We start from the raw sequence: 576716 nt of genomic DNA, 5'->3' as shown, positions 1-576716 counted from the left end.
AAATAGAACTGCCTTATGATCCAGCAATCCCACTGCTGGGCATACACACTGAGGAAACCAGAAGGGAAAGAGACACGTGTACCCCAATGTTCATCGCAGCACTGTTTATAATAGCCAGGACATGGAAGCAACCTAGATGTCCATCAGCAGATGAATGGATAAGAAAGCTGTGGTACATATAGACAATGGAGTATTACTCAGCCATTAAAAAGAATTCATTTGAATCAGTTCTAATGAGGTGGATGAAACTGGAGCCTATTATACAGAGTGAAGTAAGCCAGAAGGAAAAACATAAATACAGTATACTAACGCATATATATGGAATTTAGAAAGATGGTAACAATAACCCGGTGTACGAGACACTGATGTATAGAACAGTCTTATGGACTCTGTGGGAGAGGGAGAGGGTGGGAAGATTTGGGAGAATGACATTGAAACATGTAAAATATCATGTAAGAAACGAGTTGCCAGTCCAGGTTCGATACACAATACTGGATGCTTGGGGCTAGTGCACTGGGACGACCCAGAGGGATGGTATGAGGAGGGAGGAGGGAGGAGGGTTCAGGATGGGGAACACATATATACCTGTGGTGGATTCATTTTGATATTTGGCAAAACTAATACAATTATGTAAAGTTTAAAAATAAAATAAAATTAAAAATTAAAAAAACGAAAACTACTACTTGGAAAAAAAAAAAAAAAGTAAAATTCCTATGGGGAATTTAAATCTTAATATTGCCAAGTATGGGCTTCCCTTGTGGCTCAGCTGGTAAAGAATCCATCTGCAATGCGGGAGACCTTGGTTCAGTCTCTGGGTTGGGAAGATCCCCTGGAGCAGGGAAAGGCTACCCACTCCAGTATTCCGGCCTGAATTGCATGTAGAGTCCATAGGGTCTCAAAGAGTCAGACACGAGTGACTTTCATTTTTACTTTCATTGCCAAGTATAACCCAAACTTCTCAGACTTCTACAGCCTACAGCTAAAAGCAGGGTCCCACTCATCACCCCACGTGAATAACTGGGGCTGGTCTTAGAGCCCACTCCTCCCAATCTCTTCATGCTCTGTCCCCAGAGTATCTCCCACAAGAACACAGGGAAAAATCCACACACTGTAGATGCTTGCTACCTCAAGCTTTCTTGAGCAGCCACTTCAAACATGCCAACATCTACATGAAAAAAACCTTTCCTGCCTGCATGTCTTCTCCCTGGGCCCTTGAGGCCTAAAAAACCATCAGGATGCCAAATTGTACTGGCTTCCCTTGAACTTTCATAGTGCTCAAGGTGAAATGAAAGAACGCCATTCTCCTCAGCCCTGGACCTCTAGTGTGTACTGTTTGAAATCCAAATTTCATAAAGTCTTTGATGGAAAAAGTTCTTCTGTGCCTCTGTCTGTAGAAAGCACAAATATTAGTTTTGCGGATTCAAGCGGGAGAGGAATACAAAGTTCTCCATTTCCTGTAAGTACCCCAGGGACCTGCACTCAAAACTTACTCCCAACAGCACCACTTCCCCACTGAGTACACCAATTCATGCTGGAGGTTTACAGATCATCAGTTTTGCATTCACAGACAGACTTTCTTTCCCAGTTTAGGTTTAGCCAAAACATCTCTGCTACTTGAGAATGCATGTATCTTAGTATCTAAGGCTTAACTATTTTCAAAGTATGCCAGAAGCCATCCAGGGACCTGGTGACAGAACCTTCACAAGGTCTAGGACAGCAGTTGGGGAGCTCTGTCCTCTGAACAGCCTTGACAATGACTCAGGAAACCTGGCTCTCACATCCAATCACTGATCCTTTTGTATCTTGGGCAATGTGCCTAAAGAGTCGATCTTTTAAATGTTGGTGGACTAGGTATTTTCAGGTTGCTCCCAGTACTAACATTCTTTCATTCTGTTAGTCTAGAAGCTTTTTATAAGGCTCTGCCAATGGCACCACACTCCAGTACTCTTGCCTGGAAAATCCTACGGACAGAGGAGCCTGGTGGTCTGCACTCCATGGGGTCGCTAAGAGTTGGACACAACTGAGCGACTTCACTTTCACTTTTCACTTTCATGCATTGGAGAAGGAAATGGCAACCCACTCCAGTGTTCTTGCCTGGAGAATCCCAGGGATGGGGGAGCCTGGTGGGCTGCCGTCTATGGGGTCGCACAGAGTTGGACATGACTGAAGCGACTTAGCAGCAGCAGCAGCCCATTCTTTAACACTTTTCTGCAAGGGATCAAAATGCTTTCACCATAAAGAGTTAAAAACAGAATGGCACAAAGATAAAGCATCAATAAACAGAAAGCTTGCCAAGCATAAAGCTAGTGAAATGGCTGGTATCTAAGGGACAATCACTTCTTTAAACGTGAATAACAAGGTCCTGCCAGAAATTCAGCATCCACATTTTTGTGGTCTCCTTGCTCATAGATTATTATCTGTGGATGCTCCTTGGGTGGGTGGTCCCTTGTGCTTAATGGACACTGTTGATTCTGCAGTAGGGCTTGACTTAAAATAACCACAGGTTTGGTATTTTCTAGCACTTATTGCAGATTTCCTTTCCTAAACACCTCCCTGTTTTACTTAAGCTCCAAAAGGAAGCTTGGAGTCCTACTGGTAAATCTCCTCCCTTTTTACCAGGAAATTGTTGGTTAGCCATTTGGAGAGAATTAAAGCAAAATAGCAAATGGCTTTAAAGGCACCAGGGTACTTACCTTATGCTTTGTTCTCTTAGTTGCAAAGAGCAGACAAGTTCTGAACTTTCTCTTGGCCACAAGAGGGATTTTAGATACTGATCTGAGTGAACTAAGACCAGTTTCCAGTCTCCTAAATGTTAAAGCAGACCAAGCTTGGCTGCAAAACAAAATCACCATAAACTTTTTTTCATCTTACATATATTCTTAAGGTATCAGATAACTGAATTATGTATAAGAGGTGGTTGCCTCTGTCTAAAACAGGGGTTTGCAAACTGCAGCCCAAACTGGCCCAGATTGAGGCTACCATCCGTTTTTGTAAAGTTTTATTGGAATACGGCTATGCTCATTTGTCGGGAAATTGTCTACAGCTAATTTCACACTCAACCAGAATTGAATAGTTTTGATAGAGGCTATACGTCACGCAAATGACTGGGCTTCCCTGGTGACTCAGCAGTAAAGTTCTGCCCACAAGGCAGAACACACAGGTTTGATCCTTGGGTCAGGAAGATCCCCTGGAGAAGAAATGGCAACCCTCTCCAGTATTCCTGCCTGGGAAATCCCATGGACAGAGGAGCCTGGAGACCTGAACTGGAGGGCTACAGTTCATTGAGTCACAAAGAGTCAGACTCAACTTAACGACTAAACAACAACAACATTTTTCACACAAAGTCTAAAATACTTACTATAAGTTCCTTTATAGAAAAGGTTTGCAGACCCCTGTTTAAAACAATTTCATTTGTTGTTTAGTTTCGGGGTTACCGAAACCTCAAAGGCTACAGTTTTGAGAACTCTAACCTCACAACAGCAGTTAGTTATGTTTACTGTATTCAGAACAGTGTCACCCAGGTTGAATTTCCTGAAATACCTGCTAGACATACAGAATGTTATTAGATATAACAAAAGAAAAGGAGAGCTGTGGTCCCAAAAAAGGCAAATGTGAGAAGAAATCAAGTGAAACAGATTTCGTTTTAGTAGCTCTTTTAAGGTCATTTAATATGCTAATATATGTGGCAAGTCTAAAAAACTAGATTAGATGATACAGGATTTCTAAAGTCACTTGGCCTTAGCAAACCTTCTTTTCCATGGGGCATTACATAGAATTAATGTTCAAGAACATAGTGTGGGAAAAATAACTTGTTCAGAGCTGTTGACTCTGATAATACTGTATCAGATCATACACCACTTGTGTGTCTTCAAGAATGCTTAACTTTAAGAAGAATGAGTAGGCTGACAGAAGAAACATACATACCACAGATTATACAAATTACTCTGGGTTCCCATAAAATTTAACTCTTTCAGTAGCAGTGAGCTCCTCACTTAGGATGCAGTAGAAACAATATTCTGTTGATCACATCATTATGGTGACAGAGTAGGAAAGAACTCCCTGCAAAAAATTTTCACTCAATGCAGCAAAATTCTCAGGCCCTTGCTTCACCTCTAAAATCTTAGAAAAGCAAAAAGGCTATGGAACAAGTGTTCACATCTTAGTCCCCAGTGAATTCTGGCCAGCTTACTTCTGAGCAGCCAGCACTTAGCATATGGGAAGGTTCTGTGGGCGTCAAGAGGTCTCGGGAAGCCGTATATGTCCTTTGGGGGACATTGCAAGAAACAATGGAAAAGTTCCTGAATATCGGGAAATGTTTTCTCAAGATCAAGAGATGTATTGGTATGTGGGAGAGATTCCAAAGGAGCTCTGTTGCCTGAAACATTTCAGATTTGACTGCGAGCTACCAGTGCCAATTTTGCAGAATGGTAATTTCAGTACAGTGGCACACAATGTCCTAGGCCGCCTAAGCAATGCAGGACCAGGGAAACTGTGGCTTTGTTTTCAAAAGCAGGATCCTTTTTCCTTTTTTAAAAAAACCAACAAACAGACTTTAAAAATTTCTACTGCCCTTGTCACCTATAAGCCTAACTAAGGATGTTCTTGATCATAAGCCAGGTATTTGTTCATGGCAGTCAAGTGGGACTTAGAAATCAAAACAGTTACTCTGCAGTCCAAGGATTTGGCAGCTGTAGAGTGACCTCCACTTCAGAGAGTGCGAGAAACCTGCCTGCTGGTTTTCAGGAAGAGAGTTTTCATCTGGCTGATGGATCTGCAGTCTTCTCGGTCAAGAAAGAAAGCCAGCCTTATTCAGCACAGAGTGAGAAGCAGAGCAGCGACATGGCAAGGCAGACCACAGCTGATCTGGAATTGTTAGATTTCCCAGCACCATACTTGTCAACATCCAAAAACACGCGCAGGAAAAACAGGCCCCACTCAGAGATCCTTGGCCTAAGGTCTTCATCATGGTGCTTATTGTACAATAGTCTCCAGCAGGATGCTATAGGGAGTCTTCCCAACACCACAAGCCTTTCCAGAATCAATAAACTCTATAACTCAGGGCTTCAAAAATCAATAAAACGGGTTGTTTGGGAAAAACCAAAATGATGACATCAATAAGTGATTCTTAGCCAGATCCACAATTGATATTATAGTTCTGATGACCTCTAATTTTTGAGTTTGAAGTAGACCACACTATTGATAGCACACTTGTTCACTCCTTAATCCTAATGGTAACCTACAAAGTAAGGGTGATGAAACTTATTTTACGCAAGAGGAAACAGGCTCAGAGACTGGTAGTTCTGCCTTAGGACATGTGATATTCAAATAAATTTGTCTGCTCTGAGACCTAAAATCTGTCACCTGTGTTTCATGTACTGCATCTCACTTAGGTACGAGCTCCTCCCCACTGAGGACACCCTACTGTTCACAATCAAATACTTCAATAGAACAGTCATTTAGCAAATATTTACCAAAGGCCTTTTCTATGTCAGGCGATGTGCCTGGTGTTGGGGATACAGCATTGAACAGAGTGCCAAACATCCCTGGAGCCTTTGACAGTGGGGACAGACAGATGCTTAAAAATAAGTTATCATTACATTACATTATATTATATTAGGGAAATGGAACAACAGACTGGCTCCAAATTGGGAAAGGAGTACATCAAGACTGTATATTGTCACCTTGCTTACTTAACTTATATACAGAGTACATCATGTGAAATGCTGGGCTGGATGAAACACAAGCTGGAAACAAGATTGCCGTGAGAAATATCAATAACCTCAGAAATGCAGATGACACCACCCTTATGGCAGAAAGCAGAGAAGAACTAAAGAGTCTCTTGATAAAAGTGAAAGAGGAGAGTGAAAAAGCTGGCTTAAAACTCAACATTCAAAAAACTAAGATCATGGCATGTGGTCCCATCATTTCATGGCAAATAGATGGAGAAACAGTGGAAACAGAGAGAGACTTTAATTTTGGAGGCTCCAAAATCACTGCAGATGGTGACTGCAGCCATGAAATTAAAAGATGCTTACTCCTTGGAAGAAAAGTTATGACCAACCTAGACAGCATATTAAAAAGCAGAGACACTACTTTGCTGACAAAGGTCCATCTAGTCAAAGCTGTGGTTTTTCCAGTAATCATGTATGGATGTGAGAGTTGGACTATAAAGAAAGCTGAGTGCCGAAGAATTGATGCTTTTGAACTGTGGAGTTGGAGAAGACTCTTGAGAGTCCCTTGGACTGCAAGGAGCTCCAACAAGTCAATCCTGAAGGAAATCAGTCCTGAATATTCACTTGAAGGACTGCTGCTGAAGCTGAAACTCCAATACTTTGGCCACCTGATATGAAGAGCTGACTCATTGGAAAAGACCCTGATCCTGGGAAAGATTGAAGGCAGGAGGAGAAAGGGACGACAGAGGATGAGATGGTTGGATGGCATCACCAACTCAATGGACATGAGTTTCAGCAAGCTCTGGGAGTTGGTGAAGGACAGGGAAGCCTGGCGCGCTACAGTCCAGGGGGTCGCAAAGAGTCAGACACAACTGAGTGGCTGAACTGAACTAAATGTTACACTGCACTATATATTATATTATACTATATTATATCATATGTTAGAAGATACACAGCACTGTGGAGGAAATAAGCCAGGGATGAGGGACAGGGGATGTTAAAAGGATGTAGTATCAATAAAATAATCAACAAAGGCCTGGAGAAGCTATCATTTGGGCAAAGATCTATAGGTGACAAGGAAACCAGCACTGGGACTATCCAGGGGAAGTGGGAACGGCAAGAGCAAAAGCCCTGAGATAGTTCAGTTCAGTTCAGTAGCTCAGTCGTGTCCGACTGTTTGTGCCTCCATGGATTGAAGCACACCAGGCCTTCTTGTCCATCACCAACTCCTGGAGTTTACTCAAACTCATGCCCATTGAGTCGGTGATGCCATCCAACCATCTCATCCTCTGTCATCCCCTTCTCCTCTTGACCCCAATCTTTCCCAGCATCAGGGTCTTTTCAAACGCATCAGCTCGTCACATTAGGTGGCCAAAGTATTTGAGTTTCAGCTTCAAACATCAGTCCTTCCAATGAATATTCAGGACTGATTTCCTTTAGGATGGACTGGTTGGATCTCCTTGCAGTCCAAGGGACTCTCAAGAGTCTTCTCCAACACCACAGTTCAAAAGCATCAATACTTCAGTGCTCAGCTTTCTTTATAGTCCAACTCTCACATCCATACATGACTACTGGAAAAACCATAGCCTTGACTAGATGGACCTTTGTTGGCAAAGTAATGTCTCTGCTTTTCAATATGCTGTCTAGGTTGCTCATAACTTTTCTTACAAGGAGCAAGTATCTTTTAATTTCATGGCTGCAATCACCATCTGCAGTGATTTTGGAGCCCAAAAAAATAAAGTCTGACACTGTTTCCACTGTTTCCCCATCTACTTCCCATGAAGTGATGGGACTAGATGCCATGATCTTCATTTTCTGAATATTGAGTTTTAAGCCAGCTTTTTCACTTACCTCTTTCACTTTCATCAAGAGGCTCTTTAGTTCTTCTTCACTTTCTGCCGTAAGGGTGGTGTCATCTGCATATCTGAGGTGATTGATATTTCTCCTGGCAAACTTGATTCCAACTCATTCTTCATCCAGTCCAGCATTTCTCATGATTTACTGTGCATATAAGTTAAATAAGCAGGGTGACAATATGCAGCCTTGACATATTCCTTTCCCTATTTGGAATCAGTCTGCTGTTCCATGTTGCTAACTGTTGCTTCCTAACCTGCATACAGATTTCTCAAGAGGCAGGTCAGGTGGTCTGGTATTTCCATCTCTTTAAGAAGTTTTCACAGTTTATGGTGATCCACACATTCAAAGGCTTTGGCATAGTCAATAAAGCAAAATAGATGTTTTTCTGGAACTCTCTTGCTTTTTCAATAATCCAACGGATGTTGGCAATTTAATCTCTGAGATAGGAGCAGGTTAACATATTTGATACAGAACAAGGATGGCCAAGTGGCTGGAGATGAGAAAGAGTTGGGGCCAAAGTGATAAGCAAGGTAGTCTGTTTTCCTTTCAGCTGCCCTGGATCTGTTCTTGACTCCATTCTTTTTGGTTACTTCTCTCATCAACAAAGATAAGTAAATGTCCATTCTTCTAAGTTATCCTGTCTATCCACTAGCAATACAGTTAATATTTTACCCTTTCTCATGTAATTTTTCTTTTAATTTTGTTTTTCTGCCCCAGTCCCACTAGTCAGTGGACATCTTGAGCTGTGTATCTGGTGTTATGACAGCCCACATACAAAAAATTCCAAGAATTTTATCATTGATCTCTCTCTTTCTCATCTCTCCCTGGTAACTCTCAGGACTCAATCATCTGACTTCTTCCATCTGTGTAAGGCATTCGATATCCAAATTTTTTTTTTTTTCCTCTAATTTTATTTTATTTTTAAACTTTACATAATTGTATTAGTTTTGCCAAATATCAAAATGAATCCGCCACAGGTATACATGTGTTCCCCATCCCGAACCCTCCTCCCTCCTCCCTCCCCATACCATCCCTCTGGGCCGTCCCAGTGCACCAGCCCCAAGCATCCAGCATCATGCATCGAACCTGGACTGGCAACTCGTTTCCTACATGATATTTTACATGTTTCATTGCCATTCTCCCAAATCTTCCCACCCTCTCCCTCTGCAACAGAGTCCATAAGACTGTTCTATACATCAGTGTCTCTTTTGCTGTCTCGTACACCGGGTTATTGTTACCATCTTTCTAAATTCCATATATATGCGTTAGTATACTGTATTTATGTTTTTCCTTCTGGCTTACTTCACTCTGTATAATAGGCTCCAGTTTCATCCACCTCATTAGAACTGATTCAAATGAATTCTTTTTAATGGCTGAGTAATACTCCATTGTGTATATGTACCACAGCTTTCTTATCCATTCATCTGCTGATGGACATCTAGGTTGCTTCCATGTCTTGGCTATTATAAACAGTGCTGCGATGAACATTGGGGTACACGTGTCTCTTTCCCTTCTGGTTTCCTCAGTGTGTATGCCCAGCAGTGGGGTTGCTGGATCATAAGGCAGTTCTATTTCCAGTTTTTTAAGGAATCTCCACACTGTTCTCCATAGTGGCTGTACTAGTTTGCATTCCCACCAACAGTGTAAAAGGGTTCCCTTTTCTCCACACCCTCTCCAGCATTTATTATTTGTAGACTTTTGGATCGCAGCCATTCTGACTGGTGTGAAATGGTACCTCATAGTGGTTTTGATTTGCATTTCTCTGATAATGAGTGATGTTGAGCATCTTTTCATGTGTTTGTTAGCCATCTGTATGTCTTTTTTGGAGAAATGTCTATTTAGTTCTTTGGCCCATTTTTTGATTGGGTCGTTTATTTTTCTGGAGTTGAGCTGTAGGAGTTGCTTGTATATTTTTGAGATTAGTTGTTTGTCGGTTGCTTCATTTGCTATTATTTTCTCCCATTCTGAAGGCTGTCTTTTCACCTTGCTAATAGTTTCCTTTGATGTGCAGAAGCTTTTAAGGTTAATTAGGTCCCATTTGTTTATTTTTGCTTTTATTTCCAATATTCTGGGAGGTGGGTCATAGAGGATCCTGCTGTGATGTATGTCGGAGAGTGTTTTGCCTATGTTCTCCTCTAGGAGTTTTATAGTTTCTGGTCTTACGTTTAGATCTTTAATCCATTTTGAGTTTATTTTTGTGTATGGTGTTAGAAAGTGGTCCAGTTTCATTCTTTTACAAGTGGTTGACCAGATTTCCCAGCACCACTTGTTAAAGAGATTGTCTTTAATCCATTGTATATTCTTGCCTCCTTTGTCGAAGATAAGGTGTCCATATGTGCGTGGATTTATCTCTGGGCTTTCTATTTTATTCCATTGATCTATATTTCTGTCTTTGTGCCAGTACCATACTGTCTTGATAACTGTGGCTTTGTAGTAGAGCCTGAAGTCAGGTAGGTTGATTCCTCCAGTTCCATTCTTCTTTCTCAAGATCGCTTTGGCTATTCGAGGTTTTTTGTATTTCCATACAAATTGTGAAATTATTTGTTCTAGCTCTGTGAAGAATACTGTTGGTAGCTTGATAGGGATTGCGTTGAATCTATAAATTGCTTTGGGTAGTATACTCATTTTCACTATATTGATTCTTCCAATCCATGAACATGGTATATTTCTCCATCTATTAGTGTCCTCTTTGATTTCTTTCACCAGTGTTTTATAGTTTTCTATATATAGGTCTTTAGTTTCTTTAGGTAGATATATTCCTAAGTATTTTATTCTTTCCGTTGCAATGGTGAATGGAATTGTTTCCTTAATTTCTCTTTCTGTTTTCTCATTATTAGTGTATAGGAATGCAAGGGATTTCTGTGTGTTGATTTTATATCCTGCAACTTTACTGTAGTCATTGATTATTTCTAGTAATTTTCTGGTGGATTCTTTAGGGTTTTCTATGTAGAGGATCATGTCATCTGCAAATAGTGAGAGTTTTACTTCTTCTTTTCCAATTTGGATTCCTTTTATTTCTTTTTCTGCTCTGATTGCTGTGGCCAAAACTTCCAAAACTATGTTGAATAGTAATGGTGAAAGTGGGCACCCTTGTCTTGTTCCTGACTTTAGAGGAAATGCTTTCAATTTTTCACCATTGAGGATAATGTTTGCTGTGGGTTTGTCATATATAGCTTTTATTATGTTGAGGTATGTTCCTTCTATTCCTGCTTTCTGGAGACTTCTTATCATAAATGGATGTTGAATTTTGTCAAAGGCTTTCTCTGCATCTATTGAGATAATCATATGGTTTTTAGTTTTCAATTTGTTAATGTGGTGTATTACATTGATTGATTTGCGGATATTGAAGAATCCTTGCATCCCTGGGATAAAGCCCACTTGATCATGGTGTATGATCTTTTTAATGTGTTGTTGGATTCTGATTGCTAGAATTTTGTTAAGGATTTTTGCATCTATGTTCATCAGTGATATTGGCCTGTAGTTTTCTTTTTTTGTGGGATCTTTGTCAGGTTTTGGTATTAGGGTGATGGTGGCCTCATAGAATGAGTTTGGAAGTTTACCTTCCTCTGCAATTTTCTGGAAGAGTTTGAGCAGGATAGGTGTCAGCTCTTCTCTAAATTTTTGGTAGAATTCAGCTGTGAAGCCGTCTGGACTGGGGCTTTTGTTTGCTGGAAGATTTTTGATTACAGTTTCAATTTCCATGCTTGTGATGGGTCTGTTAAGATTTTCTATTTCTTCCTGGTCCAGTTTTGGAAAGTTGTACTTTTCTAAGAATTTGTCCATTTCTTCCATGTTGTCCATTTTATTGGCATATAATTGTTGATAGTAGTCTCTTATGATCCTTTGTATTTCTGTGTTGTCTGTTGTGATCTCTCCATTTTCGTTTCTAATTTTGTTGATTTGATTTTTCTCCCTTTGTTTCTTGATGAGTCTGGCTAATGGTTTGTCAATTTTATTTATCCTTTCAAAGAACCAGCTTTTGGTTTTGTTGATTTTTGCTATGGTCTCTTTTGTTTCTTTTGCATTTATTTCTGCTCTAATTTTTAAGATTTCTTTCCTTCTACTAACCCTGGGGTTCTTCATTTCTTCCTTTTCTAGTTGCTTTAGGTGTAGAGTTAGGTTATTTATTTGACTTTTTTCTTGTTTCTTGAGGTGTGCCTGTATTGCTATGAACTTTCCCCTTAGGACTGCTTTTACCGTGTCCCACAGGTTTTTGGTTGTTGTGTTTTCATTTTCATTCGTTTCTATGCAAATTTTGATTTCTTTTTTGATTTCTTCTGTGATTTGTTGGTTATTCAGCAGCGTGTTGTTCAGCCTCCATATGTTGGAATTTTTAATAGTTTTTCTCCTGTAATTGAGATCTAATCTTACTGCATTGTGGTCAGAAAAAATGCTTGGAATGATTTCTATTTTTTTGAATTTACCAAGGCTAGCTTTATGGCCCAGCATGTGATCTATCCTGGAGAAGGTTCCATGTGCGCTTGAGAAAAAGGTGAAATTCATTGTTTTGGGATGAAATGACCTATAGATATCAATTAGGTCTAACTGGTCTATTGTATCGTTTAAAGTTTGTGTTTCCTTGTTAATTTTCTGTTTAGTTGATCTATCCATAGGTGTAAGTGGGGTATTAAAGTCTCCCACTATTATTGTGTTATTGTTAATTTCTCCTTTCATACTTGTTAGCATTTGTCTTACGTACTGTGGTGCTCCCGTGTTGGGTGCATATATATTTATAATTGTTATATCTTCTTCTTGGATTGATCCTTTGATCATTATGTAGTGACCTTCTTTGTCTCTTTTCACAGCCTTTGTTTTAAAGTCTATTTTATCTGATATGAGTATTGCTACTCCTGCTTTCTTTTGGTCCCTATTTGCATGGAAAATCTTTTTCCAGCCCTTCACTTTCAGTCTGTATGTGTCCCCTGTTTTGAGGTGGGTCTCTTGTAGACAACATATGTAGGGGTCTTGTTTTTGTATCCATTCAGCCAGTCTTTGTCTTTTGGTTGGGGCACTCAACCCATTTACATTTAAGGTAATTACTGATAAGTATGTTCCCGTTGCCATTTACTTTATTGTTTTGGGTTCGAGTTTATACACCGTTTTTGTGTTTCCTGTCTAGAGAATATCCTTTAGTATTTGTTGGAGAGCTGGTTTGGTGGTGCAGAATTCTCTCAGCTTTTGCTTGTCTGAAAAGCTTTTGATTTCTCCTTCATACTTGAATGAGATCCTTGCTGGGTACAATAATCTGGGCTGTAGGTTATTTTCTTTCATCATTTTAAGTATGTCTTGCCATTCCCTCCTGGCTTGAAGAGTTTCTATTGAAAGATCAGCTGTTATCCTTATGGGAATTCCCTTGTGTGTTATTTGTTGTTTTTCCCTTGCTGCTTTTAATATTTGTTCTTTGTGTTTGATCTTTGTTAATTTGATTAATATGTGTCTTGGGGTGTTTCTCCTTGGGTTTATCCTGTTTGGTACTCTCTGGGTTTCTTGGACTTGGGTGATTATTTCCTTCCCCATTTTAGGGAAGTTTTCCACTATTATCTCCTCAAGTATTTTCTCATGGTCTTTCTTTTTGTCTTCTTCTTCTGGAACCCCTATGATTCGAATGTTGTAGCGTTTAATATTGTCCTGGAGGTCTCTGAGATTGTCCTCATTTCTTTTAATTCGTTTTTCTTTTATCCTCTCTGATTCATTTATTTCTACCATTCTATCTTCTAATTCACTAATCCTGTCTTCTGCCTCTGTTATTCTACTATTTGTTGCCTCCAGAGTGTTTTTAATTTCACTTATTGCATTATTCATTATATATTGACTCTTTTTTATTTCTTCTAGGTCCTTGTTAAACCTTTCTTGCATCTTCTCAATCCTTGTCTCCAGGCTATTTATCTGTGATTCCATTTTAGTTTCAAGATTTTGGATCAATTTCACTATCATTATTCGGAATTCTTTATCAGGTAGATTCCCTATCTCTTCCTCTTTTGTTTGGTTTGGTGGGCATTTATCCTGTTCCTTTATCTGCTGAGTATTCCTCTGTCTCTTCATCTTGTTTAAATTGCTGAGTTTGGGGTGTCCTTTCTGTATTCTGGCCGTTTGTGGAGTTCTCTTTATTGTGGCGTTTCCTCACTGTGTGTGGGTTTGTACAGGTGGCTTGTCAAGGTTTCCTGGTTAGGGAAGCTTGTGTCGGTGTTCTGGTGGGTGGAGCTGTATTTCTTCTCTCTGGAGTGCAATGAAATGTCCAGTAATGAGTTATGAGATGTCTATAGTTTTGGGGTGACTTTGGGCAGCCTGTATCTTGAAGCTCAGGGCTGTGTTCCTTTGTTGCTGGAGAATTTGCTTGGTATGTCTTGCCCTGGAACTTATTGGCCCTTGTGTGGTGCTTGGTTTCAGTGTCGGTATGGAGGCATTTGATGAGCTCCTGTCAATGAATGTTCCTTGGAGTCAGGAGTTCCCTGGAGTCAGGGTTTGGACTTAAGTCTCCTGCTTCCGATTATCGGTCTTATTTTTACAGTAGTTTCAAAACTTCTCCTTCTATACAACACCATTGATAAAACATCTACATTAAAGATGATAAGTTTCTCTACAGTGAGGGTCACTCAGAGAGGTTCACAGCGTTACATGGAGAAGAGAAGAGGGAGGAGGGAGTTAGAGGTGACCCAGATGAGATGAGGTGAATCAGTAGTGGAGAGAGTGGGCTAGCCAGTTGTCACTTCCTTATGTGCACTCCACAACTGGACCACTCAGAGATGTTCACGGGGTTATACAGAGAAGAGAAGAAGGAGGAAGGTAACAGAGGTGGCCAGAAGGATAAAAGGGGGGAATGAAAAGGAGGGAGACAGATCCAGCCAGTAATCAGTTCCGTAAGTGTTCTCCACCGTCTGGAACACACAGAAATTCACAGAGTTGGGTAGAGTAGAGAGGGGTTAGGGAGGAGACACAGGCGACCTGGTGGAGAAAAAGGAGGGTCCAAAGGGAGAGAGAGCAGTCAAGCCAGTAATCTCACTCCCTAGTGAAAAATGGGTCCTGAAGATTGGGTCCTTAAAGTTACAAAATTGGTAACAAATACATAAAAGCAAAAATTAAAAATCTAGAGTAGAGTTTGGAATTTCAAAAATATGACGTTAAAGAAAAGAAGAAGGAAAAGAAAGAGAGAAAGAACGAACATACAAAAACAAACAAGGTCGCGAAAATTATAAAGAAAGTACAGATACAAAATTGATAACTAATACCAGAAAGCGAAAATTAAAAATCTAGAGTAGAGTTTGGAATTTCAAAATTACAATGTTAAAGAAAAGAAGAAGGAAAAGAAAGAGAGAAAAAACGAACAAACAAAAACAAACAAGGTCGCGAAAATTATAAAGAAAGTACAGGTACAAAATTGATAACTAATACCAGAAAGCAAAAATTAAAAATCTAGAGTAGAGTTTGGAATTTCAAAAATACAATGTTAAAAAAAAAAAAAAAGAAAAGAAGAAAAATAAAGAGAGGAAACAAACAAACAAATACGAACAATGTCATAAAAATTATAAAGAAAATACAGGTACAAAATTGATATCAAATACCAAAAAGCATAAATTAAAAATCTAGAGTAAAGTTTGGAATTTCATATGTACAATGTTATATAAAAGAAGAAGAGAAAGAAACAGAGAAGAAGAAAAAAAAAAAAAGTCACAGAAATTATATAAAAAAAAACTATAGGTACAAAATTGATAACATATACCAAAAAGCGAAAATTAAAAATCTAGAGTAGAGTTTGGAATTTCAAAAATACAATGTTAAAGAAAAGAAGAAAAAAACAAAAACAACAACAAAAAAAAACCAAGGTCAAAAAATTATAAAATATATATATATGAAGTTTGCTGAAGAAGAAAAAAATAGGGTCTTTTTTTTTTTTTTCCTTTTTTTTTTTTTGCAAAGTAATAGGTTATAAAAGTGAAAATTAAAGGAACAATAGAGGACTTAAAATTTTTTTTTTAATTAAAAAAAAAAGAAAGAATGATCATAAAAATAATAAAAATATATCTAGGACTTTTTTGTTTTTTTTTTTGTGGGTGTTGTGGGTTCAGTTCATTTTTGGCTAGTTCCTTGGTCAGATTTATATTTCTCAAGATCTATAGGCCCCTTCCTATGTAGTCCATAGTAACCACAGGGTTTTGATCTATTGCCTATAGCTTCCAAGGCATTTCCCTCTGTTATATCTTCTTCTGTTTGTTAGTCTCTTCAGTATCTGGTTTCCGCCCTGACTCAAAGGGCATGGTGGAGGACACTTTTTTTTTTTTTTTTTTTAGGCTTACTTGTTCAGTCGCACTGTGGGGAGGGAGGGAGGGATGCTGCAAACAAATAACACTGGCGTGGGTTCGCAGTGGCTCAGCCACCCTGGGTCTGCCCCCGCTCACGGCGCGTGTAGCCTCCCTGTCCACACTGCTCGGACTCTAGGTTGTTCCGCCGGGAACAATCCGAGGCTGGCCCTGGGCTGCATGCACCTCCCAGGTCCAAGCCGCTCAGGTTCAGGCACTCGGGTAGTCCTCAGAGGCGCAGACTCAGTTGGGCCTGCGTTTTGTGCTCTTCCCAGGTCCGAGCGCCAATTTGCTCTTCCCAGGCGAGCGCCAATGCTGCGACTTATCGCCTCCCCGCCACTCGGTTATCTGGATGTAAAACCGGCGCACCTTCTCAGGCAGATGTTGACCGTCCAGACCCCCAAGAAGTTTTAGTTAGCAAAGAAGCCTGCTTACAATTTTATAGATAATGTCTCTCTGGGGCTGCGATTGCCCCCTTCCGGCTCTGGCTGCCTGTCACTGGAGGGGGAAGGTCTGCAGCCGGCTATCTCTGTTCAGTCCTTTGTTTCGTGCGCGGGCCTGGCGGTCTTAGGTTAGGGCTGGCTTTTCGCGTGGTAGGTATCCCACAGTCTGGTTTGCTAGCCCAAATTATTTCGCTCAGATAGCGCTCAGGGTATTCAGGCCAAATTCTTACTCTCAGCGATGCAGCCCACGCCGCGCCTCCCTGCCCAGCCCCGGTTTGCTAATGGCGGATGCAGGCGTCTGCGCTGCTTCTCTGCTGGGGGAGTTACTGTAGGGCTCGCAATCTGCGAGTTTTAAATTGTTTATTTATTTTTTCTCCCTGTTATGTTGCCCTCTGTGCTTCCAAAGCTCGGCACAGATTCGGCAGTGAGAAGGTTTCCTGATGTTTGGAAACTTCTCTCTTTTTAAGATTCCCTTCCCGGGACGGAACTCCGTCCCTCCCTCTTTTGTCTCTTTTTTTTTTGTTTTTAATATTTTTTCCTACCTCCTTTCGAAGAGTTGGGTTGCTTTTCTGGGTGCCTGATGTCCTCTGCCGGCATTCAGAAGTTGTTTTGTGGAATTTACTCGACGTTTAAATGCTCTTTTGATGAATTTGTGGGGGAGAAAGTGTTCTCCCCGTCCTACTCCTCCGCCATCTTGGCTCCTCCCCCCGATATCCAAATTTTGTAGCAAGTCCTTGCCTTTTTCAAGAAGAGATTAATTTTTCCTGGTTTTCCTTTGGTGACAACCCTTCTCCTCCATACATATCAGTGCTTTCTTTTCTCCTTTTTACCTTCAGAAAGCAGTGAGATGTAGGAAGAGGGGCTCTATAAAACAAGAAAACTAATCTCTTGACTAAAGCATGGGACTTCTCCAGAATTTAAGTACCCGATACTTCTGCTTAACCTTACCTACCTCAGAATCACACAGTTTCTTTTTTATTTAAACTTCTAAATTTCAGCTGATTACTACTTTCATAGTTATGATCTGACAGTCAAACACAAGCTTCTGAAATTAGCACATGAAAAAAATAATCATTTCTTTTGGTAGCAGAAGTTGTCCTTGGCCTGCCCATCCCCTCCAGAACATCCAGCTTACTTCTAACTGCCCATATCTGCATCTCTGTGCCTGAAGGCATACTCTCCTAGAAATGCAGAAGCATCACTCACAGGCAGGCACAGGGCAGGCAGGAGTTGCCAAGGAATTCACTACCTCAAAGGTAGCCCCTACCCAGGACTCTGAGCAGTTGGTGTATAAACACTTCAGCTCCATTCCCCCTCAGTAGAGATGAATTGAAGTATGGCTTTTGCTAGCATTTCCCTGCAGGATTAAACTCCATTCACTCACTCTGGTAGATGGGCTGGTTAATACCTCACCCTTTATTGGCCTCTTCTTTTCCAGACATCAATTCCTCACTCCCTTATGGCATTTCCCATACCTTCCAAATTATTTGTACTTGATTTTGTTTTTTTGGCTGATAAGTGAACATTTAAAAAAATGTTTATATTTTAAACTGGAGCATAGTTGACTAAAAATATTGTGTTAATTTCAGGTGTACAGAAAAATGATTCAGTTATAGAAGCAGTGTTATTTATTGTTTTTCAAATTCTTTTCCCATTTAAGCTCTTACAGAGTATTGAGCAGAGTTCCCTGTGCTATACAGTAGGTTCTTTTTGGTTACCTATTTTAATACAGCAGTGTGTACATGTCCATCTCAAATTCCCAGTCTTTCCCCACCTCACCCTTCCCCTCTGATAACCTGAAGTACATTCTTGAAGTCTGACTTGCACTTGAATTCTCATCTCAGGTTTTGCTCTGAAGAAATAAAAACTAAGCCATCTTCCTATTAATATTTAGATTATACAAAGTCATATATTTCTTGAATGAAGACACTTACCATTTGTTGGAGGAGGTAACTCCTTCTTTTCATTATCTAAGATATTCGTGCCCTAAATAAGTAACTGAAGTGAAAAAAAGCTGAAGTTAGTTGCTCAGTCCTGTCTGACTCTTTGCCCAAATAAGTAGCTGAAATTACAATAAAACAATGACACTTGAATCTAGGTATGCCACATCTACTTAGGACATGCTGGTCAGAATTTATGTATTTAGAACATGCGCTCTTAAGTAGACTTAAAAATACAGCTTTTTTTTTTTTTTTTAAAGCTGAATGATCACAGCAGAAAGACAAAGCTTTTGTGAGAGAGAATGATTTGGAATAGATGAACCTGGGTATCTTTCCTGGATCCACAACTTTTCAGATCAGTCATTCTGGGCGAATTACCAAATTTTCTGAGCAACTTGGAAAAAACTTCATTTTCTTATTCAACGATTAACTCAGAAAATATAAGTCAAGTACTTAACATAGGCCTTGTATACTAAGTGCTCAATAAACTTGGATTTCCTGAAAAGTCAGGCAGGTATCACCCAGGCAGGCAAAAATTTCCAAGTCATTTCCATACCACAACCACAACCACAGCTTTCCTGGTGTCACACAAGTAGCCAGTGATGCTTACTGTGGTTACTCTGGCACTGGATGTGCTGGAAGTAATTCACATTCCTTATGACAGTACAGTACTGAATATTCATTGGAAGGACTGATGCTGAACCTGAAGCTCCAACACTTGGGTACCTGATGTGAAGAGCTGACTCACTGGAAAAGACCCTGATGCTGGGAAAGACTGAAGGCAATAGAAGAGGGCAGCAGAGGATGAGATGGTTAGATAGCATCAGTGACTCAACGGACATGAATTTGAGCAAACTCCAGGAGATGGTGAAAGACAGGGAAGCCTGGCATGCTACAGTCCATGGGGTGGCAATGAGTCAAACACGACTTAGTGACTGAACAATAATGGCAGTACAGAAGTGCCTTAGCTAAGGCAAAACATTTTATTTTTCAAAACGTAATTTACAGCTATGTTACTCTGGTTACATCACTCATTCCCTACTTTGAATTCAACCAAGATCTTTGAAACAGGCCAACATTTGTAGGTATTTTGTCTTGGCCTGGAAGACATGGCCTCAATTGGAAATGGACTGAGATAAATTAGCAAGTAGTTTTTAATGCCTACATTCTACAGAAGTTGACTGGATCCTGTTATGTAGTCCTCCTTCATGGGGTCTTTAATCTTTCTACCCACAGTCTCATTTCTGAGTAATTTGTTCCCTTTTTAATTTATTTCTATAGACGATTCTAGTATTTGGAAGGAAAAAAATTCAAAAGGGATTGATACACTTAAAATCAACCAGGATTATGTGATGACTGAGGTCATTTAGTACAATGAAAATTTTGATCTGGCTTTAGTTTCGAGCTTGAAAATGCCAGATACCAAAACTATAAGTTGCTTAGAAACAGACTGGATGAGAAAACATGCTACTTATTTCTCAGATGCTTTCTGTGAGTATTAAACCTTAGACATTGAAATTATGTGGAGCCTTCATGTTGGAAATTACACTTAGAAAGTATCATGATAAGGGGCCTTGGCTGAGTTATTTATACACTTGTGTTTTTTGGAAGTAACCGTTATTGGTTCTGGCATTCTTTGGGGAGGGGACTGGGCTTAGCTTTCTTTTCCTGTGGCTATCATAAACATGAGGGGCATGCCCAGCGCACAAGGGTCTGCGTGCTGGTGTGCCACTGGCTGCATCTCCCACCCTAACAATGAATCACGTCCTTTATCCTTCAAGAGGGGCCAGGGTAACAAGACATGCTTGCTTCTTCTCACTTGTACTGTCTTGAAAACCCTCTTCTAAAATACATTTTATTCTTAGACATTTACAACTAAATACATTCAGCCCTCTGACCCTCAGCTAGAATTCTTCCTAAGGACCCTCAATGTTCCGTGAATATATTAGTTTGCTAGGGTTGTCATAACAAAATACCACAGATTGGGGGATTTAAATAATAGAAATTTATATTCTCACGGTTCTGGAGGTTGGAAAGCTAAGATCAAGGTGTCAGAAGGCTGGTTTCATTCTGAGCCCTCTTTCCTTGGCTTGTAGATGGCAGCCTTCTCACTATGTCCTTACATGGTCTTTATTATTTAATTAAAAAAAATTATGTGTGTGCATGTGCCCTGGTTTCTCTTTATATGTCCTAACCTCTTCCTATAAGGACACTAATCAGAGAGGATTAGGGCCAACCCTCATGGCCTCATTTTAACTTAATTAGCCCTTTGAAAAGGCCCTATTACTAAATGCAGTTCTGAGATACTGGGGTAAGGGCTTCATATGAATTTTAAGGGGACACAGTTCAGCCCATAATAAAAACATTTTTATATAATTTGCTCTATTAGTTGCTGCTGCAACTCAAAAGCTACATTTCTCTGAAAATTAGTGGCAAAAACAAAAAGAAGAAAAAATTAGTAGTTGTTACTTATATATTTATACTTATTCATTATTTTTAAAAAAATTAACATGGCTTTCACTTAGAAAGCCCTGCTTTTTATGAACGCTGCAGCACATATAGAGCAGGGTGTACTGCAATCAGTGTGCAGGTCCTACCTGGAGTCATTTGAATTCTCACATTTATCTCAACTACTTCCAGAACTCAGTAAGGGCTGCTGGTTGCAACTGGAAGGAATTTAGGTTGCTTGTTCTATTTTAGTGTTTACTTCTAATGGAAATGCTGAGGTTTTTTTTTAAGAGAAGCTCGTTATCTTTCTTGGAGACCAAACCTCTCATCTTTGGCTGGTTTCTCTTAGAACTGGCCTCAGTAGAAGAGTCAGCACAGGAAACTGAGATGAAATGTGTTGCACTCTTCTGAAAAAAGGAAATCGGTGAATCCTTGTACATTTATTTAAGCTTCGTTAAAAATACATGAACAAGTCAGATGACTGATTGACATGGTTGAAAATTTTCTTAATGGGTTACGTTCTATTATGTTTGGTAAAGAGATTTCCCAATTTCTCAAATCTATTTTCTTACAAAGTAAGAATTCCTTGTACAGCTATTGAAGTGAAGTCGCTCAGTCGTGTCCAACTCTTTGGGACCCTGTGGACTGTAGCCCACCAGGCTCCTCCATCCATGGGATTCTCCAGGCAAGAATACTGGAGTGGGTTGCCATTTCCTTCTCCAGGGGATCTTCCCAACCCAGGGATCGAATCCAGGTCTCCTGCATTGCAAGCAGACGCTTTAACCTCTGAGCCACCAGGGAAGCCCTGTACAGCTATTAGGTCAAGTTTATCTATGCCCATCTGTAGGTTGAGTCATTTATCCAACAACCTTAGGCTGCTTTCCAAACTCTAAAAATGATGGGTCTAATTCCCAGGTGGTGCAGTGGTGAAGAATCTGTCTGACAGTGCAGGAGACCCAGGAGATGCAGGTGAGAGCCTTGGGTTGAGAAGATTCCCTGGAGTGGGAAATAGCAGCCCACTCCAGTATTCTTGCTTGGAAAATTCCATGGATAGAGGAACCTGTCATACTCCTGCTACAGTCCGTTGGGTCTCAAAGAGTTGGACACAACTGAACGACTGAGCTCACACACACACAGCTGTTGGAAGGAGTTTCTGGAAAAAAGTAGGAGAGTCTCAGATGCTAGAAAGGTGCTATAAGTTTTAAGGATATTGTCCATATATCATTTTAACATAAATTTTATTAAAATTCATGATTTGAATTCTAAGCAAAATTGAACTTACTTTGTAAATGTAAAAGTGAATTATTTTGCTTGAAATAACCTCAATTTATAATTTTCAGATCACAGGAAGAGGACTTTCTAATTTTAGAAGTTAAGTCAATATAAATTTAAGCCAATGTTCACTTAAGCCAATGTAAAGCATTTAAATCTTTTTATAAAAAGATAATATATTATTGTTGAATGGAAACACTACAGAAAGGTATAAAGCAATAAATAACTAGTCTTTTTTTCTTGTTGCCTTCCTCACCACAATTCCAATTTAAATCCTCTCAATTTCCTGCTCCAGAGGAAATCACTGGTAATGATTTCTATTAGGCTCCAACAAATATGTCCTATGCATATATATTTGTTAGGCAAATGGAATCCTACTCTGTATAGAGTGCTATGACTTGCTTTATAAGCACACATAAATATATTTATACATGCTTGCAACTCTATACTGCACAAATCCCTGGATGTGTCAAATGATAGTCACATTTTAAATTTTCGGAACCAGCACTAAACTGTCCTCTATAAAGCATTACACACCTATTAGAATGGCTAAAATCCAAAAACTCCTGGCTGGTGAGAATGCAGAGCCACAGGAATTCTAATTCATTTCTGGAGGGAATGCAAAATGGTACAGCCACTTTGGAAAATAATTCAGCAGTTTCTTACAAAACAAAATATGGTCTTACCATGTGATATGATTACCTTCCTAGACATTTAACCAAAGTAATCTGAAAACTTACAAATTCATGGTCACACAAAAGCCTGCATGTGAATGTTTATAGCATCTTTGAGTTTTCATTGACCAAAACCAGAAGCAACCAAGACATCTTTTAATAGATGAATGGATAAACTGTGGTGCAAAAGATAAAAGTAAATGAGTTAACAAGACCAGAAAGGCATGGATAAATTTTCAATGCATATTTCTAAGTAAAAGAAGCCAATCTGAAATCATACATATAATCTGAAATGATTCCAATTATATGACATTCTGGAAAAGATAAAACTTTGAAAACATGTAAAAGTACAAAGAGTACAGAAGAATTACAAATCATTTATATCAAGGACTGCTAAGTCGCTTCAGTCATGTCTGACTCTGTGCGACCCCATAGACAGCAGCCCACCAGGCTCCTCCGTCCCTGGGATTCTCCAGGCAAGAACACTGGAGTGGGTTGCCATTTCCTTCTCCAGTGCATGAAAGTGAAAAGTGAAAGTGAAGTCGCTCAGTCGTGTCCGACTCTTAGCGACCCCATGGACTACAGGCTACCAGGCCCTCCATCCATGGGATTTTCCAGGCAAGAGTACTGGAGTGGGGTGCCAGGAACATAAAAACAACATTTTAAGTGTGAGCTATCCAAAGTGACTTTTTTCCAAAAAGGACAGTACGGGAATGGAGTGAAAAAGAGTGACTTTACAGTGAAGTAATGTTGACAGGTCAACATTGACAGTGACAAGCTATGTTTCTAGCATTTTACATACCCTTGATATGATGTGTTGAAATGGCACTTTACCTCTGTGGTCTTCCTCCTAACACCAGTGTAATCATGAGAGAAACATCAGACAAATTCCCTTTGAATAACGTTTTACAAAATATCTGACTAGTACTCTTCAAAATTCTTAAAGCCACCAGAAGCAGGGAAAGCCTGAGAAACTGTCACAGCCAAGAGAAGCCTAAAAGAGACATGGTGACTAAATGTAATATGATGCCCTGGGTGGGATGTTGAACAGAAAAATGACATGAGGTAAAAACTAAAGCCATCTGAAGTTTGGCCCATAAGTATTAATACTAGCTCATTACCTGCAACATATGTACCATGGTATCTTTACTTGTTACTAATAGGGGAAACTGGGTGTGGTGGGTATAGGAACTCTGAAGTATCATCACAAATTCTCTGTAAATCTAAATGTTAGCTGCTCAGTTGTGTTTGACTCTTTGCGATACCATGAACTATAGTCCAACAGGTTCCTCTCTGTCCATAGCCTCTGTCCAGGCTCCTGTGTAAATCTAAAACTGTTATAAAATAAAAAGCATATTTTAAATGTACATACGTTTATATTGCTGCCTAAATTATAAACATTTAGGAAAGTTTCTATTTCCCCAGATCTTTTACAACACTGACTGCCATGATCTTTGTTTTTATCTCTGCCAACCTTATAGGGTAAAAAATTTTATCTCATTGACTTACTTTCTAAGCCTTTAAATCCAAAATAAATTGAGCAACATGTAATTTTTTGGTCATTTTTAGTTATTTAAAAAAAGTTTTTGGATAAACTTCTTATTCATTTTCTTAGCCCTTTTCTCTATCTCGTTGATATATTTTTTTCTTTCTTCTTAGTTTGTGGATACTAAGTTGCATGTCAAGGAGATTATTCTATGTGTTATATATATTAAAAAAACAACTATTTTCCTTCATGTAATATTTGTCTTCTGACAATACCATGATGATTTATAAGGACTTGACTTACACCACTTTTCCTTCTCTCTCCTACCCTACCAACCCTCCCAATTGACTTTTACCACTATTAGTTCAAAATTCATTAGCTTTATGACTTAAAATAACTTACTAGTTCCTTTATTCTTTGCCTTATCAATATGGACAGTAGATTTTGACTTTGTAAGATAAAAATTACATTATCTACATTATTTCTTTCAGCTCACCTACTGTTTCTTTCTTTTTTTTTTTTTTTAGCTGCTCAGGCCGCCACCACCCCCCCGAACCTGTCACCTCACGCCCCGCGCCCCGTGGCCAGCCCCGCCCCCCGCTCTCACCTACTGTTTCAATTCCAAAATTATTTTATATGTATTTATCCATTTACCTCCTATAATCATGGCTAAATTTTAAATTTACAAATCTGTTTACATTTTTATGACTATATAAAATGTTGTTTTCTGAAGAGCTATGAATCACTACGATTTCACTGTCTTTCTTATATCTTGAGTTTCTAATTGCTGGACTTCCTATAGTGATTTTCCATTTTGCTTTCCTTTCTTTCATGTGTTTGCTTTTTCTTTTGCGTAAATTCACAAAAAGTGTATCTTTAAATTCAACCAAATTTCTGAGAGGAAGGAGTTGAGCAGCTGGACTAAAAGCATTTCCTCCCTTTCCAGTGGGATATGCCTACTCTAAGGAAAGAAAGCCAATGATCTGGCCTGAGGCCTTTCCACTGGACCTATATGCAAGTAGACTAGTGAGATTTGCTAGGAGGAAAATACCTAACCTATAGGATGTCCATTTGTAAGATATCTCTGGCCAAAGTATTACCTGTAGCAAATAAACACAGGATCTAAAAATTTTGAAAGATGGATCCTTGGAGAACTCCACATAAATGAATCAACTCTCTGGAGTATAGAATGAAGATATTTCATAACCTCAACATTCTTTGCTATGTGAATAAGCCCACAAAACTCATTTAGAGACTCCATCTATTATTCTGGGCCAGATGTATGTGCGTAATGCCACATGAAAGGACCCAGGAAACCTTGTGGGATATTTCATTCTTCTATTTCATTTAGAGTTTCATGATTACCCATATCCTTAAAAATTTTAGTAAAACTTGATACTAGCTAAAATCTCTGATTTGTGTGAGTTTGATTGAAAATCTAATCTCTGTGTTAGCTCAATATCCACCACTTAAATCTTCTAAATATTCTTGTCAATAAATCCCCTCCCCTTCATTCATCACTGCCTTGTCGTGGTAAAGGGGCTTGCATAACTCAATGGGGCCATGAGCCATGCCATGCAGAGCCACCCAAGATGGATGGGTCATGGTGGAGAGTTCTGAAAAAACAAAATTTGCTGGATAAGGGAATGGCAAACCACCCCAGTATACTTGCTGTGTGAAACCCATGAGCTGTATAAAAAGGAAAAAATATATGACACTGAAAGATGAGTCCCCCAGGTCAGAAGGTGTCCAATATGCTACTGGGGAAGAGCAGAGAACAACTACTAATAGTTTCAGAAGGAATGAAGTGGCTGGGCCAAGGCAGATACAACGCTCAGTTGTGAATGTGTCTGGTGATGAAAGCAAAATCCGACACTGCAAATCCAATGCTGCAAAATCCAAACAGTATTGTATAGGAACCTGGAATGTTAGGTCCATGAATCAAGGTAAACTGGACATGGTCAAGCAGGAGATGGCAAGAGTAAATATCAAAAAAAAAAAAAAAGAGTAAATATCGACATGTTAGGAATCAGTGAACTAAAATGGATGGGAATGGGTGAATTTAACTCAGATGATCATTATATCTACTACTGTAGGCAAGAACCCCATAGGAGAAATGGAGTAGCCCTCATAATCAACAAAAGAGTCCAAAATGCCATACTTGGGGTGCAACCTCAAAAATGACAATATGATCTTGATTCATTTCCAGGCAAACGATTCAACATCACAATAATTTAAGTATATGTCCCAACCACCAATTCCAAAGAAACTGATCAGTTCTATGAAGACCTGGAAGACCTCTTAGAAGTAACATCAAAAAAAAAAAAAAAAAAAAGATGATTCCAATCCTATTCACCATAGGGATTGGAATACAAAAGTAGGAAGTCAAGAGATGCCTGGAATAACAGGCAAGTTTGGCCTTGGAGTACAAAATGAAGCAGGGCAAAGGCTAACAGAATTCTGCCAAGAGAACACACTGGTTATAGCAAACACCCTTTTTCAACAACACAAGAGATGACTTTGCATATGGACATCACCAAATGGTCAATACTGAAATCACATTGATGACATTCTTTGTAGCCAAAGATGGAGAAGCTGTATACAGTCAGCAAAAACAAGACCTGGAACTGACTGTGGCTCAGATCATCAGCTTCTCATAGCAAAATTCAAGCTTAAACTTCAGAAATCAGGGTAAACCACTAGGCTAGCCAGGTACAACTCAAGTAAAATCCTCTATGAATATACAGTGGAGGTGATGAATAGATTCAAGGGATTAGATCTAGTAAACAGAGGGCTTGAAGAACTATGGATAGAGGTCCATGATATTGTACAGAAGGCAGTGAACAAAATCATTCCAAAGGAAAAAAAAAGCAAGAAGGCAAAGTGGTTGTCTGAGGAGGCTTTACAAATAGCTGAAGAAAGAAGAAAAGGTAAAAAAGCAAGGGAGAAAGGAAAAGGTACACCCAACTAAATGCAAAGTTCCAGAGAATACCAAGGAGACACAAGAAGGCTGTCTTCAATGAACAATTCAAAGAAATAAAGGAAAACAACAGAAGGGAAAAGACTAGAGGTCTCTTCAAGAAAATTGGAGATAACAAAGGAACATTTCATCCAAAGATGGACACAATAAAGGACAGAAATGGTAAAGACCTAATAGAAACAAAAGAGATCAAGAAGAGATGGAAAGAATACACAGAAGAACTGTACAAAAAAGATCTTAATGACCCAGATAACCACGATGGTGTGTCACTCACCCCGAGCCAGACATTCTGGGGTGTGAAGTCAAGTGGGCCTTGATCAAACCAGTCAATTTTAAAGGAAATCAACCCTGAATACTCACTGAAAGGATTGATGCTGAAGTTAAAGCTCCAATACTTTGGCCACCTGATGTGAACTACCAACTCATTGGAAAAGAGCCTGATTCTGGGAAGGACTGAAGGCAGAAGGAAAAGAGGGCAACAGAGGATGAGATGGTTGGATGGCATCACTGACACAATGGACATGAACTTGGGCAAACTCAAGGAGATGGTGGTAAACAGGGATTCTTGGCATGCTGCAGTCCATGGGGTCACAAATAGTTGGACACAACTTGGCAACTGAACAACAATGTAAATCCCCTCACCCATATGTTAATTTCCTTTCCAGATGTTTCTGTCCTACTATAAAACATAACAAACTTATTCCTTTCCTGCCATAAACAAGCAGGCTAATTAACCAAAAGATGAATCTCTGTAGCATTAATTTAGTAAGTAACCAGATTTTTCAAGTTTACCAATATCTAATTCATCTTATTTTCAAAAGCATTTCAAAATATTATTTTCATTGACTGTACTGAATAAATATAAGTTCACCTCTTGAATATTCAAGAATAATCTATATAATTTAAAATATATTTATTATGAAAAAGAATATACCAGAATTCAAGAGAGGATTAAAGCACTTAATGTTGATTAATTTTCAATAAGTCAAATATTACTTAATGCTATAATATTCATATATATCTTTTTTGCCTATCTTTTTATCTTTTGATACTGTTTATGGGGTTCCCAAGGCAAGAATACTGAAGTGGTTTTCCATTCCCTTCTCCAGTGGACCACATTCTGTCAGACCTCTCCACCATGACCCATCCGTCATGGGTGGCCCCTCACGGCATGGCTTAGTTTCATTGAGTTAGACAAGCTGTGGTCCGTGTGATCAGATTGGCTAGTTGTCTGTGATTATGGTTTCAGTCTGTTATTGGAAGGACTGATGTTGAAACTGAAACTCCAATACTTTGGCCACCTGATGCAAAGAACTGACTCATTTGAAAATATCCTGATGCTGGGAAAGATTGAGGGCAGGAGAAGGGGATGTCAGAGGATGAGATGGTTGAATGGCATCACTGACTCAATGGACATGAGTTTGGGTAAACTCCAGGAGTTGGTGATGGACAGGGAGGCCTGGGGTGCTGTGGTTCATAGGGTCGCAAAGAGTCGGATATGACTGAGCGACTGAACTGAATTCATGTATGTAATCATACAGAGAAAATATTAATATTTATTAAAATAAGTTATTAAGAAATTGGAGTATTTGGTCAGTTCAGTGAATTTTAAAGATTAATCCCTCAGTGAAGTAGTTTTTAAGAAATTGATACTTAGCAAAAAAGCCTCTAGGTATATTGATTGGCTACAATTCTGGACACTTGCTTTGCCCTGAGTTTAATAATAATATTGTGAAGTCTCATGGTGAAATGCCATTTCCTATTAATGAGCTTGTATTTGCACTTGGGAATTCTAGAAATAAATGCAACTAAACAGAGACTTGCAGACTTACAGAACAAACTTACAGCTGCCAAGGGGAAAGGTGGGGGGAAAGGATAGTTAGGGATGGACATGTACACATCACTATATTTTAAATGGATAACCAACAAGGACCTACTGTATAGCACAGGGAACTCTGATCAATGTTATGCATCAGCCTGGATGGGAGGGGAGTTTGGGGGAGAATGGATAATGTATATGTATGGCTGAGTCCCCTTGTTCATCTGAAACTATCACAACATTTTTAATCAGCTATACTCCAATACAAAGTAAAAAATTTAAAATCAGAAAAAAATAAAAATAATACAAAGTTGAACAACAAAAGAAAAAAAAAAAAAAAGAAAGAAAGAAAGAAACCCAACAGGGACTTGGTTTCATCCAAAACAAACAAAAAAGCAACTGCTAAAAGTTCCTACCACATAGTGATTTATAAAGTTTATCCAGAAGTTTGCAAATAATTATCATTTCCAATATTATAGAATTCAACTGTATAATTCATATTCCACAACTTAAAGCTTATATATTCAAAAAAATTTTAATTCTAAATTTGAACTATTCATGGGTGCATTACATTCAACAGCTCATTTAAACCTGTAACAATTCTACCATAAAGCAATAGCTGTGAATTATTCTTAGGTTAAAAATGAGAAAATTGATATTAGTAAATCTGGGTGATTTGCCCTAAGCTCTTATAGTCAGTGACTGCAGCAGTTGATATCAACCTGGGTCTGCTACATCTATGTCTAGTTTTCTGGAGAATTTCTCATGATTCATGTGCCCTTTCATTATTTATTCTAAATAACACTATTACACTAAGACATTTGCTGTAATTTATTTTAATCAAAAATTTTTAATTTTATTATTGTGGAAATACTATTCATATACAAATTCTGTAAAACTTATATGTATAAATAATAATAAACTCATGTCTTCACAACAGAACTTTAGAAAAATATTATATATACTCTTCTACTGCATTCCCTTCATTTCCCCTAATCAATACTCTGACTTTGCATTAAGAATTCTTATTTTTAAATTATATTTTACCATTTATTTAGTATGACTATTTTCCAAGTTTAAATGAAAATATTCACACTGTGAGTATTCTATGGTGGTGGTGGTTTAGTTGCTAAGTCTTGTCTGACTCTTTTGTGACCTCATGGACTATAGTCTGCCAGGCTCCTAGTCCATGAGATTTCCCAGCTAAGAATACTGGAATGGGTTGCCATTTCCTTCTCCAATTCTTCTACGATCTGCTTTTTATGTAAGTACCAGCTTTTGAGATTTACCCATGTTAATAATTGTGGCTTATTCCTTTTCAATACCAGTTTTCTTTGAAATATCTTATTTTGTGTTTATATCTTTTTACTGTAACTCAGTTGTTTCCACTTTGAAATTTTAAAATAATTATCTGTTTGTTTTTCTAATATGAACTGTGAAGATTCCTATCCATTTGGTGGGGAGCACATGGTTAAGGGTTTCTCTAAAATGTCTAGAGCGACATTTGAGGAATATGCTCAGAGTCTTATAAAGACCATAGAAAATAACAATAGCATTTATGAACATAACTAAATTAATCCTTACATTAGGTATATATGAATAGGAACTGGATGAGAAGAAGCATTGGTGTTTAAACAACTGTTTCATTTGACTTTTCTGTACTGCTGCTGCTGCTGCTGCTAAGTCACTTCAGTCGTGTTCGACTCTGTGCGACCCCATAGACAGCAGCCCACCAGGCTCCCCCGTCCCTGGGATTCTCCAGGCAAGAACACTGGAGTGGGTTGTCATTTCCTTCTCCGATGCATGAAAGTGAAAAGTCAAAGTGAAGTTGCTCAGTCATGTCCGACTCTTAGCGACCCCGTGGACTGCAGCCTACCAGGCTTCTCTGTCCATGGGATTTCTGTACCAATCAATAATGATTGATGATAACAAGAATGAATATGACATTTACAGAGAGATAGTGTATATATGTTAATGAAAGCGTGCAAGTCCTTTTTTATGAGTATTTATGCTTCTTCATCTTTTCTTCATGAAGAAGATTTTTCTGTGATTTCTTGCAATTTTTCTAATATCCTAAAATCATTGAAAAGAAAACCTACATTCCAAATTTTATTTTTAATAACAAAAATGTGAGCAAAAACTTTTCTACTAACAAATGTATATTTTTGGTTAATTTCTATAAAGTAGAATGATAGGAAATTGTTCTTTCAAGGCAAATTGTTCTTTAAAAATTAAAGCTTGTGGCTATTTCTGCAGTGCAAAAGTAATGACCAGTATTAATACATCCCACTTGAGAAAAAGAATAATTTTCAAATTTCATTTTATTTCTGATATAATCTCTGGTCCATCAGTTATATACTTACATGTTTCTTGGTTTAAATAATTTATATAATTGAAAGAAAAAGATATATATATATATATATATATATATATATTGTTTGCAGAATTGTCTTTCACCATGGTGAGTTTTGGTACTGTAATATTCTAGTACCAATAGTCCTTTTCAATCTATTAGTGTGTGATATAAATCTGAAGTACACATACAATTGTTCCAAACAAAATAATGCAGCAAACTCATGACAACTGGCACTTTGGATGTTATCAAAAACCCATACGTATGCTATGAGATGTTGAAGGGCAGGTAAATCCCATGAAGAAGCATAAATACTCATAACAAAGGACCTGCATACATGCATTAATATATACACACTAACTCTCTAGAAAAATTATATTACACATATTACTAAATATATATATGATCTGTAATACTAAATATATATATGATCTGTAATATATCTATAATATATATAATAATCTGTAATATGATTACTAAATATATATATGATATATTTACTAAATATTACTAAATATATATATGATCTATAATACTAAATATATATATGATCTGTAATATATCTGTAATATATATAATAATCTGTAATATGATTACTAAATATATATGTGATCTGTAATACTTCTTTGGTAGCTTCCCTGTTGTCTCAGAAGTTAAGAACCTGCCTGCAGTGTAGGAGATGCGGGTTTGATCCTTGGGTCAGGAAGATCCCCTGGAGAAGGAAATGGCAACCCACTCTAGGACTTTTGCCTGGGAAACCCATAAACAGAGGAGCCTGGTGGGCTACAGTCCTTGGTGTCACATGCAGAGTCAGACAGGACTTAGTGGCTAAACAACAACAATACTTATTTATAAATATATATTATTTATGCATTCTAATGTTTTTTAGGGTATAACTGACAAGAATAATCATCTTTGATATCTTAACAGTTTAGTGAAGACTCTAGTGGAACAACACTTTGTCTGCCTTTCTGTCCAGAGAAATGTAATTTATAATACATAAATAATTCATGTCATCTTATGGGCATCTTTCAGTAATTATTATATATAGGGAATTGTGTATGAGATCCAATTCTTAACTCCAGGGAACTTAAAACAAGATGGGGAAATGAGTCATATACACATAAAACACAGTAAAATATAACAAATAATAAACCTAACAGATCAAACATATCCCTCTGAAGTGATTTCTTTAAAAGACGGAAATACAGAAAGTAAACTTGGACTTGAATTGAAGTATTCTCACCATTGTAGATTTCCTACCCTTATAATAGGTATAATAGGTTCATATTTCAAATACAGCAGGTGGAAAGATAGAAAGATTTGCCAGAGTAAGCTCCCCAAACAGTATACAGATTACTTATTGCCACAGATAATTATAATTCTGTCCTTCCTCTATCAGGACTACTGCTGCTCAGAGGGTAAGATTTGGAAAACCTAGAGAAGAATATTTTTAGAAAGGTAGAAGACCTCAGGCTTCACACATAGAAGTAGGAAGGCCATTAAAATCTGCCAGAAGTCAATGCTGCTGCTAAGTCACTTCAGTCATGCCCAACTCTGTGTGACCCCATAGACGGCAGCCACCAGGCTCCCCCAGCCCTGGGATTCTCCAGGCAAGAACACTGGAGTGGGTTGCCATTTCCTTCTCTAATGCAGGAAAGTGAAAAGTCAAAGTTAAGTCACTCAGTCGTGTTCGACTCTTCGCGACCCCATGGACTGCAGCCTACCAGGCTCCTCCATCCATGGGATTTTCCAGACAAGAGTACTGGAGTGGGGTGCCATTGCCTTCTCTGGCCAGAAGTCAATATTTGTCTATAATTAAACTATACTACTGATTTTCTGGAGTAGACAAATAATCAGCTCACTATTCTTTGAACATGTCTAATCTAAAGGAAGAGGGGCGGTTTGGTAGAAAGATAACTGGATTCAGAGGCAAAAGGCAAACAGTTTGTTCCTTTAATTATAGGAACAACTGGCTCTATGACACGTGTATCTTAGTTGCTTTGTCAGTTAAATTGAAATTAAAATGACTATCCACTATTGTAGTTGTGGATGTTAAGGAAAGTTTTGTGAATATACATGCTTGATATAAAGCCTGAAACAAAATGTGTACCCAGTAATTATTCTAAAATATATACCGATCATGTGTGAAGACTCTTTTTTTGTGTGTGTGTAATAAAGTTTTATTAAAGTATAAAGGAGATAGAGAAAGCTTCAGACATAGGCATCAGAAGGGGGTAGAAAGAGTACCCGGTTGCTAGTGTTAGCAATGAAATTATATACTCTCTAATGAATCTAAAGAATGTCTGGAGGTTGTAAAGACCTTACCAGACCTACTCCCATAATTTACATTTTAAGATAACAGAATTAGCCAGAAGGTTTAATCCAGAGACTGTCCTTAGGCAGGATACATTATTGTTATATAATCCTAAGGAATGTGGAGAAAGAAAAAAAGTTTGTCCTTTTTTTCTCCTTGAGAATTCCAGACCCCTCTCTCCTTGGGGACCCCTAGACTCCTTATCAACCTGCCTAGGAAATGACTCTCTGATTCCCCCCTTTTCTTTTAGGAGAATTATGTTTCTTTTAGGAGAATTATATATTATGACTCTTTAATATATAAACAAGTATTTCCTTTGACATAGAAAGTCTGCTTCTGGGGACATTTTCTAAGAATAATCCTAAAAAGAGGGAAAAAGTGTATTTACAAATATGTTTATTGAAGCCATATTTCTATTAACAAAAATTAGAAACAACCACAAGACCCCAAAGAGAGAAATTATAAAATCAGTGCATTCAGTTGATATATTATACAACCTTTAAAAATGATCTTTTTTAAACTTATTTTTTTATTGAAGGATAATTGCTGTACAGAATTTTGTTGTTTTCTGTCAAACCTCAACATGAATCAGCCATAGGTATACATATATCCCCTCCCTTTTGAACCTCCCTCCCATCTTCCTTCCCATCCCACCCCTCTAGGTTGATACAGAGCTGATATTTACCAAAAAAAAAAAAATCTTTATAAGGTACTTATTATAATACTATAATATTAACTTATTATTATGCTATAGCATATTAAGAAAAATCAGTATTAAAAGTCAGATATATAGCATGACCATAAATACATCAACCCGATAAAGAGTATGAGTCAAAAGAACAAAAACAACACTGGTGTTTGGGGATGAATACTTCAAAGTGTGGTAGGAATTGGTTCTGCGTGGAGAGGTTACAGATAATTTTTATTTTACTTGTCTATACTTTCCAAATGCTCTATTCTAATTATTAATTACTTTAATAATGAAAGAAGAAATGTTGTCATTTTAGGTGTGTGTTTTATCTTCCCAACAAACTGACGTTTCTTGAGGGCAAGAGTTGTGTGATTTACTCCTTTGAATCATAAAGTACCATTATGCCTAAGTTAAGTGCTCACTAAAATTTTTTCAAGGGGCCAACGACTGATGGCTTTTTGCCCTCTTAATTTCAGTTCCTTCTAGGAAATGGCAACCCACTCCAGTGTTCTTGCCTGGAGAATCCCAGGGACAGAGGAGCCTGGTGGGCTGCTGTCTATGGGGTCACACAGAGTCAGACACGACTGAAGTGACTTAGCAGCAGGACATCACAAGAAGAAAAAAAAAAAATGTGACTCAATCTGTTTTGTTTCTAAATCACATTCAAAAGATTCCATACACATACCAAACTATGAAGTTATAAACAGGCTGTTATAAACTGTCTTGCAAGGGAAAAAAAAATTTTTTTTTAAAGAGTCAGTTTGCTTCAGTTGTGTGAATAATGCAGGATGTGTAAGATCTGGCATCGACTCATACTCTGATAGCACAGACCCCCAAGAGACAACCATTTCTTGTCTTTTTCTCACTTAAGAGAAGAAATATTATTTGCTTTTACTGAGTAACTAAAAGATGAGGTGAAAAAGAGTCAGTGGGGTATTTCCACTGAAAACTCCGTCCAGTGCTGTGGTTGATAGTAATAAATGGTCTCAGGGCCTCCTATACTGGGCCCCATCTGTTACAATGGCACACTGCCTAACTGCCAGATGGTGTACTAGCTTCACAGGGACAAAGGCGCCAGAAAGATGGCTTTAGAAGACACTGGTAACACCATACCCTTGGGTCTCCCACCTCGGTTACAGCTCACCCATGTTGGCCCTCCTGTCACCTCACACCACTCGCATAATTTCTAGAAATAAGTGGTTCCAAACACTTACTAAGTCACTTCCTTCAGCTGTCTACTGGTTTCTGATCTTAAAAAGGCTGAAACAGAATACTAAAGTGGGGTAAAGAGAAGTTGAGAGTATTCAAACACTTCAAGTTGCCAACATACATAACAAGTGCCTCAGGACCACTAAAATCATGTGATGTGTCAAGCTCCATTAAGTAAGGGTAGAATGTGTAGGGACCACTTGTGAAATTTAACCAGTCTCAAAAAGAAGAGAGAAGCACTGCTACACAGGAGGACCAGTTTCTTTTACACTCACCCAAAACGAAAAAAAAAAAAAAAAAAAAAAATGTAGCTCTAGTGACTCAAAAATCAAAACAAAACTTTTCTCAATGGAAGAAAAATTCATTTATTAGTAGTTTAAATATTCTTCAAAACTTGTTCTAAATAAACAAGAACGAGCATAGATTCTGTCAGAGGGTAATTTTTAAAAAACTAAAGATGTCTTTTATAAAACAGATATATCACTGAATGTTAACTTACTAATTATGTAACCAGCAAGATGACAAAGTTGGTTCAAAGAATAATCAAGAAACTAGTTATAAAGACATTATAAAATATGAACATTAATTGTCTAAGTAAGACACAAAGATTATTCAAGTCCAATGGGGACAATAAGACAACAACCTCTTTGATGTTTTATGGGAAATGTTTTATGTTTTATGGGTGATGTTTTATGGGAAAAAAATCTCCAAGTAACATGCAGCTTCAGAGTTACAGCCTCTCAGTTCAGTTCAGTCGCTCAGTCGTGTCAGACTCTTTGTGACCCCATGGACTGCAGCACACCAGGCCTCCCTGTGCATCACCAACTTCCGGAGTTTACCCAAACTCATGTCCACTGAGTTGGTGATACCATCCAACCATCTAATCCTTTGACATCCCCTTCTCCTCCTGCCTTCAATCTTTCCCAGCATCAGGGTCTTTTCAAATGAGTCAACTCTTTGTATCAGGTGGCCAAAGTATTGGAGTTTCAGCTTCAAACATCAGTCTTTCCAATGAACACTCAGGACTGATCTCCTTTAGGATGGACTGGTTGGATCTCCTTGCAGTGCAGGAGACTCTCAAGAGTCTTCTCCAACACCACAGTTCAAAAGCATCAATTCTTCGGTTCTCAGCTTTCTTTATAGTCCAACTCTCACATCCATACGTGACCACTGGAAAAACCATAGCCTTGACTAGACGGACCTTTGTTGGCAAGTAATGTCTTTGCTTTTTAATATGCTGTTTAGGTTGGTCATAACTTTCCTTCAGCCTCTAAGAAAAGCAAATAATCCAAGGGTGGGTGGACCTGTTGACAAAATGTCTTAGTATGTCACTGAAAAAATATACTGTACTTTTCTTTTTGACTTATTTCTAAAATTAAGATATTTTTCCATAATTCCACTGGATACATTAGAATAGAATCTTAGCGGAAGGGAAGCAATTGTGGAGAATTATGGGAATTTTGTTCAGCTATGGTAGAGATGGGTGGGTTCCCACTTCCCTGTGTGGCAGTCAGTTTTCTTATAAGCAAATAAATGTTTTTTGTGTGTGGCATTCTGCCCCATGACATCCATAATCACGAAGGAGAATGACTTGTATTTCATTCTGAATCCTTTTACCTTAGGATCTTCAGTGACTTACTCTTACGGCAAATATTTATGTCTTCATCACACATATTATATCAAGCTAATATAAGCATTTTACTATGTAATTTGTGTAGAAACAAAATATTTCATCATAAAATAGAATTTGGGACATTTAGCATACACTCCTCTTTTTCTGTCACCTGCTCCACTCTAAGATCGAATGGGTTTGGAAGGGATCTTAAGCACTGTGGCTATTACACGGGATTCAGGCCTATGTAAAATCTGCCCTTCATCTCTTGAACATGTATGTGTTTCTGTGTGTATGTACATATGTATATATATGATTGTGTGAACATACATATGTATACACACATACACAAATACATATAAAACATACACAAACATAATTGTATATTTATGTATATTAAATATACATACAAAATTATATGTTTACTGACTTAGAAATTCTAAGGTTCTGGCTTCTCATGTTTATACGAGTTAAATCATTTATTCATTCCATCAGGTGCTATTTTCTCAGGTAATATTCTTTTCACACAGGCATCAGGTTTGATGCTGGGCATGTAACTTTGAAAATAAATGAGGACAGTAAGCCTCCCCCTTAGAGCTTAAAGTCTTGTGGGAAAGACATTGAAAAACAAATTTATCATCTATCATCTATCTGCCTATCAATCCATAATCTATTGATCTATAATATGAAAATGACATGCAGGGTACCATGAGAAGACAAATCAGGGAAAATAAACTTCTCAAAACCAAACAGCCTTCCCTAAAGCAATCACAAGAAAGTTAAAAAGTGAGGAATAAGTAAAGTGTATACAGGATCTCATGGATTAAATTTGAAATATCACTGGAAATAATTAAATACAGTTTTTATATCAGAAAGCCAAAGGCTCTGTCTTCCATTGTACTCAAGAGGACAATGTTCCCTGTGTATCTTTGCTTTCTATAGTAAGTGATGGGCAACCCAACTTAAAATTGTTAAAGAAAAAGAGGAATTTATTGCTTCATGTAATGGCATCATGCTTTCAGATATTGCTTACTCTAGGGTTCAAATAATTTCTCCCTCAATTTTTAGGCATTGCGCATTCGCCATTGGCTCCATTTTCTATGCCCACATGGTTGCAAGACTGTAATCTGTAGCCCCCTGGGGTAATAATCTTGCAGGTTTGAATCCAGCAAACATGATCATTCACCATCAGAAGACCAGTTCAGGTCATTTACCGAATCATGAAATAGTATTGCAAAACACTAGAAAATAAAAAACATAATATTTATGCCCAACCACAACTATATACTATTAATCTTGCTTTTTATGAGTGCATATCCTTTGAATCCTTCTGCAATGACAATTCTGTAATATTTTCTACAGAGAATACAGAAAACTAATTCAATGGTTTCTCTAGCACAATTGATACATTTTTATTATTGATAGATTTAAAATGTATCTTGTTTATATGCTTTATTTTTAATATTATATTATTTTTTAGGGTTGTTGTCAAATATGCGGAAACTGTTGAAACTATGCCTATCTTACAACCAGCAATTGGCCCTTATTGTTAGTTTCCAAATTCCATCCTGGCAACTTTCTGAGCTACTTTTGCTACCTCTGTTTTAGCCTGGGTTTCTCCAAATACAGAGGCTGAGCCAAAGTCTTATATGTAGGTTGCTGATGGACAGGGAGGCCTGGTGTGCTGCGATTCATGGGGTCGCAAAGAGTAGGACACAACTGAGCGACTAATCTGATCTGATCTGAAGGTAGAAAGTGATCTAAGAGAGCAAGACTGAGAAAGGGGTAGGAAAAGGACAGTATGCCAACTGTATTGGACACCACTGCAAGGGGTCAATCACAGCATTGGGAAGCATTATAAGTCTCTGAATTATCTTTTGAGAGAAGAAAAGGGGAGCACATTCACACTTTCTATTCCACCTTCCACCAGTCAGGGTGACCTTTGGGCATTCCTAATTGCACATGCTTGCTCACCAGGTGAATCCCCACAGGGGTCCCACATCACTGTGCTAGAGAAGCTCTGGGGTGGAAAGTGAGAGGCAGCACTCTGTGTAGGTCGAAGAGAGTTTTTGTCAGGTTATGCCAGTGCAAAGCTGGTCAAAGCAGGTGCAGCAATGGCTGTTGGAGCAGCAATGGCTGAAGTCAAAGTCAGGTTGAGAGGATCTTCATAGAAATACACACATACCATTTTCTTTGGTGGGAAAAAAAATGCTTAGCCTAGAGTTCATAAAATCACCAATTTTGAAAATTAAAAGGCAGACAATGTATATAGATATTTATATTTAAATATATATCATATTCCAAGAACATTTTTCATCCATTGAAAAGCAACCATAATGAAATAAAATGTTTTTTCCCTAACTCTCTAGGATGCATTTTCTGTATTACTGCTCCTTGTCATGTATGAGGAAAACAAGGCCCTATCTTACTCCACATAATAGCATCTTAAACAAATCATTAAATTAAAAAAACACAAATAAAGCTTTTCAAAGGAAAAAAAATAAAATTCTGCATAGAATCCAGCTATTTCCAGACCTATATTTTTATAGGTCTTCTTATAGCAGTATTTCACTGGAAGTCCCAGTTGTCTAAACTGCAAATGTTCATAAAATACTCTAAATACTTCTCTTTTGTGTGTCTCTTCTGTCTTCTAAATTTAAGATAAAGAAAATTCAATCATCCCCACTGGGTTAAAGACTTTTCTTAGACCTAAATGGGCAATAAATTCCTAGTTGGAGAAGGTGATTTCCCGTCCTTGACTTATTTCTCAGCTGTTATAATCATTTGTAAAACAGATTAAGAAACACCTTTGACATTCTCCCGTAGCTTTGAGATTGCTATGTAGCTATCCTCCACACAGAAATCAAATGAATGAATTACTAGTATTTAACAACAAAAAAAGAAATCTTCACATGAGAAAAGCTGGAAAATAGCTGAAGAGAGCAGCAGGCTGTAATCAAGTTAGTAAATAATAATGCAAACCACAGTGCAGTGGAAGAGAAAAGGAGAACAAATAGGTTGGTCTGATGAGATTTCATAAAAATTTTGGCACTAAACAACTGGAAATGTTCTTGCCTATTCATATCAGCTAAAACATTTCTTACATGTATACCTGTGGCGGATTCATGTTGATGTATGGTAAAACCAATACAATATTGTAAAGTAATTAGCCTCCAATTAAAATAAATAAATTTATATTAAAAAAGCATGTAGAAAATAGAAACTTTCCATAGAGAGTTCAAATAGTTTTATTTGTTATACAATTTTTTGCTTCACCCTGAGTAAAAGCATTAGGACACCAGGGAACCAGGTAAATTTACCTAATTCACCTTTGTAAGTTTTTATGTACAAAGTAAGTAGGGAACTTAGAACTTCTTAAAAGTCACGGATTTTTTTCTCAGTCTCGCCAGGAATATAAGTTAAAATATTTGTTCTCTCAAAAACTATTTTAATTACACAATTAATTTTGTTAATTTGAAAAATTGGGAAAAACATATGAGAAAAAATACTATTTGCCTGTAACTTTAACACCCAGAGAGAATCACTCAGTGTTTAATAGTCTTCCAAACAGATTTAAGGTATATACATGAACATAACACACACACACACACACACATAACACACACACGTGTGCTGCATGTATGCTCAGTTGTTAAGTCGTGTTTGACTCTTTGTGACCCTGTGGACTATAGCTCACCCGGCTCTTCTGCCCATGGGATTTCCCAGGCAAGAATACTAGAGTGGGTTGCCATTTCCTTCTCCAGGGGATCTTCCTGATCCAGGGAGTGAACCCACATCTCCTGCTTGGCAGGTGGATTCTTTACCACTGAGCCACCCAGGAAGCCCAACACACACACACACACACACACACACACACACACACATATAAATCTCAAAACAGATCACATTATAGCTCCTGTTCTATACTCTGCAGATATGCTCCAAAAATCCTTTTGAATCAGTAAACAACCTATACATTTACTATGTGTATATACTGTGTATAAGTATACCATATAGATACACATACACATATGTCTATCTATGTGTACACTATTTTCAAATTTATAAGTTGAAAACTAGAAATCTACACTAACATTTCTGGATTTAAAAAACAGTGATCTTATCCTTAAAGTAAAAATGATTCATTCTCATTAAAAAATTCTTTCCAAGCAAAACTAAAAGGACCAAAGGAAAAAAATTAATTCCATGACCTGAAAACAGCCATTGTTAACTTTGGAAAATCCAACTAAATATTTTTTCAAGACTATATTAAGGCTGAGCACCAAAGAATTGTTGCTTTAGAACTGTGGTGCTGGAGAAGACTCTCTTGAGAGTCTCTTGGACTGCAAGGAGATCAAACCAGTCAATCCTAAAGGAAATCAACTCTGAATATTCATTGGAAGAACTGATGCTGAAGCTGAAGCTCCAATACTTTGGCCACCTGATGCAAAGAACTGACTCATTGGAAAAGACCCTGATGCTGAGAAAGACTGAAGGCAGGAGGAGGAGGGGACGACACAGGATGAGATGGTTGGATGGTATTAACTCAACGGGACGTAAGTTTGAGGAAACTCCAAGAGATAGTGAAGGACAGGGAAGCTTGGTATGCTGTAGTCCATGGGGTTGCAAAGAGTCAGACTTGGCAACTGAATGAGAACAAAACAGGACTCGCAGGAACTTTATGGGGAGCAGGGCAACTGGTAGGGGTGAGCAGATAGCGTGATCAGGGAAGTTTAACAGGAAGTGTTTTGTTTTTCTAAGTGATCAGCTGATTATCAGAATGATATGTTAACGGGGATGTTTTGCCCCATATGTTATACATGTTGACAAATTAGACTAGCTAGCTAGAAGAAATGGATAAATTTCTAGAAACATACAACTTTCAAAGACAGAATCAGGAAAAAATAGAAAATATAATCAGACAGATCACAAGTGGTGAGACTGTAATAATATTTATCTTCTATGTTTTCACTGCATTTTTATTTTCTTCTTTCTACCAGTTCATTTTACATAATTTTCTGCTATATATGTTCTTACCAGAACCATTTCACTGGGTCTTTAAGCTCTTTTCTAAAATACAATCACACACACACACACACACAGGAATACTATTAAGCAGTAAGAAAAAAAGGAAATCCTGCAATTTGCAACAAAATAGATGGACCACGAGGACATTATGGTAAGTGAAGTAAATCAAACAGAGAAAGACAAATACTATATGATCTCACTTACAAGCAGAATCTAAAAAACAGCAAAGCAATCTCATAAAAAGAGAAATCAGATTTGTGGTTACCGGATGTGTGGGGGGGGGTTGAAGCGGTAATAAAATAGAAGCTTCTAGTTATAAAATAAATAAGTACTGGGGATGTCGTGTACAATACGATGACATTAACATGACAGTTAACACTGCTTTATAGTATTTGAAAATTGCTAAGAGAGTAAATCCTAAGACTTTTCTTTACAAGGAAAAAAAGCATTTTTAAATCTATGTGAGATGATGGATGTTAACTAAACTTATCATGGTAATTATTTCACAATATATAGAAGTCAAGTCATTATGCCTTAAACTTATACAGTGCTGTATATCAATCACAACTTGATAAAACTGAATGAAAACAGGAACTAGCTTGGATAAAGTGATGAATGGAGAATATTAACAGAAGTATCAACTTTACCCACCTTTTAAATATAAAGACTTGCATGGAAATAGATAATCTTGTTCAGGTTAGTGTTTAATAAACACATATTTTAAGGCAAATGCTCTGCAGAGATCGTTACTTTACTCTCCAAAATATAATCTTTAATGCTTAAAAGCAAACCAAAAAAGCAATCACACTGCCTATAATTTGCTGAGAATAGTGAGAACCATTTCTTTGAACCCTTCTCTTTCTTTGGCAAGCTCCTCTATTCTCTTTGTAATGTGTCTGCACTTTTATTTAGTTCTTTCCCTTTTTGGTTGTCTGTTTTGTTTTGGGCACACGGTGCTGCATGCAGGATCGTAGCTCCCCAACCCGGGATCGAACCTGTACCCTCAGCAGTGGAAGTGCAGAATCCTAACCACTGGACTGCCAAATAATTCCCTATTCCTCCCTTATTTAAAACAATTTTGCTTCATTTCCTGTGGTTTTTTTAAGCTGGGAAGAATTGGAAAAAAACAAAATAAAAAAAGATTTATGAAGAAAGTTTCTCTGGCAGCTGCCTTTCCCTTGCTCTCATGCAGCTGAACTAGGTTCCTCTGCGATATCTCCTTATTCTTCAAGACATATTGGTGAGCCCAGATTTTCTCATTCCATGCTGTGCTTTTGATTATTGTGACTCTTTTTTCAGGAAACCGTGTAGTCCAACCCTAGACCTTAAAAGTATGTATAAGTTCTTAGCACTCTTACCAGTTTTGGTTTCTGTATTGTCACTGACGAGACAGGGTCAAAAAAATATGATTTAGGGTTTGGCCATTTTCTTGTTTCAGTGAAGACTGAATTTTTTTAATATAGTTTTTGTTTATTTTGTTCCTTTTCTAGTTGTTCTTAGGTGAAGGAGAAGTGCTGTGGAGGGAGTGCTGGTCATTCACCAATCAATCTCTTCTTCTTCCTGGGAGGACAGCTAGATGTCATTTCTTATACTCCCTTGTATTTAAGTGTGGTCATGTAACTGAGTTCTAGACAGTAAGATGTAAGAGAGAGTGAGGGTCACCAGATGCAGGATTGGACTAGAAAACCTCCCACACACCATTCTCCAGCCTCTTTCCTATTCTGCAGCAATGTGGAAGCTGTGTTTTGAGGACAGTGGAGCCAAAAGATGGAAGAAACTGAGTCTCTGCCTCACTTGTAGGGAGGCTGCCTCATGGATCAGGGCCATCCACTTTGTTTACATGATTCTAAAGTGCACTGCTGTTTTGTTAAACCACTGAGGCATGAGGATTTATGGAGCAGTTAGAATTACCTTAACAATGCAGGACTAGAGTAAAAGTGAGAAAGAAAAAACCCTCCAAGTTGTTCTTAAGAACAGAAGACTGCTTCTGTTTTTTTAAATAATGTATTTCATCTATGAGAAACAAGAAGATGCACCCAGGTATTGCAAACTCAAAAGCACACAGAGCTAAGGTAGATAATGTAATGGAGTAAGAAAAGGCAGAAGATGTGAAAACATCAATTATGACACACATAATAAAGATTTCTATGTTTTAATTAAACTTCTATAACCATGCAAGTTAATTCAACCATGGACTTTATTAGATTATATTTTAAATTAATTTTTTTACAGAAATTGAAAATGATTTCTAATTATTAAATGTTTCTTTCTTCATTGTCATTACATTGATTTTTAACTGGAAACCTTATTCATATTCTTCTGTACCAAGATACTCATTTAGATCTAACATTCAAAGTAGGATAGGCAGTAAATAATTCATTCTTGGAAATGTTAGCTGAGAATATTTATTTTTATTCTGCTTTATAACATAAAACAGCTGTTCACAAAGATATATACTTTGAACATGGAAAGAATCCATGAATGGTCCTTTTTTACATTTTGAATAATTACTCCCAAGGTATTTCAGAACCTGGTATTCTATCAGTTTCAGATTTACTTTTTAGTAACATTTTGCCATTCCGTTCAGCAATTTCTAGTTGTATTCTTTATTCATATTATCAGTGTTGATTAAGAAAGGAAATTAATCAATTTTACTTCATTTTCATAAGGTCTGCAACTATATAGGCTTTTTTGAAATTCATTTTTCATCTTCACAACGTCAGAAATTTAACTCAGCAAACTCATTTCATGCAACTGATTACAGCATAGGAAAATGGGCCAGATTTTTTTTCTTGCCAAATAAATTTTCCAAAGACAAGTGTAGTGGGCTCAATGATGGCTCCAAAGATATGGCATCCTGCTCCCTGGAAGATATGGCATCCTAGCCTGTTTTACCCTTTTTATAAAAGGTGTTAAGGATCTTGAGTGGGAAGATTATTTTGGATTAACTGTTCTGTGCTTAGTCGCACAGTTGTGTCTGACTCTTTGAGACCCCATGGACTGTAATCTGCCAGGCTCCTCTGTCGATGGGATTTCCCAGGCAGTATTATTAGAGTGGGTTGCCATTTTGTTCTCCAGAGGATCTTCCCAACCCAGGTATCGAACCTGGCATTGCAGGCAGATTCTTTACCCACTGAGCCATTGGGGAAGCCCTTGGATCAACTGGATAAACCCTAAATGCCATCACAAGTGTCCCCATAAGAGAGAGACAGAGGAAGATTAAACATACAGAAGTGGAGAGGGCAGTGTGACCAGGGAAGCAGAGACTGGAGTGAACTGAATACTGCTGGGAAACACCAGAAGCTAGAAGAGGTGAGGAACAAATTCTTGTCTGAAGCCTCCTGAGGGGACATGGCCCTCCTGACACCCTGATCTAAGCCAGCAGAACTGATTTGGGAATTCTGATCTCCAAAACTGTGAGACAGTAAATCTCCTTGTTTTATGAATCCTAGTTTGTGGTAATTTGTCATAGCACACCCAGGAAACTAATACAATACACTTTCATTAGAAATGAATGAGAAAATCAAATCATAAACATTTACAATTAATAGGAATTCCCTTGTATAGAAATAATCAAATTTTGTTGTGTTATATAAATCTAAAAATAAAATTTTGATCTATTCTTTTATTGAAGGACAGAGGCAAGAATTTTTTTGGAAGATATGAACAAATAAATTTTTGTCAGTGGCTTAAAAAAATGCCTTCACCGACTCCACTGACCCAACTTTGAGGTAGTACAGCAATATGCCTTACTGTGCATCCACTTTAAGGATGGATGAAGACACAGAGTTAATTCAGTATACAATGTTTATGGATCCTATTTTCAACTTTAAGCACAAAACTACACCAATAAATAATACAATTTTGAAATTGAAGTTTCTTGTTTTTACCAAGTGTGCAACTTTGAATATACGTTTTCTAAGAAGTCCGAGGTCAACTTCAGCCATCTCACAAATATTCTTTGTACATAAGCTTATTGATTTTGCTAAGACAACATTAAAGTTTTTCAGTATACAAAAAAGTCATTTTGTGAAATTCTACCTGTCATAGCCTAATGTCTAAAATTCTTGATCCTATCAAAATTTTCATGAAAGTTGTTGATCTAACTCAGTGGTGATAGAAGCAAGGTCCGATGCTGTAAAGAGCAATACTGCATAGGAACCTGGAATGTTAGCTCCATGAATCAAGGCAAATTGGAGGTGGTCAAACAGAAGATGGCAAGAGTGAATGTCGACATTCTAGGAATCAGCAAACTAAAATGGACTGGAATGGGTGAATTTAACTCAGATGACCATTATATCTACTACTGTGGGCAGGAATCCCTTAGAAGAAATGGAGTAGCCATCATGGTCAACAAAAGAGTCCAAAATACAGTACTTGGATGCAATCTCAAAAAATGACAGAATGAACTCTGTTCGTTTCCAAGGCAAGCCATTCAATATCAGGGTGATCCATGCCTATGCCCTGACCAGTAACACTGAAGAAGCTGAAGTTGAACAGTTCTATGAAGACCTACAAGACCTTTTAGAACTAACATCCAAAAAAGATACTCTTTTCACTATAGGGAACTGGAATGAAAAAGTCAGAATTCAAGAAACACATGGAGTAACAGGCAAATTTGGCCTTGGAATACGGAATGAAGCAGGGCAGAGGCTAATAGAGTTTTGCCAAGGGAACACATTGGTCATAGCAAACACCCTCTTCCAACAACACAAGAGAAGACACTACACATGGACATCACCAGATGGTCAACACCAAAATTAGATTGATTATTTTCTTTGTAGCCAAAGATGGAGAAGCTCTATATAGTCAGCAAAAACAAGACTGGGAGCTGACTGTGGCTCAGATCATGAACTCCTTATTGCCAAATTCAGACTTAAATTGAAGAAAGTAGGGAAAACCACTTAAATTGAAGAAAGTAGTAGAAAATTAGAGATATCAAGGGAACATTTCATGCAAAGATGGGCTCCATAAAGGACAGAAATGGTATGGACCTAACAGAAGCAGAAGATATTAAGAAGAGGTGGCAAGAATACACAGAAGAACTGTACAAAAAAGATCTTCACGACCCAGATAATCATGATGGTGTGATCACTGACCTAGAGCCAGATATCCTGGAATATGAAGTCAAGTGGGCCTTAGAAAGCATCACTACGAACAAAGCTAGTGGAGGTGATGGAATTCCAGTTGAGCTATTTCAAATTCTAAAAGAGGATGCTGTGAAAGTGCTGCACTTAAAATGCCAGCAAATTTGGAAAACTCAGCAGTGGCCACAGGACTGCAAAAGGTCAGTTTTCATTCCAATCCCAAAGAAAGGCAATGCCAAAGAATGCTTAAACTACCACACAATTGCACTCATCTCACACGCTAGTAAAGTAATGCTCAAAATTCTCCAAGCCAGGCTTCAGCAAGACGTGAAGCATGAAATTCCAGATGTTCAAGCTGGTTTTAGAAAAGGCAGAGGAATCAGAGATCAAATTGCCAACATCCGCTGAATCATCGAAAAAGCAAGAAAGTTCCAGAAAAACATCTGTTTCTGCTTTATTGACTATGCCAAAGCCTTTGACTTTGTGGATCACAAAACCTGTGGAAAATTCTGAAAGAGATCGAATACCAGAGCACCTGACCTGCCGCTTGAGAAACCTATATGCAGGTCAAGAAGCAACAGTTAGAACTGGACATGAAACAACAGACTGGTTCCAAATAGGAAAAGGAGTATGTCAAGGCTGTATATTGTCACCCTGCTTATTTAACTTATATGCAGAGTACATCATGAGAAACGCTGGGTTGGAAGAAGCACAAGCTGGACTCAAGATTGCTGGGAGAAATATCAATAACCTCAGATATGCAGATGACACCACCCTATGGCAGGAAGTGAAGAGGAACTCTTTTGAGCCTCTTGATGAAAGTGAAAGTGGAGAGTTAAAAAGTTGGCTTAAAGCTCAACATTCAAAAACAAAGATCATGGCATCTGGTCCCATCACTTCATGGGAAATAGACGGGGAAACAGTGTCAGACTTTATTTTCTTGGGCTCCAAAATCACTGCAGATAGTGATTGCAGCCATGAAATTAAAAGACACTTACTCCTTGGAAGGAAAGTTATGACCAACCTAGACAGTATATTAAAAAGCAGAGACATTACTTTGCCAACAAAGGCCTGTCTAGTCAAGGCTTGATTTTTCCAGTGGTCATGTATGGATGTGAGAGTTGGACTATGAAGAAAGCTGAGCGCTGAAGAATTGATGCTTTTGAACTGTGGTGTTGGAGAAGACTCTTGAGAGTCCCTTGGACTGTAAGCAGATCCAACCAGTACATTCTAAAGGAGATCAATCCTGCATGTTCATTGGAAGGACTGATGCTGAAGCTGAAACTCCAATACTTTGGCCACCTCATGAGAAGAGTTGACTTATTGGAAAAGACCCTGATGCTGGGAGGGATTGGGGGCAGGAGGAGAAGGGGACGACAGAAGATGAAGTAGCTGGATGGCATCACCGACTCGATGCACATGAGTTTGGGTGAACTCCAGGAGTTGGTAATGGACAGGGAGGCCTGGCATGCTGCAATTCATAGGGTCGCAAAGAGTCGGACACAAATGAGCGACTTAACTGAACTGAACTCAGTGGTATTTTTAATCTTTGTTTTCATCAGCTACAGTTGAAAAATACCCAAAATAGTTATTTTCTTTTTTCCCTATATTTTCTAAACGATAGCTTAAACATTCCAAGCTAATGTTTTAGTTATATTTGCAAATGTGAATGTTTATTCCTGTTGGAAAATATAATTCATACCATATTCAACGGACTTAAAAAAAATGCCATTGTGAAAAGCTTTTAATTTGGGGGTGATTTTATGATTCAAAACATTTCAGAGATAAATCTTCTGACATGTTGACATGTTAACACCATTTTTAAGTTAAAATATTTCTTTATTAAAGTTTTTACTTGCTTTTTTCTGGTTTCCTACCTAGTTCTCTTTATAGGTTATTTTCTAAAGATGATTTAAATTATACTCTTTCAGCACAGATAGGTTTTGTTTGCATATGATGCATGAAGAAACAGTCTTCATATACACAGGAAAAAAATATACACTATAATATTTTTCTATACAAGCAGTTCTCTCACTCTTTCATACCCTCACCTTTTGATGCAAATATGTATCTTATGAATAGGCATCAAGAATATTTTATTTCCTATTTAACATTAGCAAAAGAAAAAACAAACAAACATGAGTATGATGATAAAATACAACTGAAACAGTGTCAGGGAGGGGTGGGTTTTGCAGTGAACTGGACTAAAATGTTCCATATAAAGGGAGAGGTCACAGCCTGCTGTTGCAAGCAGGATCTGAGATATATTGTTGCCAGATCTCTCCTTTTGAAAGAAGCTGGAATTCAGGATTTCTAATAAATCTCCTAATTCTCCATGTTGGCAACTGAATTAAAATTTAAGACCTATGACTCAAGAGGGAAAAAAATGAAGAGAAAAGTGGGGAGAAGTATATAAAATAGGATGAGATAAAAATAAATTAGTTAAGAAAGAAATGCAAAGACATAAAAATGCAGTTCAAAAATCTGAATAACTATTTGGATGCAGTAAATAATAGTAATGTCATCCAGAAATACTAAGCAGTGAACAAAATAATTTTGAAAAATTTTCCTAGCATGCAGAATAAAATGTGAAGGACATGACTAGTAAAAAAAGATGATCAATACACAGAATAGAGATTAAAGATTTAAACTAACAGTTATGGTCTTTGAATTTGGAACAACAAAAAAGCTAATTGAAAATAAATTATAAACAAAGACAAAACCAAAGAAAATTTCCAATTTGACACATCACTTGGGTATCAAAATAGATTATTTCACAAAAAAATGTCATCAACTATCCATCTATTTCAAATTTACATACTTTGCCACTCCTCTCATCAGGAGGTGGATTCCATTTCTCCACCTCTGAATCTGAGATGTCCCTGTAACTTACTTTGACCAACAGAATGTGGTGTGACAATATGGCAGGTCTGAGGAGGCTTTGTGAGCTTCTATTCTCTTTCCGATACTCCATCATCACCATGTGAAAAATTCCAAGCTAACCTACTGAATAATGTGCATCAGAGGAAAATCATCCTATCTGAAGCCAACTCTCAGTGAACCTGCTAGATGATCTCCATTACATGAACAGTTCTAAAGAAAACAGCCAGGCCTATCTCCTAGCATTAGAAATACCCAGCTGATCCATAGATGTCGGAACAAAAGTTAAATGCTTATTGCTTTAAGTCTTTAAACAATGAAGTGGTTTGTTAACAGAGCAATAGCGCACTGATACAGGCTGTTCTAGGTGGACCAATCATATCCCAAGAACAGTGAATAGAAATACAATTAAAACTAGATGAAAGCATAAACCATGTAAAGAAAAATATTCTATAAACAACCAGAAGGTAAGAAGAGGATGAGCATGAAGAAGGAAGAGGAGAAGTAAGAAGTGGAGAGGAGAAAATATGCTACACTAGTCATAAAATTAGATGGCCTTTTATTTTTCTTTTGAAAAATTAAATGCCAAAACGAATTCAAGATAAAATGTGCAAAGCTAGGAAAACACATACTTAACCAAATCTGTGCATTCACATGACAGAAAAAGAGTTATATATATGAAGATATGGGAATACTTTCCATGGGGTGGGTGAAGTTACTGAAAGTGTATTTTTGAGGTGAAAAATTGCAAATAATGCCGCTAATAGTTTTTAAAGACTACTTTACTAATTTAAAGTATCCCTTCATGTCCCTCGAAAATAAGAAAATAAATAACATTATTTTTATTAAAGGATTACTTCTCTGCCAAGTACTATTTTGTATGTACTTTACATATAAAATCTAATGCTTAAAATATCCCTAAAAACTAAAATTAAATCCTAATTTAGTAAGAACATCAATAATGGAAAAATCATGGCATAAAACAATTAGCAATCAGTATTGGCAATATCTTAAAAGGGACTTATGATCAAACAATTGTTGTAATTTTGGGGCCCAAATGTAACATTAATGTTAAAAACTTCTGTTCAATAAAAAGATGTGGAATGTAGTACGTCATAATGTTCTGAACCCAAAAGTCTGTAGTATATATTTAAAATACTACATCTCATGTACTTCTCTTTAATCTGATAGAGAAATATTTATTTTAAAATTCATGATTAATTAAAAGCATAATACATATTTTTAAAATTACTGGAAACTAGCAAAGAAAAAATCCATATGGCAAAAGTCAGAAAACAAAATGACAATAAAACATAAACAAAACACAAGAAAACAGATGGCAAAAGTAAAGCTAAGCATATCACATGTTAGTAAACATAGATGGTTTATATTCCACCATAAAAGTGAAAGGTTTTCTAATTGCTTTAAAAATATTTAACCCATAGCTGGGAGATATCTTAAAAACTAAATGGAAATTTTGAATATAAAAGCACATGGGAAATTTATTAAGCAAATATTACTATAAATATAGTCACAATATTAAGTTCAAGGTGAAAGCTTTTATATGTATAATATAAAAGATAAAAAACCCATAAAGTCATAAACATTTATACAATAGACGTCAGAGGATCTAAATATATGAAGGAAAAATTAGAACTACAACAAAAATTGATATCAGAATAATTTTATAAGAGATTTAGTGCTTCTTATGCCTGGGAAAGCTATCATAAGGATTTACATTTTGCTAAAAGTAAAGCAGTTTGGGAGCAGGTATTTAGAAAAAGTCCAGAGAAATAACAAGAATTTTCTAAGGCTTGAAAACTAATTATTGGAGGAGTTTATGGGCGATGTTCTCTTATACATAAGTCGCTCAGTCGTGTCCAACTCTTAGCGACCCCATGGACTGCAGCCTATCAGGCTCCTCCATCCTTGGGATTTGCCAGGAAAGAGTACTGGAGTGGGGTGCCATTGCCTTCTCTGAGGTTTACAGAAGGCCTTGTTAAAAGGCAAAGAGAGATTCTAAATTCCTAGGAGTGATTTAATAAAGAAGGAAATGTAAACTGGGAAGGCTGTTGTTCCAACTCATCTAACTATAGTGGAGGTTCTAGAGCAGAAAGGGGAAAGCTGGTGAATCTCAACACCCTACTCAGCAGATAATTAAGAAACCAAAGAAACCAAGAAGAATACAAGAAGGCTGAAAGAGAGGTTACTAGTGGTATGAGCAGTGGCCTGTTGGTGGGGAACTGTGGTCAGGATCCCAGCACAGAATGGGCAAGGGAGAGCATTCTGGTTGCATCCATTTCTCTACCCATGCTAGGCCCACAGTACTGCCTCAAAATCCAAAGTCTTAGATTATTACCCATCTATCTGATTCTGGATAGGAAAGCAACAGCAGCAGCCAAGAGTGAAAAGTAGCAGGGGGACAGTGGCATAACTGAGCTGAAGTGGGGAGATTTAAGCAAGGAGTCCTAATTGTCTGGTGGGCTTCTGAATAATCCCACCTCTTGGTTATCAGAAGCAACAGCTTCTACAAGAGTAGGGCTGATGTATGAAAGAATTCTGGTGACAATCTTGGGTGGCAGGAGAGAACTGGAGAGTGGAGGTGGATAAAGGAATAAGCAGTGATCTTGAGGTGCTCACTTCCCACACACATTCAGAATATTTTTTTTTAAAGAGCATCAAGCAAGACTTGGACCTTTGCTCTTTTTTCCTCCTTCCTCAAAGAAATATTACCACTTGACATACTTGTGAAGCCAGGGAACAATGAGGAGAAAAAGCCACATTACAAATAGAAAGAATTACACAAGGAAATTAACTAATGGAATGAACAGAACAGATATTCAGAATGAGATATTGGAAACATGGTGTCAGAACTAACAGTTTTGGATAGGATTGTATTCGAGATATTAGAACAAAATGTATCATTACTGAAACAGAGACCTCAGTGGATGGGTTGAATAGAAGATTATATAACATTGGAAAATCAGTTATAAGCTGGGCACATAAGTTGAAGAACTTTCCCAGAATATATCAACAAGGAATAAAATAATGATATATATGTATACATAAATTATAAATTTAAAAAGCTAAAAAAATAATGAGCCAGAATTTCCTAGAATTAAAGAAAAATATATCAGACCTCTGGCTGAATAAATGCTAAAAAGTGTTCCAAAAGGATAAATAAGAAAAAATAGTTTAAATTACACTTTAAAACCTCAACTAAGCATATTACAGTGATATTAAAACATAAAACAAAGAGAACATGCTGAATATTCCTGAGAGAAAAAGAGAATCATCTAAAAATGAACAAGAATCTGACTAATGTTAGGCTTTTCAACAGCATTGCTATACCCATGAAGACAATGGAGCAGTATCTTTCTGACAAGCCCAATAGGAATTATCTAAATTATTCTTTCATTTTATTTTTTCAATATTCTATCCATCTCCACACTCCCTCCACTTGGAAACTCCAAACTCCTTCCTCTACTGCAATGGCCTACCTACTGATGCATTATGCCACAACCCACCAATGTTTGCCTTATATGGCAGTTTAAATGGCATTTTCAGTCTTCAAATCCGAGCTTGTGTGTGTGCGCTCATCATGTTCAACTCTTTATGGCCCTGTAGACTGTATCCCGTCAGGCTCCTCTGCCCGTGGAATTCTCCAGGTAAGTATATTGGAGAGGGTATCCATTCCTTTTTCCAGGGGATCTCCCCAATCCAGGGATTGAACCCAGGTCTCCTGTATTGCAGGCAGACTCTTTACCATCTGAGCCACAAGGGAACCCTCACCTAACCTTGTTAACTTTCTAATTAAAATGCATAATGTTGGGGAAAACATCTAAAATCCCAACATGTCTTAAGGCCCTGTCTGGCCTAATCAAGCATCTCTGAACTCTGCCTGGTAAGAGAATCCCTGGGGAGCTTTGTGCCACTGCATGGGCCCTGCCTAGGTGGTTCTCCTCCAAGGATCTGGGGCTGCCCCCAGCTCACCAAGTGACTCTGAAGGCAGACATTCAGAAGCTCTGATCTTGCCCTTATGGCCTCTCCAGCTCCACCCCTTCTTTGTGCCCTTTCAGTATTACTGCAGCATAGCTCTCCTTCTGTGCCTTGGGCATGCCGTGCTCCTTCTTGCTTTAGGCTTTATACAGGTTGTGCCTCCATCCTGGACCATCCTGGAACACTCCCATACCCTTTTACCAGGGTCACTCCTGCTCTGCCTTCAGATCTCAATCATCACTACCTCAGGGTATCCCTTTTCCATCTTTCTAAGTCTCTTCCCTATGTCAGAAAGACTGATAGCAAGAGATATATCTCCCCAATAGCACTTATGACATTGCTGTTGCTGTTGTTTAGTTGCTAAGATGTATCTGACTCTTGCAACCCTATGGACTGTGGCCTTCCAGGCTCCTCTGTCCATGGGATTTTCCAGGAAAGGATACTGGAGTCGGTTGCCATTTCCTTCTCCAGGAGATCTTCCTGACCCAGTGATCAAACCTGAGTCTCCTGCTTGGCAGGCAGATTCTTTGCTACAAAGCCATCTAGGAAGCCCAACTTTTGACACTGATTATAGCTTACTTATTTGTATGTGTCTTTCATAAAACTCTCTTTCTCTATATTGTGAGTTTCACAGGATTAAGGAATATGTCACTTTTAGTTAGTATTACATAGTTTTCAACTAATACAGCACTGGCTAACACTTGTTGAATGAACGAGTGAATGAATGAATGAACGAGTGAATGAATGAATGACACCTGCAAACCTAAAACTAGTAAACATCGTAAATTCACATTTGCCTTGGAGCAAGTCATATACAGATTTATTATAATATTTTGTTCATATATAATTGTAAAAGTGTGGTAAATCTAGTGGTAGATGAGCTAATGAATGACATGAGGCTACATTTTGAGTAGCACAAATATCATTTCAATGTTATTGAAAAACTATACAATTATTTTCACATATTTGTTTAAAAAATAAACTTTTTCCTCTTCCAAAGAAAAATCATGATTGCAAACCTAATAATCTGTGAAATTAAAGCTAGAAAGAGACCTATAAAAGAAAATATTTTCACCTTATTGAGACCCTTTCTTAGTTTTTTCCCTACTATGATTTTTCTAAAATTGCTTTGATACAAAATGTCACTTCATGATCATTTCTAAAAGAAAGCTTATTCATTTGGAAAAGGAGAATTAAGTGAACTATCTATTCATGAAGTGTTTTCAAGGGTGATAAGTAAAAAATAAAGGATACAGGCTATCAAAAATGAACCATTAACTTTTCAAGATCCAGAAGATACTACTGACTCTTCTGGGTATGAAGCAAATAATTCTCAGAAAATCCTCATCATACATGGAACTAATATTTTTCTTGCAAAAGAACATATGTGCTGTAAAGAGCTGAGCATTATTGGGCCAAAGGGCTCACAGTAATCTATATATGTATTTATCCATATATAAAATTGTGCTATGCTTGCTTTTTTATTTGATTTGTAATGAAAATGAATAATTTTGTGTACTCATTACTGTGCAGTTTCTTTTTATTCAACTTTTTATTGTAATTATTAATGCATACTCATGTAATTTTAACAAAAATGGGACAGTATAAAGTATGTGGGGTTTCATGTTTTATTTTTTTATCTGAGCAGTCTTCTCTTTTTTAACCTCTGTCCCTTTCCCTCTCCTCTTTTTCTTCTCTACCCTGGGCTGCCATGCATGGTTGTACAAATTGCTAACTGCAAACATCAGATCACATTGAGAGCTCTACGCTATTGCTCCATGATAATACTACCACAAGATTGACAACTTAAAATGATACAAATTTATTATTTCACAGTTCCCATGGGTCAGGAATCAAGGTGTGGCTTAGTTGGACCCTCTGCTTAGGGTCTCACAAGCCTATAACCAAGTGTCATCCAGGGCTGCAGCATCATCTAGAGACTTGACTGGGGAATCATCTGCTTCCCGGATTGCAAAGCCAGGCTTCACGTGAACCATGAACTTCCAGATGTTCAAGCTGGTTTTAGAAAAGGCAGAGGAACCGGAGATCAAATTGCCAACATTCACTGGATCATGGAAAAAGCAAGAGAGTTCCAGAAAAAACATCCATTTCTGCTTTATTGACTATGCCAAAGCCTTTGACTGTGTGGATCACAAGAAACTGTGGAAAATTCTGAAAGAGATGGGAATATCAGACCACCTAACTTCCCTCTTGAGAAACCTGTATGCAGGTCAGGAAGCAACAGTTAGACCTGGACATGGAACAACAGACTGGTTCCAAATAGGAAAAGGAGTTCGTCAAGGCTGTATATTGTCACCCTGCTTATTTAACTTATATGCAGAGTACATCATGAGAAATGCTGGACTGGAAGAAGCACAAGCTGGAATCAAGATTGCCAGGAGAAATATCAATAACTTCAGATATGCAGATGATACCACCATTATGGCAGAAAGTGAAGAGGAACTAAAAAGCCTCTTGATGAAAGTGAAAGTGGAGAGTGAAAAAGTTGGCTTAAAGCTCAACATTCAGAAAACTAAGATCATGGCATCTGGTCCCATCACTTCATGGCAAAGAGATGGGGAAACAATGGAAACAGTGTCAGACTTTATTTTTTGGGGCTTCAAAATCACTGCAGATTGTGATTGCAGCCACGAAATTAAAAGATGCTTACTCCTTGAAAGAAAAGTTATGACCAACCTAGATAGCATATTAAAAAGCAGAGACATTATCAACAAAGGTCTGTCTAGTCAAGGCTATGGTTTTTCCAGTGGTCATGTATGGATGTGAGAATTGGACTATAAAGAAAGCTGAGCACTGAAGAATTGATGCTTTTGAACTGTGGTGTTGGAGAAGACTCTTGAGAGTCCCTTGGACAGCAAGGAGATCCAACCAATCCATCCTAAGGAGACCAGTCCTGGATGTTCATTGGAAGGACTGATGTTTAAGTTGAAACTCCAATATTTTGGCCACCTGATGGGAAGATCGGACTCATCTGAAAAGACCCTAATGTTGGGAAAGATTGATGGCAGGAAGAGAAGGGGACAACAGAGGATGAGATGGTTAGATGGCATCACCGACTCAATGGACATGAGTTTGGGTGGACTCCGGAAGTTGGTGATGGACAGGGAGGCCTGGCGTGCTGCTGTTCATGGGGTCGCAAAGAGTCAGACATGACTGAGTAACTGAACTGAACTGAACTGAACTGGCAGCATTGAGTTCTTTAGGGCTGTAGGTATGACAGCTTCAGTTTTTTGTGGTTGTTGGCCAGTGGCCATCCTCAGCAACTCACATGCAGTACTTGTCATGTGGGTTTCCACTCTAGGGCTACTTGCTTCCTCACAGTCAAGAAGGGTAAAAGAGATTCTAGAAAGATGGGCACTACAATCTTAACATAATCACATACATTTAATCATCTTTACTGTGTTACATTATATTATAGAAGCAAATCTCAGATTCCTCCTACATATAACAAATCAAAGAAGGGCATGAATACTAGCAAGTGAGAATCAAATAGGGCACTTAAAATTCTGTCCACCACAATTTATATAAATGATGCCCCTGGAACTACACATGTATAATCTGTGTGGCCATATGCAGTTGTCCACTCCATCAGTATCGGCATCCCTTCACTGCCGCCGGGTAACTCATGGTAAGAACCCGGTGTGTATCTTTCTCTACTCTTTTCTTGCTTACATAATAATGCATACATATGTAAGAGACATTTTTATTAAGGCTTGTATTACAAATAGAGGTTATATTATGTGCCTTTTCTCTATTGCTTTTCTCACTTAGTAATATTTCATAGAAAACATTCCAAGTCAATTGATACAGGTCTACTATATTTTTTAATGACTGTAAATATTATACTAGATATAATAATTTATCTAATATTCCACTGCTGGAGAATACTCAGATGTTTTTTTTTCCTTCCCTCAAGTGAACATAAAATATATATTGCATATTTATTGCATGTACATATATATAACCTATATTCATATGTATCTACCTATAAGAATATATGTTCTTATAGATGATTTCTGTCATCCTGAGAGATGGAGTCTCAGGACTGGGTTGCTGAACTAAAGGGTACCTGTATTATAATTTAGTAGATTGGGCCAAGTTTCTTCCAAATTGGCTTTAACAGTCCACACTGTCATAAACAATGCATGAAAATACCATCTCTTAACATCCTCCATAACAATAGGCATCTTTCTTTGCGAACCCATGGAATATATAGCCCACCAGGTTCCTCTGTCCATGGAATTCCCTAGACGAGAATACTGGAATGTGTTGCCATTTCGTTTTCCAGGGGATCTTCCCAACCCAGAGACTGAAACATTTCCTGTGTCTCTTGCCTTGCAGGTGAATTCTTTACCATTTGAGCCACCAAAGAATCCCTTAGTTTTAAAAATTATTTTTAGTCTAATAGATGCAAAGTATCATTCATTATTAGTTGAATGACTTGGAAAATCTTGTAAATGTTCTTTCATTTATTAAAGATATGTGTATTAAATGTCTACTATATTCCTACACATTGCTCTGCAACAGGGAATACAGTACATCAGTATATATTTTTGTTCAAGTTTTGTTCCAATGAGGGTTATATACATTCCTAATTATAAGTTATCAATGCAGGGTATAGTACTACTGAACATTCAGCATCTTTTAGAAGTTCATATAGGAAAGATAATCATCCATATTTTGTGATGAAAATAAACTTTCTAACTTCCAACACTTGAAAGACTTTAGGTGGAGTTGGAGGTTGTCAGCTATTTGAATCTAGTAATGTTTAAAACTCTAAGAGAAATAAATTATGTTTCAGTGGTGGAAATGGGGTGGGGCAATATTCCCTTATGTAGAGGTCATATTCCAAGTAGTATAAGTAAAGTTATCAGGAACAGGTGCCAGAATTAAAAAGAAGAAAGAAAAAAAAGAAAGCTGTGAAGTTTTGTGCTACACCAGTCAGGGAAAACACAGAAATACCTCTTAAGGATCTTGAATATAAACTTTGTGGAATGTTTAAAATAACAGTGGGTATAAGAAGAAGAGTACACAGAATAAGCTGAATGAGACAAAGGGACTTTTATGCTCAGTCTTTCAGCAGTGTCCAACTCTCTGCAGCCCCCGTGGACTGTAGCCCACCAGACTCCTCTGTCCATGGAATTTTCCAGGCAAGAATATTGGAGTGGCTTGCCATTTCCTCCTCTAGGGGATCTTCCTGATCCAGGGATCAAACCTGCATCTCTTCCATCTCCTGCACTGGCAGGTGGATTCTTTACCACTAGCACCACCTGGGAAGCCAGATGAAGGGACTTAGTTCAGTTCAGTTCAGTTCAGTCGCTCAGTCGTGTCCGACTCTTTGCGACCCCATGAGTCGCAGCACACCAGGCCTCCCTGTCCATCACCAACTCCCGGAGTTCACTCAGACTCATGTCCATCGAGTCAGTGATGCCATCCAGCCATCTCATCCTCTGTCGTCCCCTTCTCCTCCTGCCCCCAGTCCCTCCCAGCATCAGAGTCTTTTCCAATGAGTCAACTCTTTGCATAAGGTGGCCAAAGTACTGGAGTTTCAGCTTTAGCATCATTCCTTCCAAAGAAATCCCAGGGCTGATCTCCTTCAGAATGGACTGGTTGGATCTCCTTGCAGTCCAAGGGACTCTCAAGGGTCTTCTCCAACACCACAGTTCAAAAGCATCAATTCTTCGGGGCTCAGCTTTCTTCACAGTCCAACTTTCATATCCATATATGACCACTGGAAAAACCATAGCCTTGAATAGACAGGCCTTTGTCGGCAAAGTAATGTCTCTGCTTTTCAATATGCTATCTGGTTGGTCATAACTTTTCTTCCAAGGAGTAAGCGTCTTTTAATTTCATGGCTGCAGTCACCATCTGCAGTGATTTTGAAGCCCCAAAAATAAAGTCTGACACTGCTTCCACTGTTTCCCCATCTATTTCCCATGAAGTGATGGGACCAGATGCCATGATCTTTGTTTTCTGAATGTTGAGTTTTAATCCAACTTTTTCACTCTCTACTTTCACTTTCATCAAGAGGCTTTTTAGTTCCTCTTCACTTTCTGCCATAAGGGTGGTGTCATCTGCATTATCTAGGCAACCAACAAATTGGAAAATAACATCACTATCAAGTGGAGAAGGGCATGCCCTTCTCCACTATTCTTGCCTGGACAGAGGAGCCTGGGGAGGCTTCAGTCCATGGGGTTGCAAAGATTCAGACACAACTGAGAGACTGAACATCACTATCAAGATTAGAAGTGAATCAGACTGAGTAACAGATTAGGGAAGAAGAGAGAGGGATGAATTGGGGAAATAACATTGATTTATACACACCACCAGAGAAGGCAATGGCAACCCACTCCAGTACTCTTGCCTGGAAAATCCTATGGACGGAGGGGCCTGGTAGGCTGCAGTCCATGGGGTTGCGAAGAGTCGGACACGAGTGAGCAACTTCACTTTCACTTTTCACTTTCATGCATTGGAGAAGGAAATGGCAACCCACTCCAGTGTTCTTGCCTGGAGAATCCCAGGGACAGGGGAGCCTGGTGGGCTGCCATCTATGGGGTTGCACAGATTCGGACACGACTGAAGTGACTTAGCAGCTGCAGCAGCAGCATACACACCACCGTGTGTAAAATAGATAGCTAGAGGGAAGCGGCAATATAGCACAGCGAGCTCAGCTCAGCTCTGAGATGACCTAGAGGGATTGGCTGGGGAATGGGGTGGGAGGGAGGCTCAAGATGGGAGAGATATATGTATACCTATAGCTGATTCATGATGTTGTATAGCAGAAACTAACATAACATAATAACATTTTAAAAATTCAAAAAAAATTAGAACACACACACAAAGAAGTGAACAAGGTAGTGTCAGTCTAAGATGGTAAAGAGCCTCTGTTCCAAATACAGGAGCACAAGAAGCAGGGCCTCACCAGACCCTGAGTCTGCCAGCCCCTGGACTGTGGACATCTCAGACTACAGAGTTGTGAGAAATAAATGTTTGCCTTTAAACCACACAGACTATGGTAGTTTGTTATAGCAGTCCAAACAGACAAAGATGCTAGGTCAGGAAAAACATAAGAATGACAACAATCACTTCTCTAGTACCTTCCATGGCCAACAGTGAAGGACCATCTCACTGAGAGAGGGGTCCTAGAGGAGCGTGCCCTTGAGCCTTGAAACTTCTTAGATCCTACCTTTTGCAACTTTACTTGCTGAAGGCATATTATCAGTTTAATTAGCTAATGTCACAAATAGTTACTTAATCCACTTTCTTAGAAACAAAAGAACTTTTTTTTTTTTAAAGTCCTGCTTTGTCTCCTAGAGGAGAGTAACGTAAATAAGCCATTTTAGAGAAGGCTGAAAAGTTGGGGATGCCCTGACTTGCCTTGGAACATTATAGTGAAACTTAGAGCAGCTTTCCTTTCTATGCTCCAGTATGGAATTGCCAAGTTAAATACTATATGACTATAAAATATTTCAAGCAATTAAACAAATAAGGCTGGTACCTCACATGAGACTTGGAACGTGAATCCTATGGTCTTGCAAGAAACGTCCAAACTACACTGAGGACACACAGCTCAAAAGCACATTGAGAAAGAAAGTAAACATTCATGAACAAAGCTAATTAATCATTTCCTGAAGCTCAGGTCCAAAAATCTATATTAACCAGGAGAATACAAAACAGGCATGTGGTATGTATTAGACTTCATTCCTCCTGGTTAAGATTGGTGCAGTCTCAAACTCGATTGAAACTTCAGCAGTTTTGTTTTCAGTTCTGAAAAGATACTGGATGAAGTAAATAGAGGCAATCATATTTCTATACCATGGCATTTTCATTTTTGTGTGCAATAGGTATAAATCCCTTGAATGTTTCTAAATGGGTAAAAAGAAAAAAATTACAAGACAATAATATAAACACATTTAAAGTACTTTTTGCTCTTTGTGAATTTGACAAATGTGACTGACCTGACTAGGTAAGGCAGGAAAACCCCACCCTTTTTGAGTTCTTATACATCTGTGTTTAGGAACTTTTTTTGAGTTCTTAAACCTATTCACCCATGACATTTGAAAAGATATCGCAGTGTTCTGATAGAGCCTGAAAAAATGAACTTTTATGGAACCGATCTTAATTTGCAGGTTAATCTGATTCTGGTGGGCTAGCTGTGTACCAATTCACTGAACATATATCAAGTGCCTACTTTGTGCCACATATGTTCAAGGCATTGAGGGTTATCATGAAGCACATGCATTCACCAAATTGTGAAAATGGAAATCTGAGACCATCAAGTGCTGTGAGAGCGTGGAATGGAGGAATTCACAAGCCTTGCTGGAGGAGATGTAAACTGGCAAAGTTTCGTGCAGTCCAGCCTCTTCATACATAGAGTCTGTATCTATGGATTTACCTACTCACTAAATTTATTTGCAGCCTCCAAATCAGCACTCACAGTGCTTTTGCAGTCGTGTGTAGATGTGCACAGGACTGGAAACTGTGAGTTGTCTGAGGCACATGTTCCCAGCTGACATTGAACAGGGTCTGCCTTCTCGTTTCAGCTCCTCTCACTGTCAACAAGTGTCCTTTTTGCAATCTATTTAACGCCATGTGTTTCACATGTTTGTGCCTTTTTTGGGTGATTTTTCTGTTTAACATGGCCCTTAAAGATAGTGCTGAAGTCCCGTCCACTGTTCCTAAGTGCAAACAGGCTGTGATGGGTCTTATGGGGAAAATATGTGTGTTAGATAAGCCTGCTGCTGGCCATGAGTTAAGTATGAATGGATCAACAGTATATATTAAATAAGGTGTCTTTAAACAGAAACATATAAAATAGGGCAATATATTTGTTGGTTGGTGAAAATATTGTGACCAGGCTCATATAGGAAGCTAACCCTGTTTCTCCTAGGAGCAGTGGTTCAGTATACCTCAATTCAGTGTTTGCAGTGACTTTACAGAACACAATTAACCAAATAAGCATCTGCTTATTTCCTTAGTCCTATACACAGTACCTTTTCATTGGCAATGGCTATATCTGCAAGAGAAGCAAAGCTGCCCATTCCCTTAATTATAACAAGATATCACTCTCTGAAGAGACTGTGTGCTACTTGCCAGTACTTTCCACAAAATCAGCCCCTCGTAGTTTGAAAATTCACAGACATTCTGACAATTAGCCTTAATTTTTGAAGGAGAGGGAGGCACCTTTAACTTGAGATCAGACAAGAAACGGGGAGTGAAAGGCCCATGGGGCTTCACAGACTATCAGGACTAACAAGCTCTGTGGCTTAATTCAGACCGGTGGAGAAATGCTCCCGTTTCTATTCCCTGGCTTCCTTTGCTTCTGCACCTCGCTGGAGCTCAAAGTCCAAGTCTCCATAGCACCATTCTCTGTAATATTCCATGACTCTGACTTTCCACATTCAAAATTAAGGAGGAGGGACTTGGAAGGACAGGCAGTGGGATACTTTAATTATCAGATGGAACCTGAGCATAAAAACAAAAAACCCATTGCCAAATTGAAAATAATAATAGCAGCTAATATATTGATTTTTCCTATGTGCCCAATACTATGCTTAACATCTTATATAGGCTACTTTATTTAATCTTCATACTAACTCTAAGAGACAGATACTAACAGTATCCATAATTTACAGATGAGGAAAATGAAGTTTAAGCGAATGTTCAAAGTCACATAACTAGCAGTATGTCAAGGCTGTATATTGTCACCCTGTTTATTTAACTTGTACGCAGAGTACATAATGGTCATGCAAAATGCTGAACTGGATGAAGCACAAGCTGGAATCAACATTCCTGGCAGAAATATCAACAACCTCAGATATGCAGATGATGCCACCCTTATGGCAGAGAGTGAAGAGGAACTAAAGAGCCTCTTGATGAAGGTAAAAGAGTAGAGTAAAAAAAAAACAGACTTAAAACTTAACATTCAAAGATAATGGCATTGGTCCCATCACTTTATAGCAAATAGATGAGAAACAGTGACTGACTTTATTTTCTTGAGCTCCAGAATCACTGCAGATGGTGACTATAGCCATGAGATTAAAAGACGCTTGCTCCTTGTAAGAAAAGCTATGACGAACCTAGACAGCGTATTTAAAATCAGAGGCATTATTTTGCTGACAAAGGTCCATAGAGTCAAAGCTATGGTTTTTCCAGTATCACGTTTGGATGTGAGAGTTGGACTATAAAGAAAGTTGAGCACCAAAGAATTGATACTTTTAAACTGTGGTGTTAGAGGAGACTCTTGAGAGTCCCTTGGACAGTAAGGAGATCCAACCAGTCAATCCTAAAGGAAATCAATTCTGAATATTCATTGGAAGGACTAATGCTGAAGCTGAAACTCCAGTACTTTGGCCACCTGATGCAAAGAGCCAATTCATTAGAAAGACCCTGATGCTGGGAAAGATTGAAGGCAGGAGAAGGAGGAGATGACAGAGGATGAGATGGTTGGGTGGCATCACCCACTCAGTGGACATGAGTTTGAGCAAGCTCCGGGAGATAGTGAAGGACAGGAAAGCCTGGTGTGCTGTAGTCCATGGGGTCACAGGGAGTCAGGCAGGTCGGAGCAACTGAACCACAACTAGGAAGTGGGAGTACTTGGATATGGATCAGGTAAGTCCAGTTTCAAAGTGTTCTCTTAAACCACTCCCATTTACTTTCTCTCACGGGATTATAAATTTCCTAGTCAAACCTAAGACTTGAAACTCCTTTAACAGAAATACACATCTGAGGCCCAAAGTAGCAGAGCTGAGCAAAAAAATAAAAATAAAAAAAACAGAACTCAGCTACTTTCCTGTCTCTTCTCATCACATGGGTGTGCACTTTTTTTCCCCTTTTTTGAGGGGTATCTAAGTTAATTTTTAAATTATAAAAAGAAACTGGAATTATTTTTCTCATTTTCAGAATCCCATCAAATGAGTGAACCATGTGTCTATCCCCCATCAAGGAGAGTAAATTGGAAACAATTTGACATGCAGGCAACATGGCAGGCATAGGTGGGGAAAGCTAGTGTCTTTCTAAAATTGCATTTGTTGATCATAAGCCCAAGATCAGAGAAAGAAGTAAGCCTCCCACTAATCACTTGTGGAGAAGGGGGATTGCACTTCTGTTTTCTTTGGCCATGACTCCTTGGAGCAGCTTGGCGTTCACACTGGTCACATTTCAGTGTGAACACTGGTTTATACTTTTTCCTCTTTGGGAGACTTTGGGACAGTCTCACCCATATGCCTAGCAGGAACCTCTACTGATCTGAACAGTTTGACCATACAGGTGGCCACATACCCATCCTCTTGCATGCCTGTCTCTGAGAGAGCAGGAATCCAGTCATGATCCAATGCTAAGTATACTTGAGAGTAAGTCTTCTTCTGTGGTCTTTCACAGAAGAATAGGCTAGGAAGATTTAAGTAATTTGAAGTACACTATCAACTTATATGTAATAAAATTACTCTTTTTTATTGCTCAGGACATTGTTCTATAACATATACTCCTGTCCACAAGCTCGTGATTTCTGATAATGTGTAGTACTAAACATATGCACACATATACATATCATATAGATTAATAGCGATAAATTTACTAAAATCTCTGTGTTTGTAGGAATAAATAATTTGTTAATGATTTCTTTGTTCAACTAGATGTTGGAAACAGATGGGACTCATTGGTCACCAGACATTTGCTTCTTCTAGGTGAGATCGTATCAAGATATTTATAAACCACTCTTTCCAAAGGACTCCGATAAGACCAGTTGTAGCATGTTTGATGTTTCGAGTAAGATAAGCAGAAAAGAGTTAATGAAACACAAATGGAAACTGTAGTTTCCAGATGGAAATAGGCTGAACAACTGTATTTTTATCTGAGTTGGGTTTAGGGGGTGCTGGAATCTTGCCACTACTGATCAGGAAGCCGGCACGCCAGCTAAACCAGAACGGCTCTACACCAGCGCCTCTAGGGTGTCTTCATGAAAATGACTGAGTGTCTGCTGATAGTCACTCATGCCAAGTGTTGAACTGAGAGCTGTGTGCATTTTACAATGGCTAGAAGGAGACACACTGGCACCTTAGACAGACGAACGTGCTGCTTCAACTTCAGACAGATCTTTTAAAAGTGTTTGTTCAATTATTTTATTCAGTCAAAGCATGAGGGAAGAACTAAGAAGGAAAACCCACTGGTGCTACCTTCTCTGTTATCCTGGTGATTTATTTTGGGCTCTAACTTTACATACCTCATTTCCCAAAACTAGTGAAGAACATTTTTAGAGTATTTATTACAGTGGGGACATGCTCTCTGGGGTGTCTCACCTACACACGTGAGCTCCAAGGGGCTTATTTACAGAAGTTTCTCTAGAGTTGACTGACCTTGCTAGAAACCATGCTCACATACAAGTTCCTGATCTCCTTCCCTTGTGAGATCTCTGACCAGCGTTCTGTCTTAACATGCAGTAGTGTAATTCCACCATCAGGACTGAAAACACTGTTCAGCGTGTTGGTGCTGACCTCCACTTGCTCCTCGGTGGGGAAGAGGACTAGATTATGTGACAGCATCCACACCCCATACTACCTTGTTTCCCTTGGTGCTTATTCTCTTCTGCGAGACCTATAGGTCTGCAGTTTTTCATTTGGTGATGGGTTGTTCTTCTCACATTTCAGGGCCCTGGAGATAATATTTACATAATCCTCAATCTTTGCATCTGCGAGTGCTCAAAACTCACTGTAAGTGCTCTCTTTTGGAAGGTTTCATTTCTTTCCATTGTGCTTATACAAAACATGGGCTTCCTTGAATTTTTGGTTGATCTTTGGGAAACTTTTGGTCATTTTACTTCATCTAGTAGACATTTCTCTTAATTTCTTTTTTTCCACTGGCTGCACTCTCTATCCTCTGTGTAGCTGATGGAAGGGGTCCTTGGAATCCCTTTGTTTTCTTTCCTGATGTTAAACTTAATCTGTGCCATTATGCATCATCAGTAAGCATCATTATGCTCTACTAGCTAATTAATAGCACACTGATGCTACTATGTAATTATATTCATTAACCACATACTATAAAAGGTTTCAGTTCAGTTCAGTTCAGTTCAGTCCCTCAGTCATGTCCGACTCTTTGCAACCCATGTATTGCAGCATGCCAGGCCTCCTTGTCCATCACCGACTCCCGGAGTTCACTCAAACTCACGTCCATCGAGTCGGGTGATGTCATCCAGCCATCTCATCCTCTGCCATCCCCTTCTCCTCCTGCCCCCAGTCCCTCCCAGCATCAGAGTCTTTTCCAATGAGTCAACTCTTCACATGAGGTGGCCAAAGTACTGGAGTTTCAGCTTTAGCATCATTCCTTCCAAAGAACACCCAGGACTGATCTCCTTTAGAATTACTCTTAGCCAACTTCCTGCGAACACAGTGACAAAAAGTTTCAGTTGAGAGGAAAGTCATGACTTTTTTTTCTTTCAGATTTTGAGTCTATAATTGCAACAGATATTCTTGAAACAGACAAAACATGGATGTTGAAAATTCTTCATACTAAGTATTCTTTGCTACATGTTCCAAACTTTTAGTAAATTCCATTGGCTATTAGAGAGCTACATTGGTATTTAATATTTATGAAAAGCATATAAAGGCAGATGACTGATTCCCTAAGCCATAAAGTATGACTCAATTTGAGGTCACTGCAGACTATCCTTTACAAAGTTTAGAGGAATTGGAATTGACTATACTTTAGCTGATAGCCCCCACACTGGGGAGTTCTCACGGGTTGCAGATCACAGCTGATTATTGAGAAGGGGCTTTTGGTCGCTTCAGCTCATTTCCGAGACTCTCTTCCTTTTACAGAAAACCTCAGCAAAGCACTAGGTCATGTAAACTAATAGTTCTGTAGACGCCAATGCCTTCAAACTGGGAGCGATGATGAAACAAGAAAGAATAAAGGGAAGCACAGAGACTCCTATTTACTGAGTTCCTATTCTCTGTGTTAGACTTGAAGTCTTTAATAATTATTATAGAAAACTTCTCTTCAATTAGTTTGAATTTCAAGAGTAATTAGTTTAAGCCAAAGAGATTCATGCAGTTTTAACCTATGAAGAAACTTTTCCCAACAAAACTATTATCCCAAACTTTGTGAATAACCATGGTTTTGCTATACCAAATTAATAGTTTTCTATGTAATTTATGTGCTAATTTCAATTTCACTGTCAATCCCATCTGTTATTGCTTCAATTCTGAATTAATGAGGCAAGTTAGAGCTGGAAAATGTCACATCATCTGAGGGCATTGTTCTTTTCTAAGGTCATATAAAATGAAAGAGTACTTTTGTCATAATTCAACAATCCATCCCATTTTATAGAGTTGCAACACGTTGGAGCTGGAAAGTTTATAATATCATCAAATCTAGATTTATAGGTAAAGAAACTGAGGTCCCAAGAGGCAAAGTGATTCACTCAAGTTTTTGTAGCCATTGTTCCTCATCCATTGCTTCTAGCTTTACAAGTCTAGACTTAACCTTTCATTCATCTGGATGCTATGTTCTGCTACTCTTCACAGGTAGATTTAGGGACTCCTTAACTTTCCATTGCTCCTGCTGGTTTAGGAACCCCTGAGACCATGTCTGTCTTACCTCCCTGTCTAGATTATGAATTCTTTCTAGGCCAGAGACCACAGCTTAACTGTCTTTGGATCTGCCCATGGTGTCTTATACACCACAGATATCTAATAGATTTTATTGTTTGAGGTAAAGGATCCAGAGGGATACAAACTAGAGAGTTTTATCAGGCCCTTTCAAAGAAAACAAATCGAGAGAAGCTGTGAACCATAGAGGAAACTTAAATCATTACTGCTTTGTGACTATGCAAAGAAAACCTTTGCTTTTGCTTTGTACGCACAGTAAAATTTCCCAGGAGTTGAAGAGAAAAAGCAGCAGTAAACTAAGCTTCTGCCTCACCCAATGATGGCCCCACAAAACAAGCTACCAGTCAGGGGGACACCGATCCATAAAAACTCCTGTCTGGTCATTTTTGTCTGGTGGTTTGGAAATATGCCCATCTTCCAGGGAGCTCATACATTTTGAAAATAAATGGCACTGCTCTCCCTCTGGGTTCACTCCAAGTTTTTCCCACTTCGTTTAACAAATCAGCACATGGCCTCACTCAGAGTAATCTCACTTTAAAAGATGAGGTTTCTAAAAGTTAGTGCAAAGAACAGAAGAGACATTTTACCTAGTTTGCAAAACCATAACCCTGATGTATACAATCTTCAAATGGAAAGATCCTATTGAGACAAAACCAGTTCACTCAGAGAAGACACTCCATGGTTATCCTCATCTCAAAGCTATTTTAACAAAAATTCTGACAGTAATGCACGAATGAGGAAAAGTCAAAAGAAAAACATCCTGTTGTTGCACAGCTAGTGGAAATGTGTGCAATCAGAGAATAAACAAATTGCTCTATATTTGGACTTTATCAGACACTGTTAATCATTTGTTAAAAATTGTCTGTGTCAGGAAAATCCAAAATATTCTCTTTGGCTATGCCTTCCTTCCTTTTTCTCACTCTATTGGTCTTCGCAAAAAATTTTGCTTCTCTATATCTATTAAGATAGCCCCGTGGCATGATCTAGAAACCTAAATGTGTTTCTCATAAATCATTATGAACTTTTGTCTTCCAAACAAGGAACTCCATTTGCCACAAATAAACAAACAATTCCCAGAAGATTAAAGGTCAGGGCAGAATTCAGAAAAGTTGCACAATGTTACTGCACATTTTAAGCACAGGAGGAAAGTTCTTTAAACTTATACATTTCACAGAACAAGTAGAATTTTAAATTTTTTGTTTCAAATTAAAGCTTTGTAACCACAGTTAATCTATGACATAGAACAAAAGTTTTAAAAAACAGAATTAAGAAATTTTCATCTAATGACATTTTGATTCCACAAATATGGGGGGAAAACCTTAAGAGTAAATATTTTAAGATGGAAACAATATACTTGGCTCAAATACATTTTTAAGTTTAACGCAAGAAAACTTTGCATTCCAAATCTGTTGTACCAACTGGCATAGAGTTTACTTAGAAAATAGTTTTGTGTTTGAGTAGCAGTTCTACTCTGGATTTTCCCAGAAGTGCTGTTCAGCATCTCCCTTATATTTCAAATAACTACAGATGTTGTTATTCACATTTAAATTGGCAAATGTTTTTTTTCCTAGAGGATTTCATGAAAATGCTTTGATTTTTTTTAACAGAAATTTGTGCATTAGGAAAGCATGGTGGGTTAAGAATAATTGGAATGAATCTAAGTCTTTAAATACCTGTACTTAAAAATTAATGTAAATTCTCATAAAGAAGTTGACCCAATGCTACAGATCATTTTTACATAAATGCTGGCAAAGATGAGTTGCATACAAAATTCACTTTTTTTCATGAAGCAAGAGGAAATTCTTTTTTGTGCTTAGCTAATAATCAATATCCTAGAACTGTGAACAAAATTTAAACTACATTTTTTTAAAAGCTGTGCTATTTTAAGGCTTCTCTTTATTAAATTCTTTCATGGCACAGTTAAGGCATCACCTTGAAAAATTAAATCATCAATAATACTGTCTGCACTGAATAAGTTTCCTGAAAATTACTGAATTTATTCCTTCAGTGTCAGCTTTTCCTTCTCTACAAACTATTCAGCTATAAATCTAGTGTATTGAGGGCTTCTGGGTTGTAAAGTGCTAAGAGTCTTTCCTTACATTTTCAAATAAATAAAATGATAATCACCTTGTCTAAGCACTTAAAACTTTTCATTATACAGTTTCTGAATCTATGTATAGAGCATCCTGCATCCCATTTGGAGATTCTATAAATAAGACACATAGGCCTCAGCAGGATTATTGAGGGTCCCTGAGCTCGGGACTCTCCCAGAATTAGGTCAAATGCCACTAGACTCTAGCAAGTCTGTGTAGTAATGGGTCTTCGGAGAACATTAAAATTCTAGCAGGAAGAAGGTTGTATTCATTTTAGTTTTACAGATTTTCCTTCCCCCACCCTGCTTTATTTGAATGAGTGGAGTTGCATAGGAACCCATCACAAACATGAAATTGGCTTTTGGTGGATTGTTCGCTACCTTAGGAAGTACAGAGAAAAAAAAATATGACCAAAGACAAGGATGATAATGCTATTAATGAACTCAATTTTGTATAACTGAGTAGCAGTTTCTTCATGGGGGTGTTCAGAGTTGACCTCAAAGGAAAAGTTGGCTGTCTTCCTTGTAGACTGGTGCACCCTGACTAAGGTGAGATATTCAAAAGACTTAACTGGTTGCTACTGTAGATGCTGCGGATTTTAAGCAAGGTAGTAATGTGAAGTTGTATCAACTAGTACTGGGTTGTTAGTTCCCTTTTGTGCTTTATTTATCAAAATGAAAATAGTTTCTTTTAATTATTATTAAAGTAATCCATGCTTCCTGAAAAGAATTCAATAAATAAGAAACAAAAAAATTACTTATAATCTCAATACCAAAAACAGGCAATAATAACACCACTATTCTGTGTGTGTGTACATGGGCACCCATGTTTAGAAAAAAACAGGACAGAACTGTGCGTACTGCTTTGTAATCTAATAGTTTTTCATTAAACTAGTAATATAGTATGATCTTTCTGTAATATATACATCAGATATTATAAATAATTTTTAATACATCAGTATAATTAATCATTTGTGTGTGTGCTTATTCGCTCAGTTACCTATGACTCTTTGCAACCCCATGGACTGTAGCCCACCAGGCCTCTCTGTCCATGGGATTCTCCAGGCAAGAATACTGGAGTAGGTTGCTATGCCCTCCTCCAGGAGATCTTCCCAACCCAGGGATCAAACCCAGGTCTCCCCATTACAGGCAGATTCTTTACCATCTGAGCCACCAGGGAAGCCAAAATTAATCATTTACATATTAATAATTTAATTACTATTATAATAATGCTTATATATCAGCATATTAATATGTTGAATTATGTATAATATATAATAAATAATGGTTTTAAAATTTGTATGAACATACCATAATTTATTCAATCTGCCAGTGATTCGTATTTGTTATTTCTAATTTTTAATTACACAAACCTGCAATGAACATTTTGGTGTGATTTACTTTGCATATTAGTCCTATTATTTCTCTAGAAGAAATTCCTAGGAGTTGAATTCTTGGGTCAAATGGTATGTACATTTTCAAGACTTCTGATAAATGTTGGCAAATTGCCTTTCAGAAAAGTTGCAATCATTTTTATTCCCATCAGCAGTTTGGAAGAATGCTTATTTTCTGTTTCCTCTTGTTATCTGGGAATATAGTTAGTTATCCTCATATTTTAAAAATAGTACCAGTTTAGTAAAGAAAATTCAAAGTTCATTTTTGCCTTAATTTGTTTTTCTTTGGTTATTATTTAGATTGAATATCATTTTATATCTTATTTCTTCTTTATTGATTATTCATGTCATTTACCTTTTGGGTAGTTCATTCTCTCATTACTTTGTCAGAGTGTTAACTGTCAATGATGTGAACTTTGTTGTCATGTAAGTCACAATGGTCTTTTTCCCAGTTTGCCCTTGTCTTTGACCTTGACTTCTTTTAAATAATATTTTGTAAGTTACTTCTAAATCATTTCTAAATCATGCGATCAATAAATGGGTGGAAATACACAAGATCTCAGAATTAGTATATAGCAGAACAGGTCCAATCTTGAATTCACGTCTTTTTTTTTTTTGCACTGTCAGTGCTCTGTATTCCGCAAGTTCTGATTGTCTTGAATTTGGCCTGTTTAATACATATTACCCACAAATACACTGCTTCCTAGGTGGTGCTAGTGGTAAAGAATCTGCCTTCCAATGCAGGAGACACAAGAGATGCAGGTTCAATTCCTGGGTTGGGAAGATCCCCTGAGAGGAGGAAAAGGGCAACCACTCCAGTATTCTTGCCTAAAAAATTTCATGGACAGAGGAGCCTGGCAGGCTACAGGCAGTCAGACACAACTGAGAGACTAAACACACACACCCACAAATACACAAACAGCATTTGAAAATCGACTGTCTTACTATCTAAGGACACTCTTCTTCTCCTGCATACTTCTTGGCAGTTCTGGATCATGATAAACAATATACTTACTCTGTACACTCCACAGGACCAAAACCACACCAGCTGAAGCTGGCTACTCTCATCATCACATAGTGGCAAGCATTCTCCTTTCTGTGCACAGCAGCGCTGAGTCCTGTAATGACATTCATGGGAAGGCACAGTTCCCAACTTCAGGGATCTCTTAATCCAGGTAACACATTTGTGATCCACCTATATGCACAGAAACAGAAAATAACTCCTGGAATTCAAGCAATTGCTCTTGTACTTATCCACTCAATAAATATTCCCATAAGACTTTTATTCTGTGATGATGTAAGTTAATATTTACTGTATGTCGGACATTCTTCCGAGTGCTTTGTGTTTGTTACTCATTGAATCCTCACAGAGACTCTACGCTATAGGTACTATTACCATCTTCCTTTAAATGGGGAAATTCTAAGGCACAGAAAGGTTAAGTAACTTGTCCAAGATTGTACCCTTTATAAGTGGACGAAACAAAAGGACTCACCTCAGGTTGTCTGGTCCCGGAACCTGGGCTGCCTCTTAGCCCCCTGTTCCTGCACAGCATAAAGTACTGGGCAGAGAATTAAATACACAGGCCCCATACCAACTGCAGAAAAATAATCCATTCAGCCTGGATTTTGGAAGTGAGAGATTCAGAAAATCTCTTCTAGAGAAGAGGTGCCAAAATAAATGAATGGAGAAATATGGGCTTTATAATCAAAATGCGACTTTTTAATGCTGAAAACTCAATATATGAAAATAAAATTTATAAATGTAACTTGTTTTTCTAAGTCCTCCAGCATCCTGGGGTTAAATGTCCTTTAATGCCCCAAAGCAAATAATTCAAGCCCTTATCTCACAGGCTGTGGGAAGACCAGGGCCTCCACGTGGTTAAAGGATTTCCGAGGAACTTGTATTCTGATTACCACTTGTTCCAAATTTCTTCTCCTGACTCATCTTCCTCAACTGCTGTCCTTGTTTCCCTCTGTTTCCCTGTCCTTCCTCTGACCTTTCCTGAAGGACCTCTACTCAAGCCTACTGTACATAGTCACTTTTTACTGAAGGCTGAGTATAGTATAAGTGAGGGGAAAGGAAGGAAACTTTAAATTATATTTTAGACATCATGATCCTAATATTCTATAGCTACCACAGTCTGGAGTTTCTCATAAGCCATTTGTCTCACTGAGTTCTAACTACTGCCAAACTACAAGTCTTCTATTCCCTACAGAGACACTTCTCCTATCTCTTACCACTTTCCTGGCACCCCACACCCAAGTGGCTTGCATTCAATATCCAAGTTCTTGCTACCGTAAGCTAAGAAGAAAGCTGGTTCTTTGTTCCCTGTTTCATACAATATTCTGCAAGCCTTGCTAGGCATGGTGGAGGGAGAAAGTGCTTATCGCAAAACCACTGGAATTTTTCTCCATCAGAAGAATTTATTCCTAACAATGTCATCTTTTAGAAGTAACTGCCATCTCTAAAAACAATGTTTTGTCTCTCACACAAATGCTATGAGAAGATCAGTTCAATTCAGTTGCTCAGTATGTGAGACTCTCTGTGATCCCATGGACTGTAGCACGCTAGGCTTCCCTGTTCTGCACCAACTCCCCGAGCCAACTCAAACTCATGTCCATCAAGTCAGTGATGCCATCCAACCATCTCATCTTCTGTCATCCCCTTCTCCTCCTGCCTTCAATCTGTCCCAGCATCAGGGTCTTTTCCAATGAGTCAGTTCTTCACATTAGGTGGCCAAAATATTGGAGGTTCAGCTTCAGCATCAGTCCTTCCAATAAATATTCAGGACTGATTTCCTTTAGGAGTGACTGGTTGGAGCTCAATGCAGTCCAAGTTACTCTCAAGAGTCTTCTCCAACACTACAGTTCAAAAGCATCAATTCTTTGGTGCTCAACATTCTTTATAGTCCAACTCTCACATCCATACATGACTACTGGAAAAACCATAGCTTTGACTAGATGGACTTTTGTTGGCAAACTAATGCCTCTGCTTTTGAATATGCTGTCTAGGCTAGTCATAGCTTTTCTTCAAGGAGCAAGCATTTTTTAATTACATGGCTGCAGTCACTGTCTGCAGTGATTTTGGAGCCCAAGAAAATAAAGCCTCTCACTGTTTCCATTGTTTCCCCATCTATTTGCCATGAAGTGATGGAACTGGATGCCATGATCTTAGTATACTGAATGGTGAGTTTTAAGCCAACTGTTTCACTCACCTCTTTCACTTTCATCAAGAGGCTCTTTAGTTCTTCTTTGCTTTCTGCCATAAGGGCAGTGTCATCTGTATAATTGAGGTACTGATATTTCTCCCAGCAATCTTAATTCCAGTTTGTGCTTCATCCAGCCTGGCATTTTGCACGATGTACTCTGCATATAAGTTAAATAAGCAGGGTGACAATATACAGTCTTGACATACTCCTTTCCCTATTTGGAACCAGTCTGTTGTTCCATGTCCAGTTCTAACTGTTGCTTCTTGACTTGTATACAGATTTCTCAGGAAGTAGGTCAGGTGGTCTAGTATTCCCATCTCTTGAATAATTTTCCACAGTTTGTTGTGATCCACACAGTCAAAGGCTTTGGCTTAGTCCATAAAGCAAAAGTAGGTGTTTTTCTGGAACTCTGTTGCTTTTTCAATGATCCAGCGGATTTTGGCAATTTGATCTCTGGTTCCTCTGACTTTTCTAAAACCAGCTTGAACATCTGGAAGTTCATGGTTTACATACTATTGAAGCCTGGCTTGGAGAATTTTGAGCATTACTTTGCTAGCGTGAGAGATGAGTGGAACTGTGCAGAGTTTGAGCATTCTTTGGCATTGCCTTTCTTTGGAATTGGAATGAAAACTGCCTTTTCCAGTCCGGTGGCCACTGCTGAGTTTTCCAAATTTGCTGGCATATTGAGAGCAGCACTTTCACAGCATCATCTTTTAGGATTGAAATAGCTCCACTGGAATTCCATCACCTCCACTAGGTTTGTTCACAGTGATGTTTCCTAAGGCCCACTTGACTTCACATTCCAGGATGTCTGGCTCTAGGTGAGTGATCACACCATCATGATTTTCTGGGCTGTGAAGATCTTTTTGTACAGCTCCTCTGTGTATTCTTGCCACTGCTTGTTAATATCTTCTGCTTCTGTTAGGTTCATACCATTTCTGTCCTTTATTGTGCCCATCTTTGCATGACATATTCCCTTGGTATCTCTCATTTTCTTGAAGAGATCTCTAGTCTTTCCTATTCTATTGTTTTCCTCTATTTCTTTGCATTGATCACTGAGAAAGTTTTTCTTATATCTCCTTGCTATTCTTTGGAACTCTGTGTTCAAATGGGTATATCTTTCCTTTTCTCCTTTGCCTTTATCTTCTCTTCTTTTCTCAGCTGTTTGTAAGGCCTCATCAGACAACCATTTGGTCTTTTTGCACTTCTTTTTGTTGGGGATGGTCTTGATCACTGCCTCCTTTACAATGTCACAAACCTCTGTCCACAATTCTTCCAGCACTCTGTCTTCAAGTGTAATCTCTTGAATCTATTTCTCACTTCCACTATATAATCACAAGGAATTTTATTTAGGTCATACCTGAACGGTCTAGTGGTTGTCCCTACTTTCTTCAATTTAAGTCTGAATTGGCAATAAGGAGTTCATGATCTGAGCCACAGTCAGCTCCAGGTTTTGTTTTTGCTGACTGTATAGAGCTCCTCCATCTTTGGCTGCAAAGAATAAAGTCAATCAGATTTCGGTATTGACCATCTGGTGATGTCCATGTGTAGAGTCCTTTTTGGAAGAGGGTGTTTGCTATGACTAGTGCATTCTCTTGGCAAAACTCTGTCAGCCTTTGACCTGCTTCATTTTGCACTCCAAGACCAAGTTTGCCTGTTACTTCAGGTATCTCTTGACTTTCTACTTTTGCATTCCAGTCCCCTTTAATGAAAAGGACATCTTTTTTTGTGTTAGTTCTAGAAGGTCTTGTAGGTCTTCATAGAATCATTCAACTTCAGCTTCTTTTGCGTTACTGGTTGGGGCATAGACTTGGATTACTGTGATATTGAATGGTTTGCCTTGGAAACGAACAGAGATCATTCTGTTGTTTTTGAGATTGCATCCAAGTACTGCATTTCAGATTCTTTTGTTGACTATGATAGCTGCTTTATTTCTTCTAAGGGATTCTTGCCCACAGTAGTAGATATAATGGTCATCTGAGTTAAATTCACCCATTCCAGTCCATTTTAGTTTACTGATTCCTAAAATGTCATTGTTCTCTCTTGCCATATCCTGTTTGACCACTTCCAATTTGCCTTGATTCATGGACATAACATTCCAGGTTCCTATGCAATATTGCTTTTTACAGCATTGGACTTTACTTCCATCACCCATCACATCCACAACTGGGTGTTGTATTCAAATTATAGAAATACCATTTCTCATCACAGGATTTATTTAATAAGTAATATTTCTACTGTCTGTAGCTGTTTATAAAGCATCTGAAGCATGAAGAAAAGATACACCTTGCACTGGGATGTCAATCTGGGAAGAAGATGGAAACTTCCTGGATGTAATTCAATGCAAAGAACATGATTCTGCAAGTCTTTCCTCTGTTGATGTCCATGATGACAGTCTGTAAATTGGTGGTTTGGAGCTCAGGCTATATTTTTATCAGATAAATAGTAGTTAGTGCTCAGATTATCCCAGAAAGACCTATTTAACCCCCACTGTGGCTAAAAGATAGTAGCAATTACACTGGCCTGAATGTGGGATGCTAGGAGTAGGAGACTCAGTGGTATAGGAAAGAGAGGAAAGAGGGAAAGTTAGTTCACTTACACTCATGACCCTAGACAGTTACAGTCACTGCTAGTTACTGACGCTTCATCTGTACTCTTCTTCCATCTCTTCCAACTCTCTCCTTAGGCAGGGGCTGCCCATGTCCTTCTCCAAGGCACCTGCCCAACCTTTTACCTTTCCCTCACCATAACAGTGATCATGAGTGATTCCTTTTTTCCATACTCAAAACCCCATTCTCTCAGTGGAGACAGCCTCAGTCCAGTGGCAAGAACAACTATCAGTTGATTTGCAGTAAAGAACAACTAATATTGTCATCCTTTCAATGAATATTTTCCTTTTAAAAATAATAAATACTTTCAAACATGTTTTGATCTGGTAAATTAAGTTAGTGCACCAGTACAAAAAATGTCAAGAGTGTAGAAGGAAATTCTTCCAGAAATGGGAGGAAAAAGAGTGTAGAACAGAGAAAATAAATGAGTCGTGAATGCCTGGGATTGTGTCCCTAAGGTGAAGTTGATATATATTAAAAGCATCCAGTTATCTGTCTGTTTGATTTACTTTGGTTCCCTTAGGGGCAGCAGCACCCCTTTGGACAATAGAGACAGTTGTTTCACAATGTGATTCTTGTTTAGATGTTTTAGAAGCATGTCCATTGCCTAAATTAAAGTATATCTTTTCCCTAGCAATGGCAAAAGCTAAAATATTTTAATAAGTTATTTCAATGTAACATTGAATAATGATTATTTCCCATCTACTTCCCTACACTTATGGTATACAGCATAACCTACACACAACATAAGCCTCATGAGGTAAAAAGAGCAGAGTACTGGACTGTAAATCAAGAATCCTTCATTTGCCCTAGATGTGCCCATGATGAAGAAGCTATAAGCAAAGATGATAACATTAGATGTCTCTTAAGGTTTCCTTTGGCCCCAAAGTCCCTTACTACTTGATCAGTCCATTCACAGCCCAAACATGGTCAAGGTGCACTGGCAGATCCCCCTTTTAAACTGACTTATTCTCCCAGCTGCAGGGAATGTTGCCAACAAAACCCCATCCTGGAAATGGCCCTCTGCCAAAGAAAACATGCCTCTCCCTGAGGCATCCTAATTCTAATGACTGGTCAGTGCAGAGGTATAAAGTCAGAGCTCATGTCCATGAAGGACAACCCTAAAGGTCTGCCTAGCTCCAAAGCTTGTAGTGGGACGAGTGAGGATTTCCTCACAATTGTACTTCTGCCAAATACTGCTGCCTTTACTTCCTCACAGAGGTTGTTGCTAAACAAGGAATCTAATGAGTGCAAGTCTCCCTCACAGAGTCTGTTTCCCCAGGAACTCAACTTGAGAAGGTTGGTGCCAGGAGTGGTTCAAGGAAACAAAACCTAAAACTAGACTTTAAAAGTGGACCCCACTGCTATACATGTGTGTGGGTGCTAAGTCGCTTCAATCATGTCCAACTCTGCGACCCTATGGACTGTAGCCCTCCAGGCTCCTCTGTCCAAGGTATTCCCCAGGCAAGAATACTAGAGTAGGTTGCCATGCCCTCCTCCAGGGGATCTTCCCCAGTCAGGGATTGAATCTGGTCTCTTATGCCTCCTGCATTGGCAGGTAGGTTTTTTTTTTTTTACCACTAGCACCACCTGGGAAGGCCTCACTGCACATGAGGAGTATTTAAAGTTATCCCATGGCAGTACAATTGTCACAGCTTTCACTGGTGGTCAACAGAGATGCAGAGACATCTTTGGAAGGGGGGTGCCGCCTGGGTGCAATACCACAGATGTTAAAAAGTTTAAAGAAAGCAGTGATTATGAGGACAATGAAACATTTAACACCCTACTGAATGCCATCTATGCACTGGAAAGAGACAAAGAAAGTCTGATCATGATTAATCACCAATTTAAGGCCAAGTGTGAAAATCAAAGAGCCTGTTGGCAACATACGATGATTCTGATCTCTAGGAGGGCAGAATAAGCTAAGCCTTTGGTCCAGAACTTAATTATAAGGGTACTGGAGCACTAGGGAAAGTTGAATTCTCATTTCCAGTCAGTGGTAGGTCAAGGTCAGGGCAATGGTTAGGCAAAGATGGGGCTCTGAGACTACAGTAGAACTATCTGAATCCATGCACTCAAGAAACTTGAAACCCTAAAGTCTCGTGAACCCTCTGGACCTATAAAAGGGACTTGCTTCTCCCTTTGCAAAGCTAGTCTTCCCCTCTGACTGAAGACAATACAAAGGCCTTGGCCTAGGAAGACTACGCATGCTGCCCCACACCCAAATTAGGATTCACCCTGCCTTCTCTCCTTGTCACCAGACCAATAACTTGGGTCGTGTCATGATATGAACCAACCTGGGGACCTGCTGGGCCTGCAAAGGGAGAAAACGGATGATATGTTGAAGGAACCACAGGATCTGGTCAATATGTGCCAGTAGCAGCTGGATCTGTATGGGGCTGGGAGTTTGTATGAGACTGGGCCTTGAAGGTGTTGGGTCAGTATGGAGGAGGGGTGCAGGACACAGAGATGGAGAAGGGAGGGTTTATCATTAAGGGGACACTCTCATGTACTACAGGTTTTAACATCCTAACAAAAACCCCAGAAAATCAGAATAACATGCTGCTGCTACAATAGCTCTTAGAAACTTGGAGAAAGTGATGGCCCACTCTAAGTAATGGAGGAGTGTCAGGACTACGGCTGTGGGTGGTAGAACAAATGGAGCAAACGGGCATATCAAGTATAAGACCTGAATACCAATCACCTGGTCATACTCCATCAGAGATTTGGGAGGACATATCATTTACCAAAGGGATAGGAAACGTGTTTGTAAGAAAAATACAAGCATCCAGATTATGAAGCCTCTTCCCTACAGATGTTAACAAGTTTAAGGAAAGCAGTGATTATGAGGACAATGAAATATTTAACACCCTACTGAATGTCGTCTATGCACTGGAAAGAGACAAAGAAAGTCTGATCATGATTAATCACCAATTTAAGGCCAAGTGTGAAAATCAAAGAGCCATCACATTTTTCTGTATGTTTCTTTGTGTGTCCTCAGCCTAAAGCTACCCCAGGAGTTAACCTTTGACTCAGGCTTCTACAGGTATGAGTGTGCTTCCCTCCTCCTTTCTTCTAAAACACAGCCTATAAGAATTTAAAAAATCACACTTACGACAATAAGCCCACAGTAACAAATTGATACTTGGTTTACTGGAGATGGAAGTTAGCTGGACTTTGTACATAATGGATCATTAAACAGAGATTCAGAGACAGAGTTTACAGCCACACAGGCTAAAATAGTTCCAGTGTGTATTTCAGTGAATCTCTCTACTGAATCTCATTAAACCTTTATCACTAACGTCCCATAACAGGTGTGCCTATAGAGTCTAAACTTTAATATTTGCCAAAGAGTAATTCTGAAAGGTTGAGTGTGGAGTAAATATTTCCTTTTGAGGTAGTGAGAGGCATGGTTCAAAGGGGAAGGAGATTGAAAGGAGGATTACGAGAGTTTGAGGACAGTAAGGTGAGGGGATAAAAGGGAATGACTTAAAAGACTCTTGCACTGAGCGTGGTTTCATGCAACCAAGAGAAAAAGGAGGTTAAATGGATTAAGGTGCAGTTCACAGGTTTGATCATACCCCACTGTGAAGCCAAGTATTTCTGACACATAATTACTCTTGAGTTCTCTTTTCTGAGAGCCACTGCTTGAGAAGGCATGCAAGTGGAAAAGCCATCAATGGGCTGCAACCAGATCACTGGGAACTTAAGTAACTACTGACTGTTTAACTGCTATTCAGCCCTGTCAATCCAACTGTTTTCAGGAGACAGCTATGCTGTCTGGCCCTATAAAATGCCCTCTTTTCTCCAGTCTGAAGTGCAAAGGTCAGTCAGCACTCTGAGTGTCACCATCCACTCCACTATTTCACCTCTTTCTCCTCTGTCCTCATTCTAAGTACACAAGAAGGAAAAGCTCTTGGATACCTGCCCCCTGGAGACCTTCCATACTACTGTGCAGTGTGCTCAGCCGCTTCAGTCACGTCCAACTCTTTGCGACCCCATGGACTGTAGCCAGCCAGGCTCCTCTGTTCATGGGATTCTCCAGGCAAAAATACTGGAATGGGTTGCTATACCCTCCTCCAGGGGCTCTTCCTGACCCAGGGGTCGAACCCACATCTCCTGTGTCTCCTGCGTGGCAGGAGGACTCTTTACCACTAAACCACCTAGGAAGCCCTCCATGCTATTCCTTAGTGATAAATGGGAAAGGGGGAAACATTTGGCTGGTAACTGTAAGCCACTGCCAAGCCTTGCCCAATGGGAGAGTTCATAAACCAAGTGTTTTCTAGATTAAGGCAGCCTCGGCAAACAGAATATGACTGATAAACCATAACCAAGCAGTTTCTCATGAAGAGCTTGCAGCTCTCTGTAGGATTCCATTTCATTAATCACTTGCTGAACATGAGTTGTTTCAGCCGTGAGACAGGTGCAAGGTATATTAAGAAAAAGGAAGCACAGAACCTGAATTTTCAGTCTGGAAAAGATCTGGAGAGACAGTGTATGTGAGGTTTAGAGATTCAAGATCTGGATGAAGTTGACCTGAGTTCAGTTTGCTGCTTCACCATTTACCTTCTTTAGCTGCTGCTGCTAAGTCACTTCAGTCGTGTCTGACTCTGTGCGACCCCATAGATGACAGCCCACCAGGCTCCGCGTCCCTGGGATTCTTTAGGCAAGAGTACTGGAGTGGGGTGCCATTGCCTTATCCGACCTTCTTTAGAACCTGGGTCAAATTCCTTAATTGTTTGGATCCTCAATTTCCCTATCTGTTAAATGGAGATAAAGCTCCCATATTTTTTAAAAGAATTAAATAGGGCAAAATAAAGAGCTAGCACTGTCTTTGGTATGTCAAAAGCACCTGACAAATGCCAGCTACTAATACAATAATTATTCAGGATGAGGGTATATAAGTGTTGACTGAGACAATGGCAAAGGCATTCTAATCAAATGAATGCACTAAAGTACCCAACACCAAAGCCATCTGGGTTAAAGTCACAGGATGTTGTTCTTATTCAGAATCAATTTCCCATATTCTGATGTTCTCTATTTATGTATTTTCACTTCTGTCACTGGTCAAGATTTCAGCAAATACAGAGAGGCAGAGAATAAGTAAAACATCCACAAGTTCTGCACCCACCCTGGATCCCAGCATGCCCTGTGTACCTGCAGGAGGGAGGTGTGAGTTTAGGAAATCATGGGGGAGTGACTGACAAGGAAGAGGTCCATTAGAATGCATGAGGCCTCACCCTGACCAAATTCTAAATCTTACTCTAAACTGTAAACTAGGTTTATATTAAAAGGAAAACAAATATGTTACCCTCTAAGGGATAAAAATATTTTTTCTTTAACAATTACCTTCTCTGTATACTCTTTGTTTTAACTTAAAGTAAAAACAACTTGTCAGTGTTTGGGTTTATACTGGTAGGAGGATTTCTCCCAACACTCTGAAAGTCTACTACATTTTAAGTAAGCCATTGCCTCTTTTGGTCTTCCCTGGTAAATAATCCACCTGCAATGCAGGACACATAGGTTCAATCACTGGTTCAGGAGATTCCCTGGAGAAAGAAATGGCAAGCCACTCCAGTATTCTTGCCTGGGAAATCCCATGGACAGAGAAGCCTGGTTGGGCTACAGTCCACAGAGTCACAAAGAGTCAGACATGACTTAGTGACCAAACAACAATGTTGCCTCTTTTACCTACATGCTATTGCACTGCTGTTTATAAGTCCAAATATTCCAAATTATCATATATGAAGAAATTATGAGTATATTTATTTCTCAAAAAATTTGAAGGCTAGCGGAAATAATGAAATAATGCCAAAAACACAGTTCTATGATGTCAGCAGTCAGTGAATATTTTATTAGTTGTTCACAGTGTACATGATGCTTATATTAGATATAACTTGACAAAGATGCATTGTAACAGAAAAATTTAGTTCAATCCAATCCAGATAACATACTCCACCAGGAACATATTACTATAAAGGGTAATTTAACCCTGGAAAATTCAGATGCATAGAAGTGGCTTTCTATTAAGGTTCAGGTCTAGATTTATAATTAAAATTATAACTGTCTTAATAGTAATAGGAATACTTTTTTTTTAAGGCTTCAAAGCATTTGCTGGAAAATGATTATTTGATTCAGCAGTTGCTACAGACAGTCAACTAAGATGTATGCCTTGAAAAAGAGCCCCATGTCCAGACCATAACCTTTAAGAGATGAGAGGAATAATCTGAACCTGTAACAGCACCGACTGCTGTGCTCAAAAGTATAAATATTCCTGTCTTTGACTGGCATTTAGCATTATAAAAGAAGAATGATGTCCTCTATTACAGCAAGGAAAGAATCATCAATTCAGTTTACACAGAGATTTTCTAGGTCCTTGCGTCAATCATTTCATAAAATTATTGATTAAAAGAAATAGAAAAGGAGTGAAATGGCATAAATAATAGAAAAACACTGAAAACCTGCACACACTCAGTGTTTTGAGCTTATAATGCAGATCTAAATTCAAATTTAACCTTCAAACACAAATGTCAGGGAATGTGTCATCACTTTACTGAACATCCAAGGTCAATCAATTACTTCCACCTACTTCGTATAAAATTAGACATGCATTATAGAAAACACAAAACTTAGGAATCAGAAACAGGTTTTCCTTTTTATTTGAATGTTAAATTTAACCTGTGTTTTTAAGAGGACATAGTATAAGTAAGCAGTTTGAAGAATTCTCAAAGTGAAAATACAAAATGAATCCATAAGAAATAAAATATTATCACCCACCCCACACACACACCCCAGAAGCCTCCTTTAAGGCCCTTCTGAGTCAGTTATTTTTCCTCCTTCTTCAACGGTAACAGTGGCTTATTTCTAACACCAGCAATTAATTTTGCCACTCTGCAAAATTTATATATGCTGAATTATACTATACATGTGATTGTGTGCCTGGTTTCTATTGTTCAACAATAAAGTATGAAAAGCGCCCATTTTATATATGTTTGCAGTTTATTTTCATTGCTGAAAAGTAACATTATACATTACTTATAAAAGTAATTTATAAACGCACAGAGATATTAATCATTCTACTATTAAAGGGCATTCAGATAGTTTGGAGATAATACAAATAACTTTGCAATGGATATTCTTGTACATGTTTCTGATACACTTAACACAAACATTCTATAGAGACATTCCAAAAGGAAAAATGCTGAATCATGGGCTATGAGCATATTTACTATTTAGTAAATGATGATAAATAGTCTTCCCAAGTAGGTGTAACAAATTACATTCCTATCAGCAATAAGTGAGAGTTCTAATTGCTCCACCTCTTCACCAACACTCAATAAGGTCAGTCTGTTTAATTTTTAGACATTCTTTGGGTATGTGATTACCAAACCACAGAAGTTTAAATACGTGTGTTCCTGATGACTAATGAAGTTGGGGGCTTTTAAATATACTTATTAACCATGCTATATGTTACATCCCCAGAACTTATTTTATAACTGGAACTTTGTACCCTTTGACCAACATCTTCCCATTTCCCCAGCTCTTCCCATGCCCTGACAACCATCATTCTATTCTTTGTTTCTATGAAATTCAGCTTTTTTACGATTCCACATATAAAAGACAGCATACAGTATTTGTCTTTCTCTGTCTGAATCTGTCAAAAGGATCATATGGTTTCTATCCTTCATTCTTTCAGTGTGGTATATCATGCTTATTGGGCTTTCCTGGTAGCTCAGACTGTAAAGAATCCACCTGCAGTGTGGGAGACCTGGGTTAGAACCCTGGGTTGGGAAGATCCCCTGGAGAAGGGCATGGCAACCAACTCCAATATTCTTGCCTGGAGAACCCCCAAGGACAGAGGAGCCTGGTGGGCCACAGTCCATGGGGTTGCAAAGAGTCAGATATGACTGAGCAACTAAGCACACACATCATGTTTACTGATTTATGTGTGTTGAGCCATCTTTGCATCTTAGGGATAAATCCCACTTGATTATGGTGTATGATTCTTTTAATATGCTGTTGAATTCAATTTGATAGTATTTTGCCAATAGTTTTTGCATCTATATTCACTAGGGATATTGGTCTGCAGTTTTCTTGTAGTGTCTTTATCTGACTTTGGTGTCAGAGTAATTCTGGCCTCATAAAATGAGTTTGGAAGTGTTCTTCTTTATTCAATTTCTTGGAAGATTTTGAGAAGAATTAACAGTCATTCTTCTTTAATATCTGGTATAGTCCACCAGTGAAATCATTTGGTCCTGGGCATTTCTTCTTTGGGAGATTTTTGATCTCCTTAATTGTTATTGGTTTGTCTAGATTTCCTATTTCTTCATAATTCAGCCTTGATAAGTGATATATTTCTAGTAATTTATTCATTTCGTCTAGGCTATCCAATTTGTTGGACTTTGACTATATCATCCCAATCCCTCCTGGCCTGCAAGGTTTCTTTAGAGAAATCAACTGATAGCCTTACAATTTTCCCTTATTTGTGATGAGGGAATTCTTTTGCTTCTTTCAGTATTCTCTTTGTTTTTGACTTTTAACACTTTGGTTATAGTGTGTCTTAGACTAATGTTCTTTGAGTTGATCTTGGTGGGGTCCTTTGAGCTTCCTGTATATGGATGTTGGTATCTCTCCCAAGATTTGGGAAAGTTTCAACTATTATTTTTTTAAATATATTTTATCGACTTCATTGCATCCCAAAGTTCACATAGGTTTTTTGGCTTTCTCTTTTTCATTCTTTTTCTTTTTGTTCCTCTAATTGGCTAAATTTAAATGATCTCTGAGTTTGCTGATTCTTTCTACTATATGATCAAGTCTGTTGTTAAATCTGTCTATTGACTTTTTCTGTTTTTTCATTGTATTCTTCAGCTCCAGGATTTCTGTTTGGTTCTTTTTTTTTTTTTTTTTTTATGGTTTCTGTTTTTTTCCACTAAACTTCTCATTTTGTTCATGTGTTGCTTTCCTGATTTCATTCTGTTGTCTATCCGTGTTCTCTTCCATTTCATTTAGTTTCTTTAAAATAATTATTTTAAAATCTTTGTCATGCACATTATAGACCTCCATTTCTTTAGAGTTAGTTACTGGAATTTTGTTAGTTTCCTTTGGTGGTATCATGGTATCATACTTGTCTGATTCTTTGCGATCCACATAGTCTTGCACTGGTGTCTGTGCATTTGAAGGAGCAAACTTCCAATCTTTTAAGACTGCTTTCAGAAGGTAAAGACCTTCTGTCAGTTCTCTAGGCTGATGGGATTATCTCTGGAATTGAAGTCATACTGGGTTGGACTCAGTTATGAGGCTGTCTCTGGGTGCACAGTGAGTTCTGCTGTTGGTGGGCTTATTACCAGGCATCCAGGCAGGCATGGATTCTGCTTCATCCTTGGGCAGAGGATACTGCCTCCAGTACTTTGTTCTGTAGGGTGGCACTGGAACAAGGGTCTGTTTCAGTGTCCAAAGATGAGTCCTCAGATGGTGGGCCTAACCTTATTACCAGGTATACGGATGAGTGCGGACCTGGCCAGGTCCCTGGGAATGTTCCTGGCTGATCACTGGATGGGTCCCTGAGTGGGTAGGACTGGCCTTGGACTGTGGCTGAAAGCCTCAGGACTGTTTCAGGTTCCACAGCCAAGCTTGAGGTCTGCAGACTTGGCTCTGGAGGAGGAGATGGGCATGTCTTCTTCCATGGGGCTGGGCTGGCTGGACTGCTCTTGATTGCAACTCAAGAGACTGAAGTCAAATATCTTTAGAGGACACTTTAAGGATTTCCTGAGTCTTATTTAGGAGTGTCTCCTTCCAGGTCTTCCTGCTAGCAAGATTGCTGGCTGACTGTGAGTAGCACTGGAACCAATTAAGAGCCCTTTCATAATCTACATTCTGACAAAGTTTGGTGGGCTCACCCCTAGGGACACCTGGACTGCAGCTAAAAGGGGCTGGAAAAGGTTCACAGACCCCTTTAGGATCCATAGCTGTGACTAAGTCTGTATGCCTGTTACATGATTCATTGGTAGGCTTGGCTCCTCCCAGGTCCCCAGGCATATAACGGTGGTAACAGGACCAAGGCCAAATGGAGCTGTAGGCAAATTCTCAGGTACAGAGCTATCTTCAGGTCTGTAGTGGGACCACTGTTGGTGAGTCAGTCACCTGGGTGTGAGACTGCCTTCTTGAAATGGCTCCCCTCAGTTTTAGACTAAATCAGAATTTAACAATCTCCTACCTGGATCCCATGGGCTTTACTACCCCATGGCTCAGGGGTAAAGAACCTGCCTGCCAATGCAGGAGATGTGAGTTCAATCCCTGGGTAGGGAAGATTCCCTGGAGAAGGAAATGGCAACCCACTCTAGTATTCTTGCTTGGGAAATCCTATGGACAGAGGAGTCTAGTGGGCTATAGTTCACATGGTAGAAAAAGAGTCAGACAAGACTTTGTGACTAAATAACAACAACCTGGATGCCATACTTCTTTGTGGATGGAAATCCTGGAAACTATGTTGGCTGAAATCTCTGTGCTTTCATAAAAGCCTATGGTGATCTTAAAAATTTGCTATAAGGCAGCATGAACCCCATATTTAGGGATTGGGGGAGCTGAAGTAATATTATTTGTTTCTCAGATAAGGGAATTAAGCCATGCACAAGACAAATTATAGGCAACATAAACCTATATTTGTCTCAAATCTCTACACATTTTACATGAAAATTTTTTTTTTTCAGCAAAATTTGTCAGGGAAATTTCCAGGTTTGCCGAATTTTGGAAGTCACTGCCTTTGGCAACACTTGCTTCAAGTACTCTTTAATTGATATTTCATAAGATGATGTGCATATATCCTGTTGATTAAAATCACTTAATTTCTTCTTTATGTTTCTGGACCACTGCCAAAAATAATAATTACTAAATTTAATAAGCCACATATAAGACTTGCAGTAACTGGTAGAACAAGTTGAGATCCTATACAACGTGACTTGGATAGAACAGATTATAGTGGGTTGTACCCTCTTCTCCATTTAAGAAATAAAAACTATAAACAGAAGATAAATAGGACAATAGCATATATAGAAGTGGGAGCCAGTATGAAGACTTAACTCACGGAACTAAATAACACAAGTACGACTGAAACACAGAAGCATCAGAGGTAGCAGAGCTGAATGAAGTTACAGAGGGGATCCGGGGTCAGAGCATGCATAGTCTTGAGAGAAAGTCACGATAATTGTGGCTTTCTCCTAAGGGCAATGTGAAGTAAAAAAAGAAATTTAAGTCAAGCAGTGGCATGATGAGAACTGCATTTTTAAATGGTCACTCTCACTGCTGTGTAGAGAATACGTTAGAAGGAAGTGGGAAGACTTAGAGTAGGTTTCTAGGGGTCTAAGAGAAAGATGGCAAGCAGTGGTACAAAGATGGAAAGAAGACAATGGGCTCCTGAGAAATATAAGAGCACATCACCCTCCTTCCAGACCACATCCCAGGTATATACACCATGGTCCAGCAGAATACAGCCACTGGCTTTCATTCACCAGCTGAATATCCATGAAAAGTCTGGGATCACTCCTCGTGATTATTAGCTCTAACTAGGACTTGCCAGTTCAAGTTCATAGACTGTGTAGTATACTGTGCTGGGTTGATTTCAAAAGAGGCAGGAGAGGAACTGCTTGTGATAAATCATGAAGTGTGCACTTTGCCTCCTAAAGATGGCATGTCGTAGGCAGTGGGAGGAATGTTTACTGCCAGTAGGACACACGTGCAAGGGGAAAGGCTCACCCACTCCCTGTGGGCCATTGGCTTAAACACCTGCCAAACCTGTAGCTTTAACCAGCCTAGCTGAGCAGCCCTTTCTTCCACCTCATGGAAGGACTGTTACAATCAATGAATAAACAGATTTAATCAGTCAAAACTTGCTATAGGCAATCATGAAATGTACTATGTCCTTAGAAGGAATGCATTAACCTTTTTAAATGTAGTTCCAAGAGCTCAAAACAAAGCCCAGTGCAATTATCCTCTGAAAAGATAATCCTAAGAAGGAACAGCAAGGGTTATCTCATGATAGAGACCATCAGAGTCTTTATAGGCAGGAGGAGAGAGTATAGGCACAAATGTTTTATGCATTATGCTTAAGATAATATCATTTCCTTCAAGGCCTAAGTTGGGTTGGAAAACTACAACCTGCAAGCTAAGCCCAGTCCACCATCGATTTTTTTGAGTAAAGTTTGACTGGAACACAGTTATGTTCATTTATTTATGTATTGTTTCTGGCTATTTTCAAGCTACTATGTCAGAGATAAACAGATGCAACAAACTGCATGGCCAACAAAATCTAAAATATTTATCATCTGGCCCTTTAGAGAGAAGTATGCTGACCCTGGTCTAACTCTAAACAGAGCTTAAGGGAGTAGTAGTCTTCTTTTGGGCTTCCCAGGTGGCTTAGTGGTAAAGAATCCACTTGCTAACATGAGAGATACAGGAGACATGGATTCAGTTCCTGAGCTGGGAAGATCCCCTGGAGGAAGAAATAGCAGCTCTCTCCAGTATTCTTGCCTGGGGACTCAGGCTCCCATGGACAGAGAAGCTTGGCAGGCAGCAGTCTCTGGGGTTGCCAAGAGTCGGACACAACTGAGCGCGCGCACACACAGGCTTCTTTCAGTCAACTTTTATACCAAGTTCTTGATGGTCATCCCTATGGGTATCACTCATATGGAAACCTTCTCATCTAGATTCCTTCCATTGGACACTAGTTAAGAGATGCTTGAAATGGAATCATTGATTCTTCTTGAAGTCCAAAAATGTTCTTACTGTATTTTTTTGTGCTTAACTAGCACAGGCTTTCACTCTAAAAGATAGCTTGTGAAATTACGCCTTTTGAAATAAGAAATTGAGAAAATTGCTTTTTAAAAATTCCCCAAAAAAGGCTTCTTTAAATCAACACTTGATAAAACAAAGCTCTCAAATTTTCAGGCTTCATTCAACTGTCCCTGGCTCCCTTAAATTCACAGTCCACCAATAGAAACTATGTTAAAGAGTAAGAAACCTGTAGTGGATGGTACTATTTCAAATGACTTTATAACATCTGTTTAACATAAAAAACTCAGTGGCAACTATTCTATTTATTGCCGTAGGCAAACTGTAATTCCATTCCTACTCAAATGCCTTGCGTAAAAACAGCCATAGAGGCTCCTTACTAAGAAACTGACACCCAATGGCTTGATTTATATTCTAGCTCATTAACCCAGCAAACATCCTGAAAACAAGTTAAATTAAATGTCTTTGGGGTTGGCGCACAGTAAGTTGGTGTGAAGTTGATTTGATTCCTGACATTATCTACCTGAATAGCTTAAGATGAGAGTTTGGAATCAGTATAATTGAAGGCTGGCAGGACTGTGATAGTAGCCACACAGCTAGTATTTAGCAGATGTCATGAGAGAATCCAGGAGTCCCAGTTTTGACTGAAACACTGGCAAACATTTAAAAGCTTGTCAAGACCAAGATGAAGTACAACAGGCAAAACTCTCACTGATGGTGGGAGTGTGAACTGGCGTATCACTCTGAACCCCAGTTTGGCACTGTTGTGTAAACTAAATATGTGCATATCCTAAAACCCAGCAAGTTTACTTCTAGGTATGTAATGTAAAGAAACTCTTGCACTTGAACAATGAGTTATAATAAAAAATGTTCAATGCAACACTGTGACCAAAAAAAAAGAGGAAATAACTCAAATGTTTGTCAATGGGAATAAGTGGATAAATAGATTGTAATACATTCATGCAATGGCATACTATGTAGCACAAAAATGGAATGAATTAAAACTACAGTCTGGAAGAATCTGAAAAACAAAATGCTGAATGAAAAAAGCAAATCCCAGAGGAGTATACATAGTGTGAGGGTTAATTTTATGTGCCAACTTGGCTAGGCCATACTACCCAGTTTTGGGTCAAACACCAGTCATGATGTTGCCATGAATGAGTGGTATTAATACTTAGATGGTATTAATATTTAAGTCAGTAGACTTTGAGAAAAGCCTATAATGTGAGTGGGCTTCATTCAGTCAGTTGAAGGCCTTGTGAGAAAACCCTGAGGTACCCCAGGGAAGAAGGAACTCTGCCTCCACACTGACTTTGGGCTTGAGCTTTAACATCAGCTCTTCTCTGGGTGTCCAGCCTATAACCCTGTCCAAGATGTCAGACTTGTCATGTTCAATAATCACAGGAGTCAATTCCTTAAAATAAAATAACTTGAATGTATGTGGTAGTAGAATATATTGATAGTAGTAGCTTATTGTACATATGCATATTATGTAATCTGCAAATACTGATGGGAATGAATAAAATTATACCCACTTGTTGGACTAGATGGCCATAATATATTTTTAGTGATAAAACCAAATTTCAGAGTAATCTGTTCAGGTAGATTCCATGTTTGTTTTTAAACACACACACACAGAGTGTACACCTGTTTGCATATGGTTGAATAAACACTGAAATATCTGAAAATAAAGATGCAAACAATTAACACTGATTAGCTCAATGTGGTGGAGAAGGTGATGGCACCCCACTCCAGCACTCCTGCCTGGGAAATCCCATGGACGAAGGAACCTGGTAGGCTGCAGTCCGTGGGGTCGTTAAGAGTCAGACACGACTGAATGACTTCACTTTCATTTTTCACTTTCATGCATTGGAGAAGGAAATGGCAACCCACTCCGGTGTTCTTGCCTAGACAACTCCAGGGACGGAGGATCCTGGTGGGCTACCGTCTACGGGGTCGCACAGAGTCAGACAGGGTCGCACAGAGTCAGACACGGACTGAAGCCACTTAGCAGCAGCAGCAGCTCAATGTGGAATAAAGAGAGTTAAAGATATTAACTTTCATTTATATATACTTTTTTGTTTAACCTTGAAAAACAATCAAGTATTACTGTCATAAAATAAAGCAAATTCAGTTACCAAAATGAACTCAAATTTCTCATTGGGCATCTAAGGTCTTTGACTGCATAGTTGATCACTAATTATATACAAACTTTTATTATAATCTTTCTTTTTAATAATTAACCTTAAATCTGAAGATCTACTTTCAAGTGGATCTACCAGTTTTTACTCTCCATCTGAGCCTGACATTGAGTCTTTCTTTACATTTCTCCAAAGCCTCTTTTTCTCCCTTATCTATTTCTCAACTGATACAAGAAAGAGCTAATGTGAAAAAGAAAAATGTGTTTAAATTTTTGCCTGTCATTTGTCTGATTACCTATTTTTATTTTTGTTTCTCTCGATAGTTCCCTAAGAAAATGTGTAGATGAAACGAAATACAGATGTAATAAGGTTTCAATGCTGGGAAGTTATTTAAAATTTTTTACTTGCTTTTATATATATTTTAACAGATTATAGTAAATGTTCATCTCTTTTACTGTTGCCTAATAGTTTGAGCTGGGTGTCACTTTATTTTGATAAAGTAACTATAATTACTCTCAAAGGAATGATATCCCTTCCAATATACAAGATTAGTATAAATATTATTAAGAACAAGATTACATGATTATACACACAAGAATAAGAGACGGGCTAATCCTCTCTGTGACAACTGCTTTGAATTACTTTCAAAGAGTAGATATAAATAGTAGACCTATTCCTGTTGATTCATTCACACTTTCTTGCTAATTTTCCCTCGGAATTTAAAATCAGTATTAGGCAAAATAATATCCACATCTAGCCACTTCTGATAATCTCATACTTTGGCGGTTCTTTGGTTTTGAATTCTATGACTTAGACAAATAACTCAGGTATGAGGATGTTTCTTCTACTTTTATACATAGGCTGTATTTGAAGAACATTCTGTTGTCAAGATATCTGTGATTGTTGGCAAATGGTCCTCTTTTTTACTCACCTTGCCCACACCAGGTGCAGATCTCATTTATGACTCCATCTCTATGTGCTACTCCCAGAAGCAGTGGCAGTTGCTTATTTACAGTGACAGTGATTTCATGTATGACCTATGTGCCTCTTGAGACCAGGAATTTAGCCACGGTAAGTGTGTTAAAGAAGCCAAACTACACACGGCTAGTCTGAGTCCAGAACAAAGGTTCTTCTCATATGACCCCCAACTATATATTCAATTCACCAAGGCATTTTGGGCCGGTAACACTAACAAGTGAATTCCAGGTCAGTCTCACATTCCTCTCTGCAAATGCTTTTCCAAACTTCTTTACACTTCTCAAACTGCAAGTCTACTCATCTTTCTACTTCCTCCCCCAAAGTCACCTTATTTTTAATTTACAGAGAATAGAGCCATGAGGCAGATACTCCCCCTGCTTCCCAACCACAAACTTACATGCGCACATTTCTCCTCTTTCCTCTGATTAATCAAAGGGCAATTCTTTCAGCTAAACTCTAAATCCCCTCTCCTCAGAAATTTTGCAGTATTAATGATCGCTTCAAATCATTTACCTTCTATTTTTCTCTATTAATTCAGTCTCATGAAAAAGTAATATTACTCAATTATCTCCTCTCTCAAAAAAAAATAAAAATAAAATAAAACCACACATTTAATCATGTCTCTACTTCTCACCTTTCCAACAGCCAGACACTTGCCATAATCATCAGAAAAGTCCTGAAAACATAAATACATAATTCATAAACTCATCAGAAAATGAACACTCATGAAGTCACTGCCAGGTGAAGGACTAAACCCTGCCAGTTCCCAGGAGACCCTCTCTGAATTAATGCCCTTTTCGAATCCTTACTCTCCTCCCTCAACACAAAGGTGACCTCTACCATGATGTAAAATATTGTAGAGTTTTTTTAAGTTTATCATACAAATCAGATCAGATCAGATGTGTTGCTCAGTCATGTCCAACTCTTTGCGACCCCATGAACTGCAGCATGCCAGGCCTCCCTGTCCATCACCAACTCCCAGAGTTCACTCAGACTCATGTCGTCCATCGAGTCAGCAATGCCACCTAGCCATCTCATCCTCTGTCGTCCCCTTCTCCTCCTGCCCCAAGTCCCTCCCAGCATCAGAGTCTTTGCCAATGAGTCAACTCTTCACATGAGGTGGCCAAAGTACTGGAGTTGCAGCTTTAGCATCATTCCTTCCAAAGAAATCCCAGGGCTGATCTCCTTCAGAATGGACTGGTTGGATCTCCTTGCAGTCCAAGGGACTCTTAAGAGTCTTCTCCAACACCACAGTTCAAAAGCATCAATTCTTCGGCGCTCAGCCTTCTTCACAGTCCAACTCTCACATCCATACATGACCACAGGAAAAACCGCGGACCTTTGTTGGCAAAGTAATGTCTCTGCTTTTGAATATGCTATCTAGGTTGGTCATAACTTTCCTTCCAAGGAGTAAGCATCTTTTAATTTCATGACTGCAGTCACCATCTGCAGTGATTTTGGAGCCCAGAAAAATAAAGTCTGACACTGTTTCCACTGTTTCCCCATCTATTTCCCATGAAGTGATGGAACCGGATGCCATGATCTTCGTTTTCTGAATGTTGAGCTTTAAGCCAACTTTGTCACTCTCCACTTTCACCTTCATCAAGAGGCTTTTTAGTTCCTCTTCACTTTCTGCCATAAGGGTGGTGTCATCTGCATATCTGAGGTTATTGATATTTCTCCCGGCAACCTTGATTCTAGTTTGTGTTTCTTCCAGTCCAGCGTTTCTCATGATGTACTCTGCATATAAGTTAAATAAACAGGGTGACAATATACAGCCTTGACGAACTCCTTTTCCTATTTGGAACCAGTCTGTTGTTCCATGTCCAGTTCTAACTGTTGCTTCCTGACCTGCGTACAGATTTCTCAAGAGGCAGATCAGGTGGTCTGGTATTCCCATCTCTTTCAGAATTTTCCACAGTTTATTGTGATCCACACAGTCAAAGGCTTTGGCATAGTCAATAAAGCAGAAACAGATGTTTTTCTGGAACTCTCTTGCCTTTTCTATGATCCAGCGGATGTTGGCAATTTGATCTCCGGTTCCTCTGCCTTTTCTAAAAACCAGCTTGAACATCAGGAAGTTCACGGTTCACATATTGCTGAAGCCTGGTTTGGAGAATTTTGAGCATTACTTTACTAGCGTGTGAGATGAGTGCAATTGTGCGGTAGTTTGAGCATTCTTTGGCATTGCCCTTCTGTGGGATTGGAATGAAAACTGACCTTTTCCAGTCTTGTGGCCACTGCTGAGTTTTCCAAATTTGCTGGCATATTGAGTGCAGCACTTTCACAGCATCATCTTTCAGGATTTGAAATAGCTCAACTGGAATTCCATCACCTCCACTAGCTTTGTTCGTAGAGATGCTTTACAAGGCCCACTTGACTTCACATTCCAGGATGTCTGGCTCTAGGTCAGTGATCACACCATCGTGATTATCTGGGTCATGAAGATCTTTTTTGTGCACTTCTTCTGTGTATTCTTGCCATCTCTTCTTAATATCTTCTGCTTCTGTTAGGTCCATATCATTTCTGTCCTTTATTGTGCCCATCTTTGCATGAAATGTTCCTTTGGTATCTCTGATTTTCTTGAAGAGATCTCTAGTCTTTCCCATTCTGTTGTTTTCCTCTATTTCTTTGCATTGATCACTTAAGAAGGCTTTCTTATCTCTTCTTGCTATTCTTTGGAACTCTGCATTCAGATGCTTATATCTTTCCTTTGCTCCTTTGCTTTTCGCTTCTCTTCTTTTCTCAGCTATTTGTAAGGCCTCCCCAGACAGCCATCTTGCTTTTTTACATTTCTTTTCCATGGGGGTGGTCTTGATCCCTGTCTCCTGTACAATGTCACGAACCTCATTCCATAGCTCATCAGGCACTCTATCTATCAGATCTAGGCCCTTAAATCTATTTTTCACTTCCACTTTATAATCATAAGGGATGTGATTTAGGTCATGCCTGAATAGTCTAGTGGTTTTCCCTACTTTCTTCAATTTAAGTCTGATTTTGGCAATAAGAAGTTCATGGTCTGAGCCACAGTCAGCTCCTGGTCTTGTTTTTGCTGATTGTATAGAGCTTCTCCATCTTTGGCTGCAAAGAACATAATCAATCTGATTTCGGTGTTGGCCATCTGGTGATGTCCATGTGTACAGTCTTCTCTTGTGTTGTTGGAAGAGGGTGTTTGCTATGACCAGTGTGTTCTCTTGGCAAAACTCTATTAGTCTTTGCCCTGCTTCATTCTGTATTCCAAGGCCAAATTTGCCTGTTACTCCAGGTGTTTCTTGACTTCATATTTTTGCATTCCAGTCCCTTATAATGAAAAGGACATCTTTTCTGGGTGTTAGTTCTAAAAGGTCTTGTAGGTCTTCATAGAACCGTTCAACTTCAGCTTCTTCAGCGTTACTGGTTGGGGCACAGACTTGGATTACTGTGATATTGAATGTTTTGCCTTGAAAACAGACAGAGATCATTCTGTTGTGTTTGAGATTGCATCCAAGTACTGCATTTTGGACTCTTTTGTTGACCATGATGGCTACTGCATTTCTTCTGAGGGATTTCTGCCTGCAGTAGTAGATATAATGGTCATCTGAGTTAAATTCACACATTCCAGTCCATTTCAGTTCGCTGATTCCTAGAATGTCGACATTCACTCTTGCCAGCTCTTGTTTGACCACTTCCAATTTGCCTTGATTCATGGACCTGACATTCCAGGTTCCTATGCAATATTGCTCTTTACAGCATCGGACCTTGGTTCTATCACCAGTCACATCCACAGCTGGGTATTGCTTTTGCTTTGGCTCCATCCCTTCATTCTTTCTGGAGTTATTTGTCCACTGATCTCCAGTAGCATATTGGGCACCTACCTACCTGCGGAGTTTCTCTTTCAGTATCCTATCATTTTGCCTTTTCATACTGTTCATGGGGTTCTCAAGGCAAGAATACTGAAGAGGTTTGCCATTCCCTTCTTCAGTGAACCACATTCTGTCAGATCTCTCCACCCGGACCCGCCCATCTTGGGTTGCCCCATGGGCATGGCTTAGTTTCATTGAGTTAGACAAGGCTGTGGTCCTAGTGTGATTAGATTGACTAGTTTCCTGTGAGTATGGTTTCAGTGTGCCTACCCTCTTGCAACACCTACCATCTTATTTGGGTTTCTCTTACCTTGGGTGTGGGATATCTCTTCACGGCTGCTCCAGCAAAGCGCAGCCAATGCTCCTTACCTTGGAAAAGGGGATCTCCTCACCACTGCCCTTCCTGACCTTCAACGTGGGATAGCTCCTCTAGGCCCTCCTGTGCCCGTGCAGCCACGGTGTGGGGTTGGTCCTCCCAGCCACCACCCCTGGCCTCTGGCGTGGGTGCATGGGGTAGCTCCTCCCGCCCGCTGCCCCTGGCCTCAGGCTTACCTGTATTGTTATTATTTCTCAACATTACATTTTAAAATGCATTGATATTGGTATATTGATTCATTTATTTTTATTCCTTATAATTTTTGTGGTATGAATGAGTTCAGTGATTTTTAACAAAATAATCATGTATCCACCACCACACACAAAATATAGAACATTTCCAACACCCTGAAAAGCTTTCTCATGTCCTTTTACAGCCAGTTCCCTCCTCCACGCACAGACCTGAGCAAACGTTGATCTGCTGCCATTATAATTTTGTCTTTTCTAGAATTTCACACAAACAAAATCATATAGTATGTTGTCTTTTATGTCTGCCTTATTTCGCCTAGCATGATGCTCTTTATATCCACCCAACACTGTCACATGTGCTGGTAATTTGCTCCTTTCTATCTCTAAGTTGTATTTCACTGTAGGAATATATTTGAGATCTGTTTATCCATTGAGCAGTTCTTGGACAATATTTGCTGTAATTTTAATTTGCATTTTCCTGATTATTGACAGGATTGTTTAACAGTCATTTATCTATCTTCTAAGTGCTTGTCCAAGATTCTGGCCCAACATTCTATTAGGCAGAAATTCTTATTCATTTGAAGGAGTTCTTTACATATTCTGAATATAAGATCTTTGTTATCATTTTGATTGCCTTCTTTTTTCATTTCTTAATGGCATCTTTTGATGAATAGAAATCATCATTTTTTTTAAGTCAAATACATTGATCATTTCCCTTTTGGTTGATATGTTTGTATCCTGTTTAAAATATCTTTTCCGATCCCAACAACATTAAAATGCATTCCTTTGTTATCCTACACAAGCTGCATTAGTTCGTGTTTCATATTTAGATCTTTATGAACCTTAAATTAATTTTTGTGTACAGTATGAGATAGGGGTTAACTATTTTCCTTTTTTTCCTTTATATTTGTATATTTATTTGGAAAAATATCTAGATAAACTAATATCACTTTTTGAAAAGCTTATCCTTCCCCAGCAGCTTATATGTCATGTATCATAAATTAAGTGTCCATACATACATTGTCCTTTCCGGACTTCATACTGAATCTTCTTATACATAAACTTTATGTGTCCTTCCATTTTTAAAGTTTCCTTAAGTTTCTCTCAGTAATATATAAATATACATACACTGCCAAAGCCTTTGACTGTGTGGATCACAATAAACTGTATAAAATTCTGAAAGAGATGGGAATACCCTGATCTGCCTCTTGAGAAATCTGTATGCAGGTCAGGAAGCAATAGTTAGAACTGGACATGGAACAACAGACTGGTTCCAAATAGGAAAAGGAGTTCGTCAAGCCTGTATATTGTCACCCTGTTTATTTAACTTATATGCAGAGTACATCATGAGAAACGCTGGACTGGAAGAAACACAAACTAGAATCAAGATTGCTGGGAGAAATATCAATAACCTCAGATATGCAGATGACACTACCCTTATGGCAGAAAGTGAGGAAGAACTAAAAAGCCTCTTGATGAAGGTGAAAGTGGAGAGTGAAAAAGTTGGCTTAAAGCTCAACATTCAGAAAATGAAGATCATGGCATTTGGTCTCACCACTTCATGGGAAATAGATGGGGAAACAGTGGAAACAGTGTCAGACTTTATTTTTATGGGCTCCAAAATTACTACAGATGGTGACTGCAGTCATGAAATTAAAAGACGCTTACTCCTTGGAAGGAAAGTTATGACCAACCTAGATAGCATATTCAAAAGCAGAGACATTACTTTGCCAACAAAGGTTCGTCTAGTCAAGGCTATGGTTTTTCCTGTGGTCATGTATGGATGTGAGAGTTGGACTGTGAAGAAGGCTGAGCAGCGAAGAATTGATGCTTTTGAACTGTGGTGTTGGAGAAGACTCTTGAGAGTCCCTTGCACTGCAAGGAGATCCAACCAGTCCATTCTAAAGGAGATCAGCCCTGGGTGTTCTTTGGAAGGAATGATGCTAAAGCTGAAACTCCAGTACTTTGGCCACCTCATGCGAAGAGTTGACTCATTGGAAAAGACTCTGATGCTGGGAGGGATTGGGGGCAGGAGGAGAAGGGGACGACAGAGGATGAGATGGCTGGATGGCATCACTGACTCGATGGATGTGAGTCTGAGTGAACTCCGGAAGTTGGTGAGGGACAGGGAAGCCTGGCGTGCTGCGATTCATGGGGTCGCAAAGAGTCGGACATGACTGAGCGACTGATATGATCTGATACATACACACATATGTATAGGGAATCTTTTACATTAATAATATGAATTAATATCATTTTGTGTAATAAAATTTTATGTAATAAAATTATTGTAATAAAATTATATTAATTTGAATATAATAATTATGCTGCTGCTGCTGCTGCTGCTAAGTCGGTTCAGTCGTGTTTGACTGTGTGCAACCCCATAGACGGCAGCCCACCAGGCTCCCCCATCCCTGGGATTCTCCAGGCAAGAATACTGGAGTGGGTTGCCATTTCCTTCTCCATGCATGAAAGTGAAAAGTGAAAGTGAAGTCACTCAGTCATTTCCAACTCTTAGCAACCCCATGGACTGCAGCCCACCAGGCTTCTCCATCCATGGGATTTTCTAGGCAAGAGTACTGGAGTGGGGTGCCATTGCCTTCTCTGATAATAAATATATAATGATATATTATATATTTATATATATATATAATGATAATATAATAAAAACCAAATAGTCTCATAGTAATTCATATTAATTAATCTTTCATAAGTTAAAATTACTAGGCAATTGGGTTGACTATTGTAAAGGTATTTAATTTCTTTTTTTTTTTAATTTTATTTTATTTTTAAACTTTACATAACTGTATTAGTTTTGCCAAATATCAAAATGAATCCGCCACAGGTATACATGTGTTCCCCATCCTGAACCTTCCTCCCTCCTCCTTCCCCATACCATCCCTCTGGGTCATCCCAGTGCACTAGCCCCAAGCATCCAGTATCGTGCATCGAACATGGACTGGCATCTCGTTTCATACATGATATTTTACATGTTTCAATGCCAGTCTCCCAAATCTTCCCACCCTCTCCCTCTCCCATAGAGTCCATAAGACTGTTCTATACATCAATGTCTCTTTTGCTGTCTCATACACAGGGTTATTGTTACCATCTTCCTAAATTCCATATATATGTGTTATTATACTGTATTGGTGTTTTTCTTTCTGGCTTACTTCACTCTGTATAATAGGCTCCAGTTTCATCCACCTCATTAGAACTGATTCAAATGTATTCTTTTTAATGGCTGAGTGATACTCCATTGTGTATATGTACCACAGCTTTCTTATCCATTCATCTGCTGATGGACATCTAGGTTGCTTCCATGTCCTGGCTATTATAAACAGAGCTGTGATGAACATTGGGGTACACGTGTCTCTTTCCCTTCTGGTTTCCTCAGTGTGTATGCCCAGCAGTGGGATTGCTGGGTTGTATGGCAGTTCTATTTCCAGTTTTTTAAGGAATCTCCACACTGTTCTCCATAGTGGCTGTACTAGTTTGCATTCCCACCAACAGTGTAAGAGGGTTCCTTTTTCTCCACACCCTCTCCAGCATTGATTATTTGTAGACTTTTGGATCGCAGCCATTCTGAATGGTGTGAAATGGTACCTCATAGTGGTTTTGATTTGCACTTCTCTGATAATGAGTGATGTTGAGCATCTTTTCATGTGTTTGTTAGCCATCTGTATGTCTTCTTTGGAGAAATGTCTATTTAGTTCTTTGGCCCATTTTTTGATTGGGTCATTTATTTTTATGGAGTTGAGGAAGGTAAACTTCCAAACTCATTCTATGAGGCCACCATCACCCTAATACCAAAACCTGACAAAGATCCCACAAAAAAAAAGAAAACTATAGGCCAATATCACTGATGAACATAGATGCAAAAATCCTTAACAAAATTCTAGCAATCAGAATCCAACAACACATTTAAAAGATCATACACCATGACCAAGTGGGCTTTATCCCAGGGATGCAAGGATTCTTCAATATTTGCAAATCAATCAATGTAATATACCACATTAACAAATTGAAAAATAAAAACCATATGATTATATCAATAGATGCAGAGAAAGCCTTTGACAAAATTCAACACCCATTTATGATAAAAACTCTCCAGAAAGCAGGAATAGAAGGAACATACGTCAACATAATAAAAGCTATATATGACAAACCCACAGCAAACATTATCCTCAATGGTGAAAAATTGAAAGCATTTCCTCTAAAGTCAGGAACAAGACAAGGGTGACCACTTTCACCATTACTTTTCAACATAGTTTTGGAAGTTTTGGCCACAGCAATCAGAGCAGAAAAAGAAATAAAAGGAATCCAAATTGGAAAAGAAGAGGTATTTAATTTCTTTTGAGTTTCTTGCTTTTATATGGAAATAATTCATTTTTATACATTGACATTGACACATCAACATTGCTAAATTCATTTATATTCCAATAATTCATGTGTAGATATTTTGGCTTTCCTAATTATGTGGCCAGATCAAATACAAATATCAGTATGCTTAACTTATGCTCTAAATGCTATATACTTTATTTCTTTTTATTAGCTGGTTGAATTGCCAATACTTTGTTGAATAGAAGTTGTATGCCTATCTAAGAGAAAGCTTGCAACATTTCACCATTAAATATGTTTGCTTTAAGTATTTTGTAAACATTATTTATTAGACTAATTAATTTTTTTTCTATTCTTGATACAGTAAGAATTATTCATTTTGAACCATAAATGGATGCTGATTTCTATCAAATGGTATGTTGGAATGTCTATTGAGATGAATATATATCATTTCTCTTCTTTATTGTGTTAATTTGATGGATAACAATGACTGACTCTTGAATATTAAATCACCCTTGCATTACTGGAATAAGCCTAAATTGCTTGTGATATATTACACTTTTCATATGCTGCAGGATTTGGTTCATGAGTCAGACTGCCTGATTATTGTTCTTTTCTGTAATATCTTTGTTAGGTTTTGGAACCAGGGTTATGTTAACTTCATAATAAAAGTTGGGAAGACATTCTTTTTCTATGGAAAAGTTTGTGTAAGATTGATATTATTTATTCCTTAAATATTTGGTAAAATTCATGAGTGAAGTCAACTAAGCCTATAACTTCCTTTTGGGGCATAATTTTAATTACAAAATAAATATATTTAATGGTTAACAACAATTCAATCAGTTATTTCTTCTTGATTAAACTTTTGTTTTTTTTTCCCTAAAAATTTCTACATTTCATCTTAAATTTGCTCATAATACTCCCTTACTGTGGTTCTAATGTTTATAGGATTTATAGTGATGTCTCCACTTATGTCTGTTATTGTTCATTTTTGCCTTCTTTCATTTGTCTTCCTCAATCACATGAGGCATTTACAATTTTATAACCTTTTAAATGAATAATTTTTTCAGTTTTCTCAATGGTAGGCTTGTTCTCTTTTATTAGTTTCTTGTTTTATCTATTTTTCCCTTCATCTTGCTTTCTTTAGATTAAATTTGCTATTGTCTTTCTGTAGTCTTGCTCCAAATATTTGAGGAGAAAAGGAAAGATATACCCATCAAATGTAGAGTTCCAAAGAATAGCAAGGAGAAATAAGAAAGTTTTCCTAAGTGAACAATGCAAAGAAATAGAGGAAAACAATAGAATGGGAAAGACTAGAGATCTCTTCAAGAAAATTAGAGATACCAACAGAACATTTCATGCAAAGATGGGCTCGATAAAGGACAGAAGGAGTATGAACCTAACAGAAGCAGAAAATATTAAAAAGAGGTGGCAAGAATATACAGAAGAACTAAATAAAAAAGATCTTCAAGACCAGATAACCACGATGGTGTGATCCCTCACCTAGAGCCAGACATCCTGGAGTATGAAGTCAAGTGGCCCCATCACTACAAACAAAGCTAGTGGAGGTGATGGAATTCCAGTTGAGCTATTTCAAATTCTAAAAGATGATGCTGTGAAAGTGCTGCATGCAATATGTCAGCAAATTTGGAAAACTCAGCAGTGGCCACAGGACTGGAAAAGGTCAGTTTTCATTCCAATTCCAAAGAAGGGCAGTATCAAAAAATGTTCAAACTAGTACACAATTGCACTCATTTCACATGCTAGCAAAGTAATGCTCAAAATTCTCCAAGCCAGGCTTGCTTCAACAGTAAGTGAACTGAGAACTTCCAGATGTTCAAGTTGGATTTAGCAAAAGCAGAGGCACCAGAGATCAAATTGCCAGCATTCATTGGATCATAGAAAAACTAAAAGAGTTCCAGAAAAACATCTACTTCTGCTTCATTGACTATGCCAAAGCCTTTGACTGTATAGATCACAACAAACTGGAAAATTCTTAAAGAGATGGGAATATCAGACCATCTCACCTGACTTCTGTCCTGTATGCAGGTCAAGAAGCAACAGTTAGACTAGAACATGGAATAACAGACTGGTTCCAAATTGGGAAAGGATTATATCAAGGCTGCATACTGTTACCCTGTTTATGTAACTAATATGCAGAATACATCATACAAAATGCCAGACTGGATGAAGCACAAGCTGAAATCAAGATTGCTGGGAGATATATCAATAACCTCAGATACGCAGATGACACCCCCTTATGGCAGACAGTGAAGTGGAACTAAAGAGCCTCTTGACGAAATTGAAAGAGGAGAGTGAAAAAGGTGGCTTGGGTTCAGGATGGGGAGCACATGTATACCTGTGGCAGATTCATTTTGATATTTGGCAAAACTAAAACAATTTGTAAAGTTTAAAAATAAAATAAAATTAAAAATAAATAAATTAATTAATTAAAAAAAAAAAAACACTAAGATCATGATCATGGCATCCAGTCCCATCACTTCATGTCAAACAATGGCAATAGTGACAGACTTTATTTTCTTGGGCTCCAAAATCACTGCAGATGGTGACTGCAGCCATGAAATTAAAAGACCCTTGTTCCTTGGAAGAAAAGGTATGACCAACCTAGACAGCACATTAAAAAGCAGAGACATTACTTTGCCAACAAAGGTCCACCTAGTCAAAGCTATGGTTTTTCCAGTAGACATGTATGGATGCGAAAGTTGGACCATAAGAATGCTGAACGCCGAAGAATGAATGTTTTTGAGCTGTGGTATTGGAGAAGACTCTTGAGAGTCCCTTAGACTTCAAGGAGATTAAACTAGTGAATCCTAAAGAAAATCAATCCTGACTATTCATTAGAAGGACTGATGCTGAAACTGAAGCTCAAATACTTTGGCTACCTGATGCTAGGAACCAACTTATTAGAAAAGACCCTGATGCTGGGAAAGATTGAAGGCAGGAGGAGAAGGAGACGAAGAGGACGAGTTTGTTGGATAGCATCACTGACTCAATGGACATGAGTTTGAGCAAGCTCTGTGAGATGGTGAAGGACAGGGAAGTCATCATGCTGCAGTCCATGGAGTTGCAAAGAGTTGGAAAAGATTGAGCTACTGAACAACAACAAATATTTCAAAGTGCTACATATTTAAAACTTGCAAGTCACAAATAGTTATTGATGGAAATATACTACTTAGGAAAATTATATCTCTAAAATAATAATATTGGGTTAGCCAAAACATTCATTTGGGTTTTTCTATGATCTTATAGAACCAGATATTTTAGAATATTTATAAATCTGTGAGTTTTATATGACTGAAATTTACTAAAATATAAAGATGCCTAAATTAAAATATCATTGCATATATTTGGGTATGTGTTGGAATGAGAGTGTTTGAATAGATAAAAAATAAAATAAGGTCTAAATCATAATTATTATACATTTTCCAGAAAAATTAATTTTTACTTCTTTTCAGTACAATCATTAATTATATTGATATAATTAAGAAGTTATATAATTTATTTTCTACTCACAAATTTAAAGTTTTTATTGAAATATTATAGTTCTTAGGTGATTTTGAATTAATTTCAATTTGGAGAATTACTCTACTGAGACTAAGGCAACTGGAATTATTAATTGTCAGATTTTTTTTTTTTTTTTTTCTTTTTTTATTTTTATTTATTATTTTTTTTTTTCCATCCTGAACCCTCCTCCCTCCCAACCTCCCCATACCATCCCCCTGGGCCTTCCCAGCGCACCAGCCCCAAGCATCCAGCATCGTGCACTGAACCTGGACTGGCATCTCGTTTCATACATGACATTTCACATGTTTCAATGACATTCTCCCAAATCTTCCCACCCTCTCCCACAGAGTCCATAAGACTGTTCTATACATCAGTGTCTCTTAACCAAGAATTTTATATACACGTACATATATGTGTGTATATATATCATCTTCGAGTATTGCAATGAAGTTATATTCAATAGTTACTATTATAGCAAAAAAACATTAAATGTCATAATGTAAACATTATCACATAATTTGCAGAGTAAACTCAAGCTTCTTCCATCTTTTGCCCTATCCAGGCTTTCACCAGATTGGATGATGCTCACCCACACTGGGGAAGGTCACCTACTTTACTCATTCCACCAATTCAAATGGTAGTCCCTTGCTGAAACACTCTAACAGACAAACCCAGAAACAATATTTAACTAGCTATCCTGGCATCCCACAGTCCAATCAAGTTGACACACAAAATTAAGGATCATACTCTTATTGTACACATTCCTGGGGAAGAGTTGCGCAAAACCCTGCCCTCACTATTCAAGAAATGCAAGCATTCTCTAAGCCGATTAGGCTTCCTGCTTTGAATCTTTCAGTCTTGATTAGTAGGATGCAAATTGTACATCGGGAGGGGTGAAAAGTGGGCCTGATTCACCCAAGCAATGATATTTGGAAATGACTTGACAGTGATCAGTTCATATTATTTACATGAATACTTACAGTCATTTACTTCATGTTCTCCTAATAATGGTTTTTGTTGCTTGAAATAAAAAGCAAACCACCAAACAGTAACAACAGTACTTATTCACAAATTAAGACTATTATTCAATGTACAGTGTTCCTTTAAACCGTCAGACTACATCAAAGAAAAAGAATCTGTTTAATGATGACATAAGTTTAAAACTCCTCTACCACATCACCAATTCAATGGACATGAATTTGAGCAAACTCTGGGAGATAGTGCAGGACAGAGGAGCCTGGAGAGCTGTAGTCCATGGGGACGCAGAGTCAGACACGACTTAGTGACTGAATAACAACAGCTGCTTCTTTATTTCCTTTTCTGGCAAGAACATAAAAGTGAGGCCTCAAACTTAGAATTCACCACAAACAATAGTATATACTGCTAGAATTTAATGGAATTGTTATTATATTTCCTTTTATACTTCTTTCTGTCTATATCAGGTATTAATGGTTTTCCATTTATGATATGTCACATAAAATTGCTTTAAAGAAATTCAAATAAAAAGATTAAATACAAAGACTGAGCAGTTTGAAGGGTGATATGGAAAAAATCAAGGACATGTTTTGAGAATGACTGAAGTTTGGAAACACAGCCCAACTGAAGGGATCTGGGCAGTGGCCAGTTCAGTGGTTAGTCTAACCTAATCTTTATCACAGTCCTACGACTAACTCTCCCTACTTTCCAAATTTCCCTTCAAAAAACCTCAGTTTCTTTTATTAAAGCTTGTTGCCTTACTTTCATAAATTGCTTTCCTGATTTATCTGCTTTGGAGTTCTGTTAGACTTTGTCTAAGTTCTACGCATATCAAAGGCTGACTTTGTATATAACATAGCAAATTCTGCTATAGAATTGTTAGAAGTACAGACTCTCCAAAGTCACTCCCCAAAAGCAGACCCTTCTAAGGCAGTTTATTTTTAATGTATAAATTAGTCAGAGAAAAAATGATTTTAAGTGGTTTTGTGTGCATAAGGCCACCCTGTGATGCTAGATGAATCCCATCGTCCAGAAAGAGCTTAGCTGCATCCCGGTCATTGTGAAACTCTCAAGCTTCATTTTAAGACAGGCACGAGGCTTTGAATGCACAGAAATTTTTGAAATGCAAGTAACTGCAGCCTCTATTTTTCCTAGTTACAAAAAGTTCTTCTGAAAGTGGCGCTTCTTTATACCCCTTGTATACAGTTTCTCCACATTCCTTCCACTCCCTCCCCACTTTTTTTTTTTTTTTGCTATGTTTTTATTGGATCTTATGTTCCTTATAGTCCTTCTGTTTTTCATTTGTGGTGATGAAATCAATAATTAGACTAGGATGTGAATCCAAATAAAGCTGTCTTCTTTTTAAATCTGAGAATAAAACCAACACTTTGTTTTCATTCCTATTCCTCAGCAGTCTTTAATTGCATTTCATCAGTGAAATTTTATCAGAATATTCAATGCTGATAACATGGCCAATCTTATTTTCAAAGTCAGGGCTTTTCATCTGGGCTGTGCTTGGCACTGCACTCTGCCTGATTTGGATTTTATTTAATTGATTTGGCTTCAACTGACACTGAGAGGCAAAGAAAAACAGCAATCAGCCTGCCATGAATTTGCCATGGGACCACATGCTGCTGCAGAAACAGCCATATAAACGTGCTGAAGGAAGACAAATTCACAGCAGGCAGATTACAGTGTGGTCCCCACGCACTATGGGCTTCCTGGGGAAAGGAAGCCGGAAGCAGGAGCGTAGAATGAAGAAGGTGCCAGAGAGGGGTATGTGCATTCTTCCTGAGGTAATCCTCTTAAAAAAGCAGGACCCACTGCCCTTGTCTCACTAAAGGAAGGAAGGCAGCCTGACAAGGGAAACACAGTCCTGGGCTAGAAGGCATGAAGACTGGATCTGAGACCAAGTTCTGCCCCTGAATACAGTGTGTGGTTTAGAGTAAGGCAGGCAACACCCCTGAACCTTAGTTTCCTTTTCTCCAAATGGGAATAACAACTATGGCCATGAATAATTCTTAGCACATTGTGAAGATCAAATATAAAAATGTTTATGAGAATTGCCTTATGAAATATAAAACTTAACAAGAATATAAAATGGTCCAATTAATCATTATCTTAAAGTTATTATTATTAATAATAATAACAGTAAACACCTTCTCCTGAGTTGAGAAGTAGCAGTTAGTATTTAAGCAGTAGAAGTACAAAGATAAATGTATATGGCATTTAAATCTCAGAGGATCTTTTGGCACTTTCATTTTCAAATAGGGTTTCTTCATGATGGATCATTATTAGAGAGTTTCTCAGGGGAAAAACAATATTATTCATGGGAGAGATTGCCCAGGAGTAAGCTGATTTTAACATGCAAAATGGCTGTTTTTATGTATGGTTATAAAGACTCTTTAGTTCCTTCTCTAGATGTTCAGTGAATATTCCTCTTCCCAGAGATCCATTTACTTTCTGCATTTTAATAACAGTGCAGTTTTCTGAATAGTTTTATGATACCAGGAGTGTTAAGTACAAAATCAATAGAGGCATTTATGAAATCTAGACATGGATACCAATAAAACAGGAAAAAACAAGCAAGCTTAAAACAATAGGATATATACTATTCCCCAAAGGTTGTTGAACACTTAGTCCATAGGGCAGGTAGAAACAGAACCAGACAATAAAAGAAAACAAAACAAAACAAAACCATCTGTATAGAATAAACTAGGTTAGAGTGTTAGAAAACAGTTATGAGATGAACCACAATAATGCAGTACTGGTTTTTAAGTTACTTAAAAATTAAGTTGATGTTCAACTCATATAACATGATGTGTGTGTGTGTGTGTGTTAGAGAGAGAGAGACATGGTTGTATTCCATCTTTAGTGAGGCATTAATTGTTGCTTTTTTTTATGTCAGTCATAGTAATATTACAGTCTGGCTAATTTTAAAACACCAGGAAAAGTGAAAGTGTTAGTTGCTCAGTCGTGTCACACTGTTTGCAACTCCATGGACTGTAGCCAACCAGACTCCTCTGTCCATGAAATTCTCCAGGCAATAATACTGGAGTGGGTAGCCATTCCCTTCTCCAGGGGATCTTTCTGACCCAGGGATCAAACCTGGGTCTCCTGCATTGCAGGCAGATTCTTTAAAACAGACAAATACCCAAAAGAACAGATCCCTAAAACCATATGATTATTCATAAGCAGTATTTGCTTCAACCATTTTTACATAATAATATAGTTGTACCACCCTTCTTTAGTTACTGAGTCCATCCTTTCACAGTCAAATTTTCTGTATCCTAATGTTTTTAAAATACTGCTTGTAAACAAATTTTGGCTTAAAAAACCAAAAATCTAGTCGGGTAATTTTTGTTTTATAATTGGAGCATTTAATCTACTTCATTTAATATAATTATTGATAAATGTGTACAGTTTTTTAACTTTACACTTTGAAATAATTATAGATTCATAAGATGTTGCAAAGATAGTACAGAAAGGATTCTTGTACACTTCATTCAGTTTGTACCTTATATAATGAAACTATAATATCCAAGCAGGAACTTTACATTGGTGCAATGTGTGTACACAATATATAGTTTTATCACCTGTATAGGTTTATGTAACCAGTTTCAAACAAACAGAACTGTCCCATGACCACAAAGGTTTCCTTCTCGCTACTCTTTTACAGTCACAGCCACCTTAAACCATGGCAAACACTAATCTACTTTCCATCTTTATACATTTGTCATTTTGAGAATGTCATATAAGTGGAATCATGTACTGTGTAACCCTTATGAGATCTTATTTCAACAAGCATAATCCCCTTGATTCATGCAAATTATTACATGTATCAATAGTTTCTTCTTTTTATTGCTGAGTAGGACTCCATGGTTCACATATTGCTGAGGCCTGGCTTGGAGAATTTTGAGCATTACTTTACTAGCGTGTGAGATGAGTGCAATTGTGCGGTAGTTTGAGCATTCTTTGGCATTGCCTTTCTTTGGGATTGGAATGAAAACTGACCTTTTCCAGTCCTGTGGCCACTGCTGAGTTTTCCAAATTTGCTGACATATTGAGTGCAGCACTTTCACAGCATCATCTTTCAGGATTTGAAATAGCTCAACTGGAATTCCATCACCTCCACTAGCTTTGTTCGTAGTGATGCTTTCTAAGGCCCACTTGACTCACATTCCAGGATGTCTGGCTCTAGGTCAGTGATCACACCATCGTGATTATCTGGGTCATGAAGATCTTTTTTGTACACTTCTTCTGTGTGTTCTTGCCATCTCTTCTTAATATCTTCTGCTTCTGTTAGGTCCATACCATTTCTGTCCTTTATTGTGCCCATCTTTGCATGAAATGTTCCCTTGGTATCCCTGATTTTCTTGAAGAGATCTCTAGTCTTTCCCATTCTGTTGTTTTCCTCTATTTCTTTGCATTGATCACTTAAGAAGGCTTTCTTATCTCTTCTTGCTATTCTTTGGAACTCTGCATTCAGATGTTTATATCTTTCCTTTGCTCTTTTGCTTTTCACTTCTCTTCTTTTCACAGCTATTTGTAAGGCCTCCCCTGACAGCCATCTTGCTTTTTTGCATTTCTTATCCACGGGGATGGTCTTGATCCCTGTCTCCTATACAATGTCACAAACCTCATTCCATAGCTCATCAGGCACTCTATCTATCAGATCTAGACCCTTAAATCTATTTTTCACTTCCACTGTATAATCATAAGGGATTTGATTTAGGTCATACCTGAATGGTCTAGTCGTTTTCCCTACTTTCTTCAATTTAAGTCTGAATTTGGCAATAAGGAGTTCATGGTCTGAGCCACAGTCAGCTCCTGGTCTTGTTTTTGTTGACTGTATAGAGCTTCTCCATCTTTGGCTGCAAAGAATATAATCAATCTGAATTCAGTGTTGCCCATCTGGTGATGTCCATGTGTAGTCTTCTCCTGTGTTGTTGGAAGAGGGTGTTTGCTATGACCAGTGTGTTTTCTTGGCAAAACTCTATTAGTCTTTGCCCTGCTTCATTCTGTATTCCAAGGCCAAATTTGCCTGTTATTCCAGGTTGTTTCTTGACTTCCTACTTTTGCATTCCAGTCCCCTATAATGAAAAGGACATCTTTTTGGGGTGTTAGTTCTAAAAGGTCTTGTAGGTCTTCATAGAACCGTTCAACTTCAGCTTCTTCAGCATTACTGGTTGGGGCACAGACTTGGATTACTGTGATATTGAATGGTTTGCCTTGGAAACAAACAGAGATCATTCTGTCGTTTTTGAGATTGCATCCAAGCACTGCATTTCGGACTCTTTTGTTGACTATGATGGCTACTCCATTTCTTCTGAGGGATTCCTGCCCGCAGTAGTAGATATAATGGTCATCTGAGTTAAATTCACCCATTCCAGTCCATTTGAGTTCAGTGATTCCTAGAATGTTGACGTTCACTCTTGCCATTTCCTGTTTGACCACTTCCAATTTGCCTTGATTCATGGACCTGACATTCCAGCTTCCTATGCAATATTGCTCTTTACAGCATCGGACCTTGCTTCTATCACCAGTCACATCCACAGCTGGGTATTGTTTTTGCTTTGGCTCCATCCCTTCATTCTTTCTGGAGTTATTTGTCCACTGATCTCCAGTAGCATATTGGGCACCTACTGACCTGGGGAGTTCCTCTTTCAGTATCCTATCATTTTGCCTTCAGCAATATATGAACCATGAACTTCCTGATGTTCAAGCTGGTTTTAGAAAGGTCAGAGGAACCAGAGATCAAATTGCCAATATCCGCTGGATCATGGAAAAAGCAAGAGAGTTCCAGAAAAACATCTATTTCTGCTTTATTGACTATGCCAAAGCCTTTGACTGTGTGGATCACAATAAACTGTGGCAAATTCTTCAAGAAATGGGAATACCAGACCACCTGATCTGCCTCTTGAGAAATTGTATGCAGGTCAGAAAGCAACAGTCAGAACTGGACATGGAACAACAGACTGGTTCCAAAATAGGAAAAGGAGTACGTCAAGGCTGTATATTGTCACCCTACTTATTTAACTTATACGCAGAGTACATCATGAGAAATGCTGGACTGGAAGAAACACAAGCTGGAATCAAGATTGCCAGGAGAAATATCAATAACCTCAGACATGCAGATGACACCACCCTTATGGCAGAAAGTGAAGAGGAACTAAAAAGCCTCTTGATGAAAGTGAAAGAGGAGAGTGAAAAAGTTGGCTTAAAGCTCAACATTCAGAAAACGAAGATCATGGCATCCGGTCCCATCACTTCATGGGAAATAGATGGGGAAACAGTGGAAACAGTGTCAGACTTTATTTTTCTGGGCTCCAAAATCACTGTAGATGGTGACTGCAGCCATGAAATTAAAAGACGCTTACTCCTTGGAAGGAAAGTTATGACCAACCTAGATAGCATATTCAAAAGCAGAGACATTACTTTGCCAACAAAGGTTCGTCTAGTCAAGGCTATGGTTTTTCCTGTGGTCATGTATGGATGTGAGAGTTGGACTGTGAAGAAGGCTGAGCGCCGAAGAATTGATGCTTTTGAACTGTGGTGTTGGAGAAGACTCTTGAGAATCTCTTGGACTGCAAGGAGATCCAACCAGTCCATTCTGAAGGAGATCAGCCCTGGGATTTCTTTGGAAGGAATGATGCTAAAGCTGAAACTCCAGTACTTTGGCCACCTCATGCGAAGAGTTGACTCATTGGAAAAGACTCTGATGCTGGGAGGGATTGGGGGCAGGAGGAGAAGGGGACGACAGAGGATGAGATGGCTGGATGGCATCACCGACTCGATGGACGTGAGTCTGGGTGAACTCCAGGAGTTGGTGATGGACAGGGAGGCCTGGTGTGCTGCGATTCACGGGTTGCAAAGAGTCGGACACGACTGAGCAACTGAACTGATCTGAACTGAATGTCCAGTCATGTTGAACATCTTTTCATATGCTCACTTGCTATTCATATATCCTCTTGGTGAAAATGCCTCTTCATATCTATTGCCCATTTTCTAATTAGATTGTTTTACAGTTGAGTTTCCAGAGTTCTTCTGTATTCTAGATATGAGTTCTTTGTAAGATACATGGTTTGCAAATAGTTCTTCCCAGTCAGCAGCTTGTCTTTGCATCCTCTTCATGTTGTCTTTTGCATAGCAAAAGTTTTTAAGTGTGATGAAAGGTAACGATTTTTGCCTTTTTTTCTTTTATGACCTTTTGGTGTCATGTCTAAGAACTCTTCCCAAGGCTCTAACTCCTAAATATTTTATCCTATGTTAACGTCTACCCTCTATATTGTTTTATGTTTACGTTTAAACCTGTGATCAATCGGGTTAACTTCTGTATAAGGTTTAGGTTCATTTTTATTGGAGTGGGGGTGGACATATAATCCAACTGATTTAGCACCATTTGTTAAAAAAATAGGCTTCAAGTACTGAATTGCTTCTGTGTCTTTGTTAAACATCAATTGCCTGTATTTGTGTGGTCTCTAGATTCTCTATTCTATTTAATTGATATAAATATCAGCCCTATGCCCATACCAGACAGTCTTGATTATTCTAGCTATATAGTAAGTCTTGAAATCAGGTGGACTAATTTCTCTCACTTTATTCTTTATCAAAATTGTTTTAGTTGTTCAACTTTACCTGTCCAAGTAAAATTTGAAGCTACTGTATTACTTGCTTTTTACTATTTATCCTATCTGTTCACATGTCTTTGTTTTATTTAGTTATTTATTTGCTTCTTTCCTTCTTCTTGGATTATTTTCTATTACTTTATCATCTCTCTCCATTAGTTTGGAAGTTATATGTGTTTTTACTTCTTTTTCAGTGCTTACCCTAGAGACTTATAAAATACATTAATTGGTATTTTACCCTCTCCTTAGATAATGTGAGACTCTTAAAACACTTTACTTCATTCTCTCAGTTTACATGACATTGTTATAATTTAATTCTTTCTCTATATATTAAGTGACATAAAAGTATTACTTTTACACAGATAACACTAATTTATTGAATGATATATTTACCATTTTTGTTTCTCTTGGGAGTTTCTCCGAGCTTCCAGGTGGAGTCATTTTTCTTCTGTCTAAAGAAGAATACTCACTAATATTTCTTTCATTGTGGATCTGCTGGTGGAAAAGTATTTTTATTTTTGCTTAACTAAAAATGTTTTCACTTCACTTTAATTTTCTAAGCATAGCTTCTACAAGGTTGGTAGTTTATTTATTGGTTGTTAGTTTTTTTTTTTTTTTTATTCAATCAGATATCAAGACTTTGAAGATTCTGTTATATGCTCTCAGCACTACTGTTGATCCTTTATGTTTACTTTGCTTTCTCACAACTGACAAGAATCTTGCCCTCACTTGATGTAAAGTTTGTTTGCCTTTTCTAATCAACAATTTTATTATTATGTAAAAAGATAATCCTTCTTTGTATTTATGCTGCCCAGGATTTTCAGGGCTATGTGATGTCTCTTTCATCAGTTTTCAAAAGCTATTCTCTTTTCAAATACTGTTCTTGCCCTGTTTTTGCTCTCCTTTTCTTTTGAGATTTCAATTACATATTTTTCACTTTCTTACTGTTTCTTCTCTTATTCTCTTTTCTGTTTATTCCATTCATTATTCTCTCCATGAGTCATTCTGTATAATTTATTCTGACTTATATTCCATCTCACCAATTCCTCCTTTGTTGCATCTAATCTGCAAATAAACCCATTCATTAAGTTCCAAATTTGAGTTACTGTATTTTGAAACTTAGAACTTCAATATGATTACTTTTCAAAGTTCCTATTTTTTTCCTGCCAGAATCCTCAGTCTTCTCTCTTTTCTCCTTGAACAATAAAAAGGGTAGTTATTTTTTTTTATTTATTTATTTTACTTGGAGGCCAATTACTTTACAGTATTGTAGTGGTTTTTGCCATACATTGACATGAATCAGCCATGGGTGTACATGTGTTCCCCATCCTGAACCCCAGTCGCACCTCCCTCCCCATCCCATCCCTCTGGGTCATTCCAGTGCACCAGCCCTGAGCACCCTGTCTCATGCTTTGAACCTGGACTGGTGATCTGTTTCACATATAATAATGTACATGTTTCAGTGCTATTCTCTCATATCATTTCACCCTTGCCTTCTCCCTGTCTCTGTCTTCTCTCTGTCTTCTCCTCTCTCTATCTTTGGACAGAGTCTAAAAGACTTTTCTCTACATCTGAGTTTCTTTTACTGTCTCGCATATAGGCTTATCATTACCATCTTTCTCAATTCCATATGTATGCATTAGTATACTGTATTGGTGTTTTTCTTTCTGACTTACTTCACTCTGTATAATAGGCTCCAGTTTCATCCACCTCATTAGAACTGATTCAAATGTGCTCTTTATAATGGCTAATATTCCATTGTGTTATGTATCACAGCTTTCTTATCCATTTGTCTGCTGATGGTACATCTAGGTTGCTTCCATGTCCTGGCTATTATAAACAGTGCTGTGATGAACACTGGGGTACATGTGTCTCTTTCAATTCTGGTTAAGGATAGTTATTTTAAATACCTATATCTGATAACATCAATATCTGGAATCCTGAAGATCTGTTTCTCTTATTTGGTATTTTCATTCACTTCTATTAAGGTTATCTTGTCTCTGCATATGTATTGATACTTTTTACTATGTACAAGACATTTTATTTGTAATATTGTTTGTATAAATAAATTGAGGACTAGGATGGTGTTACCTTCTATCAGAAAGTATTTGTGTTCACTTGTCAGTTGCCTGTTATCACCAGAATTCTGGGATCACGCTCAAAGGGATCTTAAAATGAGCTGCAGTTCCTCTGAGAACCTATTTATATTTAGTTTACCCTTTTTCTTAGGGTGCAGCCCTTTGGGCTTCCAAATAAGCAAGATCCATCCTGATTTGCCCCTCAACAGAACTTGGACTCTTTGCACTTTTAGCCTTTTAAACCTATCTAATGTGCCATTCAGCCTCTTACTTGCCCATGTGAACCATCAAAAATGGCCATAAACACTGGTTTCTATTCTCCACACATTCTTGACCTTATCTATTTTTACCCCTGGCTCATTGTCTACCTCCCTCTTAGAACTTCTAAGGTGCTGACCTTTCTCTCTGCACCGGTTATGATTCACACTCTCCCCTCTCTTTATGCTGATTATGGATGTTAAGGGGGAGGGGTCTCAACTTTTCTTGCCTCATATTTCTATGAGGAACTTCCTCCTCTTTTTCCCTGGGCCTCTCTCCTGAGTCCTTTCCTACACTTCCCTCTGGGAGGATGAGTGAGTCAGTGTGATGTGAGTTTGGGAGAAGCCTCCTGTGGGCTGTGCTCCCTTACCGAGCTGGCTGACTATACAGAGAGGGCATTGTATTTTGCTCTCAGCCATGTGGGCTGTCCCCATCCCCGCAAAAGGAATTCCAGCAGTTTTGAGTGCTAGATTAAATCCATTATGGAAAGTAAAGAAAATATTAAATGCCCATTTGGCCACACAGTGAATTGTATTCTCTGATGCAACTTTGTTACAGAAAAAATTGTATTTTGGTCTCTTTTTTTTGTTTGGCTTCTATCTTCTTTTTCAATAGGTTCCAATCTCAGGAGGGGAAAAAATGGAGTGTTACTTACTGATTCCTTAAAAGCCTCTTAATGGCTATTCACCAAAAATCTCTCTCTTCTAACTCATTTTGCGGTGGAAGATCTGCATCCTGATCTCCATCAGTGTGTGTCATCACCCCAGGGTCATGCCTGCAGCTTGAAGCATGATATTGAGACATCTAGCCATATGCTTTTCCCCTCCCATTGCCATATTCTGTTCACAGTCTGATATTAATGACATGTTTAGAGTCACAGCAAACTGGAAACAATGAATGTGAAGGTATTTCCCCAAAGACACAGAGACTAGCAACATAAAATGGAACGAAAGCAACCTGACAACCTGTGTGTCCTGCCCACAGCTACAATATCAGAGTTTACCTTCTCTGAACAAAGTAACCAAATTACTAACTATAAATGACTTTTTTCTTTAACAGTATGTGGGTTTTTTAAAATAAAATAGCACACGGCCACCAGTGAGACCCGATGTCATCAAAGCCAAGGGACGTGTTTCCCCAACCCAGCCTGAACAATATGAACAGTAGTGCAGACTTCGTCTTTAAATCTGCAAACTGTGTTTATATAGACATAACCATAGGTGCAATTCCATTTATCTTAAAACTTTTCATAAGCTTTAATTTCTACCACCCACCCCCAACTTTTTTTTGCAAACTTCTGCTTGTTTGCAACTATTTCTGAGCCATAGCAGCATTCCAACAGAGTGCTTTGGCAACAGCCTCCATTGTGGTCAGCAGCTCTGTCTGCAGGTGGGATTTCTTAAAAGGAGTAGCATTTGCCTTATAGTGCTCCAGCAGCAAACAATGAAAACTTCCATGGGAATCAGATGGTCACAGAGCTTCATCCCTCTCTCTCCCTTCCCTTCCTCCATGCAATCAGGGAAGTCAAAGTCACTGATACACATTTCAGCAAGTATGTTACTCATAGCATGGCTAATACATAGATACAATCCCAATCACTAGGCCCTGAAACAGATTGTGAGAAACTCCACTGATTAAAGTGACTTCAGGACTAATAACCTGGGTGTTTTGAGTTGGAAGATTTGTTACAGGTTAAAACTATATCTCCCTGAAGTAGAGACATGCTTCAGGGCCATCATCTATGTATATGCATGTTTGGTGGGGTTCAGCTACAGAATTTGCCCAAAGACAACAAAGACATGGAAAAAATAAACATCTATCATTGCCTTAACTATAGTCAATGAAACAAAGCAAAACCAAACAAAAACAACCAAAAAATAAAACATAATTTTTTGGCAAAGCAGTAATTTCTGAATTAGGAGTCAGAGATAAGTAAGCAAAGAAGAACTAAACAGCCTCTTGATGAAAGTGAAAGGAGGAGCATTAAACAGTTGGCTTAAAATTCAACATTCAAAAAACTAATAAGCAAACTAGTACAGCCACTATGGAGAACAGTGTGGAGATTCCTTAAAAAACTGGAAATAGAACTGCCATACAACCCAGCAATTCCACTGCTGGGCATACACACTGAGGAAACCAGAAGGGAAAGAGACACATGTACCCCAATGTTCATCGCAGCACTGTTTATAATAGCCAGGACATGGAAGCAACCTAGATGTCCATCAGCAGATGAATGGATAAGAAAGCTGTGGTACATATACACAATGGAGTATCACTCAGCCATTAAAAAGAATACATTTGAATCAGTTCTAATGAGGTGGATGAAACTGGAGCCTATTATACAGAGTGAAGTAAGCCAGAAGGAAAAACACCAATACAGTATACTAACGTATAAATATGGAATTTAGAAAGATGGTAACAATAATCCGGTGTACGAGACAGCAAAAGAGACACTGATGTATAGAACAGTCTTATGGACTCTGTGGGAGAGGGAGAGGGTGGGAAGATTTGGGAGAATGACATTGAAACATGTAAAATATCATGTAAGAAACAAGTTGCCAGTCCATGTTCGATGCACGATACTGGATGCTTGGGGCTAGTGCACTGGGACGACCCAGAGGGATGGTATGGGGAGGGAGGAGGGAGAAGGGTTCAGGATGGGGAACACATGTATACCTGTGGCGGATTCATTTTGATATTTGGCAAAACTAATACAATTATGTAAAGTTTAAAAATAAAATAAAATTTAAAAAAAAACTAATAAGATCATGGCATCTGGTCCCATCACTTCATGGCAAATAGATGGGGAAACAATGGAAACAGTGACAGGCTTTATAACTGCAACCACAAAATTAAAAGACACTTGCTCCTTGGAAGAAAAGCTATGACCAACCTAGATGGCATATTAAAACGCAGAGACATTACTTTGTCAACAAAGGTCCATCTAGTCAAAGCTATGGTTTTTCCAGTAGTCATGCATGGATGTGAGAAGTGGACTATAAGAAAGCTGAGCTCTGATGAATTGATGCTTTTGAACTGTGGTGTTGGAGAAGTCCCTTGGACTGCAGGGAGATCAAATCAATCAATCCTAAAGGAAATCAGTCATGGATATTCATTGGAAGCATTTATGCTGAAGCTGAAACTCCAACACTGTGGCCACCTGATGCAAAGAACTGACTCATTGGAAAAGACCCTGATGCTGGGAAAGAGTGAAGGCAGGAGGAGAAGGGGACAACAGAGGATGAGATGTTTGAATGGCATCACCGACTCGATGGACGTGAGTTTGAGCAAGCTCCAGGAGTTGGTGATCGACAGGGAGGCCTGGCGTGTTGTGGTCCATAGGGTCGCAGAGTTGGACACTGCTGAGCGACTGAATTGAATGCACATAAGAAAACAGAGGTAAAGAGACTTACAAGGTAAAAGTCATAATGAGCATTCTAAAATGTGAAATCTTGTCTGGCTAATCCAGGTTGAACAAAGTCACAATAAGAAATCAACCTAAATATCAAAAGAATTCTGTGTGAGTTAAGAAAATGAGATTATGGGGAAAAACTAGATGACTGACTAAAATTTAACATAACATCTCAAGATGTTGTCATCTTCAAACAACCTTCAAACACTAAAACAACCGAAGATGCTTCACTGAGTCAACATAAGTTTAAATAATTATCACACTGGAATCAAAAAGATGGAAAAGTCTGTGAAAATAGTGAAAACATGGGCCATGGGCTTTTTGTTTCTTCTTCAAAAAAACTATTCTTTTATTAAGGATATTTTTACGTGAATCTAAAATACTTTTTGCAGTGTCAACCTCTCACTGCAAACATCTGTTTTCACTTTGAGGAACTGGGGACATTACCACCACCAGTGTACTCCAATGAAGGTCAAAGACTTCTACTTTAGATGAGCCACAGCTTTTAAAACTCACTTTAGGCAAAAGGGCATTTCTCAGAAGAAAAACATGCTGTTAGTTCTGACAAAGGCCTGTTTGTGAGGCTGCCTCCTGTTTGAATTGCCCCATAGTAAGACAGATGCTGGAAAGGGAAGTTCAAGAACCATTCTAATCCAGATCCACTTTTGGTTACTTCCTCTGCTTGCTTCCAGCACAGCTGCACAGAATAAAACAAAAAGAGGAAATGGGGACACCCAGACTGAATATTATTGCCTTCAGCAAAAGCCTTTAGAAAACCCCCTCAGGAACTTATGACATCACAGAGATGTGTCATCTTCCGTATGGAACTTTACTCCAAAAGCAGGATTTATGCAATTTCTTAATGAAGACACTTGTTGAAATACAGCTATCATGAAAGGCATTAACCTAAGAAAAAGGCAGCACTCAGGCAAAGTCCTTTCAAGAGTTAAAATGTTATTAACCAATTTTTCTTTTAACCAACCAAATAAACAATGGCAACTATAATCCCTTAACCTGTTCAAAGACTTCATCCCCATGGATATACTAAAAGGTACATTTAGTTTATCTCCTATTATTGAGAAAGAAATATAACCTCATACTGAATACCGCTCTGAATATGACAGTGCTCCAGACAATCAGGCCTTGAGGCCTATAAAAATGTATTAAGGGCACAGTGCTATGGAAACAATTGCAGCCTTGAAACTGTGTCCCAGGGGTGTTACTGCTGTGGTTGTAATTAGTCTCAGGGAGGTGATAAGATCTTGAGTTTCTAGAAACTATAGAAAGGATACTTCTAAGAGATAAGAGAAAAATGGTGCAGAGGATGCTACGAGGCCACAAGAAAGTTAACTTTCCTGGGTCTCAACTTTCTGTTCTGAAAATGTGGGGAACCCAATTAATGACATGGTGACCTCTCCTCCAATCTGTAGAAAAATTTGCAGCAATGATTCCAGAACTAAGTGTGCACTTCTGCAGGATGAAGGCTTAGGTGGTCATACTTCAGTTGTCTGGTTTGCTTAAGACAGTCATAGGTTATGCAAGCTGTCTTAATATAATTATTTTTAAAATGCCTCCTTACACCTTTTGAAATGCCCCACTTTGGATGATTAATTATCCAATAGCTGTAGTAATAATAACTGTACTATAGGTTTTAATTTTTTCCCTAAAAATCATTAGGAATTATGAACATGTCTGGTTTTTCCTAAATTCACTGATTAAGGAAAAGATGGGAGTTGGGAGTTGGATTGGAAAACTTTTAAAATCTCCTTAAAAACAAGTTTTTTTTTTTTAATTTTCAATCTTTTAACATAAATCAAAGATTCATACAGTCTTTTAAAAATAATGTTCAGGTTTCATTTACTTTGATTTAAGTTTATACAATCCCAGTGGGGGCTCTCTCTTTTTTCAAAGAATATTCTTATTGCACTCCTCTACGGAAAGTTTCCTTGTTTAGGGAATTGAGCAAAATACATACATCATTTTACCATCTGTAGGGTTGATAGCATTTAATTAGGAAAGCCATGCGTACCAAAGGACATTTTCAAAGCGGCACCTCAGGTAAAAGACCCCCTCCCCACCTCTGCCGCAACTAATGGTTCTGCTCATTTTATGCTCATTGCATTACAGAATTTCCCCTAGAGAATACTAAATTCAAATCGTATGCACAGATGCTCACAAATCAAGGTACTCCATGTACATACCTACAGCAATCATGAAGTAGTAAGTAGAAAGGAAACAAAGGAAGAAACACATGAGAAACTTAGAAAGCATTCATTTCTTGTCTCTCTTTCCCCTTTTCTCTTCTCATCTCCTTGGTCCTCTCATCTCCCCTCTGCCATTACTGCTGCCCATCACTATATTATTTTTCCTGTAACCTCTCAGTTGCCATAGACAGAGAGCTCTGCTCTCTGGCAGACAATCACAATTGAGTTAGTGAGGGACATGTATTTTCAGAGGCCAAAAGTCAATCTCTTTCTCTCTTCCTCTCTTTACAGTCATGGAACTTGCTCTCAGTAGACTGAGAAACAGAGCTCATAAACACCAAACATTGCTTTTTGGGGGCTATGGTTCAGCTAACAGAGAAATCGGCTTTATCTCTGGACAGAAGTGTTTCCTTTACAACACTGGTCCCCAGTTCCTTGCTCTTTGGACTTTTTCTCTCCAGATCACAGGCTTTGACCCAGGCTTGTTAGCCGAGGACCATTTAGGCTCAACTTCACCCAAATCCTAGGTCCCAACCACTGATTCCCAATCTTGACCCCAGTGAAAATGTGCTCACCTGCTTCTACATCCCACCAAGATCTAATTTCCTCCCAGGAATAGGAAATAAGCTATCCAGGCTGATGTGCCCGATAAGGACATTTACACCTTATCTACATTTATATTTTGATTAATAAAAAACATTCCTTTCACAGGAGTTAGTCTTTCTTAAGTGAGAAATACTGCAAATATCTCAAGCAAATACACCTTTGAAAATTTTCCATCTCTCTGTATATTAGAGTGGATGTCACTATCTCATGAAAAACAGCCACAGTTCACCAATAAACACTCTAATGAATGCTTTTTTGGGGGGAGGGCATATTATATTTCCTTCCATTCTCATTTCCCAGTTGAATTTTAAAAGACTTATTTGTTTTTATAAAACAAAATGATTTGCCTGTCATCTTTTGTTATGCAGCTTTTAGAGAAATTATAAAAACCCATGTTTGTCCTCCATCATTCTTCACATTACATTATTTTACTCGTTAAGCAATACTTTAAAACGTCCTAGATTTACTTTTTCTACTCCGGTTACAGCTAAGCATTTGTCTCAAGAGAGCCATTCTTCAGCTGCCTTATCTGTTTCTGAGAACCTTACTAGTAGATTCGGCTGTGTGGCCACACAAGGTAAGGTCATTCAAGCTCATCTTGTCAAACTTGTTATGACCCTGAGCTCTCACATCACAGAATTTCCTTTCGTGCATTCTTAGCAATTCCACACAACAGGGGATTTTAGCATCTGTTATGCAACATCATAGTCTCTAAATTGAGTGGGAGTTTCAACAGAATTTCCAGCATTGTAAAATTGTGGAGCATAATAATAAACAGACAAAGAAAACAGTGGCTCACCTCACTTATTCTACCTCCAGGCGGAAAATTCATAGCAAAAGGAAATAAAATCTTTTCTACCCATGGTAGGGGGTTGGTGACAGGAGTGTGTGAGACGGCATAAAAGCCACATTTCCTCTAGCCATTCAGAAAACATCTTTGTTTACCACTGTAGTGTTGCCAAGGAAACGGCAACTACTCATGACATCACGTCGAGATGGCTATCACAGATACGATAGCACTGCTGTTTAAATGTTATACTGATTCTTGTCCGTCTCTGTCTTTCCCATTCCCTAACGGAAAGGCAGAAGGATCACCAGTAGCCAAAGACTACAATAAAGGAGGAAAACCAGATTGTTGCCTATATTCAGCTACATGTGTACTTGTATATATATTTCTTTTTAGATCAATAGTGATGAATCAATTGTGCTTTGAGATAACAGTCAAAGTTCCTCACCTGCCATGACTTTCTGAAAAATCTCAAATAGGAAATAGTGGATTCTGTTGTCAATGCTAAAGAAGAAAGGGAAACATCCTGATCCTTTTATGAATCACCTCAAACCAGCCGGTCATATCTTTGTACAGTTTAGTTTAGTTCAGCCGCTCAGTCATGTCAGACTCTGCGACTCCATGGACTGCAACACGCCAGACTTCCCTGTTCATCACCAACTCCTGGAGCTTGCTCAAATTCATGTCCATTGAGTTGGTGATGCCATTCAAATATTTCATCCTCTGTCATCCCCTTCTCCTCCCACCTTCAATCTTTCCTAGCATCATAGTCTTTTTCAATGAGTCAGTTCTTCGCATCAGGTGGCCGAAGTGTTGGAGTTTCAGCTTCAGCATCAGTCCTTTCAATGAATATCCATGATTGATTTCCTTTAGGATCGACTGATTTGATCTCCTTGCAGTCTAAGGGACTCTCAAGAGTCTTATCCAACACCACAGTTCAAAAGCATCAATTCATCAGTGCTCAGCTTTCTTATAGTCCAACTCTCACATCCAAACATGACTACTGGAAAAACCATAGCTTTGACTAGATGGACCTTTGTCAGCAAAGTAATCTCTGCTTTTTAATACACTGTCTAGGTTTTTCATAGCTTTACTTCCAAGGAGCAAGCGTCTTTGAATTTTGTGGCTGCAGTCACCAACTGCAGTGATTTTGGAGCCCAAGAAAATAAAGTCTCTCACTGTTTCCACTGTTTCCCCATCTATTTGCTATGAAGAGATGGGACTGAATGCCATGAAGTGATGGGAGCAGATGCCATGATCTTAGATTTTTGAATGTTGAGTTTTAAGCCAGCTGTTTCACTCTCCTCTTTCACCTTCATCAAGAGGCTCTTTAGTTCCTCTTCACTCTCTGCCAAAAGGGGTGGTGTTATCTGCATATCTGAGGTTATTGATATTTCTCCTAGCACTCAGTCTTGATTCCAGCTTGTGCTTCATTCAGCCCAGCATTTTGCACGATGTACTCTGCATATAAATAAGCAGGGTGACAATATGCAGCCTCGATGGACTCCTTTCTCAATTTTGAACCAGTCCATTGTTCCATGTCCAGTGTTAACTGTTGCCTCTTGACCTGCATACAGGTTTCTCACGAGGCAGGTGAGATGGTCTGATATTCCCATCTCTTTAAGAATCCTCCACAGTTTGTTGTGATCCACACAAAGGCTTTGGAATAATCAATGAAGCAGAAATAGATGTTTTTCTGGAATTCTCTGGGTTTTTCTATGATCCAACAAATGTTTCCAATTTGATCTTGGTTCCTCTGCCTTTTCTAAATCCAGCTTTAACATCTGGAAGTTGTTCATTTACTGTTGAAACCTGGCTAGGAGCATTTTGAGCATTACTTTGCTAGCATGTGAAATGAATACAATTGTGCAGTAGTTTGAATATTCCTTGGCACTGCCCTTTTTTGGGATTGGAATGAAAACTGACCTTTTCTAGGCCTGTGGCCTCTGCTGAATTTTCCAAATTTGCTGACATATTGAGTGCAGCACTTTCACAGCATCATCTTTTAGGATTTGAAATAGCTCAACTGGAATTCCATCACCTCCACTAGCTTTGTTTGTAGTGATGCTTCCTAAGGGCCACTTGACTTCATACTCCAGGATGTCTGGCTCTAGGTGAGGGATCACACCATACGGTTATCTGAATCATTAAAATCTTTTTTGTCTAGTTTTCCTGTGTATTCTTGCCACTTCTTCTTAATCTTCTGTTTCTGTTAGGTCCATCCCATTTCTGTCCTTTATTGTACCCATCTTTGCATGAAATGTTCCCTTGGTTTTTCTCGAAGAGATCTCTAGTCTTTCCTATTCTATTGTTTTCCTCTATTTCTTTGTACTGATCAGTTAGGAACATTTTATCTCTCCTCGCTATTTTTTGGAACTCTGCATTTAGATGGGTATATCTTTCCTTTACTTTAACAATATAAGTCCTTTAGCATTGACATATTTCAATCAAGTGTTCCTTTAGTTTATTTATTGATGGGTGACCATCTGCAAGCATCAATAAATAAATGTAGGTGCTGTGGATGTGGAAGCCTGGCTGGTGCATGGAGATTAGATGGCAGGGGATCATGGACAGAGCAGGGATACCAGTTTGTAGGCTATTACGATAACAGCTTTTGCGAAAGGTAATTGTGAACTAGGAGAATAAGTAAGGTGGAGTGTTAGTTGAATTTAGATATATTTCTTTTAGAACTCACAGAATATCCTTATGGATGGGATGTTGAATGTAAGAAAAAGAAAGAAGTCAAGGGAATTTCCAGACAACTTAGTGGTTAGTACTCCCTGCTTCCACTGCAGGAGGCACAGTTCCCATCCCTGCTCAGGGAACTAAGATCCCACATGCTGTATGGTACAGCCAAAGAAAAAAGAAAGAAAGAAAGAATTTCATTTAAAAATAACTTTTTAAAAAAGAATTTCATTAAAAAAGAAAGATTTTTTAAAGATCAAAATGACCTCAGGATCGTATTTGTATTTTAGCCCAAAAAACTAGAAGAGTGAAGTTGTCCTGCATATTGCAGGGAAAGACTAAGGGAGAATAGACTTGGAAGAGGAAAGAAGACAAGTGTGTTTTGTGGGCATGATAATTTTGAGATGAGTATTCTATTTCAAAGTGGAGGTGTGTAAGTATTCCAAGTGGATAACTGAGGTGGCGTCCCATGGAGGGATCAGAACTGGAAAAGTCATCAGCTTATAAATAGAATCTTATAGCATCAGACTGGTACCCAAAGGTCTAATTTTAGCTGGCATCTCTTGAATCTTTACTGTGTGCCAGCAACTGTTCTGAGTGCCTTGCATGCATTGATTCATTTAACTCTAACAGCAATTCAATCCAATCAGGCAAATAAATGCTTTTATTATCATTCTTTATAAATAAACTGAGAGCAAAGAGAGACTACGTAATGTGTCCCAAGCTGCATTGCTAGTAAATGTCAAAGCAGAATTTGAACCCCAGCAGTCTTAATCCACAGTCTTGCTATTAACCATTACGCTACTCAAATATGTGATATGTTCCTGCTGAAAAGAATCTTACAACTTACAGAAATAAAAGTAGCACACATGAAAACACACTAAAGATTAATTAGGTACTAACCTATTTTGGCACTGACTATGAGGCAAAGGAGTTGAGAATATGTGTGAACTTCCAAGGCAATGGAACACAGCAGTAATTAGCTGCTTCATTCTGATTAAATTACACAATGGTGATCTGAAAGAATTTTGCAGGTTCCATAGATATCCAGTTTATAGTCATAGATTAGCTTCAGATCAGATCAGATCAGTCGCTCAGTTGTGTCCGACTCTTTGCGACTCCATGAATCGCAGCACACCAGGCCTCCCTGTCTATCACCAACTCCCGGAGTCCACTCAGACTCACGTCCATCGAGTCAGTGATGCCATCCAGCCATCTCATCCTCTGTCGTCCCCTTCTCCTCTTGCCCCCAGTCCCTCCCAGCATCAGAGTCTTTCCCAATGAGTCAACCCTTCGCATGAGGTGGCCAAAGTACTGGAGTTTCAGCTTTAGCATCATTCCTTCCAAAGAAATCCCAGGGCTGATCTCCTTCAGAATGGACTGGTTGGATCTCCTTGCAGTCCAAGGGACTCTCAAGAGTCTTCTCCAACACCACAGTTCAAAAGCATCAATTCTTCAGCACTCAGCCTTCTTCACAGTCCAACTCTCACATCCATACATGACCACAGGAAAAACCATAGCCTTGACTAGACGAACCTTTGTTGGCAAAGTAATGTCTCTGCTTTTGAATATACTATCTAGCTTAGTCACAGGTATTAACAAGCTTGTAATAGCTAATCATTTAGATATTGTGTACACCTTGTCATACTGCCTAACAGTTTTGTAAAATTTCAGTTATTTAAGTCTTTTGTAATCACCCTTCATAAATAGCAATGAAGAGTGCTACTTAAAGGTTCATTGTATTAACCCCTTTTCTTCTAAATAGACACTTATAGGCTATGTTCACTTCATTCTACATAATAAGTGAGAACTTAGGAGCTTCACAGGAATTTCAATTAACTCAACATATATTTATGGAGCACCAAATTGAGACTGGTAATGTACTTAGCCCTGTGAGAATATCTTTGCCCCAAGATTTTGCAAGCTCTGTACCAAATTGTGCTGATTAATTTCTTCCCTTTGAATATAAAGCAGGGGTCTCTAAATTTCTGATGAGGAAACATTTCTATTTTCCTATGCAAAGATGACTAACTTCTAGACATCTGCTGTTTAATATTGCCTTTGCGAACAGTGCTGGAAGTTTGTGTTGTAAGAATAGACTCCCTAGAAACATTTTCTAGCTCAAAGAATTACTTGAACAGAGTAGTGTGTACAGTAGCAATGACTGTTTCTTTTGTATTCTAGGTCAGTGCTTAACATGGTCCATGGATCAATCCAGCCCATCACTTGTTATTGCCTGGCCCACAAGCTAAAACTGGTTTTTCCATGTCTAAATAATTGAAAAAATAGAAAGAAGAATATTTCATGATGTGGGAAAATTATATGAAATTCACATTTCAATATCCAAAAATAAAGTTTTATTGGGACATGCTCATCCATTTATTTACACGTTGCCTATGGCTACGTTTGTACTATTCAGCAGCAGAGTAGAGTATTCGTGACAGAGATCATATGCCCTGCAGATGCTGGTCCTTTACAGAAAAAGTTTTTGCTAACCCCTGCTCTATATACTTGAAGAAAGAGTCAGAACATAATTTGGAATATAAAACAGTCATTCATTATTGTATTAATACTTCTGTCCTTGAAGATCATAACCCTATGTAGCAAAACCTAGTCAAAAGTACGAGGACTGTCTTTATCAATGAGCTAGAAAACAGAACAACATTGAAACAAACCAACAAATCGTCACATAGAAAAATTAATTTGATACAGTTCTGAGAGATGGCTTCCCCAGTAGCTCAGACAGTAAAGAATCCACCTACAGTGTGGGAAACCTGGGTTTGATCCCTGGGTTGGGAAGATCCCCTGGAGAAGGGAATGGCAACCCACTCCAGTATTCTAGCCGGGAGAATTCCATGGACAGAGAAGCCTGGCAAGCTACAGTCCATGGAGTTGCAAAGAGTCGAACATGACCAAACGACTTTCACTTCACTTCTGACAGAGAGCCAAATTAGAGTTACCATGGCTGCTTTTTAATGACTTTTTATGTGTCTATTAAGAAGGCTCATTTCTAAAAATTTCCAGATGGAAAATTCCAGGTCTGAACACATATATTCATACTGGATATTTTTTTTCTGTAGAAGAATGTGGAGAAGAAGACTTTATGGTCTAAGGACAGAGCCCTTGGACTTAAAACAAAAGCAAGACGATTATTTTACGATTACATAAGGCTTTGACTTATCAAAATATTTTAAAATTTAACTATCTCATCATACACACAACTAAAGTTGGCAAATTAATTATAATTATCTTTTAGTTTGTTTGAAATGAGGAAACTGAGGCCCAGAGCATCATTGTTGTATAATTTTTTAAAAGCCATTGAAGTTAGAGTCAAAATCCCCTATCTTTTTCCCACTCAAGACTCCAAGCAACAGTGTCCCTTATCTGGAAACAGAAGTGAGAATCCCTGACCAAGCTAATCTCACTGGAATGTTTGTTGTAAGATCAAATTATATTTATATATATATATATATATATATATATATATAGGGCTGGGTTCGAGCCCTGGGTTGGGAAGATCCCCTGGAGAAGGAAATGGCAATCCACTCCAGTACTATTGCCTGGAAAATCACATGGACAGAGGAGCCTGGTAGGCTACAGTCTATGGGGTCACAAAGAGTTGGACATGACTGAGCACACTCTGAAAACTCTGTAACATACTTTATAAAGCGAAGTAGAAAAGAAAGAGAAGAAAAGAAAGTACTTTGCTTAGCTCATGTAACTCTTGGATAAGTGGGGGTATTCACCTATTTTCCAGTCTGTGTTTATCCCATTAGCCAAGGTTAATGGAGGTGAAAATAAAAATCATTTGCTATAGGAACCGATACTTTTGGTCATCAAATATTTTAGGCTTAGTTGGGATGAATTCCACACCAGAAGGACCTTTGCTTCACAACTGCATTGCTCTCATCTCTTTCCTCTAATAAGTAGAAAAACAAAAGCTTTATACCCACTTTAACAAATGCCAGCAATTCAAGATTTCCTTTTACAGCACATACATATGCTAATATCATGAGTGTTAACACCACAGTGTTCCAGATGCCACTCAATCTATGTATTATCTAATAAATTGCAAGTGTACTCTACTGAATAATATAATTGATAAAATCACCTTATCTTTGGACTACAGTGAATTGTTTGTGTGATGGTGTTGTTCTTCATTACATGCCTGAATGCACTCGTTAAGTTCAGAGTGAACAATAAGCCTAAAAAAGCACAAAGATGGTGCACCTGAACCAGCAGGAAGTCTACATTTCAACCACCCCAGAATCTGGCAGGTCTAACCCCTGAAAAGGAGCATGTTCCAAGCATTGTACCTACATTTCGTGCTCAAGAGGTGATTTAACTTTTTGGTTTTCAAAAAGTGAGGAGTGAGAGCTGAATATCCTTAATTATAAACATAAACCTAAGATGGGAAGGTTCTTAAATTCACAAGCTCATTTTCAAATTCATTTTCCCTCAAGCTGTGCATACACTTGCCTTAAAATAGCACCACATTCCTGGGAACTTCTGAGGCTCTTTCATTCTCTCTTTGCTGTCTGATAGTAAAGGATGTACCCAGCTAGTCTGACAAAGGGTCTGCACGAGGGTTGTGCAGCTTCATCCCTGTTGGAAAGAATTTCTGAGCCAGATTTGGCTGATGTAAAGGGTTTATTTTTCTGGGTTACCAAGTTTTATTAAACAAAATCCATTCACTAATTCATTCATCAAATACAAATTAAGCACCGGAATATCCCAGGCTCTGGGGATAAAAAGAGACAAATAGAATAGACCAGGTCTCTGTTCCCCTGATTCTCACATTAGTGGGAGTAGAAGGGGAAAGATAAACAATAAACAGAACATCTAGTATAATAGGTTTCGTTATAATGAAATATAATATGGTATGATAAAGTGCTAGGGTGAAAACATGATGTGATAAGAGAGCAGGGTAGTCAGTGGAGCTGGAAATACCATGTTACATAGAGTGCTCCAGTCAACATTAATAACGTTCCCCAGTACTGCTGGTTGCCCTCTTTTTCCAGGAACACTAGAATGTTACACTTGCTCAGATTTCAAAAATTGACGATATGACTTACTTTGGCCCAAGAAATATGACTAGAAATGACATGTCACTGTTAGGCTGAAGATCTGGGGAGCCAGCGTGCAGTTCTCTGAGGTGTTTCCCCCTGCTGTGGCTGTGCTTTAGGTCTCATGTTGAAAGTGGCATTACAACTTCTAGTTTCGGGTCTCATATCTAAGAACTTTGGAAGCCACCAGTCCTTTCCATGCAAGAAAACAAGTTGGAAAAAATGAAAAATCAACAACTTTTCTTAGATCTAACAGAGAAATCAGGTCACAGGAAAAAAAAAATTGCCCCCAAAGTTGGAGAGACAGACAGGTGGATAGAATCACAACTTATGAGAATAAAAACCTGCAAGTAGAAACATCCACAGGAACCAATATTAGGATCATTTTCTCAGACATGTCTTACTTTTTGCAACCCCTTATAGCCTGCCAGTCTTCTCTACCCATGGAATTATCCAGGGGAGAATACTGGAGTCAGCTGAGAAAACCTAAATAGTAATTGATGGAATTGCTCAATATGGACAAATGAAAAAGTCCGGGTTTAGTCTTAGGAGGATGACCCCTATACCTCTAGGAGCCCTACCAGCTTCTCACAGTGAAAATCACAGAAAAATTCCCTGATGCTTCCAGCATGGGAAGAGGGAAAAGTAACTATTTTGAAGTAAACCCAGAGTACTCCGTTTTTATTAGCAAGACATGTCCTCAAGAGAAGCCATTTTACTAATAGTTTAATTATTAGTAAAAATTATTTTAACTCATAGTTAATCAACTTGAGTTTATCAGAACCTAACTGAGCTGGAATAAAGGAAATGCCCAATTCCAGCTCCCTCTAGCCTTTCTGCCTAAATTAATGGTGATGGGGATTGAAAAGCACTAGTGAAGGTCACAGCCCAAGGGCACAGGCACAGACTCATTAAAACCTGGAAGTCAAAGTATAGAACAATTGTATGCTTTTTCTCCCCCTGCCCCTTACCACAATATCAATAGGGTTCCTGGGTAATAGGTAGATACTATGGAAAGAACTACAGGCCTCAGAATCTATTTAAGAAAAAGTCCCCAGTGAAACCCAAAGACAACAGGAGAGACTAAAACAAGGGCAACAGAGGAAATTTTAGCTTCTGACACCAACAGCTAGAGCAAACAAGAGACAGTCCAGCTTTTAAACAGCTACACACAAAACTCACAGTAAAAGCTATTTACCTCAGTACCTTTTATCTAGTACATCATGTCTGGTTTACAAGAGAAAATCATAGGGCATACTAAAAGACAAAAAATATACATAGTTTGAAGAGACAAAGAAAGCATCAGAACAGAAACAGACATGGCAGAAATATTAGAATATTAGACCAGAGTTTAAAGCAGCTATTATTAAAATGTTAAGGGAATTGTGATATTAGAGAAGACTCTCTTGAGAGTCTTGGACAGCAAGCAGATCAAACCAGTCAATCCTAAAGGAAATCAACCCTGAATATTCATTGGGAGGACTGACGATGAAGCTGAAGCGCCAATACTTTGGCCACCTGATGTGAAGAGTCAACTCTTTGGAAAAGACCCTAATGCTGGGAATGATTGAAGTCAAAAGGAGAAGAGGGCGGTAGAGGATGAGATGGTTAGACAGCATCACTGACTCAATGGTTATAAATTTGAGCAAACTTCAGGAGATAATGAAGGACAGGAAAGCCTGGCATGCTGCAGTTCATGGGGTTGAAAAGATCAGACATGACTTAGTGACTGAACAACAATAAGGGAAGTATAATACAAAAATTCTACAATATGCAAGAACAGATGTATACTGTAAGCAGAGAGATGGAAGGAAATAAATGCTAGAAATCCCATCCTATTTACAATCCTGCTCATATTCAAGGGCTTATTCTTCCAAATAATCATACAGAGTGTACACATGAGGAGGTAAGACTTTGGGGGGCCAGCTCTGAATTCTGCCTACCACAGGGAGCAATTTGATGATGATTTGAAGCAGAGAAGGGAGAAGGACACTATCTGACTTATGTTTTACTCTTGTTTTTCAAACTTTAAACTTTTTATTTTGTATTGGGGTATAGCTGATTAACAATGTTGTGATGATTTCAGGTTAGCAAATGAGATGATAATATGCACGCCTGCGTATTAAGTCACTTCAGTTGTGACCGACTCTTCCCGACCCTATGGACTGTAGCCCGCCAGGCTTCTACGTCCATGAAATTCTCTAGGCAAGAATATTGACGTCCCCTCAGGTGGCACAGCTGGAAGGGGCGGAGCTGAGGCGGCAGTGGCTGAGAAGCCAGCGGTGGTGGTGGCAACAACCATGGTGGCTCTGGAGGCCGCAGTCCCGGTCCTCGCTTTGGCCCCATCCCCACCATGGTGACACTCGCTGAGCTGCTGGTGCTCCTGGCCTCCCTCCTGGCCACAGCCTTGGGCTACTTCGTCAGCATTGACACGCATGCAGAGGAATGCTTCCTCAAGCGGGTTGCCTCGGGCACTAAGATGGGTCTCATCTTTGAGGTGGCCAAGGGCGGCTTCCTGAACATCGACGTGGAGATTACAGAGCCTGATAATAAAGTAATTTATAAAGGAGACAGGGAGTCCAGTGGGAAATACACATTTGCTGCTTACATGGACGGAACATACAAGTTTTCTTTTAGCAATAGGATGGCCACCATGACTCCCAAAGATAGTGATGTTCACCACTGATATTGGGGAAGACCCCAAAGGACAAGACATGGAAACAGTAGCTCACAAGAACAAGCTAGAAGAAATGATTAATGAGCTGGCAGTGGAGATGACACTGTGAAGCATGAACAGGAATCCATGGAAGTTGGAGAGAGAATACACAGAGCAATCAATGACAACACAAGCTACAGAGTGGTCCTTTGGTCCTTCTTTGAAGTTCTTGTTCTAGTTACCACGACATTGGGACACATCTGCTACCTGAAAAGAGTCTTTGAAGTCTGGAGGGTTGTTTAAAAGCCTTTTCCCCATAATCCCAAATTCATAATTCACTGTTTACCAAACATCTTGGTCATAATAATGTCATTAGTTTCTGTGTTTTTATTTTCTGAACTGTATCTTCACAGCTTTTGTTTCTTTGTGATTAATAGATACTGGGGGAAAACACTTTTTTAGGAAAGCTATAGTGAAAATTTGACATTTGTTTGGCATAAATTCATATTTGAATTCTGCCTCCATTATTCAGGCCCTTCCAAAACTCAAACACTGTAAGCTGAATATAAGTGTAGAGTCCTTAGTTTTCTTTCCTTTTGTTTTCATGATAAAATGCAGTTTGTTCAGGATAGTACTTTACTGATAGTACTTTACTAAAATGACTGCATTCTTGGGATCCCTTATCCTGCAGTTCAAGTCATTAGAAAGATTCATTCTGTTGAGAAACAACAATCCGAATCTTGACATTTTCTACCCAGCTTGATGGCAGAGCTCTGTGAACTAGAGTATGTGACCAGATTGGTACTTTTACATTTTGTCTCTCTTGTTTTTGCCTTAAAGATAAGCCAACAACCTTTACCCCCCACCCCCAAAGTTTCACTTTGAACCTTAGAACTCAATCATCTCCACTTAAAATTGTTGCCACAAGCAACTAATAACCATTTTTTGGTTTCTGCCTAACCTTATAAGAAGTCTATTAAAGCCAGTTCTCTGCATGTTTCAGCAAATGGCAGCTCTTTTTGTTTCTATGCTGGCGCATCCACTTTCTCTACTCTTGGCATGTAGAAGATATGCATTCACGTAATTGGAAAAATCTGGATTTCCAATGCCTAAGGGTTAAAGCCTCTTGGATTTCTTTGCAGTGATATACAGCCACTATTTATTTTTGATCAGTGGCATTTTGGTCACTGTTTAATTAGGGTACTGAATATCACTGTCAGTACTAGGGTTTTGGTTTTTGTTTTTCTTGGGTCTTTCTTTTTTGGCACATGTGAATTTTGTTTTGTATAAAATGAAATGACTTTCTTTTGGTCTCTGATGATGGGTTTAAAATTCAAGGAGCATCTGGTTTTGGTGTGGGGATGATCCAGGATTATGTTGTGACTGATATATACTGGTTATTTGTGCTTTTCTTTTTTTTTTTTTTTAATCTTTGCAAGGGGAAAACTATAAGTAACGAGTTTTGTATAATTAATTTAAACTTGTTACAGGTTTTCATGTTCAGGATAAACAATTTTTCAACCTTGGGTCAAAATATTTGCAAGTTTAAGGTGACTGGACTTTACCCTAGGACAATGGTTGCATGCCAATTGTGTGCATGTGTGTGTCCAAACACTTCAAAACTGAGTTAAAATATGCAAATTTAAAATTGGTTGTGTATCTGATCTGCCCCAGGTTCAGTAAATAAACAGTTCTTTTTAAAAACAACAACAGAAAAAAGAATATTGGAGTGGGTTGTTATGCCTTCTTCCAGCGGTCTTTTTGACCTAGGGGTCAAACCCACGTATCTTATGTCTCCTGCATTGGCAGGAGTGTTCTTTACCACTCGTGCCACTTGGGAAGCCCACTAAATAATCAGTTCAACAATATATGCTCTAATTTTAACATAATGTCAAATAAAGACTGTATTTGTATAATTTTTAATGCTAAAATTTCACCATTTCAACTGTCTAGCCCAATAACCCCATTGGGCTATGACTATTTCCATCTAAAAGATAAAGGCTAAGGGGTCAAAATGCAAAGATAGTACATCCCCACATGCCCAAGCACGTCCCCAAGTCTTCTTTCTCCTTTACAGTGGAACCCACAGAGACTTTAAACTTTTTAATAAGGGATATAGAGGGAGGATGTTGTCATAGGCTGGTTTCAAAGAAAACAAAACAAAAGTGTGATATTACCAGATGAAAACCCCCTTGCCTCCTTTTCCTGTGAAAATATCATGGAGATAGGAAGATCTGGGAGTTTGGTGCCAAACAGCTTATACCTATCAATAGCATAAACAACCTGATGGATCCTAAAGTAGTTTGCTCATTTCATCCATAATTGTCCAAATATTTGACCATTTTTTCCTTTACATCTATTAAAATTCCATATATTATGGGAAATTCTTCAAATTATTTATTTCCATTATGCTTTTGCTGGGTGATTTTTATGTGCCATGCTCTTAGGTACTTGTTTAGGTAATGTAGACTATAGTTGGAGCTAAAAACAGCTGGAAACATTTCTGGAATTGAGGAATTCCTTTAATTCTGAACAGCTACAAGAGAAATTATCTGTCTAGGAAGGAGAAAATGGAGCCTAATAAAGCTAAAAAACAAACACAAATATGTCTACCCAGAATGAAAGGAAGATTTCCATTGGGAAAATGCTCTCATAACTGGAAATTAGCCTTCTCTTTTTGACAGCTAACTACTGTACTTCAAAACATTTTCTTTAAGATGACTGGAATAATTATGGCTACAGCATCCTTCTGTAGGGAAATGGCTCATGGAGAGATAAAGACCGAGAGTAAGCAGGCTGAAATAGTCCTATCTAATTAAAACCTGTCATCTAATTAAACACATTCTCAGCGATAGGAGGGTCTCAAGCTAGTTTTCTGATAGGGAAATGGTGTTCCAAATCATGAGTCACACAATCAAATGTTCTCAGTAAACACCACCAATTAGCCTATATTTAGGCACAATTTCTCTTTTTATGGAAACAAGGACACCAATGTTTCTATATGCAAATTAAACAGAACACTATTCCTCTTACATAGAATGTCCCCTGAAAAATATGTTATTCCCTTTTCTTGTTGAATACATCCTGGTGATCTTTGCAATATGTGAACATCAAATTATAAATGTAGGCAATAATGATCTATTTTTCCATGCTTTCTCCTTTTTGCCATTGTAAGAATGACTTCATTCTAGGACAATACCATGCAGCTCAAATTTTTAAACTTCCAAGTTCTGAAGACAACTGTGCTTCAATTTTGGCTTGTTGCACTGCAGCAGTCAAATCAAGTTTAAAATGTATGTACGTATAAGCAGCTTTGACATCAAGATATCATTTGACTATTACATTCATAGCACTGTGTTTTTCTAAGCATTGCCTGTGTATCCACATATAAGGCACCAGGATTCAAACTCTGTTGAAAACAAACATTCTGAGATCATTTCCCACCACCAGCATCACTCCCATTATAATCTCCACTTCCCCCAAGGTTAATATGGGCTACTCCAAAGTGCAAGGCCCCCTGCTGTTCCTCTCATTGCCCCTCTCTTAATTACATGGTATCCTAGGCCCGCTTAGCTTGTCCAAGTGTTTGCTATATTTTCTTTGCTGCAAGTGGCCCTAGCTACAAAGCTCTACCAAAAAGCACATAGGGGAACTAAATTCCAAATTCCAAAGCAATTATTCCTTCTTTGTGACTAAACAAAAGGCTACGACGTTAGTTACACAGAATTTTCCACTTGAGAAAGTGAAATTGAGCTTTTAACCTCCACTGGCCTGAGGGCCTAGCTTTGTAACCAGTCTGCTCCCATTGATGTTATGTTGCCTAGAGACAAATCAATCATATATGTTTGCATGTGTGCAAGAGGGAGATGGTCTTTAATGCTGTGGAATGTCAGCACTCCTGACTTTCCAGGAAAACGGTTGTATTCTCTGGTTCCATCAGAATCACATTCATGTAAAAATCTCAAATGTCTCCCCTTGTCAGAAAATGAGCTTATTACACCCCACTCAGTGTTTCTCTCCTTTAGCAAGTAGAAAAATCTCAAAAGAAACCTTTTGGCTATATCCAAATCCCAATTTGCCTCATTTGTATTTTTGTCCATCGATACAAGGTGATGAAACTGAACTCTAGAACGTATCTTGCATAAGGCCACGTTTTAGTTTGTGTCTATACTGTCTTTTCTTTATCCTACAAGTCGGTGTCCTTCCTCTTAGAAAGGAAGATCAAGCAAAGCTTAGCATAACACCTTTAATAAAAGATAAACTTACCCTACAGGGTGATTATGCAATGCCTTCTCCTGTATAAACAGAAACAACAATAAATATGTATCTATATATCTAGATAGATAGACAAATACAGACATCAATATATATCTGATTTACCCAGAGTTTACCTTAGATCTTTACCTATTATTTGGCTACATAGGCAAGAACTCTTGTTATTAAAATATCTAAATTGTCTACTTTTATTGATAAGAATCTTAAGGGATTGGCCTAAAATCCCATAACAGAATAAGAATAAAGCAGGATTGGAAAGTAATTTTTACTATAGTTTATGTAATATTTGTCTTGCTGATCAATCTCACTTGTCAGGAGTTAATCAAGTACCTACCATAAGAGCAAATAAATAATTGAATATGGAAAAAGATCACCTTAATTTAGAAAAAATAGTCATAGAAATTTAGCTATTATTTTGGTGATGAACACACACATAGATATGATAGATGGATAAGTAGATAGAGACAAACAGATAAAAGTATAAATCATATGATTGCTATAACATGCTATAATTAATTCCCTGCCTCTTTAGGAGATAAGATCCATTAGACAGAGAGATGGCCTACTAGAAGCCGAGGAATTTAGCAGAAACTCTTTTTCAGCCCCAAGATGATTCTCTAAATTAAACTTCCACAATAGACTGCATGGTTTGCTTTGCAACAGTTCACTAAGAAGCACAAGTAATAAAGACAGAACCAGTGGTCAAATCACAAGTGACAATGAGATGCTGTATCATTTCAAAGCAAATTTGTGCTGTTTTTAACATTTTTCCAGTCACACTTCTTGGTTTAATCTCTTGAATTCAGACACATCATGTTGACAATTCCACAAACCTTGTTCAGGTAGTAGATAATCTTATTGAACAGCAGATATTTTGTTTTCTGCATTTGATCTTCTAGTTTAATGAAGTGTGACATATTATCTGAGTGATGTCAAGTCTGTGAAATGTAAGGTGATATTTTTCTATTTAATGGCAAATGAAGTGGCATTATGTGATTGTTTACCTGCAACATTTCCCCCTCCAAACAAGATTACTGGCTTGCTTACTCAAGGGTGGTAATGCTGTTTTAAAGACATCCTGATCGAGATTATGTACAAGGAGAACTGACCTTCAGTAAAGCATCAGAGCAGGCTCTGCACAGAAGAGACACAAACAAACATTCCACTGGAGAAGTTTGGGAAAATGACACCACTTTTTCCCATTTTTTAGTATCCACAGATTTTCCCCTGTAACTATGCTGTACTCTCCTTCTCCTTTGACCAATCCATCGCACATGGAGGCTTGGAATGGACTTGTTGCATCTGGTCTTGCCCCTTGTTCTTTAGTATTTCCATTGACTAGCCTGATGGTCCCAGAAGGAACATCAAAATCTTATGAAACAGAGCTAGTTTGCCAGTACATTAATGAGCTGCTGACATGCAGGCAACTATGTGGGCCTAGCTCAACCCCCCAAACAGGAGTAAGCACAGGTAAGATCACTAGAGATGCCTGGCCTATCCCTCTTGATTCCAAAAAACATGAAGAACAGATGGTTATTGTTGTATGTCACTCTGCGGTTATTTATTACACAGCACTGACTGTGGCAAGAGTTGAATGATCCACCTGTGTATTTCTCAGTCCCTCCATATCCTTTAACAATTCATATCCTGGGCCTCACTCTGAGAGATCTTGTAATCAAACAAGAAAAAGGAATGTTCTTCAGCAGTGGACATGCTCCCAGCATTGTGGGAAGATACACAGGAAAAACAATGCATGGTCCATGTCCTCAAGGAGTCTACAATGTCACTGAGAAATAAAATTCGCATACTTACAACAAGAGATAATTATGATCAGTGTATCTTGACTGGGGACTTATATCAGTTTCACTGTACACCTTTATCAGAATGTGCAGGTTTGGTGCACATTTTATTGTCATCCACACAGTCAAAGGCATAGGCTTTAGCATAGTCAATAAAGCAGAAATCGATGTTTTTCTGGAACTCTCTTGCTTTTTCCATGGTCCAGAAGATGTTGGCAATTTGATCTCTGGTTCCTCTGCCTTTTCTAAAACCAGCTTGAATATCTGGAAGTTCACAGTTCATGTATTGCTGAAGCCTGGCTTGGAGAATTTTGAGCATTACTTTACTAGTGTGTGAGATGAATGCAATTGTGTGGTAGTTTGAGCATTCTTTGGTATTGCCTTTCTTTGAGATTGGAATGAAAACTGACCTTTTCCAATCCTGTGGCCACTGCTGAGTTTTCCAAATTTTCTGGTGTATTGAGTGCAGCACTTTCACAGCATCATCATTTAGGATTTGAAATAGCTCAACTGGAATTCCATCACCTCCACTAGCTTTGTTCATAGTGATACTTCGTAAGGCCCACTTGACTTCACATTCCAGGATGTCTGGCTCAGTTGAGTGATCACACAATCGTGATTATCTGTGTCATGAAGATCTTTTTTGTACAGTTCTTCTGTGTATTCTCGCCACCTCTTCTTAATATCTTCTGCTTCTGTTAGGTAGATACCGTTTCTGCCCTTTAGTGAGCCCATCTTTGCATGAAATGTTCCCTTGGTATCTCTCATTTTCTTGAGGAGATCTCTAGTCTTTCCTATTCTATTGTTTTCCTCTATTTCCTTGCAGTGATCACTGAGGAAGGCTTTCTTATCTCTCCTTGCTATTCTTTGGAACTCTGCATTAAAATGTGTATATCTTTCCTTTTCTCCTTTGCTTTTCACTTCTTTTCTTTTCACAGCTATTTGTAATGTCTCCCCAGACAGCCAGTTTGCTTTTTTGCGTTATTTTTCTTGGGGATGGTCTTGATCCCTGTCTCCTGTACAATGTCATGAACCTCCGTCCATAGTTCATCAGGCACTCTGTCTATCAGATCTAGTCCCTTAAATCTATTTCTCATGTTCACTGTATAATCATAACAGATTTGATTTAGGTCATACCTGAATGGTCTAGTGGTTTTCCCCACTGTCTTCAGTTTAAGTCTGAATTTGGCAATAAGGAGTTCATGGTCTGAGCCACAGTCAGCTCCCAGTCTTGTTTTTGCTGACTGTATAGAGCTTCTCCATCTTTGGCTGCAAAGAATAGAATCAATCTGATTTCAGTGTTGACCATCTGGTGATGTCCATGTGTAGAGTCTTCTCTTGTGTTGTTGGAAGAGAGTGTTTGCTATGACCAGTGTGTTCTCTTGGCAAAACTCTATTAGTCTTTGCCCTGCTTCATTCCATATTTCAAGGCCAAATTTGCCTGTTACTCCAGGTATTTCTTGACTTCCTACTTTCACATTCCAGTCCCCTATAATGAAAAGGACATCTTTTTTTGGGCGTTAGTTCTAAAAGATCTTGTAGGTCCTCATAGAACCATTCAACTTCAGCTTCTTCAGTGTTACTGGTCAGGGCATAGACATGGATTACTGTGATACTGAATGGTTTGCCTTGGAAATAAACAGAGATCATTCTGTCGTTTTTGAGATTGCATCCAAGTACTGCATTTCAGACTCTTCTGTGGACTATGATGGCTACTCCATTTCTTCTAAGGGATTCCTGCCCACAGTAGTAGATATAATGGTCATCTGAGTTAAATTCACCCATTCCAGTCCATTTGAGTTTGCTGATTCCTAGAATGTCAACATTCACTCTTGCCATCTCCTGTTTGACCACTTCCAATTTGCCTTGATTCATGGGCCTAACATTCCATGTTCCTATATACAATATTGCTCTTTACAGCATCAGACATTGCTTCTATCACTAGTCACATCCACAACTGGGTGTTGTTGTTGCTTTGGCTCCATCCCTTCATTATTTCTGGAGTTATTTCTCCACTGATCTCCAGTAGCATAATTGGGCACCTACCAATCTGGGGAGTTCATGTTTCAGTGTCCTATCTTTTTGCCTTTTCATACTGTTTATGGGGTTCTCAAGGCAAGAATACTGAAATGGTTTGCATTCCCTTCTCCAGTGAACCACATTCTGTCAGACCTCTCCACTGTGACCTGTCCATCTTGGGTGGCCCCACACGGCATGGCTTAGTTAGACAAGCTTTGGTCCATGTGATCAGATTGGCTAGTTATCTGTGGTTTCAGTCTGTCTGCCCTCTGATGCCCTCTCTCAGCACCTATAGTCTTACTTAGGTTTCTCTTACTTTGGACATGGGGTATCTCTTCACGGCTGCTCCAGCAAAGTGCAGCCGCTGCTCCTTACCTTGGATATGGGGTAGCTCCTCTCGGCCGCTGCCCCGACCTTGGACGTGGGGTAGCTCCTGCACCATCTAGTCAAGGTATGGTTTTTCCAGTGGTCATGTATGGATGTGAGAGTTGGACTATAAAGAAAGCTGAGTGCAGAAGAATTGATGCTTTTTAACTGTGGTGTTGGAGAAGACTCTTGAGAGTCCCTTGGACTGTAAGGAGATCCAACCAGTCCATTCTAAAGCAGATCAGTCCTGGTGTTCATTGGAAAGAGTGATGTTGAAACTGAAACTCCAATATTTTGGCCACCTAATGTGAAGAGCTGATTCATTTGAAAAGACCCTGATGTTGGGAAAGATTGACAGCAGGAGGATATGGGGACAACAGAGGATGAGGTGGTTGAAATGGACATGAGTTTGGGTAAACTCCAGGAGTTGGTGATGGTGAGGGAGGCCTGGCTTGCTGCGGTTCATGGGGTCGCAAAGAGTTGGAGACGACTGAGAGACTGAACTGAACTGACTAGATGAACCTTTGTTGGCAAAGTAATGTCTCTGCTTTTTAATATGCTGTCTAGGTTGGTCATAACTTTTCTTCCAAGAAGTAAGCATCTTTTAACTTCATGGCTGCAATCACCATCTGCAGTGATTTTGGAGCCCAAAAAAGTCTGCCACTGTTTCCACTGTTTCCCCATCTATTTGCCATAAAGTTATGGGACCAGATGTCATGATCTTTGTTTTCTGAATGTTGAGCTTTAAGCCAACTTTTTCACTCTCCTCTTTCACTTTCATCAAGAGGCTCTTTAGTTCTACTTCATTTTCTACCATAAGTGTGGTGTCATCTGCACACCTGAGGTTATTGATATTTCTCCCGGCAATCTTGATTCCAGTTTGTCTTTCATTGAGCCCGACATTTTGCATGATGTATTCTGCATCATGCAGAATACATCATGAACCAGTCTGTTGTTCCATGTCCAGTTCTGTTGCTTCCTGTCCTGCATACACGTTTCTGAAGAGGCAGGTCAGGCGGTCTGGTACTCCCATCTCTTTCAGAAAGAGGGGTGCAAATCCAAGCAGAGAGAATGTTATGCACTCTAGAATGGAAATAGAAATTAATATACCATAGAAAGAATAGGGACTGATTGAGTGACCAAGGACTTCTTTAGTATTTACCATGTGCCAAATGCTAGTCTGAGTTCTTTATAAATATGAACAGTTATAGCAACATTATGAGAGATACTATCATCATTCTCTTTGCATAGTACAATCTGACCACAATGGAAGAATTTCAATACCCTCTAGTAAAGGATCTTGCATGAGACTAGTATTCAATAGAAAAAGTCTAAATGTCAAGAATAACTTTTCTTTGCAAAGAAATCTATAGTTACCAAAGTTGCTGTCCACTACCTTTAAATTAGACATTTTTTTTTTCTTGAGTGTCTATGGGTTGCAAAAAGGAAGATGGAAAAAATGTAAGAATGAAAGAGTATTATCTTTCCTTTATTCTAAATAAACCACTTTTTTTGTAATAAACCACTGTATTCTGTCAATTGTGGTTGGAATTTTGCTTTAATATAATATTAGTAAACCAGCTTGATTCTAATAAAATACATCTGTCTTCTGGGAGAATGTATTCGTGCTTTATTCAATTTTTAAAGGCATGAGGGCATAATCTTCCCTTAATAAGTGAGAACAATCTGGGGATTCTATTTTGAACCAAATTCCTAAGCCAGTTATAATAGTTATCTAAAGAGAAAATTGTTGCATGTGTTCCAAAGCTTTGCATTGAATTTCATGACATTCACCCATAGTTCAATGTCAATCAACGGAATTTTACCAAAACTCTACATATTACAAATACTCTGTAGGATGTAACTTTTCTTTCTAATGTAGTAGGGAGTATTTTTCCTCTATAAATAAACTCTCAGAATCATTCTAACTCCCTACTTTCCATTCTGAAAATCTCCAGACATGAATAGATACTTAATGCTCTGCTACACCATATTAAAGTTTGCATATTTAAAGTTTGCAAATTCAGACAGGTTTTATATATTTCTCTATTTTTACACAGTATGTTGTAATTCCAATCTCTTTGGGGGTGTAGGTTTGGACCCCACTACTGCCAAAGTCAGCTTTGCCTACTCTTTGACTAAGTAACTAAGGTTACTTTGAATAAGTAACCTATTCCCAAAAAGGACTTGAGATAGTCCATAATAAAGGCACAGGACCATTAGAACAAAAGACAATAAAATGTATCTAAATCAAGATGTAAATATGGTGGTTAAGGAATAAAGAGATAGAAGGTTTGAAAATTATAAATTAAATGTTTTCTGTGTGCAATGAAAAATTTTCCCCCAGGCATTTCCTGAGTCTGTATAGTTAGTGACTATCTCTTATAAATTATTTAAATACAAACTTCAGAACAATGTTAAATGAGAGTATATTGGTGGAGCAAGGGGCTTTGGGCAGTCAGAGAAGCAGATCTCTTCTTGATAGTACTGGTGTTCCAGGCTTGCCTGGGCCAAAGTATATCACACATGCTTCCATCATGTACACTGCACAAATACAAGTCATAAATTCAACCCCCTCCCTGAAGAACACTCAGGTTTATAAGCAAATTCCATTTCTTTCTCTTCTTCTCAAGAAGGTTTATAATATATAATAATTAACAAGATTATTATAAAGATAACCTTGAATCCTTTCTAATTAATTTTAAAATTTAAATAATTCCAATTTTTAGATATTTTATTTTAGTAAAATAATTAGTTGCAGCAGAGCTAACAACTAATCAAAGATTTATATTATAATGTAACATATGGATATTTATGGCTTAAGCTAATTTCATGAACCATATAATTGTCAGAGTTGTCACCTCACTTTGAACACACAGACATAATATGTATACTTTTTAACCATTATCCTAAAAAATAGACTAGAATGAACAATATATTATATACCAATTACCATGGTCACATGTACTCTAAACAGTAACATCATCTGGAAATGGAATAAACATATGGTTGTCATGCTCTACAAGCCGTCAAATGTTGTCTCTCATTTGAGACCTGGAACAAATTAGTCATATTAACTATATAAGGGTTCCCACTTTCACCATTACTATTCAACATAGTTTTGGAAGTTTTGGCCACAGCAATCAGAGCAGAAAAAGAAATAAAAGGAATCCAAATTGGAAAAGAAGAAGTAAAACTCTCACTGTTTGCAGATGACATGATCCTCTACATAGAAAACCCTAAAGACGCCACCAGAAAATTACTAGAACTAATCAATGAATATAGTAAAGTTGCAGGATATAAAATCAACACACATAAATCCCTTGCATTCCTATACACTAATAATGAGAAAACAGAAAGAGAAATTAAGGAAACAATTCCATTCACCATTGCAACAAAAAGAATAAAATACTTAGGAATATATCCACCTAAAGAAACTAAAGACCTATATATAGAAAACTTTAAAACACTGGTGAAAGAAATCAAAGAGGACACTAATAGATGGAGAAATATATCATGTTCATGGATTGGAAGAATCAATATAGTGAAAATGAGTATACTACCCAAAGCAATTTATAGATTGAATGCAATCCCTATCAAGCTACCAACGGTATTCTTCACAGAGCTAGAACAAATAATTTCACAATTTGTATGGAAATACAGAAAACCTCGAATAGCCAAAGCAATCTTGAGAAAGAAGAATGGAACTGGAGGAATCAACCTGCCTGACTTCAGGCTCTACTACAAAGCCATAGTCATCAAGACAGTATGGTACTGGCACAAAGACAGAAATATAGATCAATGGAACAAAATAGAAAGCCCAGAGATAAATCCACGCATATATGGACACCTTATCTTTGACAAAGGAAGCAAGAATATACAATGGATTAAAGACAATCTCTTTAACAAGTGGTGCTGGGAAAACTGGTCAACCACTTGTAAAAGAATGAAACTAGAGCACTTTCTAACACCATACACAAAAATAAACTCAAAATGGATTAAAGATCTAAACCTAAGACCAGAAACTGTAAAACTCCCAGAGGGGAACATAGGTAAAACACTCCGACATACATCACAGCAGGATCCTCTATGACCCACCTCCCAGAATATTGGAAATAAAAGCAAAAATAAACAAATGGGACCTAATTAAACTTAAACGCTTCTGCACAACAAAGGAAACTATAAGCAAGATGAAAAGACAGCCTTCAGAATGGGAGAAAATAATAGCAAATGAAGCAACAGACAAACAACTAATCTCAAAAATATACAAGCAATTCCTACAGCTCAATTCCAGAAAAATAAATGACCCGATCAAAAAATGGGCCAAAGAACTAAATAGACATTTCTCCAAAGAAGACATCCAGATGGCTAACAAACACATGAAAAGATGCTCAACATCACTCATTATCAGAGAAATGCAAATCAAAACCACTATGAGGTACCATTTCACACCAGTCAGAATGGCTGCGATCCAAAAGTCTACAAGCAATAAATGCTGGAGAGGGTGTGGAGAAAAGGGAACCCTCTTACACTGTTGGTGGGAATGCAAACTAGTACAGCCACTATGGAGAACAGTGTGGAGATTCCTTAAAAAACTGGAAATAGAACTGCCATACAACCCAGCAATCCCACTGCTGGGCATACACACTGAGGAAACCAGAATTGAAAGAGACACGTGTACCCCAATGTTCATCGCAGCTCTGTTTATAATAGCCAGGACATGGAAGCAACCTAGATGTCCATCAGCAGATGAATGGATAAGAAAGCTGTGGTACATATACACAACAGAGTATTACTCAGCCATTAAAAAGAATACATTTGAATCAGTTCTAATGAGGTGGATGAAACTGGAGCCTATTATACAGAGTGAAGTAAGCCCAAAAGAAAAACACCAATACAGTATACTAACGCATATATATGGAATTTAGAAAGATGGTAACAATAACCCTGTGTACGAGACAGCAAAAGAGACACTGATGTATAGAACAGTCTTTTGGACTCTGTGGGAGAGGGAGAGGGTGGGATGATTTGGGAGAATGGCATTGAAACATGTATAATATCATATATGAAACGAGTCGCCAGTCCAGGTTCAATGCACGATACTGGATGCTTGCGGCTGGTGCACTGGGACGACCCAGAGGGATGGTATGGGGAGGGAGGAGGGAGGAGGGTTTAGGATGGGGAACACATGTATACCTGTGGCAGATTCATTTTGATATATGGCAAAACCAATACAATATTACAAAGTTAAATAAAATAAAATTTAAAAAAATAAATTAAAAATAAATAAAATAAATAAATAAAATTCATAAGTTTAAAAAACAAAAAATAAAAATAAAAAAACAAAAAGTTCCATATTTATTAGTAAGAATATCCACATTGAATGGGTGCAAAGTCATTGACTGTATCTTCTTAAAAGCTACTAAGTGAATTTTTAAAAAGCAAGCTGATATAGCTTTGCAGGACTCATGATTATGAATCTTCAGTAAATTCTAAGTTCTACAAGGCCATGAAAGGAGTTTAGCTAATATTGCAACTGAGCACCTTAAGCATCAGAACCAATACAGTCACTGACATAAGTTAAATCTTTTTTAAGTAAATTAACATTATTGTAGGGCCCAACATTAAACAAAGTCTGCACCTGTCTAAAAAATGTTATCAAAGTAAATCAGAAACTAAAATGGTGCATGGATCAATACTAGCATATTTGATCAAATCCTCAAAATATTTTGAATGCATGACCTGCTAAGAGTTACCCCAAAGTTTTCCTTTTCTAACAGAAAGCATGACATTAAAAAGATGGTTCCCATGATTTTGTATTCATTATAGTGAAAAGTTTCAGTTCCATGAAAATAGAAATATGTTTATTTCACTCACTTTTCCCATAAATACCTGCATCTGGTCCTTACCAGATGCTCAATAAATACCTGTTGAATTAATGATTATATAAATGAATAAAATCCACCCTTATTCTAATTTGAATGTCTCAGATGTCTAATGATTATGATAAATCACTGATTTTGATCATTTTAAATTAGAATATAAGAATTAAATTCAAGTCAAATCTAATCAGAGATCATGAAAAACATTGAATACAAAATGCCTATCTCACTTCTGGCATGATTTTTTTTTTTTAAAAAAGATAGTAATCTCCACTTGTTTTCCACTGAAAATGGTATATTCTTCCCTGGACCCTCCTCATGGTGGCTCCGACGAACCACCGAGGTTGTGAACCTCCGGATGCTCTGTCCCAACACAGCGCTGTTGGACGCTCTACAAAAGATCCAGAGACCGGAGGCGGAAGAAATGGCGGCTGCAAACCTACCGCTCCTTGCCTCACGACCTTGCTCCTCTAACTGCAAGGATCCTGGCATGATTTTTTTATTTTTACTTCTTTATAGTTGATAAGTTTATTTCTAGTCTTTTCTTTGCACATATACTTTGCATGTACACATATGGGATCTTGCAATCCAAACTGTTTAGTAACTTGATTTCTCATTTAACACTATTTTGTGTGTCTCCACTCCCTAGGTCCTTTTTAAATTTTTTTATTGAAATATAGTTGATTCACAAAGTTGTGTGGAATGATTTTTCCCACTATCCAGTATACAACAGTGGGGACGGTCAGATCTTCCAATTGTGGGAGAGAGTGTTTTCCATTTGTTGGATCTTGGGATATATATCTTTTCAGTCTCCCTCTCAAGAGTTTATTCCTTGTACCATGAAGAGCTTACAGATGCCAATATTATAAAAATAAGTTTAATAATTTCCATGGGGGGACATCTCTTTTGGCAATTTACAATAGAGACTTAATAATCCATAAGACTTGGCTAACCAAACTTTCCTGGAAACAGTCATCAAATATAATAGAAAACTGACTTATTCTTGCCAGTTCCATTCCGTTCCAGGAATAAACTCAAAAGTAAATTTTAAGTAAAGGTTCCCCAGTGGTATCCACTAACAATTAATCTAATTCTCTTTCATAAATAATGGAGAAATATCAGTCCCATAATCTTTTAAAAAGGTGAATATAGAACCAGAATCATAAAAACATAACAATTCTTAAAACGTGCCCAAATCCTAAACTTCTGTATTTTTTCCTTCCATCCTAATAGTCACCTGATTTCTATTCAAATATCTGGTAGGGAACCATAGCCAAACAAATCACTTTAGTTGGTTTTTTTTTTTTTTTTTTTCCTTACTAATTATTCTAATTAAAGCACCAATGTGACAGCAGCAAAATAGATCTAAAAACAACGCTGTTACATGGACAGGGTTTCAAAGCACTAAAATATGTTTAATCCAAGGATTTGCATGTGGTCCCCCTTCCATCTGCTGCAAAAAATGAGTCCTCTGGTTGGAAGTGACTCTGATAGAATAAATATCATTTGAGGCTCTGCCAGTACTGCAAACAATTACAAATTCTATCATGTGCTCTTCCTCCTTTCTCTCCAACCATGAGAGAAACTAAGATAGAAAGCAGGAAACACCCAACTGGGCTCCCTGTGAGGACACCTCTCTTTCTAGAATCAGACTAACAGCGACCGGCTCTGGCTACTGGGACATCAAACGTGAAGACACTGCTGTTGTGCAGAAAATAAATAAGCAGACATCAAAGATTTGTAGAAAATTTGATTAAGAAACATTCTCAGTCTTGCCACACAGCAGACACTGAACTACTGAAATGTATTGTGGCTAGAATCAAATATACAGACTTATTTTGCCTCTGAAATCTGTTACGTTGATACATACCCATCAATTTGGACACTGTAATGAAAAATTAACAAAACAATGACCCTTGCATGAACCTAGTCTTTGAATCAGAAACCTCATTCATATAAGAATTTCAAAGTATTTTTGTATTCAAGATACACATTTTGTATTCGAGTGAAATTTTAAATTCCTTAAAGAATTGAGAAGCAAATAAATGCCTAATCAAAAATAATTTTGGTCTGGTGAAATATCAAGGCAAATTGCTTCCTTGCCCAAGAACATCATACTATAATTACTACATAATAAGAGTGTGAGGTGGGGGAAACAATAACTGTGCCTCATTCTTTCAACCATTCATTTAAGTTTGAAGATATTATCAGTGGGTGACCGAACTTCAAAAATACAAAAAAATACTCAACAATATTAGACTTGTATAGGCAAGTATCCAATAAAAGCCACTTGGATAAAAATATATTAAATACTTAAAACTGTAAAATCATTCGATGGAAAAGAAAAATCCATTCAGAAAATGAAGAACTTGAATAATTTATGTAATTTGGCCAAATACTACATTATTGCTCCAATTTCCACTTTGCTGGGGCTAATCTCTCTTGTCAGATTCTCTTGTCTCCCAGCATAGCTGTCATCATCACTCTCAAGTCTCTTGATCTTATCTAACAGAACAAGTAGAAAATATATTATACTATGTTCCTGGAAGCCTACAAGACCTTGAAGAATGATATATTTCAGAGAAGAGACTGTTTAAAAAGGGGTCTTCATCCTAATTCTAACCTTGATTATCTAATTGTTACTAAAAACGACATTCACGATTTTCCCCCTACATTCTTTATTTACCTGTTACAAGTCACCAGCCACCTGGTATACAAGTCTAATATCAACCAGAAAACAGAGGCAATTAAGATAAGTGATCATAGCCCCCAGTTCTAATTAACCTGCCAATGTCACAAAGTCCAAATGCCAAATTTCCCCTTGAAAAACTCTGTAGAAATTTCGAAAGACTGAGTAGCTCAAGAGTCCTCTCTCTAGCCAATGTCTGTTTTTTGTTTTGTTTTGTTTTGTTTTTCCTGATCAGCCAACCTTTTAACAACACAAGAGTGGTCACCAATAAATCTCAGATTGTAATTATTCACCAGCATTTCATAAGCCCTGGTTACTCCTTTCATACCATCAGATTCTTTGAAGTTTCGTGAGGGTCCATTTTTAATTTAGATGAAAGATTTCATTCTGTAGGTTTCTGAAACACACTGAGGAGAAGGACGGGTTCATTTACTCCTAAAGCCATTCCTCACTCACTCCTTTGTTTTGCAGGTGGTATTTAAAGCACAGTATTTCTAGCTCTAAAGCAAGAGCAAGAAAAAAATCTCACCTGCTTCTATGGCTATAATTCAGAATCTGACTCATTTGAGTACCTACAGTACAGAGGGGTAGATCCTAGTATTAATCAGAGCCAACAACAACAAAATCAATCACACTAAGAGGACTCAAAATATGAACCCAAAGAAGTCAACTAGGCTCTGGGAAAAAAAAGGACGTCCCATAAAGCAGAGACGGTGACCTTCAGCCAACATCAATAGCACATCAACAGACAAGGGTGGTCCTAAGGGACATTGTTAAGATTAGCTGAGTGCTAAAACAGAATTTCTTGTTTCAATGTGGGCAGTTTTCTAACTCCTCTGGACCTTGACTCTGAATCTGCAACAGTTTCCCACTGGCTAATTCAGCCTTTGGGTCTCAGCTTACACATAACTTCTTTAATGAAATCTTTCCCCTCCCTCCAAACTTGATTAGATCTTGTGTTATATGTTGCTATACTATTCTTGACTTCTTCATAATGTTCATTACAATTGAAATTATTTATAAAATTATCTGCTTAATTACTAGCTCTTCTGTTGGATTTAACATTCCAGAAGGTAGGACAAGGTCTATTTTGTTCCCTGACATACAGATGTCCAATATTTATTTATTTAATAATCAGCATTTGGAGACAGTATCAAGACTTACATGCATAAAAACCTAGAATATTAGGCCTAGATCAGATTTTAAGTTGTAGCTGGTCCAACCTCTATTGCAACATGGGAATCCTCTCTCAAAGTGTATACTGATGATCAATATGATTTGCTCCTTAAACAATTCCATGAAGGTCAGTAAGTAACATGTGAGACATGGTATTCTACCACTTCTACTTACTAGAAATCACTCCTCAAGTGCTTCCTAAATTTTCCATTTGTCATTTCCAGTCTCAGAAGTAATTCAGAATAAAATCCATTCCTTTCTTTACACAAGAGTGCTTTAAATGTGGCAAAATAGCAAAAATGTGTTTCAATCAGTCTTCCTTCTTCCAGGCATAACCTTGGTTCTTCTAAATATTCCTAATACTATCTGATTTTGATTCTCTTCACAGTTCTTTTTCCTTTATACAGCTTGTGCCCCAATTTGACCAGATCCCACAACATTCCAAATGTGGTATGACCCAGGCAAAGAACAATGAAATCATTGTCTTCCTTGATCTGGACCCTATAATTTTATTAGTGCAGCTTAATTTTTGCATTGCTAGTGGTATCCTACTAACCATATTTTTATTTTTTTTTTAATTTTTTTTAACCATATTTTTAAAAAGTGAATTTTACTCAGCTCTTTACCAACTGAGCTATCAGGGGAGCCCTCTACTCAGCTCAGCACTGGCTTAATAAAACTATAATATTGCTTAGTAAATTTAAGAGTTACTTTTCTTTGCCATATGTGTCAGTATTGTATTAAATTCCCATTGCCTTGGGGAAGATTTATTATATAAGAGTATGTGGAAGTGTCTTAAGGCCTATCCCATAACAAGCATATATATATATATATACATGCATCTCCTTTTCCTTTCTTTGCCTCAAGACTCCACCAAACAAAACCAGGTCTTTCTGTGACAGTTGGTAATCACCCCAAATTGTTGAATCCTAAAGAACTGCCATGGTCTGCAAAAGGCAGCAACTGTTTTCATTTCAGTGTTGACACATTTTCCAGGCTTTTGAAAACCAAGTTGAAAAAGGATGCACTGCATCAAGTCTCTGAGTCATCAGTGTCTATGGCTCCTTTAACTAGAGGAACCCTGGTGGTATCTCTGCCTTTCCACTCAACAAGAATCCTTCACACAGACCTACTCCTGCTCCCCATAAAGGCCACAGTGCTGTGAGCACAAAGAAACTGCCATATTCATGGTTTACTTCCTATTTCTTATCCACTCTCAAATTGCACTATTGTTAATTGCTCCAGAAAAATAGTGGGCTAAGCAAAAAGTTCCTTCAAAGTTTTTCCATAAGACGTTATGCAAAAACCTGAATGAATGATATTTTTGGCCAACCCAATATATTACCTTTCCTCTAACTTATTAAATGTCCATGTCTGTATACTTGCAACTACTGTGATGCATTTTTTTTTAAACTGGATTCATATGGTTTTATATTATTATTTATTTTACAGTGTTCTAGGATAGAAATTATTTTCTATCAGGATTTTTGCACAGCGCTCTACCGTTTTCTAGGTTTCAATGTTTCTGTTGAAAAAATGCCAATACTTGAATTATATGATATTATTAGGTGGTTAGAATAGGAAAAAGGAGTCCAGAATGGCAGTGGCTAAAAGGCAAAGAAGGGAAAAGCCCACAAAAATAGAACAAAGGAAAGTCTGAGGACCAGAGTGAGGACCTCAGGTAAAATAACAGCCCTCCTGGCTAGCCAATTTACAGAGGGCAGGCTCAGGGAGAGGAGGAAGAAACAAAAAGAGGAGCCAAAATTGAGCGGGGGGGCTTCTCTTCTCGTCTCTTGCGTCGGCCCATCCTCATGCCTGCAGGATGTTGTTTCCTTTCCTTTGCTTGCCAATAAAATTGAGCCATAACAGCAGTCCATCTGTCACTTCAACTTTTTGCTGTGGTGAGACAGAACCAAGGAAATTATAAACTCCCCAGACACAATCATTTATGTTCAAGTAATGCTCCCTTGTGAGTGTACCCTGTTCTTGTTTCAAATGCAATACCTTATCTTACCAAGAACTTTACTTGTAGCTCTTTTATATTTTAAGTTGTATTCTCTTTCTTTTATCAGATTTGCTTTCTCTGAGTCTCCATTTTCTACTTGTTCTTCTTGGTCTTTGCCTTCTACATTGGAGATTTTCAATGTTTGGTTTCCCATGGCCAGCAATTTATATTTAAGAGTAATAGCCTAACACTCTGGAAAAAAAAAAAAGCTGTGGATTGATGGCTTTTACCACGAGTGGTAAAGTGGAGACCATGCTATTTCACTTGAGAAGACCTAATGAGAGTTTTGTAAATCTCTTGTTTTGAACCAGTCTTTTGAGCCCAGAAAAGGAACTCCCTACATTACTTTTATTGATAAATTGTGCTGCCATCAGCCTTCTGAGAGCCAAAAAGGAAAAAAGAGCTGGAAGACTCCCAGTACAGAATACAGACTTTCACTTAATCTTGTTCCCTATGTAGGGCCACACCCTGTGCTTAGTTTTGCTTGCTCTCCCTGAGTTAAGAGTCTCCCTACATGAGATCTGCCAAAACAAAAACTTCATTTCCTCTGCTGAATGGGACTTGGGATTTAGCCTGGTCCTTAAATAGAACTTTCCACCAATCTTCATCGGAGAAGGCAATGGCACCCCACTCCAGTACTCTTGCCTGGAAAATCCCATGGGCGGAGGAGCCTGGTAGGCTGCAGTCCATGGGGTCACAAAGAGTCGGACACAACTGAGGGACTTCACTTTCACTTTCGTGCATTGGAGAAGGAAATGGCAACCCACTCCAGTGTTCTTGCCTGGAGAATCCCAGGGACGGGGGAGCCTGGTGGGCTGCCGTCTGTGGGGTCGCACAGAGTTGGACACGACTGAAGTGACTTACCTTACCAATCTTCATGATTTGGGCCTCATCTCCTAAACCCAATGTAGACGTATCTGGTACCCCAAGCCCCTAACACTGGGATTATGTAGGTAAACTGGTTGTCCTGGTTTTGTATCTCCTCAATAAATTCCTCCTTTTCACATCTAGTTAATAAAATACTTACCGAGCTTTCCATTTTCCAAATGAATACTTTTTCCATATAAATGTTTCATACAGAGTTGGACATATTTTACTAAAAACATTAGCTGTTTATCTAAAATTCAAATTTAAACTGGGTATATTATATTTTATCCAGTAACCAAACATGGTGGAAAGAAGAGTAAAGAAGTGTTCGGAGTCCTGAATTTCCCACCTCACTCTATGGAGAATCAAGAGATGGTATTTTGAATTTGATAGAACAGAAAGTTTTTAATATAATATTTAGAGTTAAGTAGTGTGAATAAAATCTTCAGCTAGTATAGCAGAAAAATGCTAATCATCTCTAAAGTTGGGAAATAAGAAAGGAAGTCAAACATTATGGCAACCACCAAAAGACCTAAAAGCAGGAATGATTGAATATGGTGGACACGACTGAAGCGACTTAGCAGCAGCTTAGCAGAAGGCTCAGGGAAGGTGGCTGCAATGACACATGGAGAAGATTATGGGTTTTCAATATCAGTCTTGTAGTACCTTTTGCTTTCTAATGCATGTTTTACTTAAATTTAAAAATTCAATTTGTTTTAAAAAATACATAAAGTGAATATGTATGCTTCTAATATAGATGCCTATAATAAATATCTACAGCGTTGACTTATGAACACTTTTAAATACATCTTAAATTGTGAAAAGTCAGAGTCAGAATAGCTAAAGTTTCAAAGAAAGAAGTCTATTGGAGAAATTAGATTTTCCCTTTTCCTAGTAAGAAGAGACATTTTCTTTCCCTAGGGAAAATGTTGACTATGAAAGCAAAATGCCCGGCAGGTGACAATAATCTTGCTTTCATGAAAGAGCAGTCAAGGAGAACACATTCATTTGTCTACTTCCACAGTTTGCTGCATTTACTGTCAGATATCTGAGCACTGTTCCCATTTTTAATAATGATTAAATAAGTAATTGTTTCATTAGTCTTCATCTTGGGGTTTACTACAATCTAGGTTTCATGAGTAAGCATACTAATTTGTCTGATTAATTTCCATCTAGCAGTAATTTTAGTTAATAAGAGTGATAAAGGCAATACACAGAAAATATAACATTTATGTAATTACTAACTAAAGTTATGAATATAAAATATGCAATTTCCAAAATAGAGAAGGATAAAAAATAATAATAATATATTTGCATAGCAACATTTAACAAACTTGATATATAATGTCTGGTCAGTGAATCTACTTTGAGTTAAACTGGTTGACCTCACACACACAAAATGCTGTTGTAACCTTCATGTTCAATACTGTAGGGTCTCTGATTGAGTTTCTCTGGTAATAAAATAAAATTACTCCATACGTTTGATGCTTGGGTTGGGAAGATCCCCTGGGGAAGGGAATGGCTACCCACTCTAGTACTCCGGCCTGGAGAATTCCATGGACTGTATAGTCCATGGGGTCACAAAGAGTCGGACAGGACTGTGCGACTTTCACTTGCCCTATACATCATGATCTTACAAATAATTGGCACGTTCTATAGATAAAAAATTATTTTTATAGTCATCTAAATCTCTGGTTATTGAGGGCAGGAGGAAAAGGGGACGACAGAGGATGAGATGGCTGGATGGCATCACGGACTCGATGGACATGAGGTTGAGTGAACTCCAGAAGTTGGTGATGGACAGGGATGCCTGGCGTGCAGCGATTCATGGGGTCACAAAGAGTCGGATACGACTGAGCGACTGACCTGAACCTGAAATCTACGGTGGGGCTTCCTAGGTGGCGCTAGTGGCAAAGAATCTGCCTGCCAATGTAGGAAACATAAAAGAGCCAGGTTCGATCCCTGGGTCAGGAATATCCCATGGAGGAGGGCATGACAACCCACTCCAATATTCTTGCCTGGAAAATCCTATGAACAGGGGAGCCTAGTGAGCTATAGTCTATAGGGTCACAGAGTCAGACACGACTGAAGCAACTAAGCTCAAATCTATGGTGAAAGTCACGCCTACAAAATATTGCAGCCAATTACCACAGAGTACACATAAAATCCATCCTAGTTCCATGCTGAATGCTTACTCTTCTCAGTTGTATTTACAAAAGTACGCCTCACCGAAAGAAAAGGAAATGATAGCAGTGCTGAACCTAAAACAAAAGTCAAGATTTGCATGAATTATTTATGATTAAGGTTATTTTCTACTTAAGATTCATAATATACTTTACCTTATTTTATAACAGAAAGAGAAATTATGGCTCAATTTACTAAAATAATTATAATCATAATCACATCTGCTCTTGAAGACTGTCAAATATCTCCAAAGTGCACTGCATACATTTCCTTTACTGGATTCCCTCTTTTATGAGTTAATTAAACAATTTCACAGCATTATTGTACAACTATTCTGCATGGCACACTGTTTGTACAGAACATTCCCTTTAATAGCCCTATTCTTCAAACAGATGTTCATTTAAAAATTTTTACAGATTTTGTTGGAAGAACAATTAGTGCATTTATCCTACTATGTTGTCACCTTTCTTTGGATTTTGAAGCACATCTATGTCTCTTATGGAAAACCCGATGTGATCAGCAATTTTAAAGGGAGGGACAAAAAACACCCTTTAGCAAATGTCTAGGGTCAGTGAGAGAAGGCAATGGCACCCCACTGCAGTACTCTTGCCTGGAAAATCCCATGGATGGAGGAGCCTGGTAGGCTGCAGTCCATGGGGTCGCTAAGAGTCGGACACGACTGAGCGACTTCACTTTCACTTTTCACTTTCATGCATTGGAGAAGGAAATGGCAACCCACTCCAGTGTTCTTGCCTGGAGAATCCCAGGGATGGGGGAGCCTGGTGGGCTGCCGCCTATGGGGTCACACAGGGTCAGACACAACTGAAGCGACTTAGCAGCAGCAGCAGCAGGGTCAGTGAACAAGGGTATCAGAGCAAATTACCCCCAAATGATGGCTATTCAAAGTTACCTTGGTATTAGAGAACAAAGTCATGAAGAACTTCTCTCAAAGGCATGGAAAAATAAAAATACATGATGGCACACTTCTCCAGTCTACTCATTTTGTTTTTATGAAATTTTACTTAGGCCCCCCAAGCAGACGGAATTCATTATAAACCAGAGTTAAAAGGACAGATTAAAGAAAAAGAAATGGATACAAGACCTCTGTAAATTTGTTTATCAAAAGACAACTAAATCAGTAATTCCTTAAGACTTGTTTTCCTGCACAGTGTTATGAATTGGCTTATCTTACCTAAGGGCTTCCCTTATAGCTCAGTTGGTAAAGAATCCACCTACAATGTGGGAGATCTCGGTTCAATCCCTGGGTTGGGAGGATCCCCTGGAGAAGGGAAAGGCTACTCACTCCAGTATTCTGGCCTGGAGAATTCCATAGACTATATAGTCCATGGGGTCGCCAAGAGTCAGACATGACTGAGCAACTTGCAGTTTCAATTTCACTTTCATCTTACTTAAATATTTTAAAGGAAAGAGATGTCATCTACCATATATTTTGAGGAGAAAATTTCCTTCCTTGCTTGACTCAAATCTAGTTTTACTGGCTTTGAGTTCTCTGGCCAGGTTTGCTTTATGCAATTTTTCTCAATGAATGCCTCCTCTCTGTCTTAACTGTTGCAAACAGTCAACTGTGTTCACCAGTGTAGATGCTGCATCTCACGTGAAAAAGGACTATTTTGTTTTCCTTCTGAGAGTAATCTTGCTGCATCATGTCAGAATCACACTCTTTTCACAGTAGTTTAAATAAACATGGGCACAGAAACATATTTTATCCTTTCTTTTGAACTATGGATTAATGTATTATGAACATCTATTTACCACTGTAAAAGTATAATGTGAATTCACTTAGGTGGAAATATAGTGTCAAGTAAAATGAGAGATCATTATATTTGCAGAGCTCTTCTTCTGTCTCTCTCTTTTTTTTTAACTAGAATTTGGTCCTATTGGAATAAGAAAACCTGGAAAGTTGAGGCATCACTAGGAATTTAAAATATGCTCACAAAATGAGCACCTAATTTTTAGGTTAAAAATGTGCAAAATATTAATTACTGGAAAGTTTTAGAATTGCTCCATAATATCCCAGTCTCCTCAGCAAATAAAGCAGAGTTTAAGTAATGAGTTTTGAATTGTTTATCTAGACCTAAGATCTCTATTAGAGATAGAACAACAAAACAAAGATCTCTAAACAGGAATGGTCTCTAGGAACATTATTTTAAATCTTACGAGGTGCCATTTTGGGAAAGTAGAGTGGAATGATTAAGATCTGTGGATACAATGGGAGGGCATTTCTCACTGCCATGTTAGTTTGGGGCATTGAGTGATAGTGGAACATCATGTATATGGCACATTGCCGGAAGTGGTGTACTCCAGTCAATGCAAAGGGAGTCCATGTAGGCACTGTTTACAATGACTGCAATTTGAAAACCACCTAAAATGTTCAAATTTTCATATAGCTATGTAATAAAATGCTCTTTGTACATGAAAATGATGATGTATTCTTGCTTAGTAGCATTGAAGAATGATTACAATGTAAATCCTTAAGAGAAAAAAAATAAGTTTAGAAAAACCCATATGGATATCATGAACTCAGATCTATTTACACCCTGGTGGCTCAGATGGTAAAGAATCTCCCTGCAATGCAGGAGACTCACGTTCAATCTCTGGATCGGGAAAAACCCCTGGAGAAAGGAATGGCAACCCACTCCATTCGTCTTGCCTGGAGAATTCCATGGCCAGAGGAGCCTGGAGGGCTACAGTCCATGAGGCTGCAAAGAATCGGACATGACTGAGTGACTAACACTTATGAACACCTGTTGTCTATACTAAGCAACTAAGTTCTCATCTAATCTCTCCCCTTACTTTCTACTAAACAAGATATTTTTGACACTACAGTGGTCACAAAGGGAATCTGCAGACATATACATAGACACAAACACTGAGCTTGTAGGTCAAGTATCAGGCTACATTATTACATTGCTTGTGTGTGTGTGTTTCACCTGAAATCCTTTTTGAAGTATAAACATTCATCCAGAAGGATTCAGTAAACATATGAATATGGTGATGAATTTTGATGAACTATGGTGAGATAGTTACTATCTCAGTAACTATCACCCACATCAAAAAAGAAAATTTCCAACCTCATTCCTGCTGCCTCTCAGTCATTTCTACTTCCACTCAAGCTTAACCACTATCTGATTTAGAATACGTTGTCTTGCATCTTTTGCTCAACACTATTTTTTGTGACATTCTTCTGTATTCTTGTATATAGTTCATTTATCTTTACAGCTATATAACATTTCATTTTATAAACATACCACCATTTATGTACCCATTCTTCTACTAATGGACATGTGGGTTGTTTCTAGTATGTAACTTTTAAAAATAGTGCTGCTATGAACATAATTGTGACACAGACTGGTATCTCAAAGTTAAGCCACTCTTAAATGACTACTTAAATGGAACTTTACTAAGTCTCATTAAAAATTGGAGATATATATATGTATATGTGTGTTGTCATGGATTATGGATGATATGGATATATAATCTGTATTATTTTCCCTAATTTTAAGGGACATTCACATCTGTTTGGTTACTAATTTTTCTTTTTTGTAATGTCCTAATCAGATTTTGGTATTAAAGTTGTTCTGGGTTCATATGTTAAGAAATCTTCCTCTCTATACTCTAGAGTCATTTTTTATAAGCTCATTCTTATTATAAATATTAATAAGTATTTATGAGGAAGTCATTTTGTCTTGAAGTTTTCTTGTGGGAAGTTTTAGTAACAATATATTCAATTTCTTCAAAACACATATGATCATTTACACTGTATCACTTCTGGTAAGTTGTTTTTCATAAAACTTTTCCATTTATTCTACATGGTAGATGCCTAAAGTTTTCTCAATATTGCCTTTCTAAATGTTTTAGTATCTATATTATCGACCATCTTTGTAATCTCTAACATTGGTAATATTTTTTCCTTTCGGTCAGCTTTGGTAAAGATTTATTACTTTTATTAGTACTTTCAATAAATCAAATTTGGTTTGTTGATTTTTCTCTATTTTAAGTTTGTTTCCTTTTTCATTGATTTCTGATCTTATTTTTAGAATTTCCTTCTTTTCCTTTCTTTGGTTTGGATTTGCACTTTCCTGTGTTCTTCAGATGGAAGTTTGCATAATTCTTTTTCAGCCTTACTTCAAATACAAATATAAATACTGCTTTTCTTTTTATGTAATTTGTGTTTATGTTGGAGTTTAGCTAGTAAATCTTAACTACAAAAAAATTAGAATATTAACATTAGGTGCCATAATAGCTGATATTGCATTAAGTTATGCAACAAGTGTTTACTGAATGTCTGCTACACGCCAGGCGATAGGGACATGGTGGTGAATAACACACAGTGATACCACACCCTCATGGAGCTTATATTAATGGGGGATAGCAGGTAATAGTCACATAAACAAATATTCATTATCTGCCAGCTACTTTTAAATGGTTGTGACTTTCAAAAGTAAAAAGGATCAGGGCAAACAGTAGGATGACAAAAGAAAAAAAAGATACCGTTAAGTATGTCAGAAGACAGGCATTATCATCTTACATAGAAGACAGTTAAGTCACAAAGACCGTGTGAACACGTTTATAACCAACAGATGGATGGAGTCTCCAAGTACGATATTTTTTCCACTTTATCAAGATTTTTTTCAGAGAGCCAGGCACTCTCTTAAGGGCTTCCTTCATTTATTTTAGGCACATATAGTCTAGGACTCAAAGATAGTTATAAACAGCAGATAACAGCAGGTATTTTCAATGAAGGTTTTAATAATTCAACTGGTCTTTTGGTAATGAGGCTAACATTCAAGGTTTGATTTGCAGAATCAAATGGTTATTACTGGAGGACATTCAGAGATTGTTTTATTTGAACTTATTATTTATAGATTGATCACAAGCAGGATGGAAGACAAATGTGTAAACGGTCAGTGTAAAGCTACAAGAGAAACAAAGGGAACACAATGTATATGCCTTAGAAAGCAACTGTATCTTTGCAGAAAAACTCACAGTATATAAATGAGCATTTCTCTCAGCCTTAAAATTGAAAATGCTGTTATCAGACATCCCTTTTCCTCGGTTTCTTAAATGGTTACTTAGTTCAAGTTCCTTTTTATGCATTCCCTAAGTAAAGTCTCACAAATAAACAAAAGACACTGTATGAGCTCCATCTACAAACAAGCTCCAAGCAGGAATTTCAGCTGCTCTGTTGTTTGTTTCCCTTTGCTTCACTGCTCCTGGCTGACCCAAAGCCAGCCAGCCAGCCCCGCTTTGCCTTCAGCAGAAGAGACTGAACAAAGAAATCCCAGGACCCAAACTGTTCAAAAGATTTTCTGCATGTACTTCAGGGCCAGTGAATTTTCAAAAGCTGTGCTTTCGGCTTTTAAAACTAAGAAGGGCTGGGATGAACACCAAACTGGATACTGTTGGATTGCGAGAGAATGACAGTGACTGAAGGGAGAAAGCCTCCTCCAGAGACGTTCTGAAATGCGGAGAGGAAGACCTCCACCATAAGGAACATTTGCTGAAGGAAAAGTCAGATTTGGTGCTGGAAGGGTACACAACATGCTCACCTCTGTCAGATTCCGATTCCAGAGGTAACTAACCTGATCTGACAAACCACACCAACGGCCACAATCCCAGTTTCTGCTCTGACCGTTTGAGTTTCCGTTTGGTGAATGTTGTTTAAAAACCATCAACCCGACAGAAGAACTGTGCCTAATTAACACTCCCCTAATACCCCAGCAAACAGCAAACCTGCTGCGGGGGAAAAACGCATTCACACGTCCTTATCAAATTAAGGCCCCTAAAACACTCCTAATTAGCTAAGATCAATTGATGTGACAGCAAAATGAATGTGTTTATACTGTCAGCTAAAGGTACAGTCAGAGAAGTGTCTAACGTATAAAGAAGCTGCTGGAGTCTTAAAGCAGTTAATAAAGGTTTGGGGCTGAGTGGATTTTATCAGTGACATGCAGAATCTGATGAAGATTTACCTTCGAAGCAGTAGACATCTCGGGGCATTGGAGTCCTTCTAATTATGATTATTCATTAAAACCTGAGTGGGGGAAATATACAGTTAATCAATAATGATCATGTAGACCTTGGTGCTTATTTGCAACCACACAGAAAAATGCACACACACTTCCAACAAAAGATGTGCTTCAGGCTGTCATTAGCAGGCTCTGTATGAGTTAGCTACATTTTCCATGAAGCTTCCATGGGTCATGACTCTTCAGCAAACTTTTCTTTTTTTTCCTCTTTTAGGATTATGCTCAGTTGAGAACTTGAGACAAAAAAGTGGTACTTGCCAAATAACCCAGGTTAGAAGTCTGTGAATTAATTACCGGTTTCCATTTCTCTCCAGTATTATTTTGATTCTAAGAATACTGGGCAAGTTAGAACTGTCTTACTGATAACATAATGGATTATTAAGAGAAAAATGCCCACTTTGTGACAATCAGTAAAATGCAGTTTAAAGAAACAACAATTATACATACCATGACCTCCTTCAATTCTAGAACAAGTATCTTTCTTTTGTAATCGAGTTTTGGACAAGCTATACAGCAAAGACCAGCAGCTCCTCTGATTACAGGTGACCCTGGCTGAAACCATCTTCTGCAAAGATTCCACCTGATTTCTCCCCATGTCAGTGGACACAATGGGTACCATGGGCTCCCATGTGCGGATGGTGCGTTTGTTTACTTAGTGAAGTGTCTGGAGGCCTCTACTGGTGTTTAGGAAAACATCAACTGAGACAGAACAGTAACCCGAAAAGGATTCTAAGCAGATGAACCTCCTTTTCATGTCTAAAACTTCATTTCTATATTTTTTAGCACTCTTTCATTACTGAAAACACTGGTAAGCTGATTAGTATCATTTCCCAACATCACCTTTTCCAAGAGCGCTGTGTGGCTGTACAGCCTGTGTTCTCCTCTCTCTGGCAAATGCCATCATGTCCTGCCCATCCTGGCCGCACTAACTTATCTGCCTGAAGATTACTTTTTCACCCTCTGTCAATTTATATCATGTCTGAACTCCCTGTTCTCTGGAGATCAGGGCAGATTTTCCATCAAGCCAGCTGTTTGTCTTTTTTTTTTTTTTAAAAGCAAAACAATGTCTTTATAAATTAATGATATCCACATAAGATGGGAGTAAAAAAAATCAGGTTCTGTTTTCATATCTGTTGTACGTCCAGTCTGGTAAAATGACAAATACATAAAAAACACAGTGAGAAGCTGCCAGAAAAGTGATTATAAAATTATTTATAAAACATATAGAAAGAAAGGAGGAGATTATCATTAATTGTGACTAGGCTATATGTCACGCTCTTTTAGGAATTTCCCCAAATATACCAATAATAAGAACATTTTCTTTCCACATTCAACAGCTTATGAAATTCTTTGCAATTTTTATGATACATAACCACAGTATTCTTCCACCAGTGAAAAAAGAGCACAGAGAAAGGGAGAAACTGAACCAAATAACACAAGCAGCGGTCTTAATCACTATAAAGGACCTATGTATTTCAAAATTGAACCCAGGCAATTTGAAATATAGGAAAGGGAGATAATTCTATAGGTTAAATTGCCACATGTCTTATGTCTAGTTCTCTAAACAACAGAGCCTAATAGTAAGATTTTTCTGGAAGTTATTTTTTTAAGGGAGTACTCTTGGGAGTGACCAGCAGAAGAGATAGGAATAAGATGAAAAGCAGAGATGCTAAACAAGGGATTGACTTCTGGTACACCCAGCCTCATTCTGATTTGGTAAGATCATACCAGGCTGCTATCTCCCACCTGGAGGCAAGATAGTGGGTATCTGGTACCTCTACCATGCGTGAAATGGCTATGGAACCCACAAACCCTTCTGGATGAGGTGGCTCCGGGTGCCGAAAGGTTTTCAATACTGAGTCACTGTCATCAGTAACCACAGCAGCCTTCAAAGGGCTCCCCAGAGAACTGAGAGAGACATCCATAGAGTCTGCTACACTATGTGACGCTTTTGCAGCATTTATTGAGAACCAGTGTTCAGTCTTACATTAAACAGAGTTTTGTGACAGCCTGGTAAACCTAAAGGCTAATCAGATCTTTTAGGGAATGAAGACAGTGAAGGGGGTCAGAACAAGTCTCTCCAAAATGTGTTAGCTTTGGCACATGGACTATTTTGAGCTGAAGACAATCAAGACCCAGCAGATTCAGGAAAAACTTTTACATCTTCCGTAATTGCCTAAAAGGTGGCCTGGCCCAGGAAGAGAACTATCACCGGAAATAATTACAAAGACTCTGGGCTAGGTGTGGTAAGCTGGGGGAGCTGGGGAAGCTCAGCTGGGCCTGGAGATCAGATTCCTTTCTGTGTCCATTGTCTCTGCATGACAGGGCTACCGTTTACTCACCAAACATTTGCTCTTCCCATCTCCCTGTCTTCCTCTTCTTTGAAGTCCCAGATCCCTGCTCCCTCTCCTGAACTCAGAGCAACATACAAGCTTCAGTCGCCTGACTGACTGTGGGTCACATATTCTCATGAGAACCCAATATGTACATAACTAAATTTGTTTTCCTCCTGTTAATCTGTCCTATGTTAATCTGATTAATAGGACAGCCAAAGAACAAATGGTAGAGGAAAAATTTTTTTCCTTCCTCTACAATATGCATGAAGATAAACTGTAATTATCTTGACAATTTCACCAACATATCTACAATTCCATTTTTCTATAAGATGATGAGTAACAAAGTCGATCTTTCTCATAAGAAATAATGGTAAGATTTTCTTTTAACAAAGAACATAAAACAGAATCTTCTAAAAAAAGTATAAAAAATAAAAAATTCTATCCATTAATGTTAGCTATACATCTATACTTTTAGCTAAGCAAGGGATTTTTAAGTTGTAGATATTTGGGGCAGCTTTTACTCTTTTGTAAAGATTTCAGAATATTCTAATTCCAATCTAATTTTACTGTCTTTATGTGTCAAAAAGTGAAAATATTAATATTATTTTTTATGGAAATTTAAGGTTTATAGAATTCATGGAATTTTAATTTGGTGCAAAAAGAAAGCTGAGACTTCACTTCTATCACTAATGTTTTGATAAGCAGATTTGCTAACTCATAGAAGCAGAAAAATGATATTCATTTCATAGTCACTTATTTATCTGCCATGATTGAACATGTATCACTTTAGATAATGCTGTAAAGGGTTTACGAATATGCCCTCACAGTGTCTTAAATGCTGCATGAATCTGCACTCTTCTGAGCATGATGTTCACCTCTGTAGACCATTCTTCTAAACAGACACTAGACTATCCTGACTGTAGTTCACGACAAGATCATGGGTTGTCATGGATGTCTATAGCATTCATGGTGGGTTCAAGAGCACCTAGAATTCAGAACATATTCTATCAACTAGCTGTGTGATCTTGAATATGACACTTAATTCCTCCCAGGTGGAATTTCATTCATCCTCTATTTTTTTTTTAAGTTATATATGGATAACATCCAGAGTTATTGCAAAGATTAAAGTGTATATCTGATAAAATAGTACATATAACACCTTATCTTCTGCTCAAACACCATGAAAAGACATAAAATATACTTTCTAAAGGTCCAAAAATTATTTGAAAACAAAGAGTTTAATTGGTAAGCCCAAAGTTCTGAACAACTCTTGAAAAACAGAAAGTTCTTAGAGTTATCTTGAAAATCCAGTTTGAGGGAACACCAAGAGTTAGCAGATGGAAGGTACAGGGAATGTCCTGAGTAAAAGTTCCTCCTCTTGGCTTTACTATTAAAATATTTGAGGGCTTCCCTGGTGGTTCAGTGGCAAAGTATCGGCCTGCCCATGTGGGAGATGGTCTAGGAAGATCCCACATGCCTCAAGGCAATTAAGCCCCTGCACCACAACTACAGATCCCATGCTCTAGAGTCTGGGAATCACAATTACTGAGCCTATGCACCAACTCAACTTACCTCAACCAGAGAAAAGCCCGAGAAGCAGTGAAGACTGAGCTCAGCCAAAAATAAATAAAATTATTAAAAAAAAAATTTTTTAATCTTGAGAAGGGTCATAGAGTGCAAAGTTTCAATAGTAGCTTATTTTGTAATAATGCTCCTATTCAGGTTATACTGTCACTTAACTTTGCACAAGAGCATCTGAGATCCTACTAAACATCTGACGCATCTCAGGACGTAGGATGGAGATAGAAACCACAGTGCTTGAGAGAAGGAAACATTTCAAATAAGGCTGTTTCAGAAAAGAGTAGCCCTGAAAATATTAATACAATTAAAATTAACTAAAAATTTAAAAATTTGCATTAATTTTTTTAGAAGCAAAGGAAAACAATTTTAAAATTTGAAATGCATGGAAGATTCAAGTTCTATTTATCAGAGAATGTAATAACGATTTTTTAAACAAATATTAGTTTGCAGTGATTACCTGGTTTAAATACCAAATTTAAGGTGTTATTGCATTCAGGGAATGAGGGACTGCATTGTGTGAAAATTGTCCAAGAGAAAGAGATGGCAGAGTCTCCTTGTGGTACCAGAGCTGGGTCAAAGACATTATTTGCATTCTTTTGTTCTTCAAACCCCATATTTCTTCAAATAATAGGGACTTATTTCCTCTTTTTCCATCCCCCTTAGAGAAACTAACCATTTAATAACCATCCTTTGTAAAAAGCTTTCACTTATAGGAAGAGGCAAATTAATTATTGCCACTTTGCATAACTGGTTCACAAAAGTTTAGGAAAGTTCAACCAGCAGGGGAAAAAAAGGAACAGGCTTAAGTATGTATCATATTTGCATTCTTTATGATCACTAAAGTTTTTCAATGGGGGAAAAAAGACCTTTTAAAATTGGTGTGGGAATAATAAAAAATTTTCTATAAAAGTTTTTGTTTTTATACTCAATGAAGGCTGAGCATAGAAGAACTGAAGCTTTTGAAGTGTGGTGCTGAAAAACACTCTTGAGAGTCCCTGGACAGCAAAGAGATCAAACCAGTCAATTCTAAAGGAAATCAAACCTGAATATTCATTGGAAGGACTGATGCTGAAGCTGAAGTTTCAATACTTTGGCCACCTGATGCGAACTGACTTACTGGGAAAGACCCTGACTCAGGAAAGATTGAGGGCAAGAGGAGAAGGGGGTGGCAGAGGATGAGATGCTTAGATAACATCACTGACTCAATGGACAAGAGTTTGAGCAAACTTCGGGAGATAGTGAAGGACAGGGAAGCCTAGTGTGCTTAAGTTCATAGCATCTTCAAGTTGGACATGACTTAACTACTGAACAACAAAAAAGGAAAAGAATCTGAAAAAGAACAGATATATACATACGTATAACAGAATCACTTTGCCATACGCCTGAAAGTAACACAACATTGTAAATCAACTATACCTCAATTAAAAAAAAATTTGTTTAATTTCAAGTTTTTTATTTAAATGAACTACTTGAATATTCATCCTTAAAGATCTGATCACAGTTTAATGCTGTAACATTTAATTACCTTCATTTTTGGGCCACTATAAATCAAAAGATTGTAATTCAAATGTATACTAATTTATTCTTGACCTTGAAGTTAATTACTACCATCAGAGGCTTTAATTATTGTTGGCAGAGTGGGAATATATCAAAAGAAGACTTGCTGAAACAAGAAATAGAAATGAGGTTTCTGGGCACTCAGAAGGTCTAGAAAAGTTGGTAAATGTATAGCCAAGTAATACTAAGGAAAACCTGACAAAGAAATAATAAGAAAAAATAAACTGTAGACCAATATCCATAATGAAAATGCATGCAAAAAATCTAAATAAAATTTTAGCAAGTTTAATCCAATAAATATAAAAAGTGTAATTCATTATGACTAAGTGAGATTTGGGCTAGACATGCAAAAATTAATCAAAGTACTTCATCAGATTAATAAACTTAGAAAAAACATACTATCATTTCACAAATGTATGAAAACACTTGACAAAATCCAACACACATGACTAATTAAAAATTCCCAACAAACAATAAATAGAAAGGAACTTCCTAAACCTGACATAAAGCGTTTATGAAAAATCAGCAGCTAACATCTTATTTGGAGCTTCCTCGGTGGCTCAGCAGTAAAGAATCATCTGCAAAGCAGAAGCCGCAGGTTCAATCCCCAGGTCGGGAAGATCCCCTGAAGGAGGACATGGCAACTCAATCCAGTATTCTTGCCTGAAGAATCCCATGGACAGAGGAACCTGGCAGGCTACAGTCTATTGGGTTACAAAGAGTCGGGCATTACTGTCAGCAACTTAGCACGCATGCATGCAACATTTTATTTAGTTTGAGATTATGACTCATGAAAGAAAAAGGAAATGGTAACTTGGATCTCACAAAATTTTAAAACGAAGGCTCTTCAAAAGATATAGTTGGTTATTTTCAGTATTGCCCAAGATGAATTGGTCTCTTTCTTTCTGATCCAATCTCTTATTATCCACATAACACGAAAGATACCTCTACATAGTCTCTGAAAGGTAGGAAGAAAAAGACAGATTGTAGAGGTACCCTGGGGTTTGAGATTGGCTACCTGCATTTCTCACTGCCTTCAGTATATCTCAGAAAGGGCCTTGCAGAAGCCTCCAACCCAGAACTGCTGACAGGTACAGACCCTCCACTACACACACAAAATTCTCAAGAAAAGCCTATTCCTCCTAGTCAAAATACCAGAAAAAGTGTGGCATAACAGAACAAAAATGTTTGGCAATATCTACCCTGCTCAAGCCAAGCACACCAAAGGAAAATCCACTCCCCCTCGCACCATACACACACACACACACACACACACACACACACACACACTTCCACACTTTCAGTTAGATCAAGAAGGGGGCTGATCTTTAATCCCCATATCCTCGACTACTTCACTTCCCTCACCCCAACGCAAAGACTTCGAACAATGGTAGTTAATTTCCCCACCCAGTGGTGCCAGCAGGGCCAAGCAAGGGGAGATCCTTCCAACTCTCACCTGGCTAAAACAGGCAAAATTTCTGATTCTCTTGCCAGACTGATGTCTGCACAGCTTTGTGGGAAGTTGATATTCACCTCTTGCCCAACAAAAGCAGAGGGTGCTTTGACTGCCCTGCCCAGGTGGTATCACTGAGGTCTAAATTTATTGGGAAGTAAGTCTCATTATCACTCTGCTTCACATCCCCACTCGACTGTCAATGGGTCCAACAGAGAACTGACATCAGTAGGTGGAAAGAAGTGATGGGGAGAAGGTACAACTAGTCCCCTGGTGTCAGCTGGGATCTCTCAGAAGAAAACCTCAGTCTGAGCTAATGCCCCACCTGCACTGGTAAGGTGTCAGGGGGCCTGACGAAACTGCACTTCCACCCCACCCATCTGTCACAAAGCTTTGTGAATCAGTGTCCCACGTTTGCACAGTGCTAAACTGAATATGGAAAATAGATGGGGAAACAGTGGAAACAGTGTCAAACTTTATTTTGGGGGGCTCCAAAATCACTGCAGATGGTGACTGCAGCCATGATATTAAAAGATGCTTACTCCTTGGAAGGAAAGTTATGACCAACCTAGATAGCATATTCAAAAGCAGAGACATTACTTTGCCAACAAATGTCCGTCTAGTCAAGGCTATGGTTTTTCCAGTGGTCAGGTATGGATGTGAAAGTTGGACTGTGAAGAAAGCTGAGCACCAAAGAATTGATGCTTTTGAACTGTGGTGTTGGAGAAGACTCTTGAGAGTCCCTTGGACTGCAAGGAGATCCAACCAGTCCATCCTAAAGGAGATCAGTCCTGGGATTTCTTTGGAAGAAATGATGCTAAAGCTGAAACTCCAGTACTTTGGCCACCTCATGTGAAGAGTTGACTCATTGGAAAAGACTCTGATGGTGGGAGGGATTGGGAGCAGGAGGAGAAGGGGACGACAGAGGGTGAGATGGCTGGATGGCATCACCAACTCGATGGACATGAGTTTTGGTGAACTCTGGGATTTGGCGATGGACAGGGAGGCCTGGAGTGCTGCAATTCATGGGGTCGCAAAGAGTCGAACACGACTGAGTGACTGAACTGAAATGAACTGAATGAACTGAATATATACACTCACTCAGCCCTTTTGCTACACCTCAGTGGAAGAATGCATACCAAAAAAGATGAAATAGAATTCAGAGTTTTATAATATACTATCCAAAATATCCAGGATACTCAAATGTCACTCATTCCACTGAGAACCAGAACAATCACAACCAGAATGAAAAAAGCCAACCAACAGATGCCAACATGAGATGAATCAGATGTTGGGATTATCTGGTAAGTATTTTAAAGCCATAAATATAAAAATACTTCAAAAACCATTGTGGAATTCTTCTGAAAGAAATGAAAAAAAAAAAAAAACAGAATATCTTAACAATAAATAAAGATGCTATTAAGAAGCACCAAATGAAAATTTTAGAACTATAAAATATAGTAACTGATTTTTGTTTTTATCTTGCTGGAGTCACTCAATATTAGAGTGCAGATGACAGATATAGAATCAATAAACTTGAGGACAGAACAATAAAACTTACCTAACTTAAATGTAAATTAGTACAGCGACTATGATGAACACTATGGAGGCTCCTAAATAAACTAAAAACAGAGCTACCATATGGCCCTGCAATCCCACGTCTGGGCGTATATCCAGAGAAAAACATAAGCAGACAGGATACTTGCACCCCTATGTTCATTGCAACACTGTTTACAACAAGCCAAGACATGGAAGCAACCTCAATGTCCATCAACAGAAGAATGGATAAAGAAGATGTGGTACATATATACAATGGAATATCACTCAGTCATTAAAAATGAAATAATGCCATTTGCAGCAACAAGGATGGCCCTAGAGATTGTCACACTGAGTGAAGTAAGTCAGAGAGAGAAAGGGAAATATTGTATGACATCCCTTGTATGTGGAATCTAAAAATAAATGATACAAATGAACTTCTTACAAAACAGAAAGAGGAAAAATTATAACACCATTTCATGGGGTGCTTGATATATAGAGAAAACCTTTAAAAAATTCTTTAAAAAGTAGGGAAGTAAATGGAAGTAACATCTATACTTCACTTGAAGTAGTAAAACACTGATAAATGTTGACTATTTTAAGTTATGTATGTACACTACAATACCTAGAAAATTTACTAAAAAGCTACACAATATGTTATACTTTAAAACACAAGTGAAGCGCCTAGGAAGGCAATAAAAGAGAAATAGAGGAATAAGAGACAGAAGAAACAAAGATAAAACAAAGATATTGAAAGAAAGAAGGCAGATATAAAAATATGCATACAATATGAGTCAATTTATATGAATCACAGAATATACATATTTAAGGTATTTTCTGGATTCCCTGGTGGCTCAGGCCATAAAGAGTCAGCCTGCAATGCAGGAGGCCCAGGTTCGATCCCTGGGTCAGGAAGATTCCCCTGGAGAAGGAAATGGTAACCCACTCCAGTATTCTTGCCTGGAAAATCCCATGGAGAGTCGGACTTCACTTTCTTTATTTCTTTTCTTCTAAGGTATTTTCTTATTCTCAAGACTAAGAAAAACTCATCTATTGTGATAGTTATCAGAATACTGGTTACATTTGTGGGGAGAGCACTGTATGGACTAGGAAGGGCTGAGAGAGACCCTTCCTGGGTAAATAGAATGTTCTATAAATTCATCTGAGTACAGTTTCTGTGTGTGTGTGTGTGTGTGTGTGTGTGTGTATGTGTGTGTATGTGTGGGTGTGTGGGTGTGTGTGTAAATTCATTGAGGCATAGACTTAAACTTCATCCACCTTACTTCATGTAGGGTGTAATACAGTAAAAATTTAACAAATTTAAAAGATGCAAAAATTTTTAAAGTTAAATAACTTCATCTTACCAAGAGATAGAAAGCACAGCGATTTAAACAGGAAAGTGTAATAGGAAGGATATTTACACTATAAAAGAATCACTATAAAATATGATAAAAATTTAAATGGTACCCTAGGACTGAGGAACATTATCAAGGAAAGACAATCTTGAAAGAGGACCATCTCCCCAGGGTTGAGATTCTCCCCAAGGATGGGTTTTAATGACATCATTAGAGAAGGTATAGCTAAACCCACTGGATGGCAGAAAAGTGGTTTGCCAGGCCAGAGATGGTTTGCTGTCCTGAGCAAGCAGGAAGCACCCCTCTGGAGCCCAAGCAGGTACACAAGACACAGCTGGTGGCCAGCGTGTGGGCACAAGGTAGAGTGGAGCACCTGTGAGGTAGGTGGTCTGTGGCATGAGGTGTCCCTGACAGGAAGCCCACAAGAGACAAAGAGGGTAGTGTGTGAGCCACGAGAATTGTGGTACTAGGGTGGGCAAGAGGACTGCATAGCAAGTGCCCATATTGAGAAGACTATGTGAAGGCAGTCACTGGCCACACTGGGGCTACACTGCGAGACCACCAAGGAGCCACACGCATTCTGAACACAGGGCTAAACAGACAACCACTGGATGTCCTCACACCCACACCAGTGACCACTGTGCTACAGCATGGAAACAGGGGACCTCATTCTCCTGCCAAGTTCTATCACCCCCTACTAAGAATCCTTAACCTCATGCTCACTCTAAAGCAGAAATGGTTAGAGGAGCTCCATCTATCACTAAAGAACAAATATTGAAGACTGAATTTGGAGCTGAGAGGCAATAAGCTGATAACTGATACAATATATATCATAAAAATAAATGAAATCTAAAATGAAAAAAGTAAATGAGATAATGCATGCAAAGCACTTGGCACCAGGCCAAGCATCACAGTGTATATACTGCATAAACTCTTATTATTATTAATGTTGCTCTGATGGTTATGACAATTTAATTTCAAATATATTTCAATTTGGGAAACAGGATAGAAGTAAACCAATAGCAAAAACTTTTCCTTTCATCCTATATATTGTGTATCATTAATTGTTAAAGTAACAAATACCCATTTTAAAAATTTTAAATTAGGTAGAAATGTATTGAGTGGAAAATACAGAATCTTTTACATTCCATCATCAATCGTTCGGAGCAAGATCACAGAGTAGAAGGACATGCACTCATCTTCTCCTGTAAGAACTCCAAAATAACAACTCACTGCTGAACAACTGTTGACTGGAGAATGTTGGATCCCATCAAAAAAAGATACCCCACATCCAAAGGCAAAGGAGAAGCCCCAGCAAGATGGTAGGAGGGGCAGAATCACATTCAGAATCAAACCCCATACCTTCCAGAGATGCTCAAAGGGCTCAAACAAAACCTTGTGTGCACCAGGACCCAGAGACGCTACAGAGACTGAGCCAGACCTGTGTTTGAGTCTGCTCAGAGGTATGGGTCAGCAGTGTTCTGCTGTAGGGGCAGGGGCTCTGTGTGCAGCTACCCGGTCACACAGCCTGTGCTATAAGCCCTCTTGGAGGTCACCATTAACTCCACCATAGAGCTGCCAAGCAGACATCCCCAAAACTGCATAACAATTATACCAAAGAAATTCTTGCACTGTTAAGAAAGTTCTAGGACCCACAACAGATTTCCCAACTAGGGAATCCGGCAAAGAAACCCCCCAGGGAATTTGACTTTGGAAGCCAGTGAGATTTGGTTGGAGAAGGCAATGGCACCCCACTCCAGTACTCTTGCCTGGAGAATCCCATGGACGGAGGAGCCTGGTAGGCTGCAGTCCATGGGGTCATGAAGAGTCAGACACGACTGAGCGACTTCACTTTCACTTTTCACTTTCATGCATTGGAGAAGGAAATGGCAACCCACTCCAGTGTTCTTGCCTGGAGAATGCCAGGGACGGGGGAGCCGGGTGTGCTGCTGTCTATGGGGTTGCACAGAGTCAGACATGACTGAAGTGACTTAGCAGCAGGAGCAGCAGGGATTTGGTTACAGAACTAACACAGGACTAGGGAAACAGACTCTTGGAGGGCACACACAAAACCTTGTGTGCACCAGGACCCAGAAGAAAGGAGAAGTTACCCCAGAAGAGACTGGGCCAGACTTGCGTGTGACTGTCCAGGAGTCTCCGGTGGAGGCGTATGCCACTGGTGGCATGCTGCAGGGTCAGGGACACTGAGTGTGTCAGTGTGTACATGGAGCCTTTTGAAGGAGGTTGCCATTATCTTCACTACCTCCACCATAGTTTGGTCTCAGGTCAAACAATAGGGACGAACAGAGCCCCGCCCATCAACAGAAAATTGGATTAAAGATTTACTGAGCATGGCCCTGCCCATCAGAACAAGACCTAGTTTCCTCCACAGTCAGTCTCTTCCATCAGGAAGCTTTGATAAGCCTCTTATCCTTATCCATAATAGGGAAGACAGAATGAAAACCACAATCACAGAAAACTAATCAAACTGATCACACGGACCAGAGGCTTGTCTAACTCAATGAAACTATGAGCCATGCTGTGTAGTGCCATCCAAGAAGAATGGGTCATGATGAAGAGTTCTGACAAAATGCAGTCCACTGGAGAAGGGAAAGGCAAACCACTTCAGTATTCTTGCCTTGAGATCCCCATGAACACTACGAAAAGGCAAAAAGATAGGACACTGAAACGTGAACTCCCCAGGTCGGTAGGTGCCCAATATGCTATTTGAGAAGAGTGGAGAAATAACTCCAGAAAGAATGAAGAGATGGAGCCAAAGCTAAAACAATGCCCAGTTGTGGATGTGACTGGGGATGGAAGTAAAGTCTGATGCTGTAAAGACTAATATTGCATAGGAACATGGAATGTTAGATCCATGAATCAAGGTATTAGAAGTGGTCAAAGAGGAGATGACAAGAGTGAATGTCAACATTTTAGGAATCAGCGGACTAAAATGCACTGGAATGGGCAAGTTATATCTATATAATGGTACCATTATATCTACGGCTGTGGGCAAGAATCCCTTAGAAGAAATGGAGTAACCTTCCTAGTCAATAAAAGAGTCTGAAATGCAGATCTAAAAATTGACAGAATGATCTCTATTCATTTCCAAGGCAAACCATTCAATATTACAGTAATCCAAGTCTATGCCCCAACCAGTAATGCTGAAGAAGCTGAAATTGAATGGTTCTATGAAGACCTACAAGACCTTCAAGAACTGATACTCAAAAAAGATGTCCTTTTCATCATAGGGGAGTGGAATGCAAAAGTAGGAAGTCAAGAGATGCCTGGAATAACAGGCAAATTTGGCCTTGGAGTACATAATGAAGCAAGAGAATGCACTGGTCATAGCAAACACTCTCTTCCAACAACAAAGAGAAGACTCTACACATGGACATCACCAGATGGCCAACACTGAAATCAGATTGCTTATATTCTTTGTGCCAAAGATGGAGATGCTCTATACAGTCAGCAAAAACAAGACTGGGAGCTGACTGTGGCTCAGATCATGAACTCCTTACTGCCAAATTCAAACTTAAATTGAAAAAAGTAAGGAAAACCACTAGACCATTCAGGTATGAGCTAAATCAAATCCCTTAAATTATATAGTGGAAGTAACAAATAGATTCAAGGGATTAGACCTGAGAGTCAGAGTGCCTCAGGAACAATTGATGGAGGTTCGTGACATTGTAAAAGAGTCAGGGATCAGGACCATCCCCAAGAAAAAGAAATGCAAAAAGGCAAAATGGCTGTCTGAGGAGGCCTTACAAATAGCTGAGAGAAGGTGAGAAGCTAAAGGCAAAGGGGAAGAGCAAAGATATACCCATCTGAATGCAGAGTTCCAAAGAACAGCAAGGAGAAATAAGAAAGCCTTTCTCAGTGATCAATGCAAAGAAGTAGACGAAAACAACAGAATGGGAAAGACTAGAGATCTCTTCAAGAAAATTAGAGACACCAAGGGAACATTTCGTGCAAAGATGGGTACAATAAAGGACAGAAATGGCATGGACCTAACAGAAGCAGAAGATATTAAGAAGAGGTGGCAAGAATATACTAAGGAACTATACAAAAAAGATCTTCATGACCCAGATAACCACGATGGCATGCTCACCCACCTAGACATCCAGGAATGCAAAGTTAAATGGGTATTAGGAAGCATCACTACGAACAAAGCTAGTGGAGGTGATGGCATTTCAGCTGAGCTATTTGAAATCCTAAAAGATGATGCTGTGAAAATGCTACACTCAATATGCCAGCAAATCTGGAAAACTCAGCAGTGGCCACAGGACTGGAAAAGGTCAGTTTTCACTGCAATCCCAAAGATGGACAATGCCAAAGAATGTTCAAACTATGGCATGATTGCACTCATCTCACACGCTAGCAAAGTAATGCTCAAAATTCTCCAAGCCAGGCTTCAACAGTACATGAACCATGAACTTCTAGATGTTCCAACTGGATTTAGAAAAGGCAGAGAAACCAGAGATCAAATTACCAACATCTATTGTATCATCAAAAAAGCTAGAGAACTCCAGAAAAACATCTACTTCCACTTTATTGATTACACCAAAGCCTTTGAGTGTGTAGATCATAACAAACTGTGGAAAACTCTGTAAGAGATGGGAATACCAGACCACCTGACCTGCCTCCTGAGAAATCTGTATGCAGGTCAAGAAGCAACAGTTAGAACTGAACATGGAATAACAGACTGTTTCCAAAATGGGAAAGGAGTACATCAAGGCTGTATATTGTAACCCTGCTTATTTAACTTACATGCAGAATACATCATGGTCATGTGAAATGCCAGGCAGGGTGAAGCACAAGCTAGAATCAAGATTGCTGGGAGAAATATCAATAACCTCAGATATGCAGATGACACCACTCTTATGGCAGAAAGTGAAGAGGAACTAAAGAGCCTTCTGATAAAAGTGAAAGAAGAGAGTGAAAAAGTTGGCTTAAAGCTCAACATTCAGAAAACTAAGATCATGGCATCTGGTCCCATCACTTCATGGCAAATAGATGAAGAAACAATGGAAACAGTGGCAGACTTTATTTTCTTAGGCTCCAAAATCACTGCAGATGGTGACTGCAGCCATGAAATTGAAAGATGCTTGCTCCTTGGAAGAAAAGCTATGACCAACCTAGACAGCATATTAAAAAGCAGAGACATTATTTTGACAACAAAAGTCCATCTAGTCAAAGCTATGATTTTTCCAGTAGTCATGTATGGATGTGATAGTTGGACTATAAAGAAAGCTGAGCATTGAAGAATTGTTCCTTTTAACTGTGGTGTTGGAGAAGACTCTTGAGAGTCCCTTGGACTGCAAGGAGATGAAACCAGTCAGTCTTAAAGAAAATCAGTCCTGAATATTCATTGGAAAGACTGATGCTGAAGCTGAAGCTCCAATACTTTGGCCACCTGATGTGAAGAACTGACTCATTGGAAAAGACCCTGATGCTGGGAAAGACTGAGGGCAGGAGGAGAAAGGGATGACAGAGGATGAGACGGTTGGATGGCATCACCGACTCAATGGACATGAGTTTGAGCAAGCTCCGGAAGTTGGTAATGGACAGGGATGCCTGGCGTGCTGCGGTCCATGGGGTAAAAAACAGTTGGACGTGATTGAGCGACTGAACTGAACTGAACTGATCGATTCTTCTCCCCTTCCAGAGGTAACCACAGCTAGCCATCTTTTGTGTTGTATATTTAAGTTACACTAATTATTAACAATGCTTAACACTTTATAATCCTAACCCATATTAGGCACTGCTCTAAGTTTGTTATGAGTATCAGATCAGATCAGTTTCTCAGTCGTGTCCGACTCTTTGCGACCCCATGAATCACAGCACGCCAGGCTTCCTTGTCCATCACCAACTCCCGGAGTTCACTCAGACTCACGTTCATCGAGTCAGTGATACCATCCAGCCATCTCATCCTTTGTCGTCCCCTTCTCCTCCTGCCCCCAATCCCTCCCACCATCAGTCTTTTCCAATGAGTCAACTCTTTGCATGAGGTGGCCAAAGTACTGGAGTTTCAGCTTTAGCATCATTCCTTCCAAAGAAATCCCAGGACTGATCTCCTTCAGAATGGACTGGTTGGATCTCCTTGCAGTCCAAGGGACTCTCAAGAGTATTCTCCAACACCACAGTTCAAAAGCATCGATTCTTTGGCGCTCAGCCTTCTTCACAGTCCAACTCTCACATCCATACGTGACCATAGGAAAAACCATAGCCTTGACTAGACGAACCTTTGTTGGTAAAGTAATGTCTCTGCTTTTGAATATGCTATCGAGGTTGGTCATAACTTTCCTTCCAAGCAGTAAGCGTGTTTTAATTTCATGGCTGCAGTCACCATCTGCAGTGATTTTGGAGCCCCAAAAAATAAAGTCTGACACTGTTTTCCACTGTTTCCCCATCTATTTCCCATGAAGTGACAGGACCGGATGCCATGATCTTCGTTTTCTGAATGTTGAGCTTTAAGCCAAATTTTTCACTCTCCAATTTCACTTTCATCAAGAGGCTTTTGAGTTCCTCTTCACTTTCTGCCATAAGGGTGGTGTCATCTGAGGTTATTGATATTTCTCCCAGCAATCTTGATTCCAGCTTGTGTTTCTTCCAGTCCAGCATTTCTCATGATGTACTCTGCATATAAGTTAAATAAGCAGGGTGACAATATACAGCCTTGGCGTCTTCCTTTTCCTATTTGGAACCAGTCTGTTGTTCCATGTCCAGTTCTGACTGTTGCTTCCTGACCTGCATACAAATTTCTCAAGAGGCAAATCAGGTGGTCTGTTATTCCCATCTCTTTCAGAATTTTATACAGTTTATTGTGATCCACACAGTCAAAGGCTTTGGCATAGTCAATAAAGCAGAAATAGGTTCTCCAACCATTGTATATTGTTGGTTTTATTATTATTCTTCCTTAATAAATGAAGAAACTGAATCATTGACATTGACATTTAAACAAAGACTAAGGACAAAGGCTTCCCAGGGGCTCAGTGGTGAAGTACCCATTGGCCAGTGCAGGAGACACAGGAGACTCGGGTTCCATCCCTGGGTAGGGAAAATGCCCTGAAGGAGGAAATAGCAACCCACTTCAGTATTCTTGCCTAGGAAATATCATGGGGGAGCATGGTGGACTAAAGTCCAAGGGGTTGCAAAGAGTCGGACATGACTAAGCACACATACACACACACACGAGGACAAAGGGACATGAGAAACATAAGAATATTTCAACACTAAGTAGAGTAGGTTAAAAGGCTGTGAAGGTGGCAACTGAGAAAAGACTTGAAGAGGTGATGGATTTAGCTGAGTGCATAAAATTAGGAAAGAAGGTTCCAGGCAGAGGGAACAGCCAGAGCATACATGTGGTATCTGGGAAATTCAAGGAGAGCAGAGCAGCTAAAGCTGAGACAGGAGAGTGGTCCCTGCGCAGGTGCCAGTCCATGAATTGGTCTGCAAAAACCTTAGTGAAGACATTGAGGGGGGCAGTATTTAGAAACTTCTACAGCTGCCCAGGTGCAGGAGGGCCTAGAGGAGCTATCCCACGTTGAATGTCAGGAATGGCGGTGGTGAGGAGATACACCTCATCCAAGGTAAGGAGCAGCGGCTGTACTTTGCTGGAGCAGCGGTGAAGAGATACCCCACACCCAGGTAAGAGAAACCCAAGTAAGACAGTAGGTGTTGCAAGAGGGCAGACACACTGAAACCACACTCACAGGAAACTAGTCAATCTAATCACACTAGGACCACAGCCTTGTCTAACTCAACGAAACTAAGCCATGCCCATGGGCAACCCAAGACAGGCGGGTCATGGTGGACAGATCTGACAGAATGTGGTCCACTGGAGAAGGGAATGGCAAACCACTTCAGTATTCTTGCCTTGAGAACCCCATGAACAGTATGAAAAGGCAAAATGATAGGATACTGAAAGAGGAACTCCCCAGGTCAGTAGGTGCCCAATATGCTACTGCAGATCAGTGGAGAAATAACTCCAGAAAGAATGAAGGGATGGAGCCAAAGCAAAAACAATACCCAGCTGTGGATGTGACTGGTGATAGAAACAAGGTCTGATGCTGTAAAGAGCAATATTGCATAGGAACCTGGAATGTCAGGTCCATGAATCAAGGCAAATTGGAAGTGGTCAAACAAGAGGTGGCAAGAGTGAATGTCAACATTCTAGGAATCAGCGAACTCAAACGGACTGGAATGGGTGAATTTAACTCAGATGACCATTACATCTACTACTGTGGGCAGGAACCCCTCAGAAAAATGGAGCAGCCATCATGGTCAACAAAAGAGTCCGTAATGCAGTGCTTGGATGCAATCTCAAAAACGACAGAATGATCTCTGTTCGTTTCCAAGGTAAACCATTCAATATCACAGTAATCCAAGTCTATGCCCCAACCAGTAATGCTGAAGAAGCTGAAGTTGAATGGTTCTATGAAGACCTACAAGACCTTTTAGAATTAACACCCAGAAAAGATGTCCTTTTCATTATAGGGGACTGGAATGCAAAAGTAGGAAGTCAAGAAACACCTGGAATAACAGGCAAATTTGGCCTTGGAATACAGAATGAAGCAGGGCAAAGACTAATAGAGTTTTGCCAAGAAAATGCACTGGTCATAGCAAACACCTTCTTCCAACAACACAAGAGAAGACTCTACACATACATCACCAGATGGCCAACATCGAAATCAGATTGATTCTATTCTTTGCAGCCAAAGATGGAGAAGCTCTATACAGTCAGCAAAAACAAGACCAGGAGCTGACTGTGGCTCAGACCATGAACTCCTTATTGCCAAATTCAGACTGAAATTGAAGAAAGTAGGGAAAACCACTAGACCATTCAGGTATGACCTAAATTAAATCCCTTATGATTATACAGTGGAAGTGAGAAATAGATTTAAGGGACTAGATCTGATAGATAGAGTGCCTGATGAAATATGGAGTGGGGTTCGTGACATTGTACAGAGGCAGGGATCAAGACCATCCCCATGGAAAAGAAATACAAAAAAGCAAAATGGCTGTGTGGGGAGGCCTTACAAATAGCTGTGAAAATAGAGAAGTGAAAAGCAAAGGAGAAAAGGAAAGATATAAGCATCTGAATGCAGAGTTCCAAATAATAGCAAGAAGAGATAAGAAAGCCTTCTTAAGCGATCAATGCAAAGAAATAGAGGAAAACAACAGAATGGGAAAGACTAGAGATCTCTTCAAGAAAATTAGAGATACCAAGGGAGCGTTTCATGCAAAGATGGGCTCACTAAAGGACAGAAATGGTATGGACCTAACAGAAGCAGAAGATATTAAGAAGAGGTGGCAAGAATACACAGAAGAGCTGTACAAAAGAGATCTTGATGACCCAGATAATCACGATGATGTGATCACTGACCTAGAGCCAGACATCCTGGAATGTGAAGTCAAGTGAGCCTTAGAAAGCATCACTACGAACAAAGCTAGTGGAGGTGATGGAATTCCAGTTGAGCGATTCCAAATCCTGAAAGATGATGCTGTGAAAGTGCCGCACTCAATATGCCAGCAAAGTTGGAAAACTCAGCAGTGGCCACAGGACTGGAAAAGGTCAGTTTTCATTCTAATCCCAGAGAAAGGCAATGCCAAAGAATGCTCAGACTACCACACATTTGCATTCATCTCACACGCTAGTAAAGTAATGCTCAAAATTCTCCAAGCCAGACTTCAGCAATACATGAACCGTGAACTTCCTGATGTTCAAGCTGGTTTTAGAAAAGGCAGAGGAACCAGAGATCAAATTGCCAACATCCGCTGGATCATGGAAAAAGCAAGAGAGTTCCAGAAAAACATCTATTTCTGCTTTATTGACTATGCCAAAGCCTTTGACTGTGTGGATCACAATAAACTGTGGAAAATTCTGAAAGAGATGGGAATACCAGACCACCTGACCTGCCTCTTGAGCAACCTGTATGCAGATCAGGAAGCAACAGTTAGAACTGGACATGGAACAACAGACTGGTTTCAAATAGGAAAAGGAAGACGTCAAGGCTGTATATTGTCACCCTGCTTATTTAACTTATATGCAGAGTACATCATGAGAAATGCTGGACTGGAAGTACAAGCTGGAGTCAAGATTTCCGGGAGAAATATCAATAACCTCAGATATGCAGATGACACCACCCTTATGGCAGAAAGTGAAGAGGAACTCAAAAGCCTCTTGATGAAAGTGAAAGTGGAGACTGAAAAAGTTGGCTTAAAGCTCAACATTCAGAAAACCAAGATCAAGGCATCTGGTCCTGTCACTTCATGGTAAATAGATGGGGAAACAGTGGAAACAGTGTCAGACTTTATTTTTCTGGGCTCCAAAATCACTGCAGATGGTGACTGCAGTCATGAAATTAAAAGACTCTTTTGAAGGAAAGTTATGACCAACCTAGATAGCATATTCAAAAGCAGAGACATTACTTTGCCAACAAAGGTTCGTCTAGTCAAGGCTATGGTTTTTCCTGTGGTCATGTATGGATGTGAGAGTTGGACTGTGAAGAAGGCTGAGCGCCAAAGAATTGATGCTTTTGAACTGTGGTGTTGGAGAAGACTCTTGAGTGTCCCTTGGACTGCAAGGAGATCCAACCAGTCCATTCTGAAGGAGATCAGTCCTGGGATTTCTTTGGAAGGAATGATGCTAAAGCTGAAACTCCAGTAGTTTGGCCACCTCATGCAAAGGGTTGACTCATTGGAAAAGACTCTGATGGTGGGAGGGATTGGGGGCAGGAGGAGAAGGGGACAACAGAGGATGAGATGGCTGGATGGCATCACTGACTCAATGGACATGAGTCTGAGTGATCTCTGGGAGTTGGTGATGGACAGAGAGGCCTGGCGTGCTGCGACTCATGAGGTCGCAAAGAGTCAGACATGACTGAGCGACTGAACTGAATAGCAGATTGACAGATAAATTTTAGGTCCACTGAGTCAAATTATACAAAATTAGGGCTTGCATTTTTATATCTATTTTTCACATTTTTAAATTTTATTTTTTGGTAATTTTTTTTCATTTTACAGGTTTTGGTCCATTATGGATTCAAAGTTTCATTTATTTTTATTGGTTGCTTGATAGGCTTTTTTAATGATCTTTCACCACGGATAGTCTTGTGATAGTTGAGGATCCTGTTAAGATACAAGTTTTTATTCAGAAGTTATGGAGCAGGGTCTGAGATTCTAATAAGAAATTCTTATTTCTTATTAGAAATTTTTATTTCTAATAAGCTCTCAGGTTTTGCTGATGCTTCCAGTCCAAGGAGTAGCAGATATAGTAATTACTCTAGGGCAGGTTTGAGAATAGACAGTAGGAGAGTTAAGGGAGAAGCAGGGAAACTCAGGCAAGAGTGATGGAGCTTTAGATTAGAGTAGCAACCATAGTGGTGGTCAGAAGTGGTCAGATTGTAAGTTTCTATCTGAAAAGTAGAGCCCACAACATTTCCGGATGCATATAGGATGTGGAGTGTGAGAAGAGGTTAGAAGACAGGGATAACTATAAGGCTTGTGGCATAAACAAAGGAAGGAATTGGGTCACGCAGAGGTGGAGGGGCTGACAAAAGAGTCTAGGCTGGTAACTTTCATCACAGCCACTTTCTAAAAATGGTCCAGAGTGGTGGAAAATACTTAGAAGACAGATTTACCTCTTGGGTCCTTCTCTCTACAAAAACAAACACAGTAAGCCATGACATGTACAACTATTGTTTCAATTTCCCCAATCAACAGCAGCAGCAGCAGCAACAAGGGGCTTGAAAAATCACTAAAATCAAAGATGTAAGGACAAAATAAATGCTGCAATTGAATGAGACACAGTGACCTGTTAACTCAGCTGCTTAATCAGAAAGGCAAGTGAACCAAATAATCCTGGCCTGAATCATCTGAGTCTCTCTCTCAGGTCTCATCAGTTTTCTCCGCGAGGGAGATGGTTAATTAGATTTTACAGTAAAAGATATGAATGAATCAACACTGTACTGAAACCTTATTAATGAATAATGAGGTCTGATTGAATGACATATGTTGTGCCAGGTGTGTGTGTGTGTGTGTGTGTGTGTGTGTGTGTGTGTGTGTTTATGAGGGCTAGGAAAAATGATGCCTGGAATGTCACACACTATTAACAAAGGTGACCTCTGGGGGAAAGGAGTGAGGTTGACAGAGAGGATGGGATAGGAAGGTGGGAATGGGCATCCTGTTTCTGAGATTCACCTTTGATTTATTTGAATTGTTCTATAACATACTACTTCTATAAGTTTCTGGACAAGATAAAGAAAGGAAAATACTTGTCAGTCTCTCTACCTTCCTACCTCAACTTAAGAAAAATATAACAAGAACTTCTCTAACTCTAAATCTAACAATTTCCTAAAACATTTTGCTTACAGATATCCCTACAGGAATTTCCTTGAGCAATACACCGCTGAACAGATTAAACCACTAAAATGCTTGCAAATACATGCAATGTGTCCCTCTTTCCTTCATCTTATCTTTATCTCTACCAAACATCAACTCCCAAAATAATGAATACAAAAAGGCAAAAGGAACTTGAGGTTAAAATGGTACTTGAGGTTAAAATGGTTAAAAGATTTCTTCATGCAGCAAAAATAAGGAAGCTGAACGCATTTATGAACAACCATTAAGTCATTGTGTTGTAGTATTTTCACCAAACTCAACCTATACTTTACTGTAATAAATCTTTGTGCTGCATCACCAAATATTCTCTCCAACTATCTAGTTTTTAAAGCTTCTCCATATTCTTTCTCTCTTCTTAGGTACCTCTAAGGAGTATGCCTCACAATTTGCTCCATGGATTCAGGGAAGACCTTTACTTGGCTAAGATCAAAGCACTATGAACTAAGGAGTTTGATTCCCGTAGGTATCTGATTGCAAGCTGCATGTATAATCCTGCACTTTATAAATATAATGATCTTATAATAGACCTGCTGAGTGTAAGTGGGCAGCTTAATGCACATGGCCTATGAATCTTCATATTAATTAATTCTGCTCCCAAACTGTGTGCAGTGGAAAGAACCAGATGGAGGTTAGAGTCTTAGCTCTATGGCCTCCTGGGAGGACTTCAACAGTCACTTAACCTCTTTGACTGTCAGTTTTCTTATCTATAAAGTGAGGATTAAAATATTTACTTCACAAAGTTGCCTTTGATGCTTAGTGACATATAAAGAAACTTGTGAAACTTCTTACTCAATGCCAAGCACATAATAAGCCCACGGTAAATGCTTATTAATTTTAAACTGTGATCCAGAAAGGAAAGGCCTGTGAGATAACAGATTGTACTTTTGAGACTGCAAATAAGACAAACACTGGCCTTCCATGCAGGAAGAATAGAGTTGGCAACTACTTCTGTAGAGTGGGATGTGGGAAAGATTTTATGGTGCCTCTTGGCCTCCTTAAGAAACATCCTCTTTAGCTTGGCTCAATCATTGTGTCCCCTGGTAAAGATGAGTTATTAACTAGGTAACAAGTGAACAGAAGCTAGGTTTTTCTCCATAATGAATCCGCTCCACTTGCTGTGGCCTATGTTGAACTAAGAGCTGTGGTAGACAAAGGGCAGGAAAAGGCACTGGGCATGGAAGGATGAGTGGAAAGCAACTGAAAAAGCACTGGGCAAAGAAGGACATGGTTGAAAGCAACTGAAGCCAGGGGAAGAGAAACAAAAGAGGAAATTTGGGCTCATTTATCAGCCCCACTTAAGGACAAGCTGTGTCTATATTGTAACACCTGTAAGTCTGCGTGCCAGGAATTCCACATGCAAAGAGGCCTGTTTGGGGTTTGGGGCATTCCAGCTCTGGCTCTCAGCCCTGCAAAGTCTGATAAAGTGCACCTGGCAACATATGAGTTATAGTCAAGGTACGGGCAGGTGCGCTGTGCTTAAACACGGTCCTGGAAATTTGCACTGAATTTGCCAAACTTCATCAGTTTGCAAGTTGGAACTGCTTTATCTTGCATAATGTTGATTCAAAAATGATAATTAATAGGCCTGGTTCTGCAGTGAAAAGAGGGGGAAAAAAGTTGAGAGAATAAACTCTGTCTTAAAGGAAGGATTTGAATAAGGCAATGGCAACTCACTCCAGTACTCTTGCCTGGAAAATCCCATGGGCGGAGGAGCCTGGTAGGCTGCAGGGGGTAGAGAAGAGTCGGACACGACTGAGCAACTTCACTTTCACTTTTCACTTTCATGCACTGGAGAAGGAAATGGCAACCCACTCCAGTGTTCTTGCCTGGAGAATCCCAGGGATGGGGGAGCCTGCTTGGCTGCCGTCTATGGGGTCGCACAGAATCAGACAAGGCTGAAGCGACTTAGCAGCAGCAGCAGCAGCAAAGGAAGGATTAACTCTTTCCCGGAACTAGCTTTCCTGCCAGGCAGCAGCAGGGAATCATGTAAATAGGATCCAAATAGCATAGCATGAATGCACACTTAACTTTTACCATATGATTTTTACCTTAGATTCTCCTTGAGGTAATTTTGATATCATTAAATATCAAAAATCAAGATAAGGGAAAGCTTACTCATAATCTGTTTATGTGGTACTAACTAGACACCAAGAATTCAAATAATAACTTCTGGATTTGGAGTATTTATTATCTACTCGGGGATTTGGCATAAATATCAGTAATAACAAAATAAGTATAATCCTGCCTATTAGGGTTGTTACAAAATTTCGATAGATAATGTTCCTAAGAGCTCCTAGTGCATTCCCCAACAGATTATCAATTTTGCTTATTTTATGGCTAGAGTCAGGACTCATATAATAGTTTAGATGGATCATATGGTTCACTAACAATCAAATGATGTTCAAGTTCAGTGTATTTGCCCAACGGCAATGGGCTTCCAAGGTGACACCATGGTAAGAATCTGCCTGCCAATGCAGGAGACACAAAAGAAGTGGGTTTGATCCCTGACTCAGGAAGATCCCCTGGAGAAGGAAATGGCAACCCACTTCAGTATTCTTCCCTGGAAAATCCTATGGACAGAGGAGCCTGGCAGGCTACAGTCGAGGGGTTGGGGGGGGGGGTGGCCAGTCACAAAAAGTAGGATGCAACTGAACATAAAAACACAGCAAGAGCAATATATAAATATTTTGGAAGAGCCAAATGGAATGGGGCTATCTGCTCTTAGCAGATAGAAAACGTGTGTCACAGGTCAATGCAGACTTCCATACCTACAAAGTATACTACAACTTCACTTAGAATACTTGCCATTAGTTACTAGGCAGAGAGATGACTCCCAATTCATGTAACAAGACACATATTTATTTCACTTGTAGAACACAGAACAAGGTACAATCAAAATAAACACATTAGATGTCCTCTTTCAGTCAAAATGAAATAACAAGGACTGGCTTTATATGTCAGCCTCAAACAAACAAACAAGAAACACAATATATCAACAATGGTTTTCAGACATTGGACCTCAGGATGCACAATGTAATTATCTCTGTGAAGGGGGAAATAAAAGGAGTAGCCCTATAAATACCCTAACATACTGCCTGAAAAGAGTTTCCAGGCTGCAGTCGAGGCAGAGGAGACCCAAATAGTCACGCTTAGTTGAGAGGACAACGTTGGGAGTCCAGAGAGACCAAGACACTGTAATTCACAGAGAAGAGTACTAGGGAAAAAAAAGTTACAGAGACTTAGCTCCAGACATCTGGAGAGGGTCCCTCTTAAGTCTTGAACTAAATACTGATCAGTGCATGCATATAAGGAAAGTACCTATGGCCAGGGAGAGAAGCACCCAGAAGGAGAGGGAAATCACTGAAGTACACCCAGGGATGGGACTTGTTTGCATTCCAGTTTATATTCCCACCAGGCAGAATAAGAAAATTTTGTAATCCATGGTAAAGAACTCAGAAGGGTTTTGTCTCAGTTGTTGCACAAAATTAGATTAAAGGCTACCTCAGTCTTACCTAACAAAGATTAAAAGCAAGAATCAGTGCCTTGGAAGGATCAAATGCTTCTCAACAATTTATCTGTGTCCTAGAATGAAATTCAAGGTTATTTTTAGGAATACAGAAAGATCTAGTTCCCAAAAAGAAACACTTACAATGTGTGACGTCCTGGAAAATATTATCAGGCGTGAAAAAGAAGCAAGAAAATAGCACCACAATGAAGAAAAAGACCAGTCAATTGAAACTGATGAAGGAATAACATAAATGACAGAATTTGTAGTTAAAGTGCAAGTCACTCAGTCATGTCTGACTCTTTGTGACTCCATGGACTCTATAGTCTGTGAAATTCTCCAGGCCAGAATTCTAGAGTGGGCAGGTGTTCCCTTCTCCGGGGGATCTTCCCAACCCAGGGATTGAACCCAGTTCTCCCACATTACAGGTGGATTCTTTACCAGCTGAGCCACCAGAAAAGTCACCAAGAAAATAGTTAAAGGTCAAATATTTATTATAATTCCATTCCATATATTCAGGAAGGCAGAGGAAAGCTTGAGATTATGGAAACATGGAAAATATTTTTTAAAACAGATCCAAATTGAACTTATACAGATAAAAACTGCACATAATTTATTGTTAAAATATCACACATTTAGCTAATAAGGCACAAGTAATGAACTGAAGGAGAAGGCAATGGCACCCCACTCCAGTACTCTTGCCTGGAAAAATCCCATGGGCGGAGGAGCCTGGTGGGCTGCAGTCCATGGGGTCTCGAAGAGTCGGACACGACTGAGCGACTTCACTTTCACTTTTCACTTTCATGCATTGGAGAAGGAAATGGCAACCCACTCCAGTGTTCTTGGCTGGAGAATCCCAGGGACAAGGGAGCCTGGTGGGCTGCCGTCTATGGGGTCACACAGAGTCGGACACGACTGAAGCGACTTAGCAGCAGCAGCAGCAGTGAACTGAAGGAACACATTACTATTGCTTTCTGGCTCATTTAAGTGTATATTTGCAGGTTCATTTTTCCATGACTTTCTCAGATCCCTCCTTGTACTGTAGAATGCTCCGAGGAAATCATTTAACTTTTTTTGAGTCTCACTGTCTTCACTTATACAATGGTGATAACAATGATCAAACAAAACACTGTGAGAGTCAGAAATAATCCATATAAGTTGTTGAACAGTAGCCTTAACAAAGATGTGTTTGTTGCTTCCTTTGCTTTTACATTAAAATCATAAGCAAAAATAAAGTAAAACATGGAAACTACAAGGAATCAAAAATTGTCATTTATGTATTTTGAAAGATGTAAAACTATCTTTACTGTGGCATTTAAATTGTTATTATAAATCATGATATATTCATGGAAAAGAATACAAAAATAAATATTTCACTCAATAAATTTTCATAAATTAAACACTAATGTACATACTATTCTGGCCAAAGAAATAGGAAATTGTAGACACCACAGAAAAGTTTCTCTAATAGCCCATACATCTTGTCTTTATTCTTTCATCTTTCTCAAAAGTAATCACTATCTATCATTATCAGTTAGAATCACTGATTTCTAACATTATAATTTAATTTTGCCTGTATCTGAGTGTTACATAAACGGAACCTTACAATATATATTCCTTTATAACTGGTATTTTTCCATCAACACTGTGTTTAGGAAATGCATGCTTTACTTTGAGAAGTGTATGCCTAAGGCAGTATGGATGTGGAAAAAGAAAATAAGGCAAGAAAATAAATAAGAAATGAAATGAAATGTGTTACCATATTTCATCAAGCTACCAAGAAACATAATAGGCTGCTCAGCAGCTGAGTTAAGTTTCTGGCTTTATACCTTCTATATAGGAATTGTAAGAATGAATCACACCTAGAACTGTTCAATGGAAGAAAGAACAGAGGGGGAATTTACCTTTTTAGATACTTTCCATTTCTTACTGTTCTAAGTTTTATTCATGAGCAACTAATTCTCCAGCACTAGTAAACTGTATTATCTGACCCTTTGACAGTCACTCAGGAAACCAGATAATGCCTAGGGATACAATATGTAGAACCTGAAGCTAAGGATTGATGTTTTTAACTAGTTTTAGAAAATTCCCAGACATTACTTCAGTATTGCTTCTGCACTATTCTCTATTTCTAGAATTCTAATGACATGCATGTGAGATCTTAGTGTCTACTCTATGTCTTTGCCCATCTCTTCTTTTTCACACATTCTTTTGTTTCTCTGAGTCTCATTCTAGATATTTTATTCTGGCCTGTCCTCCAGTTACTATTTTTTTCCTTCAGCCGAATCTAATCTGCTTTTACTCTCACATGTTGAGTTCTCAATTTCGAATACATCTTCCAATTCTATAATTCTTAAAATTCCTAGAATTGTAAGAGTTACTAGGCTCTCCCCAAATCCACAATCTGGTCTTTGATCTCCTTGAAAGGATAGTTATTTTAATCACTATGTCTGACTGCTCAATTATTTGAGGCCATGAGGGTCTTTTCCTGTTGTCTATTTTTTTGTTGTTGTCTTATCATTTCATATGACTTGTAGCTTTAATTGAGGGTTGTGTATTGCACACAAAAATTTAAAAATTCTAGACCTATTAAGATGCCAATATACAGCAGACAGCAACCTATAAGCTGCTTAAAAATAAAATCTGGAGAGCAAATTAGAAAAAAAAACTCACAAAACCAGTACACTCTTATGAGGAAAACAAAACCATAGGCTCACTGAATGAACAGTTACTCTGGTACATTTTGTTTAATGCATCAGAGTAACACCCCTCCATTCAACTGTCCCTGGTAAGGTCTCTTGAAATCCCACTTTGTTGTATACCTTGGGCAGCTCTGTCCCAGCCTATGCTCTTTTAACTAGACATTCTCCTCCAAATTCAGGCCCCCATAACTAAAATTACAGGGGAATTTACAGCACTATATTCCTCTTCTCATGTGGTGGGAGGGTAAGAGTTTCTTCATCCCCTTTTAAAAGATGATTTAAACTCTTTCAAGACTTCATGCCTTTTATTGGACAATTTATGGAAAGTTTTGAAGAGGTTCAGCGAATTCCATTAAATGAAACTTAAATCCAAAAGAATTCCTTCCCCCTAAAGAGTTCCATAATATTTATTTGATTCTCACATCAATTAGTCTGTGAGTCACTACTTTTAAGAGGCAGTTTGGTTAGACATCTTATTTGGCCTTAATTTAATATCTTAACAGTAGGCTGTTGAGCTCAGTAATTACTACCTCAGTGGGATATACTTCTCCTTTGACTGCTCTAGATCATTCACAATAAGCAGGGTTGAAGGTCTGCACGCTGCTGTATCTACTGGTCTTAGATTCTCAGGCTTCATTTTACTGAAGGTTTGCATACTTTCCAAGAACACTGTTGTATTTGAGGTCTGAATAACTGAGTAAGAAGGCATTTCAGGGTGATATTCACGATAGTCAGAACCTAAATAAAAGAATTCAAGTGACTGGAAAGGCACAAAGGAACTAGATGAAGAAAAACCCCAAGTTTGAGAAAGGTTGGAATGTCACCATAATCTGGAGAGCAAGTATATCATACATCCTGATTCTTGGAATTAAGTCATTTCTTATGTGGACTATAAGCTGATCTCATATATTTCACAGGTGAAGGTAAAATCAAGGAATGCTTAAAATGTGTGACTTGACTGTGTTAAAGCTGGTTTTTCTTGGTCCTTTTCCTAGTATCTTCAGTGCTGAGGCTAATGATTAAGGGAACACAGGGTGAGGGGGTAGTGAATAAGAGCTTGTAAAAGGAACTAAAGCTGAGAAATCTCCCAGTGAAAAACATGAACATCTTCAAGGAAGTACTGAATATCCTCCACATATCTACATCCTCTCAGGTATGACATTACCAACCATATCACAAAGGAGAGAGAAGTGTGAAAAAGGAGCAGAAACAACCCCCAGATATGTAGCCACTCCCTCGGGTCCTGGGTAGCTGATAAAACACAGTAACTACCAAACAAACTGCATTTTGCCACATTTCCAGCACCTAAAGGCTAACATCACACCATCTTCAGAAATAGAGAAACAAATTCAAATAACGAAAACAAGAAAGCTGTAACTATATCATGTACAATTCCTCTTGCTTTTCTTTGAAGTGTTTCCTCCATATATAAAATTTATGTAACTGTCAGTGGGGAAAATGCAACAGCAAAAGAACTCATAAACAAATGTTCATAGTGTTATAGGTTTATTCATAATATTTCCAAATTGGAAAAATCCTATACTTCAACAAGTAAATGGATAAACACATCATATAGTGCATTCACAAAATGGAATACTATGTAACAAAAAAGAGAGGAGGGAAGCATAAACTACAGATTTGTACCATGATATGTATGAATCTTAAAATTGGTACATGGAGTGAAATAAGCCAGAATAAAAGAGTACCAATGAGCTATCATTTATATAAAATTGTAGGAAAGGGAAAAAAACCCAAATCTATACTGAGACAAAGAGATCAATGGCTACCTGGGACTAGAGTGGGGAGGCTTATAGAGATGTAATATATATATATATATACACACACACATATAGATTGTGGTGGTGGCTGTAAAAGTGTATGTGTGTTGTGTGCTAAGTCACTTCAGCCGTCTCCAACTCTGTGTGACCCCACGGATTATAGCCCACCAGGCTCTTCTGTCCATGGGATTCTCCAGGCAAGAATACTGGAGTGGGTTGCCAGGTTGTCCTTCTCTAATAAAAGTGTATCAGATCAGATCAGATCAGATCAGTTGCTCAGTCATGTCCGACTCTTTGCGGCCCCATGAATCGCAGCACACCAGGCCTCCCTGTCCATCACCAACTCCCGGAGTTCTCTGAGATTCACGTCCATCGAGTCAGTGATGCCATCCAGCCATCTCAACCTCTGTCGTTGCCTTCTCCTCCTGCCCCCAATCCCTCCCAGCATCAGAGTCTTTTCCAATGAGTCAAGTCTTCACATGAGGTGGCCAAAGTACTGGAGTTTGAGCTTTAGCATCATTCCTTCCAAAGAAATCCCAGGGCTGATCTCCTTCAGAATGGACTGGTTGGAAGTGTATACATTTGTTAAAACTCATTAAACTTCACATTTCAAAAAGGTATGAAAGTATATCTCAATAAAGTTGCTTTTATATTCAACTCAGATAAAACAAGGTTAAAACTTGAGTATTCTCTTTAAAATTTATTGACATATCAATAGGAATAGTTAAAAAAAAGTGCAGATCTAGTTAAAATATTTGTTGTGTAAAGCTACTGGGATGTTGTTTTACATGGAATTTTAATCCAAAGGTAAGGGAGAAATACCTTCTCCCTGCCAGACTCTACATGGATGAACAGTTCTTCCAAAAGGTAAGGAATAAAAGATTCAGAACTCAAAGGAATAGTTATCAGAGAGACTGCCCTTCATTGTCTACTAAAGATATTATTAAGCAATAATCAGATATTCACTCATTAGTTTCTCAGCCTTTTTCTAAGAAGGTCTCTTCCTCAAACTATTAAACATACTAGGCAACACTGAACACCAGCCCCACTTCCCATCTTAAAGGGGTGAAACAAACAGGTGCATCCAATCAGCTCTACAGACATTCATATACATATACATATACATATATATATATTATATATATATATATATATATATATAAAACATCTCTATAACACATTCATTCCTTTCACAAGGCTATAGCTTCTTTTGTTAGCAAAAGATAATTACCAGCATGACATTCAAATGTAAAATTTTTCTTCACCAACTGGGACTTTGGGAGGTAAGTTTCTCCTGTTATCTGATAAAGATACTACCAAGTGGTAAGTATGAAAAAATTATCTCTAGCACAAAATATAAAGACTGCAATAAATCTCATTCTTTCATCACTCCTCTAGTTTAAATTTAAATAAATTACCGGCAAGAATAGAACAGAGTAGGCCTTGCTGTACTGTGCTATTCCTTATCGTCAGAGTTAGCAAACCACTTCAGTATTCCTGCCTTGAGAACCCCATGAACAGTATGAAAAGGCAAAATGATAGGACACTGAAAGAGGAACTCCTGAGGTCAGTAGGGGCCAATATGCTACTGGAGATCAGTGGAGAAATAACTCCAGAAAGAATGAAGGGATGGAGCCAAAGCAAAAACAATACCAAGTTGTGGATGTGACTGGTGATAGAAGCAAGGTCTGATGCTGTAAAGAGCAATATTGCATAGGAACCTGGAATGTCAGGTCCAGTAACCAAGGCAAATTGGAAGTGGTCAAACAGGAGATGGCAAGAGTGAACGTTGACATTCTAGGAATCAGCGAACTCAAATGGACTGGAATGGGTGAACTTAACTCAGATGACCATTATATCTACTACTGTGGCAGGAATCCCTTAGAAGAAATGGAGTAGCCATCATGGTCAACAAAAGAGTCCGAAATGCAGTACTTGGATGCAATCTCAAAAACGACAGAATGATCTCTGTTTGTTTCCAAGGCAAACCATTCAATACCACAGTAATTCAACCCTATGCCCCAACCGCTGAAAAGCTGAAGTTGACAGTTCTATGAAGACCTACAAGACCTTTTAGAACTAACACCCAAAAAAGATGTCCTTTTCATTATAGGGGACTGGAATGCAAAAGTAGGAAGTCAAGAAACACCAAGGCAAATTTGGCCTTGGAATATGGAATGAAGCAGGGCAAAGACTAATAGATTTTTGCCAAGAAAATGCACTGGTCATAGCAAACACCCTCTTCCAACAACACAAGAGAAGACTCTACACATGGACATCACCAGATGGTCAACACCGAAATCAGACTGATTATATTCTTTGCAGCCGGAGATGGAGAAGCTCTATACAGTCAACAAAAACAAGACCAGGAGCTGACTGTGGCTCAGATCATGAAATTCTTATTGCCAAATTCAGACTGAAATTGAAGAAAGTAGGGAAAACCACTAGACCATTCAGGTATGACCTAAATCAAATCCCTTATGATTATACAGTGAAAGTGAGAAATATATTTAAGGGACTAGATTTGATAGACAGAGTGCCTGATGAACTATGGACAGAGGTTCGTGACACTGTACAGGAGACAGGGATCAAGACCATCCCCATGGAAAAGAAATGCAAAAAAGCAAAATGGCTGTCTGGGGAGGCCTTACAAATAGCTGTGAAAAGAAGAGAAGCAAAAAGCAAAGGAGAAAAGGAAAGATACAAGCACCTGAATTCAGAGTTCCAAAGAATAGCAAGAAGAGATAAGAAAGCCTTCCTCAGCGACCAATGCCAAGAAATAGAGGAAAACAACAGAATGGGAAAGACTAGAGATCTCTTCAAGAAAACTAGAGATACCAAGGGAACATTTCATGCAAAGATGGGCTCAATAAAGGACAGAAATGGTATGGACCTAACAGAAGCAGTAGATATTAAGAAGAGGTGGCAGGAATACACAGAAGAACTGTACAAAAAAAGATTTTCATGACCAAGATAATCATGATGGTGTGATCACTCACCTAGAGCCAGACATCCTGGAATGTGAAGTCAAGTGAGCCTTAGAAAGCATCACTACAAACAAAGCTGGTGGAGCTGATGGAATTCCAGTTGAGCTCTTTCAAATCCTGAAAGATGATGCTGTGAAAGTACTGCCCTCAATATGCCAGCAAATTTCGAAAACTCAGCAGTGGCCACAGGACTGGAAAAGGTCCGTTTTCATTCCAATCCCAAAGAAAGGCAATGCCAAAGAATGCTCAAACTACCGCACAATTGTACTCATCTCACAAGCTAGTAAAGTAATGCTCAAAATTCTCCAAGCCAGGCTTCAACAATACATGAACCATGAACTTCCTGATGTTCAAGCTGGTTTTAGAAAAGGCAGAGGAACCAGAGATCAAATTGCCAACATCCTCTGGATCATGGAAAAAGCGAGAGAGTTCCAGAAAAACATCTATTTCTGCTTTATTGACTATGCCAAAGCCTTTGACTGTGTGGATCACAAGAAACTGTGGAAAATTCTGAAAGAGATGGGAATACCAGAACACCTGACCTGCCTCTTGAAAAACCTGTATGCAGGTCAGGAAGCAACAGTTAGAACTGGAAATGGAACAACAGACTGGTTCCAAATAGGAAAAGGAAGATGTCAAGGCTGTATATTGTCACCCTGCTTATTTAACTTATATCCAGAGTACATCATGAGAAAAGCTGGGCTTGCAGAAGCACAAGCTGGAATCAAGATTGCCAGGAGAAATATCAATAACCTCAGATATGCAGATGACACCACCCTTATGGCAGAAAGTGAAGAGGAACTCAAAAGCCTCTTGATGAAAGTGAAAGTAGAGAGTGAAAAAGTTGGCTTAAAGCTCAATATTCAGAAAACGAAGATCTGGCATCTGGTCCCATCACTTCATGAGAAATAGATGGGGAAACAGTGGAAACAGTGTCAGACATTATTTTTGGGGGCTCCAAAATCACTGCAGATGGTGATTGTAGCCATGAAATTAAAAGACGCTTACTCCTTGGAAGGAAAGTTATGACCAACCTAGATAGCATATTCAAAAGCAGAGACATTACTTTGCCAACAAAGTTCTGTATAGTCAAGGCTATGGTTTTTCCAGTGGTCATGTATGGATGTGAGAGTTGGACTGTGAAGAAGGCTGAGCGCCGAAGAATTGATGCTTTTGAACTGTGGTGTTGGAGAAGTCTCTTGAGAGTCCCTTGGACTGCAAGGAGATCCAACCAGTCCATTCTGAAGGAGATCAGCCCTGGGATTTCTTTGGAAGGAATGATGCTAAAGCTCAAACTCCAGTAGATTGGCCACCTCATGCGAAGAGCTGACTCATTGGAAAAGACTCTGATGCTGGGAGGGATTGGGGGCAGGAGGAGAAGGGGACGACAGAGGATGAGATGGCTGGATGGCATCACCGACTTGATGGACATGAGTCTGAGTGAACTCCGGGAGTTGGTGATGGAGAGGGAGGCCTGCTGTGCTGCAATTCATGGGGTAGCAAAGAGTCGGACATGACTGAGCAACTGAACTGAACTGAACTGAATATCAACTGAATGCTTTCTACACACCAATCAGTGTTCAACATACTCTACATCCACTAATACCTTTTGTATGCACAACCATAAGAAATTCTATTACAGTCAGTATTTTGTACAAGTTGAAAGCGGGATACAAAGAGGTGAAGTAAAATAACTTACCTGAAGCTATACAATGGCTAAAGGAGGGATTCAAAATTAGGTAGTCTGTCTTTTGTTTCCACATTTTTAACCACCACATGATACACTGCATTGTAATTAGTCAAATGGACAAGGCTCCTATCTGCCATTCAAGGGTGTCTCCGTTCCTGCCATCTGTCTTTTTTTTTCTTTGTTTTTGTAGAATATGTGCTACCCCTAACTCAAAGTGCATGGTGCTCAGAAGCATAGTGATAACATATGAGTCTTCCAGGGCAGAAAGCTCACTGTCAATAAAAATCTCCAGACATAGTTCTGAAGCGGCCATTTTTCTTTTACTGTTAAGAGTTTCCAAAGAAAGACATTCTAGGTGATATAGTTATTTCTCTTTCTTTCCTTATAATCATAAATAAAAGGCTAAAGTGTGCAGATCTAATAGTGTGCTAAGTGTAACACTTTCATACTCTAGTTACTATAACATTTATTGCCTATTTTAGATGAAGAAATACGTTTTGGAAGGCAAAAGAAGCTCTTCAGTATCTACTAAGTGGTAGAGCTCAGGTTTAAGACAATTTCTGTCTGAATCCAAAGCCCACACCTCTAACCACTAATCTGAAAAGGTGCAGCAACATAAGGTAATTCACTTCACAGAGAATTGTGACCCTATATGGGGATGACTCTAGGAGAATTTTAGGAGGAGGAGAGCACTTTGAATCTGGCTCATATTGCCATTTTTCCTACTTCAAAGAGCAAAATCTCTGAGGTAATTATGAAGTGTCTCTCTCTCTTTTTTTTTTAACAAATCCTAGATGACTATGATATTTAGAAAATGCTAGGATTAGGTACCTATTCCAGAACTTTCCCTACCTGAAAAGAAAGCACAAATACCTGAAAAATATACTTGAGAATATTTAGCCAAAAGGATTTTTAGGCAGAAAGGTGCTATATCTTTCTGCCCTCATATGCTCTCCACTGTCACTTACAAGATACTAGAATATTTTTTTATAAATATTAAATGAAAAAAGAATATAATTTTATTTGTCTCTAAATACTGACCAAAAAGGTTTTTGTTGCCAGATTGCTTTTCTTCCCTCATGATGTTTGATATATATATCAAGAAAAATACTATTTTACTTTAAAGACTATTACACATTTAAATAATAGAATTAAGTGAACAAATATTTATTATGAACACATCCTAATGACTTGTGTAGCTAAAAGAAAAATATTTTATCAATGGATATGAATGTAAAATATGGAGCATTTGATCCTTGAAAAATTTTGGCTTTTAGATAACTAAGATAGTTCGTATCTTCAAAAATCTTTACATAGCCTTCATGACACGGCAAAGTTTTTTTATCTTCCATTTCTGGCAATCTGTGATAAAATCATTCAAACTTTGAATCAATAACTATTTCACAGAGGAAAAAGAAAAATCAAACGAACAATCTAATGAAGCAACTTAGAACACCAATGGGCACACGCAACAAAGTCTCAAAAAATTCCTGCCCTTTCTAGTAAAAAGACCAGGAAATGACTAGCAATACAGAAAACGTTTATGCAATAATTATCTTACTCAAACTAAAGACTACAAGAAAACCTAATCCCAACCCCAACCCACCAACACAAGATAATTGGGGAGCCTAGATTTTTACCTCATGTGGCTGTAACTAGGAATGGCTCCAACTCCCAGGGTTCTGATTCTGAGAAGCCCAAGTGGTAAGCAGGGCCCTTCATTCCCATCAACTGGTAACAAGTTCCCTTCTACTTGTGGTGTCAGTAGAAACCAAGTGAGGTAGAAGACCTGTGCTTCCCCCACACCAGTCAGTAATCAGGTACACTTCTCAATGGGCTGGTGTCAAAGGAGGCCTAGTAGAAAATCAGGAATTCTACTACCACTAATTGCAATGAGGCCAACCTATCTCTGGTATCACCCACTGCTCTATGGTGTCAGTGTCAATGGAGACCAACAGTAAGCAGTAATAAAGTATCTTTGCCCTCCCCAACCAGCGTGATATCATGAAAACCTAGTATAGAGTCAGAACTTCCAACCCTGTCCTGCAGTAATGAAGAGTCCTTCCCCTGCTAGAGTGTCAAAAGAGGTTAGATGGGGAATTGGACTTCCACTCCCACTTGACAGTAATGAGGTAGCACCGCTCTTTCCCCACCAGCCCAGTGTTAAATGAAGTCAGCTAAAGCACACATTTAACTAAGATCCAGAGTCTCACAACATAATACTCAAAACATACAGTTATACTTAAAAATCATTTGGTATAATCAGAACCAGAAAAACTCAATTTGAATGAGAAATGGCAGTCAACAGACACCAACACCAAGATGACATAGATGTTGTAATTATCTCACTAGGACTGTAAAGCAGCCATCATAAATATGCTTCAATAAGTAATTACAAACATGCTTGAAACAAATGAAAAAATATAATACCTTGGCAAAGAAATAGAAGACATTAAGAAGAATCAGTAACTAAACTAAAATAAAGCACTAGATGAGCTCAATAGCAGAATGGAAATGACAAAGAAAAAAATCAGTGAGCTTGAAAATAAAACAATAGAAGTCCCCCAATCTGAACAACAGAGAGAAATGGACTGAAACAACAAGTGATCAAAACTTTAAAATGTATAGAGGTGAAGAAGACAGTAGTAGTTGCCAGGGATTAGGAATGTATGGGAGGTAGGGGTGTGACTATAAAGAGGTTGTAACATGAGGAAGATCTTAGAAATGATAGGATACTTCTATATCTTTATTGCATTGGTGGTTCCATGGAGCTACATGTGTGATAAGATGTCACAGAACTACACACACACACCACTATCAATTTACTAAATTTAATACTTTTCATTACTGTTCTTATTTATTTTTTCAGTAAAAAATTTCACAAGTGTAATGGCCTTAAGCAATGGAATTTATTATCACACAGTTCTGGGTCACAAGTCTGGGCACAGTGTGGCTCAGCTGATTTTTTACTCCTGGTTTCATGGAGCCTAAATCATGGTGCTGGCAGGTTGCATTCCTTCGAGAGGTTTTGGGTTAACTCCACTTTCAAGCTCATGCAGGTTATTGGTAGAATTCAGTTCCTTGTGGTTGTAAGATGAAAACCTCTGCTTCCCTACTGGGTATTGGTAGGGGTCATTATTAATTTCCAGAGGTTACCTGTATTTCTTGGCTCATGGACTCCTTTCTTCATCGTCAAAGCCAGCAGTTGCAGGTCAAGTACTTCTCACTCTCCAAATCTCTCTACCTTTCTCTCTGCTTTCATTTATCCTCTGTTTTCTTCTTTCCACCACATCTGACTTCAATTGGAGAAATTTTCTCTGCATTCAAGGGCTCAAGTGATTAGATTATGTCAAACTGGACAATCCAGGATAAATGTCCTTATTTTAAGACCCATAAACTTATGGCATTGGTATATTTCCTTCACAGCAGTGCCTGGGTTAGTGTTCAAATAATCAGGAGATGGGAATCTTGAGGAGACATTGCTAAAATTCTGCTTATCACAATTATGCAAAATATAACCATGGGAGGAAACTGGATAAAGGTTATATCAAATCTCTATGCTATTTTGGCAACTTTTTGTGAATTTATAATTACTTCAAAATGAAAAGTTTTTAAAATGCATAGAAGAAAACTAAAAGCAAAATAAATATATTTTCTATCAAAAAATATTTTCCACCACCAGAGGACCTACAGTGAAAGAAATACTAGGGAAGGTCCTTAAAGTAGGAAAATTTTTATCTCAGTTGGAGATATGGAATTGCAGGAAACAAAGACACTTAAAAGGGTAAATATGTGAGGAAAATCTAAGTTAATATTAATTTTATAATACAGTAAAAATGACAGGCTAGGTTTAAAATATGTATAGAATTGAAATGCACATCAAGAATAGCATAAAGAGAAGGAAGGACTTAAATGGAGTTCAAGTGTTTTAATATATTTACTTTTATATAATATATTTACTTATATATACTTTTATATAATTTTAATATATTTAATACATTGTTAGGAAGTTTAAAATGATTAAACTGAAGATGACACTAGAAAAGTTAAGGATGTATATTATAGTCTTTAGTGTAACCACTAAATGGATGATGAAAGATTGTATTAACAAGCCGACAGAGACAAAGAAGTGGGAAAATAAAAGATTCTGCCACATTCACCCAAAAGATAACTAGAAAGGAGAAACCAGCAATGAATATTAGGTGGGACAAAGAGAAGCTTCAAATATATCAACAAATACATTAAATGTAAGCAGGCTACATCTTCTAATTAAAAGGCAAAGACTGTAAGAACAGATAACAAAAAACTACACGCTGCTTAGAAGAAACACATTTAACGTAAGGAGACAAGTTGAAAGTAAAGGATGAAAAAAAAAAACATGCACATAAAGCTACTCTTCCACAAAAGACACCCTAATATAGCTATGTTAAAATCACAAAAAAAAAGAGATTAAAGAAAACTGATAGAGACATTTTATGATGTTGAAAGTGCCAATCTTCCCAGAAGATATAATTCTTAACATGTAGGTACTAATAGCATAACAAAATATGTTAAGTAAAAACTGGCAGAATTAATAAAATTTGGCAAATTCACAAGTGTGGTTAGAGATTTTATTAAGCATTTCTCAGTAACAAAATAGATTAAAATAAATCAGGAAGGATATAAAATATTTGAATTAGCACAACTAATAAACTTTATCTAATTCACATATGTATAATAACATTTAAGAACATTCATTTTAATGCCCACAGAACATTTTTAAAAATTGCACATATAAACCAAGCAGCTAGTCTTAAACTGCAAAAGATTGAAATCATACAATGTTTTTTTATTACAGTGGAATTAAGACTGAAATCTATAACAACATTAAAAATTAACTAGAAGATGGTTAAATGTTTGGAAACTAAGTAATACATTTGTAAAGAACACATGGGTCAAAAAAAGAAATTCCAATGAAAATTAGAAAATGTTTGGAAGTGAAAAAATAACTGAAATACGGTATATCAAAATTCACAGAGTACAGCAAAAACTTGTGCTTGAAGGAAAATTTATAGCTTTATTTGTATATATTAGGGGAAAATGTCAGGCTAAAAATCCAGTAACATTTCTAGAGAAGTTAGAAATAGAAGAGTAAATGTTATCCTACCTTTTTTTATTTGCAAATGTTTTAAATCCTTGAGTTTTCAAGCTAGAGCTTTCTAAATCCATATATTCTTTGAAGAGATGTCATAATTGTTGGATTTAAAATGATAGGTGCCTCTAGGAGGAACTCACCATTAGTCAGTTTAGAGGGTTTAATCAAAACCCCTAATTTGTATTTGAAATTGTTGCTGCCATATTGTGAACCTGTTAACAGCATCTATATCTTAATGGAGATTTAATGTGGCTGTATTTTCTAGTTTGAAATGCTATTGTAAGTATTAATACATGTTTTTAAAGCTCTTATAAATCTGTAGATGAACAGATCAATATACATGCAAAAGCTTGGTTTTTCAAACCATTTACAATGTTCAGAATAAAAGAAAGAAGAGAAAAATTGAAATGTGAACTGAACCACAAAATTGGAGTGTTTACTTTCCTCTCTTCATTTTTAAAACAAGCAAGGCTCAGAGTAATGAAAGATAAAGGTAGCTATAGAATTGGTTTTCCAACTCATGAACAGTAGTCTAAAAATAAGCTAACTGGCTGAAGAAAGACATAGGAAGCTCTTAAATAAAACAAGTAACTAGTATTTTTCAATTTGATAATAATGAGAAAGTAGGTATCAAATTTGACCAAACTTTTCAGTGGATTTCTTATTATTCACTCACCAACTCATTCATTCAACCACACATAAATCCAAGAGATACTTGTTAACTCTGACAGGCACTGTAATAGTGCAGGAGATATAATGGTGAGCAGAGATGTGCTTTCTTTCCTCTTGGTTAGGAGAGAACGACATTAAAACAGTCAAATAAATAAATAAATAAGTACAGACTGAGATTCTCTCCTATGACAGAGAGGCACAGGGCGTTTTGTGAGATTAACAGGACATTTGGTGTAGAGGGTATGAGAAAGCTCGAGCTAGGTCTTATATGAGCATCAGTTTGTAAGATAGAGGTTGGTTAATTAGGTCAAAGAGAGAAGTGAAGGGGAAGAGCCTTCTGGGCAGAATAAATAATACAAACAAAGGCTTCTGGTTGGTGTAAGGAACTGAATCAAGGCCAGTGTGGCCAAACAAAGAACATGAGGGGAAAGAAGGAAAGGGGGAAGCTGAAGAGAGAGTGAAGAAGGTGGGATGGAGGTGTGGAGGTCAGCAGAGATTCCTGGAGTCTCAAAGGCCATCTTCAAGATTTTTTCTATCTCCTAACAGCAAAGCAAAACTGGGAATGGTTTTTACTTTCTTCAGATTGGCCAGGGCTTTAGCTTCCAAGGGGAGGCAATGTCCTTCCAAACATTGTTCCAAGCTCCAACCTACCATCTTCTCACATAAATGATGCAGAAGATCCCCATTGATCTCCTGGAATGGGGGAAGTGACACCTGTTAAAAAATATTGTACTAAACATATCATTTCCTTGCTAAAACCTGTCACTTCTCTTTGCCAAATCTACTTTTAATGATTCCTGCTTCTGCCAACCCATTATATGTACCGTCGCCTACACAAATCGTTCCTACTTTCTTCCACTTCTGGTCATGCTGCTCTTTGCTCCATGAAAGCTCCATGCAGCTTTCACCTAAACTGCAACTATCTTACACAACAAGCTCGAAGTTGCATCTCCCTTTTCTTTAGGACATTCCCACCCACAGCCAGGTCCTTCTGGCCTGCATTGCACACTCACTAAGCACACCCCATAAGCAAAGAAAGCTCTCAGGAAATTTGCAGAGCTGGAAGTGAGAAGCCACCAACGTGCATTGGAAAACGATGTTCCTGTAGGATGTGGTAGGAGTACTTTCAGCAGCTGCCACAACCATTTCATACTTTTGCTGTTGCATGTATTTCTACTTGTAATTCTTTTCTTCCAATTTTTATATTTTAAAAAGCTTACCCAGAGATTTTGCCTCTCCACAAGGACTTTCCTAATTGCACCAACGTAATGTGGTCTTTTCAGGCTGGAAGTTTCTGTGATTCTTATTGCACATCATATTACAGTCTGCCTTGGATTATATTTATTTATATGTGGATTTCAATGATTGACTCTTGAAATTTGTGATCCCCACATTTCTTTTTTTTTTTTTTTCCTGCAAGGCCTAACACAATATTTTGCCCATAGTAAGTGCTCAGTAAATACTGGTTGGATTAAATTGTGTTCCACATTAAAAATGACTAAGCACAAAATGTACTTATGTTCTCCACCATGCAAGTGTTATAGTCAGCCTCTTGGGAAATGTTTGCTGGAACATCTCTTCTCCTTCTTTAATGAATTTTGATCTTACATCGCATTTAAATGCCTTGGAGATACAAAAGACAAATATATCCTCATGTAATTTAAATGACAATCAGTGGGCTATTTTTTCCTTATTAATATACAGAATGTTGGTGGTCACAGCAGGTAACTGATGAGACTGATGTCAACGTCCTGATAATTGTCTGCCTGATTGCTCCCAGTCTGGGAGGCTGCATAATCACAGAAACAACAAGTGATTTGATCAGGACCAGGATAGTTCATCGATTGTCCTCAAGTGAGCTGGGTGTTGGCATTGGATGAGCTAACTGTGATATCTCAGGGGAGCCCCTCAGGAAGAAATCAATATTAAGATTTCAAAATATTATAGAAAGGAACTACAGGAAGCTTCTATGAGATGCAATCCTAGGAGTACTTGGTGTCATGGAAGGAGACTTGATGCGATTAGTCATCACATCAGACTCTATTAATTGGGACTCCAGCCAAAGGCATTTAAAAAGGTTTGAGGATCCTAACAGATGACTCAGCCATGTGATTACTTTGGCTTCCATGCTTCTCAACAGTTTTCTAAACAGTCTGAACTATATATTAACCAATTGTTAACAAAAATATTCTCCAAACAAAATCATTGTTTCTCCAATGGAATCATTGTTCATTCCATTCTCCAATGGAAATCATTGTTTCCATTACAGGATAGGGAAATATGCAAGTGACAAGGCCTTAGTAGTGATTAAAGGACATATTACTTTTGACAATGACTTTTAATACATAAAAATGTTGCACATATGTTGAAATTTTATCCTTCACTTGACAGCATTTTTAGATAAGTGACATTCGCACAATTAGGTAATCTACCTTGTGGGTTGAATATTCCCAAACTTTGGCATACAGGCTTTCCTTGCTCCAAGCCATTGCCATTCCTGTCTGGTTCTTTGGAGTCAATTTTACTTTTAATTTAAAACCTTTCAGTAGCCAGGTTTCTCCCCTTCCTTATACATTATGCTCACTGATTTATGACATCTAGGAGTTCAAGGAAAGCAAAAGGATACAGCAAAGTTCATACCTAACTGGTACTGCTGTGTTGATTTGGCACAAGAGCTTTCTGAACTTGCTAAGTGCTGAAAACTAATTTGTCCTCTGTGAAGCACCTTTATGAGTTCTTTGTAGTCCCCAATCTCTGAGGATCTCCAACATGCTATTCCTTCCCTAAAGATTAACACATTTCTACCCTTTTTCAGACTTTAAGAATACAGCAATACCATTAGCTTCTCTCAGCCAAAGTCCATTTGTTCTTCTAGATGGTCTTCTGAGTTAAGACTTCTTTTGCAAAAAGGCCAGGGAAAACTCACACATTCTCCCAACTAAGTCTGTAAGTACAATTATTTTCCAAAGGGCAGACACAGAAGCCAGCTTCTCATTTTACATATTTCTCACAGAAAGCAGAAGGCAGAGCCCAGTCCACAGTGTCTCCACCAAAATACATTAAGCTTTTCTAACAATTTCCTTTGACCAAGGGCTTGCAATTGTCCATTACCCACTGAACTACGGCTTGACAAGTCTTTGGTCAGGCTTCTGTCTTATCTATATGTCCCTAAACTCTGGCTTACTTTGAAAGAGTACTTAAGTACATGCGCTTTAACAGATCATTCTGAGAATCAGCTGATGATTTAGAGAAATATTTCCTGTTAAACTTCCCTGATTATGCTTTCTTCTCACCCCTACCAGTTACCCTGTCCCCCATAGAGTTCCAGCTAGTCCTGTTTTGTTGTTGTTCAGTGGCTAAATCGTGACTGACTCATCGTGACTCCATAGACTGAGGGTTCCCTGCCCTTCACTATCTTCTGGAATTTGCTCAAACTCATGTCCATTAATTTGGTGATGCCATCCAACCACCTCATTCTTTCTTAACTCCTTCTCCTCCTGCCTTCAATCTTTCTCAGCATCAGGGTCATTTCCAATGAGTTGGCTCTTCCCATCAGGTGGCCAAAGTATTGGAGCTTCAACTTTAGCATCAGTCTTTCCAATGAAAGGTTGAATATTGATTGATTGGTTTGATTTTCTTGCATCCAAGGGACTCTCAAGAGTCTTCTCCAGTACCACAGTTCGAAAGTATCAATTCTTTGGTGCTCAGCCTTCTTTATGGGCCAACTCTCATGTCTGTACATGACTACTGGAAAAACCACAGCTTTGACTATAAGGACCTTTGTCAGCAAAGCAATGTCTCTGCTTTTTAGTACACTGTCTAGGTTTCTCATAGCTTTTCTTCCAAGGAGCAAACGTCTTCTAATTTCATGGTTGAAGTCAATGTCTGCAGTGATTTTGGAGCCCAAGAAAAGAAAATCTGTCACTGTTTCCACTTTTTCCCCATCTATTTGCCATGAAGTGATGGGGCCGTTGTTGAGTTTTAAGTCAGCTTTTTCATTCTCCTCTTTCACCTTCATCAAGAGGCTCTTCAGTTCCTCTTCACTCTCTGCCAATAGGGTGGTTTCATCTGTATATCTGAGATTATTGATATTTATCCCTGCAATCTTGATTCCAGCTTGTGATTCATCCAGACCAGCATTTCACATGATGTACTCTGCACATAAATTAAGTAAGCAGGGTGACAATATATAGTCTTAAAGTACTCCTTTCCCAATTTTGAACCAGTCTGTTGTTCCATGTCCAGTTCTAACTGTTGCTTCTTGATCTTCATACAGGTTTCTCAGGAGACAGGTAAGGTGGTCTGGTATTCCCATCTCTTTAAGAATTTTCCAGTTTGTTGTGATCCATACAGTTAAAGGCTTTTGAGTAGTCAATGAAACAGAAGTAGTGTTTTTATTTTTTATTTTTTTTCCTTTCTGGAATTACCTTGCTTTCTCAATGATCCAGTGGATCTTTGAGATTTTGGCAATTTGATCTTTGGTTCCTCTGACTTTTCTAAATCCAGATTGTACATTTGGAAGTTCTCAGTTCACATACTGAAATTTGCTCAAACTCATGTCCATTTAGTTGGTGATGCCATCCAACCATCTCATTCTCTGTCACCCTCTTATCCTCCTGCCTTCAATCTTTCCCAACATCAGGGTCTTTTCCAGTGAATCAGATCTTCACATCAGGTGGCCAAAGTATTGGCACTTCAGCTTCAGCATCAGTTCTTCCAATGAATGTTCAGGGTTGATTTCCTTTACAATTGACTGGTTTGATCTCCTTGCAGTTCAAGGGACTCTCAAGAGTCTTCTCCAGCACCACAGTTCAAAAGTTTCAATTCTTTGGAGCTCAGCCTTCTTTATGGTCCAACTCTCACATCCATACATGACTGCTGGAAAAACCAGAGCACCACCTGGGAAGCCCAATTTGTAGGGTGCATCACTTCTTTTAAAGGAAGGACTTGATATGTATGTTTGGCTTAGTCAGTTCAGTCAGTTTAGTTCAGTCGCTCAGTTGTGTCAGACTCTGCGACCCCATGAATCGCAGCACGCCAGGCCTCCCTATCCATCACCAACTCCCGGAGTTCACTCAGACTCACGTCCATTGAGTCAGTGATGCCATCCAGCCATCTCACCCTCTGTCGTCCCCTTCTCTTCCTGCCCCCAATCCCTCCCAGCATCAATGGGAAACAGATGGGGAAATAGTAGAAACAGTGTCAGACTTTATTTTGGGGGGCTCCAAAATCACTACAGATGGTGACTGCAGCCATGAAATTAAAAGACGCTTACTCCTTGGAAGGAAAGTTATGACCAACCTAGATAGCATATTCAAAAGCAGAGACATGACTTTGCTAACAAAGGTCCGTCTAGTCAAGGCTATGGTTTTTCCAGTGGTCATGTATGGATGTGAGAGTTGGACTGTGAAGAAAGCTGAAGAATTGATGCTTTGGAACTGTGGTGTTGGAGAAGACTCTTGAGTGTCCCTTGGACTGCAAGGAGATCCAACCAGTCCATTCTAAAGGAGATCAGCCCTGGGATTTCTTTGGAAGGAATGATGCTAAAGTTGAAACTCCAGTACTTTGGCCACCTCATGCAATTAGTACATTGAAACATTATGATTTTACATATCATAAATTATGATTTTACATAATCATAAAAATTGTTATTTTACAACTGTGAGTTTTCCAGTTATAGGGCAGTGCATGGGGCAAACGTTGGAAGTAAAAAACTATTCGAGAAAAAAAAGTGTGATTTTTTTTTTTCAGTTAAATCTTTGAAAAGTTCTAAGCATATGAATGCAAATTTCCCCATTATGTCTGATAGCACAGATTATTATACTAAGGAGAACACTTTTAGCTAAGTAATGTATACCCATTTTGTAATGTCCTTTTCAAAACTAAAATATCCCACCTAGTTAGGCAAAGGGCAGGTTATACAGAGCCCTAAACTCCAGGGTGAGAAGTCTGCATTTTATTCCCAGTGAGATGGAAGGTTTTGGATGATTTCCAACAGGGAATCCTCATAATTTACACTTTTAAAAGCTCCCTCTTGGCTCTTAGGGTGGAGAAAGAATGCTAGAGGACAGGAATAGCAGTTAGGAATACAGTCTAGATAAAAGATGATGGCTATTTGGACACAGTGCAGCTACCAAGCAACTCAGAATGAATCTTTCGGGGGCCGAGGCTGAAGAAACTGTCAAGTCACACAAAAGGGCATACTTAAGTAGGGTGCATGTTTTTTGTTTTCTCTCACCTTTTTTGCTTTCACAGGGCACATATTCACCCATCTGCACCACATATTACCCCCAACTCCTGCCCTGGCTGTGGTCACCTTAGACTTCTTTCTCTCTTCAACAATTTTAATCTTGGCAACTGAGAAGACATCAACTTTGGGTATCAAGTATGCAAAAACTTTAGGTATAAAACACCAATCACCCTTTAACTTCAGAGAAAGTAGGCGAAAAGCACTACCACTTAGTGGTCATTGCACTGTTTGATATCTACCCTTCCTGGGGTCAAATTCTAGATCCAATGATAATCAACTATGATCTCGGACAAGCTGCTGAAATCCTCTGTGCCTCAATCGCCTTATATGTAAAACAGGAATACCAACAGTACATATCTCACATGATTGTTACAAAGATTCCATGAGTTGACATTTACAAAGTGCTTAGAACTCTACCTAACACGTAATACATGCTACTTGGGTATTCGCTCTTATCATTACTTACCTTTTACAGCTGCATGAGAAATAGATAAATAATGCCTGAAAAGCACTCAGCACAGGGGCTCACACATACAAAGTGAGCATCCAATGAATGCTCAACTATTATTACTTTGCTCAAATATGACACAAACCTTAGCAATGATCCTTTTTTTTTTTTTTTACCTATCTTGCAGTTTCTATTTTCTTTTTCAGCCCCTATGAGGTCATCTATGCCTGTGCCTGTGTCTGCAATGAGTATATTTAACCTTGGAGCCAAGACAAAAGATACTGGAAAAGAGGCAGAAGACACAGGCTCATTTCCCAGTTTTTCTGCTTTATTTAAAAAATAAATAAAACTGCTTCTCTTAAGAGTTAGGTACCACATTTTTGAGATTCCAGCTGAGGTAAATTCGTTGAATAGGTCATTAATTTTAGCACTCTTACATGAAATGAAAGCAGTTTTAGAAAGTGTGCCTTTGTCTGGGTTAATTAGCAAATGAGAATATTGGGACTTTAGTGCATTTTTTTGCTTCAGCAATTCCTGTAATTATTTTTTTAGGTTCATGTTCCATATAAACTGTATTACAAAGATACTTTTAATACCCATTTTGTGATACAGGAATATTAGTAGTGTTCAAGATACATCAGGGGACGGAGGACAGTATAAGGGCTGTGTTGCTTAAAGAAAAGAAAGAAACTAAAGAGAAAGGAATTGAGGAAAAGAGATGAGGCTGTCAAAACGAGAAAGGACACAGTGAAGAGAGAACAGCACCAAAAGGAGGCTCCCTTAAGAGCCTGTTCCATTTTGCCATCTGACTCCCTGGATCCAAACCTCATTTTTATCATCTTAATGTTTATATTGTTAGTGACATCCTTGACTTCTGTAACTTCTGCAAGCCTCATAAGGAATCTCTCCAATTATTGGAGTTTTTCACAGGTCTTTAAAAGTATCTGGCAGCAAGATTATGTTACATGACAGTAAACAGATGCTTAGTCATGGAATGATGAGTACAGGTGCTGGGTGCTGCCTGAATCAGTGCAGAGTATATTTTTTTCCCTTCCTTTTGGTTTCAACCAATTTATTAGAATAAAATTGGCATCAGATGCCCAGATTAACATGTATACTGCCTCCTTTATTTGGCTGTAAAAAAAAAAATTAGAGAATCCCTTCCGCTCACATCCCCATATTGTCTGCTGCTCCAGGTTAAACTGTAGTGTGATATGTATCCAACCTGCCTGGATGAGGGGAAGGCTCATTCTTGTGCGCAGTGTAGTGACGACTGTGCAAAATTACAAGAAGGTCAAGAAGAAACCTGGAAAGCACCCGAGGAAGATAGAGTTTTATAAAACTATATAAGGTCATTGAGTCAGAAGCAGTTTTCCTTGTTCCAGGACTATCTGGCTAGTTTGGGAATTAAGGTTTAGAGAGTAACAAAATCTGTATCAGATAATTTACATAGTCATTTTATCCATCCTTTGCTACCATGTTATAAAGTATCAAAAGCCCTATTTTACAGATTGGAAAACTGGTTCAGAGGAGTAAAATAACCAGCCTAAGGTGATGCTGCGTGTTGGAGTATTTATAAAATTAAATACTCAAGACAAGTTTGAGTCTAAGATTATCCCTGTACCTGTGTGATCAGCAAAGTGATTCCTGGTCTTAAGCACAGGCTTCAGAGAACCAGAACATATGTTTTTTAGGTAGTATTACTCAGGCTGGTGGAATGTAACACAGAGAAAATGACATCACAGATGTTCCTATGTGTCACACACACTGGCTATTTAAGTGTTTGTAACAGAATCCTACTCCAATAGGATTTTCAATGCACATGGCAAAAGAAATCTAATCCTGCCTGGGGCCCAGAACTCCCTGGCAGCTGAGGATGCAGGGGTTCTCCCCTAGGATCCTGGTGATGGACACTGTGCCTTGTCCTAGGATCCTTGAGGATCCTGAAGCAAAGGTTGCTCTTGATTCCAAGAGTCTCCATATCCTACATCTGACCACCCTAGATGGTAAAAAGTGCTCTCTCACCAATCAATGTATCAACCAATCTCATACACACACACACACATACACACAAACACACACACATCTCTCCTTCACATCTCTCTTAAGATTTCTTTGCTTCCTAATGTGCTGTGCTGTGCTTAGTCGATCAGTCATGTCTGACTCTTTGCGACCCCATGGACTGTAGCCCACCAGGCTCCTCTGTCCATGGGGATTTTCCAGGCAAGAATACTGGAATGGGTTGCCATGTCCTCCTCCAGGGAATCTTCCCAACCCAGGGATTGAACCCAGGTCTCCAGCATTGTAGGTGGATTCTTTACCATCTGAGCCACCAGGGAAGCCCTTCCTAATAGATTCTCTCAAGAGACTCCATGGAAGCTGGGATGGCTCCAGATCCATAGAACTATGCAGAGACATTTTTGATTATCACAACGACTCATGGGCACTTCTGATCTTTACTCTCATTTACTTCTGGCATAAGGATCAGAGATGCTAAATGTCCCCCAGTCTGTATAAACCCAAACCACACTCCCTGAGCAACAGTCCCTCTGAAGGAGCCCTGCACCCACATCTCCCTACCTTCCCTTCTTCCCACTTTTTAAATCAGTGCCCCATCCCCACCCAACAGCTCATTCCAGCAAGAGCCTTAAGGAAGAGGAGGGGAAATGGATTAACTTATCACCCAAGAAGATAACCTACTGTTCTGAGTTCTGACCTCTGCCGACCCAGGTTCTCCAGTTTCTTGGTTCACAGAGAACTTTGCTTTTTGCTTAGCTTGCTGAATACTCTTTATTGGCAGCTACTCGGAAGGCCCCCATTTGAAAGTCCCAGCCTGTGGGGTTGATTTTTGCTGCCAAAAACAGCAGTTGTTGAAGTCAGCTACATATTGCTGGGTCATCCATAAGGGTTTTGCCTTTTTTTCCTATGTGGAAAACATGTGTTCTGCCAAAGTCATGCCTACCCCCAGCATGGGAGCTGACAGGATTCCATTTGCTTCTAGCATAGGGAGAACTGACCCCTATAAATTACATTCTTCAATAATGGCCTGGCCCAGAGAAATCTGGCATCACCCCCAAATCTTTCTCTTTCCAGACTCTTGTAAGCTAGACAAGAGGAAGGGGGAAGGAAGGAGAGCAGTCAGGAACAACTTCTCAGACTCTGATTCGAGCCCCTGGGTGGATGTGATGCTCCTTAGTATCATCCTTAGTAAGATGTGGAAAACTGCCTGGGAAAAATCTGGAGACAGGAACATCAGGGGTTCAGTGCTGACCTTGTTAAGTCTGAGAGGCCTGTTAGACTTACTTAAATGGAGATGTTCGATGGCAGTTTGGTCCATGAGTTAGATTCCAGGGAGTGGCCAAGATTGAGATATACATTCGGGAGAGATGCACAGTTCTAAGTCTGTGGACTGAAGATGACCTAAAGAGAGAAACAAAAAGACATCTCAGTCTTAGCTGCAAGGTTTAGAACCACTGAGTACAAAATCATTACCGGGTTCTGAGTCTGGCAAATATTACTAACAGACTGTCTAGTTATGATGTCTAGTGTATGAAATTAACTACTGGAGTGTCAGTTTTACATATACCATTGCTGTTTCACAACCCTGAAGTAAAGAGTGAGATGGATACGATGGTGAGGTCATGGATGATTTTTAGTTTCTTTCTATATTGTTCAAATTCTCTACAATGAATGTGCAACAATTCTACTATGAGAAAAACACAATAAATATTTTAAACAGTAATAGCCTATATGTGGTGCACAGTGTACTGCAGTCGGTGATGATAAATTCATGCAAACTCCACCACATTATCAGGTGAACACCAGTGTAAGGGTGGGCATTCCTCCTGTAATTTTAAATGAATTATGTATATAAACGTTTATGATTTTAATGATCTAGAATAATGATGCCTTGGTAAAAGTGGTAAGACCAAGATGTCAGCACGATACTTTGGACATAATAAAAGCACATTTATTGAATAGACAAAAGGTCACAACTAAAAGTCACCCTACATGAGTCTATTAGCTTGAGGAGTTCACAGGCATGTTCCTTACATTTCTCTGTATCTTTTCCAACTCTCCAAATGCAAAGGGATAGCAAAAATGTAATCAGGGAAAAAATTCTTGGCCACAACTCACATTCCAAAGGAAAAAATAACAACAACAAAATACCCAAGCAAAACCATCAAACCACATCCTGGTAAAAACTTCTCATGTGCCGCGAGGGCATCATCTGGTCCCCATCATTACCAGCTGTGACTTGAACAACCGGAAAAGGCCAGAATGTAGCAAGAGGAGCTAAAATGAAAGGCCCGTGACAAGGCTTTGAAGCTGAGTGTGTTCAGCAGCATTTGTAACTAAGGTGGCGACTAGAGAATTAAAAAGGAACAGGAGGGCTCAGCCTAAGACGGAGTCACTAGAGCCTATTAATAAAGATGGGAGGAGTCTTTTCAGATCCAAATAAGAATGGCAATTTTCAGATCTATCACAAGAATGTTCTAGTTTTCATTCTGTTGATGTGAATTAATAGCCCACTTGGAGCAGTGTACATGCAGGTACTCAGGGAAATGGGACAGCAAAACTGAAGGACTTTATACCAAGTTGTAAAGAAATGACTCAATACTCTGAAACTGATATCAGCAAACTTAACCCTAACACCAATTTATCACTGCTATATCCTGGAGGCCAGTCCACAGAATCACAACTCCTAAGGATATAAATGTGTGATCAGATAAGTTAATCAAGATAAGCTTCTTACAGCAGAAACTTACATGCAGAGACTTACATGCTATGAGTCTCCCAGAGGGGTAAAACAGAACTGACATTTCCCTCAGTTCTTTGTTTATAAAAACTCTTACCCAGAGCATCCTAGACGAGTGATGTTCCAAAAAACACACTTGATAAATCCTTCTGAGCAGACATTAGGGTCACATAGGATTGATCAGGAAGAACTTTGTGGAAGTTGAAGCAGAGTTTCTAAACAGAGAGGTAAATAATTTGATGGAGAAATAAGAAGATAATTTAAACTGAAGAACCATACAATAGTTCAAAAATTAAATGTGTTTCTGAGGATGAGAACAAGCTATGTCTATGAAAGAGACATGGATTCCAAACTAGGTGTGGCTGAGACAGCTTTCTCTAAGAACTGCACTGGTGCTGTTCAGTCACTAAGTTCATGTCTGACTCTGCAACCCCATGGACTGTAGCCCCCAAGGCTCCTCTGTCTGTGGGATTTCCCAGGCAGGAATACTAGAGTAGGGTGCCATTTCCTTCTCTGGGAGATCTTCCCAACCCAGGGATCAAACCGCCTCTTCTGCATTGCACAAATCCTAACAAATCAAGTAACTGGAAAAATTCAACCAGCACTTTGAATTATAAAGAGGTCAAAAGTCAACCAGCACTTTGAATTATAAAGAGGTCAATGAGAAATGGTGGGTGAAGATTGAAGAATCTACTAATCTTATAGATAACATACCACAGAAGAGAATTCTTAATTTTAATAATTTTAAATTATTGTTTTGAATAATTTAAGAGTTGTCACAAATTTATAATGATCTACATATTTCAGAGCTAGTACATATTTAACTAGTTTTTATCAATTTGTCTCTTCTATAAGTTAGATTTGTCCCTTGGAAGGCTGCATGCTTTATAAGACAAATTCACAGTACTGTTTAATGCATTTGTTCTTTCGAGAATTCAGAATTATCAACCTTAAGGCAGAAATCCTGCCAGTTATAATCCTATCCTCACAAGACATCATCAAAATGCTGATTCATACTTGACTAAATAAGCTGCATATTAATTACTCATTTCAGTGTCAGAGTATTCATTATATATTGCTTTTTCCAAAGGAGGGAAAGATAAGGAGATGCTGATGCTTCCAGGGCATTTCATTAAAATGCACAATGCAGCAAAAATAAGTTACTTTTGCCCTTTAAATGAATTATGTAGAACAAATCTGTGAAAGTAATAGTGAAACAAAAGGCTTCATCATTTGGAGCCAAAAGGATATTTTTAGTCTCCTCTCTTAAATGCTTTTGGTGGCTCAAATCTATACAAGCTATGCTATAGTTTCTCCAGTCTATACCTCATGTGGAACTATTATCTATGCCTCTAGTTCCTCAGTACATATCTCCTCTGCTGCTGCTGCTGCTGCTAAGTCGCTTCAGTCGTGTCCGACCCTGTGCGACCCCATAGACGGCGGCCCACCAGGCTCCGCCGTCCCTGGGATTCTCCAGGCAAGAACACTGGAGTGGGTTGCCATTTCCTTCTCCAATGCATGAAAGTGAAAAATGAAAGTGAAGTCATTCAGTCGTGCCCGACTCTTAGCGACCCCATGGACTGAAGCCTACCAGGCTCCTCCATCCATGGGATTTTCCAGGCAAGAGTACTGGAGTGGGGTGCCATTGCCTTCTCCTCTCATTTGTATAGTAGGTTTTAATAAAGTCTGAGGCTACAGGGTGAACCTGACATAGTGGAAACTCATCCTGGACTTGGTCTCTGCTCCCCTGCCGTGTTTCAGGTCTGCCAGAGCAAGTCTTATGTAAGAATGCAAATCATGCTCCATCTGGTTAAATAGTGCTGCATACAGCAGCGCTGTGTGGGCTTCTCTTGTGGCTCAGCTGATAAATAATCTGCCTGCAATGCAGGGGACCTGGGTTCAATCCCGGGGTTGGGAAGATCCCCTGAAGAAGGGAAAGGCTACCCACTCCAGTATTCTGACCTGCAGAATTCCATAGACTGTATAGTCCATGAGGTCACAAAGAGTTGGACATGACTGAGCAACTTTAACACAGCATCCAGCTTGTCAGAAGCACTAAAATGGTAGACATTAGGCTGAGGATGGTTATAATTACAAGACTGAAGGGGAAAATGAGAATGAAGCTAATACTGTTTCTTTTTGGAGAACTAGAAAGACAGTACTCACCAAAGTTTCTCACCTTGATGTCAAGAATCCCTTAGAACCAGAACTCAAGCCACACTCCCTTGTAGGGTTTAGGCACAAATGGATATAGTGATATAATTTGATGGCCCAACGGTTTTCTGGATGGAGGCTGAAAAGTCTACTTGTAGGAAGCTTATGCTAAGGGAAAGGGTGAAGATGACCTGATCCTGTTACAAATGCTTAGTTATCAAAATGGAGGAGGTATCCTGGGTACATCCTGGCAAACACATTTCAGACCTGTCCCTGCTCTAGCCTTCTGGATACATGTATATGTCCAAGAAAGCAAGATGGAGCTATAAGTGCTCATTAATTATTTATACTAATTTATATAATACATCTATTGTGATCATACCCTGCCAGAACATTAGGCAAAGGGGTGGAAAAATATCACCTTCCTCACTTCCTACGCCTCCACATTCTTCTGACACCAAACTGGTAGGTTTGGTGTTATGGAGTCTCATGTGTTCTTGGTGAATCAGCCCACCTGCTAACTGTGCAGAGCAGAGCAAAGGGAGGGACTCGAATGGCCACTGAAGGAGTGTGGAGAAAGGGGACCCCCATGCCAGCAGAGGACATGCAGAGCTGTTTCAGGGAGGCACCATACACAGAACAGCAATTGGAGGACAAAACTGTCCAGTGTTACTGGGTGTGACCAGGGTGAAACTGCTGGGAGCCCATTTAAGATACCCCACAGAGAGTCCTGGAAATACTAGTGGGTGGGCAGGCAGGGAGCTGAAAATCCTCTGTCAAAAGATGAGGAAGGCCAGCGAAACTAGTGAAATTTTAGCTTTTGCTATGAATGTGACCTCAAGGGTTTTTTCTAGCTGATGAGTCCTGGGAGAAATATGTGGCATGTGTGAATCTGAGAGGTTCCCTTGCTCATTTTCTAACATAGAATAGAGGTCTGCTAACTGCCATTCTAGGAGAATCAGTTTAAGAACTCAAAATAGCTGGTCAGATATACCAAATTTCTTGTTTTCTTTCATTTTTCAGACATAGGAAAGCATGGGAGTGGTGTGATCATCTTGGGCCAGAAAACAAGATGGAAGAAGAGAAGTAGAGAGGGAGAGAGGCAGCCCAGGAGTCGATGAGCAACCGTCTTGTATTAGGCTCTTGGCTGGATTTCACTCATGGCCATTGTTTTAGTTGATTGTCCAACAAACAAACACACAAATCTGAATCAACTGTTACTATCAACATTTTACAGCAAATAACCATCTGGGTTGCAGGGGATAAAGTAACTTGTCCAAGATCACATAACTTTTAAGTGTTAAGAGTAAAAATTTGAATCAATGTCAATATGACATCAAAGTCCAGACCTGCACCCCCAAATATGAGCAAAGCAGCTTGATAGGAAAGACATTAACATTTCTATTTCTTTCGGACTTATGCTTGTCAGGAGGGCCATGCTAGTCCAGATCCAGTAGTGACCCACCATACATGGTTCACAAAACATTCAAGGAAGAGGGACCGAAGATGACAGTTGGGGTGTCCATGGTCTGCACACTCATCCATTAGCTTTTACTGAATTATAATGCACTGCTGTTTATGGGGCCCAGAGAAGTCACTTATATCATGATGACACAATGGGTTCTGATTCAAAGTCAGGCCAAAAATAATTATGAAGCCTATTTGAGGTATCGATATCTAACATTATAAACATTGCCTTAATGTATGTTACATATTTTCATGTGAAACAAAATGATTTTGTCATTGATGAATATACAGTTTTAAAATATTACATGTTAATACATCATTATCTCACTTTTAAACTTTTCTCTTTGGGCGTAAATGGACATGATACATCAATTCAATAGTATGTATATACAATTTATAAACAAATACATTTATTCTTATTGAGGATCCATGTTCAAAAGGTCCAGTAGACTATGTTATCAAAAAAAAGTTTTTGTTGGGTGCTTTGAATATATATGAATATATACAGTATATAAAGTTTTTGAAAGCAATTTTAAAGAATAAATAGAACAATAAATACCAAACAAATAGGAGGTAAATGCCATACAGTAAGGGATGTTTGGGGAAGAGAAGATGGGAGATGCCTTAATTTTGTAAGACTGAAGCCATCAGAGGGTGACCATACATTTTCTTTAGCCTTGGCATATGCTTGTTTCCCCAACATCTCTTCCAGATCTTGGGCACCCCTTTTACTCTCAAAGTGATCTGGTTTGGATTATAAATTTTGTGGTCACCTTAATTATATAGAGAACTTTAAAATTTTTCATCTCACCCTATTTCTCTCACTTGCTCGCCTTTCTACCCTTGACTCAATTAAAAGCTTTTTCTCTTATTTTCGTGGCCAGCCCTATTGCCTGTATCCAATGGAGGCTATGCCAAGTTTATGTCATGACCTTCCTTCCTGGCTAAATACATTTTAGGTGGGAGTTCACTGGTTAAGAGTTGGCATTTTCACTGCTATGGTCCCAGGTTCGATTTCTAGTCAGGGAATTAAGATCCCACAAGCCACACAGCATGACCAAAAAACATTTTACGTGCCTTCCTTCCTTCCCAGCTTATAAACATATTTAAGTCTTATAAAAATCTTAAAACAACAACAAAAAAATAGAAACCAATCTCTCTTTGCATATTTTTTCCTATTTTATTTTGAAAATTCCCTAAAGGAAGTTCTTACTTGCCACATGTATTTCCTTCTACACCCAACACACTACAGTCATTGCTTTTTTACAGCTTCCCGATGACCACACCATTTCATACTATGTTCTCTACTTTCATTTGCAAAAAGCTAATGAGAGCTTCATTAGAGATTTGAGCAGGGATCTTAGCTCTTTAACCAAAGAATGGTCCTCTTTTACCTACTCAGCCAAAAGAGGAATGAATTGGTGACCTTCGCACGGCCACAACCACATAAGCCTCCCATCCAAAGGCATTTCCTTAGCCTCCCTTCCTCTGTATCTTTACGGGAATGTTTGGAGTAATTGATCAGATTTGCACCTTAGAAGTTTCTATTATTTTAGTACATTTCAAGACACAGGGCAGTATAGTATAAATGCTATGGAATTTGAAGTAAAAAAATCCGTGAATTCTGGTTCTGTCCCACAATACTGCTCAATGATCTCACTCAAGTCATTAGCTTCTCTGAACCTGATTTCATTGTCTCTCAAATGGAATTGATGATACCTCATCACAGGCTGATTATCACTGTGAGTTGTGTTCAGTCACTCAGTTGTGTCCAACTCTTTGCAACCCCATGGACTACAGCTCGCCAGGCTCCTCTGTCCATGGAATTTTCCAGGCAAGAATACTAGAGTAGGTTGCCTTTTGCTACTCCAGGGGATCTTCCTGATCCAGGAATCAAACCTGCAGCTCTTGCATTGGCAGGCAGATTCTTTACCACTGAGCCAGCTGGGAAGCCCAATCACTAAGAGTTAAGTTACTAAAGACTATGTTCTCATGGACACTGGCTCACGTTTGTGTTTGTTTGTTTTCTGTGGTCAAAGTTTTCAACTGCCTTGAATGTCACAATTCATTGAGTGGGCTGTGCTTTAATCAACACTAACTTGCAACTGAGTCAAAAGCACCGTAAGAGTCACTGTGACACAGTGTGTACTCTCCACATACTCAAGTCTAGAGTCTTCAGGGCAATGACACCATCTGTTCCTATGAGAACTCAAGACAAATAAATATACTGGAACTTCTGGGTAGTGCCCAAGCTCTGATATAGTTTATGCTGAACATTTTTTTTCCCTAATTCCATTTATATATTATGTAAACAAAAGGAAGAATGGTATGAACGAACGTAAGGGAAGAGTATAACAGAAAAATTTTGGAGCTACCACTAACTGCCTGACGAAGGAGCTAGAGTCCAGCCTGAGAAGGGTTACACTGACCCTCCCCCAGAGCCACAGGCAAAAGATAGTCAATGGCTGGTGGGGGAGGGGGTCCGAAGAACCCTCAGGGATCCATAAGAATCAGAGTCCACTATAAACACCTGCCAAGCTGATGGCACTTGGCACCTCACACAGAGTGCACACTGGTAAACAATGCTCCCTCTTCCTTCTCACCTCCCGCATGACCCAGCCTCCATAGGAATATGGAGCAGGAAGAATAGAAGTGTTTTGAAAAATAGCTGAACACACGACCATTCCTCAGTCACAGACTTTCCACCTGCAACTTACACAATCCCAAATTGGAGAAAGAGGAGTCACTTCAACTTAAAATCAAGTTGGGAGTTTTGATAATTATTTGGTTATTATTATACTTACTCATCTGAGTGTTGTGTTTTATGTCTGGTCACCAAGAGTGATCAGAAAAATCAAGGGACTGCTTAAGTTTTCACTCAAGGGGAAGGATTGTCTCAGGAAAAATATAAAAAGAGTCAACTAGAGGCAAAATAGTATAACTGGTTCATCAACTTCAGTCATTCCTCTCACTGAGACATCGGTTGTAGGCTGCCCCCCAAGCGGAAGGAAAGAAAAGAAAGTGAAAGTGAAGTCGCTCAGTCGTGTCCGACTCTTTGCAACCCCATGGACTGTAGCCTACCATGCTCCTCCCTCCATGAGATTCTCCAGGCAAGAATACTGGAGTGGGTTACCATTTCCTTCTCCAGGGAATCTTCCCAACCCAGGGATCGAACCTGGGTCTCCAGTGTTTCAGGCAGATGCTTTAACCTCTGGGCCACCAGGGAAGCCTCAAGTGCACACCTTAAATACAAAGCTGACATGGCAAAGCCTTAGACTTGAGGAGCCCATGGCAATGGTCAACATTGCAAGCCAAGGCATGGCAGAAGAATCGTGGTCTGCCACGTTGACTGGAATTTAAAGTGTAACAGGTGCAAGAATTGAAAGTAAGGTCAGGACAGGAATTCTAGGAGACGGGTCAAAGAAAAAGGAATTTACAATTGGTTTTAAAGACTTAAGACTACCAAGAAGCCCCACGTTTACACTGCCTTCCAGAAGCCTTTGGTGCCTAATCCAAACCTCTGCCTTGACACTGCCAAGCATACATTTGTTGATAAGCAAGGAGCTTTGAAATCAGCTAGAGAGAGAAAAGAACTCTTTCTTCAGTTACAGTCTCAGAAGTTAACTTTTTTATCTCAACTTGGTTCTTTGAAGTACAGGAGAAAAAGTTACTGAAAAGTTTCCATCCTCTGATAAAATACCAGGCAACTATCAACATGGAGTTAGCCTCATCTCAGAGTCACTGTATGCAGTGATTTACAGGCAGAATTCCAAGGGTGGGAGGAAGACAAGAGCCTCAGTGCTGTAGGCCAGGGAAGCAATGCTTTATAATCTACTGGACAAAGGATAAGTCATATTACAGAAAACATGGAACTGCAGAGATAAAAGCACATTCATTCCCTGGGGCCAGGAAATTGTAGAGCATTTATCCAGGAAGCTTAAAATGAGAGAATTTCCCTGAGCCCACTCCCTATATTTATCTTTCTTGTTCTGATCTTTCTGTCTTCATTTCTCATTTCCTATATCTTACTGACAGTTTTTAATAATCAATGTATATGGAGGTAAGACAGCATTTTGAATAAATTAAATATATATAATATTAGTTTAAGTATTACAAAATTATTTTTCTCTCTAAATAATTCCAAAGCTTCAATACATTCTATCTAAAAATAAAACAAACAAAAACTCTTAATCCATAAAACCTTAACAAACCTAAATACAGACACCATAGTATGACAAACACTTTAATATAATGGCTAAGAATAAATCATTCTGATTGTAATTTTTGTTGCTGAGAAACTTCCATTGTCCACACTTCTCTGTAAAATGGGAAATACTATTTTCCTCCTCATTAAATTTACTGTACTTAATGAAATCAATGGTGGTCACTTTCAGTTTAAAAATTCAATATCAATCAACACCTGTTTCCTTAAATCACCTCCCTACATTTATTTTGCAAGTCTTCATATTTGCAACACAGGGAATGAGTCATAGTTAGGCAATTATTTCTAGTTTTCAAAAAATCAGAACTTACTTGGGACAGAAGACCTCTTAGCCTACCCTAAACAGCCATTCTTAAACACCATTGTTTTGATCATTTCTCCTAAGTGTTGACTTTTAAAAAAATCTTTGATTTTTTAAATTCAATCTAGCTTGATTATTCTCATATTTGATTCCACTTAAAAATTCACTTTAAATTGTGGTTGAACATTTCTATTTGGGAGAGACTGTACTAATGGTTTTACATGCACTAGCTCATGAACTCTCATAACCATCCTGTGGGAGTGGTATATCTGCATACAGCACGATCCTCCAACAGGGACAGAAGACCCTCAGCATCCATTATCCTGTACAGCCGCATGGAAAAGACTGAAATATGAAATGTGGGAGGTCGTGGGGCAGAGTCCAGCAGGGCTCAGCTGTTCCCACAGAGAAGCCCAGCAGCTCCCAACATCCTGGTTCTGGAAGGCAGTCTGTGTGGTCAGAGCAGCTGTGAAGCACCCAGATGGTCCCTTTGTGCTGGCACCAAGGCCCTGAAGAAAGTGTTAGCAATATCCTTCCTGTCCTCCCTGCTGTTAAGACAAACACTTGGGTTTCTTTGCTGAGGTCCTTTCCTTCCTTCACATCCTAGTATTCCAGAGTTCAGGCTGACCTCTTTTACAGTTGGTCATTCTGCAACACTTAAAAAAATTCCTGAGCTTAAGTAAAGTGTACTTAATGCAGTAAGCATGACCCTTTCAAAATACGTGATGACTTAAGCTTTCTTTTATTAACTGTTATGGATTGAATTATGTCCCCCAAAAAGATATGTTAAAAGTTCTAACCCCTAGTACCTTAGAGTGTGACTTTATTTAGAAAGAACATCTTTATAGAGGCAACCAATTTAATATGAGGACTTGAGGGTGGATCCTGATCCAGTATGATTGATATCCTAACAAAAAGGGGAAATTTGGACACAGATAATATAACCAAGCAGTACCTTATGGGACCTTCCTGGAACAGACCCCACCCCCAAGTCCTCTGCCTGCTGCTTCTCTGTAGAAAAACTGTAGTCTCCCAGGCCTCCCCTGAGTCACAAAATGTCTAGCTTAAGAATTAATGAGTGAAAGGATGCGAAAATGTAGTAACAAAAATAGGAGTTGGGCCAGGAGACCTGGGAAGAATTTAAACAGTAAATCAGCCATATGGCAGTCACAGAATCTTTGATTCCTTCCTGAAGTACCTAGATAACAGGATCTGATATACATCTCTTGAATTATTTTACAGATGCTAAAACTCCCATCAAATAGGAGTTAACTATTTAATGATCATGAGCAATTAGTCCCCAGACCTACTGGGGCCTAACAATTGATAATGTTAACACCTGTGACATCATCCTGTTATTTCACCCATCAACCAATCCGAGAACTGTGTGTGGGCTGATCACACACTCTTTCCCTCATCTTGGCTTTAAAAATGCTTTCCTGAAACCCTCAGGAAATTTGGGTCTTTTGAGCATGAAAGTGAAAGTTGCTCAGTCGTGTCTGACCCTTTGCGACTCCAAGGACTATACAGTCCCTGGAATTCTCCAGGCCAGAATACTGGAGTGGGTAGCCTTTCCTTTCTCCAGGGGATCTTCGCAACCCAGAGATCGAACCCAGGTCTCCTGCATTACAGGTGGATTCTTTACCAGCTGAGCCACAAGGGAGGCCTAAGGATACTTGGGTTGAGTAGCCTGTCCCTTCTCCAGCGGATCTCCCAACCCAGGAATTGAACCGGGGTCTCCTGCATTGCAGGTGGATACTTTACCAACTGAGCTATCAGGGAAGCATGAGCCCACTTATTTCTCCTTGCCCTCAGACACCTTGATTTCAGGCTTCTAGCTTCCAGAACTGTAAAACAATGTTTCTGTTGCTTTAAGCCACTTGTTTTGTGTTACTTTGTTAAGGCAGCCCTAACAAACTAAAAGCTTAACCAAACCACTTTCTGGTTTTCTTGTTTTCCTTTCACACCACCCCCTGCGCCCCCTCCCATTATTATGGTAAGTTTGACTAGCTGCAGTTACATGGCTGTTCTGATTTTCTTTTATTAAATTATCTTTTCTCGGCATCAGAGATGGAATTTATTCTTAGTTCCATTGCTGCTGCAAATGAAGCTCGAAAAAAGAGAAGAGTTCCACTATCAAAGGAGGTCCTCACTTTCATTGCAAGAGCTAAGGGAGTTTAGTGATCACATCCACAGACTGGCTCACACACTGCCTTAACATCGCAGCTTTAGCACAAAGGACGATTCTCCCTCCCCCACCCTCCAAATGAATGAGAGTTTAAATGACAAAAGACTTATCATTATTTGCCTGACAGCTCAGCCTCCGCCAGTACCATCTCGAATCTGCAGATGTGCTTGTCATACATCCAGAGGAGAGCTGGGGATCTCTCTAGACTTCAGGGGTGGTTCCAGCAGCAGTAAGATCCAACTCCACATTGTAAGCCGTACAGCCTTAGGCATGTCCGTGTTCCCAGCTACACACAAATCTAAGTGAATTCATGATGCGGAGCACTCTTCCCATCCTTTCTAAGAACACTGGTGAAAATATGAAATCTTCTGTGGGGTAGAGGATGAAACCAATCTTATAGCCTTTAATTATAGGGCTGTTTTAAAAAATTTTTTGATTAATATCTTCTTCTGAGTCAAAATATTTATTATAAGACCTATCTCATAGGATGCTCTGAAATCATTCATGTATTCATCAGTTTATTATTTATTACTACATAAAATAGCAACCATTTATCAAGAGCTTACTGTGTGCCAGGCACTGTGCTAAGTGCTTTACTTTATCATTTTTACACGTAGGAACCACATAAGGGACAAACTATTATTACCTCATTTAATAGACAATGACATTTACCTGGCTCAATGGTCCGTACCCAAGTTCATAGGGTCAATGCTTAAAACCAAATTTCTGACTTCAGAGTCCACTACTCAGCTATTGAGCAGTGCTAATGAGTACTCAGCTATTGTGCTAAAAGGGCTTCCCTGGTGGCTTACCAGTAAAGAATCCTTCTGCCAAGGTAGGAGACAAGGTTCAATCCCTGGGTTGGGAAGATACCCTGGAGAAGGAAATGGCAACCCACTTCAGTATTCTTGCCTGGGACTGTCATGGACAGAGGAGCCTGGAGGGCTATAGTCCATGGGATCGCAAAGAGTCAGACAAAATTTAGCAACTAAACAACAACAACACTTGTGCTAAAAACAGGGAAGAATAAGATTTTTCTTTTAATGGCTATATTCCTTGTGGTCAAGGAGCCGGCAAATGAGGGAACAAAAATGATAAGTAAGCACCTCAAAATCAGTGAGTCTGATAATGCCCATGGGCTTCCCACGTGGCTCAGTGGTAAAGAATTTACCAATCTCAATGGAAAAGGAGGAGACATGGGTTTGATCCCTGGGTCAGGATGATCCCCTGCGTTCAACTCTTTGCAACACCATAGACTGTAGCCTGCCAGGCTCCTCTGTCCATGGAATTTTCAGGCAAGAATACTGGAGTGGGTTGCCATTTCTTCCTCCAGTGGATCTTCCTGACCCAGGGATCAAACCCATGTCTCCTGTGTCTACTGCATTTGCAGGCAGATTCTTTACCACTGAGCCACCTGGGAAGCCCTTATGCTGATATAGCTCACATCAAAATCTCTTAATACACAATGATGTCAAGGACTCTTTCTATATGGTATTTGATTAACAAAAGGATCTTCAGAAGGAATATTCCAAATGATGACAGGACATAAGATGAATAAAACATCCACAATATGCTGACTTCAAACTCAGATTGAAAGAATCTAATTTTGGCAAACTTGGGAAACAGTCATAACATGGTAGAGATGGTATGGTATAACTGCCTCCTCTTGCGTAGTTGAAGCCTCCTAAAGAGGACAGGCTGTCTTTCCTCTCTGGCCTTCCTCTGTCTCAGGCAAATTCCAAATCCTCCTCCAGAGTCCCCTTGTCTACTGCAGCCCAAAAGAGCATGCGCTCCCAGTACTTAAGTTTTATTCAATTCTTGGCTTGTCTTTGGCCTGATTTCCTCAAGCTCCCCAAGGCTGAGGGTTACTGAGAAGTGCTGCCTTATCTAATTATCAGTCGTACGTAACCTCATGGCATTGTGTAGCTGAAACAGACCTTGGTGAGCATTCCCTTGAATCTGCTCCTTACTTTGACACTCTCAGCATTTATGCAATTAGTTTGCTCAGTTTAATTTGTATTTCTACAGTTGATGATTTGGTAGTATACTTAAGAATTTTTTTCTCTATGCATTTTCTCTCTCAACTAGACCACACAATCCTCAAGGCCAGGGGATGTATAAGCACAAAGGATCTTAAGTTTTACTGTTCCCTCCTATGGTTTTCAAGCCACGAGTGCTCAATAAATGTTTTCAAATGGAGAATCCAATATAGTAAAAGTAAGACAAATAAAGAAAGTAAAATCAGATGTCCTTTTTCTTTGTTTAATGAAGCAGTGCATTTACTTCTCAAAGCTTTTCTAAACTAATTAGAGAAAACTTCAAAACTGAGTTTGGACTCTGCTGATTCTGATAAGACAGTCTTAAATGATATCAATTCATATTAAACATCTATATTTACGATAGATGTTTACTGGTTACTGTTTAAACAGTACTGGTTACTGTTTACCTGGTTACTGATAAAAGAAACCCACTCATAATTAAATAAGAAAAAACAAGATGGAAATCACCATGAGACTACAAGGCAAAAAGTCAGCTATGCTTCAGGACAAGGCCTCTGACACCTTCAGAAAGGCCTTCTACCCGTCCTCTCTGCTCTGCACACATCCTTTATTCATCTCCAGCTCAGTCTCTCTCCTTCAGATAACCACAAAGGAAAAATAAGGTGGCCAGAATACACCTAGCTTACATGTTGTAAGTGCAGTCATGCCAAAAAGACTGCATTTTTTAATTCCAAATTTCCTAAGGGAAGGACTCTAATAGACCTAACCTGAGTCTTCTACCAACCTCTGGACCATGGCTAGAAAAAGACAGTCATGTCAAATTTTGATTTTTTCCATTCTAATGAGAAGAGTTTGCAGTTTCACTTATTGCTATTTTCACTTAATTGTATCAGGCAAGGTGTTTTCATATGTGAAAGTGAAAGTGAAAGTGAACTCGCTCAGTTGTGTCGACTCTTTGCGACCCCGTGGGATCCTCCGTCCATGGGATGCTCCAAGCAAGAACACTGGAGTGGGTTGCCATTTCTTTCTCCAGGGATCTTCCCAACCCAGGGATGGAACCTGGGTCTCCCACACTGCAGGCAGACACTTTACCCTCATGCAAAGATGGGCTCGGTAAAGGGCAGAAATGGTATGGACATAACAGAAGCAGAAGATATTAAGAAAAGGTGGCAAGAATACACAGAAGAACTGTACAAAAAAGACCTTCACGACCAAGATAATCACGATGCTGTGATCACTTACCTAGAGCCAGACATCCTGGAATGTGAAGTCAAGTGGGCCTTCGGAAACATCACTACGAACAAAGCTAGTGGAAGTGATGGAATTCCAGTGGAGCTATTTCAAATCCTGAAAGATGATGCTGTGAAAGTGCCGCACTCAATATGCCAGCAAATTTGGAAAACTCAGCAGTGGCCACAGGACTGGAAAAGGTCAGTTTTCATTCCAATCCCAAAGAAAGGCAATGCCAAAGAATGCACAAACTACCACACAATTGCACTCATCTCACACGCTAGTAAAGTAATGCTCAAAATTCTCCAAGCCAGGCTTCCGCAGTACGTGAACCATGAACTTCCAGATGTTCAAGCTGGTTTTAGAAAAGGCAGAGGAACTAGAGATCAAATTGCCAACATCTGCTGGATCATCAAAAAACCAAGAGAGTTCCAGAAAAACATCTATTTCTGCTTTATTGACTATGCCAGAGCCTTTGACTGTGTGGATCACAATAAACTGTGGAAAATTCTGAAAGAGATGGGAATACCAGACCACCTGACCTGCCTCTTGAGAAACCTGTATGCAGGTCAGGAAGCAACAGTTAGAACTGAACATGGAACAACAGACTGGTTCCAAATAGGAAAAGGAGTACATCAAGGCTTTATATTGTCACCCTGCTTATTTAACTTACACTCAGAGTACATCATGAGAAACGCTGGACTGGAAGAAGCACAAGCTGGAATCAAGATTGCCAGGAGAAATACCAATAACCTCAGATATGCAGATGACACCACCCTTATGACAGAAAGTGAAGAGGTACTAAAAAGCCTCTTGATGAAAGTGAAAGAGGAGAGTGAAAAAGTTGGCTTAAAGCTCAACATTCAGAAAACTAAGATCATGGCATCTGGTCCCATCACTTCATGGGAAATAGATGGGGAAACAGTGGAAACAGTGTCAGACTTTATTTTTCTGGGCTCCAAAATCACTGCAGATGGTGATTGTAGCCATGAAATTAAAAGACACTTACTCCTTGGAAGGAAAGTTATGACCAATCAAGATAGCATATTCAAAAGCAGAGACATTACTTTGCCAACAAAGGTCCATTTAGTCAAGGCTATGGTTTTTTCCAGTGGTCATGTATGGATGTAAGAGTTGGACTGTGAAGAAATCTGAGTGCCGAAGTATTGATGCTTTTGAACTATGGTGCTGGAGAAGACTCTTATGGGTCCCTTGGACTGCAAGGAGATCCAACCAGTCCATCCTTAAGGAGACCAGTCTTGGGTGTTCATTGGAAGGACTGATGCTGAAGCTGAAACTCCAGTACTTTGGCTACCTGATTCGAAGATTGACTCATTGGAAAAGACTGATGCTGGGAGCGATTTGGGGCAGGAGGAGAAGGGGATCACAGAGGATGAGATGGTTGGATGGCATCACTGACTCAATAGACATGAGTTTGAGTAAGCTCCAGGAGTTGGTGATGGGCAGGGAAGTCTGGCGTGCTGCAGTCCATGGGGTCACAGATTTGGACATGACTGAGAAACTGAACTGAACCATACTGAACTATTCAGTAAACATGTGCAAGCTATAATGAATGATCAGAAGTTTTATCTTTAACTTAGGCATCAATATTTTATTCATTTATTTAAATGTCTCCAAATCCTACCCCTAATTCAATTTGTCTTTTTTTCTTTTGAAACCAGTTGATTGCTTAATGGATAATTTAACTTTTATAGAACCATAAAGTCTAATCCTGGGAGAATTACTAAATTCTCCAGAGAATTAGAGAATTCCAGTGGTGAAAATACAGTCAGAGAAAAAGATTTATAGACTGCTCTTATGGTATAACATATAGAAACAACTATTGTGATATTTTCAAGTCCCCACAGCCAAGAGTTGTATAAGAGCCCAATGGAAATATCCCAGCAACCTAATGACCAATTCCAAGAAAATTCTAGGATTTTTTTTTTTACCTCATCCAACATATTTAAATAGTAAATTCCACAAAGTAGCACAGACAGAAAACATTAAGTACACAAGAGCCAATGTTCTTTGAGTGTGGAAAATTCTAGAATGAGAAATAAACTATCCTGTGTGAGACCAAGACAACATACAGGGGCAGGAAACTGCTAAATGTAACTCAGTGAGTGTTCTGCAGCAAGCTATTCATGGTGAACAGCGTGAACAAAACCTCTGGGTTCCAAATCTCCCCTTCCCGACAGAGACTTGTATCTATCTGCCCATTTATTATTTGGAGCAGGGATGACTGACTGTGGGACTCTCAAATCATGTATAATATAAAGAGACTGACTTCCCTCAGGCTTCCAGATTGTCAGGCAAGGCCATCCAGGGCACTTCGGCTTTAAAATCCAAACAGTCACTGAACAATAAAATGCGTTACTATTGAATCCAGTCCAGGCGAGTCAAGGTCTCATTGTACAGGCCCTCGGGGCTGAGAAGAGGCAGGAGAACAACGATGGAAATGCGGTTGCCATGGTGTCTCTGCTGCATCCCCTCCATTCATAGGGGTGGGACCGAGTCTCTCTGAATCAGTTTGGCGGCAAACATCTCTGCTTACCTTTCACAGAACTCGGATCAACAGTGAATGTGCCTGCATCTTGCACTGATCATTATAGCTCTATACTCTTCAGGTATCCTAAGTGATCGTTTCACAATTCTTGAACAGAGTTGGCTTCTTGCAGCTGAGAACGCAAAGCAATTTTACCATGATGTATATGCAATTTTGACATATGAGATTAGGAGAGGGAAGTAAGCATAATCAGGAGCACAGAGCCACCAGCCACTGGGAGGAGGAAGATCAGGGTTCTCCTCCTAACTCTGTTACTAACTTACAGGTCAACCTTCAGAAAACTCCTCAGCTAGCTGAGATGTTTAGTTTCTTCCGTTTATCTAAGATATTGATTACAAGATGCACAGTTATTTAATTTATGACCGAGAAATAAAAACCAGAGCCATTTATGACTATAATACATCATGGAGTATAAAATGCATCCTGATTGAAGAGATATTAAAATATGAAAAATACATTTTAGAATCGGTAATAAAACAGCATAATTGATGGGTGTCATAAAACAGATATTTCTGAAAGAGGTCCTCCCTGGTTGCTTGCTTGTTTAAAGAACTGACTATTGGAATGGCTGGCATCCTTTCTTTTTGCAGTTGCACTGAAGCAATTGAAAACAGCCGTAGGAAAGAGAGGAGCAAGGCTTTTAAGGAAAATGCACTTGCCTGCAGTTGTAAAGTGACTCTCAGGCATTTCAAAGTTAAATTCCCGGTCCATTCGAAACAAAGTCCAAAGTCAGGATTCTGTGAAAGGTCAATTCTCATTCCCTGTTTACCAACCAGCTTAGTCATCATTTTCATCTACCAGACTCTCTTCATTTCCAGCTTATTGATTAGTTATCTCTTCTTTCTTTCTCCCTCCCTTTTCTTTCTCTTCCTCTCATCCATCCATATTCATCAAGCACCTACTTTGTGCTTAATAAATAGCCAGGTCCTATGCTAAGTGCTCAGATACAACAGTGAATAAGAGGCGCAGTCTGAGCCCTCTTCAAGAAACACACCCATCTAGAGTGGGAGACAGTCACAGGAAAAGCAATTGCAATGCAGAGTAATAGGAGCACAGGCAGGACTCAGAAGATTGATATCCAAGCTGAGACCTGAAACACAATGAAGAGCATGCCCATTTACACGATAAACTCCCTCACACCAGAGGACTGCACGTTCCAGCTAACTGAATTCTAGTTAACTAGAATAACTCAAGAACGTATGACCTACATCCTCTGTTTTCTCCGGTAATCTAACCTTATTTTGCACTCCTCTCCAGGTTACCTTCTGCACTAGCCAATCAGCAGCCTCACTTCCCTGTGCCCTACACCTTCACTACACTCTTTCAGTTGCCTAACGGGCTCTCTTCCATAGTCTTCCACCCAATTACACGTACGACTTACACAGCGCCTGTTAGGCAACTCTGCACAACTTTCTCAAGAGAAAACTTAGATGCAGACAGGTTTAGCAGCTAGCATGAAGTCACACAGCTGGTAAGCAGTCAAGCAGAATCCAAACCAGGCCCAACTGTTCCCCAAACCCCTCCTCTTTCCACTATACCCCACTGGCACAGTATAGCCACAGGTCTTCTTTGTTTCAAGGCCAAGCTCAAGTCTACCATGTCCATGAGATTTTCCTCTGATAGTTGCAGCCCATGCAGACCTTACTTTCCCTAGTCTTTCTGTGTTTATTCTCTGAAATTTGTTATAGACTTGACACTGTTTTTAAATGAACAAAATAATCTCCATAAAACTGTAAACAATTTATGGGAAGAAAGTGTATTTTATGATATCTTTGGGATTATCAATGTTATCATTTATATCAATGTTTGACATTCTCTAATGACAATGGGCTTTTCTCTTTTATATACATAGGTTAGAGGATTAGGATATTAGCTATTTGAGAGGACTCCTTAGGTGGGTTCCAGGTAAAGGACACTTCTGGTGATTTTGGGCTGTAGAAGAAGCTCTGAGAGACACCAGCCAACCTGCTTTTATTCTTAATTCCACTTTCCCTCCAGGCAGTGTCATGAATTTTGGGAGCACTCACTGTAAACAGGAAATGAAAAAAACATAAAATCTGAGCTCTGAACTCCCTCCCTATGCAGTCAGACCAGAAAAGTATCCCTCTCTGAATGCAAATTAAACACAACTGAAGATGAGAAATTAGATTTTTCTACTGAAATTTCTTGGCACATGAATTCTCAAGTGGATAAGAGTTGACATGAATTACTGTTTTTATTCTCCCCCATACCTAAGTCACTTCCAGGGTGATCACGGAGCACTCAAAGGAGTGCATTCACCCCACCAGGCTGCCAATTGATCATTTAGTCCATTATTACATAACTTATTACCAGAAAGAGGCAAAAGCATAGAGCGGAACTTGATCCCTTATCATTATTTGCCTGACATTTATAGTACTTTTCTCCAGGCTCTGTGCAGAGAATATTTAACAAGCCACATTAACTTCCAGGCATCTAGAATTGTACAGTTGAAAACAAAGGAAGCAGAAGAAAGAACAGTAACGGTAAAAGGGCGGACAAGGCAATATCTCCAACAGGGTAAGAAAAGCAGATAAAAGTAAAATCAAATCCCAGAGAAGACGGAAGAGTGTGTTCTAGCTACCTGGGAGTCATGGTGCCATAAAGACCACAAAACAAAACTGCTGAGAGAGTTCCATTTGCCCTTTAGGCCAGAGCTCAATTTGCTGAATTGAATAAGGGACTTCAGGGCCTAGGAAATTAGAGCAAAAAGCATTTCCAATTTGCCATGCATGTGCTGACTTGAAGGCAGAGGAAACAAGAGGAAATCTTTATGTGGACCCCAAGTAAAGTCTATTATCTAGTCATATGGACACAAACCACCTAGACTAGAGCACACAAATCACTGAAACTCCCTTCTTTTTCACTCAGAGAATAAAAACCCAGAGTGACATCATATCCTTAGCTACCCAGGAATTTTACTGTAAAGATATCAGCCTTTGTCAGTTTTTACCAGGATAGGCTTTTCTCTAGAATGCTTATTTTCAGCATTTTAATTACCATTTCACGTATAGATAACTACACACACATATCATATGACTTTGCATTGGACATGAAGACCTAGTTTAGAGGTTGCACATTTTTCACTGATCACATTTTCCTATATATTCTGGATGTGTCTCAAAGACTATCTCAACTTCCACTATCCCTCAAACACCTCATGATGGCCATGTAAGGTCTGCATCAGTTCATAAAGGTCTCTCTAATCACATGCAATTCTCATTACCAGGATACACTCTTTCCAAGTAAACGTCAAGAGAAAAGAGACAACCTGAAGAGATTTGGCAAAACTTCCCCTGTTATTATAAGAGATAAATGTTTCCTTTACTTCATTAATTCACATCTTTTGGCATAGAGAATGTGCATTACCCTTGCAGCTATCACCAGCCTCAAAAAATCTTGGAAAATTTGTGAAAAAGCTTAATGACTCATGCAAAGTTTCCCCAGCTGGCATCTACAACTTGCTAGAGCCATTGCTATCCAGATGAAAATTAAGCTGGACGATAAAATGGGAAAACATCACAAAATGCCTTGTAATCTCCAGATAAATTTGAGAGCAGCTTAATTTCCATTTGTCTAGGATTTAAGATGTTTACCATTAAGCTTTCCTTTGGGAATGGGAAACCAGACTTGCATGATAAATATTAACAATAGATATTTTATCTCAAAAGATGGTTGCATGTTATCCATTTTTTTTAACCATCCATATATCCCCCTTCAACAAATGCATGTGGAATATTTATTATGTGCTCTTCATATTTTAGAAGATATGTGCTCTTCATATTTTAGAAGATATGTGCTCTTCATGTTTTAGAAGATATAAACAAGAGCAAGTCATGCAATGTTCACAAGGAATTTACAGTCTTCTTTAGGGAGAGAAGACACATATTAAAAAATGGTAATGATCAAAGACAAATAACTTTTAATAACAAATATATACCTTCCTACTCAACTTTTTTCTTAGCTATATTCAGAGACAGTTTAGGGTCAAATGTCGTCTCTGGGTTCATGAACTCAATTCATTAGGGTGAATCCACTAGTATCCACTTTTAGAGTAATCTATTATTTACCATTTTTGCATGTCAGTTTATTGAAATGGAGACAAGAATGTACAAAGCACATTCATGGAACCATCAGTTTCTAGTTTCATCTGTAGCATGGGCAATGTGTAGAGAGTTTTAGAAGAATTAGTCTGAAAGGTGTGGTGTATCCACACTGGAAAGCACCTTAAAGGCGAGGTTCTGGCTAAGTTTAATTCAGTAGGCAGCAGCGGATACTGAAAGTTTTTAGACAGGACCAAAGCTTGAAAACTAACCCGTCATTATGAAATTTATCCATACACATATAAATTATGAAAATGAAAAGTGAAAATCAGAGCAACCAGTTAGGAAGGTATTGTATTTTTCATCACTGGTGATGAAAGAATGAACTAAAATAACAAAGAGAAAAAAAAGTGAGTTCAACTTTGATCACCTTTAGTTTGAGTTTGAATCAATGAATCATCTTTCAGATGAAAATATGCAGCAAACCACTGAAAATGCAGGTCTAAGACAGGTCATTGCTGTGATTTAGGGTTTGAAGGTATTTTCCAAGAAGTGTTATTTTAATTCAAGTGACCAGATGGCAATCACTTAGAGAAAGACTATTGCTAGGGAGAGAAATGATAACTAAGAAGGAGGAGACCTTTATTTAGAAAGCAGGAAGAGGACCAAGGGGCAAGTCTTAAAAGTAGTAATAAAGAATCAGAGATGCATAGAAACACTTGGCATCACAAAGTTCAACCAAAGTTTTGAGGTGTGTGTCTTAGTTTAATTGTGCTGCTGTAATAAAATACTATAGAATAGGTGGCTTAAACAACAAACATTTCTTTTTCACAGTTCTAGAGGCTGGAAGTCTAAGATCAGGGTACTGTAATGGATGGGTTCTTGGTGAGACCTTTCTTCCTAGTTTGCAGATGGCTGCCTTCTTGTATTCTCACCTGATGGAAAGAGAGATCATCTTTATCGTGTCTCTTGTTATGAGGGCACTGATCCCATTCATGAGGGCTCCATCCTCATCACCTAATTATTATTTCCCAAAGGTTCCATGTCCAAATACCATTGCACTGGGATTAGGGCTTCAATATTTGAATTTTGGAAATACACATTCAGCCCATCTCAATGTGGATGGCCAAGATATCTCATACTGCAGAAAGAGTCAAGAAGATAAGAACTAAGATTCTGTCTTCTGAGTTAGAGACTATGAGATGCTGGTGACCAATAAGAGCATAGTTTGAGCATAGTTGAGGTTGCAAGCCAGATTCCAAGAAGTGTGTGGTAGGTACAGACTATTTGCCAGCAAAGAAATGTAAAGAGGTGTTATCAGGGTCTTGCAGGGGAGGAGGTGTTTGCTATTTTGACTGCATGTTTTCTCAGTTTGTGGTGTTTTTTTTTTTTTTTTTACTTAATGGCAACTTGAACATGTTTGTCAAATGGAGGGAGATGTCCAGAGATGCCTCTGAAGAACATATTGAAGCATAAAGGGAATAACCAGCAGAGCAAGATTCCAGGGGAAGCAGGAGGCCATGAGATCTAGGAGAATAGTAACAAAGGAGAAAGATGCCTCTTTCCTGAGATTTGAAAGCAAGAGTGAAAAATAGGTGAAGATGCTGAGAAATACTCAAGAGAAGTTTCCCTCACTCACTGTAGTCAAGTAGACTCAAGATACCTCTAGAGTCAGAGAATGAAGGCCAGCTCGGAGAACGTGCAGAAAGTTGAGGCAGTTTAGAAGCAGGACTCAGCAGTATGTGACAGGAACTAAAGAGAGAAGGCAAAAGTACTGTCCATAAGTATGGAAACGCCATTGCAGAAGAGCTAATGCATTTCATTTAAAACTCTGGGATCAGTTTTGTGACTTACTTTGACCAGTAACCTGTGAACAAGAAGTAAAAAACCCACAGTGACAAGGCAGGACTATTAGGCAGGCAGGCTACTGTTTCCCAGTGTTCTTTGTAGCTGGTTGGAATGGTACAAGGTCTGTGGGTCACGAAGATCAAGACCGACAGCATGAGTGTGGCTGGAATTCTTAGCCCTGAGGTTCACTCTGGATAGGGAGGCCACTGAGACCCAAAGCACAAAAGCTGGTGACCAGACAGTGTTTCTGTAACACGATACTGGGGGAGGTAAGTGCACAGAGTCAAGTCTGTACTTCAGCCTTCTTAGACATATGGCTTACAGGCATAGGAAAATTCCTCATTCTGCTTGAGGTAGACCAGTCCGTGGTATCCAGACTAATCCAGGGAAGCATTGCTGCACCCATCCTCTAACATGAATCAGAAGGAACAGCAGGTTGGCTTCTGAATTGGCCCAGGAGAAGCTTCTACACTAAACATTGATCTTTGTTTCACCAACACAGCTCAGGCACAAACTCTAACTGTGTAGTTACTTCAGAGACAAAGCTACAGAGGACACTGAGGAACAGCAGAAAACAGTAGTGAGTAACTGTTTTAAAGTATCTAGAAACACAGTGTGACCAGGATTTTTGACCTTACAGGAAAGTTCCTCTATTCTCTCTGTACATGTGATCCAGAGCATTTTGTATAATATTCCTCTAAGTATGAGGACCTTGGTGCATACTTCAGTTAGATAAAGCTTCCCCCAATAAAGAAATATATTGTTTCATTAGTCTGGAATTCATTCAGTTGCCAATAACATTTTGATTTTCAGCTGAATAAACAATGAATTCAAGAGACTATTTAGATGTATGGTACACTTGAAAGAAGTCTTTTAGGACACAGCAGCCAAAGGTGTTTACTCTAAAATTAAAAAGATAAGATAACTCAGTTGAATTAGCCCATCTGGGGGATACATTTCTTCCCAAGGGAAACTACAAAGTTGTTCTTCACAAGCAGACGTCATTGTCCTGACACAATTAGACATTGGAGATCAGATAAAGTGTTAATGTATTTATCACTCTGAACTACAAATTCCTTCTAATAAACCCAATTACCCACTTAGATAACTTAAAATATGTGCTTTTTAAGGCAAATAATCTGTCATCAAAAAGTTATTGCATGCAAAGAATGCTATAAGAAAGAATGAAATTACAACAAATTTTTCTCTCCCCTGCTCTTTCCCTCAGGGCTCTCAGAGGTGGGGGCAGGCCCTCCTGCCCCTAAAGATGGTTGCCTTCCAAAGGCAGCCCTCAGGGCATGGCATGGATTAGAGGCTATAGCAGAAATTGTGCAAAGAACACAAGAGTCAGTGGGCTCCATTCTGCTCTGCAGGCATGATTTGGACTGATCCAGAGGCCAGAGGAGGTAGTTAAGGCCCAGACCTGCTGATGGTATGTTTATGATTACAAGAATTCTGGGGAAGGAAAATTGCTTGAAAATACTTCAAAAGATAAACCAATTGCAATTCACTGGGTCTGAAGGGGGACTGACTACATATCACACTTTCACAATCTGACTGATCAATCACAGGTCTCCAATAAGGACTATTCAATCCAACTTCCCACCTTGGCCCTTACTGTTTTGTCCATCAAAAGCAGCTCCTACCTGACTCAGGCACACTTTCAATTCTCAGCTCAGAACTTGGCACTTACCTAGTGCCTCCCTTGTCAACTCCAGCTCTCTACCCTCTCTTTCCCTCTGAAAACTCTATTATCTATTGTCTGCCACTCATGTGTCTCTTGGCTTCCCAGGTGGTGCTAGTGGCAAAGAACCCGCCTGCCAATGCAGGAGACATGAGAGAGGTGGCTTTGAGCCCTGGATCAGGAAAATCCCCTGGAGGAGGGCATGACAATCCACTCCAGTATTCTTGCCTGGAGAATCCCACAGACAGGGAAGCCTGGCAGGCTACACACAGTCCAGGGTCGCAAAGAGTCAGACACAACTAAAGCAATTTAGCACACATGCACAATGTATCTCTTGTTGATCCCACAAGGCACTCTAATGTTAATTTTCATAGGTAGCTTAATTGCACTGTGGCTGTTCAGCATCACAGACTTTGGCTTCACCAACAGGGATGCCAAATGCTACCTCTGGAGTCACTGAGTAGAGAACTGAAACTCCCCTGGGTTTCAGCATGGTGTAAAAACCCACAGTCCAATAAGTGCCCTCTTTGGTACATGGCTGAATCAAGCCAACCTCAGACACAGTGTGGTATGAAAAGGGACAGCAGAAAAGCAGGAGAGAAGCTCCATGAGCCACTGTCCTTCCGTAAATGTTTGAATTTTGTTACCCTCTGAGGAATGAATAAAGCTCAGTTCTGAACACAGCAGAACTTGGAAGGGCAGATATTTGCTGGAGGCATCCATGAGGTCAGACATGAAGGCCTGAGGATACCTGAGGTCACCTCTGAACATGACTCATACTTGCCAAAGGTTGGCTTCATCTCAGCCTTACTGTCATGGTGCTGCCATAACAAAAAAGAAGCATGGAGAACTGGCCTGACCACAAAGGTATGGTGGCCAGGCCTGTTGCTGGATTGATGACTCTGAGAAACACAGTATAGAGAGGTGTGATCCGGTAAGAATTTTCTTACTAGAAACAGGGTAGATTCTTAAGAGCTGATGTGGTATATGCATGGCAGGCTCCTCTGCATTGACCATTCTTCAGGGACAACTAAGGAGACTGTCCACTCACTCATGTGCTTATTCACACGCACCCTCTACCTTGCTTGTGGGCTGGTTCCAAGCAAACTGACCTCAGTCAAGCTCTGGTCATCATCTGCAACACACCTTGAAGCTGTATTCCTGATTTTCATCCAGCTCAAGTGGACATGCCCACTCCTAAGACCAGATAAGCTTACTTCTTCTGACCCTCCATGGCCTTCAGCCTTAATTATGGAGACCTGGTCATCTTGCTTTCAATCGCAAGGTGCTACCAATGACCAGGGAAACTCAAACCCAGAAAAGACAAGACATGAGTCTGAACAGTACCAAATTTTATTCCAAGACTCCAAATGCTTCCAATGTGATCTTCCTGTAAGCTATCTGACCATGTGTTTGTGGAGTACCTAAAAATTTCTAATACAACAAAGCTATCAGAACTCTTGCAAAACAGAAATCCTTTAAAAACTGGGGGAAACATCCCTTTTATCTCAGTTTGCAACAAGACATCAAACACAAGTCAGCACCATTCTCTTAGGTATTCCTTCTTGGATTTTATTTTTAATGAGATATTTGGTATCAAAACATAGTTTAAAAGTCTAATACCCCATATCCGCAATTACTATTTTGAAAGGCAAAGCTTTTTCACTCAAAAATAGAAAAACTTCAGACCTCACATGGCATTAACCAGGTCTTCAAAGTTTGCTAAAATGAATGCTAAGAGCTTTTTTATGTCATATTTTGAATTCTCTATTGACCTGGAAACAGCAGAGAATTTATGCCCCTCATACCTCCTGAGGACTGACGGAGCTCTCAATCAGCAAGAATGGAAGGGGGAAAGCAGCATTCCACACCCCATAAGCTTTACAAATGAACCTATTCCTTGTCCAGTGGGATTTCTTTTGTCTACCTTGTAAAAGCCCTAAAATGAAGCCCTGTCCAGCTGTCCATGTTTGTTCTGTGTAAGACCACATCTAGCCCTCCTCCACTCACTCCCCTCCTCACAAAGCAAGAAAGGCCTCTTCATACCAACCCTATACTTTTGGAAAATGTCCCAGGCACTCAGGACTCCAGAATAGTCCCTGTCTAACCAGCCCAAGCCTTTTTCTATGGCCATAAGATACAGCCCTGCCTTGAGAATCACCCAGTGAGACAAGCACAATTAGAAGAACTGGTCTAGAAAATTTATTTAAAAACTATCCCTTCTCGTTGTCATAAATTCAGTGAAATGATAGAGGTTGGGAGGACCCTGAAGACCTATGACTTCATCCCCTCATTTTATAGCCAAGCACTGTGGCAAGCAGCGGAAACCTGGCCTCAGTTGAAATCTTGGCTACAAAGGTTCAAAACCCTTTTTCGGAAACCCTTGTGGCAAACTGTGTTTTGAAGTTCTGAATTCAGGTAATGTTAGAAGGTGACAGAGTACATATACCATAAAACATCACACCACCAATGGGGTCAGCACTCCATAATCAAATATAGTAATATCTCTTCAAGAAACTTTGATATTCTACTTTTATGGGCTCAATGTGTCCCCTCAAAATTCATATGTTGAAGTCCCAACCCCCAGTACCTCAGAAATGACTGTGTTTGGAGGTAAGAGTCTTTAGAAAGGTAATTAAGTGAAAATGTGGTCATTTAGGATGGGTCCTAATGGGAAATAGATGGGGAAACAGTGGAAACAGTGTCAGAGTTTATTTGGGGGGGCTCCAAAATCACTGCAGATGGTGATTGCAGCCATGAAATTAAAACATGCTTACTCCTTGGAAGAAAAGTTATGACCAACCTAGATAGCATATTCAAAAGCAGAGACATTACTTTGCCAACAAAGGTTCGTCTAGTCAAGGTTATGGTTTTTTCAGTGGTCATGTATGGATGTGAGAGTTGGACTGTGAAGAAAGCTGAGCGTGAAAGAATTGATGCTTTTGAACTGTGGTGTTGGAGAAGACTCTTGAGAGTCCCTTGGACTGCAAGGAGATCCAACCAGTCCATTCTGAAGGAGATCAGCCCTGGGTGTTCTTTGGAAGGAATGATGCTAAAGCTGAAACTCCAGTACTTTGGCCACCTCATGCGAAGAGTTGACTCATTGGAAAAGAGTCTGATGCTGGGAGGGATTGGGGGCAGGAGGAGAAGGGGACGACAGAGGATGAGATGGCTGGATGGCATCACTGACTCGACGGATGTGAGTCTGAGTGAACTCCGGGAGTTGGTGATGGACAGGGAGGCCTGGTGTGCTGCAGTTCATGGGGTCGTGAAGAGTCGTTCATGACTGAGCGACTGAACTGAACTGAACTTAATCCAATATGACCGGTGTCACTATAGGAAGAGGAAATTAGGACACGGAAAGGCACAAAGGGAAGACCATGTGAAGACAGGGAAGACACAACCAACTGCTAGCCAAGAGAAATCTCAGAAGAAACCAACCCTTCCAATACCTTCATCTTAGACTTCTAGCCTCCAGAATTGTGAGGGAAAAGTTTTCTGTTGTTAAAGCCCATGGTACCTTGTTACCATAGTTATGGCAGTTCTGGCAAACTAATGCGCTCACTAAGTAAGGATGGTCAATAACCCTGTCAGTTAAGGTCAGGTTCTACTCCCAAGTAAGTTATGAAAAACATTCCTATATTTTCAGAGCTTTTTTTGGCTTTCAGAAAAGAACAGAGTATGAGCCTGGCTGTTTGTGACTTCCAGCCAAGAGTCTGGAAGTCACAAACCTTTCTAAGAGTGTACATAGCAGTCGGCGACCCTTCCATGTCCTGAAAGCTACTTTACAGCCCTGCTGTCCATGCTTCCAAGCTGCCCTTTGAACAGGCTTCAGATAAATATGATTCTTGCCAATGAAATAACTCCTGTTACTCAAGGTCCCCCTGCAAGGAAATCCTGAATTAGCCTCTCACCAGGTCCTCCTAAGTCGGCTGAATGCTTCAGATTCTTTGAATTCTGTGGCCTTATTACCACTTCCATTTTAGCACTATTGGGAAGCTGACATCCTTTCCCTCTCTGTTATACCAACATTTTGGTTTGATTTCTACACTGAATCAAAAGAAAGGGGATCATCTCAGAGCTTCTGACAGGTAATAAGCACATATGTCTGTATGTAAGAGAAAAATAAACCATTTGAAAATAGCTTTATTTAACAACTAGCTGTCCTTCCCCCACTTTTCCAAATCCTTGATCAGGGCAAGCAGCCAGTTGCTAAATTTGACAGTTTATTATTTAGCAGTAAAAACAAGCTCAGTTACTAAGCTCTTTAAAGAAACATGAAGTACCATTTTTATTCCCAGATTTCCTTTTTTAGCCCTCACTGACTTTGTTTCTTGAGTTTCTCAATTTTTCCTCAACTGAATCATCCTGCTTTAAAATTATACCTTGCAAGGTCCTCACCAAGTCATAGAAAACTTTGAAAGACCAGCTTATTTCCTATTACATAGCTATATAACAAGAAGAAGAACAACACTAATTATGACAATAATAATAGAAGTTAGCCATTAAGCTTTCCCAAACCAGACACTATTCTAACATATGCATATAATCCATTTAATGATCAGAAGTCTGCTGCTATTGTTATTATCATTCCTGTTTTATGGATGAAGAAACTGGGAAATAGAAAAGTAAAATAAATTGTGCAAGGTCATATTCTAGTGAGTGAGAGAACCGAGACCTGAACCCAAGCATTCTGGCTATTCTTAGCCAATATCCCTGCACCTAGCCAGTTGTTAACATACAGTTGTTCATTTGTCCCATAGGCAAACATGGATAGCCTTATACATAATCTCTATGAGCAAATACTTTCAGCATATATACAATGTCCCTTTTTTGAAGACTTCATTTGTCTAGAGAATTTTTAGCTCATCACTTAAGTTGCTCAGTCATGTCTGACTCTGTGAACCCATGGACTGCAGTACACCAGGTTTTCCTGTCTATCACCAATTCCTGGAGCTTACTCAAACTCATGTCCATTGAGATGGTGATGCCATCCAACCATCTCATCCTGTTGTCCCCTTCTCCTCCTGCCTTCAAACTTTCCAAGCATCAGGGTCTTTTCCAGTGAGTCAGTTCTTTGCATCAGGTGGCCAAAGTATTGGAGTTTCAGCTTTACCATCAGTCCCTCCAATGAATATTCAGGACTGATTTCCTTTAGAATGGACTGGTTAGATCTCCTTGCAGTCCTAGGAATTCTCAAGAGTCTTCCTCAACACAACAGTTCAAAAGCATCAATTCTTTGGTGCTCAGCTTTCCTTCTAGTCCAACTCTCAAATCCATACATGATTACTGGAAAAACCAAAGCTTTGACTAGACAGACCTTTGTTGGCAAAGTAATGTCTCTGCTTTTTAATATGCTGTCTAGGTTGGTCATAACTTTTCTTCCAAGGAGCAAGAGCCTTTTAATTTCATGACAGCAGTCACCATCTGTAGTGATTTTGGAGCCCCCCCCCCCCCCAAAAAAAATAAAACCTCTCACTGTTTCCATTGTTTTCCCATCCATTTGCCGTGAAGTGATGGGTCCAGATGCTAGGATCTTAGTTTTCTGAATGTTAAGCCAACTTTTTCACTCTCCTCTTTCAGTTTCATCAAGAGGCTCTTTAGTTCTTCTTCACTCTCTGCCTTAAGGGTAATGTCATCTGCATATCTGAGGTTATTGATATTTCTCCTGGCAATCTTGATTCCAGCTTGTGCTTCATCCCGTCCAGCATTTCTCATGATGTACTCTGCATATAAGTTAAATAACTAGGGTGACAATATACAGCCTTGACGTACTTTTTTCCCGATTTGGAATCAGTCTGTTCCATGTCCAGGTCTAACTGTTGCTTCTTGACCTGCATACAGATTTCTCAGGAGGCAGGTCAGGTGGTCTGGTATTCACATCTCTTTCAGAATTTTCCACAGTTTGATGTGATCTGCACAGCCAAAGGCTATGGTGTATTCAATAAAGCAGAAGCAGATGTTTTTCTGGAACTCTCTTGCTTTTCTGACGATCCAACAGATGTTGGAAATTTGATCTCTGGTTCCTCTGCCTTTTCTAATACCAGCTTGAACATCTAGAAGTTCATGGTTCATGTACTGTTGAAGCCTGGCTTGGAGAATTTTGAACATTACTTTACTAGCGTGTGATATGAGTGCAATTGTGCAATAGTTTGAGCATTCTTTGGCATTGCCTTTCTTTGGGATTGGAATGAAAACTGACCTTTTCCAGTCCTGTGACCACTGTTGAGTTTTCCAGATTTGCTGGCATACTGAGTGCAGCACTTTCACAGCATCATCTTTTAGGATTTGGAATAGCTCAGCTGGAATTCCATCTCCTCCACTAGCTTTGTTTGTAGAGATGCTTTCTAAGGCCCACTTGACTTCACATCCAGGATGTCTGGCTCTAGGTGAGTGATCACACCAACGTGATTATCTGGGTCATAAAGATCTTTTTGTATAGTTCTTCTGTGTATTCTTGCCACCTCTCCTTAATATCTTCTGCTTCTGTTAGGTCTCTACCATTTCTGTCCTTTTTTGAGCCCATCTTTGCATGAAATGTTCCCTTGGCATCTCTAATTTTCTTGAAGAGATCTCTAGTCTTTCTCATTCTACTGTTTTCCTCTATTTCTTTGCATTGATCACTGAGGAAGGCGTTATTATCTCTCCTTGTTATTCTTTGAAACTCTGCAATCAAATGGGTGTATCTTTCCTTTCCTCCTTTGCTTTTTGCTTCTCTTCTTTTCACAGCTATTTGTAAGGCCTCCTCAGACAACCATTTTCCCTTTCGGCATTTTCTTTTCCTTGAGAAGTTTTAGGTTTACGACAAAACTGGGGGGAAGGTACAGAGATCTCACACATATCCCCTGTATCCACACAAGTGTAGCCTCCCCCATTTACCACCCTCACTCACCAGAATGGTACATTGTTTACCAAGGCTGAACCTACACTGACATAACATAATCACCCACAGTCACTAGTTTATATCATGACCTATTCTTGGTGTTGTACATTGTATACACTATACAAATGTATAATGACATGTATCCACCACTGTAATTTATACAGAGTATTTTCACAGCTCTAAAAATCCTCTGTGCCCTATCTCTTCATCTCCCCCCTCCCCTGCCCCTGGCTACCACTGATTGTTCCCTTTTTTTTTTTTTTAATTTTTTCCATTGGTTTGATTTTTCAGAATGTCATATACTTTGAATCATACAGTATGTAGCCTTTTCAGACTTGCCTCTTTTATGTAATAATATACATAGGGTCTCAAAGAGTTGGACATGACTGAGGGACTGAGCACATGCATTTAAGATTCTTCCACATCTTTTCAGGACTTGATAGTTCAAGTCTTTTTAATGCTGAATAATGTTCCATTGCCTGGGTATACCACAGCTTATTTATACATTTACCAACTGAAGGATACCTGGGTTGCTTCAGAAGTTGATCAATTATGAGCAAAGCTCCTACAAACATTTGTGTGCAGTTTCTGTGTGGACATAAGTTTTTAATTTCTTTTGGTAAATACCAAAAAGCTTAAATGCTGAATTGTATGGCAAAAATGTGTTTAATTTTATAAGAAACCATCAAACTGTCTTCCAAAGTGGTTGTATCATTTTGCATTCCCACCAGCAATATGTAAGAGTTTCTGTTGCTTCACATCCACACCAGCATTTTATACTGTCAGTATTTCAGATTTTGGCCATTCTGATTAGTATACAATGACAGCTCATTCTTGTTTTAATTGCCATTTACCTAAAGGCATATGGTGTGGAAGATGTCTTCATATACTCATTTGCCATCTGTATATCTTTTTTGGTAAGGTATTTGTTAAGGTCTTTGGCCCATCCTTTGAACAGGTCATTTGTTTTCTTATTGTTGAGTCCCATTTTGTGTATAGGGTCAATTGTGTTACTAGTACGGTTACTAGAAAGAGCATTGGACTGAAAAATTAAAACAAGGGTCTCATTCCATTGACTTATAACTTTGGAAAATCATTTATACACACAAAAAAATTAAACAAGCATAAAGTCAGAAAAATTAAGGGCACAGTTGGGAAATGGAGAGAGACTGTTAAAGAGGATAGCCCAAAATTTGCTGAGCACAGACTACGAGTCAGAAATCTGTTACAGTACATAATGTCAATGCAAATCCTCTAACGTCTGTATGACGGGCTGAAAAATGGCCCATGAATATCTCTGTCCATTCCCTAATCCCTGGAAGCTCTGAATGTAATCTTGTTTGGGAAAAAAAGGTCTTTGTAGTTATCACTAAGTTATAACTTAGTGGTTATAACTCCTCTCCACATGAGGAGACCACCCTAGATTATGTGGCTGGGCCAAATCCAAGGGTAACTGTCCTTATAAGAGACACACAGAAGATGCACATAGACGAGGAGAAAGCAATGTGACTAAAGAGGCAGAGACTGGAGTGACCCAGCCATAAATCAAGGAATACCAACAGTGACTAGACACTGGAAGAGGCAAGGAACAGAGTCTTCCTTGGAGCTTCTGGAAGGAACCTACCTACCAACACTGTGATTTCAGAATTCTGGCCTCCAGAACCATCAGAGAATAACGTTATGTTATTTTAAGTCACCTGGTGTATGGTAATTTGTTACAGTACTTACAGGAAACAAACACAATAAGAGATATAAAAAAATGATTATCAAAGGGCTGGCAGGTACCACAAGTAGGCTACCTTAATATGCACTTAAGTATGCATATTTCCATTGAACAAGAAAGAAAATGAAGTCTCAGAGAATTCGCTCCTCTTGTTTATCTTGAAAGGCTAGTATGAATATTAAGTGAGATATTTACACATGACCTGTCATGTGTAAATAATGCTTGAGAACAATGCTTGAGAACAGTAAACACCACATCATAAAAGCTAGGATGATGATGATGATAATTAGGACTTTGACCATACAGGATGGGGAAAGGCACATTTTTATGGATCAAATAATGAAGGTTATACACATTAGAAAATTCCCTGGACAAGTATTTCTAGTCTTCAAAAATTATAATACTGGGACTCCCCTGGAGGTCCACTGGTTAAGACTCTGTGTTGCCAATATAAAGGACACAGGTTTGATCCCTGGTCAGGGAACTAGATCCTATATGCCACACAGCATAGCCACAAAGATTTTTTAAATTACAATGAAATACACATAATAAAATATAATTAAACCTTTTTCATGATTCTGAAGAATCAGGCAGCTCCTCAGTCTTCATTATGAATATTAATTATTACTGCATTGTCAAAGAAATAAAAAGATTTCTATTTGGAGCTGAAGAAACTAATAGTTACGGAGTGCTTACCATGTATTAGATATAGTACCAGTGCTTCCATAAGCATTAGCTGATACCAGTCAACTTCAAATTCTTTTTCGTTTAACTCTGTATGTGGTCAACAAGATAACAACCCAAATGAGCAAGGCACTTTCTGATAGCATTGGTATTATTCTATAATCAAACTGAAGAGTCTGCTATTCAAGCATCAATAGACATACAATTGTAACAGTTCTGGGAAAGGTATTATTTGGGCACTTCATCCAATACATCTGGGGATGTAGCAAGTAATGAGTCAAGTCTCCTCTTCTAAAATGGACACATTTCCATTTGCACATTGATAAAAACGTTTTTATGGCCATTTAGACCTTCTCAAATATTCCCACTCTAATCAGTACTGACACAATGAAATTAGCCTAGGGGTTTCTCTTCACATGTGTCCTTTGAAACATTCATCTAAGCTGTATTTCTTTCCTTAAGACCTTGACATTTAAACAAAGAAAAAGCAAGCATGTAAACAAGCAAAATATTTTAATGGACCTGTTCAAGAAAGCTTTACAGTGAAATCTGAAAAGTACAAGGGGAAAAAAAGTTCAGATTAATTAAAACCAAGCACTGTGGAAGAAAAGAAAGGTCACTAAAAGAAAAGTTAATCATGGACAAGGAAGCTAATGATTCTCTGGAGGAAACAATTGGGAAGAGGATCCAGAGTAATACATACAACATCCAATGCCCATAAATCTACATATATAGCATGAGGCATGAAAAAAGGGAATGCACAGGTTGATGTCAGGAGGAAATATAGCACTGCATTGTATTAAACATTAGCTTTTTTAAAACAAAAGTAGAACTTAACGGTTTCCAAGGGAGAAAAAGGGGGAGGAAGAGAGTTAGGGATCCACAGGCACACACTGGTATATTTAAAATGGATTAAAAAAAATAGGGGTAGATCATGAAATCAAGACTCAGTAATTCCCCTTAAATTCTGAGGGATGAATGTTTTTACCTTAGTGGCAATAGAAGGGTACACTTGGTTCAAGGAAACACACCAGTTGAGAAAGAGAAAGATCACTGTTCATGTTAAGAAAGCATATGCTATAACAATTACATACTAACCGTATAATTAAATGAATGTTAATGTTAATATCTTGTCATTAAGTAAAAAAAAAAAAATCTTATTCTTGAGAGATGTATTCTGAACTACTTAGGTGTGAAGTGTTAGAATGTCTGCAATGTATTTCAAATGGTTCATTACAAGTGACTATCCACAGAGCACCGGGTTTGAGCTCCCTGCATCATAAGTAAATTCTCACAAGCTAATCTATTTCTATTATCCTCTAATAAAAAATAAATTAAAAAACAAGCAAAAAATCCAGTAAAAAAACTGATATCCAAGGAAGAGAAAAAGATTTAAATGTGGACAGTTTTTGAATACAGATATAGGTATTCATATAATGCATGTTCATTATACACATCTTTCAACTTTTTTTGTAGGTTTAAAATTTTTTGAAATAAAAATTGGACAGAGAAAAGAAAATATTCATCTGAACTTACAACTCGAAACCCTAAAGACAATCCCCAGCTCATAAACTTGTTTTGTTTGACCAATATAGTATTTTCAGTTTTGTTTTAACAAATAAACATCATTTTAAGAACTAGGAGCTTCCATATAAAAATCTGGACTTCTGGGCTATTTTAAAATACAGGATTATCTGCCTGCCTTTCCTTATGGTAACAGCTAGCTGAAGGGGGTTCACTGTTGTCCACTGGGCATGATCACACCCCACTGTCCCCACCAAACCTGCTTCCCTCACTTTCAGTACTTTACTGGCCCCCATAAAGAGGTTGAGTTTGTTATCCCTCAGTACACAGCATAAACCTGATGAGAAAAGGAAAGGTGAAGACTACTGGTAAAACTAAAAGGAAAGTTGAATCCAAAAGGGCTGTGTAGAAAAGTACAGCCAAACAGAAAATAAAGGACCTTTTCCTAATTCCCCTGTCAGACTAGAAGACAGGCAAAATAAACCAATGGTGGGCCTTTGGCTCACATTTGTAGTTATCAGGTCTTGGTACTGTGTACATCTGTGGACATGCTTTCCATCACCATATTTGTCACACTGCTTGTATCACATCAGTGGGTTTGTCTTCTCCGCTAAACTGGGATTTTTTTTTGAAGGTAGTCTTATTTGTATCTTCACTTCTCCCAGGAAGCCATGACATTGGTAGGAGCTCTAGAAAGTTTTATAGGATGAGTGAAGGAATAAATGAATGAATGAAGTGGGTGCTATGTAAGCAATGAAGAAGAGGCAGTAATAATTCAGCTTAAAAAGAGATAGGTAAAAAAAAAGAGAGAGAGATAGGTAGAGATGACAATACCTGAGGCAAATCTCCAAGATGAATCATAATAGTAACTAATATGTACTATTTGAGAACTAACTGTTCTTGAGCATTACTCTAAACATTTTACATATCATTTAATCTTTGTAACAATCTACAAGACAGACACTATTATTACCTCCTTGTGACAGAAGAGGACACTAAGACAAAGGTGTTAAGTGACTTCTGTAATACTCTAAATGCAGGTATTATAATTTGGCTTCAGGATCTGCCTTTTAACCACTGAGCATGGATAATGTGTCGGCTCTCTCCAATGTCCTCCACATATTATCTCATTTAATTCTCATAGCCACAGAAGTCACTAGATGACATTCCAGTCAAAGGACAACATTAAGCAAAGTTATGGAGGTGGGGAACAAAAAAAAGCAGATACGCAGGTACTGGGAGTTACAAGCTGTTCAGTGTTCTGAATGTGATAAGCCCAAGACAGGTAAGATCATCCATGGGGCTGGATAACATCCTGGAAGGATATTGAAAGCTACTTGACGGTGTCCTGTCCAGAGGGGAACAATTGAGGGGTTTTCAGGAGAAGAGTGAAAGAGTCAGACTTCATTTCAGGTCAGTCAGTCTATCATGACATAGAGGGCCAGTTAGGCAATCACTGGTGTGCCACGTGAGAAATGATAAAGGCTGATGCTACAGCAGTCATAACAGGGGACAGATGGAAAACTTCAGTGGCCAGTTTTGCAACTGATTGGATGGAAGAGATCATGAAAAGGAATGGACTGAAGATGAATTTTTCAACCTGGGGACCAGGTGATAAATGGGAGAGCCACCAGCTACAAGGAGCCCCAGAGAAAACCAGGAGAGCCAGCACAGGTTCCGTAAGCACACACCAACCACTCATTTTATTTCTCCTTTGATAAAGCTGATAAGTGATAAATGAAGAAGATCCCAGATATGGCCTGTCTGGATTTTTACAAACTCTCAAAGCCTCTTTGTGAGTCCTTAAATACACCAACACGCTACCTTCCCAGGGTCCTTATGCAGAAGATGCTTCCTGGAGAGATTCAGAACCAGCCAGTTCCTCATTTCATTCATATCTTTACTTAGAAGTTTTCACTGACAGCCCTATATAAAAGAGCACTTTCACACCATCCCTCCTTTATTATTCCAATTACCTTGCTTGATTTTTCTTATTTAATAAATGCATGAACTTCCTATCTCCCTGCTCCTAGAATAAAACCCCATGAATGCAGTGATTTGTTTTTTCTCCTTGCTGTAGCCCTAGGGCCTAGCATAGTACCTGGCACTTAGTAGATTTTTAATAAATTGTTATTGAATGAACTAATAAAAGAATGAATGGAATCCTTATAAATAAAGTTGTACATGTGAATAAAGAGATAGCACAGGAAAGTGAACCCAGAGAGCATTCATAAATAGATTCACACTAACATGAAGGGAGCTTCCCCCACAGAAATAACTAGCCTCTGTCCTTTCCTGACCCTGCACCAATCAATATTTCTATAGCAACAGCTTATATCCAGGCAAGAACGCATGCCTTTTCAACTTCCTTATATCATAACTAGACGAATAATGACAGAATTCTTTTTAAAGAGCTTGAATGATAAAACAAGAGGAAAGTAAATATAAATAATCTACATTTAGGGACCATAAATTTAGGGAACCAACTGGACAATGGTATGTGGAAAAGGTATGAGAGATTGCAGATTTGAGTATTTTCATTGCTTACCTCATGTACCAACTAGATCACTAAAATATGTATTAAAGTCTTCCTGGGTGCCAAATACCATGCTAGACAGACACAGATGCATAAAATATGGTCCCTACTTTCAAGAAACTTAAAGCATATCTACAAACATAATGGTAGATATATATAAATATATCTGGACTTCTGGGCTATTATATAAAAATATTAGAAAAATTATATACATTTTATATAATTAGAAAAATTATATAAATTTCATATAATGTACAAATTTCTGAACTTTTAGCAAAATAAAAAAGCTAATATTGGAGATGGAGAAAGAGGCAATTACTTCAGTCCAAGGAGAGATGATGATGCCTGAGCATGGTCTTAAAGCACATGCCCATACTGGGCAGGTAAAGAAAAGTGAGAAGTGGCATTCCAGGCAGAGGGAAGAGAAGGAGTAAAGACAGGGACATAACACATCCTAGCAAAACACTATTTCTAGAGCAGTCTGGGTGGTCTCCCAGCAGTACAAGTGGTAGAAACAACCAACGCTACCCTGCTCCCCAGCAGCCCCCCACTGCAATTCTCCTTCTTTGCCCACCCTCTGGGGCCCTCATCTCCTCTATCTCTTGTTCACCAGTTGCAAGACTTGGGTTCAGGACTTGGGAAACAAGAAGGTTCCCCTTATGCCTTTGGACCAAATTATCAGGGGTTTCAGTGGTGTTTTGGCAAAAAGGCAAGCTAATAGTAAAGCAGTTCTCTGTTCTGTTTTCCTATATGTTTATCTCCACAGAGTCCAAACACAGGGGGAGAGCTGACTGGATCAGTATTCCTCAGTCTCCAAGCCAATGTCTACCTAATGGTACCTCAATCCCGCCATTACTTTCAACACAAATATCTCAATGGTACTTGTGCAAATAAGGGAGAAAACATACAATGCTTTTACAGGCAAAAAGACAATATTTGAGTTTTTATAGGCAGGTAAAATTTACTAACAATGAAGCAAAACTTCACAAAAGTCACAAATTTTATTCCAAGAATGACTGTTCTAAAAATGGCTTCCAGATACCAGAAATGCTGAAACAGATGTTAGAGAACAAAGGCCAACAGAGCACCTGGTTAATAGTTAGAAGGAAAATATTAGCTGTCACTTTGTCAAGCATTAGCTTTGTGAATCATACCATGTCTAGTGTTCGGTGGCCCTGTACTCAGTGCCCACCAAGAAGCTTTGGCTCAGTTGCATTGCTATGCATCTAAGATGTGCCTGACACACAGCTTAGTCAGACTTTGAACTATTCATAACTAGGGCATGTTTTTGCTTATTTGTTATTTTTAAATGCCAGACTCCTAAATAATTCTACCCTCAAACCACTGTCCCCTTGCTGACTTTTCTTTTGTTTATTTACTTGTTTGTTGCTGGGAGCTAAAGACCTAGAGCTGCCTGTGGCCCTCCCATATCTGTATTCTTTAAAAAGTGAAAAAACAAACAATTTTTAAAGAGTATTTCCTGTAGTTTCATCTAATTCTGGGTGGTAGACCTAGTTTCAATGGTTTTAATTTTGCCTTTAACATCTAAATGCTTTATAATCCAGGAATGAATATCAACTGGCAACTTTTTTCCCTATGTGGCTAGAGACCAAATCTATGTTTTTTAATATGCTGCTAATGTTATGCCTCAGATATATTTACAGTATTCATTTCATCAAATGTGGACTCTCATTTCCAGAATTTTTTTTAATTCCATGTGTTTCTTCAGAAGACAGGAATAAACAATCTTGTAATACATGATGGTTCAATACAGTTAAAAGAGCTCTAGGCTATTTATAGCAATTAGACCATAAAGATGGAAACAAACCATATGTACATTTATTATGTCCATAAAATGTAACATATGGAAATGAATTCTGACAGCGATGGTGGAACTATTTGCATGTCACATGTCAGCATCTACCACGGGAATTGATGAATAGGACTTGTCACAATGCTTTCTTTTTGGATCAGGAAGGGTCAAACTGCCATAATAAATATCAGTTGTGGCTAACACTGAATGGCATCGGCATCTTAGGGACAGAGAGGAATGTTCTCTGATCTCACCCTCCTTAATCTTCAGCTCCTTCATGATAATGCCCAGGGGTGCAGAGGGCTGCATCACACTCAAGCCTCGTTCTACACTCCAAGACACTAGAAAAATCTTCTGCTTTGAAGTCTCTTGTGTCAATGGAAGCAAACTCTATGCCTGAGGACTAAGGTCTCAGCTATTATGTCAATGGCAGAAACATCAGTTAGTTGCAGCTTCTGCTTCACCTGGCAGAGTGGTGCCTGAGCCCAGGGCCCGGCCCAGTGAGGGAAGAAGCTTTGCTTCCGTGTCTTCATAGCCTACTGAGCAGACAGCACCATACCAGGTGCCAGAAAAGAAGGAAGAGAGGCAGTCAGAGAATCAGAAGATGTGGCCCACCCCCCTGAGGGAGTTACAATGCAACTGAGAGATGAAATATACACACATAAAATAATTATAGTATAACCAAAATTTTGTTATTTATAATCTCTCACTGAATTTGAAGACGGGCAGAAGCTGATAACCACTGGGTGCAGTAAAATCTTGACTCATAATAATGGCTTTTGTTTAGCATTAAGTAGTGGGCGGGAACATTCAAAGGAGATCAGTGGTGCTTCATGGGAAGGGGAGATGGGGAAGCAGCAGGGCAAAGCTCCCAGCGGATGCAGGTGTGGGAGGTTAGAACCAGTAAAGCTCTCATAACGGAGGGGAGCACTTCTGGAGAAGGTACCTCCTGCCTCCAGGCTGAGGAGGGAAACAGATAAATGGAGGGGAGGTGGTGGAGGAGTTGAAAGATGCTCTCTAAACACATGATATAAAACCCACCTTCTTCCCTATGTGAGTGCCGCTATAATCTTCATTTCTCAGGCATACGCTGTGCAGTATACTTCATTTGACAGCATTGCAAAACCTTGCTAATTCCTTCCTCACTGAAGTCTTGGGTGAGGAAGGAGCTGATGCTATTCATGTAGAGATGCTATTTAGTATATAATGGAAATAGCACAAAGCAATAAGCTAAACAGATGTTCAAATTCTACCTGCCCATTGGTGTCCCATTCAAATGACAACCTAATCCAAGAAGCCTCACCTTAAAATAAGTTCTCTTTCCTCTGAGCTTCTTTATTGTCCCATCTGTACCTTTTTTTGGTAGTTTTTACTACTATGTGTAATCTTTCCTTCTAAATGCTACATATTTCTTGAAGACATGATGTATCTGAAACATCTTTCCTACTTCATATTACCTAGTACCATGCTTGGATGTAGTAAATATGTGCTGTATGAATAAGTAAGTTTATGAATGCTGAAATGATATAGTATGTATGATGTTTCTACACAGTGAAGGAACTTTGTGTAAACAGGTAAACAGTTTGGAGAGGAATTGGTCAGGTAAGGCATTGAGGCAGAGGTAACTTTTGAGCTGCTTCATAGACAAAATGGTGGACTTGGATTAATGTGGATCATGAACAGCATTCTAGGAGAGAAGGACAGTATTATTAGAAAAAGCACTGACCACCGTGATCCAAGGATGTAGCTGTGTATTTATAGTAATCCCCATTTGTCTCCCCCTGAGAGGGAAAAATGAAGCTCTATTCTTGCGTTAAAGCAAAATGAGGGACAAGGATAAGGAATGATGAAATTTATTAATTTGCCCTGGAAAAAAAATACACACACATACATTCATAACCTTCTTATGATAGGAGTGAAACATACACTGAAAACATAAGTCACATGTTACTAAGCAAATCCCAAGAGAACTATATGATGTCCTTTCAAAAGAACAACATCCATTCCTCATGTTTAGTTATTCCATTAATAGCTGGCAGAAATCTAGGACATTTACAGCAGCAAAACCAGAAGTTGCTCAAGTGTGAACAAATGATCTGCTGGACTAGACCAGTTTGTTAGAAATCCACTCAATTATATACTAAATGTTCAATTACTCAAGTATTTATTGAATCCCAAATGCACGTAAAGCACTTGCTAAGCAATCTAGATCATACATATAAATTTAAGACAAGATCCTTGTCCTCAGAGAGATGACAGTCTACTTTGAAAGATGGGAAATGTGTGATCAAAAACAAATCATAAATCAAAAATAAAATTTCTTACATCATAAATAAGGATTGATGTGACACCTGTTACATGTGAATGAAAGTAAACCACTTAGAAAGGACTTTCATAGAGAGTCAACCTCTGCGCTAAAGCACTTCATGGAAATGGTAGCCTTTGATCCAGGACTTAAAGGAGGATGTGGCTGCATGGAGTTTTAGAAAGGGCATTACAGATCAACAGCAAGGCATTAATACAAATACACAGGGCTATATAATTTATTTCTGGAGCACTAAATATTCAAAATCCCAGACTCATTGCAGTGGAAGGTAAATACAGAGAACAGGAAACAAAATAAGAACAATGGGTTGGAAAAAGATTGCATAAGGAGTGTTTTTGCTAGTCCCAAGGCCTTTGAACACACAAGACTTCCAACAGCTTGGGCAGTAACAGAGGTTTTCCCATGACTGGAATTTACCTGAGTTATTGAAAACAGCTGCTTGGTTTCTCTTGGGTAAATTTCCAGCTTATTACCTTGAAGTATGGATTGTTTTCATTTTTAAAAAAAAATCAAGACCATACAACATTAGATATCATGATATATTCCTTGAAGACTTTGATATTATCTTTTAGATATTCAAACACAAGGAACTTCAATTTAGCCATACCAAGTTAATTTATTCTGTAAACAGTTAGCATAATCCTATAGCATTTTAGCAGCAAAACCAGAACCTCTGAAGTCGGTAAATGAGGGCTTGAGTATCAGCCATAATTTACATTTCCAGATTATAGTCACAGTAATGAAACCCTTTAGGATTATTAAAATGCATTTTGTACAGTGTATTTATTACTTGGCATTTCTTATTTATGACTCATAGAAAGGCAAACCTAAGTAAAATAAAACACAAACTATACTTTCATTAGAATAATGAGATACTATTCATTCTCTTATGCAAATACAATTTTATTAGGTTTTAAATGGTTGTGTTGGTTGGATTCTTGGGAGCAATGCTTTTCACTTTACCTATCTCAGAGGCCTTTCTTAAGCAAACTAATTTAGCATAAAGAAAATACTGTATATAGGTCTTGGAGCGAAACTATATTATTTAAAACACCTGTTGGGTAAAGGTTTTTTTGACATGAAAGTACAAGGAGCAAATGATGCAAGCTTTTCTAACAGAATTACTAATGACCATACTAGGGCTAGCCGACTTGGTCTGACATTATCTTAAATAATTAAAAACCATCCTCGCTTAAGTCAGAATGAAGGCCTAGAGAAAAGAAATAACCATCCAGCCACATCACCCAATTATTACCATTTCCCACTTACACAAGGTAGCAGAACGTCCATTATGAATTTTTCACTCAGAAAACTGTTCTCATTCAAACTAGAGCAAATTACAAAACATGCCTTCTTTAGAGTGCTTCACTTTGTGATGGCCTGGCCTTCTCAACAGGACAAAAGTGACCTTCCTTTCAGAGTCTCTGATTCAATCATTCTTCTCCAGTGAGTGTTTCCTCAAGCCACACCATCTTGGAGTAGAAGAGGACCAATGCGGTCACTTTATTCAGCCCTATTTAGTTATTTCTCTTACTGATAAGACCTCAGGGTATACAAAACTTCCCTACATCAGTGTCAAGTCCTGGTTCTTTCAGAAAATTCCCTAGGGCCCCTGCTAGGAAAAGCAGCATCCTTTGTGGTATGGCTGATCCGAAGCCTCTGCCAGTTCGTATGGCTTCACTGTGCCAGGATCACTTCCACAGAAGTGGGGCAGGCCCTGGAGTCTACCTGTTGAGAATACACCTTCACCCCATCATTACCAGCACTGGGATGGCCATAGTCACATAGGACAAAAAAACATCTCTGTACTTCAATTTCTCATCTGAAAAATAGAGATAAACATAATATTTACCTCAAATGATCGTCATGACAGATAATTCATATGGAGCTATGATAAATAAAAACTATTAGCATCATTGCTTGTTATGGCCTCCAGTCGGGCATCATCCATGAAGCTGAGTCAGGGAGGAATCTGATTACTTGACTCAGTAACTGTACTCAAAATTTTCCTTCCCTGACAGTCACCACCTCTGGACTAAACTTGGGCTCCATGTTTAGAACTCAATGCTGGAATTTCTCAGCATTCTCTCTTTCAACAGGAGGATAAATTCTTTCTGTTTATTTAGAGAATCCTGGTATACCCTCCCAGCCAGCTTTGCTGGCATGCTTACTTGGCTCAGGCTCTCACACCGGAACCCTCAGTATGCTGACTGAAGCCAAAAGTACTTAGGAAAGACTTCTGAAAAATAGTTGTCAGGTCATATGCACACAGTGATTGAGAACACTGACTAGTTAACAGCCTGCACTCTTGGGTCCAATGGCAGGCTTACCACTGTTGGCAGGAATCTTGCGCAAGTCACTTAACTTTTCAGTTTCTCCATCCTCATAGTGGATAATGGTACTAACTGTACCAATTTCATAGGGTTGACATGACTATAAAAGACGTTAATATGTATAGTGCTTAGAATAATACCTAGCAAGTATTTTTAGAGCTCAATATAGAATGTTAACTCTGGTCACCTGTTATCTTTGTTATAAAACATGATCATGCAGAAGCTTGGAAGGTTAAGTCTGGCTTTGAATCCCAGCCATCCCACTTCCAAACTCTACAATCTTGGATGATGATGAGGATGATAACTAACATTTACTGAACTACATGTTGCTGTTCAGTTGATAAGTCATGTCCGAAGCTTTGAAATCCCAAGGACTACAGCATGCCAGGCCCCTCTGTCCTCCACCACCTCCCAGAGTTTGCTCAAATTCATGTCCATTGAGTCAGAGATGCTATCTAAACCATCTCATCCTCTGCCACTCCATTCTCTTTTTGCCTTCAATTTTTCCCAGCTTCAGGGTATTTTCCAGGGAGTCAACTCTTTGTGTCAGGTGGTCAAAGTATTACAGCTTCAGCATCAGTCCTTCCAATGAATATTCAGGATTAATTTCCTTTAGGGCTGACTGGTTTGATCTCCTTGCTGTCCAAGGGACTCCCAAGCATCTTCTCCAGCACCACAGTTTGAAAGCATCAATTCTTTGGTGCTCAGCCTTCTTTATGGTTCAACTCCCACATCCATACACAACTACTGGAAAAACCACAGCTTTGACTATACGAACTTTTGTTGGCAAAGTGATATCTCTGCTTTTTAATATGCTGTCTAGGTTATCATAGCTTTCCTTCCAAGAGGCAAGTGTCTTTTAATTTCATGGCTGCAGTCATCATCCACAGTGATTCTGGAGCTCAAGAAAAGAAAATCTGTCACTGTTTCCACTTTTCCCCTATTTGCCATGACGTTATGGGACTGGATGTCATGATCTTAGTGTTTTGAATACTGAGTTTCAAGCCAGCATTTACAAATAGCTGAGGGCAGAAGAGAAGCAAAAGGCAAGGGAAAGGGAAAGATAAATCCAACTGAACTATGCACCTACCAGTTTATGTATGTTATCTCATTTGTATTTCACTAACATGCTATAAGGTAAGTATTTTTATTATACCCACTTTCCAGATGAGCTAAGATCTAAAGGAATTTATAATCACCAAAAGATACAGAGCTGGCAAGCAGCAGAATGTCCTCATTCTGCTATTACCCTATCCCCTTAACCACTACACCATATTCCCTCTCCATGTTACATAATACCCACCTTGCCGGGTGTTAAGAGGATCAAAAATAACCTAAGCGGTCACGAACAGCAGCAATTATAATCAAAGTGCAAACCTTAATGTACTTCATGGGAAGCATAAGATATTTCTGTGAGCAGTGAGTGCCTGAGGCTTGAGGGGTTAAAGTGTTGAAAGCACACTACAGTTCTCAAGGAGAGAATGTTCAGAGCCGGGTAGGGTCCTTACAGACTCGCACTGGGGGCAGGCCTGAAGCAGCACAGTCTCTGTGTGCTGATGAAAAGATCTGCCTCATGCTTCTAAAACAAGAAGTGCATCCACGGGCCCTCTAAACACCATCAAAAATGTCTTTTTCACATTCAGTGTGGTTTGCTGACACCACTCTGAAGGAACTGCAACACAGACTCCAGTATGCTCTGGGGACAACATCCTCTCCTTGGGACACACCCCTGCGGTATTTGCCGTGTTTGGTTTCAACACTGTTTAAAACACACTGCGTGCATATGGGCTCAGTAGTGTCTGGCTCTTTGCCACCCCATGGACTGTAGCCTACAATTCTTTACCACTGTGCCACCTGGGAAGCCCTTAAAAGACATCAGCGGCCCTAAGATGGGTGGAGACAACATGAGTGCCCTGTGGAGGGCCAAAAAGCCAGGAAGCAGGATTCTGGGGAAAACATGCCTTGAATCAAAAATGCATAGTCCTTCTGAAATTTCTTGCTCGAGAGTTTATAAAGGGAATGGGTCCAGCCCTCCTCGTTTATAACAAGGAGAGCTCTATAGAGCCAGGGGCATAGATGAACAATTTTGTTTTGCTGCAAGTGTGTGGACTTAAACAAATGAGATTTTAGAGGCTTTATAAAAGCGGGGAAATGGAAAGAAAAACAGTATATGGAAAACTTAAAAGGTTGGGGAGGAAATATGATACTGGGGAGAGGGAACAAAGAAATCTAAAGGGAGGTTTGAAGCTTTGCTTGTAATCTGACAGTCTCATCTCCCCATGAAACACTATAGGAATATTTACCATTATTTTTGGTATGAACTTTTTATTTTCAGAAAAGTATGGGCACGGGGAAAGTCTGTGACCAACTTCCATTCAGCCCAGAGGTTGCTCAAGGGGACCCAGCAGTTAGGAGTCACTCAAAGTTCCTTGGCTGAATATTTTTATAAAAAAGAGGTGGAGTTGGGGGGGGAAGGGACATCCAAGGCATGCCTAGTAAGGTGAACTGACCCACACGTCTAGCAAATTCCCTTTGATGGCTATCTGGAAGACAGCAGGGCTTCTCCCGCAAAATCTCGTTCCAGGTTACTTACTGCATGTACAAAGAAAGCAAATTTCAGACCAAACTCAGCAACACTTCCTAACAATTACTACCAAGTGGCTTGTTGTTGCTAAGTCGCTAAGTTGTGTCCAACTCCTTTGTGACCCCAGAGACTGTAGCCCTCCAGGCTCCTCTGTCCATGGGATTTCTCAGGCAGGAAAACTGGAGTAGGTTGCCACTTCCTCCACCAGGGAATCTTCCCAACCCAGGGAGCAAACACGAGTCTCCTGCTTTGGCAGGCAGATTCTTTACCTGGGAAGCCCTTACCAAGTGGCTACAGAAAACACTGTAAACATGTCCTTGGAAGCTTGGTCCTATGGCTCCAGGCAACTCACACCCACCAAAGAAAGAGCTACTTGAGGCAAGTGGTGACACAATCACCCAGAATTCAGCTGAGCTTCTGTTTGGATCAAGTGCACCAGGTTTGAACAGAAGACACAGAAAAAGAATCGGAGCAGGGTGCCTCTTATTTCGCAGCAAGGGTGGAGCTGTCAGGGGCCTGGAAAATATTTCTAACTAACCCACATATCTGGCACATGGCACATTTCATCAATGAAATAAAATTTCCAGAAGTTCTTAACCTGCTCATGTAGACTGAGAAAGCAGTAGTTGAAGGTTTATACCCATGGCCTTCAGAAAGAGAAGTCCTGATTAGCCTTTCAAATGCTACCTGAGCAGCCTTCTGATGTGTACTCTGGATTAAGTTACTTCAAATATTAACTAGGCATGAATTAAAACTAATTTAGACTCTCTTATGCTCACATATTATGGTCCACGCTAGAGTATTTTGAAACTAAATTACCACCAGTGTAATAGCCCACTGTCTTTGGTTCTGCAGCTAGTAAATAGCCCAGCTGAAACAGAAGCTTCATACGACCCAAAACAAACATTTCTATCACTAAAAGGAGTTTATGGTCCAGGAAGAGAAACTGACATGCATACAGATAAAACAAAGGAATGAGAGGAACCAGCCTTACAAAGAGTTCAAAGAGTAAAATTGGTGTTTATGTTGCTTTAAAATCCCAGCCTGCTTTTGCAGTGAATAAGACACCTGGCTATTCGTTTAGAAAAAAATTTTCTGATTCTTCGTCACATGATCCTCTAAATTCCAAACTATTGGCAATATGCACGAAAACATAAAATGTATAAATTCATTAATCCAACATAGTCCTCTTTCAACATTTGCTTTAATGAGATAATCACATATAAGAAATATATCTATGTACAAAGATGCCCACCACATCAGTATGTTAGCAAAAAATCGGAAACAGCTAAAAGTCGTCAACAAGGAATTGATTAAGCCAGTTAGTGTAACTGACTACAATGGACAACCAAGCATCCATCAAGCATATTGATGTACATCACTGCTGACATGGAAAGATGATCATAGTATGTTTTTGAGTGTTTATTAAGGCCAGTGGGGCAAAGGACAATATAGTCTGATAATCTGAATATAAAATTGGTACGCATGCATACATACCATGTGAAAGTTTACCTAATTATTAAGAATGACTTTCTCTGAATGATGGAATTCACAGGGAATTTTTCCTTCCTTTTGCTTTTGCAAATTGTTTGAATGTTTATGATGAGTTTATTTTTATAAGACTCATCAAGAGATACTATAGGCATGGCTCATAATACGGCTTATTACTCTGGGTTTATACTCTTTAAAACATAAATCAGTTCATGTCTTTCACCTGCTCCCAACATTTTAATAGCCTCCAACCAAATCTGCAATAAAACACAAATCTTTGTAAGGTCTAGCCCATGCCTGCCTTTCCAGCATTATCCTTCATCATTCCTCGCACCCCTACTCCGAGATCTTTGCCCTGCAGGCACACTGGCCATCACTCAACTCCTTCAGCACACTAGCCTCATGTCCCAGCCCACAGGAACAGCCCATGCTACTCCCTCTGTTGGGAAGACATAGTGACCCCCTCCACCTACCCAGCTCTTCCTTATAATCCAACATCAAGAGGCTGTCAATCCTTTGAGCAGGCCCTTCCTGACCTACAATCTAAATTCAATCTCCATTGTATCTTCTTCTAAAAATGAGTACTCTTCCACCTCAGCTTGTATCACCAGACATAATTATACAGATATTAATGTATTTCTTTAAAGTCAGATTTCTTATTGAGCAATTAGCTTCAGGTAGGATCTCCAGGCAGAGAAAGCAATGGCACCGCACTCCAGTACTCTTGCCTGGAAAATCCCATGGACGGAGGAGCCTGGAAGGCTGTAGTCTATGGGGTTGCTAAGAGTCGGGCACGACTAAGCGACTTCACTTTCACTTTTCACTTTTATGCATTGGAAAAGGAAATGGCAACCCACTCCAATGTTCTTGCCTGCAGAATCCCAGGGACGGGGGAGCCTGGTGGGCTGCCATCTGTGGGGTTGCACAGAGTCGGACACGAATGAAGCGACTTGGCAGCAGCAGCAGGATCTCCAGGTGTGACCACTCTACTCTACCACCTACCCAGGATCTGACACTTAGTAGAGACTCAATATAACTCTATTCAGTGGATAAACAAGCTGAAGAACAGGGTGGGTGGAACATGTGATTTTACATTTTGAAACAAAAATAACTCCTAGCATCTCTTATAGACTTTATAAGAAAGTAGTCTGCCCCCCCTTTTATTATTTACTCCTGATAAAATCCTATACAGTAGGTTATCATTATCCATGATTTGTAAAAAGATTAGAAGCTATTAAGTGATAAAACATAAATAAGAAAGTTTTTAAAAATACACAAATAATAAAAAATGTTGATGCTGTTCTTAAAACCAAGTTCAGTTCAGTTCAGTTGCTCAGTCGTGTCCGACTCTTTGCGACCCCATGAATTGCAGCATGCCAGGCCTCCCTGTCCATCACCAACTCCTGGAGTTCACTCAGACTCAGGTCCATCGAGTCGGTGATGCAATCCAGCCATCCCACCCTCTGTCGTCCCCTTCTCTTCCTGCCCCCAAACCCTCCCAGCATCAGTCTTTTCCAATGAGTCAACTCTTCACATCAGGTGGCCAAAGTACTGGAGTACTCTGTACTAAAGTACTAAAGTACTTTCAGCTTTAGCATCATTCCTTCCAAAGAAACCCCAGGACTGATCTCTTTTAGAATGGACTGGTTTGATCTCCTTGCAGTCCAAGGGACTCTCTAGAGTCTTCTCCAATACCACAGTTCAAAAGCATCAATTCTTTGGCGCTTAGCTTTCTTCACAGTCCAACTCTCACATCCATACATGATCACTGGAAAAACCATAGCATTCAGCTCTAAATCCAGGCCCTACAGCCTTCAGGAAGCTGGTTGAAAGTGGATAGCCCCACCTGAATCTGAAGGTAAGAGAGTGCCAGATGGAGAGACAAGTTTTATATTCAGACCCACCAGCAGAGTTTATGATAGATGACTTTCCTGACTACATTTTCAGATGACTAACCTGCTAAGCAGAACATCTACATATTGGAGCATTTGAGAAAAAGCTCTACAATCCTTGACAAATGTTTTTAACTTACAGATAAAAGTTCATAATTTGGAATTTGGTCATCCACCTGGCAGACATTAAACATCAATAAAAATTATATGTTCCACTTCTGGGTCTTAGCCTATGAAAACTGCTCACACATGCAATACACACATATACACACACACTTCACATACCTACCATCACACACTGTAGAAACATAACAACTGTTTTTCTATGAATTATCTCCTAAAGAACCATGGATAATACTCATCTACTAAGAAGAATAGCTACAGCAAACAATTCCTAAAAAGCATCTTAAGTAATACAATTTTCCAACTAAGCTTAAAATCATGTAATGGTACCTTCAATAAAAGAGAAATCACTCAAGAAGTCAAAGAGTAGTTGATTCTGCTAAGGAAAAGTTAAGAACACAAAGAATAACAAGCCACCGTTTGCCTCCCTCCATTTTTTCTCTTTTATGTCCCAATTGTTGTTGCTGCTGATAAGATAGTTGGCAAAACTAATACAATTTGTAAAGTTTAAAAATAAAATTAAAAAAATAAAAAAATATATATATATAGTCTGAGAAAAATTCAATTTTAGAGGCCCAGAAATATTGGACAAATGTATGTTTTAATATTATATGTTTGAACAAGAACAGCAACTATGTTTATTCCAAATAACATTTAGTCTCTTCATTCTCACAGGGATGGACTCTGAATTTTACTTTAGATTTCAAAAAGATCTGCTCTTTACAAGTAAGAAATTGGGGAATCCTTTCTGGAAAGACAAAAATTCAAGTGCAAAAGATTTGTCACTTAATTTATGACAGAAGTAGTTGCAAGTTGGCAACCATTATATTATTTCAGTATGAAAAAATTTATCATGTGATTAATTTTCCCCCAAATACCTAAGAAATAGCTAAGAAATTTAAATGTTTCACTAGAAACATCTTTCAAACACCCAGGTGCTGAATTTTCCATTTATGTCACTTAAATAAATGGCGTGTGTGTATGTTGTGTGTGTGTGTATACCAATATACCCAAAACATAATAAAAGTGAGCTGCAACTCTAGAAGCTACAGAAAGAAATTACTCCTCTGGAGATGAGATGTATCTCAAAAATAAGTCAATTAATACCAGATATAATCTTTAATACTCCACAGACAGTTTATCTCATTCCTTATGGACTGGCATCTACTCATAAATGATATTTCCCATATGTCAGAGAGGAAAGCTCATGATGAAATGTTAATAGACTATAGCGTTTCAATCATTTCTGGCTTCTTTTCTGGAAAAAAGGGAGGTCAGCATCATGATGAGGTTATTTGTGCAGAAGCCTTCTTTTTTCTAAGGTTTGGTTATCTTGCTTGAACTCAGTGTCAGCTGTGAACATCAGCAAAGTTTAAAGTTACTGAAATATTAATATTCAATATTTTTGTATTTCATGGTGATTACAATTGTACACAGGGAAAGATCAAACACCCTTGGAATTATTTTTCTTCTAAAAGAATTGCTGTAAATTTAGATTTTCTTTTGGACCTGGAGTGAACATTCTCTAGCAATCTCCATAGATTTCAATTTTGCCCCCAGACTGCTGGGGCCTCCAGGGAGATCAAGTAGCCTCAAAGGAGACCTGGAGCTCTTCGACTAATTTTGAACTCAAGATTACAGCTGCCACAACTCCCACCTCCCACCCCGTCAGCCCTGAGGAGCCAGGATACATTCAGGAAGAGTCTGTGAGAAATGGCAATCTTCCTCTATGGTACAGTTACATAAGGATGCCTTTTCGTATCTGTGTGCCTCTAAAAATAAAAGGCACCAAATACTTGAACCACTAGGCCATTCCCAAACTTGTGTTTCTCACTGGCCTAATATAGCCGTTCCTGTTCTGATGGTGAAATCAGTAAAAAGTAGTATAATCACAGTCTGTTAACAAAAGTACTGAGTCCTTTCTCATGCTGGGGCATCCTTGAGAAGGTCTCACCTAAGGAGATTGTGGCTGGCTGTGGCTGGCTGTGGCTGGCTGTGGCTGGAGCAGATTCAGCCACATGAGGTTTCTGACAGCCTGTCCTGGGGTGAGAAGCCAATCAGCCCATTCCCAGACAGACCTTGTTCTCACCAGCTCTCTGCTGAAACCTCTACTAGGCTGTTCCAGTAATTCAAGTTACTCAGCTCTCGAGTCAGTTCTGTTGGAGCAGTGGCCCAAGTTGCAAAACAGGTAATTTTTAAAAATATCTTCGTGGTAAAAGTATAAAAGGAATGGAATAAAAGGACTTTCATTTAAAAGCACTTATCAAGGGTTATAAAATGATAGAACTGACTCAAACCCAACTCTGAATAAAGACAACTCTGCATTTCTACTATCTCTAAGGAATGACAATCATCCACTAGATACTCAGAAAATTATTATACTTGATGGATAAAGACATATTAATTAACTAAAAAATAATTATGAGACATAACAAAGACAGATTTGAAGGGAAACTCAATAAACATTCTTTACGTGCCCTTGTACTACCCAGAAGTACTGCAAAATTGCATCTGGATACTTTGAAATGACACATTAATTAACATATATGTCTTCAGCACTAAACTGATAACTTGATGAAGTCAGGGACTATGACTATCTGGCTCACCACCATACTACCAGTGTCTAGCAAAGTGGCACACAGGGGGCACTCAATACATATTTGTTGGATAAATAAGTGAATGACTTTATGGTATAAAGAAACTTGTTATTCATAATAATAAGCACTGTATGGATGTAAATATCAATATCTCTTACACTGCTTTTAGCATCAAACCTATTTTATTTCTTTGTATTTATTTGAAAATCATTACATATTGTGGCAGAGAATTTTCTTCTTCTGGCCCCACCACCAGACTACATTCCCCAGTGCCCCTCCCCACCCCACCCCACCCCTCCATAGTTAAGACAGCATCACTAGGCTGAGTTCCAGCCAATGAAATACAAGTAGAAGTGACATGCATCACCTCTAGGGCAATACAGTTGAGAGTGGATAAGTTTTCTCCACCTTCTCTTACTTCCCCCACATGTGTAGCTGAATCAGAGGAACACAAAGTCCTAGAAGACAGTAGAGCCACTTAAGAGAAGAAGTTTGATTTCCTGAGTGACGATATGGACCAGAGCCCTACATTCATCTGTATCAAACTATGAAACAAAACAAAGATCAACTTCTATTATATATTTTATATATATTATACAGTTATTAGTCTATATTAACAATATATGCATGGATTAGGAAGAGAATGCTATTATTTATTAGGATGGTACATTCTCCCAAATATTATTTTAGAAAATTAATACATTTAGTATAAAACAGAAAACAGAAAAGTATTAGTAAGCAATCTTGGAAAAGATGAAATCCAAGTATCTTTCCTCCTTGGCATTTGCACCTATTCTATCTTCATTCTATTTTTATAAAATAAGTAAAGGGAATAAAATATTCTGGGAAATGGAAGTATGGATAATGTCAGTCTCAAATTCTCTGACTACAGATGCATACCATTGAGTTCTCTCATTATCTTCTAAGACAAAAATAGAATTCCTTTCCATAAAAGTTTTTTCACACCACTACATTCATATACCTACCTATTGATAGTTATCTATTGAAATAATCTTTTTTTCTTCCAGGGTTTGGCAAAATTTTAATCAGCCCAAAGTAGCACTGGTGGCTCATGTTCCACCACAAATTCTAAGCACCATGCAAACTAGTTAAACTGGTTCCTTGTAAGTGTGTTTATCCCCAAATCATTACCTATCTGTTTTCCCATCATTATAGGTTGATGATATAGGAAAGAAAATCAACATAAAATTTTGAAAATCTTTAGGCTGGAAAAGATTTAGCTTGGCTCAGGCATAGATACACCTGTGTTCTCTTAGCTCCTTGGAACTATTCTTCTTACAAGGTAATCACCCCTCTCCTTTTCCCTATAGGAAACCAGATCTATACTTCAGAAGTCTCAAACATCAGTCTGAAGGTCCAATATAAAAAATTACCTCCCACATACAAGACCCTAAGGAAATTAAAAAAGAGAAATAAAGTTTATTTGGTTTGGGCCTATAGTTGATTTAAGTATAATCATCTAATCTCATTTTATTCTGCCCATGTGGCCAAGTATGTATTATCACAGGAGTTGTATGCTAGTATTTAAAAGATATCCTTAAATATCTTAAACAAAACATTGACAAGTAGTGGACCCCTTCTGTTAATGAAGTGATTATTACAGATAAAAGTTATACTTGCAGTTTAGAAAAGTCTGAAAGATAAATGTAAAATTTAATTGGAAACAGAGTTGGAATAAATGTCAAAATAATTAAACATCAACTTAAGAAATATAACTCAAGTTGAGAATATTCTTAGATTCTATTCTCTTATTTTCCTGATAACTCAGTAGAACCAAATTCCTACCATTTTGGGGCAAAACAAAACATTACCTGATAGACTAGCAAAATAAGCATAATGTCTTCTCCCTAAATAAACCTTCCTATTTCAATCTCCATACAAAGTGTGCTTTGCTATGGACCAGTGACCTTAAAAGGAAGCAATATCTGACTAGTATTCCATTGCTGTTTCATTTCATGGATAAATCACTCCAAGAATGGCATGAATATGTAGAGAATTCCTGGCATGCTACTTGCCATACACACTTTTAAAACTTTTGGAAGACTGGACCTAGAAGACATATAAAATGCTCTGAGAGCAGTGTTCTATTTGCTGTGGACTAGAATTAACTCAAAATTTGATTGTTATTTAGACACCATGGAATTATGGTTAGGAGAAACTGGCTATAGACATTACCATATCCCCTGGGAGTACAAACCATCTCTACTCCACTTCCTGCCCACCCACACCCATCTTAAAAACACTCATGAGGATAAATCCCTCAGCCACTTACCTGCGTGAGGTTTTAGTTCCCCCATCAAGAATCTCTCAGTTGTAGGGACTACTGCATCTTCACCACTGGAGTCCTGCAGGCTGGTTTTACTTGGGGTTTTTGTTGTTGTTGTTTAGTCATTTCTGACTTTCTATGACCCCATGGACTGTAGCCCACCAGGCTTCTCTGTCCATGAGATTTCCCAGGCAAAAATACTGGAGCGGGTAGCCATTTCCTTCTCCAGGGGATCTTCCTGACCCAGGGATTGAACCCACGTCTCCTGCATTGGCAGGTAGATTCTTTTACCTGAGGCACCAGGGAATCCCTTTACTTGAGGTAGAAAAAGTCAAAGAAATCCCTAGAGTATCAAAGCTACAGAAGTCTTTGTATGTGTTTGGCTATTTGTTTGATATTGTTTTTCCTAAAAACTTAACAGGAACCTACCTGTTCAGCTAGTCCTTATGTTGTGGTGTCATGTCTGCACATGGAATATGAGGGAGGTTTCTTTCTCTTTTTTTGAGTCTAACTCTGCCGGTGCACGAAGGAACTGCAGGAGTAAGACAGCAAAGGGCTACTCTGAGTCCCCACCACGAAGGAACTGCAGGAGTAAGACAGCAAAGGGCTACTCTGAGTCCCCACCACGAAGGAACTGCAGGAGTAAGACAGCAAAGGGCTACTCTGAGTCCCCACCACGAAGGAACTGCAGGAGTAAGACAGCAAAGGGCTACTCTGAGTCCCCACCACGAAGGAACTGCAGGAGTAAGACAGCAAAGGGCTACTCTGAGTCCCCACCACGAAGGAACTGCAGGAGTAAGACAGCAAAGGGCTACTCTGAGTCCCCACCACGAAGGAACTGCAGGAGTAAGACAGCAAAGGGCTACTCTGAGTCCCCACCTGCCATGCCAGCACCCACGCTGGTCCACTTCCCACAAATGAAACTATCCCATGACTTCCACTGCTTCTCAGATCCAGTCCTGACCTGAGGAAAGGAGACTTGAGCAACTCCAGGCCTACATTCCACATTTCCATCCAGAATGTGAAAATACCCTTGTTTTAAAATATACTACTTAAAGAGAGGTTCACGTCATGTAAAGTGAACAAAGCACATCACAAAATAACAGGTAACATAAGATCCCATTAGTTTGCTAGGCTTGCTGTAACCAAGCACCACAGAGTAGTGAAACAGGAATGTATCGTCTCAGTGCTCTGGAGGCTGGAAGTCCAAGACCAAGGTGTTGGCAGGATTGGTTCCTTCTGAGAACTGGGTGAGAGAGAATCTGTTCCAGGCCTCTTCCGTAGCTTCTGGTTCTTTCCTGGAAATCTTAGGTTTCCTCAGCTTGTAGGAGCATCACCCTACTCTGCCTTCACCATCACATAGTTTTCTCCTTGTATGTATGGTTCTGTGTTCAAAGTTCCCCTTTTATGAGGACATCAGTCAGACTGGATTAAGGTTCTCTCTAATGACCTCATCTTAACTAATTACATCTGCAATGACTCTATTTCCAAATAAGGTCACATTCTGAGGTATGGTGGGTTAGGACTTCAACATATGGATTTTGAAGGGATAAAACTCAACCCATTACAGCAAATGAAAATGAAAAGATTCTATTTATGTATATAGTCATATGAGCATAGAGAAATGGATGGAAAGATATATAGAATATATAAACTGTTAAATTCTATTAACCAGCTGGAGGATTATCTGGGATTAAGGATTAGTTATTACTTATTTTATTATACTTTTAATATTACATCAACTATTAGAGTGGGCAATAATTTTATAATTAAAAATCCATTACAGATTAAATGTAAACTTAATAAAACATATTGCTGGCAAACAGAAATTTTCTCAAATTATTGCATTTCTCCTCTTTCTTTTAACCCATTTCTATAAAGTCTTAAAGTAATCATTCTATCTAAGAACCTAGGATGCAAAAGTCATATTTTGATGAGAAGAGGGAAAATCTGGATGATAACAAAGCCACTTAGTAGAAAAGTGGGGACAAGAGCTAAATATGAGAGATATGAGAAAGATGATTGCAGTAACAGATTGACAACTGAAAATCATTGGTCTGAAGGAAGAGGAGAGAAAAATTACAATATAAAAAGTATCCATGCATGAAAAAAGGAGTGGCTATCAAGACTGCTATATGTATCAAGACATGCTGTTACCATGTTGGATGAGTTGGGGATAGAAAATGAAACAGAGAACGAGAACAAAATAAAAAATTAAAAGACATGATCATAATGTGCTTTCCTGAATGTGAAAGGTATCTATAGGAGTCAGAATAATGTCCCCCACCAAAGACATGCACTCCCTAATCATTCAAAACCTCTGAATCTTATCTTTGTGACAAAGGGATCTTTAAACCTTGAGACAGAGAGAACAACCTGGTTTATCTGGATGGTTTCAATCTAATCTCATTAGGACTCACAAACAGAGAAATGCAGCACACTCATTTAGAGATGAAACAGAAGGAAGAGAGATTCCAAGCAGGGAAAGAACTTAACCCACCACTGCTGGCTTTGAAGACAGTGGAAGGGAGCCAAGAGCCAGAAAATACGAGTGGCCTCTGGAAGCTGGGAACAGCCCTCAACTGACAGCCAACAGGACAAAGAGTTTCACTCCCACAACCACAAGGGACTAAGTTCTCAATAACTTGAATGAGCAGAAAACAGATCCACCTACAGAATCTCCAGAAAGAAAGACAGAAGGCTATCAACACAGTGATTTTAGCCTAGGGAAAACAGTGTTGGACTTCTGAGCTTTAGAAATACAGGATAATAAATTTGAGTTGTTTAAGGCCATTAAGTTTTTGGTAATTTGCTATGGGAGCAATGGCAAACTACACACCACCCTTATGGCAGAAAGTGAAGAGAAACTAAAAGCCTCTTGATGAAAGTGAAAGAGGAGAGTGAAAAAGTTGGCTTAAAGCTCAACATTCAGAAAATGAAGATCATGGCATCCGGTCCCATCACTTCATGGCAAATAGATTGGAAGACAGTGGAAATAGTGGCAGATTTATTTTGGGGGGCTCCAAAATCACTGCAGATGGTGATTGCAGCCATGAAACTAAAAGACACTTACTGCTTGGAAGGAAAGTTATGACCAACCTAGATAGCATATTCAAAAGCAGAGACATGACTTTGCCAACAAAGGTCCATCTAGTCAAGGCTATGGTTTTTCCTGTGGTCATGTATGGATGTGAGAGTTGGACTGTGAAGAAGGCTGAGCACCGAAGAACTGATGCTTTTGAACTGTGGTGTTGGAGAAGACTCTTGAGAGTCCCTTGGACTGCAAGGAGATCCAACCAGTCCATTCTGAAGGAGATCAGCCCTGGGTGTTCTTTGGAAGGAATGATGCTAAAGCTGAAACTCCAGTACTTTGGCCACCTCACGCGAAGAGTTGACTCATTGGAAAAGACTCTGATGCTGGGAGGGATTGGGGGCAGGAGAAGGGGACGACAGAGGATGAGATGGCTGGATGGCATCACTGACTCAATGGACATGAGTCTGAGTGAATTCCAGGAGTTGGTGATGGACAGGGAGGCCTGGCATGCTGTGATTCATGGGGTCGCAAAGAGTTGGACATGACTGAGTGACTGACCTGAACTGATAGGATATATAATTATAAATACTTAAATGATGACTTTTGAGTGTTCCCTCTATTCAAAGCACTGTGTACATTATGAACATTCAGCTCTTATCACTGATCCTCCTCTGTAGGTTGTGTAGTCCAACTGTCTTTTTTTTTAAATATCAGTGAATTAAAGTCAGGGAAACAAAAACATCTGCTCTCTGGAATCACAGGGTTTTGATCTGGCACTACTGCAACTTACTCAAAGTCTCACAATTGATAAGTGGCACAGCCAATATTCAAGATCTTAGAGTAATCTCTGTGACAAAAAAGTGCTATTTTTCTAGCAGTAGGGATAGACATTCCTGCTTTATTCCCATCTCTGCTCCTGCTTTCAAGGAGTGAATGCTTGGAGTCAGTCGTGCTATGAGCAGTGGTGGTGGTTTAGTCACTAAGTCATGTCCGACTCTGCGAACCCATGGACTGTAGCCCGACAGGCTCCTCTGTCTGTGGCATTCTCCAGGCAAGAATACTGGAGCGGGTTGCCATTTCCTTCTCCAGGGGATCTTCCCAACCCAGGGACCGAACATTGCATTGCAGGCAGATTCCTTAACCTACCGAGTCACCAGGGAAGCCTACCATCAAGATGGAGTCTGCCCCCGAAAGGCTAGAGGACGTTCTAACTGAAGGTTCATTAAAACAGAAATTTTAGGCCAAATATTAAGGCAGTGCTGCGATAACCCAGGTCAGATTCCTCTTCCCAGAGACTCCTTCCTCTGAGTCTGTGCAGCATTTTCCCTCCAGCTCTTACAGCCTTCCTGCCTGCTAGCTTGTGTTAGAGCTGCTTACGCACATGCCTAATCCCTGAGTGTGGTTATGATTTTCTGAGCAATACTCTGAACCAGACATGCAGCTAGATGATTTACCTGCATTATCTCCTTTAATCCCCATTAACATCTATGTGATGTGTACTATAATTATTGACAATTTTGTATACAAAGAGTCTGAAGTCAAACAGATCTTGCAACGTACTCAAGGCCTCACAATTAATAAGTGGCACAGCCAATATTCAGGACCTGCTGTTTGTCTCCCAAGCCTGTACTCTTAACTTACAACAAAGCTTTTCAAGGATGAAAAAAAAAAAAAAAAGTTTATTCACTGGCATATTCACTGAATCCCCGGGGCACAGAAAAGAATAAATATTTGAAGAGTGGAAGAAAAGGGGCCATGAGTGGGAAAATATCAGAAAGAAAATTCTGACTAATGAAGGACACCATCTCCTTAAAATATAGCTCACCATCTCTCCCAAATACTAAATAGGAATAATTAGAGGGAAATGTTCCTATATTTACCTCCTATTTATGGGAACTACCTAGTATATATTTATATTAAATGGAAAAAAAAATAATACATTCTAATTTTCATTTTTTATTACCAATGTACCAATCCGAAAAGCAAAAATAGAATATGATACTAAAATGGCTAGGAGAAAGTGCACAGCCTAAAGCGCCTGCTGGCCAGTCTCCTCTTGTAACTCCACAGCTGTAGCTGTGAAGCCCCGTAAACCGCTGCAGTCTGATCACAAGGGGACCAGGTTGCCATGGCCTGCAGATGCGACTAAGCATACACACATCCTGCAAAGGTAGATGCTGATGCTTCAGGTAAAGGCATCACTGAATCCACAAGACATTTTGTTCTAACTACACATGTTCAGCATCTCTACCCTCTGCTCGATTACAAATTCCACGAAAGTAGAAACAATATTGATTTGGTTCGTGGCTTCATTCCCAGCGCTTGGCCCAGGGCAAAGGCTCAATAACCGTTTATGGAATGAATCCATAAATGAGGGAATATCTCTAGACTGGCATCTAGTGGATTAATTAGCAAAACAAGAGAGCAGTGATTACATATATTAGTTTCTGAGTGGATTCTATTAATGGAACATATAATTTACCTACAATGATACTGTACCAGTTTTGACTAAAAGGTAAAGAAAATCCAAGTAAAAGTCAGGAAATTTTTTATCTGATGTCACAATAGGCTGGGAGGTTACAGAAGTTAAGGAGCTGGTTATTTGGCTCTTCAGCAACATCTTCAGGTGTTGGCTTCTTTCTGTTTGTGTCCTCTGCCATCTCCAACATGCTGCCTGGTCCTCTGGCTACCTCCTCTCGTAATGACAGGACATTCAGAAGATTCAGCATCACCTCCTTACCCAGCTTCAACCAGAGACAATAAGTAACTGAAATTTCTTTTGTATTTATTCTAAGGATAAAAAAAAAAAAAAATCCTTCAAGTCCTGCCAACTGAAGTACACTCACAGGTCGAAATTACATTGCACATCTCATTCCGAAGCTTATCACCAAGAAGGTGGCTGGACTTGACAGAATCAGACTTACCAAGATTTACTCCCTGAGGACTGGAAAGGGCTGACTCTCCTACTGGTCATGGCCATCTGGCTACTAAACCAAACACATTTACTGTAGCAAGGAAGCAGTAAAGGAAATGGCGATTGAATACATTGCGACAAGAGTTCCAGCTTTGGACAATAAAAAGTCTAGATGGCCCTCTTTGGGCAGACCTCTAATTGCCAAGTCGATTCTCCAAACCTTCCTTTGCTGTTCTAAAGGTCAGCAGCCATGTTTCTGGCCAATAGCCTCTTTTCTCTGGCATAAATTTTGTCCTCAACAGAATTAGGAAACTGATTTTCGCTACTCTCAGGTCCTTCCCTTTTTAAAAAATCTAATTCCAATCTTCCTGGGGGGCTCCATATTCCTGACTGTTTAAGATCCCGTCCTGAATTCTGACTAATCATATATTTTGATGGGTAAAATTACCAAAACAAATCTGGATGATCCAAGAAACCTGTTGCAATGGACTGAATGTTTATGTCACCCCAAAATTCATATGTTGAAATCCTAACCCACAAAGCGATGGTATAAGGTACAAGACAGAGCCCTCATGAAAGAAAAAAGTGTCCTTATAAAAGAAACCCCAGAGAGATCCTTCTCCCTCTCCCACGTGATGTTACATTAAAAAGACAACCATCTAAATTAGAAGCAGGCCTTGGCCAGACACCAAATCTGCCAGAGTCTTGATCTTGGACTTCCCAATGCCAGGAATGTGAGAAATAAATTTCTGTTGTTTATAAGTTACCCACTCTGTGGTTTTTGTTATAGTGATAAGAATGGACTAATACATCATTCTAGAAATGTACTGAATCCTAAACTACCTCAACAGAGCAGGGTTTGGAGGGAGTATTAGGAGAATCAATCTTGTGTGACATGCCCCCTGCAACTGGTACAAACAGCACTGTTCTTTACCCAGACTATGCCCTCTAAAAGATCATTCTTACCCTTTATTTTTGAGATCTGGTATCTTCACCTTTGAGTAGATTATATGTCAAATATAGATTATATGTAAAACTATGCTAGTAAAGTAATACTCAAAATTCTCCAAGCCAGGCTTCAACAATACATAAACCGTGAATTTCCAGATGTTCAAGCTGGTTTTAGAAAAGGCAGAGGAACCAGGGATCAAATTGCCAACATCTGCTGGATCATCAAAAAAGCAAGAAAGTTCCAGAAAAACATCTATTTCTGCTTTATTGACTATATCAAAGCCTTTGACTGTGTGGATCACAACAAACTGTGGAAAATTCTGAAAGAGATGGAAATACCAGACTACCTGACCTGCCTCTTGAGAAACCTGTATGCAGGTCAGGAAGCAACAGTTAGAACTGGACATGGAACAACAGACTGGTTCCAAATAAGAAAAGGAGTATGTCAAGGCTGTACATTGTCACCCTGCTTATTTAACTTATATGCAGAGTACATCATGAGAAACACTGGGCTGGAAGAAGCACAAGCTAGAATCAAGATTGCCAGGAGAAATATCAATAACCTCAGATATGCAGATGACACCACCCTTGTGGCAGAAAGTGAAGAGGAACTAAAAAGCCTCTTGATGAAAGTGAAAGAGGAGAGTGAAAAAGTTGGCTTAAAGTTCAACATTCAGAAAACTAAGATCATGGCATCTGGTCCCATCACTTAATAGCAAATAGATGGGGAAACAATGGAAGCAATGAGAAACTTTATTTTGGGGTCTCCAAAATCACTGCAGATGGTGACTGCAGCCATGAAATTAAAAGACGCTTGCTCCTTGGAAGAAAAGCTATGACCAACCTAGACAGCATATTAAAAAGCAGAGACATTATTTTACCAACAGCAGTCTGTCTAGTCAAGGTTATGGTTTTTCCAGTGGTCATGTATGGATGTGAGAGTTAGACCATAAAGAAAGCTGAGCACCAAAGAACCGATGCTTTTGAACTGTGGTGTTGGAGAGGACTCTTGAGAGTCCCTTGGACTGCAAGGATATCCAACCAGTCCATCCTAAAGGAAATCAGTCCTGAATATTCATTGAAAGGACTGATGTTGAAGATGAAACTCCAATATTTTGGCCACCTGATGTGAAGAACTGACATTTGAAAAGACCCTGAGGCTGGGAAAGATTGAGGGTGGGAGGAGAAGGGGACGACAGGGATGAGATGGTTGGATGGCATCACCGACCCGATGGACATGAGTTTGAGTAAACTCCAGGAGTTGGTGATGGACAGGGAGGCCTGGTGTGCTGCAGTCCACGGGGTCGCAGCAACCAAACTGACTAACTGACCCTTTATTTTTGAGATCTGGTATCTTCACTTTTGAGTAGCTTATATGTCCCCAGAGTTTGAGAACCTGAACCAAATTATGAAGTCTGCGCTTCTCATTTAGCAGCAGGAACAGCAGTGGTAAACAACCTGCCCGCCAATGCAGGAGATGCTAGAGATGCAAGTTTGATCCCTGGATTAGGAAGATCCCGTAGAGGAGGGCATGGCAACCCACTCCAGTATTCTTGCCTGGAGAATTCCATGGACAGAGGAGCCTTGTGGGCTACAGTCCATAGGATCTCAAAGAGTCACACATGACTGAAGAGACTGAGCACAACAACACACCAATAACAGCAGCTGAACACGTGAACTGTGAAAGATCCCTCAAAGATACCAAGTAAGACTTTCACTTCAGGCCTAATTGAATTCGGATTTCTAGGTATGTTTCCTGCCACAAGACAGGGAAAAAATGATTTCCATGCCACTCTTCAAATTATACACCAAGAGGAAGAGTAGACTAAGAAATTTATGCCCAAAATACAAAGTAAGAATAATAAAAGTAGCAGAGAGAGAGAGCAAAATGTGTGTGTGTGCTCAGACTCTCACGGGCTGAATTAAATGTGGCTGTGGGTTGCGGAGACGCCTTTGGACAGGCAAACAGGCTGTCAGTCCCGATTACCTCGCTGGGCCTCATTCTGTTACTTCAGGCCCTCTGCTGTCTGGCTCTGGAGCCCTGCATCAGCCAAGATCCTAGCCAGCTGAAGAAGATTGAGAGGCAGGCCTCGCACTTGAGCCTGGGAACTGTCACTCTGTTTCTCTTTAGACTTGTGACAGGATACGCCTTTCCAACGGGCTGTCAGTTTGATTCCTGACTTGCCAAAGCAGCTGTGTGCACAGAGGTCTTTAAAAAATCATAGATAAGCACCTGATCTAGTCCAACCACTGATGACAAAAAACTGCCATTGCTTTAGGGAAAAAAGAGAGAGAAGCATAAAAACAATTAACTGGCAAAATTTACTTACTTTGTGCAAAAAAGAAAAAAAAAGCAGTTGCTGTGGAAACTCACACATTAATACTATAAATGATCCATGCAGAAATGAATTTGAAATTAATTCTACTGGCTAAGTTAATGTGTTGAAAAAGCACACTGAGTTGGTAGGTTCCTTAGGCTTCCATTAGATTAAACAATATTGAAAGAAAAAAAAAAAGCTCTAACTGGTACCAACTCATCCTGTGAGCTGCAAAGCCAAGAATGTTTCGTTGCCCATGATATTTTCCCCAGGGTTAATATCCTTCTTACTTCAACTAGAGAGACATTTAAAAGATCAACTCGTGGATTAGCACCTGAACATATTATTTTTTACTGTTTTAATGTCAGGGACAGGGATGAAAGAATTTACTTCACTACGACTATAAAGATTTTTTAAACTCCGAAAGGAAAGAGAAAAATTCCCCACAGGGGCGTGATGAATGTATGGCTACAAATTCAACATCCTTTGATATCACCATTGCCTTGTTCTGCTGACCCACACACCAAAGGAGTTTGTTTTTCCAGTTTCCTCTCCCAAAATGGACATCAGGACTCCTACTTCTCAGCACTAATTCCCCATCCTTCAAAACAGAGCAGTCTGAAAATGCAGAGAGAGGCACATGTCCTTCCATAAGAAATGAACAGAAGTCTATGACATATGGGGATACCCAGCTGGCACTAGCAGTAAAAAATACCCACGTGACAACACAGGAGACATAAGAGACCCGGGTTCGATCCCTGGGTCTGGAAGATTCCCTGGAGGAGGGCATGGCAATCCTCTCCAGTACTCTTGCCTGAAGAATCCCATGCACAGAGGAGTCTGGCAGGCTACAGTTCGTGGGGTAACAAAGAGCTCGACGTGACTGGAGGAACTTAGCATGCAAGCACACACGATGCAGTATGTCTAGCTTCAAGTGATCAGGGAAGGAAGAGTGAGACTGGAAACCAGGCAGCCTCAGGAGTCTCCAGATGAAGTTGTCTGGATTGCCAGCACCACGGCACCCAGAAACCAACAACCTGATTTGACAGCTGTGGTCTGCTTTGGCTTCTTGTAATGGCTACCATTACAACTATCTGTATCCTTTCTGTGTGACTTTGAGCTCATTATAATTAGCCTCTCTCTGACTCAGTTTCTTCATCTGTAAAATAGGACAAGTAATAATACCTACATCAAAGGACTGCTGTAAAGATTAAATGAGCTAATTTTTACAAAGCATGTATAACAGAGCAAGGGAAGCACTATGTGAATACTAGCCTCTATTTTTCATCCAGTAACATATAACTAGCTTAATCTTCTCTTTCTTTAATATTATTTACTTCCTACTGCAAATGATGAAGAAATTCCTATCATTCTATTTCCTTGCAACTGCCCTATTTTCCCTTTGATCTTAGTTATTACTTTCTTTACACCTTCAAATAAGACATTTTTATAGTACTGTGAATATATTCACATCTATTAGTTGATTTATCAGTTTTAAATAATACACATTGACTTCTGATACAAAAGAAACTCAGAAAACGTGTATGTGATAATTTCAGACTCACTGGGCCCACTCACAGTGAGGTGGACTTGAGTCAACACTCCCTTCGTCAGCCAATGTCCATATGGTCCCGCTTTGAGAGAGGTTCCATAGTGGCATTCTGGGTCCTCTAGAGACTAGCATTACCTCAGAGCTGATATTCAATAATCTCAACAATTTGTGTGTCTCTGTTTATCATATGTTTATTTATCCTATTAAAGATGGGAGTTTTCTTTGGAGAAAGAACAAATAGCAATTGTGAGAACTTTATCTAGGTATCTATGACTGTATAATAAACAATCCATAAATTAAGAAGCTTAAAAAAACACATTATTATCACTCACATTTCTATAACAGAATGGGCTGCAGTGGATAGTTCTTTCTTAGAGTCTCCCACACTTTATAGTCAGATAGAATTAGGGCTGGAGATATCTAAAAGTTTGACTGGGCTGAACATCCATGATGGCTTTTTTTTTTTTGACAGCTTTAATTTTTTAGCACTTTATTTTTTTTTTTATTTGATAAATTTAACGCCTTTTATTGCCATACCTCATTTTACTGTGCTTTGCTTTAGTGAGCTTTATAGATACATGTTTGTTTTTTTTTTCCTTGTTAATTTTCTGTTTAGTTGATCTATCCATAAGTGTGAGTGGGGTATTAAAGTCTCCCACTATTATTGTGTTATTGTTAATTTCTCCTTTCATACTTGTTAGGATTTGTCTTACATACTGCGGTGCTCCCATGTTGGGTGGATATATATTTATAATTGTTATATCTTCTTCTTGGATTGATCCTTTGATCATTATGTAGTGACCTTCTTTGTCTCTTTTCACAGCCTTTGTTTTAAAGTCTAATTTATCTGATACGAGTATTGTGACTCCTGCTTTCTTTTGGTCCCAATTTGCATGGAAAATCTTTTTCCAGCCCTTCACTTTCAGTCTGTATGTGTCCCCTGTTTTGAGGTGGGTCTCTTGTAGACAACATATGTAGGGGTCTTGTTTTTGTATCCGTTCAGCCAGTCTTTGTCTTTTGGTTGGGGCATTCAACCCATTTACGTTTAAGGTAATTACTAATAAGTATGATCCCGTTGCCATTTACTTTATTGTTTTGGGTTCGAGTTTATACACCATTTTTGTGTTTCCTGTCTAGAGAATATCCTTTAGTATTTGTTGGAGAGCTGGTTTGGTGGTGCAGAATTCTCTCAGCTTTTGCTTGTCTGAAAAGCTTTTGATTTCTGCTTCATACTTGAATGAGATCCTTGCTGGGTACAATAATCTGGGCTGTAGGTTATTTTCTTTCATCATTTTAAGTATGTCTTGCCATTCCCTCCTGGCTTGAAGAGTTTCTATTGAAAGATCAGCTGTTATCCTTATGGGAATTCCCTTGTGTGTTATTTGTTGTTTTTCCCTTGCTGCTTTTAATATTTGTTCTTTGTGTTTGATCTTTGTTAATTTGATTAATATGTGTCTTGGGGTGTTTCTCCTTGGGTTTATCCTGTTTGGGACTCTCTGGGTTTCTTGGACTTAAGACTTAAGACTATACTTTCAGGGATCATTTCTATAGTTCGTTACTAGAGAAGTTTCTCTGATCGTGTAGAGCACCAGAAACCACGAGGAAGAGATGCAGCGTTTTCTCCTGAGCATGAAGTTGGCGTTTGGTGCTGCTTGATACAGCTGCCATCGGCCATTGATGATTGTTCTTCTCTCCCGTCTGGGAGAGTTAGAGGGAGAAAACGCCAGAAGAAAAAATCGAATCATAGGGGTTCCAGAAGAAGAAGACAAAAAGAAAGACCATGAGAAAATACTTAAGGAGATAATAGTTGAAAACTTCCCTAAAATGGGGAAGGAAATAATCACCCAAGTCCAAGAAACCCAGAGAGTCCCAAACAGGATAAACCCATGATGGCTTTTCATTCAACAGGCCTGTTTTTTAGTTTTCATAGCAAGGTGGCTTCACATTTCTTACCCCTTCACTAGCTTCCAAGAAGCCAGAAAAAAACTGCTAGGACACTTAAAAGGTACACCTGGAACTAAACGCAAGGGTACTTCTACCATATCCTATAGGTTAAAGCATTCACAGAACTCATCCAGGTTCAAGGAGCCAAGAAATGAGCTCTACTTCTTGATGGGGGAATATCCCCTCTCTGGGGGAGGTCATACTGCAGAGGGCATGTGGATTGGGAGATCTGCCACCCTGAAATGTGTGCAGTATCAAGACTCTCCTTCCCTCCAAGGGCTCAGGGTTTCTGAACTAACTTCCTCAGGAATATGAATGGACAGAGGCTATGACTCTTTTGGAGGCTAAAGTCAACCCTCTGCTCACCATATCTAAAGAGATTTTTTTAATCCTACAAAGAGGTTCTTAGAGGATTGCTGTATCTAATAATAATAAAACAGACAATCCTTTGGCAAAATTAATTAAGAATGAAGAAAAAAGACATACCAATGTTAGGAGTAAAAAGAGAGGAAAATGACAGCAAAGCTTTCTCAAATCAAAAAGGAGGTACTATGAAAAATGTCCTGCCAATAAAATGGAAAACACGGACAAAATAGAAAATTATTAGAAAACTATATAACTTACTATAGAAAACTCAATAATAGAAAAGCTTAATAATTTTATAACCATATAACAAATAGAACTAATAATTTAAAATCTCCATTATTATCTCCTCCAAAACCTTACTATAGTAGTTTTATAGGCAAGTTTTACCACAACTTCAAGGAACATATAATTCTAATATTATGCAAACTGTTCCAAAGAAATAGAAAAAAATAAGCAAAGTTCCCAACTCAATACTATAAAGCTAGAAACCTTGATATCAACAATGTATAAGATAATTCATAATAGGAAAATCATATACAAATCTCATTTGTAATACAGATGTAAAAATCCTAAATGGAATGTTAGAAAACAGTGTCAACAATACCATAAAAGTAATATATCATGACTAAACATTGTTCCAGGAATACACAGATTATTAAAATTTAGAACTGTACTAATATCATTTTCACATTAACAGATAAAAAGAGAAAAGCCATATAATCCTCTCAAAAGGTACAGAGAAGCATTCAGTAAAATCTAAACAACCTCTTAGCAAACTAAATATAGAGGAAGCTTCCTCAGTCTAAGGGGTACTTACTGCAAATCAGCAACACACACACTTAATAAAGCATTCTCCTTACAATTAGGAAACAGATAAGCATTATCTCTGTCACCACCCTTTCTCCACATCTCTAGGTCCCTTGGCCTATTAAGAGAAAAAGGAAAGGAATAAAGCGAAAGAAGGAAGTAATAAAGGAAGGGAAGAAGGACAAACGGGAGGAAGGGGGTAGGGGGGGAGGGGGGGAGGAAGGAAGGAAGGAAATGTATTAAATTGCAACAGAAGAAAAAACTGTCACTACTCACAGAAAATATAACTGTCAGCATAGAAAAAATACAGTTAACTAGAATAACAAAATTTAGCAAAACAAAGAGATGGCTATAAGATCAACATAAAAAAATTTCTATAATCATGTAGAACCTAAAATGTGTATAACTTCTATGTAACTTCCCTAAAGAAACTCTCACAGATATGCAGACGGGACACCTATAAAGGGTATTCACAGTTCTGTCTATCAGTAGAAGAATAAACTATGACAGTCATATAATCAAATACTATACAGCAATTAAAATGAATGAACTAGGGCCATACGTATCAACACGGGTCAATCTAAAAACAGTGTGGCATGAAAAAGCAAGTTAGAAAAGAGTAGAGGTATGAGCTTTAGTAAGTTAATTAGTCTGTCTGTAACTCAGCTTCCTTGCTTATAAAATGCCGACAACAGCACCCACATTCTAAGGTTAGTGTGTATAATATGCTCTAGGACAGTGCCTGAAAGACAGCAATCACTCAATAAGTGTTCACCATGATGATCATGATCATGATCATGATAATGCACATAGCTTTTAAACATGAAAACTATTTTATATATTGTTTATGGTTAAGTGCTAACTGAAGTCTCTCAGTCATGCCCGACTCTTTGCGACCCCATGGACTGTAGCCCACCAGGCTCCTCCGTCCATGGAATTCTCCAGGCAAGAGTACCGGAGTGGGGTACCATTGCCTTCTCCAGGAGATCTTCCTGACCCAGGGATTGAACCTGGGTCTCCCGCATTGTAGGCAGATGCTTTACTGTCTGAGTCACCAGGGAAGTCTGTTTATGGTTGATACATAGTAAAATTATAAAATGGAAATATCACAATAATAAATTAATGTTGGAAAAAGGAGAGAAGAAAAAGAAGTGGAGTACATATATCTATAGCTGTATGTATTTGTCAACAAGACAGATCTGAAGTAAATATAGCAAAAAGGTAGTACTCTTGCCTGGAAAATCCCATGGATGGAGGAGTCTCGTAGGCTGCAGTCCATGGGGTCACTAAGAGTCGGACACGACTGAGCAACTTCACTTTGACTTTTCACTTTCATGCATTGGAGGAGGAAATGGCAACCCACTCCAGTGTTCTTGCCTGGAGAATCCCATGGACAGAGGAGCCTGGTGGGCTGCCGTCTATGGGGTCGCACAGAGTCGGACATGACTGAAGCGACTAAGCAGCAGCAGCAACATATTTAAATCTAGGTGGTAGAGGTATCTGTAGCTTTGTTATCATTTTCTTTATTTCTGATATATTTGAAATATTTTATTAAAAATTCTAAGAAGAGAACTGAAACAAGGTATCTTAAGATGTGAACAGAAACACACTGCAGTTATGGGATAGTGAACGTTCTTTGTTTCTTAAATAGAGATTTCTATATTTTCCAAATTTTCTACAGTAAGAATATATTTCTTTTATAATTAGACAAAAAATAATTTAAAGCAAAAATAAAATCCTTTTACTATTGAAATCAAGGTCTGCTTCACCTAAATTACTCTTCATTTAGACGTCCTCTATTCAAAACCAAATCTCTATATGTTAAAAACTACATAACTTTAATAAGTAGAGCATTTTATTTGATTTATTGCATCAAAATTTATATCTACAAAATAAGCAACCTTTCCTAATTCACAAATAATTTATGGATCTTTTTCACCATCTTTATTGTTGTAAAATGTCATTCTCTATAAATTTCACATTGCTGATACTATGGGGAAAAGGTACTAAGGATCTCTGGATATATTCCTTAGAAAATCCACATAATGACACCATCAGAGATCTTCCCTAACCTCTTCTATTTGATGTTTCAAATATAAAAGTGCATCTAATTCTGAAAACAGAACTGATCTTCAGAGACCTTGTAATTTATCTTTTACCATGATTACAATTTCTAATCTAACCAGCAGCAGTTCAAATTGAACTCTGATCCAAATGATCAATAGCCGTGCGCAACCCATTAGATGTGCGAATATTAAATCGTCTTTGGATAAGGGTTGTCCAAATGAAAAGCATATAATTATCATCTATTAACATATATTGAAGCAAATAACACAAAAAATGCAAAATATGTCATACAACCTTTCAGAAGTCCAGTGACTATGATGCTAAGGTTAGATCTTTTATTTTACATACAGATTTCTACCAAATTATGATTTACACCTTTAAGTGTTTGTTATTAAAAAGGCCAGGCTTAAGACACAAAATGGATAATTTGTGAATAAAGAACATTTAATTTCTGATTCCATCCTTCTTCCTGTGTCTGTGCTTTCTTAACACAGAAGTTTTCCTACCAACTTGTAAGAAGTAGCCATGGTCAGTGAGTAAAAGGATAATTAAATGGGTTTGATAAAAAATAATTCCAAATATCTAGCTTACCTTTCATATTTTCCTTTGCATATAAAAAACCTATATAGTTACAGAAGCATAAAATTATACAAAGAACAGAACTTAAAGAAAAATGAGTCATATCTCCTATCTTGAGTATCAGAGAGAATGGCAATAAAATTTTCTAAACATCCCATGGTAGCTTCTTCCAATATTTAACAATGCAGATGTTGGAAACTTTTCTTTATGAAAACCTAAATCCCTAGTGTTTAAAGGTAAACCTAGAAAAGTAACCTTTTTATGGCATATTTCCCAGTCTCCTGTGCAGTTAGCTGAAGGTTCTGTGACTGTTATAAGAAAGATGATATAAACTCCCTCCAGACCTGTCCTTCCGAACATCTCATGTGTGAGAATGGATGTCAGCTGAAACTACTGTGGTCATCATTTCACAATATATGTAAATCAAACCATCATGCTGTTTGCCTTCAACATATAGTGATGTATGGCGATTATTTTTTCAATAAAACTGGAAAAAAAACCTCTCAGGCATCTCTCCATTGCTGTGGTAATGTTCCAAATGCTGAAGCTGTGAGAAGCGGAAGCATCAGCCAGGGCCAAATCTAAACTTATAGTAAGCCTCTGAGGTTTCCGGGTATAGCCTGAAACTACATCATAGGCTAGCCTATTCAGGTTCAGACACTTACTAACCATCATTCTGGTTTGATCATGATGAGAAAAAACTTCCAGCATTCACTCCCATTTCCATTCTCTCCCACTAACAACCCCTGGCCCTTCTTTTCACTAATTCAGCATCCACATCCTATTCTCGTGGCCCCTAGATTTTTTCTCTCCCTCCATACTTACACAGGTTTAGCCATGGTCCTTCCTTCATTTGTCTCTGTTTTCCCTGAACCCTAACCTTTAGCTCTGAAACCTCATTCTTGCTTTTGGTTCAGAAGTGAGGTTGGGCGAGCTGTGCTTAGTTGTCTGTGTATCTCCAGGTGAGGAGGGAATAATTCCCTTTTCCTCATCCTCTTCCCATCATGCCATGGGATACGGAAGCCTTCTTGTGAGACACATTATGCAAGTTTTTAACCTGGGCAGGACCTGAAGGTCAGACAAGTTAGGTCTTTTGCTTCAACAGATTTCAGCCGTGCTAGAGAGAGGAGCATGAAGCTCTCTTTTCTGGTCTTCTTGGGGGCAGGAGTAAGGCTGCTATCTAACACCACTGCCTTTACTTCTCTTATAATTGCTTACTTGGTGAAAGTATTTCCAAGAAAGCCTATTCAAAATACACAGAAATTGAAATAACATCCCCCTTCCAGTCCCTGTTTTACTCCTTTTACCTTTCTGAGTGATTGCTTGATGGGATTTCTTCCATTGTCTTTGCATTAGGGCTCCATTTTTTTTTTTTTTTTTTTTTAATCTCTTTACACAGGAACCATTTCAACAGACCTGCCATGTAGAACTAGAGTCTTTCAAGCAAGATAAAGATTAACCTGACCTTTCTTACATCAATTAATCAATATTGTTACACCACAGATTTACCTTTTAACCTTGCTGTTTCCACAGTGCAATATCAAAGCATGATTTGTGAGCTTGCTCCACTTTATATATGGTTAAGAACAACCCTCTGTCTGTGTGCTTTGATAAAGTGTCAGAGCATAACGCAACACAAGAGGCTTTTATTGTCTTCATCAAGAATGGCTTTGTAAATCTAAAATGGGAGCAGCAATACCAGCAAAGCTGGTTGATTGAAATTAACTATTGGCCTCTGTTCACAGATTCATGATGCTGGAAAGACCATTGTCGGGGAATGCTCTCAAGGGTGGAATCATTTGATCTGAATTTCAGATAAGAATATGTGTCTGTTGCCAGTATCAATACCCTCCCCCTATCACTGAAGCTTATCCCCAAGAAAAACAAGAAGGGCTTGCTCCACTCTGTTCTGACCTAAAATTGCCACTTTCCTCTCTAGTTTAGCCTGTTTCATAGGTGAAGAATTTAGAGAAGGCAAGGATGCTGATGTATCTCAGAATCAAGACCTTTCATTGAATCCACTTCATGGCAAAGAACACTACCGCTGCTATGTCCTCTGTGAGATTCTGTAGACACAAAGACTTCCCACCAGACCATAACAATGTGTTTAAGTGCCTGTCTCATAAAAGAATTGTAGAATCTCTTTTTGCATATCATCCATCCCTTTGTTTTACACATATGAAACTGAGTCCCAGAAAATGACACATTTTAACCCAGGTTTCACAGGTGTTTACCAGTAGACTCAGACCTTACAAACCAACAGAATTTCTCCCCTAAATGTCAAGCTGTCACATTAGTTCTTAAGAAAGCATTCAAATGTATGATGATGTCTGCACACTTACCACTTCCTCACAAGCCAATAATAAAACATCCTGTGGAGGTTGCACATTTCCTTGGGGCTTGCTTGGCAGTGCTCCATTTTCACCTGGCCATCTAGGTGTACCACCTTAAATCAGAAGAAAATCCATATTATAGTTCTGCCATTTACTAGCTCTATGACCTATGTTAAGATATTTAACCTGTGTCTTACCGATCTCTTGGGTAAAATAAAATACCTCACGGGGCTGTCTGGAGGGTTGAAAGAATTAATACCTATAAAGCACTAAAAACAGTATCTGGCACATAATAAGCACCATATAAGCATGAATGTATTGGTCGCTTTAGTCATGTCCAACTCTTTGTGACCCAATGGACTGTAGCCCACCAGACTCCTCTGTCCACGGGCTTATCCCAGCAAGAATACTGGATCGGGTTGCCATTTCCTTCTCCAGAGGATCTTCCCGACCCAGGGACTGAACCCGAGTCTCCTGTGGCTCAAGTAAATATAGGCTTATATTATTCCTTCCATTCCTTTCTCAGATTATCTGGGGCATGACTCCACAGTTTTGTGATACTTTGTTCCTTCACAAATTCTATGTGTTTTATAATTCTTGACTCCATCATACTGAACATACTGTAGAGCTCTTTCAGTTCATTTTGAACACAAATAAGGGGCACTGGAAAGAAGTGCCTTTATATATATATATATGGAAAAAACCCACTAACATCTATCACTGTACTCACATTCTGATTCTTTTTGGGTAATTCATAGACTTTAGCTACCTCATTTCCAGAACATGGTACCAAAGATTGTTGACTGAATTTCACTGTGCTTTCAACCCTTAAAGTTTGAGAACCACTGTGGAATGTCAATATCCAGTACCCTGTGAGCAGTGCACAAAGTATACTTCATTATGGCTTCTATGATGTGCCCAATAGAGAAGCAGTCAAGTTTTCTTTTAATAACAGAGAAGTACCTTTCTCTTGAACCTGGGTCTGACCAATCATTAAAATGTATCTGGTATAGTCAAGGAATGACCTTAGATCATGTGAGATTCCCAGCTATAACCACAGATTTGAGATGACTATCCTTGCTTCCTCACATTTAGCTAAATGAAAGTTCCTATTCCAAGGAAGTCTCTTAAACAATGTGTCTCTTAATAAATAAAGTGTCGATGATTCAAGTAGAAATTAATTTTTGGTATGAAATTTGAAATTACATGATATTTTAAATGATATGGAGGAAGGGTAAAATTAAGTGGAAATACCGTGTTTAAGCAAAAACAAGCTTAAACTTGCTCAGTTTACAAATTAAGGGTAATTGTTTAAGAATCCTAAAGATGTTACCCTCTTAGTGGTACCTGTCCATTATTTTTTTTGGCACCTAGTGAGGTGTGTGTGTGTAAATGGTATAATCCAATTGCACATCATAATTATTCACCAAACTGAACTACAGTATATGAAAAGACAATACTACTCCCGTGCTTTTATTCACATGGGGAAATATAAGAATTTTGTTCAAAACAAAGCAGTAGCTCTGTTTTGTTTAGCAATTTATTTTTCTTTTTTATTGAATGGAGACACACATCATGAAAAGCCAGACTATCAATTCTGTTTAATATTTCCCCAAAACAAACCTATCAAGCATATTTTGCATGCCTGTATGCATGCTCAATCATGTTCAACTCTGTAAACCCATGACCGTAGTCTGCCAGGCTCCTCTGTCCATGGAATTTCCCAGGCAAAAATACTGGAGCGGGTTGCCCATTTCCACTCCAGGGGATCTTCCCAACCCAGGGATCAAACCCACATCTCCTTCATTGGCAGGTGAATTTTTTACCACTGAGCTACCTGGGAAGCCATATTCACAGCTTAACCTCCTTTACCACTGAAGCTTAAGGAGATATCCAGTATTGTACCCCTGGCCACTTTGGCATTGACCACAGCGGGACAAAGACTGAAGGAGACTGAAGTCCCAGCTGGACACAAAAGTCAGGTGATGCTAAGGTTTAGCTTCCATAACCTTCTTTCCTCTCTTTTGAGATTCTGCCTAGGGGAGGGTTTGTCATTCTAAGAACAGGGTTACCTTAGCAAATGAGCTCTGAGAACAATGAGCTTGAGGTTTAAAATAAAATTCAAGGATGTTCTTAATAAGGTTATATACTGTTAATCCATGGTTTTCTGCCAAGTAGTGTCTCAAATGCCTCTTTAGGGATTTATTCTACTTTAGAAGGATGGTGAATATAAATATTTAAGTATATGGAGACTTTGTCTTTGACCTAATGAAGTTTATAATTTGTTTAGATAGTAGTCTTAGAAATGTGATTATTATAGAATGGACAGACACTGGAATGCAAAAAAAAGCAATAAAGTCACATTTTTTTGTCTAATGGAGTTCTCAAAGATTAAAAGGCATGATAACCATTAGTGTGAGAGTGTAGAAATGGGCATTCTCATATATTACTGGAAGGAGTATAAATTGATCCTTTCTCTAAGGGAGGGAATTTGGCAATACACATTAAGAGCCAGAGAAGTGTATAAACACCAACCCATATGTTCCACTTCTAGAGAATAATCCTAAGGATGTAATTGGCCAAGAGCACAGAAATATATATTCAAGAGTCTACAGTTTATAAAAGTAGAAAATTAGAAAAAAAAAAAAAACCCGGAAGTATCCAGTAACAAGGATTATTTTAATCATGTACTTTTATACAGTGGATTGCTATATAGCTGACCCCATGATTATGGAGATGTACATCTGTCAATTTCAAAAGATATTTTTTAATGATTATTAAGTAAAAACAGCCCATTATAATTTAAACTGTAGTGCAATACTGCTATGAGATGAAAAGATAGTATATGGATAGGTATAAATTGAAGACATGTACTAAAATGTTTCCTGTTGTCTTTAAATACTGAGTATTCAGACAATTTTATTATTTATTTATGTTTCCTCATATCTCTACATTCAATATGCATTAGTTGAGTATAAGAAATAAAGATTGGGATATGCTTTTGAAGGGAATTAACGGTATTTGGAGATATAATCATGTCATATTTATTTCAACTTATTTGGATTAAAATATTATTTCATTCCATTTGATTTGTATGTTATCATTAGGAACATTTAAGAAAAAGACTTTCCCTTGAAGATGGAAGAACTACAGAAAGAAGGAAAGGAGTTGGAGAGAAGAGAAGAGGTGTGGGGGAGGGAATGATTGAATTTAATGCAAAAGGCTTGAAACTGTCAGATCTAAGTTGAACTCCTGGCTATTACCCTTAAAGTTGTTTAAATTTGTAAAGACCACTTTAGTCCCTTAAGTTTCAAGATGTGTATCTGTAAATTGAGAGTCATAATAATATTCACAGGACCGTGATAAGGATCAGTAAGAGGCATAAGTCAAAATGGCTTGCTCAAAAACGTGATGTGATGAATGTAATGAATACCTGCAGTGAACAGGTAATATATACTGGACACAGAGTTATGCACTTTAGTACGTTAGTACATATGTAATAATATGTCACAACAACCCTATCACACAGGCATCTTGTCTCCATTTTGCGGATGAGGAAATAGAGTTGTAAGGAATTTCAGAAGTCTGCTCAAAGCCAGAGAGCTAGAAAGAGACAGATGGAGATTGGCATGAAATTGTCCCAAATGGAAGCTTCATATTAGACAGTGATAAACTAGGACCTCAGTGCCCCCATCCCTTCCCCTCTCCCTCCTCAACTACCCCACTCCCTCTCTTCAATAAAGAGAAAAGTAGATCATTTAAATTCAAAGAATGCTGAGTTGTTCAAATTCACATAAAACTCATTTCACTCTACAAGCTAGTCTTGAAAACATTCAAGCCCAGAGGAAAGATAGCTGAAAGACATGCTGTTTCTTATACATTCATTATAAACTTCTCTTTCTGAAGTTAATTTTTTGTGTTTTATTTTTCATTGCAAATTTAATCTGATCCTGATACCCAAGTACCTACTGCTGCTGCTGCTGCTGCTGCTAAGTCACTTCAGTCATGTCTGACTCTGTGGGACCCCATAGACGGCAGCCCATCAGGCTCCCCATCCCTGGGATTCTCCAGGCAAGAACACTGGAGTGGGTTGCCATTTCCTTCTCCAGTGCATGAAAGCGAAAAATGAAAGGGAAGTTGCTCAGTCTTGTCCGACTCTTCGCGACCCCATGGATTGCAGCCTACCAGGCTCCTCCGTCCATGGGATTTTCCAGGCAAGAGTACTGGAGTGGGGTGCCATTGCCTTCTCTGAGTACCCACTTCATTACCCTACAAATATTCTCAAATACAGCCACAAAGCATAACATTCTGGTTTTTCTTGTGTTGTTTTCTTTTACAACTCAGGCTGTGTTTTTTTAAAGTGGAAGACTTTTTTTCATCTCCAATCTGTTCAGAAATACTGATACCTCTAGAATATAGAAATCTGAACTCCAAAATAACATGATTTAAACTAAAAGACTTGATTCAAATCCTAAATATTCTCTGTGTAGTCTATCAATCTTTTCATTATATGCAATATGTAAATAAGGAAGGCTATGCATAATCATAATTCAGTGTTTCAAAAAAGTTGTTAGAAATCAGACAAATGACCAAGCACAATAACAACTAGCATGTACCATGAAATATGGCTATGACATTACTGTGGTAGTATATTAGGATCAAAGCCATTGCATAAGAACTGTAAGAACTCAGGTCAACAGTTCTCCCTAGTCTACAAACCCCACCATCACATGAACAATGGCAATGAGCATAATTATAAAGAAAATCAATCAAAATCCTTTAGGATACTTTGTATTTGGTTGCTTCTGATATGTAGGCTTCTGGAGAAGTATGTCCTATTTTTCTGCTACTTTACTCGTGTTCTTTATACCATCTATAAGCCCCATCCTACGGTCCCTTACAATTTCTCATGTCAAAATTATTCTCTTTGACGTGGCATTTCTTTCTGAACTTATCCTATTGTGTCATGAATCAGATTTCTTCTTCCTCTGCACTCATGTAGCAAATTATGTCTTATGTTACTTGCCTTCTACTTACCCAACAGGCCTACAACCCCTTAGAGGGAAATTTGGGGACTTCTGAAAAACAATTCCATAGCATGAACCAAATATGACACAGCATGTCCAGCAAGCAGTGAGGTGCTTAGTAGGTCACAAATAGCCTTGTTAATAATGCAGTCTTCTTCATTGTATACTTAGAAGGTTGTGTTTGTACCCAATGGAAGAAAAGAATCTGTACACAAATAAAAGGAAAAGTCTTCTTAACCCCCAAAACCAGAGTCTCCTGCATGAGGAGAAAAGACGTTTTCAATATGCACAGAGGCCTGGAATCCAGAGTCAATCACTTCTTCCAAACAAATCACTTGAAAAGAGATTATCTGAGCTGAGCATAAGGAGGCCATGAATACCCTTAGATCATACAACTTCGTACAACAAAATAAACATGAGGAAAAGAGCTCTGTAAGTATCAAGATTAAGTCTCCCAACAATGGCAAATCACTATTAACAGGCCTTTTGTTCCTTCTGCAAGCGGTCAAAAGTAATGAATAATAGAATGTTATGCCAAGTCAACTAGCAGCCAGTTCACGTGAGATCATTTAAAACAGGAGAAAATGATGCTTGAAAAGGTCCCTGATGAGATTTTGCTTTTTCCTAAGAGACTTCAGATAGCATTCTGCTGCAGCAATTTAAAAACCACTTTCCAAAATTGGGCACCCTCATTATCATGCATTATATTTGCACTCTTTACTTAGGTTGCTTTGAAATAGAATGACACCCAGTTGTGTTTTTTTACATTAAATGCACCTTCTCTCACATTTGATCTCTCCTTTGTGACAGTCATTTTATTTCACAGCAACCACATTTCTTTGTCTCTATTTCACTGACTGTGTAGTTTTCAAATGATGCAGACACGGCCATTTTGCCTGTTGTGGACAGAGAGAAACTGGAAGCTTGCCTGCCAGGCCCAGCTTCACCCAGCTAGTGCCAAAGTAAGTCAAACGGGGGCTCTGGGTTGGGTCATTTCCATCCAGGGTGAAAGAGACATACTGGAGAGTAAAGCCTGCTGTTGTTGTTATTTACATTCTGGCTGTTGTTGTTATTTTAATTGAGTGAGATTATGTTGCAGACAGAAGGTTAATTTTGCCAGAGCTAAAAGGAGTGAGGTCATTCTATGAGCCCTTGGGTATAATGTCATCTCTAAACAGAAGATGCTGGTGCCTAAGGGTCAACTTCAGAGGCCTAGAAATAGAAGGAACTGGTATATAAACACTGCACTCTGAGAAAACATAATTGTGACTAAAGCATCCAATTCAAAGTAAAATATAGACACCAACTCAGGGTGTCAAAACTCCCCAGTACAGCTTTATCCTGAGCTGCAAAATAGCTTAGGCCTATTCCATTGGCTAATCTGGGCAAGAATTCATAGGAAAGAGGGGAAAATATATAGTAAAGTCTTACATATATTTTTATCCATTCAAATCTGCTATGCATGCATGCATGCTAAGTCACTTCAGTCATGTCTGACTCTGCAACCCTATGAAGAGTAGCCCACCAGGCTCTTCTGTCCATGGGATGCTCCAAGCAAGAATAGTGGAATGGGCTGCCATGCCCTCCTCCAGGGGATCTTCCTGACCCAGGGGATTGAACCCATGTCTCCTGCATCTCCTGCATTTGCAGGCAGATTCTTTACCACCGTGCCACCTGAGAAGCCCTCAACTATGTTATATTATCATATTAAATATAAATATCAAATGTATTACCATAATGCTACAGTACTTTCTATTCATAAATAATATGATAATGTCAATATACTTAGTAAACAAATATGGATGAAAATGGTTGGGATTACATTGGCAAGTGAACAATCAGAACTTACTTTATCATTTATACCATAACTCATTCATAGAATGTGAACTACATTGGCATTCCTCACCTACTATGTAACCTAGTAACAAAAATCCAACAATTTTTTAAAAAGCAAAGAAAACTAGGGTTATTAATATATGTACATGATTCATCTACTAGCATTAACAGCCTCTGAGGGAGTTGCTATGTTCTATAACATAGTATAGCAGTTGACTCATAAGTAATCAAGAAAAATTTAAATTTCTACTTTATTAAGCACATCAAAAGGGCTTCCCTGGTGGCTCAGAAGGTAGAGTCTGCCTGCACTGTGTGAGACCCAGGTTTGATTCCTGGGCCAGGAAGATCCCCTGGAGAAGGAAATGGCAAACCACTCCAGTATTCTTGCTTGGAAAATCCCATGGACAGAGGAGCCTGGCAGGCTACTCCACAGCCCATGGGGGCACAAAGAGTCTGACACGACTGAGCGACTTCACTTTCACACTTTCATTTTTGGGCTTCCCTGGTGACTCAGCTGGTAAAGAATCCGCCTGCAATGCAGGAGACCTGGGTTCAATCCCTCGGTTGGGAAGATCCCCTGGAGAAGGGAAGGGCTGCCCACTCCAGTATTCTGGCCTGGAGAATTCCATGGACTGTATAGTCCATGGGGTTGCAAAGAGTCGGACACACTGAGCTAATTTCACTTTCACTACAAGACATCAAAAAAGTGTGTAATACATCTTATGATCATTTATATGAAATTATTAAAGCAAAATTATTACAGCAAGGGACCAGTTTCACCTGGAAAATCGATTAATGTAGAACACCTCGTTCTTCAATGATGCGTCACCATACTTTCATTGTCTTACATATTTAAGATAAATCAGGAGAATTCTGAAATGCTAAGGGAAGCGATTAGCCTAAGACATTCTTGAGGAGAAATGGAGTTTAAGGTTCTCAAACTAGAAAAGTGAAATCCTAAGAGTCCCCTTCAGGTGGATGTGAAGAGGGCATTAGGATGTCATAGGTCTCTGAACTGCTAGTCACCCCACCTTCCCTTTGGAAGACAGGCACCTGGGAGATCACTGAAGCAGGAGCCCTCCACTCTTGGCCAGGAGTTGGGGATCTGACCAGGAGATGGGGATCCATCATCACTGCAGTGGAACCCTGGACCAGAGAAATCAACAGGAAGCAAACCAGGGCCCTGAGAGAAAGTCCTGCTTTCTCCACTAGTTACTGCAGGAAAGAGGCAATTCTAGAGTTAATTTACTAATTCATCCAGGTATTAGAAAATGCATGAGAACTTCCCTGGTGGTGCAGTGAGTAAGAATCTGCCTATCAATGCAGGAGACATGGATTTAATTCCCTTGTCTGGAAAGATCCCACATGCCATGGAGAAGCTCAGCCCGTGTGCCACAACTACTGAGCCCACATTCTGCAAATATGAGTCCCACAAGTCTACAGGCTGTGCTCCTCAACAGGAGAAGCCACCACAAGGAGAAGCCCACATACTGTAACTGGAGAGTAGCCTCTGCTCACCCACCACAACTAGAGAAAGCCCTCACAAAAGCAACCAAGACCCAATGCAGCCCCAAAATAATAATGTGTGTTCTGTTGCTCAGTCATGTCTGACTCTTTGCAACCCCATGGACTGTAGCCCCCAGGCTCCTCTGTCCATGGAATTTCACAGGCAAGAATAGTGGAGTGGGTTGCCATTTCCTTCTCCAGGGAATATTCACGACCTAGGGATCAAACTCAGGTCTCCTGCATTGCAGGTAGATTCTTTACCATCTGAGCCACCACAGAAGCCCAATAATAAATAAGTAAATAAAAGCAAGTTGGACAAAAAAAGAACATGGATCTCATACCATTCTCAAGTAGGAAGGAGAAAATGAGAAGAACTAACAAAAATCTGATGAGTGTATACAATAATGACATTTATAATAATGGTTTTTACTGTTCCTAGGGACTTGACATGGTTCTTTTAAACTCATCCTCTAAACTTTAAAATAATCCTCCAACACAATAATAGGTATTATTGTATCCACTTGACAGAGAAAAAAACTGAAACTCAAAGAGATTAAACATTTTTGCCCAGGATCACATAACTAGTAAACTGAAAAATTAGGATTCAAACCAGCTCCATCTGACTATAAAATCCAGTAATGGTGAGATTACTCAGTAAGTGGCAAGGTGGAGATGTGAGTATCTTATATCCAGATCTCTGTGTTGCTCTCCTTCTTTAACTCTTCAGTATCAGTACACGAGCTCCAGTTTCTACATAGCAGGCCTAGTAGTCCAGGAATACTAGAATGGGAAGAACTCCTGAAGAGAAACAAAGATTCTTTGGCTTCAAGAGGGTCACAGTCCCCATGGAGAATCTGGTGAGTATTATGGTCCTCTGCTCCAGAAAGATATATGTACCTCAATTCTTGTTATTCACCAGGGTTACATTCTATACAGTCACCAGGAACACTGAATTAGCAAGTACTAAATTATACTTTGGCCACCTCATGTGAAGAGTTGACTCATTGGAAAAGACCCTGGGAGGGACTGGGGGCAGGAGGAGAAGGGGACGACAGAGGATGAGATGGTTGGATGGCATCACTGACTCGATGGACATGAGTTTGGGTGAACTCCGGGAGTTGGTGATGGACAGGGAGGCCTGGCGTGCTGCAATTCATGGGGTCGCAAAGAGTCGGACACTACTGAGTGACTGAACTGAACTGAACTGAAATTATTACTATGGGATTTCTTTGGTGGCTCAGACGGTAAAGTGTCTGCCTACAATGCAGGAGACCCGGGTTTGACCCCTGGGTCAGGAAGATCCTCTGAAGAAGGAAATGGCAACCCACTTCAGTACTCTTGCCTGGAAAATCCCATGGACAGAGGAGCCTGGTAGGCTACAGTCCATGGGGTCACAAAGAGTCGGACACAACTGAGAGACTTCACTTCTTCAAACTATTACTAAGGGAAAGGCAGGGTTAGGTGTCTTTGAGCCTCTGGACACAACATCTTCACCAACCAATCCATACATAACCTTGTTTTCTGTGTGTTTCTGTTTAAAGACACCTTATTTAATACATATTGTTGATTCATTAGCAATGTAGTCACAGCCAGAACACTATAAGTCATGCCAGAATGAAGCTTATCTACACATATATTTTCTTCATAAGACACAGCACAGCCTTCTTGCTCACAGGAACTCTAGACAACACTTTAGGGGTCATTTCAAATAGGAAAAATCACCCATGGAAAGCACAAAAATGTGGCACCAAACAGATTGTGGGAAAGACAAGTTAGTAGTTTGAGCACTGAAACAAGGCAGCAGAGCTTCGCCTTGGCGGACCTTAGCTGGGAGTGCATGTTGGGCAACTTCAAATGTGTGCTGCTCTGTGCATGTCTGCTGACAACTGCAAAAGCATTCTGAGTATTGATTTGGGGGCCACAATATTTTTACTGAGTAGGCAAATCCACATATACAGAATCCATAAATCATTAATGGGGATGGACCACATGAATGTAAGATTTCATATAATTCCAGAAGATATATGGACTGCACCCAGTCTAACCATCATCTTTTTTCCAAATGCTTGATCTAGAACAACTCGCTGTATACATCAGTTCTAGAATCCTGAATATTGGGAGAACACTTGAGCATGAAAACAAGCTATAGTTTTGAATAACAAAGAAAATGTCAACAAGATTCCTAAAACAAGTGATCCATGAATACACATTAATAAAATTGATTTTAAAAAATAAAGTGAACAAATAAACTTTGTTCATCTGAAAGTTCAGGGAGTGTATGATGTTTGCTTGTTACTGTATTAACTTTTAACATCACAAACATTATCTTCTGTTAGTTTTTACTCAATGTTTTAAAAAGATACTTCTGTGCTCTAAGAAAATGTCCACAAATAATCCCCAAGTGTAACATCCTTACTTAGAAAAACTGAACTAGGTTTTGATTAATAGTGAATTTTGGTGAGCTGAGCAAGCAGAAACACTAACAGTCTTTAACCTCGATCTCCCAAACAATGCATTATTATATACCAGTCAGTCGCACTCTCAACCCAAACAAGTTTGCCACTGTAAGTTCCAGAAACCAGACCATGAGCACATTCTGACAAAGGACCATGGAGAATGCAAAAATGAAAGCATTCACCCCATGGGTCTCCAATCTCTACAGATATAGGAATAGAGCAAGAGAGAGTGCTAACATAAGTAACCAATTCATTTGCTCGGAACATATTTCTCTCTTTTTTCCCCATCCCCCTTCTCTCCAGTCAAGTGTTCAAATGTACACACACACGCACACACACACAGGCACATTACTCAAGCAGAAGTGTGAAGCTCTCTGTCACCAATTTAACCTTCTGAAATCCTATGTATCTTTGATTTCTAGCTCTCTCTGTAAAGTCTCTTTTATCCCTTGCTGCTGCTGCTAAGCCGCTTCAGTCGTGTCCAACTCTGTACGACCCCATAGATGGCAGCCCACCAGGCTCCCCCATCCCTGGGATTCTCCAGGCACGAACTCTGGAGTGGGTTGCCATTTCCTTCTCCAATTCAGGAAAGTGAAAAGTGAAAGTGAAGTTGCTCAGTCGTGTCTGACTCTTAGCAACCCCATGGACTGCAGCCTACCAGGCTCCTCCATCCATGGGATTTTCCAGGCAAAAGTACTGGAGTAGGGTGCCATTGCCTTCTCCGTTTTATCCCTTAGCAATGTGTAATTTTTCCCTATTCTGACCATTTTAATCTCCACATTATTGACCTTATTTTGTAAATATTTTCTGCTTACTTTAAACCAAATACAGAATGGCAAGACCAAGGAGAACAAGGCAAAATGCCTCATGCATACTGATATATCCCAGAGGCCTGATATACCTCATTGCTGTATCTTAACAACTAGCATAATGCTAATCACCGACAAAGCAATCAATAAGTATATTTTGGATGAATGACGACAAATGAACAAGAATGAGTCAACTGCACAGTACGGTTACTCAGAAAGCATAAACATGGCCAATTATAAAGACCAAAAGTTCCAGTATGGTATAATTTGACTGCCTGCTGGATGGCATCACTGACTCGACGGACGTGAGTTTGAGTGAACTCCGGGAGTTGGTGATGGACAGGGAGGCCTGGCGTGCTGCAATTCATGGGGTCGCAAAGAGTCAGACACGACTGAGCGACTGATCTGATCTGATCTGAGACTTATGTTTATTATCAAGTTTCAATTGATGTGACCCTAAATTCATTCATTCAACATGCATTCAGTCAATATGTACTGAGCACCTGGTCAGGGTAAGGCTGTATGCTAGGAGTCACGATACAAGAATCAACAAAAACAGATATCAGGGCCCCTGCTTAAAATGTGGAGATGAATGGAATTGTTTCCTTAATTTCTCTTTCAGTTTTCTCATTATTAGTGTATAGGAATGCAAGGGATTTTTGTGTGTTGATTTTATATCCTGCAACTTTACTATAATCATTGATTAGTTCTAGTAATTTTCTTGAAACTGGAACCTATTATACAGAGTGAAGTAAGCCAGAAAGAAAAACACCAATACAGTATACTAATGCATATATATGGAATTTAGAAAGATGGTAACAATAACCCTGTGTACGAGACTGCAAAAGAGACACCGATGTATAGATCAGTCTTATGGACTCTGTGGGAGAGGGAGAGGGTGGGGAGATTTGGGAGAATAGCATTGAAACATGTATAATACCATGTATGAAACGAGTCGCCAGTCCAGGTTCGATGCATGGTACTGGATGCTTGGGGCTGGTGCACTGGGACGACCCAGAGGGAGGATGGGGAGGGAGGAGGGAGGAGGGTTCAGGATGGGGAGCGCGGGTATACCTGTGGTGGATTCATTTTGATGTTTGGCAAAGCTAATACAATATTGTAAAGTTTAGAAATGAAATAAAATTTTAAAAAAAATGTGGAGATGAACATAAAAATGCTTCAACTAGTGAGTGTCAATGAATTCAAAGCTATGTTCTCTGGACTATTCAAGAAACATTTGGATAAAACAGCCAGGAAATAAGAACCATGAATAAAGTTATTTCACTCTGGCTTTCTCTGAAGCCTGATCTGTAAGAAAGACACTCATACAGTACACCCCGGAAGGGGAGTGAGAACACCCCATCTGAGAAACCTGTGCCATTCTTTCAGCCCCAGTGCTGTTTATCTTGAAAATGAACCGCTCCTGGCCTTTCTCCAAGGCAAGCAATCCAATGATTCATTGAGGTTTTATTCTTTGGGGATCAGTTTTAAGCAGCAATGGCAAACAGGCTGTCCCAATAAAAACATGTCTTAAGGAAAGAAAGTCCCATATTTTTCTCCTAATAGACAGACATCTCATAAATTTTGGAGTTAAGAAATTCCTCTATTCAAGTGGCATGGCCTAGATTTCTAATAAACATGATGTCTGAGATGGAAAAGATAGGCCTGTGCTTTAAAACTAAAAATCCTCCTAAATCTAGATTTGAATTTAAGCTTAAAACATAATTTTGGAGTGGACGGAGAATGCGTTAATATTCCCATATTAAAGGAGACTGAGATCAATCAGGACAAATGATGATACCAGCTTCACTATTCTTCCTTCAGTGAGAATTTTCACAACCCTTCTCTGTCCTTATGCCCTTTCCATGCAAACTGAATTGATTGCTTAAGCTATAGAGTGAGACTCAAATGAATGGGCTGTCATAATGCAGGCTTCAAAAAATTAACAAATTGGATAGATATTGAATCTTTTTACAGCAAGATAAAACAGGTAAAAATCAGATATTGCTTCTTACAGTAAAAAGGGGGAAAAAAAATAAGAGTAAATAAGAGTATTACCTCTTACTTTAAACCAAAGAACCAATCTGAACAATTCCATTTTATGGCAAAATGTCATCCCTTTATAAAAAACAATAATAAAATAAACAAAATCTTATTTGATGTAGTATACAATATAACAATTTTTTGAAAAAATTTCATTCCCTTATATGACATTAAAATATTTTACCTCAACTAGATGACTTACAATTTTTTAAGATTAAATTCCTTGCTGTATTTACACTCTAAACCTGAATCAAAAATAGATGAAATAAAAATTTATTTATTATTTGTTTACTATTATAAAATATAACCTATTTACATATTAAAGATCAGTATTCCTGCGTTTAATCACTTGAAATATGAATCTATAAAGATATTTAGTTCAGACAGTCTTTTTGGGATAAATATCAACCTATTTTTACTTATATTGATAAAATATATTCTACTTACATGAAAGTATATATAAAGCTATCATAACTATAAATATATTATGAAGCTATAAGAAATACTAGATAAAATATAAGTATTACTGGTAACTTTCAAGAACCCAAAATATTGCTATATATAAAACAATGAATCCCAAGGTCAAATATAAAACATTCTAGTAGGTTTCAACTTATCTCAAATGCTGTCCTAATAGTCTCCAATCAATATTAACGTATTTAACTTAAAGAAAAATATAAACCCAGATGACAAAATACTTTTGACAAAAAGAAAAAGAAAGAAAAAAAAATCTCCAAAATCAAGATAGGTGTTAAAATGGTCAAAAGAAAGCCAAGAATCTCAAACATACTTGGACCTTCTATCACTCATTACTATAGAGGACAGAACCAAAAAATGGGCCTGACTGAAATAGAAGTCATTTATGAAAGTTTTTCTTATTGTGAGGCTCACTAAACTCACTAAAAGTTAGGTATTTGAGAAGGAAGTGTTTTGCTAGAGAAAGTTCAAAATTGGGTAATATCTCACTGGTATGAACCAACTTACATGTGACTTTCCTTGAAGGATAGGAAATTGATGAGACAGTCATTCAGGTTTCCTTTTAACTCTCAAAGTATATGGTAACATATTCCTTAAGATTACACAGAACAGTGGATCATTCAGCTCATTCCAGAATGGATATACACCAGAAGTGGAAAACAAATGCATTGAATTTCACTTCTAAAATTTCCTTGATATTACTATGCAGATTATTTATTTAAGTTTTCCAGATATTATCTTTTCTACCATTTTGCTTATATAAAAAGAGGGAAAACTGCTATCCAGATCTGAGGGTTTACTTTCACCATTTCATAGCCCACTTTTGGAATAATTAAGATAATCTACTACTTTGAGTGGCTACTATATACTCAAAGATTCTAACTCCTTTTAGTGACATTTTTAAAAGTCATGTTTAATGCAATGAGACCCTGTTCTCTTATATTTTTGCTACTATCTCTACAGTCATGTAAACTGGTCTTATAATGATACTCAAACTAGGTTTTGCTTGAATGGATCACACTTTAGTGATGGATGATAGGAAAGATTATTGCTCACTACCTAATGTTTGTACTTAGTAACATTCACTAATATTCATACCTCCTCTGTAAACCTTGTTCCATTTTTTAACATATAATTTATTTTGATAAAATATAGAAAACTGTCTCAATGATTCATGTTACTCATTACTTTAATAAATTATTCAACACAGAAATAACAAAACCTTTATGAAGTATAATCTAAATTGTACAAAACACATTAAAATTAATAAATAGATCATCTTTGATTTTTATTGTATTTATTCAATTGCTGCTAATTAGAGAAATGCCATTATTCAGACTACAGATTTCTGTCAAAATTCTATGGATTTTGGATTCTAAAAAAATCCATAGGAATTCTACATAAAACTATTCCTAACTTTAGATCCAGTGGCTGCTTTCCTCAATCTAACAATAATGAAGACTAAATTAATATTTCAATAACATGGAAGCTGAGGTTGCTGAAGATACAAACTTCAGTGGAGCTACCAATAAATATGAAAATTTAAGCATTTATTTAAGTTCTCTTAGAATAACTCTGATTTTACATAGGGCTTCCCTGGTGGCTCAGACGGTAAAGTGTCTGCAATGTGGGAGACTCAGGTTCAATTCCTGGGTCAGGAAGATCCATTGGTGATTATTTAAAGGCAGATGATAGAAATTCAATTTAGATAGATTATACATTCCAAAGAGAAGGAAACATATTAGCTCTGAGCTCTATTTCAGACTGGGACCATAAAGAGAAACAAATGATGCATGATCAAATCATTCAGTCATCATTATTTTGTGCAGACCATCTTAAATTTGCTTGGGCTATAACATCTGCTGCTGCATACCAGGCAGAACCTAAAGTTTTGAGCCTCATACAATTTAACAGAAGTCAACTAGAAGCAGCTGTAACCTTCTAGGGTCTCTGGGACCAAAACACAGGCAAAACTGAAACCAAGATTTATCCAACCATGGCCTAGCTAAAATATGTGCTGCTGCTGCTGCTGCTGCTAAGTCACTTCAGTCATGTCCGACTCTGTGTGACCCCATAGATGGCAGCCACTAGGCTCCCCCGTCCCTGGGATTCTCCAGGCAAGAACACTGGAGTGGGTTGCCATTTCCTTCTCCAATGCATGAAAGTGAAAAGTGAAAGTGAAGTCGTGTCTAACAACATACAAACAACCTGTAATTCCATAGCTAAGAATCTACCCAAGGAATGATCACCCCCTCCAGAAGGCTTGGGTGTCACTGACTGAAGGGAAAAAAAAAAAAAAGCATCATTTCATTATTTCCCTTGTTTAGCTTTTGTTTGTTTTTCCTCTGTCATGGAGGCAGCAAAAACAAATTATTTGGGGGAGCCAACTTGGCTGGCATAGCAGCTGCACCAGTAGAACACATCATGGTGCATGATGAGGTTGCCAAATGTTCATTGTTTAAATATGGCCCAATTTACTAGAGTCCAAGTTATAATTAGGTTTCTTCTTTGAATTTTAAAAGGAAAAAAGTGAAGACACAAACTCCTAATACATATAATTAAGACTAGCAGCCTTAACCTAACAGGTTTTTAGAGACACTCTTACTGTCATTCTAAATACAGGTTTCCTGCTGAGAGCATAATTACAGTTTTTGTTGCACTTCATACTGTCTACCTCCTAGAGAGTTTACACTGTTTGTTATTAAAAGAAGACCTTGTCATATTGTGAGCACCTCTGCATATAATGCCTCTTATTGTTGCTGCTTACCTTTTATCTACTCTTCTGGTGTGAAGAGGAGGGAAAATGGCTAATGAACTAGAGATTTAGTAAATTTTAACAAGTTGGAGTTAATACGGTGTTTTTCCCCCTCTCTTTCCATCTAAAGGAGAGCTGTCTCCTCAATTCGACACCCTTGCATTCTGAACCCATAGCTGCCTTTCTTTATTAGACCCATAAACCAAGTTGGAATGAAAAGCAAACCCACAGAATCCTAACTACCTAAGCTAGGAGGGTGGGAAATTCCATTTCAAATTAAATAGCACAGTTTTAATCCATTAAACCTTTAGACTACATTTATATTTAACACCAAGGTGGTAGCCAAACCTTTTCTACTGATTGACAGCAAGTGCTTTGAGCAGATCTGGAGTAGCAAAGTGCATTCAGTTTCCAAAGAGATTCTATAAAACCATAGTGCTTTTATTTATTTATTTTTAAAGAATTTGACCTCCAGGAGACATTTATTGGTGCTCTGATAACTACATACTTCCAGACATTTAAACAGAATGGCAGCAAATGGATTTCTTCTTCCCCACAGTTACCATCCTCAGTATTAAAGATTCTATGCAGTACTGGCAGTTTTTTAAACCTGCTTTGCATGTCTCACCGGGCTGTGACATCTCATTATGTGTTATAACCTGCCCTGAGAAGTCTGCATCAAAAAAGACTACTTTGCAAGGTGGGATTATTTTTCACTACCATTCTTTAATCTGTTAAAGCTATTTAAGAATGAAACACATGGTTGTTCAAAAAACTCTAAAGCTTAAAAAGAAAAAATTCACAAATAAGAATATTGGATTAGACAGGATTTAACATTACTTTCTCCAAGGCACATTCAGCTATAATCATTCACTTGGGAGAAATAAAGTATTTCCAATGATGATCACATATAGCTAAATTTGAGTGTTTTTTAATATCCTGAAGCAAGAACTTGATTATGCTTTTCAACCAGCAACATTCCCTTTCTTTATGCCAGAAAGGTAAATTTCAATATTTTACTGTATAAAATAATTTAGTGGAATGGTAATGTAAACTATGAAACATAAGAATGGAAAAATCAAAGAGTAGTTGAAAAAAGGAAAGTACACTAACATATAGTGATTAAAAAAGTATTCCAAGACACAGTGATAAGTAAAAAAAACAAAACAGCAGAATAATATAGCCAGTGAAATTTAATAGCACTCAAACCCATGCTATTTACACAAGGACAGCTTTATATAGATATAGATACATACGTAAAAGAAGGTCTGAAAGGATACACATTATATTGATAACACTGGTTACCTCTGGTAGAGCGAGTGAGACGAACTAACAGGCTAGATTCCTTTGCTATCGCTACTGTAATGAAGTACCACAAACATAATGGCTTAAAAAACAAGTGAATTCATTATCTTACAGTTCTAGAGGTCAGAGATTCAAAATCCATCTCATTAGACTAAAGTCAAGGTGCTGGAAGGGCTGATTCCTTCTGGGGGCTCTGGGGGGAGAATCTATTTCCTTGCCTTTTTTTAGCTTCTAGAGGCCACCTGCATTCCTTGACTTGTGGCCCCTTCCTTGAATAAATCCAATCTCTTGCTTCCATCATCACATCTACTATTAACTTTTTCCTCCTGCCTCCCTCCCATAAGGACTCCTGTCATTAGCTTGGGCCCATCTGGACAGCCCAAGACTATCTCCCCATCCCAAGGTTTTCAACCAAGTTCCTTTAGCCACGAAATGAGACTATCCACTGAACCCAGGATCAGAACACGGCCATCTCTGGGGAAGCCATTACTCTGCCTACCACAAAGACTAAAAGGACTTCAGTTTTCTGAACAGGGTTTAAATTGCACAATTAAAATGCATTTATGTATTAATCATATAATTTACATAACTTAAAGACAAGAAAGATAATTTCATTGCTCACTTTTAAAAATGTTTGAGGTAGTTAGAAAAGAAAAAAAATAATCACACCTCCTCTACGTATTTAGTTCTCTTTTTTCTTGCCCCTCCAAACTCCTATTCTTTCCCCTTCTACACTCTTTATTTCCGGGTTCTCCATCTATATTACAAGATTCATAATCACATTTCATATCCTCCCCTTGAAAATATTACCCAATCTAAATGGTGGCACAATTAGGCTAAGTATAACTACATACAGGATAAAGAATATGTCATTAAGGTATTAAAAAATGTCAATTCAGCCCCAACTGAAAGGAAATATGCAGAGAACGAGGGATACAGATATTAAAAGCCCTACCTCTTGGAGAGTTCACTATCTAGTGAGAAAGACGGATACGCAAACAAACACAGTATCATATGAGGTGCATCATAGAAGAATGAACAGTGGGCTACAGAAACTTGGCAGAGAGAGAAATTAGTTCTCCATGAAGTGCCAAGTGATGATGGGAAGGAGAAAGTGGTTAGAGAAAAATTAGTGGAGGAGGGCCCATCTGACCTGGACCCGTCTGTCTCCACATTTTCCACTATGACCTGGATTGTCAGCCCTCAGCTCTGCTGAAGGCTCAAACATCTCTATAACTCTGGTCGATGCGGCATGTCTGCTGATGTTCAACTAACCTACATTCCACATCCTCTCCACTTGGGGTCTCAGAAACTCAGTGTTTTAGAAACGCTTAACTCCAGCAGTCCACACTGCCCCACTGAGTATAGTGGGTGACAGAGGAGCCTGCCAGGGAACTGACTGCCAGATTCCTAATTAAGACTCCCTTATATCCTTGCTGCTGCTGCTGCTGCTAAGTCGCTTCAGTCGTGTCCGACTCTGTGCGACCCCATAGACGGCAGCCCACCAGGCTCCCCTGTCCCTGGGATTCTCCAGGCAAGAACACTGGAGTGGGTTGCCATTTCCTTCTCCAAAGCATGAAATTGAAAAGTGAAAGTAAAGTCGCTCAGTCGTGTCCAACTCTTAGCGACCCCATGGACTGCAGCCTACCAGGCTCCTCCATCCATGGGATTTTCCAGGCAAGAGTACTGGAGTGGGGTGCCATTGCCTTCTCCGCTTATATCCTTAGGCTTCCTTATTTATCTGGATGGTTCAAATGGTAGAAGGGAAAAAAAAAGTTTAGACATCTGCCTTCTTCTACTTCTCTCTGTCTCACTCCTTCTCTTTCCCCATCTTTCCATTATAACTGCCTTCCATACTGGGCAGCAAGGACTTTGGCCAAGCTTTAATAGGCTATAATCTCCTCCAGACTTTCAGAGAAACTGTATCATATGTCTTCTTGTCTTGGTCTTATTATGCTAAAATTTTAGATAACTTCTAAGGCTGGCTTTAAGCCTACTGACTGGCTAAACACATGAAGTACTAGCTCCCTCCTGCCCTGTCTGTGTTGTTAAGTTTCCTGTATCCTTCTGAGGCAACAGGCTGTAAGGCAACATGATTTACTGGATGATGGATGACTCATGCAACCCATTCCAACTACCATCTAACAACATTAACTGTTCAAAAACTGAAATCTACATTTCCCAGACTCCCTTGTAGCCAGGGTTCTGGGTGAGATCTAGGTTCTGCCCATCGAATGCAAGGGTACACACTCTGTTTCACATTGAGCTCTATGGAGAGAGAGGTCAAGTGCAAGGCTGGTAGGAACCATGGCAATGAAAGCATGTTCTGGAGCTGGCAGTTGCTGAAGTAGCTCTCTGATTTGGCAATTTGTTGGTGCTAAATCACCACAAGTGGTAAAGTTCTGAAGCAGGCAGCTAGGCTGGTGGGGAGCTTCCTAACCAAGAAGGGGTACAACTCTCAGCAGCCTAGGGCTTTTGAAATCACTCCTGGAAGCAGATTCACCCTTTGCAACAATTCTTTAAGCTATCTTCACACTTAATGATTTGTCCTTATAGTAGGTAGACCAGATTTTATTTTTAGGCAATTAAGACTCCTGATTAGTATGTGTGTGTGAATGGGAGGAGAAGGTTCAAATGCTTTAATATTGGAAATATTGCCCCCAATCAGGCTAATTTAAGAGCCTAATGGGAGCCCAACATTAGTTGGGTGACTGACACTCCACTCGGGGTAAGGTAATGAATAAAAAAATCTTTCTTCAAACACAGTGTAATTTCATTTTTTTTGGCTTTTTCTTCTACCTGCCTCTATTCAAATTTTACAGACTTTGTACTTAAAGTCTCCACGCAAGGCCTCCTCACTTTATTACCCTTAGCCTATTTTGGGGGGTTTTGGGAGACATAGGGGTTGGGGAACAATTCTAAGGGAATGGTTTATAAGACCTTTATTAGAGAGAGGTAGAGAGTCTTTCAGGGCTCTCCAATCTAGCCTTTACAGGAGACTCCATTTAGCTTCTTGTTTCTCAGAACGTTAGGTGGTAAAATGCTAAAGTGACTGGTATCCACAAACTTCCACCACTCAAAGCTGGAACTCACCTTAGAGGTTATTCATGTCAAGCCCCCATTTTGTTGATAAATATACCTATGTCCAAGACAATAGAACCAATAAGCGGAAGAGCCCAGAAGAAAACTCATATTTGCAGACACTGTTATTTTTACCACACCAGCTAAAGACCTGGATGAATGAATTTAAGAAAATAGTTCTAGTCAGTGGATTGAACTCTCTAGATGTCCATCCAGTCCACTTTACTCTGTTATAGATCCCACCTGATCCCTGTAAGCACTTGATTTTGTGAGTCCATTTAGAAGATTCTGACATAAAATATTTTAGTGAACAAAAACTCCTTTGGTAAATCAAATTACTTCTTCTCTATATTTAAATTTTGTTGTTTGATATAGAATCCACCTAGGAATGGGGCTTAGAACAAAGCAGAAATGGTGTAAAATATTTTAACATAATCTTGTATTTTTATCTATTACCAGCTTATAATTTAAAATGTACTGCATTTGCTCTTATGGATAGATCATTGCAAGAGCTCTCCAGAACTAAGAAGTTTTTCTTACTGAACCAGGCAGGTAATGCCCTCAACTGGTAGAATTCGCCTTGTCTTCCATCTGGAACAGCATCACCAGTTTTGTCATCCCCAAAGGCACCATTCTGACACATCTCATTAATTTTTACAGGGTCCTGACCTATAAGAATAAATGGTCTATGCTTCAATGTCTAAGTATGCACATAAAGAGAATAGAGTTTAACTTAAGTGCTATATATGTAATCTTGGGTCTAAGAAAAAAAAATATGCTGAAAAGATATAAATTTCTTGAGGAGATTATTTATTAAGCTTCCAAGAAAATACAGTGTAGCATAGAACACTCCAAATCTATTCAGAAGAAAAGTATAAAACACCACCAAGCATTATCGATTGTTTAAGCATAATGTCATTATTCTAGCCCCTTCATGCTAGTGTATTCTTAGTTTATTTTAACTATACCTATCTGTGGATGGAAACCTAAAAAAAAGCACTTAAATAGTTCACAATCCTCTTCCCAGAGAGAACATTAAATCCTAGAATATTCCAAAAGTCAGAATGAAATAAAGTTGGTTCTGTGGCCATAATTAAATAACTGTTCATGAAAGAAAAGTATAACCAAACCACAATGACTCATATTAAAAACAGATACCAAAATTGAAAAAGAAAATGCATATATATTCACAAATCAGAACCTTGCTGCAAAATATTAAGCATTTTTTCCAAATAATCTCTTTTCACAAACTGTAACAATTAAGCAAAGCAATCCACACTGCAATACCTATACTCTTCTAGAATTTTCATTCTGGAAGTGAGTCAAGAGAAAAGTGAAATAATAAAAGTTAAAATTTATTGAGTTTTTGCTAAATGCTAAGTGCTTTATATGAGTTATCTAATTTCATCCTCATAAGAACTATTATCATAACCATTTTGCTGATGATGGCAAAAAGGCTTGGGATATTTAAGTGAACCCTCCAAGTCTATGCAGATAATAAACTATAAACCCAGTCTTTCTTCTCCAGAGCCCAGGCTCAGAAACACTATCCTTGACTGCCACCACTGGGACAAGCTTCATTCTATAGGATTCTTCCAGAACAATAGCTATTTTAAGAAACATTCTGGTTTGGGGATTATAAGATTTATCAGAAAAGATCTAACAAAGTTTGAGTATTTTTGTATAGAAAAGCTTCCATTGGGCATAAAAATTCTTACAATTTGCTTTCACTGAAGAAGGCACATAATATGAGGCCTCCAGGAATAGAGGTTAGAAGAACTACAGGAAGGTGAAACGTTGTTCATATACCCAAAATACTATTTATTAACCTCCAGGAAAACAAAGCTAGAAAGACAAAGCAGAATTTTTTCCCTTCTAAAATTGTATTTAAGTGATCCATTTCTATATTTTACTTTAAAATAATGGACAAATAATCATCAGCAAACATAGACTGTATTTCATTCTAGCTAGACATGCCCTCGGGTAGGTAAAATTGACATAAAACAGGACAAAAGTCACAAAAGCATGTTGAATTATAAAACAACTACCTCTATATCAACTGGTAAGTCAGTAGAATAAATATCTAATCACAATAGTCTTCTTTGGTTTCCAAAGATAGGAATCTAGAAGTGAAGTAAATGAAGAAGTGGTGGTGAGAATTAGACAATAGCCTTGTCAGAGCCACCAGCCCTTCATCAGGCTTCATAAAATTCATGACATTGCCAGCCTGAAACCTGCCCCAGTGCAAGAAACTGGTCTGACCAGAAAATAACTGGGAGACTAGTTAGATCAGAATCCTTTCCTGAAATTCTCCTGATGATTCCTATTGCAGAGATTCCCACCATAAAAATGGATAAAACAAAGTAAAACTCAAGTCTCTAATTCAATTTTGCTTCAAATGATAATTAATTCACAAGATTAGTCTGTCAGTTGAGTAAGTGTCCACTGTAATAAGTAGTAGCTTGGTGTCAGAAAGGAAAGGATATAGACTGCAGAATAAAAGCCGAGTTCAAATCCTGCCGTGACTACTAGGTAAATGTTTATTTATTTAAGTAATAAACTATCTGGGTTTCAGTTTGTATACCTGCAAAACAGTAAGAATGTCACAGTCTGTGAAAGATTAAATGAGAAAATGTGTGTAAAAAAATGGAATACAGTCCAGGGGACACATTAGACTCCTCTATAAACACAAGCTCATATTACTCATTGGTATCTAGTGTGCAGCAGGATACTAGCAGTATGGAGGAGCTAATACATGAACAAGATGTGGTTCTTGCCCTTAAAGAGCTTACCAGGTAGATTAAGAAACAAACCAGATACGAGAAAACAACTATTGATAAGCAGAGTAGAGTTTGTAATGGGACCAGATGGTTGTGGGGTAGAAGAGTTAAAGAAGACTGACGATGGGTGAATATGCTGACTGGGCCCAGAAGGCTGAGGAAGCATAAGGATGTGAGAACTTAGTACTTGGCTTCCATCTTCAAAACAAAAGACTCAATAAATAAAGGAACAGTGTTTGACACAAAGGAATTCTACACATGATGTTCTGAACTTTTGCTGTTCAAAGTACGGTTCACAGACCAACTGCACCGCACTTCAGAGTTTGCTAGATATGTAGAATCTGGGATCCCACCCTGGACCTACTAAACCAAAATCTGTATTTTACTATGATCCTGGGGGTGATTTGTCTTTACATTAAAGTTTAAGAAACACAGTTGTAAATCACAAGTAGATCTCCAAAACAATGAGAGATGTTTTATGTTTTATACTTAGGAAAGCACCAGCTTTAAGCTGCTTTTGAGATGATAAAAGTTAAAAGTGTTAGTCACTCAGTTGTGTCTGACTCTTTCAATCCCTTTGAGATGAAAAATATTCTGGAACATCCTCATTTATGGAGATGTAATATTTGCTCCTCAGGACTGTTAGGAGGATTAAAATAAACATATGTAAAACCTATGCTTTCTAATCCCCAAAGGGAAAAACTGTTTTTGTTTTTTTTTTCATCTCTGTATCCTTTACCGTTAGCGTAATTGTTCTATACATATTCCATATTCAATAACATTGTGTTAAATAAATGAACTAATGGGTCAGTCAAGAGGCTTTCAGACACTGTCAAGTACACTTAGAAATGAATAACTGTGGGACCATGGGTGAGACCTGTAGACTAAGCTAAGCTGAAACAGGGAAGCACTTTTCAGATTAAAATGTACACACTCATTTAGTCACAAGATGTTCCACTGTTAAAGAATTAAGAAAGGTAATACAATGGTGAAACTTAAGTTAAAAACGTATTTTGTCACAGCAAATTACATTTATCACTCATAATGACCTCAGTAACCTTATGTTAGTTTAATACCAAGTGTTCTGTGGCGATTCTGTTATTAGTTATAACACCAGTTTTCTCTTGACAGCTCAAACTATGTAATAAGTTAATGAGTTCATCTAAAGATTCAAGCCCATAGCTCAAAGCCTCTTTCTTCCATACCCTCAAGAAGCATACAGTCAAGTGAGGTTAGAGACATATGCAATTAACAATTAGAATAAAGAAAAGGTCTCAATGTAAGTTGTTCTAGAATGACAGGGGCAGTATCAAAGGAACTGCCCACTGCCTGACTGCTGAAGGGTTTCAGAGAGAAGGGACTGAGCTAAGACCTGAAGGATAAGCAGTGTGATGGGGGGACTAATGGAGGCAGGGTACCACATGGAAGAGGAGAGAAAGGAGCCAGTTCAGGGAACCACCAAGTAGCTCAATATTTCTGAATTATAAAAAGAGACCGTAGCAGGAATAAAACAAAAGAAGACTGGGACAACATCATGATGGCTTTTCATGCCACACACAAATTTTACTTTTGAGTCATTAAAAGAATTTGAGTAGGAAATCAATATGATCATACTTTCATTTGGGATTAGCCAATTTGGCAGAAGTGAGTCTGATGGATTGGGAGAGAGTAGTCAGGGGAACATGAAATGCGACTAGAGATTGGCGGGTAAGTATAGAAATTAACACATTAGTTGATATGGTAGCTTGAACTGAGGCCATGATAGAATGGAGAAGAGAATGAAACAAATATGAAGAGGAATAATTAATTGAATTTGTAAACTGACTAAAACCGATGGTTTTCTAACGTCAAGAAAACTGAATTCATTTTCTGTTTTAGCATGTATACTTAACATCCTATAAGAAACAAATTTTGTAATATAAGATAAAACTGGCAAGTGTAAACTTAGGCATAAGGTTGTACAGTGATGCCATCCACTAAATAAGGAATACAGGGTGAGAAATGACATTGAATGTTAGGGTTTTGATGCAGTGATTTTCAGAATTGGCTATCCACTGGATCAACATTGAGAGTTTTTCCAAAAACAGTGATCCTGTCTTCACATTCAAAACCTATTTGTCTAGAGTGGGAAAATACCATCCTAGTACAATACGCCTCTTGTTGATTCTCAACCCCGGCTGCACATTAGAACTTCCGGAGCTTTTGAAAAAGACCGTAAGTCTCATTTCTCAGAGGCTCTGATAAATTTATCTGAGGCCCTGACATGAGGTGTTTTTAAAAGCTCTCAGGTGATTCTTTTTTAACATGAGTCCAGAGTTGAACATTGTCAATTCTCCAAAGAAGAGATGTCCTATATTTTCCCCACTTAAAAAAAAAAAAAACCTTCCACTAAATCCACCCTTAACTATAACCATGTCTTTTATCTAACTTAGACTATGGAAGTCTGCTATAGTCTCCATCATCTTTTCTCTTCTTCTTCCTCCCTTCTATCCCTTGGGTTTTGATCAAGAAATGTCTATCATCTTAGTCTCCCCACCATCCTCATTTGGCTACTGAAGATAAAGATGAGAAAACCAACTCCCCTTCTCTAGAGGACCTTCTCTTTCATATCTCATCCATGTGAACTCTGTCTCACCTTGAAAATAAAAATGATAAACCACCTCCCCCAAAGTTTGTTAACTCCTGAGAGAGAGTTAACATTATTTTCCTTCCCTTAAAAGCCAAACTTCTTTAATGATAAGGTCTCCTTAAGATCAGGACTGGTATAGGAATTCCTGACTATCTCCAATAACTAGAAAAGTGGGAAAATCTGAAGAGAAATATTTTGCTCCAGAAACTGCTCAGGTGCCAGAATAAGATCCTCTATTTTGTACCAAGCAGAATCAGAGGGGGAAATCCAGCTTTTTTTTTTTTTTTTGTATAAAAGGAAAGACTTTTGTATATTACATAAGGACAAAGAATTGGTCCGAAAAGTATATACATTCTTGTAGTATAAAACTATAAAAGATAGGAAAGCAAGTTTCAGGCGTTTTCACACTACTCATAACTGTATTATTTGGTAAAACTTGCTGCAATAGCTCTGGTGCAAAATACATATAGTCCTAACAACACTGTAGGTCAACTATACTTTAATAAAACTTTAAAATATGTAGTCTGTGCTTATAAATTTGGTTCAACAATAGCTATGCACAACTGAAAGAGTAAATAAGAACTGAATTACTAGCAACTGTATAAAATGACTTTAGAATGAATTTACTAATAATGAAAGTAATTACATAACAAGTTTCAGTAGTTTCTGGGGACAATAAAAAAGACACACTTATAAACAGCCGAATAGGTAAAAATGACAGTCATATTGGTTAAAGTAAATAAGAGTAACTCCAAGGATTAAAGATCTCACAAAAATGTCCACTCATCTCTCTTGAAAGAGGTAGCTGTGTCTCTCCTTTACTAGCCTTGAATGCTAAATCAATTGACTTAAACGAAGAAAGATACAAGATTGAGAATGTTATAGTGACACACTCTGCCCTACCTCACGCTGGCACCTAGGGGGATTTCAAGATCTTACTCTCATTTCCACCACCACTGTTACCGTCATTCTCAACACATGTATAGGCAATTTTATTTTTAGCAAGTAGAGCTTAAATGTGTATCCAAGAGTATGGAGGAGCAAGTAAATCTCTGAGTGGAGAATGAAGAGAATAATACTAACTCTATCTTTTATCTCTCTGTGGGAAAGCCAAGAGGAAGATATAAGAAGAATAAGGAGAATGGCTTAGTTGGCTCTATGTTACTCTGAGGGAAGAATTCCTTGAGGCTCCTGCATGGTCTAATCCAGGTTACCAGGATAAAGAAGCAGATAGATTTGGCTAAGCAGCAAGATTTGGGCATTTTCCTGGAGCAGATCTGAATATACTACCTTGAAATCAAATGATTACAATGATTTATTTTCAAGGTATATATGTATAAGGCCTTGTACATCTAAGTTCTCAAGTAACAATTACCATGACCTCCTGAAGGCCACAACTGAACACACACAGATCTGAAGGCCAACACAATTCTTTGCTTATTAACTGCTCAATCAATAGTCATTTGCTAAAATGAAATTTTCTGGCCTTAGTTTGCTTGGTAAGCCATGATTAGTAAAGCCTGTTTTTAAAATTTGTGAAAATAAATGAAAATACCCTTTGAAAAACTAAATATAAATGCAAGACTCCCCTACTATGAACCGGAATATAATACTATAACAGTCCTACTGTATGTACATCCCACCAGGCAGTATGCTTGTCAATTCACCAAGCTTCATTAAGAATCTAACAAATGGGCAATGTAAAAAATTGACATTGAAAGATCTTGGTCTTTGCCCTTTGGCATCCTGCCCTCAGGCCCACGGTATGGCCCTGATATCCATCTCTCCAAGAGACTACAGGAAATGCTTGTGTGGTCAAACTGGTTCTGCCATTGGTCTCATTCCAACCAAAGCTCATTAGTTTGACTTTTCCCTTTAGATTTGTGGGTTAGACTTTTATTTGTTGCATAATAGAAGGCACTAGCAGCTTGTATTTTTCTCTACCCCTTGGCAATGAATCAGCAACATATCCATTACATTTTCTTTATTAAGTGGTAGTTCACTCTATGTCCTTAGACTTAGCTGTCATTCTAAGCATTAATTTCTCTAATTATAACAACATACTAGCTATGATAAAATGAAAATGAACTAATGTTCTAGCTTCAACTCTAAAAATCTAGACTTGTACTATCCAATATGGTACCTTCTAGACAAATGGCTGTTGAGTACTTGAAATATGACCAGTCTGAATATGATATGTGCTATAAGTGCAAAATGCACACCAGATTTCAAAAGTTTTAGTACAAAAGGAGAATCTTTTGAATCTCAGTAATTTTTAAAGTGATTATGTGCTGAAATGCTAATATTTTTATTATACTGAATAAAATAAAACATAATCTGAAAATCAATGCCAACTGTTACCTTTCATTTTTTAGTGTGATAACTAGAAAATTTTAAATTATATTGGTGGCTTACTTCCACTGGACAGCTTTGATCTAGATGCTCAAAGAAACTTTCTAGAGATTTCCATTCCCAATGATTCTCAATGGTCTTGTTAATTTAATTAATTTGAATTCACTCTTTCTTACAGGCTTGTTTAAAAGTGTTTATTATCTTACTCTACAGTTGACAAGAATATAAAAGGTAAATTAAATAAAACTAATTAATGATCATTAATTATGTTTAAATGGTACTGACCTTGACCTTCCAAGAGCTTGGGAAGTCCTTTAAACACCTGCATTAGTAGCTTTGTGTCATGCCAAGTGATACCAAGTGCTGAACCATGAATATTCTAATGCTGTTCTTGCCTATAGGTGACTTCTTTGACCTATAGTTCCACTGACCACAATAAACAGAAGTGACACATAACATCCCATGCACTGATATATGTGTTGTGCAAATGTCACAGCCCTTTTTTCTCCTCAAAACATTTTGAAATAAAAGAAATCAGAAAAGTAGATTTGTTCCTAGTACTTGTGATTTATTCTCAAACTCAGCTTTCAATATGTATGTACTGTAATGTATGCATGATGTAAGACCACCTATTCAGATATCAGAGGTACTTTAAAAATGAATGACCACTGTACTTGTGGCCTATAAATTTTTCTTAAAGAAACTAAGATATATAATAAGAGATGAAAAAGTCTAACATAAAAAAAAATACTATCACTGTGTCACTAGTTTCACCACTGAATAGAAAAGCAAGAATCATAAGAAAACAGCTCAACCATGAGAAAATAGCAACATCCTTCTGATCTGGAACATATCTGAACAGCAAGGGCTTTATCAAATATTGTTACTGAAACACAACATGTGCCCGACGCACAGTGAGGTCAGTCAGTTCAGTCACTCAGTCGTGTCCAACTCTTTGCAACCCCATGAGCTGCAGTACACCAGGCCTCCCTGTCCATCACCAACTCCCGGAGTCCACCCAAACCCATGTCCATTCAGTCTGTGATGCCATCCAACCTCATCCTCTGTTGTTCTCATCTCCTCCTGCCCATAATCCCTCCTAGCATCAGGGTCTTTTCCAATGAGTCAGCTCTTTGCATCAGCTGGCCAAAGTATTGGAATTTCAGCTTCAACATCAGTCCTACCAATGAACACCCAGGACTGATCTTTAGAATGGACTGGTTGGATCTCCTTGCAGTCCAAGGGACTCTCAAGAGTCTTCTCCAACACCACAGTTCAAAAGCATCAATTCTTCGGCGCTCAGCTTTCTTTACAGTCCAACTCTCACATCCCAATACCAAAATGTGGGAGTGTGGGACAAACAAAGGTTTATTGGGGGCCATGCAAAGAGGTGGGTGGCTCAGGCCTTTAAAAACCCCAAACTCCCTGAAAGCTTTCAGCAAAGCTCTTTTATAGGAAAGGTGAGGCAGAGGTATAGGTAGTTGTCGAAACTTTTTAGTGTCAGATCCTTTGTTCTTGAGGTCAGGTCTCAGGCTCCTGTAAACTCCACCAAATGTTATTGTCTGTTCTGACAAGAAAGGGCCAGGGCCCAACACTCACCTGTTACCCTCTGAGGTTCAGTCCCAGCTAAGGGGAGGCAGATCTCAGGTGGTGGAACTCTCAGGGCCAGGTCCCCAGATTTCCAGCTGTCGTCCCTGAGTGAGCCAAGTGCCCAGGACCCTACTGGCCCTCAGGCTCCCTTGGGACCAGCTCCCACAGATTGTGACCCAGGCAGATGGCCACTGCCATTAGATCACAGAGGCAGAGATATGGAAGAAGTTCACCTCCACCTCATGCCCTCGGCCCAGCAGCCTTGGTGAGAGTTCTGAAACCCTGCAGGACACAGCCCCCAACCTGTTCTCTGGGCCCCCCAACTCACCCACTGGCCCAAGCCCAGGTGAGCTGGTGGGCCCCTGGAAGAAGGCCAGGATCCACCTCTTACCTCACTCTCCACCTGAGGACCACCACGCTGATGACTTTGAATGGGCTCACTAACACTTCCTCATCGACAGTTGTTTGCTTGGGGGAGGGGCCCACTGCAGCACCAGCCAGTGGCTGTGTAGGACCACTAACCAGTCCCATCACTTTATGGCAAACAGATGGGGAAACAATGGAAACAGAGACTGACTATTTTGGGGGGCTCCAAAATCACTGCAGATGTTGACTGTAGCCATGAAATTAATAAATGCTTGCTTCTTGGAAGAAAAGTTATGACCAATGTAGACAGCATATTAAAAAGCAGAGACATTACTTTGCCAACAAAGGTTCCTCTAGTCAAGGCTATGGTTTTTCCATTAGTCATGTATGGGTGTGAGAGTTGGACTATAAAGAAAACTGAGGACTGAAGAATTGATGCTTTTAAACTGTGGTGTTGGAGAAGACTCTTGAGAGTCCCTTGAACTGCAAGGAGATCAAACCAGTCCATCCTAAAGGAAATCAGTCCTGAATATTCATTGGAAGGACCGATGCTGAAGCTAAAACTCCAATACTTTGGCCACCTGATGCGAAGAACTGACTCTTTTGAAAAGACCCTGATGCTGGGATAGATTGAAGGCAGGAGGAGAAGCAGACAGAGGATGAGATGGTTTGATGGCATCACCAACTCAATAGACATGAGTTTGAGTAAGCTCCGGGAGTTGGTGGTGGACAGGGAAGCCTGGTGTGCTACAGTCCATGGGGTCGCAAAGAGTCCAATACAACTGAGTGATTGAACTAAACTGAACTGACAGTTGCTCACTTGGGGGAGGGGCTGCAGCACTAACCAATGGCTGAGCAGGATCATTAGTGGTCTCAGTAAACATTGCCTAGTAACAGCAGTAAGGAGTAATCCTGAGCACCAACAGCTGTGTACTAAGGGCTGCCCAAGGCTCAGTTCTATTATAGTATGACTGAGTCCAAAGGAAGTACAGGTCTAAGATGAGCCATTGGTGTAAGGAAATAGAAGGCTGTGGAATAACAGAGCATGAGAGAGAGAAAGAGAGAGGAAGCTGATAAAAAAAAAAAAAAAAAGAATAGGTGCAGTAGGAAAACTGTTCTGTGTAATTTTTCTACCCTTCACTAAGGAAGTGTACTCTATAGCTGTGATAGGATGCTCAAAAAGAAGAAACTTACTTTTCTTCACTACTTAATCTTTAAAGATACCCAGATTTTAAAAAAAAACAAAGAAGGAAATGAAGAGATAACTAAATATGGCTCAACATTTATGTACAGAAGCATTTAGTATTATTCTTAGTCCATTTTTAAGCTTCCCGTTTTCCAGATAGATAAACCAAAGCATTGAATTTAGTTGACTTGCCAAAATTAAAAATAGCCTGTAGAAATAAATTAATTTCCAATTGGTTTTTTAAAACTAATTTCTCAGGCAGTTCTTTCTCCCCACATCCTGACTGTAAAACTGCTGTTCTTAGGACAATATGAATGGCTTTTAAGACATCTAACATGAAGGAAACATTAGAGTTCACTATATAGATGGTCCCTGAATCAAGTTCAACTTTTAAGACATAGTGCTACAGAATCATGCTAAAGTCTTTCCCCAAACTGTGACTGTTAAATAATAATGATACATCCTGTAAAACATTTTATAAAATGTATTCAACCACATACTTTTTAAGAATCAAAAGGGATATATCATAGACATTTTCTCTTAGTACTTTTTTTTTAATCTACATAGTTTGCTACTCTTATCAATGTGCCATAGTTTTCTCAACCACCACATCAGTGGCTTTTATTTAGGTTATAAACAATTTTTCATTACTATAAACAATACTATAGTACTATTCTTTGGCTTATCTTCTGCAACTTATATAAGGATTTCAGATGAATAAATTCCTAGAGGTAGGATTTCTGAGTTGGAAATTATTATATTTGGGGAGCTTTTTGCAGATACTAGGCCAATTAACATTCTCACCAGAAATAAATAAGAGGGCCCATTTCCCCATACTCTCACCAATTATCTAGAAAATGGGAAGATTAAAAATGAACTAAGGATAATACTAAATATTTCTGTACCAAAAAGTGTTTCAATGACATCTGACAGGAAAGGAAGAAAATATCTTGATTTTGACTTCATTTGGATTTGTTTGACAAATCAAAGTTGAGAGTCATCTTTTTTGAAGTTTACCTTTTATTCTCCACCTTCTTGTTTAATTGATCTTTCCTGATGCCATCTATTTAAAAAGAGGATAGCAATAATAAAATTCTCTGTCTTGAGGCTTATAGGGTATATTTGAAAACATTCATCGGACTCTAGAAATTGACAAATATAATTCAGCACTGAATATACTATGAATTCCTGCATTTTTCTAACATCTTTGGTTTAGCCTTTCATCAAAGCAAAAATCAGTCTTATTCTATATAATGTTCCCTAGGAGTAAGAAACATTTTAATTTGGCCTGTATTCAGCAAAAATTCAAAACTTTCAATATTATCCAATTTAAAATTTTGACTCACTATATGATTTTCTCTTCAAACAATTTCTGTCTTTCATGAACATAGGTTCAAACCCAAAGAGAGATTAGTTTTATAAATTTATACTTCAAAGGGAGACAAACAAAAAAACAAGAGAAGTGCTTCAAGACTGCCATGGAAATTGACATTCCTACCGTGCATCTTAAGGACAACATGTGAGAGCTTTAGTAAAGCCTTTGAAGTTTTAAAATGCATCAAATTAGAAAACCACATCCATTTAGAAAAAAAAAAAAGAACTTTTCTGACGTTAATTCTGTCAACATCTCTTGGGGGGAAAAATGGCTTTTTTAAAGATATAAACACAGTTGGGGATAAAGATATTTTCTTTATACAGACTATCTAGAAATCTCACTGTTGGATATTAATGTTAAGATAAAAGTAAAAGCAGATTTCTGCCAGTGGACATAACAGGAAGAGTGAGCTACAAAGAAAAAATTTTCCAATTACTAAAAACTGTAGTGCTTACAGAGTATCAAGTCTTGAAGATTTGAAGGCAACTTTAAAAGATAGCTAGTTCAACCACTTATCCACCTAAACACTTAAATCTTCTCCATGGGAGACTGGCCAAATGTTCATTCACTCAGTGTTTAAATACATGCAATGATAGAGAATGTATTACCTACTGGTGCAGCCCAACTAACCTCTGGGCAGTCAGGATGATTAGTAAGTCCTTCTTAGTATGTCCTTCTGAAATCTGTTTTATTAGACTTAATATTTAATGATTCTACTTGCCGTTGTTGTTTAATTGCTCCGTCATGTCCAACTCTTTTGCAACCTTATAGACTGTAGCTCACCAGGTTCCCCTGTCCATGAAATTCCCAGGCAAGAATACAGGAGTGGGTTGCCATTTTCATCTCCAGGGGATATTCCCAATCCAGGGACTGAAACTGCATTTCCTGCATTGGCAGGTGAGTTCTTTACCACTGAGCTACCAGGGAAGCCCAACTCAACTTACAAAACGGCATTAAAGGGGAACTCTGGGCTGGCTAATTCTACATCTGTTCCCAACTCCCTCTACCTTTCACCTTCCACCACCAGTTCAGTTCAGTCACTCAGTTGTGTCCGACTCTTTGTAACTCCATAGGCTGCAGCACACCAGGCTTCCCTGTTCATGACCAACTCCCGGAGCTTGCTCAAACTCATGTCCACTGAGTTCACCTCCACAATACAGGTGAAAAAACTATAAAACTCGCTTTTTCTGGTCTCCATTGAAGCTAACGATCGCCAGCTGAACTCAGCTATAGCTAATGAGACATGAGAAAAGTTTACATGGGGATTCTGGAAACGCTTTTTTCATCCATTCCCACTTCTTTCTGCCCTGAGCATAAACTTAATAAGCTATAAATGCTACTTGCAACCAGGAATCACAAACATTGGCCCTCATACTCCTGTATCACTGAACACTAGCAGCGACCTACCTTCCATGCTGACGGATTTTAACTCAGGGTCTTTGATGCTTACACCTAAAGACAATTCTATTTAGCACACATACCATATGGTCATACTGAAAAGTCAAATACTTGCTCCACTTGATAACACGCTGTATATTAACAGAGAGAAAATATTTAATTAACTGATTAAGCCCAGCCAGACTGGATATACTTTCATCTTCAGTTGTTAACAATCTAGAATGTATTTTAATATTATAATAATTTAAAACTACTAGTTAGAATACAGCTAAAAGTAAGAGAATTTAGTAAGTGAAAGTTAGAGATATTTTAATTCTGATAGACGACCACTGTAAGCAATTTATTCATTGTTTCTGGTCAATTCCTTCTCTTTTCTATCTTCTCTTTCTATTCTTCCTTTCCCTTACCTCCAAGTTCACACTAAATTAAGATTTCTATACTCTGGAAAATCCTGATAGAATGATCCAATTTGCTTTCTCTCTCTTTTTTTTTTTTTTCAAGTCTATCAGGAATGTTAGTTTTCCACAAATTACTTGCAGCCATAGCTTAATCCCAAAAAGGACTGAATTTCAGCTTTCCCAAGATCATCAAATTTGAGCCTCGAGTTGCAATGTGGTTTAGAGATACTGATCTGCTATAATCTTTTTAGACTAACAGCAAAATGCCCCAGAAGAAATATGTCCCAAATTTGACCCATTTTTCTAGCTTTATTTAATGCATATTACCAATAATGCTATAAAATAATTAATGTAAGTAGTCTCTTGCAAGAATTAGAAAATGTCCCCCATAATTCACACCCAACTCAATCCTTTATAAGAAAGACTATAATTGTATTATAAAATTTTGATTTTATCAATTCCATTTCTGAATCAGTCACAGAATTGATCATTTATCTCCCATCAACTTCAAAGGAAATTTCTAAGGATGACAGTACAGCAGTTAAGAGAATAAACTTTGGCAAAAGACCTTACTCTTGAATTTGAATCGGTGCCTTATGAACTGATTGATGTGGGGCAAATTACCTAACCCCACTTATACTCATCATCAGTAAAAAGAGAATAATTAAACCTATCTCAAGAGATTGAGGTTCAATTCCTAGGTCAGGAAGATCTCCTGGAGGGGGAAACGGCAACCCACCCCAATATTCTTGCCTGGAAAATTCCATAGAGGAGACTGACAGGCTACAGTCCATGGGGTCACAGAGTTGGACACAACTCAGCATCTGAGCACACACATATCTCATAGGTTTATTACGGAGATAAATTTAAAATGTGTGTATGGGGGCGTATATCCCACATGTATACGTGGTTTAGCATCATCACTAGCACACAAGTGTTCAATAAATGGTTTGCTCTAATTATTCCTTAAAAAATTATTGGTATCCTTTGGTATCCTTTAGACCTCAATCACATTACTCTTTTTTGCTATCCTCATTTTCAACATTCTTTCTTTGGAATGGTGGAATGATTCAAAATCACGGAATATTTAGCATGAGTATATATTATTTCTGTATTTATATAACTTTATTTTTAAAAATCTCTGAACCATTGCCCATCCTTCCAGAGAAATAGAATCTACATGGTTTGGCAAAAAAAGTCAGAAACAGTAAACAGGTAGAGATAGAGCCCCTTAATGTTTACAGGTATGCCTAAGTTTGTGTTCTCCCAGGAAAATACCCTGAATCAAGGATTTAAGTACAAATAGCTTTTTGGGGGAAATGCTGGGAATAATACTATGGAAGTAAGGAAGGGGGACAAAGAAGGATGCCTTATCAATCCAGCTACCACTGGAGGTGACTTGAGCTATATCTCACTGAGGAAACTCTAGGAGCCAGTGCAAAACATACACTTTCAAATTATGGCACTTTGGAGGACCAAGGGAGCTAAGGTATTTACCCCCAACTTTACGCCAGGCTTCCCTATCTTTCACAAACTCCATGAGATGGTGAAGGGCAGGGAAGCCTGGCATACTCCATTGGGTCACAAAGAGTTGGACACAACTGAACAACAACCTGAGGTCATCAGCCGAGGACAGCTCCCAGGGGTTGTTCATTCCCTGGTACTTCTGTCCTGTCCATCATGGGTCACAGGCACAGCAGCGTTCTATAGTGCTGGGGAAAAAGAAGCCAGACAGCAAAATGCCAACCCTGGGAGACAGAAGGCAGGAGGAGCCCACTGAATGATCAGAAGGATAGGAGGAAGGGGGCGCTGATGGTGTGTGCTTTGGGGCACCAAGCACCAAAACCAGAGGAACAAAAGCTAACACCTAGTCACACCTTGCAACAGGATAAATCCCACGAGTAAAAATACTACATGAAAGGAATCTGAGCAGAGGAAGTAAAAGGCTGACATTTTTTTGTGGGACAGTAATGCTGGCAACACAAAAGAAAGTTGGACTTTTGGCTTTGGGGGCATAGTATACATCTCAGTCCCAATCGATTTTATTTTGGTGCATTCCTACCAAGAAACTCATGGTGCTGTAAATCCTTTTCTCAGCTATATGGGCATAACTAGGCCTCTGGGTACATGTCTTTTATTTGGCTAGCTATTGTATACAGCAGTGGTCCCCAACCCATTTTAGCAGCAGGGTCAGGAAGCAACAGTTAGAACTGGACATGGAACAACAGACTGGTTCCAAACAAGAAAAGGAGTACATCAAGGCTGTATATTGTCACCCTGCTTATTTAACTTCTATGCAGAGTACATCATGAGAAATGCTGGGCTGGAAGAAGCACAAGCTGGAATAAGATTGCCGGGAGAAATACCAATAACCTCAGATATGCAGATGACACCACCCTTATGGCAGAAAATGAAGAGGAACTAAAAAGCCTCTTGATGAAAGTGAAAGTGGAGAGTGAAAAAGTTGGCTTAAAGCTCAACATTCAGAAAACTAAGATCATGGCATCTGGTCGCATCACTTCATGGGAAATAGTTGGGGAAACAGTGGAAACAGTGTCAGACTTTATTTTGGGAGGCTCCAAAATCACTGCAGATGGTGATTGCAGCCATGAAACTAAAAGATGCTTACTCCTTGAAAGGAAAGTTATGACCAACCTAGATAGCATATTCAAAAGCAGAGATATTACTTTGCCAACAAAGGTCCGTCTAGTCAAGGCTATGGTTTTTCCAGTGGTCATGTATGGATGTGACAGTTGGACTGTGAAGAAAGCTGAGTGCCGAAGAATTAGTGCTTTTGAACTGTGGTGTTGGAGAAGACTCTTGAGAGTCACTTGGACTGCAAGGAGATCCAACCAGTCCATCCTAAAGGAAATCAATCCTGGGATTTCTTTGGAGGGAATGATGCTGAAGCTGAAACTCCAATACTTTGGCCACCTCATGTGAAGAGTTGACTCATTGGAAAAGACCCTGATGCTGGGAGGGACTGGGGGCAGGAAGAGAAGGGGATGACAGAGGATGAGATGGCTGGATGGCATCACCGACTTGATGCACGTGAGTCTGATAAACTCCGGGAGTTGGTGATGAACAGGGAGGCCTAGCGTGCTGTGATTCATGAGGTCACAAAGAGCTGGACACAACTGAGTGACTGAAATGAAGTGAACTGAACTGAACTAATTTCATGGAAGACAATTTTTCCACAGATGGGGATGGAGGTGGTTGGGATGGTTTTGTGGTGATTCAAGCATACTTTTCTGTTACTATTTTATTGGATATATAATGAAATAATTATATAATGCAGAATCTGACAGGAAGCAGAGCTCAGGTGGTAATAAGAGTGATGGGGAGCAGCTGTATACACAGATGAAGCTTCACTCACTAGCCAGGTACCCACCTCCTACTGTGCAGCCCAGTTCCTCATACGCCACAGACCAATACTGGTGGGTGGCCCAGGGATTGGGGACCCCTGGTATTGAGCATATAGTACTTCCCAAAGCACTTCCAACCAAACTTTCCAGAGTCTCAAAAGAGGAAGCCATTTTGGAGCTCCCCTTGAGAAGTAATCCTCCTTCTCTGAGGGAAATCTCAATAGTTCTAACCTCCACAGGTCCTTTGGTGAAACTTGGCTCACTGGCATGGCATTTTCTGCATCTTCCTCGTCTGCAACACAGAATGTGTTGGGTGCTGTCCTGCTCTATAGTGGAAACCCTGAGAGAGGCCTGGGGCCAGGAGGGCTGAGGTCCAGAGTCAAGGTGGAAGCTGACCTAAACTTGTGAGAAAGCTTGCAACACCTTCCTTCTCCTTTCCTGACTTCTTCTGCAAACATGCTTTAAGCACCTACTTTCTTCTCACATCTTTGGCAGAGTTTCAGTGGCTACTAAGCAAGCCAGGAGCTGAAACCCCTCTTAGAAGATCTGTCAATCAGCCCATCTGTGCTAAGGAGGTCCAAGCCCTAGATTCGATTCTCACGTCTGGATTGCAATTCATTTTCCAGTGTCTGAATGCCACAATCTATCTGCAACCTACCCCCGCTCCATTCCTCACCAGCTTATCAAGGGGGTGGGTACTGGAGAAACCTCAGTGGGGTCCTTCTCAGACACAAGGGATGTTATTATCATTAGAGGCGCTTGTGAAACATTTGCAAAGAGCTATTCAATAGCTTTTGTTGGGCTTCTTGGAAGCATGATTATACTTAGGGAATTTTAAGAACTTATTAGGACATTTTCATGTAAGAATTATGCCTTTGCTTTATACAGAAAACTTTTCCTTAGGAGTCATAATAATGATTCCACTAACCTTACATCTTTTATAACCCCTGTGAATGTGATATGTTGGAATAAAGGTACCTCTGTAGGGAGCAATTCTCACTTCTAAAAAATGACTGCTGATGAATGTGAAGTTATCCTTATAGTTAAGTGTAAAATAGAAACATGTTTAAAAAGCTATGTCAAATTAACCTGGGGACATGCTGAAAAGAAAATCAATTAACCAATATGTTCTAGATCCTTCCCTAAACCATATGATTTCTTTATTTGTTATAGTGGGACTTTTCATCAGAAAACTAGACTTATGAATGAATACCTTTTGGAAATAGAAATGAATCTTTATCTCTTTGGGGTATCATTATCCTTGAAATATGATGATAAAGCTGAGACTGGTTTCACCAACAGAAACTCAATTCTACATTGTCCATACTAATGAAGGAAAACATTGCATGAGTTTTTGAGCACACAAACAACAAGAAAAAATAATTTATAGGAATTTCCAAATGAAGACATGGAAACAAGGTAAAGAGGAAGAGAGGGAAATAAGTTAGGATGCTCAACTTTGCCTTCATTATGTCAAGGAAACTAGTGCTATTTAAGAAGGCAAAGACAGTCCCTTCTCAGGGCCTTATTTGACTCACATTGCTTTCTAGATTTACACTGTTAGCATAAATGGGAAATTCCAAGTAGGTAGAATACAGAAAACTTTTTAAAAACTACATTTCAGCAAGTCTTTACCTTTCACTTTACCATAACCTCCAAAAGTGAAAGTAAAAGTGAAGTCGCTCAGTCGTGTCCGACTCTTAGCGACCCCATGGACTGCAGCCCACCAGGCTCCTCCGTCCATGGGATTTTCCAGGCAAGAGTACTGGACTGGGGTGCCATCGCCTTCTCGAAAACCTCCAAAACTCCCTCTTATTCATAACCCTGCCCCGATTTAATCCTTCATGTATTCGGTCTGGTCTCTACAGACCTGTGATTTGGAACTCCCATCCAATATTTCCTCCACCCAACCAAACCATTTTATTTGCTATCCCAGAAAACTATTCACTCCATAATTCCACTCTCAAATAGCTTCTCACATTTTCTCTTTATCCAAATCCCATAAAACCCATTCATATGACAACCTCTTCACGAATAAGCTATCATATTTATTACTTATAAGCAGGAGTGCACTGGGAAATGTTTACTAATTGGCTCTCTCTAGAAGAGAGGGAGACACTTGATTTATAGTGTTTGCCAACTTCTGTGGGGTAAATTCACCTACCATGACCAATTTCAAAACTTGGAGCTGGAAAGGTGCCCACAATCAGCTCTTGAGAGCTGACAAGAGCTGGCTCCAGCACATTCATTTATTTAATCAGATTAGCTGGCCAAATCTGCACCACTTTGCAACAGTGCGGCAAGGTACTGTAGTTTCTTTTTAAGAGAGGTGAGAAACTGTTGTAGAAGCAGCACTGAGCAGAAACAGAACTGGGTTCGTTTGGCTCTGGGCTTCCCAGGTGGCACTGAAGAAGTGAAGTGAAGTTGCTCAGTCGTGTCCGACTCTTGGCGACCCCATGGACTGTAGCTTACCATGCTCCTCTGTCCATGGGATTCCCCAGGCAAGAGTACTGGAGTGGGTTGCCATTTCCTTCTCCAGGGGATCTTCCCGACCCAGGGATTGAACCCAGGTCTCCCACATTCTAGGCAGACGCTTTAACCTCTGAGCCACCAGAGAACCCAGGTGGCACTAGTGGTAAAGAATCTGCCTGCCAATGCAGCAGACAGACAGGTTCAATCCCTGAGTCGGAAAGATCTCCTGAAGGAGGGCATGGCAATGCACTCCAGTACTCCTGCCTGGAGAACCCTATGGACAGAGGACCCTGGCGAGCTACAGTCCATAGGGTCACAAAGAGTCGGACGCAGCTGAAGGGACTCAGCACACAGGCACACCCGGGTTCTGGCTCTAGCTCTGCCATTGTAAAACTAGATGACACTAAAGGCGCTTAACCACCCTGGGTCTCAGTTTTCTTTTCTATAAAATAACAAGCACACACTAAATAAACCCCTCCCACTAACAGGTCTATGATTCTATTCCATCCTTCATATGAGCATGTCTTTTATCACTTACCTCAACTGAAATAACTTGAGAATAAGCTATACAATAAAATATATCTTCAATCCACCAAGCACAGTGCCTTGCCTTTAACTGGTGCTTCATAAATAGTATAAGAATAACTGATTTTCTTAGGTAACACTGGCGGTAGCCTGGGTATGTGATAAGATAATGGAAAAGAATGAGTTAGGAGAAGTACTAGCACAAGGAGGCAAGATTCAAGTGATTAATTTGAGGAATAATTTTCTCTATGAATATATATATTTTCTAAGTTGGCAATGGATGGATGGGAGGGGCCATATTCAGTTGCCCACCATGTCCATTCCTTCCTTCCCCTTTAGGGGCCACCTGAAACAAGCACCAAGCTGTCCTCATTTGACAGTGCTTCTTAGTGGAAAATTCCACTCTCCACCATCATCTTTCTACCCTCAATATTACACTCATCTAGGTTTTTAGCATTTTTTGCCATTATCATTTCCCCCTGTCATATACGGGCTTCCCTAGTGGCTCAGAAGTAAAAATTCCTCCTGCCAATCCAAGAGACATAGGTTAGATCATTGGGTTGGGAATATCCCAGAGAAGGGAATGTCAACCCACTCCAGTACTCTTGCCTGCAAAATCCCATGGACAGAGAAGCCTGGTGGGCTAAAGTTCATGTGATTGCAAAAGAGTCAGTTACAACTTAGCGACTAAACAACAACAACAACTGTCATATATCTCTGCCAGATTTATCTCAAAGAAAATAGTCTCTTTTGCCAATTTCTTTCCATTGATCTCATAATATTACTTGTGAGCATAAAGAACTTGAACAATGGATGATTAGAGCACTATTATTAATACCTACATAGCAAAGTATGTCGATTAAAGTAAAATCGACATTCAACAAAATGATAAATGGGATCATTCTATTATAAGCTTTGTCCAAGACTCCAAAGTTATGACATAATAATGAGATAAGAAGAGCCCAGTGCAGAACAGCTAAGACTACAGAACCACTTCTGTCAGCATCTCCAACCAATAAAAATCTTTGAGTTGGAAGAACTGGAGAAAAATCCTTTGCTGAGTTATATACATGGTTGCTCCAGGGAAGAAAGACAACTTCTTTGCTTTAAGTCGAGTGAGAGTAAATTCAAGGAGATTCTTGGAGAGTTTGACAAGTATCTCTGAGAGTTAAAGGGAGTTTAAGTGTTGGCATAAGAAGGTGTGGCTAGACTGGCCTGAAGAAGCAATGAAGAGAGAAAGAGAAGACTCAAGTTTTCCATAGACAAGATGTGGGGCACACAAGAAGGGGCAAACCAATAGCCATCTTGAAAACACTGCCTAGAACATCCAGGTGAATCAAGAGATGGGCAGTCACCACAAGTCTAGGAAAAGAGGTGACAGTGTCAAAATCACATGCCTGAGGCATCACTTAACTCACATGAATTAGCTGCAGTTGATAGTTCCAGAGGGGGATCACCCTAAAATACTCCATGAAAGAGTCAGCTCTGACTATCTGGGAAGTCAAATCCGAATCCATCAGTTGGATCTCTCCTGCTTCATCCTAATCCAGTTCTGGAGGGGCCAGAAATGGCACACACACACTCTCTCTCTCTCTCCCTCTCCTCTCTCTCTTCCCCCAACCATCTCCCTCCTTTTTCCCACACTTCCAGTTCTTGGTTGGGTCCTTGCTTGGGGTGGGAGAAAACTTAAAGAGGACAAGAAGTTCATATTATTAGATTATAATAAACTGTACTCTTTGAAGTTTTAGAGTTACTGCAAGACTATTACTTATCAGACAGTACCTTAAAAAGTTAGAGTTCTCAAAATTTCATCTAAGAACTGAAGGAAAAGCTACTCAACAGAATGTGTAAAAGAAACAGTGAGAAAAAAAAATGTTGCTTTAGGTGGTTTCTTTCTAGCAAGTCCACTATTTTAATATAAAAGTGGCAGACTTAAAGGAAAAAAGGAGCCTCCAACTCTTAAGCTCTTGAATGTTTCCAAAGCCACTCTGCAACACCTGGAGGCACTGGCTTGCCTGCTTCTAACCGAGCTATAAGCACCTACTTTCCAAGAAAAGCAAAAGCTTCTCAAGTGTTTTGTTCCTCTATCCTGTCGAATTACTGGTGTTAAAACTGTGTTTTTCCTACTGTTTTTAATCGCAAGTATACAATGTATTTCTAATCCCCTATTAAGTGGGCTAGTCCTAGGATTTCAAACACTGTTTATAACATTCCTTAAAGTCCAAAATCAATGGTGGTACCCAACCCATTTGGAGACTGTTTTCCTGCAATATGTGCATACTCCAGCAGGGACTGTCCATGTAACTGCTAAGTTGCTGCTAAGTCGCTTCAGTCATGTCCGACTCTGTGCAACCCCAGAGAGGGCAGCCCACCAGGCTTCCCCGTCCCTGGGATTCTCCAGGCAAGAACACTGGAGTGGGTTGCCATTTCCTTCTCCGATGCATGAAAGTGAAAAGTGAAAGTGAAGTCACTCAGTTGTGTTCGACTCTAGCGACCCCATGGACTACAGCCCACCAGGCTCCTCCATCCACGGGATTTTCCAGGCAAAAGTACTGGAGTGGGGTGCCATTGCTGTCCATGTAAGAGTAAAAGTAAAATCTTTATTGAAAACAATAACCTCTATGTAGAACTTCTATATGGCTCTCAAGTCTCTCAAAGGATGAGGAAGTTTTCTCTGAAGGTCTGGCATGGGAATAAGAGAAACTCAATATTCTTTCTGTATTAGTTTGTCACAGTGTGTATAGTCACATACTCTGCATAGAAATGGCACAAGTAGAGACTTCCAGGCTGACTGTCTCTTGGGCTCCCTTCATACCACAAGTTGACAGAGTCAATAAAGATATACTCTAAGAATTATGAACCTGCCCATTATTTTTCTGGGAATAGCAGCCAAAGCCAATAGCAAAAAAATGACCCAATGCTGCCAGGATGGCAAGCATTCTTGACTTCATTTCATGCCAATTATTTCTTCTCACATGACAAGTAGGAATTAATTCCCAACCCCTGACCTATATTTCACATATTTGGGTTTCAGACCAAAAGAAACACTTTCTATCATAAAAATGCTACGACAGTCTGCCACACAATGAGGAACCCCTGGGGGCTCCCAGCCAACAAATTTGGATTGAGTCTGCAAAACTTTTTTAGGGTAGAAAGGTGAGGTAGGGGAAAAAGAGGATAAATGTCCTCCCTTTTTGAAAGGTCTTATTTATCGCAGTATCCTCCAGATTCAGAGTGGGAGAATGAAATGATGGAAATAGTAACCCCGTATCTACTTATCTCCATGATATCTCAAGCAGCAGCAGACCTTAGCTGTTTCCCCTCCTTCAAGTACATACTAACCATTTAAGTAAAACCTCCGAAAAAAGACCTCATGCATGCCTAAAATATTCCAAAGAAACAGAACTGGAACAGAGAAAACTCCAGACAAAAACCTTATAGTGTGTGGCTTCTGTGAATGAGATATCTTGGCCAAAGGCACTTACCATAGTTCAGCAAGGATTTGACTTTGATGGTAAATGCCCACTAACTGGTTTCCCGGGAGCCTTAAAGTGTAATATCCTAAAGCATCCAGCATCTTCCCAGGGGCAACTTTTTCAAGGGAAGAGTCTAATTCTGAGAAGATTCCCAGTATGTTAAACTGAAGGAAATGCAATGAAGATACAGTCCTAATCCTCTAAAGCAGACCCCAAATGCAGAAAGTCGGATCACTAATCATTCTCAGATTATGGCCAAGTTCTAGATGGATATCAAGACCCAAAAAGATATAGTTTAATTCTCCAGGGTAAAAAGTCAAGACATAGGATTTTAAATGAAATCATTTTTGCCTCACAACCATATGAAGTACTTAAATAGTAAGTCAGTGTCAAATTCCATTGTTTCAACTTCAAAATCTTTTCTAGGCCTAATGAGAGAAGTATGAGGGATGGGACAGGAGGCATGTTGTATTTTTATTCAAAGTAAAGATTCAGTATCTTTCCATACTCCCTCGATTTGATTATCCATTCATTTGGAAATACGTACTGAATAATTACTTTATTCCAGGTACTATGCAAATTATTAGAGTTGGAATTGTGAACAAGATAAACTCCTATCTTCATGAAAAAGCAGAAGAGAGGGGACAGTTGTATTTTGCACAATTTTGAACCGAAGTCCAGGGCCTGCCCTCTGACATATTTGGTTGATTAACCTTTGTAAAAAAACGAGACTTCTCATCTTGGCTCTGCTGCTAACCTAATGTGGAATCTAACACAAGTCATAAATACTTCTGGCCTTCAATTTGCCATCTGTAAAATGGAGACAATGGCACCTGTTTTAACAGTCACTATATACGGAGTTAAGACACCAAATTTTATAAAGCACTACATAAATAACTCATTTAATTGCAAATACTAGAAAACACCTGTAGTGAAAATAGTTGTTAAGAGTTAGCATTCTACTTGTTAACCAAATTCAAGTCTAACAATAAATACCTGCTGTCTGAAATGAGAGCCAAAACAGAGAAGTGGTGATTGTAAAACATTTGCACTCTGCATCTTGAGGAACATATGATACTGAATTCTGCACAAGGTTAGAAGCTAGAACATACTGTTTTGCAGTTTTATTTGAATTAATCACAAACTGTGTAAGAAAACGAAACACATATTTTTCATCTAATACCTTTTGGAATTACAGAAAAACAAGAGATGTATGACAAATAGGATTTTTAAACATGCATATGATTTTCTTTAATGAACAAATACATTTATTTCCATGTCTCCAGGGAAAGAAGTTAGAGGATAGCCCAAGATGTCTATCTTTGGTGTCTTTTTTTCTTTCCCACGCTCTACCCCTCCTCTTCACCAAAGGAAAGGAGCCAAGAATTGTGAGCAGGAGGTTTTTACATTCTCCCATAATTCAAATATATATTTTTTGACTGAATTGGGGGCAGTTACATCTTAAGCTTTGATCCAGAATGATCTCTTTCAGCTTCAGAGAGGATGATAAAAGGCAAATAAATATACAGTGGACAAACAAAGGTAGTCACATAGAGAGAATTTTTTCTACATCTAATACATAAATGAGCCGGAATATTCTGTGGCTTTACTCTCTATGTGGGCTTCCCAGGTGGTTCAGTGGTAAAGAATCCGCCTGCCAATGCAAGAGACATGGGTTCGATCCTTGGTCTGGGAAAATCCCCTGGAGAGGTAAATGGCAAACCACTCCAGTATTTTTGCCTGGAAAAACCCCATGGACAGAGGAGCCTGGCAAGATACAGTCCATAGGGTTGCAAACAGTCGGACATGACTTAGCGACTGAACAACAACTGTTAGGTAGAAAATATATTTTTAACAGAGGATATATGCAAAAAATAACACAGAAGGCTCTCCTGGGTTCCTTACAGCAGCAAGTGCCTAAAGGTTCTTATTTTTAGACAAAGAGGACAATGGGTTTAAACCCATTGTCAAGGCAAACACACAAACCTGCCTCTGTGGGAGGAGTCAGTCACTGAATGTGTAAGCACAAGCAGCATGGGGAGCTCTCGGCAGCTCATCAAGATCGGCTGCTCTGTCTGTGGGTTCAGGCACACACATGGGAATGCTGTGAGCCTTTAGCAAACACACAGCTTTCCTCCCCACCTTTGGTGTGGTGGGACCGACTTCACCCAAGAGCATACTTCCCATCAAGCAGAAGGTTATCTTGATATGATGTGACTGATCACCTAGTTATTGTAGGCATGGCAAGGTAGCTTCAATGAGTAAATATTCTAAGACACTCTCCTTTCAGGAAAACATAGACAAGGTAGTGAGGGAAAGTCCCTTATAAGCTTAAATACTTAATAATTTCATGGGGTAAAAGTTTAATACCAGCTCCTTGCTGGCAGAAGTAAGAGAAGGGCAGAAATAGCCCCCGAGAAGCAATGGGAAAACCACACACCAAAAAAAAAAAAATCAGAAAATTGCCCATTTGTTGTTATTATTCAGTTGCTAAGCTGTGTCCAATTTTTGCAACCCCATGGACTACAGCACCAGGCTTCCCTGTCCTTGACTATCTCTCAGAGTTTGCTCATGTCCATTGAGTCAGTGATGCTATCTAATCATCTCACCCTCTGACGCCCTCTTCTCTGGCCTTCAATCTTTCCCAGAATTTGCCCATTATAGAATGCAATTCTACACACTGGCAGAAGAGCTGCAGAGGAGTAAGTTTTCAGTAAAGATTTTCAAAAATTAATACTATCACTATGAAGACACCATAGAAACACAAGAAGGGGGAAAACATATGACAGTTGGACCATCACCAACTCATAGAAAATGTCTTATAGAAACATCAGCATAAAAAGAAAATATATCTTAACCCAAAACCATCTGATGGCTGAACTCTAGCTGCCTTGTAAACAGGATCTTTGTCTTTATTTTTCTCCCAGCAGCTGACTGCAATTTTGGTAGTTTAAATGAGCTGGAATTTTTCTACAGATGAAACCTATGTATTTGATGTTTGCATTTCTGAAGTCTCTCTTTAGCCATATAAGGCTCTGGTGAACACAAATACAAATAATAAGACACACATATGCACACACTAAACATTGATATATATTTCCCATATCCAGATCTTGGGAGTGGGAACATAGTCTCTGATAATACAAAGTATTATCCTTCTTAAGGACAATTTGGGAGGGAGCAGTTATAAATATGGCAAAAGTTTGTGAAAATATATTTTTCAGTTGGTATTTCAGCTAGACAACAAGGGAAGTTAAGTTTGATTTACCTGCACTAAATTTTAAATCTGTTGAATTCACCAGTTTACCCTGAGCCCATGACATATAGTAGGCACTGAAAATATTTTTGTCACACAAACAGTTATCAGCAAACCCACTGTCTAATTGAAGTTTTTCCTTAATCATTTGTATGTGTTGTTGTTCAGTCTTTAAAATCGTGTTCAACTCTTTGTGACACCACGGACTGTAGCCCGCCAGGCTCCTCTGTTCATGGGATTTTTTAGGCAAGAATACTGGAATGGGTTGCCATTTCCTTCTCCAGGGGATCGTCCCAATCCAGGGATCAAACTGGAGTTTCCTGCCTTGGCAGGTGATTCTTTACTGCTCAGCCACCAGGGAAGCCCAATCATCTATATAAACTAAAATACTTCCTGTTGTAATATTGTTAGTTGTGAGCTAATATAGAAAGAGCACTTAGATTTCATAAGTGTTAGGATTTCACACCCTTCTCTTCCCCAGCAGCAGCCAGGCTTCAGTCAATAATTGCATAGCGATATTTCAAGTCCTCATGTCTTAAGCTAACAAATAAAAGCAGCAGGATAAGAAGGAAATTTATTAAGTATTATTTGAAGAATACTTAAAGGATTGCCTGAAAGTAATTTTCTTTCACCATTTTACCACTGGTGTGATCTGAAATTGCCATTATCAATGTACTTATCGGGCTCAAAGCACTCAAATGCTCTGGTAAAACACAAGTGTGTCACAGACGTAACCTGAATTTTCTCACACCTTAAATGAAGTTCTATTTAAAAGAATAATTTATGTTCCTGGCTTGCATATCCACTCATGATAGACAGGCCCTCACGTCTTCAGCAACTCTCTCATTGCTCCAACCCACCCCCTGAAAACTCCTGTTCAATGTTTCTGGGTCCTCAGAGGTCCTCTCAGACCTGTTCCTAAAGAGTCCTATTCCCCCCAGCTCCTGCAGTGACCTTGACTGGGTTCACCCCAATTCCTGCAAGAACCTCAGTCCCTAACAGAGCCGTCCAGAAACCAGATCTGTGCCAGGGATGGTATCACAGCAAAGAACCTCGCTCTTCCATTTTGATCCCAGGAGACTTCTACAGACTTCTCTCTTTCTCTCTCTCTAATTTCTCTTCAAATCTTAGTTACACCGCCTGTCCTCTCCACACAGCTCACATATGCTTCCAGAAAGCCTGGAGCACAGCTCCAGGTGACCAAATCCATGGTGCACTCTGACCAGCCCATCCTGACAGTCAAGGCTCTTTGCCAAGAACCCATCCAGCCTATCTCCTTCTCCCAAGACATTCCTCAGTGTTCATGCAAACACATTCCTGGCAAGCACAAGACAAGCACTGCCAGACAAGCCTGAATTTCAATCTCACTTGAGACCACATCCACACATGAAAAAAAAGAAGTAATAAATATTAAAACAATAACATCAATAAACATCTTCATGAAAAGTTAGATTGCTTTTTCCCATCTTTATTGAAATGTAATTGACAAATAGAAATTATATATATATATATATTTAATGTGATGATTTGATACACATAAACACTGTGAAATGATTACCACAATCAAGCTAATTAACACATTCACATCCTCACATAATTTATTTGTGTGTGTGTGTGTGTATGTGGGTATGGTGAGAACACTTAACATCTACTCTCAGACAATTTCAATTGTGCAATACAATATCATTAATTATAGTCACCATGCTATATATTAGATCCCCAGAACTTACTCATCTTACAACCGAAAGGTTGTTATAAGATGACCATTTGACAAACATCTTCCCATTCCCCCCACCCTCTGGCAACCACCATTCTAGTCTCTGTTTCTGTGAGTTGGATTTTTTTTTAAATCCATATATAAGTGAGATGATACAGTATTTATCATTCTGTGTCTGACTTATTTTCTCTAAGCATAATGTCCTCCAGATTCTGAGACCAGCTTACCCTGCAATAGACAGCAGATCTCTGAAATACAGGACAAATAAGATTTGATGAAAGGGGCAAAAGGTAAAGAGACACAAAGGCTCAAAATTTGAGAAGTTGGGGTACCTGCTGGGAGAGGAAAAATCCCAGGAGTAGGGTGTCTTTGGAACCAATGACCATGGGTAGCCTGAGGATATTGGGGACACCTGGTAGGCTGCAGTCCATGGGTTTGCTAGGAGTCGGATACGACTGAACGATTTCACTTTCACTTTTCACTTTCATGCATTGGAGAAGGAAATGGCAACCCACTCCAGTGTTCTTGCCTGGAGAATCCCAGGGACGGGGGAGCCTGGTGGGCTGCCGTCTATGGGGTCGCACCAAGTCTGACACTACTGAAGCGACTTAGCAGCAGCAGCAGCAGCAGGTGGAAAGAGCTAAAATGGGAATGGAGGGACACTAGAGATAAACAGTATCAGGTCTCAGAGTTCCTGAGAGTCAGTCTTAGAAACAAATCTTTTCCAATGAAATTCCATGCAAACATTTATTTCACATATTTTTTTATCACTTTTCCTTGTAACTGGCATGGTTCCATTTCTGTATCCAGTCATAACATGAGTCTACATGACACCAACATCCAGCCAATTCAGCCATAATCAAAACTCCAGTTAACCAGCCAGCTGCTTTCTGTACATGACGCCAAGCAATCAACTGGACTAACTTCTTCCCTGGAATAATGGACAAGACCAGATGTTTTGGCATGACATAAATGTTAAGTGCCAATTGGAAACAGGAGTGTTAGCTGTCATTTTACATAAAATCTTAAAATGATCCACCTTGTACTTTTCTCATGACTAGGACACAAACCTAACAAAGGTCTAAGATACTCATATACAAACACATGTACACACACAGGCTGAAAATGCTAAGGAGTGAGCATGTGTGTTACAGAACAAGTCAGAGGAATGGGGCGAGTAAACTATTTCACACAATTTCAGTTTTCAAACCCTTATTAAATGGGCCCATTTCCTGCCACTTTGTGCTCTTCCCTGTCCCACTCTGCTCTCCATCTCAGGGTTCCACTTTTCCAGGCACGGGTTTTTTGTTTTGTTTCATTTTGCCATTGAGTTGTAGGAGTTCCTTATGTATTTTGGAAATTAACCCCTAATTTGATATATGGTTTGCAAATATTTTCTTCCATCCCACAAGTTGCCTTTTCACTCTGTTGATTGTATCCTTCGCTGTGCAAAAACTTCTTGGACTTTTGTAGTTCCATTTGTCTATTTTCTGCTTTTGTTCCCTGTGTTTTTGGTGTCATGTCCAAACAAATCATTGCCAAAGCCAATGTCATGAAGCTTCCCCCTTGCATTGTCTTCTACTTTTACAGGTTCAGATCTTACTTTCAAATATTTAATTCATTTTGAGTTTATTTTTATATATGGTGTAAGATAGTCCAATTTCATCCTTTTTCATGTGAATATCCAATTTTGTCAATATCATGTGTAGAAGAGACTATCCTTTCCTTACTGTATATACTTGGCACCCTTGTTGAAAATTAGTTGAACATATATGCATGGATTTATTTCTGGGCTCTCTGTTCCACTGATCTGTATGTCTGTCTTTACGGGAGTACCATGCTGTGTTTAATTACTGAAACTTGGTATTATATTTTGAAATTCAGGAAGTGTGATGCCTCCAGCTTTGTTCTTCTTCCTCAAAATTGATTTCACTATTCTGGGTCCTAAGTGATTCCATATGGATCTTAAAATTGTTTTATATATAAATATGCAAAAAATGTCGTTCAGATTGGATAGAATTGGCATTAAATCTGTACATTGCTCTGCAAAGCATGAACATTTTAACAATACTAAGTCCTCCAAACCATGCTCACAGGATATCTTTCTATTTGTGTCTTTTTAAATTTCTTTCATCAGTATTTTATAGAAGTGGGTGTATAAGTCTTTCACCTCCCTAATTAAGTTTATCCCTAAGTATTTTATTCTTCTCAGTTGCTATTGCAAAGGGACTATTTTCCTAATTTCCTTTTAAAGCAGTTTGCTGTTAGTGTATAGAAATGCAACTTCTTTTTATATGTTTATTTTGTTTCTTGACACTTTATTGAATGTTCTACCAGTTTCTCTAATGCAGTCTTTAGAATTTTATATATATATATATATATATATATATATATGATTATGTCACTTGCAAACAGGGACAATTTAATTTGTTCCTTTCTGATTTTGATGTTGTCTTTCAGTCATTAAGTCATGTCCAACTCTGTGACCCCATGGACTGTAGCCTACCAGATTCCTCTGTCCATGGGATTTCCCAGGCAAGAATACTGAAGTGGGTTGCCATTTCCTTCTCCAGGGGACCTTCTTGACCAAAGATCAAACCCGTATCCCCTGCATTGGCTTCTTTACCACTAAGCCATCACCTTTCTGATTTAGATGCTGTTTATTTTTCTTACCTGATTGCCCTTGCTACGACTTCCAGTACTTTGTTGAATAGAAGTGGTGAGAGTGGGCATCCTTGTTTTGTTCATAGTTTCAGGGGAAAAACTTTCAGCCATTCACTATTGAATGCCATGTTAGCTGTGGGCTTCTCATATATGGCCTTTTTTATGATGAGGTGATTTCCTTCTATTCCTTGTTTGTTGAGAGTTGTTGTTTGTTTTTTTTTTTTAAATCATGAAGAGATATTGAACTTGATCAAATATTTTCTGCATCTATTGAGATAATCATGTAACTTTTACCTTTTATTCTGTTTGCACAGTGTTTCACATTAACTGACTTTAGTAAGTTGAAATACTCTTCCATCCCAGAAATAAATTCCACTTGATCATGAGGTTTGAGCTTTTAATTTGTTTTTGAATTCATTTAGGTAGTATTTAGTTGAGGAGTTTTTCCGTATTCATTAGAAGTACAGGTCTGTAGTTTTTTAATGATGTCTTTATCTGACTTTGGTAGCAGAGTAATGCTGGTCTCATAAAGTAATTAATCCCTTCCTTTCAATTTCTGTAAGAGTTTTAAAAGGCATAAATTCTTCTTCAAATGTGTGGTAGAATTCACCAGTGAAGCCCCCAAGTCCTAAGCTTTTCTTGGTTGGGAGGTTTTTGACTATTAATTCAATCTCCACACTCATTATTGATCTGTTCAGACTTCCATTTCTTCATGATTCAGTCTTGGTAAGATGTATGTTTCCGGGAATTTATCTATTTCTTCTAGGTTGTTCAGTTTGTTGGTGTTCACAATAGTCTCTTCAGATTTTTATTTCTGTGGCATCAGTTGTAATGTATCCTCTTTCATTTCCAATTTTACTTGAGTCTTCTCTCTTTTTTCATTAGTCTCTAAATTATCAATTTTGTTTTTCTTTAAAAAACAAAATTTTCTTATTTTCAATAATTTTATATTGCTTTTCTATTCTGTATTCTATTTATTTCTGCTTGAGTCTTTATCATTTCCTTCTTTCTGCTAATTTCAGGATTGGTTCTTTTTTTGCTAGTTTATATGTGATCTTTCTTTTTTAATGTAAGCATTTATTACTAATAACTTTCCTTAGTACTGATTTTGGTGCATCCCATAGGCTTTAGTGTGCTGTATTTTCATCAGTCTCAAGGTATTTTCTAATTTCCCTTTTGATTTTTTCCTTTGACCCACTGGTGGCAGTTCAGGAATATGTTGTTTAATTTCCATTTATTTGTGGATTTTCCAGTTTTTATCTGTTATTTATTTCTAGTTTTATCCCACTGTGGTCAGAAAGGTATTTAATATGATTTTAATCTTCTTAAATTCGTTAAGACCTGTTTTATAACCTAACATGAAATATCCTGGAGAATATTCCATGTATGCATAAGGGGAATGTATGTTCTGCTGCCACTGGGTAAAAATGTTCTCCAAGTGTTGATCAGTTCTATTTGGTTTATGCTGTTATTCAGATCTGCTGTTTCACCGTTTCCCTGATTTTATTTGTCTATCTGCATTCTCTTGCATATCATTAAGCTTCTTTAAGATGATTATTTTTAATTCTTTGTAAGATAATTTATAGATCTCCATTTCTTTGGAATTGGTTATTGGGGTTTTAGTATTTCCTTTGGTGCTGTCATGTTCGCCTGATTCTTATGATCCATGTAGCTTAGTGTTGGTGTCTATGCATTTGAAGGAGCAAACTCTCTTCCAGTCTTTATAGACTGGTTTTAGCAGATAAAGACCTTCTTCTGTTGGGTCCCTGGACTGATTGTATTGCCCCTAGAACTGCAGTTCAGTGGGGTTGGATCCAGGTCACATCACTGCTGCTAGTTCCACAGTGGGGTCCATGCTGTCAGACCTATTAGCCAGGGACTCAGGTGGAATGGGTCCTGTTTGGTCTCTGAGTGTACAAGACTGTTCACAGGACCATGTCATTAGGGCCAGCACTAGGACAAGGGTCCATTTCAGGGTCTGCAGCTGGATCCGCAGGCTTGTTACAAGGTGCATGGACCACTATACTTCAATTAAAAAAACTTTTGTACATCAAAAGACACTGTCAAGAATAGGAAAAGACAACTCCAGAAGTGAAAGAAAACTGCATATTATACATCTCGCATGAGATTTATATCCATAACATAAGAAGAACTTTTGCAACTTAACAATAGAAAGGTAAAATAATGTGATGGACAAAGTAATTGAATAAACATTTTTCCAAAGAAGATATAAAATGGCCAATAAGCACAAAAAAAGCTTGACATGATTATTCATTAGAGAAATGTGTGTCCAACCATAATTAGATACCTCTTCACAGATACTAGGATGGCTATAATAAAAAAGACAGACACTAACAAGTATTGGTAAAGATATGGATAAATTTGAACCCTCATACACATTGATAACAGACACATAAAATATTGCAGCTACTTTAGAAAATAGTTTGGCAGTTCCTCAAAAAGTCAAACATAGACTTACCCCCTGATTCAGCCATTCCACTCATACTCCCAAGAAACAAAAATATTCAAAACTTTCACATGAATGCTTATAGCGGAACTATTCATAATAGTCAAAATGTCCAAACAACACAGAAGTCTATCAACTGATGTAGAGATGCAGTGGTGGTTGTTGTTGTTCAGTCGTCCGGTTGTGTCCGACTCTTTGCAACCCCACAGACTGCAGCATGGCAAGATGCCCTGTCCCTCACCATCTCCCTGAGTTTGCCCAAGGTTCTGTTCACTGCATCAGTGATGCCATCTAGTCATCTCATCCTCTGATGCCCTCTTCTCTCTCTGCCCTCAATCTTTTCCAGCATGAGAGATTTTTCCAATGAGTCGTCTGTTCGCATCATGAGCAAAATACTGGAGCTTCAGTTTCAGTATCAGTCCTTCCAATGAATATTCAGGATGTGGTATATCCATACAATGGAATATTATTCAGTTATAAAAAGAAATAAATACTAATACATACTACAACATCAATGAACCCTGAAAATATTAAGCTAGATGAAAGAAGGCAGACATAAAATGACTATATGATTAATTTACTTGAAGTGTCCAGAATAGGCAAACTCATAAATATAAAAAGTAAATTGATAGTTTTCAGGGGTTGTATGGAAGAAGTAATGGAGAGTGACTGCTAACAGTAGGTGGTTTGTTTTCAGGGTGATGATAATGTTCTAAAATTAGTGATGGGTGCACAATTTTGTGTACATCTAATAAACACTGAATTTTGCAGTTTAGGAAGATGAACTTCACGGTATGTAGATTATAGCTCAAAAAAATGCTATCAAATTTTTTTAAAGCCTGCACAAAAGCTTTTAAGTTTAATTAGGTCCCATTTGTTTACAAAAATATCAAAAATTTTATTTGGTAAATAAGCTTCTCAAGAAGCTACTGTAAGATGCACTCCTCTAATAAAAGAGAGTAAACTAAAAAGAAAGAAACATAGGAACAAGGGACATAATATAAGAAAGAGGAGGCCCGTGAAGGAAAATCCCAGGATGACACTGTGCTATAGAGCTAGAGAGCAACTGGGATAAGACTGGAGCAGGTAAAAGGTATCAGGAGAGATTTATTCCAAAAGATGAATGTGATAGAACCCTAAAAGGCCTGAAAATTTTGAGATGAAATTTTCAAAATCAGGGAAGAGTTTGGTCTAAGTTAAGAGATAAAATCATAGACAAATAAAAAAATAAAAACAATAAAACCTGACTTCAGGGAGATTAAAATGTTGTTTGGAAAAGGAAAAGTGATCATGGTACACTACTTGGCTCATCCATGAGTAATAAATAACATACTCAAAAATATAAAGGTATAAATATACCTTGATTACTGATCTAATCAGTCATGTTAGGGGGCAGGCAGGACCAGAAAAGGACTAAAGTATGGCCAAAGCAAGCAGCTGAAAAGCATTAATCCTCAACCTCCAGAGTGGTAAGTCAAAACATAATGCTAAAAATATTTTCCACTTAAAGTCTCTTTCCCTTGACTTTGTAAGTACTCATACTTTCTTTGTGTTCCTATAGTTGGAGCACAATGTTGACCATATTAAAGATGCTAAGGAAAATATTTTATGGTAAATCATTACCTGATTGTTTATTTGAAGAGGGACTATATACCAATGCTAAAACATTTGATATTAACTTTATGTAAAAGGTTCCTCAGAAGCAGTTCTGGAGTGAATAAAATATATTTTGAAAGTAGATGTTAAAACCTAGAACTACCTTTTTCAATTCTGCTTATGGTATTCTCTTCACAGAAGAATTACAATAAAATATATAAGAAAACATAAGCTTTAAATATAATTAAAAGATTGTATCATCTGACCATGTTTTCTGGTGGATAGTCAAAAAAAGAAAAGGAAACAATTCAGTATGAAAGCTACTAAAAATCTCACTATTCTTTCTATTTACAAGCATTTGTTTGTATCAAACACATTTGCATCTTCACCTTTCTTTATATGGAAGCCCAGAATCCAACAATTTAAGACCATGGAAAGACTGTAGGAGCATAGCCCATGCACTAGAATTCTGAGTGCAATGGCTATGTGAATCATTCCTGTTTCTCTATCATCAAATCCTCTGAAAAGCCTTAGTTGTTATCTCTCACTGCCCCCCAGAGCTTTCTAACTTTCTTCCCTTACAAATAAAAAGTCTCCAGAGATGTGAAAGATAAGGTATAAGCCTAATCAAAGGAAGACTGATTACTTTTTTGGCATTCTGTAAAAAGAGCAATCGCATCTTAAGCAGCTAAAAAGCTTTATTTATTCATTTTTAAAATAAACCTGTTTATTGGATCATTTGACTTTAACAACTCCTTTGATTTAGAGAGGCAGGTTCATTATAATGGGTATATGGAAATTCATGTCAAAGAGAAGTATATTAAGAATCATGGTTAAAATTGGAATTGGCCAATATCAAATTTTTTTCTATTAATCCTAAGATTTTTCTTTTGCAGAACATTTTAAATATTATTTAACACTAACTTATTGTGACTGCGGATTTGAACCATTTTTTCATGATAGCAAAAGCTGCCACAGAACAGAAAAATCCTCCCAGTATACCATTCCATATAACATTGGGAAACCGTAACAACTTCTGAAGAAGCAAAGAATTTACATATTGTTTCCTAGAAAAATATCCCAAGATGAATAATAATAGGGAGCAGTTTTATTTGAAAATTCAAGACACTTTCAAAGATAAATAAAAGAAAATGTTAAGATCATAATCCTTTACAGAGTTTTAAGCTATCACATTCACATGTATGCACATTTACATCATTTTGAATGGCATTAATATGCTCATAAAAAGGTAGTACTCTCTTTAAGGGCGATTTAGATACTAAGGTTTGCACTGAATCAAAGCTAAAACAACATACCAAAGTAAAATGCTAAGAGAAGCTGTTTTTAAGCAAGTAGAATTGAAAGGCAATAAGTATTCATCTATTAGGAAGTTAAACATATAAATCTTCTTATGTGAAGTCAGAAGACTAAAGATGCTTTTCATTTACCTATACCAGTGACACATTATTAAGGAAGTTGGTATAATAGATATACTTTCTGACTCTTCCTGCCAACTGTCTGCCAGAGAGAAAGGTAATGAATGACTTTTTGGACCTGTTATTCCATCTAAAATAAGGAAAGCAATACATTTGAAAATTCTAAGACTTTGTAAAGATTGTAGAAGAAATGGACTCCACATTTCATGACATTTTTCCACCATAGTTGATGTACAGTTGAAAGAACAACCTAATTCAGAGGATCTTTGTGATTCTTTTATTTACCATTGCTTGAGAATTACTAGACTACTCATATATGTGCTGCTCTGGTCATTAATTAGCTGGCTATTCTCTTCTATCATAAATTCTGGGGTATTCATTGGTCTTTAATAGCAGTATGTCAACAAATAAGAATCATCTTCCAACTCCATCAGTATATACGCAAACACTTTGTCTTCAAGCCAAAATGGAGATTAAAAAAGGATGGATTCACCACAACAATCACCCTCTGTGTTAAAAACTGATTAAAAAATCAGACAAAATTTAGGAAACAAAGACTTACAAGCATTAGAGAAGACGCAGTATAATACTGTGACCTGAGAGGAAGAAAACATGCAATGGAACCTCAACGTTCATCAGCTTACTTAACCCAGAGCCAAGCAGTCTTCCTGAGCTGAAGACGCAGAGATCAGACTCCAGGTAAACCAAGAAAGTTAGAACTTGTGGAACATAATACTTCAGAGAAAGTAGCTACAAACAAAAGAAGTCCAGAGATCTGCAGCGGGGGCCACTTGAGACTTTGGCTACCCATCTGTGCATACATCTGCAGAAAAGGGTCACAGTTACAGAAACAACCACAAGGCGAGTCAGAAAAACCCCTGTGAGTCACAGAGGGGTCACAAAAATAGTTCATCTCCCCTTAAGCCCGAATGGAACATACACACACACACACACACAGCATCAAGTAGAATTCTCAGAAGGGTACTGCATGTCAAGGCACAATGTAATCAAATTACTGGAAAACTAATGATAAAAAGAAAATCTTAAAATTGTGCAGGAAAAATAAGACACTGTGACATATTACCTACAGGGCTTTAAAGAAAAAATAATACCAGACTCTGAGGCCAAATACATTGGAAAAAGGGGGAAAAAAAAAAAGCACTGTATACGTATAGTTCTTGATCAAGGGAAAATAGCTTTCAAAAACAATGAATAAATATGTATTTTAAATGAATAAAAGTGAAGAATTAATCACCAACAGATTCACCAATAGAGCAACACTCCAAAAATGGTAAAGGAAGTTTTTTAGGCATACCTAAAATAAAACAAGATAGGAAGTTGAAACTTCACAAAAGACAGAATAAAGCCATAAATGATAAATATGCAGAGGAATGTAAAAGAAAAAATTCTTAGTTAAAACTCCACAAAAGAAAGAATAAAGCCATAAATGATAAATATGCAGAGGAATGTAAAAGAAAAATTCTTACTTTTAACCTATCTGAAAAATATAATTGACTAAGGATCATAAGAGACTACTACAAGCAACTATACACCAATAAAATGGACAACCTGGAAGAAATGGTCAAATTCTTAGAAAAGTATAACATTCTAAGACTGAACCAGAAAGAAACAAAAAACATAAACAGACCAATCCCAAGCACTGAAATCAAAACTGTGATTAAAAATCTTCAAACAAGCAAAAGCCCAGGGCCAGATGGCTTCACAGGTGAATCCTACCAAAAATAGAATGAGCTAACACTTACCCTGCTCAAATTTGTCCAGAAAATTGCAGAGGGTGGAAAACTCCCAAACTCATTCTATGAGGCCACCATCACCCTGATACCAAAACCAAACAAAGAACTACAAAAAAAGAAAACTACAGGCCAATATCACTAATGAACATAGATGCAAAAATCTTCAACAAAATTCTAGCAAACAGAATTCAACAACACATTAAAATGAGTATACTTCATGATCAAGTGGGCTTTATCCCAGGGATGCAATATATGCAATCAATATATGCGAATCAATCAATGTAATACATCATATTAACAAACTGAAAGATAAAAACCATACGATCATCTCAATAGACACAGCAAAAGCTTTCAATAAAATTCAACACCCATTTATAATTTAAAAAAAGCTCTCCAGAAAGTAGGTATAGATGGAAACTACCTCAACATAACAAAGTCCATTTATGACCAAAGTACAGCAAATGTTATTCTCTTTTTTTTTAATTTTATTTTATTTTTAAACTTCACATAATTGTATTAGTTTTGCCAAATATCAAAATGAATCCACCACAGGTATACATGTGTTCCCCATCCTGAACCCTCCTCCCTCCTCCCTCCCCATACCATCCCTCTGGGTCGTCCCAGTGCACTAGCCCCAAGCATCCAGTATCAAATGTTATTCTCAATGGTGAAAAACTGAAAGCATTTCTTCTAAGATGAGGAACAAGACAAGGGTGCCCAATCTCACCTCTACTATTCAACATAGCTTTGGAAGTCCCAGCCACAGAAGTCAGAGAAGAAAAAGAAATAAAAGGAATCCAGATTGGAAAAGAAGTAAAACTCTCACTCTTTGCAGATGACATGATATTATACATAGAAAACCCTAAAGATACTGTCAGAAAATTACCGGAGCTAATGAATGAATTTAGTAAAGTCACAGAATATAAAATTAATACACAGAAATCCCTTGCATTCCTATACACTAACAATGAAAAAACAGAAAGAGAAATTAAGGGAAAATATCCCATTCACCACTGCAGCAAAATGAATAAAATACCTACCTAAAGAGACAAAAGACTGGTGTGCAGAAAATTACAAGACACTGATGAAAGAAATCAAAGACAACACAAACTGAGAGAGAGATATACCATGTTCTTGGATTGGAAGCATCAATATTGTAAAAATAACCATACTACCCAAAGCAATATACAAATTCAATACAATCTCTATCAAACTACCAATTTTTCACAGAACTAGAATAAAAAATTTTACAATTTTTATGGAAACACAAAAGATCCTGAATAGCCAAAGCAATCTTGAGAAAGAAGAATGGAATTGAAGGAATCAACATTCCTGACTTCTGACTATACTACAAAGCTACAGTCATCGGGACAGTATGGTATTGGCACAAAAACAGAAATATAGACCAACGGAATAAGATAGAAAGCCCAGAAATAAACCTATGCACCATGCACCCTATCTTTGACAAAGGAGGTAAGAATATACTATGGAGAAAAGACGGTCTCTTCAATAAGTGGTGCTGGGAAAGCTGAAGAGCTATCATGTAAAAGAATGAAATTAGAACACCATACACAAAAATTAACTGTAAATGGATTCAAGAATTAAATGTAAGGCCAGAAACTATAAAGATCTTAGAGAAAAACATAGGAAGTACATTCTTTGACATAAATCACAGCAAGATCCTTTTTGACCCACCTCCTAGAGTAATGGAAATAAAAACAAAAATAAACAAGTGGGACCTAATTAGATTTAAAAGCTTCGATGCAGCAAAGGAAACTATAAACAAACTGAAAAGACAGCTCTCAGAATGGGAGAAAATAATTGCAAATGAAGCAACTGACAAAGGATTACCTTCCAATATATAAGCAGTTCATACAGCTCAGTATCAGAAAAACAAGAAGCCCAGTCAAAAGATGGGCATAAACAAGACATTTCTGCAAGGAAGACATACAGATTGGCCAATAAACACATGAAAAGATGGTCAACATTGCTGATTATTAGAGAAATGCAAATCAAAACTACAATGAGGTGTCACCTCACACCAATCAGAATGCCCATCATCAAAAAAAAAACCTACAAACACTAAATGCAGGAGAGGATGTGGAGAAAGGGAACCCTACTGCACTGTTGGTAGGAAAATAAATTGATACAGCCACCACGGAGAATAGTATGGAGATTCCTTAACAAACTAGAAATAAAACTACCATATGATCCAGTAATCCCACTACTGGCCATATACCCTGAGAAAACCACAATTCAAAAAGACACATGTACCCCAATGTTCATTGAAGCACTATTTACAAAAGCCAGGACATGGAAGCAACATGTTCACTGACAGATGAATAAACAAAGAAGATGCAGTACATATACTATTCAGCCACACAAAGGAATTAATTTGAGTTAGCTGTAGCAAGGTAGATGAACCTAGAGCCTATTACACAGTGAAGTTAAGTCAGAAAGAGAAAAATAAATAAATAGCATATATTAAAGCATGTATATGGAATCTAGAAAAATACTACTGACGAACCTATAAACAGGGAAGAAATGGAAATGGAGACATAGAGAATGGACTTGTGGACACAGCGGGAGAAGGAGAGGGTGGGACAAATTGAGAAAGTAGCATTGACAGATAAACACTACCGTGTGTAAAAATAGGCAACTAGTGGGAAGCCACGATATAACACAAGGAGTTCCGCCTGGTGCGGGACGGGAGGGGGAAAGGAGGTTCAGCAGTTTGTGTGTGTATATATATACATATATATGTAAAACTATGATTGACTCGCATTGTTGTATGGCAGAAACCAACACAAACTGCAAAACAATTATCCTCCAATTAAATTTTTTTTAAATAAAATTGTTACAAACATGAAATAATTATATAAAAAAACACATATAATTGCCTGCTTAAAGCACAACTGATAACATTATACTTTGGGATTTACAGCAATTGTGGAAGTAAAATACATAACAACAATAGCACAAAGGATAAAGAGATAGAAGTATACTGCTTAAGGTTCTTATACTACATGTGAAAAGGTACAATATCATTTGAAAGCAGACTGTGAGAAGTTGAAGGTACATATTGTTAACCCAAAAGAGACTAATACAAAACAAAACAAAGAGGTATAATTCAACAATGTAAATAAAATATAATTATTAAAAATAGTCAATTAATCTCAATAAAAGGAAGGGCAAAAGGAAAAATGAACAAAGAACAGGTGGGGCAAATAGAAAATAAACAGCACGATGGCAAATTCAAATGCAACCATATGAATAATGACAATAGTTTAAGCATTCCAATTAAAAAGCAGAGATTGCCATATTGACCCCCCACAAACGACTGCAAAACTGTTTAAATAAAAGGCATCAGTTCGGTTCAGACACTCAGTTGTGTCCAACTCTTTGCGACCCGATGAATTGCAGCACACCAGGCCTCCCTGTCCATCACCAACTCCCGGGGTCCACCCAAACCCATGTCCATTGAGTCGGTGATGGCATCCAACCATCTCATCCTGTTATCCCCTTCTCCTCCTGCCCTCAATCTTTCCCAGCATCAAGGTCTTTTCAAATGAGTCAACTCTCCACATCAGGTGGCCAAAGTATTGGAGTTTCAGCTTCAACATCAGCCCCTCCAATGAACACCCAGGACTGATCTCCTTTAGGATGGACTGGTTGGATATCCTTGCAGTTCAAGGGACTCTCAAGAGTCTCCTCCAACCCCACAGTTCAAAAACATCAATTCTTAGGTGCTCAGCTTTCTTTATAGTCCAACTCTCACATCCATACATGACCACTGGAAAAACCATAGCCTTGACTAGACGAACCTTTGTTGGCAAAGTCATGTCTCTGCTTTTTAATATGCTATCTAGGTTGGTCTTTCCTTCCAAGGAGCAAGCATCTTTTAATTTCATGGCTGCAATCACCATCTGCAGTGATTTTGGAGCCCAGAAAAATAAAATCAGACACTGTTTCCACTGTTTCCCCATCTATTTGCCATGAAGTGATGGGACCAGATGCCACAATCTTAGTTTTCTGAATGTTGAGTTTTAAGCCAACTTTTTCACTCTCTTCTTTCACTTTAATCAAGAGGCTCTTTAGTTCTTCTTCAGTTTATGCCATAAGGGTAGTGTCATCAAAGGCATAGATAGCTTAAAAGCAAAAAGGATGGACAAACATATAACATGCTAATACTAATCCAAAGAAAACTTGAGTGATAATATTAATATGAGACAAAGTATACTTCAGAACAAAAAACATTATCATGAATAAACAAGGACATTTCACAATGATAGAGGGGTTAATTCATCAAGAGGCTATAAGAATCCTAAATGTGTACATAACTATTAACAGAATTTCAAAATACAAAATGTAAATCTGAAAGGTGACAAACAAATCTTAATTATAGTTGGAGACTGACATCTCTCAGAAATTAACAGAATAAAGATTCAGAAAGTCTGAAGAACACAGAAAATTTGAACAAGGTTATCAACTAACCTGACCTAAAAAATAAATAAATAAAACACTATATTCAACAATAGGCTTCCCAGTGGTAAGGAATCCGCCTGCCAATTAGGGAGACGCAAGACACACGGGTTTGATCCCTGGATCGGGAAGATGCCCTGGAGTAGGAAATGGCAACCCACTCCAGTATTCTTGCCTGGGAAATCCCATGGGCAGAGGAGCCTAGCAGGCTACAGTCCAGGGAGTCGCAGAGTCAGACATGACTGAGCTTACACACACATACACACACACACTCTCAACAACAGCAGAAAGCACAAACTTTTCAAGCACATGCTGCACATTCACCAAATTAGATCCTGTTCAGGGGTCATAAAGTGTCTCAATAAACTTAAGAGAATTGAAAAGATACAGAGTATGTTCTTTGTCTATCAAAGAGTTAAACTAGAAATTGATAGGGGCTATATTATGGGAAATCCCCAATTATTTGAAAATCAAACAACACACTTCATGAATAAAGTAGTAAGGAAAAACAGGAAAAAAATTAACCAAATAATCAAAGCAATAAAAATTTATGGAATGCAGCTGAAGCACAGTTTAGAGGAGAAAATATAGCGAATGCTAATATTGGAAAAGAAAGGTCTCAAATCAATTATTTAAGTTTCTACTAGAAAAAGAATGGAAAATTAAACCCAAAGTAAGTGGGGGAAAGTAATAAAGAGCAGAAATCCATGGTATTGAAAACAGAAAAACAGTACAAAAACAATGAAACCAAAAACTATTCCTAGGAGAAGAGTCAATGAAATTGATACACCTCTAGTCAGACTAATCAGAAAAAAAAAAAAACACAAACTACCAATAATTAGGGGCACAATTACATTTTCTAAGAGATTAAAATGCAGATGCCTGTCCCTGAAAGTTTATAATCTAGGTGATAAGACAAGCTATATGTACATAAAACAAGGAGCAATCTTACATCAATAGCAATAATAAACAACAACAACCAATCACTTATTAAATGCCAGGGAAAGTTCTAAGTACTTTAAATATATCAAGTCATTCAACCATCACAACCCTAACAGGTAGACACCAGTATTAATCCTACACTACAGATTTTAACCTTATACATTTGATCAATAGAGATACAATGAAGGTAGATAAGATAATTGAGTACTTTAAAAATAGGAGAAGAAAACAGGATTGTAGTGGCCTTGGGAATTTCTTATGGAGGAGATAACGCTTGAACTAGCTCTTGTTCTATGCTGATGATTACCAAGGTTTTCACAACAGATATCACAATCTCACATTAGCAGAGAGTTAGTATTTCCGCAGAGCTGCTGCTAAGTTGCTTCAGTTGTGTCCGACTCTGTGCGACCCCACAGATGGCAGCCCACCAGGCTCCCCTGTCCCTGGGATTCTCCAGGCAAGAACACTGGAGTGGGTTGCCATTTCCTTCTCCAATGCATGAAAGTGAAAAGTGAAAGTGAAGTCGCTTAGTCGTTTCCAACTCTTAGCGACCCCATGGTCTGCAGCCTACAAGGCTCCTCCATCCATGGGATTTTCCAGGCAAGAGTACTGGAGTGGGGTGCCATTTCCGCAGAGCAGTAGAAATCAATTCTCCAGCTGTTTCAATTGACATTTATTGAGCACGTACTATGTTTCCTGCTGTGGCATCACAGAAGTGGATAAAAGAAGAACATCTACTGAATATGTGTATTCAATATACACCATATCGCTGGATGTCATTGGGTTGTAATCCTCACGTTCAAAAAGCTTGTAATCTAGTTAGCTGTGTGTGTGTGTGTGTGCGCGCGCGCGCACGCACGCATGTGTGCATATGTGCATGTGTAAACCAATCAGAAAGTAGCTGAGCTTGGGTTACAATCATGAGCTCCCTTGAGTATTATTCTCTGGTGCAGTTTCCTAGTTTCCTGCTTTCACAGCAGATTAGTGTGAATTACCCAGATACGTCTTAAAGGAAATGCCTTGGAGCTGAATCCTGAAAAGCAGGGAGACAGGGCATACCAGCATGTATTAACAGGGTGAGAAAGGCTCAGATGAGAACAAGCATAATCTGCTTAGCTAACAGTAGGTAATGTCAGAAGACAGCTGAAGATAAAACTGACCATGTAAAGGGGGCAAAAGGGATACAAACTGGGGCATGAAAATTAACTTAAATCCCACATTTTTGTTGAGAATACAGGCTTAGTAGATTTCATCCCCAAATTCTAATTAAATCATTCTGTTTTACTTAGGCAGGAAAAGGGGCATAAATACAAGAGGAAATTCCCAAAACAATGGAGTAAAGGTTTCAATGATCATTTTATATGCATGTGACTCTCTTGGAATTCAAGAAATATCAATACAAATTAAAACAGAGAAAAAAATTGACCTGATCCAAGATTCTATATATTTTTCTAAAGACAAAAGCTTCTTCAAGCAATGAGCAAGCATGCATCACTGATGCCTTCCAACATCATCAAACTGTAAAGAAAACAGGAACCTTATGTCAGAGTAGGATAATCACTGATATTCCCAGGGGCTGGTGAAGGGCCTGCTCTACTCAAATGACAGGGTACTGGGCTTTCAGCATGTCCAGGGGATACTCCCACTGCAATCGGTCAGCAGATTAGCAAATGATCTTAGTGACAGGAACACACAGTCCAGGAGCACAGCCTTACCCCTCATTGATGGTTCAGATCACCTAGTGCAACCTCGCTCTCCTCTCTGGCTCCCTCTAATGGCCCCAAATACCAAGTAAACAACTTCACCATATCTGTATCTAAATTTGGATACACGTATCAAGTTTGGGTGCTAGATGAGACTAATTAAGTGCTTTGCAGAAGTGTGAAGTTACCTCTTAAAATGGAAGAAACTAAAAAGAAGGAAATCACTAGTGGTGGTTCTGACCCAATCGCTGCCCCTATTGAAGTTTCATAAGATCACAGTGGAAGGCACAGTCTACCATAAACTGAAGAGCTCTGTGTTAACAGCAGGAAACCAAAACTCATCTCACAACCCCTCCCCCACTAATTCAGCATCTCTTCCACAGATTCCAAAATCCTCATGTTGCTATATATCGCCACCTAGCGTCCAGAGACTGATATTAACATTATTATTTAGTCGCTGTGCTGTGCTGTGCTTAGTTGCTCAGTCATGACCAATTCATTGGAAAAGACCCCCATGTCAGGAAAAACTGAAAGCAAAAGAAGAAGAGGGTGACAGAGGATAAGATAGTTGGATGGCATCATCAACTCAATGCACATGAGTTTGAGCTAACTCCAGCAGATAGTGAAGGACAAGGAAGCCTGGCGTGCTGCAGTTCACAGGGTCGCAAAGAGTTAGCCACGACTTAGCGACTGAACAAAGTCGTGTCCAACTCTTTTGTGACCCCATGGACTGTAGCCCACCAAGCTCCTCTGTCCACAGCTAAGCCCAAAGGTGTCATTTTTCTGCAGTTGCCTTCCCAGGGTTTCCTGTTAGATTTGGCTGTTCAGTACATCAGGAATCCTAGGGTGATTCCTCATTCTACCCCAGGGTATACTCGTGAACGTGTAATTTTGGATTTATTTTATTGAGTTAAACCCCATTTTCTATATTATCCTCAAGTACTTTGAAACTGCAAATAATTCCTCAAGATAACTCTTTCTCAACACTTAGCATGTATCTCACTCCCCCCTTTCCTTCTTATGCTTCTCCTTCATTGGGCCATGGACTCTCTCTATGTAGTCTATACATTTTAATAGCATCATTTGCTGCATGATTATAATTGGCAAGAGAGGGCTGTATCAGAAATGCATCAGGATTGTTTGTGAGTGGCTTTCATTTTTGCGATTCGGGCTTTCCCTCCTTTTAGTCCCACAACCACACAGTAGGAGAAAGAGATATTAATGAACAATCAAAAATCAAAAGAGTAACAGACTATCACAGAAATGAAAAATAATTTCAAGGATTAGTTAAGAGGCCCTATTTCCCTCCAAGCAGTCTTTAGAGTATAAGCCCAAGCAAGCCATTTCTAGACAGGAAATATAAACATTTTGAAGATGTGAGCTTTCAGTTAGCAATAACTCTCTGAAACCATTTTTAGACCTACATTTTTTTTGAACCAGACTTTTTCCATATCAGGCAAAATATAAGGTTCAGGTGTAGAAATATAAACACGAACAATGTCCTTAGTTTGCTTTGAGTTAAATTTGCCAGACTGCCATGCAATATCTAAGTCCTACTTATACTAACAAATTATGCACTGTTTATCTGAAACTCAAATGTAACCGCGAGTCCTATATTTTATCAGTCAACCCTATATGAAGTAAACTAAAAGATCTAGTTGGGGAAAATAACTAGGCTCTTAGCAGAACCAGAGTCATTTTTATGGAAAAGGTGCTTTGCGGGGGGGGGGGGGGGGGGGGGAGGGGGGGAGGGGAGGATTCAAAGACCAATACCAAAGCAGAGGCCCAATGTTGTAAGCATTCAAATAATATTTTGCATTTATTTAATACTTTAAAATTTATAAAACATTTCATAAATTTTGTGTTACCTGGGTCCTCCTCCTGACAGCCCTTATGTGGGCGTTTTTATGCCTATTTCAAGGCTCACAGATGTTAAGGCACCATCATGCTGATCTATACGGACTTTACGAAGAAGACAGAACTTGAATCCAAGTCCCTGAGTATGGTGCAGTGTTCACAAATAAAGACAATGTTCACATGGACAGCACACAAGCCTTTCAATCCCTCAGCTGCAAATAAAAATTAAGTATCTGGCAAACCCAGCATAAAATTAACATTGTAACGTAAGGTCAGGAAAAGGAAAAGATATTCTAAATGAGTCACTGAGCTGCCTTATATACTTTGTGGACTCCAGTTTGGCTTTTTAAACCACATACACTGACTTTGCTTCCCCAAGTACAAAGAAACATTGTTCTCTAGATGTACTTTTATTCGCATGTGCCCAAAATTTCCAAATCTCCAACCACTTCTCTTTGTAAGTCATTCATATGTCCTAGGGGTCTTTAATAAAAATCACAGGAAAATCCAACTCTGTTTAACTTACAGTTCATTTTCCCTAGACCTATACCCTGAAAATTTAGACGTTCTTGTAATAATTCTTTTAGCTGTTAATGATCAGGGCCGTTTTTAAATTGTAGAGTAGCGGCAGCTAGTGTTCACAATGCGTATTGCACTTCTCCCCAGCACAGTTCTATCTTTTACTTGTGGTCCTCAAATTCCAGTGTTCATAAAAAACAAAAGTTCCCTGAAGGGTTAAAACATAGTTTCCTTAGCCTCATAGATTCGGATTCTATATATAGATGGGGTATGTACATTATGCAAGGCCCAATGCTACCGTCTCTTTTCTACCTCCTGGTGAATCTCATTCAAGAGAACTTTATTGTACATATGAATCACTATGAATCTTGTTAAAACACAGATCCTGCGGCAACAATTTTGGGTTGGAGCCAGAGACTCTGCCTTTTTAACAAGCTCCCAGGTAGCATTATACCCTCATTTCAAATCGAAGCATTTCCACTTTCTCTATGTAGCTAGATCATCACAGCCTGAATCCTAAGTTTACAAAATGTGACTTATGGATGCTTCTCACTCAGTGTTTAATCAGATTTTGCTTAAATCTTCTCACTCCTATTCTCTGCTCTGACTTTATGCTTTAAGTCCTAAAATACAGCCACCATCACCTCAAAAAGAAGTAGCTCAGAACAAAACAGGCCAACATCCTGAGTCCCACATAAATCCATGCCTGTTCCTTTCTAGACCAAACCATTTCCTGGTACCAGATAGAGAGGAGGGCCTAGGCAGCATCATCACCCCTGATAAGCCTGTGCACATATATATGGGAACCACAGCTCCTTACCACATTATCATCTCCCTATGAGGATGGAGTGCAAAGATGATGACGAGTGATGATGACAAACAATGATGAGGAGGAAGATGATATCAGCTAACATTTATTGCACACTTGCTAAGTGCCAGGCACTGTGCTAAACTCTTTACAGGGACTGTATGTATGTATGTATCATACAATCTCATATCTTCACATGGACTATCTTTACATGGATTATCTCATATACATCATGTATGTCTATGAAATAGATAATATTGTCTCCACTGTAATGATGAGGAGAGAGACAGAGAAGAGCACATAGGCAACTTTCATATTTAATATCACAATTAAAGTCCAGTGACAGCATGTATAAATCACATTCAAGCTGAAAAACAAAATATTAAATTGAGGGCTCTTCCTGCCTTATGTCCTAGAGACAAATAACATTCACTCTGTAACATTTCTCTATAATATCCACATATCACCACCTAGCAATGGATAGCTGGAGCATACAAGGGGTTTCCAGGAAAATCCTGAGTTTTTAGAAATGGCCAAAACTATGCCTGTCTTTGCATTGACTGAGGAAGGCTTTCTTATCTCTTCTTGCTATTCTTTGGAACTCAGCATTCAGATGCTTATATCTTTCCTTTTCTCCTTTGCTTTTCGCTCTCCTCTTTTCACAGCTATTTGTAAGGCCTCCCCAGACAGCCATTTTGCTTTTTTGCATTTCTTTTCCATGGGGATGGTCTTAATCCCTGTCTCCTGTACAATGTCACGAACCTCATTCCATAGTTCATCAGGCACTCTATCTATCAGATCTAGGCCCTTAAAACTATTTCTCACTTCAACTGTATAACCATAAGGGGTTTGATTTAGGTCAAACCTGAATGGTCTAGTGGTTTTCCCTACTTTCTTCAATTTGTCTGAATTTGGTAATAAGAAGTTCATGATAGAATGGGAAAGAGTAGAGATCTCTTCAAGAAAATTAGAGATACCAAGGGAATATTTCATGCAAAGATGGGCTCGATAAAGGACAGAAATGGTATGGACCTAACAGAAGCAGAAGATATTAAGAAGAGGTGGCAAGAATACACAGAACTGTACAAAAAAGATCTTCACAACCCAGATAATCAAGATGATGTGATCACTGACCTAGAGCCAGACATCCTGGAATGTGAAGTCAGGTAGGCCTTAGAAAGCATCACTACGAACAAAGCTAGTGGAGGTCATGGAATTCCAGTTGAGCTATTTCAAATCCTGAAAGATAATGCTGTGAAAGTGCTGCACTCAATATGCCAGCAAATTTGGAAAACTCAGCAGTGGCCACAGGACTGGAAAAGGTCAGTTTTCATTCCAATCCCAAAGAAAAGCAATGCCAAAGAATGCTCGAACTACCACACAATTACACTCATCTCACATGCTAATAAAGTAATGCTCAAAATTCTCCAAGCCAGGCTTCAGCAATATGTGAACCATGAACTTCCTGATGTTCAAGATGGTTTTAGAAAAGGCAGAGGAACCAGAGATCAAATTGCCAACATCCACTGGATCATGGAAAAAGCAAGAGAGTTCCAGAAAAAACATCTATTTCTGCTTTACTGACTATGCCAAAGCCTTTGACTGTGTGGATCACAAGAAACTGTGGAAAATTCTGAAAGAGATGGGAATACCAGACCACCTGACCTGCCTCTTGAGAAATCTATATGCAGGTCAGGAAGCAACAGTTAGAACTGGACATGGAACAACAGACTGGTTCCAAATAGGAAAAGGAGTACGTCAAGGCTGTATATTGTCACCCTGCTTATTTAACTTATATGCAGAGTATATCATGAGAAACACTGCGCTGGAAGAAGCACAAGCTGGAATCAAGATTGCCGGGAGAAATATCAATAACCTCAGATATGCAGATGACACCACCCTTATGGCAGAAAGTGAAGAGGAACTAAAAAGCCTCTTGATGAAAGTGAAAGTAGAGAGTGAAAAAGTTGGCTTAAAGCTCAACATTCAGAAAATAAAGATCATGGCATCTGGTCCCATCACTTCATGGGAAATAGATGAGGAAACAGTGGAAACAGTGTCAGACTTTATTTTTATGGGCTCCAAAATCACTGCAGATGGTGACTGCGGCCATGAAATTAAAAGACGCTTACTCCTTGGAAGGAAAGTTATGACCAACCTAGATAGCATATTCAAAAGCAGAGACAATACTTTGCCAACAAAGGTTCGCCTAGTCAAGGCTATGATTTTTCCTGTGGTCATGTATGGATGTGAGAGTTGGACTGTGAAGAAAGCTGAGTGCCGAAGAATTGATGCTTTTGAACTGTGGTGTTGGAGAAGACTCTTGAGAATCCCTTGGACTGCAAGGAGATCCAACCAGTCCATTCTGAAGGAGATCAGCCCTGGGATTTCTTTGGAGGGAATGATGCTAAAGCTGAAACTACAGTATTTTGGCCACCTCATGCAAAGAGTTGACTCATTGGAAAAGACTCTGATGCTGGGAGGGACTGGGGGCAGGAGGAGAAGGGGACAACAGAGGATGAGATGGCTGGATGGCATCACTGACTCGATGGACGTGAGTCTGAGTGAACTCCGGGAGTTGGTGATGGACAGGGAGGCCTGGCGTGCTGTGATTCATGGGGTCGCAAAGAGTCGGACACAACTGAGCGACTGAACTGAACTGAACTGATGCCTGTCTTAATGTATCAAACACTAAAGAGCTATTATAGTAGATACAGGCAACTTAAAAATATGTGTTCTCAATAGTTGCATTCCATAACCAAATCAAAGAATAAAAACCAAGTAGTCACACATTTTTTCTTTTATTCATACCATTTTTTAATTTATATCATTATCCTTTTTTACTCATTATCTTCTTGCAACCAGCTAATAGTTCCATGCACCCTTAAAAAAAAAAAACACAGAATATTGTCTCTAAACTTCTAATGTGCTTTAGATATGCATGGCTGAGCAGAAAATATTCCCTCTTGTATCTTTGCTTTTATAATCCTATTGTTTTTACAGAAAGAGTTAGCTGCAATACAAGAGTCTTTCCAAGGTGAGCATGCAGTGATGGCTATATATTCCTCAGTTTGCTTAAGTATGTATCCTTTATTATTGAGAATTAATGGAAGCCATGTAAATTTTTTAAAAAGCCGTGTTTATCAGAAAGTATTAGTGCAGGCAGCTGTGAGAAAGAGAGATGAGAAAGAAAACCCCAAGGATTACATATAGGCTTCTGAATAATTTCATAATATGGTACTTTGATCAATCATTATAGTTGCATGAAGGCCCTGCTTTGTCTCTGAAGAATAAGAACAATCCAAGAAAGAGAGAGAAAGGAAGAAAGCAAATAGATAAGGGAAAATTGGGATAACAGTTGAGAGACACACTCACCTCTCGTTCTTCTCCTCCTTTGTTTTATTGTTATGGAAGACAGAGATTTTGGAGCCAGACAAATCCAAGTTTGAAACTCATATTCATCACTGCATGTAGCTGTGTGGCATCAGGCAGTTTACTTAGCCTCTCTGAATCACAGTTTCCTCATTTATGCTATGGAGACACTACTACTCCCCCAGCCCAGTTGTTGGGTAGATAAACGCTCTGGTAGGATAGAGCCTGGAAATAGAGCAGAAAGAGGCTATTATTTTCGGTTATTGTTGTTTACTCACTAAGTCATGTCTAACTCTTCTGTGACCGCATGAACTATAGCCCACCATGCTCCTCTGTCCATGGGATTTCCCAGGCAGGAATACTTGGGTGGGGTGCCATTTCCTTCTCCAGGGGATATTCCCAACCCAGAGATTGATCCCAAGTCTACTGCATGGCAGCAGATTTTTTACCACTGGGGTATGCAGATGACACCATCCTTATGGCAGAAAGTGAAGAGGAACTCAAAAGCCTCTTGATGAAAGTGAAAGTGGAGAGTGAAAAAGTTGGCTTAAAGCTCAACATTCAGAAAATGAAGATCATGGCATCCGATCCATCACTTCATGGGAAATAGATGGGGAAACAGTGGAAACAGTGGCAGACTTTATTTTTCTGGGCTCCAAAATCACTGCAGATGGTGACTGCAGCCATGAAATTAAAAGACGCTTACTCCTTGGAAGGAAAGTTATGACCGACCTAGATAGCATATTCAAAAACAGAGACATCACTTTACCAACAAAGGTTCGTCTGGTCAAGGCTATGGTTTTTCCTGTGGTCAGGTATGGATGTGAGAGTTGGACTGTGAAGAAGGCTGAGCGCCGAACAATTGATGCTTTTGAACTGTGGTGTTGGAGAAGACTCTTGAGAGTCGCTTGGACTGCAAGGAGATCCAACCAGTCCATTCTGAAGGAGATCAGCCCTGGGATTTCTTTGGAAGGAATGATGCTAAAGCTGAAACTCCAGTACTTTGGCCACCTCATGTGAAGAGTTGACTCATTGGAAAAGACTCTGATGCTTGGAGGGATTGGGGGCAGGAGGAGAAGGGGACAACAGAGGATGAGATGGCTGGATGGCATCACCAACTCGATGGACGTGAGTCTGAGTGAACTCCGGGAGTTGGTGATGGACAGGGAGGCCTGGAGTGCTGCAATTCATGGGGTCACAAAGAGTCGGACACGACTGAGCAACTGAACTGAACTGAACTGATGCTGGCTATGGGGCTTCCCTGGTGGCTCAGAAATAAAGAATCTGCCTGCCATACAGGAGACAATACAAGAGATGCTAGTTTGATCCCTGGGTCTGGAAGATTTCCTGGAGGAAGGCATGGCAACCCACTCTAATATTCTTGCCTGGAGAATCCCATGGACAGAGAAGCCTGGCAGGCTACAATCCACAGGGTCAGAAAGAGTCAGACACAACTGAAGCGACTTAGCACACACACATGCTGGCTATTAATGGCCACCACTTCTTCATCTGTTCAACTTTCAACAAATTATTGATCATCTTGCTATGTCAGAAATACAGTGAACTCCCAGGACTACAGTGAACAAACAGAAAAAGTCTCTTCCCTCAAGAGATTGTGTTTCACCCTTTGAATAACCAGTTATCAAAATTCCATTCCTCCCACCCACTACTCCACTCAAACTCCTCTGGCAAAGTCACCATTGCCTTAGTTATCAAATACAATGGGTTGGTTTTGGCCCTCAACAACACTTTTTTATAGCATATAAACCACAGGACTGGAAAAGGTCAGTTTTCATTCCAATGCCAAAGAAAGGCAATGCCAAAGAATGCTCAAACTACCACACAATTGCACTCATTTCACACGCTAGTAAAGTAATGCTCAAAATTCTCCAAGCCAGGCTTCAGCAATACGTGAACCGTGAACTTCCAGATGTTCAAGCTGGTTTTAGAAAAGGCAGAGGAACCAGAGATCAAATTGCCAACATCCACTGGTGCCGGGATCCAGCCCCGGCTGATCCAGGGTATTCGAAGCGGGGACGGCGTCGGCGAGGATCAGGATACAGTAGCTTCAATTAGATATTAATTAGAGATGTAAAGAGTAATAGAATGAGGATAGCTCAGTAGGAAAATTCAGTGGAGAAAAGAGGCTGAGTAGCTTGGTTTACGCGGGAGACCAATAAAACTTCAAGACAAGAAGCTTGCACCACTTACGTAGGCCACAGGCGTCCTTCCGTTCTCCCGAAGGAGAGGAGACACTGAGGCCTCCCCGGTCGGATCTTAGAAGCCCAGGCAAAATTAGTAAGCTTGGTGGGTTCCGCGCTCCAGATGGAGACTCAGACAGAGTGAGAGAGAGAGCGACATGGGGAGACCAGTATTTCGAGAAACTGATCCCAATTCTTTATTTTCCATGGTCTACTTTTAGACACTGAGATGTTATGCAAAAGTCACGCGGGGTCAGCAGTCCTGACTTTTATCAAAGTCAAGTGCTTCATACAAATGTATACAGAGGTCTTAGGAGTGTTACATCATCTTCTGGCCAGGGGGCCTGCTGACAATTTATGACCCTCTCCTTGTGACAGCGGTCAGTCAACCAGGACACTTATTTCTCTAGGGGTGATTATTCTTAAAACAGACGCCACCCAAATAAAGTTACATTCCTATAGGGTGAGGGTGTAGTGGGTTTTAGTTGAGGAAAGAATTTACTTAGCCTAAGGTCTAACGTGATTAATATCAAAGGTTAATACTTATTTCTTCTATATATTCATTAATGTGTGTAAGGGCAGGGGATATGGAGACTTAGCAACAAACATTGGCTCAACAAATGAAAAACCCTTCACCAATACAATTTCTAATCAGCCCATTATACTTATACTAATAGTTTTCTAACTTTTCTAAGGAACCTGTTTTTAGAAGGTTTAAAGCATCTTGTGCCTCTCACGGTTGGGAAGCTGTGAGCAATCACATGTGGCCGGACAAGCCTGTCAGGCAAGCTAGAGAACCTTCAGAGGAGTTTGTAGGTTAAAACACTCTTGTCACGCCTAGGAGTTTTTATTAACTGGAGCTCTAGGTTAACTCCTTCTCCGAAAGAGGTGGTGGGGGACGGCCCCCCGTAAAGTCAGAGGTGTAGTTGGGAGCACAAAGTAGTAAAGCAGGCAGGCTCTGGTTATGGGGATAGATGCTCGAGGATTTCCAGGGGGACTCCTGAGGCTCGATCCCGATTTTGCGTATGTCGAGCCTCCTTCCTTATGACCTTTGCCACAGGCGGAGGGCCTCACTCTGGCCCCCAACACACTGGATCATGGAAAAAGCAAGAGAGTTCCAGAAAAACATTTATTTCTGCTTTATTGACTATGCCAAAGCCTTTGACTGTGTGGATCACAAGAAACTGTGGAAAATTCTGAAAGAGATGGGAATACCAGACCACTTGACCTGCCTCTTGAGAAACCTATACGCAGGTCAGGAAGCAACAGTTAGAACTGGACATGGAACAACAGACTGGTTCCAAATAGGAAAAGGAGTACGTCAAGGCTGTATATTGTCACCCTGCTTATTTAACTTATATGCAGAGTATATCATGAGAAATGCTGGGCTGGAATAAGCACAAGCTGGAATCAAGATTGCCAGGAGAAATATCAATAACCTCAGATATGCAGATGACACCACCCTTATGGCAGAAAGTGAAGAGGAACTAAAAAGCCTCTTGATGAAAGTGAAAGTGGAGAGTGAAAAAGTTGGCTTAAAGTTCAACATTCAGAAAACGAAGATCATGGCATCCGGTCCCATCACTTCATGGGAAATAGATGGGGAAACAGTGGAAACAGTGTCAGACTTTATTTTTATGGGCTCCAAAATCACTGCAGATGGTGACTGCAGCCATGAAAATAAAAGACACTTTCTCCTTGGAAGGCAAGTTATGACCAACCTAGATAGCATATTCAAAAACAGAGACATTACTTTGCCAACAAAGGTTCGCCTAGTCAAGGCTATGATTTTTCCTGTGGTCATGTATGGATGTGAGAGTTGGACTGTGAAGAAGGCTGAGCGCCGAACAATTGATGCTTTTGAACTGTGGTGTTGGAGAAGACTCTTAAGAGTCGCTTGGACTGCAAGGAGATCCAACCAGTCTATTCTGAAGGAGATCAGCCTTGGGATTTCTTTGGAAGGAATGATGCTAAAGCTGAAACTCCAGTACTTTGGCCACCTCATGTGAAGAGTTGACTCATCGGAAAAGACTCTGATGCTTGGAGGGATTGGGGGCAGGAGGAGAAGGGGACGACAGAGGATGAGATGGCTGGATGGCATCACTGACTCGATGGACGTGAGTCTGAGTGAACTCCGGGAGTTGGTGACGGACAGGGAGGCCTGGCGTGCTGTGATTCATGGGGTCGCAAAGAGTAGGACATGACTGAGCGACTGAATTGAACTGAATATAATTGAGCAATTATCTTCTTCATGCCTAGAATACTCTCTCTTGATTTTCTTTTATCCTCTATCTGGAAATTTTCAGTCTCCATTACTAGTGTTTTTTTTTTTTTTTTTTTGTACTGCCCTTTTAATTTATATAACCTAATCTTCTGACTTTTGCCCTTTTTCTTTTACAGGCTACACTAGTGGTTCTTGATCTTTTCACTCATGAACTTTAAGAATCTGAAGAAGCTATGTGCTGACTTCCTAGGGGGTGGAAATGGATCTGCTTACAAATATACAAAAATTTGCATACATGTTCAGGAGTTTCACAGACCTTCTTCTCTTAAAGCCCATTACTGAACTCCAGGTTAAGGAGTTCCTATGGCTTTAACTGCTACCCATATGTCAATGACTCTCTGTCTCCCACATAAACCACTTTCCTGAGCAACAGGCCTACTGTCCAATAAGTTACTAACAACTACATATGAATGCCCCTCAGGCATCTTAGAATTCAAGATATCCCAAGCCAAATGCATTATCATTCCCCTAAAACCTATTTTCTTCCTAGGAGACAACACCTATGGGAAAGAAAACACTATTTTTAAACCTAACATACTGAGATTTAAATCCAGCCCTGGAAGCTTCAGAAATATACGTAAGCCATTTGTGCTTTAATTTCTTCATATTTAACATGAGGATAATAGTATGTCCATTTTCTGGATTGTTATGAGAATTAAAGAGTGGAAAAATCCCTATATGATTGTCACCACATAGCATACACTCCACAAATTAATATTCCTGGATTCCCAATCTCAGCAAAAGCAACTCTAGTCACCAAGAATCCTAAGTCAAAAATGTAGGGATCATCTTCAATGTGTCCTTTTCCTTGTCTGCAACTAATGGACAGCTATACAGTACTGATTTCTCAACTTTCCCCCTGCCCTTAATTCAGGGTGTCATGTTCTTTCTCATGGGCACAGCAATAGTCTCTTAACCACTTGCTCCAGGTCCAATTCCACATTCTTCCAACCTATCCTGTATACTGAAGCCCAAGGATCTTCCCAAGACACATATCTGATAATGCCATGATGGCTTAAATTTGCCCAGTAACCCGTTGCTTCCAGGATTACATCCACCTTAATAGTTCACTGAAGACTGACTATGATCTGGCCCCTGTCTACCTCCAACTCAATCATTTGATTATTTGTGGATATCCTCAACTGCCCATACTGTTTTGGATTCTGTATCTCTGTCCACACTGCTGCCTTTGCTGAATGTCCTCACCCCTGTAATGTCTTTTCTTGGCATTCAGACAACTACTCATCTTTCAAAATGCTGATCAAGCATCATCTACACTATGAAGTTATTCCTGACAGCCTCCTGCCATACCGCTGTTCACTCCCACCTCTATCTGACAGGTGATTTTCTATCCTGGCAAAGATGAATAACATATGGTTCCCAGTCTCAAAAAGCTTATAATCGTCATTCAACCAAAAATCTTGTTATATAACCTGGACTAGTAAACTGACTTGAAGGTGAAATTATCAGGAATGAAAAAAGAATGAGTTGTAAGTAACTCAGATACTCAGCTCACTGGTGTGTGTGTGTGTGTGTGTGTGTGTGTGCACGCGCACGTGCACGCACGCTATATGTGTTCAGTTCAGTTCAGTTCAGTCGCTCAGTCGTGTCCAACTCTTTGCGACCCCATGAATTGCAGCATGCCAGGCCTCCCTGTCCATTACCAACTCCCGGAATTCACCCAAACTCATATGCATCGAGTTGGTGATGCCATCCAGCCATCTCATCCTCTGTCCTCCCCTTCTCCTCCTGCCCCCAATCCCTCCCAGCATCAGAGTCTTTTCCAATGAGTCAGCTCTTCACATGAGGTAGCCAAAGTATTGGAGTTTCAGCCTCAGCATCAGTCCTTCCAATGATGTGTTAGCTACATATTAACTGATTTAATATTCATGAACTATGAGTTGGGCACTATTATTACATTATTCCCATTTTAGAAGAGAGAAAGCTAAAAGCATAAAGAGACTAACTTGCCCAACATGACCCATCAAAAAATATCAGTATTACTCAGCCATTAAATCCCATGGACGGAGGAGCCTGGTAGGCTGCAGTTCATGGGGTCGCTAGATTGGACACGACTGAGTGACTTCACTTTCACTTTTCACTTTCGTGCATTGGAGAAGGAAATGGCAACCCACTCCAGTGTTCTTGCCTGGAGAATCCCAGGGACGGGGAAGCCTGGTGGGCTGCCGTCTCTGGGGTCACACAGAGTCGGACATGATTGAAGTGACTTACCAGCAGCAGCAGCCATTAAAAAAGAATACATTTGTATCAGTTCTAATGAGGTGGATGAAACTGGAGCCTATTATAGACAGTGAAGTAAGTAAGCCAGAAAGAAAAACACCAATACAGTATACTAATGCATATATATGGAATTTAGAAAGATGATAATGATAACCCTGTATGCAAGACAGCAAAAGAGACACAGATGTATAGAACAGTCTTTTGGATTCTGTGGGAGAGGGAGAGGGTGGGATGATTTGGGAGAATGGCATTGAAACACATATAATATCATATAAGAAACAAATCGCCAGTCCAGGTTCAATGCAGGATACAGGATGCTTGGGGCTGGTGCACTGGGATAACCCAGAGGGATGGTATGGGGAGGGAGGTGGGAGGGGGGTTCAGGATGGGGAGCACGTGTACACCCATGGTGGATTCATCCGGATGTATGGCAAAACCAATACAATATTGTAAAGTAATTAGCCTCCAATTAAAATAAATAAATTTAAAAAATTTAAAAAATACATCAGTATGAATAAAGTATGGACTTCAGTTAACTTTTTAAAATACAAATGACAAATTAAAATGATATACTCTTCAGTTCTAATGGAGGTGGTGAACCTATTATACAGAGCCTATTGTACAGAGTGAAGTCAGAAAGAGAAAAACAAATATCATATACTAATGCAGAAATATGGAATCTAGAAAGATGGTACTAATGAAATTATTTGCAGGACAGCAGTGGACACACAGACACAGGGAACAGACTTATGGACAGGACTCAGGGGAGGCGGGGAGGAAGGAGAGGGAGGGATGGCTAGACACAGTAACATGGAAACATACATTCAGATCAGATCAGATCAGATCAGATCAGTCGCTCAGTCGTGTCTGACTCTTTGCGACCCCATGAATCACAGCACGCCAGGCCTCCCTGTCCATCACCAACTCCGAGAGTTCACTCAGACTCACGTCCATCGAAGTGAGTGATGCCATCCAGCCATCTCATCCTCTGTCGTCCCCTCTTCCCCCTGCCCCCAATCCCTCCCAGCATCAGGGTCTTTTCCAATGAGTCAACTCGTCACATGAGGTGGCCAAAGTACTGGAGTTTCAGCTTTAGCATCATTCCTTCCAAAGAAATCCCAGGGCTGATCTCCTTCAGAATGGACTGGTTGGATCTCCTTGCAGTCCAAGGGACTCTCAAGAGTCTTCTCCAACACCACAGTTCAAAAGCATCAATTGTTCCGCGCTCAGCCTTCTTCACAGTCCAACTCTCACATCCATACCTGACCACAGGAAAAACCATAGCCTTGACCAGACGAACCTGTGTTGGCAAAGTGATGTCTCTGTTTTTGAATATGCTATCTAGGTTGGTCATAACTTTCCTTCCAAGGAGTAAGCGTCTTTTAATTTCATGGCTGCAGTCACCATCTGCAGTGATTTTGGAGCCCAGAAAAATAAAGTCTGACACTGTTTCCCCATCTATTTCCCATGAAGTGATGGGACCGGATGCCATGATCTTCATTTTCTGAATGTTGAGCTTTAAGCCAACTTTTTCACTCTCTACTTTCACCAAGAGGCTTTTGAGTTCCTCTTCACTTTGTCATGACGGTGGTGTCATCTGCATACATTACCATATGTAAAACAGTAGCCAATGGGAATTTGCTGTATGACTCAGGGAACTCAAACCTTGGCTTTGTAACAACCTAGAGGGGTGGGACGGTGAAGGCGATGGCACCCCACTCCAGTACTCTTGCCTGGAGAATCCCATGGACGGAGGAGCCTGGTAGGCTGCAGTCCATGGGGTCGCTGAGTCGGACACGACTGAGCGACTTCACTTTCACTTTTATGCACTGGAGAAGGCAATGGCAACCCACTCCAGTGTTCTTGCCTGGAGAATCCCAGGGATGGCGGAGCCTGGTGGGCTGCGGTCTGTGGGGTCGTACAGAGCTGGACACGACTGAAGCGACTTAGCAGCAGCAGCAGAGGGGTGGGATGGTAAGGCAAGTGGGAGAGAGGTTCCAGAAGGAGGGGACATGGGTATACCTATGACTGATTCATGTTGATGTTTGGCAGAAACCAACACAATACTGTAAAACAATTATCCTTCAATTAAAAATAAATTTTAAAAGTGATATACTCCTTATAAATACGTCGTGGGATATATATTTATTGCGCCTATTAAAAATCTGGCACATAAAGGGAAAAAGTGCTCTATTCTCAAAAACAGTTATTATCGAAATTAAAAAAAAATAGATATAAAGAACAGAAAACTGTACCTCCTTTGAGCAATAAAGTCTTGGGACAAGGGGAGGCTTTCAAATACATCGGTGAGTTAATGATCGAAATTAAATGAGTGCCGAACGCAGCTCTGGAGCCTTCATCTCCATCCCACAAGTCATTATCCACACCTCATCTTTCCTCCTCCTACTTGGGGCGGGGGGCGGTGGACTATCCAATGAAAGGGCGGTGCTACGTGGGCCTCCTGTGCGCGTGCGCAGCATCGGCTCGAGGATCATTCCCATCCATGCGCTCGAGAGCAACTTCTTCAGTCTGGTCACTGCCAGCGTCAGCGCTACTCCCTCTGCCGTCGCGCCGCCATTTTGAAGACGGGAAGAGTACGGCCCTGGGAGCGCTGGAGGCGGCTGTGGCGGCCGCGACTGGTATGGACCGTTTCCGCCCTCGTTAGTCCCTCCAGATTTGCCCATCTTTTGGCCACAGCTCTCGGTGTTGTCCCTATACTCACAGGGCCCCTGTCGCTGTCCCCGGTCGTCCTGTCAGTCTGTCGTTAGGATCTTTTTCGCTTCCTCAACCTTCATCTTTGCTGGAACCTTTGCTCACAGCTTGTTTAGAACCCTGATCGGTGTTAAAATACCTACTTGGAGCCTCAGATCTCCATCCTGGTGGACGGGCCCTCTTTCCTCCCCCGGATCTAGTCGGAGTTGTCTTCCGCAGACACACCGGGCGGGCTGAGAATTGCAAGGCCTCCTGTGGGCAGCGACTTGTGCCCTGTGGGGGCAGGGGGCGAATTCCGGTCTCCTGGGGTCCGGGGACAGCTTGGGCTTTGGTCCTGTCGGGGAAGAAGGGACACCCAGTAGGCGATGGTGGACATTACCCGAGTGATCTGTTGTTAGAGCTTAATCCGTCACCGGCCTGTTTTGTTTTGTCCTTTCCCAGGAATAACTTTACAAAAGGGAAGATAATTTCCGTCTGCCCTTTCCGCCAGAAATGGCCAATGTGAGTAAATTAGTCTCTTAAGAAGCAGTACAGTAATAAATTATTTGGGAACTCGTTAAGAAATGGAGGGACGGGTTTAATTATAATGGCATTGATGGCATAATGTTTCTTGTACTTAATGAATCAAAAATGTCAAGGGAAACAAGGGGTGTGAAATTCGGTCAATATGCCTTAAAGGTAGTTTGAAAACAAACATATTTCTCAATACTTTTATCGATTTATGCAAATTCCTTATGAGAAATAAATTCAGTGCCAGCATCCTTTCGGTAATTTTATTTTTGTAAATACTTAGGATCTATTTTTAAGCCGGTTTCTGTTTGGGTAGGTAAACTGAAGGTTTTGTAGCAGTTTTAGTATAGGAAGTAACCTTACAAATACTACAAAATGAGAGCGAGAGATTATTCTCATAGGCCAGAGGTATTTATTCACGGTAACTGTCCAGTGACTACTTAAACGCATGGTGGCATAGGGGTCATAAAACATACATGAAAACTAATACAGTAAGAGTAGAAACTAATTTTAAAAGTCACACAGAGGTACAATACAGATTCAAAGCTTTGTGGAGAGGGGAAAGTGGGGGTTTGGGTTCATGTAATCAGAGAAGCATTTGAATTTTAAAAGATGGGTGAGATTATCTAAATCTCACCCATAACAGGTATATTCAAAGACACCCCCTGCCCCCCCAAACCCCCTTCAGAAATCAAGAAGTCATTTCTGTCTTCCTGAATGTAAGATGTGTGAAAAAGATGAGTGGGAAATAAGGTTGGATTGTGGATTTGGGATGAAGTAACAAGAGTCTTGGGGCTTTCCAGGTGGCTCAGTGGTACAGAATATTCCTTCCAAGCAGGAAACTCGGGTTCCATCCTTGGGTCAGGAAGATCCCCTGGAGTAAGAAATGGCAACCCACTCAAGTATTCTTGCTTGGGAACAGAGGAGCCTGGTGGGCTACAGTCCATGGGGTCACAAAGAATCGGATGCGACTTAGCAACTAAACCACCAGCAAAGAGTTTTGAATGATACACTTGGTAATTTGGACTTTATTCTTTAAATTTTGGTGATTTAATTAGAGTTGTGTGTTAGGAAGACTAACATGGTAACAGTTAGCCAGAATTGTATTCCTGTAGTTGAATATGATACATTAAGATGAAGGTGAAGTCTCTCAGTCGTGTCCGACTCTTTGCGACCCCGTGGACTGTAGCCTACCAGGCTTCTCCGTCCATGGGATTCTCCAGGCAAGAATACTGGAGTGGGTTACCATTTCCTTCTCCAGGGGATCTTCCCGACCCAGGGATCAAATCCGGGTCTCCCGCATTGGAGGCAGACGCTTTAACCTCTGAGCCACCAGGGAAGCCCATGATACATTAAGTAATAACCTAATGATGAGACTGTAGGGCCAGGGGAGGATGTTTAAATGTTCAGGTGGACAGAATGCTCTGGAGACAGGCCTTGCATTTTGGAGACATCTGGAGGAGGTTCAGTTTATCTGGATCTTGAAGAAGGAGTTGGAATTTGTCCGGCCTAAGAGGAGAAGGAAAAGGGCATTTTAGTGGAAGAAATCTTATGGCAGTATAAAAGACAGAAATATGGAAATGTTGGGTAGGTATTTTTGTGTGACTGAAAAGTGGAATAAGAGAAGGGAAGATAAAATTAGTAAGAAATTCTGTCAGAGAGGTAGAAAGACCAGTCAGAGAACACACAGGTTGGATTTCAGAATACTATATGAAAGGGAAAAAGTGATTCCAAAGTATCAATTGGCTAGAGTTCTTCAGCCTCCTGGTAACTAGTTTTCATACCTCCTCTCTAATCCCACTCCTTTCTCTCCACTACTCTTAGTTGTACAGTCCTTAAAACATCCTTTATTTTTATCAGTTAACTCTCTTCCTCCCTGCCTACAGGTTAAAATTCTGATTTATTATCTTTTTGTAATAGGCCCTTTACTGTCTGTGTCACAAAGTATAAAGCCTTTTATAGTTGCTCATTAGTTAAATTTCAAGCCTGTTCTTTACTGCATTACTTTATGTCCACCTTCAGTGAACCTGTCACTCTTTGAAAACAACCTCCATACCTTTCTTCCTGAAAGGCCTTCATTGAAATGAGTACCTAAATTTCTGTTTCTTCACAACCCAGTATATCCTCCCATGAAACTTTTCCTATGACCTCAAAGATCTCTTAATTGTTCGAATCTTTTAGTAGAATTTCACAGATGGTATGGTATTTGTTCTTACATGTTTTCCACTAATCTAAGAGTCAGCAGTGTTTTTAAATATAAAGGGCCAGGTAGCAAATATTTTAGGCTTTGTAGGCCAGAGTCTCTGAAATAACTCTGCAATTATGACATGAAAGCAGCCATAGACAATACATAAATGTGTGTGGCAGTGTTGCAATAGAACTGTATTCACCAGAACAGACACAAGGCTACAGCCTGCTATAGTTTGCCAACCCCTGCATTAAGTTATTCTGACTCAGCTATTTTGATTAAAGTTTATACATGAAAGATGTCCACACATTCATATTGTAACTGACCTGAGTCTAGCAAATGAACATAGGAGCAGAAAAGTTATCATGAAGATGTTTGCTAAACTGGAGGAAAGTGGACATTGCCATAAAATCAAGAGAAAGATAGCATAGGAGATAATCAGTACAATCTAATAATAGTAAAAGAAGAGTGTGAAAGTAAGTAGGATTTTTTTTTTCTAGGAGAGGTTTTTAAAGTTCTTTATTTTGAGAATAGAAGAATCTTACTAGCTGTGCCACTTTTTTAGTGTTGCTGCTGAATAGGGCAACTTTTCAAAGTTCCTGTTCTTTCTGTATGGCACTCTTGATTCTGGCCTTGCTAGGAAAGCCATATATTTTTACCCAAATAACTTAGTACTTTTTTTTCTTTTAATATTTGTGTTTATTTTTTAAATTATAAATATGTGTGATACTCATTCTATGGCAGGTGCTCAATAACAGTAGAATCAATGTTGGTTTTAAAAGATACATTGCAATGTGAGGATATGCCCGAGATTGTCTGTGTTAGTACAACATTTACATCCAGAATAATTTGGGGTTTTGTGTCATTCTTAGGTGCTCTGTAACAGAGCCAGACTGGTTTCCTATCTCCCAGGATTTTGCTCTTTAGTTAAAAGGGTTGTCAATCCCAGAGCCTTTTCAACCGCAGGATCTTCAGGTTCTGATGAGTCTCATGTGGCCACTGCACCTCCAGATATCTGTAAGTGAAACTTATTTTTTCTTTACTTAAAATTGTTTCATAACATTTGTTACGTTTCCTGAAATATTTCTTCTTGAAGTTTTACTGATCTTCTAAAGTTGAGTTTATCCCTTTGAAAGTAAATCAGAGCTGTGCCTAAATATTTATGCCAGAAAGTTACAATACTTAAAAAAAAAAATGAATGAATACTGGTTTCTACAACTTACTTTCTTCAACTTTAGTTTTTTTCTAATCTGTATTCAGACACACTCAGTCATCCCTGAAACAAATCTTCTTTGGATCCTATTAAACTATGTTACTACTTCTTGCCACTCTGCTGAATTTCCTAAATGTAGCCATCACTTTTTACTAACGAGTGTTCATTAAATGAGTCTGCTTTTTCTTATCCACCTTGCACACCACTATATCACATGAATCATTCTAAAATACTGTAAATCATGACATTTCCATCATAAGCCTCAAATATCTCCCATTGCTTTCAGTAGCCATTCCTAAACTATCCACAAACTGAATCATTGTTCAAGATCTAAAAAAAAACAATTTTTTTAAGTTCTGTAATTAGTTAACTTTGAGAACTGCTTTATGCCAAAGTCCTATCTTAGAGGTTTATAAAGCACACTAAAATACTAAGGGAGGGCTCTTAGAAACTTTACCTAATGTATTCTGAAGTGATTGCCCATGAATCCTTTTTTCATTCAGTACATTACTTACAGTGTAATGTTAATTCACTTGGGCATGCAGAGCCTCCCCTAGTTTTCTTGCCTCAGTTTTCTAACCCCATCTCTGAGTATTCCTCAGTTTTCTTGATCTGAAGGCTAAACATATATCTATCATAAATGAAAGGTCTGTCACTCAGAATAGTTAAGGGTTTGTATTGTGAATATACAGCTTGGCCTCCCTGTCCATGGGTTCTGCATCGTCAGATTCAACCAATCAGAGATTGAAAATATTTGAGGGGGTGGGAAATTCCAGAAAGTTCCAAATAGCAAAACTTGAATTTGCCATGTGCCAGCAATTATTTACATATCATTTACTTTGTGTTCGATATTATAGGTAATCTGGAGATGATTTAAAGTATACAGGAGGATGTACATAGGTTACATATATGCACATACAGTTCATTCTTGAACATCATGGGTTTGAGCTGTGCATATCTGTTTTATACACAGGGTTTTTTTCCAATAATAACTAACTACGGTACTACACAGTTCTCGGTTCCTTGACTCTGAGGATGTGGAAATGACTAAGCAGAGAACTGACTATGAATTATACTCAGATTTGTGACTGCAGGGTTTGAACAACTAACTCTTGAGTTGCTCAAAGGTCAGTTGAACTATACCCTTTTTATATAAAGACTTGAGCATATGCAGATTTTGATATCCATGAGGGTCCAGGAAGCACTGCTTTGTGAATACCTAGGGAGAACTATATAAAGAATTTTTGTAGATCAGTAGGAAAAAACCCAGTAGAAAACCAAACAAAAATTTCAAAAATGAGTTTTAACAGGCTATTTCTGTAAGAGAAAACCTAAATGACCAGTAAACATTTGAAAATATGCTCATATCCAATATTAATATTGGGTATTTATTTGAAGACCCAGATCTGAATAATATATAAAACCCATGTTGTTCAGAACAGCTGGTAAGTTTTAGGTTGTGAACTGACTCCAGTCGGTCATTGGTGGCTGTCTAGACCTTATCACTCTGTGATCTGCAGACCAGTATAGCATGGCATGGTGTAGCATCAGCATCATCTGGGACTGGTTAGAAACGAATTTTGAGCCCCACTTCAGATCTGGTAAATCAGAATCTGCATTTTGAGAAGTTCTCAGATGATTCTTAAATACTTAATAGTTTGAGATGTGTGCTGGGCTAGAGTGTTTGGGTTGAGAATTATGTGACAGTGTCTGGGTTCAGCAGGGAAAAGTTCCATAATTGATAGGTAATGTCTGTCATAGGTATGGAAGAGAGATATGGGCGTCACATAGGGGCAGCCGTAATGACATGACCATTTTTAGTCACTTAGTTCTGGCAGAATATTTATAAATACTTTTATTGCCAACTAAAGTCTGCAGCCATCCTTTCCTTTCTCTGAACAAAATTCCTACTCTGAGTATTTCTTCATTTGATTCTCTAAGTTACTTTTTTCTGGATCTTTCTTAATTTTTCACGTTAGGATTTTTTTTAATTTTATAGGAATAAAGTAATGTGTATTCTGTAAGTATTTAATCCATATTCATGCATGTGACTGGTAAACAGGGCATTATGTCACTTTGGTTGGTACAGAATTTTTTCCAGTCCATTAATGTTTTGTGCCACCAGGTAACGGCAGTTGAATGCCCCTCCCCAAGGGTTACCTGGTGGCTCAGATGGTAAAGAATCTGACTGCAGGATGGGAGGCCCGAGTTCGATCCCTGAGTCAGGAAGATACCCTAGAGAAGGAACTGGCAACCCACTGTAGTATTCTTGCCTCGAGAATCCCATGACAGGGAAGCCTAGCGGGCTACAGTCCATGGGGTCACAAAGAATCGAACACCACTGAGCAATTAACATACACAACACACCCCAAGGGTAACCACTATTAAGTCTGGTATCTTTACTTTCAAGTTGTTTTTTTTTCTGTATTTAAAGCATTACTATAAGCATGTAAAATAAATGTCACGTATACTGTTCTTGGATTTAGCTTTTTCTTTTAATGTCATTTATCCTGTGAACTTCTTTCACCATATGTAGAGATTTACTAATGACCGTTAAGAATTACATACTACGGAGGTTCCCTGATGGTCTAATGGTTAGGATTCCAGGCTTTCACTGCCATGGTCTGGGTTCAGTTCCTTTTTGGGGAACAGAGATCCCACAAGCCACACAGCGAAGCCAGAAAAAAAAGATTTACATAGTATGGATTATAATACTTTATTGAATCCGTTCCCTAATAAGGAAATTAACTATGAGTTGGCAGCTGGTTTCTTCAACTAGTGATTTGGAAATAACATGAAACCAACTAACATATTCAACCAGTAAAGCAAACTTCAAAGATCTATTGTTTAGGTAAAAAAAAAAAAAAACCTTATTGGAAGAACAACATTCTTTCACATTCTTTCAGTCTACCAGTGCACTTAGGTTGTAAGGAGAAAATGGTTCATTTTGTTGTTCCTCTTCAGGCTCTCGAACAGTTTGGCCTGATGAAACTATGGGACCATTTGGACCTCAGGATCAGAGATTCCAGCTTCCTGGGAACATAGGTTTTGACTGTCACCTCAACGGGACAGCATCACAGAAGAAAAGCCAGGTTCATAAAACTTTACCTGATGTTCTAGCAGAACCTTTATCGAGTGAAAGACATGAGTTTGTTATGGCACAATATGTGAATGAATTTCAGGTATGTTTTTAGTATCATTTATTCTGTATTCTAATTATTAAAGCTATATTTCTGATAACTATAAGCATATTATTTTCATTGAAAAAGTTAAAAAAAAATCTGTTTAAGTCCATTATATACAGAAAAAGCGTGTCTAGTTTTTAAAACCTTGGTATTGTCCTATACCTAGTTTTGCTATATAATTTTTCACATTGCAGTCTCTTAGGTAATTAATTCTTCAAAATATCTTTTTTAATAAATATTTATTGTAAACATAAATAACTTAATTTCTGTAACTGGAAATTTAGATTTTCTTTTTTTCATTTTTACAAACAGTAATTATAATCTATATATGGACCAAATTCCAACTAGCTTTATATTCCTCTAACCATTTAGAAACTTAAAAAAATTTTGAGATCTCTAAAATTCTTCAGATATAGTAAACTAAAAAGTAGAATTTTTAAATAGGTTTTGTAAAAACAGTTCCTGAGAGGTTTTTTATGAGTTTTTTAGAACCTGTTTTTAAAACTAGTATTGCATCCTTGTTCACTCAAATGGGAAGTTACATGCATTTCAGAGTTTGTCAAAACCCCTGATCATTACCATTTTTCATATTTCTGTGTAGTTTCAGGTGAAGATTTTGATCAAAACGATATTATTAAAAGTGATAACCCCTCACAGTTATGGGTTATATCAGTAACCTAATACTGGAACACAGTTGACCTCCCCTTTTTCTCTCAGATAATTCCTTCTCAGTCTTCTTGGCTCCTCTGTCCAATATATGATATTTCCCAAATGTTTGTTCTTCATTTTTCCTTTGACTTGCTCCCTGGTCACTTAAGTCCTCAGCTTTCTCCATAGGCTCTGTCTTCATATTTCCTAACTTTCTGTTTCTGACATTGCTGGTTCTGTATTACTTGCCAAATATCTTTATCTGGATGTCTCAGAAGTACCAAAATTAGGACTAGTACACGTCTAGCACTGAATGAGTCCTTTTTTCTCTCAATGTCTTTATTCCCATGTTGTCAGTCATATAAGTGATTTAGTCATCCTCGCACTTCCCTAAAGTAAAGATTACAGTGACAACCTTGCCTCCTCTTTTCATCATTCCCCCATATATAGTGACAGTTACATTGCTTTCATCTCTGAAAGTAGCCCTTCAATTTGTGTCACTTTAGTTCTCACTAATACTATTAGAGTTCAGCACCTCCTTATCTTACCTCTGTTTTTAGATGCATTATAGTAGCATGGACTGTGGAGATAGGATAAGTCTGTATACAGAGATTAACTCATATTTATTGATAATTAGTTTTGTGACCTTGAGAAAGTTATTTCACCTTTCTGAGACTGTTTCTTTATATGTAAAATAAGGATAATTTATTAATACTATTTAATTTAAAATCAAAATCAAAATTTTGTAATGTGGCATAAATGGATTTCCATAGTTTTGATCCTTTTCTCACCTTACCTCCCACGATTTCCTATTCCTTCTACATTGTAATCACAGCATACTTTTCATTTTTTGAAAATTATACCGTTCTCTTTGACCATTGCATGCCTTTGCACTATTATTTCTTGCTAGACTATTTTTTTTCCTTTGGGATTCTTAATCTGTATTCTGTCCATTCTTTTATATGTCAGACACATATTTTAACATGTAACTCAAGTGTGATTTCAACCTCTCCTGATTTCTCCCAACAAAGCAAGTTTCTTCCCCATTTATACTTCCAGAAGACTTCCTTCACAACTGTGTAGCACTTTTCATATTGGATTGCATTTATTTGTTCATGCTGTTTTTCTTCTACTAACCCTTATATACCTGAGAGTGAAGACTGGATTTTTACCATTGTAGTGTCTGCTCCTGTTGTAATGGCTGATGTATAATAGGCACCCATTAAATTTCAGTTGAATAAGAGCCTCTAGGCTTTTCCTGTTGGAGAGATTATATATTTAATCATGTTGTTTTGTAATAGTGTGTACTTATGCCCATTTTACAGAACAAAAGAAAGGATAATCAGATATAACAAAATATCAGAAGAGGTAACATTATAAGATACAATCATGGCATTTTTAACTTTTTTAACCGACTCCTATTAAGTCTAGGATATCAGAAGGTATATATTCCTTTTTTTTTTAACTCAACATTTTAAAAAAATTCTCAAATTACATTCATCATAGAGAAAAGTTTGAATATGTAAGAATACACTGATTATTACCTGATCACCAGCTAGGTTAAGACTATTCAAAAAGCTTTCTATGTTATTACAAACAGGTTTATAACGGGCAGGATATTTTATTTGAACTCCAGATTTTGTTTATCTATATTTCTTACTCCCCTAAAGGGTAATGATGCACCTGTTGAACAAGAAATTAACAGTGCAGAAACTTACTTTGAAAGTGCCAAAGTAGAATGTGCAATCCAAACATGTCCAGAGTTGCTGCGAAGAGGTGTGTTGTGCTTTATTCATTTTTACACTAGTGTGTGTCAGATTATGTCACTAATTTAAATGTTGAAAAATGTACTCCTTAACATGTCTCACTGGAAATGATGATTGCCTGGCCAAGGAAAAGACTAGCAGATGTCCCCTGACATCTGACCTCATGCTGCCATTAGACAGGATTAGTCGAATTTTCACTAACTTTTTCCCTAAAGTCATCCTACTCCCAGGTGATTACTGAGGAAAATCTTAATAATAAACTTTTTTTTTAATTCCAAGATTAACAACATGTAACCCAACTTACTCTTTGGAATTGTTGGCAGTATATTTTTGGTTCATCCAAAAAGAACAGAAGTAAACCAAAACTAAATTTAGTTCATCCTTTTAAAAAACAATATGCATTTATAAACCTAACTTGGTACCATAATGATTTGACTTAATCATCATTTCTCTAAAGTGTTTTATGCACTGTTTCTTTTTTCAAAAAAAAAACAAATAATTTTTTCCTGGAATTTTATTCTTATTTATAGATTTTGAATCACTGTTTCCAGAAGTAGCCACCAACAAACTAATGATTCTGACCGTAACACAGAAAACTAAGAATGATATGACTGTTTGGAGTGAGGAGGTAGAAAATGAAAGAGAAGTGCTCTTAGAAAAGGTAATTCTTTCAACTGCTGACTGTTTAGTTTTATAATCTTATTTAAACAACAGTAAACACTGTTTTAAAATGACGGCTGTCTTTTCTTACTATTATTAGTTCTCTCCTAATGTATGTCAGTATTTAAAAAATGTACATGTTTTCTGAAAATAAAAATGCCAGGGTTTTTTATGTTTGTTTGTTTTAGTATCTGAAAAATTTATATTCTGTCCAGTACTTCCTCAGTTGTTTTTTTTTTTTTTAATTTATGTCTATCTTAGGAAGTTTGGAAATGCAGTAAACAACAAAAATGTAAAATTAACTCTTCATACCCATCCCTGTCTCCTCTCTTATCCTGTTCTCTCCCTCCATGTCTCTTTCTGTCTCTTAAGCATGTCAAGTAAAAAGTGAAAATTACCTAATTCTTCTTCATAGTGTAAACAGTGTACAGTACAATAATAATATAATAGTTGTACATACCCACATTTTTCCCATCCTTTGCTTTTAACTAGAAAATATGTTTTGACACCTTTCCTTCACATTTCACATAGATTATATTTCATTCTTTGTAAAATCTGTATAATATTAGGTTACATGGGCAAACCATAAATTTTTTAAATTATTAAAAAAATTTTTAGCCTTTTGTAAGTTGAAAATCAAACTTTTGCTTTTATAGGCAGTGAATATATTTGTACATTTATTTTTATGCCCATATTTACATATTCCTAAATAGGGAATTGCTAAATCAAGGGATATATTTAAGTTATAATATATACTGTCAATTTGTCCACCAAAAAGATCATCCTAGTATATAGGCTGTTACTCTTACCCTGGATATTAGCATTATTTTTCATTTTTATCAACCTGAGAAATAAGTGGTAACTTAAAATCTCATATTTAGAAATTATATGAGTTTGATTCCTTTGTATGTATGACAAGTTAAGATTAGCTTACTTAACTACAGTTGAAAAAATTCTCTTTACTAATTTACATGCAGAATAATATTGGGAGTTTTTTAATGTTTTCTTTAGTGTTGGATGTATGGTTCTCACAACTTATAAAAATATTGTTTACATACTTAACAAAGTATTTTATGATAATGACTTCACACTTAAATGTCCCAAATATAGCTTTGCTAATAAATTCCAGGTAGTAATTAAGTCAGGAGCAAATTACATGCTTAACAAAGAAGTTATAGAGAGGCATAAGACATTGTCTCTGATTTTTAGAAGATCTGAATTTGATGAGTTGAAATTTAAATATCCAATAACTCAGTAAACATTTTCTGCTTATATATTAAGACCAGGAGTAGTTTATCATCACTATCATTTAGATACTGGAGAGTTTGCTCTCACATGTACATTGCATTGTAAGTCCTACTTTTTGATTCGTCTAAGATTCTGAGCCTCACTTGATACTGACCCCAGTATAGATATAACTCAGTTTTCTATAACCAATTTTCAGGTTTTTGAAATGGCACTATACTTTTTCATGTGATTTTTAATTTTATAGTGACTAAAGCTATTTTATTTTTTATGGAAAAGAAAACATCTCTTTCTATTTTAGATATGTTAGTGATTATTTTAGGATCACACATGACTTTACTGTCCAAGTAGATATTTTATCTTTTGTGGTTTAAATCTATCCTAGTTTTTTCCAGCAGATGTCAGTGTTTCCTACTGATGAGCAGAATAAGATAAACGTTTAAACTGGTTCTTTCTGTGGTCATTTGGCATTCTTAATCTTTGCAAACATTTAAATACATTGTTTTGTTCACCTTGTAGTTTTTGTATATGTCTTATTACATTGATACATAATTTTAATGACTTTTCTAGACCATATTCAGTTTTCCTGCTTTTTAAGAATTGTGAGGATTAATGAAATACAGCAGTAAGTGCAAATATTACATAGATAACCTAAAGAATACAGTATTTTTAAATTTTTTCATTAGTTTACAAGAGTTTAGGCATATCTTGGAGATATTGCTGGTTCGGCTCCATCACAATAAAGCTAATATGGCAATAAAGTGAGTTACATGGATATTTTGGTTTCCCAGTGTATATAAAAGTTATGTTTATGTTATACTGTAGTCTATTAAATGTGTAATAGCATTATGTCTTAAAAAATGCATACCATAATTTTAAAATACTTTGTTGCTAAAAAATGCTGACCATCATCTTAGCCTTCCATGAGTCATAGTAGTAAAACATCAGTAAAGGTCAGTGACCTTTAGCAGATCATCATAAATATAATAATAGAGAAAAAGTTTGGAATACTGAGAGAATTACAAAAATGTGGCACAGAGACATGAAGTGAGCAAATGTTACTGGAAAAATGTCACCAATAGACTTGCTGGACACAGGGTTGCCACAGGCCTTCAACTTGTAAAACCACGTTATCTGCGAAGTACAGTGAAGTCCAAAAAATGAGATACGCCTGTTTCTAGAGAACATAGGTTAGTTTAGGTTGTGTATCTATAGGAGGGATCAATAAACTTTTTCTAGGGAGCCAGATGGTAGCTTTTTAAGCTTTTTAGGTCATAGGTTCTCAACTACTCAGTTTTACCCTTGTATTGTTAAAGAAACCATATGAGGTGAAGTGAAGTCACTCAGTCGTGTCCAACTCTTTGCGACCTCATGGTCTGTAGCCCACCAGGCTCCTCCATCCATGGAATTTTCTAGGCAAGAGTACTGGAGTGGGTTGCCATTTCCTTCTCCAGGGGATCTTCCTGACCCAGGGATCGAACCTGGGTCTCCTGCATTGCGGGCAGACGCTTTACCGTCTGAGCCACCAGGGAATCCCTAAGAAACCATAGACAATATATAAATGAATAGGCATGGCTTCATTTCAGCAAAACTGTATTTATACAAACAGGCAGCCACTCAGTTTGATGGCCCTCTGACTATTACTTCCTCATCCCTTATTTAGAGTGTGGCCCATGTGCCTAACTTTAGCTTGGACTTTCAACCAGCTGAATGCCAGAGATGCTCAGTGAGGTCTCATCACTCGGGGTGGGCCTGAAAATCATGTTCCCCAGCACTGTATGACCCCTGATAACACTATTCAGCTGCAGCCTTGCAGCTGGCACTCTGCTAGACCTCAAGGAATCTCACCCTGTGTCTGCACAGCTCAGCATGAGGCCACTGAACCAGGAAAGACTGTTCTACAGCCTGCTTTGAAACCCTGTTGTGCATCAGCCTCTTCTCCAGCACCCTACCCCACAAAGTCAGATGATTCAGCAGTCCAGACCTGTTGCTTCCTCTGCCTCAGCTCAGTGACACTGTCACTTTGCTTGGGCTCCACTTCTTTGTCCTGCAACAGGAAAGTGTCCCCAGACAGAAGGCTAGAGTGTATATGGGGATCACCTTACTTGTTTCCCTTCTCTTGAAGACTACAGTTTTGTGTCTGCCTGTTGTTCAGTGTCTGAAAACAGTTGCATCATGTATTTTAGTCATTTTTATAGTTTTCAGCAGGTGGCAAGTTTGATAACTGTTACTCTATTAAGACTGGAAGTGGAATTGTGCCCTTGTTTTTAAACACTTACAGTCTGTCCTTTTTTAACATTCTAATCTGGTTCTAATATTTGTTGTCTTTTTCACTGCTTAGAGTTCTGGTAGAGCTAGTCTTTGCATCATAGGAGTTAACATCACAGGATTTTGAATAGGTAATGCATGTACATGGTCTGTATTATTTATACACTACATAGAAAAATAGAGAAGCATGTAGTGAAAAGTAAGTATGCTGTCCAGCCCTGTACCCAATCTATCCTTTTTATCTTATTTTCATGTGCCTTGTCAGAAATATTTCATGACTATGTGACTGGATAGGTGTATTTTTGAAGGACATACAAACAAGTACCTGTTTTTAAACAACTGCCATTCAAATTAATGAATGGTTCAGATCTTTTCATTATGACTATTTTGTTTTCCCTTTCTTACCTTATTTCGAAATTTCCATAGTAATATAAAATAGCAACTGTAGTTTATAATCCTTGACAAATTTGGGAGTTAATAGCACAAAAGTGATTAGAAATAGTTCCTAAAACAAATAATTTAGAAGAAAAAATGTACAATTTAGACTTAAAAAAAATCAAAGTGTTACATTAACAGTAATCGTTTAGACTGGTGAAAATAATCTTAAGGCTATAAGTCCTAATTTATCATTAGTTTTAATTTTTTATTAATCTTGTATTCTCTATCTGAGGCAAAAGATATTTATTTTAAAAATTTACTGAAAAATAAAACAGTCTGTAGTGATGCTATCTTGAGCATAGTATTTGTGTCTTTTTCTATGCAGTTCATCAGCGGTGCTAAGGAAATTTGCTATGCCCTCCGAGCTGAAGGCTATTGGGCTGACTTTATTGACCCATCATCTGGTTTGGCAGTGAGTAATTAAATACATTTTGAAAGCCAGATTATGTAATTTGAAGTAGGAATTATTTTTCTATAATTATAGCCTAGGTAAAAATAAATCATTTAGGACTCCTTGAAAACTTCACAATTTTATGCACAGAAGTACCACGAATCAATTGAATTCACAACTTTGAGGGACCTCTGTCACTCCTGGTTAAACTTCTCCATCACTTTAAATTTTTTTATTAAAAATAATTTCAAAATTTATTTTTTCCATCCTTACTAATAGACATTATTCAAATTACATTGAATTAGTGTGCTTACTGTTAGTTAAAAATTAGCATTCAGTAGTTTCATTAAGGAAGAAAGTTATTTTTAGAATTAAGAAAATTTGGATGGTAAAGAAATATTTAAAAGTAACTTTTTGGAAATCAACATTTATAAAGCTATACTTTAAAAAAAATAATGAGCCACTATGTCACATTTTAAATTCTGTGTATGTCTTTCAGTTACAAATAGTAATAAAATTTATTTTAATCTTAAGATAGAAATATATATTGTTTCTTCTTGAGGTTAAGATTTAGTGAGTACTAGAAATGAAAAATACCCTGGGCTATAGTTTTCTTATCTTAAAAACTACAAAGGTGAACCATATGATTGCCTAAGACTTATTTCATCTCTAAAGGTCATGTGAAGTTATACGTTTGGTTCTAGATAACGTGCAGTCTGCTAGATCATTCATTTCACATTTCCATAGTACACAGGTATTGAGGGGAGAGGTTTTAGGGCAGTTAGGTGTTACATGTGACCCTTTTATTTCTTATTTGACCTTTTAAATATTTGCAGTATTTATACAGATCTGTGTTCATGTTTACATAAAAATTATTACTCCATTATCTTTCTTGTTAATAAAAATATGACATCATTTTTTATTTCTTCCAGTTTTTTGGACCATATACAAACAACACTCTTTTTGAGACAGATGAACGCTATCGACATTTAGGATTCTCTGTTGATGATCTTGGCTGCTGTAAAGTGATTCGTCACAGTCTCTGGGGTACCCATGTGGTTGTAGGGAGTATCTTCACTAATGCTACACCAGACAGCCATATTATGAAGAAATTAAGTGGAAACTAGCAGTAGGGTCAATTAATTTGATCTTATGCTTGTAACATTTGGGATGATCCACAAGCATTGTCAAAGGCTTCCTACTCCATTGTAGGTATTTATTTCAACATTATGGATTACAATATTGGCAAGGGTTTATAATTTTTAAATTTCAAATACTCATACTATCATTAAATACATGTTGAGCACATCCACATTGTACAAAATGTGATAATTAACATGTAACCAGGGTATGATCTCATATTGTTACTTCTTCCCTTAATTGGAAAAACCTCACTTTTAATTATACCTCTCCAAAAATAAATCATACATTTGGCTGTGATCATATGTGTTTTTTTTGTTTTTTTTTTTTGCAGTCTTTTTAAAATACAGTTCTTAAAGTTTTTTTCTTTTTTTAAATAAATGCAGTTGAGAATTCTGGATTCAGTGTAGATTTAACTTAAAAAAATTTTTTTTTTCTTTATTACTTGTCAAGTGTCCTGGTACCAGTCTGAGTATTACTTTGAAATGTATGTGCAGAAAAAGAATAAGAATAATACTACATGTTTACATATAAAAGAATTTGAATCTCAACTTTATATAATAGTAAAAAGTAATTCTTAACTCCTTGGCAAGACAGATAAGTGTTTTATTCTCAGACAAAACTATGACTCAGCTGCTAAGTCTATTTCTCTAATTTTAACAACATATAGAAACTGCAGTAGTTTACAGAAATGCCTCATGGCAGACAGAACTTGTTTTTACAACATTTTAAACTCAGAATTGGAGAAGGCAATGGCACCCCACTCCAGTACTCTTGCCTGGAAAATCCCATGGACGGAGGAGCCTGATAGGCTGCAGTCCATGGGGTCACTGAGGGTTGGATACAACTGAGCAACTTCACTTTCACTTTTCACTTTCATGCATTGGAGAAGGAAATGGCAACCCACTCCAGTGTTCTTGCCTGGAGAATCCCAGGGACGGGGGAGCCTGGTGGGATGCCGTCTATGGGGTCGCACAGAGTCAGACACAACTGAAGTGACTTAGTAGTAGTAGTAAACTCAGATTCATCTTTGATTTGTTTTTTGTCAATAGGAATAGAAATAAATCTCAGGAGAACAAATAACTTCTGCCAAATGAATTATTTGAAATGGATTTTTCTGTATTTTTTTTAAATTAAATGCCTGTTTTAAATGAACACATGAAGATGACCAACTTTAGTTTATAACTTTATTTAAAATTCTTTGCTTAATTAATATGTAGCCTGATAATGAGTTTTGCTTACGATTCACAGAGTAAGACCTACAATGTTCTCATTCGTTACAAAGAAGATAAAGTAGTGACTCCCATAGTGTTTTGGGGGAAAAAAAAACAAAACTTTGTTAAGTATAAATGCTCAATAAATTTTCATCTATGTAAGGAGGACTTAGATCAATACAGAACATTACTGGCACCTCAGAGGCTCATCCTGTTCCTTTTCAGGCACTTCCTCCCCTTATCCCTCGTACAAACAACCACTATCCTGATTTCGTACAGTATAAGTTGATTTTCTGTTTTGATGCTTAATATATATATGAAATCATATACACCATGTTCACTCTGGCTTCCTTCACTCAGCAATGTGAGATTCCTCCTTACTGTGCATAATTATAGATTGCCTGTTTGCATAGCATTTGCGTAGTAAATTGGGACAGTTTTGCCCCCAGGGGAAATTTGGCAATGTTGAGAGAGTTCTTGATTGTTACAGCTTGCAGTGGGTGAGTGCTATAGGCATCCGGTAGGTACAGGCCATAGATGTTACTAAATACCTACAATGCAAAGGACGTCTCCCACAAAAAGAATTATTTGGTCTACTGCCTTTCACCACTCATTTCAGTGTGCGTATTGCTTATTCAGGCATTTCTGACCTTGCACCATTCTTTAAGCCATGTTCCTTGAAATTTCACCCTCTGCTTTAACAGTTTTGAAATGCCATCACTGGTTGAAAAGCATACTTCCTATTGATGGCTGTGGCTGTGTACTGGATTATATCAGGGGTAGGGTAAAGAGTGGTGGGGCTCCTTTTCTCATCTTGATTTGTAACAGGATTTGCAAAAACAAAACTTTTAAGAAGCGGTAACTGCCAGTTAAAATTTTATATTCCTTGAAATGTTTTAAGCAGATTTAGTTTTGGGATATATAATCCAAGGGATTCTTACTAATCCTAGTAGAAAATAGTTTAACTTTTATGTACTGCAGTAAGAAAATATTGCAGGTTATCAGTTTCATCACATTCGTTTGATTAGGACCCTGTAAAGGAAGAACTGGTAAAATTTATTGTCTTAAACAGAAGTTTGCTACCTTTTAAAGTAAGACTGAGCCATTGAAATTGATTTTAGACCTATCACTGAAAATATGTTTTTGTTGTGAAATTTGCATTTTGAGAAGAATTTATAGAAGATAAATGCTGAAAGGGCTCTTTCAGATCACCTGACCCACCTCTATCCTTTTATAATAGAATGAAAAAACAGGAACATTTATCAGATTACACAAGCTAGTGTTAGGACCCAGTGCTGGAATTTGGCTGTGACTTACATACGTATAGAGAGACTCTTCATACTATCAAGAAGTCTATTAAGCGATTAAAAATATCAAAGAGTTGCGGGATTTGACTTCAGGTTAACTAATACTGCTGCCACATTTCATAGATAAACTTCTGAGTTCACTCCCTTGAACTCTGCATGCTCTGAATTTCTTTGCAAATTTACTGAAATGTATCTAAAAATTCAATTACAGATCTTACACTTTACACAGTAGTTCTCTAACTTCAGGTTTAAAACTCATTTCTTGGGCTTCTGTCACTTGAACCCTCAATATAATCCTTACATTTGAACAAAGTTCTGCTTTTAGTTCCAGACTCTATTTCCTCTTCTTAGGACTGGTTCTCTTATTCCAAAGCAGAATTTATCTACTTCAGCGCTATTGACATTTTGAACCAGATAATTGTTTGTCCTGTCCATGTGTGTTATAGGATGTTCAGCAGCATCCTTGGCCTCCATCCTCTAGATGCCAGTAGCAACCCCTGGTCATGACAAAAATTTCTCTAAAAGTGGCCAAGTTTCCCCTAAGGTCACTTTTTTTTTTTTTTTCTGAAAAAAATTTAACCAACATGTCCTTTATTTTATGTGACAGTATCCTATCCACAGTTGAGAACCACTGATTGAACATACCTACTAACTCAGCAGTCCTCAGCTTCAGCTTTACATTTGAATCAGGTGGGAGTGCGTTTAAACACACTGATGATTTGACCCCCACACTCACAGATGGTTCTGTTAGTGTGGAGAGGCTTGAGCATCATCATTTTTTAAAAGTTTCCCAGATGATTCAGATGTATAGTCAAGATTCAAACCGTAAGTCTGTTTTGAAAACTATAGAGATTGAAGAAACATTTAAGGAAGTAACAGCAGGATATGATCATGGATTTAATGCATTAAGGAGATACAGGAAACAAAAAATGAAGTCTCTAATGTTCTGCATTAAGAGTGACCTGTTTGGGTTCAAATTCATGGATTCTTCCTCTACCAAGGCTTTGCTAACTGCTCCACCCTGTCTTTCCCTTCCTTTGTTGAGCACTTGGGTTTATACCATGCCATTTTAGATTTACTACTTGTTCTTTTGTATTTTTTTGTTATCTTCTTCCCATACTTGAAAAGTAGGCATCCAGTTCCCTAATAAACATCACACTAAAAATGCAGTAATGATCTTCATTCTCATCTCATAACTACCCAGGAGATTTTAAACTTTTTTGTAAGTATTCTTTTCCCTCCTTTTTTTGTGTCAGTAGGATATATGAGAGTCGTAATTTAGTTATTCAGAAGATTCAAATTCAGGCTTTGAGCATTTGCCTTCTGATCATATTATTGGAAGCTATAATCACTTAATGTTGCTACTATAAAGCTACAGTAATTAAGACAGTGATATTGACACAAGGATGGACAAACCAATGAAGAGGAAAAAAAGTCCAAGAAATTGACCTGCGTGTTAGTGGTTACTTGATTTATGACAAAGGTGACACTGCAGTACAGTAAGAAAAGAATCATCTTTTCAATACCTATTGCTGGGTCAGTTGGATATTATATAGGAAAGAATGTATTTTTTGCTTTTACCATACACTATACAAAAATCGCTTCCAAATGAGTTGCAAATCTAAATGTGAAAGACTAGACAAAGTTTTAGGGGAAAATAGATCTTTGTCACTTTGCAGTAGGTAAGGATTTTTTTAAAAAACAGGACACAACACTGACCATACAAGGGAAGAAAACATTAGGATTAAGAACTTTTTAGTTCATCAAAAGACATCACCTTAAAGGAGAAGGCAACCAAGAGAATTAAGATATGTCTGTGTGTGTGTATATATATGTGTGTATCTTCATCAATCCAGATATATATCCAACAAGAGATTTGTTTCCAAAATATATATAAAGAACATGTAAAATCCTCAAAAAACCCAACAGAAAAAAGACAAACATCTACAAAGAAAGTAACCCAAGTGACTAATAAACATGAAAAGGTGCTCTGCTTCATTAATCCTCAGAAATGCAAATTAAATCCACAACATCACATCACTGCAGGTCCTCAGAACGGCTAAAATTAAGATACCAAATCGCAAAGATATAGTGAAATTATAACTTATTATTGATGGAAAATGTAATATAAACACTTCAGAAAACTTTTTGGTTCTAAGGCTTAACTTAGCTTATCTGCTGCTGCTAAGTCGGCTTCAGTAGTGTCCGACTCTGTGCAACCCCATAGACGGCAGCCCACCAGACTCCCCTGTCCCTGGGATTCTCCAGACAAGAACACTGGAGTGGGTTGCGATTACCTTCTGCAATGCCTGAAAGTGAAAAGTGAAAGTGAAGTCGCTCAGTTGTGTCTGACGCTTAGCAACCTACCAGGCTCTTATCTGGGACCTAGCAATTCCTCTCTGAGGTATAGATCCAACAGAAATGCATACATCTGTTCACCAAAAGACATACTCATCAAAGTCTATACCAGCGCCATATATAATGACCAGAAGTAGGACACTGCTCAAATGCCCAGTCGCACTGAAAGGGATATATCTATTGTGTACTTACAAAGTGAGATGCTATATAATAATGAAAATGAATGGCTTATGACTACTTGCAACAAAGTGATGACACTGATAAGGATGAAAGAAGCCAGACACCAAACTGTGTACTGTATAATTGCACTAATATGAAGTATAAAAGCAACACTGCTGCCAGAAGTCAGAGTGATGCCTCCCTCGTAAGGGGAAGCGTAGTGACTGAAAGGAGGACAAGGAGACTTCTGGGGTATTGGTGATGTTCTTTTTTTTTTTTTTTTTTTTGAGTACAGATTGCAAGGGTGGTTTAATTGTACAAATTCATACAGATAAGTGCACTTTTTTGTATGCATATTTTGCTTCAAAAGTTTTTTAAAAATACTACCAAATCCACTCATATAAGATACTAGTAAAACCTGTTTCAAAGATAACTGATACCATAAAAAGACCCTGAAAATTGAATCTACTTTTAAAGAAGGAATTACAATTTATAGTTAACTCAGAGAAACTCTGAAACAAAATTATGGCTTTTCTTTTTAAATAGGTATAATTTCAACTGTACATTAGTCTCTAGAATAAATGAAGAACCAAGTTTTCAAGCATTTCACTTTTAAACCTTTATATTAGACATTTTTTACTTTTTGTAACGTGGTCAATTTTGCCAAGAGCCTAAAGAATTTTCCAAGAATGTCTTAATCCTTGGATAGTTAATCATTCTCTTTTAGAGTTCCTAACATTCCGTCAACCTTGTAGATTATCTCTAATTATTAATTGATCTAACAGTTGTTTCATCGTATTTGATTATTTCATGAAATTTTTCATTTTTGTCATACTTAGAATTTTATTGTAGTGTATTTACATGAAATGCCATAGTCATTAAATTTGGTTTTTTAAAACGAAAACATACAGATAAGGTCGCGATGCTATATTCTGCTTTGATCTTATTGTCCTATATAAAAAGAGACTCTAATTGCTTCAACTTTGTTTTGTGTAAGATTATATTTAAGTTACAACTTCTTACCCATTCTAGTCTAAAGGAACAGTATTCCTGTATTTTAAGTAAACAGCAATTTAATGATACAAAAATAGGCACTGAGCTTTTTAAACACTGTTTTGTACTTACAATCTAGGCCATTCTGCTATAAATTGAATTTTCAATAGTTTTTGAATGTAAAAAGCCATGCTTATTACAAACTTCGTGAAAAAGTTCCTACCAAAGGTTGAGTTTTGTTACTGGAAGAATGCTTCAGCACAGCGCATTACTAAACACATGTTCAGTGATAGATATTGTTAAATGCTAACCAATTTAATAATGGTTCAGAACAGTAATTCAGATTTCATGGGATCAAATTGGAACTTTGTGTCCATTTTCACTGAAAAACCTTGGACAGAGGTTTTGCCCTTTTAGTTTCATATTAATTCAATCTGCTTTGCAATTTCTGTGCAATAGGGACAGTGTACCTAATGAAATATACACTGCCTACCTCCCAAATATTGCATGGTACCTATACTAAAAAGTTACTTGCTTTTTTTTTTTTTAAATCGAATTTACCTGAGTCCTCTGTTTTATTCTTCATGAATGACAACACTGCTATCAAACACTACATATTTTTAATGGTGAAACTGTAGAGGAATTTTAATAGAATTACAAACTAAATTTTTTAAACATACATACTCTTATAGAAAAAGAATACAAGCTTTGAGCACCCTGGAGAATCAGCACTTACTTGCAGGGTTAAACCTCCATGACTTGTCATCATTTTTCAATTTCAGGTTTTTACCTTTGAATGTTCATGGTGCTGTTCACTGACTGCTTATTTCTCCTATTCATTTTAAAACTGTGACTAAGTTAGATCCTTAATATGGAATCAACAATATTTTGTGGAAGAATTTTATTCTCCACAGTCATATTTAATAATAGAAGGCTTGAGATCCATTTGTAATTTGCTTACAGAGCATGTGATTCCGTTTACCCTTAGTTAAAGTTATTTTAAATAATACAAATTCCATCTCTAATGTCACACAATCTTAATTGTAAATTACTGGGTTCGGAGCAGTTCAAACTGAGTTAAATGACCAGTAGGGTCAAAAGAAAGACTTAGTTGTGGCACTGAGTAAACAAGCTGGGAAAGAGAAGGGGAAACCATATTTATTTCAGTGTAACTCGATTAAAGTAATAACGATTTATCCTGTATTAAGCCTGGGTGCATTAAAATACCTTTGCAGAGTCCAGGGGTCACTCAAGGGAGGTAAATTAACTCAACTGGGACACTGGAGTACGAATTAGTGACCTGAAAGAAGCAATTAATCTCAAATGGATGAGCACTTGGCTCTTAGATTTATTCTCCATTTATAATTCCCTTGTCACTCAGCTGGTAAAGAAATTTGCCTGCGGTGTGGGAGACCTGGGCTTGATCCCTGGGTTGGGAAGATCCCCTGGAGAAGGGAAAGGCTACCCACTCCAGTATTCTGGCCTTGAGATAGCCCATGGGATCGCAAAGAATCAGGCATGACTGAGCAACTTTCACTCACATAATTCCTTTAGAATCAAATGTAGATCAACACACAATGTATTAATACTTTTATGCAAATAAGCCCAAAACTACACTGATTCAAGACAATTATGTCTCCAAGTGGCAAAAAATCATTTTAGCATATTGGAAAAAAACTGAAAGTTGGTCAAGGAATCTACAATGGTGATACCACTAGTATTAAAATTGAGACTATAGGAAGTTTTATGGATTTTGTTTTAGAAGTTTATAGCAGTTGACACAGGTTCTGGCAAGCAAATTAGAATATGGCAATAAAGTAAAAAGACAAGATACACTCAGAACTCCTGGCCTGCTTCTCAGACTGATCCTGTTTTCCATTTTTAAATTAAAATTTGTTTTCACTGACAAGTTAAAGACTCTGTAGAATATAGCCACTTTTCTGACATTAGGATTATTATGAAGGATAACTGAAAAAGCACTGAAGTTAATACCTTTCATGTTAGATGTAAAAATCAATTACAGTCATTTCTGATAGTAGATCTCTATTGTTGGTCCTTGATGGTGTGATTCCAACCAGCAGAAGAAGCTATTGGATGTCCAGGGTTGCCTTTAGCTGTTGGCCTTTCCACTGGGCTCTTGCATTTCATAGCGCAGAGTGAGCTAATGTAATAATGAGTAACATTATTAGCTAATGTAATAATGAGTAATGTAGGTAACATAGATACCTACATGCACATACATGCAGCTGGTGGACAAAACAACTTCTAAGAGCAAAATAGCTATATATGTGAGGTATGCTTATCTAATTTAAAATGTTACATTAAAATGTATCCACAATGTGAATATCTCACATGGGTAAGAACCCTGATTTTGTCCCTGAGACTTCACCAACATTATTCAACCCTCTGCTGATAGACATTTTAAAATGATAGGCTTGCAGTGATAAAATTTGGACAATAGGTGTCGCCATCTGATTACCTAGAATTCCTCAAATTTGCGACTTCTCGTTTTGCAAAGCACTTGGGATTTCCGATATTGTAAAGAATATCTTACCTTATTAATTCTGCCAGTTTGAAATTTAAACTATTTTGTTTAGAATGAAAGATTCCTGTATGTTGTTAATGACTTCTTTTCTTGGCCTTTTTTATTTTCCTCATGCTATTACCCACATGCCGTTGTTTGGTCTGTGAAGCTAATTATATTATCTTTAAAACAGAAATTGAATCTCCGGTGCAGTTAGTCAAACTGTCAAACAGTTATAAACATCATTTTTTTCCTTTTAAGTTATGAGTTCCTATAAAAGTATCAGTGTGTCACAATGCACGTAGTGGCTAGAATCAGAAAAGAAAGCTGGGAAGGGCACCTAGCTGCTAATACATAAAGGAAGGGGCAGCAATGAGACTTGGTGTGAGGCAGTCGACTTACACTCACCAGCAAGGCAAACCAAGAAATCCTGCGGTAGTCAGGGAATGCTGAGTTTAGCCAAAAGTTCTGATATGGTCTCAGATTTCGTATTAATTTCCATTTGTTAAACAATTATTTGATGTCTCCTGTCTCTTAATAAAAGAGACTTTACCTCTGAAATATTGTTAAAGCAAAAAATTTAATAAGGGTAAACTGTTAGGCTTTGGAAATGTAGTAATGTATTATAGTTTTAGAATCATTAAAAATATATAATACTGTAAAATACAGAAAAAAAGTATGAAAAAATGAGCCTATTGAATTTTTTATGTTATTATGCAGTATTTGGAACAGAGTATCAAAATCCAAAATGTCTTTTGAATCATAAAAGAAATTTCAAAATTTATATTTTAGTTCTTTGAAAAGTAAGGTATGTGGGAATAGACACTTTCATTGAACATTAAGGTCATGGAAAGTGAGTAATAGAACCTTACATAAATAGTTTATAGCTGTACAGGGAAGAAAAGAAAAAGGCATAGAAATATTGATGTGTTTGGGATATATTGAAACCATCTATCCTACCCTTTATTTTTTTAGATGAGAAAACTCAGATCTTTAGAGTCTTAAGTGATTTGCCAAAGGTCACATTAAAACCCAGATTTCTTGAGTCTTTAGTCTTTGGAACTACTTCTGTAACTGGCAATTTCTGATAATTCGGCTAGGTAGTTTTGAAATTACTATTTTATTTTCTATGAACAAAAGAATATTCAAGTATAACAGAATTTTATGACATCAATTTGCATTACATGATTATCTATTTGTAATCTTAATTAGGAACCGGCCCCATTCTCAAAGAGTAAACTATAAGTTGCTCACAGTATTCTTGCTTTATTTGGGCTGCTGCTGCTGCTGCTGCTGCTAAGTCACGTTAGTTGTGTCTGACTCTGTGCGACCCCAGAGACAGCAGCCCACCAGGCTCCCCCATCCCTGGGATTCTCCAGACAAGAACACTGGAGTGGGTTGCCATTTCCTTCTCCAATGCATGAAAGTGAAAAGTGAAAGTGAAGTCGCTCAGTCGTGTCCGACTCTTCACAACCCCATGGACTGCAACCTACCAGGCTCCTCCGTCCATGGGATTTTCCAGGCAAGAGTGCTGGAGTGGGGTGCCATGGCCTTCTCTGTTTATTTGGGCAGTTCTGCTTAATTTATCGTATCAGAGATGCTAGGAATGGTAAGAAGTTCTGTCTGTCATTGATGCTAGAGGGAAAGACCGATATCTTTGATATAATAAAATACTATATTTGCTCAGTAATGTCTATATTTTATAACCATACATCTATGGCTATAAGCAAGTAAACTTTATTGTTGAAATTCCTTATTCAGCAGTTATAAATCTGAAAATCCTGTTTTTTCCACTGACTTTTTTTTTTGAGCATGTAAGATTTCTTCGGAGAGTAACTCATGTTATAGTGGAATGGGCAAGGGAGATAGAGAGGGCTGTTAATTTAATCTTGAACAGTAATTTCAAGCAGTCAATTATACATGAGATGTATTTATTAAAATACTTGGGTTACAGCAAGCAAGCCCTTTGCTAGTTACTTCAGTCATTATTTGTGTCACTATATAAATATGAAAATAATTGAGTAGTTTTAAAATTTTATAATTCACTGAATATTTCCCAAAAAAACCCATACCTTTTCTTTGCTTTTTACTTAATCATCCTCCCCATACATGTGCACTCTGGATTAGTAAACTGACTTTTTATTCTGTTGCCCTTTATGTCTGCTCCAATTCATAGCGCTTATGGCATGTCTAGAGTCTTCGAAGGAGACAAAATTTGAGCTGATCCAAGAGTGCAGGTAGGATTTAAAGAGTGAGAAGAGGATATTCAGGCCCCGCAAATGTTGTGTGAAGAAGAGCACATAGCACTGAGTGGACTGGTTTGCCTGTAGATTCTTTGACCTGCAAAGCAGAGAGATGAGGTTAAAAAAATAGGCTGGGGCTGGATTGAAAGGATTTTCTGTCCCAGAGTAAGGAATTTGCATTATATACTGTAGCATTAAACACAAATTTTTTTGTGTAGGAGGATAATTCTGTTAAATCAACACAAACAGATAGATCTGGTGGGATAGAGAATGAATTGTAGGAGAGACGTAACTGGCAACAGGAAGACTACTATTGTGATCAGGAAAACCTAAATAAAGATGGCGGCTTTTGAAATGGGATAAATATTCCAAAAGAAGTACCAAAAGCAGTTGGAGGCTAACTTCTCCCTTGACCTTGCTCTCACCTTGTTCCCACATGTAGCAACCCAAATAAAGACTGTAATTTTCAGCCTGGAGGATGGAGAATCAGAGTAGTAATAACCACCACCGTTTCCATGGTGCTTACTATGTGCCCAGCCTTGCCTAAGTGCTTTACACGTAATAATTCATTTAGTCTTCTTAACAACCCCATGAAATAAATATTATTTCCACTGCACAGATGGGAAACTTAGCAGTGGAAAGAGAGCTTAGATGATATATTTAGACACACAGATAATGAGTGACAGCCAGGTCTGGAACATAAGCAATCAGGCCCCACAGTCTAATGCCTGTCCTGAAGGTCTCATTAATAAGTACTAGTTTGTGGGTTCTAACTGGTCCTCCAATTTAGGTACAGTAAGCCAAAATGGTGGTGAACATCCAAATGGGAGCATCTAGCAAGTACTTGGAGGTGGGAATCTAGCATTCAGAGAACAGTCAGTATTAAAGATACAGAATTAAATGCTGTGTGTCCCTCAGTCAGCCTACTTGAATATTGAAAACACTCTATTACTGAATTTGAGATTAGAATTTAACCCACTGACTTTCCATAGTCCAGGGGAGGGGATGTGGCTGGATGTGGGATCAAGACAAAGATTTTCAGCCTCACTGGGAACAATGCTGACAGACTTCCTCACCAGAGCTTTCAGAGGCAATATTCTACTTGTCTCTTATTTTCTCATGTTTGATACTTGATGGCAATTTGATATTTGATCATGTGTCATTTTCATTTCTATTTGTTGGTGGTTCAGACGGTAAAGAATCTGCCCACAATGCAGGAGAATGGGGTTCAATACCTGGGTTGGGAAGATCCCCTGGAGAAGGGAAAGGCAACCCACTCCAGTATTCTTGCCTGGAGAATTCCATGGACAGAGGAGCCTGGAGGTACAGTACATGGGGTCGCAAAGAGTTGGACACGACTGAGCAACCAACACTTTCACTAGGAAATCAAGTGGCTTATAATATTTTCATGCTCATTTTAAAAGTTCCCACCAGGTCTGGGCTTCTGAAATTCTCAGCATTACAACATGCCATGAAATATCATTGAGTTCAGATATCCAGACACTTATTAGGAAATCAAAGTTTTATAGTATCATTGCTATTAAGTAATAGGCTTTGGAAGACACCTGAGTTAGGATTTGGATCTTAGTTCTGCCACTTAGAAGTTTTCCAACCATGGACAAGTTACTTTCTGTCTCTGATAACACCTATCTAATGGGAAGATTGTTGGTTTAGGAGAAATGATGTATTTAAGTCATTTGTTACCATTCCCTAAGGAAAAGGTCAGCAAATTTTAGCTGCTATTATTATCTAATCGCTGTGTGCAAATTTTGTGAACTTCTAAACAATAAAAATTACCCCCCAAATGAATTTCCCTAGAAGTATAAAGCCACTTCAAAAGGAGGTGTGCTTGGCAGAACACTTTAGTACTTAATCTAACCACAACTTTGGAGAAGGAAAAATAAAACCATCACAAACAATTCATAACATCCAAAGCAAATAAAAGGACTACTCCCACTAGCTGTTAATACACAGATAGTGTGTTAACTTAGGTAACCATAGAATTCACTGCTTTAGATTTAATCAGTCATTACATGCCCAGGGAAATCTGTCAGAAACTTTTTATTGGCATTTTAAATCATTTCCCTTTAGTTAAATAAGCAGTGCCTCAAAACCCGACACACAAACACCAGATCCAACAGAATTCTGTCTCAAAAATTTAAATACATACATATATACACTGTGAGGAAAAAAAAATAGAGATGTTTAAACTGTCAGTATTTATAATGATGGATGCTGTATGTTTGCAGAGCCAAGTTTTAAAAAGTTCTACCCTGGCACAAAAAGTTTCCTATGCACATATTTTTCTAAGTCATTATAAAGTTTAAACTGTGTGATAATTCTATTTATAAGTCAGTAAGGCATTAGAATTAACAATTTTTTTACATAGACATTGTTGAAATTTAGATAAGTATCTTATTTAATATTCACAAAAACAGTATGGGGTAGGTGATGGTATCTCCAATTCATGAGGAATAAATTGAAACTCAGAAAAAAAAAATTTAGAATCACAAAACTTTTAAGTAATGGACTAAGATCCCAACCTCAGGACTTGTTTATATGAAAGCCCCAATTTTTCACACTGGATTACCTTGTGAAAATAATTGGTCAAGCTTCTCACTTTTGGAAATAACTATTGAATACTTTACTGGAAGGAAGGGCTCTTGATTATGCAAAAGTGATTTAAATATTTAAAGTGATTTTGAAAAGTGATTATTTTTAGGTACTTAGAAGTCATAAATGGAAAGACTTGATGGTACAAGATTATATGGCAGGTGGTTCAGAGTATAGTCTACTGCCTTTGGAAACTAAAAGTTCAAGAAGCTTTTGAGTTCTGGTTTTAGAAAAAGAGCACTATTTTTAGACTGACTACAAAACTTAGATGAAATTAAAACTCTTAATATTGCAATCCCCATAATGATTCATGAATAAAGTGGAATATCTTTACTTATATATAATTCATATATTATTCAGTATAAGCACCTGCTCGTAAGGTTTAGTGAAGAATATTGTAAATACCTTAACAAGAATTTTTCTATTTATAAAATGATCACAGGGATTAATTAGAAAACAATATTCTAAAAGTAGTCTTAACAGGTATAAATGACCATGGTTGTCCTCAATAAAAAAGATTACAGACCTTTACTTGCATGTGCGTGCTCAGCCGCTTCAGTCATGTCAACTCTTTGTGATCCTATGGACTGAAGCTTGCCAAGCTCCTTTGTCCATGGGATTCTCCAGGAAAGAATACTGGAGCGGGTTGCCATGCCCTCCTCCGGGGGACCTTCCCGACCCACATATGCATATGCCCACACATATGCAAACATGCACAGGTTTGTTTTATTCCTGACATTATTTTATTAAAATATTTAATTAATATTCTGATGCCTAAATTACTACCATATTCTTTCTTAACTGTTACAATTCTATCTATATTTTTATGATAGCTAGTATTCAAACTAGAAATATAAAGTTTGGAAGCAGAAACTCTATTGTTCTAAATTTGATGTTCATTGCTAAATTAAGGACATTTGTTTCAGGGATTCTTAACCTTTTTTTCGTGCTATGGGTCACTTTTTAAAATAAGGTTTTTAAATGCTTCAAATACAAATACTATTAAAAATCTGTTATTTTGAAATACATTTATAAAAATGTTTTTTAACTTGTGATAGAATACATGTGCTTTTATTAATGCTTTAAATTACAAAATTTAGCCACAGGTCTAATAGATACCATAATTTTGAATTAGTGATGACTGTAAATAGTATTATGAGATATTTGCAGCAACTATAATGTGATAGGAAAAGATCTGTGTTTTGTATCTGTGACAAGAGAGCTTCTAATAATACTTAATTTGTTACCTATATTCATAATGAAAAGAAATGCCAAATTTCAGTTGAATGTTACTGAAAATAAAAATATTATTTTTCTAACTAAATTTATTCTACACATGAACCCCACATTAAGAAAGCCTGTAACTAATCTGTTTGTTTTTTTTTAAAGGTTTGTATCAGCAATTATTACTTACTGATATTTCATGCTTTGGGGGTCCTATGATAATAGAGTATTTAAAGTAGACTAAACTGCTATAGAGGTTTCCCTGGTGGATCAGTGGTAAAGAATTCACTTTCCAAGCAGAAGACCTGGGTTTGATCCCTGGGTCAGAAAGAACCCCTGGAGAAGAAAATGGCAACCCACTCCAGTATTCTTGCTGGAGAAATCCCATGGACAGGGGGCTACCATCCATGAGGTTGCAAAAGAGTCAAATGCAACTTAGCAACTAAAAAAACATTACAAACAGCTATGACAAATTGAGCTAATATGTATTTTGGAGTCTAACACAGTGGAAGTCTTATTTCTCAGTCATATAACACTAAGTCAGAGGGCCTTGATGCTGTCTAAATTCTGCTGATCAAAGGGGAAGAGTGGGGAGGGAGCCTGCCAGCTTCCTAAACAGCTTTGGCCCAGAGGTGGCACACATCCCCATTACCCACTTTTCCTTGGCAAAAATTAGTCATGTGGCCCCATCTGGGCACCATTTCCTAGTAACAGCACTGTACAGTGGAATGGGAAACTCATAATTTGGGGTGGACAATTAGCTGAATCAAGCACAATCATGTTTTTACTTAGAGCGTCTGTACACTATGCTTTGGGACAGTTTTCCTATTATTATACCATTCTTCACATTCCTGAGGGGAATCCTACTCAGTTTTGGTAGGATTGTTTCTCAACTGTTGAGCAGAGTGGGAGGAAAAGCAAATAAACCAACAAACCAACAGCTCTTGCTCTGTGAAAGGAAGCACCTAAGCTGCAAACCTTGTTGCTGTTGTTGTTTAGCCGGTCAGTTGTGTCTGACTCTTTGTGACCGCATGGAATGTAGCCCGCCAGACTCCTCTCTCCTTGGGATTTCCCAGACAAGAATACTGGATGGGTTGCCACTTCCTTCTCCAGGGGATCTTTCCAACCCAGAAATCAAACCCTTGTCTTCTGCTCTGCAGGCAGATTCTTTACTATTGAGCCACCAGGGAAGCCCTAAGCTGCAAAGCTAGGAGTCGTCTTTGAAGCGTCTTTCTCTTTCCTCCTCAAAGGTAATCTGCTAGTGACCGCTTCCTATTTCTTTTACATCCTAAATACCACTTACATCCAGGACTGCCCTGCCACCACCTCACTTAAGAGCTTCATAAATTCTGCAGCAGCCTCCTGATTGAACCTCTGCCTGCAGTTTTCTCTCTCTCTCAAGGCCATTTGGTCTTCCCTCAGTTGGTAAAGAATCCGCCTGCAATGTGGGAGACCTGTGTTAGATCCCTGGGTTGGGAAGATCCCCTGGAGAAGGGAACCCTAACCCATTCCAGTATTCTGGCCTGCAGAATTCGTTGGACTGTGTAGTCCATGGGGTCACAAAGAGTCGGAGACAACTGAGCTACTTTCATTTCACTTCAAGGCCATTTTACCAATATTCTCCAACTTTTAAGATTTCACACCACTGTGAATGAAAAAGTTGAACACACACCTCAATACATGCACACTGATTTATTTATAAGATGTCTACTTATTCTTTCACCGTTGTGGGTATCATGCAATGGCATGATGTGGAAAGATTACAACAAATATAAACAGAACTTCTAAAATGATTTTCCCCATACCATGGACTATTTGATACACAAGAATAATCACGTATCAGTCTGCATCTGTCAGGCTAAGGGACACTACAACAATTACAGGCCTAAGGGACTTAACATGACAATTTTCAACTTATTTGAAGGAGGGAGAAGCAAGAAAGTGAAGATTGGTCTGCAAGGGCAGGTAGGTGAAGAATTGGACAGAAAGTCACCACTTCAACTTGAAGCAGAAAAGCTGGAGTTCACAGAAGTCCGGGAAGCAATAGGTCTGATCACAGAAGAGGACCAGGAAATGGGAACTCCTGGGGAGGTCCCTGGAAACTCTGTGGGACCACCCCGTGACCTCTGCAGCTTTTGAGTATATTGACTTGTGCTTCACCTTGGCCTGTTAAATCACCACAGCTTCCTCTCATCAGCAACTAATGTGTAACTACTGAGAAGGCGATTAAAGGGAAATCCATTTCACAGCCTTAGGAGAGACTAGACATGTGGTGCCAGTTGACAATAACTAAGCCAACTCAGGGACTAAAACTGTAGTCTGGATTCAGAATGATTTTTCTAAAATGCACCCGATTTTGTCTTACTCAAAATCTTCCTGTTGCTTTCTTTTGCCTCCAGGTGGTGGTAGGTTTAGCCCTGCAAACTTCTATTTGCATACTTACATAGGAACATAAAGAGGTCAAATATAATTCTTATATTTACCCTTGGATGAGCAGTGGGAGAGTGTTGAAATCTCTTCTATTCCCTTGTAATCCTGTAGGAGCCCCTTAGCAGAGGAACTTCAGCACTCCACAGAACCTCCTTAGGAACCAGCACCCTGGACGGTGACATCCATGCTATCCTCCAGAACTGTAACAAACTTGTATTGTTTTGAGCCACCAGGTTTGTAGTGGTTCGTTACAACAACAATAGGAAAAAAATACACCTCCCTCCCAATCAAAAAAAAATATTTAATAAAAGAAAAAAACTTTAAACTTATTCTGGTAAAGAAATATATCAACAAAAGAAATCAACGCGGCATATATGAACTAGCAGCAGTCACTTCAGGGACTGTCTGAAATCTTCATTTATTAAAAAGAAGGCAAGATAATTCAGACACTTAGATACTTTCTGAAGCACTCACTTTCATCTTCCTGGTCTCAGAAGACGTATTTGTTTGAACATAATAAATTGGTACAGCATACAATTGTATTAACGCATTACCGACATGTATTTTTTGTTGTTATCTAGCAGTATTAGACGAAGAAGGCGATGGCACCCCACTCCAGTACTCTTGCCTGGAAAATCCCATGGGTGGAGGAGCTTGGTAGACTGCAGTCCATAGGGTCACAAAGAGTCGAACACAACTGAGCGACTTCACTTTCACTTTTCACTTTCATGCATTGGAGAAGGAAATGGCAACCCACTCCAGTGTTCTTGCCTGGAGAATCCCAGTGTCGTGGGAGTCTGGTGGGTCGCTGACCAGGGGGTCACACAGAGTCGGACACGACTGAAGTGACTTAGCAATAGCAGCAGCAGTATTAGAAATGATTCCTACTAATAACCCATCCTGGCTGTAGAAACAAGTGACTTCAGGAACTATGAAAATAATGAAATTAAAGGGACTATTTGAGAATCCCAGGGACAGCAGAGTCTGGTGGGCTGCCATCTATGGGGTTGCACAGAGTCAGACATGACTCGAGCGACTTAGCAGCAGTCATCCCCTTCAATTTAGAGATAGGTGACTGAGTCCCAGAAAGAAAGTGACATGTCCCAAGTTACATAGCTTTTAGCAGAATGGGAAGTAAAATACAACTCCCACTGTGCTCTGGGCCAGTGTCACTGGCAGATGGAGCAAGGGGGAGCTAGGGAGGACATGGGACTCTGGAGAGGATCAGCTCCAGCCTAGGGACCCTACCCAAGCAAAGGACTTCGGGTAAGCCAGATATATATTCTTAAATGCTCAAACTTAACATAATATGAATACATCAATTCACAAATATATAGTAGCATGAATATATAAATTCAGTCTTGTAGAAATACCAGAGTGAAAGTAAAGAGACCAGCTGTAGGATCTTCACAGGAATTGAGGAAAGAGATGACAGTGATTTGGACAAGGGTGACAGCGAGGTACTAAAGAAAGATGGAGGATTCGGGATCTTCTGTGGAACCATAATCAGTGGAACTTGCTGATAGGTTGATGTGTGGGTAAAAAGAGGAGAGGAATCAAAGGTTATTTGATTTTCGTTTAATGGTTCCATAAGCTGAAATGGGAAAATTCAAGGTAGAAAAAAGCAGAGTTCTATTATATCCTCTTTAAGTTCAACCAATCGATTAAAAATCAATAACCTTTTTTTTTTTCCTGATTCAGTCCTTAAGTATTCACTTATGTGTGAAGCACTGTGCTAGAACAATGAGGGTTTGAATTGTGCCAGTTCACTTACATGTGGATTTTTTTGAATAGTAGATACCTCGTATATGGAGGGCTAACTATAAGTCATACTGGTATTTTCAGCTTCACTCCCATGTTGTTAAGGGTCAACTGTATAGCCCCTCTTCTTATGTAGCTTGTAACTAAGGGAAGGGCTAGCTGGGGGAGGTGTTGGATAAGAGGAGTTCAAAGACACATCCGTGAGGGAAGGCAGGATAGGATTCTTTGTGAGAGGATTACTAATAAAGTTCTACAAGAGTGTGAGACTATTTCTTACTGGACTAAGGGAGGGAAAAAGGTATAATGGATGAAGTATTATTTGACATTAGTCTTTTAGGAGTGAGGGATCATCATCTCCAAGACATCACTCTCCAAGACAAAGCAGTGGGGAAATTCAAAGCGTGTCCAAAGACAAGAATAGAAATGTGGTTTTGATTGAGTGATTGATTCAGTCACTCAACATTTATTTTTTGAAAACAATATAGGCCAGGTAGCATGTTACCAGCAGGTGATTCAAAGATGTTTGAAATATGCTACTTTCCTTCCTGAGGTTTAGTGCCTGATAAGTGGTGAATAAATTCAGTGGATGCATGGGGAAGAGATATGAAAACAAATATCTATACATATTTTTTATTCATTCAGTACACATTTCTTGAGTACCTACTATGTGCATTGTTCTAGCACTTCCACATTGTTCTGGGACTTATATCCAAGTGCAAATAGATGTACTTATGGAAGTCCTAGAAAAGGATTAGTATAATTCATATTTTTTAATTAATTTTTATGGGAGTATAGTTGATTTACAATGTTGTGTTAGTTTCTGCTGTACAACAAAGTGAATCAGTTACATATAAACATACAAATGAACTTATTTACAAAACAGAAATAGAATCATAGATGTAGAAAACAAACTTATGATTACCAATGGGGAAAGGGGAGGAGGGATAAATTGGGAGATTGGGATTGACATATACATACAACTATATGTTAACATAAAATAGATAACTAATAAGAACCTACCGTATAGCATGGGGAACTCTATGCAATATTCTGTAATACAGGAAAAGAATCTAAAAAAAGGTCCCCATGGTTTTAATCGGGGATGTGGTTGGAGTTGTTAAGGAAAGACTTTATAAATAAGTCAACTTTTACACTAGACTGGCTGGAATTCAGACCAAATTATTAGGAAAGGACCACACGATGGAGGGCGTTGGGAAGTCATCGAGGGATTTTTGACCACAATGTGGTTAAAAGTGACAAAATTGAAGGTTTATTTTAATTAAAGAGATTTATCTTATTTATTTGATCCAGATAGAACTAAAATAAGGAGAAAGGGGGAAAGGAGAAGTTTCAAAAGACCCAGCAGTTCCACTCATAGAAATATAATCAAAAGAATAGAAAAGCATGTTCAAGATTCATACTGATGTATGGCAAAAACCATGACAGTATTGTAAAGTAATTATCCTCCAATTAAAAATAAAAATTAAAACAAAAGCATGTCCACATAAAAATCTATACAGGAATATTATAGCAGCTTCATTCATTACAGCCTAAATTGGGAAAAATTCAAATATATATCACCTGATGAATGGATAAAGAAAGATGCTCTATCTGTATAATGGAATATTAATCAGCTGTAAAAAGGAATAAAACACTAATTCACGCCACAACATGAATGAACCTTGAAACCATTATGTGAAATGAAAGAATCCAGACACAAAAAGATATATGTTGTATGATTCTACATATTTTAAGTGTCTAGAATAGCTAATTCCACAGAGACAGTCAATTAGTGGTTTTCAGGGAAGGGAATGGTGGCGAGTGTCTATTAATGGGTTTAAGGTTTCTTTTGCAGGTGATGAAATTGTTGTAAAATCAGAAGTGAAGACTGCCCAACTCTGTGAATATACTAAAACCCCACTGAATTACACGTTTTAAAAGGGTAGCTTTTTACGTTTTTATTTTATATTGGAGCATAGTTGATTAACAATATTGTGTCAGTTTCAGGTGTACGCTAAAGTGATTCAGTTATACATACACATGCATCTATCCGTTTTCAAAGTCTTTTCCCATTTAGGTTATTACAGAATATTAAGCAGAGTTCCTTGTGCTATGTCCAGTAGGTCCTTGTTGGTTATCTGTTTTAAATATAGTAACATAAACATGTCAATCCCAAACTCCCGATCTATCCCTCCCAAACATTTAGCTGTTTTATAAATATTCGTTGTTTTAAGAGCTCATTCACAACTTTAAAAGCGGTGTGTTGGGGTACTGTCTACACAGAAATGACTGTTGGAAAACTTGGAATGGTTAAATGCTCTGAGTGAGAAAAGAGGGGAGGTCAAGTCCAAGATAAAATCTTGAGAAATGTTATGGGAAAGCAGCAAGGGAGAGAACAGAATTCCAGGAAGAAAAACTATTTGGAAAAAGGCCTGAAGAAAGAAGGAGGCTGAAACAATGTGAACAGCTGGAATAGAAGGCCAGCACAGCAGAGTACAGAAGTAAATGAGGGGAAAGACAAGACTGGAGGCATTTTCAGAGGTGAGTAGGCAGGGTTAAGGATGCATGGTCCTTAAGCTAAAGAACAGTATGAAACTCACAAACAGGAAAAGTCGGGATTAGATTTGTATTTTTAAAAGGTCACTCTAGCTGTAGTGTGAGGAGTGATTTGGAGACGGTTCAATCAAAATACCACTGGTGGAAGATGAAAACTTGGACTAGGATAGTGGTCGTATAGGTGGAGACTTGAGAGAGATTTCAGAGATGAAAGAGTAAGTGGGTGATGATTGAAAATGGATGGTTGGTGAGGATTGAATGTGGCTGGTGAGGGAGAGGCAGATGCCAAGGAATATGCCTTGTTTTCTGGCTTTCTTTTATTGGATGGTGGTGCCTTTGAATGGAATAGAAAAGAAACCCATTGTGAGCGAATTAATGGTGTTTGTCAAAATCCAACCAGAGCTATTGAGAAGAAAGTTGTATGAACAAGACTGCTGCCTAATAGGTAGCTCTGAGCTGAAGATAATAACCGGAGTCATTATCATGTAGACAGTCATTAAAGTCAGGGAGTGAATGAGATTGATTGGAAAGAGAATGAGAAGCCAACAGAATCAGTCTGAAACTATAGACTAATGACCACCATGAACTTGAAGAACACCAACATTTAGTGCTCATATTGAGTTGATTGAGCCACTGTAAGAGAAGGAGAGAGAGAAGGACTGGTTGGAAAAAAGAAGCAACACCAGGATAATCCTCTATCATGAACACCAAGGAAAGAGAGTGTTTCAAAGAGAAAGGGGTAATCAGCAAGGATAGATGGTTTAGATGTTACTGAGAGATCAGTAAGGATAAAGACTAAAAAATGTTGGTTGTGAAAATTTGATATAATTCCATAGTGAAAATATATCACAAATAGATGACATTACAAACCCAAATCTGGACACAACCTTTGAATGAGGAGGTATGACCGATGCTGACTGTTGTTGAATGTGGCTTATGACTGTTCAAAGGAGTTCCTGGTGATTAGGGAACTGAGATCTGGTGGCCTTCCAAGTGGCTTCAGTAATCAGACATGATGCAACCATGTGGGGGTGTTTGCGAGGTGCAGTTTTCAAACCCATATTCCCCTGGGTCCTCCTTCTCCAGAACCTCCACCCAGAGAAGCCCAGGAGTGTGGAAACAAATGGGGGAATTCTCCATCATTTTTTGTAGTCCCTGAAATCAAATCAGGAAAACACTCACATTTGAGTTACCAAATCTTTAGTAATACAAAATGTATGTATTTCTTAAATAATAAGTGCATCCTTCCTTCTTTCACACATCCCAGTCCCACCTCCAGCACCCTGTAAGCTCATGTTCTAGCTCCTGTTTGCTGAAGATGTAACTGGTCAGTTTTGGAGCAGGAGCGGGTAGGTGGTTATCCAATGAGCTGTACAGCAGTACTGACAATGTAAATTACAGCATTGTCCAATCATTTTTGTAAAATTTTCATAATCCAATAATGACTTCAGTATTGATGGTTATCAGTGAGGTAGGATGGCAATTTTCTGTTATTTAAGGTAATTCAATCCAAGCAGAACATAAACAGAAAAATTTATACTTTCAACTAGATTTATTTTACATGCATTTGAAAGCTAGCTGTATTTAATCACTTTTTATTACATAAGCTAATGATGTGGATAATGTTGTTGACTTTTTATTCATCTCTTAATGGGTAGTTTCAGAGCTAAACCACCTTAAGTGCCCTCCTACAGGGCTGCTAAATGATAAGATCAAAATCGTATAGGAAGATGACAAATCGTTCATCAAGAACCACAACCCTAAATTACAGGGAAGGTAAAATGGAGCTGAAAAGTCTTTATAGAATCTCTTGCAATTGCTCAAGAAATAGTAAAGTATATTTCTGTTTGACTGCATTCAGCTTAAAAGTATACAGTGGATAAAATCTAAGCTAGCTCACTAAACTTGTTTTTCCAATTAGTATAATAACAAAGTCTGGCTTCTGGGTTGTGTGTGCTTTTCAAGTTAATCTGCGGTCAGACCTTACTTTTTCAGGGGCTATAATTTTGTTATCATATTTTTGGATGATATAGGCCCTCTGCTTCTTTCCCTCTTTTACTTCTCTCCCTTTGTTGTTGGTGACTATTTTCAAGATCTGTCATCCCTTGTTAGTAATTCTGCTTGGCAAGGGAGCAGAGAAAGGAGCTGCAACATAATTCCATTCATTTCGCCTCTTTGCTAGCAGCAATGGTAGAAGATTTATTACAGGAAGAGGTTGAAAGTATTGGCTGAAATGAAGTTCAAGGAATATGGTATATTTCAATTACTTGCACTCTCTCTCTGTTCTTTAGACAAACAAGCCAGTCTTGGACATGCAGTCAGCTGTTCAAGTCTAACTATCTCAAGTGCAGGGTGTCCACATACCCTGCTTCCCCTACTACCTGTTCTGACTCCCCAACTTTGTTAGCAGCCCTATGTGTTTCTAACTCTACCTGAAGAGAGACAGCACAAGAAAAGCCTAGCTGCGCCTTGCACTCACGTCATCTAAGAAGAGTAAGAAGTTGCAGCCTTGGAAACACAATCCTTAGGGTTGGCTTAGAACCACCTGAGGATCTTGTTAAAAGGCAGATACTCAGTAGGTCTGGATTGTAGCCTGAGGTTCTGCATTTTGTTCTTTTTTTTTTTTCTTTTACAGAGGACAACTTTATTGATAATTTATTAATGATGTAGCTATAACCGATTCTATTTTTAGTGCTACACAATTAAAAAAGGAAACTTGTAACATAGAAATTTAGAAATCATTGAGATAGTCAAGGCATGTATCACAAAGGTTCGCTAAGTTCAATAACAAATGGTGACATGAATGGGGTCACATGTCTTCCACAATAGAGTCAATTTTTAAACCCATACACTAAAAAGAAAAATTACCAGTATTATCATGATTTTTATTATATTATTATTATTTGTGTTAGTGCCATATAATATTGTTGAGATGCAGAAGTGATAAGCAAAGAACTTGTAGCTAAGATAACAAGGCCTTAAATTTGTTAACTTTCGCTTTGGCTTCCTCCCTAAGTAGAAAGATGTATTCTACCAAAGCTTCTGAAAAGCCAAAACTTGATAAATCCTCTTCTTTGAAAACACTGAGGTTCTGAATTTCTCATAAGCTCCCATGAAAACTCCGTTGCTGCTTGTCTAGGAACCCACACATTTTGAGTAGAAAAAGCTTAGAAACCCTATGGTAGACCTTAATAAGCAATAACTAAGAACTTATTCTACTTACATAGAATTTGGGGTATAGATAATAAAATAAAGATCTTCCAGGGTATATTTTTGTTTAAATACAGAAAGAGATATTTGTTCAATTGCTCAGTCATGTCCAACTCTTTGTGACCCCATGGACAGCACCACGCTTCCCTGTCCTTCACCATCTTCCAGAGCTTGCTCAAGCTCATCTCTATTGAGTCGGTGATGCCATCCAACCATCTCATCCTCTATCATCCCCTTCCCCTCCTGCCTTCAGTCCTTCCCAGTATCAGGGTCTTTTCTAATGAGTTGGCTCTTCGCATCAGTGGGCCAAAGTATGGGAGTTTCAGCATCAGTCCTTCCAGTGAGTATTCTGGGTTGGGAAAGATACATTTTGCTATAAATCAGTGTTTCAAACATGGTTCCTTTTTTTAAAAAGAATTTATTGTGATCAGAACACTTAACATGAGATCTACTCTCTGAACACATGTTTAAGTGTATAATCCAGTATTGCTAACCATAGGTACCATGTTGTAAAGCTGATCTCCAGAATTCTCTTATCTAGCGTAACTAAATGTACACCTGTTGACCAGTAACTCCCTGCTTCTCCCTCACCAAGCCCCTGGAAACCACCATGCCACTCTGATTCTGAGTCTGACTATGTTAGCTACATTATATAAGTGGAATCATGCAGTATTTGTTTTTCTGACTGGCTTATTTCATTTAGCATAATGTCCTTAGAGTTTGTCCATGTTGTCACATATTGCAGAATTTCCTTTTTTTTTTTTTTAAAAAAAAAAAGGCTGAATAGTATTTCATTGTGTGTTTATATTACTCCTAGCTTCATCTATGGGAAGGAAGGTGTTGGCACATGCATCTAACAACCCTGCTTTTCCAAGGGGGCTCCCCAGAGGACTAACTTCTGTCTTGCCAGTACTGGAGCTCTGATGGCTACTGCTGCTGCTGCTGCTAAGTCGCTTTGGTCGTGTCCAACTCTGTGCAACCGCATAGATAGCAGTCCACCAGGCTCTCCGGTCCCTGGGATTCTCCAGGCAAGAACACTGGAGTGGGTTGCCATATCCTTCTCCAATGCATGAAAGTGAAAGTGAAGTCACTCAGTCGTGTCCAACCCTCAGTGACCCCACGGACCGCAGCCTTCCAGGCTGCTCCGTCCATGGAATTTTCCAGGCAAGAGTACTGGAGTGGGGTGCCATTGCCTTCTCCCTGATGGGTGCAGCACAGTCTAGTTGCCTGGGGAAAAGGAGATGGCAGCTTGAGCTAGTAGGTGACTTAGCCCAGAGCAAGCGGATGAAAACTCTTAGCTCTCTGCTTCCCCTTGGGAGGTAAAGAGTGAAATCAAACATGTTTTCTTAAAAGCAGTAAAACTCCTTTCTCAAAAGAAATATTTAATAAAACTTCACTATGTAAAACAGTAAAGCGGTTGCATGAAGGACAGATCCCCTAAACCCTACCTACTTAGCCTTCCTTTCGGTTTCCCTCAGCCAGAAACATCTCAGTGGAACTGTAGTTTCCAAAGGGCATACATACAAAACCATTGCTCTAGGTTCCAGTTTATATCTCTTGGCCAGTGCCACACAGTAGTGTTCATTCATTCATTCAACACATATTTATTGAATGCCTACTGTGTGCCAGGCACATGGTGGGGCTTTACATTCTAATGGGAAAGACCAACAATAAACAGCAAACAAAATGAATAAATAAGTTACATAATATATTAGAAGGAGATCCGAGCTACAGAAGAAAGTGGAGAGCAGGGTGAGGTGTATAAGGATCCTGGTGTAGGTTGGGGCAGGTACAGCTGTAAATAGGGCAATCAGAGAGGGCCTCATGCATGCGTGTGTGTTCAGTCAGGTCTGACTCTTTGCCACCCCATGGACTGTAACCTTCCAGGCTCCTCTGTCCATGGGATTTCCCAGGAAAGAATACTGGTATGGGTTGCCATTTCCTACTCCAGGGGATCTTCCCAACCCAGAGATTGAACCTGAATCTCCTGCATTGGCAGGTGGGTTCTTTACCACTGGCGCCAAGACTTGAAGGTGACCCAGTGCTACAAGGATGATATCATGAACTCACAGTAAAAGGTTGGTTCTGGACCCACCGTATGTGAGGCTGACTTGTCAAAAGGCAATCCGTGATGGGTGGTTTATCCTGCAGGTCCCTTAGCCCGGCCAGCATCCATCAGATCGCAGGGAGGCACAAAGCCACACACTGTTTTACACCCTGCCATCTTGTAAAGATCCGTCAAGATTTTGGAGTCAGTATCAATTATTCATTTATTCATTTCTCAAACATGTTTTAATCATTCACCATCTTTGGGGCCTTGTACCAGGTACCAGGCTATAGATGCCAGAGGGGCATGTGCATGAAATAGCAATCCCCAAATGGTGTGCTAAGTGCAAGATAAAGCTATGCACCTGGATAATGAGAACTCAAGAGCATCAATCCAGGTCTGGGGTTAACCCGGACATGAAGGATGAGCAGGATTTCAGTGATGATGGCCCACCTCCCTCTCAACAAACCCACTTGCTAAATAATGGCCCTCCACAAGTCTGAAACCCTTTATAAATATCAGGTTTTGATTCGTGGATTTTTTTTTTAAATCATTGCTAATTGAAGTAAATTGTTACCTTCAAATACTCTTGGACTCTGCATTAGTGAGATGCTTTTCTTCATTTATAGAGTAATTTATTTTGCTATACATTCATTGTTCATGACACTTCATCATGCTGAAATGCATTTTCTTGATTGTCTGTGGAGTTACCCAGGGGTAATAAATGTGTTGCTACATTTTGTAGACTGAATAATATCCTGCCTGAGCAAGCAATAGAGAGAGGGTAGACAGAGGGGTGGGAGAGGAAAAGACACACAGGTGCACAAAGAGAAAGGCAGAGAACAAGCAGAAATAAGCCCCAGAGTGGGGAGAGGAAAAGCACATTTATCCACATGACATAGCACCCAAGTGATGCTTCTGTTCAAGTGATACAGCTTTGCTCATGCCAGGAAGACCCAGGGGTCGGCCTGCTGGCGGTCACTGTTGACACCTTTGTCCTGAGACAAGGTGCCCTAAAGACGAACTTGAATGCATCGCACAATCTCCCAACACCGGGGATTTGTGCATTGTGGGGACCAGACTTTTCAACTGAGAGATCAAAGAGGAGATATCCGAACGGAAACTGGATTTGAAAGGATGTCGCCAGAGCTGTACAGAGACAGACTGATTCCTTTATCCTCCCAGTCCTGCCCTGGCCCTTCCAGGATGCCTTGCAGACCTCCCCTGGCTGTGATCCTTTGGCATCGGGTGTGTGGGCTCCTGGGAGGCTCATGTGCATTTTTCTGCTTGAAGAAACAGTCACACGTTGTCCTGAGGGACCAGCTCTCTGGCACAAAAGCTTGGTGTGATTGAAGGTGGGGGGAGGGTTCCTGGTGCCTTCTGTTTCCCTTTTATCCACCTCCTTCCTTCCTTCCCCACTCAGCTCTCTCCTCCAGAAAGACACGGCAACCAAAATTAGCTAGTGCACTTACTCTCAATCTTCTGAACATTAATCAATCGCCACCCCACCTCCACCCCCCAGGCGGGGGAATTTCCATCACCATTATTCCTGGGACTCTCTTGTGACACAGATGGGCACACAGACACTTCCTGACTGGCCCCACCCCTTCGTTATCATAGATGTCTTTTTAGCTCGGAGGTCATCAATCACAGGACTCTCCCTTGCTTCTCCGAGCAGGCAGCCCAAGCCAGGAATGCTGAGAGAAGCAGTCGCTGGTTTTCAAGTCCAGATTTACTTTAAGTACTTGCTTTTATAAAGGAATAAGCAGAGTGGGCACAGGGGCCACTTGTCGTATCATCTCTTTCTGCTGGTGACCTCAAAGGACAATTTGCAGAAAGGCACACTTTGGAGAAGTTTCCCCAGCTTAATTACATTTTAGCAGCAGTCTCAAAAGATGACCCTCCAACACCCCATTGCTTCCCTTAACCATTTTTTTGTTTGTTTAGTTGCTAAATCCTGTCTGACTTTTTTGGGACCCCATGGACTGGAGCCCTCCAGGCTCCTCTGTCCATGGGATTTTCCAGGCAAGAACACTGGAGTGGGTTTCCATTTCCTCCTCCACAGGCTCTTCCCAACCCAGGGATCAAACCCAGTCTCCTGCATTGCAGGCAGATTCTTCACCACTGAGCCACTGGGGAATTAGTACTATGTTATCCATGGATTTATTTATTACATTTCCACTAATTTTTTCATGTTCTGCTGCTTAAGGAAAGAGGTTTACTATTATGTAAAGTACTTCTTTTTTTGTGTGAGTGTGCTAAATTTATCTCTTTAATCCCTGCTTCCGGTATTTGGTTAATAGATCTGTGTTCCACACCTTATAAGAATTGATTCATGTATGCATTTATTTAATAAATATTTATTGAGCACTTTCTCATAATGACCAAAAAGTTCTACTTTCTTTTGTTGTAGTTTACCTTCACATACATATTCTAGATGATTTTTCTCCTTGCTTATCTACTGGTTCTTACCTGTACATCCCCGGTAGCATAGTCTTTCTCACTGATTGGCAGCCAGCACCTCCCAGTGGTATAGACTTCTATATTTTGATGCAAAGATAAGGTAATTCTATATGTTTCATTTCCACTACTCATGCTAACAAGGGCCTATATTTTCTTGGTCTTTCATTGCAACTATACCTGTTTACTTAATAGTCTCACTATTTGTTGTTGAAATTGTTCCAAATTAATGCCTGTGTGTTTAGATCTACCTGTAACACTCCTTCAGATACTTTTCCCCCAGTGCCACGACCTTCCCCTTACTCAAACTGAAAGTGTTAGTATCTCAGTCTTGTCCAACTCTTTGCAACCCCATGGACCATAGCCCGCCAGGTTCCTCTGTCCATGGAATTTTCCAGGCAAGAATATTGGAGTGGTTTGCATTCCCTACTCCCAGGGATCTTCCCAACCCAGGGATTGAACTGAGGTCTCCTGCACTGCAGGCAGATTCTTCACTGTCTGAGCCACCAAGGACATCCACTCAAACTGAAATGCATTTCACATTTTACAAATCTTGTGCAAAGCCTAGAAAGATCTCACTGATTAGCATCTTACTGTCTGGAAGATTTCATCCTATTCTGCCATCTAAGTTCAAATCAACTCAAAAAGCTGTTAAACCTTGTAGTTCTTTACTCACCTAGTAAGTATCACATCGAATAAGAATTTAGCCTGGACCAATAATTTTTCAGCCACGTCAATGAGTTATGATTGTAGAGAACAACAAGAGCTATGTCATCATTAAGCCCACAAATAATTCACCAGCCTCACTGAAGCCCTTACATAAAAGATTTCTCACTACTGAACATTCTCTTTACATTTTACACCTTCCTTGCCCGTATCCTTTATCTTTCTATCAAAACCATTGATTTAAAAAAATAGTAGAGATGTAAATAGCTACCCAGATGTAAGCCAAATCCTTGATAAGCAAAGCAGCTGAAGGTAACAATTTTCTTTTTTTTTTTCCAGATGGTTTGCGTGTGAAAGGAGACTGCTAACTGGCCACCAAAATCCATTTTCCCCCTTTACTGGGGGAACACACCTCAACTTCTTTTACAGCATCCCTTCTTGTTCAGAAGAGCCGTCTGTCTGTGAGCTAGCTAACTTCCACTGCAGTGAGCCATTGCATATTTGGTCTGCTTCTTCCTTCAACTTAGTCTAAGCTGACATGTAAGAGGAATTCTCTCCCTTAGAGTTAAGTCTCTCTCAGCCAACAGGGATGATTTTCCTAATCTAATAAACAGATGTCCCAACTGCCAAGTCATGAGGAGAATTCTTGGAAAGAAAGGATACAGCTATTTACTGTTGCCAGCCTTCAGAGTCAGAGAGTGAAAGATACAGCAAAGAGTTCGATGGGAATGCTAGTGGCTAAATCTCCTGTGGATATTTCCGTGTATCTAATTCATTATTTTTTTTTTCCCCCTCACAAGGCTGTTTCTGTCATGGTTTCTATGATGTATACACCTTCTGCTAAAGGATTAACACCCAGAAAGTCAAGGCTGCAATTCTGTGAGTTTTGATAAATGAACAGAGTCATGTAACCATCATCACAATGTTCAAGATATAGAACATTTTTGTCTCTCCAAAAATTTTCCCCTTAGTCTTTGTAACCAGCTCACCCTGAATCCTCAGCCTCTTGTAGCCACTAATCTGTTTTCTCTAGAATCTCATATAAATGGAAATATGGAGCACATACATCTGTTTCTGGATGTGGTTTCTTTCATTAAGATACAGCATGTAAACTTCACTCACCTTGTTGCAACTATCGTCAATGCATTCCTTTTTTTATTGCTGAATCACATCCCATCGTATATCCATTCCCCAGTGAGGGACCTTTGGGTTGTTTGCAGTTTTTGGCTACTATGAATACAACCGCCATAAACGTTCACGTGGCTTCCCAGGTGGCTCAGTAGTAAAGAGTCTACCTGCCTAAACCAGGAGACACGAGTTCGATCCCTGAGTCAGGAAAATCCCCTAGAGAAGGAAATAGCAATCCACTCCAGTATTCTTGCCTGGGAAATCCCATGCACAGAGGAGCCTGCTGCTGCTGCGGATAAGTCACATCAGTCGTGTCCGACTCTGTGCGACCCCATGGACGGCAGCCTACCAGGCTCCTCCGTCCATGGGATTCTCCAGGCAAGAACACTGGAGTGGGGTGCCATTGCCTTCTCCAACAGAGGAGCCTGGAGGCCTACAATCCATGGGGTCGAAAAAGAGTCAGACACGACTTAGAGACTAAACAACAACAACAAATTCATGTAAGAGTTTTGTGTGAGCGGAGGTTTCTTATCCCTTGGATAAATAAGGAGTAGGATTGCTGGGTTGTATGGGAAGCCTGTATTTAACTTTACAAGAAATTGTCAAAATATCTTACAATGTGACTATTCCATTTTATACTTCCATCAGAGTTCTAGCATTCTAAATAATATAGCTATTCTAATACAGAGTGCCATGAATTATTTTTCAACCTCTTCTAGCACATCGTATGAATTATTTTTTACCTCTTCTAGAGCATCGTATACCGGAAGACTTTGAAGATATTGAGGGTTCAGTTCCAGACCACTGTGATAAAGCAAACATTGTAATAAAATGTTACATGACTTTTTTGCTTTCCCACTACACACAAAAGTACATTGAGCCTATGCTACAGTCTATTGAATGTGCAATAGCATTATGTCGGAAAAAACAGTGTACATTCCTTAGTTTAAAATACTTTATTGCTAGAAAATATTACCCATCATCTGAGCCTTTTGCAAGCAGTAGGAGTAACATCCGGAGAAGGCAATGGCAACCCATTCCAGTACTTTTCCCTGGGAAATCCCATGGATGGAGGAGCCTGGTAGGCTGCAGTCCACGGGGTCTCGAAGAGTCGGATACGACTGAGCGACTTCACTTTCACTTTTCACTTTCAGGCATTGCAGAAGGAAATGGCAACCCACTCCAGTGTTCTTGCCTGGAGAATCCCAGGGATGGGGGAGCCTGGTGGGCTGCCGTCTATGGGGTCGCACAGAGCTGGACATGACTGACGTGACTTAGCAGCAGCAGCAGGAGTAACATCAAAGATCACTGTCACCATAACAGATAAAACAATTAAAAAGTTTGAAATATTGCAAGAATTATTAAAGTGTCACAGAGACACAAAATGAGCAAAGGCTGTTAGAAAAATGGCACCAAAAGAATTGTCTGACCTAGGGGGTTACCACAAACCTTTAATGTGTAAAAAAATGCAATATTTGCAAAGCACAATAAAGCAAAGTGAATAAAACAAGGTATGCTTGCAAATGGAATCACTTGTCTGGCTTCTTTTGCTTAGCAGAATGTATGCAAATTCATTCATGTCAGTACACGTACCAGTAGTTATTTCTAATTCTTTTACTGCTGAGTAGTATTCCATTGTATGGCTAGATGTCTTCTGTTTATGCATTCAGCTGTTAATGGGCATTTGGATTATTTCCAGTTTGGGTCTATCATGAGCAGAGCTGTTACGAATATTCTTTTTACTGTCTTTTTATGGACATACGCTAACCTTCTCTTGGGTATATCCTTATGAATGAAACTGCAGAGTAGGAGTATTTAACTTTATTAGAAACTTCTGTATCCGATTTTATATTCTTTTTCTTAAAGAAAATCCTTGAAATGGTGTAAGCTTCAGATCCAATAAAGCTGAATGTGTCCTGCAAACAAGATTTCAATCAAGAGGCCGAAGGCACAACAAATCCTCTCCCAGGGAGTGAGGTCAGGATGCACATGGTAGCTGTAAGAGTCATCATTCCCTCCATCACAGCATTCTCCTGGCAGCCACAGTCAGCTCTCTAAGTAGCACAGAAGGTCAGACCTGGGTGGGCAGCTTGGAACACCAGCCCTCCAGTCAGCACGTCTGTACGTCCTGAAGGAAGACACAATTGCTCGGATAACTAGGCCCTTGATCGCTCTTAGCTAACTCTCAGTTAATCGGATATGGCAAGAAATAGACCTTTGTTTGGGGCTATGATTTATCTAGATCATCGTGCCGGTTCTCCTACTTGATGGGCATTTATAGAGATGCCAGACAAGGCATTAAGATGTTATTTGTGACCCAAGTTCACTCAACTACCAGGAAATCCAGTGCCCTTCTGTCCATGGCAGTGCAGGAGGCACTCAGCAAGGAGCTGGGTTGAAGGGCCCACCTGTGCTGGCAAACCTATCCCCTCTTACTTGAACTAGAGGCTCCCTGCACCTGCTAGATAGCAAACACTCCTCATTCCTGAGTGCTCAGTCACTCAGTCATGTCTGACTCTTTGCGGCCCCATGGACTGTAGCCTGCTAGACTCCTCTACTCATGGAATTTCCAGGCAAGGATACTGGAGTGGGGTGCTATTTCCTCCTCCAGGGATCCTCCCAACCAGGGATGGAACCTGCGTCTCTCGTGTCTCCTGCATTGGCAGGTGGATTCTTTACCACTAGCGCCACCTGGGAAGCCCCCCATCCCTAGCCATGGTCTAATGCATAGCTCAGCTTGTTTCCCAGCTTTTCTGGATCACATTGCATGTGGTTTATTTCAGAAAATGACCCAGTGATGAAAGACGTGGCATTCACCCCTGGTTATTCTACCCACTTCACACAAAGAGAATGCTCCCCCACGTTGCACTCCGAAGAGCACAGCTCTCAGGCCTGAGTATAATGGTCTGATTAACCCGCCAGGGGCTTGCACGGGTTTTAGCCAGTGCAGATTTACCTGGGCACTAGTCTTTCAGTTAATCCTATCAAAGGCTGTAGGCTGGGGAGTGGGATGAGATGACAAATCCAAACATATTTACACAGATGTCTTGTTTAGCCCTGCATGCAGCCAGGACTGCGTTTGCATCTTGTAACAGAGTCACAGTGATCACAGGCCAACTCTCTTAGAAACCTAAAACCAGGATATTGAGCGAGAGAGAAAATGGGAGAGAAAGAAAATGGATGGAGATTAAGATTTAAAAAAAAAAAAAGCTCCAGGGGAAGCAGCTTCCGACAGCAAACAGCTGAGAGCAGCATGTTTGTGTTCAGCCTATGTGGTTATTTTCTGATTAGACAGGGTTGTCTGTCTAATCAGATTTTCTGCTTCCCTGTTATCTGTCTTATTAGGCTCTTTCTACATGTGCAGCTTCGAGTTCCCATCTAGCAGTCCCAAGATGATTCAAAGTAACGACCAACAAAGGCACTTCATGTGGGATGGTATTTATTAGGTTTATTCCAAGTCAGGCCTCTCTGACTCCACCTGTGTAAGAGGATAAATATTCCTTTTCTTGCTTGTAAGTCTCATGAGGAGTCCAGTTTTCATACAAATCTAATAATGAAATGGGCTTCCCCAGTGGCTCAGTGGTAAAGAATCCGCCTGCCAATGCAGAAGACGTGGGTTCAATCCCTGGGTGGGGAAGATCCCTTGGAAGAGGAAATGGCACCCTACGTCATAGTCTTGCCTGGGAAATTCCACCGACAGAGAGAGCTGTTGGCCTGCAATCCATGGGGTCACAAAAGTGTCAGACACAACTCAACGATTAAACAACAACAAATAATGAAAAGAGCTTCTCCATTAATCAGAGAAGATCCTCTGGGTAGAACCTGATCTCTTAGGAGTCCCTCAACATAAATCAATGTTACTCGAGACCTACCAAGTGCCAAGCACCAGGCAGGCAGTTGGGGTGTAGAGTGATGGGCAGAATGCCCACAGCGTGCTACGATTAGTGTTCATAATATGGGACAACAGGAGAAAAGGGCTTTCTTTCACTGCAAAGAGCGTGAATGGAAGAGAGGTAACTTTTTGTACTGTCCTTGCTCTATCAGTGGCAGAGTCACATGAAGAAAAATGTTAATTTTTTTTCCCTAACAGCCAAGCAAGTATTCCCACCTGCCCAACACGTGGAACAGAATGCCCTTGTGAAGTATTTACGTAAGCAGCTTTTGAAGAAAGTTAAAATGACAAAAGGTCTTCCTACAATCTGTCTGTACTTTTAAACTTGACAATTTGAGACCATAAGAATGACGGGAACAATCTGTAAAAATAGTACTTTAAAGAAAATGTATTAAAGTCTCAGATAACTACATTACATGTCGTACCCAAAGTAATCTTATTTCAGATTCTGTGATGAGCAAAAATGCTACTTAGCAGAGAAGGCAAATGCTGCCCTATGGCTAAGAAGAATTGAGCTCCATGTCGAATGTGAGAAGAAAATTCAACTTCTCTTTAAATGCCATCTACTGATGGTTTCCAGCAAGCCTTCAGCTATTTTGCAATCACACATTGCACAAGGAATTTTGACAATCAAGGGTATGTTAAAGTGTTTAGAGATCTTTCTGAGACGGATGATCTCAAACATCTCCTACTTGCTACAAAAGGCAGTTATTACTAAGTCAAAATTTCTCGTGATTTGAAAATCCTGTTTACTTGTTTCAGAATCTACGCTTCAGGCACAGAAATTTGCCTTAGGTCTAGTGTTTATGATGGTGGAGACCATGTTTGTTTCAAGTCGAATCAGAATGGGGCCGGTAGAGATGGCCAAGTGGGAGTCAGCCTTCTGGGGAACGGCAAGTCACTCGTGTAGAGCGAGTGTGAATCCTGTAACAGAAGGGAGGGAGGGAGGCCCCTGAAGCTAGCTTTCTGTTCTGGAATTTACACAGCATAAGAGTTCAGAGCACTGTGCAAACTGATACAAAGCGAGCCCCAGTGTCCTAGTATGCAGAAATGGGAACTGAAGGTAGGAGAAGAGGTGAGGGTTGGGACGCACGGAAGACTGGGTCCTGGATGCACCCGTGTTGACTAAACCCTGCTGTCAACACTTATCTTTTTGCCTCCATGGCACTCAAAGTGGCCTTCCAACCCATGCTTTCTCTTTTTTTAAGGAATTAAAAAAAAATTGTGGTGAGCTATGTGTGTGTGGGTGCTCAGTGGCTTCAGTCATGTCTGACTCTTTGCTACCCCATGGACTGTAGCCCACCAGGTTCCTCTGTCCATGGGATTCTCCAGGCAAGAATGCTCGAGTGGGTTGCCATGCCCTCCTCCAGGGAGTCTGCCTAACCTAGGGATTGAACCCATGTCTCCTTCAGCTCCTGCATAGCAGATGGATTCTTTACCACTGAGCCACTGGGGAAGCCCATGGATTCTTTACCACTGAGCTACTGGGGAAGCCCATAACATCAAACTTAGCATCTTATCATTTTAAATGTCCAGTTCAGTGGCACTGCTACTGCTAAGTCACTTCAGTCGTGTCCGACTCTGTGCGACCCCATAGACGGCAGCCCACCAGGCTCCCCCGTCCCTGGGATTCTCCAGGCAAGAACACTGGAGTGGGTTGCCATTTCCTTCTCCAATGCATGAAAGTGAAAAGTGAAAGTGAAGTCGCTCAGTCGTGTCCGACTCTTAGCGACCCCATGGACTGCAGCCTACCAGGCTCCTCCGTCCATGGGATTTTCCAGGCAAGAGGACTGGAGTGGGGTGCCATTGCCCCCTCCATCTAGATGCATTCATATTGTGCAACCACTCTTCCAGAACTCTTTCCATCTTGCAAAACTGAAACTTTGTACCTTTAAACAATAGCACCTCATTCCCCCTCCAGGATTATAACTTTTTAAAAAGTTTAAGTGTAGTTGATTGACAATGTTGTGTTGGTTTCAGGTGTACAGCAAAGTGATTCAGATATATGTGTGTGTGTGTGTATTCCTTTTCTGATTCTTTCCCTTATAGGTTATTGTGAAATATTGAGGATAGTTCCCTGTGCTATACAGTAAATATGTTAATCCCAAACTCCTAATTTATTCCTCCACCCCCCGCTTTGGTAACCACAGTTTGTTTTCTGTCTGTGGTCAGCCCCTGATTTCTTAATTCTCATTCTTTCTGAATGCTGTCTCAGGTTCTCCACCTGCTCCAGGCCCTCAAACTTTCCACAGCACCCCCACTGCACAGCCCTCCACCCTTCTTCAGCTACTTCCTGTATCTCCATTCTGTTGTAAACAGTCTCCTATGTGATCACACTTTTCTCCATGTGTACCTTCCAGTAAAATCTGCCTTCCCCTCTAATCCCCATCAACAGTGGGGAATGTGTCTGCTTCTCCTTTTCTCTCATCTCCAGGTCCGGAGCTGGGCTCAGAAAATTCCTTACACCCACCTCCGGATCATGATCCCACTGCCTTTCCTCCTCAGCTGCCTCCTTTGATGGCTCCACCAACTACCTAGGAGATTGTCTCGGCAGTCTCTCCCCTGAGCCCCCAGATTCCCACCGTGCTCAGTGAGGTCAGCTTAGGAATTAAAACGGCCAAATGCAAACCACTTGTCACATGCTTGAACCCCTAGCCGAAGACCCCAAAGAGGGATGAGCCTGTACTTGAGCATCTGGCAATAGGAAACACTGCTTCCAGTTTTAAAAAACACTGCTGCTGCTGCTGCTGCTAAGTCGCTTCAGTCGTGTCCGACTCTGTGTACCCCATAGACGGCAGCCCACCAGGCTCCTATGTCCATGGGATTCTCCAGACAAGAATACTGGAGTGGGTGGCCATTTCCTTCTCCAACGCATGCATGCATGCTAACTCGATTCAGTCGTGTCCAACTCTGTGACCCCATAGACGGCAGCCCAACACGCTCCTCTGTCCACAGGATTCTCTAGGCAAGAATATTGGAATGGGTTGTCATTTCGTTCTCCATAAACAACACTAGCTGTGTGAATACTTTTTAGTGAATTTTATATAAAATTCATATTTTGTGAATATGAAGTCCATATTCTTTTAATTAATGTTACAAGTTCTCATTTTGCCTTTTGAAGTTCTACAAAGAAGTCAAATTGCTTATCCATATGACAGCTCTTGGACCATTTAGCAACTTTTATCATCTTCTTGCTAAGTCAGCACCACTCCAGGTTAACCAGCTTCAGGGCCTTTTCATTTTCTGCCGTAACACATTTTGGTGCTCCTTCTCCCATTTCAGGGCTTCCCTGATAGCTCAGTTGGTAAAGAATCCACCTGCAATGCAGGAGACCCTGGTTCGATTCCTGGGTTGGGTAGATCCCCTGGAGAAGGGATAGGCTACCCACTCCAGTATTCTTGGGCTTCCCTTGTGGCTCAGCTGGTAAAGAATCTGCCTGCAATGCGGGAGACCTGGGTTCGATCCCTGGGTTGGGAAGATACCCTGGAGAAAAGAAAGGCTACCTACTCCTGTATTCTGACCTGGAGAATTCCATGAACTGTATAGTCCATGGGGTCACAAAGAGTCAGACACGACTGAGTGCCTTTCACTTCACTTTCACTCTCTCGTTTCATGGCCCTCTCCATGAAAGTTCTTCAGGTTTTACACGTGGTACACCACACTGTACACATTGATCTAGGTGTGATGTGATTGGTGGAACTATCCTCCCCAACCCCCAAGAGCCAGTCTTTCCATGAACACAGCCTGCTGCTGCTGCTGCTGCTAAGTTGCTTCAGTTGTGTCTGACTCTGTGTGACCCCATAGACGGCAGCCCACCAGGCTCCCCCATCCCTGGGATTCTCCAGGCAAGAACACTGGAGTGGGTTGCCATTTCCTTCTCCAATGCATGAAAGTGAAAAGTGAAAGTGAAGTCGCTCAGTCGTGTCCGACTCTTAGCGAACCCATGGACTGCAGACTACCAGGCTCCTCCATCCCTGGGATTTTCCAGGCAAGAGTACTGGAGTGGGGTGCCATTGCCTTATCCGGAACACAGCCTAGGACCTTATTAAATTGTTTTAATGATGGTGATGCTGGTACTCATGATGGTGGTTGAGGTAGTGGTGGTGGTGATGGTAGTGATGGTTTCAGGGATCATGTAATACTGTTGATTCATCACAGTCAACTAATTAAACCTAGAAAATTATTTTATTGCTGCTAAGTAACCTCTCAACCATCTTTTTCACATGCTGTTGACCTTTTGGATCAAGATCAAAACTACTGAGCTTTATCTTAGTATATCTGAGTCATCATTTCAACCTGCTGCTGCTGCTGCTGCTGCTAAGTCACTTCAGTCGTGTCTGACTCTGTGCAACCCCATCGATGGCAGCCCACCAGGTTCCCTCATCCCTGGGATTCTCCAGGCAAGAACATTGGAGTGGGTTGCCATTTCCTTCTCCAATGCATGAAAGTGAGAAGTGAAAATGAAGTCACTCAGTCGTGTCCTACTCTTCGTGACCCCATGGATGGCAGCCCACCAGGCTCCTCCATGCTTGGGATTTTCCAGGCAAGAGTACTGGAGTGGGGTGCCATTGCCTTCTCCACATTTCAACCTGATGAAGATCTTTTTCGATCCTGATTTTGTCAATGTTTGTTTGCCATTCTTCCCAGCTCCAGGTCACGTGCAGATTAATGAATGTGTCTTCTATATCTTTATCCAAGTTTTTTTTATTAAATATGAATACAACAGTGTAAAAGTTAGAGACTTATGAAAAGACACTAAAGAGCGTCCTTCAGAGTAACATCTCTGTTAATTAGCATCTTTTGAATACAATTGTTCAATTCATCTATTTAAATGTACCTCAGTTTTCTTCTGTTTTGTCCCCAGGCCTATCTTGCAACCTGGCTGCTCTGTATGTATCACATTTTTCACTTTTGTCAATTTAATAACCATGACAACCTGAAAAAAAAAAAGATTCATTTGACATTACCTCTTCAATGATATTTATTAATCACCAGATTCCTCCCATGTATAAGTTCTCTCTTGTTAAGTCGTGTCCAACTCTTTGCAACCCCATGACTTGTAGGTCTTCAGGCTCCTCTGTCCATGGGATTCTTCAGGAAAGAATACTGGAGTGGGTTGCCGTTTCTTTCTCCAGAGGATCTTCCCAATCCAGAGAGTGAACCCTTATCTCCTCCGTTGCAGGTGTATCTTTACTACTGAGCCACCAGGGAAGCCTATCAGCTCTCCCTACCATCCTGTTAATAAGTAATCCTAGAATCTTACTTAGAATCATATTTCCAAGAAAGTGTAGGGAAGAAAATGCCTCATCCTCTTCATTTTGAGAACCAGTATCCCACTTGCCCATCACCAGCCTTTCAACAACTCTCCTTCTCTCCATAATTTCCTCATTGGATAAACAATCCGTTTCTGAGAATCTCAGGATTCATTGAAACCTCGTGAAACGAATCTTAGCCTCCCTTATGTTAGGGTTATTTGTGTAACATCTTACTCCCTCCACCCCCACCCTCAAGATCGTCAAACTTGATTATGGACTCCTTGGCAACAAGGGATGGCGCTTATTTTTCTGTTGTCCCTGCCGTGCCTTGCACTGTATATTTGAAGGTTTGAATTGAACTGAATCGCACAAAGGAAGAAACTTAGTTTGATCTATACAGTCTCAAAATCATTTTCTTGGTCAAATTGGATTCTTTTCATCTATCTTAACATCTAATTTGTGCATAGCTGAATTAGTCTTGCAGTTAATCTGATGTGGTTTTCTGTCTACTGAAGACAGTAAATTCATTTTCCTGATCTGGCGATTTTTAATCATATAGTCATAGCCCATTCACATGGAAAAATAAAACAACAGATTAAATAGCAAACTAATAGAATGATGAATGCAATTATCCCTAAACACAAAGGCTTTTACATATAATCTATAGTTTTTGCCAAGTCATTTGTTCAGTTTTGATCCAACACCCTTTTGTTAAAGTGATAATAATAGTCACAAATTTGTGAGTGCTTCCTAGGGGTGAAGCAGTTAACTGAGGCAGATTAATGTGATGGTTAAGCTTGTGGGGCTTGGTTTGAGTCCTGGATATGTTGTTGTTGTTTAGTCACTAAATCATGTCCAAATCTTTACAGCCCCATGGACTGTAGCCCACCAGGCTCCTCTGTCCATGGGCTTTTCCAAATAAGAATACTGAAGTGGGTTGCCATTTCCTTCTCCAGGGGATCTTCCTGACCCAGGGCTCAAACCTACATCTCTTATGTTGTACCCATTACTATTTGTGTGACTTTAAGCCAATTAATTCAACTGTAGAACAAAGTTTAATAAAGGTTAGTTATACCATCATTATTTAAATGTATTATCTCATTTAATCCTCACAACAACCTTGTGAGCCACTATTATTTTCTCCTACTTTACAAACTTGCTAGGTACTAGCTGCTGGATGATGTAGGATTCATAGAAATGGTCATGTCAGAATCAGTCAAGGTCTTGCCCCCAAGGACTTCACAATTAAGAAAAGAGGACTGAATTTTGAATAATTAACTGTAATCAAAGAGAAGAATCATATATTTGCTATAGCAGCATGAATGCAAAATGTGTGTGAGCTCAGAGGGTTTAATAGCTAACTTGATATAAAAGAGATTCTGCCCTTGGGTGTCTCTTCAACTCCCTTTTCACCTCTCTCAGCCTGGCTAACTCTGCCACACTGGTTTCCTTTCATTCCTGAACAAATCATGCTCTTTCCTGTGACAGAGCCTTTGAAACTTCTCTTTCCTCTACCTGGATGCTCTTTCCTCCACCTCACTTACTACTCTCATAGGACTGTCTCATCCTTTAAATCTCACCTTAAAAGTTCATGCCCACTTAAGGTATTCTCTCTCTTCACTCATATCCTTTCTCAGTCCTTCACTGGATTCCTTCATATATATTTATACTTCACAACTTATCAGATATTTTATTTCCATACTTGTTTTTATCAGTCTTTGCCTTTGATAAAGAAGAGCCCCCTTGGGAATCATCTTTTACCTCTACACCATTGCATTCCCAGGACCTAACAAAGAGTAAATATTCTTTAAATATTTGTTGAGAGAATTGATGACTATACCGCTAGATGACTTCGGTAGGATTTTCAAAAGCTAAACTTCATTTCTCCTCACTCCCCAAAACAAAATTTAAAGGTATACAGAAAAGAGTAGGCTTTCATTGGATAGATAATCAAATCTGATCATAATAGATTCTTTATCTTCCAACATCAAAATTGAGTATGTATATTGAACTGAATAACCAGGTCATTGTTTCCTTTTTTGTACTACTTGTTATCTAAATGTTTAGACTTGTGTTTACAAAGTTCCTTTTGTTTTTTCATTGTTTCAGTTCATATTTTGCAGGTATCTCATCCCAGAGTTCTTATGATGTTTAGTAAATTCCCACATGCAGATAACATTATCTTCCAAGAACCAGGGAATCGCCTTCTCCTGGAATTAGTGGCTACAGAACTGGCTTGATGGTGAAGCTGGGAACCCTCTTCTGACAGTTACATGCCCCCTCCACCCCTTCAACAGTTCAGTACCATTGGGGAGGAAAGAGAAAGGCAGACAGCAAGAGGTTGAAAGCTCCCAGCTTGTTTCTGCCAAGACACATCAGTTTCAGGTCATGTTTCTGCAGCGCACGTGTCATGGAGCGAGCGTAAGCTGTCAGCATGGAGAACAGAGAAGTTCCTTTGACAGATCCCACGTCTACATTCCAAACCCCTTACAACAGAACTTGTTCCCCTCCAATGAGCTGCCCCCTCCCTCAACTGGACGCCCAGCTGCAGAAAGGCACCCATGGCTGGAGAGTCATGTCTTGAGGCCTGGAAGAACCACATCTCTAATTGTCATATGCATTTACAGGGCAGAGCTGCTATATTCATAGCTGGGGCTAGGGGTGAGAAGGGACAAGCAGGCCGAAACACAGCCTGTCTCTATAGAAAGGGCTGCCTGTCATTTCACATTCTCACTAAATGTGTTCCATTCATATCTAGAATCATAAAAATGTGAGCTTCAGATTTAACTTTCTTTTAGTCTAAACCTCACACTTTCAAAAGTAGCTTTCAAGAAATGACTAAATAAACACTATAATGAAAATTATAGACTCTGCCTAATTACTCATTACCTTTGCATTCTAGTTTCCAGATATAAGAGGGCTGGGGAGGAAGGCAAAAAAATATTCATTGACCAGGGTTACACATTTTAAAATAATGGGAGAGAGGAAGTGCCATTTGACAACAGAATGTGGTTTGAAGACAACCCCCCACCCCCACTGCATTTCTCTCCCAACTTTCCACTAAATCTCATAAAACCCAGAAATAGATGTAAACTTTTTACACTGTCTAGAGCTAGTACTAATAGTCGAGCTATTGCCAGAATCTAGGAGGAATTCCCATGAACTACAAGGATGGTGGAATTGGATTGAGAAACACATTCTGTGGTCTTCTAATTCTTCATCTCTAGAAAGAGAGCAAATCTGAACAACCTTCTACCACCCTCCCTGTTGTCCCTGGCCCAGCAGGTAAAAGCTGAATCACCCAGAGATACGGGAACTGTCTCTGTACCACGCAGGTGGTGGAGAGAGATGGGTTGGGGTGGACTGATGATGCTGATGGCAGGATATGAGTGTGTGAAGGCAATAAGAGCATTGCATGCTGGGAGAGGTACATTTCCACCTATTTTGGATGTTCTGAGTGTCAGAGCATCTTGCCACAGTTCAGTTGAGCCACACTGGATGAAAATGTGTGGGGTATGAGGAACTGGTCTTGGAGCTATGCATAAAATCCTTCAAGGGCAAAATCATTCATTCATTCAGCCAGTGTTTACTGAGTACCTACTATATGCCAGACACTAGTCTTGGCACTGGGTAAATAATTGGCTTTCAAGGAACTTACTTGCAAAGTGGGAAATAAAATAAATAAAAAACAAATGTTGTTACTCAAGAGCAAGTGCTATGAAGAAAGTTATATCTGAATAAGAAGGTAGAGATGGGAGTGTAGGAAGGCCTGAGGAGGAAGTCCTCCTGAGGACTTGAAAGTGAGATAGGAAGCCAGTGTGAAGGGTAGGGGAAAGCTTTCTTGAGATCAACAAAATTAAAAATGCACTTTCCTTTTTACAACACAGATTCTCATTGCATTTTAACTCAGTAGAGAAATTAGGATGTTTCATAGTATAAAGAGCATTTATTAACATGGGTGATATCATAGCACCACCATCGACTGCTGGGGGGTAAACTCAGTCAGTCTGGAGAATTTATTAATGACTGGAATGGATAAGCTACTGTTGCCAGCCTGATCAGATGTCTGCCTACATTTACAAATAAAGTTCCTTTGGAAAAACATTAGGCCCATGAAGCCTAAAATGCATACTATCTGGCTCTTTACAGGAAATGTATGCTGAATCTTATTATAAAAGATAAGGAAAAAATTTGAGGAATAATGGACCTGAAGACAAGAGCTGGAAGCTAGGTTCCAAGTGGAGGTGCCAGCCTGAAGGAGGAACGGGGACATTTTCCATGTGTCACTGGGGTAAAGGCAGGTAGGATATACACACACGGGACATCAGCAAAGCTGGAGACGGTTTACCAGGTCGTTCTCCTCTAATTATTTCTATTTCTTCCATGAAGAAAAGAAGCGAAGTCATCCACATGGAGTGTGGAGAGGAGAGAGTGCTGGATCTACAGATATGAGAAATGAATTCAAAAAAGCCAGAGGGACCAGAGGTGAGAAGGGACGCATCCAATCATTTAACAGAGTGTATCTGCAGAGTTCTTCCCTCATTTGAGAATTTTCAAATTAAATAGAATTTGCAAATTAAATAAAATTAACATGGGACTTTCAAACAATCACCGAGGATCAGGAGAAAAGAAATATCCTCACCAAGGCTTCAGAAAGGAAATAGCTACAAACTGATAGTTCATTATAAGAGATATTAATTTCTAGCAAAATTTAAAACATGATTTCAATGGCCAAGCAACTGCATTTTCAGGTAAGTACCTTAGTGAAATGTGTAAACATAAACAAATAGATAAATAAACCTCATACAAAGGCTTTTATTGCAGTCCTTCTAGTCAGAGCCAAAAATTGAAGCCAACCTATATGTTCATAGCAGTGGTATAGCCAAAATAACTTTGGTATATTTACATGATTGACTTCATTCATATAAAAATGACCTTGAAAACACAATGTTGAGAAATATTCAAGTTGCAAAAGATTATTTATAGTCCAGTCAATCATTTACATAAAATTTACACACTCATAAAATAATGTGTTGTTTATTAATCTATATTTAGAAAACATAAAAACAAGAACTGGGATCACAAAATTCATGACAGCAGTTACCTGTGAAGAGAGGAATAAGGAGAAATTGTGTTGAGGGAAAGACTTATAGAAGACATTAACTTTATGATAATAAATGTGACACAGATAAAATGTGACATAATATTAATATTTGTTAATTCTAGGTAGGCATGTGCATGGGTATCTTATTATCTTTTTGAAAAACTTTTTGGTTAAATTATTTTTCAAAATAAAAATGAATTATTAAAGTTTATAAGTATTTTTTGAAAACACTAAAACTGGAATTGAGATTTTTTTTTAATGCTGTAACAGGGCACAGCCACCCATAAGCTCAGCACAAGGACTTCCCCAGCAGTCCAGTGGTTAGGACCTTGCACTTTCACTTCTGGGGGCCCTGGTTCAATAGTTAGTTGGGTAACTAAGATCCCAAATGCTGCTCAAAACCTTAGCACTGATGGTAGGTGGGCGGGGAGGTGCATTGGCCCTTCACCATTTCACTCCATCTTCTCGACATCTGCAGCTGGAAGCCCCATCACCTGTCTATCTCCACCTCACCTTTCATTTCTCACCTTACACATCCTTCTCTCAGGACCTCTTTTCCTACTTTGCACGAGTGAGTCCTACTCCCCTCCGTTGCACTTGACAAGCTGTCTGTGTGTTCCACCTTGCTGCAGTTAGCACTCTAGAACAACTTCCCATTTACTTGTTTGTACCCACTCTGGCATCGCTGACTCCTTAGGGAGAGGCTGTGTGAAACCATCAAGAGCTCTCCAGCTGGCACAGTTCCCAGCCCTGACTACATGCTTCCTACATTTTTGATGATTTTGTAGATTTTGGGTCCAGACTGGTGCTGTAGAGGGCTCTCTGCTGGCAGAGAGCAGAATAAAGGTGCTGAATGCCTGAAGATGCCAGAGGGAAATAATCTACTAGTAGGCAAATTGTCTACTGAAAATCTTTTGCCTGGAGTTGGATTTGCATTTCAGAATCATTGACGTCTGAAGCTGATCTTCATTTTAAAAAAATGTAAACTCAATTTTTTAAAAGCAGCTGATCTTCAGGCTTGCTTTTCCTCTTTGCTTTATCTAAACATATGTGTAGGGAAAGTTGGCTCAGAAATCATTCAAAATTGGACTTTTCTTTTATAGTTACCACTCAAAATCCCCCATGTTTTCCACAAAAAATAGCCAAGCCTCAGCCCTACGGAAAACATCCTATAGATATTTTCCTATTTTGCCATCTTGTCCAATTTTGGAAAATGTTGGAACCACATCAGACCCACCCATTGTAAGTAATGGTGAAAAGATGGATGGGGAAAAAACCTCTCTTCCACACTCCTGTCAAGCTTGACCTTAACTCATTTCTAGTTTTAAAATTACAACTCAATAGTAATGCCCTCAGCTTGAAAACTACTGGTCAGAACATGTTAAAAGGCATGAACTCAGGGACTTCCCTGGTGGTTCAGTGATTACGACTGTGCTCTCATTGCCGGGGCCACAGTTTCGATCCTTGGCAGGGGAACTAGAACCCAGAGGGCCGTGAACTCTGTTCTGATTTTTGAGTAATGCGATGTTGTTTCCAGGACCCAGACAAACAGCTGAGTCTGCAACCATGTGGTAGGTTGTGTAGTCCTTCCTGAGTGTTCACCGTCCCTCCCTACACTCCGCCTGCCCTGTCCATGACTTGGAGCCCCCATGGAGGAGATTCCTGCCCTCCCGGGTGGGCAGCAGCTTGGCTAGGGAACATGAGTGGAGGCAAAAGGTGCCAATCCCCAAAGAAAACTCCAAGAGGCATTGGTCTTTCCTCTAGTCAGCTTGTTCACCTTTCCTGCCTCCAAGAGAACAGCATATTACAGAAAGAGGCTGCCCTTTTAGCCTGAATTCCAGAATAAAGAAAATCCAGGGAGCTAACTTGCAGCTGATACATAATGTGAGCAAGGAGAAAAACCGAACAAAATGAAACAAAAACCCTTTGTTTGTGAAGCCATTAAGATTTTAGGGTTGTTGGTTACCATGTCATAACCTATTAAAAGATGACAGATGGTGAATTTAAAATTAGAATAAATTAAAAATATGTCCCCATGCAATAGGTAACAGGTCAAACTCCTCTCTGCTACCAACAGCAAGGTCTCTGTAGAAGGTGAGAGGGAATTTTGCTATAGCCGGGCCTCTTTTTTTCTGGAAGTTAGCTGCAGCACATATTCTCTTTCTGGTACACAAGTTGACAAGTAGCCTTTTGTTTATTGTTTTTTTTTTTTTTCAATTCATCTCAAAGGTCCAGAATTTTCTGAGTCTGGAACCAGCTCCAGGGTCCCCCTAACTTCTAGGCAACTCTTTAACATTTCTAGCCTGGTTGCGAATCACTATTGCTGTTTGAACTGAGCAGATTATTTCCTGTCTTCTCTGTATCACTGGTTGGAGAAACCAGAATTTCCCAAATTAGAGTAATTTTTTTCCTATTGATTTTGCCATTAGTGACCTGCAACGGTCTCTCCAGGAAAATAGAAAGACTTTCATTAAATATTTCTTGAATGTGGGTGTAGCCCAAAGTCTGCCTATGGCTATCCTGTTGTTTAGGAGCAAGACCAGGGTATCATAGGTACAGAGAGGAAAAAGGCTGAGCGTCATGGGAACGTGGTTCTTGGCAGGGGTGATTTTCCAGAGGAAACAGAAGCTGACTAGGAACGACAACACAAATGCTGGATACAATACAATAGAAAGTAAACCCTGGAACCGTGAAATGAGCAGTATCCGTTTAATTTTAGTAGAATCAGTGCATCGTTTTATTCAGCACACATAGGAACACTCTGTTTATCAAAATAGCTTTCTCAATACCAAACATGCATATGCTGCTGAGAATTCAACATATTATCCTTACTTCCAATTATCATAGGTCCACATTTTAAAGTAGGAACAGAAATACATGACTACAATGACCGCTTTTAATTTTTAGAACCTTAGTTAATATTATTGGAATATTAGTGACAAACAGCATCTCAGCTTCTTTAGAAGAAATTCTTCTTTAGGTAGGATGTGCTCTTTTACAGTATATCATCTGCCTTTGGCATGAATGCTCTCTTTTGGTTTCTCCCACCCAAATTCTTTGCCTCCTTTTTCCTCCTTTCTTCTTTCCTTTCCTTCTCTCTTGTTCCCCACCCTTTGCTCTAAACAGCTTTACCCCTTTTTTGCCTGGTGTCTATTTCCCATTTTCACCATCCACCTGATGACCTTAACCCTGGGAGGGGTTGTATTGCAGCAGGAGGGGGAACTGAACTTAGAGTCAAGGGGGTTAGGGCTGAGTCCTAGTGCTGAGTCCACAGTCCCATGTACTGTGTGATGTGGGGTAAGTGGCATAACTTTGCTGTGTATCCATGACCTCATCCATAACATGAACTGAGGAAACGATTCAGGACAGAAGGAGTAGTCCAAGTGCTGAGCGATGCTGAGAAGTTGGGTGAGGAGGGGACTGGGGCGTGACACCAGGTTGAGTGGCTTTTTCCTCATTGGTGGGTTCAGTGGATTCACTGTGGGCTCAGAAGACAGATGCAAATGTGATGAGGAGTGAGTGGGTAACAGGGAAATGAAGACAATGAGCATCACCATCTTTCAAGAAGTTTGGCTTGTGGGACACAGCAAAGAGAGAGGGGGTAGCTGCAGGGGGAAGTAGGGTCCAAGTGAACCCTGCTTTGCGTTGCTTTTATGATATTGAGTGTGGACGGGAGAGACACAATGAAGTGGAAGAACCTGAAGATGGGGGCTGGGGAGTGGTCTATTCAGCGAGGTCCTTGAGGATCCTGTGCACAGACGGGGGATTAACCCTGTCCACAACGCATAATAGGAGGGACAGAGACCATCAGTGTGGACGGAATGAGGTGCCTGGTTTGGTGGCAGTAAGTTGAGGTGTTCCCTATTGCTCATTTTTCTTTTTCATGTAAAGTAGGAGGAGAATCTCACCTGTGGAGGACGAGGAGAAAGCTGGAGGTTTGAAAAGAGTAAATACTTTATGAAGTTCTCCAGCAGAGAGTGCCTGAGAGTTCCAAGATACAGATAAAGCACAGTGTTGTAGGAAGCTGAGAGTTGAGGTGGCTCTACAGCCTGGTCCTGGTAAGGCAAGGACCTCTAGGTCAAGATCTTTGCACCAGATGAAAATAAACATCTCTAATCCTCCCTGCCTATGTCTTAGGTCTGTTGCTCAATAACTCAGTTTAAATGAATTACTTCTTCCTTGTGGGCTAGGCTGATATCACTGGACAGGATCAGCTGGTGGAAGAAAACCCTCCAACTCCTATGCATAAACTTGGCCAAGATCGGGCTTTTTCAGAGGCATAACATCCACAGCGAATACTGTATAGGCAAGGTCCTTTTGTATCAGTTTGATCTGGTTAAGTAATAAATGTCTCTTCTGTGTCCCATAGGTGCCAGATACTAAGAAAAGAGCTGAGAATGAAAAGGAGATATTACCCATTTCCATGGAGTTTACAGTATAGTGGGGACTCATAATAATAACTAATTAAATAATTATAAGTGAGCCAAGTATCATAAGGGAGTTTAGTTCTGTGGCAATCAGTGGGCTTCCCAGGTGGCACTAGTGGTAAAGAATCCACCTCCCAATACAGGAGCCTCAGGAGATGCAGGCCCGACTCATGGGTTGGGAAGATCCTCTGGAGAAGGGAATGGCAACCCACTCCAGTATTATTGCCTGGAGAATCCCACGGACAGAGGAACCAGGCAAGCTACAGTCCCTGGGGTCGCAGAGTCGGACACGACGGAAACCACTGACCATGCGCGCATGCATAGCAATCAGTAGAAAGAGGGCTCCACTTTATGTTAGAGGTGAATATGTTATCGAAACGTATGTTTGTGGGGTCCGGCTGCTCACCATTCAAAAGCTAATAAACAGGCCAAGTTGGTGGAAAGGAAAGTTTGCTTTATTTCAGATGCCAGTAACTACAAGAGGAGGGGTGGCAGACATCTGTCCAAAGGCTGATTCCCCTGCACTGACAACCAGTGAGGGAAAGAGCTTTTATATATGAAAGTGTGTGGGGTGGGGGGCAGGGGGAGATAACTACATGCAGAAACAGCGCAGTCATCTCTAACAGTCATCTTCAAATTGGTCATCGGTGGTCTGACCAGCCTCATCTTTGTTGTTTTAGATACAGTTAATCTTCAGTTCCAGGGTTTCCCTCATAGCTCAGTTGGTAAAAAATCTGCCTGCAATGCAGGAGACCTGGGTTCGATTCCTGGGTCAGGAAGACCCCCCGGGAGAAGGAAATGGCAACCCACTCCAGTATTCTAGCCTGGAGAATCCATGGACAGAGGAGCCTGGCAGGCTACAGTCCATGGAGTCACAAGAGTTGGACATGACTTAGCGAGTAAACCGCCACCAATCTTCAGTTCCAGAGTCCATTTGTTCCCATTTCTCTGAGGCCAATTCTTGGAATTGTGGCAGCTCACATCCTGGGTACAGTCTGGTCATCATGCAATTAACTTTTCCACCTGGTATTTTATTTTAGTATCTATAAGGATATGGCTCTGAATATTATCTCTAGCTCCTGAGAAAACACTAAAGGTCCTTGACTATGCTTAATGACTACAGTATTATTGTTTAGTCTTCTGTGACAGTTTTCCTTTGTTTCCCCATTTCTTGCTTCTCTGATTAAACTTATTCTTTGACTAAAGTTTTCCACAGACAAAAGGCAGGCAGAGGTCATGATGGAGGCTCAAGGACCATAAGGCCCTGCTGTTTCAAGAGAAGACGCCAGGGATGCGTCTAAGACATGAAAAATGAGTAGGTGAAAAGAGTTAGCTGGTAGGGAGGGGTGAGCATCAAAGGGTCATGGACATTACATCTTAAGAAAGGTATGAGGTCAATCTTGGGAGAGGTTGGTAATTAGCTGTAAGTGACTCCAACTTGGAAAGTTTTGTGGTCATGATTTCTTTTCCCAGACTCACCTTCACTAAGGCTGCTTCTGTGATTATGGATCATCCCTGATGGATGTTTAGCCTTTCAAGTCCTTTGGACTCCAGACCAGCTACATCAGAAGCACTCCATGTGGAGCCTGGCAATTATTTAGAAAGCTTCCAGGTGATTCTAATGTGGAGCTGGCAATGAGACCCACCCCCCCACCCCCAGATCCCCACCCCCACTCCCCCACCCCCCTTATCCCCTGCCCCCCCACCTCCCCGCCCCCTCTGCCATGGGGAGACATGGGTGCACTGGTGCAAACCCTCAGGACGGCCAACCTCAGGTCTCAGAATTAGGGCAGGAGCATTTGCATCCCTCAGCTCCACCCTCTTCCTTCAAACGCCTCAGGGAATTCCTGCTTCCACCAGGTCTGAGAAATTGAATTCTTACATGCGTTTGAGTCTGAACAGGCTCTTGCTTCTTCCTTTTGTGACATTTGCATGCATCTCAGTAATTTGGGCCTCATATCCTCGTCTAGTTCGTTTACAGGTACTCCGCACGTCCATCCACCTACCCTCCTTGCCGAGGCCTTTGTGGCTGTTCTGGCCAGTGGGGCAGCAGGCAGTGTGTTCTCAGCTGCTCTCTCAATGCTTCTTCCCCGCTGCACACAGCATTGGAAGAATTTTGTGTCTGCAGAGATCTACAATCATTCATTCAATCTGCTCTCTTGAGCTTTCCAAACTTTGCCCTGTTCTTTCCACTTTAAATACCAGGGATAAAGTGCCCCAGGTACCAGGCTACACATATCAAAGTAGAAGTGTCCATGCTCATGCTCAAAAGAAGCATTTCCCAGCTAAGTCGAACGTTCACCTCTGTGTACCAAAGGGTGAGTTCAAATTCTGAGAATTTGAGGCAGTATTTGTCTACCCTATTTGCTCAGTGGGTAGGACTTCTGAACCAGGTACCTGGGTTCCCTAGTGCAAATCAGATTCCTAGTAGTCCACCTAGCTGGCTTGAAGGTTCTGAGGTGGGTGAGCAGCAAGAATTCCCTGTCCCCTTCTCAGAAAATGAAAATGATGAGAGGCCAGCTAATTGGACTAGTTGCTCATGTTGGCTAGTCTCAACAGATTCAACTCTAACCTTGCCTAAACACTACCATTAGGCTTTTCTCCCAGACTTCTCATACTCCAAATAGACCTTCTGATAAATTACCTGGCTTTGAGGACAGAGATCTGGGAGGACAGAGACCTTCCTGGGAGGTCTGATTGCACATTGTGTGTTGATCTTGGCTGTCTTGCATGGAGGAGGGTGTGTCTCTACAGGGTTACACTTGGTATTTAGGTCATGCACACGCAGGGTCATTAATTAATTAAATATGATAATAAAGCTAGGGATGGGCCCAATCCTTAACGCACTGAGAAAGACTTTCAAGGTAGGGATACTCCCAGGTCTGAATGTTTCCCGGGGCCAAGCGTGAGTCATGAGTGAGCCCAAATGTGTTCTCTCTGAACCTTTTCACCCAGATACCTCAATGCAAAGTACCTTAAGCATGGCCCCTGTCCTCAAACAACTTGTCTTCACACACCACCATGTGTGATACCTCGTTGCTCACTCAGGCCTGTGTTATTATTGCTGGGAGAGGCTGGGGTCAAGGCGAAGCTAAACTGATGGGCAGCTAGGAAGCTGGGCCAGTAGTAGCCTTGGGCCCGTGAACACCAGGGAGAAGGCAGGCAGGGTGTGGGGAAGGCAAAGCTCTGGGCGCAGACTCCCCATGACCCAGATAGTGACGCTCCTCTCTAGAGAGATTAGAGGCCGGACAGTAAGTCGCTTTTGAATGCTTCTTGAAAGATGAATGGATGTGTTGAGAGTATGACTTATTTTTAGCCCTTCTTTTTTGCCTCATGGCTATTTCTGACAGTATTTTTTCCATTTTGCCTAGCTTCAACAGAGTTTCTTGTCACACACATTTCCCCACATTCACAGAATGATCCTATCCCTTCCATAGGAGGACTTCAGCGGAGGCCTCAATTCCTAGCCTGAACGTGGCTTTGGAAGCTGGTTTTTGACACTTGATGTGCTGAAAACCCTGAGAAAACTGTTTCTGAATAAATTATTATCTCTAATTTAGAAAAATAATCCTACATTTTTAGGCCATGATTCTGAAAATGATTATTCCCACTGAACATTTTTTCTTCTCAAGTGAGAATGAACAGTCTATGTTTCCATCAGGTTAGCTTGCTTTTTTGGTTAAAATTTGCTACCTCTAAATTTATTCTCTGCCTTTCCCGAGGTTGGTAATCCTAGTGGCCCTGGCCATCTCACAGCTGAATGAAGGAAGAGGAGACCTCTAAAAGCTGTTCTCCATTACCTATGTCATACTTTGAGCAGCAAAGAAGGAACATTTTGATGAGTTTACCTTTTCTCTAACTCAAGCATGGAGAAGGCAATGGCACCCCACTCCAGTACTCTTGCCTGGAAAATCCCATAGATGGAGGAGCCTGGTAGGCTGCAGTCCATGGGGTTGCTAAGAGTCAGATATGACTGAGCGACTTCACTTTCACTTTTCACTTTCATGCATTGGAGAAGGAAATGGCAATCCACTCCAGTGTTCTTGCCTGGAGAATCCCAGGGATGGGGGAGCCTGGTGGGCTGCCGTCTACGGGGTCTCGCAGAGTTGGACACGACTGAAGCGACTTAGCATTAGCATTAGCATTAACTCAAGCACAAGCAATATAGCTTTCTCAGAGACTAATGGTCTGGGTTCTTTTCCCCTCCTGTATACAAAGAAGTGGGCTTCCCTGAAGGCTTAGACGGTAAAGAATCTGCCTGCAATGTGGGAGACCTGGGTTCAATATTTGGGTTGGGAAGACCCCCTGTAGGAGGGCAGGGCAACCCACTCCAGTATTCTTGTTTGGAGCATCCCATGGACAGAGGAGCCTGGCTGACTATAGTCCCCGGGGTCGCCAAGAGTTGGACATGATTGAGCAACTAACACCTATACAATAAAGGGGGTGGATTAGATGTTTTCTAAGTTCCCAGTCATCTCTGACTTTGTGACCTGAGAGATGGCTTTTTAGTAAAAGTGCCGGATAAAGGTAGAGCTGTCACTCATGACACCCTGGTGACAAGTGTGTGTGGAAGAGAGTCCTGGATCAGGAGCAAAGTCCTTGTGGTAGAAACTACCAGTTGGACCTCCCTTAGCTACTCTAAAGTCTTAGCTGTAAAAAGCTGTAAGTGAGGTCATGTTGACTAACTGAAGCAATGATTTGTTGGAAGTGCTTTGACGATAAACTAAAATACAAAGAATCAGGAGTTGCTATTAAGAGAATAGCAAAAAGTCTCTTTCAGAAACCATTTCTCAGCTTCTGAATTTTAAGTCTCTAGTCAGCTTAAAATATAACTATATAGATATTCCTCCTCCCACCAACTGTCCCCCATCCAATTTCAACAACTGCAATGAATTAAAATTTGCGAAAGGAAATAACAAAACAATAGTAATTTGCTAATGGGAAAAGCCATGATTCTAAAATGAGCTACGGAGAGTAACCCCTGAAAATGAAGGCTTGATTTGAAAGTCACTTTGGAAACCTGCCTTGGTTTTGTAATGTTAAGTTGTAAGTTAGAAATTTTATGTTCAAAAAATTCAGAGACCTGTTTTTCAGCAGATTCCAGTGAAGAACACACCAGGCTAAAGTCATACTGGCTCATGTTCATGCTTTAGTCCTGCTCCCGAGTTGCTATGCAAGCTTAGAAAACTGGCTGAATCTCTTAAGATCAAGTTCTCCCAGTCACAATGTGGATTGATAGCAGACACTCAGAGTTTTCACATATTTCACTCTAGTTATGAAAGTTAAAGGTAATTTATTTTAAAATATTTGTGAAAGCCCTTTTGGTATTTCAGATAAAAGTGACCATAATGCAACTAAGATACCACATCTAGCTTTACATACCTGATACGCCCTGAACATTATTTGTAAATAAAATCTTATAAATGTGTTACGAAGGGGATATAAAAGGCCTTTATAAAGCAAAGGATCCTTTTTGGAACTCCAAATTGGGTTACCACATAAACCTATGTTTTCAAAACCAGATTTTCTATAAAAGCACAGTGTACCTACAGCACTGTTAACCTTAAACCCACAGAGCCTTTCACAGAGGTTAGTAATAAGAGCTATATTCATGTAAGTGTGACACCTTAATAAGCACCAACCACATCACCAATCCAGAGCCTAGTAGAAAATCTCTAACTTTGGGGAAAACATGTATTTTCCTGGAAATTTCAAAATAAAGGGTGCTAAAGAATAACCAGGAATCATAAATGAGCTGGAGTTTTTCAAGGTCATTTTCAATGTCTATCATTTTACTAAGAAAAATGCAATAAAAGTGTTGCATAGCTAAAAATGACATTTTTACTATTTAAATATTTGTTTCCTGTTGCAGAAGATACTGTCAAGGGAAAATGTTTTCTATTGCATCATCACTAATATAATCAACCCCAAGAATAAAATAAAATTTGAAAATAAAGAGGTAATGGGATAGCACTTAAATATATAGATACACACACACACACCTTTTTCTATTTCCTGATTTAACAAAGAAATTGTCTAGGGAAACTGCACATCTGATTGAAGGGTCTGGTAATCTTTCCTTCTTTGATTTTCTGCAGCACTTACTGTCTGTATGAAACATTTGGCATGGGTGAATTGTCTTGTGTCTTTTCGTGCATGTATTTCTTGTCTATACAACTAAGTGAGCTCCTGGAAGGAAGTTCCCTTCAACACAGAGCCCAGTCAATGCCTTGTACGTAACCCAGGTGCCTTAGTCATTGGTTGGCATGTGCATTGCAGGGAGGAGCCTGGTGAGATACACTTAAAATCTTTATTCATTGATTTACAATATGTACAATATTTACAAAATTTAGGCATTAAATCCCATATTGACGTGAATGCTGTGAGAAGTCTAAAAATAAATAAATGGCACGTAGGTTCATAGACACATCGCGGCTCTTTGCACTTCATCACCAACTGTAGGGTTTAATGAGATTTAAGGTGGTAGAAAATTCAGATGGATGACTGGTCCTGGACCTTCCACATGAATAGCCCTTCCTTGGCTCCTCGAGGCTGGGGTTGGTGAGTAAACTACTTTCTTTGAAGAGAGTGAAATACCAGCCATTCTATAGGCACATGGGTGCACAAAGCCACACCATGTGGAGTTTGCAGTGACCCCTTGGGCAGCAGGTAAGTTTGCACCATTGCGGACCCGGTCCCTCCACACCAGTCAGGGAGGCTTTGGAGAGGCGCCTTCTTATGAAGAACCAAGATTTGGACTTTCTCTCTTATTCTAATCACATGCAGTACATGGAAGGTGTCAGTGGAGAGTGACCCATGCATGAAAATGTATTTGTGGGTATATACAACATCAAACTGTCATTGTCTTATGTCATCTTCAGATGTAGGACCAACCTGCCTCCTCTTTGACAGCAAAAGGAATGAATGAAGAAGCTATACCTCACCCCCCAAAGAAGAAACACTGTCTGGGGTCACACACAAATGACATCCTGTAGAAGCAGGACTAAACAAATTCCACATATAAGATGAAAAAATACCCATGATGTTAGGCCTGGAAGTTTTCCTAGGGGTGGCAATTCTATCTTCCCTTTCTCTTCCATCCTGCCTCATCCCACATAACCTAAACCAGAAGGAAAAGCTTCTTAGAGCCTCAGTACCTTCATCTGTCAAGTATAAATACTAGTAACATTCCTTACAGGGTTCTCACAGGGCTTATATGACCCAGCTCAAGTAAAGTGCTTAGCCTAGCGTCTGGCACCTAAGAGGTGCTTAGTAAATAAATGTCTTGCTTTCTCTCCCTCTACTTCCCCTACCCCAACTGTAAGCAACATATTGATAAGCCTACCAAACTCAGAATTAAGGCCATTTGATGCAATTAAAATGATTTTGTATCAGAGTTTCTGATGTCAGTTTCCATTTGGTCCCTTCGGGGGTGAGGGGTATCTCATTTTATGAGTTCAAGATCTCTTCCTGTGCAGGGCAGATGGCCCCCAACAACTGTCCTCCTAATCAGTAATGATTCCACCGAAGTCCATGCAAAGATATGCCCCAACCCTGCTGAGAAACTCATACCAGTGATGGTCACCACCTGAATACTTCTCGGACAGCACCATTGAGGAAACCATGAGCAAAAACCCTGAGGCCAACACGTTACTCTTTTTCATAAGTTTTTTCAACACTGATGCAAGTATTATAGATAACTTTCAACGAACATATATTACAAGCTCTACCACCGTTGAAAAATAGGCATTCTGATTTGATTGTTTTGTTCAGAATAAAGAATCTTTTACAATATACCTTAGTTTCTAGTTATGCCATACAAAAATAAATATTATATAAGTGATTTATAAGGAAGAAGAAAAAATTGTAACTTGAGGTGCCAAAAAAATAGGAAGGATGGTGAAAGTTTTACCATTTACTTCAAAAGCAATCATCTGAATCCAAGAAAAACTTCTCTCTGGGTTTTTGTACTATTCTCATCATGAACCTACTGGCCCACCTGCTTCTCATCCTGGGATATTACGACTTCTTTCCCTATCAATCTGGAGACAACATAATGCAGAAACCTCTCCCTGAAGTCATGGGGGATTTGGAAGAGAAAGAACAAAGGAGGCTCTTGGGCAGTGTAAATTGCAGATGAAAGGTTTGGCAGAGACACTGACTGGCCACTCACAAACGAATCAATTCCACACGTCTTCCTTTCATTCTGAAATCATTTCTCTGTCTCGATTAGCCATGCCTGAATAGAAGCTGACGCTTGGAGGAAATAAGCCCATCTTGCTGTCAGCCACTTTGGATACCTATTAGTCCAAGTAGAATCCAGAATTTCATGGAGCAAAATTAGGTGCCAGTCAAGGCTAATCTCACCAATTTTATGAAGGGATAAACAGCCACCTTATGAATGCTAATTCAATTAAGTTGGGAAAAATCCTTTTCCAGCCACCTCTCCTCTCATACAAAAAACCTTATGATTGCCTTTTTTTATCCCATGCAGAAAAAAGGGAGTATGATTCCTATCACTGGGAGAAGAATATTGGGACAATTAGATTGGACAAACTGTTTACTATTTTTCTAGGGACTTAGATCAGAATTGCCAAGGAAACTGTCCATTCATTTGGGAATCAAAGTTTTTAAAACTCTAAAGCTATAAGTGAATTCATGGTTGGACCACCTAAATCAGTGGTCATTGACCTTTCTCCTGAAGAACACAGATCTATATGCGTCCATATAACATATGGGGCTTCCCAGGTGGCACTAATGGTAAACAATCCACCTGCCAATGCAGGAGACAAGAGACTCAGGTTCAATCCCTGGGTTGCAAAGATCCCCTGGAGTAGGAAATGGCACCCCACTCCAGTATTCTTGCCTAGGAAATTCCATGGACAGAAGAGCCTGGTGGGTTATAGTCCATGGGATCACAAAGCATTAGACACAACAGAGCGACTGAGCACACACATCTCAGAGGGTCCCAGGACTTCTGTGGTTTGTGCATGTATTGCAAATTAAGAGCCCCAGATCTCAGTAAACAAAAAACTATGTTTTGGAGCGAAAACAAATGCTTATGGCATAGAATTCAGACGTTGTTTGGGGGCAGGCTGCTTTGATGAGGTCTTGAAATGACTACATTGAAGCAATGCTTGTTCCTTGTGGTAAGTAGAAGTGCTTGGCTGTGAAGACATCTGGAGTGCTGTGTTTTCACATATGTGACTATTGTCAGGCCAATGCCTCATGCATGACTATGGACCCTCAAGGCCCCCAGGGATTGCTACTACAGGGTGCCTCTGAGCTGCTATAATGTGAGTCCCAACCACACCCACAAGCAGGACACTATCACGGACATGCAGTGTGGGTGCCCATTCGTCTGATTTATGGGTGATGTTGTAGCAAATGTGGCATCAGTTTCATTTCGGGGGAGCGGCAAGTTACAGATATTTCCTTCACAACAGGAAGTGCAGACCTGAAAGAAAGGAAGAGAAAAAGAAGGGGGATGAGGAGCTGGCAGATGAAGGGGGCAGAGAGTTTTGAAGGAATTGGCTCCTTCACAGCAAGATGCAAATGAAAATTACCTGTTCTACAAAGGAAACACCAACTCTGTGTTTAAGTGGGTGGGATGAAATTTCACCTGGAAGCGTTGTGATCAAAATAAAACCTCCTGCCCAGACTAAACTTCTAGGGATATGCGTTCTGTTTCTCACATCCTACCAAATGGTTCTTATGGGTTTCCCTTGTGGCTCAGATGGTAATAGAATCTGTGTGCAATGCAGGAAACCCGGGTTCAATCCTGGTGGGGAAGATCCCCCTGGAGAAGGGAATGGCAACCCACTCCATTATTCTAGCCTGGAGAATTCCATGGACTGAGTAGCCTGGCAAGCTACAGTCCACAGGATCGCAAAGAGTCGGACACAACTGAGCACAACATGTGGCTATTATACCATTTTACAGCCTTCCAAGGTCTCAGTTATTCCATCTGTGAAATGGGAATTGTAAAACTTATGTTTGTCAGAGAGGCTCTCTGACTACTTGAGGAAGCTGTTAAGATAGTAATTAATTTGCCACGTTTTCACAGTGAAAGTGAAATGCCTACAACCGAGTTAATTTAAAATTATTTAACTTTCATTAGAACTGTCTGCATAATTATCTCCACTCCCATGGGTAAGTTAAAATTTGAAGGGCTTTCATTTATGCAGTTACTCCTGCTTTATACTGCTTTCCTCATGCAGCATAAGAAAAAAAACCCAAAAGATTATTGACAGAAATTATTTTAGGCCATGGCTCCCCACATACAGTAATCTCAGCTTCAACTGCAAAGTTACTAGAAATGCAAAATCTCACACTTCACCCAAAATTTAGCAATTTAGAATCTGTATTTGAACAAGATCCCCAAGTGATTCACATGCACAGTAATGTTTGAAAAGCTCTTTGATGTTTAATATCTTACACAGTTGTTATCTTAAAGAGATCTGAGTTTGGTCACAGGTGACATGGACTAGGAAGACATGATGTTGAAGAGAGAGACCAAAGGTCAGAAGTGAGTTTGGATTCTGTCTGTCACTAATTCACCTGAGCACATGAATCACTTCTCTGACCTACAGCTTCCTTCTTGGTAAAGTGTCACCATAATATCTGAAAGCCAAACTTAGCTTGGAGTGGGATAGAGGGGTCTGGTCAAGTAAAACCCTTGGGTTTATGTTTCATATTTCAATTATTATTTATGACCATAATTTCTCAATAAACCAAAAAAAAAAAAAAAAGAAAAGAATTCCTAGTGTATTTCACAAGTCACTTGAAAATTGAGTGTTGTCTTAGGAGAAAGAAGCCCCCACTAATAGTGAGAGTGGGGGCTGCCTCAAGCCACCAGGAAGGTGGCCCAGTGGGGAGAAAAGGGCAGCCTCCAAGGTCAAGGACTGACATACAAGACCTGTACAGCTAGCTTGGCATGAATGGCGGGAGAGTAGGGGTGTTCCCCCACTCCAATCCTGAGCCTGGCTGCCCTTCTCTGAATCTTGCCATTTTCCTTCAAGGCTACCTTTGAAGTCTGTTCTACACGGAGTGCTTCTGTCCAGGGACCAGATGGAGTTTAAGGAAAGTAAATCCACAGGAAACAGCAGGGTCTCCTGTCACCGGCTCAAACGACTCAGGAGCCAATGTCTTAGTGTTAGTCACTCAATCACGCCCGACACTTTGTGACCCCAGGAGCCAGCAGATAACTTCCAAATCAACGTCCCAATAAAGATATGAGCTCCACTTTACAGAAAGTTATCAAAGCTAAATTGCCTTGTCCATCCTCAGTTGAATGAACTTAATAATTTTCAATACTTTCCTGGTGTTGTGTTTATATAATTTATACTGGTTATCCTATACCCTGATATAAGTTTTTATTCTTTTAGCACCAACATGAAAGGAAGCATCTTTTCATAATGGTATGAAGACTGTCAAAAGTCAGCCTACACGGGGGAGTAGGCTCATGGAGCTCATGAGCCCTAGTGGGCATCTGGATAGGAGGAAGCCTGACTATGGTGTCCCATCATTTGCTTGGTTGCCGACCTTGTGGCCTTCATGCTCGGAGTCTCTGCAGCCAGTGGACAAGCAGTCTTCCAGTGGAACACAGCGCTTGGTGACAGAGATGCTGTTTCCTGTGACTTCCATGGTGTGCTGAGTGTAGCAGTATCTAGTCTCTGTCAATAGGGAAAACAGATGTTAATTGAGATGGGAAACATTAGCCCAACCTGGATGAAAACAAAACAATAGGAATGTCAACACTAAGATCTAATGGCACCCTGAACATACACTGCGTTAAGTTGATATCCAATCCCAAGACCTCCTTGGAGACATCCACTTCACTGTGACAGAAGGAGACCTTCTGAATAACACTGCTCTCCCATAAAATCCTCATACTCCAAGACCTTGTGGTATTACTCTGTCTTCCAACAAATTTTGCCACTGCCAAACTTTGCCACGGTACTGATTTTTATTTTTAGGGCACGAGAGGTTTGGAGGAATGATTTAGGATGTGGGAATCATATAATTTTCAGGAAGACGAAGGGGTGAAAAGTCCAAAGAAACCAAGGTTAAAAGAAAAAAAGTGAGACAGGTAATGAAGATCTTCAAGGAAAGAAAAGACTACAGCAGAGACTGGTGTGTGTGTGTGTCCATCCAAGTGTGTGTATAAGTGTCCTTATGTGTGTGCCCATATACAAGATTGGGAAACAGCTATTCCCAAGTATGACAGAATGATTAAAAACACACTCATTGTACCTGGAGAAAATGACTTCATCCAAAAGAAAGAACTTCTAGCCTATGAGCACAGTTGAATCCTACAATTCATGACAGGAGAAAACTAATCCAGCAGTAAGAGTCATCTTCCCCCAGGGCGATTTCAGTTTCTTTCCAAAAAGGCAGATGGACACCATGAAGTGAGTTTTCAGAGTCCCTCTAAACTTAGGAGTCTGAAAACTTGAGATTTCCTCCAAAATTCCATGGAGAATTTTTTAACTTGGAATTTAAAGAATAAAGAAAAATGACTTTGTCAATGTAATTCTTTAAGGCCTCTAGGCAGTGTTCAGCTTTCTAAGCCTGGGATTTAGGAGAATGTTCCTGCTTCACTGTCAGATTGAAAAAAATAATAATAACTCAAGAAATGCCACCGAGCTGTTTTTCATCCATATCTTGGACCCAACTTTGCATGCTTTATACATTTTGGATATTTAGTGGCTAAAATAGAATTATGACCTTCTGTGATATTATTTATTAGGCAATAAAAATTCCCCTCACCAAAGTACTAAAGTCAAGAGAAGAAAGCTCAGGAATTTTAGGCCCAGAGAATGAACTAATACCACACTGACATATTCTGGGGGTCATAAAAATCAGGGGTTTAATATTCTTTCCAGACACCCTCACCCAATAGAATCTGAGTGGCCTGCTTGAGTCTTGCTAAGGGTAAAAACGTGTCCGACATTGGTGTGGGTACCTGTATTGAGTCTGTGTCAATGCCCTCCCCCAAGGGCTGTTCTCACACTGCACCCAACCAGAATTTCATCATTTGGGACCAGGTCAGGGAAGTTCCTAGTCCCAGGTCAGGGAAGCTCAGGATCTGGGGGCTCTTTGGAGTAGGTAAAACTAAGGTCACCCTATGAGCTCACAAGAAAATCTGAAAGTTTTGCAGCTGGCGATGGTTCTCTCAAAGTTCTAAAATATTTTAAAATTGAAATGGTTGCTTTTCTGATGAAGAGGAAGTGGCATGATTTTTTACTTATTTTTTAAGCCTTTAGCAGTGTTTAACAAATGGAAGCCAGTGCCCTGAGAGGTTTACCGCACCTTCCAAAGAGGACTGGCTTACTTTAGTACCAGACTTGGATGTTTATGGCCATGTTAATAGATGCCTTTCTCAGCCCCTACCCCAACTTTTAGACATTCAAGAAAGCAATAAAAACAGGAATGTTCTTATCTTCTGTCTCTTCTTCCCACAGACAACCAGGAACAGCTGCCAGAGGTTTTATTGCTCCACATGTAAATCTGAGCAGATAAGATCATACATTTATGGACTAAGTAAATCATTACATGGTTTCAGTTTGGGAAACTAGGTTTTGTCCCTCAAGTATCGAATTATCTTGTTTTAAGGAAGCCTTAAAATAACAATGGGTAAACTTCATATTACTACTTTTTGTTCATATTTTTATATCTATAACAAACTCTTTTAATTTATTAACTGGAATAATTAAATGAAAGTAGAGACAATTGATGAACCTGTTTGTTTTTTTTCAGGACAATATGCAAAAGCCCAATATGTAATAAGCCAATTCTTGCCATTCTGTGGGGAAAATGGTGATCAGTGATGAGACTGGTTAAGATTTGTTTTCTTACATGTCAACAAGTCCAATCCATAAAACAAAGATACATTGAGAACACCCCATTACTTGTAGCCATAGAGACTTCAGATATGAAGTGTGAATCCCTTGGAAATATCCATTCTTAAAACACGAAATCCAAGGTGAATTGTGAAATGTTAAAAACCTATATGCAGGTCAGGAAGCAACAGTTAGAACTGGACATGGAACAACAGACTGGTTCCAAATAGGAAAAGGAGTACATCAAGGCTGTATATTGTCACCCTGCTTATTTAACTTACATGCAGAGTACATCATGAGAAACACTGGGCTGGAAGAAGCACAAGCTGGAATCAAGATTGCTGGGAGAAATATCAATAACCTCAGATATGCAGATGACACCACCCTTATGGCAGAAAGTGAAGAGGAACTAAAGAGCCTCTTGATGAAGGTGAAAGGGGAGAGTGAAAAAGTTGGCTTAAAGCTCAACATTCAGAAAACGAAGATCATGGCATCTGGTCCCATCACTTCATGGGAAATAGATGAGGAAACAGTGGAAACAGTGTCAGACTTTATTTTTTTGCTACAATCACTGCAGATGGTGATTGTAGCCATGAAATTAAAAGACGCTTACTCCTTGGAAGGAAAGTTATGACCAACCTAGATAGCATATTCAAAAGCAGAGACATTACTTTGCCAACAAAGGTCTGTCTAGTCAAGGCTATGGCTTTTCCAGTGGTCATGTATGGATGTGAGAGTTGGACTATGAAGAAAGCTGAGCATCAAAGAATTGATGCTTTTGAACTGTGGTGTTGGAAAAGACTCTTGAGAGTCCCTTGGACTGCAAGGAGATCCAACCAGTCCATTCTAAAGGAGATCAGTCCTGGGTGTTCTTTGGAAGGACTGATGCTAAAGCTGAAACTCCAGTACTTTGGCCACCTCATGTGAAGAGTTGACTCACTGGAAAAGACTCTGATGCTGGGAGGAATTGGGGGTAGGAGGAGAAGGAGACAACAGAGGATGAGATGGCTGGATGGCATCACCGACTCAATGGATGTGACTTTGAGTGAACTCCGGGAGTTGGTGATGGACAGGGAGGCCCGGCGTGCTGCAATTCATGGGGTCGCAAAGAGTCGGACATGACTGAGCGACTGAACTGAACTGAACTGAACTGAGTGTGGAAAAGGATTCGGGAGTTAAATAAGTGTTGGAAATGCTCAAAGTTGAACAGCTTTCTTTAGTGGATAACTTATGAAAGCCTTGAATTTATATCGCGATCTCCAAGGAGCGAAGGGTGGGCAAGCAGGCAGAATTTCCCAAGCAGAGCTAGGTGGACCACATGTGACTTATCACTGGATGGTAGGATTGACAAAAATTCAGCCCCAGAGCCCTGCTCTCTATGCATTTTGAATAATCCTTGGGTTAGTAATGAGGTTACATGAGAATCAAGCCTGCTGATAACTTCACAGTAAAAGGATTTCAAAGACTTTTATCTAAAAGATAAAAGATGGATTTGAATTTCTACCAGGTTAGTTTCAGCCTCTAAAATCTCGTATTCCACAACTGCATGGAATTCCCAGAGGTGGTGAAACAAAAGTCTTTTACTATGATACTCAAAGGCATTCAGCTAAAATCAGAAGTGGGTAAGAGAACTTGATCAACTACAGGAAAACACAAAATATAATTTTTATGAAATTCACACACACACAGTCTCTTACAGTAGCATAAAGTTGGGTTATGTATTTTAGTACACCCTGCCAATCCATTTCTTTAATTTTACATTTAATGTAATTATTTATATGGTAGCACTTAGTTCTGCCATTTAAATTTTTCTTTTCTGTTTGTTCTGCTTTGTGTTTGCTTGTTCTGTCTATTTTCTTTTTCCTCCATTCCTGTGAACACTTTCTAGAATTCCATTTTGATTTTTCTACAGTGTTTTTGGATGTATCTCTTTTTATAGCTTTTTTTTTTTTTTAAGTGGTTGCTCAGGTATTGTTACACACATAACTTATCACAGTCTGCTGGCATCATTTTATCAGTTCAAGTGAAGCATAGCAATCTTCCCTCTGTTCATGTCTTATTACCCTCTCTTGTTTGTAAGATAATTGTCTTCTATAATCCCTTACATACATTTAGAACCACATGAGACAGCACTACAAATTTTGCTTCAACCATCAAACATAATTTAGAAAACTCAAGAGTAGAAGTATGGTCATATCGTACTATCAAAGACATATTTTCGCTTACCATGTTTTTTCTTCCTTTCTGATAGTCCAAGTTTCCTTCTTTCATCATTTTCTTTCTGTATAGAGAACTTACTTTGGCCATTCCTTTAGAGTAGGTCTGCTGGTGAGAAAGTTTTTGTTTTCTTTCATCTGAGAATGTCTTATTTCCCCTGTCTTTCCCAAACAAAATTTTCTCTGGATATGGGATTCTGCATTATTTCTTTTCTAATGCCTGAAAAACGTTGTGCCATTTCCTTCCATCCTCGATGGTTTCTGATGAGAACTTCTGTCAAATAATTTTTCTCTGACAAGGTGTTTTTTCTCTCTTCATCTTTCAGTATTTTTCTTTTAGTTTCAGAAGTTTGACTTATGTGTCTTTGCGTAGATTTCTTTAGTTTTATCCTCTTTGGCGTTCACTCAAGTTCTCAAATCTGCAGGATTTCATCTTTAGCTAAATTTGGAAAGTTTCATCCATAATTCTTTGAGTACTTTTTTTAGCTCTGCCCTTTTTCTACCTTTCTGAGACTCTAATGACACATTGTTTAAATCTTTTGTTATACTCCCGCAGATCCCTGAGGCTCTGTTTTGGGAGGGAATTTTTTTTTTTCCTCTCTGTTATTCAGAATTTGGTAATTTCTATTGTTCCACCTTCCAGTTCACTGATTCTTTCCTCTGTTTCTTCCATTCTACTGATAAGCTCATCCACGCTGTTTTAATTTCAGCTATAGTATTAACCGTTTTGAAATTTCCATTTGGTTCTTCTTTATATTTTCTTTTTTTTTGGCTGAGATTTTATTTCTCATTTGTTTCAAGTGTGTTTGTATTTGTTCATTGAAACATTTTTGTTATGGTTACTTTAAATCTTTATTAGCTAATTCAAACATCTTTGTAGCTATCTCATTACTCAGTTCAGTTCAGTCACTCAGTCATGTTGGACTCTGTGACCCCACAGACTGTAGCACACCAGACTTCCCTGTCCATCACCAATTTCGGGAGCTTACTCAAACTCATGTCCATCACATCAGTAATGCCATCCAACCATCTCATCCTCTGTTGTCCCCTTTTCCTCCCACCTTCATTCTCTCCCAGCATCAGGGTCTCTTCCAATGAGTCATTTTTTCTTATCAGGTGGCCAAAGTGTTGAAGTTTCAGCTTCAGTATCAGTCCTTCCAATGAATATTCAGGACTGATTTCCTTTAGGATGAACTGGTTGGATCTCCTTGCGGTCCAAGGGACTCTCAAGAGTTTTCTCCAACAACACAGTTCAAAAGCATCAATTCTTCAGCACTCAGCTTTCTTTGGGAGAAGGCAATGGCACCCCACTGGGACATGACTGAGCAACTTCATTTTCACTTTTCACTTTCATGCATTGGAGGAGGAAATGGCAACCCACTCCAGTGTTCTTGCCTGGAGAATACCAGGGACGGCAGGGCCTGGTGGGCTGCCGTCTATGGGGTCGCACAGAGTCAGACACGACTGAAGCGACTTAGCAGCAGCAGCAGCAGCAGCTGCAGCAGCTTTCTTTATAGTCCAACTCTCACACCCATACATGACTACGGGAAAAACCACAGCTTTGACTAGACAAAGCTTTGTTGGTAAAGTAATGTCTCTGCTTTTTAATATGCTGTCTAGGTTGGTCATAGCTTTTCTTCCAAGGAGCAAGTGTCTTTTAATTTCATGACTGCAGTCACCATCTGCAGAGATTTTGGAGCCCAATAAAATAAAGTCTCTCACTGTTTTCATTGTTCCCCATCTATTTACCCTGAAGTGATGGGACTGGATGTTAGTAATTGTCATTTTTCATTTTGTTTGAGATCTTCCTGGTATGACAAGTGATTTTTTTATTGAAACCTAGACATTTTGGTATTATAACATTTCAGATCTTATTTAAACCTTATGTTTTAGCTAACTTCCTCTGACTCAGTCCCAGTAGGGGGAGGGGGTCTGCAGCCTCATTACTGCTGGCTAGCAGTCAAGTCCAGGCTCCCTACTGTCTCCTTTCACAACTGAGAGTGCTCTCCTCATTACTTCTGGGTGGGATTTCCAGCTCCCCACTAGGTCTCCTATGATACCTTCTTGGCTAAGAGTGGTAGGAGTGCCTTGTTAATGATTCCCACATGGCCTCAACTGATGCCACTCTACTAATGGGAGTCTGGCCTTATTACCACACACTCCCTAGTGGAGTCCTGACTCTCCACTTGGCCTCCTCTCACATATTCCCAACAGGGACTGGGGAGAAGAACAACATCATTACTGTTGGATAAGGGTAGAAGCCCAGGTCCCAGACATGGTCTGTACTGACACCATGGGGGAGGCCTCATTACCACCCAAGGGGAATCTCAGGGGAGGTTAGTATGTCTCATTACAGCTTGTTCATGGTGGAAGTCTAAGCCTTTGTTACCATGGGGGTGGTGGTAACCTACAACTGATCTCTGTGGTATTCGGCTGGAGTGGTTAATGTCTAGATTTCTGTTCTTTCCAGGCTGCCTCCTTCTTGGTCCTTTGGCTACAGAGAGATTACTTTTGTTGGAGTTTATTATTTTGGTGCCTGTGGTATTTCCAGGTTTCCAGCTTTGTCATTTCCAAGTCTGGAATGTATAGGACAAAAACAAAACCCAGAGAACTCACCTTCTTGGGTCATGAGGACCTTAGCTAATCTGCCTTTTTCTGTCTTTCTTTTCACCAATATATATAATGTTCAGGAATTTAGTTGTACTTAGCAGGAGGAATAGAAAAATACATCTGCTCTGTCTTTCCAAAAATCCTCAACATTTCTGACATTTTGAGTTAGCTAGTTCTGGGTTGGGAGACTAACTTGTACAATGTAGTATATTTATCAGCATCTGCGGCCCCTTCTTCCGAGATGCCAGTAGCATCCCCAGCTGTGATGACCAAAAATGTTTCTATACATTAGTAAATGTCCTCTGAGGGGCAAAACCACTCTCAGTTAAGATAAACTGTTCAAGATTACAATCTTCTTGAGATTAAGGTGCATTCTTGAGTATGTTGGCATTCCCCACCCCCACTCCAATATACAGCACAGGACCTTGCATAATATAACAGGTGCTTAATGTATTAAGAATATAGGTGGATGGGTGGAAAGAATATATATATATATATATCTGGTCTCTTCAACTCAAGGTTGAACCAAATTAACTCTTTAACTTAGTTCTATGATATCTATTGGAGAAGGCAGTGGCACCCCACTCCAGTACTCTTGCCTGGAAAATCCCATGGACAGAGGAGCCTGGTAGGCCACAGTCCATGGGGTCGCTAAGGGTCGGGCATGACTGAACGACTTCACTTTCACTTTTCACTTTCATGCATTGGAGAAGGAAATGGCAACCCATTCCAGTGTTCTTGCCTGGAGAATCCCAGGGATGGGGGAGCCTGGTGGGCTGCCGTCTATGGGGTCACACAGAGTCGGACACGACTGAAGCGACTTAGCGACTTAGCAACGATATCTATAACATCTATTCCATTTCTGTAGTTCGAGTGAGCTCTTCAAATTTGAAAGTGAAATAATACTATATTTCAATCAGAAGCACAACCTTCACATAGTATAACTGCTTTGGGAAATCGCTTGCCAGGATTTACTAAATCTAAACTTATGCGTATCTTAGGAATCAGTAATCCACCCTTAGATATACATCCAACAAAAAAGATAAGTACTAGAATGTTCATGGAAAAGTTATTTATACAAGAAAAAAAAACCCTGGAAACTACAAAAATGCCCAGTGGTAGAATGAATAAGTTATGGCATATACTCACACAGCAATGAGAATGAACTGCCTAGAAGTAGACCTAACAAAATGAATGAATCTCCCATAATATTGAGTGAAAGAACTCAGATACAAGATGGTATATACTGTATGATTCCACTCCTATTAAAAGACTTGATAAGAAACAAAACTAATCTATGCTATTGGAAATCAGGAGGATAATTTCCTTAGTTTTCTAGGGTTGCCATAGTAAAGTAGCACAGTCTGGGGATCTTAAACCACAGAAATTTATTTTCTCACAGGTCTAGAGGCTAAACGTCCAACATCAAGATGTCTGCAAGGTTAATTTCTTCTGAGGCCTCTTTACCTTTCTTATAGATGATCACCTTCTCTCTATATCTTTACATGGTCTTCCCTTTGCATATTTGTGCCCTAATCTGTTCTTATAAGGAGCTAGTCGTATTGGGTTAGAATCTACCCCAATAACACCTTCAAATACAGTTTCGTTTGGGGGTACTGGAATGAATTTGTGGACGGCATAATTCAGCCCATAACAGGGCCCTTGGTGGTAGGGACAGTGACTGAAATCAGACATGCTAGAACATACTGGGGTGTGGAATACGGTCAATTTCTTAATCTGGGTGCCACGCACATGGTAAGATCAGTTTGTAAAAATTCATCATGCTGTTCACTATTCTGTATGGATATCTCAATTTTAAGTTCCGTTAAATGAAAGTGAAAGAAAAAAAGAATCCACAATGAAGGAAAATAGACTTACGAGAAAGATGAACTACAAATGAGTTGCAGATAAGCTGAATTATTTAAGGTGTACCCTAATTAGGAATGTTCACATGCTCTCCTCTGGTGTCCAGGAATCTGATTAATCTCATGGCTTTCCTAGTGCTATCAACTGCTATCCACAGGCCTGTAAAAATATACTGTTTTCTTTTTCAAAGTAAGACATGTCTCAAGGCAGAAAGGAAAAGTAAATAAGTACTTTTCAACCAGATTGAGTCATAACTGCTCTCCTTTACCCTGCAGTCAGCATCTCTTGAAGAAACTACTAAACGGTTACTTCTCTCATTTTTAAAAACACCATCCACAGTTCTTAAGGACAAGTGACACTCTTCAGGAATCTCTGCTTTAACGCAAATCCCTGAAACTCAGAGAGTGATGCGTTTATCTCCAACAAAGACTAAGAAGGTGACTGAAAAGGATGCAACATGAGTGAGGATAAACAGAACTTTATGGTGGACAGTAGGTAAAATCAAAGCGAAACGCAAAAGCATCAAATCAATGCTTCCTATCTGAGGCAATTCTGTTAACAGAAAATATTTCGAAAAAAACACTGAGTTGGAGTAGGTCAGATACTCTTAGTTCAGTTCAGTCGCTCAGTCGTGTCCGACTCTTTGCAACCGCATGGAATGCACCACACCAGGCTTCCCTGTCCATCACCAACTCCTGGAGGTTACTCAAGTCCATGTCCATAGAGTTCGTGATACCATCCAACCATCTTATCTTATGTCGTCCCCTTCTCCTGCCTTCAATATTTCCCAGCATCAGGGTCTTTTCTAATGAATCAATTCTCCGCATCAGGTGGCCAAAGTATTGGAGTTTCAGCTTCAGCATCACTCCTTCCAATGAATCTTCAGGGCTATTTCCTTTAGAATTGACTGGTTTGATGTCCTTGCAGTCCAAGGGATTCTCAAGAGTCTTCTCCAACACCACAGTTCAAAAGCATCAATTCTTCGGAGCTCAGCTTTCTTTCTAGTCCAACTCTCACATCCATACATGACTACTGGAAAAACCATAGCTTTGACTACACAGACCTTTGTTGGTAAAGTAATGTCTCTGCTTTTTAATATAGTCTTAGTTTTCTGAATGTTGAGTTTTAAGCCAACTTTTTCACTCTCCTCTTTCACTTTCATCAAGAGGCCCTGTTGTCCCCTTCTCCTCCTGCCCCCAATCCCTCCCAGCATCAGAGTCTTTTCCAATGAGTCAACTCTTTGCATCAGGTGGCCAAAGTACTGGAGTTTCAGCTTTAGCATCATTCCTTCCAAAGAAATCCCAGGGCTGATCTCCTTCAGAATGGACTGGTTGGATCTCCTTGCAGTCCAAGGGACTCTCAAGAGTCTTCTCCAATACCACAGTTCAAAAGCATCAATTCTTTGGTGCTCAGCCTTCTTCACAGTCCAACTCTCACATCCATACACGATCACAGGAAAAACCATAGCCTTGACTAGGCGAACCTTTGTTGGCAAAGTAATATCTCTGCTTTTGAATATGCTATCTAGGTTGGTCATAACTTTCCTTCCAAGGAGCAAGCGTCTTTTAATTTCATGGCTGTAGTCACTCTCTGCAGTGATTTTGGAGCCCATAAAAATAAAGTCTGACACTGTTTCCACTGTTTCCCCATTTATTTCCCATGAAGTGATGGGACTGGATGCCATAATCTTCGTTTTCTGAATGTTGAGCTTTAAGCCAACTTTTTCACTCTCTACTTTCACTTTCATCAAGAGGCTTTTGAGTTCCTCTTCACTTTGTGCCATAAGGGTGGTGTCATCTGCATATCCGAGGTTATTGATATTTCTCCCGGCAATCTTGATTCCAGCTTGTGCTTCTTCCAGCCCAGCATTTCTCATGATGTACTCAGCATAGAAGTGAAAGAAGCAGGGTGACAATATACAGCCTTGACGTACTCCTTTCCCAATTTGGAACCAGTCTGTTGTTCCATGTCCAGTTCTAACTGTTGCTTCCTGACCTGCATACAAATTTCTCAAGAGGCAGGTCAGGTGGTCTGGTATTCCCATCTCTTTCAGAATTTTCCACAGTTTCTTGTGATCCACACAGTCAAAGGCTTTGGCATAGTCAATAAAGCAGAAATAGATGTTTTTCTGGAACTCTCTTGCTTTATCCATGATCCAGCAGATGTTGGCAATTTGATCTCTGGTTCCTCTGCCTTTTCTAAAACCAGCTTGAACATCTGGAAGTTCACGGTTCACGTATTGCTGAAGCCTGGCTTGGAGAATTTTGAGCATTACTTTACTAGCGTGTGAGATGAGTGCAATTGTGTGGTAGTCTGAGCACTCTTTGGCATTGCCTTTCTTTGGGATTGGAATGAAAACTGACCTTTTCCAGTCCTGTGGCCACTGCTGAGTTTTCCAAATTTGCTGGCATATTGAGTGCAGCACTTTCACAGCATCATCTTTCAGGATTTGGAATAGCTCAAGTGGAATTCCATCACCTCCACTAGCTTTGTTTGTAGTGATGCTTTCTAAGGCCCACTTGACTCACATTCCAGGATGTCTGGCTCTAGGTCAGTGATCACACCATCGTGATTATCTGGGTTGTGAAGATCTTTTTTGTACAGTTCTTCTGTGTATTCTTGCCACCTCTTCTTCATATCTTCTGCTTCTGTTAGGTCCATGCCATTTCTGTCCTTTATCGAGCCCATCTTTGCATGAAATGTTCCCTTGGTGTCTCTAATTTTCTTGAAGAGATCTCTAGTCTTTCCCATTCTGTTGTTTTCCTCTATTTCTTTGCAATGATCGCTGAGGAACACTTTCTTATCTCTTCTTGCTATCTTTGGAACTTAGCATTCAGATGCTTATATCTTTCCTTTTCTCCTTTGCTTTTGGCTTCTCTTCTTTTCACAGCTATTTGTAAGGCCTCCCCAGACAGCCATTTTGCTTTTTTGCATTTCTTTTCCATGGGGATGGTCTTGATCCCTGTCTCCTGTACAATGTCACGAAGCTCATTCCATATTTCATTAGGCACTCTATCAGATCTAGGCCCTTAAATCTATTTCTCACTTCCACTGTATAATCATAAGGGATTTGATTTAGGTCATACCTGAATGGTCTAGTGGTTTTCCCTACTTTCTTCAATTTAAGTCTGAATTTGGCAATAAGAAGTTCATGATCTGAGCCACAGTCAGCTCCTGGTCTTGTTTTTGTTGACTGTATAGAGCTTCTCCATCTTTGGCTGCAAAGAATATAATCAATCTGATTTCGGTGTTGACCATCTGGTGATGTCCATGTGCAGAGTCTTCTCTTGTGTTGTTGGAAGAGGGTACTCTGAATATAAGTTAAATAAGCAGGGTGAGAGTATACAGCCTTGATGTACTCTTTTTGCGATTTGGAATCAGACCGTTGTTCCATGTCCAGTTCTAACTGTTTCTTCTTGACCTGCATACAGATTTCTCAGGAGGCAGGTCAGGTGGCCTGGTATTCCCATCTCTTGAAGAATTTTCCACAATTTGTTGTGATCCACACAGTCAAAGACTTTGGCGTAGTCAATGAAGCAAAAGTAGATGTTTTTCTGGAACTCTATTGCTTTTTTGATGATCCAGCAGATGTTGGCAATTTGATCTCTTGTTACTTTGCCTTTTATAAACCCAGCTTGAACATCTGGAATTTCACAGTTCACGGTTCACATACTGTTGAAACCTGGCTTGGAGAATTTTGAGCATTACTTTGCTAGTGTGTGAGATGAGTGCAATTGTGCGGTTGTTTAAACATTCTTTGGTGTTGCCCCTTCTTTAGGACTGGAATGAAAACTCACCTTTTGCAGTTCTGTGGCCACTGCTGAGTTTTCCAAGTTTGCTGGCATATTGAGTGCAGCACTTTCACAGCATCATCTTTTAGGATCTGAAATAGCTCAACTGGGATTCCATCACCTCCACTAGCTTTGTTCATAGTGATGTTTCCTAAGGCCCACTTGACTTCACATTCCAGGATGTCTGATTCTAGGTGAGTGATCCCACCATCATGGTTATCTAGGTCATGAAGATCTTTTTTTGTATAGTTCTTCTGTGTATTCTTGTCACCTTTTCTTAATATCTTCTGCTTCTGTTAGGTCCATACTATTTCTGTCCTTTATTGTACCCATCTTTTCATGAAATTTTCCCTTGGTGTCTCTAATTTTCTTGAAGACATCTCTAGTCTTTCCCATTCTATTGTTTTCCTCTATTTCTTTGCATTGATCGCTGAGTTAGGCTTTCTTATTTCTCCTTTCTTTGGAACTCTGCATTCAAATGGGTATATCTTTCCTTTTCTCCTTTGCCTTTCACTTCTCTTCTTTTCATAGCTATTTGTAAGGCCTCCTCAGACAAGCATTTTGCCTTTTTGCATTTCTTTTTCTTGGGGATGGTCTCGATCACTGCACCCTGCACTTTGTCACAAACCTGCGTTCAGAGTTCTTAAGTGACTCTGTCTATCAGATCTAATCCCTTGAATCTATTTGTCACTTCCATTGTATAATCATAAGGGATTTGATATAGGTCATACCTGAGTGGTCTAGTGGTTTTCCCTATTTTCTTCAATTTAAGTCTGAATTTTGCAATAAGGAGTTCATGATCTGAGCCATAGTCAGCTCCCAGCCTTGTTTTTGCTGATTGTATAGAGCTTCTCCATCTTTGGCTACAAAGAATATAATCAATCTGATTTTCAGTTTGACCTCAGATGTTCTAAGGGTACAAAAAAAAAAAATCTTGCTTATGCTGATAGCAGTACTTTTGGTTAAAACGTTGCTGGAAAGTTCTAATTGAAGAGTGATTTTGAGAATTCCAATGCCACCTGAGATGAACCAAGAAATGGTAGCATAAAACTAAAATAGCTGGATAATATTAAAACAACAACCAAAATCTTGTGAAAGCATAGGTGAGCTACCAAGGCAGAGAGGATTTGATGAGTAAGATACCAGCTAAACCAACAATGCATTAAGCTTCACCTGACACTCTATACCTATTCTGCCCTCGAGGCATTTGCTAATACACAGGTGAAGAGGCTGAGAGGCCAGGCAGAAAACCCTGCTGGGAGATGGAGAAGCTAAGCAGAGCCTTTGTCTTAATTGGGAGGCACAAACAGGAATGCAGAAGGAGCCGGGCAGCCAGGAGACAAGAGAGTACAGAGGAGGGAGACTGACAGTCTTGGTATAGATTTATAGGTTGGCAGTTATGTACTTCCAGTGCTTTAGGAAATGTCATTCCATCCACTTCTAGCTTCTATTGTTTCTGTCCATATTAAGTGTTGGCAAGGTTGTGCAGCAACTGGCACTCTCACACATTGCTGGAGAGGCTGAAATTGCTACAGTGACTCTGGAAACTATTAGGCAAAATCCAGGAAAGCCAAAGCATGAGTACCGTGTGCCCAGCAACCCCATCTCCTGGGATAGACCTGGTGGAAATGCATATACAGGTGCACCAAAAGACACATGCAAAAATGCTGTGCACGGAAGCAGTCCAGATGCCTACCAACAGTGGAATGCATGGGTTTTGGTACATTCATAGAACGATCTACTGTGCTTCTGTGAGAAAGAATGACTGCTGCTCACAAAAACACAGATGGATTTCACATATAGAAGGTGGGAAAGAAAGGAGGCCATTCTGTATGGTTCCATTTATATAAAACTGCACAACACTCACAACTGTATTACCTGTGGGAGATGGACAGCAATGACTGAGGATCCTCAGTGGCCTTCTGGGCCACTATGACTTCTGTGAGTTAACATGAACAGCAGATACATTGCATGTTCATGCTGTGAAAATTCAACAAACTGCATTCTATGCACTTTCCAGAATGTATGTTAAACTAATTTTTAAAAGTTTGTTTTTAAAACAAGAATAGAAATGCAGACATATATATAGAACAGATGTGTGGACACAAAGGGCAAGGGGAGGGTGAGATGAATTGGGAGATTAGGTCTGACATAAATACACTGTCATGTGTCAAATAGCTAGCTAGTGGGAAGCTGTTTCACAGCACAGGGAGCTCAGCTTGGTGCTCTGCAATGACCGAGAAGGGTAGGATGGGGAAATGGGAGGGAGGCTCAAGAGGGAACCTATCTGTATACGTATAGCCAACATACTTCATTGTACAGAAGACACTAACACAACATTGCAAAGTAATTACACTGTAATAAAAAAAGGTGTTTTTTTTTTTTTATTTAAAAGGATGAAATCTAAGACTTTCATTTAGCAATATGAAAACATAGATCACCTGAACACTACCTCATTACATAGCAGCCAGAAGTGTTGGATAACAGATAACCAATACCTTTTGTAAATGTACAAATGAACTCTCCAGGAAGCTAGGGAAACCCCAGGAGCCAACACAGAAAAGCACTGAATTCTCTACACTGGTGGGAGATGGGAGGGCTAAGAGATAAAAGATAAGAAGATGCAAAGCCTTGGGTCCTCAAGGGGTGTAGAGGTACAGACTCCTGCATAAGGGCAGGAACCCTGAAGGGCTATGCCCTATGAATAAGACTGTCTGAAAGAGAAAAAAAAAAAATCCACTGTTAAGTAAACAGAAAGACTGTCTGTCTAGCCTGGGCTTGATCTGAAAAAAAGTTGACCATAAGGAAGACTTTCCTGAAAATCTGTAACTGTGGGGCTTGTCTTCAGTTGAGCTGGGGATCACATTTGTATTCCCTGTTTAAACGAGATAACAGATACAGTAAGAGCTGCCAAGGGACACGCTCAGATTTTTCTTTACTTTCCCAGAAAGACAGTGAGCAGCAGAGAAGCTGGAATGAAAAGGATATGTCCCTCTATCTCAAAATTCTGGCCAGACTTTATATCAGCAGAAATTTCCAAGGAAGATTTTGCCCTCAAGGGAGGCACCTGCACTTTATAATTAAGAAGGAACATAAAATCCTTAGCGGCTTAGGTATCTCCCACAGAATAAGCCTTTTAAAAAACCGCAATGTTTTTGACTTGATATTTAATTCTACAAATTCTTAATAAACACTTAAGACAGTCCCTGTCTCAAGGAGATTTTAATCTCTCAGCACAGAGAAAAGTCACAGGCAAATACATGTGCCTCTGAGCACAGAATGCTCAACTCTTGTTTGCCTTCACCAGTTTCTTCAATTGGTCCCTCATATAATATGATCCTTTCCCATTCTGGTTCATAGAGATAAGAAAGTTACATAGATTTATAATGAGCAGTTGATGAAATTAAGGTTATTGCAAAGGAAGTGCTCAGGGACTAAAGCAAGCTGAGGGGTGAACAATGGCGGTCCATGATGGAGGCTGTCCTAAATTCTCATGTCTTGGGAAGGAACATGGTCCCATGAATCTATAAGTGCCAAAGGCAGTACCAATGCAATTGAGGAGAAAGCACTTTTATAACACACATTTCAAAAGTCAGAATGAGAGGAACTTGAAATCCAATCAATCTCCTAAGCAATCTGGGATGTAAGTTTATTCCATAGGGATAAAATTTGATATTTATACAAACTGGGTTTTTTTTCACTTTCAACCAGTTATTTTCATATCAGGTGTTAATTGAACCCTAGTTAAATAGATGACAAAATAAGCCAACAGAAAACAAGGAATGTCTCAGAAGAAACTACTGAGCTGTCCTTACCATGCCTGTTGGTAGTCCTATAGCTGTTTCAATCAAACTAATAAATGGGTGGAAAATGTAGATTTAATGAGTAGTTTTCAGTAGACATATTTTACATTTTGGTGGTGCTAGTGATAAAGGACCCACCTGCCAATGCAGGAGATGTAAGAGACTCAGGTTCAATCCCTGGGTCAGGAAGATCCCCTGGAGGAGGGCATGGCAACCCACTCCAGTATTCTTGCCTGGAGAATCCCATGGACAAAGGAGCCTGCTGGGCTACAGTCTATAGGGTTGCAAAGAGTCAGACACGAGTGAAGTGACTTATCATGCACTAGTAATGATGGCATTATTTTCATTCTTAGAAAAATCTGGAGCAAACCCAGAAAAAAGGTGGATGGTTCATGGGAATCATGGCTGCACAAGAAAGAATCATCTTTCCTCGGGTTATAGCTCCAGTCCTCACTCCTTACCTGATGCTCAAGACCCCACAAAACAGCATGGCTCCTCTGTTCTGCTCCTACCATTCCCCAGCACATTCTGCTATACCCATTTCAGGTCTTTCAGGGTCTGCTGAGCCCACAAGGGCACACCCCATGCCTCTGCTCCGAGTGACTTCCTAGAAGTCACGCCCCCTTCACTCTTCCTCCCGCTCCTTGCTCACCTGTCGGGCTGCAGCCATATCCCCAGCCCATAACACTGTCAGCGGTCACCTCAGCCCCCCAACTGCAATTCTTCCCTTTCAACCCCCATAGCATTTAGTGCCGTGCTGCCTTTGGCATTAGCCTTTGTCCTGCTATTTTTGACATTTGATATGTTCAGATTGTATCTCCTTGGCTAAACTGCCGGCTCCTTGAAAGAAGAAACCTGATTCCTATCTTTCACCATATAATCCCCCAAAGGGTTTGGCATAAGTGGTTCTGTGTCATGAACCTCAGGGCATCACTTTCCATTTAATCCTATGAATTTCAGGATTAAAAAGGGAGAAGGAGAAATTGTGTAAAGACCTGTGCTATATCCAGGTATCTGTACTTTAGAAGGATAGATTCTGACCTTGAAAGAAAGCATGACGATGGAACTTTCTTGTGTCCGGAGAGGAATTCAAGCAGAGTTCTAGCACTCCCTGTCTTCCCTTTGTGTCAGGAATAAACTTGTACACCTCCTGACTCAGACAGGGCCTCTGTGAAATACAGCCCACAGCCCAAGAGAGCACCAGTTCACAAGCCCTCCTTTTCCTCTGCATCATCTCTGCCAGGGTCATCCTGAGAGAAGCACTGTTGGGTTTCCCATACAGTACCTCTGACCAGCGCCAGTGGTTTCAAAAGCTCATCTGCCAGCTTTGTCCCAGCAGGAACCAGCCCAGAGGTTATTGGCTACACAAGCAAATCATCCTGTTTTTGTCCAAAGTCACTGTTAACAGTGATTCTCCAATTTTGCTGCCTATTCGAACTACTGGGGAAGCTTTCAAAAATTCATATGCCTGGCTGCACCCACACCATCTAAATATGAATCTCTGGGAATGGGCCTAGGCATCAGTGTTTTCCCCTGATTTCAATGTGCTGCCAAGTTTGAGAAGCCATGCTTTAACCAGGTCCATCAGCAACCCACCCAAATTCACTCTAGTAATATTAGAAAATACTGCTGATTCTGGAATGAATGCCTGACTGCAGAAGGCAGTGCAGACAGGACTTCTCTTTGATTACTTGGCTGACTAGACACCTAGCTTGTGATTAAGCTGATCTTCAGTGTTTCCATATTTTCTTCTTCCCTGTGGTCTTTTGAAACTCAACTAACATCAAAGTAAACAAGAATCTAGAAATGACAATACTACATTTTGCTCTCTGAGTGGGGAGAGGAGCTCCCAGTGGTTCTTGTGCCTGACTGTTCTTAGAATCAGCTGGGATATTTAAACACACAGATGCAAGGCCCTAACCTCAGAATTGTTGGCTCAGTTGGTCTGGAGCTGTGGTTCTGAATGCCTGACCTCCAGAACAACAGCTTTTGTAACACTGTGGATTGCTTTAAAAATGCAAACTCTCAGGCCCCATCTCAGATCTACGGAATCAGAAACTAGGAAGGAGGGGGAGGTGGAGGTGGGGGCCAAAATCTGTATTTTAATAAGTGCTCCAGCGAATGATGGTCTTGATGAAGTTGAGAACCACTGGTCCAGGAAGGACACAGGTCCAGATGATTTTGAAAAGACCCACAGGTATTTCTGCTGGGCAGTCTGGGTAGAGACTCCTGCATCACATAAATAGCACTGGCTTGGGGAGATAACACCTGCCCTTCACTGCAATCTCCATGCTCTCCTGATGCCCAGTCCTCCAGGAGAAACAGCGTGCCTTCCACCAGGGTGAGTATAAGAGCTCTTGCATTACATTGAAAAAATAGCAGGTTTGGTGTTGGTATATTCAGTCATTTAAACAAGTGAATTAGATCAGCAGGGAAGTCCATCTTACTATATGCTCAAACATTTGTCAATAAAATACCCTGTCTGTATCATCTCCCCATCAAATGAACTGACTTTCCTTCAAACCTAAAAGAGCCAGTTAACAGTGACTCCATGTAAAAATATAACCATCTTATTTGATTCAATAGGATACAAGAGACCTGAATATGAAACATCTACTTCAGTTTGAAACAGGCCTTTGAGTCAAAATTTCATGCTTCCATAGGGCATCCATCTCATCCTTCAAAGAGAACTTAATAGTTTAAAAAGCTCAGGGTTTTTATTTGTGTGATGATGACACTTAGAATTCTAGCTTTCATGCAGTCTCAGGATAGAAGCCTCTGGCAAGATATGTAATAAATGGGATCTTTATATGAACAGCAATTCATATTTTTACTTAAAGGACGTTCCTATGCAATGACTAATGCTTCCAAGAGTGGATTACAGGCTGGTTTTTCTCTTCTTGTCCAGCGTTTGTTGGGCCTGGGGGTAAAAGAAGTATCACTTATCTCTTTTGGAGCTCCAACGATGCTTTATAAGAAAGGGGATAAGCCTACAGATCAGTTTATAGCTCTGACAGTGGCTGGTGATAAGTTACTGATGTGGCATAAAAGATCTACTAACAGCCTTAGACAAGAGAAGTTAAGACTGCAAGCATGCCTCTCTCATACATGCATCACACATGGTCAACAAGGCATTGCACTCGTGGACAGCTCTGGGCAGTCCAATGTGCCTACTGAGAGTTTACCTCGAGGGCAGTAGATGTCGGGAGCCCATCGGTTGCACTCATAATTGTCTGCTGCCTTTTCGCAGGTGAAGCACTTAAATCCACCAGGATATGGTGTGGCTACAAAAAAATCAAGAGAGAAGATTAAGTTTTTAGATTGAGCATAAAAGCCTACATGGTGAAGTGAGAAGTTTTTTTATTTTTTACTTTTATTTGTATTTCTTATTTTCTTTTATTAAAAATAACAATAAAGGATTATTAGATCACAGATTATTTTCAAAGAGTCTGAAAGTGTTAACTGGCAACTAGCCCTATATTTGAGAATTTGTAAAATGCTGGACAAAACATAAAAAAACAGCAATGTAACAGTGTGGAGCCTGTAGTTTTAGGTGTTATATAGAAATGCACATAGGAATTTAAAAAAAAATTTTTAAAGGATTATCAAAATAGCCTGACAGTTTCTTAAAAAACTAAACATGCAACTATCATATGACTCAGCAACTGCACTCCTGGGCATCTATCCCCGAGAAATGAAAATGTACATTCACACAAAAATCTGTACACAAATGTTCACAGCAACTGTATTTGTAACATTGCCAAACTGGAAACAACCCAGATGTCCTTCGATGGGTGAAGGTTAAACAAACTGCAGTACATCCATACCATGGAACACTAGTCAGCAATAATAATGAATATTAACATAGTCAACAACCTGGGTGAATTTCTAGGAAATTATCCTGAGTGAAAGAAGTCAATTCCCCAAAGGTTATATACTGTATGATTCCATTTATGTAACATTCCATTTATGTAACATTTTTTACATGAGAAAAGTTTAGAAGGTGGAGAAAAGATTAGTGGTGGTAAGGAGGCTGGGGATGAGAGTGGTAGGAGAGAGAGGGTCAGAGGGACATGGTGTGAATGAGGCCAACAGAAGGAATCTTTGTGCTACTGAAATTGTCTAGTGTCTAGACTTGGTGGTGGATCCACAAACCTACATGTGATAAAATTATGGAGAACTAAATACACAAAAACACTCATGCAAAAATACACAAACGAACCCGAGTAAAATGGGGAAGTCTGAATAAAACCAGTGGATTAGTGTATTAGCATCACTAACCTGGCTGTGCTATTATTCTACAGCTTTTTAAATGTCACCATTGGGGTGAACTGGGCAAAGTACACATGGAATCTCTACTTATAATTTCTTATAAGTGCTGATGCAGCCATAATAATCTCAGTAAAAATATCAATTAACAAAGGGCACTCTAGGTTTCCTATCATTGACTTTTATATGTCAACTTAAGTAGACATATTAACATGGCAAATATAAATCCTAGGCTCAATCATTAAAACTTTATTGATGTTTGATCATCATTTCTTTAGCTCAATCTAAAATTTTTATCGGGCTGGACATGACATAACTAAGCATCCCGGGGGATAGTAAGTGTCAGCTAGGAGAATAGTCTTTGTCGCTAAAATACATGCTGCCTGTGCAGAGGTGACCCTCCTAACAAGGCCTGGGAGCCCACAGCCAATGCCAGGGGCAGTGTGCTGAAGGCACGGTTGGGGTGTGGGTGCACTGTGGGATCCTAGCTCCAGCCTCAGGGATTCATGATTCCAGGAAGCTCTTCCTAGCCATCCCATCCATTCCCCATCCCTGAGCTGCCTCTTCCTGCCTTCTGAAGGGGCTGTCCTCCAGTACGTGTATTCTTTGCCTTGCACTTGTGTTCAGGTGGGATACACCCATGAGAATCAGGCTCTTAGAGTGCACCACACACCAGGGTCTCCTTGGCATTTAAGGAAGAGGATCCACAAGGAATGTCAGGCTAGGCTGTCTGTCCTATTCCCTGATGTATTTTCATTTGCTGCTTAGTTCTAATCATTTGCTTGCTTTGTTGCTTAGAGTTTTGCCTTTCATAGACAGAACTTGTGTGTGTGTGTGTGTGTCTGTTCTAATTTGTAAAACTACCTGGCCTCTTTGAAAGCTGCAAACATGCAAACACTTCATCTGCAGCAGCCAACTGTTCTTCCTCACAGATGGCTGAGCCTGCATGTCCCACTGGCAGAAATAATCATCTCAGGGTAAATTGCTTTGCCCACATGGAACCAATTAAGTATGTTATCAAAAATAAATGAAGGAGGAGGCAGCAGCTTAAGGCCAGAATTATGGGCCAGATATAACTTTGATTTTCACCTTGCCTAGAATAGCTGCCCATCTTGCTTGCAATATTTCACAGAGCTGACTCTGACAATATCCAATAAGCTAACATGATCAAAAGTTATAAACTGTCTAAAAAAGACAGATAACTGGAACATTTAACAGGCCCATTTGAGAGTTCTATGTTCCTCCTAGTGACTGGTGACTCAAGTTCATAAGCAGAATGATTCTGAGAGCATGGGTTGTCTTAAAAAAATGAGGAATGGAAGGCAGCCTAGCCATAGCCATCCAACCACTGCATTCCCAGAGAGAAAATTTCACTCTGGTTAAACATGCTCTCCCTATCATGTAATTATAATAAAGCAGAAGTCAATTGTTTTGTAAAACTACATATAGAAAATTTTTCTATCTTTACATCCTACTGCCTAGATAGGTGGGTTACACTCAAGTAAAAAGATTCTGGTTTAGGTAAGTACACACCTGAAGAATTTAAAATAGATTCTCATATTCCAAAAGGCATTCAATATTCTTACAGACATTTTAACTAGATTATTTTTATAAATACCATCATTAAAAACCATACAAAGTATTTTAGGAAATTATCCTGATCGGATACATTAAATATAGTTTTGCTACCTACTTTAAGGGATTCAATATATAAAAAAGTGTAACGGGTAGAACGTTGTAAGATTTGAAGTAGAATTATTAAAGAAGGAGTTTTGGAAAAAAAGATGTAAATGATTTGTCAAAGAAGAGCATTTCTCAAAAAATTATCATATTCACCAAGGTTTATGACTGCCAAGTTAACCATAATACTTCAGCTTGCATGATTAATTCACTAGAGTATCCAATTTTATCTGTCTGTCACAGCAGCCAGTAAGATTTTTAGCTGGAATGCTGGATTAGTTATTTCTGGAAACTTTCCCATCAAAGAGATAAATTAAGAACTTGGAACGAAGACTGATGATCCAGCCATTCCAAAAATAAACTTATTGAGAGCCTAGCACTAGCAAGTTGTAGCGTCCCCAAATTTGGATTAATAGAGTCTTAAAATTATCTTTTGCAAGACTAGTGACAATATTAAACACTGCCATTTCTTATATGAGTAGGCCTAGAGTCTGAAATTAACTCAGAGCATATAAAACTTTAAACAGGAATATGAGCTAAAACACTAGGATAGCAACAGACGCTCTGTTTAAAATCATTTAGCTCTGAAAGTGTTTGACAATTAACCAAAGGATCTCATTTTTGGTGAGCTTGGTTTTTGAATCCACAACTTCATATCTGTGTGCATTCTCAACAATGACAGTCTAACATTTACTTTTAGGAACTTGTATTTATATCTTGGCAGGTAGCAGTGATTAGTGAATAATCAAATTCTTTTCAGTGACAAATCTCTGAAAACAGACTCAGCTTTCAGTCAATAATCACAGCACAATGCTATGTAATGGTTAAATTCCCCATCCTGGAAATATTTAGCTAAAAAGCAAGGTCTACAGATGAACAATTATCTCCACTAACTTGCTAACTGATACTGCATCTGATAAAAAAGTTTTGTTTTCTTTTTTTTTTTAAAAAAAAGGACAGAAAGAGGTTCCTAAGAGATGTGCTATTTTCTTCTTTGTTACTTCAAAGCATAACAAAGCAAATAGGGTTTCAAATTGTTGTGGCCCCAGCTGCGAATGAATCTAATTTGGCTCTTGATCACAGAGTTAATAAGCTTAGTACTCTGTATTTCAGGGCATAAGTCCTTGGTCCCTCAAGAGAAGGTGATTGTAAAGAAAAAAAGAAAAGCCAAAGTGCCCAGTTACTCCCTGTAATATAATCTGTCCATTAACTTTCCTGGTCAGCCATAGTTCAACTGCCCATAATTCATTTGTAAGGCATCAGAAAAGATTTCGTCTTTGTTTCCATCTCTTGGAAATTTTGCCTGGATACAGGCCTTAAGTTACCAAAACCACGGTGAGAAGAGAGTCTTGTTTTAAAACGTATACTGATGTATAATGTATCCAAACTTTTATTTTTCATTCTTGCTAAATTAATTACCATCGGTTTTAGAAACTGGATGCAAACACAAAATTTCTAGAAATCTAATAAACTGACCTTCTCTGTCCATGAGGCAACAACATGTTGTCAGTATAATTTAATACCATGAATATATTCCTGATAGAAATGCATTTCCTGGGACCTTTCTAAACAGTCTTCATACTCCCTAAAATTTCCCAGGCAAGCATACTGGAGTGGGTAGCTATTCCCTTCTCCAGGGGATCTTCCCAACCCAGGGACTGAACCTCAGTCTCTGTCATTGTAGTCAGATTCTTTACCTCTGAGCCACTAGGGAAGCCCTCTTGTAAAGTAGAATTATGGAAAATTTTCACTGGCTCACTATCTGGGCGTAAACAAGGCACCTGCAGAGATAGAACTCTGGTCCACATGATTAAGAAAAGCTACAGAATATGCAACCAGAGGATTTCTCTGGAAAGGTTTCTATTATAAGGACAGAAAAGAGGCCAAGAACAGGCTGAAGTCACTTAGAATGTTAAATTCTGCTATTATGTATGAGGTCTAACAACCAAATAAGTAGCTCCATGTCTCTTAAAATGAACACCTGCTTTAAAGGTTTTTATTAGGCTTGTGGTACTTTAATTATGGACTGGGAAGAAATTCATCATTTTTCACATGAAAAAGAAAAAACATATAAATGATGAAAAAGAATGTTATTGAGGACAGTGCCTTAAGTTTGAAAGCCTTTAAGTTTATTTCTTTTAAAGGCTTAGAAACTTCAAAGATTATAGGGAACCATAGAGCAAAGGAGATTAGTCATGGGAGGCTGAACTTTGCCAACCCAGGTTCCAGTCCCACACCTTGCTATCTCTGAGGGCTGTTTGGGGTCTTGGAGAAAAGAGTTCGTGTTTGTCTGGTGTAGAAAACGTGTCTTCTCACATCTCAAGCATCACTGTATTTCTCCTTGGGCAGGTTCTGAGCAGTATCTAATATTAATGGAATCGGGCTCACTCACTGACCCCAAGAAAGCTATCTGTGCCTCCATCTACAAAGGGAGGCGATTATATTAATAATTCAAAATCAAAATAATCCCACACTTCCCTCATCTATTTTTTATTATCTATGTTCTATAGAAACCTGCTTATTTGTGGAGAGATAGCTTTATCTAAATTCAGTCTACTAGGTGCTGCTCAAGGGCAGACAACTATGACCATTTAAAAAAATCCAAGTGTAAAAACAAGCAAAAATACACCAAAAACTTCTGAAATAGTGCAGAGAAATGTGAAGTTAACTCTGCTTTAAAGTGTGCAGAATAAACCAAGTTCTGGGCAAGTGGGAAACATGGACAGGAACTTGAATCCAGCACAAACTTATATTCCTTGTGACCAGTTATGGAGACTCTGAAAGAGAACCCAGGCCAGACCTGTGGGCGAATCAACATATAATGTACCTTATGAACAACTGCCTCTGCCCTTCTCCATATTCCAAAATCACATCAGAAAACTCCATCACTTCTTTCTGTATCAGTCAGTTCAGTCACTCAGTCGTGTCTGACTCTTTGTGACCCCATGGACTTTAAAACACCAGACTTCCCTGTCCATCACCAACTCCCAGAGCCCACTCAAACTCATGTCTACCATGTGGTGATGCCATCCAACTATCTCATCCTCTGTCGTCCCCTTCTCCTCCCACCTTCAATCTTTCCAAGCATCAGGGTCTTTCCCAATGAGTCAGTTCTTCTCATCAGGTGGCCAAAGAATTGGAGTTTCAGCTTTAGCATCAGTCCTTCCAATGAATATTCAGGACTGATTTCCTTTAGGATTGATAGGTTGGATCTCCCTGCAGTCCAAGGGACTCTCAAGAGTCTTCTCCAACAACACAGTTCAAAAGCATCAGTTTTGTGCTCAGCTTTCCTTATACTCCAACTCTCACATCCACTCACAACTATTGGGAAAACCATAGCTTTGACTAGACAGACCTTTGTTGGCAAAGTAATGTCTCTGCTTTTTAATATGCTGTCTAGGTTGGTCATAACTTTTCTTCCAAGGAGCAAGCGTCTTTTAATTTCATGGCTGCAGTCACTCTCTGCAGTGATTTTGGAACCTAAAAAACTAAAGTCTCTCACTGTTTTCATTGTTTCCCCATCTATTTGCCATGAAGTGATGGGACCACATGCCACAATCTTAGTTTTCTGAATGTTGAGTTTTAAGCCAACTTTTTCACTCTCCTCTTTCACTTTCATCAAGAGGCTCTTTAGTTCTTCTTCACTTTCTGACAGAAGGGTGGTGTCATCTGCGTATCTGAGGTTACTGATATTTCTCCCGGCTATCTTGATTCCAGCTTGTGCTTCATCCAGCCTGGCATTTTGCAGGATGTACTCTGCATATAAGTTAAATAAGCAGGATGGCAATATGCAGCTTTGACATACTCCTTTCACGATTTGGAATCAGTCCATTGTTCCATGTCCAGTTTTAACTGTTGCTTCTTGACCTGCACACAGATTTCAAAGGAGGCAGGTCAGGTGGCCTGGTATTCCCATCTCTTGAAGAATTTTCCACAGTTTGTTGTGATCCACACAGTCAAAGGCTTTGGAGTAGTCAATGAAACAAAAGTAGATGTTTTTCTGGAACTCTCTTGCTTTTTTGATGATCCAGCAGATGTTGGCAATTTGATCTCTGGTTCCTCTGCCTTTTCTAAATCCAGCTTGAACATCAGGAAGTCCACAGTTCTCAGTTCACATACTATTGAAACCTAGCTTGGAAAATTTAAAGCATTACTTTGCTAGCGTGTGAGATGAGTGCAACTGTGCAGTTATATAAACACTCTTTGACATTGCCCCTTCTTTGGGACTGGAATGAAAACTGACCTTTTCTAGTCCTGTGGCCACTGCTGAGTTTTCCAGATATGCTGGCATATTGAGTGCAACACTTTCACAGCATCATCTTTTAAGATTTGAAATAGCTCAACTGGAATTGCATCACCTCCTGTAGCTTTGTTCGTAGTGATGTTTCCTGAGGCCCACTTGACTTCACATTCCAGGATATCTGGCTCTAAGTGAGTGATCACACCATCGTGGTTATCTGGGTCATGAAGATCTTTTTTGTATAGTTCCTCTGTGTATTCTTGCCACCTCTTCTTAATGTCTTCTGCTTCTTTTAGGTCCATGCCATTTCTGTCCTTTATTGTACCCATCTTTGCATGAAATGTTCCCTTGGTATCTCTAATTTTCTTGAAGAGATCTCTAGTCTTTACCATTCTATTGTTTTCTTCTACTTCTTTTCAATGATTGCTGAGGAAGGCTTTCTTATATCTCCTTGCTATTCTTTGGAACTGTGCATTCAAATGGGTATATCTTTCCTTTTCTCCTTTGCCCTTAGCTTCTGTTCTTTTCTCAGCTATTTATAAGGTCTCCTCAGACAACCATTTTGCCTTTTTGCATTTCTTTCTGTATAGTGAGCTCTTTTTAATCAGTCCATGGCTCTATTCAATTAACATAGGTCAGGTCAGTTCAGTTCAGTCTCTCAGTCATGTCCAACTCTTTGGAACCCTACAGACTGCAGCATGCCAGGCCTCCCTGTCCATCACCAACTCCCAGAGTCTACTCAAACTCATGTCCATTGAAGTTGGTGATGCCTTCCAACCATCTCATCCTCTGTCATTTCCTTCTCCTCCTGCCTTCAATCTTTCCCTGCATCAGAGTCTTTTCAAATGAGTCAGTTCTTTGCATCAGGTAGCCTAAGTATTGGAGTTTTAGCTTCAGCAGCAGTCCTTCCAATGAATATTCAGGACTGATTGCTTTTAGGATGGACTGGTTGGATCTCCTTGCAGCCTAAGGGACTCTCAAGAGTCTTCTCCAACACCACAGTTCAAAAGCATCAAGTAACATAGGTCACCTGAGTGGAAATTTTCCATCAATTTCTAAACAGCACAGATGGTTGCCCCTCGTGTGCTATTCAAAGGTCATCCTTCAAAGATCCCATTCTGAAATGGACTTTCCAAACATGGTCCCATTTGGGACTTCCTTGGTATCCCAGTGGTTAAGAATCTGCCTTCCAGTGCAGGGGACATGGGTTTGATCTCTAGTCTGGGAAGATCCCACATGCAGTGGAGCAACTGAGCCCAAGAGCCACAACAACTGAGCCCATGTTCCTAGAGCCCATGCTGTGCTATAAGAGAAGCCACTGCAAAAAAAAAAAAACCCAAGTTACAACAAAGAGTAGCCCCCCTTTGTCAGAACTAGAGAAAACCTACACACAGCAACAAAGACCCAACACAGCCAAAAAGAAACAAATAAACAGAGGTCCATCCAACACCAGCACTGACACATCATACCTCTGAAGCAGAAGCAGTGGGTAGGTTTGTCTGGTTCTTGATCACTTAAATCAACCCCTTTTAACTTTCCTTCCTACTCTGTGTACAGTCACAGCCTCAGAGAAGGCCAGGCATGGGTCTGTTATGAGGCCTAGTGACTTCTGAGTCTGCCACTGAAGCAGACAAAGAATCCCACAGAAGCTTTAAGTCCTGGCAATCAAACATAAGAGACCGGAACCTAGGCTTTTTTTTTTTTTTTTCCTCACCAACTCCAGTTAAAAAAAGCATGGCTGTGACCCCATGAACTGTAGCCCGTCAAGCTCCTCAGTCCATGGACTTCTCCAGGCAAGAATACTGGAATGGATGGTTATTCCCTTCTCCAGGAAATCTTCCTGAGCCAGGGATTGAACCAGGGTCTCCTGCATTGCAAGCAAATTCTTTACCATCTGAGCCATTAGGGAAGCCCTTGGAGAAAATAACACAATGCAATCCTAGAAAACAGAAAAACTACCAAAGCACTCTCTTTTCATGAATGTTACTAAAATAAACTGCCTTGCAAAAACAAGCAGCCAGATAAGCTTTCCACACAATTAACTAGTAGGCATCAGTCTATACTGGTGAGAACAATAAATCTAAAGAAACTACTAGCTGCCAATCAAAAATATATTTGGAGTTAAAAAAATTAGTGATGCATATTTAGCATTCTCAGTTTACTATCTGAGTCAATTACAATAGCATAAATAATAAGCATCTGATTTCATGTTATGTATGTGCCTCAGTTCAGTTCAGTTCAGTCGCTCAGTCATGTCCAACTCTTAGCGACCCCATGAATTGCAGCACGCCAGCCTCCCTATCCATCACCAACTCCCAGAGTTTACTCAGACTCATGTCCATCGAGTCAGTGATGCCATCCAGACTTCTCATCCTCTGTCATCCCCTTCTCCTCCTGCCCCCAATCCCTCCCAGCATCAGAGTCTTTTCCAATGAGTTAACTCTTCGCATCAGGTGTCCAAAGTACTGGAGTTTCAGCTTTAGCATCATTCCTTCCAAAGAAATCCCAGGGCTGATCTCCTTCAGAATGGACTGGTTGGATCTCCTTGCAGTCCAAGGAACTCTCAAGAGTCTTCTCCAACACCACAGTTCAAAAGCATCAATTCTTCAGTGCTCAGCCTTCTTCACATACCAACTCTCACATCCATACATGACCACAGGAAAAACCATAGCCTTGACTAGATGGACCTTTGTTGGCAAAGTAATGTCTCTGCTTTTCAATATGTTATCTAGGTTGAACATAACTTTCCTTCCAAGGAATAAGCGTCTTTGAATTTCATGGCTGCAGTCACCACCTGCAGTGATTTTGGAGCCTAAAAAAATAAAGTCTGACACTGTTTCCACTGTTTCCCCATCTATCTCACATGAAGTGATGGGATCGGATGCCATGATCTTTGTTTTCTGAATGTTGAGCTTTAAGCCAACTTTTTCACTCTCCCCTTTCACTTTCATCAAGAGGCTTTTGAGTTCCTCTTCACTTTCTGCCATAAGGGTGGTGTCATCTGCATATCTGAGGTTATTGATATTTCTCCCAGCAATCTTGATTCCAGCTTGTGTTTCTTCCAGACCAGCGTTTCTCATGATGTACTCTGCATAGAAGTTAAATAAGCAGGGTGACAATATACAGCCTTGATGTACTCCTTTTCCTATTTGGAACCAGTCTGTTGTTCCATGTCCAGTTCTAACTGTTGCTTCCTGACCTGCATACAAATTTCTCAAGAGGCAGGTCAGGTGGTCTGGTATTCCCATCTCTTGAAGAATTTTCCACAGTTTATTATGATCCACACAGTCAAAGGTTTTGGCATAGTCAATAAAGCAGAAATAGATGTTTTTGTGGAACTGCTTTTTTGATGATCCAGCGGATGTTGGCAATTTGATCTCTGGTTTCTCTGCCTTTTCTAAAACCAGCTTGAACATCAGGAAGTTCATGGTTCACATATTGCTGAAGCCTGGCTTGGAGAATTTTGAGCATTACTTTACTAGCATGTGAGATGAGTGCAATTGTGCAGTAGTTTGAGCATTCTTTGGCATTGCCTTTCTTTGGGATTGGAATGAAAACTGACCTTTTCCAGTCCTGTGGCCACTGCTGAGTTTTCCAAATTTGCTGGCATACTGAGTGCAGCACTTTCACAGCATCATCTTTCAGGATTTGAAATAGCTCAGCTGGAATTCCATCACCTCCACTAGCTTTGTTCGTAGTGATGCTTTCTAAGGCCCACTTGACTTCACATTCTAGGATGTCTGGCTCTAGGTCAGTGATCACACCATCGTGATTATCTGGGACGTGAAGATCGTTTTTGTACAGTTGTTCAGTGTATTCTTTTCACCTCTTCTTGATATCTTCTGCTTCTGTTAGGTCCATGCCATTTCTGTCCTTTATCGAGCCCATCTTTGCACGAAATGTTCCCTTGGTATCTCTAATTTTCTTGAAGAGATCTCTAGTCTTTCCCATTCTGTTGTTTTCCTCTATTTCTTTGCATTGATCGCTGAGGAAGGCTTTCTTATCTCTTCTTGCTACTCTTTGGAACTCAGCATTCAGATGCTTATATCTTTCCTTTTCTCCTTTGCTTTTGGCTTCTCTTCTTTTCACAGCTATTTGTAAGGCCTCCCCAGACAGCCATTTTGCTTTTTTGCATTTCTTTTCCATGGGGATGGTCTTGATCCCTGTCTCCTGTACAATGTCACGAAGCTCATTCCATATTTCATCAGGCACTCTGTCTATCAGATCTAGGCCCTTAAATCTATTTCTCACTTCCACTGTATAATCATAAGGGATTTGATTTAGGTTATACCTGAATGGTCTAGTACTTTACAAATATTATTTCTAGTCCACAATACAATACTATAGGGTATACATCATTCTAACCATGCTAGAAATGTAGAGATCAAACTTTAAAAGATTCTCCTCATATTTACTCAGCATTTACTATGGCTCACGGGCTTCCTAGGTGGCACTAGTGGTAAAGAGCCTGCCTGTTAATGCAGGAGACGCAAGAGACATGGGTTCAATCCCTGGGTCGGGAAGGTCCACTGGAGGAGAAATGGCAACCCACTCCAGTATTCTTGGCTGGAGAATGCCATGGACAGAGGAGCCTGATGGGCTACCATCCATAGGGCTGCACAGAGTCGTACATGACTGAAGCAACTCCGCACACATACGTGGCTCCCAGCGCTAAGTGCTTTGTGTGTGTTCTTTTACAAAGGTAGAGGATTTATTTCAAGTCAAAAGGCTATGAAGTAGCTGACCGAGGTGCTCACCCAAGGTCAGGTAGAGTCCAAGCCCCTGTGCATTGCTTGAACCATCTCTCATTTAACCAGAACATGAAGACATTAAATATTTTAACTATGTGGCATCAAAGGAGTCCAAGTGACTGCCTCTACCTTGCAGGCTGCAAGTTCCTCCAAAGCAAGGACTATGGTTGGTTTGCCTTTACATCTCTCATGCCTATCACATCCCAATGCCTGACACACACAGTGCATGCTCAAGAAGTTTGTCAAACAGAACATTTGAAAAGAGTGATACACCTTGAGGCAAATGCTAAAAGGTCAGCCCACAGACTAAATACCCGCCTCTCACACCACCAGTATTCTTGTCTGGAGAATTCCATGGACAGAGGAGCCTGGCTGGCTACCATCCATGGGGTCACAAAGAGTCAGACAAGACTGAGCAACTAACACACACTCACCGCCACACTGGCAATCCAGTAGAGGGTCAAGCAAATATAAAAGGTGAGATAAATACAGAGATGGTGACCAACAGAGGAAGCTAAGCTGCCATGTTCCCCAAAGTGTGATTCTTAGAATATAGGCAGCAGCAGAATCACCTGAATTCTTGCTGAAAGCAAAAATTCATGGGGACCGCCCCAGATACATGCAGTCAGACACTCTGGGGAAGGGACCTGGGACACACATTATTCTGCACTCTGAAGATAACTCTTAAACACAGGAAACTGAAAGTGATAGGCAATAGGAAGTGGTGAGAGGTAATTATGCTGAAACTGAGAATTAGATGCACAGACAGGAAGGCCAGCTATTATCTTGCTTATAAAGGCCTGATCTTTTACTAACACCTTCCTCTGGGACTCGGTCATTTACTTTGATAACTGACTGAGATCTGGCAGAGTCAGAGAGAAGAGGGCTCAGAATCAGAGCCATGGTGCAGGGAACAGAGCAAACAAGCCAAATATTTTACCTAAAAACAAACACCCTGTAAAAGGGGGAGGTAAACACACACAGCATATTTTGGTGGCATGCACATGTGTGCATACTCAGTCGCTCGCTAAGTCATGTCTGACTCTTTCGCGACCCCATGGACTGTAGCCCACCAGGCTCCTCTGTTCATGGGATTTTCCCGGCAAGAATTCTGGAGTGGGTTGCCATTTCCTCCCCCAGGGGCTCTTCCTGACCCAAGGATCAAAACCTGCATCTCTTGCATTAGCAGGCGGGTTCTTTACCACAAGCGCCACCTGGGAAGCCCAGCATGTACACTCCCAACAATAAGTCACCAGGTTTCCCCCATATGGAAGGCTGCCTACTCCTGGCCAGTTTTCAGCTTTCAAATCTTATTTGAAATCAGGTGACATTTCTGCAGCGAAGAGAAGGGAGTCTTACTTGAAGGATGGAGGTAGATAATGTCTTTCACGGTGAAGTCCCGGGACTGGGCGGCTTTCAGACAGTCAGCCAGAAGACTGAGTAGCAGGAGCCAGGCCAGGGCGGGGCCAGCTTCCATGGCAGACCGAGGCTTCACTCATCCAGGGGACCTGGGAGCGGGAACTCCGGACGATGGAAGAGGATTTGCACCTGAAATACGAAGCCAGAGTCATCTCAGTGTCTACATGGGGAAAGCCACAGAGATTCGGCCCAGCTTATGCTGGCAGGATGAGCTGGGGAGAAACAGGGAGCCCAGGGCGCAAGGATGTGGGTAGACAGGGAGAGGAACTTTACAGACTGTAATTTTAGAGCACTTAGAAAATTTCAACCCAAATCCATTCTTAATTAGGTTGCTAAAGCTCCACTGCTAGCAGTCCCTTCTAATATCCAGCAGAGATGATATCAAGAGAGATTGAATTTTAATGAAATCCAGCTATTTTTGCCAGGAGGCCAGGGGATGGCTGCCAGAATCGACAATAAATAAGTAAGGTGCAGAAGCTCAGAAGCATTTCTTTGATAACAGCGAACGCCAGGGATGAGAGTACAGCCGTACTGGGTCATGCTGCCCATACAAACCTGTACAGGCTAGACTTTCAGATTAGAGAAGAAAAAAGATACGTAGGTAAACTGACCTCTCAAATGAACCAAAATGTGTCTTTATAGCTTGAAATCTCCTTCACACAACTAACATTATTGGCTGCCTATTGTTGAAATCCTTGGTATGTATCAGCTGATTCTCCTCATAATCATATGAGGTAGGCACCATTACCATCCCACTGTGAGATAACAAGTCCAGCAAATATGTAGAGGAGCTGATTTAAACCCAGGCAGTCTGGTAAAGAAGCTGCATGCAAATGCAGGAGACATAAGATACCTAGATTCAATCCCTGGGTCAGGAAGATCCCCTGGAGGAAGGCATGGCAACCCACTCCAGTATTCACTCTGGGAAAATCCCATGGACAGGAGAGCCTGGTGGGTTACAGTCCACAGGGTCGCAAAGAGTTGGACATGACTGAGTGACTGAGCACACACCCAGTCTGGCCATTGAGACCACAATTAAAATTAGGTGATACTGTGTTCTTCCAAAGACTGATTCACGGTGTATAACAAAACCTGAAGAAATGAGATCAACGTGTCACTGTAACACTAAGTTTTCATCATTCTATCCTTTATTTGGACTCTATTCTTTTCAATTAAATTGATAGCAGTAAAATCTTTACTTACTTACTTAGAATACCATCATTTGAGCACCCATGCAATGGGTCAAGTTAGATATTCACTTTATTTTAACCTGGCTAAAAGATAATTTGGACATTTTGTTCACGAATTCTGATACAAATATTCAATGATTTTTAAAACAGCATAACAAAACAATCCTAAAGTTATTCTGCCAAAACAAACAGAAAACAAGAGTAAATATATTACAAATCAAAATCAATAGAGAAAATCAATATGGATTAATCAGATATTAGAACACAGTACAGAGTAGTATTAATCAAAACAGAATGAGAGAAAGCATAAAAACGACTTCAGAAAATACAACACTCTAGGGAGCTCAGACATAGAACTATTTCACAGTACAAGCAATTTTTCAAAATCACAGAATAGGAAAATATTAAATAATAGTATGATAACTTTATTAAAAACTGTGAAAAAGATTAACTGACACCAAGCAATGCATGATACACTCAAATTAACTCCAAATGGATTGGTGTGTTTTTTTGTTTTAAATAGATGAATTGCTAGAAAATGGAGTAGAACCCTTATCACCATGTAACAGCCTGATGATGCCAGCCTTGCCAATTTCACACTCACTACACCCTCTTCCATTTATAATTTGGTTCCCCCAAACAGGTTTGCATTCAGAAAGGGAAGGAGAGGCTCATTCACTTCATAATGTGACTGCCAGGCACTGTGCTAGGCACTTGGTTAAATAATGTGATGAGAACACAAGTATCAAGGATTTCTTTTCCTCCATGGGTGACAGACACAAACGTTACCTCATCTTAAACAGGGGTAAGAATACTTCCGTGTACATGCACTAGATCGGGTGAGGCAGCATCTGAGGGACAGATTCGCACAGCGCCCCCTGGACCCCCAGGAGGAATCGCGCTGACACCAGTCTCCTCACAATCTGGGCACAGTTCGAGAGGGATGGTGAGGAAAGCTTTCTGGTTTTATTTTGAATAATTTAACATTAAATATCAACAAGTTGCCAATCTTAAGTTCTTTTTAATCTGAAACTTGATGTCAACACATACCAAACGCTGCAAGTGGCTCATTTTCATTAAAGCATCTTTCAACCACAGTATTCCTTCCAGTTATTGATTTAAATTGCCTCCCTCTGCACAGTCCTTGCAATAAGCATCAAGCATTACTTAATGTCATCTGAAATTAACCTTACTTCAACCTCTTTGGCATGGCTACCCAGCCAAGAGCCTTCATTTCACAGCTTGCGTTGACCATGCATGAGTAACACATAGAGGGGAAGAGTGAGACACTTGAATTTGAAACCTTACTCCAGTACTCTCTTGCTGTGCAACCTTAAGCGAGTTACTTAACAATTCTGTGCTCCAGTTTCCTCATCTGCAAAATGAGGATAAAACTACCAACCTTAAAATTGTACTATGCTGGCTCAGTGATAAGGAATCTGCCTGCCAGTGCAGGAGACATGGTTTGGTCCCTGGTCCAGGAAGATTCCCACGTGCCATGGAGCAACTAAGCCCCTGCACCACAACTAATGAGCCTGTGCTCTAGAGCCTGGGAGCCCCAAGTGCTGAGTCCACGTGCCGCAACTATTGAAGCCCGTGCTCTCTAGAATCCCTGTTCCACATCAAGAGAAGCCACCGCAGTGAGAAACCAAAGCACCGCAACTAGAGAGTAGCCCCCATTCCCTGCAACCAGAGAAAAGCCCATGCATCAACAAAGACCCAGCACAGTGAAAAGTAAATAAATAAATAAAATTATATTAAAAAGTGTACTACAAGTTGTCCTTAGAGAACAGACTTGGGTTTGCCAAGGGGGAGGGGGTTCTGGGAGGGATGGAGTGGGATGCTGGGGTTAGTAGATGAAAACTATTATATATAGAAAGGATAGAACAGCGAGAATGGGAGGAACAAACCCAAGACAATGAGGGTAAAGGAAAAAGAGAGAACAGGAGGGCGAAATAGACAGAGGTAAGATGAAGCTAGAAAATATAAAGCAATGTGATCCTATGTTACTATGCTGCTCACCACTTCATAACAAGCCACAAAGAGATGATCCCAAGGAGCAGCTGCAGTCAGTGTGGTCCAGGGAGGAAGAAAGGAAGGAGAGTTTATCTGCCTGGTGCCGTTCTGTCTCTTGTCTCCCACCGACCAAGATTCACTCCACAAAGAACTCACTCCTCGACATTTCAGCAGTCAGAGTGGAGGGTCAACCCCATGTGGATGCACCTCTGACCAAGAAAGAGAAAGAAGGCACCAGCCATAGGAATCTAAGATAACACTCAAGGCTTGTCCCTAGTACACATGCTATTAATCCTTGTAAATGCCACAAGCTTTTGTTTCAGGGTTTGTTATTTTTATTTAAAATTTTTTCTATTGAGATGAAATTCATATCACATAAGATTCATCATTTAAAAACAATACAGTTTAGTGGGGGCTCTTAGTATGTTCATAGTACTGGGCAACCACCATCTAGTCTAGAATGTTTCCACCACCCCTGAAAGAAATCCTGCACCCATTAGCAGTCATTCCCAATTCTCTCCTCGTCCCACTCCCTGGCAACTACTAAGCTACTTTCTATCACTATGGATTTGCTTATTGGGAACATTTCATGTAAATGGAATCATACAAGATATAGTCTTTTGTATCTGGCTTCTTTCACCTGGTATAATGTTTTAAAGATTCATCCATGTTGCAATATGAATCAGCACATGATTCATTTTTATCGCTGAGTAACATTTCACTGTTACACCACTCATCATTCGATAGACGTTTGAATGGTTTCCGATTCTGGTCTATTTGTGACTAAGGCTATTATTAACATTCATGTACATTTTTTGTAAAAACATATGTTTTTATTTTTCTTGGGTATATTCTTAGGAGTGGAATTGCTAGATCTTATGGTAACTATAGAAATAGAGGAAAGAAATAGAGGAAAACAACAGAATGGGAAAGACTAGGGATCTCTTCAAGAAAATCAGAGATACCAAAGGAACATTTCATGCAAAGATGAGCTTGATAAAGGACAGAAATGGTATGGACCTAACAGAAGCAGAAGATATTAAGGAGAGGTGGCAAGAATACACTGAACAACTGTACAAAAAAGATCTTCATGACCCAGATAATCACGATGGTGTGATCACTCACCTAGAGCCAGACATCCTGGAATGTGAAGTCAAGTGGGCCTTAGAAAGCATCACTACAAACAAAGCTAGTGGAGGTGATGGAATTCCAGCTGAGCTATTCCAAATCCTGAAAGATAATGCTGTGAAAGTGCTGCACTCAGTATGCCAGCAAATTTGGAAAACTCAGCAGTGGCCACAGGACTGGAAAAGGTCAGTTTTCATTCCAATCCCAAAGAAAGGCAATGCCAAAGAATGCTCAAACTACCGCGCAATTGCACTCATCTCACACGCTAGTAAAGTAATGCTCAAAATTCTCCAAGCCAGGCTTCAGCAATATGTGAACCGTGAACTTCCTGATGTTCAAGCTGGTTTTAGAAAAAGCAGAGGAACCAGAGATCAAATTGCCAACATCCGCTGGATCATCGAAAAAGCAAGAGAGTTCCAGAAAAGCATCTATTTCTGCTTTATTGACTATGCCAAAGCCTTTGACTGTGTGGATCACAATAAACTGTGGAAAATTCTGAAAGAGATGGGAATACCAGACCACCTGACCTGCCTCTTGAGAAATTTGTATGCAGGTCAGGAAGCAACAGTTAGAACTGGACATGGAACAACAGACTGGTTCCAAATAGGAAAAGGAGTTCGTCAAGGCTATATATTGTCACCCTGCTTATTTAACTTATATGCAGAGTACATCATGAGAAACGCTGGGCTGGAAGAAGCACAAGCTGGAATCAAGATTGCCGGGAGAAATATCAATAACCTCAGATATGCAGATTACACCACCCTTATGGCAGAAAGTGAAGAGGAACTCAAAAGCCTCTTGATGAAAATGAAAGAGGAGAGTGAAAAAGTTGGCTTAAAGCTCAACATTCAGAAAACGAAGATCATGGTATCCGGTCCCATCACTTCATGGCAAATAGATGGGGAAACAGTGGAAACAGTGTCAGACTTTATTTTTCTGGGCTCCAAAATCACTGCAGGTGGTGACTGCAGCCATGAAATTAAAAGACACTCCTTGGAAGGAAAGTTATGACCAACCTAGATAGCATATTCAAAAGCAGAGACGTTACTTTGCCAACAAAGGTCCGTCTAGTCAAGGCTATGGTTTTTCCTGTGGTCATGTATGGATGTGAGAGTTGGTATGTGAAGAAGGCTGAGCACCGAAGAATTGATGCTTTTGAACTGTGGTGCTGGAGAAGACTCTTGAGAGTCCCTTGGACTGCAAGGAGATCCAACCAGTCCTGGGATTTCTTTGGAAGGAATGATGCTAAAGCTGAAACTCCAGTACTTTGGCCACCTCATGTGAAGAGCTGACTCACTGGAAAAGACTCTGATGCTAGGAGGGATTGGGGGCAAGAGGAGAAGGGGATGACAGAGGATGAGATGGCTGGATGGCATCAATGACTCGATGGACATGAGTCTGAGTGAACTCCGGGAGTTGGTGATGGACAGGGAGGCCTGGCGTGCTGCGATCCATGGGGTAGCAAAGAGTCGGACACGACTGAGCGACTGATGTGATCTGATGGTAACTATGTTTACCTTTTTGAGGAACTTCCAAATGGTTTTCCACTATGACTACACTATTTTACATTCCCATCAGTAAAATTTCTCTGCTTCTTCACTAACTTCACTTACTTTCACCAAAACATTTTATTACAGCCACCTTAGAGAGTATAAAGTGCACTGTGGCTTTGAGTTTCATTTCCCAAATGACTACTGAGTTGAACATATTTTCATGTGCTTACTGGTCATTTGTATATCTTCTTTGGAGTAATATTTATTCAAACACTTCACACACTTTAAATTGAGTTATCTTTTTATTGCTGAGTTATAAGAATTCTTTCTATATGCTAGACTCTGGACCCTTTTCAGATATATGATTTGCAACTGTTTTCTCCTTTTCTCTGTGCTGACTTTTCACTTTCTTGATGACATATTTTGATAAGCAAAGGTTTTAAATTTTGATGAAGACCACACATTGCTTTCTATAAACAGAGATTGTGTTCCCTTACACAAGTCAAGTGCAACACAGTGCAACACACAAAAAAGATGTGCATACAATGCACAGTAAAAGAGCTCATCTACTTTATAGTAGCCAGAGCTATTTTTCCATCTTTTTTTCCATGAGAAAACAGGATGGGCAGGACTACCTATTAATATCACCAGCTGCTTACATTTCTGCAATAAATCATGAAGCACCACTCACTCTATTAGTATTTTCTAGGAGATGAAAAGTGAAAGATGAGCGGCAGGCGTTCACAATTAGTCTAACTGCTACTGAAATATGGGCTCTGCTGACAGGGATGTATCTTTTCTATTCAGATTCTCAGTAGTTTATGGAGCTCTAATCCCTGATCCCCACAAATACCATGCTGGACATACTCATTGATATGAACGGTCATTTCTAGGACTTTGATGCTTTTCCCTAGAGTCTGCTGTGTCTTTGGAATGTTCTAGAGATTTAGAAAAGATGTTGCATCTCCATTTGGTACACTGCTATTTGAATATGTGCTGAGGATTCATCCCTGACTACAGCTCTCTTATGAAGTACACTCTCATTTTCACAGCTCTGTGACCTTTCATTTGTTATTTATGAGCTTTTGCAAATCTAATACCATTCTGACAGATTTAATTTGTGCTCTAAATTACCTTTGCATGAGTTACTCAACTGCTGGGTTTATTCCAACAGATTACTTGCTACATTCTGAAACAGAAAAAAAAAATTAGTTCAAGATCTATTAGACTTCCTCCACTTGGGAGAAAGTTGAAAAGAGTGACATTCTGATTTTTACTCCATGGTACTAGATGGTATTAAGGAGGATTTCTAACTCTAGTCAGAGAGTTAAAGCAACAGAGTCAGAACAGAGATCAAACTTTACAAATCTACATCCTAATTGCTATTTCATATAGAATCCATAAGAGAAGATTACTTCCTATTCCTTAAACTGATTAGTGGATAACAATGAAGCACTTCTGGAAGTTACAGATATATTAACTAAGTACCAAGTGACATGCCTCAATACTAAGTTAATATATAAGCAATTGTAAAGTAGAGAACTAACCCAAATATAAATATTTTTCAATGCTACTTATATTAAAATTTGAACTGCCTTAATACAAGAACAAAATGGAATTCTAAAACCTGAAAGATCATTACAATTCTTGATCCAATTGTCAATATATATAGATTAGGCTTGGTGCCTTAATGATCTGAAAAAGTTAGTCCAGCTCCCAAAAGTATAAATTAAAGGTATGATGTCACAAAACTAAGTCCACTTAAATATTATAATTCTGACCATAGTACCTGTCTCACGATCTGGGGACTGCCCATAATATGTGGTGGTTTTAAAATATGTCTGCAAATCTGTAGACAGGTCACTGTTACAAAGTGGGATCTACTTCTTCCCTTGATTCTGGGCCAACTTCCTGACCAGTTGACCAGAGTGTGGTGGAAATGACACCATGTGACTTTCAAAGCTGGGTCATAGAAGGTGATTCAACTTCTAGCCAATGCTCTGAAACACTCATGCTGAAGCTGCACAAGCAGTCTGGGTACTTTGGGTGAGATGCTGTGAGAAAGCTCAAGTCGTCCAAACAGAGCAACTGAGAGTTCATGAAGAGAGAGAGCTGCCTGCTGGTCCCTAGCTGCTCCAGCTCCCTCTCCTCCCCTCTACCCCAGTTCCAACCACCGTCCGATTGCCACTGCATGGAGACTCCAAGCGAGAACTGCCCAGCCAAGCCCTTCCCATATTCCAGACCCACAGAAACCATGAGATAAATGAAATAATGGTTACTGCTTTATGCCACCAGGTTTTGGATGGTTTATCATGCAGAAATAGATGTCTGGAACATAAGGAACTGGAGCAGGAGATCTAATTAGGAACTGCAGTTCTGCTCAAGAAGTCCTGCTTTTCACACTGGTTGGCAGGCACAGAAATCCAAATCAAACAAGCTGTAACCCAAATTGCAGGAAAGGGGTGAGGGGCAGAATTTTACTGTCTCACTTGACTGTTCAGCTCAGACACAGCTGGACTTTAATCTCATTATCAGAAATTTCCATCCCTCTGAGAGGACTTCTGCTTTGTCCTCTCTCTTGCCTTTATTCTTACTCAGGTCGTCTCAAACTGTAACCATCAGCAGTTTCAGAAGCATTTCCAGGGAGGCCCTTCCCCATCAGTTCCAGGCAAAGCCTGAAAAAGGAGTGAGCTTCATCTTTCGACCTTAACTGGCCAGGGCTGGGTGACTAGCACATTACTGAGACGAACACATAGCATCAACTTCATGGAAATCACATAGATATATTGGTTTCCCACAGGAAAATCTAGGTGTTACCTGAAGAAGAAAACTGGATGCTGGGCTAGTAGAATTACACCAATGTCCACTACAACAAATAACACAGACTTCTAAGTAACTTCATTAGCCTAGAAGTGCAAAGTGAAATGAATGGAAGCTCACATGAACATTTCGGCAAATGCCAGAAGGTGGAGAGGTTACCTACTGACATGATTTACTTCTGTAAAAATGGAACATTACTTCATTACAACTTTCAAATCAAATATAAGGTTTAAACAGTGAAGACGGTTCATTTGGGCATATGGAATCAGTTTTGCCCTATACTTTCCCCTACTGAATGGAATGGCTCCTCGATGCACACACACCATGCGTCGCTATTGGCAAGCATAATGTTCTTTCATGAGCCGTCCTACAGGACATTGTTAATCAGCCCTCTCTGAAAAAGAAGCCCCCAAGAAGTAAAACTCAGGAGCATGTGTAAGTCCTGTTCTTCCCCATGTGGAAGAACGTGGGGAAGGAGGGAGAAGAAGAGAATGAAGCTTGCTGGCCAAGAGAGACAGAGGAGAGAGAGAGAAAAAAGCCAAGCTATTACAACCCTCGCTTTTTGATCAATTTTTAACTCTTCCTTTGGATGCTTCAGTTTCCATCCAATAAAGACCACTTTGCCCAAGCTAGTTTGAAGTGGCTTTCTGTCCCTTGAAATTAGGAGCTCTGACCAACTCAAGAGTCTTCCAAAGTCCAGCCACTAGGTTAAATTTTGCTTTGCGATAAATATGCACTTTATCAACTAAAACATGCACTTATCAACTAAAAGGTTAGAGTTGGTTTTTTAAATGTCAGTAATAGAGAACTATCTCTTTCAGACTTCATAGATACTGATGTTGCATTTCCATAGCCTAAAGGGTGATAGATGTTCACATATTCCCAATTTAAATTGAGGATCTATTTGCATAAAAATCAATGCTTTGAAGAAATATGTATTTCTTTTTCAGGAACCCCTTGGCAAGAGCTTGAATTATAGGGAAAAGCTGCCTTTCTATTTTGCCCTAAGCTGATTTAGAGGTCAATTGCATCAAAAACGCTTCAATTTTTGAAGGATAAACGATGCTGGCCAAATACATCTAGCAGTATGTTCGTGTTTCTAAAAGATGCTGTATTAAGTCTCTTTTGCTTGTTGGCCATATGCTTGTTTGCTTCCTCTACCAATTTGAAGGTACTAGAGAACTGACAAGCTGGTTTTGAAATACACACAGGCATAAGTGGATAAAGTCAAAGAACTCTCTGGGCAAGAATGGGACACTGGGTACATTTCAGCTAGTCTGCCAATTTTTTATTTACTTAGAAGGGAGTAGCAATTTGGAGAAAGTTTTGCTTTTGTGTTTTTCACTATATGTTTCTCTATGTTTAAAAATGTTGTGTTTACATTTTATTTTTTCTAGGAATTTTCATCTTAGAAACCTTCCAGAAATGGGAAAGTTCAAAATATTCTCAGAAACAATACGACAGTTATAGGGACTTCCCTGGTGGTCCAGTGGCTAAGACTCCACACTCCCAACGCATGGAGCCGGGTTCAATCCCTATTTAGGGAACTAGAGCCCATGTGCCACAACTAAAGATCCTGTATGTCATAACCAAGACCTTGTGCAGCCACATAAATAAATAAATATTTTTTCAAAAGAAAGAAACTATATGATAGTTAGAAGTGGATTTAATTGCAAACGCATTTGCTCTTGGGTTCAAAATAGCCCAGTTCCACATCCAACATTTAGATCAAAGAAGAGTTACCTTGGTTCTATACAGAGGCAGTCTTCTTTGTATTTGGAGTAGTGTGTTAATCTTTCCCCTGATAATTTAGAGTGTTTCCAAAACTTCCCTAATAATCAGTTATAAAGCTGACACTGCCTACTGTGAATCCATGGGGACGTTCTGCCGTGTTTGAAGCACATTTTACTGGCAGAGACCACTGCATGATGTTTGGGGCCACTCTGCTTTGCTTTTAGAGACCTGGTGTGAGGATTCCTTCTGAGACCTTGAGGCCTATTAATTCTTCATGTCACCCCTCCCAGTTGGCTGTGGCCACTACCATGCTCACCCACATTAAGTGCTCTCTGCCTCTCTCACCTCCTTTCACACATCAGAAAGCCTGATGTAAACAAAAGACCCCACAGCTCTAACCTCTTCATGAAATATTCCTTCTATTGCTTTAAGATTGACTCAAATCTGGCTCACAGAGGGAAAAAAAACACTTTCTTGGAGACTTCTGGTGGAAGGTGCTCATCTACCCAAGTTCCATGGATCCTGGGGCAGGAGGGAGCCAACATTCCTCTCCCTTCTACTGCAGCCTACAAAACATTGCTCTTCCTCTTCAATTGATATTCCTCCTCATCTCAAAAGCTAAACCAGCTGCCCTTGTAGCTGTTGTGAAGTGGCTGGAGAATATTAAGGATATAGCCCACCATCAACCATTAACAGCATTCGGCCTAATCTTGATTTTCATCCAAGATTCAGAAGAATCAACCAATCTTAAATCTTATTTCCTGTCTTGCATGGAATAGAGTTTTGCCCAGGGTTCCAGGAATCCTAATCAAGTTTTTGTCAAAAAAGGCCTTGAAGACTGTTTCCATTTAGCCATGGATAACTCAAGTTCAAGAAGACTGTGTAACTGCTAGTTTGATAGGTGTGGAGAGCCTTTTCAGGATTTCTAACAGTGTAGGAAAGACAGCCTTGCTCTCTCTTCTTGTGGGAAAAATGGGAAAAAAAATCAAATAGCCAACATCAAAACAATGGCTTATGTAAAAACGCTATGGCTATACTTTTTTCAAATCACTGGGTTCTTTGCAGCTAATTATAGACAGCCCCACCCCCACAGTTTATAGTGGTTCAACTTAATGATTTTTCAATTTCACAATGGTGCAAAAGCAGTAAGCAATCAGTAGAATCCATTTTTAATTCTGATCTTTTCCCAGGTTGGTGATTGATTGATGGGGCTGGTGATGCACAATACAATCCATCCCGATGCTGGGCAGCAGTTGCAGTTCCCATCAGCCACGCCAACATGAGGGTAAAAAACTGAAACAACAGTCATGCTATTAATATATCCTTACAACCATTCTGTTTTCCACTTTGAGTACAGTATTCAAAAAATTCTACAAGCTATTCAACACTTTATTGTAAAGTTGTTTAGTCGCTAAGTTGTGTCCAACTCTTTTGCGATCCCATGGACTGCAGCCCACCAGGCTCCTCTGTCCATGGGACTCTCCAGGCAAGAATACTGGAGTGGGTTGCCATTTTCTTTTCCAGGGGATCTTTCCAACCCAGGGATCGAACCCACGTCTCCTGCTTGGGCAGGCAGATTCTTTATCACTGTGCCACCAGGGAAGCCCTTCATATAAAATAGGCTTTGTGTTGGATGATTTTGCCTTAATTGTAGGCTAATGCAAGTGTTCTGCTTAAGGCAGGCTGGGCTCAGCTATCATGGTCCATAGGTTGGGTGTAGTAAATGCATTTTTGACTTCAGGATATTTTAACTTATAGGTTTTTCAGGACCTAACCCCATCATAAGTCAAGGAAGACATGTACTAAATCTTACCCCATGTTTCTCATTTAATAAGTAGTATGTTTTTAAAAACAAAATTATCCATGCATTCATCCTCCAAGTTTCTGATAACCAATACCTTGAGCAACACACAGTATGTCTCTCTCCCGATGACTCAAAAATCATCCGTTTTGGTTTTGTGAAAGGGTATTGGGGTCTGCTAAAACTCAGAGTCCAAACTATAACTGGAGTTTTTAAGAACACTTAACAGATTAACACAGTCATTGTGAGGAAGGAATGATTTCCTCACTCTGGGTTTGAAGGCAAAGGAATGTATCAAATGACTCTCTAACTCTATATCATTGAGGTAGCATTCTTCCTTTGTAACACTCCATCTTCATTTATAAGTCTCCATAAATAATGGTTATTAAAGAAGTCTACTACTGTAGCAGAACAGATTCTAATAAGATTTTACATAGTATTCATTCAGACAGAAAAGGATATGGGAATTATTAATAAAAGAAAATTATCCTTGGTAACAGAAAATTTTTTTGTTTTTGCATCTAAATTAATTTTCTTCTTACTGAAAAAAATTGCTGAGTAGCTTCTTGTGTATAAGGAAATGCAGCTATCTAGACAGACTCTGCTGCCTGACTGCTGACACTGAATTCAGCCATGTGAGAGTGAGTTTCCCCTCCCTTCTCCTTATTACTGTTTTCCTATTTCTATTCCCATTCATTCCCCTTGTTTTCTATTTCACTTGTTAACTCATTCATTCATTCACCATCCACCATAGTTATCTAAGTGGGTGTACGTAACGTTTCCTGTTACACTTGTTATTGTTAATAGCTCCAGTTTAATACACAAAATTTTCAACTCTATTAGTAAAAAATTAATGCAATTCTTAAAAGTCTTTTAAAAAAGACAGATGATGCATCTTTGAGTCATTTAGTCTAGAGTGATCACGGTGTGATGTTAACCTTCTTTCCTTACAACCAAGGCTACGTGTTTGTAAGATGCCAAGCAGAGGAGACAGGTAACACAATCATTGCACCACCCGTCCACAGGCCCTCTGGGCAGGAGGTCATAAGACATTGAACAATGAAATCCAATTAGAGGTCCATATTCCTTATGGAAGCAGCTTAACTGGAAAAGGGAAGAAAGGAAGAAATGGAGACAGGTATGACACATTTCACTTTATAAAGATCCAGTTAATCTCTAGGTTCATATGAACAATCATATAAGTATACTGATAATAATAGGGCACTGGAACTAGAGGGATTGGAGAAAACAAAAGATGTTAAAATTCCCAAGTGTCATAGCCAGAGGTGAACTCATCGAGCAGTGAAGGGTAAACCTCAGGGTCCCTACTGCATAGGCCCCTGCCAAGAGTCCTTCCTAGATTTAGGATTGCAATTCATGTGTTCTATTCCTTAAGGAGAGCTCTTTGCTAAAAACCTGGCTCAGCTAGCGTAATGCTAAGTCAAAAACTTTTACTACTCCTAATAATATTCTTGCATTTTCCCTGAGGGAATTAGGTTAATGAATAAAAATACATGCTGTCATTCCACTCTCATGGAAAGGAAAAAAAGAAAATGAAAAAGAAGGAAAGCCAACACACTTACAGAGGCAGGCCCCCTCAAAACTAGGGAAAGTGATATCAGAGCTGGAAAAAGCAATCAACCAACCAAGTAACTCCAACCTTCTGCCGGTCCTCCAACACTTGTGTGTGCATGTGCTAAGTCACTTCAGTTATGTCCGATTCTTTGTGACCCCATGGACTGTAGCCCAACAGGCTCCTCTGTCCATGAGATTCTCCATGCAAGAATACTGGAATGGGTTGCCATTTCCTACTCCAGGGGATATTCCTGACCCAGAGATCGAACCCACGTCTCTTGTGTCTCCTGCAGGAGGTGCAGAGGCACTGGAACTGGAACGGAGGCCAGTCTAAGGGGAACCACCCAGCCACAGTCAGCAGGGGCGTGCAGGGCTGACCGGGCACTGGGCAACAGAGCAGAGAGGATGGTGAGTGTGTGGAGTGCCAGCTCCAGAGCCAGGAAGACCCCAGACCTCTCTACCTACCACCTCGGATTGTTCTGAGGACAAATAATGCCTGGACAGACTGTGGAGCAGTTGCTGAGGGCACAGGTTCTGGAGCCAGCCCAGGTTAGGATGCTGACTCTGCTCCTGATAGTTGATTGACCATAGGCAGGTTTCTTAACATCCCTGTACTTCAGTTTCCTCATCTGCAAAATGGGGGAAATCATACTGCCCATGTCATAGGGCTCTTATGAGGACTAAACGAGATGATACACATAAAGCACTCTGAACCATGCCTGCTGGCTAATATAATTCTCAAAATCCTCCTCTAGTGGCCTAGCAAGGCATCCAATTTCTCCTTTGAGTCAACATGCTGGTTGAGAACTGTCTGATCTCCTGTCCAGAAGGGAGGTATGAAAGGTCTTCAAAAAGGCCCCTATGCAACGTTGTGTTCTATCAGGAGAAATTAAAAGCCCAGGTTGCTTGTCAGATTTGCTAGCTGATCCTGAACTATGATCCACATCCTGCCATGAGGATAAAGACACGGGGCAGGTGAATTAAATGAAGCAGACTAGGGAAGGGCTAGGGCAGGATTTCTCAAATTTGAAAAATGCTTTCTCCTTCGAATAGAAAAAGACTTATAGACAGAACCTCTCCTACCCCTACTGTCAACTAATTAATCCTCATTATAATAATTATACTGCTACTCACATATAAACAGAAGACTGGTTTTAAGTTTTTTAAAGCCCAAGTCATAGCTTTAAAGCTAAACAAAAAGTACCAGTACAAATAAAATCACATTCAAATTAGATGACAGTTAAATAAAACAGAAAATAACATATATTGAGCACTTACAATAGGGTTGAACATTATGAACCTGCCACTATTCCATCATTCTGCCCCAAAAAGATGGCAATTTCTTATCTGTAGTACCTACAACACTGTGAAGTATATATTATTATTGTCCCATTTTCTAACCAAAGCACCAAGAAATAAGGACACACATTTTCAAATCTTCTTCAGATTTGGCAGGTGCCCGAAGACTCATCTGCAGACACTGCTCTGGGAAGCCTTGACCTAGGAGGCACGCAGCTCACCAGGGATGGGGTGATGGAGAAGAGCCAGGCCCAGAAAAGACCTGGGGCAAACTTCAGTGAGCACTTGAAGGATACCAAATCAGGGACATCTCCCGCTGGTGGGGAGGAGCCACCAAAGACCACTTCAACTTGGTGGCTTTTTGTCTTTGATCTGGGGGGGGTAGAGGGCTTGGCTTGTCTTCCCAGGAGACAGGCGCTGGCCCTCCTTGGGGATCAACAGTTAAGGTGGATACACGGAGACAGGAAGAGCCGGAGAAAGGATAATAGGAGAAAGTGTAAGGAAGAGGGAGAAGGGAGAGGTCAAAAAAGGTTTCCAAATTTGCTGCACTTTAGAATCATCCAGGATCTTTATAAACCAGGGGTCCCCAACCTCCGGGATCTAATGCCTAATGATCTGAGGTGGACCTGATGCAATAATAGAAATAAAGTGCACAATAAATATAAGGCACTTGAATCATCCCCAAACCACACCACTGTCCTCGTCCATGAAAAAACAGTCTTTCATGAAACAAGTCCCTAGTGAAAGAAAGGTTGGAGATCACTGTTAAACTAAACTCCTGATGCTGATTCTCACCCACTTATTGTTTAGTCACTAAGTTGTGTCTGACTCTTTTGTGATCCCATGGACTGCAGCCCGCCAGGCTCCTCTGTTCATGGGATTTCCCAGGCAAGAATATTGGAGTGGGTTGCCATTTCCTTCTCCAGGGACCTTCTTCACTCAGGGATCAAATCCATGTCTCTTGTATTGGCAGGTGGATTTTTTTACTACTGAGCCACCTGGGAAGCCCTTCTCACCCACTAGGATGTCATTGGCATGGAGTGTAAACTTGGTATTGAGATTATAAAAACCCTCCAGGTGTTTCTAACTTGCAGCAAAACTTGAGAAACTTTATTACACTTCTTACAAGTTGCTGGTGGAAGGAAAGAGTCTTGAACATGTTCCGTTCATCCACGGGTACCAGCAAACCATGCAGAAAAGTTCCCCATGGCACTCAGTTACAGAACTATTAAGCAGTCCAACATAATCACTGTGATTTATTCTCCTAGGTCCCCTCTCTCATTCCTTCCTGGGCTCCTAAGAGCACTGGGGATAGGAAGTGGGCAGGACATGACTTATAAAATGACCACAGCTTCCCACCTGACTTCACTGCTCTGGCTCCAAAGCTGCCAGGCTTCTCTTGGCTTCCTTGGAAATCACTTCTAGAAAGTAATTTTCACTCTCTTGATGAAGGGATTGTCTCCTGTTGCCCTTGAAATGCTCCGGGGTGAAGTGCATACTACAATTCCAACTTAGCACACTTAAGTTTTTATGACAATAAAACAGACAATGTTTCAAGGCCTCTCCTAAGATCAAAATCCTCTCACAACCATTCCTCCAAAGGCAGCCAGAGAGATGTGAATTTTTGAGAAAGGAAACACTTTCAGAGTTTGCCAACATTTTCAGGGGCAGCTTGGAGTGATGGAGAGAGAATGGCTTTTGCACAAGGCAAACCTCAGGTCAAAGTCTGACTCTGCTGCAAAGAGCCGTGTGAACTTGAACAAGAAAACTGCCCTGCAGTTCAGCCTTTCATCTGCACTAACACACCAAAATACCTTCAACTCATCAGGACCCCACACCCTGACATTTCTACTGAGCGACTATGATCTTGAGGTAAAGGCTTGATTATCAAGTGGCTCCCATCTCTGGTGGTGGCAAATTTTCTATCTTCTCTGATTTTCTAGTCACTCGTTCTGATATGATTCATAGAAAGAAAGCAGGACTGAGAATAAGACAAAAGGGAACAAATACAAGTAACCTAGTTGGGAAGAAACAGGAAGAGGAGTAATACATTCATCGTAATTTCACTCTGTTAGGTGTTAGTCACTCTCAGTTGTGTCCGACTCTCTGCGACCTGTTGGACTGTAGCCTGCCAGGCTCCTCTGTCCATGGAATTCTTCAGGCAAAAATACTGGAGTGGGTTGCCATTCCCTTCTCCAAGGAATCTTCCTGACCCAGGGATCGAGTCCGGATCTCTTGCATTCCAGGCAGATTCTTAACCATCTGAGCCACCAGGGAAGCCCAGAGTGAGAACAACATAGTTGCAATATCTAAAGCAAACAGTTTATGCAGTTGTGTTGTATTTTGCCAGGTCTTTACTATGGATGGAAAAACGAAACCAAGCAATTCTCTATTGTAGAGAAACAATTCTCTATTGTAGACAATTATCCTACAAGAAGCAAAGGAACTGGATCAAAGATCTTGAAAGGATTTGACATGAGATGTCAGGTTGTTCCAATTCCTGTTTTCATGATTATAGTGATGTGAAACTTCTAGCCAGCCTGTCTGTGCAAAGGAGTCTAAAAGTAGTAACAGTAAATGCTCCAACCATTCTATGTGCACAAGCAAAACTGATGGTCTAAGTCACCCTGCCAGACCCAGGTCCCTGCAATGATGGAAGTGTTGTACACTGGGGCTGCCCCACTCAGGAGTTACTACCAAGTCTGCCTACGGAGCAACTGAAATGTATGACAGAGGAAGCTCATTTTAATGTATTTAATTGTTACTGAAACTAAATAGCCACATGTGGACAGTGGCTATAGTACTAGAGGGTGGAATTCTAACTTAGCGATAAATAAATGAAAACCGGTGACTGAAGCTGTGACCTCAGAACCAATTACGGCCAGGGTAAAGCAGAACGATGATTACCCAGCTGGGTACCTTTACTACAGTGTTAATTACATCAAATAAAAAAACAGCACAGCTGCTTATATGGAGGCACTTTTGGCCTTACCATTGGTGCCGGGGTCAAAGGGGATAAAAAGGAAATAACAAAGCCCTAAGGATCCTATTTTCAGGACTGCCACAAAGTCTACTTTCTCCTGCATTTCACTTTTAGCTGATGGCTGAAAATATTAGCTTCTTATGTGACAAGATGTCAGTTACTTTATGGGTTACCAATTTTTATAGATGAGGAAACTTAGGAAGAGAAGTCAATGGCTTCAAGGTCACCTGGGTAGAAAGTGTGGGAGTCGACACTGGATTTCATGCAATCTGGCTTCACACACCATGCTCTGAAGAGCCATCAGTAATTTAGAAGTTAGAGTAAATAAGAGAACTACCTTTGAGAGGAGGCTGGCTTGCTCTACGTATCCTGGACATACTAACTAAAACTGTGCCTTTTCAGAAAAAAGGGGTCATTTCAGCTTTAAGAAGGAAACACGAGAACACTGCCCACAGAATGAGGAGAGCGAAGAGACAGAAGTAAACGTGGAAACCAGGGCCCCGGGAGACTCACTTTGCCATTTTCCCCAAGCCTTCTCTGAATCTACTGATTTCTTTCTAAGTAACTAATGTCAAAGGCAAGATTGTGGATGAGATGTGAAAAACAGCACAAGTCCTGAGAGAATTTGAGGAAATATTTCTATTGATGACAGCTGGTCTCTAATCCAGCTTGCTTCAAATGTAAAATTTTATCCTTATGACTCAAAATGTAGGTAATTTTAAGGGACTACGTTCCGCTCCTTCAATCCTCCATTATTATCCATTTTAAAGGCTTCCAGATTTTTGTATTCCAAATAATGTTGTGAGTAACATCCTTGCTGCTACATCACATGGTATATTCCCTATTATTTTCTTAGAATAAACACTGTGACATAGAAAATAAAGGAAACAAAAGGACTTTGGCTTACACTGGGCGGACCAGGAAGAAGGCTCGCTGAGGGTTTCCCTTCCCTGGAATTGTATCACAAAGTGATGAGGTAAGTACTTCCTAGGAACCTCTCTTTCCCTCTGCCTGTGTGGGGTGCTTCATAACCCCATGCTACTGCAGACTGTACTGACCTCACCAAACAGGTGACTAATTCATTGTTTTATTAAAAAAATATTTACTGAGGAGCTAGTATGCATTAAGCCCTGTGCTAAATATGGAGGTTCAGATTCGAAGGAGAGTCAGCCCTTATCCTCATGCAAATCATAACAAAGAGGAAGAGACAGAAATGTAAAGGTACATGATATATTATTTGAGGATAAGTAGATTTTTATTAGGACTTCCTTGGTGGCTCAAACAGTAAAGAATGCACCTGCAATGCAGGAGACCTGGGTTCGATCCCTGGGTTGGAATCCCTCCTCCCTGGAGGAGGACATGGCAACCCACTCCACTATTCTTGCTTGGAGAATCCCTACGGACAGTGGAGCCTGGTGGGCTACAGTCCATAGGGTCACAAAGAGTCAGACACGACTGAGTGACTAAGCACAGCACAGCACAAATTTTATTAACACGTTTATTCCCTACTTAAAGGCAAACATCTTTTTCTTTTTTCAGTTGTGTATTTCTATTTTAAGGTGAACATCTTGATTTCTCAAAAAAATTGACATCTTTCCAAGAAAAAACAAAAATTATTCCAAAAATGCCTTAGCCAGGTTAAATTATAACCTGGCTATTTGAAAGATTTTAATGCATGAGACATCTTTTTACTATAAAATTGTAGAAAGTAAATGTGGATGTAGGAAATACAGATCATGAGCATTTAAAAAATATTAATACATATTTATTAATATGTACATATTTACATAAATATAAATACATAAGTGCTTTAATAAAAGTCACATCAAAATTGCACCTCATTCCCATACTCTGAGATTTCTTTTTGAATCTGGTCAAAAAGATTCAAAAATTGAATCAGTTTTGAATACTGGCCAAAAGCACAAATTAACTTGGGAGAAGAAAACAAAGTATAATACAATTTTCTTAGCTGAACACCTACTCTATCAAAGTTCTATTGCTTATGAAATTCTATTGCTAGTGATAGGAATTCGTAAAGATACACAAATACAACACCAGCTCTTTCCAGGGAAATTTGGTCATAGAGTTTCTGATTGCCGAAGGCCCATCTATACATTATAAACAGCTGACCCTGGCTTGCCCCTGTCTCTGACTCTTGCACTTCTGCACTAACCAGGTGTAAACATGTTCCCAGTGTGCTGTAAGGTATGGGTTGGATGGGGCCCAGAGTTAGCGCAGACTTGTCAGCTGTTCCTAACACCTCTTTCCTCGTCCCCCTCAAGCCGACAGTCACAGTGCAAATTCAGTTTCCTGGCACCACTCCAGCCCCACAAAGCAGGTATGTGAACTTCACTTTCCTAACGACCCTGGCCAACACTTTAACGCACACAAACTGAAACTGCTCTGAGCCAGAGTACTGGGAGAATCTTAACAACCGGATTAAAAGGCCAGTCAATTGGTAAACTCCCAGCGGAAGCCCGAATGCCAGGGAATAGATTAACTGGTAACTGATTTCAAGAACAAATGGAAAGTGCAAATCTCAGAGAGATGAGGTAGGCAAGGAGAATCAAATAAACAGGATCAGAACCTCTGAAAGAATTTGGGCCATAGAAACTGGGATTTGGTAAGTCTATAACAATGCAGAAAGATGATATTCTTTTTTCCCTAATTCCTTTTTATTTTTCTAATCAAGTTTCATTTTTCTTTACACATGGCAAAATTTGGGCTGCTTCTTCTCTTCATCTGTTTTCCTGCATAATATTGTGATAAATGAAGAGCTGGAAGAAAATGTGTCCAAAAATTCACAAACTGGATCTCCTCTTCCCCCTACCCTAGTTTCGCTGGTGCAAGAAAAGGCTGTGTGGCAAGGGTGTCAGGTTCAGGGTTCCTGAGTGCTGAAGGACCCATCTGGGCAGCCCTAAATATTGTCAGTTTGCCTTGTGTTTGGATAAAAACTGTTGGATGATGCTTAACGATATGCGGCTGCTGCTAAGTCGCTTCTGTCATGTCTGACTCTGTGCGACCCCATAGACAGCAGCTCAACAGGCTCCTCTGTCCCTGGGATTCTCCAGGCAAGAATGCTGGAGTGGGTAGCCATTCCCTTCTCTAGGAGATCTTCCTGACCCAGGGATCGAATCCAGGTCTCCCACACTGCAGGCAGATTCTTTACTGTCTGAACCACCAGGGAAGTAGTTGACAAAGTATTTTGGCCTACAGTGATGGTGCCCACAATGAAATATGGAATACTTACTTCCTGTTAACTGGAAAAGAGAGCACAGATACTACCCGTGTGCACAACCTCTCGTGGACACTGTATTCACACAGTATGCTATCAGAAATAAAGTATACTGTTAGAGAAACAGACTCAGGGAGTCTGAAGCAGAACTAGAAAAAACAAACAAATCCAGGTATGAAAACTTTAGGATTAGGTCATGAAAAACATGAATGAACATCATTCCTAAATAGCACTCCACAAAAAAAGAAAATTTTAGAATGTCCAATCTTATCAGTTAACAAAGGTGAATCAAAACAATGATTCAAAGAAATATAGTTTGGTCACCATAAAATTGGCAAAAACACTTTGCTGGATAATATACCATGTTAGAGAATGTGTGGGAAAAGAGACTAATTCATTTGAGAAGTAAATTCATTTCTTTTTTTTGGAAGGTAATTAAGCAGTATCTATCTACCAATTTTTTTAAATGTGCATATTCTTCAACCCCAAAATTCCATTTCTGAGAATCCACCTAGCAGCTGTATTTCAAATCTGTGCCAAGATATCATAGGTGAGAATGTTCATGATAATCTAAATGTTCAGTAATAGGAGGTAGGTTTATAAGTTAAAGTGCAACCTTATCAAAGAATATTGTATAGCTTTTAAAGACAGAAGATCCATAAGATATAAAGGAAAAAAAAAGATACAGATGAGACTGTTCACTAAGGTCCTTGTGATACTGTGATTTATAATAAGAAATATATATCTGTTCTTCATCCCCCATCCCTAGACAGAGCTCCTTAGACCCTCAGAATTTTTTAAGTGAAGCAGTAAAGGGGTCTTTTGTTATGCTAATTGAGCAGGCTGTCGCATCTAAGGATGTCAGCTGGTTGCCAAGAGAACTAACCATCTGATTGGGAGGGTTGGGACTCCCTCAACCCCTGGGGGCGTAAAAGGGCTGAAGGGTGAATCACGTGAAATGGCCAATGAATCAATCAATTATGCCTAGGCAATGAAGCCTCTTGAACAACTTAAAAGGATGAGTTTAAAGAGCTTCAAGGTTGATGCTGGGAGAGTGGCAGGCCTGGAGGTGGCATGGAAGCTCCTGCTTTTCCCCATTCCATTCTCTGCCCTAGGCATCTCTTCTTTGGGGTTGTTCCTGACTTATACACTTTTATAATAAACCAGTATTCTGGTAAGTAAGATGTTTATTTGAATTCTGTGAGCCCCTCTAGTTCGAGACGAGACAATCTTGTAGAATTGAGCCTTTAACCTGTAGGATCTCAAGCTATCTACAGGTACACAGTGTTAGAAGCGAGTTGAATCACAGGATATCATCCACCTGGTGTCAGAGCATTGCTTGTTGGTATGGGGAAACACCCACCCTCTGCATATACTCTATAACTGGTGACCAGAACTTTTAGTGCTTTTTAAAAGGAAAATGCATAAACACGTAGATATATGTAGGCCCTATAAACTTTATTTTCTATAGAAATAAACTTTGGGGGCTTCCCTGGTGGTCCAGCAGTTAAAACGTTGCACTTTCAATGCAGGGGGTGCAGGTTTGATCCCTGGTTGTGGAACTGAGTGCCCACAGGCAGCATGGTCAAAAACAAAAAACGAAACAGCCTTTCTTTTCTAAAAGATACCCAAGAGATTGTTAATGATTATTTTTGAGGAGATGGCCTTCACGTGGGGAGTGAGGGCACTTTTTACTTTTGCAAACTAAACATTGTCACCTGTCATCTGGTTCTACAAGAAAGAAATCAATAGCCACCAGCAGTCACTGACCTTCAACACACCCTAAAAGCAGTTCAGGACAGAGATCAGGAATAAGGCACCCTGTGTTCTGGGAAAAACTGGCCGGGACTGGCCTTCCAATAGTTAGATATTTTCTGAAAATTTTATGAGCCCAATTTCTTGCATCTTCTCATATCTAGAAAAGATCATTAACCAAGACATCTGTTCCTCATGGCTAGCAGTGACTTTCTGCCAAAATATGTGCTTGATTTCATGTACACTTTTAACTAAAATCATATGTATACTGACCTCCCCCCTACCTTTTTGGAGCGGTTCCTCAGAGAACTGCTTCCAAGAGATTATCTCCTTGGCTATAGTCCTGATTTGGTCCCATTAAAAAACTTAACTCACAATTCTCATTCTGTGCATTTTTTTCAGCTGACACTTGCATTTTATATCTTTTTATAGTGTTTACGTTTTCTTATCACGTATAAGTAAGTATCCAAGGGCATGCATGGTGCTTTCTGCAGGATATGTTTAATTCCATGCTAGTGTCTCTTACTATCCAGTACATTTCTTAGTCAAATACCTCACCTGTCAATTGCTGAGTGAGTCAATTTATTTCAAATTATATCTTACTCACACTCCCAACCCACTTAACTAGTAAAATGGATTTGGGGATGCCTATCATAACAGACTCTCGGTAAGACACTTAAATATAAGAAGGAAATAAAATTCATGGAAAGGAAAGGGAAATAAAAAGCCCAGACAAATGTATTGACTATGACTGAGCAACTAGCACAGTTCCAAGTTTCCCAAAGGAAAAGGCAAAAATAGAAACACAGTGGGTGATATCATTCTCCTTGTCTGGGAAATTTCCTGCCCATCTATCAAAGAAGACATTTCTACCTGATGCTAAATTCTAAGAGATATGATACAAGACACTTTGAAAACATCTTGATTTTATGACCTTCAGTTCTCAGATTTGACCCTGCATCAGAATCACCCAGATGGCTCTTCACACACAGACTGCAGGGTCCCAGTCTCAGAGTTTATGACTGAGTAGGATCAGGGTAGGGCCTGAGACTCTGTATTCCTTACTGGTTCTAGGTGATAGTAGATGCTGCTGTTCAGGGACCACAAATGTAACACTGAGATCTTAGACCAATCATTCATTCATTCATATTTAATGGTTAATGACTTCATTGGTAGTTCTATTGACAATCTGGAGATATTCCTTATATAAGCAATGCAAGACAACTTTGAAATATAACCCAGTGAAATTTTAAAGCTACCGAGGCCCAAATATATGGTTTCTTATGACCTAATCAGAAAAAAAAGATGGAACTTGGGAACAGCCATAGATATAAATGTATTACACATACCTTGGCCCTTCTTAATACAAATGTATTCCACATCACTCGATTCTGATAGGGTTGGTCAGACAGAGCTGATAATGCAAATTCATGAACTACTGACTCACATTAACAATAGTTTCATTTTACCCACACAGGAGGATGATCTTCTGCCAACATCTAAAATATATTATAATTCAGTTCCAAAATCAAGAATCAATGACCTTGAGACAATCTGTGCTCTGTTGTTGTTGTTTTTTCTTATTGACAAGGGGAATGGAGGATTAACTATACTAGGAATTAACATGGGATCCTTCTCCTGAAGAGGTAAGAGTTCAATATACTTTTCAGGTAAGTAACCTCATTTGTCTTCCAAATCCCTGGGCAGGGGAGGAAACGAGGGGAGGGAGACTGTACCTTCCTCATATCATGGGAATTCTGTCTGAGACCACAATCTCTAATCCCTACTTAGTTCATGGTTGTCAAAGCACTCGGTGTCACAGGAAATAACTGGTGTATTTAGTAACCGCACCCAGATACAGATCACACGTCCACACAAATACCCACACATGACAGAACCAACACACAGTATGTTTAACAAGATTTAAAAAATACCCAACAGTATTTTAAATAGACTTCATTTATAAATATACTTTAAAAAGAAGGGAAAAAAGTATTTTTAAAAAGCCAAGAGTACTCCGAGATCCCTGCATTTCAGTAAGTTTAACTTGTCATCAAAAGTTCCATTCAAGAAACTGTAATTAAGCACCTACTATGAGTCAAGCACTGTTTTAGGAGCTGGGAATTAAAGTTGGACACAAAACCTACTCTGATGTGTAATGAGGAGGCATTCATATAAAGCTAGTTCCAGATGATATAGGTTAAGTTACCTGTTGTCTTAACAGTATGGCTAAAAGATGCCATCAATACTCAAAGACTGGCCATCAAGCCCCTCTTGAGGCTCCCAGGGGGCTTCCTGGAGGAGAAGACACAGATAGAACCCTGCACATGAATGGGAAACATCTGGAATGAAGACAGAGGGGACAGTGAAGAATCCTGGGGCTGGGCTGCTGGATGTATATCCAAAATCCAATCATTCCTTATGTGTTACAAATAAAAATTCAGTTTTGTTCAGGATGGCATCTAGCCTGATTCAAAATACACTTGCTAGAATTCCTTATAGCTAGGGTGACCATGTGCCACACTCCCACCTAATGAGATAGAAGTGGAAGTCACAGGAAGGCTTCTGAGAAAGCCTTTGGCTCACTTTTGGCTTTTGCTTTGCTTTCTTTGGGCTTCCCCCGTAGCTCGAAGAATAAGAATCTGCCTGCAATGTGGGAGACCTGGGTTTGACCCCTGGGTTGAGAAGATCCCCTGGAGAAGGAAATGACAACCCACTCCAGTATTCTTACCTGGAGAATTCCATGGACAAAGGACCCTGACTGGCTACAGTCCATGGGGTTGCAAAGAGTCAGACACAACTGAACAACTTTCACGTTTCCTTCTTTGCCCGTTACCCTTCTTGCTGCCTGAAATACAGATGAGAAGCCCAATGTGGGGCCATTATTTGGGGGACCAAAAAGGGTGGAAAAATGGAACGAGCCTGGTCACTCGGAGCAGACTACCTACTTCCAGTCTCCTTGGTATTAAGAAAAGCAAATCCTGGCTGAGTGAAGGAGGATGCACCCGCTGTATGGAAACAGAAACTCATCTCATACATGTAGACAGCACTATTATACATCAGTATTTTCTTATTTTATTTGTTTGCATATTCTGGGGAAAACTCCAAATCTTAGCACAAACCCTAACATCCAAAAGCAAACTCTGAATCCCTCACTTTTATCAAAACATGAAATGAAGGCTATCCTGCACTTTTTAAAACTTCTGTGATAATGAAGTGCAAACACTATTAACAACTATGTTAGCAGAAAGTTTAAATATGATATTAATCAGGAGCTAATAAAATAACAAGCTACAATGGCCAGTTAAATTTACAGTTTCCTCTAAAAATGTTCACATGAATACATAATCTCAGAGTTTAAACAAGATTTGTTCCTCTCATCCTATAAAGAGAATTATGAACTATCTCCTCTCACACTCTTACACACAGAACCACCTTCTGCCATTCTTATTGTAAAGATATGACATGTTGTCCTTCACATAAACAAAGGACAATCTTCCCAAACTGGAAGATTAGAACCTAATAATAGAAAGGCAAATCTTCCCAAGAAAAGACAGTTGGCATATCACAGTCATGCAAATAATAAGAATATTCAGAGATACAGAAGCAGACGGGGGAGAAGCAAAAACTGAAGAAATCATACAGGAAAATTTCCCTACTTTTCAAACAGACTTCAGTTGACAGGTTGAAAGAGTTTCCCCAGCTCCAAGTTAAGAATACTTATAAAAGACATATCAGTGCAAACTCTGATACATGCTAGAAGAGAGAAAAGCTATTGCTTTTGCTCATTTTATAATAAATCATCATATTCTCTTCTTAATTCTATCTAGCTTTTTTAATACAGTCTCCTGGATTTTCTAAAAGTAATTAACAGCTCAAAGAGGAAATTTCACCTTTTCTTCTTCAATATTTACTCTTTTCTTTTCTTATATTTTCTAGAACCTCCAAAGTGAAAGTGAAAGTCACTCAGTTGTGTCCAACTCTTTGCAACCCCATGGACTATACAGTCCATGGAATTCTCCAGGCCAGAAAACTGGAGTGGATAGCCTTATCCCTTCTCCAGGGGATCTTCCCAACTCAGGTCTCCTGCATTGCAGGTGGATTCTTTACCAGCTGAGCCACAAGGGAAACCAGAACCTCCAAAAGTCTGTTAAAAATGGTTAGTGAAAAGTGAAAATGAAAGTCGCTCAGTCATGTCCTACTCTTTGCAACCCCATGGACTATACAATCCATGTAATTCTCCAGGCCAGAACACTGGAGTGGGTAGCCGTTCCCTTCTCCCAACCCAGGGACTGAACCTAGGTCTCCTGCATTGCAGGCAGATTCTTTACTAGCTGAGCCACAAGGGAAGCCCAACAATTGGTAGTAGCTTTCTTATTTCTCATTTTAGTGAAAAATCTTGAAATCATCTAGACAAAACCAAGTTACTGGCATCAGATTTCATCTGCACACTGTTGAGAGGAAAAAAAGAATTTGATTCCCAGAATTATATACTGACAAAAGATATTCAACTCTAATAGTAAAGGGAAATATTGAAGGTAATTTGATAACAATAACAATAGTATTGTTGAATTAATGCTTACATAGCACTTATTTGGTTCCAGGTTCAGTTTTAAGCATTTCATTTATTATCTTAATTTGTCTACATAGGTGGCTGTCATTAATTCCTTCCCTCTCTCTCCATTCAAGCTATTCCTCCAACTCAGGGTGGAGTCTAGCCTCTCATCTCACAGAATCTGGTAGAAGTGTTGTATCAGTTCTAAGCCAAGACTTCATGAAGACTGTCAGGTTTCTGCCTCTGGAGCCCTGTGTTCCCACGTAAGGAATCCAGGCTTCTCTGATAGAGAGTGAGGTTATATGAGAGAAGGTGAGACATGAGTGAAAAGCCATCTTGGACATCCAGTCCAGCGGTACCTTCAGGTGATTCTAGCCCCTGCTGCTGTCTGAGTTCAACTACATGAAAGACCTCAAGTAAGAATTGCCCGGCTAAGCCCGACCATCCCAGAGAACCATGAAACATAAGAACAAACTGCAGTTTATACTGTTGTTTGGGGTTAGTTCACTATATACCAACAGATAACCAGAATGCTTATACCAATTCATTTACTCTCACAACATTCACAAGAAGTAACTATACTAATATCCTCATTTCACAAATAAAGAGATGAGGCCCAGAAAAAGTATATAACTTTCTCAAGGTTACACAGCAAGCAAGAAAAATCCTTGAAGGAATACAAGGATTCAAAAATAAATAAACCTCAGGGGAACTCTATTCAATATCCTGTAATAAACCATAATGGAAAAGAATATGAAAAAGAATATATGCATATATGTTTATATATAGGTAGATAACTGAATCACTATGCTGTACACCAGATACCAACACATTGTAAATCAACCATGCTTCAATAAGTAAATAAATAAGCCACATTCTTCATATGTAAAAAAATACTGAGAAAGACTCTAATGTTATAATAAAAATGCATCAAAGAAGAGACCTCAGGATAGAGGAAACAGAAAAAGGAGAAAAAACAGTGGTGAAAACCGCATCTTGTGACTGTATTGTGAAATCTAAGGTACTATGGATAAGATGACTGCTGCTGCTAAGTCGCTTCAATCGTGTCCGACTCTGTGCGACCCCATAGACGGCAGCCCTCCAGGTTCCCCCATCCCTGGGATTCTCCAGGCAAGAACACTGGAGTGGGTTGCCCTTTCCTTCTCCAATGCATGAAAGTGAGAAGTGAAAGTGAAGTCCCTCAGTCGTGTCCGACCCTCAGCGACCCCATGGACTGCAGCCCTCCGGGCTCCTCCGTCCACGGGATGTTCCAGGCAAGAGTACCGAAGTGGGGTGCCATTGCCTAAGAGTATGTAAATTAAATGTTGAAGATTTCCAAAATAAGAGACAAACTACAAGGTTATAGTAACTGTCAAGAAATAAAGAAAATGTAGAAGTTGGGAAGGAGCAAGTCTGGAGGCAGGAGAAGGAGAGAGAAATGAATGCATTCTAAAGTTCTTGGTATGAATTTCTGCAAGATATAAATGAACAAAACTAATTCATGTAGAAAATCAAATAGACCAATTACCACTGGAGAGACTGGGAAAGTGGTAAATTCCTACCATTAAAAAAGAGCAGAAACAGATGATTTCAGAGTTAGTTTCATATAACTTATAAAGAATAGAAATGTTATTTAAATTATTCATGACTACAGAAATATAAAGTTCCTAAATCCATTTTATAAAAGTGGTTTAGCCTTAAAACCAAAAGTGGTCAAAGTAGTACAATAAAAGAAAACTACAGAGCAATCCCACCTATAAATATTTGCAAAAATTCTAAATAAAATATTAGCAAGTAGATGCAAAAGGAGATGAAATGAATATTGCCAATGAACAAGTTTCTGCACCAGCAAATCCATTAGCATCATTCATGCTAACAATGAATGCAGGGAGGAAAAGCGATGGGTTATATCAATAGGTTCTAAAAAAACATTTGGTAAAATTCATTGGCCATTTTTAATAAAACTTCAAGTAAAATATAAATTGAAGAAACCTCTTGAATGTGAAAATACCTATTTTGAGTTATTGAAAACCAATTGCAAACGTCATTCCAAACAATCAAATGTCAGGAATAAAATAGGATATCTGCTCCTATTACAATTCAACAATAAACTGAGGATAAGAAAATAGTTAATATAAATAGTATATGGGGAGATAGAAGTTTCTATTTTTGATAATGATATGTTTACATAGCTAGAAATTCTAATTTCAGCTTTCAAATGAAAACTACTAGAATCAATGAAGGAGTTTGTTCAAGTGGCTGGAAAAGTTCAGAGCTTTTCTTAATATTTGCAATGGAAAATTTTAAAGCATAATAGCATTAAAATGAAAAGAAAATTTAGAGATAAGCATGTAAATTCAAAGTTCATATATATGTTAAGTCCAATGCCAATTAGAATCTCCAGTTCTTAAAGTGGATATGATAAATGTTTTGGCAAGATAAAATGTCCGAAAATTTCCAAGAAATTTGTGAAAAAGAATAGTGAGGGCCATACCAGACTTAATTCCATTAAAATCAAATCATGGCATGAGAATAAACAACAGAAGAGAACAGTTAGCTGTGCACTATCTCAAGAAGGGAAATCTGTGATGTACTGCTCTTAAGAAACAGAAAATTCGGAGAAGATATAAGAATCCCCCTATTTTTGGAATGTCTTGTCCATCACCTAGAATTGTGGATCATGAATCCTGAACACCAGGCCAACACTGCTATGGAGGATGCCTCCCTGAACAGAACAAAAGATAAATATATAAATATTCACAGATGGTTATATAATACATGGAGAGACATGTGGAGACATAAACTAGGTTGTTCAGCACTGTTTGACAGTGAAGGAGTCAGGGAGTCCTGGATATGAAGGGAGGGAAGGAACAAATACATTTTGAAAATGTTGCATGATGAACACAGACTGTGTCATGTGATCTAATTTGTGAAGATCTATTAGTATGCATACACATACACACGCCAGTGTGTTTGAAAAGAGAGAGAAAGAGATGAAAGGATAAGACCTGAAATGTAATTTGTGGTTATCACAGAGGCATGAATTTTGGATGATTTTTTTCTACTTTATATGATCAGGAAAAAGTAAATTTCATTTTCAAAAAAGGGTTCAAAATTATGAAATATAAATATATGGATATAAATTTAGTTTTAAAATACTACATTTTAAATGGATGCCAGGTAGGAGAGTCTTCAAATTCTTTTTTCTGAAATTTAAACAATGTGAAGAGTGAAAGCCCATAGCACAAGCATGAACATAGAATAATTATCGCTCCTATTACCACTATTTCCAGAAATTTCTAGGTCACCTATTGACAGTCTAGTTGTAGCAAAAGTAAAACTTCAGTGACCCAGAGTGAAGGGAAGCTCATAGCATCACTAATGGCTCTAAAACCAACTTCCTGTAGAGGAGAATAAGATTCCCAGACGGCTCAGTAGTGAAGAATCTCCTTGGCGATTCAGGAGACACTAGAGATATAGGTTCGATTCCTAGATCAGGAACATACCCTTGAGGAGGAAATGGCAACCCACTTTAGTATTCTTGCCTAGGAAATCCCATGGACAGAGGAGCCTGGTGGGCTACAGTCCACGGGGTCACAAAAAGTCGGACACGACCGAGCGACTGAACACATGCACACACACAGAAGAAAAGGAATATCCATTCATTTCCTTACACCAAGGAGAGATGACATCACTGTGAATTAAGACTGAAGCAAAAACACTGGCTTCTGAGTTTCCAAACAGAGGGTCTTAAGTACTCTTGTCATCCTGATGGAAATGCGGCAGTCGAAGCCGATTATCACACATTTTGTTGGAGACCGTCAGGCCACCTGATTTGTAAGCAGGCTTTGTGTAGTAACTCCCTACCTCCATGATCAGGTCTGGAGACGCCTTTCCCGTCTCATTTGGCACCTTGGTATTCAAACCCCACCACAAAGGAAAGTAAATCACTCTACTACCACCATGAATCTAGCAGCCCATGTTTCAAAGCCCCAGTAGCTAAAAGATGGTAATAGATTCCAGGAGAATTTAGAAATCTCTGTGGTTAAAGTACTTTTTAAAATGTAACCAGTCTTTCTGGCTAGAGAAAGCTAATCTCATCTTCTCTCATGGTACACTGCAACCCAGATCCCTTAATCTTCCTCAGATGTGTGCATAATACTCTCTGATGTTCAAGCAATGCCATGTCCGAAAAGGCAGCTCCCAAAAGCCATTCTCGGTCTGCAGTCTGCCAGCTGCCCACACAGAAGGAGAGAGGCTTGTCTCAATTCACTCCTGGTGAGGCTGCTCAGCCTGTCCTCCGTCCCCGACACCCTCTAACTTAACGGGCCTTAATTCTTCATAAATTGGTTATTCAGTGCCGTCTAATATCCTGAAAGAGCAAGTCTGAGGTTATTTTCTTTGAAAATGCATGCTTCTGTAATTGTAAGGAGGAAATAACACCATCTTCACACAGCGAAGACCTTTGACTCCATTCCCTCACCATAGGCATTTATGACCAGACCGACTTGTTCTGCTGCTGAAAATACTAGAAACACAAGAATGGGCTTTACTGAAAACTCTCCAAGGTAAATTGGCCCTCAAAAATACTTCTGATGGAATCTATATAAGTGTAAAACTGAAAAGCTGTAGATGCATAAATGTATTCAGAACTCTGATTATAATTACCATAAAAGAGGTTTTTATAGTTATCCTGGAATCATCTTGACTTCAGAAGTAAGAAAAGACATATGCAAGGCTCTACCTGAATCAGGTGAATCAAAAGAACCTAAGACCACGCACTTTTTCATCACACACTCTGAGACAACATGCAAGGACTATTTTTCTAGTGATGTCCCACACAAAGTTGACAGGAAACTTTCCCAGGGGGTGAAATATGGATCTAAAAGATTTCAAAAGGGTACATATTCAAGACCTTTGTACTGCCTCAAAAAATGACATACTGCCTTTTTATGGCAGCATTCTGCTTATATACATGGAATAACAGTACTATGAAACCACATGGGGCTTCCCAGGTGGCACAGTGGTAAAGAAGCCACTTGTCAATGCAGGAGATATGGGTTCTATCCCTGGATGGGAAGATCCCCTGGAGGAGGAAAGGGCAATCCACTCAAGTATTCTTGCCTGGAGAATCCCATGGACAGAGGAGCCTGGTGGGCTACAGTCCAGGGGGTCGCAAAAGAGTTGGATATGACTGAAAAGACCCTGATGCTGGGAAAGATTGAAGGTGGGAGGAGAAGGGGATGACAGAGGATGAGATGGTTGGACGGCATCACCGACTCAATGGACATGTGTATGAGTAAGCTCCGGGAGTTGGTGATGGACAGGGAAGCCTGGCGTGCTACAGTCCATGGGGTCACAAAGAGTTGGCCAGGACTGAGTGACTAAACTGACTGAGCATGCAAACACTATGCAGTCACCGCTTCCCTTTTCCTTGGGGGTTGCAGGGATTGATAATCACTGCATTAATCTGTAAGATGCTGAAAGGCTGGAGTATGCCCAGGAGTCACACATTCCACTCTCCTCCTTCTTTCAGTTCAAAGGCCCATGGAGAAATTGTTTTCTACAAGCACAGTGACTGTGCCTCTCATGCCCACACTTACACATGCACACACCACACCCTGACTGGCCTAGTTGAGCTCATCCTCTGTAAGCTCTACCTGTCCACCACCACACACCCTGCTGTGAACTGAACAGCCTTCCCCGAATTCGTATGTTGAAGCCCTAACCGCCCATGTAAATGGTGTGTGGAGATGGGCCTTTGGGAGGTGATCAGGTTTAGTTGATGTTATGAGGGTGCGGCCCTTGGGTGCCATTAGTGTCCTTATAAGACACCACGGAGCTTGTTGTCCTCTCCCTCCCATATGAGGACACAGGAAGAGGTGGCCACCTACAAGCTAGGAAAAGGTCCTCGCCAGGAGCCAGATCAGCTGGCATCTTGAGCGTGGACTTCCCAGTCTCAAGAACTTTGAGAAATCAGCATCTGTTGTGTATGCCGTCCAGTATGTGGGGTCGTGTGATGGCAGCCAGAGCCGACCCCCTCCTGTGGTTTCTGTGTGCTGGGTTCTTTAATTCCAGGTGTCCTCCTGAAGCATATCCCTATATCCCTGATTCTCCACTTCCTACAGACAAGTCAAGAGGTTTATAACATTTCCTTCTAGTCGATGTCCCTTCTCTTCTTTCAGAAAGCTTCCTTTATCAGCAACACCCCCTCCTCCCACTGGAAAGCTGGTGTGTCACAGGTGAAAAACACAGGGTCACATTCAGCCCAACAAACACACTTGAGTGGCCTCTGAGAGTCACGTCTGTGAAACCGAGAGCTGCCCTTAAAAGGGAATAAAATAAAATAATGTACCTTGAAAGCATTGTGTAGTTTGTGAGGGGCCCCATCAAGGTGAAACATAATCACACAATATTAGTTTCTTTTGTGGAATCTGACTTCTATGTAAAATGTTAGTAACAGCTTCAGTAAAAAAATTCAGTTTTTTAAAAAAGCCACATACAAACAATACAAAGATCTATAATAATCCATGTCATTCCCTAAGTCAAGTGACTTCAGGGCAAGCACTTTCATCCATAATCATTTTTTAAAGGGTTTGAATAAGAGAAAGCTTAAAGGTGAAATTTTAAGAACTTAACCTTCTATACCAGACTACTGCTGCTGCTGCTAAGTCGCTTCAGTCGTGTCTGACTCTGGGTGACCCCATAGACAGCAGCCCATCAGGCTCCCCCGTCCCTGGAATTCTCCAGGCAAGAACACTGGAATGGGTTGCCATTTCTTTCTCCAATGCATGAAAGTGAAAAGTGAAAGTGAAGTTGCTCAGTCGTGTCCAACTCTTAGTGACCCCATGGACTGCAGCCCACCAGGCTCCAGCGTCCATGGGATTTTCCAGGTAAGAGCGCTGGAGTGGGATGCCATTGTCTATACCAGACATCAGACACTAATTCAGTGACACTGAAAAAGAGGTTCCCCCACTAGATCATGAGAGTCTCAGGGTCTAAGGCTGAGTTGTATTCACCTTTAATACTCCAAAGTCCATTTTAGTATCTGGCACATAGCAAAAATCATTCATTCATTCAGTGAACAAATATGGTGCCACATTCAAGAGAATGCTTGAAGGTGTTTTCTCCTGCTGAGGGTGGGTGAATAAAAATCACTCACTCTAGGATTCTTCTTTGTAAATACAGAGCAACCTGGCATAATGGAAAGCTTTGGCTGTGAAGTCAGATGCACCTGCACGATGACACTGATTCTGCCACTCAACTCGGGCAAGTGCCTCAATTCTTTCATCTGTAAAATGGGGATACTGATGCTCACTATACAGGCTTGTATGAATGTTAGAGTAAAATCATGTAAGGCAACTCAAGCATTGTCCAATATAGTGTATATGCTCAACAAAGAAAGTTTATTATCGATGAGTATCTCCAAACAAGAGTGCATGTTTAAATCCAATTACATGCACTACATCATGTCACAACCTATTCATCATCTGTAAACTACATCTAACAATATTTCCATTCAATTACTGTCTACTGACTTAATGGACTGTGATACTTCGTGCTGGACATGAATGATGCACAGTACTTAGAACAGAGTCAGCTATCATATCCTGAGATTCAAAACATAAACTAGGAAATGAGGCCTGAGGTCAAGTAGTAGGACCTGCATCGCTGAGGGCAGTAGGTTTGGCTGCACCCATTCCAAATAGCAAGGTCCCAAGGAATTTTCCAGAAAAGTAGGCTGTCTCAAAGCAGGGCAGAGAGCTACTAAAGCAGCATAAAAATGAGTCAACATGAAAATCTGCAATAAAATAGGACCATGGGAAGTGCTGGGTAAGTAGAGAAGAGGAACAGTAGACAAGCGAGGCCTCCGTAAGTTTGCTGAACTGGTCCGAAGTAGCCAGCACAGCACATACCTTCACAGCTACCCCCTGTGTACACATCTCCCCTGAGGACAAGGGTGTCTCCCACCTCCCCAAAGGGCAGACAAGAGATAAGTCAAAGTATAAATGAAGTAAGAGGGTGCTGGGAAGAAGAGGTCAGAAAGCAGATTACACAGTAGAGCTGCAAGGCTAAAGATTTTCAAAACTGGCCAGAGCCTGTTTCAGATTTTCAACAGAGAGCATTCTGAAAATGACTGAAGGTCCAAAATATGAGTGAACTACCTGAATGGAATATCTTCTGACAAGGAAGTCAAAGCAAAATAATTATTATAATTGATTGCATTTGGTTAATAAGAAGCTTATGATGATTTTCAGAGTGTTTACACATATGTTGTTCTGTTTGGGAGTAATGCTAGGAGGTTAAATGCTAACGAATCAAGAGCCAGGATGGGCAGGGGGTGTGCTAGCATGACCCCAAGAGAGCCACAAGTCAGGGTCTGGAGGAGGGACTAATTGGGAACCTGAAGCTGGTCCACCTCCATTCTAGATAGGCTGGCACTGGGAGAGATGAACTTTGCCTTGAACAAAAAACTTTACAAACCAAAAATAAAGACACCAAACCAAACCCCCATTGTAGTGACAGGTCAAAACTCTACATCTGGGTGACCTTTGCTGCTATTCAAATACAGCCATTGTTATGAAAATATGCCTGGATAGAGTTTGTAAGCCCAGAAGCAGGCAGGCACAAATGTGCCTCCAGGCCATTCATTAATACATGAAGCCATTTTGGCTTCTCTGTTTCTAATTTTCATATTTCCTTAATTTGGTTCTCGTCCTCTTATTGGGTCATTCTCCCTGAAGTCAGGACTATGCCTAGCTGTGACTTTTGTCCTAAAATGTTCACTTTTTCAGGTGTCTTGTTTCTGTAAACCCAGGAAAACATTAGCAAATCAATTCAAAGAGAGAGGGGTCCCCACCTTGGTCCCCCACCCCATAAAACTGGCTCCAACTCTCTCAGGCATATTCAGGATAGGGTGTCTGCTATGAAAGAGCTTCTTGGGAAAAGGATAGGGAGACTTTTATCAGAATGAAAACTAAGAAAAGTGATCAGGGCTTCCCTGAACTCAGTAGAGGTAAAGAATCCTGCCAATACCGGGGACATGCGTTCCATCCCTGATCCAGGAAGATCCCACATGCCTTGCAGCAAATAAGCATGTGCACCACAATTACTGAGCTGTGCTCTAGAGCCCAGGAACCGCAACTACTGAGCCCATGTTTTGCAACTACTGAAGCCCATCCACTCTAGAGCCCGTGTTCCACAACAAGAGAAGCCACTGCAAAGAGAAGCCCTCACACTGCAGCTAGAAAGTAGCCTCCACTCGTCCCAACTAGAAAAAAGAAGACCCAGCACGGCCAAAAATAAACCATAAATAAATTAAAAAAATGTTTTAAAGAGTGATCAGTCGAGAGTCACAAAGCAACTACAAATTCATAAGTCTTTAAAAGCCAAAGCTTAGGGTATATTTTACCTCCCAGCCACTCTCCTCTCCCCCTAAAATCATGTACAGTTGACTTTTATGTCCTGTCCTGCCCTGGACAACATCCACTGAAAAGGGTAACACAGTGTGTAGAACAGTACTAACCCATTCTGTTGGGCAAAGAACTTTCTGGAACTTTCCCAGTCCTTCAGGAAAGAAGAAAGATAATGTGCCTAGCATTAGGAAGGGTTAAGTTCACCAGGCTGTTGAGAATTTTTAATCTTCCTTTTAATATAAGTCATAGTACTTACATTATAACTTGAATGTTATTGAAAACAGATTTAGTTGAGCGGCTCATAAAGCACCAGCACAGAGAAGAAAACAGGTATTTGACTTCAGCGAAGCTAAAACTACAGTCAGCATTGTACATCCCTGGGTGCTGCCTCCATAAATACAGAGGACTGACCGTACTACACCATTTCATATAAGGGACTTAAGGACCCACATATTTTGGTATTCACTGGGGTCCCGGAACCAATCCCCCTGTGAATACAAAGGGACTATTGTATGTGAAGACCAGATTTCAAATGTAACCAATGGTCTTATAAAAAGAAACCCAAACATTCAGGCAGGAATCTCATGACTCTCCCTCTCTCCCCCTCTCTTCATCTCCCCTCTGACTAGCTCACCTCCCGACCTCCTCACACCTGCTGTTAACTCGTGAATATTACAGAGGCATAGCCAATTCTCAGGTAGGTTCTCCTGACCTATCATTTTTGCATGAGGACTTCACTGTGTGTGAATTTCCTTAGTTCAGGAAGACGGAGCCTAGTACTTCTCAACTTTCTTCTCTTAATTACCCCCAGTTGTAAAGCCTACTCAAGGGCGTTTGAGATCCAGCCCAAGGTAGCAAGTAGAAATCTATTTGATGCCTCATGTTTTATTCTCTTGAGTGTCAATTACATTCTACTCCATAATATATGGGCTTCCCTGGTGGCGCTAATGGTAAAAAACCCGCCTGGCAATGCAGGAGATGCCAGAGACTGGTTCAACTCCTGGGTCAGGAAGATCCCCTGGAGGAGGGCATGGTAACCCACTCCAGTACTCTTGCCTGGAGAATCCCTTGGACAGAGGAGCCTGGCAGGCTACAGTCCATAGGGTCGAAAAGAGTCGGACACGACTGAAGCAACTTAGCACGCCATAATAAATGCATCTGTTCTCACATAAAGCAATGGGTTTCTGAATTTATGTAAATGAACAGTTCAGGAAGCTGCACCAGGTTAAACCTACAGCTTTGTGTATCATGGTACATTATGAGTATCGATTAATGCTATCCTCTATTTCACAGAAATTCACTCAAACTTTTAATCCTCTTTGTCTTTATATATTAGCTTTAGAAGAAAATAAGGTGAAAGGTAGTTCAACACATTTAATTATTTAAATAAAGCTGAAGCCATCATTTAGGAACATCCAGAAGAAAGAAGGGGTTTCCCTGGTTGTTCAGACAGTAAAGAATCTGCCTGCAATGAGGGAGACCAGGGTTCAATTCCTGGGTCAGGAAGATCCCCTAGAGAAGGGAATGGCTACCCACTCAAGAGTATTTCAATTTTATTCTTTTACTTGTTTTCCTCTCCATCCTTCTTCTATACTGTGGTGGTATGTGGTAGATAGAATTTTTCCTACTTTCCCATTGCCTCTTTTGTGGTTAAAGCACAGGATCCTATGTCAAGTGGAAAGCCTATCCCAAGTAGTTTAGAAAATTTTAATTCCCCAAAGACCTATAAAAGGGGTGGCATCTGACCCAGACCAAGACAGAATACATATCCCCATAGCTACAATGATTGGTTCACAAATAGGAACGTGCTCAGTCAAAGCCAACCAGAGAACTCACAGCCAACCAGCACTTCTACCCCAAAGCTCTTTCTCCTATATTGTTAATATATATTATATATATATATATATATATGGAGATAGAGAGAGAATCCAAACTCCTTAGAGTGCCATCTGCAGTCTAGACCATAGGTCAAGGGTGGCTGATGGATGAGCCTTGGTTCTGTGTACTACACACAAAGATGATCCAGAAGATGCTCCAAGTCTTGATAAAAACATCTTTCAATTTTCTCAGTTTATTCCAATACTTATACTCATGGCTCCTTCTCCATTATCTCATCTACCTAGCACCTGTCCTGTTCTCCTTGCTGGGAGTGTCTCATTCTCATTACCTGCCCAAGAGATGTTCATCATTCCATTTCAGCCCAAGCAAGTTCCCCCTTGAGAACTCTTCCCCTCTTTCCCCTCTGAGCTGCTCACTTCTTCCCGGCTTCCTTAAGGCCACTCTCAGAGCGTGCGGTACTGTTGCCTCCACAGCCACCAGGAGCCCCTCCAGCCTGTGACCTCTCCTACCTACCTTTGCATCACCAGCATCTGACACAGTGCCTTCCCTGTAGTAAATCTTACATGAACATTTGTTAAATACATGAAAGAATGAGTCAACAAAATGAACTTACATTGGTTAGCACTATTTGAATAAAGGGCAAGGTGCAAAAGGGAATGCAATTCGATGCCAGTTCACTTCTTTCCATCAGCAACCCAACCAAGGATTGGGTTGATCCCAACTGATTACTCAAAATGATTTGGCCTGAGAGAGAAACAATAGGAGGCATAAATTCACAGAATTAGAAGTATTAAAACATTTTCTTCCCTCTCTTACTATCCACATTCAATCCCTACATCTGTCTTTGATTCTACTCGTTTCAAAGAAACACTCTGTCCAGATGTTCACATAGGAACTAAGCGTTAACACAAAAATAGAGAGTCTCAAATTAAAGATGTCATTGGCCTTCTGGAAGGCACCTCAGTGTGGCTGGAGGGGCAGTGTCACTGTCACACTGGGGCTGCTGAGACTTCTCCACTTGTTCTCATCCATTATCAGTCAGTTCTTAGCCTTTTCAGAAATACAACATCCTGAGGTTATGATGGGGTTGGAAGCAGGGAGCTATGTCTTTGTAACTGGGAAACGGCTGGTGGATAAGCCTTGATTTCGTACACTCCAAGCAAAGGTGATTGGGAGGCACCTGGAATCTTGATAAAACACATCTTTCTAAGTTCTTAATTTATTTCACTGTTTTTACTCAACATGTAGCTAACCGTCACGGACTGCATGCAGCCACTTGCTGCTTGGCAGCAGGCAGCCTTACAGAGAGGGGACATCAGCTTAGGACTAGCAGGACTCCCCAGTCATTGCTGACCGCAGTGCAACTTACATCCCTTCCCTCCCTTTCCAGAAATTACATGAGTCTTCAGAATTGTTCAAAACCGTCTATTTTCTGAGTCATGGCTCTTGCTAAAATAGAAGGTGTGGTTCTTCCCGCTGGTACCATCCTGCACTAACTGCTTCCTTCCTGTCAGCAGGTTGGAATATGTCTTTAAGCAAGGCCCGCAGTTTCCACCTGGGAAGCAGGCATCCCCGTCTCAACTCTGAGCCTGATAATAAAGGACCTGTTTCTACACTCACTGCCAAAGGCTATGCATTGCAATCAGGTTTCTCTTGGAGAAGAGTTTCTAGCAGCTGAAGGCAAGAGGATGAGATCACTGAGAAGCAGAAAATCCAGACCCTCCATGTCAATAAGCATTATTACAATTTAAAGCACAGGGTAGATGAGAAATCTGAAAATCACCTTTACAAAGAGGGGGAAATTCCTAGGCAGCTGTAATGAAAACAAAGATACTCCAAGTGTGACAGGAAGCAAAACCTCCTACCCTGCCATTACTGTTCTGAAGACCTGCCTTTCCTTATAATTATAACTAAGTTCAGGTTTGTCTTCATTCTTCAGGAAGAGCTACCTTCCCCCACATGCCATTTATCTTTTTACAGAAGATTCAAAAGGTTAAAATAGATGGCTTTGGTTTTAAGGACATTTTCATTTTTGAAAACATAGGCAATTATAATGGTTAGTTACAGGTTTGAGGGGAAATTCTTGACCTTTTGCCAAGATATATTCATTGAGCCAGGGGAACAGTGGCTTAGGGAACAGTGACAATGTTCTAGAGCCAAGTGCTGCCTTAATTGTTCAAAATCTGGAAAAGGAGCCCACCCCACCCCACTCCATAAAGCAGGTGTTTCTCCTGTTCTCTCTCTCCCCTATCCCCTCACACTCTCTGTATATATGTGAACTTTTTCCTAAGTGCCAGAGAAAAATCAACCTTTTCTTCCCACCCTTTCCCACAGCTTTTCTGTTCTGGCAAGCATACAAACAAGGCTTGATTTCTCTGTTTGGTAATCAGAGGAAAGGAAAATTTCAGTATCCGTAAAGAGCCAGTCTAATTGTTTTCACTGAATTCACTGATCATTTCAGTTTAAGAAAATAAATCTCCCCAATTGCCTTGCTGAAAAGACCAGTTAAGTCACTCAGCCCTTAACAAAAAGGTCACTAAGGTAGCCCTGTGCAGACATGATGGCTATTAGGACTCTGTTGCTAGTTATCCAAATGGCCCGTTTCTTCTCCACAACAGGGCTTATCTCTAACTAATACTGTTCAATTCAGATAAATTCAGTATGTCCTTGCTGGGCTTTTCCTCTTGGGGGCTTAGGGAAAGCAATGTGCCTTTCAGATTCATTTGCTCTGAATGCTGTACAGCAGGGCTGTAAGATTGGCAGGCCGAGTTTGTGCAAATGAAACAAAGCTTATGAATACTCGTCCTCACTTATTCACACACTCTGCCACCTAGAACCTCACGAGATCGCCTTCAGGCAAAGGAGGGATAAAAGAGAAGTGAAGAGAGAGAAATGAGAGGATGGGTCCCCGGAAGCCACAGGAAGGCAGAGGGATTCAGTGCTTGCACTGGACACAGCCTCATGAGAAGGGAGGGAAGCCCCACTGCCTAGTCCCAGACATCCACAGTGATACCTCAAGACAGGCTGCTTCCTTTGGGCTGCAACTTCCTCTGTGGGGCCAGCTGCAAGGTCAACACTGATACCCAACTGTGGCAAGAACCATGTCATGCGGAATGCTTCCTAGTTGGTGTCCCTGACTGGGACCAGCGCTGGGCCTTCACACAGGAACAAAGCAGATGGTGGAGATGTCACACTCTGCCATAGAGGACCTGGAGGAGATATATTCCTGGCTGCTGCTTTCTCAATTCTTATGACAAACAAACACAGTCATCTAAAATTTTCTATGAAAGTGAAAGTGAAGTTGCTCAGTCATGTCCGACTCTTTGCGACCCCATGGACTGTAGCCTATGAGGCTCCCCCGTCCATGGGATTTTCCAGGCAAGAGTGCTGGAGTGGATTGCCATTTCCTTCTCCAGGGGTTCTTCCCGACCCAGGAATCGAACCCAGGTCTCCCGCATTGCAGGCAGACGCTTTACCGTCTGAGCCACCAGGGAAGCCTCTAGAAAATTTTCTATAGAGGATGCCATTTTGAGTTTTCTATGGTCAAGGGCAAATGTCCAAGAGTTTGTGATCAGAAAGAATATTTTGTCTTCAGTTTTGCAGTGTTTTAATTTTTTTATAAGGATTTATTGAATCTTTTATAACATTGCTTCTGTTTTATGTTTTGATGTTTTGGCCCCAAGGCATGTGGGATTTTAACTCTCCAAAAAGTGAAAAAAAGTCTCGCTCAGTTGTGTCTGACTCTGCAACCCCATGAACTGTAGCCCACCAGGCTCCTCTGTCCATGGGGATTCTCCAGGCAAGAATACTGGAGTGGGTTGCCATTTCCTTCTCCAGAGGATCTTCCCAACCTAAGGATCAAACCTGGGTCTCCCGTATTGCAAGCTGACTCTATGCCCTCTGAGCCACAGGGTCTTCCTTTAACTCTCCAACTAGGGATCAAATCTGTACCCCCTACATTAGACAGCAAAGTCTTAACCACTGGACTGCCAGGGAAGTTTCTGTCTTCAGTTTATGTCAACATATAAAATTGGATCTTATATATATTCTGCCAATTGCCTTAGTAAATAAAATATAAACATTGTAAAATCAAGGCACTGTTAAAAAATGAAAACTCCAGCATGGATGCTTAGATTGATTAGTTCACACATTCAGTCAGTCAACAAATATTCAATGGGCTTCCACTGTGCTGGAAACTGCAGTGGAAATACAAATAGGAATAAGACATGCTCCCTACCCTGAGAAGCTTATAGTGTACAGGAAATGAGAATTTAATGTGATGTTTGCTCCAACGTGGATTTTTTTCAGAGTACTGTTAGACCATAAAGAAGATTCAATGATAGTCTATGGGAGTTGGGAAAGGATTCACAAAAGAAGTAGCATTTCATTTGGATCCTTTAAGGATGAATACCTGTTTTATAAGTTGAGAAAGAAGTGTGAGTCATAGTAAGCACATCATAACTGGGAAAATTAGCCTCATTATCGACTGGCCTATGTCACCAGTTTCTAGAAAACCATCAACCCTGTTATCTAAAAGTAAATGCATCAGTGGTTTAAATTGAAAAGTTATTTATTTGCACAAAGTAGACTGAGTTCATTATAATTTAACAAATGGATTCCCTTCTATGGTATTTACACAGTTCGTGGAAGGCTTTGACCCATAATAACTGAATAAGATAAATGTTTCTCTCATTTGAGTTTCCATGCACTGCTTCCTTTGGTCATCTGTTTTACTTAGGGTCTCTAAACTGAACTGACTTTAATCTTCGAACTGTACATGTGGCAACACACATGATCGTCAAACCTCTTTGATGTTAAACTAACAGATGTCGAGTTTAATTTTGTGGCACTTTGATAAAAGGATTAGGGGGAGACCCATGAAAGCAATCACCTTACCTGAGAAGCTGAATTTTAACAATAATCAAGGAGGCCAAAGATGTGGCTAAGTTCAGCCTAGTGAGAAATGAGCATATTACAAAATGAGCACTCATATTGGATAGTTTTTGACTGACCTATTAAAACTTGAGGCATTATTCAAGGTGAGTCAGCTGGTACAGAAAGCACTTAATATTTTCACGCAATTAAAAAAAAGAAAACACTTACTGGGCTTAGGGTAACCAAAAATTTTGGTAGTAGCATAGTAGTGATGGCTGCACAATGCTGTGGATATGATTAATGTTGCTGAATTGTACACTTCAAAATGGTCAATGCTATGTTATGGATTTTTACCAAAAGAAAAAATACCCCAAAAAGCACCCACTGGGATATTTTCTTTATAAACTAGATACTGACATTCAAGATTTTTTATTCTTACCATTTTCCTTGGAGAATATTTTAAAAGATCATCAAAGATGCTCTTGCTAACAGACTCTCTTTAACTAAAAGTCTATTGCCTTGTGTCCAGGCAAAACCAATATGTAAAGTATTATCAAAATAAGAAAACCTAGTTTAGCTGAAAGAATTCTAGAGGAAGTCAGTCCACAATATTCTTGTAACTGTCTCTTAAATTAACAAAGTAACAGCATTGCAACAGGTGATCAATTTGAGTATTTGCTACTCTTCTAGATACATTCCAAAATTATTCCAATTCAATATATAGTTTTTATGTATGACTAATATTTGTGCATAGTTAACTTGTTCTGCCATTAACTAAATCTTATACAAGATGTGAATCCAGCTGTTGAAAGATTTAGAAACTCTAGTAATTTATGGTATAGTCAGTAACACTGGCCTGAGATGCTGACTGATGTCAATGTGAGTTTCACAAGTATAATTTGGTGCTGCAGATCCAGATCTAAAAGAGGGTGAAAAGAAGGTGAGGCAAAAATTCAGAAGGTGGAATATGTTGATGAGTTCGCTTTAAAGAGTTGACATTTTGAGGAGGAGATGGAGATGTCAAAATTGATTAAACCACTTCTTATACAACAGGAAAATAATCAATTCTACCTTAGAAGGTCTAATCATACCTGAGGGAAAATGAAAGATATTTTACCCTAGTATTACTTAAGCACGTGGCACAATTAGCATCATAGGAGATATGACCACAGGGTAAGAAGAAGAATTTCATACTTCCTATTTATAACAATACTTTGCACTTAAGGAAATTATAATTTCCCATGTTAACAAAAGTATTTCTAAAAATGTATTTATGATCTGGAAAGCAACCAGAATTTCCATTAACAAGGCTATGTTTTTCCTATTAAGTAGATTTCATTTTTAAGTTCTGCAAGGATTTTTCTCACCATTAAACTTGCTATATGGTGAACTTTGGCTGAAGATAATGAAACTCAACCCTTAATAGTGATGGACAAATATTATTTAATTTAATCTTTTCTCTCTAGGACTTTCACAGCAGCAAACCACAAAAGGGTAAATACGGAGCCTGTGAAGTACTTTCCTACCTGGAAATCATCACTAATTAACACTAATTAAAAAAAACAGACGTTTTATTAAGGAAAAGAATGCTAGACTGCAGTTCAGGAGACGGACTTGTGTCTCACACTTTGACTTCAAGCTGTGTGATTTTTGCATACCTCACTCTCTCTCTGCCATTTCCTAGGGTTTCTGGGACCATCAGCATATGAGAAAGTACTCGGTAAATGGAACAGCACTGACAAATGTGTGTTGATCCTGGTAATAAAAACCAGCATCAGAAACTAGTCCACAGGATTAGATCTTAGTCCAATCCTGCTTCTATTCTCCTGAATGACAACATTATACCTTCTCTTTCTCTTCAAACATCTACCACTCCCTACTCTAGCATCACCCTCTATTGGTGACCTGGTTTCTCACTTCACTGAGAAACCCAAAGAAATCAGAAAAGAGCCTCCTCATGCTTCGTCAACACCTCTACCCACCACCAGAGTCTGTGCCAACCAACACTTAATCTTCTTCCCAGTATAGGGATGAAATGTCCCTGTTCCTAAAATAGGACATCCTCTCCAGTAGAGCCTATCATTTTCCATCTACTCAGCATCAGCATTCTGGCAATTTTCCCCTCAAAATCATTAATTGTATGCTCTCCACCAGATCAGCACTATTGGCAAACTAACCTTCTGCTGTTTTATGCATCTGAAATAACAACAAAATAAAGTCATCTTGACTCCAGTTCCCCCATGAACTACCAACCTAATGTTTTCTTCCTTTTGCAGCAAAAATCTTCAAGAGTCATTTATCCTTGTCTCCAGTTTCTTTCCTTCCATTCTGCTTACTACTTCCTCCAAAGAAGAATTTGCCCCATCATCCCACCAACACAGTTTGCATCAAGGCCACCAGGGACCTCTAGGGACCTGAATTCAATGTTCAATTTTCAGTTGTCATCTTACTTGACCAGTTCCAGCATTTGACACAACTCATCCCATCCTCCTCACAACTCTTCTTCACTTGGCTGTAGGGACACCTGCTTGTCTTGATTTTTCTTTTTTCAGTGGTTGCTTTTTCCTTTTCTGTTTCCTCCTCATGTCCCAGACTCAGGATACTGAGTGTCCCAAAGATCAACTATTAAACCTCTCCTCTTTTCTAATATTCTCTTATCCCTTGGAGATCTCTTACAAGCAACTTTAAATACCATCTACAGGCTCACACTTGCTTGCTTGTGTGTAAGCTCAATCTTATCCAATTCTTTGCAACCCTGTGGACTGTAGCTGCTTGTCCATGGAATTTCCCAGGCAAGAACACTGGAGTGGGTTGCCATTTCCTACTCTAGGGGATCTTCCAGACTCAGAGATCGAACCTGCATCTCTTGCATCTCCTGCATTGGCAGGCGGATGCTTTATCACTAAGCCACCCAAGAAGCCCCATGACTTAAAACTAAATATTTTCAGGGCTTTCCTGGTGGCTCCGTGGTAAAGCATTTGCCTGCCAATGCAGGGGACATGGGTTCGATCTCTGGGCCTAGAAGAGCCCATATGTTACAGGACAATTAAGCCCATGTGCCACAACTACTTAAGCCTGTGCACCTAGAGCCTGTGCTCTGCAACAGGAGAAGCCACCATGGTGAGAAGCCTGGACACCGCAACTAGATAGCAGCCCTCACTCGCCATGACTGGACAAAGCCCACATGCAGCAATGAAGACACAGTGCAGCCATAAGTAAATCATCTTGAAAAAAATATTTTCAGCTCTGATCGCTCCATTGAGCTGCATACTTCTGTATCCAGCTGTCTACTCAACATTTCCTACTAGAGGTCTTATGTACATAGGAACTTAAAAAGTCTAACATAACATGGAAGTACTGATCCAGGTGTCTAGTGTATTCTCAGGGTGCCCAACATCTATTAATGACAACTCCATCTGTCCAGCCATTCAGGCCAAAATGTGTGCAAAATCCTTCCCTCCACACTTGGTCCCACATACACAGCTTACGCATCAGCAGATCTTCAGAATATGTCCAGATTTTGATCTCTTCTCACCCCTTCCCTGACACCATCACCTCTCATCTGGAATGTAGCAATAGCCTCCCACCTGTCTCCTACCTGTCTCCCCACCTCCACCCTTGGCCTCCACAGTCTCTTCCCAGTAGGTAGTGATGCTTTAAAAGATGCCAGTTAACATCCTCCCCGTGCTTAGAACCCTCCTGGGACTCTCTTCCATCCAGAGTAAACTCCAGGGGTATTGCAAAGGCCTTCGAGACTCAGAATAATCCAGCCGCCATTACCTTTCTGATCTCACTCCCTAGCACTCTGATCATTTCACGGCTTGCTATTTCTCAAACTTGCCAACAGTCTCCTGACCCAGGGCATTTGCACCACCTGGAACTTCCCTTGTGGTTCAGTGGTTAAGAATCCTCCTGCCAACGCAGGGGACAGGGGTTTGATCCCTGGTCCAAGAAGATGCCACACTCCACAGGGCAACTAAGCCTGAGTGCGACAACTACTAAAGCCCTTGTGCTCTTGAGTCCATGCTCTGCAACAAGAGAAGCCAGTGCAAGAGAAGCCCACGCACTGCAACTAGAGAGTAATTCCCATTTGCCTCAACTAGAGAAAAGTCCACATGCAGCCCCAGTACAGCCAATAAATAAAAATAAAGTGACCACTTAAAAACAAGAGAACTAAAATGAAACGACACGACAAGTACTATTATTAAAATTTGCTCAAATAAGCTCCCTTGACTCGTACTATGAATTAGACACAGTCTAATTATGAATTAGGTGAGTTGTTCCCAGGAACGAGTACAACTAGGCATCACCAGCTTAAGAAAGTGCAAGCTTTAGAAAAAAGAAGAGGCAAATTGTAGATACGAACTGTGTCTTTCTGGATCCCCAGGGGTCTGGCCCAGGGCCTGGTGCATGGCAACACTCACTGCGTGTGTGATGAGTGAATGCAAAGGCTGAGGGAGACTCCAGGGCAAAAACAACAAAGCCAGTAAAGATGACTGAAAGGACCAGAGGTGCCCTAATACAGTCTCCCTGGCTTTGCTTTTCTACACTCATATTGCTGGGCCTGGGCAAAACCAATACAATATTGTAAAGTTAAAAAAGAAAAAAAAAAAAAGGTGAGAGCCCATGTCTGTGAGAAGTGCTTCTGCCTCCTGCAGCGCCCTTACAGTCTGATAGAGCAGCTCCGTACACAGTGCCCACTACAACCCAGAACCTGTTCAACAACTGTGGCTTTCTCTGAGGAGTTGTTATAGTAACACTTTACAGATCAAATCATCAACATCCACTGGATCAAGAAAAAGCAAGAAAATTTCAGGAAAACATCTGCTTCATTGACTAGGCTAAAACCTTTGACTGTGTGGATCACAACAAACTGTAGAAAATTCTTAGAGATGGGAATACCAGACCACATTATCTGCCTCCTGAGAAACCTATATGTGGTCAAGAAGCAAAAGTTAGAAATGAACATGGAACAATGAACTGGTTCAAAATTGGGAAAGGGGTACGTCAAGGCTGTATACTGGCACACTGCTTATTTAACTTCTATGCAGAGTATATCATGTGAAATTCTGAGCTGGATGAATCACAAGATTGCCAGGAGAAATATCAACTACCTCAGATATGCAGATGATACCACTCTAATGGCAGAAAGATAAGAGGAACTAAAGAGCCTCTTGATGAAGGTAAAAGAGGAGAGTGAAAAAGCTGACTTAAAACTCAACATTCAAAAAACAAACATCATGGCATCTGGTCCCATTACCTCATGGCAAATAGATGGGGAAACAATGGAAACAGTGGCAGATTTTATTTTCTTGGGCCCCAAAATCATCGCAGACAGTGACTGCAGCCATGAAATTAAAAGACATTTGCTCCTTGGAAGAAAAGCTATGACAAATCTAGACAGTGTATTAAAAAGCAGAGACATCACTTTGCCAACAAAGGTCTATATAGTCAAAGCCATGATTTTTCCAATAGTCCTGTACACATATGAGAGTTGGACCATAAAGAAGGCTGAGCACTGAAGCACTGATGCTTTTGAACTGTGGTGCTGGGGAAGACTGTTGAGAGTCCCTTGGACAGCAAGGAGATGAAACCAATCAATCTTAAAGGAAATCAACCCTGAATATCATTGGAAGGACTGATGCTAGAGCTGAAGCTCCAATACTTGGACCACCTGATGTGAAGAGCAGACTCACTGGAAAAGACCTTGATGCTAGGCAGATTGAGGGCAGGAGGAGAAGGGGCAACAGAGAATGAGATGGTCAGATAGCATCACTGATTCAATGGACATGAGTTTGTGCAAACTCCAGGAAACAGAAGACAGGGAAGCCTGGCATGCTGCATTCCATGGGGTCTCAAGAGTTGGACAAGACTTAGCGACTGAACAACAATAACAACATTTCACAGATGGTGGTTCAGGCTCATCTGACTCAAGCCATGGTCCTTTAAACGTTCTCCCATGGGTTTTCCAAATTAGAAGGGGCTGATCTGCTAAGCAGAAGAGTCCAGAGGCAATGAAGGAAAAAGTACTGGGGTTGGTGTGGGGTAGGTGATGGCCCACAATCTCTATTTATATTAATAATATTCAGATGAAATTCGGGACCTACAAAGAGATTGCATAATGTGACTGAGCAGCCAGGAAGCTCTTCAATATTACCAAGTTAGAGAGAGCTGTTTCTATTGTACAGGTTTTGGATTGCAAATCTGGAAAGTTTATCTGTAGGGCTATCTTCCCAAGGCCTCCACAACAAAGCCAGGGTGAACGACACATCCCAGGCAGACACTGCAACCTCAGCTTCTGTTGTTTCAGCCTGAGGCGCTTTCCATGCCAGCAGGCAGCCCCTTTTCTGTTTTTGCAGCTCCATCCTGGGCCATGTTTGTTTAGGTGTGTTCACTATCTCCAGTTCAGCTGCCTCCTCTCAGGCGACAATAACACTTGGCGTATGTACTAACAAAATGCTGCAATTGTAATTTTGCAGTGGTAGCGTTTGGAGAACCAGATGCCCAATTCTGTATGCTTTACATATTTATGGCATTGTTCTCATTAGTAATATCCTGCATAACTCTGTCACATCTTAGCCCTAGGGCTTCTCTACACCCAGCCACATTCTCTTGTTAGAGTCCCCCCACCCCCACCTGTTAAACTCATTCCTCACCTCTCTACAATAATAGCAAGAATAACAGCAGCAATAATAATAACAAAATGATACCTTCCTGGCACTTGAGAAGGACTTTTAAAAATCTAGTGGGTCAGATGGTAAAGAATCTGCCTGCAATGCAAGAGACCTGGGTTCGATCCCTGGGTCAAGAAGAGCCCCTGGAGAAGGGGATGGCTACCCACTCCAGTATTATTGCCTGCAGAATTCCATGGACAGAGGAGCCTGGCAGGTTACAGTCCATAGGGTCACAACAAGTCAGACACAACTGAGCGACTAACACTTTCAACACTTTAAAAGTCTATCAGTTGTAGCAGATGGTCAGCAAGAAAGTATGGTGGAGAGGAGAAGAATATTAATAAGAGTATACCAAGATTACAGCATCTGGTCCCATCACTCCATGGCAAATAGATGGGTAAAAAGTGGAAACAGTGACAGATTTTATTTTCTTGGGCTCCAAAATCACTGTGGATGGTGACTGCAGCCATGAAATTAAAAGACCCCTGCTCCTTGGAAGAAAAGCTATGACAAACCAAGACAGTATATTAAAAAGCAGAGATATTACTTTGCCGACAAAGATATTACTTTGGCGACAAAGCCATGGTTTTTCCAGTAGTCATTTACAGATATGAGTTGGACCATAAAGAAGGCTGAGCACCGAAGAAATGATGCTTTCAAACTGTGGTGCTAGAGAAGATACTTGAGAGCCCCTTGGACAGCAAGGAGATCAAACCAGTCAATCCTAAAAGAAATCAACCCTCAATATTCATTGGAAGGACTGAAGCTGAAGTTCCAATACTTTGGCCACCTGATGGGAAGAGCCAACTCATTGGAAAAGATGCTGATGCTGAGGGCTGGAGGAGATGGGAGTGACAGAGGGTGAGATGGTTGGATGGCATCACTGATTCAATGGACATCAGTTTGAGCAAATTCTGGGAGGTAGTGAAGGACAGGGAAGTCTGGCATGCTGTAGTTCACCAGGTCTCAAAGAGTTGGGACATGACTTAGAGACTGAACAATAACAAAATACCAAGAGCAAGCAGCAGGAGACCTCTGCTTTCCTGATTCTGGCATGTTCTAAATCTTGTTTGAGACTGTTGGAACCCCATGGGCATAGAACACACATAAATTTTCTGAGTTTTATTTTCATCATGCAAAGACAGAGAACATGCCACATTTTTAACATATAATCAAAATCCAGTAGGCATCATTCTCATCATCAACTAGCTTCAGAGGAAAGGAAACCTCTCACTCAAGTTTCTCCCCATTCACACCCACAGTTACCTCCAACAGCTCCATGACTCAGCCTCACCAAGTCTCAGAACAATTTAGTTGGATACCACCTGTATGTCAAAATATCACAGTGCCATATATGTCAGTACTTAGTTACAAGGTTCTTTCACACTAATAAAAAATCTTCAAGATATCTAGACAAGTCCTGTTTGGGCCAGCTCTGAAATAAATCCACACATCCCTACCTTCATTTAAGAAAGATGTGCATTCTAATCTAAAATAAACACTGCAGTTTGTGAACCAGCTCTTCAGATGAGTTACAGACACTCCCCCAAGTCTCTCTAGATCCCTAGATGACTGAAGTTTACCCAGACCAAGCTGGACATCCAGCATCCCCTGAAATTCTGCAAAGTTCCAGAACTAATGAAGCTCTTCACTACTGTCTCTCCTTGGTCATCCCAGCACATGTAAAAGAGAAAAACCAAATATACATCATTTTTACATAATTATATGGCATATCATTATATTATATAATAATTTTTTCTTTAGTTAGTATAATCAATTTTATTCATAAAAAAATAAACAGAAAGTTTTCCAACCCACACAGAAGGGTAGAGGGAGGTAGGTGTCTGTCCATCCAGCCCAGCCCACAGCCCATGTGGTTTTGGAAGCAATAAGGGGTATGGGGGGGAGTGCTGTGCTTAGTCGCTCAGTTGTGCCTGACTCTTTGTGGCCCTGTGGACTGTAGCCCACCAGGCTCCTCTGTCCATGGGGATTCTCCAGACAAGAATAGTGGACTGGGTTGCCATGCCCTCCTCCAGAGGATCTTCCTAAACCAGGGATCTCCCACATTGCAGGTGGATTCTTTACCATCTGAGCCACCAGGGAAGCCCATGGAGGGAGTAATGGATCCCAAATTAAAAACGGTATATGTGTGTGTGTATGGAAAGGAGATGTGTGTAAAAACTGTGAGGAGTAGAGGGAAGAAGACAGATAGACACACACACACACATATATATATATATATATATATATATATATATGTCTATATATAATGTTATACAAATTTTATACAAATATTATACAAATATATATACAAACCTATATATAATATTTTACAAATATGAATATGCTATAAAATAAAATTTCATCCTAAAATATAAACCACCTATAGAAAAAGCCTAATATGTGCCACCTTGCCATTAAATAGGATGTCAAGGCTCTCCCCCTTGACATAAGTATACAAGAACCTCACTATAGTTGTGACCTTGTAGTTCTCAGCAGACCCTCCTAAGTGGAATAAAAATATTAATTTAATACATATTATTTCCCTTAAGAACCTAAGACTCAGAAAGAAAGCAAGAAAAAGGAGATTGTCAGGGGCGGGTTTTCTATTCGGAATAATATTATTCAATATATCCCTTGGGAAGCCACTACTTTCTGGGCTCTCAGTCATACTCAAATCCTTGCCTTCATTCTCAGAACTTCAGAACACCTAGGTCTGAGGCCTGTGTCACCACAACCCTCCAGGATGTAAGAGCTATACTTCTCTGCACTTTTCAATGTTATTAACTGAAGCATCTTATTCACAAACTACTTCCTACATGGAAGACCTGGGCATAATTTTGAGACATTCATTGTTCATTTTTTTTTCTGGCTTCATAGGTGAATTCTATCAAACATTTAGAGATGAGTTAATGTCTACCCTTATAAAACTCCTTCAAAAAATTACAGAGGAAGGAACACTTCCAAACTCATTCTACCATCACCCTGATACCAAAACCAGACAAAGACAACACATAAAAAAGAAAATTACAGGCCAATATCAATGACGAACACAGATGCAAAAATCCTCAACAAAATTCTAGAAAATAGAATTCAACAACACATGAAAAAGATCATATACCATGATCAAGTCAGATTTATCCCAGGGATGCAAGGATTCTTCAATATATACAAATGAATCAATAAGATACATGATACTAACAAATTGAAAGATAAAAATCATATGACAATCTCAATAGATGCAGAAAAAAAGCCTTTGATAAAATTCAGCACCCATTTATGATTAAAAACGCTTCAAAAAAATGGGCTTAGAAGGACCTACCTCAAAATAGTAAATACCATATATGATAAACCCACAGGAAACATTCTCAATGGTGAAAAACTGAAAGCATTCCCCCTAAGATCAGGAACAAGACAAGGGTGCCCACACTACCACTATTATTCAACATAGTTTTGGAAGTCCTAGCTATGGGAATCAGAAAAAGGAATCCAGATCAGAAAAGAAGTAAAACTCTCACTGTTTGCAGATACATGAATCTATACATAAAAAATCCTAAAGATACTATCAGAAAATTACTAGAGCTAATCAGTAAATTTATCAAAGTTGTAGGATACAAAAATCAATACACAGAAATCACTTGCATTACTATACACTATCAGTGAAAAATCAGAAAGAGAAATTAAGGAATCAATCCCATTCACCACTGCAAAAAGAATAAAATATCTAGGAATAAACCTACCTAAGGAGACAAAAGAACTGTATACAGAAAACTGTAAGACACTAATGAAAGAAATGAAAGATGACATAAACAGATGGAGAGATATTCCATGTTCCTAGGTTGGAAGAATCAATATTGTGAAAATGACTATACTACCAAAAGCAATCTACAGATTCAATGAGATCCCTATCAAATTACCAATGGCATTTTTCACAGAACTAGAACGAAAAATTTCACAATTGATATGGAAACATAAAAGACCCCAAATAGCCAAAGCAATCTTGATAAAGAAGAATATAGCTGGAGGAATCAAACTTCCTGACTTCAGACGATACTATAAAGCTACAGTCATCAAGACAGTATGGTACTGGCACAAAAACAGAAATATAGTCCAATGGAACAAGATAGAAAACCCAGAGATAAACCCATGCACCTGTGGGTAACTTATTTTTGACAAAGAAGGCATACAGTGGGGAAAAAACAGCTTCTTCAATAAGTGGTGCTGAGAAAACTAGACAGCTATGTGTATTTTTTTCTAAGCCAAAATAGTATGTTTTGACTTCTGAAATAATGTGGCATGAGTCCTAACTTCCCTGGTTTCTTTCCTTTATCAGGACTTCCATAACTGGTTTAAGAAAAGATGCTGGTCATTTTAGCCTAGTAGGATACTTAGCCCCAATATTAGCTGGAGAAATTCTAAATGTCCAAAGAAAGTTCATTCAAGACTGTCCTTTAAAGCAACATGACTCAGATATCATGGAGTTCATTTCTGTGTGTGGGCAGGAATGGACCGTGCAGATAATCTCTTCAAAAACCCTACTGAGTAAATATATGGACTCCCAAATAATGTCCCACAGCATATTCTAAATTCAAATTTTCTACTAAAACAACTAAGAAAGTGGGACCATAATTAATCCTTTACATTGTGCTCTAGAATTAAACTTTAAATGTTGTTACACAATTGTTGTTGTTGTTTAGTCACTAAGTCATGTCCAACTCTTTTGCAACCCAATGGACTGTAGCCCACCAGGCTCCTCTGTCCATGGGATTTCCCAGGCAAGAATACTGGAGTGGGTTGCCATTTCCTTCTTCTGGGGAATCTTCCTGGCCCAGGGATTGAACTCTCATCCCCTGCATTGGCAGGCAGATTCTTACCACTGAACCACCAGTTGAGAACCTATCAGGGGCTTTTTGAAATTCCCATCATCTTTGGTTTTAAATATATAAAGGATATATATATATATATATATATATATATATATATATATAAAACCTTTATATATTTAAATATATAAAGGTTTTAAATATCCATCCTTTAAATATATAAAGGATGTATATTTTGACTATTCAGCTAATGCAATAGAAGTCCTGCAGGGAAAAAGAAAAAAGTCTGTCTTTATGGTGGCTTCTGCTACTACCTATCCATGTAAGCTGTTTTTGCTGATGTGACCATGGCCTCCACGCTGCCAAGTCCACCTGAGGATATCAATCCTCCACTTACCTGACTTTTGACAGCATCCACCACAGCTTCCCACTCCCTGCTTCTAAGAGCAGTCTTCCCTTACTAGAGGATCTCAATCTCTTTGCTGTCCTTATACCTCTTGTGCACTTCTTTTTAGATTCGTTTTTTGACTTCTCCCACACCTGACCTCTCTATGCTGCAACTCCCCAGGGCAGTCTTGAAATCTCTTTTATTTCAACTCTGTGCATTCACCCAAAGTGATCTCATGCATTCCCATTGCTTTAAATACCACACCAGCAATTCACAAATTTATAACTTCAGCCTAGACCTATTTACTGGCTCCAGACTCATTTACTTAATTACCTATTTGTCATCTCTAAGGCTGGTTCACAAGCATCTGAAACTTAACCTGCCTTCAGCTGAATTCTTGATCTCTAGGCAATGGCCCCTCCATCCATACTACCTTTCTGGATTCTTGGGGGTCATCCTCAACACCTGTAGCTCCCACACCCCACCCATCACCCCATCCTTTTCTCTCCCCACCACCATTTAATCAAATGCCCACTCTCTTGCTGGACCACTGCACTAACCTCCCAAGCCCTTGTTGCTGCATTCACCCCATCTCTTTTCCAGCAACAATCAAAGAGAGCTCTTTAAAGTACAAATCTTAAACACAATCTTAAAACCTTCCAAAGGCTTACTCTGAGAGTGGTTAACAAAATCTATGAGCTTGGAGAATGATGGCATAAACTCTTAGATGAGAATTATTTTTTCTTTTTCACTGATGTATAGCTCCATGAATTTGTATATATGTATGTCCCCATGTAACTCCCACCCAGAGCAAGATATAGAACATTTCTTATACTCCAGAAAGCTCACCTTCTGCCCTGTCCCCACTCTTTCCACAGGTGATCTCTTTTCAGGCCTTTATTACAGTGGACTCATTTTGCTTGTTCTTGAACACCATACAAATTGACTTATAGAGATGATTTTTTTCCTAAACTATATCAAACTCTTCAAATGCTCCTGTATGTTAATGATTAGACCAGCTTTAAGACGGTAACATCCTGTAGTCACCTGAGTCAGGTGTTCAGCTCCAGAGTCTCAAGTCCCTACAAGAGCTTATTAATTAACAAGTGAGAATGAAATCCACACAGCATTCCAGATTAAACTGTCCCCATGAACTGTCCCTAGGTATTTAAGACAACACAGGGATGAACATTTCTACTCATGGGCTTTGAGCCAATCTGGATAACTAATCTGCCAGGCAGATTCACTCAGGGCACTCTTTTGATCCAAAGAGAGACTTCAACCTGACAGAAGTGTGACGGCATGAGCACAGTGTACAGTTACAGTCTTCATAGTGGAGTGGGACTTTATCAGGCTTAAGGTCTTACCAGGTGAGCTGTGCTACAAGTATCAGGAATTAACAAGGATGAGCTGTGGTGGGGCAGCTTAAATCTGGATAAAGCCTCACCGGCACCCATTCACCATTGTAACTTTACCCTGGAGAAAGGTTATTAAATCTCTATTTTTAAGGCAAAATCCTTGATTTGTCTTCTGTCCAGAATAAGGGCCAATTCCAATAAAGAGCCTAGGGAAGTCAGCCCCCTGGGATGTCAGCCTCTCCTGAGACCTGAAGTCCAAAGAGACACCTTCCCAGGGTTTGGAATTTCTAAAGCCTTTTTGCATGAGAAGCAGAGTGTTTGGGGCTCGTTTTTGCTCCCTCAATGGTCCAATACCATTCCCCAGGATCAAGAAGAGAAATCCCAAACCTAAATTAGGATTGACTGGGAGTATTTTGAAGATTTACTGAAGTCTTGAAGGGTTGACAAAATAAGTCTTACTAAGCATCTCTGTTACTAGAATCTTGCACTCTGCACCCTTTGGCATCTCAGCTAAACATGTCAGCTGATGAGGCTTGCTGATGCTGGCTAAGTGGCAGTCATGGTTTTGTTGGAATGATTTCTGACACAAAAGGCACTCAAAAAATGTTGGTTACTGATACGAAGGAGGAATTATCATCAACCATAGTTTTACTTCCTAAACTTTAAAGAAAATTTGCTTACTCTTCAGTGTGAAGTGTTGGGAGGGTAGGAGGATAAGAAAGCCTTGTGGATAAAATCATCACCCCATCCTCCTTTGATGAACTAAACCAGAATACTTCCTACAGGGAAAGAAACCTATTTCTTTAGACTATGTAATAGCAAATAAATCTACTTTCTCTTCCTTTCTCTACATAAATGTCCCTTGAACCACTGCGCTGGTAAACTTCATTTAGCCTGGCTTAAGATGCATGGAGGGCTTCACACATGGCTTAGTGGTAAAGAATCCACCTGCCAATGAAGTTGCTGCAGGTTCGATCCTTGGGTCAAGAAGATCCTCTAAAGAAGGAAATGGCAACCCACTCTAGTATTCCTGCCTGGGAAATCCCAATGACAGAGGAGCCTGGTGGGTTACAGTCTATAGCATTGAAAAGAGTCAGACATAACTGAGCGACTGAGTGCATACACATGCAAGATGCATGGAAAAATCTTCCAGATCCTCTGGTAAATGAAGCCATGGGTAGAAGAGAAGGCCCTAGGCAGGGCCAGACATTCTCACCTATGTTCTTCAGCAGTGATTGTTCTATAAATTGAGAGTAAACTCATGTGAGCCAGGATCCCAACTCCTTTCTTGTCCTCTCTGACTTCAATCCTGTGAAGAAGACTGCTGATCTTGATAATTAAAATTGCTATTGTTGATATCATCCTTAAGGTATAAACTGAGTTTGCTTCTCCAGGGCAAGATGAGCCGACCTGGCCAGAGAATCGTAAGCCAGAAATATCCTGATTCCGAAAGCTGCAATTAAGAACTGTCACAGAAATATCACAAGATGTGATTAACCCCCGTTTCTTTTTTCTTCCCTTTTAAAATATCCCTAACTCCAAGACCAAGGTGGAGTGGTTCTGTGGCTTGTCTGCCTCTCCTTTGCTGGGCACCCTGCAAAAGAATCCTCAGTTCAGTTCAGTTGCTCAGTCATGTCCGATTCTTTGTGATCCCATGGACTGCAGCACGCCAGGCTTCCCTGTCCATCACCAACTCCTGAAGCATACTCAAACTCATGCCCATTAAGTCAGTGATGCCACCCAACCATCTCATTCTCTGTGGTCTGCTTCTCCTCCCACCTTCAATCTTTCCCAGCATCAGGGTCTTTTCAAATGAGTCAGTTCTTCACATCAGGTGGCCAAAGTATTGGAGTTTCAGCTTCAGCATCAGTCCTTCCAATGAATATTAAGGGCTGATTTCCTTTAGGATGGACTGGTTGGATCTCCTTGCTGTCCAAGGGTCTCTCAAGAGTCTTCTCCAATACCACAGTTCAAAAGCATCAGTTCTTCAGTGCTCAGCTTTCTTTCTAGCTCATCTCTCACATCCAAACATGACTATTGGAAAAATCATAGCTTTGATGAGATGGACCTTTGTTGGAAAAGTAATGTCTCTGCTTTTTAATAGGCTATCTAGGTTGGTCACAACTTTTTTTTCAAGAAGCAAGTGCCTTTTAATTTCATGGCTGCAGTCACCATCTTCTGTGATTTTGGAGCCCAAGAAAATAAAGTCTCTCACTGTTTCCACTGTTTCTCCATCTATTTGCCATGAAGTGACGGGACCAGTTGCCATGATCTTTGATTTCTGAATGTTGAGTTTTAAGCCAACTTTTTCACTCTCTTCTTTCACTTTCATCAAGAAGCTCTTTAGTTCTTCTTCGCTTTCTGCCATAAGGGTGGTGTCATCTGCATATCTGAGGTTATTGATATTTCTCCAGGAAATCTTGATTCCAGCTTGTATTAATCCAGCCTAGCATTTCTCACGGAGAAGGCAATGGCACCCCACTCCAGTACTCTTGCCTGGAAAATCTCACGGACGGAGGAGCCTGGTGGGCTGCAGTCCATGGGGTCGCTAAGAGTCGATACGACTGAGCGACTTCACTTTCACTTTTCATTTTCCTGCATTGGAGAAGGAAATGGCAACCCACTCCAGTGTTCTTGCTTGGAGAATCCCAAGGATGGGGGAGCCTGGTGGGCTGCAGTATATGGGGTCGAACAGAGTTGGACACGACTGCAGCGACTTAGAAGCAGCAGCAGCAGCAGCATTTCTCATGATGTACTCTGCATATAGGTTAAATAAGTAGGGTGACAATATACAGCCTTGACGTACTCCTTTCCCAATTTGGAAGCAGTCTGTTGTTCCATGTCAAGTTTTAACTGTTGCTTCTTGACCTGCATACAGATTTCTCAGGAGGCAGGTGGTCTGGTATTCCCAGCTCTTTCAGAATTTTCCACAGTTTATTGTGATCCACACAGTCAAAGGCTTTGGCATAGTCAATAAAGCAGAAATAGATGTTTTTCTGGAACTCTCTTGCTTTTTCGATGATTCAGCAGATGTTGGCAATTTGATCTTTGGTTCCTCTGCCTTTTCTAAATCCAGCTTGAACATCTGGAAGCTCACAGTTCGCGTACTGTTGAAGCCTGGCTTGGAGAATTTTGAGCATTACTTTGCTAGTGTGTGAGATGAGTGCAATTGTGTGGTTGTTTAAACATTCTTTGGCATTGCCCCTTCTTTGGGATTAGAATGAAAACTGACATTTTCCAGTCCTGTGGCCACTGCTGAGTTTTCCAAATTTGCTGGCATATTGAGTGCAGCACTTTCACAGCATCATCTTTTAGGATCTGAAATAGCTCAACTGGGATTCCATCACCTCCAGTAGCTTTGTTCATAGTGATGCTTCCTAAGGCCCACTTGACTTCACATTCCAGGATGTCTGGCTCTAGGTGAGTGATCACGCCATCGTGATTATCTGGGTCATGAAGATCTTTTTTGTATAGTTCTTCTGTGTATTCTTGCCACCTCTTCTTAATATCTTCTGCTTCTGTTAGGTCCATACCATTTCTGTCCTTTATTGTGCCCATCTTTGCATGAAAATATCCCTTGGTATCTCTAATTTTCTTGAAGAGATCTCTAGTCTTTTCCATTCTATTGTTTTCCTCTATTTCTTTGCACTGATCACTGAGGAAGGCTTTCTTATCTCTCCTTGCTATTCTTTGGAACTCTGCATTCAGATGCTTATATCTTTCCTTTTCTCCTTTGCCTTTTGCTTCTTTTCTTTTCATAGCTGTTTGTAAGGCCTCCTCAGACAAGCATTTTGCCTTTTTGCATTTCTTTTTCTTGGGGATGATATCAATCACTGCCTCCTGTATAATGTCATGAACCTCCATCCAGAGTTTTTCAGGGACTCGGTCTATCAGATCTAATCCCTTGAATCTATTTGTCACTTCCATTGGATAGTCATAAGGGATTTGACTTATTTTATACCTGAATGGTCTAGTGGTTTTCCTACTTTCTTCAATTTAAGTCTGAATTTGGCAATAAGGAGTTCATGATCTGAGCTACAGTCAGCTCCCACTCTTGTTTTTGCTGATTATACAGAGCTTCTCCATCTTTGGCTGCAAAGAATATAATCAATATGATTTCGGTACTGATCATCTGGTGATGTCCATGTGTAGAGTCTTCTCTTGTGTTGTTGGAAGTGGGTGTTTGCTATGACCAGTGTGTTCTCTTGGCAAAAGTCTGTTAGTCTTTGCTCTGCTTCATTCTGTACTTCAAGGCCAATTGCCTATTACTCCAGGTTATTTTTTGAATTCCTACTTTTGCATTCCAGTCCCCTATTATGAAAAGGACATCTTTTTTGGGGTGTTCGTTCCAGAAGGTCTTGTAGGTCTTCATAGAACCTCTCAACTTCAGCTTCTTCAGTGTTACTGGTTGGGGCATAGACTTGGATTACTGTGATACTGAATGGTTTGCCTTGGAAATGAACAGACATCATTCTATCATTTTTGAGACTGCATCCAAGTACTGCATTTCAGACTCTTCTGTGGACTATGATGGCTACTCCATTTCTTCTAAGGGATTCTTGCCCACAGTAGCAGTAAAATGTCATCTGAGTTAAATTCACCCATTCCAGTCCATTTTTGTTCTCTGATTCCTAAAATATCAATGTTCACTCTTACCATCTCCTGTTTGACCACTTCCAATTTGCCTTGATTCATGGACCTAACATTCCAGGTTCCTATGCAACATTGCTCTCTACAGCATCGGACTTTATTCCATCACCAGTCACATCCACAACTGGGTATTGTTTTTGCCTTGGCTCTGTCTCTTCAGTCTTTCTGGAGTTAGTTCTCTACTGATCTCCAGTAGCATGTTGGGCACCTACCAACCTGGGGAGTTCATCTTTATCTTTTGTCTTTTCATACTGTTCCAGGTGTTCTCAAGGCAAGAATACTGAAGTGGTTTGCCATTCCCTTCTCCAGTGGTTTGCCATTCCCTTCTCTTACTTTGCCACAAACATCCACTGTTAGAGTTTGGTTACACCCCATGGGCATATGAGCCCGTTGCTCAGTATCACAACTAAAAATGAAATTTCCTCTAAAAACAAGCTTTAATGTTCTAAAAGCTGAGGCTAAAGAAGTCACAGAAGACACTGTGTAAAATGAAGAGGCGAAAAACAAAAAGGAAACCAGGTTAAAAGTTGTAAAGGGGCTCTGGAGAAAACAGCAGGCTCCATTGGTTTATTTAACCTTTAAATCTTATTAAATTTTTCAGATGCATGTTACCATTCATGGTTCACTTACTTTTATTCGGACTTCTATAAATAGGCACTCTATGAATCCTGATAAATGACTTAAAATCTTGTTGGACTTCAATAAAGAAATTAGCACGTTAATCTTGAAGATTCTACCCATAGAAATAAATGAAAGCTGATTTTCTGCCAACCTCTACTCCCTGCAAGTTACTCCTCCCTCCCCAATGCCTGGTCCCTCCCTGCCATCCTTGTTCTTTTCTTTGGCTCTGTGTTTGTAAAATCTGGCATCTTCTCAAACCTCTCAGATCTGGCTCTCTTGCAAAAACAAACAGAAGCTACCTGGAGCCCTTGATTCCCACTTACATTCTTGCCAAAGGTCAGAGGATACCAGAGCTGGTGGCAGCCTGTCAAGCCCAACATGGGACAGTCTTTATCTACCAATACAGTGTTTTCCTGTCTCTGAACATGACAGCATTTATTTCTCTGACATTATAAATGGAAACATATGTGCGTGCATGCTCAGTCATGTCCAACTCTTTGCAATCCATGGATTGCAATCCATGCAGCCTGCCAGGCTTCTCTGTCCATGGAAACATAGGTACTTGCCACAAATCTGAAACTAATAAATCTAAAAGCTGAGCCTAGAGCTGGGGCAACAGGCAGACAACAGCCCTTTCAAAGCTCATAAAAAAGTAGGCAGTGGGTGGAAAGGGAAGACATAATCTTGCATGACCTACACAGCATCTGGAAAACCAAGACAAGTTTGATATCCAGGTGGTTGGATCACGTGGAATGCGTATTTAAATCATTAGCAATTCATATGAAAGCACTGCTGACTTTTAAGTGATTAGTTGGTTTGTAGTTTTCTAGCTGAAACTCCAATATTTTGGCCACCTGATGCGAAGAGCTGACTCATTTGAAAAGACTGATGTTGGGAAAGATTGAAGGCAGGAGGAGAAGGAGACGACAGAGGATGAGATGGTTAGATGGCATCACCGACTCGATGGACATGAGTTTGGGTAAACTCTGGGAGTTGGTGATGGACAGGGAGGCCTGTGTGGTTTATGGGGTCACAGGGAGTCAGATGACGCGACTGAACTGAACTGAAATGAAACAGACTTTGGTAAAGAGTAATGTCAGTTTAATATATGCCCCTAACAGTCGGACACAACTTAGTGACTAAACCACCACTACCAACAACACACATATGCCAGTTCCATCTGTAAGTTCCACCTCTGCCTTGACAGTCAGGGTTAAGGTCATCTAAGTTAGTTTGTCCACTAACAGTATTTCTGGGCCACCAAGATGATGAGAATTGGTTTCTAGGAGGCAAAAAAGATTTTACATATAACAATAGGTAATGGCCCTCCAAAACTTAATCCTACTTGATAAGATCTTATTCTTTAGTATTTAATTTCTCTCATTAGAAAAAATTTAAATTATTTTTCCCCTTGGTGAGAGAGAACTAATGAAAAAAGAAGCTGAGAAACACTACTCTAGATGCTTAGAATTGTAGATGATCACACAGGCAAGAAAATGAGCAAAGGACAGCACAGAGAAACCTGCAAACACTCAATAAAGTAACCTAAAACAACCCAATAACTGGATCCTGGAATAAACTAGGATCCAGTTCTGCTCCAGAACTGCTCCAGTTGTGGAGCAGAACTAGAGAAATCCCAATGGCAGGTTATGACACAGCATTAGAAACTCTGAGCTTAAAGTCAGAAGACCTGCGTTGAGTCAGCACCTAACACATGATCACTACTTGTGTGACCTTAGGGAAAAGTTACTTATTAACTATGGTCTTTCTCCTTTTCTGTAAAAAGAAAAAAATGCCAGAATCACAAGGTAATTGCAATAGTTAAATGAGATCATATTGGTGAAGCACTTTGCAAACAAGAAGCTGCTGCTCAGTTGAAAGGTAACACCATATTTGAATATTGGAAAGCTGTGTGGGCAGAGGATTATATTACTAAGCCCATAGTTGAGACTACTATGAATCTTCAAGATGATGTTAGACTGAGTGTGAAAGGGCTGCTTATAGGAATACTGTGTCCTATGTAAATAAAACAGCAATGACCTAATGAAATTGATCTATTTTAAGGGGATAGGAAGAGACATTCAGACCACAGAGAAGTGATGAGAGAAAATCTCCTTTCTTATCTTTTCCCATCAAGCAAACCAGTGGTTCTCAGCCTAGCTACACTTCAAATCACCTGCGGCACTTTTGAAAACTTTTCAAAAATATCTGAACCTGGCAGATTGTATGAACTCTATAAATATTAATGGAGTAAGTAAGCGTTGGCAAGCTTGCAGTGAGATAAGCATTCTCATACACTACTAGTGGGAATGTAAATTAATACAGTTTTTAAAGAAAGCAATCTGTTAATATGTACCAATTATTTTTTATTTTGTTTGGTTTTTACTTTGCTTTTGTTTTAAAGTTCATCCCCTTGGTTGACTAATTCTACATCTAAGAATTCATCCCAAGGAAAGAATCCAATAGAGGACAAAAATGTACACTTAAGGATGCCTATCACACTATCATTTTATGTTGGGATATTACCCCGTTCAGTATAGTTGGAATTGCCTTGAACGTGTATCAAACACTTCAGCTCTGTAGACCATACACTATGGGTGGTTTAACAAAAGAAACAATAAATCATTAAAAAATGATGCTCCTTTTTAGACAGGTATCATCTCAATCCCAACCAGACATCCTGCAGCTCATCAGTATTTCAAAAAGTTGAGAACTTGCCAAGCAGTAAGTCTGGGTAGGTCACATCTTAGCCTTTCATTGTCCTGATGATCTCAACTCACCTCAAAACCAAATGGCAGACAATGAGCAATTAAAGCACCATAAAGCAAAGTAATCTTGTAGGCAAAGGCAGGACAGGCAGAAAACAACAGTCACAGTCACCTCACCGGCTTCCTTTGTAAACTGCTGATCTCTTTGAGTTAGGATGCCCCAGGATTTGCAATTCAGCCCCAGCCTAGGATTCTCCACCACGAATGACAAGCATCCTCAGTGGATTCATTGCTCCCTTATCCCTGCAATGCGGGAGACCTGGCTTCAATCCCTGGGCTGGGAAGATCCCCTGGAGAAGGGAAAGGCTACCCACTCCAGTATTCTGGCCTGGAGAATTCCACAGACTGCATAGTCTATGGGGTCACAAAGAGTCGGACACAACTGAGCAACTTTCACTTTCACTGTCCCAAAGAACCCCACTGAAAAGCTGCTGAAATCTCTATGCAAGCCTTTACCAGCCCTACCCTCCTGCAGGCTATACGATACCAACATTCCCTCAGGAGCGCAATGAGAAGGATTCATTTAAAAAAAAAAAAAGCTCTATGCCAGAGACTAAATTGTGAGCTCAAGGTTTTTAGTATCAATGATCCAAAATATAAGAATGATAACTCAGAGGGCAAACGGGTATTTTTATTTTTATCAAATGTGTTCATCGAGTAGGTTAAGCACATACTCATCAAATGATTCAGATATCATAGCTAATGAGCCATGTAACCCTGGTCCATGAGATGTGGACAATATACAGGCAACAAAATATGTAATGATAAACAGCATACCTGTGTGCTTGATACATCTCACAGCACTTTCACAAATTTATTATCTCTTAGTTCTGGAGGTATAAAGTCTGAACCAGGTCTCACTGAGCTAAAATCAAGGGTGAGCAGAGTTGTGTTTTTTCTGGAGGCTCTAAGGAAGAATCTTTGCCTTTTTTAGCTTCTAGGAGCCACCTGCATTCCTTGGCTGGTGGCCCCTTCCTCCATCTTCAAAGCACATCATTCCAACCTCTGCTTCTATTAATTATCTCTGCTCTCCTCTGCTTGCTCATCACACCACATTCTCTGCCCCGACCCTTCTGCCTCCTTCTTATAAGGACCCTGTGATTACACTGGGTCCACCAGGACTATGAGGACAATCACTCATCTCAGGATCCTTAATCACATCTACAGAATCCCTTCTGCCATGGAAGGTAATACTCACAGGCTCCAGGGATTAAGACGTGGACATTTTTGAGGGATCACTATTTAGTCTGCCTCGGGTGCCAATGAATCTGATACAACTGCTGAGCTCAAGGAGTTCACAGACTATTGAATAAAACTTAATTTTAAAAAATATTGATAAGGCATATTTTAAAAAAAGAAAACAAATTTTAGCGCTCATCAAACACCACCACTCAGGGCTATTGCAGAAGTATAAACAAAGTGCTCTGGATTAACAGAGGACGGACCCATGTATCTCAAGCAAGAAAGGAAGAGAGGGCCTCATGAGAGTGACATATAGAATCAGGCATCAGTATGTGCTTAAATTTGTGGTTAAGGTCATCCCAGGAAAGCACATGAAAAAGCTGGAAATATTGAACAGACTGGTGTGATTAGAGCCTGGGAGACAAAAGGTGGAGAAAATGACAGAAGGAAATGTTGAAGAGACACTAAGGTCATATCATAGAGGGCCACAGCGAAAGAGAGGGCCTTTACGGAACTAAAAGACATTGAAAGCTGTTGAACCCATCACTCAGATGTGTGTTTACAAAAAACACTCTGCAGGCAGTGCAGAGAGTGAATCGCAGAAGGCAGACCTAGCTTACAAGCTCCTTGAATTGTCCTGAGAAGAAAAGAAGAAAGATTCAATCAAGGAAGCAATACAGGAAATGAAAGCAAAGTGGATTTCAAACACATGTCCAAAGTAAAATCAACAGGACCAAGTGAATACAAGATAGAGACAAAAGAGACGCTGAAATGACTAGCTCAGGCAGCTGGTGGATATTGACACCAATAAATGGTCAAAAAAAAAAAAAAACAGAAAAAAAGAGGGCAGTTAATGGAGGGATGTGTTTCAGACGCACTGATTAGAACCTTTACGGAGGGGTAACTCTGAATGTTTACTGAAAATGGAAAGCATGCAAATACAACATCAACATGCCTGAGAGACTGAAAAGATCCGATATTTGGAGTCAGAGGACCTGGGCTCTGGTCCTTTCCCCATATTTATCAGTTCTATGAGTTTGGATAAGTTGCTCACACTCTCAGGACCTTGGTTTCCCTCTCAACAAAGTGAGAGGTGGGGGTATTAGATAATCCTTCAATTTCCTTCTCATTCTAACTTATGCAGGTCTAACATCTGAGTCATTATTTTCTTCTCAAACACTTTTCCCAGTTACTCGATATTAGCCACTAAGAGAGACTCTGATGGATTCTGATTTTTAAAAAGAAAATGGCTAGAGCTTGAAAGGGGAGGACAAGGGCACTAACAACCACTGCAGGCCTACTCTGTGCAAGGTACTGTGCCTGCCATACTCTCCCCACACTGCCTCTCCCACTTGGCCTGGACACTCCCATAGGCATCCTAGAAATGAACCGTGTCATGAAAATCAAAGACGGGAAACTAAATAATAGCTTCTACTTTCTGTTCCACCTTGATTTTTATATTCTGTCCCCAAAATACTCCTTTCCTATTAGTCTTAAAAATGCGTTTGTGCCAAGAGGGGAAAAATGTGTTTTCTTACTGGATATTGAAAAATTACATGGGGGATCATGAGAGCCTAGAAAGGGAGGGGCAAGTAATTTTTAAAATCTTTTATTCAAAGAATAATAAATTGAGATAGTACTCTAATGAGTTCACTGGTATTAAAAGGCAAAATAACTTAAAACTATTCAGCGGCTTCTATTGGGTTTAGCTGTGATTCTTAGTGGGGTGGACACAGGGATTTAGCACAGTAATCTTGTGGGTTTTTCAAACTATGGATTCACCCTTCTTTTCTACCCCACAAAATTCTTATACTTCCCCCAGGCAAGATGACAGGAGAATTCATGTCCTCTTAAGTTTAGGAACAGGTAACAAAAAGACTGAAAATATTAATATTAAAAATTAAATCAATATTCCATAATTGGATACACACAAGTATGTTCATATGTGTATATATGCATGTATACATGTGTATGTATGTACACACATGTATGTGTGCATGTATGTATACACATGTATATGTGCATATACACACGTGTCCAAATAAGACATATATGTTATATATACTAATATATATGTAAAACCACTCCCTGGTGAGGCCTCTATGCTACTTTTTCCATGTTCCACTTATAGCCACACATGCCCTTCACCGTAATTTTGTTCAAACATATGACCTCTTTCAGTTGATCGTGCTGCTTCATGCCTGTGTCTTGACTTACATTCTTCTTTCTTCCTTCTTGTCCCCCCAGGGCAGATGGCCCCCTTCAGTTGTCATCTTCTAATTAAGTCTTCCCTGATCTTCACCACTCCCTTCTTTGTGTTCTACTGCACCTTCTCTCAGGTCTGTAATTCTTTATTGGAAGTTTGTTATTCGTCCATATATCCCTAATTTTAAGTTTTCAGAAGTAAAAAAGGTAGGTACCCAATTGATATTTGTTGATTGAATGGATGCACATGATAACAGAAGAAGAAGAAACATCATGATTTGGTATCTCTAAGGCAAAGATATATTCCTTTCCTCAAAATCCATTTATAGACCCAGAGAACAATTTTGTTTATTTATTACCAATAATTAGAAGTAAGAATGTCCAGAGGTAGTGCTGTTTTTTAAATATAAAGTGTTTCATAACTTTCAGGGCAAACAATGGACCATGTACACAATATGGTCAGCAAAACTTATTTGATTAATATTTTTTAATTCTAGTCATTCTGCCATTATGTAAACAAAAAAGAGTAGAAATTAAAACTGTATGTGTGTTTGTGTGTATGTGTGTGTGCGTACGTACTCAGTCGTGTCCAACGCTTTGTGACCCCATGGACTGTAACCTGCCAGGCTCCTCTGTCCGTGGGATTTTCCAGGCAAGAATACTAGAGTGGGTTGCCTAATATTCCTTCTCCAGGGGATCTTCCTGACTCAGGGATCGAATCTGTGTCTCTTGCATCTCTTGCATTGGCAGGTGAATTCTTTACCACTGTGCCGCCTGGCAAGCCCAGAATTAAACTATCACCACCTTAAATTTCATGCCACTGTTGGATGATAATTTGTAATACTAACACAGTGGGACATTTATTTTTGTTCCATCTGTGCTGAAACAGCTACAGCTTTAGCCTTCAGAGATATATTTATGGTCGTATCAGTCAACAAGCCCAGAGAAGCAGTTCTCAGGGAGTATGATCACCATTGATGGCAGAAATAAAGTGAACATGTTAACATGTGCTGGGTGAGACTATTACTAATGTGTTCACCTACAGAGCCACCCTGAAGCACACTCAACTGAACCCTGAGAGAGTCAGGGAGCTGCATCTAAACCCTCCCTCAATCTTAGGAGACAAGGCAATTTTGAGCAAAAAGTACTTACTCAGTGTCAGTTATAACGCAAACATCAGACTGTGATACAGGCACTCAAAGTTAAAGCTCATAAAGCTCCCTTTAGTAGGAGAAAAATCTAATTCAATGGTTAAAATGCCAATCAGGGCAGGATAACTAGGCAGCAGCTGAAAACACAAGATTTAGAAATCAACTGCAACTCCTTTGGGGATGCATTACTGCTGAATGGCTGTCAGAAGCAGAACATAAGTGAGCTGAGTGAGCACCATTAACTTGGAGGAACAAAAGAATGACTCTTATTTAAGTGAACACACAGAGGATCCCACTAAAATTTTGAAGAGTCACATGTTAAGTGGGTTTAGAAATTTTTCTTAGCCTAAAAAGTATGTGCAAATGAATTTGGATAATGAAAACAAATTAGGAAATATCAGTTCAGTTCAGTTCAGTCACTCAGTCATGTCCGACTCTTTGCGACCCCGTGAACTGCAGCACGCCAGGCTTCCCTGTCCATCACCAACTCCTGGAGTTTAGGAAATATAGCAAAACCCAAAGTACATTTTCTCCAACATAGATATATGATATACATACATAAAGAATCAAATATCTCCTAAGGTAGTCATGAAATTTTGGACTCATGATTGATCTATTAATCCTGAGAAAACATTTAGCCTTTAGAAAAGGACATTATCTCCTGGGCCAAAAGCACACTGTGAACTTCATCATTTGACCTTTTCATCTGCCTTCTCCTGCACTGCCACTTCTCTCGGCATTCTGAAAAGGAAGAAGGGCATCACTGGGACTCAAGGGAAAAGACCAGAAGAGACCTGCTCTAAACCACTGACCCAGGAACTCTCCTATTCCCACTATGTCTTGTCCCAGGTTATCTCCTACACCTTGAAAAACAACAGCATGCGAGGTAGATGTGACAGGAAGAAAAAGGCATCTGGAAGAGGCCAGTGGTCATGGTTGGTGAGAAAAAGGTGATGGGCCAACAAATGGGGGAAGGAAAACATCTCACGTGGTTCAAGCTTCCCCAGCCTACACTGAGTCTCCTTTTACCAACTGAAAGAAAAGGAGCCACCAATGACAAGTACAATGTGATTCTACCCAGGGCTGATTGGTCCAAGTTGACATCTGTCCCAGGCTCCACCAATCAGCTCTCTTCTTCAGGACTACTTATTCTGGGAACAGAGAGAGTATGAGTCAGTCCCACGTGGTGGCATAAACTATGAGATGTATACATCTCAGGAGCATCTGAGGTCACCTTCTCTGCACCTGGGCTGCAGTAAGAAAGAATCAAAACAAGGTTTTGAGAGAAACCAAGAGATAGGAAGAGAATATTGGATACACTCAAATCCTTGCTGGTGAGACCCAGTTATATAGCCTTGGTCTTTCAGCAGTTTTACTGACTGATTCTTCCTTTAATTAATCCTCCATTTATTAATTTAAGGGAGAGGTGACACAGTCCAACACCATAAAAATGCACTAGTGTCCCAGAGTGCAAAGGCAAATCCTTATAGAGTCCAAAAAGAATAAGGTAGGGATAAGAAAAAGATCCATTCTGCTCCACACACAAGATAATCCTTGAAAAATAATTTTTTCTAAATTAACTTGAGTTATTTTATTAGTTAATATTAAATATTTGAGTCAAAATTAGATACTCATTGCTTGTAAACAAGAATCAAAATATTTGATAAAAATCATAAAAAGATTTAATGCCTGAGTACCTATGAATATAATAGGAGCCTTAGAGGGACGAGTAGATTGAGAAGCAAAGACCTCTAAGATTCCAAAGCCATCTGAGTGTGCACAAGTCCTTTGTCTCGCTGATTGTGGGATTCTTTAGGAACTGATCACTCGTGTATGTATATATGCACATATATATACATGTAGGTTTATGCTTATCAAGTTTTAGCACCAGAAGTTAAACCCAACATCTCCGCTCCCTGATTCAATGCAATCTCGAGATGATGTGAGTGGACTGTGGAACAATTTTGCAGCTCTGAGAAATTTTCAGTTTTTAATTTTCTAAAACTGTATGTGAGACTTTGAGAAAGCATATAAAATGCTAATGCGATATGCATTGTAGGTGAAAGCAAATAAAATGTTGATGTGATAAGATTGATTAGAAGACGAGGTTTCATGCAAGCAATTAGAATTGACACTGGTAAGTAGATTTAATTCCTGTCATATCAATAAAAACTATGCACCTTCACAAAAGGTGATGTCATCAAAAATACATAATGATAGTAACAAGTTTTGATATTTAGAGAGAGAACATTAAGACTCACGCTAGTTTTCTTGGGTCACATCTGGGTAGCCTATTCTAGCAGTCTGAAACATTAAAAACATCCTGTATTAACATTTCAATATACCTTTGAAAAGATGAAGCCATTTACCAGGAATGAACATTGTACCACAGGAAAAAATATAATTAATCTAGGCAACTTTTAATTAAACAAACTCTAGTTCTCTTCAGAAACGAGTTTCAACAGCTACTTCAAAACACGCAAATGCCCAACATCTCACTGTCCATGGGTTCTCAAACCTCCCAAATCTGTCAATTCTCAGGGCTCAAGAGCTCCCACGGCAAACAAATCGTCACTTCCTGAGTAAATGAATGGAAGAAATAATTTTCAGCAGACTCTACCATTATAAAAGCCAACACTATCCAGAACTTCTTCTCCAGATTCAGCAGATTATTAATACTCCTGAACACCTACTTAATCTTGAAACAGACCAGTTTTTTCATAAAGTGTCAATTTCTCTTCCAGCCCCCTTAACCACAAAGTGGAGGGAAAGGATGAGCACAAGTGATTGAGGGATTCATATCACAGTTTTCCACCAACACAGAGGCATTCCTTAACAAACAAGGGACAAAGAGGCCAGAGAGAGCCAGCTGTGGCCCCATCTAGTCTCTTGTTCCTCCAGGTGCTACCTTGCCTTTTCTCTTAAAATGCCATAGGGAAGAAGTGACCCAAAATGCTTGAGCTGTCAGGAGCAACCTCCACAGCCACCCACATCACCACCTGCACCTCTCACCTCCCTTAAGCACCAGTATCATCTGTCCATAGAAATGGGGCACAAAGTGGGCAGGGAAGAGAGTGGATCAGGAGGAAAGAAGCCCAGAATCTTCTGTTTGCATCTTTCGGACACCAGTACCTACCTAGTTATACCTTCTCATGCCAGACTTCAGGATAGAACTCCTTTTAAAAATAGCAAAACACACTGCTAAATTTGAATTTGGTTTTCTGAGTGAAACTTCCGTGTCCTGCATGGAGGGCAGAACAACCGTGCCTGGTTCCTCATTAAGCAACGATCTTTATCACAAGCCCCACTGCTTTTACCATCATCTGACCAGTGCCAGAAAGTTTTGATTTACGAGCTTTAGAGTCAGGCTTGAAAAGAGCCTTTAAAATGTCTCAAGGAGCAGATTTTATTTTAATGAGCATATTTAGGTTGTTTCAAGTTCAAAATTCAAGTCACATATGAACAATTTTTATAGGGGGGAGGAGGAACCTGATGTTCAGATTCATTTGCCTCCCATTTGAAGTAATTCATCTTTAAAATTTCTGTGAAAATTCTACAGAGTTGCCCAGAAAATGGCACCAACCATCTGTAAGTAAAAACAAAAGCTCTCTATAGTATATATCACAGGTTCAAAGCACTTTGGCATCGGCAGATTGAACACGTTATTAAAAGAATTTAACTGCAAGAAGAGCTACCATAATTATACAGCAGCTGGTCTAATGTTGACAAAACAACTTTTAAAGGCTTCCAGAAGCCTTAAAGGCTAATCAATTAAAAAGGCATGAATAGTAATGTACATCCTATTCTTAACACCGGGAGCTGCATCTTCTGCCAATACAGTGAGGTTTTCATTTTAGAACAACCATTTCTCGCATCCTACGATTAAACCAAACACGTGAATAAATTCTAAGTTGTGTCTAGGTGAAACTATTATACTTAAAATAAAATAACTCCATAAAACTTGATTATAAACACTGAACTTAATGGGTATTTCCATACGGGCAAGTTCTTATCAAAATGTCAACAGCTCATGCCAGAATTTGTGCTTACTTTACCAAGAGCAGGCAAAAAATGGCTAAGTTTACTGTCTACACTGGCCAACAGCACGTTGGAGGCAAAAAGAATGAATGAACGAACAAATGAATGGATGTTGGAATGAGTCTTTTGGCAGCATCCCAGGTACACTGACTTACTCCCCTTGAGATCTGCCCAAGTGGTCATATGGAATGGCCTTCTCTGTCAATCCCTCTGCCAATCCAATGGCCTTCTCTCTCAATCCCTTACATTTGGAGAATTAGAAAGGATTTTAGGTATCACTGTATCCACCCCTCTTTAGGACCCTCAAACTTTTTTTATACAGCGGCAGATAGTAAATAATCTAGGCTTTGTAGGTCACATGGTCTTGTCAGTACTCACCTCTATGGTTACAACATGAATGCAGCCCTATCCACTTAACTGGCATGGCTGGGTCCTGATAAAAATGTATAAAAGGAGGTAGGGAAAGGATCTGGCCCAAGGTCAGTAATTTGCTGACCCCTGCTCCAGCAACATGAGTGCCCTCTTTCCCAGGTGGTAGGGTGATTAAAGAATCCACTTGCCAATGCAGGAGACACAAGAGACACAGGTTCAATCTCAGAGTCAGGAAGATCCCTGGAGAAGGAAATGGCAACCCACTCCAGTATTCTTCCTCATAAAATACCATGGACAGAGGAGCCAGGCAAGCTATGCTCCATGGGGTCTCAAAGAGTCAGACATGACTGAGCACGGACACATGCCTGCATGCTCTAGCAGCATGAATTCCCTCTTCCCCATTCAAGATGCAGGAAGTCTCTTTGGGGACCCCTCCAGCAAAGGGGACTAATCCGCTCATGTGGCCTCTTCTACTTTCTGAAGTTTTCTCTTCTCTCGACTTAAATGAGTTTCCCCACAACTGGCAGCCACAGTCACATCTTCATCTTCTGCTCAGCTTTCCACTCCTAAATCATTCTCCCTCACCAGAGGGCTCTGCACAAACAGGCCTTCAAAATCATTTAGTTAGAAAATAACCACCGGTTTTGCCTTCTGGAGCCCCAGAGGGGAAGTATGGTACCTCTTCCACCTGACGGCCCTTTATGTCTTTGAGGACAAGTGCAGGGGACACGTTCACTGCCTGACACTCATCTGGGATCTCTCTCACAGCATGTTTTATTGTTAGTTTTCTTCGGCCATCTACACAGATTTTTCCTCCTCATTTAGATAGCAACTGAAGCATAGTCCCTGGCATGTAGGCTCCATTTGGTTTTACGAGTAAGAGTGACAGAATGACCACAGAAATACCAATCAAAAAATCTGTTTTAAAACCTTTCTCCACAAATTCAAAAGGGACAGCTCCTCACTGCAGTGGGAAGACTGCTGGTATGTGGAATTCTTCTGAAGTGAGCACTGACTGTTGAGAGGCAAAAGCCCTCCTTCTCCTCTCGTCTACCACCCATCAGGACCCAGGAGTATCATTTTAACGGGGCATGCTTCATAACACCAACATCCCAAATGACAGTTCTGAGACTGGGCCTACTGGGGTCCTGATCACACACTCAGTCCCTCTTTTTGGCCAACAGTGGCCCTAATTTAGTCATGTTAATATCTTGTGCTCTGTATCCCTCTCCTTAATAATCCCCACCACAGAGTAATACACTACTAATTTAAAAATGAAAGTTTTAAAGAGTCGATTATTGAATGTCTACTATGTGTTTTCATATAAATACCAATGGTGTGTGTATTGCTCGATGTGGAATTTTAAAAAAGGAAAAAAAAACTGGTACAAATTGGACTTCCCTGGTGATCCGGTGGTTGAGATTCCATATTGCCAGTGCAGAGGGCATGGGTTCAATCCCTAGTTTGGGAACTGGGATCCCACATGCTATGTGGCATGGCCAAAAGATTAAAATTAATAAGTGGAATAAAAATTTTTTAATAAATAAAATATTTTAAAATAATAGAAGAAAGAAACTTCCACTGTGTAAAAAAAGAAATGGTACAGATGACTTATTTACAAAACAGAAATAGAATCACGATGTAGAAAACAAACATGATTACCAAGGGGTAGAGGGGTGGGGGATAAACTGGGGAACTGGGGTTGGCATATACAAACTGTGCTTGTGCTGTGCTTAGTGGCTCAGCCGGGTCCAACTCTTTGCGACCCCATGGACTACAGCCCACCAGGCTCTTCTGTCCATGGGGACACTACTATATATAAAATAGAAAACTAACAAGGACCTACTGTTATAGCACAGGGAACTCTATTCAATGTTCTGTAGTGACCTATATGGGAACAGAATCTTAAAAAGAGTGAATATATGTATAACTGATTCACTTTGCTATGAAGTAGAAACACATCGTAAATCAACTAGACTCCAATAAAAAATGTCTTAAAGAAATGTTTTATATATATATATATATATATATATATATATTCTGTACATCTTATTCACAGAAGTATAATATCCATAAAGAATTATTAAAATGATTTCTTAAACATAAAAAATAAAAAATAAATTAAAATTAAAATAAAAAATGAAAAAAAAAAAAAAACTTTAAGAGCACTGCTTATAATTAAGCAGCCATCCTCAGGGAAAGAAAGTGGGTCCCCCACAGAATCCCTACTTTCAAATAACTAGTGAGATTATTATCTCACAACATTACCTCTAAATATCACCCCAGGATAATTCTCTTTCATAATCAGTTATAAAATATTTCATGATTTAAATAGGCTATTCTTAATATCATACTTTCTAGTACCAAAGGTCTTTAAGACTATAACAATGACTTATCTCTTCCAGCATCACTCTGCCTTTCTATATTCCTTCTCCCCATTTCCATGAAGGATGGGGAGGACGTATGTCATGAAGTCCTGGCCTATTCCAGTCACTAGAAGTTATCATGGGGGCTGTGTCTGGATAAGAAAGATCTGCTTGTGTACCTCTCATCAGGGTGGTGGAGAGGCCCCAGCAAGGAAAGGGTGGGCACCTGCCCACTCCACGCTCCAGGAAGCCCAAGACCCACCATCAACTTGGCTGTGCTGTCCAATTTAGCAGACACTAGCGACATGTGGCCACTTAAATTTAAGTAGATTAAAATTAAATAAAATTTAAAATTCAATTCCTCAGCTGCATCAGCCACATGTCAGTAACTCAGTAGCCACATGTGGTCAATGCTTCTATACTGACCAGTGCAGACACAGAATATTTCTGTCATCACAGGAGAGACTAGAACATTCTACTGGACAGTGCTCAGTCCACTGAACTGCTCACTGATCACTACTGTCCAGCCAAAACCTGTGTATGTTAGTTGCTCAATCGTGTCCGACTCTCTGCGACCCCAGGGACTGTAAGCTCTCCAGGCTCCTCTGACTACGGAATTCTCCAGGCAAGAACATCGGAGTGGGTTGCCATTCCCTTCTCCAGGGGATCTTCCAGACCCAGGGATTGAACCTGGGTCTCCCACATTGCCAGACGATTCTTTACTGTCTGAGCCACCAAACACCTAGGGGGCTTCATGAACTGTCACAGTCTACTAGAGCTCTGCTCTGTACCTCCCTGAAACCCAAAGAAAAAGTGGGGATACAGAAATGTCACCTGGTTATGCCAAACCACTAACACCACGTTGTTTTAAAGGCATTCTTTAAGTAAAATGAACAAAGAAATGCATAACTTGCTCATTCCTCAGGGAGTTCTGCCAAAGTCCTCAGCTTTCCCAACTTCATGAGCAACTTTAACCCAGAATAAAAATGAGACCTGATCCTCATCTAGATTCTAGTAAAAAGTAGAAGGAGAGGGAACAAGAGGCAAAATTTTTCTCACCATTTGTTCTCAAATTGGCATCCTTTGTATTATTTTATGGTCACTTTTGTTTTAATTATCATTTTGCATCAAAAAAGAAGGCAGAGGTCTTTTTTTTTTCCTTTATAAAACATGACTCCAAAGTTCCAATGAAAGCATTAAAATACAAGCCTTAGATTTATCACCAGGCAAGTAAAGTCATTCAATATCTGCCTCTATGTAATGCAGCATACAATTTTTTCCAACCTACTGAAATTGCTATCTAAGATTCAAGAACAAGAGAAAGTTGCTAATAAATTTAAAATTTCCCACACAGTGACTTTGGAGAACATAAAATTATGAGAGGAACTAAATTCAGATTCCAAGCTGCTTTCTGAAAGATGAGCTGACCTCCAGATAGTCTATAAAGTCTGTGAAACATCTGTTTTGATAACATATGTACTTAAAATTCCCCACATGTCAGTTTCAAGTTATTCATAATATAAGGCAGCACCAGCTGCAAGGATAAGGGGAAGAAGCTGTTGCTTAAGTGTCAAGAAACACTCAAGATTTTAATGAGACTCAAGACTCTATCATGTGCATATTGTGGTCCTGGGAAATAGAATACAGACTGTAAGTCTCACCCCTTCCACTAGTGAGAAAATTCTACCCTGATCTTGATAAATTTCCCCTTACTACCTTCTCGCTAAGGGGCAAGTGCTTAATCCTCTTACCTTTTAACCAAATGCCCTCCCTTCGTTATTTCTAACCCTTCAAATATCACCCATTTGCAAAGACCAGTTCCATTTTCACACTTTCTATGAAAGTTGCTTCATCTCTTCTGGCCCACATATTCCTCACTCCTCTCAGTAGGTATAGCAAAAAAATAAAGGACCTTATAATGGTCACTTAATTATCCTCATTCTGCCCTGACAGACCAATCTGATCTCCTCACCCATATGGGTAGCTCACATTTCCTGGCTTTTACAGAGAGAGTGAAGCCCCTCAATTATATCTTCACCCAGATCTCTCTCCTAAACTCACAGTCATATCCCCAACCAGCAACTCACTGTCTCCATGTGGAAGCCTGATAAGCATCTCATATGTAAGGTGTCTCTGGATGATGGGCTCCTCTTGCAAATCTGCTCCTCCTCAGCCTTCCCATCTCAGTACGTGACAACCCTACCCTTTCAGTTCTCTGATCTCAAACCTTGGATCCATCTTCAACTCGGCTTCCTCACTCATGCCCCCACACCCTACCTTTCAGTAAATCCTATCTCCTCCATTCTTTTCAAACAGACAAAGGATGCCCCCTTTTACCACCTCCACAGCAACCTCCACTCCATGTTGGATCTAAACCAAAGTCACCTGTATTGTTGCAATAGCCTCCCTCAGCCTTATCCCCTCCCTCCTAATCATACATTTAATCAGGTCATTCCTTGGTAGAAATTCTTCCAATGGCCCAACTCTCTCAGTCCAAAGAAAGAAAGAAAAGGAGAGAGGGAAGGAGGAAAACATCTTCTAAGACTCTGCCTGATGGAAGGGCTGCCTTCTTATGCCTTTGACCTTATACTACTCTCTCCCTGGCTTACTCCACTCCCACCATTGGTCTCTTGCTGTTTTGAGGGCCAGTGACTTCATGATGCCAAAATAGCACCTTTGCATTTCTGCCTGGAAGGCCCTTCCTGCAGAGGTCCCTAAGGCTCTCTCCCTTACCTAGTCCAGATGCCCACGTGACACCTTCTGAGTGGGGCCTCTGGCCACCAAACTTAAAGTTACCAACTGCCTCCAGCTCACTTCTGACATACTTTCTCCCTCCCTCCACTTTAGTTTCTCCGTATCACTTAGCATCATCTGGCATGCTGCATATTTTCTTATTTATGTCCTTACCTTCTGCCCCAACCCTCTAGAATGTAAGATCTATGAAGACAAGGATTTTTGTGAGAGTTATTTACTACTTTATCCCCAAAAACTTTTGCTTATTTCACTCACTATTGTGTTTTCCCTGTGAACTGTAATTGGTATGACTTGTTTCTCAAATATTTAAAGAGACAGAGAGAGAAAACACCCAAGTTCCATGAAGACAGTTGCCCTATCTAACCCTTTCTATTTATATCTTGGGTAGGGCCCAGAAAAGAAGCACTAGTTGCCTGATTATCACCATGTTCACATTGGCAAGTATAAAATATTTAGCCATTCAAATGTTTGGACTTGTTAAATGTAGACAGTGTTGATGGAATATTAAACGATGTAACTATTTTTTAACGATTTCAACATTATTTAAACTTAAGTTTATAATCTATTCAAGTGTGAACAATTCTCAAAGTCACCAATAAGAGACAGTTTCTTAAGTGCTGTCCCCCAAATGACACAAACACCTACCCAAAAAAAGATGGGAAAGGGAACCTTAATACTGTCATTTGTTGGGTAAATTACAGCAAATAAAATCAACTTCTATACCAAGCCCCCAACAAGTCATTTGAGTTGTTATTAACTTGATTATTAAAATAAGCAGGTGATTTTAATAAATCAACTCCACTGTGCCAAGTGATGCTGTTGGTAATGTCCTAGACAAACTGTTAGGGAATTATAGATATTGGATGCAACAGAGAAAGGAGGAGTTTTTCCCCAATCCTGTTTCAAAAGAGAAGGATTATATACCCTCTCGTTTCTTTTCTTTATTGAAGTATAGTTGATGTACGATATATGTTACAGGTGTACAACACAGTGAGTGATTAGTAATTTTAAAGGTTATACTGCATTATGGTTATTATAAAATATTGCCTATATTCCCTGCGTTGAACAATATAACCTTGTAGCTTGTTTCAGTTCAGTTCAGTCATTCTTAGTCGTGTCCGACTCTTTGCGACCCCATAGACTGCAGCACACCAGGCCTCCCTGTCCATTCCCAGAGTTTACTCAAACTTATGTCCACTGAGTCCATGATGCCATCCAACCATCTCATCCTCTGTCGTCCCCTTCTCCTCCCGCCTTCAAACTTTCCAAGCATCAGGGTCTTTTCAGATGAGTCAGCTCTTTGCATCAGGTGACCAAAGTATTGGAGTTTCAGCCTCAGCATCAGTCCTTCCAATGAATATTCAGGACTGATTTCCTTTAGGATGGACTGGTTGGATCTCCTTGCAGTCCAAGGGACTCTCAAGAGTCTTCTCCAACACCACAGTTCAAAAGCATCAATTCTTCAGTGCTCAGCTTTCTTTATAGTCCAACTCTCACATCCATGCACAACTAGTGGAAAAACCACAGCCTTGACTATGCTTATTTATTTTATACATAATAGTTTGTACCTCTTCATTCCCTACCCCTGTCCTGCCCCTTCCCCATTCCTTCTCTCAACTGGTAACCTCTAGTATTTTTTTTTTCTACATCTATGAGTTTTTTTCCTTTTTCAAACAACTAATCTTTAACAAAGGAGACTTACTAGTCAAGAAGTCTAAAAAATGCCTAATCTTTCTACACATCCACAGCACAGACTATACAATATCAACAATCAAGTACAGACCCAATGCAAACGAGATTCTTTTTCACAAAAGATGACTCAAACTTTATGCTGAAAGCTTTATGGAAATCAGCATACCTGAACTGACTGAGCATTCCAAAGGGGAAATGCAGTAGCATGCCAAAACAAACCCTACTCAGTGGTTTGAAGGCCCTTAGGTTCAGTTCTGCAGAGAGCATCTCATTCCTATGGGGAAGACTCAGGTCTCCTCCAAACTTCACTGAGCTGCTGCAGTACAGAACCAACTACATCTGTTTGGTTTGGTGAAACCTGTACAAAACTTTTTAAGTAGAATTCTTTTATCTATGTATCTTCTGAAACAGGAAAATGAACATTAAACACTAATTAGCATTATGTTGGCAGGTTATAAAAAATTTACTTTTAATTGTTAAGAAAAACAGCCTGTATAGTAGATAATGGTTACATTACTGGCATGACAGTGGTGACAGTTACAGGAAGCACTGCTCATTAACTAATCTGTTTTATTTATTCAGCAAACACTGATAGAGTAGGGAGACTCTCTCTCTTTAGATATCTGCTGAGCATCTAGTTTTGCCAGTGCTTGCAATGTGCAATGAACTAAAGTGCTGCTCAAATGTTTAGGGAAGAGAAAAGACAGCCTCTAAATATGAGAAAGCTGAATTAAAAAATCTAGGCACAGTGCCACTTGGAATCCTCACTGAGACAACTCAAAAAGGTGAGGAAACATGAGTCTTACGAGTCAAGCCAATATCATAATATGTATATTATCACTTGGGGAAAAAATAGTTAGAAATTCTTTACCAAATTTCAAATCTCAATTTAGAGTTTAAAAATATAATTAAATGCATACAACTAATTCCAATTCTTTTAACAAGACAAGAAAAACTAAATAGGAATATTGATGCTTCATCAGAGATAAACCTGAATTCAAATAAGAGAACATTTGACAAATATTCTTAAAATTTTTAAATAAGGGTGGAGGATAGACAAACTTTAGAAATAGTGCCACATGTAAATTTAATTGTAAAAGAGAAATTATTATCCTATTTTGGCTTTTGTATCCTAACATTATCTAATAAATTATTTCTTTAAAAACACAGAAAGAAAACTAAATTCAGAGCCCACTGAAAGTTGTCTGCTGTGGGTTACCTGTAGAGGTTTGGATTAATTCTAATTTCAGAGAATTCACAAAGTGCAATGATGACAAAAAAAAACAAAAAAAAACATTGTGAATCCTTATTACTGCTTTCTAACCCAGAATTAAGTCCTGTTTCTCCCTTCTACCCCCGACCGCTAACAACCTCTGAAAGGTGAGTTACCTCAGCACAAGGATCCAGACCCAGCCATGCTGCACCCTGGGCTCCGGCCGCCTCTGCCTCCCCAAATAACCGTGCCTTTTACCAGCTCCTCATCCAGCAAAGGAGGAACCTGGCAGGAGCCAAACAGAAAGTCCAAGACTGCTGCTGGCGAGGAGAGGTATGCTAGACGTTGCCTGTAATCCTGAAGAGGAGGGGAAGGGCAGTGTACATTTCATATACCTTCAGTATTCATTATTTCATCTTTATGCTACAACTCTGAGATTAATTGCACTGCGTTGCTCAGAAATGCCTCTGCCAGGATGAAATCTGGGTCTTTTATAAATTGTTCCTTTGTGAAATATCCCCTCTCTATTCTTCTCTATTAATAAACATTTCAATATTTTTGTTAGGGTGTGTGTACTGGGGGAATTTGTTCTTTGTGTTCTGACTGCCTGTGACTTTATGTCATCTAAAATACACAAGTTTGGGGAAAGTGCACGGCTTGCAGGTTTGCACTGTCTCAATGTGATCTTAAAGTAGATGCAGGGATTTTTCTAACAGTACATTTCTGATCAAAAGGTTTATACAACACAAAAATTCTTCAAGATGAGAGGCAAGGAGTTAGCTAGAAAAGAAACAGAAAGAAAGACATACTACATAGCTGTACATTCACAGAATTTAAAACCGAGAACAATCTCAGGCAACAGCCAGTCCAGTATTTGTTGTTGCACAGGACACTGACTCAAAAGATGCACCTTCTCAATGGGTTCCATTGGCAAACAGGTTTGGGATTCACTGAAGAGTACACCTCCTTTCAGGTATGTAGAATGATGATTTACTTACTAAAAGTTCTGAAAAGTTCTACAGTTGAAAAGCAGTTAATCCATTGTATCCCAAACATTTTTGACCATTGTACTTTTCCCCCCGCCAGATATCCCAAGGAACCAGTATCTCTTCCTGCAGACCCTGCTCTAAATGTGCGTGTACAATCATATTACAAATGAGAAAAGAGACATTCAAAGAAGTTACCTGGCTTGGCCAAAACCCAGGAAGGAATTCAGTTTACTTCAGTCACTCAGTCGTGTCCAACTCTGCAACCCCATGAACTGCAGCACAACAGGCCTCCCTGTCCATCATCAACTCCCCAAGTTTACCCAAACTCATGTCCATTGAGTCAGTGATGCCATCTAACCATCTCATCCTCTGTAGTCCCCTTCTCCTCCCACCTTCAATCTTTCCCAACATCAGGGTCTTTTCAAATGAGTCAGTTTTTCGTATCAGGTGGCCAAAATATTGGAGTTTCAGCTTCAACATCAATCCTTCCAATGAACACCCAGGACTGATCTCCTTTAGGATGGACTGGTTGGATTTCCTTCCAGTCCCAAGGGACTCTCAAGAGTCTTCTCCAACACCACAGTTCAAAAGCATCAATTCTTCTGCACTCAGCTTTCTTTATAGTCCAACTCCCACATCCATACATGACTACTGGAAAAACCATAGCCTTGACAGGAAGGAATTAGTGGTTGATAATTCAGCAAATAGCCAGATGAGAGCTTAAATTAAAAATGGGAAACATGCAAAGACCCCAACATCTTTTTGTTTCTACCCATACCTCACCACAAAAATCATCGCCTCTTCTGTATCTCTGTCTCAATCACCTTGGACTCTTTGATTCCCTCAACTTTTATTTGTCTATTTGACCAATATGCTGGATTCATTCATTGGCCAACATGTGCTTCAGGGAAGCCATTTTTGATTTTATGGCCATGCCTTGCGACAAGTGAGATCTTAGTTCTCAGAGCAGAGATCAAACCTGTGCCCCCTGTGTTAGAAGCATGGAGTTTTAACCACTGAACCACCAGAGAAATCCTCATGGAAGCCTTTTAACAGTGATCTTTTAGACTCTAGAGTTGAGACTGACTCAGCACCAGAATTGCCCTAATGGAGGATATGGTAGGAACACAAGATAACCTAAGGCAGACAGAACTTTGCGGCTCTTTTCAATTTTATTTCTGTTTATTTTAGGACTTCCCCAGATAAGATTGGAATGAGATAAGACTGGAAAGTTTTCTTCAATTGGTTATAAAGTAGGTGATCCTTTCCTTATTGTAATTCCTCCAGCTCCTTCTTTTCTGTACTCTTTTTCTGCTTCCCATTTCCCATGTTCAACCTTATACAGTACATTGTTCCAGGAGAGATCTGAAGCCCTCGTGCAATGTCAAAACTGCCCAGAAGCTGTAGAAATGAGTTTATCCATTTGCCTACAACGCCTTGTAGGTGCTACAGCATACAACATTTCTTAAATTTGTTTAACCTAGCTGAAAATTACCCCCTTTAACAATGGTCTCTATGACATACTTTTCAAGCTAAGAAACTTCCATTACAAACAGTACCTCTCTTTAAACTGCTATTCTATTATAGGATACACATTGCCTGTCATTTAGAAAGCTGAGCTTCTAAACAGCTTTGATGGGAAAAACATTTTTTGAATCCTGTTGATTTTTACTTGCCTGGTTTGGTTCTACCAAAGAATAACACTATTGGCAGCAGTAGAAAATGAACCCTGAGCTGTTTCTCAGAACTGGGTGGAGTTGATGCTAATCCAGCCACATCTTACCTCAGTTCAGTCGCTCAGTTGTGTCCGACTCTTTGTGACCCCATGGACTGCAGCACACCAGGCCTCCCTGTCCATCACCAACTCCTGGAGTTTACTCAAACTCATGTCCATTGAGTTCCTGAAGCCATCCAACCATCTCATCTTCTGTCATCCCCTTCTCCTCCTGCCTTCAATCTTTCCCAACATCAGGGTCTTTTCCAATGAATCAGTTCTTTGGCCATCAGGTGGCCAAAGTATTGGAGTTTCAGCTTCAACATCAGTCCTTCCAATGAATATTCAGGACTGATTTCCTTTAGGATGGACTGGTTGGATCTTCTTGCAGTCCAAGGGACTCCCAAGAGTCTTCTCTAACACCACAGTTCAAAAGCATCAATTCTTCAACACTCAGCTTTCTTTATAGTCCAACTCTCACATCCATACAACTACTGGAAAAACCATAGCTTTGACTAGACGGACCTAAAACCACATTTTAAGTCAGCTGGCTGTCATTCCAACATATGACAATGGAACAGGAAGAAGAACCCTGGCTATTTGAGATTAAACAGATCTAGCCTTGTCTGGTTCTCTATTTAAAAAGCATCAGCCCTAATTATGTGTTGAAAACTCATTCAAAGAGTTTTCAATAGCCAAGAAGGATTTTGTATATCTTTACCTATATATGGCAAGTTTGATATATTGTCTTCTGTTTTATTCTATTAAGGATAAAGATCAAACACACTGAACATATGCTATATACATATAGCTAGGTAGCCACCATGTAAGCTAGAGAAAAAGAATGCTAATAAGGTAGTATGGAATTAGATATGAATAATTAAATGTGGCTGACAAGAAATGATTATTTTCTTCCTTGAACTTTTCTGTTTAGCAGAAATTAATTCTATACACTTCTAAAAAGCATGGTACAGCTTAGTGTGAAAGTGTGAAATAGCCAGCTTTTTATTTTCAGGTGAGCAGATGGCTTATCTAACTTTCTCAAGTCCTGGTCATAGTGATTGATGGCTTAGAGTCTGTTCTGTAAAGACCCTCAATACCTAGAGTGTATTCCTAGGAAACAAAAGCAAGGAAGGGTCTTTGAGGAGAACAGTCACAGTTGGCAGTATTTGTTTGCTCTTGGTAGACATTCAGGGACTAAAGGCACATGGCAATTGTCATAAACTACAAAGCCAAAGGGGCCTCCCAGGTGGCACTAGTGGTAAAGAACCCACCTGCCAATGCAGGAGACTCAAGGGAGGCTGGTTCAATCCTTGGGTTGGGAAGATCCCCTGAAGTAGGAAATGGCAACCCCCTCCAGTATTCTTGCCTGGAAAATTCCACAGACAGAGGAGCCTGATGGGATATGGTCCATGGGCTTGTAAAGAGTCAGGCATGACTGAGCACACACAGCACACACAAAACCACAACCTATCTTTTCCATCTAAATCAATCTTCTGCAATTCCCCCTCTTCCTCCTCCCTACCCCCCAGCCCATCCCTAAACTTTATAGCTTTTTCTCTATGAAAGCAGTAAGTCTCTTCAACACACTCATTGAAGGCTTACTCTGTACAAGACAATGTACTCATGCAAGCATTCAACAGAAATAAGACATGATGTATATCATAAGCTAGAATGTAAAAATCAGTACGCTATTATGAAATACAGTAAAAGAGAAAAATGTACATTGATGTAAATCAAGAGAAAAGACTTCTTTGGGAGGACTGCATTTGAACTAGGCCTTGAAGGACTGAAAAGAATTGTCAGTTGGGAAGTAATGGACGAAAGGACACTCCTGACCAAGGACACGTCTGACCAAGGACAAGTTAGAATTGCTACAAAAGTTTCTGTGGATCCATTCAGTTGGGTGACTGGGAATATGAATTAAAAGAATTCCATCAAGGAAAATCTTTCTATGAAGTTATACATAAAAGAAAACCCATGTATTTCTAATACCATTCCTTTGATCTTGTATGGAAAGACCCTACATCAATGCAGAATATTACTTCTATTAAAGTCACTATTTTTAAGAGTTAATATTTTTAGAACACTTGAAAGTCAACTTTTCTATCTTTAAGATAAAAAAATTTTAAGAAATTAAATGTATTCTACATGGATAATCAAGTCAAAGAACAGGAAGGATCTACATAGTAAGAAAAAAAACAAATTCCAGGGAGATATGTTAGATGTTTTAAATTTCTTGTTACAGATCTCCAAGAACTCTGTCTTGTTAACTCAGTTTCTTCTAAATACCAATATTAAGGCACAGTTTTATTAGATCAGTATTATTGGGTAGTTTTAAATGTCAAAAAATATATGTTGGTTCCTACTCACCTGGGAATTTAATTAGTGTAACCCCTTGATTTTATAGTTGAAGCAAATGAAGCCCAGACACTGGGTGCCTAACTTGCTAAAGGTCAGTCAGCTAGTTAATAGTAACCAGTTAAATTGGAGGAAACTATATAATTTGCCTAAGGACACACTTGCCTAAGGTCTGGCAACTGGTGGGGCTGGAATTACAACATGGGAGATTTCTGGCTTCTAAGGTTGTTCTACATTGCTCTCTCTCCCAGTGGAAAACTAACAATAATCCCTCATAAGCAGGTAGAGTCCTGTAGATGAAAAGCCATACAAATAAAAAGTAGAGTAATAAATGCTATTATTACAAGTGCAAGTAAGTGTATATTATCTAAATTGCTTTAATGGCATAAGTGACGTGAAGTGAAGTCCCGCAGTCGTGTCCGACTCTTTGCGACCCCATGGACTGTAGCCTACCAGGCTCTTCAGTCCATGGGATTTTCCAGGCAAGAATACTGGAGTGAGTTGCCATTTCCTTCTCCAGGAGATCTTCCCGACTCAGGGATTAAACCTGGGTCTCCGCATTGTAGGCAGACACTTTACCGTCTGAGCCACCAGGGAAGTGGTGGTGGCATAAAGAAACAAGTATTTCTAGGCATCGTGATGCAAACAATGTGTACATTTGCTAGTTTATATACTATTTGGTACTTTTTAAGAAGGAGGGAAATAAGATAAGGACAATGCAATCTTTATTTATCCTGCTTTTTAGAGCATAAAAATATTAAGCAATATATTTTTGAAAATGTTCACCCCAAATACTACTGCCCAAACACACTAACTGTATTGTATTTAATCATTTAGAATGCTTAGAGATACTTGATAATTCAAGTAACATTCATGATTGTTTTTAAATGTCAGACATAGGACAATCCCGGCTTTAAGAATTCTTATACCCATGGCTTTTAAAAGGTCTATGAAAAGATGAAGATTTCACACCCAATGCTTCTGTAATGCTTCTGCTTTGCCAACAGTCCATTATGTGGTAATCATTTAGGCATACACCTCAATGTTTTTTGGAATCTATTTTTAATTTTAGCCTTCATCCTCTCTTGGCGAAAGAGAGAGTAAGGATGAGTGAGTGGGATGTAGGACAGGAGATAGAGGTATTATTAACACATAGTCTTTGAGCTTATTACTTCCTGTCTGAACCCCCTTGCTTTCAAATATCAACAGATGTGTTTTAGTTTTTTATTTTCATGAAAAATAATCCAAGTTCACTGTATTCGTAACTGTGTGCATGAGAATTTGACTTCTGGTATGTCTAGCTCTTCCTTTGCAGCAACCTCAAGAGGGTAAAAATGTCAATTAGCCTACTTATTAATGGTAACTAGTCACCAGTTATATATTATGAGTAGACTGAGAGAAAACTAAAATTATCTAATGAGGACATTATACATTGGGCTTCTTTGAGGGTCACGAGTCTGGAAACTGGACACATCCCTTATGAGATGCTGGAAGCTTTGTCAACACAACTGTTACAAGAGATATCAACTTCCATTAACTTGGTTCGTCATATCCTGACGGTGGTGGGTGGTGCAGTTGCTAAGTCATGTCTGACTCTTTGCGACCCCATGGACTGTAACCTGCCAGGCTCCTTTGTCCATGGGATTTCCCAGGCAAGAATACTGGAGTGGGTTGCCATTTCCTTCCCCCAGGGAAGAGGGTATTGTGCCTGCTTGTGTGCTAAGTCACTTCAGCCGTGTCCGACTCTTTGCAACTCCATGGACTGTAGCCCACCAGGCTCCTCTAGTCCATGGAATTCTCTAGACAAGAATACTGGAGTGGGTTGCCATGTCCTTCTCATATCCTGATAATTATGGCAAAAATGGAACGTCTTTTCATTTCCCAGTTCTCACTATCTAAAGAAAGCACAGTGTTCATCTTCAGTCATACTTTTTCTTAGTACCAAATACAAAAAAAAAAAAAAAATTTAAACTTGCTGCCTTTCATATATAGGGAATTCATGGGGCAAATAGAGGCACTTTTTTCAACTTACAGATTTGCAGAAGACATAAAAATGATAATCAGATGAACCTTTCTTAAGACTATATGAAATCTATAGGCTACAACACTATATCTTATTTTCATAATACTTTTTTACTAAGAGCAATACACGTTCATTGAAGAAAATCTGGAAAGTACTTAAGTAAAAGAAGACAATAAAAACACTTGTAATCTCATACACACTAGTAGTGTACTGTTAGTTGCTCAGTCGTGTCTGACTCTTTGTGGCCCCATGGACTGTAGACTGCCAGGCTCCTCTGTCCATAGAATTCTGCATGAAGAATACTGGAGTGGATAGTCATTCCCTTCTCCAGGGGATCTTCCAAATCCAGGGATCAAACCCGGGTCTCCTGCATTGCAGGTAGATTCTTTACTGCCTGAGTCACCAGGGAAGCCCTATAATCTCATAATACCCAGAGACAATTACTATTAATGTATTGATGCATTTCTTTCTATATAGAAAGATGAACAGATAAGTACAGAGAATTTATACAAACTTACTCAACTACACATTTTAATAGTATCACACTAATATAAAATTTTATATCCTTCTCTTAACATTGACTTTAACTTGGTGGACATATCTTTCAAAAGAGAGCTGTGAGAATATTATCCAGCTATTTTGACTGCTGACGGGAATGGAATTTAAAACCATTTCCTACAAATGTGCTTGGGATTGCTTTTCCCAAGTACACTTATCTTCAATCTTCCATTTTGACTTTAATCTTCTATTATTTTTCTTCCCATTTAGGTTGTCTTTTAAATTATTCCTATGGTTCAACTTTATCAGCATAGTTTTCACTTACTCTTAAGAACTACATACCATCTGTAGACATTTATAAAAGTTAAAATAAAACCATCCCCAAACTAGTTCCCAGAAGAGCCTACCTGTCCACTCAGAAAAGTGTCTATTTATCTCCAGTTTGTTTCTTGTTCCTTGGCCAAACAAAAAAGTCCTGAATAGGGAGAGAACCAGGATTTGAAATCTAGTCAAGCTTTCTGAAAGCTTAAAACACATACCCTTTCTGCAACACTTTAGCTACAAATATATTCCCTTAAACTCTTAACACGTGATTTCCCCTTTCTCCAAAATAAGTTATATTACTGTAATCTATGTTCACTTTGAACACTGATCTCACAGATGTCCATAGGGACATGGATCTGGCTTGATGGCTTCAGGGTCCTCCCTGAAACTCCTCCCCTGACAAGAGCCCCTCAAGTCTTCCAGCCAATGCCCCCTGGAGAGCTGTCACTTACACACTAAGGTTCAACACACTTGGATGATGACCATCTTGGAGACTTAGTATCTAGTCTGTTGATTAGGTCGAGAATATCCTTGGCACTTGCCATTTCTCAATCTATTATTTACAGTGCATTTACTGCCTGAGAAAGCCTGGGTATAGGAATATTATTCAGCAAAAGCAGAAGCTAAGAATTCATTTACATTGTGTTCTCTTTTTATATATCTGAGTGTATGTCTGGTACACTGCAAGCCAGGTACTTCTACAATTCTCATTTCACAATATATGAGTCTTTCATCATTATTTTGGGGATCCATTGCAAGAATTTGTCCGCATTCATTTTTGGCTACCTCATTTTTAGTATGCTTGGGATCTGTCACCCTCCACTGTCTTAATTTAGTAAACTGACCCTTCAAATATTTCTGCCTACATTAATGCAAACAAAATTAATACTACTCATCTTAATAAATATTATGTAACATATTATGCAATGTATCTTGAACAACAGTTGTCCAAGAAAAGATCTGCAAATGATGGATTTTTAATAAATAATCATGTAGGCAGATAACTGTAAGCTCCTTATTGCTAGCTATGCAAGTAAAAACATGATTTCTCTTTAATCAATGTCTTCTGTTGCATTTGCAAACTAGTTAATGAGGATTTCAGGACTTTTGATAAGTGGGTTCCCCGCCCCCCAGAGTGGTTCTGGGTTTATTTAAGTAATGTTTTGTTCAATTCTTTTTAAAATTCAAATGACACTAACAAAACAATCATTTATTAGAGCTTCACTATAATTGTCTATTAAACGTATGAGGAGTTTCTACTTACAGAGTTGCAGACCTACATATTTCTCAAACATCTCTGCCACTGTCACTTGATTTTTCTGAAGCATTACCCTAAGTACCCGGTGGCTCAGCAGTAAAGAATCCGCCTGCAATCAAGGAGACATGGGTTCGATCCCTGTGTCGGGAAGATCTCCTGGAGGAGGACATGGCAACCCACTCCAGTATTCTTACCTAGGAAGTCCCATGGACAGAGGAGCCTGGCAGACTACAGTCCATAGGGTAAAGAAGAGGATAAAACTGAAGTGACTTAGCACACAACATAAGTACAGGGCTTCCCAGGGGGTGCAAGTGCTAAACACACACACACACACACACACACACACACACACACACACACCCTGTCTGCCAATGAAGTAGACATAAGAGCCACAGGTTTGATACTTGGTTCAGAAAGATCCTCCGGAGAAGGGCATGGCAACCCATTCCAGTACTCCTGCCTGGAAGAATCCCAGGGACAGAGGAGCCTGGCAGGCTACAGCCAATGGGGTTGCAGAGTTAGACACAGCTGAAGTGACTTAGCACGAAAACACCATAAGGACATCATTCTTTAGGGTTTTGATTACTTGTATATTTAACAACTCATTAATAAAAATAATATGCCCCTTTGAAAAACATAGTTCCTTAAAACCCATTATTAGCTTTCTCCCTAAATGTTTATCAGCCCACATATAGTGGGAGCTAAGTGGTACTTTGCAGAGAAAAGCCTTTTGAGAATGGTACATAATGGTTCCGTAGCCATGGGTTGAATAGTAAAAAAAAAAAAAAAAGCTACAGAAATCAGAACCAGGAAATAAGGAAGCCCAGCATGAAAGAAGGAAGAGAGGGAGCAACAGAGGGAAGAACTTGGGGAAAAAACTTGAACTCTGCTATTCACCTTGGAAAAGTACTCAACTTCTGAGAGCTTCAGTTATTCCACCTGTAAAACAGGGGTGATGAAAATATGACTTCCTCACAGATACTTTAATAGTAGATCTCAGTGTGCCTTGTGAAGTTTACAACATGATGCAAAGTATGGCTTTTTACTTGGCATCATTTGCTATAATCAGTCCCATTTATGCATTCTGTGCTATAAACATTCATCTCATAAAGACTGTGGACAGCTTCAAAAGGTAGACCCATGCATTGTAACTACCTTTTTTGGCTTGGAAGCACTTCTGACATTTTTAACTCAAAAAACTAATTCACAATTTTTAACAGCATTTGTGTGCCACAAGCTCAGAAAGCTTACTGTTTGTTCTCATGACTTGAGTCCTGCAAAATCTCTTTTTAAACAAGGAAGCCTCTTTTAAGTCCTGTTTCAGTCTGGTGCCTTTGGTCAAGGTGGAAACTAAAATTGAAAACAGATAGATGTTTTACATTTAAATGGGTTTAACATAAATGTGTATTAAGCCATTTCATGGACGATTGCACAAATATCTTTTGCAAACTTGGTACACGTGAACACATATACAGTAACCATTAGTGTCTTCTAGAGAAATAAGCTGCAGATCCAAAATTTTAAAGAGCTACTTCCAGTTCCTCTCACTGAAAGAAAATGTAATGTCTTTAAGGGAATTGCTCTAATAATATCAAGGCATCTGAAATGGCTGGCCAGAGCAGAACAGAACAGAGTGGATGTCACTGTAAGTCAATTTAACAAGAAATAAGCTTCCCCCTGGAGAATCTAAACTCCCTAGTCTCCGACAAAGAAAATTGAATTTTGGAGGTCACACCTTGGGTAGGTTACCAGAGGGAGAAGCTTAACATTCTTTTTGTCATATGTTCTGGTAGATCAACACTATTCTACCAACAAATTCCCTCCTAAACATTGCTCCTTCCTCAATTTTTCCTCTCCCCCACACTCCCTCCTCCAAATTATAACAAGTCTTTGGAATCCCCTAGGAAATGGCAAATCATTGTGACACTTCAGATGCCGGGACCCACGCTGGATACAACCATGCTCAAACATCCAGTTTGGAACCTCGTGGAGATGAATAGGATCCATGCCCCATGCCGAGGGCAGGAGCTGGGGACGTGAAACTAGTGGGATTGGGGCGGGGAGTCAGAGCGAGTCAGATAGATTCACCAGAGCTTTAGGCTAGCCTGTTTAGCCAAATGTAATCAACGGAACTGCTCTTACTGGAGAGAAAAGCAGGTCGCCAAGTCAAGCCCAGGCGAAGCTCTGGCTCCGTGGGTGAATGACCCACTCGCAAAACTCCCCCCGAGTGGGTGATCGGAGGGCCTTGGGCGTTCGCGCAACGGCTGGAAGCGCCCCACCTCACCGCCCCTTCGGCAGCTGCTCTGGATGGGCGCAAGCCGGGCCACCGCCCACCCCCATCTCCATCCCACCCCCGCCCACCCCGCAGCAACATGTGGGGTGCTGCCACTTCGCCGCCCGGGGTTCTCCCTCCGGCTGGAGTTCCTGGTGGACGCACGCTTGGCCCTGGGAAGGTGCTGAATTACTCTGGGGAAGATTCCTCCAGCGTTGAACTTGGCAGCTCCTGACATTTCCATCCCACCCCCAGCGCTCAGGGACTACACACACGCCCCTCCGGACTTGCCCAAGCTGCGCGCAGTGCGGGCTACCCACTCGGAGGCAAAACATCGGAGCCGCATGCAGAAGCGAGGATCTCAGCTCCACCGACCAGGGGGCCGGGAGGGTGTGGGGGTAAAGGACTGTCCTAGCAGAGGGTAGTTGCAGGGACTCAGCTCACTCCGTGGTTGGTCCAGGCCCCGCAGTAGATCGGGCGGCTAGCAGGAAACCCCTCTCCTTTTGTGCTCTCCCGGGAAGCCAGCCTCTACTCACCCCGGCTGCACGCGGATTCCGGCCACCAGCGGCAGCCCGCTGCCCCATCCCACGAACACTGCGGCGCCCCCAGAGTGTGCAATGCGGAGCCCCGCCAGCGCGCGGCCGGAGCCGGGGAGTGCAAGGAGGGAGAGAGGGAGCGAGGGAGGGAGGGGACTAGAGAGGAAGCGCGGCGGGGAGTGACAGGGCGGCGGGGGGCGCGCGCGCCACTCCCACTCGCGCCCAGCACTCGCCGCCGCCCGCCGCCGCAGCCGGCCAGCCCGGCCTCGCGGGCCGGGAGACCAATCAACGCGCGGGTGTGTGTGTTGGGGGTGGCGAGTAACCGAGCCCTCCGCGGGGCGCGCGACCCAACTCTGGGAGAGTCCGCCTGAGAGCCCAGTGTGCAAACTCCCGCCGACCGGAGCTGTCTCCCCGGCGCAGGTGGGGTTTCCCGGCTCCGCGCTCTGACCTGCTGGTCCAGTCCGCCGAGTTCCGCTGAC

General features: G+C 39.4%; 2 protein-coding genes, 1 long non-coding RNA gene, 1 other non-coding gene and 1 pseudogene across 26 annotated transcripts; 3 read left to right on the top strand and 2 right to left on the bottom strand.

Annotated features, from left to right (window-relative positions):
• The first annotated feature begins 134215 nt into the window (after positions 1–134215).
• Positions 134216–134859, top strand: LOC147378325 (transmembrane emp24 domain-containing protein 2 pseudogene; annotated as a pseudogene).
• A 27671-nt stretch (positions 134860–162530) lies between these two features.
• LOC147378323 (uncharacterized) lies at positions 162531–372303 on the bottom strand. 17 transcript variants are annotated; one of them, XR_015151878.1, is made up of 6 exons: positions 372125–372303; positions 363147–363368; positions 289373–289476; positions 216076–216193; positions 214523–214639; positions 162531–163835 (listed from the first exon to the last, which is right to left on the bottom strand). It is a non-coding gene; the product is annotated as an uncharacterized LOC147378323 (long non-coding RNA). The 17 variants fall into 17 exon arrangements; XR_015151859.1 differs by lacking the exon at positions 162531–163835 and adding an exon at positions 205034–205214; XR_015151857.1 differs by lacking the exons at positions 363147–363368; positions 372125–372303 and adding an exon at positions 323658–323821.
• On the top strand, positions 282788–282998 carry LOC147378324 (small nucleolar RNA U3). The gene has a single exon (XR_015153697.1). It is a non-coding gene; the product is annotated as a small nucleolar RNA U3 (small nucleolar RNA).
• Positions 372304–372445: 142 nt separating the features above from the next.
• MMADHC (metabolism of cobalamin associated D) lies at positions 372446–419063 on the top strand. Of its 6 annotated transcripts, XM_086368598.1 has the most exons (9): positions 372446–372508; positions 373023–373082; positions 376152–376296; positions 377466–377619; positions 379457–379674; positions 381996–382101; positions 382622–382752; positions 387028–387114; positions 388026–388533. In XM_086368598.1, exons 5-9 carry the CDS (start codon positions 379486–379488, stop codon positions 388218–388220), a joined length of 708 nt encoding a protein of 235 aa, XP_086224724.1. In that variant the 5' UTR covers positions 372446–372508; positions 373023–373082; positions 376152–376296; positions 377466–377619; positions 379457–379485; the 3' UTR covers positions 388221–388533. The 6 variants fall into 6 exon arrangements, with proteins under 6 accessions (XP_086224724.1, XP_086224734.1, XP_086224714.1 ...); XM_086368608.1 differs by lacking the exon at positions 373023–373082; XM_086368588.1 differs by lacking the exon at positions 377466–377619.
• Positions 419064–444100: 25037 nt separating this feature from the next.
• Positions 444101–576478, bottom strand: LYPD6 (LY6/PLAUR domain containing 6). 2 transcript variants are annotated; one of them, XM_086368575.1, is made up of 6 exons: positions 576238–576371; positions 574327–574368; positions 482234–482422; positions 469120–469218; positions 449349–449479; positions 444101–447261 (listed from the first exon to the last, which is right to left on the bottom strand). In XM_086368575.1, exons 3-6 carry the CDS (start codon positions 482349–482351, stop codon positions 447094–447096), a joined length of 516 nt encoding a protein of 171 aa, XP_086224701.1. In that variant the 5' UTR covers positions 482352–482422; positions 574327–574368; positions 576238–576371; the 3' UTR covers positions 444101–447093. The 2 variants fall into 2 exon arrangements, with proteins under 2 accessions (XP_086224701.1, XP_086224696.1); XM_086368570.1 differs by lacking the exon at positions 574327–574368 and having other exon boundaries at positions 576238–576478.
• Between the last annotated feature and the right edge of the window lie 238 nt (positions 576479–576716).

Source organism: Bos grunniens, chromosome 2 (assembly GCF_055505025.1).
Source record: "Bos grunniens cultivar Pamir isolate PY7600 chromosome 2, Bosgru_T2T1.0, whole genome shotgun sequence".
Taxonomy (NCBI): domain Eukaryota; kingdom Metazoa; phylum Chordata; class Mammalia; order Artiodactyla; family Bovidae; genus Bos; species Bos grunniens.
This window is presented reverse-complemented; position numbering and strand designations above follow the sequence as displayed.

Coding starts and splice junctions, on each gene's coding strand:
- LYPD6 (XM_086368570.1), bottom strand. CDS start 482,351: ATGGAAGCTGGCCCCGCCCTGGCCTGGCTCCTGCTACTCAGTCTTCTG. Junction 449,480..469,119: donor CGACATCTACTGCCCTCGAG/GTAAACTCTCAG, acceptor CCCTATTGACAG/AGACTAGATACTGCTACACT. Junction 447,262..449,348: donor CCGAGCATGAAGGCCACAAG/GTCGGCAACCAA, acceptor CCTTTCTTTCAG/GTCTGCACTTCCTGTTGTGA.
- MMADHC (XM_086368588.1), top strand. Junction 382,102..382,621: donor TCCAGAGTTGCTGCGAAGAG/GTGTGTTGTGCT, acceptor TCTTATTTATAG/ATTTTGAATCACTGTTTCCA. Junction 382,753..387,027: donor GAGAAGTGCTCTTAGAAAAG/GTAATTCTTTCA, acceptor TTTTCTATGCAG/TTCATCAGCGGTGCTAAGGA.